Below are 576,716 nucleotides of genomic sequence, written 5' to 3'. Positions count from 1 at the left end.
CTGAGATGGGAAATGCATGGGTATTGAACACTGAGACATATAACACATGTGTATTAAACGGTGAGTGATGTATAACACGCGAGTATTAAACACAGATGTGTAACACACGGATATTAAACACCGAGTTGTATAACACTCGGTTACTAAACAGTGAGACATATAACACACGGGTATTTAACACTGAGACATATAATGCACGGGTATTAAACACTGAGATGTATAACACGTGGGTATTAAACAACGAGAGACAGATAACACATGGGTATTAAAGACTGAGATGTGTAACATACGGGTATTAAACACTGAGTGACGTATAACAAGTGGATAGTACACACTGAGACGTATAACACTGGTATTATACACTGAAACGTATAACACGAGGGTGTAAAACAATGAAACGTATAACACGTGGGTACTAAACACTAAGAAGTATAACACATGTGTTTTAAACCTGAAGACATATAACACGCGGGTAGCCAACACAGAAACATATAACTCACGGGCATTAAACACTGAGACGTATAACACACGGGTATTAAACACTGAGACGTAGAACACATGGGTATTAAACACTGAGACATGAAACATACGGGTATTAAACACTGAGATGTATAACACACGGGTATTAAACACTGAGACATATAACACACGGGTATTAAACACTGAGCGATGTTTAACACATGGGTATTAAACACTGAGACGTATAACATGTGGGTGTTAAACAATGAGATGTATAATACACGGGTATCAAACACTGAGACGCATAACACATAGGTATTAAATACTGAGACCTGAAACAAATGGGTTTTAAACACAGAGACGTATTACGTACGGGGAATGAAAGCTGAGACGTATAACATTTGGTTATTAAACACTGAGACTGTTGTAGAGAGTAGAAATATATATATATAGACTTAGGCATTAGGCACCTGCTGGATATTTAAAACTCACATAAGCTTAAATGGACACACACATAAAATGGCTGCCCAGGCATTATGGGAAATCAGGTAGTCAAACTGTGAACTGTTGAACGTTCACTGACCGAGCAATAACCCTGTGAGGCCCACTGTAGGAATGCCTGGGAAGACAGAGATAAGAAGGAAACCATCTCCTGTGAACAAGGCCATGAAACCAATTATTTCAGGAAGAAAGATAAGAGGGAAACCATTTGCTGTAAACAAGGCTATATACCAATTATTTCTCCCAGATGAAAGAACTAGGGAGAGAACCTATAAAGCCATCGATCAGCCCAAGCTGACAATAACCGAACATATGGTTCCCTGGATAGTAGGAGAATTCTATTGGGTTAAAGAACCTATATGTAATCTATAATCGTTGTGATTGGCTTGTGTCCAGCCGTGATGGGCTGTGTAACTGTAGTAAACTGTTTTGTAACTGTTGTGAAACATATAAAGGTACATGTAACTCTTTGTTCTGTGAAGAGAAACCTGGATACGGTCCTGAGTTTTTCCTTCCCGCTGAGCGTAATAAAAGCTGCTTCAGCATTGGAACCGACCCTGAGTGTTGAGTGATTCTTCTAAGAAAACACTAACGCTAACAATGGCGTAGTCGACGGGATTTCCCGGAGTCGCTGGACGCCCTTGGAAAAAACCCGGGTGAGTATAAAAAAACTATTTTTAAGTATAAAGGGTGCGGAAGGTGGAAGCTGGTTGATCGACATGAGGAGACGGTCTAATATCTCAAACGCCTAGCCTGAGCCTGAATTAAGAGGACTTTTGTCCCACGTGACGGCCAGGAACCAAGTAGGCGTAGGGAACACACTTAGACCGTGGGATCGTGATACCGAGAGACATCTTCCGGACTCAGTAGTGTAATTTGAAATACCCCGGGATAGAACCAAGCGGTGTACAGCGGCTAACGGAATCCAAACCTGTGAACAGGGTCGGACCAACAGGCTGAGCGGTGGTAGGTAGTCGTTAAGGATACGTAGAGCACTGCGGGAATTGCTTAAACGCGTTTTTAAGAATTGTATAAGTTTGTGCAACAGCAGAACTTGTGACCTGACAGTAGCCAAGAGACAGTTTACTACAAGTCGCGCTAGAAAGAAAGCGGACCTCTGAGAGTAGATTCCTAACGGTAGTAGTCCTACCCAGGAATGGCCATGAAAACAAGTAAACTCGAGTGGGGACCAGAAGGGTCGCTTACCCGCCACCTGGCGGAAAAACAAAAGAAGCTAATTGAAAAAATGATTAAAGCAGGGTGGAATCCTCAGGAATTAGTTATGTGAGGAATTATTTAGATAAAACTACGAATTCCCTGAAAGGTCATGGATCCAAAAATAGAGCCGGCCAAAACAAGAAGAGAGACTGTTGTAAATGTCTGATCGTTGAGTGAGAAGTGTCTGTGTGATTTTTGACTGCAGAATGAATTTTTTATGTTTTCATGTTCCGAAAGCCTGGTTGGAAGAGGAATGCAAGTGTCTGTTTATTTTAGAAACAGAGTGAAAGTCTTTTTTTAAACCCTTTGTAATGTTGTCCTGTATGTGGGAAGTTTTAAGACATTTAAGTTAGAAACGCAGGTGTGGATTTATTCGGATGATAAGTTACGGAGCTAGGAAAATAAACAAATAAAGAATAGGTTTGTTGAGCAAAATATTTATTTGACATGCTCACTTACTTGCCGAAAGAAAACATGCAATGATTGATTGGGTTGAAAGACATAAATTTAGTCTCGGAATGAGATAAAGAATGCTTTAAAAAAAAAGAGCTTCTAAAAAAAAAGTTTTAAATAAAGATTGAAATTACAACGTTTGAATTGGGATTTTGAGATATTCAGAGAAGGCACAGGAAATACTGAGGTGGATTTAAAAAAAAAAGAGAAAGATTAAATTAAATCTGATCAGGTCAAACTCCTGGGCAAGTGGCGAGCTATCTGAGAAGGTGTAAAAGGAACTTTTGGAAAATGTTAAAAAACAGCAAGCTTTAGTAACGACTTTGAAACTGGAGCATTTTGAGATAACGAAAGGCAGCACTCAAAAGCTGGACTCCATTCCAGTTATGGAGAAAAAGAAAAAGATAAAGACGCCACTTTGAAAGTAAACAAATTATTTTAAATTAACAACTTTATGGAGTTACGAACCCTCCGTGTAAAATACAAAACCTAATTTGAAGAAAGAAAAAAAAAGATGTAACAGACTAAATGGAAAAAGACATAACTTACTAAATACTAGTTGATGTTTGCTGTGAAAAAGATATTGGTTTAATTAGAAGAGAAAAAAAAATTGGAATAAGTAAAAAAACACTCTACATGGATTCGAATTTTCAATTATGAAAAAGTTTCAATGCAGTTTGAAAAGATTTCCAAAATGTCCCGAACAGTCTAAACAAGCAGGAGGGTTTTGAAGATAACGAGGAGAAAGAGAGAAATAAAAAAAAAACAGAATTGAATTTCAGTAAACAAAATTGCTATTGTATGTGTGGTCTTGTTTTAAAACAATTTAAAAAAAAATTCTTTGGCAAGTACTTGAATTAGAAGTTAAGAAAACATTGGAGTTTACTCTAATGATTTATGCTGTTTAACGGATTCCTAATTTCGAAGCCAGTTTTGAAGGCACAAAGACTTTTTTTTTTTCAGATGATTACGTGAAGTCACGTAATGACATCAGGTCTTCTTACAAACCTGGAAAGGAGTTAACCCTTTCCATTGACAGCCGTTTTATACTGAACATTATTCATTTGGATTTCTTAATAGGGAAAAAAAAGACTCACCTAACAGAGGAAACAAAAATAAAAACAGAACTAGCTTATGTAATAATACTTGCCTGATACAATAAAGAAATAGATATTCAATAAAACAAATTGAAGAGTTAGAAGCTAAGATAAACAGGCTGGAAGAGATAACGGGACTAGACGGATAGTGCAGTGCGCAGCCATAGCACCATCACCTCTGGCAATAGAGCCAATGTACCCCACGGTGGGTAGGTGTAGTCCACAAACCCAACCTAACGGTAAAGCAGACAGCGATGTTTGGAGGAATAGCTTTGGCCTTGGTCATAATAGGAGTTTGGGTAATATTTAAGTGGGTAAAGACACGGGCGCACGCCCTACAGATTCAGCTCGAAATGGTTCGATTATAACCTTGTCCTTCTGATTTTGCAGGGTGACAGGGACACTCGTAGAGCAAAAAAACTTAACCCCTGGTGACGACCAGGCCGTCTGTTTAAAATTACAGATAATACTTACCGGAATGGGAATACGAAAGGCGCTACTCGTAATATGGATAGCCCTGCGACATGCACGTACCCTGGGCAACACCGACGGACAGCAGAGCACGCTGGAAATAAACAACTATATGAACTATGGAGTCTTGTTTAATTTAACGGACGGAATGTGCATCCCAGCAGCCAAGGACTGGAGCAAGGACAGGACTTATTTTAATGCATGGTTACAAGTGAATCCTAATAAGAATCCTAATAAGAATAAGAGTATGTGTACAGTGCTCCACGGGTATAAGGAGCAGATGCATTAAACGGAGGGATGTCAAAGGGCCTGATGAATGTACTTTCGGCATAATTTGCGCGCCTCCGGGACAATCCCAGCAATCAGTCATCCGCAAGAAGGGAATGGGGCTGTGTGGGTATTACGAGGAGGCGGGGGCGGCTGCAATATAATTGTATGTATGTTTCTCACCCCCTCCGACACCGCGCCCCATAAGAATCACTACATTGCCCGAAGAACTGCCTTGTCCCATAACTACTAAGGGACCAGAAAATGGGATTGCAATGTACAACGAAGGGGAATTATTGTATGATAATGTTAAACATGAAATTGTGCCTGTTCTGATCAATATTTCAGGCATCCAGATGCCGGAATATTGTACCGAACAGTCAAGGAAGATGTACAATGTATTAAGTAAAGTCGTAATGCAGCAGGCTGCCAATGCCATGGGTGTCAGTAAGTTCCGGGGACAGGGGTTAGCACCCAGGGTGAAGAGGGAAATAGTAAATGATGTTGCTACCGTTTTCAATACAGGAACCTCCGTAGTGAACTCGATAGACATACAAGGGCTAAATGAGAGGGTAGAACAGCTTAAAGGGGTGATGAAGGGGTTATTGGAGAGGGTGGAGCAAAACCAGGAAGACCAGGCCAACCTAGGAAAGAGGGTGCCGAAATCCAGTTGGATGGCATCTCAGTCCTGGAAGCTCACGCTAAAACCATCAATCACCTCATTGATAGAGAACAAGAAGATACAATAAAGCAAAGACAGGGGCAACTCTGTCATGCTTATGGTCTGTGGATGGTGGGACAGATCCGCCACAACCTCGACCAGATCCAACGCGGGGAAGTACCCGATTGGATAGACAGTTCACATTTGGCTCAGTTGGCGAACCAAAGGGGGACACTGGATAATTGGACTCTGAAGGGACTGACCCGAGTATACCCCGCAATTCCAGATTGCCAGATGGGTAGGACTACCGGGATAGGGATAGTCCTGTTGATCCCCATAGCAACGCCGGACTCAGGGCCGTTCCCCTTATACCAACTAGAGAATATCGGAGTAATACGGGAAAATGTCTCCATACGCTACTACCTAACCACCACCTCTGCCGTTCGTCGAAACAACATACTTACTGGGATTTCCCTAGCAGATTGCAAGCAAAGGGGGGAAATCACAGTATGCCCTCACCCGGTGGGCCGAGGGGAACTAGACGAGTGCGGGTTTAACCGAACCAACGGGTGTGTACTAGAAAGTGCCCGCACACATGCACTTCGCGAGGGCAGGCTGCGGAGGGAGGGGAAGATACTGCGTCTCTACTACTGAGCGTTCATACCAGTATAATGACCTGCAGTGCCCTATACCGCAGCCAAATTTTTGCTTTACACCACTACGACCTGTCGCGATCGGGCAAGCGCATATCACCCAGGTTAGGCGCCGGAAGTCCGAAGTTATTGAAGTAACTGATCAGCTCCATGATCATTTGCAGGATTATGACGAGCCAGAGCAGGTCCCTATCCCACATCTAACCGAAGTATTACGGGAGTTGAGGCTCAGAGTGGGTCAATCTGTAAAACTCTATCACAAGCTACAAACTAAAATCAAAGAAGATACCGAGGTAGACTTACAAAGTTAGAGTTGGTGGAGAAAGGTCTGGGACTGGGGAATAAATGTGAACATCCACCCATGGATCCGAATTATTTCACACACACTGGTCGGAATACAATTAATCTTAGCAATAACATGGGGCGTGATGGCCTGCCAGGTATGCAGGCGCCACAAACGGCGGAAACGGACTAATCACCGTTCCCTGGATAATAAACAGGCCTGTTTGATAAGGGGACGGGAGGAGCTAGCCTTTGTTAATTTGATTTAAGCAACCGGAACTCCTGAAACCGCGTGACTGGCCAGCACGTTGAGGCAAGGAGTACCGGGCCGTGCACAAATATCAGATAAAGGCAGTATTTCGGTTAAAAGGGGACTAGGACTAGTCCCTTTACCGAAAGGGGGAATTGTTGTAGAGAGTAGAAATATATATATATAGACTTAGGCATTAGGCACCTGCTGGATATTTAAAACTCACATAAGCATAAATGGACACACACATAAAATGGCTGCCCAGGCATTATGGGAAATCAGGTAGTCAAACTGTGAACTGTTGAACGTTCACTGACCGAGCAATAACCCTGTGAGGCCCACTGTAGGAATGCCTGGGAAGACAGAGATAAGAAGGAAACCATCTCCTGTGAACAAGGCCATGAAACCAATTATTTCAGGAAGAAAGATAAGAGGGAAACCATTTGCTGTAAACAAGGCTATATACCAATTATTTCTCCCAGATGAAAGAACTAGGGAGAGAACCTATAAAGCCATCGATCAGCCCAAGCTGACAATAACCGAACATATGGTTCCCTGGATAGTAGGAGAATTCTATTGGGTTAAAGAACCTATATGTAATCTATAATCGTTGTGATTGGCTTGTGTCCAGCCGTGATGGGCTGTGTAACTGTAGTAAACTGTTTTGTAACTGTTGTGAAACATATAAAGGTACATGTAACTCTTTGTTCTGTGAAGAGAAACCTGGATACGGTCCTGAGTTTTTCCTTCCCGCTGAGCGTAATAAAAGCTGCTTCAGCATTGGAACCGACCCTGAGTGTTGAGTGATTCTTCTAAGAAAACACTAACGCTAACAGAGACGTATAACACACGGGTATTAAACACTGAGACATAGACATAGAAACATCGAAAATAGGTGCAGGAGTAGGCTATTCGGCCCTTCTAGCCTGCACCGCCATTCAATGAGTTCATGGCTGAACATTCAACTTCAGTACCCCATTCCTGCTTTCTCACCATACCCCTTGATCCCCCGAGTAGTAAGGACCTCATCTAACTCCTTTTTGAATATATTTAGTGAATTGGCCTCAACAACTTTCTGTGGTAGAGAATTCCACAGGTTCACCACTCTCTGGGTGAAGAAGTTCCTCCGCATCTCGGTCCTAAATGGCTTACCCCTTATCCTTAGACTGTGACCTCTGGTTCTGGACTTCCCCAACATTGGGAACATTCTTCCTGCATCTAACCTGTCTAACCCTGTAAGAATTTTAAATGTTTCTATGAGGTCCCCTCTCATTCTTCTGAACTCCAGTGAATACAAGCCCAGTTGATCCAGTCTTTCTTGATAGGTCAGTCCCGCCATCCCGGGAATCAGTCTGGTGAACCTTCGCTGCACTCCCTCAATAGCAAGAATGTCCTTCCTCAAGTTAGGAGACCAAAACTGTACACAATACTCCAGGTGTGGCCTCACCAATGCCCTGTACAACTGTAGCAACACCTCCCTGCCTCTGTACTCAAATCCCCTTGCTATGAAGGCCAACGTGCCATTTGCTTTCTTAACCGCCTGCTGTACCTGCATGCCAACCTTCAATGACTGATGTACCATGACACCCAGGTCTCTTTGCACCTCCCCTTTTCCTAATCTGTCACCATTCAGATAATAGTCTGTCTCTCTGTTTTTACCACCAAAGTGGATAACCTCACATTTATCCACATTATACTTCATCTGCCATGCATTTGCTCACTCACTTAACCTATCCAAGTCGCTCTGCAGCCTCACAGCATCCTCCTCGCAGCTCACACTGCCACCCAACTTAGTGTCATCCGCAAATTTGGAGATACTACATTTAATCCCCTCATCTAAATCATTAATGTACAGTGTAAACAGCTGGGGCCCCAGCATAGAACCTTACGGTACCCCACTAGTCACTGCCTGCCATTCTGAAAAGTACTCATTTACTCCTACTCTTTGCTTCCTGTCTGACAACCAGTTCTCAATCCATGTCAGCACACTACCCCCAATCCCATGTGCTCTAACTTTGCACATTAATCTCTTGTGTGGGACCTTGTCGAACGCCTTCTGAAAGTCCAAATATACCACATCAACTGGTTCTCCCTTGTCCACTCTACTGGAAACATCCTCAAAAAATTCCAGAAGATTTGTCAAGCATGATTTCCCTTTCACAAATCCATGCTGACTTGGACCTATCATGTCACCTCTTTCCAAATGCACTGCTATGACATCCTTAATAATTGATTCCATCATTTTACCCACTATCGATGTCAGGCTGACCGGTCTATAATTCCCTGTCTTCTCTCTCCCTCCTTTTTTAAAAAGTGGGGTTACATTGGCTACCCTCCACTCTATAGGAACTGATCCAGAGTCTATGGAATGTTGGAAAATGACTGTCAATGCATCCACTATTTCCAAGGCCACCTCCTTAAGTACTCTGGGATGCAGTCCATCAGGCCCTGGGGATTTATCGGCCTTCAATCCCATCAATTTCCCCAACACAATTTCCCAGCTAATAAGGATTTCCCTCAGTTCCTCCTCCTTACTAGACCCCCCGACCCCTTTTATAACCGGAAGGTTGTTTGTGTCCTCCTTCGTGAATACCGAACCAAAGTACTTGTTCAATTGGTCCGCCATTTCTTTGTTCCCCGTTATGACTTCCCCTGATTCTGACTGCAGGGGACCTACGTTTGTCTTTACTAACCTTTTTCTCTTTACATATCTATAGAAACTTTTGCAATCCGTCTTAATGTTCCCTGCAAGCTTCTTCTCATACTCCATTTTCCCTGCCCTAATCAAACCCTTTGTCCTCCTCTGCTGAGTTCTAAATTTCTCCCAGTCCCCAGGTTCGCTGCTATTTCTGGCCAATTTGTATGCCACTTACTTGGCTTTAATACTATCCCTGATTTCCCTTGATAGCCACGGTTGAGCCACCTTCCCTTTTTTATTTTTATGCCAGACAGGAATGTACAATTGTTGTAGTTCATCCATGCGGTCTCTAAATGTCTGCCATTGCCCATCCACAGTCAACCCCTTGAGTATCATTCGCCAATCCATCCCAGCCAATTCACGCCTCATACCTTCAAAGTTAGCCTTCTTTAAGTTCTGGACCATGGTCTCTGAATTAACTGTTTCATTCTCCATCCTAATGCAGAATTCCACCATATTATGGTCACTCTTCCCCAAGGGGCCTCGCACAACGAGATTGCTAATTAATCCTCTCTCATTACATAACACCCAGTCTAAGATGGCCTCCCCCCTAGTTGGTTCCTCGACATATTGGTCTAAAAAACCATCCTTTATGCACTCCAGGAAATCCTCCTCCACCGTATTGCTTCCAGTTTGGTTAGCCCAATCTATGTGCATATTAAAGTCACCCATTATAACTGCTGCACCTTTATTGCATGCACCCCTAATTTCCTGTTTGATGCCCTCCCGAACATCACTACTACTGTTTGGAGGTCTGTACACAACTCCCACTAACGTTTTTTGCCCTTTGGTGTTCTGTAGCTCTACCCATATAGATTCCACATCATGTAGCTCTACCCATATAGATTCCACATCATATAACACTGAGCGATGTTTAAAACATGGGTATTAAACACTGAGACGTATAACACGTGAGTGTTAAACAATGAGATGTATAATACACGGGTATCAAACACTGAGACGTATAACAGACAGGTGTTAAACACTGAGAGACGTATAACACACGGGTATTAAACACATACATATAACACACAGATATTACAAATTGAGACGCATAACACATGGGTATTAAACACTGAGACTTATAACACACAGGTATTAAACACTGAGACGTACAACACACGGGTATTAAACACTGAGAGACGTGTAACGCATGGGTATTAAACACTGAGGCATATAACACACGGGTATTAAACACTGAGACATATAACACACAGGTATTAAACACTGAGACGTATAACACATGGGTATTAAACACTGAGCAATGTGTAACACGTGGGTATTAAACACTGAGACATATAACACATGTGTTTTAAACCTTAAGACATAGAACACGCGGGTAGCCAACACAGAGACATATAACTCACGGGCATTAAATACTGAGACGTATAACACACTAGTATTGAACACTGAGACGTAGAACACATCGGTATTAAACACTGAGACGTGAAACAAATGCGTTTTAAACACAGAGACGTATAACACATGGTTATTAAACTCTGAGAGACGTAAAACACATGGGTATTAAAAACTGAGACGTATAACATACGGGTATTAAACACTGAGCAACGTATAACACACGGGTATTAAACACCGAGACATATAACACATGGGTATTAAACACTGAGAGACGTGTAACGCATGGGTATTAAACACTGAGGCATATAACACACGGGTATTAAACACTGAGACATATAACACACAGGTATTAAACACTGAGACGTATAACACATGGGTATTAAACACTGAGCAATGTGTAACACGTGGGTATTAAACACTGAGACATATAACACATGTGTTTTAAACCTTAAGACATAGAACACGCGGGTAGCCAACACAGAGACATATAACTCACGGGCATTAAATACTGAGACGTATAACACACTAGTATTGAACACTGAGACGTAGAACACATCGGTATTAAACACTGAGACGTGAAACAAATGCGTTTTAAACACAGAGACGTATAACACATGGTTATTAAACTCTGAGAGACGTAAAACACATGGGTATTAAAAACTGAGACGTATAACATACGGGTATTAAACACTGAGCAACGTATAACACACGGGTATTAAACACCGAGACATATAACACATGGGTATTAAACACAGAGACGTATAACGCACGGGTATTAAACACTGAGAGACGTATAACGCACGTATTAAACACTGAGAGACAGATAACACGCGGGTAGTAAATATGGAGGCGTATAACACATGGATATTAAACACTCAGACTTGTAACACACAGGTATTAAACACTGAGACGTACAACACACGGGTATTAAACACTGAGAGACGTGTAATGCACGGGTATTAAACAGAGAATCGTATAACACACGGGTATTAAACACTGAGATGTATAACACATGGATATTAAACATAGATACGTATAACACACGGATATTAAACACAGAGGCGTATAACACACGTGTATTAAACAATAAGACGTATAACACATGGGTATTAAATGCTGAGATGTAGAACACACGGATATGAAACACTGAGATGTGGAACACACGGATATTAAACAATGAGACGTATAACACACGGGTATTAAACACTGAGACGTATAACACACGGGTATTAAACACTGAGACGTATAACACGCGGGTATTAAACGGCGAGATGTATAATACATTGGTATTAAACACTGAGAGACGTTTAACACGCGGGTATTAAACACTGAGAGACATATAACACGTGGGTATTAAACACTGAGAGACGTATAACAAGCAGGTATTAAACACTGAGACATATGAGACACAGATATTAAACACTGCGACTTATAACACACGGATATTAAACACTGAGATGTATAACACAGGGATATTAAAAATTGAGACTTATAATACACGAGTATTAAACACTGAGAGACGTATAGCACACGGGTATTAAACACAGATACATAGAACACATGTTTATTAAACAATGAGATGGAGAATATAGGGGTATTAAACAGACGTATAACACAGGGATATTAAACACTGAGGTGTATAACATTCGATTATTAAACACAGAGATGTATGACACATGGCTATTGAACATTGAGATGTATAACACTTAGTTATTAAACATTGAGACGTATAACACACAGGTATTAAAAGCTGAGATGTATAACACACGGGTATTAAACACAGAGAAATATAACACATGGGTATTGAACACTGAGATGTATAACACTCGGTTATTAAACATTGAGACGTATAACACACGGGTATTAAACACTGAGACGTATAACACACGGGTATTAAACACTGAGCGATGTGTAACACATGGGTATTAAACACTGAGACATATAACACGCGGGTGTTAAACAATGAGATGTATAATACACGAGTATTAAACACTGAGAGGCGTATAAAACGCGGGTATTAAACACTGAGACCTATAACACGTGGGTTTTAAACACTGAGACATATAACACACGGGTATTAAACACTGAGACATAGAACACGTGGGTGTTAAACACTGAGACGCATAACACACAGATATTAAACACTGAGACGTATAACGCACGGTTATTAAACACTGAGACACATATAACACGCGGGTATCAAACATGGAGGCGTATAACACACAGCTATTAAACACAGAGACGTATAACACATGGGTATTAAATACTGAGACGTATAACACACGGGTATTAAATACTGAGCGATGTGTAACACATGGGTATTAAACACTGAGACATATAACACGCGGGCGTTAAACAATGAGATGTATAATACACGAGTAATAAACACTGAGACGTATAACACACGGGTATTAAACACTGAGCGATGCATAACACACAGGTGTTAAACACAGACAGATAACACGCGGGTAGTAAACATGGAGGTATATAACACATGGGTATTAAACACTGAGACTTATAACACACAGGTATTAAACATTGAGACGTACAACACACGAGTATTAAACACCGAGAGACGTGTAACGCACGGGTATTAAACACTGAGACTCGTATAACACACGGGTATTAAACATAGACACGTATAACACACGGATATTATACACTGAGGCATATAACACGTGGGTATTAAACAATGAGACATATATCACAAAGGTATTAAACGCTGAGATGTTTAACACACGGATATTAAACACTGAGATGTAGAACACACGGGTATTAAACAATGAGACGTAGAACACACGGGTATTAAACACTGAGCGACGTATAACACGCGTGTATTAAACACTGAGACGTATAACATGCAGGTATTAAACACTAGACGTATAACACACGGATATTAAACACTGAGACGTATACCACAGGGGTATTAAACATGGAGAGATATATAACACATGGATATTTAACACTGAGACATATGACACACGGGTATTAAACACTGAGACGTGTAACACACGGGTATTAAACATTGAGATGTATAACACTCGGTTATTAAACATTGAGATGTATAACACGCGCGTATTAAAAACTGAGACGTATAACACACGGATATTAAACACCGAGACCTATAACACATGGGTATTAAACACTGAGACATATAACACATGGGTATATAACACTGAGACATATAACACACAGGTATTAAACACTGAGACATATAACACACGGGTATTAAACACTGAGAAGCATAACACACAGCTATTAAACACAGACGTATAACACACGGGTATTAAACACTGAAACGTATAACAAGCGGGTATTAAAAACTGAGACGTATAACACACGGCTATTAAACACCGAGAGACGTATAACGCACGGGTATTAAACACTGAGAGACATATAACACGCGGGTATTAAACATGGAGGCGTATAACAAATTGAACGTAAACACTGAGAGACCTATAACACATGTGCATTAAACACTGAGATGGGTAACACACGGGTATTAAACGCTGAGATATATAACACTCGGTTATTAAACACTGTGAGATGTATAACAGACGGGTATTAAAAACTGAGACGGATAACACACGGATGGGTATTAAACACAGAAATGCATAACACATGGTTATTAAACTTTGAGAGGCGTATAAAACGCGGGTATTAAACACTGAGACGCATAACACAGGGGTATTAAACACTGAGACGCATAACACACAGATATTAAACACTGAGACGTATAACGCACAGGTATTAAACACTGAGACACATATAACACGCGGGTATCAAACATGGAGGCGTATAACACACAGCTATTCAACACAGAGACGTATAACACACAGGTATTAAACACTGAGACGTATAACACAAAGGTATTAAGCACTGAGAGATGTATAACGCACGGGTATAAAACACGGAGAGACATATAACACACTAGTATTAAACACTGAGATGTATAACACTCCGTTATTAAACACTGAGATGTATAACACGTGGGTATTAAACACTGAGACATATAACACATGGGTTTTAAACACAGACAGATATCACATGAGTATTAAACACAGAGACATATAACACGTGGGTATTAAACAATGAGACGGATATCACATGAGTATTAAACACTGAGAGACGTATAACACACGGGTATTAAACAACGAGACGGATATCACATGAGTATTAAACACTGAGAGACGTATAACACACGGGTATGAAACACTGAGACATATAACACACAGGTATTAAACACTGAGACGTATAACACAAGGGTATTAAGCACTGAGAGACGTATAACGCATGGGTATTAAACACGGAGAGACGTATAACACACGGGTATTAAACACTGAGATGTATAACACTCCATTATCAAACACTGAGACGTATATGACATTGATTTTAAACACTGAGATGTATAATACAGGCGTATTAAACACTGAGATGTATAACACATGGGTATTGAACACTGAGATGTATAACACTCGGTTATTAAACATTGAGATGTACAACACATGGATAATAAACACTGAGACGTATAACACACGGATATTAAACACTGAGACGTATACCACAGGGGTATTAAACACAGAAATGCATAACACATGGTTATTAAACACTGAGAGGCGTATAAAACGTGGGTATTAAACACTGAGACCTATAACACACAGATATTAAACACTGAGACATATAACACACAGATGGTAAACACTGAGACATATAACACACAGGTATTAAAATTGAGACTTATAACGCATGGGTATTAAACACAGAGACATATAACACGCGGGTCTTATACCTGGAGGCGTATAACACCAAGGTATTAAACACTGAGAGACCTATAACGCACGGGTATTAAACACTGAGAGACGTATAACACTCCATTATTAAACACTGAGAGACATATAACACATGGGTATTAAACACTGAGCCGTACAACACTCAGTTATTAAACACTGAGACCTATAACACATGGGTATTAAACACAGAAATGCATAACACATGGTTATTAAACACTGAGAGACGTACAAAATGCGGGTATTAAACACTGAGAAGTATAACACATGGGTATTAAACACTGAGAAGTATAACACACGGACATTAAACACTGAGACATAGAACACGTGGGTATTAAACACTGAGACGCATAACACACAGATATTAAACACTGAGACGTATAACGCACGGGTATTAAACACTGAGACACATATAACACGCGGGTATCAAAATTTGGAGGCGTATAACACACAGCTATTAAACACAGAGACGTATAACACATGGGTATTAAACACTGAGACGTATAACACACGGGTATTAAACACTGAGCGATGTGTAACACATGGGTATTAAACACTGAGACAAATAACACGCGGGTGTTAAACAATGAGATGTATAATACACGAGTAATAAACACTGAGACATATAACACATGGGTATTAAAAATTGAGATGCATAACACATGGGTATTAAACACAGAGACCTATAACGCACGGGTATTAAACACTGAGAGACAGATAACACGTGGGTAGTAAACATGGACACATATAGCACACGGATATTAAACACTGAGATGTAGAACACACGGGTATTAAACAATGAGACGTATAACACACGGGTATTAAACACTGAGCGACGTATAACACGCGTGTATTAAACACTGAGACGTATGACATGCGGGTATTAAACACTGAGACATATAACACACGGATATTAAACACTGAGACATATACCACAGGGGTATTAAACATGGAGAGATATATAACACATGGATATTAAACACTGAGACGTGTAACACACGGGTATTAAACATTGAGATGTATAACACTCGGTTATTAAACATTGAGATGTATAACACACGCGTATTAAAAACTGAGACGTATAACACACGGATATTAAACACTGAGACCTATAACACGTGGGTATTAAACACTGAGTCATATAACACATGGGTATATAACACTGAAATGTATAACAAGCGGGTATTAAAAACTGAGACGTATAACACACGGCTATTAAACACCGAGAGACGTATAACACACGGGTATTAAACACTGAGAGACATATAACACGCGGGTATTAAACATGGAGGCGTATAACAAATTGAACGTAAACACTGAGAGACCTATAACACATGTGTATTAAACACTGAGATGTGTAACACACGGGTATTAAACGCTGAGATGTATAACACTCGGTTATTAAATACTGTGAGATGTATAACAGACGGGTATTAAAAACTGAGACGGATAACACACGGATATTAAACACTGAGACCTATAACACATGGGTATTAAACACAGAAATGCATAACACATGGTTATTAAACATTGAGAGGCGTATAAAACGCGGGTATTAAACACTGAGACACATAACACAGGGGTATTAAACACTGAGACGCATAACACACATATATTAAACACTGAGACGTATAACGCACGGGTATTAAACACTGAGACACATATAACACGCGGGTATCAAACATGGAGGCGTATAACACACAGCTATTCAACACAGAGACGTATAACACACAGGTATTAAACACTGAGACGTATAACACAAAGGTATTAAGCACTGAGAGATGTATAACGCACGGGTATAAAACACGGAGAGACATATAACACACTAGTATTAAACACTGAGATGTATAACACTCCATTATTAAACACTGAGATGTATAACATGTGGGTATTAAACACTGAGACATATAACACATGGGTATTAAACACTGAGACGGATATCACATGAGTATTAAACACTGAGAGACGTATAACACGTGGGTATTAAACAATGAGACGGATATCACATGAGTATTAAACACTGAGAGACGTATAACACACGGGTATGAAACACTGAGATACATAGAACACATGGGTATTAAATACTGAGTCATAGAACACACAGGTATTAAACACTGAGACGTATTACATATGGGTATTAAAAGCTGAGACAAAAAACACATGGATATTAAACACTGAGACCTATAACACATGGGTATTAAACACAGAAATGCATAACACATGTTTATTAAACACTGAGACCTATAACACACAGGTATTAAAAATTGAGACTTATAACGCATGGGTATTAAACACGGAGAGACGTATAACACACGGGTATTAAACACTGATATGTATAACACTCCATTGTTAAACACTGAGACGTATATGACATTGATTTTGAACACTGAGATGTATAATACAGGGGTATTAATCACTGAGATGTATAACACATGGGTATCGAACACTGAGATGTATAACACTCGGTTATTAAACATTGAGATGTATAACACGTGGATAATAAACACTGAGACGTATAACACACGGATATTAAACACTGAGACGTATACCACAGGGGTATTAAACACAGAAATGCATAACACATGGTTATTAAACACTGAGAGGCATATAAAACGTGGGTATTAAACACTGAGACCTATAACACGCGGGTATTAAACACTGAGACATATAACACACAGATATTAAACACTGAGACATATAACACACAGATGGTAAACACTGAGACATTTTACACACAGGTATTAAAATTGAGACTTATAACGCATGGGTATTAAACACTGAGGGACATATAACACGCGGGTCTTATACCTGGAGGCGTATAACACCAAGGTATTAAACACGGAGAGACGTATAACGCACGGGCATTAAACACTGAGAGACGTATAACACTCCATTATTAAACACTGAGAGACGTATAACACATGGGTATTAAACACTGAGCCGTACAACACTCAGTTATTAAACACTGAGACCTATAACACATGGGTATTAAACACAGAAATGCATAACACATGGTTATTAAACACTGAGAGACGTACAAAATGCGGGTATTAAGCACTGAGACGTATAACACGTGGGTATTAAACACTGAGACATATAACACATGGGTATTAAACACTGAGACCTATAACAGATGGGTATGAAACACAGAAATGCATAAAACATGGTTATTAAACACTGAGAGGCGTATAAAACGATGGTATGAAACACTGAGGCATATAACACATGGGTATTAAACACTGAGACATAGAACACGTGGGTATTAAACACTGAGATGCATAACACACAAGTATTAAACACTGAGCGACCTATAACACATGGGTATTAAACACAGACGTATAAAACACGGGTATTAAACACTGAAATATATAACACGTGATTATTAAACACTGAGAAGTATAACACACAGGTATTAGACATTGAGACTTATAACAAACGTGTATTAAACACTGAGTGACGTATAACAAGCAGTTATTAAACACTGAAACATATAACACACGGGTATTAAACACTGAGACGTATAACATAAGGGTATTAAACACTGAGCCGTATAATATACGGATATTAAACATTGAGACGTCTAACACATGGATATTAAATGCTGAGACGTATAAAGCATGGATATTAAACGCGAAGACGTACAACACATGGGTATTAAACACTGAAACATATAACACGTGATTATTAAACACTGAGACGTATAATACATGGGTATTAGACATTGAGACTTATAACACACGTGTATTAAACACTGAGTGACGTATAACAAGCAGTTATTAAACACTGAAACATATAACACACGGGTATTAAACAAAGAAATGCATAACACATGGTTATTAAACAGTGAGAGGCATATAAAACGAGGGTATTAAACACTGAGACCTATAATACACGGGTATTAAACACTGAGACATAGAACACGTGGGTATTAAACACTGAGACGCATAACACACAGGTATTAAATACTGAGAGACGTATAACGCACGGGTATTAAACACGGAGACACATATAACACGCGGGTATTAAACATGGAGGCGTATAACACATGGATATTAAACACTGATACATATAACACACAGGTATTAAACACTGAGACGTATAACACAAGGCTATTAAGCACTGAGAGACGTATAACACACGGGTACTAAACACGGAGAGACGTATAACACACAGATATTAAACTGACACGTATAACATATGGGTATTAAACACTGAGACGTGTAACACACGGGTATTAAACACTGGGACCTATAACACACGGGTATTAAACACAGAAATGCATAAAACATGGTTATTAAACACTGAGAGGCGTATAAAACACGGGTATTAAACACTGAGACCTATAACACGCGGGTATTAAACACTGAGACCCATAACACACGGGTATTAAACACAGAAATGCATAACACATGGTTATTAAACACTGAGAGGCGTATAAAACGAGGGTATTAAACACTGAGACATATAACACACGGATATTAAACACTGAGACATAGAACACGTGGGTATTAAACACTGAGACACATATAACACGCGGGTATTAAACATTGTGGCGTATAACACATGGATATTAAACACTGAGACGTATAACACACGGGTATTAAACACAGACGTATAACACGCGGCTATTAAACACTGAGACGTATGACACATGGGTATTAAGCGCTGAGATATGTAACACACGCTTAGTAAACACTGAAGACGAGGAACACACGGCTATTAAACACTAAGACGTATAATACGCGTGTGTTATTCACTGAGACATATAACACATGGGTATTAAACACTGAGATGTGAAACAAATGGGTTTTAAACACTGAGAGACGTATAACGCACGGATAATAAAAGCTGAGACGTATATCACATGGTTATTAAACACTGAGACGTATAACATACGGGTATTAATCACTGAGCGATATATAACATGGGTATTAAACACTGAGACATATAACACACGGGTATTAAACACTGAGCGATATGGAACACACGGGTATCAAGCACTGAGACGTATAACACGCGGGTATTAAACACTGAGACATGTAACACGCAGGTATTTAACACAGACGTATAACACATGGATATTAAACACTGAGATGTACAACACACGGGTATTAAACATTGAGATGTGTAACACACAGGTTTAAAACACTGAGACGTATAACACGTGGCTATTAAACACTGAGAGACGTATAACACACGGGTATTGAACACTGAGAGATGTATAACACAAAGGTACTAAACACTGAGACGTATAACACACGGCTATTAAACACAGAAGTATAACACACGGGTATTAAATTGTGAGTGATGTATAACATGCAGCATTAAACACTGATACGTATAACACACAGGTATTAAACACTGAGACGGAAAACACACGGGTATTAAACACTGAGATGTATAACACATGGGTATTAAACACAGAGATGTATGACACACGGGTATTAAACACTGAGATGTATAACATACGTGTATTAAACACTGAGCGACGTATGATACGGGTACTAAACACTGAGACATATAACAAACGGATATTAAAAACTGAGACTTAATTAAACACTGAGTGACGTAGAACACACGCGTATTAAACACAGACATATAACACACGTGTATTAAACACTGAGATGTATAACACTCCGTTATTAAACACAGACGTATAACACGTGGGTATTGAACACTGAGAGATATATAACATGCGGGTATTAAACACTGAGAGACGTATGACATACGGTTATTAAACACTGAGATACGTATAACACGAGTATTAAACACAGACGTATAACACGCGGTCATTAAACACTGAGACGTATAACACATGGGTATTGAACACTGAGACGTATAATACACGGATATTAAACACTGAGAGACGTATAACACGCGGGTATTAAACACTGAGACATATAAAACGCGGGTTTTAAACAATGAGATGTATAAGACACGGGTATTAAACACAGACGTATAACACACAGCTATTAAACAGTGAGACTTATAATGCACGGGTATTACACACTGAAGACATATAACACACGGGTATTAAACACAGACATATAACACGGGTATTAAAAATTGAGACGTACAACGCAGGGGTATTAAACACTGAGAGATGTATAACACACGGGTATTAAACACTGAGACCTATAACACGCGGGTATTAAACACAGGGACATATAGCACATGGATATTAAACACTGAGACATATAACACACGGGTATTAAACACAGACGTATAACACGCGGCTATTAAACACTGAGACGTATGACACATGGGTATTAAGCGCTGAGATATGTAACACACGCTTAGTAAACACTGAAGACGAGGAACACACGGCTATTAAACACTAAGACGTATAATACGCGTGTGTTATTCACTGAGACATATAACACATGGGTATTAAACACTGAGATGTGAAACAAATGTGTTTTAAACACTGAGAGACGTATAACGCACGGATAATAAAAGCTGAGACGTATATCACATGGTTATTAAACACTGAGACGTATAACATACGGGTATTAATCACTGAGCGATATATAACATGGGTATTAAACACTGAGACATATAACACACGGGTATTAAACACTGAGCGATATGGAACACACGGGTATCAAGCACTGAGACGTATAACACGCGGGTATTAAACACTGAGACATGTAACACGCAGGTATTTAACACTGAGACGTATAACACATGGATATTAAACACTGAGATGTACAACACACGGGTATTAAACATTGAGATGTGTAACACACAGGTTTAAAACACTGAGACGTATAACACGCGGCTATTAAACACTGAGAGACGTATAACACACGGCTATTAAACACTGAGAGACGTATAACACACGGGTGTTGAACACAGAGATGTATAACACAAAGGTACTAAACACTGAGACGTATAACACACGGCTATTAAACACAGAAGTATAACACACGGGTATTAAATTGTGAGTGATGTATAACATGCAGCATTAAACACTGATACGTATAACACACAGGTATTAAACACTGAGACGGAAAACACACGGTATTAAACACTGAGATGTATAACACACGGGTATTAAACACAGAGACGTATGACACGAGTATTAAACACTGAGACTTACAACACGGGTATTAAACAGAAAGACGTATAACTCATGGTTATTAAACAGAAAGACGTATAACTCATGGTTATTAAACACTGAAGATGTAGAACCACATGGCTATTAAACACTAAGAGACATGTAACACATGGGTATTAAACACTGAGACGTATAACATGCGGGTTTTTAACAATGAGATGTATAAGACACGGTTATTAAACACTGAGACGTATAACACGCGGGTATTAAACACTGAGACTTATAACACATGGGTATTAAAATCAAATGCAGAACACACGGGTATTAAACACTGAGAGACGTATAACACGCGGGTATTAAACACTAAGACGGATAACGCACGGGAATTAAACACTGAGCGACCTATAACACACGGGTATTAAACATTGTGACGTATAATACACGGATATTAAAACATTGAGACGTCTAACACACGAATATTAAACGCTGAGACGTATAACACATGGGTATTAAACACAGACTTACAACACAAGTGTATTAAACTGTGAGTGATGTATAACACGCGTGTATTAAACACGGAGACGTATAAAGCATAGGTATTAAACACAAACATATAACACGTGATTATTAAACACTGAGACGTATAACACACGGGTATTAAAGACTGAGTGTCGTATAACAAGCAGTTATTAAACACTGAAACATATAACACACAGGCATAAAACACTGAGACATATAACATACGGGTATTAAACACTGAGCCATCTAAGACACGGTTACTAAACATTGAGACGTATAATACACGGATATTAGACACAGAGACGTATAACAGACAGATATTAAACACAGAGACGTATAACAAGCGGGTATTAAACACAGAGAAGTATAACAAGCGGGTTTTAAACACAGACGTATAACACACAGGTATTAAACACTGCGACGTATAACACACAGGTATTAAACACAGAGACATATAACACACGGATATTAAACACTGAGACATATAATATACGGGTATTAAACACTGAGACATATAACACACGGGTATTAAATGCTGAGATATAAAACACGTGGTTATTCAACACTGAGACGTATAACATACGGGTATTAAACACTGAGACGTATAACATGCGGGTATTAAATACAGAGACGTAGAACATGCGGGTATTAAATACAGAGATGTATAACACATGCGTATTAAACACTGAGAGACATATACCACATGGGTATTAAACACTGAAACATATAACACGCGGGTATTAAACACTGAGTGACCTTTAACACACGGGTATTAAAGACTGAGACGTATAACACATGATTATTAAACACTGAGCCATATAAGACATGGGTATTAATCATTGAGACGTATAACACACGGGTATTAAACTGTGAGTGATATATAACATGCGGGTATTAAACACAAACGTATAAAGCATGGGTATTAAACACTAAGACGTATAAAACACGGGTATTAAACACTGAGACGGAAAACACACGGGGATTAAACACAGACGCATTAAACGAGTATTAAACACTGAGACGTGTAACATGCGTGTATTAAACACTGAGTGACGTATAACATATGGGTACTAAACACTGAGACATATAACACACGGATATTAAAAACTGAGACTTATAACACATGGCTGTTAAACACTGAGCGACGTAGAACACACGCGTATTAAACACTGAGACATATAACACATGGGTATTCAACATTGAGATTGTAACAAATCGGTATTAAAAACTGAGATGTATAACACACGGGTATTAAACGCTGAGACGTATAACACATCGTTATTCAACACTGAGACATATAACACACGGGTATTAAACACTGAGAAGTGTAACACATGGGTTTTAAACACTGAGCGATGCATAACACGTGGATATTAAACACTAACACATATAACAGATGGGTATTAAACACTGAGCGACGTATAACACACGGGTATTAAAAACAAACGTATAACACGCGGATTTTTAACAATGAGATTTATAACACACTGATATTAAACATTGAGACGTATAACAAGCAGTTATTAAACACTGAAGACGTAGAACACACGGCTATTAAACACTAAGAGACGTATAATACGCGGGTATTAAACACTGAGACGTATAACACATGGGTATTAAACACAGATGTGTAAGACACGGGTATTAAACACTGAGTGACATATAACAAGCGGATATTAAAGACTGAGACGTATAACACACGGGTATTAAACGCTGAGATGTACAACATGCGTGTATTAACCACTGAGAGGCGTATAACACCGGTCTTATACACTGAGACGTATAACACGTGGGTATTAAGCCTGAGATATATAACACATGTGTTTTAAACCTTAAGACGTATAACACGTGGGTAGTAAACACAGAGACATATAACACACGGGTATTAAACACTGAGCGACGTAGAACACACGCGTATTAAACACTGAGACATATAACACATGGGTATGCAACATTGAGATTGTACCAAATCGGTATTAAAAACTGAGATGTATAACACACGGCTATTAAACGCTGAGACGTATAACACATCGTTATTCAACACTGAGACATATAACACGTGGGTATTAAACACTGAGACGTATACCACAGGGGTATTAAACATTGAGAGACATATAACACACGGATATTAAACACTGAGACATATGACACACAGGTATTAAACACAGACATATAACACACGGGTATTAAACACTGAGACGTATAACACGCGGGTTTTAAACAATGAGATGTATAAGACACGGGTATTAAACAGTGAGATGTATAACACACGGATATTAAACACTAAGATGTATAACACTCCGTTATTAAACACTGACATATAACACGTGGGTATTAAACACTGAGAGATGTATAACACATGGGTATTAAACAATGAGACGTGTAAGACACGGATATTAAACACTGAGACGTATAATACACGGGTATTAAACACAGAGACATATAACAAGCGGGTATTAAACACTGAGACGTATAACACACGCGTATTAAACACTGAGAGACGTATAACACACGGCTATTAAACACTGAGATGTATAACACATGGGTATTAAATCGTGAGTGATGTATAACATGCAGCATTAAACACTGATACGTGTAACACACGGGTATTAAACACAGACTTATAACACAAGGGTATTAAACAATGAGACGGAAAACACACGTGTATTAAACACTGAGACATATAACACACGGGTATTCAACATTGAGATTGTAACAAATCGGTATTAAAAACAAAGATGCATAACACACGGGTATTAAACACTGAGACTTATAACACAGGGGTATTAAACGCTGAGACGTATAACATACGGGTGTTAAACACTGAGAAGTATAACACATGTGTTTTAAACACTGAGACGTTTAACACACGGGTATTAAACACTGAGAAGTATAACACATGTGTTTTAAACACTGAGCGATGTATAACACATGGGTATTAAACACTGAGCCTTGTAACACACAGGTATTAAACACAGAGATGTAGAACACACGGGTATTAGACATTGAGTCTTATACCACATGTGTATTAAACACTGAGTGACATATAACAAGCAGTAATTAAACACTGAAACATATAACACACGGGTATTAAACACTGAGACGTACAACACACGGGTATTAAACACAGAGACATATAACACATGGGTATTAAAAACTGAGACTTATAATACACAGCTATTAAACACTGAGCGAAATAGAACACACGGGAATTAAACACTGATACACATAACACAGGAGTATTCAATATTGAGATTGTAACAAATTGGTATTAAAAACTGAGATGTATAACACACGGGTATTAAACGCTGAGGCGTATAACACGTGGTTATTCAACACTGAGATGTATAACACGCGGGAATTAAACACTGAGACGTATAACATGCGGATATTAAATACTGAGACGTATAACACACGGATATTAAACACTGAGCGACGTATAACGTACGGGTATTAAACGCTGAGATGTACAACATGCGTGTATTAACCACTGAGAGGTGTATAACACCGGTATTATACACTGGGACGTATAACACGTGGGTATTAAGCCTGAGATATATAACACATGTGTTTTAAACCTTAAGACATATAACACTTGGGTAGTAAACACAGAGATATATAACTCACAGGCATTAAAAACTGAGACATATAACACACGGGTATTAAACACTGAGCGACGTAGAACACATGCGTATTAAACACTGAGACATATAACACATGGGTATTCAACATTGAGATTGTAACAAATCGGTATTAAATACTGAGACGTAAAACACGCGGGTATTAATCCCTGAGACGGAAAACACATGGGTATTAAACACAGAGGTGTATAATATGCGGCTTTTGAAGATTGAGAGATGTATGACACACGACAAATAAACACTGAGATGTATAACACAGGTGTATTAAACACTGAGACGTGAAACAAATCGGTTTTAAACACTGAGAGACATATAACGCATGGCTAATAAATGCTGAGACGTATAACACGCAGTTATTAAACACAGAGACTCTTAACACATGGGTTTTAAACACTGACTCATGTATCACACGCAGGTATTAATCACTGAGCGACGTATAGCACACGGGTATTAATCACTGAGTGACATATAACACACTGGTATTAAACACTGAGCAACATATAACACACGGGTATTAAACACTGAGACGTATAACACGCGGGTATTAAACACTGAGAGACGTAGAACTCACAGGTATTAAACACTGAGAGACGTATAACATGGGGATATCAAACACTGAGATGTATAACAGATGTGTATACAACATTGAGATGTGTAACAAATGGGTATTAAACACCGAGATATATGACACACGGGTATTAAACACTGAGAGAAGTATAACAGAAGAGTATTAAACGGCTATTAAACACTGCACGACGTAGAACACACGGGTATTAAACACTGAGACGTATAACATGCGGGTATTAAATACTGAGAGACTTATAACACACGGTTATTAAACACTGAAACGTATAACACGTGGGTACTAAACATTGAGACGTATATCACACGGATATTAAACATTAAGACTTCTAACACACGGATATTAAACACTGAGACGTATAACACATGGGTATTAAACACTGAGACTTATAACACATGGGTATTAAACTGTGAGTGATGTATAACACGTGGGTATTAAACACAGAGACATAAAACAACCGGTATTATACACAGAGAGGTATAACACATGGGTGTTAAACACTGAGATGTATAACACACGGGTATTAAACACGGAGACCTATATCACATGGGTATTAAACACTGAGATGTGTAACACACAGGTATTAAACACTGAGACGTATAACACACGGCTATTAAACACAGAGTCGTATAACACATGGGTATTAAACATTGAGTTGTGTAACCCAAGGGTATTAAACAGAGAGACATCCAACAACCGATATTAAACACTGAGACGTATAACACACGGGTATTAAACACTGTGACGTAGAACACACGGTATTAAACACTGAGACATATAACATACGGCTAATAAACACTGAGACTTATAACACAAGGGTATTAAACAGTGAGTGATGTATAACACGCGGGTATTAAATAAAGACGTATAACATGCGGTTGTTAAACACTGAGAGTCGTATAACACACGAGTATTAAACACTGAGAGAGCTATAACACGCGAGTATTAAGCACTGAGCGACGTATAACACATGGATATTAAACACTGAGACGTATAACACATGGATACTAAACACTGAGACGTAAAACACACTGGTATTAAACACTGTGACATATAACACACGGGTATTAAACACAGAGACGTATAACACACGGGTATTAAAACACTGAGACATATAACACGCGGGTATTAATCCCTGAGATGCATAACACATGGGTATTAAACACAGAGGTGTACAATACGCGGCTTTTAAAGATTGAGAGATGTATGACACACGACAAATAAACACTGAGATGTATAACACGGGCGTATTAAACACAGAGACGTGAAACAAATCGGTTTGAAACACTGAGAGACATATAACGCATGGCTAATAAATGCTGAGACATATAACACACAGTTATTAAACTCCGAGACTCTTAACACATGGGTTTTAAACACTCACTGATGTATCACACGCAGGTATTAATCACTGAGTGACGTATAGCACACGGGTATTAAGCACTGAGACGTATAACACATGGGTATTAAACATTGAGACATATAACACGCGGGTATTAAACACTGAGAGACGTAGAACACACAGGTATTAAACACTGAGAGACGTATAACATGCGGATATCAAACACTGAGACGTATAACAGACGTGTATACAACATTGAGATGTGTAACAAATGGGTATTAAACACCGAGATATATGACACACGGGTATTAAACACTGAGAGAAGTATAACAGAAGAGTATTAAACACTGATAGACGTATAACACATGCATAGTAAACAATGAGACGTAGAACACATGGGTATTAAACACTGAGAGACGTATAACAGATGGGTATTAAATGCTGAGATGTATAACACATGGGTATTAAACACTGAGAGACGTATAACACACGGGTAATAAATACTGAGAGACGTATAACACACTGGTATTAAACACCGAGACGTATAACACATGGGTATTAAACACTGAAACGTATAACACACGGGTATTAAACACTGAGATGTATAACACAAGGGTATTAAACACTGAGAAGTATAACACATGGGTTTTAAACACTGAACGACGTATAACATGCGGATATTAAACACTGACATGTATAACACACGGGTATAAACACTGAGCAATGTATAACACACGGGTATTAAACACAGACGTATAACACGCGGGTATTAAACACTGAGATGTATAACACAAGGGTATTAAACACTGAGACATATAACACGCGGGTATTAAACACTGAGACTTATAACACACAGGTATTAAACATTGAGATGTAGAACACACGGGTATTAAACACTGAGAGACGTATAACACGCGGGTATTAAACACTAAGACGTATAACACACGGGTATTAAACACAGAGACATATAACATACGGGTATTAAACACTGAGCCATATAAGGCACAGGTATTAAACATTGAGACGTATAACACACGGATATTAAACATTGAGACGTCTAACACACGGTTATTAAACACTGAGACGTATAACACACGGATATTAAACACTGAGACTTATAACACAAGAGTATTAAACTGTGAGTGATGTATAACACGCGGGTATTATACACAGATGTATAAAGCATGGGTATTAAACACTAAGACGTATAACGCACGGGTATTAAACACTGAGAGACGTATTACACGAGTGTTAAACACTGAGACGTGTAACATGCGTGTATTAAACACTGAGACGTACAACACGGGTATTAAACAGAAAGACGTATAACTCATGGGGATTAAGCACCGAGACGTATAACACATGGGTAGTAGACACTGAGATGTATAACACACGGATATTAAACATTGAGACATATAACACGCGGTTATTAAACACTGAAGACGTAGAACACACAGCTATTGAACACTAAGAGTCGTATAATATGCGTGTATTAATCACGGAGTGATGCATAACACCTGGGTAGTAAACACAGAGACATATAACTCATGGGCATTAAACACTGAGAGATGTATAACACATGGGTAGTAAACACTAAGATGCATAACACACGGTATTAAACACTGAGACGTATAACACACGGGTATTAAATACTGAGCCATATAAGACACAGGTATTAAACACTGAGACGTATAACATACGGGTATTAAACACTGAGACGTATAACACACGGGTATTAAACACTGAGACGTATAACACTCGGGTATTAAACACTGAGACGTATAACATTTGTGTATTAAACACTGAGACGTATAACACACAGGTTTTAAACACTGAGATGTAGAACACACGAGTATTAAACACTGAGACACGTATAACACGCGGATATTAAACACAGACGTACAACACGTGAGCTTTTAACAATGAGATGTATAAAACACGGGTATTAAACACTGAGACGCATAACACGCGGTATTAAACACTGAGACTTATAACACACAGGTATTAAACACTGAGATGTAGAACACACGCTTATTAAATTGTGAGTGATGTATAACACACGAGTATTAAACACTGAGACGAATAAAGCATGGGTATTAAACACTAAGACGTATAACACACGGGTATTTAACAATGAGACGGAAAACACACGGGTATTAAACACTGAGATATATAACACACGGGTATTAAACACTGAGACGTATAACACACGGGTATTAAACACTGAGAGACATATAACATGCAGGTATTAAACACTGAGAGACGTATAACACGCGGGCATTAAACACAGACATGTAACACACGGGTATTAAACACAGAGACGTATAACACTCGAGTATTAAACATTGAGATGTGTAACACATGGGTATTAAACACGGAGACCTATATCACATGGGTATTAAACATTGAGATGTGTAACACAATGGGTATTAAACACAGACATCCAACAACCGATATTAAACACTGAGACGTATAACACAAAGCTATTAAACACTGAGACGTAGAACACACGGGTATTAAACACTGAAACATATAACATACGGCTATTAAACACTGAGACTTATAACACAAGGGTATTAAACAGTGAGTGATGTATAACACGCGGGTATTAAACACTGAGACGTATAACACACGGGTATTAAACACTGAGAGACATATAACACATGCATAGTAAACACAGACGTAGAACACACGGGTATTAAACATTGAGAGACGTATAACAGATGGGTATTAAATGCTGGGATGCATAACACGCAGTTATTAAACACTGAGAGACGTATAACACATGGGCAGTAAACACTGAGAGTCGTATAACACATGGGTATTAAACACCGAGAGACGTATAACACACGGATTATAAATACTGAGAGACGTATAACACACTGGTATTAAATACTGAGACGTATAACACACGGGTATTAAACACTGAGACATAAAACACGCGTGTATTAAACACTGAGACGTAAAACACGCGTGTATTAAAGACTGAGAAGTAAAACACGCGTGTATTAAACACTGAGACGCATAACACGGGTATTATACACTGAGACGTATAAAACACGGGTCTTAAACACAGAGAGACATTTAATACTGGTATTAAACACTGAGACGTATAACACATGGGTATTAAACTCTGAGTGACGTATAACATGCGAATATTAAAACTGAGAGAAGTACATCACACGGGTATTAAATCCTGAGACGTATAACACGCAGTTATTAAACACTGAGATGTATAACACATGGGTATTAAACACTGAGATGTATAACACGCGGGTATTAAACACTGAGACGTATAACACACGGGTATTAAACACTGGGTGACGTGTAACGCACGAGTATTAAACACAGATGTATAACACGTGGATATTAAACACTGTGAGACGTATAATACTTGGTATTAAATACTAAGACATATAACACATGGGCATTAAACACTGAGATGTATAACACGTGGTATTAAACACTGCGAGACGCATAACACGCAGTTATTAAACACTGAGACGTATAACACAAGGGGAATAAACACTGAGACGTATAACACATGGGTATTCAACTTTGAGATTTGTAACAAATCGGTATTAAACACTGAGATGTATAACACATGGGTATTAAACACTGAGATATATAACACGTGTGTATTAAACACTGAGATGCATAACACACGGGTATTAAACACTCACATGTATAACACGTGGTATTAAACACTGCGAGACGTATAACACATGAGTATTAAATACTGAGACGTATAACACAGGGTTATTAAACACTGAGACGTATAACACGCGGGTATTAAATACTGAGCGACGTATAACAACGGGTATTAAACACTGAGACGTACAACACGATTATTAAACACTGAGACGTATAACTCATGGGTAATAAACACTGAGATGTGTAACACACGGGTATTAAATACTGAGTGATGTATAACATACGGGTATTAAACACTGAGCGACGTATAACACGGGTACGAAACACTGAGACATATAACACACGGATATTAAAAACTGAGACTTATAACACACGGCTATTAAACACTGAGCGACATAGAACACAAGGGTATTAAACACTGAGACATATAAAACACGGGTATTCAACATTGAGATTGTAACAAGTCAGCATTAAAAACTGAGAGGTATACACACGGGTATTAAACGCTGAGACGTATAACACGTGGTTATTCAACACTGAGACGTATAACATACGGGTATTAAACAGAGACGTATAACATACGGGTATTAAACACAAAGACGTATAATTCATGGGGATTAAACACTGAGACATATAACACACGGGTATTAAACACTGAGCGACGAATAACACACGGCTATTAAACACAGAGCGACGTGTAACACATGTGTATTAAACACTGAGATGTATAACACACGGGTATTAAACACTGAGAGATGTCGAACACACGTGTATTAAACACTGAAAGACGTATAACACGTGGGTATTAAACACTGAGACGTATAAAACATGGATATTAAACACTGAAACATATAACACGTGATTATTAAAAACTGATATGAACAACACACGGGTATTAGACATTGAGACTTATAACACACGTGTATTAAACACTGAGTGATGTATAACACACGGGTCTTAAACACTGAGACGTATAACAGATAGGTATTAAACACTGAGTGACGTATAACACACGGGTATTAAACGCTGAGATGAATAACAGCCGGGTATTAAACACTGAGTGACGTATAACACACGGGAATTAAAAACTGAGACATATAACACATGGGTATTAAACTCTGAGTGACAAATAACACATGGGTATTAAACACTGAGACATAGAACACACGGGTATTAAACTCAGAGATGTATAACAAGCGGATATTAAATACTGAGAGACTTATAACGCACGGGTATTAAACACTGAGATGTATAAAACATGGATAATAAACACTGAGACTTATAACACATGGGTATTAAACACTGAGACGTATTATACGCAGGTATTAAACGCTGAGACGTATTATGCGCAGGTATTAAATACTAAGACGTATAACACGCAGTTATTAAACACTCAGACGTATAACACGTAGCATTAAACATTGAGACATATACCACACAGGTATTAAACACTGAAACGTATAACAAACGGGTATTAAACACTGAGACGTATAACAGATGGGATTAAACTCTGTGACAGATAACACGCGGGTATTAAACACAGAGATGTATAACACATGGATATCAAACACAGTGATGTATAACACATGGGTACTAAACACTGAGATGCATAACACACGAGTATTAAACACTCACATGTATAACACATGGTTATTAAACACTGCGAGATGTATAACACATGAGTATTAAATACTGAGACGTATAACACAAGGGCATTATACCTTAAGACATATAACACATGGATATTAAACACTGAGACATATAACACATGGTTATTAAACACGGAGACATATAACACATGGATATTAAACACAGAGACATATAACACGCGGGTATTAAATACTGAGCGACGTATAACACACGGGTATTAAACACTGAGACGTATAACACGCGGTTATTAAACACTGAGACGTATAACACAAGGATATTAAACACTGAGACTTATAAAACATGGGTATTAAACACAGAGATGTATAACAAATGGGTATTAAACAATGAGATGTATAAGACGCTGTTTTAAACACTGAGACTTATAACACACAGGTATTAAACACTGGGTGACGTGTAATGCACTGGTATTAAACACAGATGTATAACACGTGGATATTAAACACTGCGAGACATATAACACACAGGTATTAAACACTGAGCGATGTATAACACGTGGGTATTAATCACTAAGACGCATAACACACGGGTATTCAACACTGAGTTGTATAACACACGGGTATTAAACACTGAGAGACGTATGACACGATTATTAATCACTGAGACGTACAACACGAGTATTAAACAGAAAGGCGTATAACTCATGGGGATTAAACACTAAGACGTAGAACACATGGGTAGTAGACACTGAGATGTATAACACACGGATATTAAACATTAAGACGTATAACACGTGGTTATTAAACACTGACGACGTAGAACACACGGCTATCAAACACTAAGAGACATATAATATGCAGGTATTAAACACTGAGACGTATAACACATGGGTATTAAACACTGAGATGTGTAACACACGGGTATTAAACACTGAGACGTATAACACATGGGTAGTAGACACTGAGATGGATAACACATGGTTTTTAAACACTGAGACGTATAACATACGGGTATTAAACACTGAGCGACGTATAACATGGGTACGAAACACTGAGACATAGAACACATGGATATTAAAAACTGAGACTTATAACACACGGCTATTAAACACTGAGCGACATAGAACACACGGGTATTAAACGCTGAGACATATAACATGTGGTTATTCAACACTGAGACGTATAATAAATAGGTATTAAACACTGAGACGTGTAACATGCGGGTATTAAATACTGAGACGTATAACATACGGGTATTAAACACTGAGACATATAACATACGGATATTAAACACAAAGACGTATAACTCATGGGGATTAAACACTGAGATATATAACATACGGCTATTAAACACAAAGACGTATAACTCATGGGGATTAAAAACTTAGATATATAACACACGGGTATTAAGCACTGAGACATGTAACACACGGGTATTAAACACAGAGCGACGTGTAACAAATTGGTATTAAACACGGAGATGTATAACACACGGATATTAAACACAAAGATGTCGAACACACGTGTATTAAACACTGAGAGATGTATAACACACGAGTATTAAACACTGAGACGTATAAAACACGGGTATTAAACATTGAAACATATAACATGTGATTATTAAAAACTGAGACGTATAACACGCGGGTATTAGACATTGAGACTTATAACACGCGTGTATTAAACACTGAGTGACGTATAACAAGCATTTATTAAACACTGAGACATATAACTCACGGGTATTAAATACTGAGACGTATAACACACAGGTATTAAACACTGAGCCATATAAGACACGGGTATTAAACTTTGAGACGTATAACACACGGGTATTAAACACTGAGACGTCTAACAGACAGGTATTAAACACTGAGCCATATAAGACACGGGTATTAAACTTTGAGACGTATAACACACGGGTATTAAACACTGAGACGTATAACAGACAGGTATTAAACACTGAGCGACGAATAACATACAAGAATTAAAAACTGAGACGTATAACACACGGATATTAAACATTGAGACGTCTAACACACAGATATTAAACACTGAGACGTATAACACACGGGTATTAAACACTGAGACGTATAACAAACAGGTATTAAACACTGAGCGACGAATAACATACAAGAATTAAAAACTGAGACGTATAACACACGGGTATTAAAATCTGAGATGTATAACACACGGGTATTAACTCAAACATATAACACTCAGGTATTAAACTCAGTGATGTATAACAAGCGGATATTAAATACTGAGAGACTTATAACGTACAGGTATTAAACATGGAGACGTATAACACACGGGTATTTGACACTAAGACGAATAACACGGTTATTAAGCACTGAGAGACATATAACGCATGGGATTAAACACTGTGACATATTACACGCTGGTATTAAACACTGAGACGTATAACACACGGTTATTAAGCACTGAGAGATGAAAAAAACATGGGTATTAAACACTGAGACGTATAACAGACAGGTATTAAACATTGAGCGACGAATAACAGACAGGAATTAGAAACTCAGACGTATAACACACAGGTATTAAACTCTGAGTGACATATAACACATGGGTATTAAACACAGTGATGCATAACAAGCAGATATTAAATACTGAGAGACTTATAACGCACGGGTATTAAACACTGAGACGTATAACACACGGGATTTGACACTAAGATGAATAACACATGGTTATTAAGCACTGAGAGACATATAACGCATGGGATTAAACACTGACATATTACACGCTGGTATTAAACACTGAGACGTATAACACACAGTTATTAAGCACTGAGAGACGAATAATACATGGGTATTAAACACTGAGACTTATAACATGCGGGTATTAAACACTGACATATAACACATGGGTATTAAACACTGTGACATATAACACACGGGTATTAAACACTGAGACGTACAACACATGGGTATTAAAAACTGAGTCTTATATCACATGGCTATTAAACACTGAGAGACGTCTCATGCACGGGTTTTAAACACAGAGATGTATAACATGCGGGTATTAAACACTGAGAGACATATAACACGCGGATATTAAACACTGAGAAACGTGTAACAAATTGGTATTAAACACTGAGACGGAAAATACACGGGTATTAAGCACTGAGAGAAGTCTCACGCACGGGTATTAAATACAGAGATGTATAACATCTGTATTAAACACTGAGAGACGAAAACACACGGGAATTAAACACTCAGATGTATAACACACATGTATTAAACACTGAGACCGAAACACACGGGTATTAAATGCCATGTATGACACCTTCATGTAAGTGCAAACTTCATGTAATAACACTGCATGCTGCATACACCCAAGAAATGCACACCTTGACCACCAGGGGTGAACTTGTGGGAGACACTCCTCACCTGGTCATCCAGGTATATAAAGGGAGGTCCCACGCAGGGTCATCACTTCTTGGTCCTGTGAATAAAGGTTCAGGTCACAGAGTGACCTTGTCTGTAGAATGTGGCTCGTGTGAATTTATAGTAGTGTGTAAGGACATTACATTTGGCGACGAGAAACGGGAATCAACGACACACGAGAATGGCCACCGGAACGGTACTATGTTGGGGAGGACTGGGACGATTTCGTTGAGAGGTACCAGCAGAGATTTGTCACGAAGGACTGGCTGGGAGATGCAGTGGCTGACAAGCGAAGGGCGCATCTACTGACCAGCTGTGGACCTAAGACGTACGCGCTGATGAAAGACATGCTCGCACCCGAGAAGCCGGTGGAGAAAACCTTTGAAGAGCTCAGCAAACTGATCAGTGAGCACCTCAAACCGGCGAGCAGTATACACATGGCCCGACACCGATTCCATACACACTGACGTCGGGAAGGACAGAGCACTTGGCCAGCCTCTAAGTTCACAGACGCCTGCAGTGGGGAGATGTTGAGGGATTTCTTTATTGAGGGCATCGGTCATGCTGGGATTTTCCAAAAGCTAATTGAGACCAAGGACTTGACCTTGGAAGCGGACATGTTGATAGCTCAGACCTTCATGGTGGGGGAGGAGGAAACCAAGATAATATACACACACAACTCTGCTTCCAACGTGGCGATGGATCAGGGAGTTAACATTGTAACCGTGACTCAGAACCCCGCAGGCAGGTAAGGGCCATTCGACACCACCCAGGCAGCAACAGACTCTAGAGTGGGTCATCAACAGAGACAATGGCAGGTTGAGCGGACATTTACGCCATCACAGTGGACAATGCATCCTGGGATGCGGCCATTGACATCCACTAACAGAGTGCTCAAGAGTAATCAAAGAGACAATCAGAGAGGAATGCCTGGTTACAGCCCTTTTGTTCACAACAATCTCAGCTCATGCTGGAGGTGCGGGGGCAGACTTGCTGCAAAAACCTGTAGGTTTCAACAATTTATCTGTAGAAATTGTAACTTCAGTGGACATTTAGCCAGAATGTGCAGGAAGCCTGCAGCGAGGCTAATTTACGAGGCAGATGAACCAGAAGAGGGGTCTGCAAGGCAGGTTGATGCTTGGGACAAAGCAATGGACACTGAAGTTCAGCGGGTTCATGTGGCAAACATCCACAGCTCATATACCAAAACGCCACCTATTATGGTGAAAGTCCTATTAAACGGCATCCCGGTACGCATGGAGCTGGACACAGGGGCCAGCCAGTCACTTATGAGTGTCCAACAATTCGAGAAGTTATGGCCACTCAGAGCTAGCAGACCCAAACTAGAATGCATTGACACTCAATTACGGACATACACCAAAGAGATCATCACAGTGCAAGGCAATGGAATGTTGGTGGTCTCACATAATGGATCAGAGAACCACCTGCCAATCTGGATTGTCCCGGGAAATGGTCCCGTGCTTTTGGGGAGGAGCTGGCCAGCTGAGAGGAACTGGAAATGGGGGGGATGTGCACGCCATTTCATCTGTGGAGCGAAGTTCATGCTCACAGGTCCTACAGAAATTTGAGTCACTATTTCAACCTGATGTCAGGACTTTCAAAGGTACCAAAGTAGTGATACGCATCACCCCGGACGCCAGACCAGTGCACCACAAAGCCAGAGCTGTGCCGTATGTGATGCGGGAGAAAACTGAGAGTGAGTGGACAGGTTGCTAAGAGAGGGCATAATTTCACCCGCTAAATTCAGCGACTGGGCACGCCCCATCGTCCCTGTCCTGAAAACGGTTGGCTCGGTCACTATAAGGCTCGGCGACTATAAGGCCACAATCAACCGAGTGTCACTACAAGACCAATACCTGCTTCCGAGAGCGGAGGAACTTTTTGCCATTCTGGCAGGCAGCAAGCTGTTCACCAAGTTGGACCTCACTTCAGCCTACATGACCTCGGAACTGGCCGAAGACTCCAAGCTACTGACCACCATCACCACGCACAAGGGGCTGTTTGTCTACAACAGGTGTCCGTTTGGCATTCGATCAGCGGCCGCTATCTTTCAAAGGAACATGGAAAGCCTGCTCAAATCCATCCCTGGAACAATTGTATTTCAGAACGACATCCTTATCACGAGTCGAGACACTGAGGAACACCTCCACAACCTGGAGGAGGTGCTACGCTGACTGGACCGAGTAGGCCTGCGACTAAAGAAGTCCAAGTGTGTGTTTTTGGCCCAGAGGTCGAATTTTTGGGCAGGAGGGTTGCCGCAGATGGGATCCGGCCTACCGATTCCAAAACGCAGTTGATTCGTCGTGCGCCTCAGCCCGGCAACACATCGGAGTTTTGTTCATTTCTGGGACTCTTGAACTATTTCGGGAACTTTCTACCGAACTTAAGCACATTGTTGGAGCTGCTACACATACTCCTGTGTAAGGGTTGCGATTGGTTTTGGGGGTCTGTCAGGAATGGGCTTTCAATCGGGCGCGGAACCTGCTTTGTTCAAATAAGCTGTTGACCCTGTACAAACCCTGTAAGAAATTGGATTTGACATGTGATGCACCATCCTATGGGGTTAGGTGCGTGTTGCAGCAGAGTAATGATGAGGGCCAACTACAACCTATGGCTTATGCCTCCAGGTCGCTCTCCCAAGCAGAACGGGGATATGGGATGGTTGAAAAGGAAGCACTCGCATGTGTCTATGGGTGAAAAAGATGCACCAGTACATTTTCGGCAGAAGGTTCGTGTTAGAAACGGACCACAAGCCGTTAACATCCCTGTTGTCAGACAGCAAAGCTGTCAATGCCAATGCGTCAGCTCGCATACAGCGATGGGCTCTCACGCTGGCTGCATATGACTACACCGGCCAGCACCGGCCAGGCACCGAAAATTGCGCTGACGCGCTCAGCAGGCTTCCACTGGCCACCACTGAGGGGGCAGCGGAGCAAAGCGCTGAGATGGTCATGGCAAAATCTGGACCAACTGAGATCCCCTCCTAACCTTGATTAAGAAATGTGTCCTGACTGGAGATTGGGCGCCCGCACATGGAGCATGCCCCGAGGAGGTCAGACCATTTCACAGACGGATGGATGAGCTCTCCATCCAAGCCGACTGCCTACTATAGGGCAGCCGGGTAGTCATGCCCCAGAAGGGAAGGGAAGCATTCATCAGGGAACTCCACAGCGAGCACCCAGGCATCATGCTAATGAAGGCCATTGCCTGGTCACATGTATGGTAGCTGGGAATTGATTCAGACCTGGAACACTGTGTTCGCAGGTGCACGACGTGTGCCCAGCTGGGCAATGCCTCCAGGGAGGCCCCACTCAGCCCGTGGCCCTGGCCCACCAGGCTATGGTCACGTATTCACGTAGACTACGCGGGCCCGTTCATGGGAAAAATGTTCCTCATTGTTGTTGATGCGTACTCGAAATGGATTGAGTGCATCATCTTGAATTCGTGCACGACATCCACCACCGTGGAGAGTCTGCGTCTGGTCTTTGCGACCCACAGCTTGCCAGACATCCTGGTTAGCGACAACGGCCCGTGTTTCACTTGCAATGAATTACGGGAGTTCATGTCGGGTAATGACATCAACCATGTCAGGACAGCACCGTTCAAGCCGGCTTCCAATGGCCAGGCAGAACTTGCGGTCCAAATCATAAAAACAAGGCATGCTCCAGATTCAAGGACCCTCCCTTCAATGCCCCTAACGCGCCTCCTGCTGGCCTACAGGTCCCGACCGCACTCGCTCATGGGGGTCCCGCCCACAGAACTACTCATGAAACGTTCACTTAAAATTCATCCAGTCCTGTCAGACATTGTTGAGGGCAAGCGCCAGTCCCAAAATGAGTGCCATGACCGTAACTCAAAGGGGAGATGTATAGAAATCGATGACCCTGTATTTGTTCTTAATCACACATTGGGGCCCAAGTAGCTTGAGGGTACTGTAATTGGCAAAGAGGAGAATAGGGTCATCGTGGTCAGACTTAACAGTTGACAGATATGCCGCAAGCATCTGGACCAAATAAAAAAAAGGTTCAGCATGGACACTGAGGAACCTGTGGAAGATCATGAGATGTTGCCCACACCACTGCCAGTGAACGAGCAACAAGAACATTCAGCAGCATGCACAGTTCCTGTGGCCAGCCCGGACAAGCCGGAATCACCACAGGTGACAGACGCAAATCAAAGACTCAACAACCAGAACCCCAACTGCGGCGCTCCACGAGAGAGCGTCGACCACCTGAAAGACTTAATCTTTGACCCATAAGACGTTGGGGGGGGCGGGGGGGGATATGATGTCATGTATGTAACCTTCATGTAAGTGAAACCTTCATGTAACAACACTGCATACTGTATACACCCAAGAAATGCACACCTTGACCACCGGGGGTGAACTTGTGGGAGACACTCCTCACCTGGTCATCCAGGTATATAAAGGGAGGTCCCACGCTGGGTCATCACTTCTTGGTCCTGTGAATAAAGGTTCAGGTCACAGAGTGACCTAGTCTGCAGAATGTGCCTCGTGTGAATTTATAGTAGTGTGTAAGGTCATTACATTAAACAGGGAGTGACAAATAACACATGGGAATTAAACACTGAGACTTATAACACACGGATATTAAACACTGAGACATGTAACACATGGCTATTAATCAGTGAAACAAATAAAACGCGCATATTAAACACTGAGACGTCTAACACATGGGTGTTAAATACTGAGAGACATATAACACACGGGTATTAAACACGGAGACGTATAACCCACGGTATTAAACACTGAGACGTAAAACACACGGGTATTAAACATTCAGACATATAACACACGGGTATTAAACACAGAGACATATAACACACGGGTATTAAACATTAAGAGACGTATAACACATGGGTATTAAACACTGAGTCGTGAATCACATGGCTATTAAACACAGAGATGTATAACACATGGGTGCAAAACACAGAGATGAATAACACATGGGTATTAAATACTGAGCGACATATAACATACGGGTATTAAACATTGAGACCTATAACACACGGGTATTAAACAGTGAGACATAAAACACACAGGTATTAAACACTGAGAGATGTGTAACACGCAAGTGTTATACACTGAGACGTATAACACATGGGTATTAAACACTGAGACGTACAACGCACGGGTATTAAACACTGAGATTTATAACACATGGCTATTAAACACTGACACGTGTAACACACAGGAAAAAACACGGAGACGTATAATACACTGGTATTAAACACTGTGATTTATAACACATGCATATTAAACACAGAGATGTATAACAGTCGAGTATTAAACACTGATACTGATAACACACGGGTATTAAACACTGAGACATGTAACACATGGCTATTAAAGAGTGAGACAATTAACATGTGGGTATTAAACACTGAGACATATAACATAGGGCTATTAAACACTGAGATGTATAACACACGATTATTAAACACTGAGAGACGTATAAACACAGGTACTAAACACTGAGTGACGGAAACACATGGGTATTAAACACTGAGATGTATAACACATGGGCATTAAATTCTAAGAGACGTTACCAAGCGGATATTTAACACTGCGAGACGTCGATCTCACGGGCATTGAACACTGAGATGTATAACACACGTGTATTAAACACTGAGAGACGTAAAACACGTGGGTATTAAACACAGAGATGTATAACACACGGGTATTAAATACTGAGATGAATAACATATGGGTATTAAATACTGAGAGATGTATAACACATGGGTATTAAATACTGAGACACGTATAACACGTGGGTATTAAACACTGAGAGACGTATAACACAGATGTATTGGACACTGAGACGTACAACACATGGGTATTTAATACTGAGACGTATAAAATGCGGGTATTAAATGCAGTGATGTATAACACGTATAACTCTGAGGGACATATAACACATGGGTATTAAACAGTGAGATGAGTAACACATGGGTATTAAACAGTGAGATTTATAACTCGCGGGTATTAAACATTGAGACGTATAACACACGGGTATCAAACACTGAGAGATGTATAACACGTGGGTATTAAACACTGACACACTAGATTAGTGAAGACAAATGTAAGTCCCTTGCAGTCGGACTCAGGTGAATTTATAGTGGGGAACAAAGAAATGGCAGACCAATTGAACAAATACTTTGGTTCTGTCTTCACGAAGGAAGGCACAAATAACCTTCTGGAGGTAATAGGGGACCGAGGGTTTAGTGAGAAGGAGGAACTGAATGATATCCTTATTAGGCGGGAAATTGTGTTGGGGAAATTGATGGGATTGAAGGCCGATAAATCCCCGGGGCCTGATTGTCTGCATCCCAGAGTACTTAAGGAAGTGGCCCTAGAACTAGTGGATGCATTGGTGATCATTTTCCAACAGTCTATCGACTCGGGATCAGTTTCTATGGACTGGAGGGTAGCTAATGTAACACCACTTTTTAAAAAAGGAGGAATAGAGAAAAGAGGTAATTATAGACTGGTTAGCCTGACATCAGTAGTGGGAAAAATGTTGGAATCAATTATTAAGGATGAAATAGCAGCGCATTTGGAAAGCAGTGACAGGATCGGTCCAAGTCAGCATGGATTTATGAAAGGGAAATCATGCTTGACAAATCTTATGGAATTTTTTGAGGATGTAACTAGTAGAGTGGACAAGGGAAATCTAGTGGATGTGGTGTATTTGGAATTTCAAAAGGCCTTTGACAAGGTCCCACATAAGAGATTGGTGTGCAAAATCAAAGCACATGGTATTGGGGGTAAAGTAATGGCGTGGATAGAGAATTGGTTGGCAGACAGGAAGCAGAGAGTCGCGATAAATGGGTCCTTTTCAGAATGGGAGGCAGTGACTAATGGATTGCCGCAGGGTTCAGTGCTGGGACCCCAGCTCTTTACATTATACATTAATGATTTGGATGAAGGAATGGGGTGTAATATCTCCAAGTTTGCAGATTACACTAAACTGGGTGGCGGTGTGAGCTGTGAGGAGGATGCTAAGAGGCTGCAGGGTGATTTGGACAGGTTAGGTGAGTGGGCAAATATATGACAGTTGCAGTATAATTTGGATAAATGGGAGGTTATCCACTTTGGTGGCAAAAACACGAGGGCAGAATATTATCTGAGTGGCGGCAGATTAGGAAAAGGGGAGGTGCAACGAGACCTGGGTAACATGGTTCATCAGTCAGTGAAAGTGGGCATGCAGGTACAGCAGGCGGTGAAGAAGGCAAATGGTATGTTGGCCTTCATAGCTAGGGGATTTGAGTATAGGAGCAGGGATGGCTGGACTGACATATGAGGAGAGACTGGATCAACTGGGCCTTTATACACTGGAGTTTAGACGGATGAGAGGGGATCTCAGAGAAACATATAAGATTCTGACAGGACGGGACAGGTTAGATGCGGGAAGAATGTTCCCGATGTTGGGGAAGTCCAGAACCAGGGGATACAGTCTTAGGATAAGGGGTAGGCCATTTAGGACTGAGATGAGGAGAAAGTTCTTCACTCATAAAGTTGTTAACCTGTGGAATTCCCTGCCGCAGAGAGTTGTTGATACCAGCTCATTGGATATATTTAAGAGGGACTTAGATATGGACCTTACGGCTAAAGGGATGAAGGGGTATGGAGAGAAAGCAGGAAAGGGGTACTGAGGTGAATGATCAGTCATGATCTTATTGAATGGTGGTGCAGGCTCGAAGGGCCGAATGGCCTACTCCTGCACCTATTTTCTATGTTTCTATGTTTCTAACACACGACAATTAAACACTTGGGTATTAGACACTGAGAGATGCATAACACGTGGGTATTAAACAATGAGATGTATAAGCACACGGGAATTAAACACTGAGACGTATAACATCTGGGTATTAAACAGTGAGATGTGTAACACATGAGAGTAAAACACTGAGATGTATAACATGCGGTTATTAAACACTGAGACGTAATACACACGGGTATTAAACACTGAGCAACGTGTAACACACGCGTATTAAACACTGAGCCGTATAACACACGGTTATTAAACACTGAGATGTATAACACACAGGTATTAAACACTGAAACGTATAACACATGGGTATTAAACACTGAGACGTGTAACACACGCATATTAAACACTGAGCCGTATAACATACGGGTTTTAAACAATGAGATGTTTCACACGCGGGTATGAAACCCAGAGATGTATAACACACGTGTATTAAATACTGAGAGATGTATAACACAAGGGTATTAAATACTGAGATGTATAAAATGCGGGTATTAAATGCAGTGATGTATAACACGCGAGTATTCAACTCTGAGGGACATATAACACATGGGTATTAAACACTGAGATGAGTAACACATGCGTATTAAACACTGAGACATATAACATTCGGGTATTAAACACAGACATATAACATGCGGAAACAACATGGGTATTAAACACTGAGACTAAAACACATGGGTATTAAATTCTAAGAGACGTTTAACAAGCGGATATTAAACACTGCGAAACGAAGAACACGGGTATCCAACACTGAGATATATAATACATGGGTGTTAAACAGTAAGACGTAAAACACACGGGTATTAAACACTGAGACCTATAACACGCGGGTATTAGAAACAGAGAAAATAGGTGCAGGAGTAGGCCATTCGGCCCTTCGAGCCTGCACCACCATTCAATGAGTTCATGGCTTAACATGCAACTTCAGTACCCCATTCCTGCTTTCTCGCCATATCCCTTGATCCCCCGAGTAGTAAGGACTACATCTAACTCCTTTTTAAATATATTTAGCGAATTGGCCTCAACAACTTTCTGTGGCAGAGAATTCCACAGGTTCACCACTCTCTGGGTGAAGAAGTTTCTCCTCATCTCGGTCCTAAATGGCTTACCCCTTATCCTTAGACTGTGACCCCTGGTTCTGGACTTCCCCAACATTGGGAACATTCTTCCTGCATCTAACCTGTCTAAACCCGTCAGAATTTTAAACGTTTCAATGAGATCCCCTCTCATTCTTATGAAATCCAGTGAATACAAGCCCAGTTGATCCAATCTTTCTTGTTATGACCGTCCCGCCATCCCGGGAATCAGTCTGGCAAACCTTCGCTGCACTCCCTCAATAGCAAGAACGTCCTTCCTCAAGTTAGGAGACCAAAACTGTACACAATACTCCAGGTGTGGCCTCACCAAGGCCCTGTACAACTGTATCAACACCTCCCTGCCCTGTACTCAAATCCCCTCGCTATGAAGGCCAACATGCCATTTGCTTTCTTAACCACCTGCTGTACCTGCATGTCAACCTTCAATGACTGATGTACCATGACACCCAGGTCTCGTTGCACCTTCCCTTTTCCTAATCTGTCACCATTCAGATAATAGTCTGTCTCTCTGTTTTTACCACCAAAGTGGATAAGCTCACATTTATCCACATTATACTTCATCTGCCATGCATTTGCCCACTCACCTAACCTATCCAAGTCACTCTGCAGCCTCATAGCATCCTCCTCGCAGCTCACACTGCCATCCAACTTAGTGTCATCCACAAATTTGGAGATACTACATTTAATCCCCTCGTCTAAATCATTAATGTACAATGTAAACAGCTGGGGCCCCAGCACAGAACCTTGCGGTACCCCACTAGTCACTGCCTGCCATTCCGAAAAGTACCCATTTACTCCTACTCTTTGCTTCCTGTCTGACAACCAGTTCTCAATCCACGTCAGCACACGACCCCCAATCCCATGTGCTTTAACTTTGCACATTAATCTCTTGTGTGGGACCTTGTCGAAGGCCTTCTGAAAGTCCAAATGCACCACATCAACTGGTTCTCCCTTGTCCACTTTACTGGAAACATCCTCAAAAAATTCCAGAAGATTTGTCAAGCATGTTTTCCCTTTCACAAATCCATGCTGACTTGGACCTATCATGTCACCATTTTCCAAATGCGCTGCTATGACATCCTTAATAATTGATTCCATCATTTTACCCACTACTGAGGTCAGGCTGACCGGTCTATAATTCCCTGTTTTCTCTCTCCCTCCTTTTTTAAAAAGTGGGGTTACATTGGCTACCCTCCACTTGATAGGAACTGATCCAGAGTCAATGGAATGTTGTAAAATGACTGTCAATGCATCCGCTATTTCCAAGGCCACCTCCTTAAGTACTCTGGGATGCAGTCCATCAGGCCCTGGGGATTTATCGGCCTTCAATCCCATCAATTTCCCCAACACAATTTCCCGACTAATAAAGATTTCCCTCAGTTCCTCCTCCTTACTAGACCCTCTGACCCCTTTTATATCCGGAAGGTTGTTTGTGTCCTCCTTAGTGAATACCAAACCAAAGTACTTGTTCAATTGGTCTGCCATTTCTTTGTTCCCCGTTATGACTTCCCCTGATTCTGACTGCAGGGGACCTACGTTTGTCTTTACTAACCTTTTTCTCTTTACATACCTATAGAAACTTTTGCAATCCGCCTTAATGTTTCCTGCAAGTTTCTTCTCGTACTCCATTTTCCCTGCCCGAATCAAACCCTTTGTCCTCCTCTGCTGAGTTCTAAATTTCTCCCAGTCCCCGGGTTCGCTGCTATTTCTGGCCAATTTGTATGCCACTTCCTTGGCTTTAATATTATCCCTGATTTCCCTAGATAGCCACGGTTGAGCCACCTTCCCTTTTTTATTTTTACGCCAGACAGGAATGTACAATTGTTGTAATTCATCCATGCGGTCTCGAAATGTCTGCCATTGCCCATCCACAGTCAACCCCTTAAGTATCATTCGCCAATCTATCCTGGCCAATTCACGCCTCATACCTTCAAAGTTACCCTTCTTTAAGTTCTGGACCATGGTCTCTGAATTAACTGTTTCATTCTCCATCCTAATGCAGAATTCCACCATATTATGGTCACTCTTCCCCAAGGGGCCTCGCACAATGAGATTGCTAATTAATCCTCTCTCATTACACAACACCCAGTCTAAGATGGCCTCCCCCCTAGTTGGTTCCTCGACATATTGGTCCAGAAAACCATCCCTTATGCACTCCAGGAAATCCTCCTCCACCGTATTGCTTCCAGTTTGGCTAGCCCAATCTATGTGCATATTAAAGTCACCCATTATAACTACTGCACCTTTATTGCATGCACCCCTTGTCGAAAGCCTTCTGAAAGTCCAAATACACCACATCAACTGGTTCTCCCTTGTCCACTCTACTGGAAACATCCTCAAAAAATTCCAGAAGATTTGTCAAGCATGATTTCCCTTACACAAATCCATGCTGATTTGGACCTATCATGTCACCTTTTTCCAAATGCACTGCTATGACATCCTTAATAATTGATTCCATCACTTTACCCACTACCGATGTCAGGCTGACTGGTCTATAATTCACTGTTTTCTCTCTCCCTCTTTTTTTTAAAAAGTGGGGTTACATTGGCTACCCCCCATTCCATGGGAACTGATCCAGAGTCTTTGGAATGTTGGAAAATGACTGTCAATGCATCCGCTATTTCCAAGGCCACCTCCTTAAGTAAACACTGAGACATATAACACGCGGGCATTAACCACTGAGACGTATAACGCATGTGTCTTAAACACAGAGAGATGTGGAACACTGGTATTAAACACTGAGACGTATAACGCATGGGTATTAAACACCGAGACGTGCAACACAGGGGTATGAAACACTGTGACTTATAACACCGGGTATTAAATAATTAGACTTATAAAACAAGGGTATTAAATACTGAGAGACGTATAACACATGGGTATTAAACACTTGCACGTATAACACACTGGTATTAAACACTGAGAGACGTATAACATACGGGTATTAAACACTGAGACTTATAACACATGGGTATTAAATAATTAGACATATGATACACGGTTTTAAACCCTGTGAGACGTATAACACATGGGTATTAAACATTGAGACCTATAACACACGGGTATTAAACACTGAGATGCATAACACGCGGGTATTAAACACTGAGACGTATAACACACGGGTATTAAACACTGAGACGTATAACACACGGGTATTAAACACGGAGACGTATAACACGCGAGTTTTAAACACAGAGAGGCGTATAACACCGGTATTAAACACCGAGATGTATAATACAAGGGTATTAAACCGTGGGACATTTATAACACATGGGTATGAAACACTGACTTATAACACACGGGTATTAAACACTGTGATGGATAACACGTGGGTATTAAATACTCAGACGTATAACACACGGTAATTAAACACTGAGACGTATAAGGCACGGGTATTATACACTGAGATGTGTAACACATGGGTATTAAACACTGAGAGACGTATAGCACATGGGTATTAAACATTGAGATGTATAACATGCGGGTATTAAAGACTGAGAGATGTATAACACGTGAGTATTAAAGACTGAGAGATGTATAACACGGGTATTAAACACTGAGACGAAAACACTTGGATATTAAACACTGATACGTATAAAACACAGTAATTAAACACAGAGACGTAAAACACACAGGTATTAAACATTGAGACGTATAACACAAGGGTATTAAACACTGAGATGTATAACACACGGTTATTAAACACTGAGATGTGTAACACATGGGTATTAAACACTGAGACGTATAATACACGGGTATTAAACACTGAAACGTATTACACACGGGTATTAAAGACTGAGAGATGTATAACACACGGATATTATACACTGAGATGTATAACACATGTGTATTAAACACTGAGAGACGTATAACACATGGGTATTAAACACTGAGAGATGTATAACACAGGTATTAAACACTAAGACGTATAACACACGGGTAGGAAACAGTGAGAGACGTATAACAAGCGGGTATTTAACACTGAGACATAAACCACACGGATATTAAACACTGAGATATATAACACGCGTTTATTAAATACTAAGACGTATAACGCAAGGTTATTAAACACTGAGACGTATATCACATGTATATCCAACACTGAGACGTAAAACAAACAGGTATAAAATACTGAGACATATAACACACGGGTATTAAATGCTGAGACGTATAAAACACGGGTATTAAATGCTGAGACGTATAAAACACGGGTATAAAACAGTGAGAGAACTATAACAAGCGGGTATTTAACACTGAGACGTAAACCACACGGGTATTAAATACTGAGATATAAAACCCACGGGTATTAAACACAGGCATATAACACACGGGTATTAAACACTGAGAGACGGAAAACACACGGGTATTAAACACTGAGACGTATAACATGCGGGTATTAAACACAGAAACGTGTAACAACAGTATTAAACACTGAGATGTATAACACAAGGGTATTAAACACCGAGACGTGCAATACATGTGAAAAACTGAGATGTGTAACACATGGGTATTAAACACTGAGAGACGTATAAGACACGGGTTTCAAACACAGAGATGTATAACACACGGTAATTAAACACTGAGACGTATAGCACAAGGGTATTAAACACAGAGAGATGTATAACACACGGGTATTAAACACAGAGACACGTAAAACACACGTGTATTAAATACTGAGACGTATAACACACGGATATTAAACACTGAGATATATAACACACGGTTATTAAACACGTTGACATATAACACATGGGTATTAAACACTGAGGCGTAGAACACACGGGTATTAAACACTGAGACGTATAACACACGGGTATTATACACTGAGATGTATAACACATGTGTATTAAACACTGAGACGTATAACACACGGGTATTAAACAGTGAGAGGCGTATAACACACGGGTATTAAACACAGAGAGATGTATAACACACGGGTATTAAACACAGAGAGACGTAAAACACACGTGTATTAAACACTGTGACATATAACAAACGGGTATTAAACAGTGAGAGGCGTATAACACACGGGTATTAAACACGTTGACATATAACACATGGGTATTAAACACTGAGGCGTAGAACACAGGGGTATTAAACACTGAGACGTATAACATGCGTGTATTAAACACTGAGATGTATAACACATGGGTATTAAACACAGAGAAGTACAACACACGGATATTAAACACTGAGATGTATAACACATGTGTATTAAACACTGAGGTGTAAAACACATGGATATTAAACACTGAGACGTATAACACATGGTTATTAAACACGTTGACATATAACACATGGGTATTAAACACTGAGACGTATAACATGCGGGTATTAAACACAAAGAGACGTGTAACACACGGGTATTAAACAGTGAGACGTATAACACACGGGTATTAAACACTGAGATATATAACACGCGGCTATTAAACACAGAGACGTATAACAGGTGGGTATTAAACACTGAGACGTGTATCACATGTATATTAAACACTGAGACGTAAAACAAACAGGCATAAAACACTGAGACATATAACACACGGGTATTAAACACTGAGACATTTAACACACGTGTATTAAACACTGAGAGACATATAACACACGGGTATTAAATGCTGAGACGTATAAAACACGGGTATAAAACAGTGAGAGACGTATAACAAGCGGGTATTTAACACTGAGACAGAAAACACACGGGTATTAAATACTGAGACGTATAACATGCGGGTATTAAACACAGAGACGTGTAACAACAGTATTAAACACTGAGATGTATAACACAAGGGTATTAAACACCGAGACGTGCAACACATGATATGAAACACTGAGATGTGTAACACATGGGTATTAAATGCTGAGAAGTATAACACACGGGTATTAAACACGAAGACGTATACGCAGAGGTATTAAACACTGAGACGTATAACACGCGGGTATTAAACACTGTGACGTATAACACACGGGTATTAAACAGTGAGAGACGTATAACACACGGGTATTAAACACTGAGATGTATAACACAGGAGATTAAAACACAGACTTATAACACACGGCTATTAAACACTGAGATGTATAACATGTGGTTATTAAACATGAGACGTATAACACACAGATATTAAACATTGAGATGTATAACACGCGGGCATTAAACACTGAGACGTATAACACATGGGTATTAAACACGGAGAGACGTATAACACACGGATATTAAACAGTGAAACGTATAACACAGGGGTAGAAAACAGTGAGAGATGTATAACAAGCGGGTATTTAACACAGACGTAAACCACACGGATATTAAACACAGATGAATAACACGCGGGTATTATATACTAAGACGTATAGGCAAGGGTATTAAACACAGACGTATAACGCATGGGTATTAAACACTGAGACGTATAACATGCGGGTATTAAACACAGAAACGTTTAACACATGGATATTAAACACCGAGATGTATATCACACGGGTATTAAACACTGAGATGTAAAACATACGGGTATTAAACACTGAGACATATAAAACACGGGTAGAAAACAGTGAGAGGTATAACACACAGGTATTAAACATTGAGAGGTAGAACACACGGGTATTAAACACTGAGGCGTATAACACACGGGTATTAAACACGGAGACGTATAACATGCGGGTATTAAACACAGAGAGACATGTAACACCGGTATTAAACACTGAGACATATAAAACACGGGTAGAAAACAGTGAGAGAAGTCTAACAAGCGGGTATTTAACACTGAGACGTAAAGCACATGGATATTAAACACTGAGATACATAACACGCGGGTATTAAATACTAAGACGTATAGGCAAGGGTATTAAACACAGACGTATAACGCATGGGTATTAAACACTGAGACGTATAACATGCGGGTATTAAACACAGAGAGACGTGTAACACCGGTATTAAACACTGATGTGTATAACACAAGGATATTAAATCATGAGGCATATAACACATGGGTATTAAACATCGAGACGTGCAACACATGATATGAAACACTGAGATATGTAACACATAGGTATTAAACACTGAGAGACGTATAAGACACGGGTATCAAACACTGAGAGATGTATAACACACGGTAATTAAACACTGAGACATATAACACACGGGTATTATACACTGAGATGTGTAACACATGAGTTATTAAACACTGAGAGACGTATAACGCACGAGTATTAAACACTGAGTGACGGAAACACATGGGTATTAAACGCTGAGACAGGCGTTTATTAAAAACTGAGACCTATAACATATGGGTATTAAATTCTAAGAGATGTTTAACAAGCAGATATTAAACTCTGAGAGACGTAGAACACACGGGTATTAAACAATGAGCACACGGATATTTAACACTGAGACGTATAACACACATGTATTAAACAGTGAGACATATAACGCACGGGTGTTAAACACAGAGACGTATAACACACGGTTATTAAACAGTGAGACGTATAACACATGGGTACTAAACACTGAGAGACGTATAACACAAGGTTATTAAACACTGAGACATATAACACACGTGTATTGAACACTGAGACATAACGCACGGGTAGTAAATACAGACGTATAACACATGGTTATTAAACACTGACGTATAACACACGGGTATTAAACAGTGAGAGGCGTATAACACATGTATATTAAACACTGAGACGTAGAACACATGGTTATTAAACACGTTGACAAATAACACATGGGTATTAAACACTAAGGCGTAGAACACACGGGTATTAAACACTGAGACGTATAACATGCGGGCATTAAACACTGAGATGTATAACACATGGGTATTAAACACTGAGAGAAGTACAACACACGGATATTAAACACTGAGATGTATAACACACGTGTATTAAACACTGAGGTGTAAAACACATGGATATTAAACACCGAGACGTATAACATGGTTATTAAACACGTTGACATATAACACATGGGTATTAAACACTGAGGCATATAACACACGGGTATTAAACACTGAGACATATAACATGTGTGTATTAAACAGAGACATATAACATGTGTGTATTAAACACAGAGAGATGTATAACAACATGGGTATTAAACACAGAGAGACGGGTAACACACGGGTATTAAACAGTGAGACGTATAACACATGGGTATTAAACACTGAGATGCAGAAAACGCGGTTATTAAACACAGATGTATAACACGCGGCTATTAAACACCAAGACGTATAACACACGGGTATTAAACACAGACGTATCACACACAATCTGAGTCTGATAACACACGGGTATTAAAGACAGATGTATAACACGTGGGGAGTAAACACTGAGACATATAACACATTTGTATTAAACACAGAGACGTAGAACACGCGGATATTAAACACAGAGACGTATAACACACGGTTATTAAACACTGAGATGTATAACACACGGGTATGAAACACTGATATGCCTAACACGGGTATTAAACACTGAGAGACGTATCACAAACCAGTATTAAACATTCAGACATATAACACACATGTATTAAACACTGAGACATATAACACAAGGGGACTAAACACGGAGACGTATAACACACGGGTATTAAACACTGAGACGTATAACAGACGGGTATTAAACACTAAGACATATAACACACGGGTATTAAACACTGAGACGTATAACAGACGGGTATTAAACACTGAGACGTATCACACACGAATCATAAACCCTGAGTCTGATAACACACGGGTATGAAACTCTGAGATGTATAACCCGCGGCTATTAAAGACAGATGAATAACATGCGGCTTTTAAACACTGAGACGTATAACACACGGGTATTAAACACTGAGACGTATAACACATGGGTACTATGCACTGAGACGTAGAAGACATGGATATTAAACACTGAGATGTATAACACACGGGTATTTAGCATTCAGATGTATAACTCGCGGGTACTAAACACTGAGAGACGTATAACACACCAGAATTAAACAATGAGACGTATAACACGTGGGTATTAAACATTGAGACGTATAACACGTGGGTATTAAACATTGAGACGTATAACACGTGGGTATTAAACATTGAGACGTATAACACGTGGGTATTAAACATTGAGACGTATAACACGTGGGTATTAAACATTGAGACGTATAACGCACGAGTATTAAACCCCGAGTCTGATAACACACGGGTAGTAAACTTTGAGATGTATAACACGTGGGTATAAAACACAGACATATAACACGCAGGTATTAAACATTGAGACGTATAATACACAGGTATTAATCACTGAGACGTATTACACGCGGGTATTAAACACTGAGAGACGTATAACACACGGGTATTAAATACTGAGATGTATAACACGCAGGTATTAAACACTGAGACGTATAACAGACGGGTATTAAACACTGAGACTTATAACAGACGGGTATTAAACACTGAGACGTATAACACACAGGTATTAAACACTGAGACGAATAACATGCGGCTATTAAACACTGTGATGTATAACACACGGGTATTAAACACTGAGACGTATAACACGCGGGTATAAAACACAGACATATAACACGCGGGTATTAAACTGAGAGATGTACAATACAAGGATATTTAACACTGAGACATATAACACGCTTGTATTAAATACTAACACGTATAAAACACGGATATTAAACACTGACAGGTATAACACACGGGTAGTAACACTGAGACGTATAACAAGCGGGTACTAAACACAGAGACATATAACACATGGGAATTAAACATTGAGACGTATAACATATGGGTATTATACACTGAGACGTCTAACATGCGGCTATTAAACTCTGAGATGTATAACAAGCGTGTATTAAACACTGAGATGTATAACGCACGGCTATTGAACTCTGAGATGTATAACATGCGGCTATTAAACACAGATGTATAATACGTGGCTATTAAAAACTGAGACGTAAAACACACGGGTATTAAACACTGAGACGTATAACACACTGGTAATAAATACTGAGATGTATAACACACGGGTATAAAACACTGAGACATATAACACATGGGTATTAAACACTGAGATGTGCAACACACGGATATTAAACAGTGAGACATATAACACATGGGTATTAAACAGTGAGATGTATAACACGTGTATTAAAGACTGAGACTTATAACACAAGGGTATTGAACAATGAGATGGAAAACACACAGGTATTAAACACGTTTATATATAACACATGGGTATTAAACACAGACGTAGAACACGCGGCTATTAAATACTGAGGCATATAACACACGGGTATTAAACATTGAGATGTATAACACATGGGTATTAAACACAGAGAAGAATAACACGGGGGTATTAAACACTGAGATGTATAACAAGGGTATTAAACACTGAGATGTATAATACACGGGTGTTAAACACTGAGAAACTATAACACACGGGAATTAAACATTCAGACGTATAACACACAGGTATAAACACTGAGACGTATAACACACAGGTATTAAACACTGAGACACGTATAACACACGGGTATTAAACACTGAGACGTACATCACGTGGGTAATAAACACTGAGATGTATAACACGGGTATTAAACATTCAGACATATAACACACGTGTATAAACACTGAGATGTATAACCCACAGGTGTTAAACATTGAGAAATATAGCACGCGGGTATTAAACACAGACGTATAACACACAGCTATTAAATACTGACATGTATAAAACACGGATATTAAACACTGAGATGTATAACACATGGGTATTAACATTGAGATGTATAACACGTGGGTAATAAACACTGAGAGGCGTATAACACACGGGTATTAATCACTGAGACGTATAACACACTGGTATTAAATACTGAGATATATAACACGCGGGTATAAAACACTGAGACATATTACACGCGGGAATTAAATACTGAGATGTATAACACGTGTATTAAAGACTGAGACGTATAACACACAGGTATTGAACACTGAGATGGAAAACATACGGGTATTAAATACGTTGACATATAACACATGGGTATTAAACATGGAGACGTAAAACACGCGGGTATTAAACACAGAGAAGAATAGCGCGGGGGTATTGAACACTGAGATGTATAACACGGGTATTCAACACGGAGACGTATAACACACCGGTATTAAACACTGAGAAACGTATAACACGTGGGTATTAAACACTGAGATGTATAACACTTGGGTACTATACACTGAGACGTAGAACACACGGGTATTAACACCGAGAGATGTATCACACACCAGTATTAAACATTCAGACGTATAACAAACGGGTATTAAACACTGAGACGTGTAACACTCAGGTATTAAACACTGAGAGATGTATAACACACGGATATTAAACACTGAGACGTATAACACACAGGTATTAAACACGGAGACGTATAACACACGGTATTAAACCCAGAGAGACGTATAACACACGTGTATTAAACACCGAGACGTATAACACACAGGTATTAAACACAGAGAAGAATAACATAAGAACATAAGACCATAAGAATTAGGAACAGGAGTAGGCCATCTAGCCCCTCGAGCCTGCTCCGCCATTCAACAAGATCATGGCTGATCTGGCCGTGGTCTCAGCTCCACTTACCCGCCCTCTCCCCGTAACCCTTAATTCCCTTATTGGTTAAAAATCTATCTATCTGTGATTTGAATACATTCAATGAGCTAGCCTCAACTGCTTCCTTGGGCAGAGAATTCCACAGATTCACAACCCTCTGGGAGAAGAAATTCCTTCTCAACTCGGTTTTAAATTGGTTCCCCCGCATTTTGAGGCTGTGCCCCCTAGTTCTAGTCTCCCCCACCAATGGAAACAACCTCTCTGCCTCTATCTTGTCTATCCCTTTCATGATTTTAAATGTTTCTATAAGATCACCCCTCATCCTTCTGAACTCCAAGGAGTAAAGACCCAGTCTACTCAATCTATCATCATAAGGTAACCCCCTCATCTCTGGAATCAGCCCAGTGAATCGTCTCTGTACCACCTCCAAAGCTAGTATATCCTTCCTTAAGTTAGGTGACCAAAACTGCACGCAGTACTCCAGGTGCGGCCTTACCAATACCCTATACAGTTGCAGCAGGACCTCCCTGCTTTTGTACTCCATCCCTCTCACAATGAAGGCCAACATTCCATTCGCCTTCCTGATTACCTGCTGCACCTGCAAACTAACCTTTTGGGATTCATGCACAAGGATCCCCAGGTCCCTCTGCACCACAGCATGTTGTAATTTCTCCCCATTCAAATAATATTCCCTTTTACTTTTTTTTTTCCCGAACACTGAGATGTATAACACGGGTATTAAACACTGAGACGTATAACACACGGTATTAAACACTGAGAAACATATAACACGCAGGAGTTAAACATTCAGACGTATAACACACGTGTATAAACACTGAGACGTGTAACACACAGGTATTAAATACTGAGATGTACAACACACGGGTATTAAACACTGAGACATATAACACACAGCTATTAAATACTGACATGTATAAAACATGGATATTAAACACTGAGATGTATAACACACGGGTATTAACACTGAGACATATAACACGCGGGTACTAAACACTGAGACATATAACACGCGGGTAATAAACACTGAGAGGTATAACACGGGTATTAAACATTCAGACGTATAACACACGTGTACAAACACAGACGTATAATACACAGGTATTAAACACTGAGACATATGACACACGGGTACTAAACACCGAGACATATGACACACGGGTATTAAACACTGAGATGTATAACACACGGGTATTAATACTGAGATGTATAACACGCGGGTACTAAACACTGAGACGTATAACACACTGTATTAAACACTGAGAAACGTATAACACACATGAGTTAAACATTCAGACGTATAACACACGTGTATAAACACAGACATATGACACACAGGTACTAAACACTGAGACATATGACACACGTGTATTAAACACTGAGATGTATAACACACGGGTATTAATACTGAGATGTATAACACGCGGGTACTAAACACTGAGACGTATAACACACTGTATTAAACACTGAGAAACGTATAACACGCATGAGTTAAACATTCAGACGTATAACACACGTGTATAAACACATGTAACACACAGGTATTAAACACTGAGACATATGACACACGGGTATGAAACACTGAGATGTATAACACACGGGTATTAAACAGGGAGAGACGTATAACACACGGGTATTAAACACTGAGATGTACAACACATGGGTATTAACCACTGAGACATATAACACGTGGGTATTAAACACTGAGACATATAACACACAGCTATTAAAAACTGAGATGTATAACACGCGGGTAGTAAACACTGAGACACAAAACACATGGGTATTAAACACAGACATATAACACACGACTATTAAACACTGAGATGGAAAACACACAGGCATTAAACACTGAGAAGTTCAATACACGGATATTAAACACTGAGACGTATAACACGCAGGTATTAAACACAGACGTATAACACACGGGTATTAAACACTGAGAGAAGAATAACGTGGTGGTATTAAACACTGAGATGTACAACACGGCTATTAAACACTGACACTTACAACACACGGATATTAAAGGCTGCGAAACGTATAACATGCGGGTATTAAACACTGAGACGTATAACACAAGGGTACTCAACACGGAGACATATAACACACGGGTATTAAACACTGAGACGTTTAACACACGCATATTAAACATTGAGATGAATATCACACGGGAGGTAAACATTGAGGCATATAACACGCGGGTATTAAACACTGAGACATATAACACATGGGTATTAAACACTGAGACGTATAACACACAGGTATTAAACACTGAGACGTATAACACACGGCTATTGAACACTGAGATGTATAACACACGGGTGTTAACACTGAGACATATAACACGCGGGTATTAAACACTGAAACGTATTACACAGGGGTATTAAACACTGAGAGACGTAGAACACACGGGTATTAAACACTGAGACGTATGACACAGGGGTATTAAACACTGAGAGTCATAGAACACACGGGTATTAAACACAGAGAGTTGTATAACACATGGGTATTAAACACGGAGATGTATAACACACGGGTATTGAACACTGAGACGGATAACACATGGGTATTAAACACGTTGACATATAACACATGGGTATTAATCAATGAGAGAAGAATAACGTGGGGGTCTTAAACACTGAGGTGTATAACACGAGTATTAAACACTGACACGTATAACACACTAGTGTTAAACACAGAGAAACGTATCACACGTTGGTATTAAACACTGAGACGTAAAACACTCAGGTATTAAACACTGAGACATATAACACAAGGGTACTCAACACTGAGACATATAACACAAGGGTATTAAACACTGAGACGTATAACACACAGGTATTAAACACTGAGACGTATAACACACAGCTATTGAACACTGAGATGTATAACACACGGGTGTTAACACTGAGACATATAACACGCGGGTATTAAACACTGAGACGTATTACACAGGGGTATTAAACACTGAGAGATGTAGAACACACGGGTATTAAACACTGAGACGTATGACAGAGGGGTATTAAACACTGAGAGTCATAGAACACACGGGTATTAATCAATGAGAGAAGAATAACGTGGGGGTCTTAAACACTGAGATGTATAACACGAGTATTAAACACTGACACGTATAACACACTAGTGTTAAACACAGAGAAACGTATCACACGCTGGTATTAAACACTGAGACGTAAAACACTCAGGTATTAAACACTGACATATAACACAAGGGTACTCAACACGGAGACATATAACACATGGGTATTAAATACAGACATATAACACATGGGTATTAAACACGGAGATGTATAACACACGGGCATTAAACACTGAGAAGTTCAATACACGGATATTAAACACTGAGACGTATAACACGCGGTTATTAAACACAGACGTATAACATACGGGTATTAAACACAGAGAAGAATAACGCGGTGGTATTAAATACTGAGATGTACAACACGGGTATTAAACAGGGAGAGACGTATAACACACGGGTATTAAACACTGAGACATACAACACATGGGTATTAAACACTGAGACATATAACACGTGGGTATTAAACACTGAGACATATAACACACAGCTATTAAATACTGACATGTATAAAACACGGATATTAAACACTGAGATGTATAACACACGGGTATTAACACTGAGACGTATAACACACGGGTACTAAACACTGAGAGACATATAGCACACGGGTATTAATCACAGACGTATAACACACTGGTATTAAATACTGAGACGTATAACACGCGGGTATAAAACATTGAGACATATAACACGCGTGTATTAAACTCTGAGATGTATAACACGCGGGTAGTAAACACTGAGACGCATAACACATGGGTATTAAACACAGACATATAACACACGGGTATTAAACACTGAGATGTATAACGCACGGGCATTAAACACAGACGTATAACACACGGGTATTAAACACAGACATATAACACAAGGGTACTCAACACGGAGACATATAACACACGGGTATTAAACACTGAGATGTATAACGCACGGGCATTAAACACAGACGTATAACACACGGGTATTAAACACAGACATATAACACAAGGGTACTCAACACGGAGACATATAACACACGGGTATTAAACACTGAGACGTTTAACACACGCATATTAAACATTGAGATGTATAACACACGGGAGTTAAACATTGAGGCATATAACACGCGGGTATTAAACACTGAGACGTATAACACACGGCTATTGAACACTGAGATGTATAACACACGGGTGTTAACACTGAGACATATAACACGCAGGTATTAAACACTGAGATGTATTACACAGGGGTATTAAACACTGAGAGACGTAGAACACACGGGTATTAAACACTGAGACGTATAACACAGGTGTATTAAACACAGAGATGTATAACACACGGGTATTAAACACTGAGATGTATAACACACGGGTATTAAACACTGAGACGGATAACACATGGGTATTAAACACGTTGACATATAACACATGGGTATTAATCAATGAGAGAAGAATAACGTGGGGGTCTTAAACACTGAGATGTATAACACGAGTATTAAACACTGACACGTATAACACACTAGTGTTAAACACAGAGAAACGTATCACACACTGGTATTAAACACTGAGACATATAACACGGGTACTCAACACGGAGACGTGTTATTAAACACAGACATATAACACACGGGCATTAAACACTGAGAAGTTCAATGCGCGGATATTAAACACTGAGACGTATAACACGAGGTTATTAAACACAGACATATAACACACGGGTATTAAACACTGAGAGAAGAATAACGCGGTGGTATTAAACACTGAGATGTACAACACGAGTATTAAACACTGACACGTACAACACACGGGTATTAAAGTCTGAGAAACGTATAACACGCGGGTATTAAACACTGAGATGTATAACACACAGGTATTAAACACAGACATATAACACAAGGGTACTCAACACGGAGACGTAAAACACACGGGTGTTAACCACAGACGTTTAACACACGCATATTAAACATTGAGATGTATAACACACGGGAGTTAAACATTGAGGCATATAACACGCGGGTATTAAACACTGAGATGTATATCACACGAGTATTCAACACTGAGACATATAACTCGCGGGTATTAAACACTGAGACGTATAAGACACGGGTATTAAACACAGAGAAGAATAACGCGGGGGTATCAAATACTGAGATGTATAACACAGGTATTAAACACTGACACGTATAACACATGGGTATTAAACACTGAGAAACGTAAAACACGCAGGTATTAAACACAGACATATAACACAAGGGTACTCAACAGGGAGACGTATAACACACGGGTATTAAACACTGAGACGTATAACACACAGGGATTAAACACTGAGAGACGTAGAACACACGGTTATTAAACACAGATACGTAGAACACACGGGTATTAAACACTGAGAGATGTAGAACACACGGGTATTAAACACAGAGAGTCATATAACACATGGGTATTAAACACTGAGACGAATAACAAACAGGTATTAAACACTAATACGTATAACACACGGGTATAAAACACTGAGACATATAACATGCAGGTATTAAACTCTGAGATGTATAACACGCGGCTATTAAACACTGAGATGTATAACACATATATTAAAGACTGAGCCGTATAACACGCGGGTATTAAACACTGAGACGTATAACATGCGGATATTAAACACTGAGACGTATAACATGCGGGTATTAAACACTGAGACGTACAAGAAGTGGCTATTAAACACTGCGACGTATATCACATTAGTATTAAATACTAAGACGTATAACACACGGGTATTAAACATTGTGATGTATAACACACTGGTATTAGACATTGAGATGTATAACATATGGGTATTAAACACTGAGGCGTATAACACGTGGGTATTAAACACTGAGAGACGTACAAGACATGGATATTAAACACTGAGACGTATAACACGCGGGTATTGAACACTGAGACGTATAACATGCGGGTATTAAACACTGAGACGTACAACACATGGCTGTTAAACACTGAGACATAACACGCGGGTATTAAACACTGAGACGTATAACACTCAGGTATTAAACACTGAGAGACGTACAACACGCAAGTATTAAACACTGAGACATATAACACATGGGTATTAAAGACTGAGACTTATAACACACGGGTATTAAACACTGAGACGTATAACACACGGGTATTACACACTGAGAGATGTGTAACATCATCATTGTTGTAGGAGGTAGGCACCTTTAGAATATACCAGAATACTAGGCATTAGGCACCTGCTAGATATATCAAAACTCACATAAGCTTAAAATGGACACACACATAAAGAACCTATAAAGTCATCGATCAGCCCAAGCTGACAATAACCGAACATATGGTTCCCTGGATACTAGGGGAATTCTATTGGGTTAAAAGAACCTATATGTAATCTATAATCATTGTGATTGGCTTGTGTCCAGCCGTGATGGGCTGTGTAGCTGTAGTAAACTGTTTTGTAACTGTTGTGAAACATATAAAGGTGCATGTAACCCTTTGTTCTGTGGAGAGAAACCTGGATACGGTCTTGAGTTTTTCCTCCCCGCTGAGCGTAATAAAAGCCGCATCAGCATTGGAACCGACCCCGAGTGTTGAGTGATTCTTCGAAGAAAACACTAACGCTAACAATGGCGTAGTCGGCAGGATTTCCCGGAGTCGCTGGACGCCCTTGGAAAAAACCCGGGTGAGTATAAAAAACAATTTTTAAGTATAAAGGGTGCGGAAGGTGAAAGCTGGTTGATCGACATGAGGAGACGGTCTAATATCTCAAACGCCTAGCCTGAGCCTGAATTAAGAGGACTTTTGTCCCACGTGACGGCCAGGAACCAAGTAGGCGTAGGGAACACATTTAGACCGTGGGATCGTGATATCGAGAGACATCTTCCGGACCCAGTAGTGTAATTTGAAATACCCCGGGGTAGAACCAAGCGGTGTACAGCGGCTAACGGAATCCAAACCTGTGAACAGGGTCGGACCAACGGGCTGAGCGGTGGTAGGTAATCGTTAAGGATACGTAGAGCACTGCGGGAATTGCTTAAACGCGTTTTTAAGAATTGTATAAGTTTGTGTAACAGCAAAACTTGTGACCTGACAGTAGCCAAGAGACAGTTTACTACAAGTCGCGCTAGAAAGAAAGCGGACCTCTGAGAGTAGATTCCTAACGGTACTAGTCCTACCCAGGAATGGCCATGAAAACAAGTAAACTCGAGTGGGGACCAGAAGGGTCGCTTACCCGCCACCTGGCGTAAAAACAAAAGAAGCTAATTGAAAAAATGATTAAAGCAGGGTGGAATCCTCAGGAACTAGTTATGTGAGGAATTATTTAGATAAAACTACGAATTCCCTGAAAGGTCATGGATCCAAAAATAGAGCCGGCCAAAACAAGAAGAGAGACTGTTGTAAATGTCTGATCGTTGAGTGAGAAGTGTCTGTGTGATTTTTGACTGCAGAATGAATTTTTTTATGTTTTCATGTTCCGAAAGCCTGGTTGGAAGAGGAATGCAAGTGTCTGTTTATTTTGGAAACAGAGTGAAAGTCTTTTTTTAACCCTTTGTAATGTTGTCCTGTATGTTGGAAGTTTTAAGACATTTAAGTTAGAAACGCAGGTGTGGATTTATTCGGATGATAAGTTACGGAGCTAGGAAAATAAACAAATAAAGAATAGGTTTGTTGAGCAAAATATTTATTTGACATGCTCACTTACTTGCCGAAAGAAAACATGCAATGATTGATTGGGTTGAAAGACATAAATTTAGTCTCGGAATGAGATAAAGAATGCTTTAAAAAAAAAGAGCTTCTAAAAAAAAGTTTTAAATAAAGATTGAAATTACAAAGTTTGAATTGGGATTTTGAGATATTCAGAGAAGGCACAGGAAATACTGAGGTGGATTTAAAAAAAAAAGAAAAAGATTAAATTAAATCTGATCAGGTCAAACTCCTGGGCAAGTGGCGAGCTATCTGCGAAGGTGTAAAAGGAACTTTTGGAAAATGTTAACAAACAGCAAGCTTTAGTAACGACTTTGAAACTGGAGCATTTTGAGATAACGAAAGGCAGCACTCAAACTCTCAAAGCTGGACTCCATTCCAGTTATGGAGAAAAAGAAAAAGATAAAGACGCCACTTTGAAAGTAAACAAATGATTTTAAATTAACAACTTTATGGAGTTACGAACCCTCCGTGTAAAATACAAAACCTAATTTGAAGAAAGGAAAAAAAGATGTAACGGACTAAATGGAAAAAGACATAACTTACTAAATACTAGTTGATGTTTGCTGTGAAAAAGATATTGGTTTAATTCGAAGAAAAAAAAAAAAATTGGAATAAGTAAAAACACTCTACATGGATTCGAATTTTCAATTATGAAAAAGTTTCAATGCAGTTTGAAAAGATTTCCAAAATGGACAGTGTTTATCAAAAATGTCCCAAACAGTCTAAACAAGCAGGAGGGTTTTGAAGATAACGAGGAGAAAGAGAGAAATAAAAAAAAACAGAATTGAATTTCAGTAAACAAAATTGCTATTGTATGTGTGGTCTTGTTTTAAAACAATTAAAAAAAAAATTCTTTGGCAAGTACTTGAATTAGAAGTTAAGAAAACATTGGAGTTTACTCTAATGATTTATGCTGTTTTTAACGGATTCCTAATTTCGAAGCCAGTTTTGAAGGCACAAAGACTTTTTTTTTTTCAGATGATTACGTGAAGTCACGTAATGACATCAGGTCTTCTTACAAACCTGGAAAGGAGTTAACCCTTTCCATTGACAGCCGTTTTATACTGAACATTATTCATTTGGATTTCTTAATAGGAAAAAAAAAGACTCACCGAACAGAGGAAACAAAAATAAAAACAGAACTAGCTTATGTAATAATACTTGCCTGATACAATAAAGAAATAGATATTCAATAAAACAAATTGAAGAGTTAAAAGCTAAGATAAACAGGCTGGAAGAGATAACGGGACTAGACGGATAGTGCAGTGCGCAGCCATAGCACCATCACCTCTGGCAATAGAGCCAATGTACCCCACGGTGGGTAGGTGTAGTCCACAAACCCAACCTAACGGTAAAGCAGACAGCGATGTTTGGAGGAATAGCTTTGGCCTTGGTCATAGGAGTTTGGGTAATATTTAAGTGGGTAAAGACACGGGCGCACGCCCTACAGATTCAGCTCGAAATGGTTCGATTATAACCTTGTCCTTCTGATTTTGCAGGGTGACAGGGACACTCGTAGAGCAAAAAACTTAACCCCTGGTGACGACCAGGCCGTCTGTTTAAAATTACAGATAATACTTACCGGAATGGGAATACGAAAGGCGCTACTCGTAATATGGATAGCCCTGCGACATGCATGTACCCTGGGCAACACCGACGGACAGCAGAGCACGCTGGAAATAAAAAACTACCTGAACTATGGAGTCTTGTTTAATTTAACGGACGGAATGTGCATCCCAGCAGCCAAGGACTGGAGCAAGGACAGGACTTATTTTAATGCATGGTTACAAGTGAATCCTAATAAGAATCCTAATAAGAATAAGAGTATGTGTACAGTGCTCCATGGGTATAAGGAGCAGATGCATTAAACGGAGGGATGTCAAAGGGCCTGATGAATGTACTTTCGGCATAATTTGCGCGCCTCCGGGACAATCCCAGCAATCAGTCATCCGCAAGAAGGGAATGGGGCTGTGTGGGTATTACGAGGAGGCGGGGGCGGCTGCAATATCATTGTATGTATGTTTCTCACCCCCTCCGACACCGCGCCCCATAAGAATCACTACATTGCCCGAGGAACTGCCTTGCCCCATAACTACGAAGGGACCAGAGAATGGGATTGTAATGTACAGCGAGGGGGAACTGTTGTATGATAATGTTAGACATGAAATTGTGCATGTTCTGATAAATATTTCAGGCATCCAGATGCCGGAATACTGTACAGAACAGTCAAGGAAGATGTACAATGTATTAAGTAAAGTTGTAATGCAGCAGGCTGCCGATGCAATGGGTGCCAGTAGGTTCCGGGGACAGGGGTTAGCCCCCGGATGAAGAGGGAAATAGTTAATGATGTTGCTACCGTTTTCAATACAGGGACCTCCGTAGTGAACTCGATAGACATACAAGGATTAAATGAGAGGGTGGAACAGCTTAGAGGGGTGATGAAGGGGTTATTGGAGAGGGTGGAGCAAAACCAGGAAGACCAAGCCAACCTAGGAAAGGAGGGTGCCAAAATCCAGCTGGATGGCATCTCAGTCCTGGAAGCTCACGCCAGAACCATCAATCACCTCATTGATGGAGAACAGGAAGATTTAGCTCAGTTGGCTAACCAAAGGGGGACACTGGATAATTGTACTCTGAAGGGACTGACCAGAGTATACCCAGCAATTCCAGATTGCCAGATGAGTAGGACTACCGGGATAGGGACAGTGCTGATGATCCCTATAGTCACGCCGGACTCAGGGCCGTTCCCCCGAGACCAACGAGAGAATATCGGAATAATATGGGAAAATGTCTCCATACGCTACTACCTGACCACCACCTCTGCCGTTCGTCGAAACAACATACTTACCGGGATTTCCCTAGCAGAGTGCAAGCAAAAGGGGGAAATCACAGTATGTCCTCACCCGGTGGGCCGAGGGGAGCTAGATGAGTGCGGGTTTAACCGAACCGACGGGTGTGTACTAGAAATAGTGCCCGCACACATTCACTTCGCGAGGGCAGGCTACGGAGGGAAGGGAAGATACTGCGTCTCTACCACAGAGCGTTCATACCAGTATAATGACCTGCAGTGCCCTATACCACAGCCAAACTTTTGCTTTACACCACTACGACCTGTCGCGATCGGGCAAGCGCATATCACCCAGGTTAGGCGCCGGAAGTCCGAAGTTATTGAGGTAACCGATCAGCTCCATGATCATTTACAGGATTATGATGAACCAGATCAGGTCCTTATCCCACATCTAACCGAAGTATTACGAGAGTTGAGGCTCAGAGTGGGTCAATCCGTAAAGCTCTACCACCAACTACAAACTAAAATCAAAGTACTGGAAGAAGATACCGAGGTAGACTTACAAAGTCAGAGTTGGTGGAGAAAGGTCTGGGACTGGGGAATAAATGTGAACATCCACCCATGGATTCGAATAATTTCACATATACTGGTCGGGATACAATTGATCTTAGCAATAACATGGGGCGTAATGGCCTGCCAGGCATGCAGGCACCACGCACAACGAAGACGGACAAATCAAAGTTCCCCGGATACTAAACAAGCCTGTTTTATAAGGGGGCAGGAGGATTTGGCCTTTGTCAATTCGATTTAAGCAACCGGGACTCCTGAAACCGCGTGACTGGCCAGCACGTTGAGGCAGGGAGTACCGGGCCGTGCACAAAATCTAATAAAGGTCAAATGGTCGGTTAAAAGGGGACTAGGACTAGTCCCTTTACCGAAAGGGGGAGTTGTTGTAGGAGGTAGGCACCTTTAGAATATACCAGAATACTAGGCATTAGGCACCTGCTAGATATATCAAAACTCACATAAGCTTAAAATGGACACACACATAAAATGGCTGCCCAGGCATGATGGGAAATCAGGTAGTCAAGCTGTGAACTGTTGAACGTTCAATGACCAAGCAATAACCCTGTGAGGCCCACTGTAGGAATGCCTGGGATGCGGGAAGACAGAGATAAGAAGGAAACCATCTCCTGTGAACAAGGTCATAAACCAATTAATTCTCCCAGATGAAAGAACTAGGGAGAGAACCTATAAAGTCATTGATCAGCCCAAGCTGACAATAACCGAACATATGGTTCCCTGGATACTAGGGGAATTCTATTGGGTTAAAAGAACCTATATGTAATCTATAATCATTGTGATTGGCTTGTGTCCAGCCGTGATGGGCTGTGTAGCTGTAGTAAACTGTTTTGTAACTGTTGTGAAACATATAAAGGTGCATGTAACCCTTTGTTCTGTGGAGAGAAACCTGGATACGGTCCTGAGTTTTTCCTCCCCGCTGAGCGTAATAAAAGCCGCATCAGCATTGGAACCGACTCTGAGTGTTGAGTGATTCTTCGAAGAAAACACTAATGCTAACAATCATCATCATAGGCAGTCCCTCGGAATCGAGGAAGACTTGCTTCCACTCCCAAAGTGTGTTCTTTGATGGCTGAACAGTCCGATACGAGAGCCACAGACCCTTTTACAGGGGGACAGACATTCGTTGGTGGAAGGGGTGGGTGGGGCTGATTCGCCGCGTGCTCCTTCCGCTGCCTGCGACTGACCTCTTCATTCTCCTTGCATCGAGACGCCAAGAGCTCAACGGCCTCCTGGATGGACTTTCTCCATCTCTGGCGGTCTGCGGCAAGGGTCCCCCAGGTGTCAATGGTGATGTCGTACTTTACTAGCGAGGCTTTGAGGGTGTCCTTATAATGTTTCCAAAGCCCACTTTTGGCTCGTTTACCATGAAGCAGCTCCGCATAAAGCATTTGCTTAGCGAGTCTCGTATCTGGCATGCGAACAATGTGGCCTGCCCAGCGAAGCTGATCGAGTGTGGGCAGTGCTTCAATGCTGGGGATGTTAGCCTGGACGAGGATGCTGATGTTGGTGCGCCTGTCCTCCCAGGGGATTTGCAGGATCCTGCGGAGACATCGTTGGTGTCTACTGTACATGGTCCATGCCTCAGACCCATACAGGAGGGTGGGTATTACTACAGCCCTGTAGACCATGAGCTTGGTGGTAGATTTGAGGGCATGCTCTTCAAACACTCTTTTCCTCAGGTGACCGAAGGCTGCACTGGCATACTGGAAGCGATGCTGAATCTCTGCATCAATGTCTGCCTTTGTTGATAAGAGGCTCCCGAGATATGGGAAATGGCCCACATTGTCCAGGGCTGCGCCGTGGAACTTGATGATTGGAGGGCAGTGCTGTGCGGCGATGACAGGCTGGTGAAGGACCTTTGTCTACAGCTGTTAAGCATTAGGCCCATGCTTTCATATGCCTCAGTGAATACGTTGACTATATCCTGGAGTTCAGCCTCTGAATGTGCACAGAAGCAGGCATCGTCCGCATGCTGCAGCTCAACGACAGAGGTTGGGGTGATCTTGGACCTGGCCTGGAGGCTGCGTAGGTTAAACAGCTTCCCACTGGTTCTGTAGTTTAGTACCACTCCAGCGGGGAGCTTGTTGACTGTGAGGTGGAGCATGGCGGCGAGGTAGATTGAGAAGAGGGTTGGGGCGATGACGCAGCTCTGTTTGACCCCGGTCCGGACATGAATTGGGTCTGTAATGGATCCGTTGGTAAGGATCACGGCCTGCATGTCGTCGTGAAGCAGGCGAAGGATGTTGACAAACTTTTGGGGGCATCTGAAATGGAGGAGGACACTCCATAGACCCTCGCGGTTGACAGTGTCAAAGGCCTTTGTAAGATTGAAAAAGGCCATGTATAAGGGCTGGCGCTGCTCCCTGCATTTTTACTGCAGCTGTCGCGCTGCAAAGATCATGTCTGTTGTGCCCCGTAGGGGACGAAATCCGCATTGTGATTCCGGGATGAGCTCCTCGGCCAAAATGGAGAAGAGGATTGAGGAGAACTCGAGTGACAACTTTCCCAGTGGCTGATAGCAGGGAGATAACCCTGTAATTGCCGCAGTCGAACTTGTCCCCCTTTTAAAAAATGGTCACGATCACTGCCTCTCTGAGATCTCCCGGCATGCTCTCCTCCCTCCAGACGAGAGAGATGAGGTCATGTATCCGCGTCAACTGCGCCTCTCCGCCATATTTTAGTGCCTCAGCAGGGATTCCATCCGCTTCCGTAGCCTTGTTATTCTTGAGCTGTTTTAAGGCTTTACCTACCTCGTGCGGTGTTGGAGTTTCACTGAGTTGGTGACGGGACGCATGCTGCAGGATGGAATCGAGAACACTCGAGTCAAAGACAGAGTCTTGATTGAGGAGATCTTCAAAGTGCTCCTTCCATCGGGCCCTGACAGCCTCGGTGTCCTTGATGAGTGTTTCCCCGTTCTTGGCCAGGAGTGGGGTGGGGCCTTGGGAGTTTGGCCCGTAGGTGGCCTTGACTGCAGTGAAGAATCCTCACATATCATGGCTGTCGACCAGTTGTTGTATCTCCTGTGCTTTCTCCATCCACCACCTGTTCTTTAGGTCCCGAGATTTTTGTTGGACCTGAGCTTTGAGCCGTCTGTAATGTTGTTTTGCAGCTCCCGAGTTGGTCTGTTGCTTGAGGCTCAGAAATGCTCTGCGCTTGCGATCAATTAGTTCTTTGATCTCCTGATTATTTCATCAAACCAGTCCTGATGTTTTCTGGTTGAGTGACCAAGTGTCTCTTCACAGGCACTGGTTATAGAGGCCTGGAGGGCAGACTGTATAGCACGCGGGTATTAAACACGGAGACGTATAACGCTCGGGTATGAAACACTGAGAGGCGTATAACATGCGGGTATGAAACACAGACATATAACACGCGGGCATTAAACACTGAGAGATGTATAACACGCGGGTATTAAAAACTGAGACGTATAATATGCGGGTATTAAACCCGGAGACATATAACATACGGGTATTAAACACTGAGAGGCGTATAACATGCGGATATTAAACACTGAGAAATATAACACACGGGTCTTAAATAGAGAGCAATGTATAACACATGTATTAAACACTGAGATGTATAACATGTGGGTATTAAACACAGAGACGTATAACGCATGTGCGTTAATCACTGAGCGACGTATAACACAAAGGTATTAAAAACTGAGAGACACATAACAAAGGAGTATTGAACACCGAGAAGTATAACTCGTGGGTATTAAACACTGAGACTTATAACACACAGGTATTAATCACTGAGATGTATAAAACATGCGTATTAAACACAGAGTGACGTATAACACAGGGTTATTAATCAATGAGATGTATAACACGTGGGTATTAAACACTGAGATATATAAACATTTGGGTTTAAACACTGAGATGTACAACACATGAATATTAAAAAGTGAGACATATAACACGCAGGTATTAAACAATGAGACATATAACACGCAGGTATTAAACACTGAGACGTAAAACACGTGCGTATTAAACACTGAGATATATGACACGCAGGTATTAATCACTGAGATGTATAAAACGCGGGTATTAAACACAAAGAGATGTATAACACATGGATGAAACACTGAGTTGTATAACACACGGGTATTAAACAGTGAGAGACGTGTCACACATAAGTATTAAACATTGAGACATATAACACACGAGTGTAAAACACTGAGACGTATAACACAGGGTTATTAAACACTGAGATGTATAAGAGACGTGTATTAAACACTGAGACATAAACACACGGGTATTACACAGAGTGATGTATAACACAGGGTTATTAATCAATGAGATGTATAACATGCTGGTATTAAACAACGAGAGACGTATAGCACGCGGGTATTAAACATTGAGACATACATCATGTGTGTATTAAACACTAAGATGTATAACACGTGGGTATTAAACACAGATGTGTAACACGTGGATATTAAATACTGACACGTATAACACACAGGTATTAAACAATGAGAGACATTTAACATGCGGGTGTTAAACACTGAGCGACGTATAAGACTTGTGTATTAAACACCGAGTGGTATAACACACGGGAATTAAAAACTGACATGTATAACACATGGATATTAAACACAGCGACATATAACACGGGTATTAATCACTGAGACATGTAACACGCGGGTATTAAACACTGAAAGACGTATAAAACACGGGTATTAAACACTGAGATATATAACAGACGGGTATTAAACACTGAGACATATAACACATGGGTATTTAACACAAACGTATAACACGCAGGTATTAAACACTAAGACATATAATACATGGACATTAAATCTGCGACGTATAACACACGCGTATTAAACACTGAGGCATATAACATATGGGTATTAAACAATGAGACGTTTAACCTTCGGGTATTAAACACAGAGACATATACCATACCGGTATTAAACATTGAGACGTATAACACAAGGGTATCAAACAATGAGACGTATAACACGTGGGTATTAAACACTGAGACATATAAAACACGGTTATTAAACACTGAGACATATAACACACCGTATTGAATAGAGACATATAACACTGTATTAAACACTGAGATGTATAACACATGGCTATTGAACAGTGAGACCTATAACACGCGGGTATTAAACAGTGAGACACATAACAGGCGAGTGTAAAACACTGAGACGTATAACACATGGCTATTAAACACTGAGATGTATAACACACGTGTATTAAACACTGAGAATTCAAATATAAGGGTATTAAACACTGACACTTACAACAGGCGGGTATTAAACACAGGTATGTATAACACACGGGTATTAAAAACTGAGGGACATCTAACACAGGGGTATTCAACACCGAGAGACATATAACATGCAGGTATTAAACACTGAGACGTACATCACATGTGTATTAAACACTGAGACGTATAACATATGGGTATTAAACACTGACACGTATAACACTCGGGTATTAAACAATGAGAGACATTTAGCATGCGGGTATTAAACACTGAGACAGATAACACGAGGGTATTAAACACTGAGATGTGTAACACACGGGTATTAAACACTGAGACAGATAACACGAGGGTATTAAACACTGAGATGTGTAACACACGGGTATTAAACACTGAGACATATAACACGAGGGTATTAAATACAGACATGTATAACGCACGGATATTAAACACAGAGACGTATAACGCAGTGGTATTAAACACTGAGATGTCTAACATACGGGTATTAAACACTGAGAGACATATACCACACCGGTATTAAACATTGAGATGTATAACACAAGGGTATCAAACAATGAGACGTATAACACGTGGGTATTAAACACTGAGAAGTATCACACACAGGTATTAAACATCGAGACGTAGAACATACGGTTATGAATCTCTGAAAGATGTACAACACATGGGTATTAAACACTGAGCTGTATAACACACGGGAATTAAACACAGAGACGTATAACACTCGGGTATTAAACACTGAGAAGCGTATAACACACAGGTATGAAACAATGCGACATATAACACGCGGGTATTAAACAATGAGACATATAATACATGGACATTAAACACTGAGACGTAAAACACGCGCGTATTAAACACTGAGGCATATAACATATGGGTATTAAACAATGAGATGTATAACACACGGGTATTAAGCACTGAGATGTATAACAAACTGCTATTGAACAGTGAGACCTATGATACGGGGGGTATTAAACACTGAGATGTATAACACACGGGTACTAAACACTGAGAGATGTATAACTTGCGGGTATTAAACACTGAGACATATAACACCTGAGTATTAAACCCCTGAGACGTATAACACTCGGCTATTAAGCACTGAGACATATAACACACGGGTATTTAACACCGGGAGACGTATAACACGTGGGTATTAAACATTGACACGTATAACATGTGGGTATTAAACAATAAGAGACATTTAGACCGCAGGTATTAAAAACTGAGAGATAACACGGGTATTAAACACTGACGTGTATATTACACGTGTATGAAAAACAGCGACATATAACACGCGGGTATTAAACACTGAGACATATAACACACGGGTATTAAATACTGAGAGACATATAACACACGGGTATTAAACATTGAGATGTATAACACAGGGGAATTAAACACTGAGAAACGTATACCACATGGGTATTAAAGACTAAAAAGTATAACATGCAGGTATTAAACAAGAGACTTATAACATGGGTATTAAACATTGAGACGTATAACACACGGGAATTAAACACAGAGACGTATAACACGCGGGCATTAAACACTGAGACGTATAACACGAAGTATTAAACACTGAAATGTATAACACATGGCTATTAAAACTGTGACGTATAACACACGGTATTAAACACTGAGACACATAACACTCAGGTATTAAACACTGAGAGACCTATAACACATGCGTATTAAAAACTGAAAGATGTATAACACATGGGTATTAAACACTGAGACTTATAACATGGGTATTAAACACTAAGACATATAACACACGGGTTTTAAACACTGAGACGTATAACACACGGGTATTAAACACTGAGAGACGTGTAACTCGGGTATAAACACTGAGATGCATAACGCACAGGTTTTAAACACTAAACCTTGTAACACGCAGGTTTTAAACACTGAGACGTATAACACATGGATATTAAACACTGAGACGTATAACACACGGGTATTAAAGACTGAAACAAATAACACACGGGTATTAAGGACTGAGACGTATAACACACGGGTATTAAACACTGAGACGTAAAACACACGGGTATTAAACACTGAGGTGTATGACACACAGGTATTAAACACTGAGATGTATAGCATGCAGGTATTAAACAGCGTGACATATAACACATGTGTATTAAAAACTGTGACATATAACACATGGGTATTAAACACAGAGACGTATAACATACGGGTATTAAACACTGAGACGTTCAACACACGGGTGTGAAACACTGAGAGACGTATAACACATGGGTATTAAACATGGAGACGTATAACACACGTGTGTTAAACACGGAGACGTATAACACATCGATGTGAAACACAGAGACGTATAACACGCGGGTATTGAACACCGAGATGTATAATACCCGTTTATTCAACACCGAGATGTATAACACGCGGGTATTAAACACTGAGATGTATAACACACGGGTATTAAACACTGAGACATGTAACACGTGGGTATTAAAGAGTGAGACATATAACACACTGGTATTAAACACTGAGAGACGTATAACACACGTGTATTAAACATAGAGACATATAAAACAGGGATATTAAACACTGAGACGTATAACACGCGGGTGATAAACGGTGAAAAGTATATCACAAGAGCATTATACACTGAGACATGTAACACTTGGTATTAAACACAGAGACATATAGCACACGGGTATTAAACACTGAGACGTATAACACACGAGCATTATACACTGAACATATAACAATGGGTATTAAACACTGCGAGACATACAAGACATGGCTTTTAAACACTGAGACATATAATACGTGGGTATTCAACACTGAGACGTATAACACACAAGTAATATAAACACTGAGATGTATAACACGCGGGTATTAAACAGTGAGAGACGTCTAACACATGGGTATTAAATACTGTGAGACGTACAAGACACAGGTATTAAACACTGAGACCTATAACACGTGGTATTAAACACTGAGACGCATAACACACGAGCATTATAAACACTAGAGACGTATAACTTGCGGTTATTAAACACTGAGACGTATAACTGGATTTATGAAGGGTAAATCATGCTTGACAAATCATCTGGAATTTTTTGAGGATGTAACTGGTAGAGCGGACAAGGGAGAACCAGTGGATGTGGTGTATTTTGACTTAACAAAAGTCTTTTGACAAGGTCCCACACAAGAGATTGTTGTGCAAAATCAAAGTACATGGTATTGACATGGATAGAGAACTGGTTGGCAGACAGGAAGCAGAGAGTCGGGATAAATGGGTCCATTTCAGAATGGCAGGCAGTGACTAGTGGAGTGCCGCAGGGCTCAGTGCTGGGATCCCTGCTATTTACAATATACATCAATGATTTGGATGAAGGAAATGAGTGTAATATCGCCAAGTTTGCAGATGACACTAAACTGGGTGGCGGTGTGAGCTGTGAGGGAGATGCTAAGAGGCTGCAGGGTGACTTAGACAGGTTAGGTGAGTGGGCAAATGCATGGCAGATGCAGTATAATGTGGATAAATGTGAGGTTATCCATTTTGTGGGCAAAAATGCAAAGATACAATATTATCTGAATGGTGGCAGATTAGGAAAAGAGGAGGAGCAACGAGACCTGGGTGTCATGGTACATCAGTCATTGAAAGTTGGCATGCAGGTACAGCAGGCCGTGAAGAAGGCAAATGTTTTGTTGGCCTTCATAGCTAGGGGATTTAAGAATAGGAGCAGGGAGGTCTTACTGCAGTTGTACAGGGCCTGAGTGAAGCCTCACCTGGAATATTGTGTTCAGTTTTGTTCTCCAATCTGAGGAAGGACGTTCTTGCTATTGAGGGGTTCAGCGAATGTTCACCAGACTAATTCCTGGGATGACTGGACTGTCATATGAGGAGAGACTGGATCAACTGGGCCTTTATTCACTGGAGTTTAGAAGGATGAGAGGGGATCTCATAGAAACATATAAGATTCTGACGGGACTGGACAGGTTAGATGCAGGAAGAATGTTCCCGATGTTGGGGAAGTCCAGAACCAGGGGACACAGTCTAAGTATAAGGGGTAGGCCATTAAGGTCTGAGATGAGGAGAAACTTCTTCACTCAGAGAGTTGTTAACCTGTGGAATTCCCCACTGCAGAGAGTTGTTGATGTCAGTTCATTGGATATATTCAAGAGGGAGTTAGATATGGCCCTTATGGCTAAAGGGATCAAGGGGTATGGAGAGAAAGCAGGAAAGGGGTACTGAGGTGTATGATCAGCCATGATCTTATTGAATGGCGGTGCAGGCTAAAAAGGCTGACTGGCCTACTCCTGCACCTATTTTCTTTGTTTCTAACACACGGGTATTAAACACTGAGACGTATAAAACACGCCGTTATTAAACAATGAGAGACGTATAACACAGGGTATTAAACACTGAGACGTATAACACACGGGTGTTAAACACTGAGACGTATAGCACATTGTTATTAAACGCGAAGACGTATAATACATGGGTATTAACCGCTGAGACCAATAAGATGTGGGTATTAAACACTGCGAGACGTATAACAAACCGATATTAAATGCTGAGATATATAACACGCGAGTATTAAACACAGATGTATAACACGGGTATTAAACACTGAGACGTATAACACAGGGGTATTAAACACTAGGACGTGTAACATGCGGGTATTAAACACGGAGACGTATAACTGGATATATGAAGGGGAAGTCATGCTTGACAAATCTTCTGGAATTTTTTGAGGATGTGACTAGCAGAGTGGACAAGGGAGAACCAGTGGATGTGGTGTATTTGGACTTTCAAAAGGCTTTTGCCAATGTCCCACACAAGAGATTGTTGTGCAAAATCAAAGCACATGGTATTGGGGGTAATATACTAACGTGGTTGGAGAACTGGTTGGCAGACAGGGAGCAGAGAATCGGGATAAACGGGTCGTTTTGAGAATGGCAGGCAAAGACTAGTGGAGTGCCGCAGGGCTCAGTGCTGGGATCCCAGCTCTTTACAATATACATCAACGACTTGGATGAAGGAATTGAGTGTAATATAGGCAAGTTTGCAGATGACACTAAACTGGGTGGTGGTGTGAGCTGTGAGGGGGATGCTAAGTGGCCGCAGAGTGACTTGGACAGGTTAGGTGAGTGGGCAAATGCATGGCAGATGCAGTATAATGTGGATAAATGTGAGGTTATCCACTTTGGGGGCAAAAACGTAAAGATAGAATATTATCTGAATGGTGGCAGATTAGGAAAAGGGAATGTGCAACGAGACCTGGGTGTCATGGTACATCAGTCATTGAAAGTTGGCATGCAGGTACAGCAGGCGGTAAAGAAGGCAAATGGTATGTTGGCCTTCATAGCTAGGGGATTTGAGTATAGGAGCAGGGAGGTCTTACTGCAGTTGTACAGGGCCTTGGTGAGGCCTCACCTGGAATATTGTGTTCAGTTTTGTTCTAATCTGAGGAAGGGTGTTCTTGCTATTGAGGGGGTGCAGCGAAGGTTCACCAGACTGATTCCAGGGATGGCTGGACTGACATATGAGGAGAGACTGGATCAACTGGGCCTTTATACTTTGGAGTTTAGAAGGGGATCTCATAGAAACATCCAAGATTCTGACGGGACGGGACAGGTTAGATGCGGGTAGATTGTTCCTGATGTTGGGGAAGTTCAGAACCAGGGGACACAATCTTAGGATAAGAGGTAGGCCATTTAGGACTGAGATTAGGAGAAACTTCTTTAGTCAGAGAGTTGTTAACATATGGAATTCACTACTGCAGAGAGTTGTTGATGCCAGTTCATTGGATATATTCAAGAGGGAGTTAGATATGGCCATTACGGCTAAGGGGATCAAGGGGAATGGAAAGAAAGCAGGAGTGGGGTACTGAGGGAATGAGCAGCCATGATCTTATTGAATGGTGGTGCAGGGTCGAAGGGCCTAATGGCGTACTCCTGCACCTATTTTCTATGTTTCTATGTTTTTATAACACACGGGTATTAAACACTGAGATACTTATAAGTTGCGGGTATTAAACACGGAGACGTATAACACACAGATATTAAACACTGAGACATATAACACATGGGTGTGAAACCCTGAGACTGAAAGCATGTGGGTATTAAACACTGAGACGTATAGCACGTGGATAATAAACAAAGAGACGTATAACACATTGCTGTTAAACAGTGAGATGTATAACAGACGGGTATAAAACAATGAGACGTATAACACTCGGTTATTAATCACTGAGACATATAACACACGGGTATTAAACACTGAGAGTCGCATATAACACACGGATATTAAACACTGAGACATATAACACACGGGTATTAAGCACAGACGTATAACACTTGGGTATTAAACACTGAGACATATAACAGACGGGTATTAAACACTAAGTGACGATTAACACACAGGTTTTACATAGTGAGAGACTTATAACAAACGTGTATTAAACACTGAGACGTAAAACACACGGGTATTAAAGACTGAGATGTATAAAACACGCAGTTATTAAACAATGAGAGACATATAACGCCCGTGTATTAAACACTGAGACGTATAACACACAGGTATTAAACACTGAGACGTATAACACGGGGATTAAACACTGAGAGACATATAACACATGGGTATTAAACACTGAGATGTATGAAACATGGGTACTAAACACTGAGATGTATAAGACACGGGTATTAAACACAGAGACATATAAAACATGGGTATTAAACTGAGAGACGTATAACACACGGGTATTAAACACAGAGACGTATAACATGCGGGTATTTAACACTTGGATGTATAACACGCAGGTATTAAACACTGAGATACATATAAAACACGTATAAAACACTGACACGTATAACATGCTTGTATTAAACACTGAGACGTATAACACAAGGGTATTAAACACTGAGATGTATAAAACAGGTATTAAACATTGAGATGTATAACATGCGTGTATAAACGCTGAGACATATAACACACCGGTATTAAACATTGAGACGTATAACAAAAGGCTATTAAACACTGAGACATATAAAACCTGGGTATTAAACACTGAGACATATAACGCACGGGTATTAAACAGAGACATATAATGCACGGGTTTTAAACAGCGAGATACGTATAACACATGGGTATTAAACACTGAGACGTATAACACACGGATATTACACACTGAGACGTATACCACGCGGGTATAAAAACTGAGATATATAACACACGGGTATTAAACAGTGAGACGTATAACACAGAGGTATTAAAGACTGTGAGACGTATAACACACGGGTATTAAACACTGAAATGTGTAACACGCGGGTTTTAATACTGAGATGAATAACAACCAATTATTCAACACTGAGATGTATAACACATGGTTATTAAACACTGAGACGTATAACATGTGGTTATTACACAGAGAGACATATAACAAATGGGTATTAAACACAGACGTAGAACATGCAGGAATTAAACACAGAGACATATAACACACGGATATTAAGCACTGAGACGTAAATCACACGGGTTTTAAACAGTGAGAGACGTATAACACATGGGTATTAAACACTGAGACGTATAACACATGGGTATTAAACACTGAGATGCATAACACGCAGGTATTAAACACTGAGGTATATAACACGTGTATATTAAACACAGACATATAACACACCGGTATTAAACACTGAGACATATAACACCCATTTATTAAAGACTGAGACGTATAACATGCGGCTATAAACACTGAGACATATAACACGCAGGTATTAAACACTGAGATGTATAACATGAGGATTAAACACTGAGAGAAGTATAACACATCGCTGTTAAACAGTGCGACATATAACACGCGGGTATTAAACACTGAGATGTATAACACTTGTATTAAACACTGAGACGAATAACACGCGGGCATTATACACTGAGACGTATAACACGCGGGCATTAAACACAGAGAGACATATAAAAAACGGGTATTAAACTGAGAGACGTATAACACACGGGTATTAAACACTGAGAGATGTATAACATGCGGGTATTTAACACTGAGACATATAACACACGGGTATTAAACACTGAGAAACATATAAAATACGGGTATTAAACACTGAGATGTATAACACAGGTATTAAACACAGATGTATAACATGCGTGTATAAATGCTGAGACATATAACACGCCGGTATTAAACAGTGAGACATATAGCACAACAGTATTAAACACTGAGACATATAACACACTGGTATTAAACACTGAGACGTTTAACACGCGGGTATTAAACACTGAGACGTATAACACACAGGCATTAAACACGAGATGTATAACACACGGGTATTAAACATTGAGACGGAAAAACACACGGGTATTAAACACTGAGACGTATAACACACAGGTATTAAACACTGAGACGTATAACACATGGCTATTAAACACTGAGACGTATAACACACGGCTATGAAACACTGAGACGATATAACACGTGGGTATTAAACACAGACATATAATGCACGGGTATTAAACAGTGAGAGACATATAACGCACAGGTTTTAAACAGTGAGATATGTTTAACAAACGGGTATTAAACTGAGACGTATAACAAACGGGTATTAAACACTGAGACGTATATCACACAGGTATAAAACACTGAGCCGTATATCACACGTGTATAAAACACTGAGACGTATATCACATGGGTATAAAACACTGAGACGTATAACACGCGGGTATTAAACACTGAGAGAAGTATAACACGCGGGTATCAAACACTGAGACGTATAACACGCGGGTATCAAACACTGAGACATATAACACACAGGTATTAAACACAGAGACGTATAACACATGGCTATTAAACACTGAGACGTATAACACACAGGCATTAAACAGTGAGACGTATATCACAGGGGTATAAAACACTGAGACGTATAACGCACGGCTATTAAACACTGAGACGTATATCACACGGGTATTAAACAGTGAGGCGTATGACACGTGGGTATTAAATAGTGTGACGTATAACACACGGGTATTAAACACAGACTTATAGCACACGAGTATTAAACACTGAGGTATATAACACGTGAGTATTAAAAACTGAGACGAATAACACACGTGTAGTAAACACAGAGACATATAACACACGGGTTTGAACAGTGAGAGACGTATAACAGACTGGTATTAAACATGCAGACGTATAACATGCAGGTATTTAACACTGAAAGATGTATAACACACAGGTATTAAACACTGAGAGGTATATCACACGGCTATTGCACACAGACGTATAACATGTGGGTATTAAACAGAGACGTATAACTCGAGGGTATTAAACACTGAGATGTATAACACGCGGATATTAAACACTGAGACGTATAACACACAGATATTACACACTGAGACATATAACTCATGGTTATTAAACACTGAGAGACATAAAAAACGGGTTTTAAACACTGAGAGACGTATAACACACGGGTATTAAACACTGAGCTGTCTAACACATGGTTATTAAACACTGACGTATAACACATGGGTATTAAACACTGAGATGTATAACACATGGGTATTAAACACTGAGGCATATAACACATTGGTATTAAACACTGAACTGTATAACACACGGTTATTAAACACTGAGATGTATAACACACGTGTATTAAACACAGAGATGTACAACACACAGGTATTAAACACAGATGTATAACACACGGCTATTACACACAGACGTATAATACAAAGATGGTAAACACGGAGACATATAACACACAGGTATTAAACAGTGAGATGTATAACACTTGTATTAAACACTGAGACGAATAACACGCGGGCATTAAACACTGAGACGTATAACATGCAGGCATTAAACACAGAGAGACATATAAAAAACGGGTATTAAACACTGAGAAACATATAAAATACAGGTATTAAACACTGAGATGTATAACATGTGTGTATAAATGCTGAGATGTATAACACGCTATTAAACAGTGAGACATATAACACAACAGTATTAAACACGGAGATGTATAACACATGGGTATTAAACAGTGAGATGGAAAAACACACGGGTATTAAACACTGAGACGTATAACACGCGGGTATTAAACACCGAGATGTATAACAAATGGTTATTAAACACTGAGACGTATAACACATGGATAGTAAATATAGACATATAACACATGGGTATCAAACACAGACATATAACACACGGATTTGAAACAGTGAGAGACGTATAACATACGGATATTAAACATGGAGACATATAACACCCGGGTATTAAACACTGAGACGTATACCACGCGGGTATTAAACACTAAGACATATAACACGTGGGTATTAAACACTGGGAGTCATATAACACACGGGTTTTAAACACTGAGAGATGTATAACATTTGGGTATGAAACACTGAGACATAGAACACACGGATATTAAACATTGAGCCATACAACACACGGATTTTAAAAACTGAGACATATAACACACGGGTATTTAAAACTGAGACGTATAACACGTGTGTATTAAACACTGAGACGTATAACACACGTATATTAAACACTGAGACGTATAACACACGGGTATTTAACACTGAGACGTATAACACATGGATAGTAAACACAGACATAAAACATGTGGGTATTACACACTGAGACAACAACATACGGGTGTTAAACACAGACATATAACACATGGGTATTAAAAACTGAGATTTTAACACGCGGGTATTAAACACTGAGACATATAACACGCGGATATTAAAGACTGAGACATATAATACACGGATTTGAAACAATGAGAGACGTATAACATACGGGTATCAAAAATGAAGACATATAACACCCGGGTATTAAACACTGAGACGTATAACACGCGGGTATTAAACACTGAGACGTATAACAAATGGTTATTAAACACTGACATGTATAACACATGGATAGTAAACACAGACATATAACATGTGGGTATCAAACACGGAGACATATAACACACGGATTTGAAACAGTGAGAGACGTATAACATACGGATATTAAACATGGAGACATATCACACCCGGGTGTTCAACGCTGAGACGTATAACACGCGGGTATTAAACACGGAGACATATAACACGCGGGTATTAAACACTGAGCCGTATAACACGTGGGTATTAAAAACTGAGACGTGTAACACACGGGTAGTAAACACTGAGACCTATAACACACGGGTATTAAAAACTGAGACGTATAACACACGGATATTAAACACTGAGTCATATAAAACACGGATTTGAAACAGTGAGAGACGTATAACATATGGGTATTAAAACTGAGACATATAACATGTGGGTATTAAACACTGAGATGATTAACACGAAGGTATTAGACACTGAGACGTATAACATGCGGGTATTTAACACAGACGTATAACACACGGGTATCAAAAATGGAGACTTATAACAAACGGGTATTAAACACTGAGACGTATAACACGCGGGTATTAAACATGGAGACATATAACACCCAGGTGTTAAACACTGAGACGTTTAACACGTGGGTAGTAAATACTGAGATGTATAATACATGGGTATTAAAAACTGAGACGTGTAACACATGGGTATTTAACACTGAGACGTATAACACGCGGTTATTTGACAGAGACATATAACACGTCAGTATTAAACACTGGGATGTATAACACGCGGGTATTAAACACTGAGAGATGTATAACACAGGTATTAAACACTGAGACCTATAACACACGGGTATTAAACACTGAGACCTATAACACACGGGTATTAAACACTGAGACGTATAACACGCGGGTATTAAACACTGAGACATATAACACGCGGGTATTAAACACTGAGACGAAAACACGTGGGTATTAAACACTGAGACGTGTAACACACTGGTATTAAACACTGAGCCGTATAACACGTGGGTATTAAAAACTGAGACATGTAACACACGGGTAGTAAACACTGAGACCTATAACACACGGTTATTAAACACTGAGACCTATAACACACGGGTATTAAACACTGAGCCATATAACAAGTGGGTATTAAAAACTGAGATGTGTAACACACGGGTAGTAAACAGTGAGACGTATAACATGCGGGTATTAAACACTGAGCCATATAACACGTGGGTGTTAAAAACTGAGACGTGTAACACACGGGTAGTAAACACTGAGACATATAACACACGGGTATTAAACACTGAGCCGTATAACACACGGGTATTAAACACTGAGACCTATAACACACGGGTATTAAACACTGAGCCGTATAACACACGGGTATTAAACACCGAGACCTATAACACACGGGTATTAAACACTGAGCCATATAACACGTGGGTATTAAAAACTGAAACGTGTAACACACGGGTAGTAAACACTGAGACCTATAACACACGGGTATTAAACACTGAGACGTATAACACGTGGGTATTAAAAACTGAGATTATAACACACGTGTATTAAACACTGAGACATGTAACATGCGGATATTAAAGACTGAGACATATAATACACGGATTTGAAACAGTGAGAGACGTATAACATACGGGTATCAAAAATGGAGACATATAACACCCGGGTATTAAACACTGAGATGTATAACATGCGGGTATTAAACACTGAGACATATAACACATGGTTATTAAACACTGACACGTATAACACATGGATAGTAAACACAGACATATAACATGTGGGTATCAAACACTGAGACATATAACACACGGGTATTAAACACTGAGACATATAATACATGGATTTGAAACAGTGAGAGACGTATAACATACGGATATTAAACATGGAGACATATAACACCCGGGTATTAAACACTGAGAGACGTATCACACACCAGTATTAAACATTCAGAAATATAACACATGTGTATAAACACTGAGACGGATAAATCACGGGTGTTAAACACTGAGACATATAACACGCAGGTATTAAACACGGAGACATATAACACGTGCGAATTAAACACGAAGACATATAACACACGGGTATTAAACACTAAGTGATGTATAACTCGCAGGTTTTAAACAGTGAGAGACGTATAACATACGGGAATTAAATATGGAGACGTATAACACCCGGGTTTCAAACACTGTGATGTATAACACCCGGGTGTTAAACTCTGAGACGTATAACGCGAGGCTATTAAATACTGAGATGTATAACATACGGGTCTTACACACTGAGACGTATAAAAAACGGGTATTAAACACTGAGACATATAACACACGAGTATTAAACACTGAGACGTATAACATGCGGGTATTAAACACTGAGATGTATAACCCGCAGGTATTAAACACTGAGATGTATAACACGCGGGTAATAAACACTGAGACGTATAACACATGGATAGTAAACCCTGAGACGTATAACACATGGGTATTAAATACTGAGACGTATAACACGTGGGTATTAAAAACTGAGACGTATAACACACGGATGTTAAACACTGAGACGTATAACACACAGGTATTAAATACTGAGACATATAAAACACAGATTTGAAACAGTGAGAGAGGTATAACATACGGGTATTAAAACTGAGACATATAACATGTGGGTATTAAACACTGAGATGATTAACACGAAGGTATTAAACACTGAGACATATAAACACGAGTATTAATCACCGAGATGAATAACACACGGATATTAAACAGTGAGAGACGAACAACACACGGCTATTAAACACTGATATGTATATCACGCGGGTATATAACACTGAGACATATAACAAACAGGTATTAAACACCGAGACGTATAACAAATGGTTATTAAACACTGAGACGTATAACACATGGATAGTAAATATAGACATATAACACATGGGTATCAAACACAGACATATAACACACGGATTTGAAACAGTGAGAGACGTATAACATACGGATATTAAACATGGAGACATATAACACCCGGGTATTAAACACTGAGACGTATACCACGCGGGTATTAAACACTAAGACATATAACACGTGGGTATTAAACACTGGGAGTCGTATAACACACGGGTTTTAAACACTGAGAGATGTATAACATTTGGGTATGAAACACTGAGACATAGAACACACGGATATTAAACATTGAGCCATACAACACACGGATTTTAAAAACTGAGACATATAACACACGGATATTTAAAACTGAGACGTATAACACGTGTGTATTAAACACTGAGACGTATAACACACGTATATTAAACACTGAGACGTATAACACACTTATATTAAACACTGAGACGTATAACACACGGGTATTTAACACTGAGACGTATAACACATGGATAGTAAACACAGACATAAAACATGTGGGTATTACACACTGAGATAACAACATACGGGTGTTAAATACTGAGACATATAACACGTTGGTATTAAAAACTTTGATTATAACAGACGGGTATTAAACACTGAGACATATAACACGCGGATATTAAAGACTGAGACATATAATACACGGATTTGAAACAATGAGAGACGTATAACATACGGGTATCAAAAATGAAGACATATAACACCCGGGTGTTAAACACTGAGACGTATAACACGCGGGTATTAAACACTGAGACGTATAACAAATGGTTATTAAACACTGACATGTATAACACATGGATAGTAAACACAGACATATAACATGTGGGTATCAAACACGGAGACATATAACACACGGATTTGAAACAGTGAGAGACGTATAACATACGGATATTAAACATGGAGACATATCACACCCGGGTGTTAAACACTGAGACGTATAACACGCGGGTATTAAACACGGAGGCATATAACACGTGCGAATTAAACACGAAGACATATAACACACGGGTATTAAACACTAAGTGATGTATAACTCGCAGGTTTTAAACAGTGAGAGACGTATAATATACGGGTATTAAATATGGAGACGTATAACACCCGGGTTTCAAACACTGTGATGTATAACACCCGGGTGTTAAACTCTGAGACGTATAACGCGAGGCTATTAAATACTGAGATGTATAACATACGGGTCTTAAACACTGAGACGTATAAAACAAGGGTATTAAACACTGAGACATATAACACGTGGGTATTAAACACTGGGAGTCGTATAACACACGGGTTTTAAACACTGAGAGACGTATAACATTTGGGTATGAAACACTGAGACGTATAACGCGAGGCTATTAAATACTGAGATGTATAACATACGGGTCTTAAACACTGAGACGTATAAAACAAGGGTATTAAACACTGAGACATATAACACGTGGGTATTAAACACTGGGAGTTGGATAACACACAGGTTTTAAACACTGAGAGACGTATAACATTTGGGTATGAAACACTGAGACCTAGAACACACGGATATTAAACATTGAGCCGTACAACACACGGCTTTTAAAAACTGAGACGTAATACACACGGGTATTAAACACTGACACATATAACACACGAGTATTAAACACTGAGGCATATAACACACGGGTATTAAACACTGAGACGTGTAACACGCGGGTATTAAAAACTGTGATTTATAAAACGCGGGTATTAAACAGTGAGACGTATAACACATGGGTATTAAAAACTGAGATGTATAACACACTGGTATTAAACAGTGAGACGTATAACACATGGGTATTAAAAACTGAGATGTATAACACGGGGGTATTAAACACTGAGCCGTATAACACGTGGGTATTAAAAACTGAGACGTGTAACACACGGGTAGTAAACACTGAGACCTATAACACACGGGTATTAAAAACTGAGACGTATAACACACGGATGTTAAACACTGAGACGTATAACACACGGATATTAAACACTGAGTCATATAAAACACGGATTTGAAACAGTGAGAGACGTATAACATACGGGTATTAAAACTGAGACATATAACATGTGGGTATTAAACACTGAGATGATTAACACGAAGGTATTAGACACTGAGACGTATAACATGCGGGTATTTAACACAGACGTATAACACACGGGTATCAAAAATGGAGAATTATAACAATGGGTATTAAACACCGAGACGTATAACACGCGGGTATTAAACATGGAGACATATAACACCCAGGTGTTAAACACTGAGACGTTTAACACGTGGGTAGTAAATACTGAGATGTATAATACATGGGTATTAAAAACTGAGACGTGTAACACATGGGTATTTAACACTGAGACGTATAACACGCAGTTATTTGACAGAGACATATAACACGTCAGTATTAAACACTGGGATGTATAACACGCGGGTATTAAACACTGAGAGATGTATAACACAGGTATTAAACACTGAGACCTATAACACACGGGTATTAAACACTGAGACGTATAACACGCGAGTATTAAACACTGAGACATATAACACGCGGGTATTAAACACTGAGACGAAAACACGTGGGTATTAAAAACTGAGACGTGTAACACACTGGTATTAAACACTGAGACGTATAACACACGGGTATTAAACACTGAGACGTATAACACACGGGTATTAAACACTGAGCCGTGTAACACGTGGGTATTAAAAACTGAGACATGTAACACACGGGTAGTAAACACTGAGACCTATAACACACTGGTATTAAACACTGAGACGTATAACACACGGGTATTAAACACTGAGACGTATAACACACGGGTATTAAACACTGAGCCGTGTAACACGTGGGTATTAAAAACTGAGACATGTAACACACGGGTAGTAAACACTGAGACCTATAACACACGGGTATTAAACACTGAGACCTATAACACACGGGTATTAAACACTGAGATGTATAACACACGGGTATTAAACACTGAGACCTATAACACACGGGTATTAAACACTGAGCCATGTAACAAGTGGGTATTAAAAACTGAGACGTGTAACACACGGGTATTAAACACTGAGCCGTATAACCCATGGGTATTAAACACTGTGACCTATAACACACGGGTATTAAACACTGAGACCTATAACACACGGGTATTAAACACCGAGACCTATAACACACGGGTATTAAACACTGAGCCATATAACACGTGGGTATTAAAAACTGAAACGTGTAACACACGGGTAGTAAACACTAAGACCTATAACACACGGGTATTAAACACTGAGCCGTATAACACACGGGTATTAAACACTGAGCCGTATAACACACTGATAGTAAACACAGACATATAACACGTGGGTATTAAACACTGAGACAAAAACATACGGAGATTAAACACCGAAACGTAGAAGACGCGAGTATTAAACACTGAGACGTATAACACACGGGCAATAAACACTGAGACGTATAACACGTGGGTATTAAACACAGAAGTATAACACATGGATATTAAACACTGAGACGTATAACAAATGGTGATTAAACACTGAGACGTATATCACACGGACAGTAAACACAAACATATAACACGTGGGTATTAAACACTGAGACAAAAACATACGGAGATTAAACACCGAGACGTATAACACACAGGTTTTAAACAGAGAGAGATATAAAACATACGGGTATTAAACACTGAGACGTGTAACACATGGATAGTAAACAGGGATACATATAACACGTGTGTATGAAACACTGAGACATATAACACGTATTAAACACTGACGTGTATACCACGGGGGTATTAAACACTGAGACGTACAACATGCGGGAATTAAACATTGAGACATATAACACGCGGGTATTAAACCCCGAGACGTGTAACACACGAGTATTAAACACTGAGTCGTATAATGCGTGGATATTAAACACTGAGAGTCGTATAACACACGGGTTTTAAACAGTGAGAGACATATAATATTTGGGTATTAAACACTGAGACATAGAACACACGGATATTAAACACTGAGCCGTATAACACATGGCTTTTAAAAACTGAGACGTATAACACACGGGTATTAAACGCTGACACATACAACACATGAGTATTAAACACAGACATATAACACATGGGTATTAAACACTAAGCCGTATAACACACGGGTATTAAACAGTGAGATGTATAACACACTGATCTTAAACACAGACATATAACACGTGGGTATTAAACATGGAGACAAAAACATACGGAGATTAAACACCGAGACATATTACACGTGGGTATTAAATACTGAGATGTATAACACGCGGTTATTAAACACCGAGACCTATAACACACGGGCATTTAACACTCAGATGTATATCACATGGATTTGAAACAGTGAGAGACGAATAACATACGGGTATTAAACATGGAGACATATAACACGCGGGTGTTAAACACTGAGACATATAACACGCGGGTATTAAACACTGAGACGTATAACATGCGGGTATTAAACACTGAGACATAAAACAAATGGGTATTAAACACTGAGACGTAAAACAAATGGGTATTAAACACTGAGACGTATAACACACGGGTATTAAACACTGAGACGTAAAACAAATGGGTATTAAACACAGACGTATAACACACGGGTATTAAACACTGAGACAAAAACATACGGAGATTAAACACCGAGACGTATAACACGCGGATATTAAACACTGAGACATGTAACACACGGGTTTTAAACAGTGATAGATGTATAACATACGGGAATATACACAGAGACATATAACACACAGGTATTAAACACTGAGACGTATAACATATGGGTATTAAACACAGATTTATAACATGTGGGTATTAAACACAGACATATAACACACAGATATTAAACACGGAGACATATAACACATGGATGTTAAAAACTGAGACATGTAACACATGGGTTTTAAACAGTGATAGATGTATAACATATGGGAATATACACAGAGACGTATAACACACAGGTATGAAACACTGAGACGCATACCATGTGGGTATTAAACACTGAGACATATAATACGTGGTTATTAAACATGGATTTGAAACAGTGGGAGGCATATAACATACGGGTATTAAACATGGAGACGTATAACACCCGGGTGTTAAACACTGAGACGTATAACACGTGGGTATTAAACACCGAGACATATAACATGTGCGTATTAAACACGGAGACATATAACACATGGGTATTAAACACTAAGAGACGGATAACACACGGATTTTAAACTGTGAGAGACATATAACACGCGGGTATTAAACATGGAGACGTATAACATATGGGTATTAAATACTGAGATGTTTAACACACGGATAGTAAACACAGACATATAACACGTGGGTATTAAATACTGGGACATATAACACACGGATATTAATCACTGAGACGTATAACATACGGGTGTTAAACACTTAGACGTATAAAACGTGGCTATTAAACACAGAGATAGAATATGCGGGTATTAAACACAGACATATAACACACCAGTATTATAACACTGAGAGACGTATAACACACGGGTTTTAACCACTGAGATCTATAACACGTGGGTATTAAAAACAAAGACGTATAACACACAGGTATTAAACACTGAGACGTATAACACACAGGTATTAAACGCTGAGATGAATAACACACAGCTATTAAACACTGAGACGTATAACACGTGGGTATTCAACACTGAGACTGAAAACACAAGGATATTAAACACTGAGACGTATAACACACGGGTAATAAGCACCGACACATATAACACACATATATTAAACACTGAGACTTATAACAGGTGGGTATTAAACACTGAGACGTATAACACATGGGTATTAAGCACTGATATGTTTATGACATGGGTATTAAACACTGAGACGTATAACACACGGGTATTAAACGCTGAGACGTATAACACGTGGGTATTAAACACAGAAGAATAACACGGGTATTAAACACGGAGACATATAACACACGGGTATTAAACACTGAGATGTAGAACACGTGGGTATTAAACACTGAGACATATAACACGTGGGTATTAAACACTGAGACATATAACACGTGGGTATTAAACACTGAGACATATAACACGTGGGTATTAAACACTGAGACATATAACACGTGGGTATTAAACACTGAGACATATAACACGTGGGTATTAAACACTGAGACATATAACACGTGGGTATTAAACACTGAGACATATAACACGTGGGTATTAAACACTGAGACATATAACACGTGGGTATTAAACACTGAGACATATAACACGTGGGTATTAAACACTGAGACATATAACACGTGGGTATTAAACACTGAGAGATGTATAACACACAGGTATTAAGCAATGGTGCTACTCGGTGCCGAGCTAGCGGCCAACACTTCACCATGGGCAATTAGGCTTATCGAGCTGTGCCTGGTCTCCAGTTGTCTTGGACCTCCCTTGCCCCTGGACCAAGACCTTGTTCAGCTAAGCCCGTGTGGTTGTCGGTGTGCAGCGGCCACCCCACGTTAAAAGAACTCACCCACAGGCATCTTCCATTTCGTCAGTATGAAGTTCGGGACCTGGAATGGCAGGACCCTCATGGACAATCCCAGCAGCAACAGGACGGAACGCCGCACCGCCGCACCGCCATAGTTGCCCGGGAACTCAGATGTTTTGACATTGACATCACCGCCCTAAGCGAGATTCGACGGGCAGGGGAAGGCCAGTTGAAGGAACATGGTGGAGGTTGCACCTTCTTCTTGAAAGAGAAGCCAGAGGCTGAACGCCGCCTTCATGGAGTCGGCTTTGCCGTCAACAATGAGCTGGTTGACCGCCTCAAAGACTCCCCCTTTGGGGTTAACGATCGCCTCATGACTCTCCGTATCACCCTATCTCGGAACCAATGTGCCACAGTCATCAGTTCATACGCCCCTACACTCGATGCAACGGATGAGGCTAAAGAGGGTTTTTAATCCAACCTCGAGACATCCTTGTCCCGCGTCCCCACGGGTGACAAATTGATCCTCCTAGGGTCGGCAAAGAAACAGCCCTCTGGGAAGGCGTGATTGGCAGAGAGGGGTTAGGGAAAGCCAACTCCAGCTTTACCCTACTCCTGACAAAATGTCTAGAACATGAACTTCTCATCACCAATACCTTGTTCTGCCAGAGAGACAAATACAAGGCATTGTGGCAACACCCTCACTCCAAACACTGGTACCTGCTTGACTATGTCATCATTCGAGCCAGGGATCGCAAGGATGTGTGTATCACCCGCCCCATGACAGGAGCCGATGACTGCTGGACGGACCACCGCCTAATCCATCATCGACATTAACATTGCTCCAAAGTAGAGGGGACAGCAGAAGCAGTTCCGCAAAAAAATTAATACCAGGGCACTTAGAGACCTAGCGAAGAGAGCCCTATACAGCCAGTGCCTCACAGCCAATCTGGCGTGGCTTAATGACCCTGAGATGCTGAATGCCCACCGCACTTGGTCTGCCCTCCAGGCCTCTATAACCAGTGCCTGTGAAGAGACATTTGGTCACTTAACCAGAAAACATCAGGACTGGTTTGATGAGAACGATCAAGAGAGTGAAGAACTAATAGATCGCAAGCACAAAGCATTTCTGAGCCTCAAGCAACAACCCAACTCGGGAGCTGCAAAACAACATTACAGACGGCTCAAGGCTCAGGTCCAACAAAAAACTTGGGACCTAAAGAACAGGTGGTGGATGGAGAAAGCACAGGAGATACAACAACTGGCCGACAGCCATGATATGCGAGGATTCTTCACTGCAGTCAAGGCCACCTACAGTCCAAACTCCCAAGGCCCCACCCCACTCCTGGGGAAACACTCATCAAGGACACCGAGGCTGTCAGGGCCCGATGGAAGGAGCACTTTGAAGATCTCCTCAATCGAGACTCTGTCTTTGACTCGAGTGTTCTCGATTCCATCCTGCAGCATGCGACCCGCCGCCACCTCAGTGAAACTCCAACACCGCACGAGGTAGGTAAAGCCTTAAAACAGCTCAAGAATAACAAGGCTACGGAAGCGGATGGAATCCCTACTGAGGCACTAAAGTATGGCGGAGAGGCGCTGTTGGCGCGGATACTTGACCTCATCTCTCTCATCTGGAGGGAGGAAAGCATGCCGGGAGATCTCAGAGATGCAGTGATCGTGACCATCCTTAAAAAAGGGAACCAGTTCGACTGCGACAACTACAGAGGAATCTTCCTGCAATCAGCCACTGGAAAAGTTGTCGCTAGAGTTCTCCTCAACCGTCTTCTCCCTGTGTCAGAGGAGCTCCTCCCAGAGTCACAGTGGGGATTTCTTCCCCTACGGTGCACAACAGACATGATCTTTGCAGCATGACAACTGAAGGAAAAATGCAGGGATTAGCGCCAGTCTTTATGCATGGCCTTTTTCGATCTTACAAAGGCCTTCGACACTGTCAACCGTGAGAGTCTATGGAGCGTCCTCCTCCGTTTCGGATGCCCCCAAAGGTTTGTCAACATCCTTCGCCTGCTCCACGACGACATGCAGGCCGTGATCCTTCCCAACAGATCCATTACAGACCCAATTCACGTCCAGACCGGGGTCAAACAGGGCTGCGTCATCGCTCCAACCCTCTTCTCAATCTTCCTCGCCGCCATGCTCCACCTCACAGTCAACAAGCTCCCCGCTGGAGTGGTACTAAACTACAGAACCAGTGGGAAGCTGTTTAACCTACGCCGTCTCCAGGCCAGATCCAAGACCACCCCAACCTCTGTCATTGAGCTGCAGTATGCAGACGATGCCTGCGTCTGCGCACATTCTGAGGCTGAACTCCAAGATATAGTCAATGTATTCACTGAGGCATATAAAAGCATGCGCCTTCCGCTTAACATCCGTAAGACAAAGGTCCTCCACCAGCCTGTCCTCGCCGCACAGCACTGCCCTCCAATCATCAAGATCCACGGCGCGGCCCTGGACAACGTGGGCCATTTCCCATATCTCGGGGGCCTCTTATCAACAAAGGCAGACATTGATGCGGAGATTCAATATCACCTCCAGTGCACCAGTGCAGCCTTCGGCCGTCTGAAGAAAAGTGTGTTTGAAGACCAGGCCCTCAAATCTACCACCAAGCTCATGGTCTACAGGGCTGTAGTAACATCCGCCCTCCTGTATGGGTCTGAGGCATGGACGATGTATAGAAGGCACCTCAAGTCACTGGAGATATATCACCAACGATGTCTCCACAAGATCCTGCAAATCCCCTGGGAGGACAGACACACCAACATCAGTGTCCTTGACCAGGCTAACATCCCCAGTATTGAAGCACTGACCACACTTGATCAGCTTCGCTGGGCAAGCCACATAGTTCACTTGCCAGGGTCTCCGTGGTAAATTGCGACATTATCACTGACACCAGGGAGACCCTAGCCAAAGACTGCCCGAGGTGGAGAAAGTGCATCCAGGAGGGTGTTGAGCTCTTCGAGTCTCAACGCAAAGAACGTGAAGAGGTCAAGCGCAGACAACGGAAGGAGCACGCGGCAAACCAATCCCACCCACCCCTTCCCCCAGCGAATGTCTGTCCCACCTGTGACAGGATCTGTGGTTCTCGTATTGGACTGTTCAGCCACCTAAGGACTCACTTTGGGAGTGGAAGCAAGTCTTCCTCGATTCCGAGCGACTGCCTATGATGATGAAACACTGAGACGTATAACACACGGGTATTAAATACTGAGACATATAACACGCAGATATTAAATACTGAGACGAATAACAGACGGGTATTAAATACTGAGATGTATAACACGCAGATATTAAACACTGAGACGTATAACAAATGGGTATTAAAAACAGACTTATAACACACGGGTATTAAACACTGAGACGTATAACACACGGGTATTAAATACTGAGACATATAACACGCAGATATTAAACACTGAGACGAATAACAGACGGGTATTAAATACTGAGACGTATAACACGCAGATATTAAACACTGAGACGTATAACAAATGGGTATTAAACACAGACGTATAACACACGGGTATTAAATACTGAGACGTGTAACACATGGGTATTAAATACTGAGAGATGTATAATAGGTGGATATTAAATACAGAGACGTATAACACACGGGTATTAAACACTGAGATGTATAACACACGGATATTAAACACTGAGAAGAAAACAAAAAAAGGAGAACATTGGAACATTGCAACATTTTAACATCCATTATCCTACAGCCCGCTCAGCAATGATGTCCCATTTGCCCAGTTATGGAGTAAATCACAAGTAGCTCAGAGGATAGGATAGCCCACATTGCAGGATATTGGTCCCTTAAATATTCTGTCCTTGCATTAATTGAAGGAATCATTTCCCAACTCCAGTGAGTACAGTAAAAAAGACTTGGATTTCTATAGCGTCTTTAATAACCACCGGATGTCTCAAAGCGCTTTTGGAGTGTAGTCACTGTTGTAGTGTGGGAAACGCAGCAGCCAATCTGTGCACAGCAAGCTCCCACACACAGCAATGTGCTAACGACCTGATAATCTGTTTTTGTTCTGTTGATTAAGGGATAAATATTGGCCCCAGGACACTGGGGATAACTCGCCTGCTCTTCTTCAAAATAGTGGCATGGGATCTTTTACATCCACCTGAGAGGGCAGACAGGGCCTCGGTTTAACGTCTCATCCAAAAGGCGGCACCTCCGACAGTGCAGCACTCCCTCAGCACTGCACTGGAGTGTCAGCCTAGATTTATGAGCTCAAGTCCCTGGAGTTTGTTTTGTACACACAAGCTTCTGACTCAGATGCAAGTGTGCTACCCACTGAGCCAGAGATGTATAACACAGGGGTATGAAACATGGGTATTAAGCACTGAGAGATGTATAACACACAGGGATTAGACAGGGAGACATATAACATATGTGTATTTACCATGCTGTGATGTGTAACACATGGGTATTAAATTCGGTGAGATGTATAACACACAGGTAATAACACGGAGAAATGTATGACACACGGGTAATTTAACACGGAGAGATGTATGACACAGGTGTATTTAACATGGAGAGATGTATAACACATGGGCCTGAAACAGTGGTTGTTCAATTCCCCGTAGCCAGTTTGAAGATATTTGACAATTTTCCTTCTGATCATTTTAGTTAAAGACAACATTTAATCAGTGCAATGAGACCTCCCCTTCTGTCAGAGATGAATCCCACGGAACTGCCTTCTCACAAAGTTCCCCTTACTTAGTCCCCCAACAATTGTCCCCAAACCCCAATAAGCACCCTACCCCCAATGCACCATTCAAACAACACACCCAGCGATGCCAAGCCAGCAGTTGACACGGGGGCATATCCCGACAGCTGGCCACCATGATGAGAGAGAGAGAGAGGAGAGAAGGCTGTTCCCGTACCGAGACGCAGACAGATCTGGATTATAATTACCCGATGAGATTCCTTTTGAAGACAAAGCAGGAACCATTGACGAGAGGAGACAAGAGCAGAACGCAAAGTTAGTGGGTCGTCGTAGTTGGAACAGAGAGATATCAGCACACACACAGAAACACGCGGCAGTGCGAAAATAGAGAGATCAATCAGAGTGTGCCAACACTGGCTGCACCTATTCCTGGAGACTACATAACATGACCTCCGCCCTCAGACTGCACCACTGGCACACTTCACCATTGCTCTCCCATACATCCATTCTCACAGCACACAGCCTTCCCACAAGCCAGCAGAACCGACATTACCCAACTGCATGATTATTGACTCAGTCAAACATCTTTGCTTCCCATCTTCAATATTCTTATAACTTGCTGAGTTACTGTCATCCGGAGCTCTGGTTAACACAACATTGGTGTTGGTGGAGATGACATTAGTTGTGATCAAAGATCACCTAACAGGGTGGGCCACGAGACTGCCCTGGGAGTGTTTGATGGGACAGTGTAGAGGGAGCTTTACTCTGTATCTAACCTGCACCCCTCCCCCACACCCTGTACCCCTCCCCCACAACCTGTACCCCTCCCCCACACCCTGTACCCCCCACTCTCACCCTGTACCCCACCCCCACTCGCCCGGTACCCCTCCCCCAAACCATGTACCCCTCCCCCGCACCCTGTGCCCCTCCCCACGCCCTGTACCCCCACGCCCTGTACCCCCACGCCCTGTACCCCCCACGCCCTGTATCCCTCCCTGTACCCCCCACGCCCTGTATCCCTCCCACACACCCTGTACACCTCCCACACACCCTGTACCTCTCCCACACACCCTGTACCCCTCCCCCACTCTGTAACCCCACCCACCACACTCTGTAACCCCTCCCCCCACACCCTGTACCCCTCCCCACGCCCTGTACCCCCACGCCCTGTACCCCCCACGCCCTGTATCCCTCCCTGTACCCCCCCACGCCCTGTATCCCTCCCACACACCCTGTACACCTCCCACACACCCTGTACCTCTCCCACACACCCTGTACCCCTCCCCCACTCTGTAACCCCACCCACCACACTCTGTAACCCCTCCCCCACACCCTGTACCCCTCCCCACTGCCCTGTAGCCCCTACCCCCACGCCCTGTACCCCCTTCCCCCCGCCCTGTACCCTTACCCCCTGCCCTGTACCCCCTACCCCCACACCATGTACCCCTCCCCACATCCTGTACTCTCCCACACCATGTACCCCTCCCCACATCCTGTACTCCCCCACACCATGTACCCCTCCCCCACGCCCTGTACCCCCTTCCCCACACCCTGTACCCCCTCCCCACCCTGTACCTCCTTCTCCACACCCTGTACCCCCTCCCCCACACCCTGTACCCCTCCCCTACACCCTGTACCCCCTCCCCCACACCCTGTACCCCCTCCCCACACCCTGTACCCACTCCCCCACACCATGTACCCCTCCCCCACACCATGTACCCCTCCCCCACACCCTGTACCCCCGCCCCCACACCATGTACCCCCTCCCCTCACACCCTGTACCCCTCCCCCTCCCCCCGTACCCCTCCCCACATCCTGTACTCCTCCCCCACACCATGTACCCCTCCCCCACGCCCTGTACCCCCTTCCCCACACCCTGTACCCCCTCCCCACCCTGTACCTCCTTCTCCACACCCTGTACCCCCTCCCCCACACCCTGTACCCTTCCCCCACACCCTGTCCCCCCCTCCCCCCACACCCTGTACCCCTCCCCAATACCCTGCCCCCTCCCCCCACACCCTGTCCCCCCTCCCCCACACCCTGTACCCCTCCCCCACACCCTGTACCCCTCCCCCACACCCTGTACCCCTCCCCCACACCCTGTACCCCTCCCCCACACCCTGTACCCCTACCTCACACCCTGTACCCCCTCCCCCCACACCATGTACCCCTCCCCCACACCCTGTACCCCCACCCTCACACCATGTACCCCCTCCTCTCACACCCTGTACCCCTCCCCCTCCCCCTGTACCCCTCCCCACATCCTGTACTCCTCCCCCACACCATGTACCCCTCCCCCACGCCCTGTACCCCCTTCCCCACACCTGTACCCCCTCCCCACCCTGTACCTCCTTCTCCACACCCTGTAGCCCCTCCCCCACACCCTGTACCCCTCCCTGTACCCTTCCCCCCACACCCTGTTCCCTCCTCCCCCCACGCCCTGTACCCCTCCCCAATACCCTGCCCCCTCCCCCCACACCCTGTCCCCCCTCCCCCACACCCTGTACCCCTCCCCCACACCCTGTACCCCTCCCCCACACACTGTACCCCCTCCCCCACACCCTGTACCCCTACCTCACACCCTGTACCCCCTCTCCCCACACCATGTACCCCTCCCCCACACCATGTACCCCTCCCCCACACCCTGTCCCCCCGCCCTCACACCATGTACCCCCTCCCCTCACACCCTGTACCCCCTACCCCCCCTGCACCCCTCCCCCACACCATGTATCCCTCCCCCACACCCTGTACCCCCTCCCCCACATCCTGCACCCCATCCCCCACACTATGTACCCCCACATCATGTACCCCCTCTCCCACACCCTGTGCCCCTCCACCACACTCTTTACCTCTCCCCCACATCCTGTACCCCCTCCCCCACACCCTGTACCCCCTCCCCCACACCCTGTACCCATTCCCCCCACACCCTGTACCCCCTCCCACACACCCTGTACCCATTCCCCTCACACCCGTTACCCCTCCCCCACACCCGGTACCCCTCCCCCACACCCGGTACCCCTCCTCCATGCCCTGTACCCCTCCCCCTCGCTCTGTACCCCTCCCCCACGCCCTGTACCCCTCACCCACGCCCTGTACCCCTCACCCACGCCCTGTACCCCTCACCCCCTCCCCCACACCCTGTACCCCTCCCCCATGCCCTGTACACCGCCCCCACGCCCTGTACCCCTCCCCCACGCCCTGTACCCCTCCCCCACACCATGTACCCCTCCCCCACTCGCCCTGTACCCCTTTCCCCACACCCTATACTCCTCCCCCACACATGTTCCCCTTCCCCCACACCCTGTACCTCTACCCCATTCGCCCTGTATCCCAAGCTGAACCAGAGCTATTCCGGTTACCATCAATCACTTACGTGAAAGCAAACGCAACCAGGGCCCCGCTTACTACGATGAAATCCAGAATGTTCCAGATGTCCCGGAAGTATGAGCCTTCATGGAATATCAAACCAATGTCTATCATCTGGAGAAAGATTCACACCGCAATACTTAGGCAACAGTAACATCACATTTCATCTCTGACAGCTTTTAATTCTGAAGCAACAACAACTTGTATTTATATGGCACCTTTAATGTCGGAAAACATCCCAACGCATTTCACAGGTGAATAATCAAACAACAATCGACACCGAGTCACTTAAAGACATATTAACGCAGGTGGCCAAAAGCTTGGTCAAAGAGGTAGGTTTTAAGAAACATTTTAAAGGAGGAGAGGGAGAGGCGGAGAGATTTCAGGAGTGAGTTCCAGAGTTCAGGGCCTCGGCAACAGAAGGCACGGCCTCCAATGGTAGATCGCTGGAAATCGCAAGATTCTAACCTACACCAAGTCCTGTTCACCCTCACTCCTGTGTTCGCTGGGTCCTGATTGGCTCCTGGTCGCACAACGCCTCCAATTTATAATTCTCACCCTCATTTTTAAATCCCTTCATAGCCTCGCCCCTCCTGATCTTCATCCCCTCCTCCAGCCGTACAATCGCCTCACCCCATTTCCCAATTCTCGTGCACTCCCCGCCCCCTCTGCCCCGCCATTCACTGGCTTTGTCTCTCCTGCTCTCAATCCTCCTTTCAGACCCTCCTTAAAATCCAACTCTGTGACCAAGCTTCTAATATTACCTGATTTTCGTTTTGCGCTGTGAAGCCTTGAGGAACATTGTGGATACTGTATAAATGCACGTGTTTGTGACTTATCCGTGTCTTCCCCTTGGTGTCGCTGCGTGTCCTGGGGGGGGAGGAGGGAAGTGTAGAGGGACTGAGTGTCCTGGGGGGGAGGAGGGAGATGTAGAGGGACCGAGTGTCCTGGGGAGGAGGAGGAAAGTGTAGAGGGACTGAGTGTCCTGGGGGGGGAGGAGGGAAGTGTAGAGGGACTGAGTTTCCTGGGGGGGAGGAGGGAAGTGTAGAGGGACTGAGTGTCCTGGGGGGGAGGAGGGAGGTGTAGAGGGACTGAATGTGCTGGGGGGGAGGAGGGAAGTGTAAAGGGACTGAGTGTCCTGGGGGGGAGGAGGGAGGTGTAGAGGGACCGAGTGTCCTGGGGAGGAGGAGGAAAGTGTAGAGGGACTGAGTGTCCTGGGGAGGAGGAGGGAGGTGTAGAGGGACTGAGTGTGCTGGGGGGGAGGAGGGAAGTGTAAAGGGACTGAGTGTCCTGGGGGGGAGGAGGGAGGCGTAGAGGGACCGAGTGTCCTGGGGAGGAGGAGGGAAGTGTAGAGGGACTGAGTGTCCTGGGGAGGAGGAAGGAGGTGTAGAGGGACTGAGTGTCTTGGGGGGCGGGGGGGAGGGAAGTGACTGAGTGTCCAGGGGGGAGAGGGGAGGTATAGAGGGACCGAGTGCCCTGCGGAGGAGGAGGAAAGTGTAGAGGGACTGAGTGTCCTGGGGAGGAGGAGGGGGGTGTAGAGGGACTGAGTGTGCTGGGGGGGAGGAGGGAAGTGTAAAGGGACTGAGTGTCCTGGGGGGGGAGGAGGGAGGCGTAGAGGGACCGAGTGTCCTGGGGAGGAGGAGGGAAGTGTAGAGGGACTGAGTGTCCTGGGGAGGAGGAAGGAGGTGTAGAGGGACTGAATGTCTTGGGGGGCGGGGGGGAGGGAAGTGACTGAGTGTCCAGGGGGGAGGGGGGAGGTGTAGAGGGACCGAGTGTCCTGGGGAGGAGGAGGAAAGTGTAGAGGGACTGAGTGTCCTGGGGAGGAGGAGGGAGGTGTAGAGGGACTGAGTGTGCTGGGGGGGAGGAGGGAAGTGTAAAGGGACTGAGTGTCCTGGGGGGGAGGAGGGAGGCGTAGAGGGACCGAGTGTCCTGGGGAGGAGGAGGGAAGTGTAGAGGGACTGAGTGTCCTGGGGAGGAGGAAGGAGGTGTAGAGGGACTGAGTGTCTTGGGGGGCGGGGGGGAGGGAAGTGACTGAGTGTCCAGGGGGGAGGGGGGGGATGTAGAGCGACCGAGTGTCCTGGGGAGGAGGAGGGAGGTGTAGAGGGATTGAGTGTGCTGGGGGGGGAGGAGGGAAGTGTAAAGGGACTGAGTGTCCTGGGGGGGAGGAGGGAGGCGTAGAGGGACCGAGTGTCCTGGGGAGGAGGAGGAAAGTGTAGAGGGACTGAGTGTCCTGGGGAGGAGGAGGGAGGTGTAGAGGGACTGAGTGTGCTGGGGGAGAGGAGGGAAGTGTAAAGGGACTGAGTGTCCTGGGGGGGAGGAGGGAGGCGTAGAGGGACCGAGTGTCCTGGGGAGGAGGAGGAAAGTGTAGAGGGACTGAGTGTCCTGGGAAGGAGGAGGGAGGTGTAGAGGGACTGAGTGTGCTGGGGGGGAGGAGGGAAGTGTAAAGGGACTGAGTGTCCTGGGGGGGAGGAGGGAGGCGTAGAGGGACCGAGTGTCCTGGGGAGGAGGAGAGAAGTGTAGAGGGACTGAGTGTCCTGGGGAGGAGGAAGGAGGTGTAGAGGGACTGAGTGTCTTGGGGGGCGGGGGGGAGGGAAGTGACTGAGTGTCCAGGGGGGAGGGGGGGGATGTAGATGGACTGAGTTTCCAGGAGAGTGGGATGGAGGGAGGTGTAGAGGGACTGAGTGTCCTGGGGGGAGGGGATGGAGGTGTAGAGGAACCGAGTGTCCCGGGGAGGAGGAGGGAGGTGTAGAGGGACTGAGTGTCCTGGGGGTGAGGAGGGAGGTGTAGAGGGACTGAGTGTCCTGGAGGGGGAGGAGGGAGGTGTCGAGGGACTGAGTGTCCTGGGGGTGAGGAAGGAGGTGTAGAGGGACTGAGTGTCCTAGGGGGAGGAGGGAAGTGTAAAGGGACTGAGTGTCCTGGGGGGGAGGAGGGAGGTGTAGAGGGACTGAGTGTGCTGGGGGTGAGGAAGGAGGTGTAGAGGGACTGAGTGTCCTGGGGGGAGGAGGGAAGTGTAAAGGGACTGAGTGTCCTGGGGGGGAGGAGGGAGGTGTAGAGGGACTGAGTGTGCTGGGGGTGGGGGGGTGGAAGGAGGTGTAGAGGGGCTCAGTGTCTTGGGGGGCGGGGGGGAGGGAAGTGACTGAGTGTCCAGGGGGGAGGGGGGGGATGTAGAGGGACTGAGTTTCCAGGAGAGAGGGATGGAGGGAGGTGTAGAGGGACTGAGTGTCCTGGGGGGAGGGGATGGAAGTGTAGAGGAACTGCATGTCCTGGAGGGGGAGGAGGGAGGTGTAATGGGACTGAGTGTCCTGGGGGTGAGGAGGGAGGTGTAGAGGGACTGAGTATCCTGGGGAGGGAGGGATGGAGGGAGGTATAGAGGGACTGAGTGTCCTGGTGAAAAGGAGGCTGTTAGGGCACAGGGCGTCACAAAGCGTTATTGGTCGGCAGGGACCGGGCAAGGGAGAGGTCAGAGAAGAGTTCAGTAAAGAAATGTTTTACCTTTATCACCATTTCGAAGGTGAAGACTCCAGTGAACACGTAGTCAAAGTACCTGAGCACCTGAGAAAGAGAGAGACAGAGACAGCCCATGAGCAGGAGGAAACATCGTTATACAACATAGCAGACTATCGCTTTATCCTTCCAGGTCCCTCCCTTTCCCTTCTCCCCAAACATTGGCTCAAGCGAGGACGCGGTCACCGGGACCCAAAGTAGCCTCGTCTGCTCCCGAACAATTGCCCAGAGATACCTGTAGTACAAGCCTTCACACCTCCACTTCCTGTCTGGCAGAGGTATGCCCAGCACCATCCCAGCAGGTAGGCTGAAACGGCCGACTTAAAACAGGGGACGGCAGGTGGAAACCATTCGACTCTGGAGGGGGACGGGAGATGGGACCCACACAGAACTGCTGCAAGTGACTGGGACTGAGTGACGCTCATAATTTGTATGTAACTATCGACCACTCACTGCGTGTTGCTTTAGTTATACATGCCGCTGTAGTAATAGACTCGATTTATGAGTCAATGAAAACCTCTAGTCTTGCCCAAATCATTAGCCGAGTCAGTGGAGTCAATATTCAGTTTTCTTTAATTACTTCTTTAATAGGCAGTCCTTCGAAATGAGGATGACTTGCTTCCATGCCAAGAAAGGTCCTGAACGACATCCTGAAACGTGGAAGATGCCTGTGCGTGGATTTTTTTAACGTGTGGTGCCTGTTACACACCAGCCACCACACGGGCTTGACAGAGCTAGGTCTTGGTCCAGTGGCAAGGGTTAACCAGGACGACTGGAGACCAGCTCTTCTGCACGGACCTAGTGCGCACACATATCGCAGTGTGGGCTGGCCCCGTGCTGCCCCGAACTCACGCCTCTCCTGGGCCCCGATCACATCCCTCTACAGTCTCTCGCTGCTCCTTCGCCGCTCCTGTTGTACCTGCCCTCACTCCAATCACCGACATGGACCTTGCTGACGTCACTCTTCGCTGCAGTCACCCTCCTGCAGCAGCTCGCACTGTACCTTGCCGTGGTACGCGGCCACGCTGCCCATGGCCACTGCTCGCTGCTCCTTTTATGGCCCCGACCTGCCGCTAGTGTTCTCTCGCACGTCGGGGTCTCCACGCTACTAAACAAAAGTGTTGGAAGAATTTTTTAAAATTTGTATCCCTTGGGGCCGAAATTGACGGCCTTACCGCCCACTGCCTCCGACACTGCTCTGCTCGAACCACCCAGCGCCTCTTTCGCCGTGGCCTGGAGCGGGCGGGAGGGGAGAGCCGCCGGGAAGCACGCGCCGACGTCAGCAGACGGCCGATTAGCGTAAGTGGACTCCCGCCCTCCGAGATGCCGGATTGGTGTCGGCGGGAGTCGGGGGCAGGACGGCGGTGGAGGCTGCTCTGTCCTCAACGGTAAGTGTCAAGATGCTGTAATAAAGGTTAGTGAGGTTTGTGTAAATTATTTCTTCCCATGGACTTACCCGATGGGGTCCCCTGAAGGTCGGCAAATGTTTCTTTTGTTGGTGGCGATTTTAATTTTCAGCTCTTCGACCATCCGTGGGCCCAACTCCATCCTCAGTGGCACTTGGGCGGCAAGAGAGCGAGAGTGAGAGCTCCCGCCCGCTGATGCCCAGATTGGCAGCGTATGTCATGGATTTGCCGCCCGCCGACCTTCGAGGGGCCTGGGTGATGAAAACCCCGCCCACAGAACCGTCAGGGACCTCGGCGACCCTTGGCGGTCCTGTGGGCGGCTTTTGGGCGGGCGGGGGCCTTCACCAAATTCGGGCCCCTTCTGATGCTATCTCCTGGGCCTTTGCTGGCAGCAGTGCCAGGGGATTAAGCTTCAGAGCTGGATTTTCCACTCCTGTCCGTCTCTGTTTTCACCCTAGAGGGGCAGCCACAGCGACGGTAAGCTCTCCTGGACAAGCGGCCAGTCTCCAGCGCCCCGCCGGAGTTTTTGGGGCCAGTATCAGTGGGGCGCGGAGCATCACCGCCCGGCAGAGGTGAGCCGGTGTGTAACGCCCCCGGGTTGCAACACCGGCTCGATTTGTGGCACCCACCCAATCTGTAGCGCCCCCGTAGAGCGCCCCCTGCTGGGACCGCCTCGGAAAGCGGGCAGTTTGACCTGTAGCGGCCACAGTGAGGTCAGTAACGTCCACCTCAGGTAAGTGTGATTGGTGCTTATATTATTTTTGCGATTTATGATGTGTTGGCGTGGGCTGTGTATTGGGAATGTTTTTGTGTATTTTCTCCCCAGGCCTCTCTCAGGGCGCTCCGAGGCCGGCTGTTTAGCGCGGGATCTTCCCATGCTCAGCCAGCCTAGCGCCCTGAGAGAGGTGTGTAATGCCTCCCTTAGAACCCCGCCCCACACTCAGGGCCCAGCTGCCCAATATTGCTGACTGAGGCGCAAACTGTTCCCGGGCGCTAACTTTACCAGCCCGCCGCCATTACCACCCGGAATGCATGACCTTACCTGATTCCTCTCCGAGTCTTTGTTGATGGGATCCTCAGCTGCCAGAGCGACACTGCTGGCCGCGATCACCAGCAGGATGCACATCTCGAAGTAGCGCAGGTTGACGACGAAGTGACACGCCCTGCGCAACCTGCCGAGCCAAGAGAGCAAGCAACAGTCACTGCGGGGATGTAACAGGGATAAAAAATGGTCTAGATTGTCGGGCTCACCAGTATTAGGAGGTTCTGAGGAATCGGGAGTTCCTCTGTCTTTGTAGGGATTGTAACTGTATGTACAACTCGCTTATGTATGTAAAACACGCTTATAACATTTGCTTACAATGGGTTTTAAGAAGGGAAAGCAGTAATGCTTGCTGTGTTGCAAAGCTTAGAAACATAGAAATTTACAGCGCAGAAGGAGGCCATTTCGGACCATCGTGTCTGCGCCGGCCGACAAAGAGCCGCACGGCCCTCGGTCAGCAGCCCTAAAGGTTACATATAAACCTATGAACAATGACGGAAAGGCAAAGAGCACCCAGCCTAACCAGTCCGCCTTACACAACTGCGACACCCCTTATACTCTGCACTCCATCCCAACCGGAGCCATGTGATCTCCTGGGAGAGGCAAAAACCAGATAAAAACCCAGGCTAATTTAGGGCAAATAAAATCTGGGAAAATTCCTCTCCGACCCATCCAGGTGATCGAAACTAGTCCAGGAGATCACCCTGGCCATATTCTATTCCCTGCAGTACTTACCATTATATCTGCACCGTCCAACAAACGGTCATCCAATCTAATACCAAATACCAAATACCAGCTCTAGGACCGTAACCCTAAAGGTTACTGCACTTTAATTGCCCATCCAACCATCTCTTAAAAGTGATGAGAGTTTCTGCATCCACCACTCTTCCAGGCAGTGAGTTCCAGATCCCCACAACCCTCTGCGTAAAGAAGCCCCTGTCAAATCTCCTCTGAACCTTCCACCAACCATCTTAAAACTGTGCCCCCTCATAATAGACACCTCCACCAATGTAAATAGACCCTTATTATCTACTATATCCAGGCCCCTCAATATTTTGTACACAATATTAATGAACCATCATTGGATTAACCTTAGTACAGACTCATGGAAGCGTACATATTCAGTAACAGAACAAGGACAGTAAAATATTTGGGAATATAGATTATAGTGACTGGTAGTTTTGACTCGAGTTCCTGGGAGAGGGATAAGGAGGCACCACCTTGGAAAACAAGGTTAATCAACACGTCATGAGGAACTGAGGCAAAGTTGATCCCACTGAACAACACATTCCGGGAGGGTGACATGTGATTGGAGATGGACAGGTGGGGGGAACCACCCAGAGAGAGTCTGAGCAGTCGGCCAATCGGTGGTTTTGTAGGAGGGTCGCACACTTCAAAAAACTGGAGTTGTAAAACCTCTGATCGGGGAAGTGTTCATCGGAAAACTTCCCCTGCATGCTTGAATAAAAACCGGTCAACCGAGGTTTGGTCTGAGCGATTCCGTGGTCGCTGTACGGACGGGGATACGGACAGGTGTCAATTCCTTATATCAGGAAGTCCACCTTGAGGAAGAGAAGTCTTCTTTTTACCCCAACATGCCGCTTCTGAACCCCCGCCCACTGAAACACCCCTGGCAGCCCTCCCACCCGAAAGGAGGGTGGCCGGATGCTCACCCAGTTACTGAAAATTGGGCCGGGTCAGCCTTGGGAAGTCCAACAACGGTGAGGTGCCCTCCCTAACCCAACCCTCCCCTTCGCTGGTTGAAAATCCCTAGCCGGGTGCCCATTCCTCAGCATGGTCCTCCATCTGGTTGGGGCTCAAAATCAGGTCAAAGATACTCATGACATGGGATCAGGAGGAGGCCATTCAGCCCCTCGAGTCTGTTCACCTTGCCATCAAGTGACAGCTGATCTGTGTCTTAACTCCATTTACAGGCTGTGCTTCTGTAACCGTTAACTCCTTTATCCAACAAAACTCGATCAATCTCAGTTTTTACATTTTCAATTAACCCCCTGCCTCACCAGAAATTTCCAAATTTCCAAATTTCCACGACCTTTTATACCTAACAAGGCAAGGGAATGCACATTAAATGGTAGGCTACTGAGAAGTAGAGAGGAACAAATGGACCTTGGAGTGCATGTCCACAGATCCCCGAAGGTAGCAGGCCAGGTCGATAAGGTGGTTAAAAAGGCATATGGAATACTTGCTTTTATTAGCCGAGGCATAGAATACAAGAGCAGGGAGGTTATGCTTGAATAGTATAAAACACTAGTTAGGCCACAGCTAGAGTACTGCGTGCAGTTCTGGTCACCACATTACAGGAAAGATGTGATTGCACTGGAGAGGGTACAGAGGAGATTTACGAGGATGTTGCCTGGACTGGAGAATTTTATTTATGAGGAAAGATTGTATAGACTGGGGTTGTTTTCTTTGGAATAGAGGAGGCTGAGGGGAGACCTAATTGGGGTGTATAAAATTATGAGGGGCCGAGATAAAGTGGATAGCAAGGACCTATTTATCTTAGCAGAGGGGTCAATAACCAGGGGGCATAGAATTAAAGTAATTGGGGGAGGTTTAGAGGGGACTTGAGGGGAAATTTCTTCACCCAGAGGGTGGTGGGGTCTGGAACTCACTGCCTGAAAGGGTGGTAGAGGCAGAAACCCTCACCACATTTAAAAAGTACTTGGATATGTACTTAAAGTGCCGTAACCCACAGGGCTACGGACCCAGAGCTGGAAAGTGGGATTAGGCTGGATAGGTCTTTGTCGGCCGGCATGGACACGATGGACCGAAATGGCCCCAGGACACTGAGGAGAACTCCCCTGCTCTTCTTCGAATGTTGCCATGGGATCTTTTACATCACTCATTTCATAGGCAGTCGCTCGGAATCGAGGAAGACTTGCTTCCATTCCTAAAGTGAGTCGTTTGGTGGGTGAATAGTCCAATACGAGAGCCACAGGCCCTGTCACAGGTGGGACAGACATCTACCTGAGTGGGAAGAGGGGTTGTGGTTTAACATCTCATCCAAAAGGCAGTGCTCCCCAGTACTGCCCCTCCAACAGTGCAGCACTCCCTCAGTGTTGCCCCTCCGACAGTGCGGCACTACCTCATAGAAACATAGAAAAAAAAGGTGCAGGAGTAGGCCATTCAGCCCTTCAAGCCTGCACCACCATTCAATAAGATCATGGCTGATCTTTCACCTCTGTACTACTTTCCTGCTTTCGCTCCATACTCTTTGATCCCTTTAGCCGTAAGGGCCATATCCAACTCCCTCTTGAATATATCTAATGAACTGGCATCAACAACTCTCTGCGGAAGAGAATTCTACAGGTTAACAACTGTCTGAGTGAAGAAGTTTCTCTTCATCTCGGTCCTATATGGCTTATCCCTTATCCTTAGACTGTGACCCCTGGTTCTGGACTTCCCCAACATCGGGAACATTCTTCCTGCATCTAACCTGTCCAGTCCTGTCTGAATTTTATATGATTCTATGAGATCCCCCTCATCCTTCTAAACTCCAGTGAATACAGGCCCAGTCGATCCAGTCTCTCCTCATATGTCAGTCCTGCCATCCCGGGAATCAGTCTGGTGAACCTTCACTGCACTCCCTCAATAGCAAGAACATCCTTCCTCAGATTAGGAGACCAAAACTGAACACAATATTCCAGGTGAGGCATTATTAAGGCCCTTGTACAGTTGCAGCAAGACCTCCCTGCTCCTATACTCAAATCCCATAGCTATGAAGGCCAACATGTAATTTGCCTTCTTCACCACCTGCTGTACTGCATGCCCACTTTCAATGACTGATGTACCATGACATCCAGGTCTCATTGCACATCCCCTTTTCCTAATCTGTCACCATTCAGATAATATTCTGCCTCCGTGTTTTTGCCACCAAAGTGGATAAGCTCACATTTATCCACATTATACTGCATCTGCCATGCATTTGCCCACTCACCTAACCTGTCCAAGTCACCCTGCAGCCTCTTAGCATCCTCCTCACAGCTCACACTGCCACCCAGCTGAGTGTCATCTGCAAACTTGGAGATATTACACTCAATTCCTTCATCTAAATCATTAATGTATATTGTAAATACTGGGGTCCCAGCACTGAGCCCTGCGGCACTCCACTAGTCACTGCCTGCCATTCTGAAAAGGACCCGTTTATCGCGACTCTCTGCTTCCTGTCTGCCAACCAGTTCTCTGTCCATGTCAATACATTACCCCCAATACCATGTGCTTTAATTTTACACACCAATCTCTTGTGTGGGACCTTGTCAAATGCCTTTTGAAAGTCCAAATACACGACATCCACTGGTTCTCCCTTGTCTACTCTACTAGTTACATCCTCAAAAAATTCTAGAAGATTTGTCAAGCTTGATTTCCCTTTCAGAAATCCATGCAGACTTGGACCGATCCTGTCACTGCTTTCCAAATGCTTTCCAGTATTGCCCCTCCGACAGTGCAGCACTCTCTCAGTACTATCCCTCCAACACACTCCCTCAGTACTGCCCCTCCGACAGTGCAGCACTCCCTCAGTACTTCCCCTCCCACAGTGCAGCACTCTCTCAGTACTATCCCTCCAACAATGCAGCACTCCCTCAGTACTGCCCCTCCGACAGTGCAGCACTCCCTCAGTACTGACTCTCCGACAGTGCAGCACTCCCTCAGTACTGCCCCTCCGACAGTGGAGCACTCCCTCAGTACTTCCCCTCCCACAGTGCAGCACTCCCTTAATACTATCCCTCCAACAGTGCAGCACTCCCTTAGTACTATCCCTCCAACAGTGCAGCACTCTCTCAGTACTGCCCCTCCGACAGTGCAGCACTCCCTCAGTACTGACTCTCCGACAGTGCAGCACTCCCTCAGTACTGCCCCTCCGACAGTGGAGCACTCCCTCAGTACTTCCCCTCCCACAGTGCAGCACTCCCTTAATACTATCCCTCCAACAGTGCAGCACTCCTTTGTACTATCCCTCCAACAGTGCAGCACTCCCTCAGTACTGCCCCTCCCACAGTGCAGCACTCCCTCAGTACTGCCCCTCCCACAGTGCAGCACTCCCTCAGTACTGCCCCTCCATCAGTGCAGGGCTCCCTCAGTACTGACTCTCCAATAGTGCAGCACTCCCTCAGTACTGACTCTCCGACAGTGCAGCACTCCCTCAGTACTGCCCCTCCCACAGTGCAGCACTCCCTCAGTACTGCCCCTCCCACAGTGCAGCACTCCCTCAGTACAGCCCCTCCCACAGTGCAGCACTCCCTCAGTACTGCCCCTCCATCAGTGCAGGGCTCCCTCAGTACTGACTCTCCAACAGTGCAGCACTCCCTCAGTACTGACTCTCCGACAGTGCAGCACTCCCTCAGTACTGCCCCTCCCACAGTGCAGCACTCCCTCAGTACTGCCCCTCCATCAGTGCAGGGCTCCCTCAGTAAATGCCCCGCCATCAGTGCAGGGCTCCCTTATTGTCAATCAGCACCTTCACCATCCTCAGTGTGACCATTCCATGCTTGCACATCAACTCCTTTGCCAAGATGGTGTCTTATGCTAAACATGGGTTAAACTGGCATTTCAGCTTTCGACCCCATCCTGACCACTCGGAGACGCTTTCACACCTAAAGTGTCCGAGGAAAATCACGCCACTTGTGTCGAGAAGTAGAAGCGAATGAACTGGGTGAGTGCCCTCTCTTGGGCCACCCACACCTGGAGCGCACCCCGTCCCCACCACCTCATTTCGCCAGCTTCACATGGCCAGTCAGATTCTGCCACGATCGAGAAAAGCTGACGGGAGAGTCACTGACTGATTGGCGAAGACTCCATGTTCATTCGATGGTGAGACTTGAGGGCGGGCTGCCAGCCCATAACTGGCGCCGTGGACCGATGTGGTCAAACACGGCCATACCAGCAGTGGCTCAGTGGGTATCACTCACCTCCCTGAGCCAGAAGGTTGTGGGTTCAAGCCGCACCACAGAGACTGCAGCACATAATCCAGACTGACACTCCAGAACATTATGGAAGGAGCACTGCACTGTCGCAGGGGCAGGACTGAGCGAGTGCTGCACTGTCGCAGGGGCAGGACTGAGGGAGTGCAGCACTGTTGGAGGGGCATTACTGAGGGAGTGCTGCACTGTCGGAGGGGCAGTTCTGAGGGAGCGTTGCACTGTTGGAGGAGCAGTAGTGAGGGAGCGCTACACTGTTGGAGGGGCAGTACTGAGGGAGTGCTACACTGTTGGAGGGGCAGTACTGAGGGAGTTCCACACTGTCGGAGGGGCAGTGCTGAGGGAGCGTTGCACTGTTGGAGGGGCAGTACTGAGGGAGTGCTGCACTGTCTTTTTGATGAAATGTTCAACAGAGGCCCCTCTGCCCCTCAGGTGGATGTAAACGATCCCATGGCAACATTCGAAGAAGAGCAGGGGAGTTCTCCTCGGTGTCCTCGGGCCAATATTTATCCTCCCCAGCCAGCATCAATAAAACAGATTATCTGGTCATCATCCCAGCAGCTTGTGGGACTCCAGTCCCTGTATCTTGTGTCGGGCAGTCATGCTGAATCCTACAGAAAGCTGACTGCTCTCTTCCTTCTCGTGTTGAAGATCACTGCTTGTGCCTGGTAGGAAGGGCATGGAGTCTACACACTGACTGCTGCAAGATACCATGCAGGACTCACAGAGTGACTGCACTGTATTGCCAGGTGACACAGCTGGATTTCCTCTGGTGGGGGAGTCCAAATCGAGGGGGCGTACCATAATTCGAGCTAGTCCGTTCAAGGGTGCTGCGAGGAAGCACTCCTTCATATAGAACCATAGAAATTTACAGCACGAAAGGAGGCCATTTCGGCCCATCGTGTCTGCGTCTGCCTCCTACCCTGCAAATACAACTCCAGGAAGGTTGTTTCTAATCAGAGCTTGAGTGCTAAATGTGTATTTTAGCACCTCCAGGCACGTTTAAATCAAAGTAATCATCAGCCCCAACATGGCGTGCTGAAACCACACTTTCAACGCAAGTGGTTCTTATTCGCACAGCACTCACTTAGCGCCTGTCTTCATCTTTCCACCAAAATACCCCCACCCACCCCCCCGCCCCAGAAATTCAGAACCATCACCTCCCCATGGCTGGTGATGTACCTGCTCCAACCACTTGCTCACCAGGGTAGGAGGTGCATGTCCATTCACAGGGGGGGGTCCCTTCTGGAGCAGAGAGAGAGATGGGGGTAACACTTCACCCCCAAGGCTGTCAAGTAGACGTGCACCCAGCTCCTGTCATCACCTCTAAAGGGCATGCAGAGGAATTAGTTTTCTTCGGTCTGGAGGAGTCCTTGTTCCATGTATATGTAGAGTGTGCTAGGTTGCAGCCCCTGTTCCATTATTTGAAGGGGCTGCTCCTCAAATTCTGGTTGCACTTCAGTCCCACTCTCCTGATCTTTGGGCACCCTGTGCGGAGGGAAGCGGGTAGGTCCGAAGGCCTCCTCGTAGGACTGCTCCTGGGCACGGCCAAGGGGGCCATCAGCCGGTCCAGGCAGCGGGCGGTCGAGGGGGTCGTTCAGCCCGACTGCCTGCCTCTCTTCTGCGGTTACATCCGAGCCAGGGTGTCCCTGGAGATGGAGCACGCGTTGTCCACCGGTACGCTAGCGGCCTTCTGCCGGAGGGACTGGAGTGCATCATCACCCCCGGCAACCAAATTTTAATTTGAACCACGTAACGTCTAAAGTTTAATTTGTCGGTTTTCGTGCCCATCCCTTTAATCAGGGGACACTTGAGTTAAGGATTTATTTTTTTACAGGTGCAACTAAAATAGTTGTTGAGTAATTAGGGTCGCCGACTGTGATTGGATGTATTCCTGGAGGTTTCATCACATGACCTCTCAGCTTCAACCGATCAAACAGCCATTTTTCTTGCTCTTCTCCAATATTTCAAGCATAATTGAGACACACTGGGCCTGAATTTGCGGTCGGAGGCTTCCTGCGGGTGAAGGCTTGCGAGAAACAAACAAAGCTACCCGATGGTCCCGGAGGTTGTTAGACGCGCGCTCCTGTGTGTTCTATGTGTACACCTGCGTAAAGGCTCACGTAGCCCAGGGGCGCACATGTCTCTTCAGCGCCCTTGGGATCCCGTGGGCCGTCCCAAACTTACATTATGCTGATGAGGATTTCATTTACATACAGAATCCCCATAAGCAGGAATAGGAATCGCCAAACATCTTAATTAATGAAATAAAAATAATTCATGACATGTTCAAAATAAATTCAAATACAATTAAATTCAACATTTAAAACAGAAGTTACATTTTCTGAAAAATAAATGTAAATGTTTTAAAGGGGCTAAGATTAACCTATGACTAATTTTAAAGTTTTTTTTAAACTTAAAAACATTTTTTTTTGTAATTAAATATTTATGTAAACTCAACGCTTGCTTTTACCAGGCGTAAGAGTTTCAGGGACATTCGCTGGGCAATGGCTGGGCAAATACACCAACTCTCCACCTGCAAATTTCCATGCCCCGGGGATAAGGATTAGGAGCAGGAATCGGCTATTCGGCCCCTCGAGCCTGCTCTGCCATTCAATGAGATCATGGCTGATCTTCGACCTTAACGCCACTTTCCTGCACCGGCCCCATATCCCTTGATTCCCTTAATACCAAGCTGAAACTTGACAGATCTCAAGTTCCAGGTTTTCAGGCATGCACAGTGTGAACGTGGCCATGGGCCCCGGAAATACAGGCCACTCCTTTTTTTAAAAACAGCCCAATGATTTTTTTTCACCGAGTTTTTTTTGCTTCTTCAGGCAGTGTAAAGAGAACAATCTATAATTCCTGGTGGTTCCAGGACAATTTAGCAGCGATGGGAATCGAATGGGAAAGGTTACATAGGTTGGGCCTCTACTCATTGGAATTCAGAAGAATGAGAGGTGATCTGATCGAAATATATAAGATTATGAGGGGGCTTGACAGGGTGGATGCAGAGAGGATGTTTCCTCTGATGGGGGAGACGAGAACTAGAGGGAATGATCTTAGAATAAGGGGCCACCCATTTAAAACTGAGATAAGGAGGAATTTCTTCTCTCAGAGGGTTGTGGATCTGTGGAATTCGCTGCCTCAGAGAGCTGTGGAAGCTGGGACATTGAATAAATTTAAGACAGTTTCTTAACCGATAAGGGGATAAGGGGTTATGGGGAGTGGGCAGGGAAGTGGAGCTGAGTCCATGATCAGATCAGCCATGATCGTATTAAATGATGGAGCAGGCTCGAGGAGCCGTATGGCCTATTCCTGCTCCTATTTCTTATGTTCTTATGCATGACTTACGGGTTGGTAGTGCTGAAAAGGAACATGGAGCTGTACGGTACAATGGTCTTGGATTTCTTCTCCTCATCCCTCACGGAGTTGCTGCTGCTGCACATACTCACACTGTTTCCTGAAACACAAGCACAGAGAACCAATCAAAAAGGGATGAGTTCCTACGAAATGAATTTAAGGAGCTAGGAGCTAAATTAAAAAGTAGGACCTCAAAAGTAGTAATCTCGGGATTGCTACCAGTGCCACGTGCTAGTCAGAGTAGGAATCGCAGGATAGCTCAGATGAATACGTGGCTTGAGCAATGGTGCAGCAGGGAGGGATTCAAATTCCTGGGGCATTGGAACCGGTTCTGGGGGAGGTGGGACCAGTACAATCCGGACGGTCTGCACCTGGGCAGAATCGGAACCAATGTCCTCGGGGGAGTGTTTGCTAGTGCTGTTGGGGAGGAGTTAAACTAATATGGCAGGGGGATGGGAACCAATGCAGGGAGATAGAGGGAAACAAAAAGGAGGCAAAAACAAAAGACAGAAAGGAGATGAGGAAAAGTGGAGGGCAGAGAAACCCAAGGCAAAGAACAAAAAGGGCCATTGTACAGCAAAATTCTAAAAGGACAGAGGGTGTTAAAAAAACAAGCCTAAAGGCTTTGTGTCTTAATGCAAGGAGTATCCGCAATAAGGTGGATGAATTAACTGTGCAAATAGATGTTAACAAATATGATGTGATTGGGATTACGGAGACGTGGCTCCACGATGAGCAGGGCTGGGAACTCAACATCCAGGGGTATTCAACATTCAGGAAGGATAGAATAAAAGGAAAAGGAGGTGGGGTAGCATTGCTGGTTAAGGAGGAGATTAAGGCAATAGTTAGGAAGGACATTAGCTTGGATGATGTGGAATCTATATGGGTAGAGCTGCAGAACACCAAAGGGCAAAAAACGTTAGTGGGAGTTGTGTACAGACCTCCAAACAGTAGTAGTGATGTTGGGGAGGGCATCAAACAGGAAATTAGGGGTGCGTGCAATAAAGGTGCAGCAGTTATAATGGGTGACTTTAATATGCACATAGATTGGGCTAACCAAACTGGAAGCAATACGGTGGAGGAGGATTTTCTGGAGTGCATAAGGGATGGTTTTTTAGACCAATATGTCGAGGAACCAACTAGGGGGGAGGCCATCTTAGACTGGGTGTTATGTAATGAGAAAGGATTAATTAGCAATCTCGTTGTGCGAGGCCCCTTGGGGAAGAGTGACCATAATATGGTGGAATTCTGCATTAGGATGGAGAATGAAACAGTTAATTCAGAGACCATGGTCCAGAACTTAAAGAAGGCTAACTTTGAAGGTATGAGGCGTGAATTGGCTGAGATGGATTGGCGAATGATACTTAAGGGGTTGACTGTGGATGGGCAATGGCAGACATTTAGAGACCGCATGGATGAACTACAACAATTGTACATTCCTGTCTGGCATAGAAATAAAAAAGGGAAGGTGGCTAAACCGTGGCTATCAAGGGAAATCAGGGATAGTATTAAAGCCAAGGAAGTGGCATACAAATTGGCCAGAAATAGCAGCGAACCTGGGGACTGGGAGAAATTTAGAACTCAGCAGAGGAGGACAAAGGGTTTGATTAGGGCAGGGAAAATGGAGTATGAGAAGAAGCTTGCAAGGAACATTAAGACGGATTGCAAAAGTTTCTATAGATATGTAAAGAGAAAAAGGTTAGTAAAGACAAATGTAGGTCCCATGCAGTCAGAATCAGGGGAAGTCATAACGGGGAACAAAGAAATGGCGGACCAATTGAACAAGTACTTTGGTTCGGTATTCACGAAGGAGGACACGAACAACCTTCCGGTTATAAAAGGGGTCGGGGGGTCTAGTAAGGAGGAGGAACTGAGGGAAATCCTTATTAGCCGGGAAATTGTGTTGGGGAAATTGATGGGATTGAAGGCCGATAAATCCCCAGGGCCTGATGGACTGCATCCCAGAGTACTTAAGGAGGTGGCCTTGGAAATAGTGGATGCGTTGACAGTCATTTTCCAACATTCCATTGACTCTGGATCAGTTCCTATGGAGTGGAGGGTAGCCAATGTAACCCCACTTTTTAAAAAAGGAGGGAGAGAGAAAACAGGGAATTATAGACCGGTCAGCCTGACATCGGTAGTGGGTAAAATGATGGAATCAATTATTAAGGATGTCATAGCAGTGCATTTGGAAAGAGGTGACATGATAGGTCCAAGTCAGCATGGATTTGTGAAAGGGAAATCATGCTTGACAAATCTTCTGGAATTTTTTGAGGATGTTTCCAGTAGAGTGGATAAGGAAGAACCAGTTGATGTGGTATATTTGGACTTTCAGAAGGCGTTCGACAAGGTCCCACACAAGAGATTGATGTGCAAAGTTAGAGCACATGGGATTGGGGGTAGTGTACTGACATGGATTGAGAACTGGTTGTCAGACAGGAAGCAAAGAGTAGGAGTAAATGGGTACTTTTCAGAATGGCAGGCAGTGACTAGTGGGGTACCGCAAGGTTCTGTGCTGGGGCCCCAGCTGTTTACACTGTACATTAATGATTTAGATGAGGGGATTAAATGTAGTATCTCCAAATTTGCGGATGACACTAAGTTGGGTGGCAGTGTGAGCTGCGAGGAGGATGCTGTGAGGCTGCAGAGCGACTTGGATAGGTTAGGTGAGTGGGCAAATGCATGGCAGATGAAGTATAATGTGGATAAATGTGAGGTTATCCACTTTGGTGGTAAAAACAGAGAGACAGACTATTATCTGAATGGTGACAGATTAGGAAAAGGGGAGGTGCAAAGAGACCTGGGTGTCATGGTACATCAGTCATTGAAGGTTGGCATGCAGGTGCAGCAGGCGGTTAAGAAAGCAAATGGCATGTTGGCCTTCATAGCAAGGGGATTTGAGTACAGGGGCAGGGAGGTGTTGCTACAGTTGTACAGGGCATTGGTGAGGCCACACCTGGAGTATTGTATACAGTTTTGGTCTCCTAACCTGAGGAAGGACATTCTTGCTATTGAGGGAGTGCAGCGAAGGTTCACCAGACTGATTCCCGGGATGGCGGGACTGACCTATCAAGAAAGACTGGATCAACTGGGCTTGTATTCACTGGAGTTCAGAAGAATGAGAGGGGACCTCATAGAAACATATAAAATTCTGACGGGGTTAGACAGGTTAGATGCAGGAAGAATGTTCCCAATGTTGGGGAAGTCCAGAACCAGGGGTCACAGTCTAAGGATAAGGGGTAAGCCATTTAGGACCGAGATGCGGAGGAACTTCTTCACCCAGAGAGTGGTGAACCTGTGGAATTCTCTACCACAGAAAGTTGTTGAGGCCAATTCACTAAATATATTCAAAAAGGAGTTAGATGAGGTCCTTACTGCTAGGGGGATCAAGGGGTATGGCGAGAAAGCAGGAATGGGGTACTGAAATTGAATGTTCAGCCATGAACTCATTGAATGGCGGTGCAGGCTAGAAGGGCCGAATGGCCTACTCCTGCACCTATTTTCTATGTTTCTATGTTTCTAAAATGGACCAATCAGGTTCGGCACCAGGAATGGCTCAGTTAGTCTGTCCGCTGAGTTTCCAAAAGGTGCCAGGCTGCGTCCTCGGTCTGTATGGGTCTCATTCGGGCAAGAGAGGGAAGAGCAGGCCATGGTTCCTGCTGGGAGTAGGAACAGCACACAGGGAACTGTCCCCCAGTGAGAGTCAGCACCTTCAGGAGAGGAGGGGAGTGGGCCCATGGAATATACCCCAGTGAGAGTCAGCACCTTCAGGAGAGGAGGGGAGTGGGCCCATGGAATATACCCCAGTGAGTGTCAGCACCTTCAGGAGAGGAGGGGAGTGGGGCCCAGGGAATATACCCCAGTGAGAGTCAGCACCTTCAGGAGAGGAGGGGAGTGGGCCCATGGAATATACCCCAGTGAGTGTCAGCACCTTCAGGAGAGGAGGGGAGTGGGGCCCATGGAATATACCCCAGTGAGAGTCAGCACCTTCAGGAGAGGAGGGGAGTGGGGCCCAGGGAATATACCCCAGTGAGAGTCAGCACCTTCAGGAGAGGACGGGAGTGGGCCCATGGAATATACCCCAGTGAGAGTCAGCACCTTCAGGAGAGGACGGGAGTGGGGCCCATGGAATATACCCCAGTGAGAGTCAGCACCTTCAGGAGAGGAGGGGAGTGGGGCCCAGGGAACTGTTCCCCAGCGAGAGTCAGCACCTTCAGGAGAGGAGGTAACACTGGATAATTGTTTTGAAAAGGATGTTGAGAAGGGAGCGTTGTCCTGTCCATTTAATCAAATGGGGAACTAGTTTTTTTGACTTGAGTTTGGAGTTTGGTATTTGATAGGCTGTGAATGTGTCACGAGCAGATATTCCATCCACTGCCATCGCAAATGATTCTGTGATAACTTTAGTGAGAATAGGTGCAACCATTGGGGCAGATGATGGAGTGTGTATCCCTTCAAATATTCTGACCTGTGTTAAATCCTCCTGTTCCCCTGGTTTAAATGACTGGAACTGTCTCTGATAGCCATCTTTCTATGCCTTATCTCCTCCACTGGTGGGGAAATAAATTGCCCGGTATAGACAAACAATTGCATTTATTTGATGCCTCTCACAATCTCTGAACATCTCACATCACTTTGCATTAAATAATGATTAAGTGTTGTAGGATGTGGGACAACCCATTTGTGCACACCGAGATCCCACAGACAGCGATGTGATAATAACCACATCATCTCTTTTCGGGATGTTTTCACGAGAAGACGCTCCCGGACACTGGGGAGAACTCCCCTGCTCTTCTTTGAATGGTGCCCATGGAATTCTACCCCACTGATGGCTTCCACCATCCAGTTCCCATGGTCCTAACCTGCTATAGTTAGGTTAGAGACAGTAAATCTCCCTCTACTCTTCAATTTCAAACACTCCCAGGGTAGGTACAGCACGGGTTAGATACCGAGTACAGCCCCCTCTACACTGTCCCATCAAACCCTCCCAGGGCAGGTACAGCACGGGTTAGATACAGAGTAAAGCTCCCTCGACACTGTCCCATCAAATCCTCCCAGGGCAGGTACAGCATGGGTTAGATACAGAGTAAAGCCCCCTCTACACTGTCCCATCAAATACTCCCAGGGCAGGTACAGCACGGGTTAGATATCGAGTAAAGCCCCCTCTATACTGTCCCATCAAACCCGCCCAGGGCAGGTACAACATGGGTTAGATACAGAGTAAATCTCCCCCTACAATGTCCCATCAAACACTCCCAGGGCTGGTACCGTATGGTTAGAAACAGAGTAAAGCTCCCTCGACACTGTCCCATCAAACACTCCCAGGGCTGGTGCCGTATGGTTAGATACAGAGTAAAGCTCCCTCTACACTGTCCCATCAAACACTTGCAGGGCAGGTACAGCACAGGTTAAATACAGAGTAAAGCTCCCTCTACACTGTCCCATCAAACACTCCCAGGGCAGGTGCAGCACGGGTTAGATACAGAGTAAAGCTCCCTCAACACTCTCCCAGGGCAGGTACCATATGGGTTAGATAGAGTGAAAACTTATCTTCACTGCCTCCATTGCTCTGATTACTATATTTAGCAAAATTGTCAAAATATTATTTTTAATTTACGATTTTTGTTCATATAACACCCACAGGACTCCTCTCTTCCTAGCTTTGAAGAGCCAACTACAGAAGGGAAGCCGACACACACCATTGCTACTTTCCTGATGCCAGGCCATGTGTGATTGTCAATTGGTGCCAAGTACGGGCAACCTATTGCAGTGTTATCACCCCTATTGGTAACCGGATGGAGACGGTCCTGAACTGCGGGTTCTGATAGGTAGCAGATGGAGGAGGCTTCCATCCATCAGTCGAGACATGAACCTGCTCTACAGCTTACAGTATCCCTGGGCAGCTGTCGCTGAGCAGTGCCAGTGTGTTAAGGTACTGGTTGGGATTCAATCTCTGGCTGTCGTCACATACAGGTTGGTGAGACGGTGAGACGGTGAGAGGTGAGCTACTCTCAGACCACCAGCACAGCACAAAGAATCTGTCACTTCGACCCATGAGTCTGAACAGATAGAGGGGGATAGAATATAAAAGTAGAGAAGTCCTGCTACAATTGTACAGGGCCTAGTTGAGGCCACACCTTGGATATTGTGTATAGTTTTGGTCTCCGTATTTAAGGAGGGATATACTTGTATTGGAGGCTGTTCAGTGAACTAAACATAGAAACATAGAAAATAGGTACAGGAGTAGGCCATTCAGCCCTTCGAGCCTGCACCACCATTCAATATTATCATGGCTGATCATGCAACTTCAGTACCCCATTCCTGCTTTCTCTCCATATCCCTTTAGCCGTATGGGCCACATCTAACTCCCTTTTCAATATATATAACGAACTGGCCTCAACAACATTCTGTGGTAGAGAATTCCACAGGTTCACCACTCTCTGGGTGAAGAAGTTTCTCCTCATCTCGGTCCTAAATGGCTTACCCCTTATCCTTAGACTGTGATCCTTGGTTCTGGACTTCCCCAACATCGAGAACATTCGTCCTGCATCTAACCTGTCCAATTCCGTCAGATTTTTATATGTTTCTATGAGATCCCCTCTCATTCTTCTAAATTCCAGTGAATATAAGCCTAGTTGATCCAGTCTTTCTTCATATGTCAGTCCTGCCATCCCGGGAATCAGTCTGGTGAACCTTCGCTGCACTCCCTCAATGGCAAGAATGTCCTTCCTCAGATTAGGAGACCCAAACTGTACACAATATCCAAGGTGTGGCCTCAACTAGGCCCTGTACAACTGTAGTAAGACCTCCCTGCTCCTGTACTCAATTCCTCTCACTATGAAGGCCAACATGCCATTTGCCTTCTTCACCGCCTGCTGTACCTGCATGCCAACTTTCAATGACTGATGTACCATGACACCCAGGTTTCGTTGCACCTCCCCTTTTCCTAATCTATCATCCTTCAGATAATATTCTGCCTTCCTGTTTTTGCCACCAAAGTGGATAACCTCACATTTATCTACATTATACTGCATCTGCCATGCATTTGCCCACTCACCGAACCTGTCCAAGTCACCCTGCAGCCTCTGATCATCCTCCTCACAGCTCACACCGCCATCCAGCATAGTGTCATATGCAAACTTGGAGATATTACATTCAATTCCTTTGTCTAAATCATTAATGTATATTGTAAATAGCTGGGGACCCAGCACTGAACCTTGCAGTACCCCACTCGTCACTGCCTGCCATTCTGAAAAGGACCCGTTTATCCCGACTCTTTGCTTCCTGTCTGCCATTCCTCTATTGTGGAAATGTATTGTTATCTAAGCTGATACCATACGGTATTTGTGTGCCCTTTGCAATATATATATGTAACAAAATGGAGTCCTGGTCCTTCCAGAACTTTCTGCATTTTAGCAGTCAGCTTGCATAAACAGCTAAACCTGGTTTGAGATGGCTGATGACCATCAGACAGCTAGGAGACAAGTCATGCTGAGACAAGTACCCCCCCATGGTGCTCTTCTATTGTCGATACGAAACAAGTCCCATGCCACCCCACCCTTTTCGAAGTACTCAAACCACCAGACATTATCTCTTGTAGAGACCTCATCTTTTTGATGCAAACAGATAAACTGACTAGGAAACTGAACAATCCTGACACAATGCAAGACAGGTAATAGCTCATTACCATACCCTCATGGAGTAATGGCCGGCTGGCCAACTAATAACCCTGACAAAAGGAAATATCTGGAAACCATGTCAGGACAAGGATGTAGTAATTAACTCTTTATCTGTATTCACTGACTACGAGACAGAGCCAATACACAGGGAGAGGCCATAACTTGGGTTTAACTGTATAAATATCTTGTGAAGCTGTACCATTTGGGAGGTGTTCACTTAGCCCTTGACTGAGTGTGACCTGCCCCTTGATAGCAAGTAAATTAAAGAAACTTCTGCCGGAGCTGTAAGTGTCGGAGTCATTCTTTTCGGAGGTTGAGATTTCGACAGTTACTTCTTGGAGGTTCCACGAGATGCATACTCTCTGTCCTGTGAATAAAACGGATACAGGCATAGTGCCTCTCCGGTGAAAGGCTTCAGTGGCCAAAACAAGGTGAGCCTTTTGCTCACAAGAGGTTTCTTCACTGTTGAATCGCATATGTAATCTGTTGTCCACAGGGGAGGTACTGCAATCTACGAGACTCGACATTTAAAAGCTAAAGTTATGTTTTTATAACCACTTCTTTCTCAGCTCATAAGTAGAAGAGAACGGGTTCTGGAAAAATCTCGAAACAGCCCGGGGAAGGTTTCAGTAGGTAAGGTAGAAACAGCGCTAGTCGATCGAAAAAGGTTCCTGAAGGTTCTTATGTGATAAGATTAGGAAAAAAAAGCGCTAATCGATCGAAGGTTCTTATGTGATAAGAGTTAGGGTATGGAACCATAAGTTTTATCAGTTTTATAAGTTTTATTAGGATAAGTTAAGGACTTGGTCTGTAGTGGCGTACAACGCAGACTGAGAATTGATTATTTGTTTTGATAGAGTGTAAGGTTATGATTTGTGTACTTGCGTGAATATTGTTTGTCCTAGTTGTCCTTGTTATACTGTTGTGTGCAATACCTTTGTGCGACATTGCCATTAGAGAAACGGGAAGAGTCACTAGGGAAAATTGTGATTCGGGAAACAAAAAACAAGGATTGATTAAGAAAAGAAACAGTAACTGATTGATCAACTACGGTTGGTTCGTGCCAACATATCTCACACACCCAGACTGAGCGCGAATTAAGAGCCTTTTCAGGCCACGTAACGGCCAGGAGAAGTGGGCGTAGAGAACTCGGTTGGCCGAAAGGATTGTGAGATCAGAAACTGTGGAAAATCTTAATCATCCAGAATGGGGGCTGGAGCAAGTAAACCACCACCAAAAGGGACCCCAGCCCATTTTATGCTCCAGAATTGTGGTCAGTCTTCAATTGACCACCTAAGAGAATGGGTAAAATGGACTAAGGGTGAAAACAGGCCATTTCCACCCGATGGTTCATTAATTTAGAGAGAACAACATGCCTAGAGGAGTGTCTTATAAACAGAGATCCAGGTAGAAGAGGAAAAAAAAAGGAAAGTAATAGAAAAGGCCTGGGTTCCGATTCTTCAAGCCCATGTAAAATTAACAGAGGAAGTAAATCAAATGTAAAAAAGAGAACCTGATAGTGACGTATGGATTCAAAATAAAAATAAAGCTAGCCAAAAAAAAAAGCTTTATTGAATGGAGAGAGACTTTTGTGAATGTCTTGTCTTTGAATGAGAGTGCGTGAATGTCTTGTCTTTGAATGAGAGTGCTTCTGTGTTTTTTCTTGTGTCTGGAAACCTGTATGGAAAGGTTGTGGAGCTGCCTGTTTGTTTTAGCTCCACCCACTTTTTCAAACAAAGTGAAGTTTTTTAACCCTTCATAGTGTTGTCCTGTATGTGGGAAGTTTAAGACATTTTAAGTTAGAAGTGCAGGTGTGGATTTATTCGGATGAGAAGTTACGGAGCTAGGAAATGCACAAAGGATAGGTTTGTTGAGACATGGTCCCGGTGGTTAAAAGTTGTAATGCCTTTTTGTTAAAAAAAAGCCTTTGTGGGTCTCTCGAGGTGCAGGCTGGGGGAGTACACTCTCATTGTCCTTAGTGTAAAATCTTGGTACAAAAGCTTCTAGCTCAGTAAGACGATTTGTTTTTTTTGATAAAGAGTGGCAGTACAATAGCTGAATTGGGATTTTGAGATATTTCAGGTGATCTCCTTGATCAACATTTTGGGTGTATTGGAAAAATCTTGGGTTTGGAAGCCTTTTAATAAGATTAGAAAACAAGTACTTTACATTCTGTGATCTGTGAATCACTATAAGCATAAATGAGAAGTCCGTGTAACACACCGATTCTTCCAGTTCAGAAGCCCACACAAAAGGAGGTTTGTCCAAGACCTACGAGCTGTGAATGAATCTACTATATTCTCACAATGCTTCAAGAAGGATTTGGAATGAAGTATCCCGGAATGCTTTCCAGAGTCTTAAGCAGCCCCTCATTTCAGCACCAGCCTTGGGATTACCAGATTACACTCAGCTATTCAACTTATTTGTGCATCACAAAATCGGGTTTTGCACAATCTGTTTTGACTCAGTTACATGGGGACAGGCAGTGACCGGTAGCGTATTTCAGTACCCAACTAGACCCAGTGGCACGCGGACTACCAGGATGTCTTCCTTCGCTGGCAGCAGCTTATTATGCTATGCAACAGGCTCAGACAATAACTCTAAATCATCAGACCATTTTGTACATCCCACACTCTGTCGAGATTTTACTTACTAAATGTGCCACCCAACACCGAACCTCCGCAAGAACCGCTAAATATGAAGTTGAACTGTTATCAAATCCGAACCTTATAATTGCTCAGACCCTCCACCCACTATTAATGACGTGCTGACCTTTCAGACACAGGCCACTTTGGAGGTGGTGGTGACCTGGACGAAGGATCAATGTTATAAAAATCCAGAAGGAATATGGGTTCACCACGACGGCCGTGTGGTGGTGCCCAGATCCTTACTTCCACGGATAGCCCGATGTGTTCATACATTCACACATGCAGGCAAAGGGGGATTGGCAGATTATATGCACCAGGTATTTCGGCAATTGCAAAACAAATCTGTGAAAATTGTGTTACCTGTCAGACAATGAATCCGGGTAAGACGGAAAAAGTAGAATCTGCCTCCCACCCAAATCCAGTCGGGCCTTTTGTACATTTACAAATGGATTTTATTGAATTACCTGTGTGTATGGGATTCAAGTATGTATTAGGTATTGTAGATGTGTTCTCTAGATGGATTGAAGCCTTTCCATGTAAAAAGGCCGATGCCACTACTGTTGCTAAATGTTTGTTAAAGGAAATCGTACCGCGCTTCGGAATCCCTGCTAAGCTTTCTAGTGGTAACGGGTCACATTTCACGGGAACTGTTATAAGAGAAATGTGTAAAGCTTTGCAGATTAATCAACGTTTTCATTGCAGTTATCATCCACAATCAGCTGGACTTGTTGAAAGATATAATGGAATGCTTAAAAATAAGCTGGCAAAACTATGCAATGACACTGGACTGAAATGGACAGAACTGCTGCCCTTAGCTTTGATGGTAATGCGATCTGCAACCAACAGAACAACAGGCCTGTCACCGCATGAGATAGTTATGGGACGTCCCCAACGACTACCTTTTACAGCACCATTTACTGCAAAACAAATGGACATCCACAAAATGGAGGAAAATATGTTGAATTATTGTATTGCACCAACCAAATGTATTTCCAGCTTTCATTCACAGGTAAAGGAAGCTCAAGTCAAGCCAGCGGAAGGGAAGTTTCATAACCTGGAGCCAGGGGAATTCGTTTACATCAAGATTTTTAAAAGAAAAAGCAGTCGACAGCCAAGATTCGAAGGACCATACCAGGTCTTGCTGGCGACCAATACTGCAATCAAGGTAAAGGAAAGACTAACATGGATCCATGCATCCCATTGCAAACGGGCACCCGACCAGAAGGCAGGGAAGAAGGAACCAGAGGAAGAGAAAAAGGAAGACTGAATAAGGAACTGTATGGACTATGGGGACTGATGGTGCTGGGCTTGACAGGGTTTTACTTTGCATTATTGATTACACCAGAGGTACAGACCCGCCACCGAAGGGAATTGCAAGTAAACGTATTTATGGCACTGAGTCATAGGTATGCTCAAGAAAGAAACTTGTCGAGTTGTTGGATATGTTCCCATGTACCTGTCCACTCCGAAGGGGGTATTCCCCTGAGATCTGTCCCCTTTAACGAATCAGAAATGGTAGAATGGTTGACAGTGCAAAATAGGACAAACCTAACTAAGGGGCCAGAAATGAAGGAACAAACAGAAGGGAGGTCGGCAGGGTATAAACTTACAGCCTTCCAGGGATGGTACCAGCCCAATTATGATAATAACCATCAGCCTCCCTTCCTAAGCATTACTCCCAGAATAGGAAATCCTGAAGGTATAATATGCCTAGTGAGTAATGAGACTAAAGGACCAGAAATGGGACGCAGCAAGTGTTCCCATATGACTAAATGGCAGGCCACAACTAATCCCACTGATGGGAGAAAGATAGCAACCGTTGGCTGGACAACGGTCCATAACAAAGCCCCAGGTGAAGGGTGGGAGAAACGATGTTACCTACCGAGACCACGGCTAGAGTTATGGAGAGCGACAACTGCTGAAGGCTCTTGTGTGGAAATGGAAATGGAGAGACTGTACAAGATCAGAATGAATTAAGTTGTCCTTGTGAAGGACAAAATGGGGGAATGTGGAAATGTATTTTTATCTAAGCTGATACCATACGGTATTTGTGTGCCCTTTGCAATATATATACAACAAAATGGAGTCCTGGTCCTTCCAGAACTTTCTGCATTTTATCAGTCAGCTTGGCACCGTGGCTGGCCCTGTTGTACAGGAGGGCATAAAAAAGAGTGGGAGAGCGATAGTGATAGGGGATTCAATCATAAGGGGAATAGATAGGCGTTTCTGCGGCCGCAATCGAGACTCCAGGATGGTATGTTGCCTCTCTGGTGCAAGGGTCAAGGATGTCTCCGAGCGAGTGCAGGACATTCTGAAAAGGGAGGGAGAACAGCCAGTTGTCGTGGTGCACATTGGTACCAACGACACAGGTAAAAAAAGGGATAAGGTCCTACGAGACAAATTTAAGGAGCTAGGAGTTAAATTAAAAAGTAGGACCTCAAAAGTAGTAATCTCGGGATTGCTACCAGTGCCATGTGCTAGTCAGAGCAGGAATCGCAGGATAGCACAGATGAATATGTGGCTTGAGCAGTGGTGCAGCAGGGAGGGATTCAAATTCGTGGGGCATTGGAACAGGTTCTGGGGGAGGTGGGACCAGTTCAAACCGGACGGTCTGCACTTGGGCAGGAACGGAACCAATGTCCTAGGGGGAGTGTTTGCTAGTGCTGTTGGTGAGGAGCTAAACTAATATGGCAGGGGGATGGGAACCAATACAGGGAGACAGAGGGAAACAAAAAGGAGACAAAAACAAAGGACAGAAAAGAGATGAGTAAAAGTGGAGGGCAGAGAAACCAAAGGCAAGAAACAAAAAGGGCCACTGAATATAAAAGGGCTGCAGGAGGGGTAAAAACTAAAAATCATGGTTGAAGAACTAGGATGAAAACACTCTACCTAAATGCACGCAGCATTAGAAATAAAGTAAATGAGTTGACGGCACAAATCATTACAAATGGGTATGATTTGGTGGTCATTACAGAAACATGATTGCAAGGTGGCCAAGACTGGGAATTAAACATACAGGGGTATCTGATGATTCAGAAAGATAGGCAAGAAGGAAAAGGAGGTGGGGTAGCTCTGTTAATAAAGGATGATATCAGGGCAGTTGTGCGGATGATATTGGCTCCAATGAACAAAATGTTGAATCATTGTGGGTGGAGATTAGAGATAGTAAGGGGAAAAAGTCACTGGTCGGCGTAATTTATAGGCCCCCAAATAATAACTTCATGGTGGGGCGGGCAATAATCAAGGGAATAATGGAGGCATGTGAAAAAGGAACGGCAGTAGTTATGGGGGATTTTAACCTACATATCGATTGGTCAAATCAAATCGCAGGGGTTAACCTGGAGGAGGAATTCATAGAATGCATACGGGATTGTTTCTTAGAACAGTATGTAACAGAGCCTACAAGGGAGCAAGCCATTTTGGATCTGGTCCTGTGTAATGAGACAGGAAAAATAAACGATCTCCTCGTAAAAGATCCTCTCGGAATGAGTGATCAAAATATGGTTGAATTTGTAATACAGATTGAGGATGAGGAAGTTGTGTCAGAAACGAGCGTACTATGCTAAAACAAAGGGGACTACAGTGGGATGAGGGCAGAGTTGGCTAAAGTAGACTGGAAACAAGGACTAAACGGTGGCACAATTGAGGAACAGTGGAGGACTTTTAAGGAGCTCTTTCATAATGCGCAACAAAAATATATTCCAGTGAAAAAGAAGGGCGGCAAGAGAAGAGATAACCAGCCGTGGATAACCAAGGAAATAAAGCAAAGTATCAAATCAAAGACCAATTCGTATAAGGTGGCCAAGGTTAGTGGGAAACTAGAGGATTGGGAAAATTTTGAGCAACAGCAAAGAATAACTAAAAAAGCAATAAAGAAAAGGAAGATAGATTACGAAGGTAAACTTGCGTAAAACATAAAAACAGATAGTAAAAGCTTTTACAGATATATAAAATGGAAAAGAGTGACAAAAGTAAATGTTGGTCCCTTAGAAGATGAAAAGGGGGATTTAATAATGGGAAATGTGGAAATGGCTGAGACCTTAAACAATTATTTTGCTTCCGTCTTCACAGTGGAAGACACAAAAACCATGCCAAAAATTGCTGGTCATAGGAACGTGGGAAGGGAGGACCTTGAGATGATCACTATCACTAGGGAGGTAGTGCTGGACAGACTAATGGGACTGAAGGTAGACAAGTCCCCTGGTCCTGATGAAATGCATCCCAGGGTATTAAAAGTGATGGCGGAAGTTATAGCAGATGCATTTGTTATAATCTACCAAAATTCTCTGGACTCTGGGGAGGTACCAGCGGATTGGAGAGCAGCTAATGAAACGCCTCTGTTTAAAAAAGGGGGCAGGCAAAAGGCAGGTAACTATAGGCCGGTTAGTTTAACATCTGTAGTGGGGAAAATGCTTGAAATTATCATTAAGGAAGAAATAGCGGGACATCTGGATAGGAATAGTGCAATCAAGCAGACGCAGCATGGATTCATGAAAGGGAAATCATGTTTAACTAACTTACTGGAATTCTTTGAGGATATAACGAGTATGGTGGATAGAGGTGTACCGATGGATGTGGTGTATTTAGATTTCCAAAAGGCATTCGATAAGGTGCCACACAAAAGGTTACTGCAGAAGATAAAGGTACGCGGAGTCAGAGGAAATGTATTAGCATGGATAGAGAATTGGCTGGCGAACAGAAAGCAGAGAGTCGGGATAAATGGGTCCTTTTCCGGTTGGAAATCAGTGGTTAGTGGTGTGTACTGGGACCGCAACTGTTTACAATATACATAGATGACCTGGAAGAGGGGACAGAGTGTAGTGCAACAAAATTTGCAGATGACACTAAGATTAGTGGGAAAGTGGATTGTGCAGAGGACTCAGACAGGCTGCAAGGAGATTTGGATAGGTTAAGCGAATGGGCTAAGGTTTGGCAGATGGAATACAATGTCGGAAAGTGTGAGGTCATCCACCTTGGGAAAAAAAACAGTAAAAGGGAATATTATTTGAATGGGGAGAAATTACAACATGCTGTGGTGCAGAGGGACCTGGGGGTCCTTGTGCATGAAACTCTTTTGGAGTTTACCTGAAAAAACATAAACATTAAACCGTGCCACCCGCCCTGGATGACACACCAGACATTTACAAGGCCCTTTTTTTTCTTTTTTGTGGTTTTTTTTTTGTGTTTTTCTTTTTTTTTGCTTTTTTTTTGGGCACTAAAATCAAATTTTTTCCTCCAGTGCCCCCTATAAAAGGGGAGGGGGACACTAAAAGCACCAGCAATTAAAACAAATTAAACTTTAAAACATAAAATCAAATTAAAATTTGGTTGCCGGGCGTGACGATGCACTCCAGTCCCTCCGGTGCCCACCTCTCGCGGAAGGCCGCGAGCGTACCGGTGGACACCGCGTGCTCCATCTCCAAGGACACCCTGGCGCGGATGTACGCGCGGAAGAGAGGCAGGCAGTCAGGTTGAACGACCCCCTGGACCGGCTGATGGCACCCTTGGCCGTGCCCAGGAGCAGTCCTACGAGGAGGCCCTCGGACCTACCCGCTCCCCTCCGCACAGGGTGCCCAAAGATCAGGAGAGTGGGACTGAAGTGCAGCCAGAATTTCAGGAGAAGCCCCTTTAAATAATAATGCAGGGGCTGCAACCTTGTGCATTCCATAAAAACATGGAACACGGACTCTTCCAGACCACAGAAATTGCAGGCGGCCTGGGAGTCCGTGAACCGGCTTAAAAATTGTTGCACGGCACTGCTCCGTGCACCACCCTCCAGGCCAAGTCCCCGATGAATAATGGGAGGACTCCCGCATAGAGTGCCCTCCATCGGGGACCCCCGCCTCCTCCGGACGGCAATATTGTACGCCATGGCGTGTCCGGACGGCCGGCGAGGATGGCAAAGTTGAGAGTGTGCAGAAGCAGCCCGTACAGGAAACCCCTCCGCGCGGAACTGAAAGGCAGGGAGGAGATTTCCTCGAGGTGGCTCAAGTTGTGAGGCGCCGGCTTCCTTGTGCATGAATCCCAAAAAGGTTAGTTTGCAGGTGCAGCAGGTAATCAGGAAGGCAAATGGAATGTTGGCCTTCATTGTGAGAGGGATGGAGTACAAAAGCAGGGAGGTGTTGCTGCAACTGTATAAGGTATTGGTAAGGCCGCACCTGGAGTACTGCGTGCAGTTTTGGTCACCTTCCTTAAGGAAGGATATACTAGCTTTGGAAGGGGTACAGAGACGATTCACTCGGCTGATTCGAGAAATGAGGGGGTTACCTTATGATGATAGATTGAGTAGACTGGGTCTTTACTCCTTGGAGTTCAGAAGGATGAGGGGTGATCTTATAGAAACATTTAAAATCATGAAAGGGATAGACAAGATAGAGGCAGAGAGGTTGTTTCCATTGGTGGGGGAGACTAGAACTAGGGGGCACAGCCTCAAAATACGTAGGAGCCAATTTAAAACCGAGTTGAGAAAGAATTTCTTCTCTAGAGGGTTGTGAATCTGTGGAATTCTCTGCCCAAGGAAGCAGTTGAGGCTGGCTCATTGAATGTTTTCAAGTCAAAGATAGATAGATTTTTAAGCAATAAGGGAATTAAGGGTTACGGGGAGAGGGCGGGTAAGTGGAGCTGAGTCCACGACCAGATCAGCCATGATCTTATTGAATGGCGGAGCAGGCTTGAGGGGCTAGATGGCCTACTCCTGTTCCTAATTCTTATGTTCTTATGTTCTTATTTTAAACAGCTAAACCTGGTTTGAGATGGCGGATGGCCATCAGACAGCTAGGAGACAAGTCCTGCTGAGACAAGTACCCCCCCCCCCCCCATGGTGCTCTCCTATTGTCTATACGACACAAGTCTCATGCCACCCCACCCTTTTCGAAGTACTCAAACCACCAGCCATTATCTCTTGTCGAGACCTCATCTTTTTGATGCAAACAGATAACTGACTAGGAAACTGAACAATCCTGACACAATGCAAGACAGGTAATAGCTCATTACCACACTCTCATGGAGTAATGGCCAAGACGAAGCCAATACACAGGGAGAGGCCATAACTTGGGTTTTACTGTATAAATATCTTGTGAAACTGTACCATTTGGGAGGTGTTCACTTAGCCCTTGACTGAGTGTGACCTGCCCCTTGCTAGCAAGTAAATTAAAGAAACTTCTGCCGGAGCTGTAAGTGTCGGAGTCATTCTTTTCGGAGGTCGAGATTTCGACACTATCCACATCAATACATTAGCCCCAATACCATGTGTTTTAATTTTGCACACTAATCTCTTGTGTGGGACCTTGTCAAAAGCCTTTTGAAAGTCCAAATACACCACATCCACTGGTTCTCCCTTGTCCACTTTAATAGTTACATCCTCAAAAAACTCTTGAAGATTTGTCAAGCATGATTTCCCTTTCATAAATCCATGCTGACTTGGACCGATCCTGTCACTGCTTTCTAAATGCTCTACATCTTTAATAATTGATTCCAACATTTTCCCCACTACTAGTTTGATTCCAGAGATGAGTGGGTTGGCTTATGAGGATAGGTTGAGTAGGTTGGGCCTCTACTCATTGGAGTTCAGAAGAATGAGAGGTGATCTTATCGAAACGTATAAAATAATGAGCGGGCTCGACAAGGTGGATGCAGAGAGGATTCCACTCATAGGGGAAACTAAAACTAGGGGTCATAGTCTCAGAATAAGGGGCCGCCCATTGAGATGTGGAGGAATTTCTTCTCTCAAAGGGTTGTAAATCTGTGGAATTCTCTGCCCCAGAGAGCTGTGGAGGCTGGGTCATTGAATATATTTAAGGTGGAGATAGACAGATTTTTGAATGATGAGGGAATAAAGGGTTTTGGGGAGCGGGCGGGGAAGTGGAGCTGAGTCCAGGATCAGATCAGCCATGATCTTATTGAATGGTGCAGCAGGCTCGAGGGGCCAAATGACCTACTCCTGCTCCTATTTCTTATGGAGCCAACTCTGATGAGCTTCATGGGGTGGGAGTTGTTTGAGGTGGGCTTGGGGGGAGGGGGGGAAAAAGGTCCAAAGGGCTCTTGCCTTTTCAATCCCACCTCTCAAAAGCGTAAACGTGTCTACCTGGTGCGACAAGGGAATCCATGGGGGTCTCTGTGTTTTCGCAGTCCAGATCGATCTCCGTCTGAGCGCGAGCCTTGTCCGGATCGGTGTTCCTGGAGCTGGCCAGCTCCCTCACCTCCGGTGAGCTTGGGGCATTTTTCAGATCTAGCTGCAGGTTTAACAAGCTGGTCTGCTCGTTGACCTGCTGCTTGTCGAGCTTGCTGTTCTTCGCACTGGCCACGTTGTCGTTCTCGGTGATCTTGGTGCTCTCCATCCCCACTTGCATGCTGGACAGGCACATGTCTGTACCCAGCTTTTGATTCATGCAGCTGTGGGGAGACAATTTGAAATGAGATACTTCTGCGAAGAAGAGATCTGTCAACCCCCTTTTTCTTGTAGCCTTCCCTTTTCCTCTCTTATCTCTGAAAACAAGTCCCCGTCACCACTGTGCTCGCTGACCTGCATTAGCTGCTGATCCAGCAATACCTCGATTTTAAAATTCTCATCCTCGTTTCCAAATCCCTCCATGGTCTCGCCTCCCCCTCTATCACTGTTACCCCATCCAGTCCCACAACCCTCCGAGATCTCTGCGCTCCTCCAATTCTGGCCTCTTGTACATTACCCAGTCCTTTCGCCCTATATTAGTGGCATTTGATCCCCCAGGCATCAAGCTCTGGAATTCCCTCCCTAAACCTCTCCACCTCTCCACCACTCTCCTACATTAAGACCTCTCTGAAAACCTACCACTTTGACCAAGCTTTTGGTCACCTGCCCTAATATCTCATGTGGCTCGGTGTCAAACTGTGTTTGGTAGCACTCCTGTGAAGTGGCTTGAGACATTTTGCTGCATTAAATGTGTGTTGCTTTTGAAAGCTGGCCTACTATTCCCTGAGTGGTCAACATGATCCTGAACTGCAGGTTTATGAGGGGCTCTTTGGCCATTCGACGACACAGCAGCTGAACTCATTCCTGTCCGCACCCAGCATGGATACCAATGCACTGTCCAACAGGGGGTGCTGAACAGCTGAAAGGAGCACCAATCCTGGGCTGATGGAGACTGCCTCCATGACCCTGAGGACATTGGTACATTCTGCTGCTGATTAAGGTCCTGGGGACGGGCCATAGCACCATGTGTTCATGGTGTGCCTGCTTTAGGGTGCCCAGCAAGGTCTGCGCCATAATGATCATCATAGGCGTTCCCTCAATCGAGGATGACTTGCTTCCACATGAGTTCACAGATGTTTCAATGAAGGACACAATGTTCCAGTCCTGAACTCCAATTGAGGGGGTGGAAAATGGCTGTGCGGGGATTTTTTTTTAATGTGTGGTGACTGTTGCACATCAGCCACCACACGGACTTGACAGAGCTCGACCTTTATCCAGTTAACCAGGGTTAACCAGGACAACTGCTGCACGGACCTAGTGTGCACACATATCGCAGTGTGAACTGGCCCGTGCTGCCCCTGGGCCCTCGGCTCTTCTGAGCCCCGTACCCTCATTCGCCGCACCTCTACCCACGAACATCGTGGGGTGGGATGTGAGGTGGGACATCAGCCACCCTCTCCCACCTCGTTAACATGCCTCTGAATAGCCCAGTATCGGTGCGGATCGAGTCCCCCAAACTCCTCCCCACCGTTAAATCACAGGCCATCGTTAAAGAACTGGGGCCTGAACTTTCTGCTCGGGAGCTTGGTGTTCCCTGGATGGATACAAGTGTGAGCGTGTGACCCTGGTCACTGTGAGCAATCCTTACGTTAGGAAATGCATCCAGCCTCGGCATCAAGCCTTCCCTGGTCAGCTACAGAGGGGGTCAACAACTTGCATTTATATAGTGTGCTTCACAGGAGTGCAATTGGACAAATACTGACACCAAGCCAAAGTAGGAGACATTAGGACATGTGACCAAAAGCTTGATCAAAGAGGTAGGTGTCAAGGAATGTTTTAAAGGAGAGCGATAGAGTGGTGGAGAGGTTTGGGGCGGGAATTCCAGAGCTTAGGGCCAAGACAGCTAAAGGCATGGCCGCCAATGGTGGGGTGAAGGAAATGGCGGATGTACAAGAGCCCAGACTTGGAGGAGAGTCGAGATCTCAGAGGGAATGAAGAGTGGAAACAAAGAGATTTCTCGCTGAGAATGTGAGACGAGTTTATAGACAGTCCATGTCTCTTCTCCATCAGCATTTCAACAGGGAGGATTGAGACATGACTGACTTCAGCCAATCTCATTGCAGCTGGTGAAGTGGGATCTGATGCTAACTAGGCTAGTCTGTTAGATGCCATTATAACGAGCCACGTTATCTAAGGTCGTCAACTCTGGTTGGACATATTCCTGGAGGTGTCACCACATGACCTCCTGCCTCCAACGGTCCCGCCCCCACATTCCCGCTATTGTTCACCTGACATGTCCATCCTTGCGGGGCCCCGCCTCCACACTCCCGCCACTGGTTGCCCGACTTGTCCATCATCGCCAGGCCCCACCCCTACATTCCCGCTATTGGTCACCTGACATGTCCATCCTCGTGGGGCCCCGCCTCCACACTCCTGCCTTTGGCCGCCCGACTTGCCCATCATCGCCAGGCCACACCTCCACATTCCCCCACCATTTGCCACCCGACATGTCCATCGTCACCGGGCTCCACCCCCATATTCCTACTATTGGTTGCTCGACACGTCAATCATCGCAGGACCCCGCCTTGCCCCACTGATTGAAAAGCGAACAGGCTCTTCAATACTCGACTGGATGGTAATTGACTAGTAGTCAAACAGCCTTTATTCCCATCTCCAATATTTATAAAAAGCCATATTTTTACAATTGCTCAAATGATTTTTCTTCTGGCTTTGGAGCTCAGAGCCAGGAAAGTCCCACCGATATTAAATTTATTTGTTTTAAACTAGGGTTGCCAAGCCTCCCAGTTTGTCCTGGAGTCTCCCAGAATTAACCTCTCATTCACTCCTCCAATCAACAAGGGGGGGGGGGGGGAATCAGCCAATAGCAGGATCGCAACGCATACAAGACCCATTGCGACAAAAATCAAAATACTGCCGATGCTGGAATCCCTGAAACAAAAAAAGAAAATGCTGGAAATACTCTGTGGGTCCGGCAGCATCTGTGGCGAGAGAAAGAGAGTTAATGTTTCGGGTCGATGACCCTTCATCAGAACTGGAAAAGTTAGAGATGTTTCTTAACTTGTGCCATTACCATCTCATGTTTTCCCATCATCCCTTTTGTCTCAAATCTCTTCTCCTTCCACCCTATCACAGACCTTCTCTTTTGTTTTTTCCTCCCCTCCCCCTTTCACTACGCCTGCACTTCCTTAAGAATCTGTTACATAAGAAGTAGGAGCTGGAATAAGCCATTCAGCCCCTCAAGCCTGGTTCACCATTCAATGAGATCATGGCTGATCTTTTACCTCAACTCCACTTCCCTGTACTATCCCCATATCCCTCGATTCCCTTAATATCCAAAAATCTATCAATCTGCGGAATATACTCAAGGACTGAGCCTCCACAGCTCTCTGTGGTAGAGAATTCCAGAGATTCACCACCCTCTGAGTGAAGAGGTTTCTCCTCATCTCAGTCCTAAATGGCCGACCCCTTATTCTGAGACTGTGACCCTGGTTCGAGACTCCCCAGCCAGAGGAAATATCCTCCCTGCATCTACCCTGTCAAGCCCTGTAACAATTGTGTATGTTCAATGAGATCTCCTCTCAATCTTCTAAACTATTAATTATGTATTAATTATTTAAATGAGAGCAGCAAGTAATCAGGAAGGCAAATGAAATGTTGGCCTTTATTGCAAGGGGGATAGAATATAAAAGCACGGAACTCCTGCTACAACTGTACAGGGTATTGGTAAGGCCACACATGGAGTACGGCATACAGTTTTGGTGTCCGTATTTAAGGAAGGATATACTTGCATTGAAGGCGGTTCAGAGAAGGTTCACTAGGTTGATTTTGGAGATATTGGAGTTGACTTATGAAGATAGGTTGAGCATATACACATTGGAGTTCAGAAGAATGAGAGGTGATTTTATTGAAATATATAAGATAATGAGGGGGTTTGACAGGGTGGATGCAGAGAGGATGTTTCTACTCATAGGGCAACTAAAACTAGGGGACACAGTCTCAGAATAAGGGACTGCCCATTTAGAACTGAGCTGAGGAGGAATTTCTTCTCTCAGAGGGCCGTGAATCTTTGGAATTCTCTGCCCCAGAGAGCTGTGGAGGCTGGGTCATTGAATATATTTAAGGCAAAAATAGGCTTTTGAGCGATAAGGGAGTAAAGGATTATGGGGAGCAGGCAGGGAAGTGGAGCTGAGTCCATGATCAGATCAGCCATGATATTATTGAATGGCGGAGCAGACTCGAGGGGTCAAATGGCCTAGTCCTGCTCCTATTATGTTCTTATGTTGTTTTTCCACCGTCATACCTTTTATTGTAGTTTCCCAATCTACCTTCGTCAACTCGCCTCTCCTACCTACATAGTTTGCTTTGTTTAGATTTAAGACCCTAGTTTTGGATTTAACTCAATCACTCCCACTCAATATAAAATCCTATCATATTATGGTCACTCTTCCCTAAGGGCTCCTTTACTGTAAGGTTAATTAATTAACCTTTTCTCGTTGCACAATACTAGATCTAAAATAGCTTATTTCCCAGTCGGTGCCTCAAGTTCTGTGCTAGAAAACCATCTCAAACTTTCCCAGTTGTGAGGAAGGGTCACAGACCCGAAACGTTGGCTCTGTTTCTCTCTCCACAGTTTTTGCAGCCCAGCCCAGGCTCCGGGTGACATCACGTGGTGTCCTTTCTGGGCGGCAGTGGATTGTGGGTACATTCGCCGCCATTACTGCCTGTCGCCATGTGGCGGGACGGAGCGGCCGGAGGCGGGAGAGCCCGGAATACGTTTGCCGGCGGAGTGGGCGACTCTCATTCCCAATGGATTGCAAGAGCTGCTGACCTGCTGTGTGGCCTCGCTCTCCACGAGGCCGCCTTGGCCGGTTCCCCGACGCCCTTCTCCTCGGGGCTGTGGCCGGACGGCGCGCCCTTCTGCTCCTCGGGCAGCCGCTGCAGCGGCCCCGCCTGCTTGCCGAGACTGGTCTCCTCGCTCTCCTCCAGCCCCAGCCTCGCTTCCTTGTAGAGGGAGCAGTACCTCCTCTTCACCCGCAAGGGTTCGTCCAGCCTGAAGCTTTCACCGGTTTCCCGGCCGTGCGCCCTGTTCCGCCTGCGCTCCTGATCCCCGTTCACCCGGGGCGAGGAGCTGTCCTTGCACTCCCCCGCCGGCTGCCAATTGTTGCGCAGCGACTGGCTCTTGAAGCCCTCTCGCTTGCCGCCCTCTCCCCCTCCAGCTTGGTCGGCCGGCTGATCGCCCGGCCGCCGCAGGCTCTCGCCTTCAAAGATCCTGGAACGGTGCCTGCGATACCTGCCCCGCTCCAGTCCCTGCAGGGCCTCGGCGAACAGTGCCTCACGGCCGCTCACCTGCATGCGCCTCCTCAGTTGGCTGGTTCTGGCCTCCCAGATGGACATGTGCTTGTGCCTCCGAAATTCCCTCCTTGGTCCACATGGAGAGTAGAACACAACACAATTAACAGAACAGAGCGACGCGACAGGAATAAATGTAAAGGTCACTGACAGTCAGAGACAATTATTCTTACATCTGAGTGAGCAAAGCTGACATCAGCATCACATCTCTGGGTGCATCTCTTGTTTCCCGAATGAATTTCATTTTGCCTCTTTCTATCACACTGTCATCACTGCTATCATTTAATTATCTCCTATTCAGAGACCTCACCTATGTCTCTCACTGACCCCATTGCCCTATTTGTGTTGCGTTCTCCAAGAGAGAGCGTGGAGTTTACCGTCCTACAGGCTGCGTTTTTCGTTTAAATTTGTTTTAGAGGAAATGACAGACTTAGACAAAACACGAGGTGCCAAGGCTGCGGGAGACTTTACACAATGGCCCTGAAATTCCGACGTCCCGAGCCTGTACGAAGTTTCTTCGGACCGGGAAGGCATCGGAAAAGTTGTTTTTTAGCGCACAATGAGCATGCGCTGAAAACCGGCTTTTCCGATCTGTCAAGTTTCTGGCTTGACAGATCTCGTGCACATCGGGAGGGAGGACACTTGCAGGGCAAGATTTCTGATATTTACGAATATCTTGCCCGGCAAATGTCCTTTAAAATCCTGCGCCTGAAAAAGCAGGCATAAGGTTTAGTTGTACAGGCTCGTGCTTAAAAATACACACAAACATTTTAAAATAAAGTTATAAAAACACATTTTATTGTAAAAAAAAAACCCTCTCCACTACTGTAAGTTTATTTTAAGGCTATGGTAAGTTTATTTTTTAAAAATGTTTAAAAAAAAAGTTGGGAACATTTTTTTATAAGAACTTTAATTTAAATGAATGTTAAATATGTAGTTTATTTTCTATTTTTAACAGGAGTTTAGGAACTCCTATTACTATGAATGAGAATCTATATTACACCCGATTGGCTGATGTCACCAGATCCTGGCCTGCACACATTCCCAATTGCACGTGCTGCGATGCGCAGTCATGGGATGCCTCAGGCTCAAAAGTTCCAATGGGCGCAGCAGCAACCTGTAAGTGCGCATCTTTTTTCTCTTTTTCTTTCGTTTGCCTGCAGGAACAGCTCTACTGCAATTTAAGGGCCATTGTCTCAGTAACAAGATGACCTAACCTTGATCTTCGTTCTTGATCTCTTTAACTTACTGTTCAATGGGACAGTTATTATAACCTTAGATCCAGCCAATTACATCATACCTTATAGAAAATTACAGCACGGAAGGAAGCCATTTTGGCCCATCGTGTCTGTGCCGGCTGGCAGAGAGCTATCCGGCTTAATCCCATTTTCCAGCTGTGGGTCCATAGCCCTGTGGGTTACGGCACTTCAAGTGCACATCCAAGTACTTTTTAAATGTGGTGAGGGTTTCTGCCTCTACCACCCTTTCAGGCAGTGAGTTCCAGACCCCCACCACCCTCTAGGTGAAGACATTTCCCCTGAAATCCCCTCTAAACCTCCTACCAATTACTTTAAATCTGTGTCCCCTGGTTGTTGACCCCTCTGCTAAGGGAAACAGGTCCTTCCTATCCACTCTATCTAGGCCCCTCATAAATTTATACACCTCAATCAGGTCTCCCCTCAGCCTCCTCTGTTCCAAAGAAAACAAACCTAGCAGATCCAATCTTTCCTCATAGCTAAAATTCTCCAGTCCCAGCAACATCCTCGTGAATCTCCTCTGTACCCGCTCTAGTGTAATCACATCTTTCCTGTAATGTGGTGACCATAACTGCACGCAGTACTCTATCTGTGACCTAACTAGTGTTTTATACAGTTCAAGCATAGCCTCCCTGCTCTTGTATTCTATGCCTCAGCTGATAAAGACAAGTATTCCATATACCTTTTTAACCACCTTATGTCCTGCTACCTTCAGGGATCTGTGGACATGCACTCCAAGGTCCCTCTATTTCTCCTGAGTGTCCTACCATTTATTGTGTATTCCCTTGTCTTGTTAGCCCTCCCCAAATGCATTAGCTCACATTTCTCCGGATTCAATTCCATTTGCCACTGTTCTGACCAGTACATTGATATCTTTCTGCAGTCTATAGCTTTCTTCTTCATTATCAACTACACAGCCAATTTTTGTATCATCTGCAAACTTCTTAATCATACCCCCAACATTCAAGTAGAAATCATTGATATATACCACAAAAAGCAAGGGACCTAGTACTGAGCCCTGCGGAACCCGACTGGATACAGCCTTCCAGTCACAAAAACACCCATCAACTATTACCCTTTGCTTCCTGCCTCTGAACCAATTTTGGATCCAATTTGCCACTTTGTCCTGAATCCCATGGGTTTTTACTTTTGTGATGAGTCTGCCATGTGGGACCCGATCAAAAGTCTTGCTAAAATCCATATATCCTGCATCAAATGCACTGCCCTCATCGACCCTTCTTGTTACCTCTTCAAAAAATTCAATCAAATTAGTCAGATACGACCTTCCCTTAATAAATCCACGCTGACTGTCCTTGATTAATCTGTGCTTTCTAAATGAAGATTTATCCTGTCCCTCTGAATTTTTTCCAATCATTTTCCCACCATTGACGTTAGGCTGACTGGCCTGTAATTACTCGGTCTATCCCTTTCTCCCTTTTTAAACAAAGGTACCACGTTAGCATTCCTCCAGTCCTCCGATACCTCACCTGTAGCAAGAGAGGATTGGAAAATGATGGTCAGAGCCTCTGCTGTTTCCTCTGTTGCTTCTCTTAACAGCCTGGGATGCATTTCATCTGGGCCTGGCGATTTATCCACTTTCAAAGCTGTTAGACCCCTTAATCCTGCCTCTCTCACTGTTTATTTCATTTAATAGTTCACACTCCTCCTTGATTGCAATGTCTGAATGGTCCCTCTCTTTTGTGAAAAGAGACGCAAAATATTCATAACCATGTCATCTGTCTCCACACACAGGTTAACTTTATGGTTCCTAATCGATCCTACTGTTTCTTTAGTTATCTGGAGGTTAGAGATATCAGAATGGGAGTCAAGTGGAGAATTAAAGTGACAGGCGACCAGAAGCTCAGGGTCACACTTGCAGACTAAACGGAGCTTTTCCATAAAGCAGTCACCCAATCTGCGTTTGGTCTCCCCAATATAGAGACCACATCGTGAGCAGTGAATACAGTATACTATATTGAAAGAAGTACAAGTAAATCATCGTTTCACCTGGAAGGAGTGTTTGGGGCCCTGGACAGTGGGAAGAGAGGGGGTAAAAGGGCAGGTGTTGCATCTCCTGTGCTTGCATGGGAAGGTGCCGTGGGAAGGGGAGGGGGTGCTGGGGGTGACTGCGGAATGGACCAGGGTTTCGCGGAGAGAGCGGTCCCTTCGGAATGCTGGGAGGGGAGGGTAAGATGTGATTGTTGGTGGATCACACTGGAGGTGGCGGAAATGGCGGAGGATGATCCGTTGAATGTGGAGGCTGGTGGGGTCAACGGTGAGGACAAGAGGAACCCTGTCATGACTCTGAGAAGGAGGGAAGGGGTGAGAGCAGAGGTGAGGGAAAAATAATGGACACGGCCGAGGGCCATGTTAACCATGGTCGAGGGGAATTTTCGTTTGAGGAAAAAGTAAGACATATCAGAGGCACTAGTGTGGAAGGTGGCATCATCAGAGCAGATGCGATGGAGACGGAGAAACTGGGCGAATGGAATGGAGTCCTTACAGAATACGGGGTGGGAGGAAGTGTAGTCCAGGTAGCTGTGGGAGTCAGTGGGCTTATAGTGAATGTTTGTCAATATTCTATCCCCAGAGATGGAGACGGAGAAGTCGAGGAAGGGAAGGGAAGAGTCGGAAATGGACCATATGAAGGTGAGGGAAGGATGGAAATTGGATGCAAAGTGAATGAAATTTTCAAGTTCAGGGCGAGAGCAAGAAATAGCACCAATACTGTCATCACTGTACCGGAAAAAGAGGTGAGGGAGGGGACCCGAGTAGAACTAGAACAAAGAATGTTCCACATATCCCATGAAAAGGCAGGCATGGCTCGGACCCATGCAGGTTCCCATAGCAACACCTTTAATTTGGAGGAATGAGTGGAGTTAAAGGAGAAGTTGTTCAATGTGAGAACAAGTTCAGCCAGTCAGAGGAGGAGGGTGGTGGTGGATGGGGACTGGTTGGGCCTCTGCTCGAGGAAGAAGCGGAGCGCCCTCAGACTATCCTACGTGGGGGATGGAAGTGTAGAGGGATTGGACGTCCATGGTAAAAAGGAGACGGTTGGGGCCGGGAAACTGGAAACAGTTAAAGTGACAGAGGTAGTTGGAGGAGTGGCGGATGTAGGTGGGAAGAGACTGGACCAGGTGAGAAAAAATAGAGTCGAGATAGGAAGAAATCAGTTCCGTGGGGCAAGAACAGGCTGAAACAATGGGTCTACCGGGGCAGTCCTGTTTGTGGATCTTGGGAAGGAGGTAGAAGCGGGCTGTGCGGGGTTGGGGAACTATGAGAGTGGTGGCTGTGGAGGGAAGATTCCAGAGGAGATGAGGTCAGTGATGGTCCAGGAAACAATGGCTTGATGATTCAGTAGTGGAATCATGGTCCAGGGGGAGGTAGGAGCAGGTGTCAGAGAGTTGACGATTAGCCTCAAGGTAATGGTTGGTTCACCAAACAAGAACAGCACCACCCTTGTCAGCAGGTTTGTTGACAAGGTTGGGGTTGGATCTGAGTGAGCAGAGTGCAGCAGGTTTAGAGGGAGGTAGGTTGGAGTGAATGAGGGGAGCAGAGAAATTGAAATGGCCGATGTCCTGTCGGCAGTTTGCAATGAAGAGGTCTAGAGAGGGTAAGAGACTAAAGGGAGGGGGCCATGTAGAGCGAGAATTCTGAAAATGGGAGAAAGAGTCAGCTTTGCGGGGAGAAGACTCCTGGCCAAAAAAGTGGGAACAGAAGCGAAGGCGGCAGAAAAAGAGCTCAGCATCGTACTCTCTGTTCTCTGTCCGTTAACCAATCCTCAATCCATGCTAATATATTAGCCCCAAACCCATGATCCCTAATTTTGTGTAATAACCTCTTGTGTGGAACCAGTTCAAATATACTACATCCATTAGTACCCCCTTATCTACCCTGCTAGTTACAACCTCAAGAAACTCGAACAGATTTGTCAAACATGATTTCCCTTTCATAAAACCATGTTGCCTCTGCCCAATCAAATCACGATTTTCTAAGTACCCTGTTACCACGTCCCTAATAATAGCTTCTAACATTTTTCCTACAATTGATATCAGGCTAACTGTCCTGTAGTTCCCTGGTTTCTCGCTCCCTCCTTTCTTAAGGTTATGTTTGCTACCTTCCAATCCTTGAGGACCATTCCTGAATTTTGGAAGATCAAAACCAATACATCCACTATTTCTGTAGCCATCTCTTTTAGACCCCTAGGATGAAGGCTGTCAGGTCCAGGGGATTTGCCAGCTTATTCTCCAGTACTATTTTTTTACTAATACTAATTTCTTTAAGTTCCTCATTCTCATTCGAACCCGAACTCTTAGTTCCCCACGATATCCTGAATGTCTTTTGTATCTTATTCTGTAAAGACAGGTACAAAGTATTTGTTTAATGTCTCTGCCATTTCCTTACTCCCCATTATAATTTCTCCTGTCTCAGCCTGTAAGGGACCCACATTTACTTTCACTAATCTCTTCCTTTTTACATACCTATGGAAGCTTTTACAGTCTGTTTTTATGTCTCTCGCTAGTTTACCCTCATTTTTTTATTTTCTCTCTCCTCATCAATTTCCTGATCATCCTTTGCTGAATTCTAAAATCCTCCCAATCCTCAGGCTTACTGCTTTTTTTGGCAACATTATAAGCCTCGTCCTTTGATCTAATACTCTCTTTAACTTCTCTTGTTAGCCACGGTTGGACCAATTTGCTCATGGGGGTTTAATTTTTTAAGGGAATGTCTATTCGTTGTGAATGGTTTGGTGAAATGTTTGCCATTATGTACCATCATATCTTTTAATGTAATTTCCCAACTTACCTTAGCCAACTCGTTTCTCATACATACGTAGTTTGCTTTGTTCAGATTTAAGACCGTAGTTTTTGATTGAGCTAAATCACTCCCAAACTCAATATAACATTCTTTCATACCATGATCACACTTCCCCGGACGGTCCTTTACAACAAGGTTATTCATTAATCAAGGTTATTACATTAGTCTCCAACCTCTCTCCATCACAGTGTCTACACTCTCTCTTCATTTGATCCAATATGTTCCCCCCTGGCACTTCCTAAACTCTAAGCATTTGCATTCTACACATTCCCTTGCCGCTACGTCTCACTCAGTTGTAAGAAAGATTAATTGCAGCATTCACCAATCTAACATTTTCTTTCCCAGTGCTTCCAAATTGTGGCATTCCAACTCCCTTAGTTGGCTCCCTCCCTTCCAATCTACTGGCTTTGGCAAGCCAAGCGTGGCGTAGCCTATCCACACATCACGTTGCCCCCTAGCTTTCTCTGCATGATGTGAGTTGGTCAAACTGGGGATTGGAACATTGGTCGGGAATTTGAGGAATGGTGAGGATTCCTCGCACCCAACCTCTGAGTCCGCCCGTCCAACTGAAATGTGCGCAAGCTTTGATGCTCAGTGTGTTATTTGCACTCACTCCATGGAGGGGAACCCAGGTGCTGACATGGGGCTGACTTCCTTGGCTTTCTGCAGGGCATGCTTCTGGTTGATGGCCTCCTCCTCTTCTTGCTCCTCCTACAACAGAGACACACAGTGATAGCTTGCAGCATTTGTGCACGTGATCAGGCCTTCGAACCTCAGGGCCTGATCATGGTTCATTACATTCATGGTCAACACAGCAACGTTCAATCAGAGAGAAAGAACTGGCATTTACATAGCGCAGTTCATGACCTCAGGATGTCCCAAAGTGCTTGCCAGATAATGAAGTACTTTTGAAGTGTAGTCACTATTATAATGTAGTCAAATGTAACAGCAGTCAAGTTGGGCAAGCAAGATCCCACAAATAGTAATGTCATAATGACCAGAAAATATGTTTTAGTGATGTTGGGTGAGGGATAAATGTTGGCCAGGACACTGGATAGAATTCTTCCAATATTGGAAGCAGTTATTCCACTTGAAAGGCCAGTGTGGGCCTCTGTTTAACATCTCATCTGAAAGACGGAACCTGTGACAGTGCGGCACTCCCTCAGTACTGCCCCTCTGACAGTACAGCATTTCCTCAGTACTGACACTCCGACAGTGTGGCATTCCTTCAGTAATGCCCCTCTGACAGTACAGCATTTCCTCAGTAATGCCCCTCTGACAGTGCGGCACTCCCTCGGTACTGTCCCTCCGACAGTGCAGCGCTCCCTCAGTAATGACCCTCTGACAGTGCGGCACTGCCTCAGTACTGCCCCTCCGACAGTGTAGCGCTCCCTCAGTACTGCCCCTCCAACAGTGCTGCACTTCCTCAGAATCTGTACAGTGTCAGCCTGTGCTGTATATAATCTGTACAGTGTCAGTGTGTACTGTATAGAATCTGTACAGTGTTAGTTTGTGCTATATAAAATCTGTACAGTGTCAGTCTGTGCTGTATGGAATCTGTACAGTGTCAGCCTGTGCTGTATAGAATCTGTACAGTGCCAGTCTGTGCTGTATGTAATCTGTACAATGCCCCAGTCTGTACTGTATAGAATCTGTCGGGTCAGTATGTGCTGTATCGAATCTGTACAGTCTCAGTCTGTGCTGTATAGAATCTGTACAGTGTCAGTGTGTACTGTATAGAATCTGTACAGTGTCAGTCTGAAATGTATAGAATCTGTACAGTGTCAATCTGTGCTGTATAGAATCTGTACAGTCTCAGTCTATGCTGTATAGAATCTGTACAGTCTCAGTCTGTGCTGTATAGAATCTGTACAGTGTCAGTCAGTAATGGTTAGAATCTGTACAGTGTCAGTGTGTGCTGTATGGAATATTGTACAAGGCTCCTTGTCTCCCGTCTGTAATAATTGATTGAAAGCTGATAGTTTGGCCACAGGAAAGTGATTAAATTGGAGAAATACTCTACCTTTGTCAACTCCTGGGCATTGGCCAGGTTATCCACCGCAATGGCCAGGAACACATTCAGCAAGGTGTCTTTACAGCGGGGTTAAGGAATTGTGAAACTACTCAGCCCGATCACACTCCATGCACCCGATCAGATGCAGGAAACGGCAATGCAATAACTGGTTCATCTTCGAGTGCCGGGATCAGCTCAATAAACTCTCAGATTGTCTGTCAATCATGGGAAAGGACCGGCCTTTTGAGGGGTCGCCGCGGAATTGACGCAGAATTTGCCGAGCCTGATCCCCAATTTCAGGAATCCTGAGGGCGATGACTGGAACTTGCTTTCCAGTCAGGATCCCAAGGCCCTGCCCACCGGGGCAGTGATTGGTCAGCATTGCACCCTGTTTCAGGGCATAAAACAAGGTGCAATGACCAATCGAGCAGCGGGATGGGACACAGCCAGTGTGCGCCTGCTTCTGGGCCGACGCCAGATTTGTCGGGCAGATGTTTGAGTCGTCCCGGGCAGCCACCTAATGCAGGTGTAAGGCCCCTTGCATATGTTAATGAGGGGCTGGTTGCCCGTTGGACGTTGGGTCTGAGAAATTGGTTTCCACTGAACGGGGACAGGGCTCGGAGGCTGATCCCCTCAGCATTATTCATCCATCCCGCACCCCTGCCGCCCCCCCCCCCCACCCCCCACCCCCACGTGGGATGTGAACAATCAATCATTATCATAGGCAGTCCCTCGGAATCGAGGAAGATTTGCTTCCACTCTTAAAATGAGTCCTTAGGTGGCTGAACAGTCCGATAACATAGCCACAGTCCCTGTCACAGGTGGGACAGATAGTCATTGAGGGAAAGGGAGGGTGGGACTGGTTTGCCGCATGCTCGTTCCGCTTCCTGTGCATGGTTTCTGCATGCTCTCAGCCGAGACTTGAGGTGCTCAGCGCCCTCCCGGATGCACTTCCTCCACTTAGGGCAGTCTTTGGCCAGGGATCCCAGGTGTCAGTAGGGATGTCACACTTTATCAGGGAGGCTTTGAGGGTGTCCTTGTAACGTTTCCTCTGCCCACCTTTGGCTCGTTTGCCATGAAGTCCTCCTCAACCATCTTCTCCCTGTGGCCTAGGAGCTCCTCCCGGAGTCACAGTGTGGATTTCATCCCCTACGGGGCACAACGGACGTTATCTTTGCAGCGCGACAGCTGCAGGAAAAATGCAGGGAGCAGTGCCAGCCCTTATACATGGTCGTCTTCAACCTTACAAAGGCCTTTGACACTGTCAACCGCGAGGGTCTATGGAGCGTCCTCCTCCGAACAATCAATGCTGGCCTGGCCAGTGACGCCTACATCCCTAGAATGAAGAAAACAAACGTTTTAACTGCTCTAACCCTCCTCCCAGGCCTTCCCGTCCCTTCAGGCCGCTGCCAGCATGGCAAGCCGCCCGGCATTCCAACTGGTGAAATGTGTGAGCTGCCTGCGGAGTCAATTTCAGGCCTCCATGGTCTGGGACCCACAGCTGGCTATGGGTTCGGAAACGGTCCTGGATCAATTTTCATTCCTGCCAATTCAGCGGCTTTCGTTTGTTTTACTTGCTGACAGCCCTGATGTTTCCTTTGATGAGGAGCACAGGCAATGGGATCGGCCATTCATCCCCTCAGACCTGCTCCGCCATTCAATTAGATCAGCGCTGATCGAGACCTCAACCTAATTGACCCGCCTTTTCTCCACATCCCTCGAAACCATCGTCCAACAAAAATCTATCGTTCTCTCTCTCTCTCCAATTCACCCCCAGCATCCATATCCTTTTGGGGGAGAGAGTTCCAGATTTCCACAGACTGAGAATAAGTCTGTCCTGTATCCTCAAGCCAGTGCCACGTTCCTCTGTTTCTTTCTCAATCCTTCAACCTGCTCAGTCTGCCCGTATGTTCGAAGGTTCCTGGAGCAGGAAGCGGGTGAGTGCAACAGTAATGCAGCCCAGCGCATGAACGTAATCCCCCAGAGGATGGAACATTCGTCACAGTGAAAGGATACAGTTTCCAAAGAGCGTGAGGACAATAAAATACACGGATGACCACATTCCCGAGTTCACACCTCCCTGTGATTTTATCCCATTGTACATCACCTCATTCCAATCCTCACCCGTCAAAATCTGAAGAGAATAGATTGCATGTTACTCTGGCTGCTGTGGTAGATATAATCGGGGAGAGAGTCAGACTGAGAAGTAACGGTTTGGAGCGGAGTCTCATTGTAGTGATGAGGAAAAGAGACAGAGGGAACACAGGATGGAACTAATGTTACTTGCCTCCAGCACTCACTGACTATCAGAAACATCATAGAGCTTTATGCCACAGAGGAGGCCATTTCGGCCCATCGTATCCGCACAGGCCAAAAAAGAGCTATCCAGTCGAATCCCACTTTCCAGCTCTTGGTCCGTAGCCTTAAAGGTTGCAGCACTTCAGGTGCACATCCAACTACTTTTTAAGGTTTCCTTCTCGAACATTCTTTCAGGCAGTGAGTTCCAAGACCCCCACCACCCTCCGGGTGAAAAGATTTCTCCTCAGCTCCCCTCTAATCCTTCTACCAATTACTTTAAATCTATGTCCGCTGGTTGTTGACCCCTCTGCCAAGAGAAATAGGTCCTTCCTGTCCACTCATTCGAGGCCCCTCATAATTTTATATATCTCAATAAGGTCTCCCCTCAGCCTCTTCTGTTGCTAAGAAACCATCCCCAGCCTATCAAATCTATGGAATTAAGCTAAAACTCTACAGTCCTGGCAACATCCTCGTGAATCTCCTCTGTGCCCTCTCTCGTGCAATCACATCTTTCCTGTAATGTAGTGACCAGAACTGCACGCAGTACTCTAGCTGTGGCCTAACTAGTGTTTTATACAGTTCAAGCATAACCTCCCTGCTCTTGTATTCTATGCCGCGACTAATAAAGGCAAGCATTCCGTATGCCTTTTTAACCACCTTATCAACCTGGCCTACCACCTTATCAACCTGGCCTGCTACCTTCAGAGATCTGTGGATCTGTACTCCAAGATGTCATGTCTACACCTGTGAGTATGCTCACAGGTTTGTAGAACTATTGACCGGAGGAGGCGATGGTTCCCAATGAAGTGCACTCTACACGGGAGTCCTCCCTCTATTTATTGGGGACCTGGCCTGGAGGGTGTTGCACGGAGCAGTCCCGTGCAATAAGTTTTTTAGTCGGTTCACGGACTCCCAAGCCGTCTGTAATTTCTGCGGTCTAGAGGACTCTGTGTTCCATGTTTATTTGGAGTGTGTGAGGTTGCAACCCCCCTTCCATTATCTGAAGGGGCTGCTGCTCAAATTCTGGTTGCACTTCAGTCCAAGCTCCTGATCTTTGGGCAACCTGTGCGGAGGGGAGCGGGCAGGTCAGAAGGTCTCCTCGTAGGATTGCTCCTGGACATGGCCAAGGGGGCCATCAGCCGGTCCAGTCAGCGGGCGGTTGAGGGGGCCGTTCAGCCCGACTGCCTGCCTCTCTTCCGCGGTTACATTCGAGCCAGGGTGTCCCTGGAGATGGAGCACGTGGTGTCCACCAGTACGCTCATGGCCTTCCACGAGAGGTAGGCGCCAGAGGGACTGGAGTGCATCATCACCCCCAGCAACCAAATTTTGATTTGAACCATGTCTAAAGTTTAATTTGTTTAAATTTGTCGGTTTTAGTGCCCCCACCCCCCCTTTTAGCCAGGGGGCACTTGTATAATTTGTGTTTTGGTGCCCTCCAAAAAAAAAACAAAGGGGCACTTGAAAAGTTTTTGGATGTGCCCCCCACCCTTTAATCAGGGGGCACTTGATTAATGTTTACAACAAAATAGTTGCAGAGCTGTTGAGTTGGGAGTGGCTTAGCCAGTCATGTGATGTTCACAAGACTCAACAAAACCCCAGCCAGTTGGGTTCGGGGGATCTACGATGAGGCAGGCGGTTGTGAGCCTGGTAGATGAACTGATAATGTGTAGTGTGATTGTTAAACCTTTGCTAATAATCCATTAAGCAAATACATTACACAAGGTCCCTCTGTTCCTCTACACTTCTCAGGGTCCTAGCATTTAACATGTATTCCCTTGCCTTGTTAGCCCTCCCAAATGCATTACCTCACACTTCTCCGGATTAATTTCCATTTGTCACTGTTCTGCCCACCTGACCAGTTCATTGATGTCTTCCTGCAGTCTACAGCTTTCTTCTTCATTATCAACCACACGGCCAATTTTTGTATCATCTACAAACTTATTAATCATACTCCCTACATTAAAGACTAAATCATTGATATATGCACAGAAAGCAAGGGACCTTATACTGAGCCCTGCAGAACCCCACTGGAAACAGCCTTCCTGTCTCAAAAACACCCTTTGCTTCCTACCTCTGAGCTAATTTTGGAACCAACTTGCCACTTTGCCCTGGATCTCATGGGGTTTTACTTTACTGACCAGTCTGCCATGTGGGACCTTATCAAAAGCCTTGTTAAAATCCATGTACACTACATCATACGCACTGCCCTCATCGATCCTCTTGGTTAGTCAGACACAACCTTCCCTAAACATCTTCACCTCTCACTGACTAATGTCTCTGGCCTTCACTGCGAATTACCTAGTGTTACACCCACAGGGACAGACAATAAGGAGAAGAGCAGTTTTTGTTAATAAGCCCAAGTGCCCTGATAGCAAGGTTGCTCCCTTTTCCAGTGGCCTCTGACCTCTGTGTAGCGGCGGCCCACTTGCACACCGTTAGAACCTCCCTTCAAAGCGGCCGTTCTTCCTACCTGAAACACCGTGATGATCGCAGCGGGGAAGGTGTCGAAGTTGGTCGGAGGGGTCCCATCCTCAAAGTTGAATCTGTGGCGGAAAAGAAGAGGTGAAAGTGTCTGAAGGTTTCTGAGCGCGCAGCGGATTAATGTCGAGGGTTGAAATATCACTGCAGGGTGATGGGCGTCTGCAATCTGACAGGGTGTGCATATGCCAGGTACCTTCAGTATCTCTGCTCTACAGCCTCATAAATGCCATGGCTACTAGAGCGGGCCAGAGGCTGGGTATTCTGCGGCAAGTGTCTCACCTCCTGACTCCCCAAAGCCTTTCCACCATCTACAAGGCACAAGTCAGGAATGTGCTGGAATACTCTCCATTTGCCTGGATGTGGGCAGCTCCAACAACACTCACAAAGCTCGACCCCATCCAGGACAAAGCAGCCCGCTTGATTTGCATCCCGTCCACCACTTTAAACATTCACTCCCTCCAGCACCGGCGCACCATTTACATGTGCGCTGCAGCAACTCGCCAAGGCTTCTTCAACAGCACCTCCCAAACCCGCGACCTCTACCACTTAGAAGGACAAGGGCAGCAGGTGCATGGGAACACCACCACCTCCACGTTCCCTCCAAGTCATTCACCATCCTGACTTGGCTATTCATTCATCAACGCTGGGTCAAAATCCTGTGGGAGCATCTTCACCGCGTGGACTACATCGGTTCAAGAAAAAGGGTCACCACCACCTTCTAAAGGGCAACTAAGGCTGTGAAATAAATGTTGGGCTTGCCAGAAACGCCCACTTTCTGAGAATGAAAAATTAAAAAAATTAGTCCATTCAAAAACATGCAATGGGCCGTTTAGATGGTTGAGCCACCATTTCACAGACAATGTTTGCGGGATTCAGGAATATTGTGAGAATGATGGTAAGTGGGATTATGGGATAGAAGATTGACAGCTGGGATTCAGGGGTATGGCGAGAAGTGGGATTGAAAGATATTGGAGCAGGTGAGTAGGTGGGGTTGGGGATATGGGAGAAGGTGGGTAGGTGGGGTTGGGGATATGGGAGTAGGTGAGATTGGGGGGTATGGGAGAAGATGGGTAGGTGGGGTTGGGGGATATTTGGAGAAGGAGGGGTTGGGGGATATGGGGAGAAGGTGGGTTGGGGGTTATGGGGAGAAGGTGGGGGTTGAGGTTGGGGATATGGGAGAAGGTGGGTAGGTGGGGTTGAGGATATGGGGAGAAGGTGGGTAGGTGAGGTTGGGGGATATGGGAGAAGGTGGGGAGGTGGGGTTGAGGGATATGGGAGAAGGTGGGGTTGGGGGGTATGGGAGAAGATGGGTAGGTGGGGCTGGGGGATATGGGAGAAGGTGAGTAGGTGGGGTTGGGGGTATGGGAGGAGGTGGGGTTGGGGATATGTGGAGAAGATGGGTAGGTGGGGTTGAGGATATGGGGAGAAGGAGGGGTCGGTGGGGTTGGGGGATATGGGGAGAAGGTGGGTTGGGGGATATGGGGAGAAGGTGGGGGTTGAGGTTGGGGGATATGGGAGAAGGTGGGTAGGTGGGGTTGAGGATATGGGGAGAAGGTGGGTGGGTGGTGTTGGGGATATGGGGAGAAGGTGGGTGGTTGGTGTTGGGGATATGGGAGAAGGTGATTATGGGGCATTGTGGTGGAACTATGACATTTTGCCTTTGGACAACGTAAGACGAAAGCTGTGATTGGAGTGGAGCAAGTTGGGATGATGGGCAGTCGAGGATCTGTGCCGATAATACTCACTGCCCACCAAACAGCTGCATCCCCAACAGAGCAAACACCACGATGAAGAGGAAGAGTAGAAAGAGGAGGCTGATGATGGATTTCATTGAGCTCATTAAGGAAACGACCAGATTCCGCAGCGAGGCCCAGTACCTGAGGAACAGCAATTGAGAGAATTAACAGCGCAAGCATAACACAGCAACTTAAACACAACGCAGAGCCGGTGCAGTGTGTGTGGGCAACCAGTGAGGAGCGGGTGCAGTGTGTGTGGGGATCCAGTGAGCATCTGTTGCAGTGTGGGTGGAGACCCAGTGACGGGCGAGTGTAGTTTGTGTGGGTTTGGGACCTTCCTCAGCTCTTGTCCGTACTCACTTGGTGACCTTGAAAATTCGGAGCAGTCGCAGTGCTCGGAGCACGCTGATCCCGAAAGATGTTTCCGGGCGAATCGTCGTCCAAACCACGTCAAATATACTGCCGATAATAACCTGCCCAACGCAGAATGGAGTTAGAGATACAGACTGGGATAAAGGCATGGATCATCATGAAAACCGCAGTCACACTGTACTACAGTCTGATACCACACACAGTCACACTGTACTACCGTCTGATACCACACACAGTCACACTGTACTACAGTCTGATACCACACACAGTCACACTACTACAGGGGTCTGATACCACACACAGTCACACTGTACTACCGTCTGATACCACGCGCAGTCACACTGTACTACAGGGGTCTGATACCACGCACAGTCACACTGTACTACAGTCTGATACCACGCACAGTCACACTGTACTACAGTCTGATACCACGCACAGTCACACTGTACTACAGTCTGATACCACGCACAGTCGCACTGTACTACAGTCTGATAGTACACACAGTCACACTACTATAGTCTGATGCCACACACTGTAGGGGTCTGATACCATGCACAGTCACATTGTACTACAGTCTGATACCACACACAGTCACACTGTACTACAGGGGTCTGATACCACACACAGTCACACTGTACTAGAGTCTGAAACCACACACAGTCACACTGTACTACAGTCTGATACCACACAGTCACACTGTACTACAGTCTGATACCACGCACAGTCACACTGTACTATAATGATACCACACACAGTCACACTATACTACAGTCTGATACCACAGTCACACTGGGTCCGATGAGACAGATATTGCTGGACTCACCCCGCAGTCAAAACAGTTGAAGGAGGAGTGAAAATAAAGTCGCGGTCCACAGCCGTACATCTTCAGAAACATCTCTGAGAGGAAGAGGCCGAGAAAGGTGAACTCGGCGTAGTCTGTAGAAAGGAGAGAGACGGATTAGAGCGTGCTGACAGTGTGTGGAGTACAGCACGATCACATTTGTGGCCGCGGTCTGCCTCATCGCCACTTCCCCATTGCAGGACCATCACGGTGCGGAGCAGCGCGCACAGCAGCATTGACCCAGCCCTTACCCTGCCCACCCTGCTGCCTTTTGCCCTGTTCCCAGCGTTGCCCACATGCCTCTTTAGAGGGGGAAGGGAATTGTGGTTCTTCCTTCCACAGGTTGGCGACGTCACGGTCAGAGAAAACAAATATTGGTGTCCCGCCCGAGGCTCGCTCGCTGCCGATTTCAGGCAGGCTTCGAAACGGACGGAATCCCTGCTGACCAGAACGGCCGGGAGCTTCATTAGGGAGAGCAATGTGGGGTCGCCCCGGTGACCAGAACGGCCGGGAGCCTCGTTAGGCTAAGCAATGTGTGGTCGCCCCGGTGACCAGAACGGCCGGGAGCCTCGTTAGGCTGAGCAATGTGGGGTCGCCCCGGTGACCAGAACGGCCGGGAGCCTCGTTAGGCTGAGCAATGTGGTGTCGCCCCGGTGACCAGAACGGCCGGGAGCTTCGTTAGGCTGAGCAATGTGGGGTCGCCCCGGTGACCAGAACGGCCGGGAGCTTCATTAAGGAGAGCAATGTGGTGTCACCCCAGTGACCAGAACGGCCGGGAGCCTCGTTCGGGAGAGCAATGTGGTGTCGCCCCGGTGAGGAATGTTGGATCCCAATTGCATTTTATAGAAAGAAAGACAGGACTTATATTGCTACTGTGCCTTTCTGGATATCAGGACATCCTAAAAGACTTTGTAGTCAGTGAAGTAGTTTTGGAGTGTCGTCACTGTTGTAATGTAGGAAACACAGCAGCTACTTTATGCACAGCAAGCTCCCACAATCATACTGTGATAAATTACCAGATTGTCTGTTTTAGGTATGTTGGTTGGGGGCTAAATATTGGCCAGGACAGCAGGGAGAACTCCCCTGCTCTTCTTCAAATAATGTGATGGGACCTTTTAAGCGAGGGTAGACAGGGCCTCAGTTTAATGTCTCATCCAAAAGACAGCACCTCCCTCAGTACTGCCTTCCCAAAAGTGCAGCATTCCCTTAGTATTGACCTTCCAACAGTGCAGAACTCCCTCAGTACTGCCCCTCCGACAGTGCAGCACTCCCTCAGTACTGCCCCTCTGACAATGCAGCACTCCCTCAGTACTGCCCCTCAAATTGTGCAGTGCTTCCTCAGTACGGATCCTCTGACAGTGCAGCACTCCCTCAGGACTGCCCCCTGACAGTGTGGTGCTCCCTCAGTACTGCCCCTCCGACAGTGCAGCACTCCCTCAGTACTGCCCCTCTGACAGTGTGGCGCTCCCTCAGTACTGCCCCTCCGACAGTGCAGCACTCCCTCAGTATTGCCCCTCTAACAGTACGGCACTCCCTCAGCACTACCGCTCCGACAGTGCAGCGCTCCCTCAGTACTGCCCCTCCGACAGTGCAGCACTCCCTCAGTACTGCCCCTCGAACTGTGCAGTGCTTCCTCAGTACTGATCCTCTGACAATGCAGCACTCCCTCAGGACTGCCCCTCTGACAGTGTGGCGCTCCCTCAGTACTGCCCCTCCGACAGTGCAGCACTCCCTCAGTATTGCCCCTCTAACAGTGCAGCATTCCCTCAGCACTACCGCTCCGACAGTGCAGTGCTCCCTCAGTACTGTCCCTCCGACAGTGCAGCACTCCCTCAGTACTGCCGCTCCGACAGTGCAGCACTCCCTCATTACTGCCGCTCCGACAGTGCGGCACTCCCTCAGTACTGACCCTCCGACAGTGCGGCACTCCCTCAGTACTGCCCCTCCGACAGTGTGGCACTCCCTCAGTACTGCACTGGAGTGTCAGCCCGCATATGTGCTCATCTCTCTTCAGTGGGAATTGAGCCCACGAAAAAAAATCTGCAGAAGGACATAGACAGGCTAAGTGAGTGTGTAAAAATTTGGCAGATGGAGTATAATGTTGGAAAGTGTGAGGTCATGCACTTTGGCAGAAAAAAAAATCAAAGAGCAAGTTATTATTTAAATGGAGAAAGTTTGCAAAGTGCTGCAGTACAGCGGGACCTGGGGGTACTTGTGCATGAAACACAAGGTACAGCAAGTGATCAGGAAGGCCAATGGTATCTTGGCCTTTATTGCAAAGGGGATGGAGTATAAAAGCAGGGAAGTCTTGCTACAGTTATGCAGGGTATTGGTGAGGCCACACCTGGAATACTGCGTGCAGTTTTGGTTTCCAAAATTACAAAAGGATATACTTGCTTTGGAGGCAGTTCAGAGAAGGTTCACTAGGTTGATTCCGGGGATAAGGGGTTTGACTTATGAGGAAAGATTGAGTAGGTGGGCCTCTATTCATTGGAATTCAGAAGAATGAGAGGCGATCTTATCGAAACGTATAAGATTATGAGGGAGCTTGACAGGATGGATGCAGAGAGGATGTTTCCACTGATGGGGGAGACTAGAACTAGAGGGCATGATCTTAGAATAAGGGGCCGCCAATTTAAAACTGAGATGAGGAGCAATTTCTTCTCTCAGAGGGTTGCGGATCTATGAAATTCGCTGTCTGAGAGCTGTGGAAGCTGAGACATTGAATAAATTGAAGACAGAAATAGACAGTTTCTTAAACAATGATGGGATAAGGGGTCATGGGGAGCGGGTAGGGAAGTGGAGCTGAGTCCATGATCAGATCAGCCATGATTTTATTGAATGCCGGAGCAGGCTTGAGGGGCCGTATGGCCTATTCCTGCTCCTATTTCTTATGTTCTTATGACCTTCTGACTCAGATGAGAGCACTGCCAACTGAGCCACGGCTGACATTGAGCAATGTGATTCCACGGCAGACTTACAGTGGTGTGAATACTTGTGAGACTGGGGGTGTACTGAGCCGTGATCTGCTCATACACAATGTGGGTAATTAAGCATGGAGGCTGGTCAGTCTACAGATTGAGCAGGCAGGGGCTTTATTCACTGATAATGAAAGAATGAGTGTAGACCTGATAGAGGTCTGTAAAATCATGATAGTTTGGCTATGGAGAAACTCCTTTCATTTGTGGGTGAGTCCAGAACAAGAGGCCTAAATAGATAGCGAGAAACAGATCAAATAAAGAAAGTAGGAGGGAATTCTTTCCAAAGAGAAACATGGACTGGTTGAAGCAGAAAGCACTGAAGCCTTTAAGGCAGAAAGAGGCAGAAACTCTCATCACATTTAAAAAGTACTTGGATGTGCACTTGAAGTAGCGTAACCTGCAGGATAGCCGGCGCGCATACCACGGACCGAAATAGCCTCCTGCCATGCTATAATGATTCAATGATTCTATGTCATTAAGGGGAGTTCTCAGGCAAACATGAAGGAGAAGGGAAGAGGGATATAGTATTAGGCAGTCTCTCGTGTTGATGACAACCCGCTTTCACACCAAAAAGGGAGGAGTCGCTCCTCAACTCGGAACTCTCCTCTTCTGGGCCCCTATCTCTCGCTTCTCCTGGGCCCTGATCTCTCGCCTCTCCTCGGCCCTGATCTCTCGCCTCTCTTAGGCCCCGATCTCTCGCCTCTCTTAGGCCCCGATCTCTCGCCTCTCTTAGGCCCTGATCTCTCACCTCTCCTGGGCCCGATCTCTTGCCTCTCCTGGGCCCGGAACTCTCGCCTTGCCTGGGCCCCAAACTCTCGCCTCTCCTGGGCCCCGATCTCTTGTCTCTCCTGGGCCCGATCTCTTGCCTCTCCTGGGCCCGGAACTCTCGCCTTGCCTGGGCCCCAAACTCTCGCTGGTCCTGGACCCCAAACTCTCGCTGGTCCTGGGCCCCAAACTCTCGCTGGTCCTGGGCCCCGAACTCTCGCCGGTCCTGGGCCTCGATCTCTCGCCTCACCTGGGCCCCGAACTCTCGCCGGTCCTGGGCCCCGAACTCTCTCCTCACCTGGGCCCCGATCTCTCGCTTCGTCTGGGCCCCGAACTCTCGCCTCACCTGGGCCCCGAACTCTCGCTGGTCCTGGACCCCGAACTCTCGCCTCACCTGGACCCCGAACTCTCGCCTCACCTGGACCCCGAACTCTCGCTGGTCCTGGACCCCGAACTCTCGCTGGTCCTGGACCCCGAACTCTGGCCTCACCTGGGCCCCGAACTCTCGCCGGTCCTGGGCCCCGAACTCTCGCCGGTCCTGGGCCCCAAACTCTCGCCGGTCCTGGGCCCCGAACTCTCGCCGGTCCTGGGCCCCGAACTCTCGCCGGTCCTGGGCCCCGAACTCTCGCCGGTCCTGGGTCCCGAACTCTCGCCGGTCCTGGGCCCCGATCTCTCGCCTCGCCTGGGCCCCGATCTCTCGCCTCGCCTGGGCCCCGATCTCTCGCCTCGCCTGGGCCCCGAACTCTCGCCTCGCCTGGGCCCCGATCTCTCGCCTCGCCTGGGCCCCGATCTCTCGCCTCGCCTGGGCCCCGAACTCTCGCCTCGCCTGGGCCCCGATCTCTCGCCTCGCCTGGGCCCCGATCTCTCGCCGGTCCTGGGCCTCGATCTCTCGCCTCTCCTGGGCCCCGCTCTCTCGCCGCTCCTCCTGTACCTGGGTCCTGAACCCACCGATGGTCCCATCCATGCTCGAATTGGCGACCTTGGTTCTGGTGATGTCAATCCAGTCGCCCTCCTGGAATCCGTCGCCCTCCTGGAATCCATTGCCCTCCTCAAATCCATCAGCCTCCTGGAACGGCTCGTGCTGCTCCCTGGAGAGGCTAGCTCCAGCTGTATTTATAGCCCCGACCTGCCGATGGAGTTCTCTTGCGGGTCCGGGGGTGCAGTAACCTGTGAGAGATAAGAGGGATACGAGAGCAGGGTGGGAAGAGGTCATTAGAGTTGGAGGAGGCTGTTGTTGAGTATAAACTGCGGAATGGCCTGTTTCTGTGTTGTAGATTCCATTGTACCGTGCCTAGCCTGGCAAGGCATGGTGATTAAGCTGCTGCTATTGGCACGGACCACCCTGCCCATCTCCTCTCAGAGGTCCCAGTGCTGGTCTCTCTCTGAAGCCCTGTGTTGCATTGTCCCAATCAGAGCCTCCCTCCTCATCCAGCAGAACCTCCCCAGTTGCATCGATGGTCCTGTGTCCTACCCTGCCAACTCACACACATGCTTAATAAAGCGCTTCTGCTCTTGTCCCAATGGGTTCATCTGGACCTTTCCCTTCAAGCTGCTGCAGCTCTTCAAACCCTGCAGCACCACGCTAGTTCCGGCCCCCACCCTGCCTCTCTCGCACCCTCATGGATGAGTGTCCAATCGGTGGCCATCTTTGATGCATGGAGCTTACTTTGAATATTTAAATTAGGTTGATGGCTGCAATGTATGCACCTGTGATTATGCTCGCAGGTTTGTAGAGCTGTTAGGTTTAATTTGTTTTAATTGCCGGGTTTTTAGTGTCCCCCTCCCCTTTTATAGGGGGCACTTGTAAAATATACGATTTTAATGCCCAAAAAAAAACACAAAAAAATCTACAAAAATACAAAAAAAAAGAGGGCTGTTATAAGTGTCTGGAGTGTTCCCCAGATTGGGGGGTACTTGATTTAAATGTTTTATTTTGTCTCTAAAAGAGTTGTAGAGCTGTTGGGTAAGTGTCTGGAGTGTCCCCCAGATCGGGGGGCACTCGATCTAATGTTTATTTTGTACCCCCCAAAAGAGTTGTAGAGCTGTTGGGACGGAATTCCTCATCGGCGCCAAACCCCGGAACCTCCCTTGGGAGCTGGCGCCTCACAACTTGAGCCTCCTCGGGGAAATCCCCTCCGTGCCTTTCAGTTCTGCGCGGAGGGGATTCCTGTACGGGCTGCTCCTGCACACTCTCCATCTTGCCATCCTCATCTGCCGTCCGGACACGCCATGGCGCACCATCTTGCCGTCCGCAGGAGGCAGGGGTCCCCACTGGAGTGCACTCTACACGGGAGTCCTCCCACTATTTATTGGGGACTTGACCTGGAGGGTGGTGCACGGAGCAGTTCCGTGCAGTAAGTTTTTAAGTCGGTTCACAGGCTCCCACGCCGATTGTAAATTCTGCAGTCTAGAGGAGTCCGTGTTCTATGTGTATATAGAGTGTGCGAGGTTGCAGCCCTTCTTCCATTATTTGAAAGCGCTGCTCCTCAAATTCTAGTTGCACTTCAGTTCCACACTCCTGATCTTTGGGCACCCTGTGTGGAAGGGAGCGGGCAGGTCGGAAGGCCTCCTTGTAGGACTGCTCCTGGGCACAGCCAAGGGGCCCATCAGCCGGTCCAGGCAGCGGGCGGTCGAGGGGGTCGTTCAGCCTGACTTGCTGCCTCTCTTCCATGGTTACATCCGAGCCAGGGTGTCCCTGGAGATGGAGCACGCGGTGTCCACCGGTACGTCGCGGCCTTCTGCGAGAGGTGGGCGCCAGATGGACTGGAGTGTATCATCACCCCCGGCAACCAAATTTTCATTTGATGTTTTTTGTCTAAAGTTTAATTTGTTTATTGTGTCGGTTTTAGTGTCCCCTCTCCTTTTAGCCAGGGGCACTTGTATAATTTGTGTGTTGGTGCCCTCAAAAAAAAAAAGAGGGCACTTGTGTGAAAGTTTCTGTTAAAGTGCCCCCCGCTTTAAGCAGCGGGCATTTGAGTTAACAATTTATGTTTTACAGATTACAACAAAATAGTTGTAGAGCTGTTGGTCTGGAGGAGTCCGTGTTTCACGTTTATGTTGAGTGTGTGAGTTTGCAGCCCCTCTTCCAATATCTGAAGGGGATGTTCCTCAAATTCTGGTTGCACTTCAGTCCCTGGCATCATCACCCCCGGCAATCAAATTTTAATTTGATTTAAGTTTTCATTAAAGTTTAAATTGTTTATTTGTGGAATCTAGTGCCCTTGCCAAAAGTGGGCATTTGTTTTTATGTTCTACCAAAAATAGTTGTGGAGCTGTTGAATTATGAGTGGCTTAGCCAATCATGTGATGTTGACAAGACTCAATAAAACCCCAATCAGTTGGGTTTAATGGGATCCATGATGAGGTATGCATTTGTGAGCCTGGTGGATGAACTGGTAATGTGTAGTGTGATTGTTAAACCTTTGTTAATAAACCAACTAGTTCTTAAAAGCAATGTGTTGCTATGAATGCTTAACAGAGAAAAACAGAGAGACAGACTATTATCTGAATGTTGACAGATTAGGAAAAGGGGAGGTGCAACGAGACCTGGGTGTCATGGTACATCAGTCATTGAACGTTGGCATGCAGGTACAGCAGGCGGTTAAGAAAGCAAATGGCATGTTGGCCTTCATAGCGAGGGGCTTTATGTACAGGGGCAGGGAGGTGTTACTACAGTTGTACAGGGCCTTGGTGAGGCCACATCTGGAGTATTGTGTATAGTTTTGGTCTCCTAACTTGAGGAAGAACATTCTTGCTATTGAGGGAGTCACCAGACTGATTCCCAGGATGGCGGGACTGACATATCAAGAAAGACTGGATCAACTGGGCTTGTATTCACTGGAGTTCAGAAGAATGTGAGGAAATCTCATAGAAACGTTTAAAATTCTGACGGGTTTAGACAGGTTCGATGCAGGAAGAATGTTCCCAATGTTGGACAAGTCCAGAACCAAGGGTCACAGTCTAAGGATAAGGGGTAAGCCATTTAGGACCGAGACGAGGAGAAACTTCTTCACCCAGAGAGTGGTGAACCTGTGGAATTCTCTACAACAGAAAGCTGTTGAGGCCAATTCACTAAATATATTCAAAAAGGAGTTTGATGTGGTCCTTACTAGTAGGGGGATCAAGGGGTATGGTCAGAAAGCAGGAATGGGGTACTGGAGTTGTATGTTCAGCCATGAACTCATTGAATGGCGGTGCAGGCTCGAAGGGACGAATGGCCTACTACTGCACATATTTTCTATGTTTAAGCAAAGAACACATGAAGCAAATACAGTTAGGCCACAGCTGGAGTACTGCGTGCAGTTCTTTTACCGCATTGCAGGGCGGACGTGATTGCACGGGAGAGGGTACAGAGGAGATTTATGAGGGTGTTGCTGGGAGTGGAGAATATTAGCTATGAGCACAGATTGGATAGGCTGGGTTGGTTTTCCTTGGATCAGAGGAGACTGAGGGGAGACCTTATTGATGTGCTTAAATTATGAGGGGCCTAGATAGAGTGGATAGGAAGGAGCTAGTTCCCTTAGCAGAGGGGTCAACAACCAGGGGGCATAGATTTAAAGTAATTGGTATTTGGTTTAGAGGGGATTTGAGGGGACATTTCTTCACCCAGAGGGTGGTGGAGGTCTGGAACTCACTGCCTGAAAGGGTGATAGAGGCAGAAACCCTCACCACATTTAAAAAGAACTTGGATATGCACTTGAAGTGCCATAACCTACAGGGCTACGGACCAAGAGGTGGAAAGTGGGATTAGGCTGGATAGCTCTTTGTCGGCCGGCGCGGTCACGATGGGCAGAAATGGCCACCTTCCATGCTGTAAATTTCTATGGTTCTGTGATTACACAAAGCTACACTGCATAACCTGAAGGAAGACAAAGACCTTGTCCACCCATGTTCTTTAAATCAAGCAGGCGACAGCCAGGGCCATGAAAGCAGCATTGGCGAGACTTGCCGCCCGCCTGTCATCATGGTGCGCGGGGTATCCTTGATACACTTCTCCACACAGAGGCTCGTGGAAATCTCAAACTTCCCCAAAAAGATGCGGCAGGCTGGGGGTCAATTGGAGCTTTCAAAATGGAGATTTGACAGATTATTGTTGGGGTAAGGGCTTTAAGGGACATGGGAACCAAGGTGGGTAGATGGAGTTAAATGGTCTTTTGCTGCCCGTCAATTCGGCATGTTCATATTTAAGCCTGAAACGGAGGGTCAATAAAAGCCACATCGAAACATAGAAACATAGAAATTTACAACGCAGAAGGAGGCCATTTTGGCCCATCGTGTCCGCGCCGGCCGACAAAGAGCCGCACGGCCCTCGGTCAGCAGCCCTAAAGGTTACATATAAACCTATGAACAATGACGGAAAGGCAAAGAGCACCCAGCCCAACCAGTCCGCCTCACACAACTGCGACACCCCTTATACTGAAACATTCTACACTCCACCTCAACCGGAACCATGTGATCTCCTGGGAGAGGAAAAAACCACATAAAAACCCACGACAATTTAGGGATAAAAAATCTGGCAAAATTCCTCTCCGACCCATCCAGGCGATCAACACTAGTCCAGGAGATCACCTTGGCTGTATTCCCTGCAGTACTTACCATTATATCTGCGTTGTCCAACAAAAGGTCATCCAGTCTAATCCCAATTACCAGCTCGAGGTCCATAACCCTGCACTTTAAGTGCCCATCCAACCATCTCTTAAAAGTGATGAGGGTTTCTGCATCCACCACTCTTCCAGGCAGCAAGTTCCAGATCCTCACAACCCTCTGCGTAAAGAAGCCCCCCCCGCCCTCAAATGCCCTCTAAACCTTCCACCAACCATCTTAAAACTATGCCCCCTCCACCAATGGAAAAAGGCCCTTCCTATCCACTATGTCCAGACCCCTCAATATTTTGTACACCTCAATGAGATCTCCTCTCAACCTCCTCTGTTCCAATGAGAACAAACCCAGCCTATCCAATCTGTCCTCATAACTAAGATTCTCCATTCCAGGCAGCGTCCTAGTAAATCTCCTCTGTACCCTCTCTAGTGCAATCACGTCCTTCCTATAATACGGCGACCAGAACTGCTTGCCGTACTCCAGCTGTGGCCTAACCAAAGTATTATACAATTTAAGCATAACCTCCCTGCTCTAACATTCAATGCCTTGGCCAAGAAAGGCAAGCATTCCACAAGCCTTCTTAACCATCTTATCCACCTGGCCTGCTACTTTCAGGGATCTGTGGACAAGCACTCCAAGGTCCCTTTGTTCATCTACACTATTAAGTGGCCTACCGCTTAACATGGTGGAACGAGTTGGCGGACACGCCACGGAGGCCAGTGCAGAGACCACTCAACCCCCCCCCCCAGGCCGCTCTGGAGACTGGAGATGGCTGTATCATACTCACAGAGGAAGTTGGAGAGCCACAAAGGCTGGTCATAGTGGACAATGGCGACGCACATGGTGTTGAGGGCCACCAGGCCCAGGACAGTCCAGTAGAAGGCGTGGGACTTGACCATGTGGCGGATGGAAATGCGCAACATGCGCTCTTTGCGGTGGAAATAGGACGAGCCCTCCAGCAGCTTGATGCTCTTGATGCTGGCCCTCGCCAGCGGGGACCCTGGACAAAGCAAGAGGAAGACAAGCTTAGGTAGAGGCAGGCAGAGACTGGTGTCAGTGTTGGGATCAGTGCTGGGATCCCAATTATTTACAATCGATATTAACAACTGGAAGAAGGGACCGAGTGTAACGTAGCCAAGTTTGCTGACGATACAAAGAAGGGAGGAAAAGCAATGTGTGAGGAGGACACAAAAAATCTGCAAAAGGACATACAGGCTAAGTGAGTGGGCAAAAATTTGGCAGATGGAGTATAATGTTGGAAAGTGTGAGGTCATGCACTTTGGCAGAAAAAATAAAAGCGTAAGTTATTATTTAAATGGAGAAAGATTGCAAAGTGCCGCAGTACAACGGGACCTGGGGTACTTGCGCATGAAACACAAAAGGATAGTATGCAGGTACAGCAAGTGATCAGGAAGGCCAATGGAATCTTGGCCTCTGTTGCAAAGGGGATGGAGTATAAAAGCAGGGAAGTCTTGCTACAGTTATACAGGGTATTGGTGAGGCCACTCCTGGAATACTGCGTGCAGTTTTGGTTTCTATATTTAAGAAAGGATATACTTGCCTTGGAGGCAGTTCAGAGAAGGTTCACAAGGTTAATTCCGGAGATGAGGGGGTTGACTTATGAAGGAAGTTTGAGTAGGTTGGGCCTCTACTCATTGGGATTCAGAAGAATGAGTGGTGATCTTATCGAAATGTATAAGATTATGAGGGGGCTTGACAAGGTGGATGCAGAGAGGATGTTTCCACTGATGGGGGAGACTAGAACTAGAGGGCATAATCTTAGAATAAGGGGCCGCCCATTTAAAACTGAGATGAGGAGAAATTTCTTCTCTCGGAGGGTTGTAAATCTATGGAATTCTCTGCCCCAGAGAGTTGTGGAGGCTGGGTCATTGAATATATTTAAGACAGAGATAGACAGTTTTTTAACCGATAACGGAATAAGGGGTTATGGGGAGCGGGCAGGGAAGTGGAGCCAAATACATGATCAGATCAGCCATGATCTTATTAAATGGGGGAGCAGGCTTGAGGGGCCGTATGGCCTACTCCTGCTCCTAGTTCATATGTTCTTATGTCACAAAGGGACTTCACCAGAACTAATATCCCCATTGCGACGGACAACCAGAGTACCGACAGCACCACGGCACTCTTCACCACAATGATAGCGCGGCCGACAGGGTTCAGTTATGAGGATAGGTTGCATAGACTCGGCTTGAATATAGAAGATTCGGGGGGATCTGATTGAGATGCTGAAGATGATTAAAGGAGTTGCTAGAGGAGATAGAGGGAAACTATTTTGTCTGGTGGGGGAATCCAGAACAAAGGGACAAAGGGCCGTTCAAGGAAATACTTCTTCACACAAAGGGAAATGGAAATCTCTCTCCCAAAAAAGCTGTGGAGACACTAGAAAAATTCAAAACTAGAGTGGTAGATTTGTGTTGGGGAAGGGTATTAAGGGATACAGAATCAAGGTGGGTAGAAGGAGTTAAGCTACAGATCAGCCATGATCTGATTGGATGGGGTCAAGGGGCTGAATGGCCTCCTCCTGTACCTATGCTCTTCACACTGTGACAGAAGGGTTTCTGTTCGATTCCTGGGTTAAGCCACCACGTATTGTCCCTATAAAGTCACACAGTAGTTCGTAGGGAGTAGGGGCTAACTTACAAGAGCTCGGAAATATCTGATAATGCCTTCGTTGTCATCATTATCATCGATGACAACAAAAGCAACAACTTGCATTTATACAATACCTTTAACGTAGTACAACAACCCAAGGCACTTCATAGGATTTGACACAAGGCCACATATTAGGAGATATTGGGAGAGGTGACCAAAAGCCCATTAAGAGAGGTAGGTTTTAAGGAGTGTCTTAACAGAGGAGATGGAGGTAAAGAGGCGGTGAGATTTAGGGAGGGAATTCCAGAGCTTAGAGCCGAGGCAGCTTCAGGCTACTAATATAGGAATAAAGGAATGGGGGGTTGTACAAGAGGCCAGCATTGGAGGAGTGCGTATATCTTGGAGGGTTCGAGGATTGGAGGAGGTTACAGAGATATGGAGAGGCGAGGCCCTGGAAGGATTTGAAATCAATGATGAGATTGTTAAAATCGAGGCAATGTTTAACCAGGAGCCTATATAGGTCAGTGAGCACAGGGATGATAATGGGTGAATGGGATGGTGCGAGTTCGGATATGGGCAGCAGAGTTTTGGCTGAGCTGAAGTTTATGGAAGTTGGAAGATGTCATCATAATAGGCAGTCCCTCAGAGTCGAGGATGACTTGCTTCCACTCTAAAAATGTGTTCTCAGGTGACTGAAGAGTCCAATGCAGGAATTACAGTCTCTGTCACAGGTGGGGCAGATCGTCATTGAGGTTAAGGGTGAGTCGGGAGTCTGTGTTGACACACGCTTCTTCCGCTGTCTACGCCTGGTTGCTGCTTGTTCTCGGCAACGAGACTCGAGGTGCTCAGCGCCCTCCTGGATGCTCTTCCTCCATTTTGGGCAGTCGTGGCCAGGGATTCCCAGGTGTCAGTGGGGATGTTGCACTTTATCAAGGAGGCTTTGAGGGTGTCCTTGAAGCGTTTCCTCTGCCCACCTGGGGCTCGCTTGCCGTGAAGGAGTTCCAAGCAGCACTTGCTTTGGGAGTCTCGTGTCGGGCATGCAGACAATGTGGCCTGCCCAACGGAGCTGATCAAGTGTGGTCAGTGCTTCGATGCTGAGGATGTTGGCCTGAGCGAGAACACTGATGTTGGTGCGCCTATCCTGCCAATGGATTTGCAGGATCTTGCAGAGGCAGTGCTAGTGGTACTTTTCCAGCGTTTTGAGGTGTCTGCTCTCTATGGTCCACGTCCCTGAGCCATATAGGAGGGCGGGTATCACAACTGCTCTGTAGACCATAAGCTTGGTGCCAGATTTGAAGTCCTGATCTTCAAATACTCTCTCCCTCAGGCGACCGAAGGCTGCGCTGGTGCACTGGAGGTGGTGTTGGACCTCCTTGTCAATGTCTGCTCTTGCTGACGGTAGGCTCCCGAGGTATGGAAAATGGTCCACATTGTCCACGTGAGGGACTGTGGAGCGTCCTCCGTTTCAGCTGCCCTCAAAGGTTTGTCACCATTCTCCGTCTGCTCCACAATGACATGTAGGCTGTGATTCTGACCAATGGATCCATCACAGACCTAATCCATGTCCAGACTGGGGTCAAGCAGGGCTGCGTCATCGCACCAGCGCTCTTTTCAATCTTCTTGGCTACAATGCTCCATCTCACCCTGAGCAAGCTCCCCACTGAAGTGGAGCTAAATTATCGAACAAATGGGAATCTGTTCAGCCTCCGCTGCCTCCTGGCCAAATCCAAAGTCGTCCCATCCTCTGACATCGAACTACAGTACGCATACGACGCTTGCGTCTGCACACACTCGGAGGTCGAGCTGCAAGCCATCATCAACACCTTCATCGAGGAATACGCGAGCATGGGCCTTATGCTAAACATCTGTAAGACAAAGGTCCTCCACCAACCTGACCCCGCCACACAGCACTGCCCTCCCGATTATCAAAATCCACGGTGAGGCCTTGGACAATATGGACCATTTTCCATAGAAGATGTGAGGTTGGAAGGAAAGCATTGGAATAGTTGACTCTGGAGGTGACTAAGGCATGGATGAGAGTTTCAGCAGCAGTTGGGCTGAGGTATGGGCGGAGACAGACGATATTACAGAGGTGGAAACAGGCGGTCTTAGTGATGGAGAGTATATGGGGCCGGACGATGGTGGAGAGACGTTGGAGGAGGATGGAGTGGTCAACCGTGTCAAAGGCTGCAGACAGGTCGAGAAAGATGAGGAAGGATAGTTTAGTACAGTCACAGTCACTAGGATGTCATTTTTGATAAGAGCCATTTCAGTACTGTGGCAGGAGCGGAAACCCGATTGAAGTGATTGAAACCTGCAGTTGCGGGGAAGTTGGGCACGGATTTGGGAGGCGACAACACGTTTGTGGACATGAAATGAGATCAGTCCCACTGAGCATGCCAAGACTCACCCACAGAAGATATTTCCGTGTAGTGCTCATCGCTCGACTCGGTGTGGATCATTTCCATTCGCCCTTTTTTGCTTGTTGCTCTTCTAAGGACTGAAAACAAAGGGTTTAATTGACCTCAAACAAAGCACTTCCTTTGGACATCCCAGTTACTATTACGTTAAGGTTAGCTATGATCTGTGGGATGGTTATGTGTTCCACATCAGCACACAGTAATCAGATGTCCTTGGAGTAGGGAAGGCCAAGAGGAGGTTTGATGGAGGTGTTTAATATCAGGAAGGCTTTAGACAGAGTAAATAAAGAGAAGCTGTTTACATTGGCTGAAGGGTCGATAACCAGAGGGCACAAATTTAAGGCGTTTAGCAAAAGAACCAGAGGCGACATGAGGAAAAACTTTTTTATGCAACGATTTGTTAGGGTCAGGCACTGCCTGACAGGGTGGTGGATACAGAATCACTTGTACTCTTCAAAAAGATAAATCCTTGAAGGAGAAAAAATTGCAGGGATATGGGGAAAGAGCGGGGAAGTGGGACTAATTGGATTGTTCTTCGAAAGAGTTGGTGTAGACTCGATGGGCCGAATGGCCTCCCTTCTGTGCTGTACTATTGTATGCTAGAAGCATCCGTCTTCCTCGCTCGGTCTCTGTCCTGGCCAAACCTCTTCCCTTCGTCCTTGCACGTCAAGGTAATTCATTGTATGTGAATTTCTCACTGTTTCTGAAAGATGAGTTGAGGTGCTATATAAATATAATATTTTCTCTCTCTTCCTTTCCCTCTCTGTGTCTCTGCTTCCCATTCTGTCTTTCACCTCTCATCTACTGATCCTATATATCTTTTTGGTCTCTGTCACCCTCTCTAACCTGTTCTATTTTGCAGTTTCTCTTCCCCATTCTGATGATCTCTCACTCCCGCCTATTCAGTTCAGCTGTCTCTCCTATTCCCCCGCTCCCTGTAACTCTTGCCCTATTCCTCCTCTCTCTGTCACTCTCTCCAAATTCCTCTCTCTCTCTGTCACGCTCTCCCCATTCCTCCTCTCTGTCACTCTCCCCTCAATCCCCTCTCACCATCACTCTCAATCCTCCTATCTCTATCAGTCGTTCCTCATTCCCCTCTCTCTCTGTCACTTCCTCTCTTAATCCACCTCTCTCTGTCATTCACTCCCCTATTCCTCCTCTCTCTGTCACTCTCTCCCCATTCCTCCTCTCTCTGTTACGCACTCCCCATTCCCCCTCTCTCCATCAGTCTCTCCCCATTCCCCCCTCTCTATCACTCTCTCCCATTCCCACTCTCTCTATCACTCTCTCCCATTCCCCCTCTCTCAGTCACTTTCTTGATCTGCGCCTCTCTATCACTCTTTCTCCATTCCTCTTCCCTCTGTCACTCTCTCTCCCTTTCCTCCACTCTCTATCACTCTCTCCCCATCCCTCCTCTCTCTGTCACGCTCTCTGCAATATATAGTGGACCACTGCTCCACCTAGTGGACTGCTGTGGTAATGCAGCGGCTGATGTAAAAACAATAAAAGTATCATGTGACAGGGTCACATGACAAGTTCTTGTAGAGTCAACTTGTGTATATGTGTGTTTATGATGTAAAGAATATATCACATTGGCGATGAGGATAGGATAATTGGATTCCCAGCTAAATTTGTGTTGGTGGATGACTCCTGCCAAATAACAGAGCGACTTTGAGAGGTTCTTTGTTTTGCAGAATAGCTAAAAATCCAAGCTAAATTACAAGCACACTTAGCTGACCTGCCATAGTTCAGATGGCTGTGCCTATGAGAATAATAGGGCATTAAGGTAAGTTCCATCGTGACCGTGAGGCTTTTGGAGTGTATGTGGAGCGGCTAAAAATGTTTTTCACTGCACATAGTATCGTTGAAGTCCTTGAAGATGAAAACCATAAACGATTGGTGTTGGCAAGAAAATGGGCTATTTTCATGACTGAAGTGGGCCCCGAGGTGTATGATATCCTAAAAAATGTCTGTTCCCGGCAAGCCAAAACGATACGCCACTGACGGAGATTCAGCAAAACCGTCCAGAGCCCCTGGAATTTGCTGAAAGTTATCGTTTTGGAATACAAAATCAATCAACTGACGAGAGTATCAGAGTACATTATAGCTTTAAAAAAGTTATCTATTCACTGTCATTTCGGAAACTTTCCAGATCGAGCATTGCGGACCGCTTTGTTTGTGGGATGAAAAATGAAGAAATAAGAAGAAAGTTATTGACAACCCCAAACTTGACTTTTCATTTAGTTTGTCAGACAGCTATATCGATGGACATGGTCGACCGATATTCCCGAGAATTTCGCACCAATTCCAGTCATCAGACAACCGAGGTGAATCGCCTGCCGATTCAAAGTAAAAGGCACTTTGTCCCCAAGGCCTCAGCAACTGGCAAAGGTAACAGAGCATTGAAGTCCTGCTATCGGTGCCTGGGACAACACATTGCTCAAAGCTGTCCATATGTGAAGGCAGAGTGTTTGTTCTGCAAGAAAACTGGGCTTCTTGCGAAAGCCAACTGAAGAATAAACTGATGTTCAATGCTAGAATTAGAAATCACCAGAGACTATATGGCATTGAAGAGAAGCAACAGGATGACGAGTTTCTGGAGATACACATCATCAGAAGCACAAAGGTTATCTCACAGCGGTTCGCAAAGTATCGTCATCCAAGTAGATGTTGCAGGAATCAGCATACCCATGGAAATTGACACTGGTGAATCCGTGAGCATAGTACCGGTATTGCTATGTCTCGACAAGTTGAGTGATTTTCCACTGGAGAAATCGAAGATAGAGCTGCGAGGCTCCTCAGGAGAGCAAATCCCTTTGGTAGGATGTATCACCGTATCGGTGAAATACAAGGATCGGTTTCAGAGCTTGCCTCTCTTAGTAGCGGCAGGAGCTAAGCCTGCCTTAATAAGTAGAAATTGGTTGGGATCACTGAAGCTAGATTGGAATGAGATTTTTCATGTGGAAACGAGATTTGCATCGAAGGATGATGTCATCAAACAGTATCCAAAGGTTTTTCATGAAATAGGCAGTTTGATCCAAGGCTTCAGGCCTTGATGAAATGCCAATCACAGATGAAGAGATTGTAGAGCAACCAAACGTGACCTAAACATATCAAAGATGTATGATTACATAGCAAATGGACGGCCACACCAAGTATCAGATGAAGATATTCATCCATACTTTGTGCGTAGGAATGGATTATCAGTGGATAAAGATTGTATCATGTGGGGTGCAAGAGTGGTAATTCCAAATAAGTTTAGGTCCAAATTATTAGGAGATCTTCATGACCAGACCTGGGAATGTGCTTGACCAAGAGTTTTGCATGCAGTTACTTATGGTGGCCAGGTCTAGATAAAGATAGAGTACATCGTCAGTCAGTGTATGACATGTCAATCGGTAAGCAAGCAACCACCATCAGTGCCATTACAGCCATGGAAATAGCCTCCCAGTGAGTGGCAAAGGTTACATATCGATTTTGCTGAGCTAGAAGGACAGCAATTGTTCATTTCGACTGAACATAAGAAAATATGAAATAGGAGCAGGAGGAGGCCATTTGGCCCCTCGAGTCTGCTCCGCCATTCAATAAGATCATGGCTGATCTGATCTTGGCCTCAACTTCATTTCCCTGCCCGTTCCCCATAACCCTCGACTCCCTTATCGCTCAAAAATATGTCTATCTCCACCTTAAGTATATTCAATGACCCAGCCTCCACAGCTCTCTGGGGCAGAGAATTCTACAGATTTACAACCCTCTGAGAGAAGAAATTCCTCCTCATCTCAATTCGAAATGGGCCACCCCTTATTCTGAGACTATGTCCCCTAGTTCTAGATTCCCCTGAGTGGAAACATCCTCTTTGCATCTACCCTATCAAGCCCCTCAGAATCTTATATGTTTCAATAAGAAAACCTCTCATTCTTCTAAACTCCAATGAGTATCGGCCTAACCTGCTCAATCTTTCTTCATGAGACAACCCCTTCATCTCAGGAATCAATCTCATGAACCTTCTCTGAACTGCTTCTGATGTAAATATATCCCTCCTTAAATAAGGAGACTAAAACTATACGCAGTACTCCAGGTGTGGTCTTGCCAACAGTTGTAGCAGGACTTCCCTGCTTTTATACTCTATCCCCCTTGCAATAAAGGCCAGCATTCTATTTGCTTTCCTAATTACTTGCTTTATCTGCATACTAACTTCTTGTGTTTCATGTACAAGGATCCCCAGATCCCTCTGTACAACAGCATTTTGTAATCTGTCCCCATTTAAATAATAATTTGCTTTTTTATTTTTCCTACCAAAGTGGATAACCTCACATTTTCCCACATTATACTCCATCTGCAAATTTTTGCCCACTCACTTAGCCTGTCTATATCCCTTTGTAGATTCTTTGCATCATCCTCACAATTTGCTTTCCCACCTATCTTTGTATCATCGGCAAACTTGCCTACATTACACTCGGTCTCTTCATCCAAGTCATTAATATAGATAGTAAATAGTCGAGGACCCAGCACCAATCCCTGTGGCACCGCGCTAGATACAGTTTTCCAGCCTGAAAATGATCCATTTATCCTGACTCTCTGTTTTCTGTTAGTTAGCCAATCCACTATCGATGCTAAAATATTACCCCCAACCCCGTGAACTTTTATTTTGTGCAGTAACCTTTTGTGCGGCACCTTATAAAATGCTTACTAGAAATCCAAATACACCACATCTACTGGTTCCCCTTTATCCACGCTGCTCGTTACATGCTCAAAGAACTCCAGCAAATTTGTCAAACATGATTTCCCTTTCAGAAAACCATGCTGACTCTGCTTGACTGCATTATGATTTTCTAAATGTCCTGCTACTGCTTCCTTAATGATGGACTCCAGCATTTTATCAATGACAGATGTTAGGCTAACTGGTCTATAGTTTCCTGCTTTCTGTCTCCCTCCTTTCTTTAATCATCATCATCATAGGCAATCCCTCAAAATCGAGGAAGACTTGCTTCCACTCTCAAAGTGAGTTCTCAGGTGATTGTACAGTCCAATATGGGAATTACAGTCTCTGTCACAGGTAGGACAGACAGTCGCTGAGGGAAGGGGTGGGTGGGGAGACTGGTTTGCCGCACGCTCTTTCCGTTGCCTGTGCTTGATTTCTGCATGCTCTCGGCGACGAGACTTGAGGTGCTCAGTGCCCTCCCGGATGCATTTTCTCCACTTCTCCATCGACACCTGGGAAAATCTGGCCAAAGATTGCAATCTTTGGCCAGATTTTCCCAGGTGTCGATGGAGAAGTTGCACTTTATCAAGGAGGCTTTGATGGTGTTCTTGAAATGTTTCCTCTGCCCATCTGGGGATCGCCTGCCATGTAGGAGTTGTGAGTAGAGCGCTTGCTTTGGGAGTCTTGTGTCAGGCATGCGAACAATGTGGCCTGCCCAATGGGCTGGTCAAGTGTGGTCAGTGCTTCGATGCTGGGGATGTTGGCCTGATCGAGAACACTGCATTGGTACGTCTGTCCTCCCAGGGGATTTGCAGGGTCTTGCGGAGACTATTAAATAGAGGTGTTACATTTGCGGTTTTCCAGTTCACTGGAACCTCTCCAGAATCCAAGGAATTTTGGTAGATTACAACGAATGCATCCACTATCTCTGCAGCCACTTCTTTTAAGATTCTAGGATGCAGGCCATCAGGTCCAGGGGACTTGTCCACCTTTAGTCCCATCAGTTTGCCTAGTACTTTATCGCTAGTGATAATGATTGTTTTAAGTTCCTCCCCCACCCCGCAATAGCTCCTTGATTATTAATTATTGGGATGTTTTTAGTGTCCTCTACTGTGAAGACCGATAAAAAAATATTTGTTCAGATTCTCTGCCATTTCCCTGTTTCCCATTATTAATTCCCAGTCTCCTCCTCTAAGGGACCAACGTTTACTTTAGCTACTCACTTTCTTTTTATATACCCGTAGAAGCTCATACTGACGTTTTTTTATATTTCTTGCTAGTTTATTCTCTTGACAGCCATTCAAAGTGAGTCGAGGTGTTTCCAATGTGGAAAATAACTACAATAAAACACTAAACAATTTGCGAAGATTGATTTCTTCATATGGCCTCCCAGAAGAATTTGCACAGTCCATGATCGGAAATGGTGTGAAACATACCAAGGTTCCCACCGTACCACCCTGCTTCGAATGTTGCAGCAGAGCACATTGCACAAATTGTAAAACGTGCTCTCGTCAAGCAAATGTTGGATCCAAATCCAAAGAAATGCCAGTTGTCCTTGTACCATAAACTAGCAAATTTTCTGATTACTTATCGTAATACTCCTCACACAACTACAGATAGAACACCAGCAGAGTTGTTTCTCAAATGACAACCACGAACCAGGTTCTCGTTAAAACCAAACCTGGCACAGTCCGTAGAAGAGAAGCAATTAAGACAGAAAGAGAATTATGATAGAGGTAGAGTAAGAGAGAAAAGTGTGAAATTAAATCAGAAGGTGAGAGTGAAGAACCATCACCATTAATGGTTAAAGTGGTTACCAGGAAGAATACTGAAGATATGTGGTCCTTGAACATATTTGGTCAAGATGTTTGATCATGGACAGGTTAGGTTTGTTAACATTGATCATATTTTACCTGTAGATGTGGAAGGAGTTGAAAGTTGGAATGATTCAATTATTTCTGACTCATCAGGTAGTGTTGTTACAAGTAGAGTACCAATAGCAAATCCTGCATCAGATGTACTAGAAACAAGTCCAAGAGAAAGTCAGAATTTATGTCTGAGTCCGAGTCTAAAGTTGTAGATAGTTCAAATGTTGATCAAGGGCATCCCTTGGAGAAAAACTCTCCTCAGGCTCAGCCTAGAATGAGTCAAAGTTCAACACCATGTTTGGAAAGTTCTGCTCGAGAGCAAAGATATCCTCTTTGAGATAGAAAACCAACGGTTAAGTTTGATTTGTAAATATGGCAAAATAAGTCCATTCTTTTGTTATGTATAACCATACAAGTTATGTATGATGATTGTTTGTTATAATTACTTCTTCATTAAGGAGGGAGAAGTATAATGTAGAGCTCCACCTTGTGGACTACTGTGGTGCTGCCACTGTTGATGTAAATACAATAAAAGGATCATGTGACCAGGTCACATGACAAGTTCCTGCAGAGCCTTTTTGTGTATGTGTTTGTTTGTGATATCGTAAAGAATATATCCCACTCTGCCCTAGTCCTCCTCTCTCTGTCACTCTGTCCCCTATTCCACCTCTCTCTGTCACTCACTCCCCTATTCTGCCTCTTCTGTCTCCTCTATTTGGTGAGTCTCCCTTCATCTCTCCCTTATTCTGTCACTCTGGACCTGTCGCTGTGTCTCCTCTATTCAGTGTATCTATCGCTCCCTTTCTGTCTCTATCTGTCACTGTCTCCCTCCCTTCCTATTTTCATTGCTGTTCCCTAGTGAAATCAGGACCAATGGAAGCTGGTCCCTGTCCCAGACTATCAGTGAGCAGACTGTAGTCCCTGCTGAGGGTGTGCAGTCAGTGTAAGTCTGCCTCGTGCAATATCTCACCTGTCCTTCATAAAACTAGATGTGAAAAACCAGACTGGAGGGTCGGGGGTGAGTGCTGCGGGGGGGCTGGGGCTGAGTAGTGGGGAAGGCATGGGAGTGAGTGATGGGCGGGCTGGAGGTGAGTGATGGGAGTGCCGGGGGTGAGTGTTGTGGGGAGGGCTGGGTGTGAGTGATGGAGGGGCTGGGTGTGAGTGATGGGGGGGTGGTGGGGGAGTGTTGTGGGAGGGCTGGGGGTGAGTGCTGTGGGGGGGCTGGGGGTGAGTGCTGGGGGGGCTGGGGATGAGTGATGGGGGGTGCTGGGGGTGAGTGATGGGAGGGGCTGGGGGTGAGTGCTGGGGAGCCGGGGGAGTGCTGGGGGGGGGGCTGGGGGTGAGTGGTGGGGGGGCTGGGGTGAGTGATGGGGGGGGCTGGGGGTGAGTGGTGGTGGGGGCGGGGGGTGAGTGGAGGAGGCAGGGGTGTGATTGTTGTGGGTGGGGCCGGGGGGCAGTGTATGGGGGGAGTGGGCCCGGGGCCAGGCAGCACGCAGCGTCCATATTACCATCCAGTGCTGACTTCTCGCCAGCATTTTTATTTTCCTCCAGTAGCATCACTTCCTCTGTGGGAGAGAGAGAGAGAACGGTTAGTTACACCACAGCACGAGGGGCATATCACCCAGCATCCCACATCACACAGTAGGAGGATTATTTGACGAGCATTGGGCCATTGTCAGCACACAGTTTAGAGCGTGCGCTTAAAGTCAAGGGTTCGAATTAGTCTTAGGGGTTCGGTGTTAGGGTTCGGGTTATTGGTGAGGGTATGAGAGATTTAGTGGGTGTGAGGGTGTTAATGTGTGTGAGACTTTACAGGGGGTAAGGGATGTAAGAGTGTAAGGGTGTGAAGGATCGGGTGTCAGAGATTCGATGTCAGAGTTCGGGTGTCAAAATTTGGATGTTGATGTTTGATGAGGACAGTGCGTATGATGTAGTGTATATGGACTTTAGCAAAGCTTTTGATAAGCTCCCACATGGCACACTGGTCATAAATTAAAAGTCCATGGGATCCAGGGCAAAGTGGCAAGTTGGATCCAAAATTGGCTCGGAGGCAGGAAGCAAAGGATAATGGTTGATGGGTGTTTTATGTGACTGAAGGCTGTTTCCAGTGGGGTTCCGCAGGGCTCAGTGCTGGGTCCCTTGCTTTTTGTGGTATATATCAATGATTTAGACTTGAATGTAGAGGGTATGATTAAGACGTTTGCAGATGATACTAAAATCAGCTGTGTCGTTGATAATAAAGAAAGCTGTAGACTGCAGGAAGATATCAATGAACTGGTCAGATGGGCAGAACAGTGGCAAATGGAATTCAATCCAGAGAATTGTGAGATAGTGCATTTGGGGAGGGGCAACAAGACAAGGGAATACACATTAAATGGTAGTACCCTGAGAAATGTAGAGGAACAAAGGGACCTTGGAGTGCATGTCCACAGATCCCTGAAGGTAGCAGGCCAGGTCGATAAGGTGGTTAAAAGGCATATGGAATACTTGCCTTTATTAGCCGACGCATAGAATACAAGAGCAGGGAGGTTATGCTTGAACGATATAAAACACTAGTTAGGCCACAGCTGGAGTACTGCGTGCAGTTCTGGTCACCGCATTACAGGAAAGATGTGATTGCACGAGAGAGGGTACAATGGAAATTCACGAGGATGTTGCCAGGACTGGAGAATTTTAACTATGAGGAAAGATTGGATCTGCTGGGGGTGTTTTCCTTGGAACAGAGGAGGCTGAGGGGAGACCTTATTGAGGTGTATAAAATGATGAGGGGCCTAGATAGAGTGGATAGAATGGACCCATTTCCCTAAGCAGAGGGGGCAACAAACAGGGGACGTAGATTTAAAGTAATTGATGGAAGGTCTTGAGGGGAGATGAGGAAACAATTCTTCACCCAGAGGGTGGTGGGGATCTGGAACTCACTGTCTGAAAGGGTGGTTGAGGCAGAAACACTCACCACATTTAAAAAGTACTTGGATGTGCACTTGAAGTGCCGTAACCTACAGGGCTATGGACCCAGAGCTGGAAAGTGGGATTAGGCTGGGTAGCTCTTTGTTGGCCGGCACGGACACGATGGGCTGAAATGGCCTCCTTCCGTGCTGTAATTTTCTATGGTTCTATGTTTGGGCTGTATCATTAGGGTTAGGGTTGGGGTTGTATCATTAGGGTTAGGGTTGTATCATTAGGGTTAGGGTTGTATCATTAGGGTTAGGGTTGTATCATTAGAGTTAGGGCTGTATCATTAGGGTTAGGGTTGGGGTTGTATCATTAGGGTTAGGGTTGTATCATTCGGGTTAGGGTTGGGTCATTAGGGTTAGGGTTGTATCATTTGGGTTCGGGTTGTGTCATTAGGGTTAGGGTTGGGTCATTCGGGTTAGGGTTGGGTCATTAGGTTTGGGGTTGTATCATTAGGGTTAGGGTTGTATCATTAGGGTTAGGGTTGTATCATTAGGGTTATGGTTAGGGTTGTATCATTAGAGTTATGGTTAGGGTTGTATCATTAGGGTTAATGTTGTATCATTATGGTTCGGGTTGTATCATTAGGGTTGGATCATTAGGGTTAGGGTTGGATCATTCGGGTTAGGGTTAGGTTTGTATCATTAGGGTTAGGTTTGTATCATTAGGGTTCGGGTTGTATCATTAGATTTCGGGTTGTATCATTCGGGTTCGGATTGTACCATTAGGGTTAGGGTTGCATCATTCGGGTTAGGGTTCGTGTTGTATCGTTAGCGTTAGGGTTGCATCATTAGGGTTAGGGTTACATCATTAGGGTTAGGGTTCGAGTTGTATCGTTAGCGTTAGGGTTGTATCATTAGGGTTAGGTTTGTATCATTCGGGTTCGGGTTGTATCATTAGGGTTAGGGTTGGATCATTCGGGTTAGGGTTAGCGTTGTATCATTAGGGTTAGGGTTGTATCATTTGGGTTGGCCTTGTATCATTGGGGTTAGTGTTGGATCATTGGGGTTATGGTTGGATCGTTAGGGTTAGGGTTAGGGTTAGGATTAGGGTTGTATCATTAGGGTTGGCCTCATCATTTAGGGTTAGGGTTAGGATTAGGGTTGTATCATTAGGGTTGGCCTCATCATTTAGGGTTAGGGTTACATCATTAGGGTTAGGGTTCGGGTTGTATCGTTAGCGTTAGAGTTGTCTCATTAGGGTTAGGTTTGTATCATTAGGGTTCGGTTGTATCATTAGGGTTAGGGTTGGATCATTTGGGTTAGGGTTAGCGTTGTATCATTAGGGTTAGGGTTAGGGTTGTATCATTAGGGTTGGCCTTGTATCATTGGGGTTAGTGTTGGATCATTGGGGTTATGGTTGGATCGTTAGGGTTAGGATTAGGGTTGTATCATTAGGGTTGGCCTCATCATTTAGGGTTAGGGTTAGGGTTAGGGTTGTATCATTAGGGTTGGCCTTGTATCATTGGGGTTAGTGTTGGATCATTGGGGTTATGGTTGTATCATTAGGGTTAGGGTTAGTGTTGTATCATTAGGGTTAGGGTTAGGGTTGTATCATTAGTGTTGGCCTTGTATCATTCGGGTTAGTGTTGGATCATTAGGGTTGGAGTTGTATCATTTGGGTCAGGGTTAGGGTTGTATCATTAGGGTTAGTGTTGTATCATTCGGGTTAGGGTTGTATCATTAGCGTTAGGTTTAGGGTTGGATCATTAGAGTTAGGGTTGGGTCATTAGGGTTAGGGTTTGATCATTAGTGTTGGTGTTGTATCATTTGGGATAGAGTTATGGTTGGGTCATTCGGGTTAGGGTTGCATCATTAGGATTAGGGTTAGGGTTGTATCATTAGAGTTAGAGTTAGGGTTAGGGTTCGGGTTGGGTCATTAGTGTTATGGTTGTATCATTAGGGATAGGGTTAGGTTTGGGTCATTCAGGTTCGGGTTGTATCATTAGGTTTAGGGTTGTGTCATTAGGGTTACGGTTAGGCTTGGATCATTAATGCACTGCTGGGAACAAAAAGCCTGGGAGAATATTCATGAAGGCATAAAAAATTTGAAGAGTTTAAAACATTTCTGTGAATGAATTTGTTTCGTAATTATGAAAATATAAGAGATGGAAAACAGGCATGTTGAGTGACCAATGTTGGGAGTGTGGCGGCGGGACCTGGCGATGATGGTTGTGCCACACGAGCAATGGTGGAATGTGGGGGCGGGGCCTAGAAATTATGGTCATGTCGAATGACCAATGGCGGGAGTGGGGGCAGAACCATGTGATGATGGACATGTTGAGCAACTAATGGTCGGAGTGTGAGGGCGGGGCCCGGCGACGATTTACATGCCGACCAACCAATGGCGGGACTGGGGGCTGGACCTTACGATGATGGTCGTGTCACACGACCAATGGCGGGAGTGGGGGGCGGGGCCTGGCGATGACTGTCGTGTCGAGTGACCAATGGCAGGAGTGGGGGCGGAACCATGTGAAGATGGACATGTCGCGCGACCAATGTTGGGATTGTGGGGGCAGGGCACGGCGATGATGGTCGTATCGCGCGACCAATGGCGGGAGTGTGGGAGTGGGACTGTCAGAGGCGGGAGTTCATGTGGTGACACCTGAGGGAATATGTCTAACGAGCCGAGCTCTGATGCTGTTGTCCCCTCTTATTGGACACTCACCTGCTTTGTCGATCCAGGCCCGGTAACCATTCAGCTCCCGTTCAATCTGCTGCTGCCTCCGCAGCTTAAGGAATGACCTCCTGTTCTCCACCCTCTCCCGCTCCTTGGCGAATTCACTGAGGAAACAGAGAGAACAGGTATCGTCGGGAATTCTGATGCCTGCTCCGAACTAGGCCTAGGCCCCTCACTCCCTGATCGTCATGACGATTGGTTCGTGCCAGCTTCAAATATCGAAATCCAGTGAGAAATCCCTCTGAGGAACATGGGGACTGGCCCTAAACTGCACAATCCCCCGAGCCAAAACAAAGAGCGTCTAACAGAGAGCACAGATTAACCAGCTCAGGGCAGCACAATCGGGAGCCCGGAAATTACTGTTTGTTCACTTTTTGGGCACATTACTTCAAGCGATTAGGAATATTTTGGACACTCAATGTCCAACACTCTTCGTTCAGGTTAGATCCAGAGTAAAGCTCCCTCTGAACTGTCCCATCAAACACTCCCAGGGCAGGTACAGCACGGGGTTAGATACAGAGCAAAGCTCCCTCTAAACTGTCCCATCAAACACTCCCAGGGCAGGTACAGCATGGGGTTAGATCCAGAGTAAAGCTCCCTCTGAACTGTCCCATCAAACACTCCCAGGGCAGGTACAGGGGGTTAGACACAGAGCAAAGCTCCCTCCACACTGTCCCATCAAACACTCCCAGGGCAGGTACAGCACGGGGTTAGATACAGAGCAAAGCTCCCTCCACACTGTCCCATCAAACACTCCCAGGGCAGGTACAGCACGGGGTTAGATACAGAGCAAAGCTCCCTCTGCACTGTCCCATCAAACATTCCCAGGGAAAGTACAGCATGGGTTAGATCCAGAGTAAAACTCCCTGTACACTGTCCCATCAAACACTCCCAGGGCAGGTACAGCATGGGTTAGATACAGAGTAAAGCTCCCTCTACACTGTCCCATCAAACACTTCCAGGGCAGGAACAGCATTGCCCCAGCACTATGCCCAACATGTGACATGTTTTCCCATTTCCCATGTCAGCCATCCTCTGGCGTCTGAGTGAGGTGCCCACTTGGGGTGGGCTTTGTGCTCTGAGACCTTGCTGACTGGAGCTGGATTCAGTCTATTCCATGCCTCAGGACGTTGGAGCTGTGCAGCCAAGCGGGCCGACGAGCTAGTCACCTCATCCGCCCGTCCGTGATCTGCAGGCGAGAGTACAGTGCCTGTGGACCATGTGCTTGGATGGTGTCTCATTCTCTGGCTGATTGTAAAGCAGCCGCCCCTTGCCCTCAGAGGTTGGTGAAGCATGTTGTACTTACCCAGACAAGACTCCGAGCACCAGGTTCAACACAAAGAAGGAGCCGATGATGATGAGTGGGATAAAGTACAGCCAGTTCCACATCGTTCCTAAGGCATCATTGGTCTGCACAATACAAGAAGAAATCTCCCTTTACAGTTGGCCTTCACTGAGTCACATGACATCCATTGCTCACCTCTCATAGATGGGGACCACTTAACGCTAATGTGAGCAGACCTGCACTGTGAGGGTCCCTGGGTGGGGGCTGACGTTGCTCGACTTGGCAAGGTGACAGAACTCTCGAATCATCCTCCCTCATATCTCCACTATTCAATCCTGATCTGCAGCTCTCCATTAATAGTCCTCCTCCCCCTCACCGCTGCTCCCAGCATTGTCAGATCCATTGCGTTCCAAGGAGAGCTAGACTTGGCTCAATATCTAGGAGGGGAATTTGAAAATCGAGGTGTTGCCACAGTGGGTCAGCGAGCGGGGCGGTGATGGTGATGGTGCTGGCTTGGTGCGAGTTTGGATAGGGCCAGCAGAGCTTTGGATGAGGGTTTCAGCAGCAGATGGGCTCAGGCAGGGGTAGAGATTGGTCAATTTACAGAGGTCCCATCTGCCCTCTCAGGTGGATGCAATTACAACAGTGACTGCACTTCAAAAATACTTTGTTAGATGTAAAATGCTTTGGGACATCCTGAGGTTGTGAAAGGCGCTATAGAAATGCAAGTCTTTGTTTCTATGTGTAATGGACACTGCCTGTGTGAATCTGTCACAATGTAATGTCACCTTCCTGCCAGTGGAGGCACTGCACTTTCCAGTGTAACTATAGACACAGGAACTTATAATGGCTTCAGTGGGCAGGGATACAGACTATTGATATATTACATCTTTCACATATTGAGGCTCTAGACTTACACAACAACTTATATTTATATAGCATCTTTAATGTAATAAATGTCCCAAGGCGCTTCACAGGACTGTTATCAAATACAAAACAAAATTTGACACCGAGCCATTTCAGGAGATGTTTGCGCCGATGCTCGAAGAGGTAGGTTTTAAGGAGCAGTTTAATGGAGGAAAGAGAAGTGAAGAGTCAGTGAGATTTAGGGAGCGAATTCCTGAGCTTAGGACCAAGGCAGCTGAAGGCTCGACAGCCAATGGTGGAGCAGTTAAAATCGTTGATGTTCAAAAAGCCAGAATAGACAGAGCTCAGAGGTCTCGGGGGCTGGAGGAGATTACAGAGATAAAGACCAGCAAAGCCATGGAAGGATTTGAACACAAGGATGAGAATTTAAAAATCGAGATGTTGCTTAATTGGCATCCAATGTAGGTCAGCGAGCACAGGGTGATGGGTGAGCGGGTCTCGGTGTGAGTTAGGACACAGTCAGCAAGCACAGGGTGATGGGTGAGCGGGACTCGGTGTGAGTTAGGACACAGTCAGCAAGCACAGGTTGATGGGTGAGCGGGACTCGGTGCGAGTTAGGACACAGTCAGCGAGTACAGGGTGATGGGTGAGCGGGACTCGGTGTGAGTTAGGACACAGTCAGCAAGCACAGGGTGATGGGTGAGCGGGACTCGGTGTGAGTTAGGACACGGGTCAGCAAGCACAGGGTGATGGGTGAGCGGGACTTGGTGCAAGTTAAGACACAGGACAGTGAGCACAGGGGGTGATGGGTGAGCAGGACTCGGTGTGAGTTAGGACAAGGGTCAACGAGCACAGGGGGTGATCGGTGAGCGGGACTTGGTGCGAGTTAGGACACGGGTCAGTGAGCACAGTGGGTGATGGGTGAGCAGGACTCGGTGCGAGTTAGGACACGGGTCAGTGAGCACAGGGGGTGATGGGTGAGCAGGACTCGGTGTAAGTTAGGACACGGGTCAACGAGCACAGTGGGTGATCGGTGAGCGGGACTCGGTGCAAGTTAGGACACGGGTCAGTGAGCACAGTGGGTGATTGGTGAGCAGGACTCGGTGAGAGTTAGGACACGGGTCAACGAGCACAGGGGGTGATGGGTGAGCGGGACTCGGTGCGAGTTGGGACAGGGGGCACAGGGAGTGATGGGTGAGCAGGACTCAGTGCAAGTTAGGACACAGGTCAGCGAACACAGGGTGATGGGTGAGCGGGACTTGGTGCGAGTTAGGACACGGGTCAGCGAACACAGGGTGATGGGTGAGCGGGACTCGATGCGAGTTAGGACATGGGTCAGTGAGCACAGGGGGTGACGGGTGAGCAGGACTCAGTGTGAGTTAGGACACGGATCAGCAAGCACAGTGGTAATGGGTGAGCGGGACTCAGTGCGAGTTAGGACATGGGCAGCGAGCACAGGGTGATGGTTGAGCCGGACTTAGTGCGAGTTAAGACACGGGTCAGTGAGCACAGGGGGTGATGGGTGAGCGAGACTCGGTGTGAGTTAGGAACGGGTCAGCGAGCACACTGGGTGATGGGTGAGCGGGACTCAGTCTGAGTTAGGACACGGGTCAGCGAGCACAGGGTGATGGGTCTGAATTAGGACACGGATCAGTGAACACAAGGGGTGATGGGTGAACGGGACTCGGTGTGAGTTAGGACATGGGTCAGTGAGCACAGGGGGTGATGGGTGAGCGAGACTCGGTGTGAGTTAGGACACGGGTCAGCGAGCACACTGGGTGATGGGTGAGCGGGACTCAGTCTGAGTTAGGACACGGGTCAGCGAGCACAGGGTGATGGGTCTGAATTAGGACACGGATCAGTGAACACAAGGGGTGATGGGTGAACGGGATTCGGTGTGAGTTAGGACATGGGTCAGTGAGCACAGGGGGTGATGGGTGAGCGGCACTCGGTGCGAGTTAGGACACGGGTCAGTGAGCACAGTGGGTGATGGGTGAGCGGGACTCGGTGCGAGTTCGGACACGGGTCAGTGAGCATAGGGGTGATGGGTGAGCGGGACTCGGTGCGAGTTAGGACACAGGTACCATGGGTGGCAGAGTTTTGGATGACCTTAAGTTTATGGAACGTCGACCTAGGGGAGGATACAATGCATGCTGAAGAACTATGTGTACAAAGAAAGGCTCGGTAAATTGGGACTGTTTTCTGTGGAACAGAGGAGATCCCGAAGTGGTTTGGTCGGTGTGTTTCAAATGATAAAGGGATGGGACAGAGCAGATAGAGATAAACTATTCCAATAATTGAAGGGGTCTAGAATGAGGAGCCACTGACAGAAGATTAAATACAAGGGCCTAGAAATCTGTCTCAGGCAATGGCACAAACCGGGAGATATCGGAGCGGCTGCCTGTTAGACACCGCACCGGATATTCAGCTCTAAATACCAGGGTCTGCGTATTACGGGTGGCCAATCCGAAACCGCCCTTCTAGGCCAAGAGACTTAGAACATAAGCACACAAGAAATAGGAGCAGGAGTCGACCATTTAGCCTCTCGAGCCTGCTCCGTCATTCAATAAGATCATGGCTGATCTGATCCTGGGCTCAGCTCCACCTCCCTGCCCGTTCCCCATAACCCTTTACTGCCTTATCGCTCAAAAATCTGTCTATCTCCACCTTAAATATATTCAATGACCCAGTCTCCACAGCTCTCTGGGGCAGAGAATTCCACAGATTTACAACCCTCTGAGAAGAAATTCCTCCTCACCTCAGTTTTAAATAGGCGGCCCCTTATTCTGAGAGTCTATCTCCTAGTTCTAGATTCCCCCACGAGGGGAAACATCCTCTCTGGATCTACCTTGTCGAGCTCCCTCAGAATGTTATACATTTCAATAAGATCACCTCTCAGTCTTCTGAACTCCAATGAGTATAGGCCCAATCTGCTCAACCTTTCTTCATAAGACAACCCCTTCATCTCTGGAATCAACCGAGTGAACCTTTTCTGAACTGCCTCCAATGCAAGTATATCCTTCCTTAAATTAGGAGACCTAAACTGTACGCAGTACTCTCGGTGTGGCCTCACCAATACCCTGTACAGTTGCAGCAGGACTTCACTGCTTTTATACTCTATCCCCCTTGCAATAAAGGTCAATATTTCATTTGCCTTCCTGATTACTTGCTGTACCTGCATACTCACTTTTTGTGTTTCATGCACAAGGACCCCCAGGTCCCTCTGTACTGCAGCATTTTGTAATCTCTCCCCATTTAAATGATAACTTGCTCTTTTGTTCCTCCTATCAAAGTGGACAGAGGACAGGAGAAAGCTCCTCACACAGAGAGCTGTGAGGCTGTTGAGACAGAAACAATGTTAACATTCAGGATTCGATTCGATAGGTGGATGAAGGAGAAGGAGAAGGGGATAGAGAGATAGGGGAATACGACAGACACCTGGGATTAGGACTGCTGCTATGGTGAAGGGTAAACCCCAACACATTATGGTTGGGCCGAAGGGCCTGTTCCCATGTTGCAATTCTGAATCGTTCTGTGGCTGACAAACCAAAATAGAAAGAAAGACTTGGATTTATATAGCATCTTTCATGACTACCGGATGTCTCAAAGCACTTTACAGACAATGAAGTACTTTTTGGAGTGCAGTCACTGTTGTAATATGGGAAAATCAGCAGCCAATTCATGCACAGCAAGCTCCCACAAACAGCAATGTGAAAATGACCAGATTATTTGTTTTTGTGTTGTTGATTGAGGAATAAATATTGGCTGGGACACCAGGGAGAACTCCCCTCCTTCAAAATAATGCCATGGGATCTTTTGCATCCACCTGAGAGAGGAGACAGGGCATCGGTTTGACATCTCATCCACAAGACGGCACCTCTGACAGTGCAGTACTCCCTCAGCACTGCACTGGAGTGTCAGCCTAGATTTATGTGTTCAAGTCCTTGGAGTGGGCCTTGAACCCACAACCTTCTGATTCAGAGGCAAGTGTGCTGCCCACTGAGCCATGGATGACACAAGCAGCCAAAATAAGTATCTGGAGTGATTTCATTGGTCACCGTTCTCTCTATTTTTACTGGTGGTTGTTTTATGACTGCCAGCTGTGATTGGTTGTCTTTATTGACACTTGCTCCTCATTGATTGGTTCATTCCATATCTGTTCAGGTTGAATATTGATGTTTTACCAGAATACAATGCTGCAGCCAATCAGGTGAAGGTATGATGGCGTGCTAGACTGAGACATTATATATATATAATGAGGACAGGTTGCATGGTCTAGGCTTGTATTCCCTCGAATATAAAAGATTAATAATAGACTAATGAATAATTTAGCAGGTGGAGTATAATGTGGGAAAATGTGAGGTTATCCACTTTGGCAGAAATAATAGAAAAGCAAATTATAATTTAAATGGAGAAAAATTGCAAAGTTCTGCAGGACAGAGGGACCTGGGGGTCCTTGTGCATGAAACACAACAAGTTAGTATGCAGGTACAGCAAGTGATCAGGAAGGCAAAAGGAATGTTGGCCTTTATTGCAAGGGGGATGGAGTATAAAAGCAGAGAAGTCCTGCTACAACTGTACAGGGTATTGGTGAGGCCACACCTAGAGTACTGCGTACAGTTTTGATCTCCGTATTTAAGGATATACTTGCATTGGAGGCTGTTCAGAGAAGGTTCCGGAGATGAGCGGGTTGACTAATGAGGAAAGGTTGAGTAGGTTGGGCCTATACACATTGGAGTTCAGAAGAATGAGAGGTGATCTTATTGAAACATATAAGATAATGATGGACTCGACAAAGTGGATGCAGTGAGGATATTTGCACTCATTGGGGAAACTAAAACTAGGGGTCATAGTCTCAGAATAAGGGGCCGCCCATTTAAAACTGAGATGAGGAGAAATTTCTTCTCTCTGAGGATTGTAAATCTGTGGAATTCTCGCCCCAGAGAGCTGTGGAGGCTGGGTCATTGAATATATTTAAGGCTCAGATAGACAGATTTTGGAGCGATAAGGGAGTCAAGGGTTATGGGGAGCGGGCAGGGAAGTGGAGCTGAGTCTATGATCAGATCAGTCATGATCTTATTAAATGGTGGAGCAGGCTCGAGGGGCTGTATGGCCTACTCCTGATCCTATTTCTTATGTTCTTATGTTCTTCAAAGGTCAGAGAATGCGGAGTCAGGGACCATTAGCAGAATGGATCGCTAGCTGGCTCCTGAACAGAAAGCAGAGAGTAGGGGTTAAGGGTAGGTATTCAGCGTGCCAGAAGGTGGGAAGTGGGGTCCCACAAGGGTCAGTGCTGTGACCACTGTTGGTCACAATTTATATTAATGAATTTGGAATCAAAAATAGAATTTCTGAATTTGCGGACAACACCAAATTGGGAGGAATAGTGAATACTGAGGAGGACTGCAACAAATTGCATTCATAAACTTGCAGAATGGGCATATAATTGGAAAATGAATTTCAACTTAGATAGGTGTCAGAAATTTACATTTTGATAAGAAAAATAAGGAGGTCACATACTAGTTGGAAAATAAGAATCTAAAATAGGGATCTAGGAGTATAAATACACAAATCACTTAAAGTTGCGACACAGGTCAATAAGGCCGTAACAAAAGCAAACCAAGCACGAGGGTTTATTTCAAGAGGGTTAGAATTGAAAAGTAGGGAAGTTGTGCTCAACCTGTATCGAACCTTAGCTACGCCACCATTGTAGTACTGCGTACAGTTCTGGTCGCCATATTATAAAAAGGATATAGAGGCACTGGAGAGGGTGCAGAGAAGGTTTACAAGGATGAGACCAGAAATGCGAGGGTGTACATATCAGGAAAGGATGAACAGGCTGGGGCTCTTTTCTCTTGAGGCCGAGGGGTGACCTGATAGAGGTCTTTAACATTAGGAAAGGTTTTGATAGAGTGGATACAGAGAGAGTGTTTCCACTTGTGGGGAAGAGCAGAACTAGAGGCCATCAATATAAGATAGTCAGCAAGAAATCCAATCGGGAATTCAGGAGAAAATTCTTTACCCAGCGAGTGGTGAGAACTAGCTACCACAGGGAGTGATTGAAGTGAATAGTATCGATGTATTTAAGGGGAGGCTAGACAGGGATATGAGGGAGAAGGGAATAGAGGGTTATGCTGACAGATTTAGATGAGGAAAGACGGGAGGAGGCTCGAGTGGAGCATAAACACCGGCATGGACTGGTTGAGCCCAATGGCCTGTTACTGGGCCGTATATCCGATGTAATTAAGGGGTGATCTAATCAAGCTGTTTAAGACAATTAAAGAATTTGATAGGATAGATAGAGAGAAAGTATTTCTACTGGTGGGAGAGTTCAGAACAAGGTGGCATCACCTTACAATTAGTGTTAGGCCCTTCAGGGGTGCTGTGAGCAAGACTTCTTTACGCAAAGTGTCAGCGTTACAGATCAGCCACGATCTAATAGTGTGGGGGAACAAACCCAAGGATCTGAATGGCCTCTTCCTGTTCCATTGCATTTCACAGCCTCACCACCCTTTGCTGGTAAACCGGTCTGTCCTGCTCTCTTCCTTAAGCCTCTTGCATTTAATCTTCTATCGGTGTCTGCCCATTCGAGCCCCTCAATCACTGGAAACGGCCTGCTTCTACCGACCAATCTCAGCGAGTGGCGTGTCAAGGGTAGCGCTGCCTCCATCACTGACTGGTCCCCGTGGCAGGTCGGGACCATAAAAGGAGTGGAGGTGCGGTGGCCCGGGAGCAGTGTGGAGGCATACCACTTCAGAGAGCAGCGCGAGTTGTTGCAGGAGGGCAACGGCAGCGAAGAGCGATGTCATCAAGGTCCAGGTTGGTGATTGGAGCGTGGGCAGGTACAGCAGGAGCGGCGAGGTCGGGGCGAAGGAGCGGTGAGAGACTGGAGGGATGTGATCGGGGCTCACGGGCCAGCCCACACTGCGATATGTGTGCGCACTAGGTCCGTAGGTCCGTGCAGCAGAGCTGGTCTCCAGTTGTCTTGGTTAACCCTTGCCACTGGACCAAGACCTAGCTCTGTCAAGCCCATGTGGTGGCTGGTGTGCAATGGCCACCCCACGTTAAAAAAATCCACGCACAGGCATCTTCCACCCTTCAGGATGTAGTTCAGGATCTGGAATTTTAGGTCCTTCATTGAAACACCTGTGAACTCATCCCTTTTTGGCGTGGAAGCAAGTCATCCTCGATACGAGGGAGCGCCTATGATGATGACCCGGGGAGTCTCTCTCAGAATGCGGTGCTGAAAGGGTGAATAGCTATCCACAGGGATACTGCCCGTTTCACACAGTCCAGGATGCCTGGAGGAAGCTCTCAGTTCTGTTGGTTCATTGGCTGTAAGTTACCATGACGACTTGGCAACAGCCTCCCAGCTCTGTAAGTCCATTGGCCGTAGGTTGCTACGGTTACCTGGAGGCAGCATCTCTTATCCCCTGCTTCATTGGCTGTGGGTTGCTAAGGACATCTGGAGGACAGGAATCTTCAGTTCGTAACACAGTAAAAATATAATTCCATCCGCCAGAGAGCAGCAGTCATCAGTTGGAACTTTCAAAAGGCATCCTCCTCACACAGTGCCAGGCCAGACTGCCATAAGCTCAACACAGCTCATGAGATGTGCCACAGACACTCAGAGTTACAAGACATGAAGGACCCAAGCCATTCAATACTTGCCCCCTTCTTTCCTTTTTCTCTCTCTCTCTCCCTGACTGCGCTCTCCTGCCATCATGCCTCCTTTCATCTCTCCTCTCTCGGCCACTCTGCCCCCCTTCCAAATCCCTATCCCAACCCTTCATTACTCTTTGACCTTCCTACTCTCCTGCCACTGTCCCAGGCTTGACTCCCTCCAAGATAAGACTACAGCTTTCCTCTGATCCTCACTTGGCATCCGACTAAGGGCACATCGAGGCCCTCATCGCTGCTTCCGCACGAGCAGGAACTCCAACTGTCCCTCCTACTCTCTCACCGACCTTACTATCCGGCGAACCCACTGGGGGCTAACCTTGCCAATCTCACCCCCCCTTCCCCGAGCACTGACCCTGTGGATGCAGGCAGTGGGCAGCCAGCACCGACCCTCTCCGCATCTCCCTCCAGAATGTCCATTTGCTTGTGAACAAGGCCCTTGCCATCCATGAGCTGATCGTGGATTATGGCATCGACATCATGGCCTTGCCGGAAACCTGGCTGAGGGGCGATGATACCTTACCCTTAAATGAAGCCTCCCCGCCTGGCTCTACCTTCCACCACTTGCCCCGCCCAGGCCGCCGTGGTGGCAGTGTGTCTCTCATCACCAAATCACACCCTGGCCTGTCCCCCTACTTCTCCGGCACTTTCTCCTCCTTTGAGACTCTCACCCTATTCCACCACCTCGCACCTCTCATTTAAAATTCCCGTTCTCTGCCGCCCAGCCAAGTACCATAAAAATTACCGCGATTTCCTCACTGCTTTCTTCCCTCTGCACCAAACGACTTCTCATCCTTGGTGATTTCAACCTCCTTCTCAACTCACCATGCTCTCTCTCCTCTGAGTTCACCAGCCTCCTGTCATCCCTTAATCTCTCCCTCCATGTGAACTCCCCAACCCATATTTACGGCCAGCCCCTCGACCTTGCCATCTCTCGAGGCCTCGCTACTCCCATCGGGTCAATCGCAGGTAAGGCCATCTCTGACCACTTCCTCGTATAGCTCTCCACCCACATCCCCCTTCCATCCACCCCCCCGCCCCCGCCACAACCCTACCTCCTTCTGTGTTCGCCCCTGGAAAAACTCTCTCCCGACTCTCTTACAACTGCACTCATCAACTCATAACTCTCCAACTTTTGCCCCTCCATTCACCATGACATCGCTGCAGGTACTGATCTGCTCAGTCACACCCTGACCACCACCTTTGATGCCAGAGTCCCTGTTAAAATCATTACTCTCTCTCACCCTGGCCATTCCTCCCGGTACAGCTCTGATCTTCGCTCCCTTACGTCCAAGGGACGCAGACTTGAACGGATATGGTGGACAACTGGTTTAGCCATTGACCACCAGATCTGGCAGGACCACATAAATCATTATTGGGCCCTGCTCTCGTCTGCCAAAATTGCTCAATATTCCAGAATCATTCTGGAATGTAAAGATAAACCCCGGCTTCTATTTTCCACTACTAACTGTCTTTTTAAACCCCTCTCCCCAGTCTCCACCTTCACCTCCGACAATAAGTGTGAGGAGCTCATGGACTTCTTTGTCTCTGAGATTGAACCACTCATTCAGCTGCCTCTGCCTCTTCCCTTCCTTCACATAGCTCACCAGGCCAAACTTCCCCTAAGGAAGCCCTTTGCCCCAGCCCTGACCTCATTCTTGCTCCAGTTTCTCTCCGATCTCCCCTCATGACCTTTCCGAGCTCATCCTGTCCATGAGACCCACTTCCTGCTCCCTTGACCCGATTCCCACCAAACAGCGGACCATCTAATTTCCATTTCTGGCTCCCATGTTAGCTGACATTGTTAACGGTTCTCTCTCCTCAGTACTGACCCCCTCTCCCTCAAATCTTCCATCATTACCCCTCTCCTCAAAAAACCACCGCCCCATCTCCAACCTCCCTTTCCTCTCCAAAGTCCTTGAACGTGTTGTCGTCTCTAAATCCGTGCCCATCTTTCCTGCAATTCCATGTTTGAATCCCTCCAATCAGCTTCCCGCCCCTGTCACAGTACCGAAACAGCTCTCATCAAAGTCACAAATTACATCCTCTGTGACTGTGACAAAGGTAAACTATCCCTCCTTGTCCCTCTTGACTTGTCTGCAGCCTTTGTCACAGTTGACCACTCCATCCTTCTCCGAAGCCTCTCCAACATCGTCCAGCTAGGTGGGACTGCACTCACCTGGTTCCATTCTTATCTAATCATAGTCAGAGAATCACCTGCAATGGCTTCTCTTCCTGCTCCCGAATCGTTACCTCTGGTTTCCCACAAGGATTTATCCTTGGCCCCCTCCTATTTCTCATCTACATGTTGCCCCTTGGCGATATCATCCGGCGTCAGTTTCCACATGTACGCTGATGACACCCAGCTCCACCTCAATACCAGTTCTCTCGGCCCCTCTGCGGTATCTAAATTATCAGACTGTTTGTCCGACATCCAGTACTGGATGAGCAGAAATTTTCTCCAATTGAATATTGGGAAGACCGAAGCCACTGTTTTCGGTCCGCGCCACAAACTCTGTTCCCTAACCACTGACTCCAACCTTCTCCCCAACTTCTGTCTAAGGCTGGACGAGACTGTTCGCAACCTTGGGGTCTCATTGCCGAGAGCATGCAGAAATCAAGCGCAGACAGCGGAAGGCGCATGCGGAAAACCAGACTCCCCACCCACCTTTCCCTCAAACATTGTCTGTCCCACCTGTGACAGAGACTGTAATTCCCGCACTGGACTGTACAGTCACCTGAGAACTCACGTTTCGACTGGAAGCAAGTCTTCCTCGATTTTGAGGGACTGCCGATGATGATGATATTTGAATCTGAAATGAGCTTTCAACTACATATCCACAGCATAACCAAGATCGCCTGTTTCCATCTCTGCAACATCGCCATCTCCATCCTTACTTCAGCTCATCCACTGCAGAAGCCCTCATCCATGCCTTTGTTACCTCTAGACTTGACTATTCCAACACACTCCTGGCCGGCCTCCCACATTCTACCCTACATAAACATGAGGTGATCCAAAACTCGGTTGCCCCCGTGTCCTAACTCGCACCAAGTTCCGCTCACCCATTAACCCTGTGCTCGCTTACCTACATTGACCCCCGGTTAAGCAACGCCTCAATTTCAAAATTCTCATCCTTATTTTCAAATCCCTCCATGGCCTCGCCCCTCCCTATCTCTGTAATCTTCTCCAGCCCCACAACCCCACAAGATGTCTGTGCTCCTCTAATTCTGCCCTCCTGAGCATCCCTGATTATAATCGCTCAACCATTGGTGGCCATGCCTTCTGTTGCCTGGGCCCTAAGCTCTGGAACTCCCTCCCTAAACCTCTCTGCCTCTCTACCTCTCTTTCCTCCTTCAAGACGCTCCTTAAAACATATCTCTTTGACCAAGCTTTTGGTCACCTGCGCTAATTTCTACTCGCATTTTTTACTGCATAATACTCTTGTGAAGTGCCTTGGGACATTTCACTACGTTAAAGGCGCCATATAAATACAAGTTGTTGCTGAATAACCACTGAGAATCGCGAGAGGACTGGAGTTTGGGCTGGGGCCGGGGAACCCTGTCCAACCTAGTCACTCTCCCAGGAGAGGAACAACTCCCTCAACAAGAAATCTCTGAGAAATCTCCTTGTGGAACATGAAGGGATCGACAAAAGTAACAGGCTGATGATCTAACATAGCAATTAATATTAAAGTGCTGGGTCACAGGCAAAACTCCCATGTCCCCAGCAGCAGATTGATCGAGTTCCGTCCAACCCTGTCGGCTCCAGTCCCACAATGCACCAGACTGACCTTTCACATCAGGGACAGGTACAGATAAAAGAAAAGAGTACTTGTATTTATACCGTGCCTTTCATTACCTCAGGATCTCCCACTGTGCTTTAGGCAATTAGGAGAGGGAATGGTATGTTAGCCTTTATTACAAAAGGATTGGCGTAAAAGAGTAAAGAAGTCATGCTGCAATTATATAGGGCCCTGGTGAGACCGCACCTGGAGTATTGTGCACAGTTTGGGTCTCCTTACCGAAGGAAGGATATACTTGCCTTACAGCAGGGGAGGGGGAGGGGAATGAAGATTCACCAGACTGATTCCTGGGATGAGAGGATTGTCCTATGAGGAGAGATTGAGGAAGCTTGGCCTATATTCCCTAGAGTTTAGAAGGATGTGATCTCATTGAAACATACAACATTCTTAAAGGGCTTGACAGGGTAGATGCAGAGAAGGATGGTTCCCCTGGCTGGGGAGTCAAGAACCAGGGGTCACAGTCTTACAATTCGGTTCACGTCCCACTCCAGGGACTTGAGCACATAAATCTCAGCTGACACTTCAGTGCAGTGCTGAGGGAGTGTGCACTGTCGGATGAGATGTTGAACCAAGACCCCATCTGCCCTCTCAGGTGGATGTAAAAGATCCCATGGCACTATTTCTAAGATGAGCAGTGGAATTATTCCTAGTGTCCTGGCCAATATTTATCCCTCAACCAACATAATAAAAACACATTATTTGGTCACAATCATATTGCTGTTTGTGGGAGCTTGCTGTGTGCAAATTGTATGTGCGTTTTCAACATTACAACAGTGACTACACTCCAAAAGTACTTCATTGGCTGTAAAGTGCTTTGAGACGTCCGGTGGTCGTGAAAGGCACTATATAAATGCAAGTCTTTCTTTCTTTCTTTACAGCCAAGAGGTACTTTTTGAAGTTCAGTAACTGTTGTAATTTAGGAAAAGCAGCAGCTTATTTGCATACAGCAAGATCCCACAAGTAGCAATGAGATAAATTACCAGATAATCTGTTTTAGTGATGCTGGTTGAGGGATCAAAGTTGGCCACAACAACAGGGATAACTCCCTTGCTCTTCGAATAGTGCGATGGGATTGTTTACATCCACCCGAGAGGGCAGACGGGGTCTCATATGAAAGACGGCATCTCCAACAGTGCGGCACTCCCTCAGCACTGTACTGGAGCGTCAGCCTACATTATGTGTTCAAGTCTGTGGAGTGGGACTTGAACCCACGAGTTTCTGATTCAGAGGCGAGAGTGATACCTGTAATATATAGTTCCACCTCGTGGACTACTGGTCCACCAAGTGAACTATTGTGGTAATGCAGCCATTGCATTGCATTCACAATAAAGCATCAGGTGACAGGTCACCTGACAAGTTCCTGAGTTAACAGCCATCTTTGGAGTCTGTGTGTGTTGTGAGGTTGTGAATAAGATATCACATTGGCGACAAAGGATAGGATACACTGTTAGACGGAGTATAAATGGAGTATAAATCAAGAAATAATGGAGGCTTGTAAAAAAGGAATGGCAATAATCATGAGCGATTTTAACCTTCATATTGATTGAACAAAGCATATTGGCCAGGGTAGCCTTGAGGAAGAGTTCATAGAGTGTATCCGGGATAGTTACCTTGAACAGTACGTTGCGGAACCAACCAGGGAGCAGACTCTCTTAGATCTGGTACCGTGTAATGAGACAGGATTAATAAATGATCTCCGAGTAAAGGATCCTTTAAGAATGAGTGACCACAACATGGTTGAATTTCAAATTCAGTTGGCGGGTGAGAAAGTTGGATCTCCAACCAGTGTCCTGAGCTTAAGTAAAGGATACTACAAAGGTATGAATACAAAGTTAGCAAAAGTGGACTGAGAAAATAGTGGGATGGTTGAGGAGCAGTGGCAGACATTTTAGGAGATATTTTATAACTCTCAACAAAAATATATCCCAATGAGAAGGAAAGACTGTAAGAGAGGGGTAACCATCCGTGGCTAACTAAGGAAATAAGGATGGTATCAAATTGAAAACAAGGGCATACAATGTGGCCAAGACCAGTGGGAGACCAGAGAATTGGGAAACTTTTAAAAGCCAGCAAAGAATGACTAAAAAAAATAATAAAAAGAGGGAAGATAGATTATGAAAGTAAACTAGCACAAAATATAAAAACAGATAGGAAGAATTTCTACAACTACATAAAAATGAAAAGAGTGGCTAAAGTAAATGTTGGTCCCTTGGAGGATGAGACTGGGGAATTAATAATGGGGAACAGGGAAATGGCAGAGACATTGAACAAATATTTTGTATCAGTCTTCACGGTAGAAGAAACTAAGAACATCCAAATAATGGATAATCAAGGGGCTATAAGGAGGGAGGAACTTAATACAATCACTATCAGTAAAGAAGTAGTACTCGGTAAAATAATGGACTAAAGGTGGACAAGTCCCCTGAACCTGATGGCCTGCATCCTAGGGTCTTAAAAGTAGTGGCTGCAGAGATAGTGAATGCATTGGTTGCAATCTACCAAAATTCCTTGGATTCTGGAGAGGTCCCAGCGAATTGGAAAACCTCAAATGTAACGCCCCTATTTAAAAAAGGAGGCAGACAGAAAGCAGGAAACTATAGACCAGTTAGCCAAACATCTGTTGTTGGGAAAATGGTGGAGTCCATTATTAAGCAAGCAGTAGCAGGACATTTGGAAAAGCATAACACAGTCAAACAGAGTCAGCCTGGTTTTATGAAAAGGGAAATCATGTTTGACAGATTTGCTGGAGTTGTTTGAGGATGTAATAAACAGGATGGATAAGGGGGAACCAGTAGATGAGGTGTATTTGGATTTCCAGAAGGCATTCAATAAGGTGACACATAAAAGGTTACTGCACAAGATAAATGTTCACGGGTGGGGGTAATATATTAGCATGGATGGAGGTTTGGCTAACTAACAGAGAACAGAGAGTCGGGATAAATGGTTGTTTCTCTGGTTCGCAATCAGTAACTATTGGGGTGCCGCAGGGATCAGTGCTGGGACCCCAACTATTTACAATCTATATTAACGACTTGGATGAAGGGATCGAGTGTAATGTAGCCAAGTTTACTAATGATACAAAGATGGGTGGGAAAGCAAATTGTAATGAGGACACAAAAAATCTGCAAAGTAATATAGACAGGCTAAGTGAGTGGGCAAAAATTTGACAGATGGAGTATAATATGGGAAAATGTGAAGTTATCCACTTTGGCAGAAAGAATAGAAAAGCAAATTATAATTTAAATGGAGAAAAATTACAAAGTGCTGCAGTACAGAGGGACCTGGGGGTCCTTGTGCATGAAACACAAAAAGTTAGTATGCAGGTACAGCAAGTAATCAGGAAGGCAAATGGAATATTGGCCTTTATTGCATGGGGGAAGGAGTATAAAAGCAGGGACGTCCGGCTACAACTGTACAGGGTATTGGTGAGGCCACACTTAGAGTACTGCATACAGTTTTGGTCTCCGTATTTAAGGAGGGATATACTTGCATTGGAGGCTATTCAGAGAAGGTTCACTAGATTGATTCTGGAGATTAAAGGTTAGTAAAGACAAACGTAGGTCCCCTGCAGTCAGAATCAAGGGAAGTCATAATGGGGAACAAAGAAATGGCTGACCAATTGAACAAGTACTTTGGTTCGGTATTCATTAAGGAGGACACAAACAACCTTCCGGATATAAAAGGGGTCAGAAGGTCTAGTAAGAAGGAGGAACTGAGGGAAATCCTTATTAGTCGGGAAATTGTGTTGGGGAAATTGATGGGATTGAAGGCCAATAAATCCCTAGGGCCTGATGGTCTGCATCCCAGAGTACTTAAGGAGGGGCTTTGGAAATAGTGGATGCATTGACAGCCATTTTCCAACATTCCATAGACTCTGTATCAGTTCCTATGGAGTAGAGGGTAGCCAATGTAACCCCACTTTTTAAAAAAGGAAGGAGAGAAAACAGAGAATTATGGACCAGTCAGCCTGACATCGGTAGTGGGTAAAATGATTAACGATGTCATAGCAGCGCATTTGGAAAGAGGTGACATGATAGGTCCAAGTCAGCATGGATTTGTGAAAGGGAAATCATGATTGACAAATCTTCTGGAATTTTTTGAGGATGTTTGCAGTAGAGTGGACAAGGGAGAACCAGTTGATGTGGTTGATGAAGGCTTTCGACAAGGTCCCACACAAGAGATTAATGTGCAAAGTTAAAGCACATGGGATTGGGGGTAGTGTGCTGACGTGGATTGAGAACTGGTTGTCAGACAGGAAGCAAAGAGTAGGAGTAAATGGGTACTTTTCAGAAAGGCAGGCAGTGACTAGTGGGGTACCGCAAGGTTCTGTGCTGGGGCCCCAGCTGTTTACATTGTATATTAATGATTTAGACGAGGGGATTAAATGTAGTATCTTCAAATTTGCGGATGACACTAAGTTGGGTGGCAGTGTGAGCTGCGAGGAGGATGCTATGAGGCTGCAGAGTGACTTGGATAGGTTCGGTGAGTGGGCAAATGCATGGCAGATGAAGTATAATGTGGATAAGTGTGAGGTTATCAACTTTGGTGGTAAAAACAGAGAGACAGACTATTATCTGAATGGTGACAGATTAGGAAAAGGGGAGGTACAACGAGACCTGGGTGTCATGGTACATCAGTCATTGAAGGTTGGCATGCAGGTACAGCGGGTGGTTTAGAAAGCAAATGGCATGTTGGCCTTCATAGCGAGGGAATTTGAGTACAGGGGCAGGGAGGTGTTACTACAGTTGTATAGGGCCTTGGTGAGGCCACACCTGGAGTATTGTGTTTTGGTCTCCTAACTTGGGGAAGGACATTCTTACTATTGAGGGAGTGCAGCGAAGGTTCACCAGACTGATTCCCGGGATGGCGGGACTGACATATCAAGAAAGACTGGATCAACTGGGATTGTATTCACTGGAGTTCAGAAGAATGAGAGGGGATCTCATAGAAACGTTTAAAATTCTGACAGGTTTAGACAGGTTAGATGCAGGAAGAATGTTCCCAATGTTGGGGAAGTCCAGAATCAGGGGTCACAGTCTAAGTATAAGGGGTAAGCCATTTAGGACCGAGATGAGGAGCGACTTCTTCACCCAGAGAGTGGTGAACCTGTGGAATTCTCTACCACAGAAAGTTGTTGAGGCCAATTCACTAAATATATTCAAAAAGGAGTTCGATGTGGTCCTTGCTAGTAGGGGGATCAAGGGGTATGGCGAGAAAGCAGGAATGGGGTACTGAAGTTGCATGTTCAGCCATGAACTCATTGAATGGCGGTGCAGGCTCGAAGGGCCGAATGGCCTACTCCTGCACCTATTTTCTATGTTTCTATGTTTCTATGAGGGGGTTGACTTATGAAGATAGGTTGATTAGGTTGGGCCTCTACTCATTGGAGTTCAGAAGAATGAGAGCTGGTCTTATCGAAACATATAAGATAATGAGAGTGCTTGACATGAAGAGGCAAAGAGGATATTTCTACATACAGTGAAACTAAAACTAGAGCACATAGTCTCAGAATAAGGGGCACCCATTTAAAACTGAGATGAAGAGGAATTTATTCACTCAGAGGGTTGTAAATCTGTGTAATTATCTGTCCCAGAGAGCTGTGAAGGCTGGTTCATTGTATATATCTAAGGCAGAGATAGACAGATTTTTGAGCGATAAGGGAATAAAGGGTTATTGGGAGCGGACAGGGAAGTGGAGCTGAGTCCATGATCAATTCAGCCATGATCTTATTAAATGGTGGAGCAGGCTCGAGGGGCCAAATAGCCTACTCCTGCTCCTATTTCTTATGTTCTTGTGATACTCGGATTCCGTAGCTGAAATTTTTGTTGGTGGATGATTCCAGCCAAACAACAGAGAGACTAGAGAGGTCCTTTGTTTGCAGAACAGCTAAAAACCCAAGGTAAGTTACAAGCACACTTGGCTGAACTGCCAGAGTCCAGATGGCTGCACCGATGGGAATAATAGAGCACTTGGGTGAATTCCATCACTACTTTCGGAGCATATGAGGAGCAGCTCGGAATGTTTTTCACCGCGAATAGTATCATCGAAGTTCCCGACAATGGAAACCGTAACCGGGTGGTGTTGGAAAGAAAATGGGCTATTTTCCTGACTGATGCATACCCCAAGGTGTATGAAATCCTGAAAAATGCGCTTGTTCCTTTCAAGCCAAAGGTCTCGCCAGCACGACAGCCCCGACCCCCTGGAAATTACTGAAAGTTATCGTATTGGAACACGAGATCAGTTAACTGACGAGCGTATCAGTGAGTACATTGTAGCATTAAAAAGTTTATCTATTCCTTGTCATTTCGGAAACTTTCAGGACCAAGCATTGCGTGACCACTTTGTTTGTGAGATGAAAAATGATGTGATCAGAAGAAAGTTATTGACAACGCCTAACTTGACTTTTGATTTAGCTTGTCAGACAGCTATGTCAATGAACATGGCCGACCATTTTCCCCAGAATTTTGTACCATTTCTAGTCGTCGGATAACCGAGGTAAATCGCCTGCAGGTTAAAAGTAAAAGGCAGTTGGACCCCAAGGTCTCAGAAACTGCCAATGGTAACAGAGCATTGAAGTCCTGCTATCGGTGCCTGGGACAACACATTGCTCAAAGTTGTCCATATGTGAAGGTAGAGTGTTTCCTCTGCAGGAAAACTGGGCATCTTGCGAAGGCATGCCGACTGAAGCGTAAACCAGCTTTTAAAGCTATAAGTAGAAATCCCCAGAGACTACATAGCATGGAAGAAAAACAACAGGACGAGGAGGTTTTAGAGCTACACATCATCAGGAGCACGAGGTTAACTAACAGCGATTCGAAAGTATCATAATCCACATAGATGTTGCAGTAACCAAGATACTCATGGAAATCGACACTGGTGCATCCGTGAGTGTAGTACTGAAATCGCGATATCTCGACAAATTGCGTGATTTCCCATTGGAGAAATCGAAGATAGAGCTGCGAGGCTACTCGGGAGAGAACATTCCTGTGGTAAGTCATATCATCGACCGGTGACATACAAGGATCAATATCAGAGCTTGCCTCTCTTAGTAGTGACAGGAGATAAGTCTACCTTACGCGGTAGAAATTGTTCGGATCACTGAAGCTGGCTTGGAGTGAGATTTTTCGTGTTGAAACGAGATTTGCCTCGAAGTATCCGAAGGTGTTCTGCGAAACAGGCAGTCCAATCCAAGGCTTCAAGGCAAGTGTCAGGGTACAGAAGGACGCTAGATCCGTTTACTGCAAGCCATGTCCCGTACCATATGCACTCAAGGAGAAAGTTGAGCAAGAATCCAAAAGACTAGAGATTGAGAACATTATCTCTAAGATAGATCGATGTAATTGGGCTACACCTATTGTTGTACCTAAGTCCGATGGTAAGGTTGTGTGGTGATTATAGTCAGATCTGATGAATACCTACTTACAGCTTGAACTAGATGTGAAGTAGAAGTTATGCTTGACAATAAATACTCATCTCGGCCTATATCAATTTAATAGGCTACCATTTGGAGTGTCTTCCACCCCTGCCATATTCCAAGGGGTGATGAACCAGATTTTGCAAGGCATTGAAGGGGTAGTATGTTATTTGGATGACATACTCATTTCAACACCAAACAGACAAATCCATAATAACATAATGAATGAAGTCCTCAAACGGCTAGAGAAGCACAGAATACGAGTGTCTGCTTACAAGTGTGTTATTTCAAAACTCAGTGGAGTACTTGGAGCACAGAGTAGACAAAGATGGTTTACATCCAACCAAGGGAAAGCTGGATGCAATTAGAAATGCACCCATTCCTAAGAATGTCACTGAACTTCAATCATTTTTGGGTCTTTTGAACTATTATGGGAAGTTCATATCAAATTTGGCTACAGTGTTACATCCACCGAATGAGCTGTTGAAAAAACAAATCCATTGGAAGTGGTCAGAAGAATGCGATACAGCATTCAAGGAGTGTAAAAACAAATTGGTAGAGAGCACCATGTTAGTTCACTGTGATGTATCTGAGGAGATCAAGCTAGCATGTGATGCCTCTCCGTATGGAATTGGGGCAGTGATCTCTCATGTATTATGTAGTGGGGAGAAGAGACCAATTGCTTTTGCTTCATGCACTGTCAGTGCCAGTGAGATTAATTATGCGCAAATCGAAAGGGAAGCTTTGGCATTAATTTTTGGGGTCAAGAATTTCCACAAATACTTGTATGGTCGCAAGTTTAACATCGTTACGGATCATAACCCCCTGACAGCAATCCTCCATCCAAAGTCCCTAGTTCCAATATTAGCTGCAGCCCGAATGCAGAGATGGGCTTTGATTTTGTCAGCATATACATATGACATTGAATATAGATGATCAGCTGATCACAGTAATTATGATGCAATGTCTAGATTGCCTTCCCCATCACAAGTTACACCCGATAGGGAAAAAGTGTTTTATTTTTCATTCATTGATGAACTGCCAGTCACAGCTGAAGAGATTGGTAGAGCAACCAAACGTGACCCAGTGATGTCAAAGGTATTTCATTACATCGCAAATGGCTGGCCAAACCAGGTAACAGACCAAGATATTCATCAATTCTTCATTCGTAGGAATGAATTATCAGTCAATAAAGATAGTGGGGTGGTTATACCAAATAAATTCAGGTCTAAATTATTAGCAGATCTTCATGACAAGCATCTGGGAATGTTCATGACCAAGTATTTTGCACGCAGTTGCTTATGGTGGCCAGGTCTAGATAAAGATATGGGACATACTATTGATATTGTGTTATTTCTGTCCTTCTGCGCATGCGCCTGTCGAGACTCCGCCCCGATGCCTCCCGCCCAAACTGGAAGTGCGGCCCCGAACCGGAATCATTCCGACCACGTTGCCCGCTAAGCCCCCAACCTCCGGCCCTAACTCCCGAACCGAGTGGCCCTGACCACCGAGCGACCCGGGCCCCCGAGCGGCCTCGACCCACGAGCAGCCCCGACCCCCAAGTGCCTCCGAACCCCGAGTGACGCCAACCCCTGAGGGGCCCCAGCACCCGAGCGACCCAGACCCCCGAGTGCCTCTGACCCCCGAGCGACCATGACCCCCGAGCGACCACGACCCCCCAAACGACCCCGACCCTCAATGGCCCCAACCCCCGAGTGACTCCGACCCCCGAGCGGCCAGGACCCACGAGCGGCCCTGACCCCCGAGTGACCGCGACCCAAGCGACCCCGAGCCCTGAGCGACCCGACCCCCGAGCGACCCCAACCCAAGCGACGCCGACCCCTGAGCGACCCCACCCCGAGCAGCCCTGACCCCGACCCGAGCGTCCCCGCCCCCGAGGGGCCCCGACCCGAGTGACCCCGACCCCCGAGCGGTCCCGATTCCCCGAGCGGGGTCAGGGGACAGTGAGTGGTGTCAGTGTTTGGGGTCAGGGTTCAGTGAGTGGTGTCATAGGTTGGTGATTGGGCTCAGGGGTCATTGAATGGGGTCAGGGTTCAGTTAGTGGTGTCAGGGGTTGGTGAGTGGGGTGAGGGATCAATGAGTGGGGTCATGGTTCAGTGTGTGAGATAAGGCATCGGTACTTGGGGTCAGGGGTCACTGGTTTATGGGGACAGTGAGTAGCGTCAATGAATGGGGTTAGTGAGAGAGGCTAGAAGTGAGTGAGTGGGGTCACCCCATTAGTGGGGTCAGGGGTCAGTAATTGAGGTCAGGTGTCAATGACTGGGGTAAGTACCTGAGGTCAGATGTCGGTAAATGGGGTCAGGGTTAAGTGAGCTGGGTAATTAAGTATGCTCAGGTGTCAGTGAATGGTGTCAGGGGTCAGTGTGTGGGGTCAGGGGGCAAGGAATGGGGTCTGCGAATTGGGTCAGGGAATCATGTCAGTGAGTGGGGTCAGGGGTCAGAGAATGAGCTCTATGAGTGGGGTCAGTGTGTGGGGTCAGGTGTCACTGAGTGGGGTCAGGGGTCAGTGAATGAGGTGAGGGGTCAGGGGTTATTAAGTGAGGTCAATGAGTGGGTCAGTAAGTGGGATCAGTGAGTGGGGTCAGGGATCAGTAACAGTGGTCAGGGGTCAGCAAGTGGCGTCAGTGATGGGGCAGGGGTCAATGAGTGTGTTGAGGGGTCAGTGAGTGGGGTCATGGGTCAGAGAATGGGCTGAGCAATTGGGGTCAGGGTTCAGTGAGAGGGATCAGGGATCAGAGAGTTGGGTCGGGGTCAGTGAGTGGTGTCAGGGATTGGTGAGTGGTGTCAGGGGTCACTGAATGGGGTCAGGGGTCAGGTAATGGGGTCAGTGAGTGGTATCAGGGGTCACAGAGTCGGGTCAGGGATCAGTGAGTGCAGACAGGGGTCAGGGAGTGGAGACGGGTCAGTGAGTGGGGTCAGGGGTCAGAGAGCAGGGATCTGTGAGTGGAGTCAGGGGTCAGTGAGGAGATTTGGGGTCAAGGGTCAGATTGAGGTCAGTGTGTGGGGTCAGGGGACAGTGAGTGGGGTCAGGAGTCAGTGTGAGGTCAGTAAGTGGAGCCAGCGGTCAGTGAGTGGGGTCAGTGGTGAGTGAGTGGGGTCTGGGCTCAGTGAGTGGTGTCAGGCATCGGTGAGTTGGGTCAGGGGTCAATGAATGGGGTCAGGTGTCAGTGACTGGGGTCAGTGGTCAGGGAGTGGTGTCATGGGTCAGTGAATGAGGTTAGCGGTCAGAGATTTGGGTCAGGGGTCAGTGTATGGGGTCAGGGGTCAGGGGTCAGAAATTGGTTCAGTGAGTGCGGTCAGGGGTCAGAGATTGGGATCAGACGTCAGTGAGTGGGATCAGTGAGTGAGGTCAGGGGTCAAAATGTAGGCTCAGTGAGTGGGGTCAGTACGAGGCATCAGTGAGTGGGGCCAGAGGTCACTAATTGGGATCACGGATCAATGAGTGGGGTCAGGGTTCAGTTCGTGGGGCAAGGGGTCGGTGAATCGTTCAGGGGTTGGTGAGTGGGGTCAGTGCATGAGGTCAGGTGTGGGTGAGTGGGGTCAGGATTCAGTGGCCAGTGAGTGGGGCCAGAGGTGAGGGAGTGGGTCAGCATTTGAGGTCAGAAATTAGTGATTGGGGTCAGGGATCAGTGAGTGCGTCAGGACTCAATGGGTAATGTCAGGGTTCGGTGACTGGGGTCGGGGGTCAGTTGTTGGGGTCAGGGGTCAGTGATTGGAGTCAGGAGTCGGTGAGTGAGGTTAGGGTCAGTGCGTGATGTCAGATTTTGATGACTGGGGTCAGGTGTCAGTGAGTGGGGTAATTAAGTGTGCTCAGGGGTCACTGGGTGAAGTCAGGGATCAGCGATTGGAGTCAGGGCTCAGTGAGTGAGGACATGGGTCATTTAGTAGTGTCAGTGAGTGGGCTAGGTGTCAGTAAGTGGGGTCAGGGATCAATGAAAGAGGTGAGGGGCCATAGTCGGGTCATGGGTAAGTGAGTGGGGTCAGTGAATGGGTTCATCGATCAGAGATTGTGTCAGGGGGTCAGTGAGTGCGTCAGTGTGTGGGGCCAGGGTCATTGAGTGGGCTCAGGGCTCAATGAGTGGTGTCAGGGTTCGGTGAGTGGGGTCAGGGGTCAATTGTCAGTGGTCTGTGCATAGGTCAGCGATTGGGGTCAGAGAGTGGTGTCAGGACTGAATGAGTACTGTCAGGGGTCAGTGATTGGGGTCAGGGATCAGTTGTTGGGGTCAGGGACCAGTGAGTGGGGTCAGTGTTCAGTGAGTGGGGTCACCCATGTGAGGTGTGTGGGGTCAGGGGCCAGTGAGTGGAGTCAGGGGTCAGTGAGTGGCGTCAAAGAATGGGGTCAGTAATTAATGGATAGGGTAAGTGAGTGGAGTCAGTGAATGGGGTTAGTGAGAGGGACCAGGGGTGAGTGACTGGCGTCAGGGGACACTAATTCTGGTAAGGGTTCATTGAGTCTGGTCAGGGTTCAGTGAGTGGGAGAAGTAAGTGTGCTCAAGGGGACACTGGGCAGGGTCAGGGGTCAGCAAATGGTGTCAATGAGCGGGGAAAGTGAGTGGGATCAGGGTTCAGTGTGTATGATCAGGGGTCATTGAGTGGGGTCACAGAATGAGGTCAGGAGTCAGTGAATGAGGACATGGGTCAGTGAGTGAGGTCAGTGAATGGGGTCAGGGGTCAGTGAGTGGATTCAGTGAATGGGGTCAGGTTTCATTGAGTGGGGTCAGGGGTCATTGAGTGGGGTCAGGGGTCAGTGAGTGCGGTCAGTGAATGGGGTCAGGGGTCAGTGAGTGGTGTCAAGGGTCAGTGAGTGGAGTTAGGGGTCAGTGAGTGGGGTCAGTGAATGGGATCAGGGTTCAGTGAATGGGGTTGGGGTCAGTAAGTGGGGTCAGGGGTCGATAAATGTGTGGGATCAGGGGTCAGTGAGTGTGGTCAGAGATTGGGGTCAGGTGTCTGTGATTGCGATCAGGGCTCAATGAGTGGTGTCGAGGCTCGTTGAGTGGGGTCAGGGGTCAATTGTTGTGGTCAGGGGCCAGTAAGTGGGGTGAGGGTTCTGTGAGTGGGTCTGCGATTGGGGTCAAAAGTCAGCGATTGGGGTCAAGGTTCAGCGAGTGCAGTCAGAGTTCAGAGAGTCGCGTCAGGACTCTGATTCATGTCAGGGGTCGGTGAGTGGGGTCAGGGTTCAGTTGTTGGGGTCAGAAGTCAACGATTGGGGTCAGTATTCAGTGAGTGGAGTCAGGGGTCAGAGAGTGGTGTCAGGACTAAATGAGTAGTGTCAGGGGTCAGTGATAAGAGTCAGGGGTCAGTTGTTGGTGTAATGGGCCAGTGAGTGGGATCAATGTTCAGTGATTGGTGTCACCCATGTGAGGTGTGTGGGGTCAGGGGTCGGTGATTGTGTTCAGGGTTCAGTGAGTGCGATAAGTAAGTGTGCTCAGGGGATACTGTGTGGGGTCAGGGGTCAGCAAATGATGTCAACGAGCAGCGAAAGTGAGTGGGATCAGGGTACAGTTTGTGGAATCAGGGGTCATTGAGTGGGGTCACGGGTCAGTGAGTGGGGTCAGGGGTCGATGAGTGGGGTTAGGGGTCAGTGAGTGTGGTCAGGGGACAGTGAATGGTGTCAGGGATCAGTGAGTGGGGTCAGGGGTCAGTGAGTGATGTCAACAAGTGGAGAAAGTGACTGGGTTCAGGGGTCATTGAGTGGCTTCAGTGAGTGGGGTCAGGGGTCGAAGAATGGGGTCAGGGGTTAGTGAGTAGGGTCAAGGGTCTGTGAGAGGGGTCAGTGAGTGGGGTCAGGGGTCAGTAAGTGGGGTCAGTGAATAGGGTCAGGGTTCAGTGAATGGGGTCAGGGGTCAGTAAGTATGGTCAGGGGTCAGAAATTGGGGTAAATGTGTGGGGTCAGGGGTCAGTGAGTGTTGTTAGTGAATGGGGTCTTGGGTCAGAGATTGGGGTCAGGCGTCTGTGATTGGGGTCAGGGTTCAGAGATTGGGGTCAGGGGTCAGATATTACGGTCAGGGCTTAATGAGTGGTATCAGGGCTCGGTGAGTGAGGTCAGGGGTCAATTGTTGTGGTCAAGGGCCGGTGAGTGGGGTCAGGGGTCAATTGTTGTGGTCAGGGGCCAGTGAGTGGGGTGAGGAGTCTGTGAGTGGGTCTGCAATTGGGGTCAGAAGTCAGCGATTGGTGTCAGGGGTCAGCGAGTGCGGTCAGAGTTCAGAGAGTGGTGTCAGGACTCTGAGTAGTGTCAGGGGTCGGTGAGTGGGGTCAGGGTTCAGTTGTTGGGGTCTGGGGCCAGTGATTGTGGTCAGGGGTCAGTGAGTTAGATCAGGTGTGAATGACTGGGATCAGAGATCAGTGAGTGGCACCAGGCATCAGTGAGTATAGTCAGTGCATGAGATCAGGCATTGATGAATGGGGTCAGGGGTCAGGCATTAATGTATGATTTCAGGGAACAGTGAGTGGCGTCAAAGAATGGGGTCAGAGTTCAGCGAATGGGGTCAGTTAGTGTCAGAGACCAGGGATAATTAAGTGTGCTCAGGGGTGACTGGGTGGGGTCAGGGGTCAGTGAGTGGGGTCAGAGGTCAATGTGCAGGGTCAGGGGTCACTTATTGCCATCAGTGTGTGGGGTTAGAGGTCAGTAACTGGGATCAGGGGTCAATGAGTGTGGTGCGGGTTCAGTGAGTGGGCTCAGCAATTGGGGTCAGGTAATGGGATTAGGGGTCGGTGAGTGAGGTCAGGGGTCAGTTAAGTGGGGTCGGGATCAATGACTGTGGCGTGGGGTCAGGGCACAAAGAGTGGTGTCAGGGCTTGGTGAGTGAGGTCAGGGGTCAATTGTTGGGGTCAGGGGCCAGTGAGTGGGGTCAGGTGACTGTGAGTGGGATCAACAATTCGGATCAAATGTCAGCGATCGGGGTCGGGGTTCAGAGAGTGCGGTCAGGGGTCAGAGATTGGGATCAGGGCTCAATGATTTGTGTCGGGGGTCGGTGTGTGGCATCAGGGGTCAGCTATTGGTGTCGGAGGCCAGTGAGTGAGGTCAAGGGTGAATGAGAGTGGTCAGGCATCAGTGAGTGGTGTCAGGGGTCAGTAAATGGGGTCAGTGAGTGGGATTAGTGAGAGGGGTCAGGCGTCAGTGAGTGGGGATCAGGGTTCAGTGATTTGGGTCAGGGATCGGTGAGTGTTATCAGGAGTTGGTGAGTGGGGTCAGGGGTCATAGAGTGGTGTCAGGCATGGTGACTGGGTTCAGGGGTTGGTGAGTGGTGTCATTGCGTGAGGTCAGGCATCAGTTAAAGGGTGACTGTATGGTTTCAGGGGACAGTGAGTGGCATCAATGAATGGGGTCAGGGGTCAGTGAGTTGGATCGGGGCAGCGATTTGGGTCAGGGGTCATTGAGTGGAGTCAGGGATCAGAAAGTAGGGTAAATGAGTGGTGTCAGGGGTCAGAGAGTGTGGTATATAGTCAATGAGTGGGGCCAGAGGTCGATGAGTGGGGTCAGGGGTCAGTGAGTGGGGTCAGGGGACAGTGAGTGGGGTCAGGGGTCAGTGATTGGGGGTTAGGGTTCAGTGAATGGGGTCAGGATCAGTGAGTGATGTCAAGGGTCAGAATGTAGGGTCAGTGAGTGGGGTCATGCGTCAGTGAGTGGGGTCAGTGTGTGGGGTCAGGGGTCAGTGTCATGGGGTTGGTGGTTAGTGAATGAGATCAATGGCCAGAGAATTGTGTCAGTCTGGGGTGAGAGGTCAGTGAGTGGGGTCAATGAGTGGGGTTAGTGAGTGAATGGATTCATGTTTCTGTGAGTGGATCAGTGCATGAGGTCAGATGTCAGTGAATGGGGTCAGGGTTCAGTGATTGGGGTCAGGGATCAGCAAGTTGTATCAATGAGTGGAGAAAATGAATGGGGGTCAGTGAGTGGGTTCAGGAGTCCATGAGTGGTGTCTGTGAGAGGGTTCAGGCGTCAGTGAGTGAGCTCAGTGATCAATAAATGTGGTCAGAGGTCAGTGAATGGGGTCAGGGGACAGAGAGCGGGGTCAGTGATTGGGTTCAATGTGTGGGGTCAGAGAGGGGGATCAGGAGCCAGTGAGAGGCATCAGTGAGTGGGGTCAGAAAGTGGGGTCAGATGTCACTGATTGGGGTCAGGGGTCAGTGAGTGGGGTCAGGAATCAATGAGTAGGTTCAGGGGTCAGTGAATGGGGTTAGGGATCAGTGACTGAGGTCAGCGGTTAGTGAGTGGGGCCAGTGTGTGGCATCAAAGTTCAGTGAGTGGGGTCAGTGAGGGGGTCAGTGAGTGGGATCAATGAGTGGGGTCAGGGGTCAGTGATTCGGGTCAGTGAGTGGGGCCAGTGGTCAGTGAGGGGGATCAATGAGTGGGGTCCGGGATCAGTGAGTGAGGTCAGGGTTGCTGATTGGGTTCAGAGGTTGGTGAGTGGTGTCAGTGCATGATCTCAGGCATCAGGTAAGGGATGACTGTATGGTTTCAGGAGACAGTGTGTGGCATCAATGAATGGGGTCAGGGTTCAGTGAATGGGGTCAGTGAGTGGGTTCAGTGAGTAGGGATAGTGAGAGTGACCAGGGGTGAATGGGGTTACGGGTCAGTGAGTGGGGTCAGGGTTCAGTGAGTAGGATCATTAAGTGTGCTCAGGGATCACTGGGTGGGGTCAGGCATCAGCGAGTTGAGAAATTCACTGGGGTCAGGAGTCAGTGAGTGGGGTCAGATGTCACTGATTGGGGTCAGTGAGTGTGGTCAGGGGCCTGTGAGAGGCATGATTGAGTGGGGTCAGAGAGTGGGGTCAGATGTCAGTGATTGGAGTCAGGGGTCAATGAATGGGTTCAGGAATCGGTGAGTGGGGTCAGGGGTCTGTGAGTGGGGTCGGGGTCGGTGAGTGGGGTCAGTGAGTGGTATCAGTGATTGGGGGTCAGGGTTTAGTGAATGGGGTCAGGATCAGTGAGTGAGGTCAGGAGTCAGAAAGTAGGATCAGTGAGTGGGATCATGCCTCAGTGAGTAGTGTCAGTGTGTGTGGTCAGGGGTCAGTGTCATGGAATTGGGGGTCAGTGAATGAGTTCAATGGTCAGAGAATTGGGTCAGTGTGGGGAGAGAGGTCAGTGAGTGGGGTCAATGAGTGGGCTCATAGTTAAGTGTTGGGGGTCAGGGATCAGTCTGTGGGTTCAGGGGTCAGTGAATGGAGTCAGGGATCAGTGATTGAGGTCAGGGGGTTAGTGACTGGGGCCAGTGTGTGGCATCAGAGTTCAGTGAGTGAGGTCAGGGGTCAGTGAGTGAGGTCAGTGAATGGGGTCAATGAGTGGGGTCAGACATCAGTGAGTGGGGTCCGGTGTCAGTGAGTGAGGTCAGGGTTGGTGATTGGGTTCAGGGGTTGGTGAATGGTGTCAGTGCGTGAGGTCAGCCATCAGTTAAGGGGTGACTGTGTGGTTTCAGGGGACCGTGAGTGGCATCAATGAATGGGGTCAGGGTTCAGTGAATTGGGTCAGTGAGTGCGTTCAGTGAGTAGGGATAGTGAGAGTGACCAGGGTTGAGTGGGGTCACGGGTCAGTGAGTGGGGTCAGGGTTCAGTGAGTGGGATAATTAAGTGTGCTCTGGGGTCACTGGGTGGGGTCAGGCATCAGCGAGTGGAGAAAGTCAGTGGGGTCAGATGTCAGTGATTGGGGTCAGGGGTCAGTGAGTGGGGTCAGGAGCCTGTGAGAGGCATCAGTGAGTGGGGTCAGAGAGTGGGGTCAGATATCAGTGTTTGGAGTCAGGGGTCAGTGAGTGGGTTCAGGGGTCAGTGAGTAGGGATAGTGAGTGGGGTCAGTGAGTGGGGTCGTGGTTAGTTCAGTGAGTTGGCTTGTCTGGAATCACTCTGCACTGGAGCAGGGGTGTTGGGGCCAATGTCCTTGCCAGAAGCAGGAGTGAAGTGGCTTTGTGTTTGTCTGCATGTGACTGGGTTATTTTTTAATGCGTGCAGTTTTCCTTAAAATCTCCACATCTAGCTTGAGACTGACTAAAGCTATCACCCCATAATCTATCATACTGAGCAGCTGCGCACAGCAAGCTCCCACAAACAGCAATGTGACAAGTAAACAGATAAGCTGTTTTAATGATGTTGGCGAGGCATAAATATTGGCCCAGGACACCGGGGAAAATGCCCCTGTTCTCCTTCGCAATAGTGCCATGGGATCTTTTACATTCACCTGAGAGGGGAGATGGTGCCTCAGTTCAAAAATCTCATTCGAAAGACGGCACCTCCGACAGTGCGGCACTCCCTCAATACTGGCAGTGGGAGTGCAGTGAAAGATTTCTGTGCTGCTGTCATGCTGGGTATTTCAAAAGGATTTTCACCCCATCGGGTTCGGTGCTTCGAGAAAGTTGGAAGTTCCAGTGTCACCCTGATCCAGCAGTTGAGGATAGAAGGTGCTGATATTGACAGGGAGCAGCCTGAGCCTGATTGGTGGGGGGTGGTGGGGTTAGTCCCCGACCTTCAGCCTGTGCGCGGGTGACATGGTCATGGGACATGGAATCATAAAATCGTACAATCATACAACATTGAAGGAGGCTATCTGCTCCATCATGCCTGTGCCGGCTCTTTGAAAGAGAGTGATCCAAGTAGTTCCACTCCCCTCTTTCCCCATAGCCCTGGAAAATGTTCCCCTTCAAGGTTTTATCCATTTCTCTTTTGAAAGTTACTATTGAATCTGCTTCCACCGTCCTTTTAGGCAACGGGCTCCAGATCACAACAACTCGCTGCCTGAAGACAATTTCTGCTAATTTACTCGATCTGAACCATTCATTATTTGGAACACCTCCATTAAATTTTGCCTTAACCTTCTCTGATCTGGGGGTGTAATGCATGCTCACAGGTTGGTAGAGCTGTTGAGTTGGGAGTGGCTCAACCAGTCACGTGATGTTCACAAAACTCAATAAAACCCCAGCCAGTTGGGTTCGGGGGATCCACGACGAGGCCGAAGGTTGTGAGCCTAGTGGATGAACTGGTAACGTGAAGTATGATTGTTAAACCTTCGCCATTAACCCAACTGGTTCTTAATAGGAGCAGAAGGAGCAGCGTGGCAGCATACCACTCCAAGGGAGCAGCACATACTGGAGCAGGAGAGCGATGGCAGTGAAGAGGCCGACTGGATTGGACGTCGCCAAGATCCAGGTCGGTGATTGGAGCGTGGGCAGGTACAGCAAGAATGGTGAGGTCGGGGCGAAGGAATGGCGCGTGGTCGTGGAGCGACGTGATCATGGCACAGGAGAGGCGTGAGTTCGGGGCCCAGTAGAGGCGAGGGCCCAGGGGCAGCATGGGCTAGCCCACACTGCGATATGTGTGCGCGCTAGGTCTGTGCAGCAGAGCTGGTCTCTAGTTGTCTTGGTTAACCCTTGCCTCTGACCAAGACCGAGCTCTGTCAAGCCCCTGTGGTGGCTGGTGTGCAACGGCTACCCCACGTTAAAAAAATCCACGCACAGGCATCTTCCACCCTTCAGGATGTAGTTCAGGATCTAGAATATTAGGTCCTTCATTGAGACACTTGTGAACTTTTTGGTGTGGAAGCAAGTTATCCTCGACTCTAGGGACTGCCTATGATAATGATGATAATAGCAATGTGTTGCTATGAATACTGAAGCAAAGAACCCATGGAGCAAATACGTTACAGGTTAGGGAAGAATGGCAGCTTCCTGCATCTCCCCCACATCACAGACTTACGTTGTAGAGTACAGTAGTCCATCCCTCCATCGTGATGCACTGGAAGACGGTGAGCAGCGCGAAGAGGATATTGTCGAACTGGGTGATGCCGGCGTTGGGTCCAATCCAACGGGAACACACCGAGCCATTGGGGCAGAGGCGGGACACCTCCTGAACGTCGCAGGGGACCTCGTCCGTGGCTGTGAAAGCGAATGGAAAAAACACAGGAGGCACTTGAGAAAACGAAGCAACTCGCAGCTCGACAGACCCGTTCACGCCTTCAAGGCCTCCCAAAGCGCTTTGCAACCAAACAACAAAGTACTTTTGTTTTTTGAAAGTGCAGTCACTGTTGTAACATAGGAAACGCGGCAGCCAATTTGTGCACAGCAAGCTCCCACACGATGAGCACAATGACCAGATAATCTCTTTTGGTGTTGGTTAAGGGATAAATATTGGCCAAGACTCTGGGGAGATCTCTCTGCTAGTCTTAGACGAGGCCCATGGGATCATTTATGTCCACTTGAGAGGGCTGATGGGGCCTTGGTTTAATGTCTCAGCTGAAAGAAGGCACTTCTGGCAGTGCGGCACTCCCTCAGTACTGCCCCTCCGACAGTGCAGCGCTCCCTCAGTACTGCCCCTCCGACAGTGCATGCTTCCTCAGTACGGCACCTCCGACAGTGCAGCACTCCCTCAGAACTGCCCCTCCGACAGTGCAGCACTCCCTTAGTTCTGCCACTCCGACAGTGCAGCACTCCCTCAGTACTGTCTCTCCGACAGTGCAGCACTCCCTCAGTACTGCCCCTCCGACAGTGCAGCACTCCCTCAGTACTGCCCCTCTGACAATACAGCACTCCCTCAGTACTGCCCGTCCGACAGTATAGCGCTCCCTCAGTACTGCTCCGCCAACAGTGCAGTACTCCCTTAGTACTGCCCCTCCGACAGTGCAGCATTCACTCACTACTACCCCTCCAACAGTGCAACTTTCCTCAGTACTGCCCCTCCGACAGAGCAGCGCTCCCTTGGTACTGCACCTTCGACACTGCAGCACTCCCTCAGTTCTGCCCCTCCAACAGTGCAGCACTCCCTCAGTTTTGCTACACTGACAGTGCAGCACTCCCTGAGTACTGTCCCCCATGACAGTGCAGCACACCCTCAGTACTGCCCCTCCAACACTCCCTCAGTACTGCCCCTCCGATAGTGCAGCACTCTCTCAGTACTGCCCCTCCAACGGTGCAGCACTCCCTCAGTACTGCCCCTCCGACAGTGCGGCACTCCCTCAGTACTGCCCCTCCAACGGTGCAGCACTCCCTCAGTACTGCCCCTCCGACAGTGCGGCACTCCCTCAGTACTGCCCTCCGACAGTGCAGCACTCCCTCAGTACTGCCCCTCTGACAGTGCGGCACTCCCTCAGTACTGCTACACCGACATTGCAGCACTCCCTCAGTACTGCTACACTGACAGTACAAATGCAGCAACTTCATGAAACACACGGGGAGGGGGAGGGTGACCTACTGTTTTCACGAGGCTAGCAGCAAATCGTCCAGCAACCACTGATTGGGAGGTCTCTGCCCCCGAAGTTTAGTATCATTAGCTTGAGTGTGTGCATGTCTGCTCACTTCCCGTCGATCCCTTGTGCATGCCTGGTCATGTCCCATAAATCCGATGTGCATGACCATTCAAGACCAGCACCCACTCCTCTCATAGGTGCATGTCTAGTCACCCCTCGTCCCTCGTCCCTCATCCGTGCAAGGTCACATCCCCATTGCCCCATCTCTTGTATTTGCTCATCCAAACCCGGTTCCGATACACTCAGTTATACCCTTACCCATCCTCGTGTGAGAGTGGCTGAGGGCCCTCCTAGTCTGGGATTGGCCGAGAGCCCTCCTTGTTTGGGATTGGCTAATGGCCCTCTTGGTTTGAGATTGGCTGAGGGATCGACTGGTTTGTGATTGGCCTCGAGCCCCCTGATTTGTGATTGGCCTCGAGCCCCCTGATTTGTGATTGGCTGAGGGCCGTCATGGTTTGTGATTGGCTGAGGACCCTCCTGGTTTGGGATTGGTTGAAGGCTGTCCTGGCAGCACTTACCAATCATCATCATAGGCAGTCCCTCGAAATCGAGTAAGACTTGCTTCTACTCTCAAAGTGAGTTCTCAGGTGACTGAACAGTCCAACATGAGAACCACAGTCTCTGTCACAGGTGGGTCAGACAGTCGTTGAGGGAAGGGGTGGGTGGGACAGGTTTGCTGCACGCTCCTTCCGCTGCCTGCGCTTGGTTTCTGCATGCTCTTGGCGATGAGACTCGAGGAGCTCAGCTCCCTCCCGGATACACTTCCTCCACTTAGGGCGGTCTTTGGCCAGGGTCTCCCAGGTGTCAGTGGGGATGTTGCACTTTATCAGGGAGGCTTTGAGGGTGTCCTTGTAACGTTTCCTCTGCCCACCTGGGGCTCGCTTGCCATGTAGGAGTGCCAAGTAGAGCGCTTGCTTTGGGAGTCTCGTGTCAGGTATGCGGACAATGTGGCCTGCCCAGCAGAGCTGATCAAGTGTGGTCAGTGCTTCAATGCTGGGGATGTTAGCCTGGACGAGGACGCTGATGTTGGTGCGTCTGTCCTCCCAGGGGATTTGTAGAATCTTGCAGAGACATCGTTGGTGGCATTTCTCCAGTGATCTCAGGTGTCTACTGTATATGGTCCACGTCTCTAAGTCATACAGGAAGGCGGGTATCACTACAGCCCTGTGACCATCTGTAAAAAAGGGGACAAGTCCAATTGTGGCAACTATGATCAGCCACTGGGAAAGTTGTCACTAGAATCCTCCTCAACCGTCTTCTCCTTGTGGCTGAGGAGCTCCACCCGGAGTCACAGTGCGGATTTCGTCCTCTACGGGATACAATGTATTATGTGTAGAAGAACTCCACGAGGCTGAGTACTGTGAGCTAAACTTAGTGTGACCTTAGTCTTCTTTATTACAACTCCAGAGTGCCTGAACAACATGGCCCTGCACGTGTGTGCAGGTGACCATTAGGACACCAACAGTCGCGTCCGCTGGTGGCAAGTATTACATGGTTACATACATAACATCACTCCCCCCACAAAGTCTTTGGAACAAGTTATTTATAAGCGGAGGCGATCCGGAGCCCATCGCTCCCTGGTTGATCGTCTAAGTTCAAACTCTGGCGTGTGTGAGTTGGCCGGACCATTGCTGCACTGCACCACGGCTGGTCTGACCGGACTGTTGGGAACAATGGGTTCATCCTCCTGATTGACAGCAAGGTCGATTGCTGGTTGGATGTGTGTTGGTGGATCGTCGATGTTAATGTCCTCCTCAAGTCATTCCTGGTTGTCAGTAAATCACAATTTGGTCTGATCTAAATGCTTTCTGCACGTTTGGCCATTTAACAGTTTGATTATAAACACCCTATCCCCTTCCTTGGCCAAAACAGTGGCAGAAACCCACTTGGGACCATGACTGTAATTCAGGACAAACACAGGGTCGTTAACATCAATGCCACGTGAAACAGCCACGCGATCATGCTACATGTTCTGTCGATGTCGCCGGGTTTCCACGTGAACATTAAGATCCGGGTGGACTAGGGAGAGCTGGTTTTGAGGGCTCTCTTCATTAACAATACTGCTGGGGGAACCCCGGTGAGTGAATGGGGTTGCGTCCGGTAACTGAGCAGAATGCGAGACAAGCAGTTCTGCAGGGAGCCGTCTGTCACGCATTTCATGATCTGCTTGATTGTTTGGACTGCCCGCTTCGCTTGACCGTTAGACGCGGGCTTAAACGGGGCAGACCTGACATGCTTGATGCCATTGCGGGTCATAAACACGTTGAATTCCGAGCTGGTGAAACATGGTCCATTGTCGTTGACAAGGACATCGGACAAGCCATGGATGGCGAACATGGCCCGGAGGTTTTAAATGGTGGCTGTGGGCGTGCTGGATGAAGTGATTACGCATTCAATCCATTTGGAGTAAGCATCCACAACTACTAAAAATATCTTTCCGAGAAAGGGGCCAGCAAAATCAACTTGGATCCTGGACCACGGTTTGGAGGGCCATGACCACAGACTCAGTGGAGCCTCCCTTGGTGCATTGCTCAGTTGCGAGCAAGTGTTGCATTGGTGCACGCATGACTCCAAGTCCGAGTCAATGCTGGGCCACCAAACATGCGACCTGGCAATTGCCTTCATCATGACAATGCATGGGTGGGTACTGTGTAGGTTGCGTATAAACGTTTCCCTGCCTTTTTTTGGCAAAACACGCGATTACCCCATAAGAGACAATCCGACTGGATGGATATTTTATCTTTGCGTTGGTGGAAAGGCTTAATTTCATCTTGCATTCCCCGGGAATGGCCGACTAGTTCCCATTTAGGGCGCAACTCTTCACTAATGATAGCACAGGATCCTGGCTGGTCCAGGTCCTGATCTGGTGAGCTGTGACAGGTGACCCCTCGCTCTCAAAAGCATCCATGACCAGTAGCAAGTCTGCGAGCTGTGCCATTTCCACCCCGGTAGTGGGCAATGGTAGCCGACTGAGGGCATCAGCACAGTTCTCCGTGCCTGGTCTGTGATGGATAACATAGTCATAAGCGGATAATGTTAGTGCCCATCTTTGGATGCGGGACGAAGCATTGGTATTTACACCTCTGCTCTCTGAAAACAGCGAAATGAGCGGCTTGTGGTCAGTTTCAAGCTCAATCCGAAGTCCAAATAGGTATTGGTGCATTGTCTTAACCCGATATACACATGCTAACACCTCTTTCTCGACCATACTATAGGCCCTCTCAGCCTCGACCATACTATAGGCCCTCTCAGCCTCGACCATACTATAGGCCCTCTCAGCCTCGACCATACTATAGGCCCTCTCAGCCTCGACCATACTATAGGCCCTCTCAGCCTCGACCATACTATAGGCCCTCTCAGCCTCGACCATACTATAGGCCCTCTCAGCCTCGACCATACTATAGGCCCTCTCAGACTTCCAGACGTGTATGCAACCGGTTGGAGGTTGCCTGATACATTGGCCTGCTGTAACACACAGCCGACCCCGTACAATGAGGCATCACAAGCCAGCACTAAACGTTTACATGGATCATAATGTACAAGTAACGTTTTTGAACATAGCAGGTTCCTGGCCTTCTCAATGGCTGTGTCTTGAGATTTGCCCCAAACCCAGTCGTCACCCTTACATACCAACATGTGCAAAGGCTCCAACAACATGCTTAAAGCAGGTAGAAAGTTACCAAAATAGTTGAGTCCCAGGAATGAACGCAGCTCTGTCACAATCTGTGGTCTGGGCGTATTCTTTATGGCCTCTGTCTTTGAGTCTGTGGGCCTGATGCCATCTGCTGCAATCTTTCTCCCCAAAAATTCGACTTCTTGCGTCAGGAAAACAAACTGGGGGCATTTCATCCTGAGTCCCACTCTGTCTAGGCGACTTCGAACCTCTTCCAGGTTGTGTAGGTGTTCGACCGGTGATCAGGATGTCGTCTTGAAACACAACGGTGCGTGGAACACATTTCAGCAAACTCTCTATGTTTCTCTGGAAAATGGCTGCAACCGAGTGAATCCCAAAAGGGCACCTGTGGTATATAAACAGTCCTTTGTGTGTGTTGATGCACGTCCGTTTTTTCGAAGATTCAGCCAACTACTGTGTCATGTAGGCAGAGTTTAGGTCCAACTTGGTGAACGACCTCCCCCCCTGCTAACGTTGCGATCAGGTCATCCTCCGTAGGCAACGGGTACTGGTCCTGTAGTGCGACTCGGTTAATCGTTACCTTGTAGTCTCCACAGATTGTGACCGTGCCATCGCTTTTCAACACCAGAACAATTGGACTGGCCCACTCGTTGAACTCAACTGGTGATATGATTCCTTCGTGTTGGAGTCTGTCCAGTTCGATCTCGACTTTCTCCCTCATCATGTACGGAACTGTCCGAGCCTTGTGATGGACGGGCCGTGCATCGGGACCTAGATGGATCTGTACCTTGGCGCCTGTGAAGTTGCCGATGCCTGGTTCGAATTGCGAGGAAAACTTGCTCAGCACTTGAGCACATGAGGCGTCATCCACTGAAGATAGTGCTTTGATGTCATTCCAATTCCATCTAATCTTTTCTAGCCAGCAATCTCATGATTGCTACCAGTGCCATGTGCTAGTCAGAGTAGGAATCGCAGAATAGCTCAGATGAATACTTGGCTTGAGCAGTGGTGCAGAAGGGAGGGATTCAAATTCCTGGGACATTGGAACCAGTTCTGGGGGAGGTGGGACCAGTACAAACCGACGTTTTGCACCTGGGCAGGACCGGAACCAATGTCCTAGATTTTGCTAGTGCTGTTTGGGAGGAGTTAAACTAATATGGCAGGGGGATTGGGACAGAAGCAAAAGATAGAAAGGAGAATAGTAAAAGTGGAGGGCAGAGAAACAAGGCAAAAAACAAAAATGGACACTTTACAACAGAAATCTAAAGGTTCAAACTGTGTTAAAAAGACAAGCCTGAAGGCTCTGTGCCTCAATAATGCGAGCAGTATTCGGAATAAGGTGGATGAAATAACTGCGCAGATAGCAGTGAATGGGTATGATCTGATTGGCATCACGGAGACATGGCTCCAGGGTGGCCAAGGCTGGGAACTCAACATCCAAGGGTATTCAGCATTTAGGAAGGATAGACAGAAAGGAAAAGGAGGCGGGGTGGCATTGCTGGTTAAAGAGGAAATGAATGCAATTGTAAGGAAGGACATTAGCTTGGATGATGTGGAATCGGTATGGGTGGAGCTACGGAATACCAAAGGGAAGAAAACGGTAGTGGGAGTTGTGTACAGGCCACCAAACAGTAGTAGTGAGGTTGGGGACAGCATCAAATAAGAAATAAGGGATGTGTGCAGTAAAGGTACAGCAATAATCATGGGCAACTTTAATCTACATATTGATTGGGCTAGCTTAACTTGTAGCAATGCGGTGGAGGAGGATTTCCTAGAGTGTATTAGGGATGGTTTTCTAGACCAATATGTCGAGGAACCAACCAGAGAGCTGGCCATCCTAGACTGGGTGATGAGTAATCAGAAGGGACTAATTAGCAATCTGGTTGTGCGAGGCCCCTTGGGGAAGAGTGATCATAATATGGTAGAATTCTTTATTAAGATGGAGAGTGACAAAGTTAATTCAGAAACTAGGGTCCTGAACTTAAGGAAAGGTAACTTTGATGGTATGAGGCACGAATTGGCTAGATTAGACTGGCAAATGATACTTAAAGGGTTGACGGTGGATAGGCAATGGCAAACCTTTAAAGATCATATGGACGAACTTCAACAATTGTACATCCTTGTCTGGAGTAAAAATAAAACGGGGAAGGTGGCTAACAAGGAAAATTAAGGATAGTGTTAAATCCAAGGAAGAGGCATATAAATTAGCCAGAAAAAGTAGCAAGCCAGAAGACTGGGAGAAATTTAGAATACAGCAGAGGTGGACAAAGGGTTTAATTAAGAGGAGGAAAATAGAGGATGAGAGGAAGCTTGCCGGAAACATAAAAAATGACTGCAAAAGCCTCTATAGATATGTGAAGAGAAAAAGATTAGTGAAGAGAAACGTAGGTCCCTTGCAGTCGGATTCGGGTGAATTTATAATGGGGAACAAAGTAATGGCATAACAATTGAACAAGTACTTTGGTTCTTTTACTTTTTTTCTTCTCCCAGAGGGTTGTGAATCTGTGGAATTCTCTGCCCAAGGAAGCAGTTGAGGCTAGCTCATTGAATGTATTCACATCACAGAGAGATAGATTTTTAAACAATAAGGGAATTAAGGGTTACGGGGAGCGGGCGGGTAAGTGGAGCTGAGTCCACGGCCAGATCAGCCATGAACTTGTTGAATGGCGGAGCAGGCTCGAGGGGCTAGATGGCCTACACCTGTTCCTAATTCTTAGGTTCTTATGTTCTTATTAATGTTGGGGAAGTCCATAACCAGGGGTCACAGTCTAAGGATAAGGGGTAAGCCATTTAGGACCGAGATGAGGAGGAATTTCTTCACCCAGAGAGTGGTGAACCTGTGGAATTCTCTACCACACAAAGTGTGGCCAATTCACTAAATATATTCAAAAAATAGTTAGACGAAGTCCTTACTACTAAGGGGATCAAGAGATATGGCGAGAAAGCAGGAATGGGGTACTGAAGTTGCATGTTCAGCCATGAACTCATTGAATGGCGGTGCAGGCTCGAAGGGCCGAATGCCTACTCCTGCACCTATGTTTCTATGTTTCTCTGTTCTGTCTTCACAAAGGAAGACACAAATAACCTTCCGGATGTACTCGGGGTCCGAAGGTCTAGTGAGAAGGAGGAACTGAAGGATATCCTTATTCGGCGGGAAACTGTGTTAGGGAAATTGATGGGATTGAAGGCTGATAAATCCCCAGGGCCTGATAGTCTACATCCAAGAGTACTTAAGGAAGTGGCCCTAGAAATAGTGGATGCATTGGTGATAATTTTCCAACAGTCTATCGACTCTGGATCAGTTCCTATGGATTAGAGGGTTGCGAATGTAACACCACTTTTTAAAAAAGGAGGGAGAGAGAAAATGGGTAATTATAGACCAGTTAGCCTGACATCACTAGTGGGGAAAATGTTGGAATCTGTCTTTAAGGATAAAATAGCAGCACATTTGGAAAGCAGTGATAGGATTGGTCCAAGTCAGCATGGATTTATGAAGGAGAAATCATGCTTGACAAATCTTCTGGAATTTTTTGAGGATGAACTAGTAGAGTGGACAGGGGAGAACCAGTGGATGTGGTGTATTTGGACTTTCAAAAGGCTTTTGACAAGGTCCCACACAAGAGATTGGTGTGCAAAATCAAAGCACATGGTATTGGGGGTAATGTACTGACGTGGATAGAGAACTGGTTGACAGACAGGAAGCAGAGTATCGGGATTAACGGGTCCTTTTCAGAATGGCAGGCAGTGACTTGTGGAGTGCCGCAGGGCTCAGTGCTGGGAACCCAGGTCTTTACAAGATATATTAATGATTTGGATGATGGAATTGAGTGTAATATCTCCAAGTTTGCAGATGACACTAAACTGGGTGGCGGTGTGAGCTGTTATGAGGATGCTAAGAAGCTGCAGGTTGATTTGGACAGGTTAGGCAAGTGGGCAAATACATGGCAGGTGCAGCATAATGTGGATAAATGTGAGGTTATCCACGTTGGGGGCAAAAACACGAAGGCAGAATATTATCTGAATGGCGGCAGATTAGGAAAAGGGGAGGTGCATCGAGACCTCAATGTCATGATTCATCAGTCATTGAAGGTTGGCATGCAGGTAAAGCAGGCGGTGAAGAAGGCAAATGGTATGTTGGCCTTCATAGCAAGGGTATTTGAGTATAGGAGCAGGGAAGTCTTACTGCAGTTGTTCAGGGTCTTGGTGAGGCCCCACCTGGAATATTGTGTTCAGTTTTGGTCTCCTAATTTGAGGAAGGATGTTCTTCCTATTGAGGGAGTGCAGTGAAGGTTCACCAGACTGATTCGTGGGATGGCAGGACTGACATATGAGGAGAGACTGGATCGACTGGGCCTCTATTCACTGGAGTTTAGAAGGATGAGAGGGAATCTCATAGAAACATATACAATTCAGACAGGACTGGACAGGTTAGATGCGGGAAGAATGTTCCCGATGTACCATGTCCTCCTGTACCATGTGGGAACTCGGGGACACTTCCGGTGTCCCTGGCGACTACGTGTGCGGGAAGTGTATCTTCCTCCAGCTCCTGACGGTCTGAGTTGCAGAATTGGAGCTGAGGGTGGATTCACTTTGGAGCATCCACGATGCTGAGAATTACGTGAGTAGCACGTGTAGTGAGTTGGTCTTACCGCAGGTGAAGGGTCCACAGCCAGCTAGGGAATGGAAGACAAGCAGGAAGAGCAGTGCAAGGAAGGTAGTGCAGCGGTCCCCTGCGGTCCTCCCCCTGCAAAACAGATACACCGCTTTGAGTACTGTTGAGGGGGATGACTCATCAGGGGAGGGCAGCAGCAGCCAAGTTCATGGCACCGTGGCTGGCTCTGCTGCACAGGAGGGCAGGAAAAAGAGTGGGAGAGCGATAGTGATAGGGGATTCGATTGTAAGGGGAATAGATAGGCGTTCTGCGGCCGCAACCGAGACTCCAGGATGGTATGTTGCCTCCCAGGTGCAAGGGTCAAGGATGTCTCGGAGCGGGTGCAGGACATTCTGAAAAGGGAGGGTGAACAGCCAGTTGTCGTGGTGCACATTGGTACTGACGATATCGGTAAAAAAAAGTGATCAGGTCCTACGAGACGAATTTAAGGAGCTAGGAGCTAAATTAAAATGTAGGACCTCAAAAGTAGTAATCTCAGGATTACTACCAGTGCCATGTGCTAGTCAGAGTAGGAATCGCAGGATAGCTCAGATGAATACATGGCTTGAGGAGTGGTGCAGCAGGGAGGGATTCAAATTCCTGGGGCATTGGAACCGGTTCTGGGGGAGGTGGGACCAGTACAAACCGGACGGTCTGCACCTGGGCAGGACTGGAACTAATGTCCTCGGGGGAGTGTTTGCTCGTGCTGTTGGGGAGGAGTTAAACTAATATGGCAGGGGGATGGGAACCAATGCAGGGAGACAGAGGGAAACAAAAAGGTGACAAAAGCAAAAGACAGAAAGGAGATGAGTAAAAGTGGAGGGCAGAGAAACCCAAGGCAAAAAACAAAAAGGGCCACTGAATATAAAGGGGCTGCAGGGGGGGTCAAAACTAAAAATCATGGTTTAAAAACTAGTATTAAAACACTCTACCTAAACGCATGCAGCATTCGAAATAAAGTAAATGGGTTGACGGCACAAATCATTACAAATGGGTATGACTTGGTGGCCATTACAGAAACGTGGTTGCAGGGTGGCCAAGACTGGGAATTAAACATACAGGGGTATCTGACGATTCGGAAAAATATACAAGAAGGGAAAGAAGGTGGGGTAGCTCTGTTAATAAAGGATGATATCAGGGCAGTTGTGAGAGACGATATTGGCTCTAATGAACAAAATGTTGAATTATTTTGGGTGGAGATTAGAGATAGTAAGGGGAAAAAGTCACTGGTGGGTGTAGTTTATAGGCCCCCAAATAATAACTTCACGGTGGGGCAGGCAATAATCAAGGGAATAATGGAGGCATGTGAAAAAGGAATGGCAGTAATCATGGGGGATTTTAACCTACATATCGATTGGTCAAATCAATCGCACGGGTAGTCTGGAGGAGGAATTCATAGAATGCATACAGGATTGTTTCTTAGAACAGTATGTTACGGAACCTACAAGGGAGCAAGCTATCTTAGATCTGGTCCTGTGTAATGAGACAGGAATAATAAACGATCTCCTAGTAAAAGATCCTCTCGGAATGAGTGATCACAGTATGGTTGAATTTGTAATACAGATTGAGGATGAGGAATTAGTGTCTCAAATGAGCGAACTATGCTTCAACAAAGGGGACTACAGTGGGATGAGGGCAGAGTTGGCTAAAGTAGACTGGAAACACAGACTAAACGGTGGCACAATTGAGGAACAGTGGAGGACTTTTAAGGAGCTCTTTAATAGTGCTCAACAAAAATATATTCCAGTGAAAAAGAAGGGCGGTAAGAGAAGGGATAACCAGCCGTGGATAACCAAGGAAATAAAGGAGAGTATCAAATTAAAAACCAATGCATATAAGGTGGCCAAGGTTTGTGGGAAAATAGAAGATTGTGAAAATTTTAAACGACAGCAAAGAATGACTAAGAAAGCAATAAAGAAAGGAAAGATAGATTACGAAGGTAAACTTGCGCGAAACATAAAAACGGATAGTAAAAGCTTTTACAGATATATAAAACGGAAAAGAGTGACTAAAGTAAATGTTGGTCCCTTAGAAGATGAGAAGGGGGATTTAATAATGGGAAATGTGGAAATGGCTGAGACCTTAAACAATTATTTTGCTTCGGTCTTCACAGTGGAAGACACAAAAACCATGCCAAAAATTGCTGGTCACAGGAATGTGGGAAGGGAGGACCTTGAGACAATCACTATCACTAGGTGGGTAGTGCTGGACAGGCTAATGGGACTCAAGGTGGACAAGTCCCCTGGTCCTGATGAAATGCATCCCAGGGTATTAAAAGAGATGGCGGAAGTTATAGCAGATGCATTCGATATAATCTACCAAAATCCTCTGGACTCTGGGAAGGTACCAGCAGATTGGAAAGCAGCTAATGTAACGCCTCTGTTTAAAAAAGGGGGCAGACAAAAGGCAGGTAACTATAGGCTGGTTAGTTTAACATCTGTAGTGGGGAAAATGCTTGAAACTATCATTAAGGAAGAAATAGCGGGACATCTAGATAGGAATAGTGCAATCAAGCAGACGCAGCATGGATTCATGAAGGGGAAATCATGTTTAACTAATTTACTGGAATTCTTTGAGGATATAACGAGCATGGTGGATAGAGGTGTACCGATGGATGTGGTGTATTTAGATTTCCAAAAGGCATTCGATAAGGTGCCACACAAAAAGTTACTGCAGAAGATAAAGGCACGTGGAGTCAGAGGAAATGTATTAGCATGGATAGAGAATTGGCTGGCTACCAGAAAGCAGAGAGTCGGGATAAATGGGTCCTTTTCCGGTTGGAAATCAGTGGTTAGTGGTGTGCCACAGGGATCGGTGCTGGGACCACAACTGTTTACAATATACATAGATGACCTGGAAGAGGGGACAGAGTGTAGTGTAACAAAATTTGCAGATGACACAAAGATTAGTGGGAAAGCGGGTTGTGTAGAGGACACAGAAAGGCTGCAAAGAGATTTAGGTCGGTTAAGCGAATGGGCTAAGGTTTGGCAGATGGAATACAATGTCGGAAAGTGTGAGGTCATCCACCTTGGGGAAAAAAAACAGTAAAAGGGAATATTATTTGAATGGGGAGAAATTACAACATGCTGCAGTGCAGAGAGACCTGGGGGTCCTTGTGCATGAATCCCAAAAAGTTAGTTTGCAGGTGCAGCAGGTAATCAGAAAGGCAAATGGAATATTGGTCTTCATTGCGAGAGGGATGGAGTACAAAAGCAGGGAGGTCCTTCTGCCTCTGTATAGGGTATTGGTGAGGTCGCACCTGGAGTACTGCATGCAGTTTTGGTCACCTTACTTAAGGAAGGATATACTTGCTTTGGAGGGGGTTCACATGGCTGATTCCGGAGATTAAGGGGTTATCTTATGATGATAGATTGAGCAGACTGGGTCTTTACTCGTTGGAGTTCAGAAGGATGAGGGGTGATCTTATAGAAACATTTGAAATAATGAAAGGGATAGACAAGATAGAGGCAGAGAGGTTGTTTCCACTGGTTGGGGAGACTAGAACTAGGGGGCACAGCCTCAAAATATGGGGGAGCCAATTTAAAACCGAGTTGAGAAGGAATTTCTTCTCCCAGAGGGTTGTGAATCTGTGGAATTCTCTGCCCAAGGAAGCAGTTGAGGCTAGCTCATTGAATGTATTCAAGTCACAGATAGATAGATTTTTAACGAATAAGGGAATTAAGGATTACGGGGAGCAGGTGGGTAAGTGGAGCTGAGTCCACGGCCAGATCAGCCATGATCTTGTTGAATGGCGGAGCAGGCTCGAGGGGCTAGATGGCCTACTCCTGTTCCTAATTCTTATGTTCTTATGTTCTTATGATGTTGGGGAAGTCCAGAACCAGGGGACATAGTCTGAGGATAAGGGATAGGCCATTTCTGACTGAGATGAGGAGGAACTTCTTCATTCAGAGAGTTGTTAACCTATGGAATTCCCTACCGCAGAGAGTTGTTGATGCCAGTTCATTGGATATATTCAAGAGGGAGTTAGATCTGGCCCTTGCAGCTAAAGGGATCAAGGGATATGGAGAGAAAGCAGGAACGGGGTACTGAAGGAATGATCAGCCATGATCTTATTGAATGGTTGTTGTTAGTGTGAATGTTTTCTCAGAAGAATCACTCAACACTCAGATTCGGTTCCAACACCAATGCGGCCTTTATTTTCGCATGCAGGGAGGAAGCCTCAGGACTGGATCCAGGCACTTCTCTCCGACGAACAAAGAAACTCATCGATATTTATATGTTTTACAATAGTTCTTTATAGTTACTCAGCCACTTCGGCTGGACACAATCCAATCATAACGATTATAGATTACATATAGGTTTCTTTAACCCAATAGAATTCCGCTGATACCTCAGGGGCTGTATGTTCGTTTTTTGTCAGCTCGGTCTGATTAATGACCTCGTTATGTGAGGCAGGTTCTCCTCTTATCTCTGTTCCTCGGGGCTCGGCTGTGTGAAGTCACTGATTATACCAGTGTACGATAATGGTTCGTTATAATTATCTTGTATCCAAGGCATTCCCGGTAGTGGGCCTCACAGGGTCATTGCTCGGTCAGCCCCAGTTCATTACTTGACTAATTGAGTACCCATCATGCCTGGGCAGCCATTTTATGTGTGGCCACTTTAAACTTATATGAGTTTACATATATTCAGCAGGTGCCTAATGCCTAGTGTTTTGATATATTCAGCAGGTGCCTAATGCCTACAACAGTTGTGCAGGCTCGAAGGGCCGGATGACCTACTCCTGCACCTATTTTCTATATTTCTATGTTTCTATGTTTCTGCCAAACAACGTTGGGCCATTGCATGGAACAATCCACAATGATAGGTCATGCACGGTCCATCATATGATACATTCACTGCCGAACTTCCAATGAGCTCTTTGGTGTAGGTACGCAGCTTTGTATTAATCGGGCTCAGTTTGGGCATTTGTGCTTTCGTGGCTCAGTTTCTCGAAAGCCTTCTGGCTCATTATTGGCTGACGTGCACCAGTGTCCAACTCCATGGATACTGGAACTCCATTTAATGTGACTTGTAGGAGGGCTCTTGGTGGTGAAGGTATGTACCCCATACACTTTTCCTCGGGTTGAGTTGCCTGTGCTGCGTGATCTGCGCCGGATCGATCATCCTCTGCCACGTGGTATGTCGCCTCACATTTGCACATTTGCTGGAGGAGCCCCATCATTGGACAGCCTTTACACACGTAGTGCTTAAATTGACATTGATGGACCCAATGATTACCCCCGCAGTGCCAACACGGTGCTAATGGATTCACATTCACCCCCGTGGATGACCTCTGAGTCATCACAGGTCTTGCAGCCACAGACGTATAGGCCTTGCCATATGCAGTTCGGCCTGCTAGTGATGCCATTTTATGCATCGTACTTGCCGGTGAGCTTCGATGTTGAGAAGATATTTGTTTGGTGTTATCGTCCATGGCCATGCATGCCTGGGCGATCGCGATGGCTCTGCTCAGGTCTAGGGTTTTGGCAGCCAGCAGATTTCAAAGAATGAACTCGTGGCTGATGTCAAGCATGAAAACGTCCTGCAGCATTTCCGCCAATGCAGCTCAAAAATCACAAAGTCGCGCGAGGCATCTCAGGTCGCCGACATAGTCCGCCACGTCCTGGACCCTGGAGCGATAGTGCGTGTAAAAACGATAGCTGGACATGAGGATACTCTCCTTCGGCTTGAGGTGGTCCAGAACCAACATACACAACTCTGTATATTCCTTCTGCATTGATTTTGTCAGTGCGAGCAGATTCTTGATGAGGCCCTATATTTTAGGCCCACAGACGGTGAGTAGAACCGCCCTGCACTTGAATGCTTTACTGACTCCTTCCAGCTCGTTGGCCATGAAGTACTGGTCGAGAGGCTCGCCGAAGCTTCCCAATCATCACCCTCTACAACTCTCTCTAATATTCCAACAGCAGCCATGGTTGCGTGAAAGTTCGTATTCTGATATTCGTCGCCAATTGTTATGTGTAGAAGAACTCCGCGAGGCTGAGCTAAACTTAGTGTGACCTTAGTCTTCTTTATTACAACTCCAGAGTGCCTAAACAACATCGCAGCCAACCTTTTATACTGACCCTGCATGTGTGTGCAGTTGACCATTAGGACTCCAACAGTCGCGCCCTCTGGTTGCAAGTATTAAAAAGTTACACACATAACACAACGGACATGATTATCACGGTGCGACAACTGCAAGAGAAATGCAGGGAACAGCACCAATCTTTGTACATGACCTTCTGTGACCTTACAAAAGCCTTTGACAGTGTCAACCGCGAGGGACTATGGAGCGTCCTCCTCCGTTTCGGCTGTCCCCGAAAAGTTTGTCACCATCCTCCGCCTGCTCCACGATGACATGCAAGCCGTGATCCTGACCAACAGATCCACCACAGACCCAATCCACGTCTGTACTGGGGTCAAGCAGGGCTGCGTCATCGCGCCAACCCTCTTCTCGATCTTCCTTGCTGCAATGCTCCACCTCACACTCAACAAGCTCCCCGCTGGAGTGGAACTAAACTACAGAACCGGTGGGAAGCTGTTCAACCTTCGTCGTCTCCAAGCCAGATCCAAGACCCACCTCTGTCGTCAAGCTACAGTACGCGGACGACGCTTATGTCTGCACACATTCAGAGACTGAACTCCAAGTCATCGTCAACATCTTCACTGAGGCGTACGAAAGCATGGGCCTTACACTAAACATCCACAAGACAAAGGTCTCCACCAACCTGACCCCGCCACACAGCACTGCCCCCCGAGTGATCAAGATCGACGGCGCGGCCCTGGACAACGTGAACCATTTCTCTTACCTCGGGAGGCTATGATCAGCAAGGGCAGACATCGACAACGATGTTCAACACTGCCTCCAGTGTGCCAACACAACCTTCGGCCGCCTGAGGAAAAGAGTGTTCGAAGATCACTTACCAATGTCACCCTTGTGGCAGGTGTGATGCAGCTTGTCGTAGTAGAACTCCAAACCGATGATGGCAAACATGAGGATGGCAAAGAAGAGCAGCAGGCCAATCTGGAGCAGGGGAACCATCGCCTTCATGATGGACTTCAGCACAATCTGCAAACCTATCGGAGGGACACATTACCGGGGTCACAGAGATTCACTCACAGCAACTTCCCACCACACTGTGGAGACACCCGCCCCACCTCTCCACTCACTTCTCCACCCCTCTCCCTCCCCCACCCTCTCCGCCCCTCCCCCTCTCCCCAACCTCTCCGCTCCCCCTCCGCTACCCCTCCCTCTCCAAACTCTCCGCTCACTTCCACACCCCTCCCCAATCCCCAACCTCTCCACTCCCCCTCCCCCAACCTCTACACTCCCCCTCCCCCAACCTCTCCACTCCCTCCCCCTCTCCCCAACCTCTCCACTCCCCCTCCCCCAACCTCTCCACTCACTTCTCCACCCCTCCCTCACCACCAACCTCTCCACTCCCCCTCCCCCTCCAACCTCTCCGCTCCCCTTCCCCCTCCAACCTCTCCGCTCCCCCTCCCCCTCCAACCTCTCCGCTCCCCCTCCAACCTCTCCGCTCCCCCTCCCCCCTCCAACCTCTCCGCTCCCCTTCCCCCTCCAACCTCTCCGCTCCCCCTCCCCCTCCAAACTCTCCGCTCACTTCTACACCTCACCCCCACCCCCAAACTCTTCACTCCCCCCCCCGCAACCTCTCAGTTCCCCCCTCCTCAACTTTTCAGCTACCCCCCCCAACCTCTCCGCTCCTCCTCCCCAAAATCTCTGCTCTCCCTACCCCCAACTTCTCCGCTCCCCCTCCCCACCTCTCTGCTCCACCTCCCCCCACCACTCTGCTCCCCCTCCCCCAACCCTTCTGCTCCCCCTCCTCCCCACCTCTCCGCTCCCTTTCCCCCTCACATCTCCGCTCCCCCTCCCCCACCTCTCCGCTCCTCCTCCCCCCACCTCTCCGATTCCCCTCCCCCCCACCCTTCTGCTCCCCCTCCTCCCCACCTCTCCGCTCCCCCTCCCCCTCACATCTCCGATCCCCCTCCCCCCACCTCTCAGCACACTTCCACACCCCTATCCCACACCTCGACCTCTCCGCTCCCCCTCCCCCCAACCTCTCATCTCCCCCTCCCCGCAACCGCTCCGCAAACTTCTCCACCCCTCCCCCACCCCCAACCTCTCAGCTCCCCCTCCCCTCCAACTCTCCGGTCACTTTCACACTCACCCCGCTCCCCACAAACCTCTCCCCCACCTCCCCCCAAACCTCTGAGCTCCCCCCGCCGCCACCTCTCCCCCTCCGCCACCTCCCCCCGCCCCCCCCATGACCCCACAAGCACAGTAATAATCCTGGGTAGTCAGCCGTGGCTCAGTGGGTAGCTCTCTTGCCTCTGGGTCAGAAGGCCATGGGTTCATTACCCACTCCTGCCACTTGAGCCCAAAATCCAGATGGGAGGAAACAACTGGAGGGAAAGAGGAGTAAAAACAAGATCGGGGGCCCCCACGATGGGGTGGGAATGGGGGGGGGAGTAAGAATGGGGATCTGGTGTGCTTTGGTGGGGGATAGAGGGACCGATGTGTTATGGGGGTGGTGTTTTGGCCTGTAGGAGATTGATTCCAATCTGGTCGAGACTGGTGGGGTGAAAGTAAAAGGGAAGAAGATAAGAGATAGGAGCAGCAGTAGTCCATATGGCCCCTCGAGCCTGCTCTGCTACAAAACAAAGACCCTGAATTTATACTGTAACAACAACTTGTATTTATATAGCACCTTTAATGCAGTAAAATGTCCCAAAGCACTTTATAGGAGTGGTATAAAACACGATAAAATTGACTCCAAGCCACATAAGGGCAGATGACCAAAAGCTTAGCTAAAGAGCAGCGTCCTTAAAGGAGTATAAAGATGTAGAGGGAGCTTTACTCTGTATCTAACCTGTGCCATACCTGCCCTGGGAGTGTTTGATGGGACACTGCAGAGGGAGTTTTACTCTGTATCTAACCCGTGCTGTACCTGCCCTGGGAATGTTTGATGGGACCGTGTAGAGGGAGCTTTACTCTGTTTCTATCCCATGCTGTACTTGCCCTGGGAGTGTTTGATGGGACAGTGTAGAGGGAGCTTTACTCTGTATCTCACCCGTGCTGCAGCTGCCCTGGGAGGGTTTGATGGGACAGTGTCGAGGGAGCTTTACTCTGTATCTAACCTGTGCTCTACCTGCCCTGGGAGTGTTTGATGGGACAGTGTAGAGGGAGTTTTATCTGTGTCAGCGCCCACACCCAACAGCTGACCCGCGACCCGCAGCTGAGCGACTGTGTAAAACATCACGCCCACTGCTCTGCAGCACATGAAAGACGAACTCACTGGGAATCCCCGACACCAGCTTCAGTGGTCTCAGCACTCGGACCGCCCTCAATGTGCGCAGGTTGAAGTGCGTCGCTGCCGTGGCCAGGAGCCTGAAAGGCAAGGTAAATGTTGAGACGTGAAAGCAGAACGAAGGCCGCCAGAGGTGGACAGCTCACTGCCCTCCCGCCAAACCTCAGCCACTTGGATACGATGACGCAGACATTTGTGCTTCTGAAAATACCACCATGATTTCAAATTGTAATACTGACACGGATCGCTGGCCGCTAAAATTGTAAATTACTGCGCTATGTACCACCAGTTCCACTGTCTTGCAATGACAGTGATTGGGGTATAAATTCCACTTGCTCAAATCTGCAGCCTCTTTTACATCCAAGACAGCTTTCTTTTTAACATCTGAAATACAGACTCATATATTGACTAAAATAATAGGTACCAGAGAGTTTGTTACAGACTGGAGTATGATTGACGGGTTTGAGTGGTTTATAGATAGAATAACAGATATCCGGGGTTGTGTTACTTACCACCAAGCTCATGGTCTACAGGGCTGTAGTGATACCCGCCCTCCTGTATGGCTCAGAACATGGACCATGTACAGTAGACACCTCAAGTCACTGGAGAAATACCACCAATGATGTCTCCGCAAGATCCTACAAATCCCCTGGGAGGACAGACGCACCAACATTAGCGTCCTCGCCCAGGCCAACATCCCCAGCATTGAAGCACTGACCACACTCGATCAGCTCCGCTGGGCAGGTCACATTGTCCGCATGCCAGACACAAGACTCCCAAAGCAAGTGCTCTACTCGGAACTCCTTCACGGCAAATGAGCCAAAGATGGGCAGAGGAAACGTTTCAAGGACACCCTCAATGACTCCCTGATGAAGTGCAACATCCCCACTGACACCTGGGAGTTCCTGGCGAAAGACCACCCAAAGTAGAGGAAGTGCATACGGGAGGGCGCTGAGCATCTCGAGCTTCATCGCCGAGAGCATGCAGAAATCAAGCGCAGGCAGCAGAAAGAGCGTGCGGCAAACCTGTCCCACCCACCCCTCCCCTCAATGACTGTCTGTCCCACCTGTGACAGAGTCTGTGGCTCTCGTATTGCACTGTTCAGCCACCTAAAGACTCATTCTAAGAGTGGAAGCAAGTCTTCCTCGATTCCGAGGGACTGCCTATGATGACAGGATGGAATCTAATCAAGAGGTTCGGGGGGTTTATATATAGAATAACCGATACCTGGGAGTGAGTTACAGGCTGGAATCTAATCGGGGGGTTCGGGGGATTTATATATAGAATAACAGATACCCGGGAGTGAGTTACAGGATGGAATCTAATCGAGGGGTTCGGGGGGTTTATATATCGAATAACGGATACCCGGGAGTGAGTTACAGGCTGGAATCTAATCGAGGGATTCGGGGGGGTTTATATATGGAATAACGATACCTGGGAGTGTGTTACAGGCTGGAATCTAATTGAGGGGTTCGGGGGGTTTATATATAGAATAACAGATACCCGGGATAGAGTTGCAGGCTGGAATCTAATCGTGGGGTTCGGTGGTTTACATATAGAATAACGGATACCTGGGATAGAGTTACAGGCTGGAATCTAATCAAGGGGTTCGGGGGGATTTATATCTAGAATAACAGATACCTGGGAATGAGTGACAGGCTGGAATCTAATCGAGGGGTTCGGGGGGATTTATATATCGAATAACAGAAATGTAATGCCCCTATATAAAAAAGGAGGCAGACAGAAAGCAGGAAACTATAGACCAGTTAGCCTAACATCTGTCATTGGGAAAATGCTGGAGTCCATTATTAAGGAAGCAGTAGCAGGACATTTGGAAAAGCATAACACAGTCAAACAGAGTCAGCCTGGGAAATCATGTTTGACAGATATGCTGGAATTCTTTGAGGATGTAATGAGCAGGGTGGATAAGGGGGAACCAGTGGATGTGGTGTATTTGGATTTCCAGAAGGCAATCGATAAGGTACCACATAAGAGGTTACTGCACATGATAAAAGTTCACGGGTTGGGGGTAATATATTAGCATGGACAGAAGATTGGCTATCTAACAGAAAACAGAAATAAATTTTCCGGTTGGCAAACAGTAACTAGTGGGGTGCCGCAAGGATTGGTGCTGGGTCCTCATCTATTTACAATCTATATTCATGACTTGGATGAAGGGACCGAGTGTAATGTAGTGAAGTTTGCTGATGATACAAAGATGGGTGGGAAAGCAAATTGTGAGGAGGACACAAAAAATCTGCAAAGGAATATAGACAGGCTAAGTGAGTGGGTAAAAATTTGGCAGATGGAGTGTAATGTGGTAAAGTGTGAGGTTATCCACTTTGGCAGAAAGAATAGAAAAGCAAATTATAATTTAAATGGAGAAAAATTACAAAATGCTGCAGTACAGAGGGACCTGGGGGTCCTTGTGCATGAAACACAAAAAGTTAGTATGCAGGTACAGCAAGTAATTAGGAAGGCAAATGGAATGTTGCCCTTTATTGCAAGGGGGATAGAGTATAAAAGTAGGGAAGTCCTGCTACATCTGTACAGGGTATTTGTGAGGCCACACCTGGAGCACCGCGTACAGTTTTGGTCTCCGTATTTAAGAAAGGATATACTTGCATTGGAGGCAGTTCAGAGAAGGTTCACTCGGTTGATTACGGAGATGAGGGGGTTGCCTTATGAAGTTAGGTTGAGTAGGTTGGGCTTCTACACATTGGAAATCAGAAGAATGAGAGGTGATCTTATCGAAATGTATAAGATTATGAGGGGGCTTGACAAGGTGGATGCAGAGAGGATGTTTCCACTGATGGGGGAGACTAGAACTAGAGGGCATAGAGGCCAAAATTCATCAGCCCACTGCCGCCCACTGCCACCAACAGTCCTCCTGAAGACCCACCCAGCGCCACTTTCGGGGTGGCCTGGAGCGGGCGGGAGGGGAGAGCCGCTGGGAACCGCCCGCTGACATCAGCGACTGGCGCAACTGCGCTCCCGCCCGCTGAGCTCCCAGATTCCTGCAGGCGGGAGTCGGCAGGAGTCAGCGGCAGAACGGGGGTGGACCGCTGGCTGTAGGCTGGTCTGTCCCCGACGGTGAGTAGGAAGATCCGGAAAAAAAGATAAGTGAACATTTTAATACTTTTCTTCAACAGTGACTTACCTGGATGGGGTCCCCTAAAGGTCTTGCGATAGTTTATTTATTTTTTGCTGTTGTTTTATTTGCAGGTCTTCGACCCTCCGTGGGTCCGACTCAACCCTCGGCAGCACTTGGGCGACAAGCACCTCTGCCACTGAGAGTGAGAGCTCCGCCCACTGCCGCCCAGGTTGGCGGTGTACGTCGTCCATTTGCCGCCCGCCGAACTTCGAGGGACCTTCTTCCTGAATATCCCGCCCAAAGTACCGTCCGGTACCTCGGCAGCCATCGGCGACACTTTGGGGGGCATTTTGGGCGGGTGGAGGCCTTGCTGAAAATCGGCCCCATAGTTTCAGAATAAGGGGCCGCTCATTTAAAACTGAGATGAGGAGGAAATTCTTCTCTCAGAAGGTTGTAAATCTGTGGAATTCTCTGCCCCACAGAGCTGTGGAGGCTGGGTCATTGAATATATTTAAGGTGGAGATAGACAGATTTTTGAGCGAAAAGGGAATAAAGGGAGCGGGCAGGGAAGTGGAGCTGAGTCCATGATCAGATTAGCCATGATCTCATTGAATGGTGGAGGAGGCTCGAGGGGCCAAATGGCCTACTCCTGCTCCTATTTCTTATGTTCTTAAATTCTTATAACAGATATCTGGGAGTAAGTTACAGGCTGGAAACAAATCGAGGGGTTCGGGGGTTTATATTTAGAATAACAGATACCCGGGAGTGAGTTACAGACTGGAATCTAATTGAGGGGTTCAGGGGGGTTTATATATAGAATAACAGATACCCGGGAATGAGTTGCAGGCTGGAATCTAATCGAGGGGTTCGGGTGGTTTATATATTGAAGAACAGATACCCGGGAGTGAGTTACAGGCTGGAATCTAATCGAGGGGTTCAGGTGGTTTATATATTGAATAACAGATACCCGGAAGTAAGCAACAGGCTAGAATCTAATTGAGGGGTTCGGAGGGGGGGTTTATATATAGAATAACAGATACCCGGGAGTGAGTTACAGGCTGGAATCTAATCGAGGGGTTCGGGTGGTTTATATATTGAATAACAGATACCCGGGAGTGAGTTACAGGCTGGAATCTAATGGAGGGGTTCGGGGTTTATATATAAAATAACAGATACCCTGAAGTAAACAACAGGCTCGAATCTAATCGAAGGGTTTGGGTGGCTTATATATAGAATAACAGATACTCGGGAGTGAGTTATACCTGGGATTTAATCAAGAGGTTTGGGGGGGTTTATATATAGAATAACAGATACCCGGGGGTGAGTTACAGGCCGGAATCTAATCGAGGGGTTCAGGTGGTTTATATATAGAATAACAGATACCCAGGAGTGAGTTACAGGCTGGAATCTAATCGAGGGGTTCAGGTGGTTTATATATAGAATAACAGATACCCAGGAGTGAGTTACAGGATGGAATCTAATCGAGGGGTTCAGGTGGTTTATATATAGAATAACAGATACCCAGGAGTGAGTTACAGGCTGGAATCTAATTGAGGGGTTCGGGGGGATTATATATAGAATAACGGATACCTGGGAATGAGTTACATGCGAGAATTGATCGAGGGGTTTGAATGCCTGCCTGATTCAGGAAGCTGGTTCTGTTGACACACACAGTTTGCAGTAGGGAGTGACTGGACTGTGATGATGAGCAGGAACCCTGTCTGATTGGTTCCAGGGCACTGAGGCTAATTGTAGTGCTCCAACAAACCCCCCTCCCGCCAATGTCAGCTCAGCACTGTCCGTGGAGTGCATCTAGGGGTGGCTGGTGATGTGCAGGGGTTAAAGACTCCTGGATCTGCACCTTCAGAGCTGGCCCATCAGGGCAGCTGTGTCTCTAGTCTCAATGGTATTTTTACACTCGTGACCTGATGATTTATTTAAAGACCAGCACTGAGTGAAGCTGCTAAGCTCAACCTTTAATTAGTGTTGGTGATAATGGAGTTAGAGAGTTCATTGAACAAGGGACGTTAATCACTCATGAGCCAGGCAGATACAATATTTATTTACCTTAGGCCCAACCCGGGGAGCTGACTGGCATGTTGGGCGGGGTGGCGACGCCTTGTGAAAGGTAACTGACTGGCAGTACAAGCATTGGTGGGGGCGGAGGGTGTCACCCAGCCGAGTGTTGGGGACAACACTACGATTACGACAAGGTGAGGTTGCACTGCCCCGACCCCTTAGTACAACACCTTCTGCAAAGACTGCACTCGCAGGACTGGATCCATCTCCTCCCAGTCAGCTGGACTTGAACCAAAAATCACGCAGGTTTGTCCCTCCACGCCTCCACCCCGTCCGCCCCCGTCCTGTACACTCTTGCTGCTCTCTGCATCCAGGCATATTCTCACCATCTTACACTTTAACTCATTCCTCACCACAGCCTCAAAACTCTGATCCTAGGGACAGGAGGAAGCCATTCTACCCCTCGAGTTTGCTTCGCCATTCAAGCAGATCATGGCTGATGTCAAACAGGGCTGCGTCATCGCCCCAACCCTCTTCTCAATCTTCTTCACCCCCATGCTCCACCTCACAGTTGATAAGCTCCCCGCTGGAGTGGGACGAAGCTACAGAACCAGTAGGAAACTATTCAACCTTGGCCGTCTCCAAGCCAGGTCCAAGACCACTCCAACCTCTGTCGTCGAGCTACAGTACGTGGACGACGCCTGCGTCTGCGCACATACAGAGGCTGAACTCCAGGACAGAGTCGACGTATTTACCGAGGCGTACATAAACATGGGCCTTACGCTAAACATTAGGAAGACAAAGGTCCTCCTCCAGCCTGTCCTCGCTGCACAGCACTGCCCCCCAGTCATCAAGATCCACGGCGCGGCCCTCGACAACGTGGATCACTTCCCTATCTCGGGAGCTTCATATCAACAAGAACAGGAATTGACGACGAGATCCAACACCGCCTCCAGTGCGCCAATGCAGCCTTCGGCCGCCTGAGGAAAAGAGTGTTTAAAGACCAGGCCCTCAAAACTGCCACCAAGGTCATGGTCTACAGGGCTGTAGTAATACATGCCCTCCTGTATGGCTCAGAATCATGGACCATGTACAGTAGACACCTCAAGTCGCTGGAGAAATACCACCAACGATGTCTCCTCAAGATCCTACAAGTCCCCTCGGAGGACAGACACACCAATGTTAGCGTCGTCGACCAGGCCAACATCACCAGCATTGAAGCACTGACCACACTTGATCAGCTCCGCTGGGCAGACCACATTGTCCACATGCCAAACACGAGACTCCCAAAGCAAGCACTCTACTCGGAACTCCTTTATGGCAAACAAGCAGAGGAAATGTTACAGGGACCACCCTCAAAGCCTCCCTGATAAAGTGCAACATCCCCACCGACACCTAAGAGTCCCTGGCCAAAGACCGCCCTAAGTGGAGGAAGTGCATCCGGGAGGGGGCTGAGCACCTCGAGTCTCATCGCCGAGAGCATGCAGAAATCAAGCGCATGCAGCGGAAGGAATGCGCAGCAAACCTGTCCCACCCACCCCTTCCCTCAACGACTATCCATCGGTCCCACCTGTGACAGGGACTGTGGTTCTCGTATTGGACTGTTCAGCCACCTAAGGACTCATTCTAAGAGTGGAAGCAAGTCTTCCTCGATTCCGAGGGACTGCCTCTGATGATGAGGGCGGACCTGTATCTTCACTCCATTTATCCGCCTTTGCTCCATGTCCCTCGATTCCCTTGCCTAACACAAATCTATCGATCTCAGTCTTGAAAGCTCAGCATGACCTCCAGCGTCCACCGCTTTTTGGGTGAGAGAGTTCTAGATTTCTGCTCCCTTATTTCATTCCTGAATGGCTTCGTTCTCAATTTGAAATTATGCCCCCATTGTTCTGGATTCTTTAACAGAGGAAAGAGTTTCTCTATCCTAACCCCATCAAATCCCTTTATTATTTTACAGACCTTGATTAGTCTTCTACATTCTAGAGAATATATACCTAGTCTAGGCAACCTGCCCTCCAATTAAATCGTTTTGTTTATATATAGAATAACAGATACCCCGGGGTGAGTTACAGACTGGAATCTAATCGTAGGGTTCGGGAGGATTATATATAGAATAACAGGTACCCGGGAATGAGTTACAGACTGGAATCTAATCGAGGGGTTCGGGGGTTTACATATAGAATAACAGGTACCCGGGAGTGAGTTACAGGCTGGAATCTAATCGTAGGGTTCGGGAGGTTTACATATAGAATAACAGGTACCCGGGAGTGAGTTACAGGCTGGGATCTAATCGAGGGATTCAGGTGGTTTATATATAGAATAGCAGATACCCGGGAGTGAGTTACAGATTGGAATCTAATCAAGGGGTTGAGGGGGTTTATATATAGAATAACAGATACCCTGGAGTGCGTTACAGGCTGGGATCTAATCGAGGGGTTCGGGGTCGTTTATATATAGAATAACAGGTACCCGGGAATGAGTTACAAGCTGGGATCTAATCAAGGGGTTGAGGGGGTTTATATATAGAATAACAGATACCCGGGAGTGAGTTACAGGCTGGAATCTAATAGAGGGGTTTGGAGGGTTTATATATTGAATAACAGATCTGCGTAATCCAAATGCACCCCCTTCAAAGCCAACATATCCTTCCTGAGGTGCGGTGCCCAGACCTGAAGGGAGTTCTCCAGATGGGGTCTGACCAGAACGCTATACAACTGAAGCATCACTTTCTCCACAAGGTTTGAGGGATATCATGAAAGGTGGGTAGGTTGGATTGAGGGACAGTGTATGAGGTAGGTGGGTGGGTTTGAGGGATATGGTAAGAAAGTGGATATGTGGTATTGAGGGACAGAGTGAGAAGGTGGGTAAGTGCGGTTGAGAGAAAGTAGGTATGTTGGATTGAGGGACATGGTGGGAAGATGGGTAGGTTGGATTGAGGGATAGAGTGAGAAGGTGGGTAGGTGAGCTTGAGGTAAAGTGGATAGGTTGGATTGAGGGACAGAGTGTAAAGGTGGAAAGATGGGTTTGAGAGATATGGTGAGAAGTTGGTAGATGGAATTCAGGGTAAGATGAGAAGATGAACAGGTGAGATTGAGGGATATGGTCAGCAGGTGAGTAGGTGAGAAATCTGGTGAGAAGGTGAAGTTGAGGGATATGGGGAGAAAGTGGGTAGAATGGGGTTGAAGGTTGATGGTGAGAAGGTGAGCCCCACTAATTTGGGTGGGGACAACCGGCAGGGGGAGGGCGCAGTGCAGGGTTGGAGGGGGGGAGACGGTGCGTGGGCGGGGGAGGGGCGGTGCGGGGGTGGGGGGGAGACGGTGCGGTGGTGGGGGGCGGAGGGGCGGTGCGGGGGGGCCGCGGGGTGGGGGAGACGGTGCGGGGGTGGGGGGGTTGCGGCACAGGGGTGGGGGGGGGGAGACGGTGCTGGGGGTGGAGGGGCGGTGCGGGGGGGCCGAGGGGCGGTGGGGGGCGGAGACGGTGCGGTGTTGGGGGGCGGAGGGGAGGTGCGGGGGTGGGGGGGGAGACGGTGCGGTGGTGAGGGGCGGTGCGGGGGGGCCGCGGTGCGGGGGTGGGGCGGGGGTGGGGGAGGAGACGGTGCGGTGGTGGGGGGCGGAGGGGCGGTGCGGGGGGGCCGCGGGGTGGGGGAGACGATGCGGGGGTGGGGGGGCTGCGGCACGGGGGTGGGGGGGGGAGACGGTGCGGTGCTGGGGGTGGAGGGGAGGTGCGGGGGTGGGGGGGGGAGACGGTGCGGTGGTGAGGGGCGGTGCGGGGGGGCCGCGGTGCGTGGGTGGGGGAGGAGACGGTGCGGGGGTGGGGGAGGAGACGGTGCGGGGGTGGTGGGAGGGAGATGGTGCGGGGGTGGGGGGGAGGGGCGGTGCGGGGGGGAGACGGTGCGGGGGTGGGGGTGGGGGAGACGGTGCGGGGGTGGGGAGGGAGACGGTGCGGGGGTGGGCGCGAGGGGCGGTGCGGGGGGGAGACGGTGCGGGGGTGGGGGGGTGACGGTGCGGGGGGAGGGGCGGTGCGGGGGGGCCGTGGTGCGGGAGACGGTGCGGGGGTGGGGGGGTGACGGTGCGGGGGGAGGGGCGGTGCGGGGGGGCCGCAGTGCGGGGGTGGGGCGTGGGTGAGGGAGGAGACGGTGCAGGGGTGGGGGGCGGAGGGGCGGTGCGGGGGGGGCCGCGGGGTGGGGGAGACGATGCGGGGGTGGGGGGGCTGCGGCACGGGGGTGGGGGGGGGAGACGGTGCGGTGCTGGGGGTGGAGGGGAGGTGCGGGGGTGGGGGGGGAGACGGTGCGGTGGTGAGGGGCGGTGCGGGGGGGCCGCGGTGCGGGGGTGGGGGAGGAGACGGTGCGGGGGTGGTGGGGGGGAGATGGTGCGGGGGTGGTGGGGGAGGAGACGGTGCGGGGGTGGTGGGGGGGAGATGGTGCGGGGGTGGTGGGGGGGAGATGGTGCGGGGGTGGTGGGGGGGTGACGGTGCGGGGGGAGGGGCGGTGCGGGGGGGCCGCAGTGCGGGGGTGGGGCGTGGGTGAGGGAGGAGACGGTGCAGGGGTGGGGGGCGGAGGGGCGGTGCGGGGGGGGCCGCGGGGTGGGGGAGACGATGCGGGGGTGGGGGGGCTGCGGCATGGGGGTGGGGGGGGAGACGGTGCGGTGCTGGGGGTGGAGGGGAGGTGCGGGGGTGGGGGGGGAGACGGTGCGGTGGTGAGGGGCGGTGCGGGGGGGCCGCGGTGCGGGGGTGGAGGAGGAGACGGTGCGGGGGTGGTGGGGGGGAGATGGTGCGGGGGTGGTGGGGGGGAGATGGTGCGGGGGTGGTGGGGGGAGGGGCGGTGCGGGGGGGAGACGGTGCGGGGGTGGGGGTGGGTGAGACGGGGTGGGGGTGGGGGGGAGACGGTGCGGGGGTGGGGAGGGAGACGGTGCGGGGGTGGGGGTGGGGTAGGGGATGGGGGGGGAGACGGTGCGGGGGTGGGGGGGAGACGGTGCGGGGGTGGGGGAGATGGGGTGGGGGTGGGGGTGGGGGAGATGGTGCGGGGGTGGGGGAGATGGGGTGGGGGTGGGGGAGACGGTGCGGGGGTGGGGGGGAGGGGCGGTGCGGGGGGGAGACGGTGCGGGGGTGGGGGGGAGGGGCGTGGGTGAGGGAGGAGACGGTGCGGGGCGGAGGGGCGGTGCGGGGGGGCCGCGGGGTGGGGGAGACGATGCGGGGGTGGGAGGGCTGAGGCACGGGGGTGGTGGGGAGGGAGACGGTGCGGGGGTGGGGGGGAGGGGCGGTGCGGGGGGGAGACGGTGCGGGGGAGGGGGTGTGGGGGAGACGGTGCGGGGGTGGGGGGGAGACGGTGCGGGGGTGGGGGGGAGGGGCGGTGCGGGGGGGAGACGGTGCGGGGGTGGGGGTGGGGGAGACGGTGCGGGGGTGGGGAGGGAGACGGTGCGGGGGTGGGGAGTGTGACGGTGCGGGGGTGGGGGGGGAGGGGCGGTGCGGGGGGGAGACGGTGCGGGGGTGGGGGAGACGGTGCGGGGGTGGGGGGGAGGGGCGGTGTGGGGGGGAAACGGTGCGGGGGTGGGGGTGGGGGAGACGGGGTGGGGGTGGGGGAGACGGTGCGGGGGTGGGGGAGACGGTGCAGTGGTGGGGGTGGTGATGGTGGGGGGGAGGAGCGGTGCGGGAGACGGTGGGGGGGTGGGGGGGTGACGGTGCGGGGGGAGGGGCGGTGCGGGGGGGCCGCAGTGCGGGGGTGGGGCGTGGGTGGGGGAGGAGACGGTGCGGGGGTGGGGGAGGAGACGGTGCAGGGGTGGGGGGCGGAGGGGCGGTGCGGGGGGGGGCCGCGGGGTGGGGGAGACGATGCGGGGGTGGGGGGGCTGCGGCACGGGGGTGGGGGGGGGGAGACGGTGCGGTGCTGGGGGTGGAGGGGAGGTGCGGGGGTGTGGGGGGAGACGGTGCGGTGGTGAGGGGCGGTGCGGGGGGGCCGCGGTGCGTGGGTGGGGGAGGAGACGGTGCGGGGGTGGTGGGGGGGAGATGGTGCGGGGGTGGGGGGATGGGCGGTGCGGGGGGGAGACGGTGCGGGGGTGGGGGTGGGGGAGACGGGGTGGGGTGGGGGGGAGACGGTGCGGGGGTGGGGAGGGAGACGGTGCGGGGGTGGGGGGGACGGGCGGTGCGGGGGGGAGACGGTGCGGGGGTGGGGGAGACGGTGCGGGGGTGGGGGAGGAGACGGTGCGGGGGTGGGGGGGAGGAGACGGTGCGGGGGTGGGGGGGGGGAGACGGTGCGGGGGTGGGGGGGGGGAGACGGTGCGGGGGTGGGGGGGAGGAGACGGTGCGGGGGTGGGGGGGAGGAGACGGTGCGGGGGTGGGGGGGAGGAGACGGTGCGGGGGTGGGGGGGGGGAGACGGTGCGGGGGTGGGGGGGGGGAGATGGTGCGGGGGTGGGGGGGAGGGGCGGTGCGGGGGGGAGACGGTGCGGGGGTGGGGGTGGGGGAGACAGGGTGGGGGTGGGGGAGACGGTGCGGGGGTGGGGGGGAGGGGCGGTGCGGGGGGGAGACGGTGCGGGGGTGGGGGTGGGGGAGACAGGGTGGGGGTGGGGGAGACGGTGCGGGGGTGGGGGAGACGGTGCAGTGGTGGGGGTGGTGATGGTGGGGGGGAGGAGCGGTGCGGGGGGGCCGTAGTGCGGGAGACGGTGGGGGGGTGACGGTGCGGGGGGAGGGGCGGTGCGGGGGGGCCGCAGTGCGGGGGTGGGGCGTGGGTGGGGGAGGAGACGGTGCGGGGGTGGGGGAGGAGACGGTGCAGGGGTGGGGGGCGGAGGGGCGGTGCGGGGGGGGACCGCGGGGTGGGGGAGACGATGCGGGGGTGGGGGGGCTGCGGCACGGGGGTGGGGGGGGGGAGACGGTGCGGTGCTGGGGGTGGAGGGGAGGTGCGGGGGTGGGGGGAGACGGTGCGGGGGTGGGGGAGATGGTGCGGGGGTGGAGGGGGAGATGGTGGGGGGGGAGGGGGTGCGGGTGTGTGGGTGGGGGAGGGGGTGCAGTGGTGTGGGAGGGGTGACGGTGGGGGGGAGGGGCGGTGCGGGTTTGGGGGGAGACGGTGAGGGGGAGATGGTGCGGGGTGAGGGGCGGTGCGGAGGGGCCGTGGTGCAGGGGTGGGGGGGGAGACGGTGCAGGGGGAGGGGCGGTGCAGGGGTGGGGGGGAGACGGTGCGGGGGTGGGGGAGATGGTGCGAGGGTGGGGGGGGGTGACGGTGCGGAGGTGGGGGGGGAGGGGCGGTGCGGGGGTCGGGGAGACGGTGCAGTGGTGGGGGGGGTGACAGTGATGAGGTGGGGGGGGTGGGGGCGGGGGAGACGGTGCGGGGGTGGGGGGGGAGACGGTGCGGGGGTGGGGGTCGGGGAGACGGTGCAGTGGTGGGGGGGGTGACAGTGATGAGGTTGGGGGGGGTGGGGGCGGGGGAGACGGTGCGGGGGTGGGGGTGGGGGAGACGGTGAAGTGGTGGGGGGGGGGTGACGGTGCGGGGGTGGGGGGAGGGGTGGTTCCGGGGGGGCCGCGGTGCGGTGGGTGGACGGTGCGGGGGTGGGGGAGACGGTGAGAGGGTGGGGGGGCTGCTGGTGCGGAGGGGTGTGTCTGCTGTGGGTGGAAACGGACATCGAGCTGCTTTCACAGGCAGACACTGGAGGGGCCCCGAGAACCCAAGGGTAAAATTGATGGTGAATGCTGGTTACAGATGACTAACTGCGTTATTTACCATCATGTTATCGCTGACAGACAACTCTTTTCATTTTACCTCCCTCTCGGCTTCCCATTATCGCCATCAGTAGAGCACAAAGAATAACTTGTGTTGTTTACTTTCTGCTCTCTTGCCCTGAGGGACGTGTCAGATGGAGGGATTCTTTCAGCAATTTTGTTTTTATAGCTCCCAACCTCGTCATACTCCTCAGGCCTCGCTGATAGGAGGATGTTAATTATTGACGAGGCTTTTGAAAGGAATGCCGTCAGTTCTCCCTGGGCTCATTCAGGTCGAAGCTCCTTATAGTGATTATCTTTGCTATTTGTCACAGCCTGGCCCAAGGCTGTGTCTCTCTCTCTCGCTCAGTCTCACCCGACTTGTGAGCCTCTCCATCGATCTCAAACACTTACAAATAGTTCACCTGGGACAGCATTTTCACCGTCCCCCGTTCCAAACCACTCACCATCTCTGAGCATGAATTTGTCAAAGAGGATTCCTTATCATGAGCCCAAACTAAAGTGTGGCCCCGTTTGGATTAACGTTAGCACCTCTCGATCTGACTTGTTGGCTGAGTGGGCCGCCCCGACCTATGTGAGTGCACCATCGCAGGTCGGGGCTATAAATAGAGCTGGAGCGTGGGCCCTGGAACATCGTGGGTGAAGGTGCAGCAAATGAGAGTACGGGGCCCAGAAGATGCGAAGGCCCAGGGGCAGCACGGGTCAGCCCACACTGCGATATGTGTGCGCACTAGGTCCATGCAGCAGAGCTGGTCTCCAGTCGTCCTGGTTAACCCTTGCCACTGGACCAAGGCTTAGCTCTATCAAGCCCATGTGGTGGCTGGTGTGCAACGGCCACCCCACGTTAAAACAATCCACACACAGGCATCTTCTATCCCCTCAAGTGGAGTTCAGGACTGGAATATCGGGTTCTTCATTGAAACATCTGTGAACATTAGCGCTCATGTGGAAGCAAGTCATCCTCGTTCGAGGGACTGCCTATGATGATGATGATGTATGAGTGGCAGAACTCTCCCCTCTGAGTGGGAAGGTTGTGGGTTCGAGCCCCACTCCAGCGACTTGAACACAAAATCCAGGCCAACACTTGCAGTACGTTACGGAGGGAGTGCTGCACTGTTTAGGTGCCGTCTTTCAGATGAAACTTTAATGCCCTCCCACAGCCCAAATCTGAGGAATTGTCCCCAGTGTCCAGGCCAACATTTGAGGGATATGTTGACTAGATGGGTGGGATTGAGGGATATGGTCAGAAGGGGTCTCGGTTCAATGTCTCCTCCAAAAAACAGCACATCTGACTGTGCAGCACTCCCTCGGTACTACACTGTAGTGTCAGCCTGGATTACGTACTCAGAAAAGAATAATAAGAATAAAAGCGGACAAATCGCCCGGGATGCACCTCGGCACTGAATTGGGACATGACGGCACACCCAGCCCAGTGGACCCTGCAAAGTCCGCCTTAGTAACATCGGCGGACTTGTGCCAAAAGTGGGAGAGCTGCCCCACAGACTAGTCAAGCACCAGCCTGACATAGTCCTACTCACAGAATCAGACCTTTCAGCCAATGTCCCAGACTCCTCCATCACCCGAGGTGGCAGCTCAGTGGTACACAGTCGGGAGGGAGTGGCCCTGGGAGTCCTCAACATTGACTCCGGACCCCATGAAGTCTCATGGCATCAGGTCAAACACGGGCAATAAAACCTCCTGCTGATTACCACCTCCCGCCCTCCCTCAGCTGATGAATCAGTACTCCTCCATGTTGAACACCACTTGGAAGAAGCACTGCGAGTAGCAAGGGCACAGAATGTACTCTGGGTGGGGGACTTCACTGTCCATAACCAAGAGTGTCTCGGAAGCACCACTACTGACCGAGCTGGCCGAGTCCTGAGGACACAGCTGACAGACTGGGCTTGCGGCAGGTGGTGAGAGAACCAACGTGAGGGAAAAACCTATTGAACTCATCCCCACCAATTTACCTGTCGCAGATGCATCTGTCCATGACAGAATTTGTAGCAGTGACCACCGCACAGTCCTTGTGGGGACGAAGTCCCGTCTTCACACTGAGGACACCCTCCATCGTGTTGTGTGGCAGTACTACCATGTTAAAAGGACTAGATTCAGAACAGATCTAGTAGCTTAAAACTTGGCATCCATGAGGCGCTGTGGGCCAGCAGCAGCAGCAGAATTGTATTCCACCTCATGTAACCTCATGGCCCGGCGTATCCCTCACTCTACCATCACCATCAAGCCTGGGGACCAATCCTGGTTCAAATGAGGAGTGTAGAAGAGCATACCAGGAGCAGCACCAGATGTACCTGAAAATGAGGTGCCAACCTGGGGAAGCTGCAACACAGGACTACATGCATGCTAACCAGGGGAAGCAGCATGCTATAGACAGCTCTCAGCGATCCCACAATCAACGGATCAGATCAAAGCTCTGCAGTCCTGCCACATCCAGCCGTGAATGGTGGTGGACAATTAAACAATTAACGGGGGGGAGGAGGAGGCTCGATGAATATCCTCATTCTCGATGATGGCGGAACCCAGCACGTGAGTGCAAGAGACAAAGCTGAAGCGTTTGCAACCACCTTCAGCCAGAATTGCCAAGTGGATGATCCTGAGGTTCCCACCATCACAGAAGCCAGTCTTCAGCCAATTCGATTAATTGCACGTGATATCAGGAAACGGCTGAGCGCACTGGATACAGCAAAGGCTATGGGCCCCGACAATATCCCGGCTGTCGTGTTGAAGACATGTGCTCCAGAACTAGTCGCGCCTCTAGCCAAGTTGTTCCAGTACAGTGACAACACTGGCATCTATTCGACAATGTGTAAAACTACCCAGGTATGTCCTGCCCACAAAAAGCAGGACAAATCCAATCCGGCCAATTACCGTCCCATCAATCTACTCTCAATCATCAGTAAAGTGATGGGAGGTGTCTTCAACAGTGCTATCAAGCGACACTTACTCACCAATAACCTGCTCACAGATGCTCAGTTTGGGTTTTGCCAGGACCACTCGGCGTCAGACCTCATTACAGCCTTGGTCCAAAGGCAAGAGTGTCATCAAGGCAACATTTGACCGAGTGTGACATCAAGGAGCCCTAGTAAACCTGAAGTCAATGGGAATTGGAGAAAATTCTCCTGACTGGAGTCATACCTAGCACAAAGAAAGATGGTTCTGGTTGTTGGAGGTCAATCATCACAGACCCAGGACATCGCTGCAGGAATTCCTTCGGGGCAGTGTCCTAGACCCAACCATCTTCAGCTGCTTCATCAATGACCTTCCCTCCATCATAAGGTCAGAAGTGAGGTTATTCGCTGATCACTGCACAGTGTTCAGTTCCATTCGCAACTCCTCAAAAAATGAAGCAGTCCGTGCCCGCATGCAGCAAGACCTGGATGACATTCGGGCTTGGGCTGAAAAGTGGCAAGTAACATTCGTGCCACACAAGTGCCAGGCAATGACCATTTCCAACAAGCGAGAGTCTAACCACCTTCCCATGACATTCAACGGCATTACCATCGCCCAATCTCCCACCATCAACATCCTGGGGGGTCACCATTGACCAGTAACTGGACCAGCCACATAAATACTGTGACAACAAGAGCAGGTCAGAGGCTGGGTATTCTGTGGCGAGTGTCTCACCTCCTGACTCCCCAAAGCCTTTCCACCATCTACAAAGCACAAGTCAGGAGTGTGATGGAACTTCTCCACTTGCCTGGATGAGGGCAGCTCCAACAACACGCAAGCAGCTCGGCACCATCCAGGACAAAGGAGCCCGCTTGATCGGCACCCCATCTACCAACTTCAACATTCACTCCCTCCACCACCGGCGCACCGTGGCTGCAGTGTGTACCATCTACACCATGCACTGCAGTAACTCACCAAGGCTTCTACAGCAGCACCTCCCAAACCCGCGATCTCTTCCACCTAGAAGGACCAGGGCAGCAGGTGCATAGGAACACCACCACCTCCACATTCCCCTCCAAGTTACACACCATCCTGACTGGGAAATATATCGGCCATTCCTTCATCGTCGCTGGGTCACAATCCTGGAACTCCCTCCTTTACAGCACTGTGGGAGCACCTTCACCACACGGACTGCGATGGTTCAAGAAGGCGGCTCACCACCACCTTCTCAATTACTCATCCCAGGATTGAATTAAAAAAGTCTCTGGTATGGGACCAGAAGCCATGATCTTCTACCTTAGAGAGTGCTCCCCACTGAGACAAACTGACAAACTCTAAGAGCACGTTTCCCAGCCAGAACCTTGGGCCAAGAAGGAGGAGGGAGTGGGAGAGAGAAGGGATGGGAGGGGAGAGGAGAGGAGGAAGATAGACTAGCAACATAAGAGTTAAAAGGATGCTTTCGCTCAATCAGATGTGGTCCGGTGTATTAAAGTCGAGGAATAATTGTGTTGCTGGAGTTTGCTGTGTGTAAACATATTTAAATACAAATGTCATTGTAGACTTGTTTTGGGCAAATTACTCTTCCTCTATCTGAGGATTCTTGTGTTCATTTCTGTAGAAGGGACACATAAAAATAGAGGGAATAAGGGACAAGCTGTAACTCACACTGTCCAACACACACGGCTCCCGAAACTGATCCCACTATGTCAAACCACTTTTTAACAGCTGTTTATTCTCTCTCTATATCTCTCCCCAACTGCCTCTCTCTTTCTATCTCTCTCTCTCGTCCTCACTGTGTCTATCTTCAGACTCTGTCTCCCTCTCTCTCCCTTTTCTCTGTCTCCCTTCCTCTGTCTTTCTTCGTTTCTCTCCGTGTCCCTCCCTCTTTCGGTGGCACTTTCTCTCTCCCTCTGTTTCTCCTCTCTCCCTCTTTTGCATTCTATCTGGTTCCCTTTCTTTTTCTTCCACTCCACCTTTTCTATCTCTTTATCGCCTTCTCTGTTGCTCTCTTTGACTTCCTTTCTCATTCTCGCAAATCCCTCTCATTTTTGCTGTACCTATATATTTCTATGTTTCTCGCCCCGTGTCAGTTTTCCTTCTTCGATCTCTGCCGTTGGATATAAATATTTGAAAATGAAGAATTTACAGGGAGGTGGGGAACGAGCAGGGCTGTGCGACTAATTGGTTCGCTGTAGCTACGAGCATGGGCAGGATGGCCTGAACAGCCTCCTTCTGTGCGGTATGATTCTGTGATTCTCTTCCTCCCAGCTTTGACAGAAAGGATGAGCAGAGTTTTTATACAGAACATGTGAACAAGGTAATTGGATGGTTACCTGGCAGCCAAGCAATCTCCATGGTGATCAGCTGCAAGGATTGCAGGCTGCCAAGGCGAGGTGACATTTCAGCGGCTGCAATGCACAGAGCCCAGAACAGAGATGACAGAGAATTCATCTGTGCTCCGTGATGGCCCCGGTAACCAAAATGGGAAGTGACTCACGGCTTCCTGACACACTTTGGTCAGCAACGGCGCTGGTTGGGCAAACAACACACCTCATCAAACATTGACGAATTGGTACTGGAATAATGGTACCTCCCACAGTGATGGGTATTAGATTAATGGTATCTCCCACAGTGGTGGGTATTGGAATAATGGTATCTCCCACATGCGTGGGTATTAGATTAATGGTACGTCCCACAGTGATGGGTATTAGATTAATGGTATCTCCCACAGTGATCATGGAATCATAGCAATTTACACCACAGAAGGAGGCTATTTCGGCCCATCATGTCCGCGCCGCCCAACAAAGAGCTACCCAGCCTAATCCAGCTCTGGGTCCGTAGCCCTGCAGGTTACGGCACTTCAGGTGCACATCCAAGTACTTTTTAAATGTGGTGAGAGTTTCTGCCTCTACCACCCTTTCAGGCAGTGAGTTCCAGATCCCCACCACCCTCTGGGTGAAGATATTTCCCCTCAAATCCCCTCTAAACTTGCCAACAATTACTTTAAATCTATGCCCCTTGGTTCTTGACCCCTCTGCTAAAGAAAATAGGTCCGTCCTATCCACTCTATCTAGGCCCCTCATCATTTTATACACCTCAATAAGGCCTTCACTCAGTCTCCTCTGTTCCAGAGAAAACAAACCCAGCCTATCCAATCTTTCCTCATAGCTAAAATTCTCCAGTCCAGGCAACATCCTCGTAAATCTCCTCTGTACCCTCTCCAGAGCAATCACATCTTTCCTGTAATGTGGTGAAACATAGAAACATAGAAAATAGGTGCAGGAGTAGGCCATTCGGCCCTTCAAGCCTGCACCGCCATTCAATGAGTTCATTGCTGAACATGCAACTTCAGTACCCCATTCCTGCTTTCTCGCCATACCCCTTGATCCCCCTACTAGTAAGGACTACATCTAACTCCTTTTTGAATATATTTAGTGAATTGGCCTCAACAACTTTCTGTGGTAGAGAATTCCACAGGTTCACCACTCTCTGGGTGAAGAAGTTGCTCCTCATCTCGGTCCTAAATGGCTTACCCCTTATCCTTAGACTGTGACCCCTGGTTCTGGACTTCTCCAACATTGGGAATATTCTTCTGCATCGAACCTGTCTAAACCCGTCAGAATTTTAAACGTTTCTATGAGATCCCCTCTCATTCTTCTGAACTCCAGTGAATATAAGCCCAGTTGATCCAGTCTTTCTTGATATGTCAGTCCCGCCATCCCAGGAATCAGTCTGGTGAACCTTCGCTGCACTCCCTCAATAGCAAGAATGTCCTTCCTCAAGTTAGGAGACCAAAACTGTACACAATACTCCAGGTGTGGCCTCACCAAGGCCCTGTACAACTGTAGTAACACCTCCCTGCCCCTGTACTCAAGTCCCCTTGCTATGAAGGCCAACATGCCATTTGCTTTCTTAACTGTCTGCTGTACCTGCATGCCAACCTTCAATGACTGATGTACCATGACACCCAGGTCTCATTCCACCTACCCTTTACCTAATCTGTCACATTCAGATAATAGTCTGTCTCTCTGTTTTTACCACCAAAGTGAATAACCTCACATTTATCCACATTATACTTCATCTGCCATGCATTTGCACACTCACCTTACCTATCCAAGTCACTCTCCAGCCTCATAGCATCCTCCTCACAGCTCATACTGCCACCCAACTTAGTGTCATCCACAAATTTGGAGAGACTACATTTAATCCCCTCATCCAAATCATTAATGTACAATGTAAACAGCTGGGGCCCCAGCACAGAACCTTGCGGTACCCCACTAGTCACTGCCTGCCATTCTGAAAAGTACCCATTTACTCCTGCTCTTTGCTTCCTGTCTGCCAACCAGTTCTCAATCCACGTCAGCACACGAGCCCCAATCCCATGTGCTTTAACTTTGCACATTAATCTTTTGTGTGGGACCTTGTCGAAAGCCTTCTGAAAGTCCAAATACACCACATCAACTGGTTCCCCCTTGTCCACTCTACTGGAAACATCCTCAAAAAATTCCAGAAGATTTGTCAAGCATGATTTCCCTTTCACAAATCCATGCTGACTTGGTCCTATCATGTCACCTCTCTCCAAATGCGCTGCTATGACAACCTTAATAATTGACTGCATCATTTTACCCACTACCGATGTCAGGCTGACTGGTCTATAATTCCCTGTTTTCTCTCTCCCTCCTTTTTTAAAAAGTGGGGTTACATTGGCTACCCTCCACTCCATAGAAACTGATCCAGAGTCTATGGAATGTTGGAAAATGACTGTCAATACATCCGCTTTTTCCAAGGCCACCTCCTTAAGTACTCTGGGATGCAGTCCATCAGACCCTGGGGATTTATCGACCTTCAATCCCATCAATTTTCCCAACACAATTTCCCGACTAATAAGGATTTATTCAGTTCCTCCTTCTTACTAGAACCTCTGACCCCTTTTATATCCGGAAAGTTATTTGTGTCCTCCTTAGTGAATACCGAACCAAAGTATTTGTTCAATTGGTCTGCCATTTCTTTGTTCCCAGTTATGACTTCCCCGATTCTGACTGCAGGGGACCTACGTTTGCCTTTACTAACCTTTTCTCTTTACATATCGAGAGAAGCTTTTGCAGTCCATTTTAATGTTCCCTGCAAGCTTCCTCTCGTACCCTATTTTCCCTGCCCTAATCAAACCCTTTGTCCTCCTCTGCTGAGTTCTAAATTTCTCCCAGTCCCCGGGTTCGCTGCTATTTCTGGCCAATTTGTATGCCACTTCCTTGGCTTTAATACTATCCCTGATTTCCTTTGATAGCCACGGTTGAGCCACCTTCCCTTTTTTATTTCTACAATTGCTGTAGTTCATCCATGCGGTCTCTAAATGTCTGCCATTGCCCATCCACTGTCAACCCCTTAAGTATCATTTGCCAATCTATCCTAGCCAATTCACGCCTCATACCTTCAAAGTTACCCTTCTTTAAGTTCTGGACCATGGTCTCTGAATTAACTGTTTCATTCTCCATCTTAATGTAGAATTCCACCATATTATGGTCACTCTTCCCCAAGGGGCCTCGCACAACGAGATTGCTAATTAATCCTCTCTCATTACACAACACCCAGTCTAAGATGGCCTCCCCCCTAGTCGGTTCCTCGACATATTGGTCTAGAAAACCATCCCTTATGCACTCCAAGAAATCCTCCTTCACCGTATTGTTTGCAGTTTGGTTAGCCCAATCTATATGCATATTAAAGTCACCCATGATAACTGCCACACTTTTATTGCATGCACTCCTAATTTCCTGTTTGATGCCTTCCCCAACATCACGACTCCTGTTTGGAGGTCTGTACACAACTCCCACTAGTGCTTTCTGCCCCTTGGTATTCCGTAGCTCCACCCATACTGAATCCACATCATGCAAGCTAATGTCTTTCCTTACAATTGCATTAATTTCCTCTTTAACCAGCAACGCCACCCCGCCTCCTTTTCCTTTCTGTCTATCCTTCCTAAATGCTGAATACCCCTGGATGTTGAGTTGCCAGCCTTGGTCACCCTGGAGCCATGTCTCCCTGATGCCAACCACATTGTAGCCATTAACTGCTATCTGCACAGTTAATTCGTTCACCTTATTCTGAATACTCATCACATGGAGGCACAGAGCCTTCAGGCTTGCCTTTTTAACGCACGTAGACCCTTTAGAATTTTGTTGCAAAGTGGCCCTTTTTGTTTTTTCCTTGGGTTTCTCTGCCCTCCACTTTTACTCATCTCCTTTCTGTCTTTTGCTTCTGTCTCAATTTTGTTTCACTCTGTCTCCCTGTATTGGTTCCCATCCCCCTGTCATATTAGTTTAACTCCTCCCCAACAGCACTAGCAAACACTCCTCCTCAGACATTGGTTCCGGTCCTGCCGAGGTGAAGACCGTCCGGTTTGCACTGGTCCCACCTCCCCCAGAACCGGTTCCAATGCCCAGGAATTTGAATCCCTCCCTGCTGCACCACTGCTCAAGCCACGTATTCATCTGAGCTATCCTGCGATTCCTACTCTGACTAGCACGTGGCACTGGTAACAATCCCGAGATTACTACTTTTGAGGTCCTACTTTTTAATTTAGCTCCTAGCTTCTTAAATTCGTCTCGTAGGACCTCATCCCGTTTTTTTACCTATATCGTTGGTACCAAGGTGCACCACGACAACTGGCTGTTCACCCTCCCTTTTAAGAATGTCCTGCACTCGCTCCGAGATATCCTTGACCCTTGCACCAGGGAGGCAACATACCATCCTGGAATCTCGGTTGCGGCTGCAGAAACGCCTGTATATTCCCCTTACAATTGAATCCCCGATCACTATCGCTCTCCCACTCTTTTTCCTGCCCTCCTATGCAGCAGAGCCAGCCATGGTGCCATGAACTTGGCTGCTGCTGCCCTCCCCTGATGAGGCATCCCCCTCAACAGTACTCAAAGCGGTGTATCTGTTTTGCAAGGGGATGACCGCAGGGGATCCCTGCACTACCTTCCTTGCACTGCTCTTCCTGTTGATCTTCCATTCCCTATCTGGCTGTGGACCCTTCACCTGCGGTAAGACGAACTCACTAAACGTGCTATTCATGTCATTCTCAGCATCGTGGATGCTCCAGAGTGAATCCAACTTCAGCTCCAATTCCGCAACACGGTCCGTCAGGAGCTGGAGGCGGATACACTTCCTGCACACGTAGTCATCAGAGACACCGGAGGCATCGCTGATTTCCCACATAGTACAGGAGGAGCATAACACGTGTCCGAGCTTTCCTGCCAGAACTACATGCAGTGCTCCAGCTGTCGCATCACTAATGTTTTATTCAGTTCAAGCATAACCTCCCTACTCTTGTATTCTATGCCTCAGCTAATAAAGGCAAGTATTCCGTATGCCTTCTTAACCACCTTATCAACCTGGCCTGCTACTTTCAGGGATCTGTGGACATGCACTCCAAGGTCCTTTTGCTCCTCTCCACTTTTCGGAGTCCTACCATTTAATGTGTATTCCCTTGCCTTGTTAGACCTCCCCAAATGCATTACCTCACACTTCTCCGATTGAATTCCAATTGGCACTTTTCTGCTCATCTGACCAGTTCTTCCTGCAGTCAACAGCTTTCTTCTTCATTATCAACCACATGGCCGATTTAAGTAACATCTGCAAACTTCTTAATCATACCCCCAACCTTCAAGTCCAAGTCATTGATATATACCACAAAAAGCAAGGGACCCAGCACTGAGCCCTGCGGGACCCCACTGGATACAGCCTTCCAGTCACAAAAACACCTATCAACTATTGCCCTTTGCTTCCTGCCTCTGAGCCAATTGTGGATCCAACTTGCCACTTTGCCCTGGATCCCATGGGCTTTTACTTTCATGACCAGTCTGCCATGTGGGACCTTATCCAACGCTTTGCTTAAGTCCATATACACTACATCGTACGCACTGCCCACATCGACCAACCTGGTTACCTACTCAAAAAATTCAATCAAATTAGTCAGACATGACCTCCCCTTAACAAATCCATGCTGACTGTCTTTAATTAATCTATGCCTTTCAAAATGAAGATTTATCCTGTTCCTCAGGATTTTTTTCCAATAATTTTCCCACTACTGAGGTTAGGCTGCCTGGCCTGTAATTATTCGGGCTATCTTTTTCTCCCTTTTTTAACAACTGTACAAAATTAGCAGTCCTCCAGTCCTCTGGCACCACACCTGTAGCCAAGGGGATTGGAAAATGATGGTCAGAGCCTCTACTATTTCCTCTTTTGCTTCTCTTAACAGCCTGGGATATGTTTCATCCAGGCCTGGATCATCCCATATCATCCCTCCTCACAGCTATAATTATTTATTTCATTAATACTGCGACCCCCTCCTTTTTTATCCTCTCTCTATCCCGTCTGAAAACCCTCTAACCAGGAATGTTGAGCTGCCATATCTGCCCTTCTTTCAGCCATGCCTCAGTAATAGCTATAATATCATACTCCCAAGTGTCTATCTATACTCTCAGCTCATCTGCCTTATTCACTATACACTTTGCATTGAAGTATATCCCATTTAGCACTGCCAAACTGCCTTGCTGTCTATTTGCCAGCCCTTGTTTCCTCCGTCTTCCAAATTCATTTTCTATTTTTCTGCTGCCCAATTCCAGCTTTGCTTCGCTCCCCATTGAATCTATTCTCCGGTTCCTATCCCCCTGCCAAGCTAGTTTAAACCCTTCCCAACAGCACTAGCAAACCACAACCATCTCCCTTTGTGTTAGGTATGACTCCAGCCAGTGGAGATTTCCCCCCACCCCCCCGATTCCCATTGACTTGAGTTTTACGAGGGCTCCTTGATGTCACACTCGGTCAAATGCTGCCTTGATGTCAAGGTCAGTCACTCTCACCTCACCTCTGGAATTCAGCTCTTTTGTCCATGCTTGGACCAAGGCTGTAATGAGGTCTGGAGCCGAGTGGTCCTGACGGAACCCAAACTGAGCATCTGTGAGCAGGTTATCGGTAAGTGCCGTTTGATAGCACTGTTGACGACACCTTCCATCACTTCGCTGATGATTGAGAGTAGACTGAAGGGGCGGTAATTGGCCGGATTGGATTTGTCCTGCTTTTTGTGGACAGGATATACCTGGGCAGTTTCCCACATTGTCGGGTAGATGCCAGTGTTGTAGCTGTACTGGAACAGCTTGGCTCGAGGCGGGGATAGTTCTGGAGCACAAGTTTTCAGCACGACAGCCGGATGTTGTCGGGGCCCACAGCCTTTGCTGTATCCAGTGCACCCAGCCGCTTCCTGATATCACGTGGAGTGAATCGAATTGGCTGAAGACTGGCTTCTGTGATGGTGGGAACCTCAGGAGGAGGCCGATATGGATCATCCACTCGGCACTTCTGGCTGGAGATGTTTGCAAACACTACAGCCTTGTCTTTTGCACTCACGTGCTGGGCTCCGCCTTCATTGAGGATGGGGATGTTCATGGGGCCTCCTCCTCCCGTTAGTTGTTTAATGGTCCACCACCATTCACGACTGGATGTGGCAGGACTGCAGAGCTTTGATCTGATCTGTTGGTTGTGGGACCGCTGAGCTCTGTCTATAGCATGCTGCTTCCCTTATTTAGCATGCATGTAGTCCTGTGTTGCAGCTTCCCCAGGTTGGCACATCATTTTCAGGTACACCTGGTGCTGCTCCTGGCATGCTCTTCTGCAGTCCCCATTGAACCAGGGTTGGTCCCCTGGCTCGATGGTAATGGTAGAGTGAGGGATACGCCAGGCCATGAGGTTACAGATTTTGCTGGAATACAATTCTGCTGCTGCTGCTGGCCCACAATACCTCATAGATGCCCAGTTTTGAGCTGCTAGATCTGTTCTGAATCTATCCCATTTAACATGGTGGTAGTGCCATACAACACGATGGACGGTGTCCTCAGTGTGAAGACAGGACTTCGTCCCCACAAGGACTGTGCGGTGGTCACTGCTGCCAATGCTGTCATGGACAGATGCATCTGCGACAGGTAGATTGGTGAGGACGAGGTCAAGTAGGTTTTTCCCTCGTGTTGTTTCTCTCACCACCTGTCGCAGGCCCAGTCTGTCAGCTGTGTCCTTCAGGACTCGGCCAGCTCGGTCAGTAGTGGTGCTACCGAGCCAGTCTTGGTGATGGACAGTGAAGTCCCCCACCCAGAGTACATTCTGTGTCCTTGCTACTCTCAGTGCTTCTTCTAAGTGGTGTTCAACATGGAGGAGTACTGATTCATCAGCTGGGGGAGGGCGGGAGGTGGTAATCAGCAGGAGGTTTCATTGCCCGTGTTTGACCTGATGCCATGAGACTTCATGGGGTCCGGAGTCAATGTTGAGGGCTCCCAGGGCCACTCCCTCCCGACTGTATACCCTGAACCGCCACCTCGGGTGATGGAGGAATCTGGGACATTGGCTGAAAGGTCTGATTCTGTGAGTAGGACTATGTCAGGCTGGTGCTTGACTAGTCTGTGGGGCAGCTCTCCCACTTTTGGCACAAGTCCCCAGATGTTGATGAGTAGGACATTGCCGGGATGATTGGGCCGTGACTGCCTTTGCTGGATCCAGATCCGGGGCCTGGGTCGATGATGGGTGTTCTGTCGGTTTTATTTTTACTGTTTTTTCTCACAGTTTGACACAACTAAGCGGCTTGCCAGGGCATTTCAGAGGGCAGTTAAAAGTCCAACACATTGCTGTGGATCTGGAGTCACAGAGTACTTTCCCAAAATGACATTCGTGAATCTGTTGAATTTTTACATTGTTCTGGCAGTTTCATGGTCACCATTACTGGCTGTTAATTCAAGATTTATTTAATTGACTGAATTTAAGTTCCCCAGCTGCCGTGGTGGGGTTTGAACTCTCGTACCCAGATCGATATTCCAGGCCTTGGAATTACAAGTGCAGTAACATAATCAATACGCCACCATTCCCATGTTCACTATCAGTGTATGCATTTTTTATCAGGTTCCAGCGCGTTACTTATTCTGAGACCCACATATGTAGTTTTGAACTTTCAAATAGACTGGCCGAGGTGGGAGAGCAGTACGGGGACAGAGAGTTATCACATTTCCATTCATCTCACTGTTCGGGCTGTGATTCTGTCATTGAGTCATCCTGTATCTAAACCGTGTTGTACCTGCCTTGGGAATGTTTGATGGGACAGTGTAGAGGGAGCTTTACTCTGTATCTAACCCATGCTGTACCTGCCCTGGGATTGTTTGATGGGACAGTGTAGATGGAGCTTTACTCTGTATCTAACCCGTGCTGTACCTGCCCTGGGATTGTTTGATGGGACAGTGTAGATGGAGCTTTACTCTGTATTTAACCCGTGCTGTACCTGCCCTGGGAGTGGGACAGTCTTTGCCTTTGCCTTTATGAACTGGAGGAACACTTGCCCACAGAATGTGAGGTTGGCAGCCAGATTTCTTTCAACCTCAGTTTGCGTTCTCGTTTACTGTTTCGAAATTTTGCATCAATTGACCAGAAGCTGAATGTTGGGCTGGAGACTACTGGTCTCTCTGCATCTCCCTCCCGCCCCCTCAGCCTCCGGAACAGACTAGCCCATGACCTCATGGGTACAGATGACAGAGAAAGATGCTGCTGTTTTTAACGTGACGTTAATTGGAGCTGAGATTTATTCCCTGTACTTTGCAAGCAGTTATATCTGCCCTAATGAGGTGGCTGATGTCTGCTGGTTCTGTGGGTCCTGCTCTATATTCAAACCTAATTCAGGATAATTGGACGTGATGGGGAAATGAGTCTGATGTTCAGCCTTTCAGTTTCAAGACACTGGGGCTCTGAAATTCTTCCATACGACGATTACGCTGTGGCTGTGTTATTAATTCCAGGTTTGTGAGTGTGAGCAGGCTCATGCTGCAGAGCAGCAGGAAGCAAAGTAGCCTGTGGAGCACTCACGACTGAGCTCTGAACAGAGGCGGTGATTTAAACAGCAGGAGGGGCAAACATCTGAGATCTCTCCCTCACCAGAGCCTCACTGTCACAATCATGGGAGAGAGGATACTGGTTAGGCCGCAGCTGGAGTACAGCGTGCAGTCCTGCCCGGACATCACATTACAGGAAAGATGTGATTGCACTGGAGAGGGTACAGAGGAGATTTACGAGGATGTTGCCTGGACTGAAGAATTTTAGCTATGAGGAAAGATTGGATAGGCCGGGTTTATTTTCTTTGCCACAGAGGAGGCTGAGGGGAGACCTGATTGAGGTGTATAAAATTATGAGGGGCCTGGGTAGGAAGGACCTGTTTCCCATAGCAGAGGGGTCAACAACCAGGGGGCATAGATTTAAAGTAATTGGTGGAAGGTTTAGAGGGGATTTGAGGGGAAATTTATTTACCCAGAGGGTGGTTGAGGCAGAAACCCTCACCACATCTAAAAAGTACTTGAATGTGCACTTGAAGTGCCGTAACCTACAGGGCTATGGACCCAGAGCTGGAAAGTTGGATTAGGCTGGATAGCTCTTTGTCGGCCAGCGCGGATACGATGGGTTGAATGGCCTCCTTCCGTGCTGTCAATTTCTATGATTCTATGATTCTTATGAGGACACTCATCAGGCACTGCAAATTAATGGAGAGGCTTGAGAGGCTTCCAATCTGTTCTGTAACTGCACCAAAGCCAGGACCTCTGACCTGGGCACGCCCTGGACACCACCCTGCCATTTAAACACCTCCTTTACGTCCATGGCTCAGTGGTATCATTCTTGCCTCTGAGTCACAAGGTCGTGGGTTCAAGTCCCATGCCAGTGACTTCAGCGTTCAGTCCACGCTGACATTCCCAGTGCTGCACCAAGCGAATACAGCACTGTCGGAGGTTCTGTCTTTTGGATGAGACATTGAACCGAGGCCCTGTCTCTCCTCTCAGGTGGAGGTAAAAGATCCCATGGCATGTTCCAAGGGAGTTCTCTCTGGTGTCCTAGACAACATTTAACTCTCAAACAAAATCACAAAAACAGGTCATTTGATCATTATCATCATCATCATCATCATAGGCAGTCCCTCAAAGCGAGGATGACTTGCTTCCACGCCAAAAAGAGATGAGTTCACAGGTGTTTCAATGAAGGACCTAATATTCCAGGTCCTGAACTACATCCTGAAGGGTGGAAGATGCCTGTGCGTGGATTTTTTTAACATGTGGGGCCATTGCACACCAGCCACCACACGGGCTTGACAGAGCTAGGTCTTGGTCCAGTGGCAAGGGTTAACCAAGACGACTGGCGACCAGCTCTGCTGCACAGACCTAGTGCACACACATATCGCAGTGTGGGCTGGCCCGTGCTGTCCCTGGGCTCTCGCCTCTTCTGGGCCCCGAACTCACGCCTCTCCTGGGCCCCGATCACATCCCTCTACATTCTCTCGCCACTTCTTCGCCCCGACCTTGCCGCTCCTGCTGTACCTGCCCATGCTCCAATCACTGACCTGGACCTTGGTGACGTCCCTCTTTGCTGCAGTCGCCCTCCTGCACCAGCTCGCACTGTACCTTGCCGTGGTACACCGCCACGCTGCCCATGGCCACCGCTCGCTGCTCCTTTTATGGCCCCGACCTGCCGCTGATCATTATCACAGTGCTGTTTGTGGGAGCTTGCTGTGCGCACATTGGCTACCGCAATTCCCACATTACAACACTGACTACATTTAAAAAGTACTTAATTGGCTGTGAAGCACTTTGGGACATCTTGAGGTGCTGTAGAGATGCAAGTTATACTTTCCATTAAGCTGCAGCAACGTGGCTTGTTGAGGCCACAGAGCTTCTGCTCATTGCATCGATGAACTGAAGCAGTTATCCGATGAGCACCCTTTGCCGGGAGATCACTGTCATTCAAGCCCCAGGTGGTGCGGAATACAACAATTTCAGCAACACATGGCATGGTCTGGGTGAATGGTTACAAAAATGGAACGAATGGTGTGAAGCATTCTGTTTTTATCAGCACCCTTAAACCGTCATCAGTGTGTATGCTGTGGTCCAGTACTTACATACCCCACAACTATGCCTTCAACTGCCGAGACCCCAAGCTCCTAAACCTTTCTGCCTCTCTACCTCTCTCTCCTCCTTCAAGACGCTCCACAAAACCAAGCTCTTTGACCAAGCTTTGTGTCACTGGTTCTAATATCTCCTTATAAGAACATAAGAAATAGGAGCAGGAGTAGGCCATACGGCCCCTCGAGCCTGCTCCACCATTTAATACGATCAAGGCTGATTCGATCATGGACTCAGGTCCACTTCCCTGCCCGCTCCCCATAACCCCTTATTCCCTTATCAGTTAAGAAACTGTCTTTCTCAGACTTAAATTTATTCAATGACCCAGCCTTCACAGCCCTCTAAGGCAGCGAATTCCTCCTCATCTCAGTTTTAAATGGCTTTCCCTTATTCCAAGATCGTACCCTCTAGTTCTAGTCTCCCCTATCAGTGGAAACATCCTCTCTGCATCCACCTTGTCGAGCCCCCTCAGAATCTTATACGTTTCGATAAGATCACCTCTCATTCTTCTGAATTCCAATGAGTAGAGGTCCAACCTACTCAACCTTTCCTCATAAGTCAACTCATGTGACTCGGTGTCAATGTTTTCTGATAGTGGTCCGCTGAAGCGCCGAGGGATGTTTGACTCCGTTAATCACCATCATAGGCAGTCCCTCGGAATCGAGGAAGACTTGCTCCCACTCTAAAAGTGAGTTCTCAGGTGGCTGAACAGTCCAATATAAGAGCCATAGTCCCTGTCACAGGGACAGATAGGCGTTGAGGGAAGGGGAGGGTGGGACAGGTTTGCTGCACGCTCCTTCCGCTGCCTGCGCTTGGTTTCTGCAGGCTCTCGGTGATGAGACTCGAGTTGCTCAGCAACCTCCCGGATGCACTTCCTCCACTTCGGGCGGTCTTTGGCCAGGGACTCCCAGGTGTCGGTGGGGATGTTGCACTTTATCAGGGAGGCTTTGAGTGTGTCCCTGTAATGTTTGCTGTGCCCAGCCGGGGCTCGCTTGCCGTGAGGGAGTTAAAGGCTCTGTACAAATGCAAGCTGTTGTGAGACTCTGACAGTCTGGCCCCAATTTCTGATGGGAACTCGTGTTGACAGCCTCCTGTGGAGAGATGGAATGAGATGTGAAGTGCCTGATCCAGAGGGGGGGAGGGTTGGGAGGAGGAGAGGGGCCTGGCCAACTCCCACAGCCGCGACAACAAACGAGCTGGTGACAGCAATAGGAAGAGCTCCTGAGGTCCCTCATCCAGCAGTAGTCTGGGGCACTGCTGACCAGTGACGGGATTGCACCAAGGGCTTGCTTTCATCATACAAGGAAACCCCCCACCCTGAGCTACAACAACAACAACTTGTATTTATATAGCGCCTTTAACAAGAGTATTATGGGCTAAAAATTTGACACCGAGCCGCATAAGTACAATTAGCACAGGTGACCAAAAGCTTGGTCAAAGAGATAGGTTTTAAGGAGCATCTTGAAGAAGGAGAGGTAGAGAGGCAGAGAGGTTTAGGGAGAGAATTCCAGAACTTGAGGCCCAGGCAACAGAAGGCATAAGAACATAAGAACATAAGAATTAGGAACAGGAGTAGGCCGTTGGGCCCATCGAGCCTGCTCCGCCATTCAATGAGATCATGGCTGATCATCTACCTCAACTCCACTTTCCCACCCGATCTCCACATCCTTTGATTCCCTTAATATCCAAAAATCTATCGATCTCAGTCTTGAATATACTGAGCCTCCACAGCCCTCTAGGGTAGAGAATTCCAAAGATTCACCACCCTCTGAGTGAAGAAGTTTCTCCTCATCTCAGTCCTAAATGGCCGATCCCTTATTCTGAGACTGTGACCCCTGGTTCTAGACTCCCCAGCCAGAGGGAAACATCCTCCCTGCATCTACCCTGTCAAGCCCTGTAAGAATTTTGTATGTTTCAATGCGATGACCTCTCATTCATCTAAACTCGAGAGAATATCGGCCTAGTCGACTCAATCTCTCCTCAGGGGACAATTCCCTCAACCCAGGAATCAGTCTGGTGAACCTTCGTTGCACTCCCTCTATGGCAAGTATATCCTTCCTTAGGTAAGGAGACCAAAACTGTGCACACTGCTCCAAGTGCGGTCTCACCAAGGCCCTGTATAATTGCAGTATATAATTACTCATGTTGTTGGTTCATGGAAAGCCCTCACAGAAACAGTGGTGGATGCAGAATCAATTATAGCTTTTAGGATCGTAGGAACATGAGTCGAATATTCAGCCCCTCGAGCCTGTTCCGTCATTCCATGAGATCATGGCTGATCTGTATACTAACTCCATCCACCACTCTTGGGTCCTTATCCCTCAATACCCTTGGCTGGCAAAAAAAATCTATCGCTCTCAGATTTAAAATGATTAAACGAGCTAGCATCTACTGCTTAGTATCGTTTATGGGACTTTCACACTTCTATGACCCTTTGCGTATAGAAATGTTTCCTAACTTCTCTCCTGAATGGCCTGGCTCTGATTTTAAGGTGGTGTCCCCTTGTTCTAGACTCCCCCACCAGCGGAAAATGTTTCTCTCTCTCTACCTCATCACACAGGATTACATCGGATGTACGGCACAGAAACAGGCCATTCGGCCCAACCAGTCCATGTTGGTCTTTATGCTCCACTCGAGCCTCCGACCGTCTTTCCTCATCTAAATCTATCAGCATAACCCTCTATTCCCTTCTCCCTCATATGCTTGTCTAGCCTCCTCTAAAATGCATCGATACTAATCGCTTCAACCGCTCCCTGTGGTAGTGAGTTCCACAGTCTCACCACTCTCTGGGTAAAGAAGTTTCTTCTGAATTCCCCATTGGATTTCTTGGTGACTATCTTATATCGATGGCCTCTAGTTATGCTCTTCCCCACAAGTGGAAACAGTCTCTCTGTAGCCACCCTATCAAAACCTTTCCTAATTTTAAAGATCTCTCAGCCTTCTTTTTTCAAGAGAAAAGAGACCCAGCCTATTATTCATCCTTTCCTGATATGCATAGCCACCAATGGTTGAGCGATTATAATCAGGGATGCTCAGGAGGGCAGAATTAGAGTAGCGCAGATATCTCAGGGGTTCTGGGGCTGGAAGAGATTACAGAGAAAGGCAGGGGGTGAGGCCATGGAGGGATTTGAAAATAAGGATGTGAATTTTGAAATCGAGGCTTTGCTTAACCGACAGCTAATGGAGGTCAACGAGCACAGGGGGTGATAGGTGAGCGGGACTTGGTGCGAGTTAGGACACGGGCTGCCCAGTTTTGGATCACCTCTAGTTTACGTGGGGTAGAATGTGGGAGGCTGGCCAGGAGTGTGTTGGAATAGTCAAGTCTAGAGGTAACAAAGGCATGGATGAGGGCTTCAGCAGCGGATGAGCTGAGGCAAGGGCAGAGACGGGCGATGTTACAGAGGTGGAAATCGGCGGTCTTAGTTATGCTGCGGATGTGTGGTCAAAAGCTAATTTCAGGGTCAAATCTATCAAATATGACACTAAGGTTGTGAACAGTCTGGTTCAGCCTTAGACAGAAGTTGGGAAGAGGGATGGAGTCAGTGGATAGGGAGCAGTTGCTCTTCACTCAATAGCCCCCTTGTGCATTCATTTTGTTAGCTCCCGCAAAAGATTCTCATAGGCAATGCAGGCAGGGTCCTTGGGGAACCCGCACGGGTCCCAGCTGTGCCTGTCTGTTGCGGGGATACCTGCAATAGTCTTTGTACGGGTCTCCTTCCTCACCTCTTTTTCCGGCACAGTGATGACTTTCAGTGCCGCTTCCTGCTTTTGCCCCAAACTGGAAAACGTCATTAACTTAGCTGCCATCTCTTTGATAGAGAATTCAAACAGGCTGCATTTAGACAGGTTGAGAAAACACAGACTCCCAGGTCTACATACGACTGAGCACATTGCATTAAGTCATCAATCAACTTGACATTTTAGGACCTTTGGGTAGCGAGCCAATTAAAGGTTAAAAGACTATCAAATGAGCCAATAAGGTCAAAGAAGGCGAGTTCTTTTCTGTAAATTGAACCAGGTATAAGTACAGCCATTTTGACCATGTGGTCTCAGAAGGACAAAGGGCTGGCTTAAAGCCAGAAGCTTGTTGCTGCTGCCAGAATAAAGTTATATTAAAACTATGGAGTTCGTATTTCATTGGAAATTAAAAGATCTAACAATTTTGGCGTCACGAACACGATCGCTGAGGGAAGAAACTGAATTTTGGACATCGGACCTACATACTGAGGTAAGGACTCCTCTTTATAAAAGTGCTCGGTCAAAAGTCTAAATTCACCTCTCCTTCTACGCGATTCCAAAAGCCTCCGGTTTGCGAACCCTCCGGTTGGTAGTCGGCTCGAGCTCCCATAGACGTCTAACTTCGGCGGTGTGTTAGTTAATTAATCACCGACCTACTGATTGGCTGGAAAGCCTACGACTCGAGACCCCAGTAAAGAAATCAGTATTATGGCAGCAGGAGATAAGAGCAAAGAATTGCCTACAACTGTTAAGGTGGGCAGGCACTACCTGAGGTTTTGATAGATGAAATCCTCGAACAGTTGAAAGAATACATAAAGCAACAATTCAACTTATCTAAAACCTGTATTAAGATCGAACAAAAGTACAGAACCTCCAAAGGATAATGGTCCTTGGACGAGAGTAAAAGGGTCTGGGGAAAAACGAACCGTATGAAAAATAAAGAGTGAATCAAATGGTCCCTAACCATTATGGGACAGATCCGACAGCGGAATGAAATTATAACGTGTTCCCAATATGATCGAGAACTGACCAGTACAAAGGATCAATTGCAAGCTGTTTGTGAACAGCTGCTACAGAAAAAGCTTGACCTTGAAAAGTCGGAAGCGTAAGTTAAAGATCTAAAAGGTGAAATTAAAGAATGGAAAAAATCATTCGGTCAAGAGACAGTAATAGGAAAAGGAAAATGTATCGGTCAATTCCCAGGGTATCCATGTTTGGATAAATTAAAAGCGCAAACCCGAAGACACGACCGAGGAATAGATACGGATTCTGAATCCTCCGACGATACAGGGTCGGAGGATGAAGAATTAGGGGTGCGCTTTGCCCCATTTAAAAAAAGACGAGTTGTAGTCAAATCAGAAGAGACTGCGGATGAGGGCGGAACCAAAAAAACGAGGAAAAGGGTGTATGCAGAATACTTAGTTCATGATCCGGCAGACCCAGAGAAAATGATAAATGGTCCAAGGAATTGCCCAATCCAAAGAAAGGGGGAGTGAAAACGTGGGACCAATTGGACCGCTTAAGAAATATATATCAACTTCATCCCTGGGACGGAGTGCAAATTTTGACCATAATGGTGCCAAAAACACAGGGAAGAAAATTGCACGACAAGGTAGAAGAAGCTTTGGGGCAGGATGAGCAAGAATTTGATGCAGGATGGGAGACGATTAAACACTGGCTGCAAGCCTTCAGTCCAGCTAAGACAGATTGGGGAAAAATTGCAGCCTGCCAACAGAAAGGAACAGAGGAGGTCCTGGAGTAAGACGAGCGGTTTAGATGCACGTGGCTGGAACATTCGGGTATGAATAATACGGATGAGGAAATGGATGAACAAGTGTTTGGACCCCTGAAAGCAGCTTTCATGGCAGGTCTAAAGCCAGAACTGTCCAAAATGCTTAAGATAGTGTTACCAGACTGGGAAGGTAGAGGAACTACCTTTGCAGCATTGTTGGATCGATGTAACCAATTAGATCGGGAAATGGGAGCTAAAGTCCAAGCTGTACAGGCTATGGGATGGAAATCCCAGGATTCTGATAAACAGTTATTCGGAAAATTACTCAGAAAATGTCATTATTGTGGGAAAGAAGGTCACTGGGCCAAGACGTGCAGGGCAAAATAGCAAGGTCGCGGCCGGGGAAGAGGACACAGCCAGGGATACAATTCAGCCAACAAGCCAGGCTTGTCACAAGATAACGACCTCATAGAAGCATTTAAGCGACTGACAATACAACAACAGAAGGAGTTACTTGGGATAGCAAAAAACGATTAGAGCCCACCCTGGTCCACCTCCTCGCACTAATACAACAGAGGGGAGATGGGCTATATATAACTGTGAGGGTGGGCGATAAGGATGTGGACTGTCTTTTAGACACAGGGGCGGAATTAACATGCTTACCCCTACAATATGGAGACTTTTTGTCGTTGGATGGTAGGGCACGTACAGCCTATGGAGTTGGGGGCCATAAAATGGAAATTAAAAGGACAACACTGGTACTTATAGGGCTGGGTCCACATGAACTAACCACGCCGGTCTGGATAGGCCCAGTAGATCAACCCCTTTTGGGAATGGACGTTCTAATCCAAGTAGATTCATCGTTGCATTTCGAGGATGGTCGGGTGACATGGTCAATTAGAACTTTGAAGAAAGAAGAATTCAAGGAACACCCGATATGGGCTAAAGATAAGAACTATTGTGGCATACTCCAGATGGAGCCTGCATCATTTACCGGGACCAAGCCTCCATGCACTAAACAGTATCCCATCAGTCCAACTGCCATCGCGGGAATCTTACCAGTTATTCAGCAATTGGAGAAACAAGGGGTGCTTATTAAAATGCATAGCTCCTCCAATAGCCCCGTGTGGCCGGTACAGAAATCTAATGAGACTTGGCGTTTGACTGTCGATTATAGGAAAGCTAACCAGTGTATTGATCAAAAAGCTCCTTTGGTCGCAGATCCCTCCACTATTTTTAATGCCCTCAAACCGGAACATAAATATTTCTCGGTTGTAGATATGGCCAACGGATTTTGGTCGGTGCCTCTGGCACTGGAGGTTCGACAGTGGTTTGCTTTCACTGTCCAAGGACAACAGTATACTTGGACCCGGTTACCGCAGGGTTTCCACAACAGCCCTACGGTATTCCACATGGCTTTACAAAGCCATTTGTGAGAATTACCTCCCCTGTTATCCACAGTCATCCAATATGTAGACGATATCCTGCTAGCTTCAAACACGGAAGAACAGCATGAACAAGATTTACGAGCTTTGCTGGACCACCTTTGGCTGAAAGGACATAAAGCCAGCATCGACAAAGCACAAATATCCCAAGAAGAGGTTGTATACCTGGGACAAAAGATTTCACAAGGAAAGAGAGAACTTACCCAGAATAGAACTGCAGCCATTCGGGCTGCTAAAAAACCCACCACTATTCAGTAACTAAGATCTTTTTTGGGATTGTGTAACTTTAACAGAAATTGGATTGACTCCTTCACACAGATTGCTCAGCCATTGAATGATATTTTAAAGGAGAAACGTGCCTCTAAAGAAGCCATCACCCTCACTAAGGAACAACAAGAGGCCTTCCTGAGTTTGAAAAAGGCTTTGTGTTCGGCACCGGCTCTGGGAATCCCCGACAGTGATAAGCCATTTACCCTGTTTGTCCATGAGAAAGAAGGATATATGACAGCGATACTGACACAAGAACATGGGGATCGGCAAAGACCTATTGGCTGTTATTCGGCAAAAATGGATGCGGTAGCCCTCGAATGGGGAAGTTGCCTAAGGACCACGGAAGCTACATGTCGAGTTGTAATGATCACTGCGGGTCTAGTCCTCGACCAAAAGCTGATTGTCAAGTGTCCCCACACCGTATATGCTTTGCTGTCTCTGAATAGAATGTCTCAGGTGACGGCAGCTAGATGGACCTGCTGGACAGCAGTTTTGGAAGCTCCTAATCTCCATATCGTCCGGGCCAGCCCGGTTAATCCCGCAACTATGCTCCCGATGTCAGAATCGAGGGAGCAAGAGAGGGGAGAATGTGAAGAGCATGACTGCGTGGAGATTTTAAAAGAAACAGAAGAAGCAGCCTTAGCAGCAGAGGAGTCTCTGCACAACCCAGACCTCATCCTGTTTACAGATGGTTCCTCCTTTGTTGACAATGGTACCAGAAAAGCAGGATGGGCAGTTACAACCTTATATGAGGTACTGGCAAAAGGACGTTTATCCTCAGGAACGTCAGCACAACAGGCCGAGTTATGGGCCCTGTCAGAAGCATGTCGAATAGCAGAAGGACAGACAGCTAATGTCTACACAGATTTGTGTTATGCTTTTGGAGTCGCTCACGACTTTGGCCTGTTATGGCAGAAAAGAGGATTCCTCACTGCTGCTGGTACACCTATCCGAAATGGAAAAGAAGTCCGAGACTTACTGGAGGCCATACAATTACCTCAGGAAGTGTCCATCCTGAAGTGTAAGGCCCATACCAAGGAAAATACCACAGAAGCACAGGGAAATGCCCTAGCTGACCAGGCAGCTAAAGATGCCGCCTCACAGGGCGTTCCCCCAGAAGAACCAACACAGATGTGCAGATTGAAAGCACTCAGGACTCTGACATGAGACCTTCAAACAATGCAAGGCGAGTGGTCCCGAGAGGAAAAATGGACATGGATTGAGGCAGGAATTAAGCTATGTGAAGATGGTGTCTGGAGACAAAGAGTTACCGACAAGCCAGTCACGCCACAAGCACTTATGCCTTTTTTAGCCCAACAGATCCACTCGTGGGGACACTTGGTCTCACAACAGATGACGGCGCGGTTCCAGAAAAGCTAGTGGGGTCGGGGATTTAAAAAACATGCCCAGCTGGTGGCAGACCGCTGTGTGGTCTGCCAGAAAAATAATTCTGGACCCATCGCGGTAATGCCCCAACTGAGGCCCCCTGCCCCTGTCGGACCATTCCAGCATCTGCAGGTTGATTATATATCTCTTCCTTCATGCCACTAACATTCTTGTCATGGTCGACAGATTCTCTAGATGGGTAGAAGCTGTCCCAACTAAAAGAGCCACAGCCAATCACACTGCAAAGGTCTTGTGTAAGGATTACATTCCCCGATGGGGAGTCCCGAGTAGCATCGACTCAGATCAGGGAACACACTTCACAGGTGCTGTCTGCCAAGAAGTCTGTAGGTTACTGAACATTACGTGGGATTTACACTATCCTTATCATCCACAATCATCAGGACAAGTGGAGCGAATGAATCGAACTCTGAAACAACAGCTTGCCAAATATCACCAAGAAGGAACACCCTGACCCCAGGCATTACCAATAGTGCTATGTAGCATTAGGGCAACCCCGAACAGAACTATAGGTCTAAGCCCATTTGAAATTATAATAGGAAGACCCATGTCGCTGCCAGGAACTATTGATTTAAGAAAAGCTGATGTTCACTTAATGAGTGACACTTTGTTATCATACTGTCAGAACCTAACCAATGCTATTAGTTCTGTTTCCTGACAAGTATCGGCAGCTTGGGGTCATCCACCCGAAGGAGGACACAACATCATCCCGGGAGTCTGGGTGTATGTGAAAAAGTTGCATAAAGAACCTTTGGGTGCCAAGTGGGAGGGACCTTATCAAGTGTTATTGACCACCCAGGCAGCTGTTAAAGTCCAAGGAAAGAAAGCCTGGATCCACGCTTCACACGTTAAACGAGCACCCGTAACTGAAGCTGAAATCTAATAAGGACAATTACTTTTTGCCAAAATGTATATATTTATTGTATTACTGATTGTAGGTATTCTAGGCATAGGCCTACTTCTTACTAGCCGACCCTCTGCACCAAATGGAAATAGTAGGGTAGCAAGGGAATTACATGTAAAATACCTTTTTATATGTGTCATACATTTATGCCAAACAAGATAACATTTCTAGTTGTTGGGGTGTGCGCATATTCTTATTCACTCAAAGGAAGGGATTCCCTTGAGGCCAGTTCCTTGAATATCTCGGAAATGGCTGAGTGGATAATTAATCAAAACAAAACAAGCAAGGCATTTCAGGATACGGAAAACTGGGCACATAAATGGAAGTCAGCAGGTTACAATCTGACTACCTTTGAAGGGGATACCAACCGTGCTACAATAATTCGAAACGGCCCCCATTTTTTGTTATCACTAATACAATGGGAATAGGAAGACCGGGGGAATCAGTCTGTCTGATTAGAAACATCAAAGGAGGCCAAAATATAGGGTATAGTAACTGCTCTCAGAATTATAATATAATCAAGCCACGGAACCGTCCAAACTGGGCCGATGTGGGAGTTTTTAACATAACGGGGATTCTGAATAAAACAGATGGAAAAGCCTGGACAGGCCCCGGATTGTTGCTGACAAAGAAACAGCTAACCTTCATTGCCTATTATGGCACCTATTGGGTGTGTGACCACAAGGCCTACCCTTGGCTGCCCCAGAATTGGACGGGATCCTGCTATTTAGCCTACATTGTGCCTTATATGTATCATATAAAGTCACTGTCAGAACATTTACACCGTCCTAAGAGAGCTATCACAGAAACAGAGAGGTTCTTTGCCATTCTGATCCCCAGATATGGGACCGCCAGACTGGCAAGGGAATCCATTAACATGGCATCTGTTGTGGAACGGGTAGCCAATGATACCTCAGAGGCCCTAGTTAAAATCAATGCAGAAATGGTAGCAATCCGCACAGTAGCCCTCCAGAATAGAGTGGCACTTGATTACATCCTGGCTGAAAAGGGAGGGACTTGCGCCCTACTCGGAACTGAGTGTTGCACATATATCCCAGATAGCTCCGAAGAAATTACCCACTTTGCGGAGCATATCCAAAAGGAGGTAGAAAAACTTAAGCAACCCCCATCATTCATTTTGTGGAGCAGAGCCACTGAATGGCTAGGTTCAATGGGAACTTCATTGGTGGAAGGTTTAATTCTATTTGTTGGAATTGTTTTACTTTTATATTGTTCGTTTATGTTGATTAAATGTTGTTGCAACCAGGCGGCTGTAGCTGCTGTCCCGCATGTGAGACACCTTGCAGGTCCCAGCAGACCATCTGTACGTGGCACAGGGGTATGTTATGCTTCACCATACCTTCACCAATTTGGCCTTCACCAAATTCGGGCCCCAATGTCTCGGGTCGATGACACTTGGTCAGGACTCGCCCTTCTGACTCAAGTGCGAGCTGTGTCTCGGCTGACACCGCAATAAGATCTCAATTACAGGCTTCAAAGGCAACTGAAGCATCACATTAAACCTCACTTTAAGTTAAATATATTCAGGTGGACATCCTTCAGGAAACAAGAAACAGGAGCAGGAGTTGGCCATTTGACCCCTCGAACCTGCTCCGACATTCGATAAGATCATGGCTGATCTGATCCTGGGCTCAGCTCCACTTCCCTGCCCGCTCCCCATAACCCTTCACTCCCTCATCGCTCAAAAATATGTCCATCTCCGCCTTAAATATATTCAATGTCCCAGCCTCCACAGCTCTCTGGGGCAGAGAATTCCACAGATTCACGACCCTCTGAGAGAAGAAATTCCTCCTCATCTCAGTTTTAAATGGGTGGCTCCTTATTCTGAAACTATGCCCCCTAGTTCTAGATTCCCCCATGAGTGGGATCCTCTTAGCATCTACCCTGTCGAACCCCCTCAGAATCTTATACCTTTCAATAAGATCACCTCTCAATCTTCTAAACTCCATTTCCTCACTTCACCGTGGAAATTGACGCTCTCCCTCCACCCCCAGACCCGTGAAGAGGGACAAGAGTCCAGCGAACCCGGCATCATCAGTTGCTCCAAATCCCATCAGTCTGCACTGGACTTCCCGGGGCTCCCACCCCATCCGTCAATAGGGTGTCCCAGTATAGTGCTTGCCTTGGGACCCTCGACGACTGGAGGGTCTGTGGGGAAAGGCCCAAGACTCTTCAGGAAAATTTCTAATTTTAGTGCCACTCACTAGGACAAACTAATGGCCCTCTTATTTCAACAATCTCACCATCTGCTGGTACCTCTTCTAAGAAAAGAGAAGACTGAGGGGAGACTTAATAGAGGTCTTTAAAATTACGAAGGGTTCAATAGGTTAGATGTAGAGAAGATATTTCCACTGATGATATAAACATAAAATAGTCACTAATAAATCCAATGGGGAATTCAGGAAAAACCTCTTTACCCAGAGAGTGGTGAGAATGTGGAACTCGCTGCCACAGGGAGTGGTTGAGGTGAATAGTATCGATGCATTTAAGGGGAGGCTGGATAAACACATAGTGGGGGAAAGGAAAGGAAGGTTATGCTGTAGGGGAGAGGAAGAGGGGTGGGAGGAGACTGAGATGAGGAGGAATTTCTTCTCTCAGAGGATTGTAAACCTGTGGAATTCGCTGACTCAAAGAGCTGTGGAAGCTGGGACATTGAATAAATTTAAGATAGAGATAGACAGTTTCTTAACCGATAAGGGAGTAAGGGAAGTGGAGCTGAGTCCAGGATAGGATCAGCCATGATCGTATGAAATGGCGGAGCAGGCTCGAGGTGGCCATATGGTCGACTCCTGCTCCTATTTCTTATGTTGTTATAAACCCCAGCATAGACCCGCTGTGCAGAATGGCCTGTTCCTGTGCTGTACATTCTCTGTAGTAAAGGAACCTGCAGTCACTTACCCACTCAGGACTACGATGAAATCCATTACGTTCCAGCCATTCCGAAGATATGATCCTTTATGGAACACAAATCCCAGGGCCACAATTTTAATCCCAGCCTCGAAGCAGAAGATCCCAATAAAGTAGGGCTCGGTTTGTTCCTAGAGGAAGAGAAGGACAAGGGGGAGTAAAATGGGAGGCAATGGGAACAAATTCACACCCTTCCAACACCCCTCACCCTGCCAACACCCCAACTCCATCCATGACTGAGGGGGATACTGAGCGTATATAAGGCCGACCGCTGGTCCTATATTCCAGCTCTTTAACCATGAACCCACCCACCCACTCATCATCATAGGTGGTCCCTCGAACGAGGATGACTTGCTTCCACATGAGTTCACAGATGTTTCTTTGAAGGACACGATGTTCCAGTCCTGAACTACATGTTGAAGAGTGGAAGATGCCTGTGCGTGGAATTTTTTAATGTGTGGTGACCGTTGCACAGCAGCCACCACATGGGCTTGACAGAGTTAGGTCTTGGTCCAGTGGCGGGGATTAACCAGGACAACTGGAGACCTGCTCTGCTGCATGGGCCCAGTGTGCACACATATCGCAGTGTGGGCTGGCCCGTGCTGCCCCTGGCCCTCGGCTCTCCTGTACCCTAATTCGCCGCACCTCCGCCACGATTTCTCGCCGCTCCTCTGTCACAAACATCATCATCATAGACAGTCCCTCAGAATCGAGCAAGACTTGCTTCCACTCTAAAAATGAGTCCTTAGGTGGCTGAACAGTCCACCCACCCACCCAGCTCCTAGCCCACAGATCCTCACCCACCCAGCCAGTTTCCCAACCCCAGCTCCTCACTCACCAGACTCTTGGCCATTGGAGTCTTGTCTTCTTTGGGCAGGTGCTGCTCCAGGGCCAGTACCACGCAATTGGCGATGATGGTGGCCAGAATCATGTATTCGAACGGAGTGAAAGGGTTAAGGAAAACCGGGATGCCATTGCCAAGAAACACACAGAGGCTGTTAGCGAGTTGCGCTCCCCAAACCCAGACACTGCCAGAATTACCCAGTGCACAATCTGCCCCGCGCCCGCTATCCCAGGCTCCGCACCTTCTCTGGCTCCAAGGCATCCAATCCCTCCAGAGACATGTGCACTGTATTATAGCACTCCCTCCAGAGACATGTTCACTTGTAATATAGCACTCCCTCCAGAGACATGTACACTTGTATTATAGCATTCCCTCCACAGACACGAACACGTGTATTATAGCACTCCCACCAGGGATATGTACACTTCTGTTATAGCACTCCCTTCAGGACAAATACGCATATATTATTGCAATTTTTCCTAGACATGTACATTTATATTCTTGAATTCGCTCCAGAAATGTTCAGCAGGTTATTTTGGTGACAGGGTAAAAGCAGGTGCTAAATGGTTGCAGTGTGACGAAGAGTGGCTGATTTGAAAGTCTGGATTTAGCACACAAGTTTGGCCGTATTTGCTGATTATCACAATTTGAACTTGCCTGGCGGTGTTGGAACAGACACCTGCAGGTTTAGCACTCAAGTGCTGACTGGTAGCAATTTGTAATGGAGCGGTATATGTGGGCTCCTCGCGGCCACTCCCACTGAAGGTGTGGGGTGCTCTGGCCGGCCCATAGCCGCACGTTGCAGGATGTCACAGGGACTGAGGGAGAGGGCGCACAGGTTCCCAGCTGCCGCGCGGGAGGTCCTGGTGGAGGAGGTCCAGAGGAGGAGGGACGTCCTGTAACCGCAGAGGGGGTGGGGGGGAGCAGTCCATCTCGCCCCCCTGTCCCCCCTGTCCCTCTCTCCTGTAGCAGCTGGTGCTGCTCTGCCTCGCCTCATCTCCTCCTCCCCTTCCTCCCATAGAAACCACGGGGGAACCCGAGCAAGATGGCCATGACCAACACTCCCTTTCTCCTGCTGAGTCCTATAAGGTGGCCCATACTGTAGGCTCGCACAGCACGTACTCTTTGTAGGTGAAGTCCTCAGTCAATTTCTGGAATTAACAGTGTTGATGAAGTCTTGTCAAAATGTACCAGAAACACTTCCGATGGATTTCAAAAGTCCTCTTTAAACCTCCAGAGGAAATAAACAGTAAAACATGATATACATTTAAGCAGCAGAGGAAATCCTTGTCAACGACTTGTTTACACCCAGTCAGCTGGTCGCAGTTAGGAGAGAGCGTTCGCTCAGACGCCAGCCACAAAAATGCAGTGCAGCATTTTAATGAGCGATAGCAAACAACTACAGTAGGAAGCAGCTGCTTAACCAATCTCCAGGGCGGCCATTCCGAGCACGCTTCAACTCCTTTGCCAAGATGGTGATTTGCACTAAACACGTGCAAAACAGACGTTTCTGCTTAAGTCACCATCTTGGCCACCTCTGAGGCTCTTCAGCATGTAAATATCCAGAGAAAATCGCCTGCAACAATTTTATAATAGCATACCCTCCACAGACACGTACACGTGTAATATAGCACTCCCTCCAGGGACACGTACGTTTGTATTATAGCATTCACTCCAGGGACACATAAGTTTGTATTGTTGCACTCCCACAGGAAAAGTGATCCAACCATGGCTAGTAAGAGAAGTTAAAGATATTAATCAAAGGAGGAGGTTTATAATGTTGCCAAAAGAGCAATAAGCTTGAGAATTTGGAGCATTGTAGAATTCAGCAAAGGAGGACCAAGAAATTGATAAAGAAAGGGAAAATACTATATGAGAGTAAACTAACGAGAGACGTAAAAACAGGCTGTAAAATCTTCTGTAGTTATGTAAAAGGAAACGATTAGCAAAAGTAAATGTGGGTCCCCAGAGGCTGAGACAGGAGAAATTATAATGGGGAATATGGAAATGGCAGAGAAATTAAACAAATACTTTGTGTCTGTCTTCATGTTGGAAGACATGAAAACCTCCCAGAAATAGTGGAGTTCCCAGGGTCTAGTGAGAATGAGGAAGTGAAAGAAAATAGTATTAGTATAAAAATAATACTAGGGAAATTAATGGGACTGAAAGTCAATAAATCCCCTGGACCTGATGGCCTACATCCAAGGGTTTTGACAGAGGTGGCTATAGAGATAGTGGATGAGGGGGCCAAGTGTAATATATCCAAATTTGCTGATGATACAAAGCTAGTTGGGAATGTAAGTTGAGAGGAGGATGCAAAGAGGCTTCAAGGGGATATAGACAGACTGAATGAGTGGGCAAGAACATGGCAAATGGAATATAATGTGGAGAAATGTGAAGATATCCAGTTTGATAGGAAAAATAGAAAAACAGAGTATTTTTTAAACGGTGAGAGATTGGGAAATGTTGGTGTTCAGAGGGACCTGGGTGTCCTTGTACACGAATCACTGAAAGTTAACATTCAGGTTCAGCAAGCAATTAAGAAAGCAAATGGTATGTTGTCCTTCATTACAAGAGGATTTGAGTATAAGAGTAAAGACGTCTTACTACAATTATATATGGTGAGACCACACCTGGAGTATTGTGCACAGTGTTGATCTCCTTACTTAAGGGTGGATATACTTGCCATAGAGAGAGTGCAACGAAGGTTCACCAGACTGATTCCTGGGATGGGGGGATTGTCCTATGGAGAGATTGAGTAGACTAGGCCTATATTCTCCAGAGTTTAGAACAATGAGAGGTGATCTCATTGAAACATACAACATTCTGACAGGGTTTGACAGGGTAGATGCAGGGAGGATGTTTCCTCTGGCTGGGGAGTCTAGAACCAGGGGTCACAGTCTCAGAATAAGGGCTCGGCCATTTAGGACTGAGATGAGGAAAAACCTCTTCACTCAGAGGGTGGTGAATCTTTAGAATTCTCTGTCCCATTTTGGCGTGCACCGTTTTTTTTTGAATATATTAAAATCTCCAAGTTTCCCCAAAGTTCTGCGATAGTGTAATTCACTTAGGTAGGATTTTTTTAGGCTACGATTTTTTTATATCTCATTGGGGATGTAACCTGCCACCTGCGTCAATTCTGGCCATTTGAGCAAGTTTGGCCAGCTCCGACTTACTCCAATTTTTCTGAAGACGGCAATATGTGACCACTCTGGAAAAACCTTCTGGGCAGGTAACAGAATCAACGCAGGTAAGAGAATCAGCGGAGAAGATGCAGTTCCACAGCCGGGACAGCAGCAGCAGAGTGGGAGGGGTGGGGGGGCGGTGGGGGGGAGGGGCTGGGTAGAGGAGAATATAGAAATATAGAAACATAGAAATTTACAGCGCAGAAGGAGGCCATTCCGGCCCAACGTGTCCGCGCCGGCCGACAAAGAGCCGCAGAGCCCTCGGTCAGCAGCCCTGAAAGTTACATATAAACCTATGAACAATGACGGAAAGGCAAAGTGCACCCAGCCCAACCAGTCCGTCTTACACAACTGCGACACCTCTTATACTGAAACATTCTACACTCCACCCCAACCGGAGCCATGTGATCTCCTGGGAGAGGCAAAAAAACAGGTAAAAACCCAGGCCAATTGTGGAAAAAAAATCTGGGAAAATTCCTCTCCAACCCATCCAGGTGATCGAAACTAGTCCAGGAGATCACCCTGGCCGTATTCTATTCCCTGCAGTACTTACCATTATATCTGTGCCAGCCAACAAAAGGTCATCCAGTCTAATCCCAATTACGAGCTCTAAGTCCGTAACCCTGCAAGTTACTGCACTTTAAGTGCCCATCCAACCATCTTTGAAAAGTGGTGAGAGTTTCTGCATCCACCATTCTTCCAGGCAGCGAGTTCCAGATCCCCACAACCCTCTGCGTAAAGAAGCCCCCGTCAAATCCCCTCTAAATCTTCCAACAACCACCTTAAACCTATGCCCCCTCGTAATAGACCCCTCCACCAATGGAAATAGACCCTTACTATCCACTATATCCAGGCCCCTCAATATTTTGTACACCTCAATGAGGTCTCCCCTCAGCCTCCTCTGTCTCAATGAGAACAACTCCAGCCTATCCAATCTGTCCTCATGTCTAAGATTCTCCATTCCAGGCAGCATCCTAGTAAATCTCCTCTGCACCCTCTCCAGTGCAATCATGTCCTTCCTATAATACGGCAACCAGAACTGCACACAGTATTCCAGATGTGGCCTAACCGAAGCATAACCTCCCTGCTTTTGTATTCTATGCCTCGACCAATAAAGGCAAGCATTCCGTGTGCCTTCTTAACCACCTTATCCACCTGTCCTGATACTTTCAGGGATCTGTGGACAAGCACTCCAAGGTCCCTTTGTTGATCTGCACTTCTAAGTGACATACCGCTTAATGTTTATACCCTTTCCTTATTAGCCCTCCCCAAGTGCATTACCTCACATTTCTCCGAATTAAATTCCATATGCCCACCCGACCAGTGAATTGATATCCTCCTGTAGTCCATGACTTTCCTCTTCATTATCAACCACACAGCCAATTTTATTGTCATCTGCAAACTTCTTAATCCTATACTCAAATCTAGATCATTAACATATGCCACAAAAAGCAAGCGATTCAGTATTAAGCCCTGCGGAACCCCACTGGAAACAGTCACAAATTCATCCATCAACTATTACTCTTTGCTTCCTACCTCTAAGCAATTTTGGATCCAACTTGCCACTTTGCCCTGGATCCGATGGGTTTTTACCTTCGTGACCAGTCAGCCATGTGGGACCTTATCAAAAGCTTTGCTAAAGTCCATATACACTACTTCGTACGCACTACCCTCATCGACCCTCTTGGTTACCTCCTCGAAAAATTCAATTAGGTTAGTCAAACACGACCTTCCTTTAACAAATCTGTGCTGACTGTCCCTAATTAATCCTTGCCTTTCCAAATGTAGATTTATCCTGTCCTTCAGGACTTTTTCCAATAATTTTCCCACCACTGAGGTTAGGCTGACAGGCCTGTAATTGCTCAGCCTATCCCTTTCTCCCTTCTTAAACAAGAGTACTACATTAGCCGTCCTTCAATCCTCTGGCACCATGCCTGAATCCAAAGAGGCCTGGAAAATAATGGTCAAGGCTTCTGCTATTTGCTCTTTTGCTTCGCTCAACAGCCTGGGATGCATTTCAACTGGGCCTGGGGACTTAACCACTTTCAAAGCCGCTAAACCCTTTAATATCTCTTCTCTCACTATGTTTATTTCATCCAGAATATTACACTCCTCCTCGATAGCAGTATCTGCATTGCCCCTTTACTTTGTAAAAAACAGATGCAAAGTATTCATTAAGAACCCTACCAACATCTTCTGCCTCCACACACAGATTACCCTCATTGTCTCTAATAGGCCCTACCCTTTGTTTAGGTACTCGCTTGCTCTTAATATATTTATAGAACATCTTTGGGTTTTCCTTAATTTTACTTGCCAAGAATTTTTCATCTTAACTTTCTATATTCCTCCAGAGATTCTCAGAATTTAGCTGTCAGTGTATGTCATAAGCATCCTAATTTTCTTTATCCTCCCCTATAAGTTCCTAGACATCCAGGGGGCTCCAGAATTATTATTCCCACCCTTTTTCTTTAAGGGAACATGTTTGGCCTGAGACTTACGGATCTCCTCCTTGAATGCCTCCCACTGTTCTGACACTGATTCACCTTCAAGTAGCTGTTTCCAGCCGACTGTGGCCAAATCATTTCTCAACTAAGCAAAGTTAGCTTTTCCCCAATTTAGGACTTTTATTCCAGGCCTATCCTTGTCCTTATCCATAACTACCTTGAATCTGACTGAATTATGATCACTGGCACCCACTGATACCTCTTCCACCTGCCCAGCTTCATTCCCCAAAACTAAAGCCAAAACCACCCCTTCTCGTGTTGGGCTTGTTACATACTGACTAAAACAGTTCTCTAGAATGCATTTTGGGAATTCTGCACCCTCTATATCCTTCGCACTATATTTGTCCAAATTAATGTTAGGATAGTTGAAATCCCCTACTATTACTGCCTTATGGTTTTTAGACTTCACAGCAATTTGCCTACATATTTGTTCCTCTATCTCCCTCCCACTGTTTGGAGGTCTATAATACACGCCCAACAGTGTGATCGCCCTTTTTTATTTTTCAATTCGACCCATATGGCCTCATTTGATGATCCCTCTAACATGTCATCCCTCCTCACAGCTGTAATAGTTTCTTTAATCAATACTGCAACCCTCACCCTTTTTACCGCCCTCTCTGTCCTGTCTAAAAATCCTGCAGCCAGGAATATTGAGCTGCCAAACCTGCCCCTCTTTCAGCCATGTTTCTGTAATGGCTATAATGTCATACTCCCAAATGTCTATCTGTGCTCTTAGCTCATTCACCTTATTCGCTACACTCATTGCATTGAAGTATATGCCATTTAGCACAGGAAGATCTCCTTGATTACTAATTGCTTACCCTTGTTTCCTCTATCTTACAGATTCATTTTCTGCATTTTTGCTTTCAAATTTCAACTTTACTTCTTTCCCTATTGAATTTTTCTCGGGTTCCCATCCCCCCGCCAAGATAGTTTAAACTCTCCCCAATAGCACAAGCAAAACTCCCCGTGAGGATATTGGTCCCGGTGCTGTTGAGGTGCAACCTGTCTGGTTTGTACAGGTCCCATCTCCCCCAGAGGCGGTCCCAATGCCTCAAGAATTTAAAGCCCTCCCTGCTGCATCAACTCTCCAGCCATGCGTTCATCCTCTCTATGCTTCTATTCTTGTACTCATTAGCACGTGGCACCGGTAGTAACCCGGAAATTACCTTTGAGGTCCTACCGTTTAATTTTCTTCCGAGCTCCCTAAACTCTGTCTGAAAACCTCATCGTTCTTTCTACCCATGTCGTTAGTCCCGATATGGACCACAACCTCTGCCCGTTTACCTACCACCCCGGAGAATGCCCGATGTCCGCTCTATGACATCCTTGACTCCGGCACCAGGGAGGCACCATACCATCCTGGATTCACGTTTACGGCCGCAGAAATGCCTCTCTATTTCCCTCACTACTGAATCCCCTATCACTAGGGCTCTTTTATTCTTTTTCCCTACCACCTGTGCAGCTGAGCCAGCCATGGTGCCTTGGACTTGGCTCTGGCTACACTCCCCAGAGGTGAATATCGGTTTGAAAGCGAGATAGACTCACGGGGGTACTCCTGCACTACCTGCCTAGCATTCTTGCTCCATCTGGTGGTCACCCACCCCGCCTTCTGCCTGCACGCTTTTAAGCTGCGGGGTAACCACCTCCTGAAATGTGCTATCCATGTCGCTCTCAGCCTTGCGGATACACCGTATTGGCTCCAGCTCCGAAACGTGGAGCCTGAGTTGCTGTAGCTGGTGACACCTCCTGCACACCTGGTTGTCTCGGCTGCGCGAAGCGTCCAGGACTTCCCACATGACGCAGGATGGACACTCCACAGGACTGAGCTCCCCTGCCATCCCTCTAATTAGACTTATCTGAGTATAAAAGAGAAAGAGAGATACTTACCAAACAGCCAACCACCTACCTGCCTGGAAGAGGGCTGTGAGCTCCTTGTCAGAAGTGAATTCCTCGCCGATCTCCCACCCTCCTGCTTCTTGGACTCCTGACTTCCTGAACTCTCGGGCCTCTGGGCCTCCCGAGCTCCCGGATCTCTGGCCGTCCTGAAGTCACGGACCTCCCGAACTCTCAGAATTCCCGAACTCCAAGGGAGAGGGGAGAGGGGAGAGGGGAGAGGGGGGGAGGGGAGAGGGGAGATTGGAGAGGCCTTTTGGCCAGCATTAGGAGCGGCACCGGGCACGGGGCTGGGGGGTGGGGGAGGGGGAGGGGGAAAGGGAAGATAGACTTTTGGCATAAACTCTTTCATAATTTCATGCTGGTAAGCTGCTGCAATGTGTAAGGTGCTTGTGCAGGTTACTGTGAGCTGGCCAGAATGTGTTGTATGTTCCACTTCCAAGCCTTGGCCCGCAGTGTGTCCCTCATTACCCTGGCAACCCAATTTTTTTGGCACAGATCTGAGGCTGCACCCCAAAAGCTAAAGGACAGGCTAGGTGGGACCAAAATCAACAATTCAAACGGGGAAAGTTTTTTTTTGCAGTAGTAGTTGTGCCCCCAAAAAAGGGGCATAACTATTCAAGTACGCCAAAAGACGGCACTGGGAAAATTGAGCCCATTAACTGTAATTCGGCCACAGTCCTCAGGGTCACACACCTTCATACCATAGCACTCCATCCACAGTTAGGAACTCTTATATTATGGCAGTCCCTCCAGAGACATATATACTTTTATCTGAAATGAAGCATAAACATGTATTATAGCACTCTGTGCGACTTGTATTATTGCACTCGCGGACATGTGTATTATAGCACTCCCTCCAGAAACAAGTACACATGTATTCTAGCACTCCCTCTGGGTACAGGTACACTTGTATTATAGCACTCCCTCCAGAGACACATTGTAAGACTATAGCATTTTTTCCTTCAGATTTCATACAAATAACTGCTCTAAGATGGCTAAAACCATGGCATTGGCCATTTTTAATGACCCACAAGGCTGTGTGAATTCAAAAGACTTTCTCAAGAGTTTCAACACCTCATATTTTAATGGGATGGGATGGTACGGACTAATAATTAGGAATTATTGTGCATTTGATGCTACCGTAAATTGCTTTTATTTCTTTTGATGATTCTAAGTAAAGATAATCCCTGGATAGGGCTGAGTGAAGAACCATCCTGAGTCTGTGCTGTTCTGTCTCATGGTAGAGGACACTAACAATATCCCATCAGTGGATAGTCAAGGGGCTATGGGGGGAGGAACTTACCCCAATCACAATCACTAAGGAGATGGTACTCAGTAAAATAATAGGACTTAAGGCAGATAAATCCCCTGGACCTGATGGCTTGCATCCTCGGATCTTAAGAGAAATAGTGGCAGGGATAGTGGATGCATTGGTTGTAATTTACCAAAATTCCCTGGATTCTGGGGAGGTCCCGACAGATTGAAAAACTGCAAACGTAACGCCCCTATTTAAAAAAGGAGGCAGACAAAAAACAGGAAACTATGGACCAGTTAGCCTAACATCTATGATTGGTAAAATGTTGGAGTCCATTATTAAAGAAGCAGTAGCAGGACATTTGGAAAAGCATAATTCAGTCAGGCAGTGTCAACATGGATTTATGATGGAGAAGTCACGCTTGACAAATTTGCTGGAATTCTTTGAGGATGTAACGAACAGGATGGATAAAGGGGAACCATTGGAAGTGGTGTATTTGGATTTCCAGAAGGCATTTGACAAGGTGTCATATAAAGGTTACTGCACAAGATAAAAGTTCCCGGGATTGGGGGTAATATATTAGCTTGGATAGAGGATTGGCTAAAACAGAGAGCCAGGATAAATGGTTCATTTTCGTGTTGGCAATCAGTAACTAGTGGGGTGCCGCAGGGATCAGTGCTGGGACCCCAACTATTTTCAATCTATATTAACGACTTGGATGAAGGGACCGAGTGTAACGTAGCCAAGTTTGCTGATGATACAAAGATGGGAGGAAAAGCAATGTGTGAGGAGGACACAAAAAACCTGCAAAACGATATAGACAGCCTAAGTGAGTGGGCAAAAATTTGGCAGATGGAGTATAATGTTGGAAAGTGTGAGTTCATGCACTTTGGCAGAAAAAATTCAAAGAGCAAGTTATTATTTGAATGCAGAAAAATTGCAAAGTTCCGCAGTACAGTGAGATCTGGGCGTACTTGTGCATGAAACACAAAAGGTTAGTATGCAGCTGCAGCAAGTGATCAGGAAGGCCAATGGAATCGTAGCCTTTATTGCAAAGGGGATGGAGTGTAAAAGCAGGGATGCCTTGCTACAGTTATGCAGGGTATTGGTGAGGCCACACCTGGAATACTGTGGGCAGTTTTGGTTTCCATATTTATAAAAGGATATACTTGCTTTGGAGGCAGTTCAGAGAAGGTTCACTAGATTGATTCCGGAGATGAGGGGGTTGAATTATCAGGAAAGGTTGAGTAGGTTGGGCCTCTACTCATTGGAATTCAGAAGAATGAGAGGTGATCTTATTGAACGTGTAACATTATGAGTGGGCTTGACAAGATGAATGCAGAGAGGATGTTTCCACTGATAGGGGAGACTAGAACTAGAGGACATTATCTTAGAATAGGGGGCCGCCCATTTAAAACAGATGAGGAGGAATTTCATCTCTCAGAGGGTTGTAAATCTATGGAATTCGCCGCCTCAGAGAGCTGTGGAAGCTGGGACATTGAATAAATTTAAGACAGAGATAGACAGTTTCTTAACCGATAAGAGGATAATGGGTTATGGGGAGCGGGCAGGGAAGTGGACCTGAGTCCATGATCGGATCAGCCTTGATCATATTAAATGGCGGAGCAAGCTCGAGGGGCCACATGGCCTACTCCTGCTCCTATTTCTTATGTTCTTATGTTCTTATGTCTGAACTCTGAAAGTGTAGAGTCAAGACATATATCTTACAGGCTAAAACCTGTTCTTATAAAAGGTAAGTCTTACAGTGGCGCCCGAACAACCATGGACTTGGGATAAAGAAACAATGTTGACAATGGATGAGTCAGTCACAAAGTTTGTGACTGAAAGGTTGCCCCTGAGGGAAAGAAGTTTGTTTCTTTTTACTGAGACTTACCGGCCGTTTATGTTTGGGGAGTTGAAGAATGTTATGTTTGTTTGAAAGCCTGCTATAAGAAAAAAAGTGTCTGTGTGTTTGTCTTTGCTCTGCCCACCGTTTCGGACGGAGAGCTGAAAGCTTTTTAACCCTTTGTATTCTTGTCATGGATGTTAGGCAAATACTTATGCTGTTAAGTTGGCCACATTACAGCAAAATTCTAAAGGGACAAAGTGTGTTAAAAAGACAAGCCTGAAGGCTCTCTGCCTCAATGCAAGGAGTATTCATACTGAGGTGGACGAATTGACTGCGCAGGCAGCTATTAATGAATATGATTATAATTGGGATTACGGAGACATGGCTCCAGGGTGACCAAGGCTGGGAACTCAACAGCCAGGGGTATTCAACATTCATGAAGGATAGACAGAAAGGAAAAGGAGGTAGGGCAGCATTGCTGGTTAAAGAGGAAATTAACGCAATAGTAAGGAAGGACATTAGCTTGGATGATGTGGAATCAGTATGGGTGGAGCTGCGGAACACCAAAGGGCAGAAAACGTGAATGGAAGTTGTGTACAGACCACCAAACAATAGTAGTGAGGTTGGGGACAGCATCAAACAAGAAATTAGGGATGCGTGCAATAAAGGTACAGCAGTTATCATGGGCGACTTTAATATGCATATAGATTGGGCTAACCAAACTGGTAGAAATACTGTGGAGGAGGATTTCCTGGAGTGTATTAGGAATGGTTTTCTAGACCAATATGTCGAAGAACCAACTAGAGGCCTGGCTATTCTAGACTGGGTAATGTGTAATGAGAAAGGACTAATTAGCGATCTTGTTGTGCAAGGCCCCTTGGGAAAGAGTGACCATAATATGGTAGAATTCTTTATTAAGATGGAGAGTGACACAGTTAATTCAGAGACTAGGGTCCTGAACTTAAGGAAAGGTAACTTCATTGGTATGAGGCGTGAATTGGCTAGACTAGACTGGCAAATGACACGAAAGGGTTGAAGGTGGATAGGCAATGGCAAACATTTAAAGATCACATGGATGAATTTCAACAATTGTACATACCTGTCTGGAGTAAAAATAAAACGGGGAAAGTGGCTCAATCGTGGCTAACGGGAAATTAAGGATAGTGTTAAATCCAAGGAAGAGGCATATAAATTGGCCAGAAAAAGCAGCAAACCTGAGGACTGGTAGAAATTTAGAATTCAACAGAGGAGGACAAAGGGTTTAATTCGGAGGGGGAAAATAGAGTATGAGAGGAAGCTTGCTGGGAACATAAAAACTGACTGCAAAAGCTTCTATTGATATGTGAAGAGAAAAAGATTAGTGAAGACAAATGTAGGTCCCTTGCAGTCAGAATCAGTTGAATTTATAATGGAGAACAGAGAAATGGCACACCAATTGAACAAATACTTTGATTCTGTCTTCATGAAGGAAGACACAAATAACCTTCTGCAAATACTATGGGACCGAAGATCTAGCAAGAAGGAGGAACTGAAGGAAATCCTTATTAGTCATGAAATTGTGTTCGGGAAATTGATGGGATTGAAGGCTGATAAATCCCCAGGGCCTGATAGTCTGCATCCCAGAGTACTTAAGGAAGTGGCCCTAGAAATAGTGGATGCATTGGTGATCATTTTCCAACAGTCTATCGACTCTGGATCAGTTCCTCTGGACTGGAGGGTAGCTAATGTAACACCACTTTTAAAAAAGGAGGGAGGTAGGAAACGGGGAATTACAGACCGGTTAGCTTGATATCGGTAGTGAGGAAAATGTTGGACTCAATTATTAAAGATGAAATAGCTGCGCATTTGGAAAGCAGTGACAGGATTAGTCCAAGTCAGCATGGATTATGAAAGGGAAATCATAGAAACATAGAAAATAGGTGCACGAGTAGGCCATTCGGCCCTTCGAGCCTGCACCGCCATTCAATAAGATCATGGCTGATCATTCCCTCAGTGCCCCTTTCCTGCTTTCTCTCCATACCCCTTGATCCCTTTAGCCATAAGGGCCATATCTAACTCCTCTTGAATATATCCAATGAACTGGCATCAACAATTTTCTGCGGTAGGGAATTCCACAGGTTAACAACTCTCTGAGTGAAGAAGTTTCTCCTCATCTCTGTCCTAAATGGCTTACCCCTTATCCTTAGACTGTGTCCCCTGGTTCTGGAATTCCCCAACATCGGGAACATTCTTCCTGCATCTAACCTGTCCAGTCCCGTCAGAACTTTATATGTTTCTATGAGATCCCCTCTCATCCTTCTAAACTCCAGTGAATACAAGTCCAGTCGATCCAGTCTCGCCTCATATGTCAGTCAGGGGAATCAGTCTGGTGAACCTTCGCTGCACTCCCTCAATAGCAAGAACGTCCTTCCTCAGAATAGGAGACCAAAACTGAACACAATATTCCAGGTGAGGCCTCACCAAGGCCCTGTAGTAAGACCTCCCTGCTCCTGTACTCTAATCCCCTAGCTATGAAGGCCAACATGCCATTTGCTTTCTTCACCGCCTGCTGCACCTGCATGCCAACATTCAATGACTGATGTACCATGTAGAGTGGACAAGGGAGAACCAGTGGATGTGGTGTATTTGGACTTTCAAAAGGCTTTTGACAAGGTCCCACACAAGAGAATCGTGTGCAAAATTAAAGCACATGGTATTGGAGGTAATGTATTGACATGGATAGAGAACTGGTTGGCAGACAGGAAGCAGAGAGTCGCGATAAACGGGTCCTTTTCAGAATGGCAGGCAGTGACTAGTGGGGTGCCGCAGGGCTCAGTTGCAGGAATCCCAGCTATTTACAATATACATCAATGATTTATATGAAGGAATTGAGTGTAATTTTGTTTGCAGATGACACTAAGCTGGGTGATGGTGTGAGCTGCGAGGAGAATGCTAAGAGGCTGCAGGCTGACTTGGACAGGTTAGGTGAATGGGCAAATGCATGGCAGATGCAGTATAATATGGATAAATGTGAGGTTATCCATTTTGGTGGCAAAAACATGAAGGCAGAATATTATCTGAATGGCGACAGATTTGGAAAAGGGGAGGTGCAACGAGACCTGGGTGTCATGGTGCATCAGTCATTGAAAGTTGGCATGCAGGTACAGCAGGCAGTGAAGAAGGCAAATGGTATGTTGGCCTTCATAGCTAGGGGATTTGAGTATAGGAGCAGGGAGGTCTTACTGCAGTTGTACAGGGCCTTGGTGAGGCCTCACCTGGAATATTGTGTTCAGTTTTGGTCTCCTAATCTGAGGAAGGATGTTCTTGCTATTGAGGGAGTGCAGCGAAGGTTCACCAGGCTGATTCCTGGGATGGCAGGACTGTCATATGAGGAGAGACTGGATCGACTGAGCCTGTATTCACTGGAGTTTAGAAGAATGAGAGGGGATCTCATAGAAACATATAAAATTCTGATGGGACTGGATAGGTTAAAGGCAGGAAGAATGTTCCCGATGTTGGTGAAGTCCAGAACCAGGGGTCACAGTCTAAGGATAAGAGGTGAGCAATTTAGGACTGAGATGAGGAGAAACATCTTCACTCAGAGAGTTGTGAACCTGTGGAATTCCCGACCGCAGAGAGTTGTTGATGCCAGTTCATTGGATATATTCAAGAGGAGTTAGATATGGCTCTTCTGGCTAAAGGGATCAAGGGGTATGGAGATAATTCAGGAAAGGGGTGCTGAGGTGAATGATCAGCCATGATCTTATTGAATGGTGGTGCAGGTCGAAGGGCTGAATGGCCTACTCCTGCACCTATTTTTTATGTTTCTATGTTTTTAATTGATTTATGTATATATACACATGTATTATTTGAGAGGTACTTGAGCCATGTCTTTTGGTTTTGAACTGGTTCGCCACCTCAAGTTCATAATCCATTACAGGGATCAATATTTTCTAAGTTGTGTAAATGCAGTTATTTAAGAATGTATATGAAATCATGTACCCATAAAAGAAAGACATGTTAGGTTAAAAATGCAGTTGTAGATGTAATTCACGCAGTTATGAAATGCACATTTTGTTCTGCAACAGAATAGCTTCAGCCTTGAAGTTAGTTGCTATGGTGTCTGCTAAAATAAATGAATTTGACCATTTAGAAAAGTAAACCAGACAAAGTATTTTGTTTGGATTGGATTACAAAAAAAATGGTATTGTCGTATGGTTTTCATTCAATTCAAAAATTCAAATCATAACGAATCACTGTCTTTTCAATTTGGTTACAGAATGTGCAAGACACCCACTCTCTAAGTTTTGACAAGTGAGAAGTAATTGGGTTGGAGGAAAAAAAAGGATATGTTAGCCTATGATAAGATTGTCAGTGGAAAGCTGAAAAAATATTGGAATTGTACACATGATCTGAGCGGATGTTAAATGGAAGTCAGAATGTTGAAAATGTAACAGTTACAGCAGATCCAAAGGGGAAACTCTGGGAAGGTCTGGGACTCTTGACTTTTGAATTTTTGGTATTTTCCAACACCCTTTGATCTATGTCATTACACATCTCCCATCTACCAGAGGAAACTATTAAAAATTGTGCAGAAGGCAACAGGTTTTGGTTGAAGAAATTGGTTGACAAATGAAAAGTAATTGGGTTGTTCCCTTTAAAATATAATTGGTCTGAATTAAATTGGAGTTATTGAGGTTAATTAACCTATGAGAACCCAAATTTTATTTTGGCTACGGTGAAATTCTGGTTATTTTAAATTGTGTGATGACTCTATTGCAGGACATAAGGCTTTCACACTGGGAAAAATAAAAACAATGTGAGAAAAGGAATGGTTGAAGTCAATTATGATGTTGATAATGCTTTTTTTTGCCAGGAATTTTATGATTTGACAAATTAATTCCTTGGTCTCTTAAGCAAAGTCGCAGTGGATCCTCTTTTTCTTATGTTTTAAGTAGGTAACAATCAGGAAGGGTGGAATTGGCACTGGGGACAGGACATCCTGGACCAGAAACAACTTGGAAGCGAGTAGAGGAGGTGGGATGGTGACCCCATTTGAGGGAAGATGTGGGGATCACTATAAAACCTGTTTGGTGTGTGCAGCTAACAATCCTGACCCACACAAAAGAAAGGCTCCCCTGGGATGTACCTATTGACCAGAGGGACCATGGCAGTGTGTGCTGCTGGATTTTTATTGGACCTCTGCCCACTTCATAGTAAAGGATCCTCTTGGGAAAAGTGATCATGGCATGGTAGAATTTCAAATTCAGTTTGAGGGTGAGAGAGTTCGCTCTCAAACTCGTGTCCTGAACTTAAATAAAGGCAATTACAAAGGTACGAAGGCAGAGTTGGTTAAAGTGGACTGCGAAGATAGATTAAACTGTAATACGGGAGATAAAAAGTGGCAAACATTTAAGGAGATATTTCATAACTCTCAGCAAAGATATATTCCAGTGAGAAAGAAAGATTCTAAGAGAAGGTTGAACCAACCGTGGCTAACTAAGGAAGTAAAGGATGGAATCAAATTGAAAACCAAGGCATACAATGTTGCAAAGAATAGCAGAAGGCCAGAGGATTGGGAAATTTTTAGAAACCAGCAAAGGATGACTTAAAAAAATAATAAAAAGAGAGAAGATGGTTATATTATCTGAATGGTGACAGATTAGGAAGGGGGAAGGTGCAGCGAGACCTGGGTGTCATGGTACATCAGTCATTGAAGGTTGGCATGCAGGTACAGCAGGCGGTTAAGAAAGCAAATGGCATGTTGGCCTTCATAGTGAGGGGATTTGAGTACAGGGGCAGGGAGGTGTTGCTACAGTTGTATAGGGCCTTGGTAAGGCCACACCTGGAGTATTGCGTACAGTTTTGGTCTCCTAACTTGAGGAAGGACGTTCTTGCTATTGAGGGAGTGCAGCAAAGATTCACCAGACTGATTCCCGGGATGGTGGGACTGACCTATCAAGAAAGACTGGATCAACTGGGCTTGTATTCACTGGAGTTCAGAAGAGTGAGAGGGGACCTCATAGAAACGTTTAAAATTCTGACGGGTTTGGACAGGTTGGATGCAGGAAGAATGTTCCCAATGTTGGGGAAGTCCAGAACCAGGGGTCACAGTCTAAGGATAAGGGGTAAGCCATTTAGGACCGAGATGAGGAGAAACTTCTTCACCCAGAGAGTGGTGAACCTGTGGAATTCTCTACCACAGAAAGTAGTTGAGGCCAATTCACTAAATATATTCAAAAGAGAGTTAGATGAAGTCCTTACTACTCGGGGGATCAAGGGGTATGGCGAGAAAGCAGGAAGGGGGTACTGAAGTTTCATGTTCAGCCATGAACTCATTGAATGGCGGTGCAGGCTAGAAGGGCTGAATGGCCTGCTCCTGCACCTATTTTCTATGTTTCTATGTTTCTAAGATAGCTTATGAGAGTAAACTAGCAAGGAATATAAAAACAGAGAGTATGAGCTTCTGGAGGTATATAAAAAAGGAAGAGAGTAGCTAAAGTAAACGTTGGTCCCTGAGAGGATAAAACTGGGGAATTAATAATGGGGAACAGGGAAATGGCAGAGACTTTGAAAAATATTTTGTATGGTTCTTCACGGTAGTCGAAACAAAAAGCATTCCAATAGTGGATAATCAAGCGGCTATTGGGAGCGGGGAACTTAAAACAATCACTATCACTAGAGAAAAGTACTAGGCAAACTAATGGGCCTAAAGGCGGACAAGTCCCCTGGACCTGATGGCCTGCATCCTAGGGTCTTAATAGAAGTGGCTGCAGAGATAGTGGATGCATTGGTTCTAATCTACTAAAATTCTCTGGATTCTGGAGAGGTCCCAGCGGATTGGAAAACCGCAAATGCAACATCTCTATTTAAGAAAGGAGGGAGACAGAAAGCAGGAAACTATAGACCAGTTAGCCTAACATCTATTATGGGGAAAATGCTGGAGTCCATTATTAAGGAAGTAGTAGCAGGACATTTAGAAAATCATAATACAATCAAGCAGAGTCAGCATGGTTTTATGAAAGGGAAATCATGTTTGACAAATTTGCTGGAGTTCTTTGAGGATGTAATGAGCAGGGTGGATAAAGGGGAACCAGTGGATGTGGTGTATTTCGATTTCCAGAAGGCATTCCATCAGGTGCCACATAAAAGATTACTACACAAGATAAGAGCACACGGGGTTGGAGGTAATATATTAGCTGGAGTACTGTGTGCAGTTCTGGTCACAACATTACAGGAAAAATGTGATTGCACTGGAAAGGGTGCAGAGGAGATTTTCAATAATACTGCCTGAACTGGAGAATTTTGGCTATGAGGAAAAATTGGAGATGCTGGGTCTGTTTTCTTTGGAACAGAGGAGGCTGAGGGGAAACCTGATTGAGATGTATAAAATTATGAGGGGCCTCGATAGAGTGGATAAGAAGGATCTGTTTCCCTGGGCAGAGGGATCAACAACCAGGGGGCATAGATTTAAAGAAATTGGGGAGAGGTTTAGAGGGTCATGAATATTTGTAATTCTCTACTCCAGAGAGCTGTGGAGGCTGGGTCATTGGGATAGACAGATTTTTGAACGATAAGGGAATCAAGGGTTATGGGGAGCGGGCGAGAAAGTGGAATTGAGGCCAAGATCAGATCAGCCGCGATCTTATTGAATGGTGGAGCAGGCTTGAGGGGCCAAATGGCCGACTCCTGCTCCTATTTCTTATGTTCTTATGTTCACCTCTGAGAAGGACAATAAATACTACTTGTCACTTAAAGTGGGAACTCATTTTGTGAAATTGTCCACTTAAACCAAACAAACTAAGGAAGTGACTCGAGACAGGTTCCTGAATGACCTCTGGGAAACTTTAAAGGAACTGAATCTCGGGGCTGCTCATAACATTGGCCCCGAGTAAACCTCAGGAGTGGGAGGGACACAACCACACAAGGGTGAGAGTGTGTGTGCTCCTGTACAAGGGACCGCATAATATTGTTGATAAAGCGAGTCCCATGGGGTATGCAGTTCGGTTACCTAAGAGAATTAAATGGTTTCATATTAAGCAGATGAAGCTTTTTCAGTCCACTAGCAGGTCTCCAAGATGACAAGAAACGATTATGAGCATGGTGAGCGGAGTCATCCTCTCCAATGGGATAAGGGGGAAGGGGAACCCAATGGGATACCCCCACCTAATCAGGTGCAGTATGATCCAAATGAAAGTGGACAGGACACGAGAGCTGGAAATCCCTCCCCAACCCCAGATCTGGAACCACCTCCTGTCCACAGACAAGCCCCGGAGACTCCTCCGAAACCACGACACAGTCAAAGAGACAGAGGCCCCTTAGATATTGTGAATGGTAGAGATAGTGACGGCTGAGGGGATTTCCAGTGGTACGGTAACCATACCACTGTGACCGTCCATTATATCAGGGATGCAAGGACGGGAGCGCGGTTGTACAAGCAGTAGAATTAAAAACTCGTCCAAAGGTTCCTCCTCCTGTGAATAAAACAGATTTGTCGAAAAGCCAATTGTTTGTCCTAAACACATCCCAGGACCCACAAACAGGCTAGTGGTAATCCCAACTTGGATGATATTGTACCATGATGTGCATCATGAAGTTGTGCCTGTAATATTGAATCTGACCGAAGTGGGACTATCCGGATGATGGATGCCTGAGACAGCATGATTATATGGGAGAATGATATGGGAATGGATAAAGAGATTTTGGTGCAACCTATACTGAATCCAAGGAAAGTAATAAGCTCAATCATACCCTCAACAAGAATGGTATCTAATCGATTGAAGAGAATCATAACAGAATGCACCGGGGCCTGATTAATGATGCCGCAACTGTTTTTAATCCAGGTACCTCCCTCGTTAACAGTCTTGATTTGGCTAGCCTAGACTAGTCAGTAAGGATGATCAAGAATCAATTAAAGAACATTTTGAGTGAAATGAATGGTCTGGAGCAAGAGGAATTGGGGGAGGACCAAATTATGACCATGTATTTGCAAAATGTGGTTAAACATTTAGTATCGCATGCTAAAAAAGTCAACCAGATTATAGAAGCGAACAAAGGCCTTTGATGAAACTGTTCTAAATGATGTTTGTGTAATGTGTGGATCTTGGTTCGTGGGACAAGCTCGAGAAAACTTGCAGCGTATTGCTGAGGGAAAGCTCCGCTCGTGGGTAACTGACCGAGACCTGAGAGCAATGTCCACTTACCAACTCACTCAGACTCTGTGCCAAGTCAGAAGGTTGGTACAGGTGTACTCGGTGAGGCATGAGTGTCATCTACAGGAACAGAACGACATCACCCTGTTAGGTATTACCCAATCATACCCTTGAAAATAAGTGCCTTGTTGCGATTAGAGTACATAGGAGTACCTTTGGAGATCATTAAGTCATCATCATCATAGGCAATCCCTCGGAATCGAGGAAGACTTGCTACCACTCTTAAAATGAGTCCTTAGGTGGCTGAACAGTCCGATACGAGAACCACAGTCCCTGTTCCATGTGGGACAGATAGCCGTTGAGGGTAAGGGAGGCTGGGACAGGTTTGCCGCACGATCTTTCCGCTGCCTGTGTTTGATTTCTGCATGCTCTCGGCGATGAGACTCGAGGTGCTCAGCGCCCTCCCAGATGCACTTCCTCCATTCTTGGGCCAGGGACCCCCAGCTGTCAGTGGGGATGTTGCACTTTATCAGGGAGGCTTTGAGGGTATCCTTGTAACGTTTCCTCTGCCCACCTTTGGCTCGTTTGCCGTGAAGGAGTTCCGAGTAGAGCGCTTGCCTTGGGAGTCTCGTGTCTGGCATGCGGACAATGTGGCCTGCCCAGCGGAGCTGATCAAGTGTGGTCAGTGCTTCAATGCTGGGGATGTTGGCCTGGTCGAGGACACTTACGTTGGTGCGTCTGTCCTCCCAGGGGATTTGTAGGATTTTGCGGAGGATCAACCGCTGAAGTACGTGACTCAAGTGAATGGGGCAACATGGGTAGCCCGAGATCTAACTGGGTGTGCTCAAGCTCAGGACACGTTCATCTGCCCCGACAATGTGGCAGAACATGTGTGCAGATTTAATTGGGATGGGATAGCATGGAACTGCACCGCGAAGGTAATTGCGGGACAGCATTTTCCCGTACGATCTGCATATCGAGGGCAGGGTGAATATTATGTCACCACCATACACTGGGCATGCCAGTAAGGTACCATCCTGACTTGTCCCATGGCGGCGGGAACTTTTTGTTTTACCACAGTCCAAACTGAGACTTGGGGCGCAGGATTTATTGAGCATTTATTGCTGCAGAAGATGATTTAAAGAAGCTATTACACCAGTACGTGGCATGATTTGGCTATGACATCCATCTCTACCAGAACATTTGGTAGAGTTAATGAAACATGTTAAACAGTCTCAAGACCATTTTTTATATACTGGCCCAGAAGAACAGTGAACTAGAAACATAGAAACATGGAAAATAGGAGCAATAGTAGGCCATTCAGCCCTTCGAGCCTGCACCACCATTCAATATGATCATAGCTGATCGTCTATCTCAACACGATATTCCCGCTTTTTCCCCATACCCCTTGATGCCTTTTGTTTCTAGAAAGCGATCTATCTCCCTCTTAAACATATTCAGTGACTTGGCCGCCACAGCCTTCTGTGGTAGAGAATTCCACAGGTTCACCACCCTCTGAGTGAAAATATTTCTCCTCATCTCGGTCCTAAATTTCCTACCCCATATCCTGAGACTGTGACCCCTTGTTCTAGACTTCCCTGCCAGGGGAAACATCCTCCCCGCATCCAGTCTATCCAACCCCATCAGAATTTTATATGTTTCAATGAGATCCTCTCTCATTCTTCTAAAATCTATTGAACATAGGCCTAGTCGACCCAATCTCTCCTCATACGACAGTCCTGCCGTAAAGAAGTATCGAAGATTGGGAACATAGAAACATAGAAATTTACAGTGCAGAAGGAGGCCATTCTGGCCCATCGTGTCCATGCCAGCCGACAAAGAGCCACATGGCCCTTGGTCAGCAGCCCTAAAGGTTACATATAAACCTATGAACAATGACGGAAAGGCAAAGAGCACCCAGCCCAACCAGTCTGCCTCACACAACTGCAAAACCCCTTATACTGAAACATTCTACACTCCACCTCAACCGGAGCCATGTGATCTCCTGGGAAATGCAAAAACCAGATAAAACCCCAGGACAATTTAGGAAAAAAAAAATCTGGAAAAATTCCTCTCCGACCTATCCAGGCGATGGAAACTAGTCCAGGAGATCACCCTGGCCATATTCTATTCCCTGCAGTACTTACTATTATATCATCCAGTCTAATCCCAATTACCAGCTCTCGGTCCGTAACCCTGCAGGTTGCGACACTTTAAATACCCGTCCAACAATCTCTGAAAAGTGGTGAAGGTTTCTGCATCCACCACTCTTCCAGGCAGCAAGTTCCAGATCCCCACAACCCTCTGCGTAAAGAAGCTCCCCCTCAAATCCCCTCTAAACCTTCCACCAATCACCTCAAAACTATGTCCCTTCATAATAGACCCCTCTACCAATGGAAAGAGGCCCTTACCATCCAATATTTCCAGGACCCTCAATCACCTCAAAACTATGTCCCTTCATAATAGACCCCTCTACCAATGGAAAGAGGCCCTTACCATCCAATATTTCCAGGACCCTCAATATTTTGTACACCTCAATGAGGTCTTCTCTCAGCCGCCTCTGTTCCAATGAGAACAAACCTGCCTATCCAATCTGTTCTCATAACTAAGATTTTCCATTCCAGGCAGCATCCTAGTAAATCTCATCTGCACCCTCTCTGGTGCAATCATGTCCTTCCTATAATACGGCGACCAGAACTGCACGCAGTACTCCAGCTGTGGCCTAACCAAAGTATTATACAATTTAAGCATAACCTCCCTGCTCTTATATTCTATGCCTCGACCAATAAAGGCAAGCATTCAGTATGACTTCTTAACCACCTTATCCACCTTGCCTGTAACTTTCAGGGATGTGTGGACAAGCATTCCAAGGTCCTTTTGTTCATCTACACTATTAAGTGGCCTACTGCTTAATGTGTATACCCTTTCCTTATTAGTCCTCCTAAAGTGCATCACCTCACACTTCTCTGAATTAAATTCCATTTGCCACTGCTCTGCCCACCTGACCAGTAGATTGATATACTCCTGCAGTCCATGACTTTCTTCTTCATTATCAACCACACAGCCAATTTTAGTGTCATCTGCAAACTTCTTAATCATATTTCCTATATTCAAATCTAAATCATTGATATATACCACAAAAAGCAAGGGTCCCAGTACTGAGCCCTGGGGAACCCCACTGGATACAACCTTCCAGTCACAAAAACATCCATCAACCATTACCCTTTGCTTCCTACCTCTAAGCCAATTTTGGATCCAACTTGCCACTTTGCCCTGTATCCCATAGGCTTTAATCTTCATGACCAGTCTACCATGTGGGACTTTAACAAAAGCTTTGCTAAAGTCCATATACACTACATCGTACACACTACCCTCACCGACCCTCTTGGTTACCTCTTCACAAAACTCGATCAGATTAGTCAAACACAATCTTCCCTTAACAAATCCGTGCTGACTGTCCCCAATTAATCCCTGCCTTTACAAATGTAGATTTATCCTGTCTTTCAGGATTTTTTTCTAATCATTTTCCCACCATTGAGGTTAGGCTGACAGGCCTGTAATTACTCGGCCTATCCCTTTTTCCCTTCTTAAACAAGGGTACTACATTTGCAGTCCTCCAATCCTCTGGCACCATGCCTAGATCCAAAGAGGACTGGAAAATGATGGTCAAAGCCTCTGCTATTTCCTCTTTTATTTCACTCAACATTTTGGGATGATTTCATCCGGACCTGGGGACTTACCTACTTTCAAAGCTGCTAAATCCCTTAATACTTCCTCTCTCACTATATTTATTTCATCCAGAATATCACACTCCTCCTCGATAGCAGTATCTGCATTGCCCCTTTCCTTTGTGAAAACAGATGCAAAGTATTTGTTCAGAATCTTACCAACATCTTCCGCCTCCACACAAAGATTACTCTCATGGTCTGTAATAGGCCCTACCCTTTCTTTAGTTACCCTCTTACTCTTAATATATTTATAGAACATTTTAGGGTTTTCCTTAATTTTAGAAGCCAAGAATTTCTTGTGCTCTCTCTTAGCATTCCTAATATCCTTTTTAATTTTGCCTCTTAACTTTCTATATTCCTCTAAAGATTCTAAAATATTTAGCAGTTGGTATATGACATAAGCGTCCCTTTTTTCATTAATCCTCCCCTGTACGTCCCTAGACATCCAGGGGGCTCTAGAATTATTTTTCCCAGCCTTTTACTTTAAGGGCACATGTTTGGCCTGAACATTCCGGATCTCCTCCTTGAATGCCTCCCACTGTTCTGACACTGGTTTACCCACAAGTAGCTGTTTCCAGTCCACTGTGGCCAAATCACTTCTCAACTTAGCAAAGTTAGCTTTTCCCCAATTCTGGACTTTTATTCCAGGCCTATCCTTGTCCTTATCCATAACCAACTTGAATCTGACTGAATTATGGTCACTGGCACCCAAGTGCTCTCCCACTAATACCCCTTCAACTTGCCCAGCTTCATTCCCCAAAACTAAATCCAAGACTGCCCCCTCTCGTATTGGGCTTGCTACATACTGACTAAAAAAGTTCTCTTGAATGCATTTCAAGAATTCAGCACCCTCTGTACCAATGTCCTACCAGGACGATCATCCCGGTAGGACCTTGGTACTGATATTGAAATTCCTCCTTGGATAAGGACTGTCTCAGATGTGTTGGTCATTGTGCAGCTAGTGATGGTGTTGTATCTTCTGATAATAACCTGCCGTGTTAACAAGAGACATCGACAGCAGGAGTGGCTCAAGCTGATATACCAACAAAAGGATGATTACAAAGTGAACTGAAAGTGACTGAGATTGAAGAGTTCGAGTCCAGTCACTTAAGGGTGGATCTGTAAGACTACAGCAGTTTTTCCTTCAGATTTCCTGCTAATAACTGTACTTGCAAACTGCTCCAAGATGGCTAAAACCATGGGAGTGACCATTTGTGGTGACCCACAATGCTGTGTGGATTCAAAAGACTTTCTCATGAGTTTTAACACCTCACAGCTACACAAGACTTGTCTGGAATCTGTGGACAAAGATTGTCCAGGAGATAAGAGAATGAGTGACCTATTCATCGTGAGTGAGTGTCCCTTTGTTTTAAACCTGGACAATTACATACACGATGGGCAGACATTCAGGAATACAGCATAAAATGGCTGTAACACGTGAGATCAAGAGATTGGGAACCTGGTCAATTACTAAGGGAACCAGGGAGTTAATTTTCGATCGTTGACCGTGGCTGGAATTAACTCCATGTGAGTGTCTCTGCTTTTTATTCACCACTTTGTGAATAGGCAATTTTAACTGTTAGAACGTATTTTAATGGGATGGGTTGGTGCAGGTTAATAATTAGAAATTAATGTGCATTTGATGGTATCGTGAATTGCTTGTATTCCTTTTGATGATTCCAAGTAACGATAACCCCTGGATAGGGCTGAGTGAAGAAACATCCTGAGTCTATGTTGTTCTGTCTCACAAGTCCGAGCTCTCGAAGTGTAAGGTCATGACATATATCTTACAGGCTAAAACCTGTTCTTATAAAAGATAAGTCTTATAACGTACACGTGTATTGTAGCACTCTCTCCAGAGACACATACTCCTTCCACCGACTCCTGCTCTCATATTACAGTACTCGATCGAGACACAGATATTGGGCCCAATTTTCCTCAATTTTATTTTTTGCATACTTGAAGAGTTACGCTCGTTTTTTGGGAGGCCCAAGTACGCCAAGAAAAATGTTCTAAGTTTCCCTGTTTGATTTCTTCCTTTTGGGTGCAGCCTAACCTGTCCTTTAGTTTTGGGGGTGTGGCCTTTATCTGTGCCAGAAAGATCGGGTTGCCATGGTAACCAGGGACACAATGCGGGCTGAGGCTGCAAAGTGAAACATACAGCTCAGCTCGCAACCTACACAAGCATGTTAAAATACATTGCAGCAACTTAAAAACACCTTAATATACATTGCAGCAACTTACCTCCATTAAATTATTAAAGTCCCCCCCGCCACCTCCTCTCCCATGCCAGTCCGATCCCTGGTTCTATCCCAGGCCAAGTGGCCTCCCAGTTTGCTCCCCTGCTCCTATGCCAGGCCTCCAGTGGCCTCCCGGTCCGCTCCCCCCCCCCGCCCCCAACACCGCTCTCTCTCTTAGCTCTCCTGCTGCTCTGCACTTACCTGTGCCGCAATCCTTACCTGCGCTGATTTCCTTACCTGCGCCGATTTCCTTAACTATCCAGAAGGTTTTTCTGCAGAGGCCACATACGTTGCCCTAAGAAGAACTGGAGTAACTCTCAGCTGGCCAAACTTGCCTAAATGGCCAGAATTGGCGCGAGTGGCAGGTTACACCCACTTTGGCTGAAATAAAAACTGACATAAAAAAATGGTAACTAACTGAGTTACGCCGGTGCAGATTGATTGGGGATACTGTTTTTTTAAACTTAGGCCAAAAAAAGCGGCCTGCTCCAAAAAACGCCGCAAATCACTGGGGAAATTGAGCCCATAAACTTTAATTATGCCACGCTCCTCTGGGTCACATACCTTCGTACCATAGCACTCCATCCATAGTCACTTGTATTATGGCAATCCCTCCAGCAACATGTACACTTTTATTATTGTCCATCTGCAATGAAACATAAACATATATAATAGCACTCCCTCCAGAGACATCTATATGTGTACTATAGCACTCCCTCCAGAGACCTGTACACGTGTATTATAGCACTCCCTCCAGAGACCTGTACATGTGTATTATAGCACTCCCTCCAGAGACATGTAAATGTGTGTTATCGCACTCCCTCCAGAGACATGTACACGTGTATTATAGCACTGCCTCCAGAGACCTGTACACTGTATTATAGCACTTCCTTCAGAGACCTGTATACATGTATTATTACTATGCTACCAGGGACCCCTATGCCTGTATTATAGCACTCTCTCCAGAACATATTAACATAGAAATAGGAGTATGCCAGTTAGCTCTTCAAGCCCGTTCTGCCATTCAATGTGTGAATGGCTGATCTGCGATCTAACTCGATATACTCGCCTTTGGCTCATATCCCTTAATAACTTTGGTGAACAAAGATCTATCAATCTCAGATTTAAAATTGACAACTCACTCACCAACCAATTTTCGTTTACAGAAGAGAGTTCCAAACTTCTAATACCCTTTGTGTGCAGGTGTTTTTATTAACTTCACTCCTGAAAATCCTGGCTCTAATTTTAAGACTATTCCCCTGAGTCCTAGACTCCCCAAGATCCTGCAAATCCCCTGGGAGGACAGCGGCACCAACGTTAGCGTCCTCACCCAGGCTAACATCCCCAGGATTCAAGCACTGACCACACTTGATCAGCTCTGCTGGGCGAGCCACGTTGTTTGCATGCCAGACACGAGACTCCCAAAGCAAGCGCTCTACTCGGAGCTCCTTCACGGCAAATGAGCCAAAGGTGGGCAGAGGAAACGTTACAGGGACACCCTCAAAGCCTCCCTGATAAAGTGGAACATCCCCACTGACACCTGGGAGTCCCTGGCCAAAGGCCGCCCTAAGTGGAGGAAGTGCATCCGGAAGGGCACTGAGCACCTCGAGTCTCAGCGGCGAGAGCATGCAGAAACCAAGCGCAGGCAGTGGCAGGAGCGTGCGTCAAACCAGTCCCACCCACCCCTTCCCTCAACGACTACCTGTCCCAGCTGTGACAGGGACTGTGTTTCTTGTATTGGACAGTTCAGCCACCTAAGAACTCACTTCAGGAGTGGAAGCAAGTCTTCCTCGATTCAGGGACTCCTCAACCAATGGAAATAGTTTATCTCTGTCTACCCTATAAGTTACCCATAATATGTTGAAAACTTCAATCAAATCAATACTTAATCTTCAAAAATCCAGAGGATGCAACCCTAGTTTTTGTAATCTCTGCTCATAACTGAATCCTTGGAGTCTAAGGGCCAGACCGTGGTGGAAGCTAAGTTCCGCCCAGGTGCTGCCCAAAGGAGCGCTGAGATCCTGACGGTACTTTGGGCGGGAGTTTCGTGGCAAAGTCCTGGCAAGACCGCACAGTGGCAAAAAGTGACTTACGCCCTGAATCTGGGCAGCGGACAGGAGCTCCCAATCTCGGCGGCAAATGCGATCCCTGGCAAAGTACCGCAGAGGATTGAGTCAGGCCCAGGGACGGGGGAACGGATAAAAATAAAAATTTCCAAAGAATAAAAAAAAACAGTGGAAAACCTTCAGGGGACCCATCCACCTGAATCGCTGGGAAAAAAATAAAGAAAAGAAGTTTACTAACCTTTTTTTGCAGATCTTCTTGCTTAGCGTTGAGGTTAGACCTGTCTCCAAGTGTCCTTTCCCCTGCTGCAGCGGACTCCCGTCCGGATCAAACTGGCAGCTCGGCGGGCGGGAGGGCACTTACGCGCGTAGCACACTGGCGCTCGCCAGCGGGCGGTCCCCAGTGGTCTTCCCTCCCGCCGGCGGGAGGCCTCCACCAAACTCACTCGGAGGGAAGAGCGACCAGAAAACTTGGCGGTTAGTCCACCAAGTATTATTCTGGTAAATCTACTCTGCAGTCTCTCCAAGGCCAATATATCCTCCCTAAGATGTGGTGCCCAGAACTGCTCACAGTGCTCCAGGTCAGGTCTAACCAGGGCTTTAACAAGGGCATCACTGCTAAGCCCTTCCATTCCAGTCCTCTAGGTATGAAGACCAGCATCCCATTAGCCTTTTTGATTATTTTCTGAACATTATATGACATTTTAATGAACTACGTACAGGTACCCCAATCTCTTTGGACCTCCACTGTCTCTAACTTTTCAGCATTCAGCTCTATCCATTTTAGGTCCAAAGTGGATGACCCCAGACTTATGAAAACTTGTATTGAGCCTGCTCCACCTTTCAATGAGATCATGGCTGAACATCTACATTAACTTCAATTTCCTTCCTTATTCCCACATCCCTTGATTCCCTTAGTGCTCAAAAATCTATCTATCTCAGCCTTGAATATACTCAGCAACTGAGCATACACAGCCCTTTGGGGCAGACCATTTCATAGAAACAAAGAAACATAGAAAATAGGTGCAGGAGTAGGCCATTTGGCCCTTCGAACCTGTACCACCATTCAATAAGATCATGGCTGATCATGCAACTTCAGTACCCCAGTCCTGCCTTCTCTACATACCCCTTTCAAACATTCGCAACCCACCGTGTGAAGACATTTCTCTTCGTCTTAGTCCTAAGTTGTCGATCCCCTTATCCTGACACTATGTCTCCAAGTTCTAGTTCCTTTAGCCAGAGGATACAGCCTCTCAGCTTCTTCCTGTTAACCCCTCGAAGAATTTTGTACATTTCAACGAGAACAATTGTTTCTTTTAAACTCTCGAGGCTATAGGCCCATTCTACTCAACCTCTCTCCATAGGCCAATCCTCTCATCCCAAGAATAAATCGAGTGAACCTTAGTTGCACTCCCTCCAGGCGAGGATATCCTTCTTTAAGACCAAAACTGTACACAGTTCTCCAGCTGTGGTCTCATCAAAGCCCTATATAATTCCAGCAAGACTTCTTTGGGGCCAAAATTCAAGTGCACCACAAAGTGAGTTTCTAGCTGGTATTCAACGCTGGAAGTCTTGGTGCAGTGAGTAGATCCATTTTGAGGACTTTTAATTTTTTTCAAAGTCCTACAGGAAACGGATCATAACGGGGGCAGGCCTGAGACGCAAAGCCAGGCTGACTGGCTGAAAATGGGTCATTTGGGCCGTCACCACGCTCTCTCCCCTCCGTTAAAGGGGAGAGATTCGATCGTTTTTTATCTTTGGCCATTGGGCCACCAGGGAGGGTTTTGGCCAGACCAGCGGCCTGGCACCCAAGAGGGGCTGTACCAGGCTGCCCATTGGCAGCCCGACCGAACCCGGGGCCAGTATTTTGCCGGCCGATCGGCAAGTCGGCTGGCAAAAGTTCTTCCACTGAGGCTGTGGCACTGGACCATCCGCCTTAAGGGCCGCCGCACTGCCAAACACACATAGTCTTCAGAGGGTGCACCGGCAGAAAAACTTACCGGGGGCACCGCGTGGCAGGGGATCGCCGGATCGAACTGAAATGGAGAGGTAAGTATTATTTTATTCATTTAATTTGGTGGTACATCTACTTGGGCGGGATGGGATCCAGGCTGAAAATTCCTCGACTTGAATTTTGATCGGGTCGGCCTGTTGACCCCAAAGCGGTGGCCATTTGGTTTTTAGGAATGGCCGCCGCAAACAGGTACAAACAGGTCTCTTTGAGACCCTGAATTTCGGCCCCCTTTAGTCTTACACTCCAAGCCGCTTGCAATAAAGGTGAACATACCATTTGGCTTCCTAATTGCTTGCTATACCTGCATGTTAACTTTCCATGTACAAGGACATCCAGTTCCCTCTGAATATCAACATTTACTAATCTCTTACCTTTTATGAAACATTTGAAATCTTCTTACCAAAGTGGATAATTTCACCCTAATACCAAAGCAGATGCTGGAAATCTGAAGTACAAACAGTAAATGTTGGATTTACTCAGCAGGTCAGGCAGCATCTGTGGAGAGAGAAACACATGAAAGGTCATCGACCTGAAACATTAACTCTGTTTCTCTCTCCACAGATGCTGCCTGACCTGCTGAGTATTTCCAGCGTTCAGTTTTTATTTTGGATAATTTTACGCTTCCCCACATTATACTCGATCAGCCACCTTCTTGCCCAATCACTTTTAGGACGATATCCCCCTGCAGCCACTTTGTGTCCTCCTCACAGCTTACTTTCCCACCTCGCTTTGTATCAGCAGAAAATTTGGATAGATTATACTCGGTCCCCTCATCTCTCATTGATCTAGATTGTAAATAGCTGAGGCCCAAGCACTGATCCTTGCGGCACCCCACTGCCACACACGGCCACCCTGAAAATGCCCTGTTTATGCCTACACTTTGTTTGCTGTCCTTTAACCAATCTTCAATCCATGCAATATATTACCACCAATCCCATGAGCCATAATCTTGGGTAGCAATCTCTTGTGTGGCACCTTATCAAATGCCTTCTGAAAATAGAAATATACTACATCCACTGGTTCCCCCTAGTTAGATCCGCAAAAAAATTCTAATAGATTTGTCAAACACTACTTTTTTAGTCATTCATGCAATGTGGGCGTCACTGGCAAGGCCAGCATTTATTGGCCATCCCTAATTGCCCTTGATAAGATGCTGGTGAGCCGCCTTCTTGAACCGCTGCAGTCTGCATGGTGAAGGTGCTCCCACAGTGCTGTTAGGGAAGGAGTTCCTGGATTTTGACCCAGTGACGATGAAGGAACGGCGATATATTTCCAAGTCAGGATGGTGTGTGACTTGGAGGGGACGTGGAGGTGGTGGTGTTCCCATGCGCCTGCTGCCCTTGTCCTTCTAGCTCATAGAGGTCGCGGTTTTGGGAGATGCTGTCAAAGAAGCCTTGGTGAGTTATTGCAGTTGCTGTATCTTGTAGATGGTACACACTGCAGCCACGGTGCGCCGGAGGTGGATGGAGTGAATGTTTAAGATACTGGAAAGGGTGCAAATCAAGTGGACTGCTTTGTCCTGGATGGTGTTGAGCTTCTTTCATCCAGGCAAGTGGAGAGTATTCCATCACACTCCTGACTTGTGCCTTGTAGATGGTGGAAAGGCTTTGGGGAGTCAGGAGGTGAGACACTCGCCACAGAATACCCAGCCTCTGACCTGCTCTTGTAGCCACAGTATTTATATGGCTGGTCCAGTTAAGTTTCTGGTCAATGGTGACCCCCAGGATGTTGATGCTGGGGGAATCTGCGATGGTAATACCATTAACTGTCAAGGGGAGGCGATTAGACTCTCGCTTGTTGGAGATAATCATTGCCTGGCACTTGTGTGGCACGAATGTAACTTGCCACTTATCAGCCCAAGCCTGGATGTCGTCCAGGTCTTGCTGCATGCAGGAAAAGACTGCTTCATTATCTGAGGAGTTGCGAATGGAACTGAACACTGTGCAGTCATCAGTGAACATCCCCACTTCTGACCTTATGATGGAGGGAAGATCATTGATGAAGCAGCTGAAGATGGTTAGGCCTAGGACACTGCCCTGAAGAACTCCTGCGGCGATGTCCTGGGGCTAAGATGGCATCTTCCTTTGTGCTAGGTATGACTCTAGCCAGTGGAGAGTTTTCCCCCTGATTCCCATTGACTTCAGTTTTACTCGGGCTCATTGATACCACACTCGGACAAATGCTGCCTTGATGTCAAGGTCAGTCACTCTCACCTCACCTCTGGAATTAGCTGTTTTGTCTATGTTTGGACCAAGGCTGTAGTGAGGTCTGGAGCCGAGTGGTCCTGACAGAACCCAAACTGAGCATCTGTGAGCAGGTTATTGGTGAGTAAGTGCCGTTTGATAGCACTGTCGACGACACCTTCCATCACTTTGCTGATGATTGAGAGTAGACTGAAGGGGCGGTATTTGGCCAGATTGGATTTGTCCTGCTTTTTGTGGACAGGACATACCTGGGCAGTTTTACACATTGTTGGGTAGATGCCAGTGTTCTAGTTATGCTGGAACAGCTTGGTATGGCCAGTTCTGGAGCAAAAGTCTTCAGCCGGGATGTGGTCGGAGTACATAGCCTTTTCTGTATCCTGTGCACTCAGCCGTTACTTGATACGTGGAGTAAATCAAATTGGCTGAAGATCGATTTCTATGATGGTGGGGACCACAGGATAAGTCCAATATGGATCATCCACTTCTGGCTGAAGGTGGTTGCAAACGCTTCAGCCTTGCTGGGCTCTGCCATCATTGAGGATGGGTATATTCATGGTGCCTCCTCCTCCCATTAGTTGTTTAATGGTCCACCACCATTCACGACTGGATGTGGCAGGACTGCAGAGCTTTGATCTGATCCATTGATTGTGGGATTGCTAAGCTCTGTCTATAGCATGCTTCTTCCCCTGGTTAGCATGTATGTTGTCCTGTGTTGCAACTTCCCCAGGTTGGCACCTCATTTTCAGGTACATCTGGTGCTGCTCCTGGTATGCTCTTCTACACTCCTCATTGAACTAAGGTTGGTCCCCTGGCTTGATGGTGATGGTAGAGTGAGGGATATACCTGGCCATGAGGTGGAATACAATTCTGCTCGCTGCCCCACAGCACCTCATGGATGCCCAGTTTTGAGCTGCCAGATCTGTTCTGAATCTATCCCATTTAACATGGTAGTACTGCCACACAACACGATGGAGGGTATCCTCAGTGTGAAGATAGGACTTCGTCCCCACAAGGACTGTGCGGTGGTCGCTGCTGCCAATGCTGTCATGGACAGATGCATCTGCGACAGGTAGATTGGTGAGGACGAGGTCAAGTAGGTTTTTCCCTCGTGTTGGTTCTCTCACCACCTGTCGCAGGCCCAGTCTGTCAGCTGTGTCCTTCAGGACTCGGCCAGTAGTGGTGCTACCGAGCCAGTCTTGGTGATGGACAGTGAAGTCCCCCACCCAGAGTACATTCTGTGCCCCTTGCTACTCTCAGTGCTTCTTCCAAGTGGTGTTCAACATGGAGGAGCACTGATTCATTAGCTGAGGGAGGGCGGGAGGTGGTAATCAGCAGGAGGTTTCATTGCCCGTGTTTAACCTGATGCCATGAGACTTCATGGGGTCGGGAGTCAATATGTTGAGAACTCCCAGGGCAACTCCCTCCCGACTGTATACCACTGAGCCGCCACCTCGGGTGATGGAGGAGTCTGGGACATTGGCTGAAAGGTCTGATTCTGTGAGTAGGACTATGTCAGGCTGGTGCTTGACTAGTCTGTGGGGCAGCTCTCCCACTTTTGGCACATAGTCCCCAGATGTTGGTGAGGAGGACATTGCCGGGTCGACTGGACTGGGTGTGCCTTTGTCGTGTCCGAAGCCGGTGTCGGGTGGTCCATCCAGTTTTATTCATAATGTTTTCTGTAGTTTTTTTTTTTACAACTGAGTGTCTCGCTGGGCCATTTCAGAAGGCAGTTAAGAATGAACCACCTTGCTGTGGTTCTGGAGTCACGTATAGGGCAGACCAGGTAAATAGTCCAGATTTCCTGCCCCGAAGGACATTAGTGAACTAGATGTGTTTTTAATGACATGGTCACCATTACTGACACTAGCTTTTTATCCAGATCTATTTAATTAACTGAATTTAAATTCCCCAGCTGCCATGGTGGGATTTGAACTCATGTCTCTGGATCATTAGTCCAGGTCTCCGGATTATTGATCCCGTAACATAACCACTGTGCTATCGTACCCTTTCATAAAATTGTGTGGACTCTGTCTAATTATATTGCGAATTCCAAGTGCCTTGTTACTCTGTCCCTAATAATAGATTCTCGCATTTTCCCCACGACTGATGTCAAGCTAACTGGCCAATAGTTTTCCATTTTCTTTCTTCCCTCCTTTTTTAAATAGTCGGGTTACATTAGCTTCCAAACCATGGGGACTGTTCTAGAATCTAGGGAATCTGGAAGACCACAACCAGTGCATCCACTGTCTCTGCCGCCACATCTATTAAAACCCTAGGATGTCGGCCAACAGGCTCAGGAGATTTGGCAACTTTTAGTCCCATTAATTTCTGCAGTATTTTATTATTTATTAGAATTAATTACTTTAAGTTCCACACTCTCATTACCCCTTGGTTCCCTGCTATTTCCAGTATGTTCTTTCTGACTTCTACTGTGATGACATGTCCTTATTCCCAATTATAATTTCTTCTGTCTCTGCCTCTAAGGGACACATGTTTACTTTCACTAATCACCTACTTTTTATGTTCTTGTAGAAGCTCTTACAATCTCTTTTTATATTCCTTGCTTGTTTACTCTCATTTTCTTCCTCTTTATCAACTTTGGTCATCCTTTGCTGACTTTTTGAAACCATTCCGATCATAGAATCATCGAAATTTACAGCACTAAAGGAGACCATTTCGGTCTATCGTGTCCGCGCCGGCCGACAAAGAGCTACCCAGCCGAATCCCACTTTTCAGCTCTTGGTCCGTAGCCCTGTAGGTTACGACACTTCAAGTGCACATCCAAGTACTTTTTAAATGCACCACCCTTTCAGGCAGTGAGTTTCAGACCCCCACCATCCTCTGGGTGAAGAAAATTCCCCTCAAAACCACCTGCCAATGACTTTAAATCTATGGTCCCCTGGTTGTAGCCCCCTCTGCTAAAGGAAATAGGTCCTTCCCATCCACTCTATCTAGGCCCTTCATAATTTTATAGTCCTCAATAATGTTCCCCCTCAGCGTCCTCTGTTCCAAAGAAAACAAACCCAGCCTATCTAATCTTTCCTCATAGCTAAAATTCTCCAGTCCCGGCAACATTCTTGTAAATCTCCTCTGTACCCTCTCCAATGCAATCTTTCCTGCAATGTGGTGACCAGAACTGCACGCAGTACTCTAGCTGCGGCCTAACTAGTATTTGTACAGTTCAAACATAACCTCCCTGCTCTTGTATTCTACACCTTGGCTAATAAAGGCAAGTACTCCGTATGCCTTTTTAACCACCTTATCTACCTGGCCTGCTACCTTCAGGTATCTTTGGACATGCACTCCCAGCTCCCTTTTTTCCTCTACACTTCTCAGTGTCCTACCATTTAATGTATATTCCCTTTTCTTGTTAGCCCTCCCAAAATGTATTACCTCACACATCTCCAGATTGAATTCCATTTGCCACTGTTCTGCCCACCTGACCAGTTCATTGATATCTTTAGCTTTCTTCTTTATTATCAACCACGCAGCCAATTTTAGTAACATCTGCAAACTTCTACAATCATATCCTGTACATTCAAGATTAAATCATTGATATATACCACAAAAAACAAGGAACCTTGTACAAAGCCCTGCATTACCCCAGTGGAAACAGCCCTCCAGTCACAAAAACACCCATCAACCATTACCCTTTGCTTCCTACCTCTGAGCCAATTTTGGATCCATCTTGCCACTTTGCCCTGGATCCCACGGGCTTTTACTTTCATGACCAGTCTGCCATGTGGGACCTTATCAAAAGCTTTGCTAAAATCCATATACACGACATCAAACGCAATGCCCTCATCGATCCTCCTGGTTACCTCCTCAAAAAATTCAATTAAGTTAGTCAGACATGACCTTTCCTTAATAAATCCATGCTGATTGCCCCTAATTAATCCGTGAATTTATAAATGAAGATTTATCTTGTCCCTCAGAATTTTCTCCCATAATTTTCCCACCACCGAGGTTCGGCTGACTGGCCTGTAATTATTTGGTTCTCAGTCTTACTAATCTTTGTGGCAATATTGAAAGTCACATTTTAATCAAAAGTACCCTTACCTTCTCCAGTTAGCATGGTTGTACTACTTTGCCACGAGTTTTTATTCCTCAAGGGAATTTCTTTGAGAATTATGAATTATTTCTTAAAATATTTTGCCACTGCTTAGCCACTATAATATCTGTTAATCTTATTTTGCAATCTACTTTAACCAACTCACCCCTCATACATCAATAATTGGCATTGTTTAAATTTCAAACTCTAAAGGAAATTCTATCACATTATGATCACTCTTCCCCAGAGGATCCTTTACTGTAAGATTACTAATTAACCCTGTCTCATTACACAATACTAGATCTAAAATAGTCTGTTCCCTAGTTAGTTCTTCGAAATATTGTTCGAGAAAACTGTCTCGAATCCATTCCTTGACCTTTTCCTCCAAGCTACTTTTGCCAATTTAATATGCCAATTCTATATGAAGGTTAAAGTCCCCCACAATCATTGCATTATCCTTGTTGCCTGCCGATATAATTTCCCAATTGATACTCTGTCCAACAGTATAACTACTGTTTGGTGGGAGTGATTTATAACCCCCCTGTATTTTCTGCACTTTGTTGTTCCTTAGCTCCACCCACACTGATTCTACATCCTCATCCTCTGGGCTACGATCCTTTGTCTCTGCTACCTTTATCTCAGACATTCTTATCAGGGCTATGGCACCTTCTTTTCCATTTTGCCTATCTTTTATAAAAGTCAAGTACTCAGAAATAATTCTTTCCCAAAATTGGTCATTCTGCAACTACATCTCATAGGTATTTCCACTCATAGGGGAAACTAAAACTAGGGAGCACAGTCTCAGAATAAGGGGCCGCCCATTTATAACTGAGATGAGGAGGAATTTCTTCTCTCAGAGGGTTGTAAATCTGTGGAATTCTCTGCCCCAGAGAACTGTGGAAGCTGGGTCATTGAATATATTTAAGGTGCAGATAGAAAGATTTTTGAGCAATAAGGGAATAAAGGGTTATGGGGAGCGGGCAGGGAAGTGGAGCTGAGTCCATGATCAGATCAGCCATGATCCTATTAAATGGCGGAGCAGGCTTGAGTGACCGTATGGCCTACTCCTGCTCCTGTTTCCTGTTTCCTGAAGGATGTCTACCTGAACACATATTTCTTCTGTTTCTCATGTCTCAGTAATGGATACTAGCACTCACTCTAGGGACATGTACACTTGTAATATAGCACTCTCTCTAGAGGCATGTATACTTGTATTACAGCACTCCCTCCAGAGACACGTACACGAGTATTATAGCATTGCCGCCACGTATAATTGCATTACGTCACTCCCTTTAGCGATAGGTACTAGGTACACTTGTATGTTAACAATCTAGCCAGAGACACGTACCTTTGTATCATAAGACTCCTCCCAGAGACACGTACACTTATATTAATGCACTAAGTCTATTCACAGATATCGTTATAGAATGTGAGAACATAATAAGTAGGAGCAGGAATAATCCATTCGGCCCCTCGAGCCTGCTCCGACATTCAGTAAGACCATGGCTGACCTTCTACCGCAACTCCACCTTTCCGCACTATCCCCATAGTCCTTGGTTCCCATAGCAGCCAAAAACCTACTGATCTCTGTCTTGAATATACTCAATGACTGAGCATCCACCACCCTCTGGGGTAGAGAATTCCAAAGATTTACAACCTGTTGAGTGAGTGAATTTCTTATCACAGTCCCAAATGGCCAACTCTGATTCTGGGTCTGTGACCCCTGGTTCTCGACTCTCCAGCCAGAGGAAACATCCTCTCAGCATCTAGCCTGTCCAGTCCCGAAAGAATTATATACATTTCACTGATAACACCTCTCATTCTTCTCAACTCTGGTAAATATAGGCCTAGTCTACGCAATCTCTCCTCATAGGATAAGTCCCCCATTCCAGGAGTCAGTTTGGTGAACCTTCGTTGCACTCTCTCAATGGCAAATATATCCTTCCTTGGGTAAGGAGACCAAAACTGTACACAATACTCCAGGTGCGGTCTCACCAGGGCCCGATATAATTGAAGTAAGACGTCTGTACTCTTATACTGCAATCCTTTTGCAATGAAGGCCATCATACCATTTCCTTTCCTAATTGCTAGCTATACCTTCATGCAAAATTTCAGTGATTCATGTACAAGAACCCACAAGTCTGTCTGAATACCAACATTTCCCAATCTATTACCATTGAAAAAATACTCTGCTTTTCTATTTTTATTTTTCTCTGCATTACATTCCATCTGCCATGTTTTTCCCACTAACTTACATAAAATTATATAGTATATATGGCATACGGCACTGAAACAGGCCATTCGGCCCAACCAGTCTATGCCGGTGTTTATGCTCCACTTGAGTCTCCTCCTGTTTTTCCTCATCGAAATCTATCACCATAATCCTCTATCCCCTTCTCCCTCGTATCTCTGTCTAGCCTCTCCTTAAATACATCGATACTATTCACTTCAATCACTCCCTGTAGTCGCGAGTTCCGCATTCTCAGCACTCGCTGGGTAAAGAATTTTCTCCTGAATTCCCGATTGGATTTCTTGCTGACTATCTTTTATTGATGGCCTCTAGTTCTGCTCTTCCCCATAAGTGGAAACAGTCTCTCTGTATCCACTCCAACAAAACCTTTCCTAATGTTAAAGACCTCTATCAGGTCACCCCTCAGCCTCAAGAGAAAAGAGCCCCAGCCTGTTCATCCTTTCCTGATATGCACACCCTCGCATTTCTGGTCCCATCCTTGTAAACCTTCACAGCACCCTCTCCAGTGCCTCTATATTCTTTTTATAATATGACGATCAGAACTGTAAAAAACATAAGAACCTAAGAAATAGGAGGAGGAGTAGGCCATACAGCCCCTCGGGCCTGCTCCGCCATTTGATACGATCTTGGCTGATCCTATCATGGACTCAGGTCCACTTTCCTGCCCGCTCCCCGTAACCCCTTATTCCCTTATCGGTTAAGAAACTCTAAGTGTGATCTAACCAAGGTTTGATACAGGTTTAGTATAACTTCCTACTTTTCAATTCTATCCCTCTAGAATGTAACCCTAGTGCTTGGTTTGCTTTTTATGGCCTTGTTAACCTGTGTTGCAACTTTCAGTGCTTTGTGTATTTGTACTCCGAGATCCCTTTGTTCCTCTACCCCACCCAGACTCGCACCCTCCAAGTAATAAGTGACCTCCCTACTCTTCCTACCAAAATATAATACCTCACATTTATCTGTGTTGAACTTTATTCACCAATTATATACCCATTCTGCAAGTTTATTAATGTCCTCCTGTAATTTGTTGCAGTCCTCTTCAGTATTGACTATCTCCCCTCCAACTTGGTGTCATTCGCAAATTTAGACATTGTGCTTTTAATTCCAGTCTAAATCTTTAATATAAATTATGAAAAGCACGACCCACCTTCTGCGCTCTGAATAGCTGCCCTTTACCCCTACTCTCTGCTTTCTGTCTTGAAGCCAGCGAGTGATGCATTCTGCTACTTGTCCCCAGACTCCGTATTCTCTGATCTTGTTCATCAGTCTATTATGGGATAGCTTATCGAAGGCATTTTGAAAATCTAGATAAATTCTACTGCATTACCCTTCTCTACTCTCTCTGTTACCTCTTCAAAAAATTTAAAAATGTTGACCAAGCAAGACTTTCTCTTTTGAAATCCATGGTGACTATTTGTTATTATATTTTTGGTTTCTAGATGTTCTTGTATTTTCTCCTTTAGTTGGAATTCCATTATTTTTCCTTCCACCGATGTTAAACTGACTGGTCTATAGTTCCCTGGACATGTTCTGTCCCCCTTCTTAAATATCGGTATCACGTTAGCTATCCGCCAGTCCTCTGGCACTACACCTTTTTCAAACAAATTATTAAATATGTGTAGTAAGGCCTCTGCTATTTCTTCCCTAGCTTGTTTTAAAATGCGTGGATGCAATCCATCCAGACCAGGGGTCTTATCCTCTTCGAGTGTGATCAGTGTATTTAATATTTACTCTCTTATTTTAAATCTACTTATCTCATTACAAATCTCATCATCCAATATCATGTCCACCTGTTCTATCTCCCTGGTAAATACTGAAGCAAAATTATTATTTAATATTTCTGCCATCTCTCTATCGTTATCTGCGGTATTATTCAGTTTATCCCTTAATGGAGCTATTCACATCCCAAGCATTCTTTTTTATTGATGTGCCTGTAAAATAATTTACTATTTTGTTTCAAGTTCCCTGATAATTTAATTTCATAGTTCTTCTTTGCCTTCCTAATTGTTTTTTTGGCTTCTCTCCTAATCTTTTCGGTTTCTCCCGTATCATGCTCTCCGCTGCTGTCCATGTAATTATTGTATGTCCCTTTCGTGACCCTATTAGTGTTTACTTTGTTCTTTCCATTTAGCGGAGAATAAACTTAACGTGTCTCTGTCCTTTGCAGCCTCTTTAAACCCTGATCACAACATACTTTCCCATCTAACTTTTTATCCTCAGCAAACTTGGATACATTACACTCGGTCCCCTCTTCCAAACCATTAATTTTGATTGCAAATAACTGAGGCCCATGCACTGATCCTTGCGGTACTCCACGAGTTACAGCTTGCCAACTCAAAAAGGACCTGTTTATTTGCACTCTATGTTTTATGTTCATTAACCAATCCTCTATCCATGCAAATATATTACCCCCAACAATGTGAGCACTAATTCTGTGTAATAACCTCTTGTGTTGCACCTTATCGAATGGTTACTGAAAATCTAAATACACCACATAACTTGGATTCCCCTTATCTAAACTGCTAGTTACAAAATCAAAAAACTCCAATCGATTTGTCAAACACAATTTCACTTTCATAACTTGAACTGTTGAATTGCTCATTCACATCACAATAATAGTAACTAATATTTTCCATGTTACCCATGTAAGCTTAAACTGGTCAATAGTTCCCTGTTTTCTCTCTCGCTCATTCCTTGAAAAGCATTCTCTCCAGACAATGTACATTATATAACTCAATCCCTTCATAGTCACGTGTAATTGCATTACACATCTCCTGCAGAGACATGTACACATTTATTGTAGCACTCCCTCCAGAGATAACTGCACATGAATTATAGCAGTCTGTCCAGAGGCATATACACTTGTATTATAGCACTCCCTCCAGAAACAAGTACACTTGTGTTACATAGAAACATAGACAATATGGGCAGGAGTAGGCCATTCGGCCCTTCGAGCCTGCACCGCCATTCAATGAGTTAATGGCTGAACGTGCAACTTCAGTACCCCATTCCTGCTTTCTCGCCATACCCCTTGATCCCTCTAGTAGTAAGGACTACATCTAACTCCTTTTTGAATATATTTAGTGACTTGGCCTCAACAACTTCCTGTGGTAGAGAATTCCACAGGTTCACCACTCTCTGGGTGAAGAAGCTTCTCCCCATCTCGGTCCTAAATGCCTTACCCATTATCCTTAGACTGTGACCCCTGGTTCTGGACTTCCCCAACATTGGGATCATTCTTCCTGCATCTGACAAGTCTAAACTCATCAGAATTTTAAACGTTTCTATGAGATCCCCTCTCATTCTTCTGAACTCCAGTGAATAAAAGCCCAGTTTATCCAGTCTTTCTTGATATGTCAGTCCCGCCTTCCTGGGAATCAGTCTGGTGAACCTTCGCTGCACTCCCTCAATAGCAAGAATGTCCTTCCTCAAGTTAGGAGACCAAAACTGTACACAATACTCCAGGTGTGGCCTCACCAAGGCCCTGTACAACAGTAGTAACACCTCCCTGCCCCTGTAGTCAAATCCCCTCACTATGAAGGCCAACATGCCATTTGCTTTCTTAACCGCCTGCTGTACCTGCATGCCAACCTTCAATGACTGATGTACCATGACACCCAGGTCTTGTTGCACCTCTCCTTTTCCTAATCTGTCATCATTCAGATAATAGTCTGTCTCTCTGTTTTTACCACCAAAGTGGATAACCTCACATTTATCCACATTATACTTCATCTGCCGTGCATTTGCCCACTCACCTAACCTATCCAAGTCACTCTGCAGCCTCATAGCATCCTCCTCGCAGCTCACACAGCCACCCAACTTAGCATCATCTGCAAATTTGGAGATACTACATTTAATCCCCTCGTCTAAATCATTAATGTACAGTGTAAACAGCTGGGGCCCCAGCACAGAACCTTGCGGTACCCCACTAGTCACTGCCTGCCATTCTGAAAAGTACCCATTTACTCCTACTCTTTACTTCCTGTCTGCCAACCAGTTCTCAATCCACGTCAGCACACTACCCCCAATCCCATGTGCTTTAACTTTGCACATTAATCTCTTGTGTGGGACCTTGTCGAAAGCCTTCTGAAAGTACAAATATACCACATCAACTGGTTCTCCCTTGTCCACTCTACTGGAAACATCCTCAAAAAATTCCAGAAGATTTGTCAAGCATGATTTCCCTTTCACAAATCCATGCTGACTTGGACCTATCATGTCACCTCTTTCCAAATGCGCTGCTATGACATCCTTAATAATTGATTCCATCATTTTACCCACCACCGATGTCAGGCTGACCGGTCTATAATTCCCTGTTTTCTCTCTCCCTCCTTTTTTAAAAAGTGGGGTTACATTGGCTACCCTCCACTCCATAGGAACTGATCCAGAATGTTGGAAAATGACTGTCAATGCATCCGCTATTTCCAAGGCCACCTCCTTAAGTACTCTGGGATGCAGTCCATCAGGCCCTGGGGATTTATCGGCCTTCAATCCCATCAATTTCCCCAACACAATTTCCCGACTAATAAGGATTCCCCTCAGTTCCTCCTTCTTACTAGACCCTCTGACCCCTTTTATATCTGGAAGGTTGTTTGTGTCCTCCTTAGTGAATACCAAACCAAAGTACTTGTTCAATTGGTCTGCCATTTCTTTGTTCCCCGTTATGACTTCCCCTGATTCTGATTGCAGGGGACCTACGTTTATCTTTACTAACCTTTTTCTCTTTACATATCTATAGAAACTTTTGCAGTCCGCCTTAATGTTCCCTGCAAGCTTCCTCTCGTACTCTATTTTCCCTGCCCTAATCAAACCCTTTGTCCTCCTCTGCTGAGTTCTAAATTTCTCCCAGTCCCCAGGTTCGCTGCTATTTCTGGCCAATTTGTATGCCACTTCCTTGGCTTTAATACTATCCCTGATTTCCTTTGATAGCCATGGTTGAGCCATCTACCCTTTTTTATTTTTACGCCAGACATGGATGTACAATTGTTAGAGTTCATCCATGCGGTCTCTAAATGTCTGCCATTGCCCATCCACTGTCAACCTCTTAAGTATCATTCGCCAATCTATTTTTGCCAATTCACGCCTCATACCTTCAAAGTTACTCTTCTTTAAGTTCTGGACCATGGTCTCTGAATTAACTGTTTCATTCTCCATCCTAATGTAGAATTCCACCATATTATGGTCACTCTTCCCCAAGGAGCCTCGCACAACGAGATTGCTAATTAATCCTCTCTCATTATAGCACTCCCTCCAGTGACATGTACACTTGTATTTTATCACTCCCTCCAATGACATGTACACTTGTATTTTATCACTCCCTCCAATGACATGTACACTTGTATTATAGCACTCTATCAAGAGATATATATACATGTATTATAGCATTCTATCTAGTGTCATGTACATGTTTTATAGTACTCTCTGCAGAGATATGCTCACATGTATCATAGCACTTATTCCAGAGGTACGTACACATGTATTATTGCACTCTCTCCAGAGACATGTACACTTATATCATAGCACTCCTTCCAGAGACACGTACACTTGTATTATAGCTCTCCCTCCAGAGACACGTACACTTGTATTATAGCACTCCCTCCAGAGACACGTACACTTGTATCATGGCACTCCCTCCAGAGACATGTACACTTATATTATCGCGCTCCCTCCAAATTCACGTACATGTGTATTATAGCACTCCCTCCAGAGTCATGTACACTTGTATTATAGCACTCACTCCAGAGACATGTACACTTGTATCATAGCACTCCCTCCAGAAACACGTACATGTGTATAAAGGTATTCCCTCTAGCGTCACATACATGTGTATTATAGCACTCCTGCCGGGGACATGTACAATTATATTATAGCACTCCCTCCAGAGACATATACGGTTTTAAATGACACTCCCTCCAAAGACACATAGACGTGCATTATAGCACTCCCTCCAGAGTCATGTAGACTTATATTTTCGGGCTCACTTCAGAGACACGTACACGTGTATTATAGCACTCCTTCCAGGGATATGTACAATTGTATTATCGCACTTCCTCCATACGTGTATTATGGCACTCCCTCCAGAGATATATAGGGCTAAAACCTCCACTTTTGTGTTTGGGCGTTATTTCCGGCATGACCATTAAAAAAGGGTTTCAGATCGCCGGCTTCTCGCCCTTTCTCAAGGCACCTAGGGGTCAAGTTTCGGCCTGAGTTACTCCTATTTTTTTGGAACAACTAGTTTAGAATGGAGTATCTTAGAAATTGCAATTCTCGGCCTTTAGTTTGCTCCAGTTCTAGTCAGTTGGAACAGTTTCATTTTAGAACAGATTTTTTTTTCAAAAGGGGGCGTGTCCTGCCACTTACGCCTGCTTTGCAAGTTTAGGCAGTGAAAACTTACTCCAAACTAACTTAGAATGGAGTAAGTGTAGATTTGTGGATGCTCAGAAAAACCTTGCCTACACTTAGAAATCAGGTGTAGGGAATGGGCGGGGAGGGAAGTTTACAAACATTAAACACTTCACTTTTACAAATAAAGAGCCATCATCAATAATAAATAATAAATAAATCAATAAGAAAACCAATAAATCAATCCAAATAAATTAAAAAATAAAAAATAAAAAATAAATTAAAAATCACTCAATAAATAAAAAATTCTTTCTACTCACCTACTGCAGCACCAGAGAGAAGAGCAGGGGCAGGGAGAAAGAGAAGAAGATGGGGGCGGGGGGGTGAAGTAGAAGATGGGGGGGGGGAAGAGAAGATGAGGGGAAGTGAAGAAGATTGGGGGGGGGGAGAGAAGAGAGGAAGATAGTGGGGGGGAAGAGAGAAGACGACAAAGAAGCCGCCCCGCACGCAGCCGATGCCGGGCTGCCGATGTCTCTTCGGGTGGGACCCGCCTCAGCGAGATGCAGGGCAGGCGTGCCCCGTCGACGGCGAGGAAGCCGGGCCCCACCGAGGACTTCGGGCGGGGCCCGCATGCAGCCGATGCCGGGCTGCCGACATCTCTTCGGGCGGGGCCCCAGTGAGAGGCCGGGCGGGCGGGCCCCGCCACCGAGGTAAGATGCGCAGGCCACTCGGCCTGGGATAGGGACGATGTCCCTTCGGCCTGGGATAGGGTCGTTGCCCCGGAGACAGGATGCCGGCAGCTACTGCGCACGTGTGCAGCTGCCGGCACTGTTTTCGATGCAGGGCTGTAGCTCTGCCCCCAGCAGCCCCTGCTGCGCCGTGCCGAGGTGGAACTGGGCCTACAGCTATTGGAGAATCGCGAGGTAAGTATTCTGCTCAATTTTTGTCTATAAATTAGACGGGCTTCTCCGATGTGCGGCGTTCAAGCGGGCAGCCGAAACTTGGTTCCCTAGTCTCCACTTTTGAAAATGGGCGTTACCGCGAGCGACATAAAATGGGCAGTAGCGTTCAATTTTTTTGACCTCCTGCCGTAAAGTGTGGCCGTCCTTAGCAACGGCATGGCAACACTCGATTCCCGTGATTCTGGAGGTCAAGGGTCATCATGGCATGCGCAGAAGAGGAGACAGAGAGAGAGGGAGCTCAGAGGGACTGAAGGCGTGTCTGGGTGTGGTGTGGCTGCTTTGGGAGGAAGGAGGGAGTCTTTAAAGCTTCACAGCATGTAAGCAAACAAAAAATAGCTGTTTCCAGCCACATGTTTGCCTGAATTTGGCCTATAATTGAGGGAGAGGAGGAGGCATCACAGCACGCTGTGGAGACTGACGCTGGAGAGAGCAGCGAGCTGGGAGAGGAGCACATTGGAGGACGCAATAGAGCCAGGAGGTTCTCGGATGAGGCAAATGCCTCCCTCTTGCAGGAAGTCGAGTTACGCTGGGGTGATTTGATACAGGGAGGGCGTGGGAAGCCCACCCCAAAGGCTTACCAGAAGATATGGGCCGAGATAGCAGAGGTGGTCTCGTCGGCGACCAACGAGGTGCGTGAGGGCAAGCAATGTCGCAAACGATGGAACGACCTTGTGGGATCTGCAAGAGTAAGTATTACATTGATTTACATGTACTTATGTATTTATATAATTTGATTTGTAAAAGTCATGAGTGACTATCATCAGATATGAGGTCTTTCACTTTTACCGGGAATGTTTTACTCAAAGCCTGCGGTTACGGTGTACGTCTTTAGGTAAAGAATGATAATAATCTTAATAATCATGATTACATCTATCTGTTATGGATTGTATCAGTGTCTGTGACAGTACCTAGCAACGATATCATGCAATGATCTCATGCCATGTCGTCCTGTCACCTTTTACAGAAGAAGCTATCGACGATGAGGTCCGAGCAGAGGTAAACGGGTGGGGGGCCACCAGTCCCCAGTGACATCACTGAGATGGAGGAGCATGTGCTCGCAGTCGTGGGGAAGCACACCCGGACAGCCACGGATGCATCTGCAGACCCTGAAGTGATGCCACATGAGTAAAGCTTACACCATTGCGTGATGTAAATTAATAGATGCCGCACCCACTCATATCCGAACAATCGTATATCATAGATGATTTCTAAAAGTGTCATGGAAATAATGCTGGCCTAATGAAAATCATTGCAATGCCCAATGTGTTGATGGCCATGAAATGTGATGTCTGCGATGATTTTGAGAGCGGTGGTGCTTTTGTCGTGCATATGCTGTGTGTCGTGCTGGACTCACCTTGTGACTCTTGCACCCACTTCTCTAATAACCTCATTTGTGTTTCTCAGCTCAGCCAGCAGTGCGGCTCCAGACAAGGCCACAGAGGCCAGAAGGCAGACGATCTTATATCTGGTGCTGAGGAGCTCCGATTCTTATCCGTCATTCCGCTGGATCTGTTCTCCACGGATGAGAGCGTGGACTTCGAGGAACCATCATCACCACAATAGCATCTAATGGTCCTCCGGTCATTCCCGCCTCCAATCTGTAGGTACCGGCACCAAGCACCTCACCACAGGGCACCCCATTTCTCCCCAGGACGGCGCCGACCCCGCGGAGGTCCCGTGGACGCGGCAGGTCTGTTCCACGAGCGCCACATGACAGCGGAGAGAAGGTACAGTTGTCCAGGAGGACTGTAGACATTGGTGACCAGCTCATCGAAGCATTGGGGGGCATATCTCGACAGCTGGCCAGCATGACCATGTCCAACCATGACCGAGTACATTCGACAGATGGCGGAAGCCCTGGATGAGATAGCCAGGAACAATGCTGCCACAGGCCTTGCAGTGGTCCCGAGCACGGCACTCCACCCCTTGGTTCCGCACCACCACTGCGAACGACAGATGAGAGCAAGGACTAAGATCCTGATCCTGCATCAGAGAATGTTGCCCCCTCGGCACCCCCCACTCCCGTACCCCTGCAACCACCGCCTCTGCCTTCATCCCCCCCCCCCAGTGATGCTCCGCCTGAGGAGCTCCTCGGCCAGGCGCTGTGGAGCGAAGAGGGGAAGGGGTAGATGTAGGGAGAAGGAGAGGGGGGAAGGAAAGTGCGCAGGTGATAGCTGTGTTATATCTCCAGTTGGGTGTATACATTTTGTTGTAATGTCTGGGGGCTGGAGACCACGCTTCTGCTTTGCCTTTGTATTCTGTGTTGCTGGACATGTTGAACATGTAATTTAGGTCAATGGTGGAAAAAGTGGGGTGAGGGCGGGGATTGGGTGTTATTGCCTGTGATACTTATGATTTCAGACCAATGTTGGTGTAAAATTTTTGTTATTGAACATAACATTGTTGCGCATTGTCTCCGATATCTGAACCGTTACACACTGGTGATTCGTTAACATGAAAGGATTAAATGCAACTTACCATCAATCAACATAAACTCTTAACTGGCACCAAGGTGATGGGCACCATTGATGTCTGAGCTGCACACACACAGCAGTGTGTCAGCATTGTCACTTACATCAACGCTCTTTCAAGTAAATCATTCAGTTATCAGCTCCTCACCAAAGAGTGGGATTTTAAAAATGCCAGCCAGACTGTTGGCGTTCATTCAGAACAGTTCCACTTTTTGTGGGCGGTTTTTTGAGCGAGCGATATTGTGGGTGGTATGTGTGCGAGGTGGTGAAATTGACACTGGGTGATCTCCATTGCCGCTAGTTTGGGTAAATATGCTCTTTATGACAAAAAAAAGTGGGCGGGCGTTAATATTAAATCTCGGCGCTAAATCCGTACAGAAAGTAACGCCGGGCGTTGATTTTGCCAATTCTGATGATTCGGCCAAAAAAAGTGGGCGGGAGGTAATATTTTTTTCCCGGCGTTAAGCACACGGGGTAAGTAACGCTCGGCGATAAGTTTCCGAAAAATGCTCGTCAGTTTCCATTTTGTGCCAAAATGGGAGATATATGGGCGTTATACCTCATTTCAGCGGTAAAGTGGGCGTTAAGCAGGCAAAAAAGTGAAGGTTGTAGCGGATACACTTTTATAATAGGACTACCTCTAGAGTCACGTACACTTGTATGATAGCAATTTCTCAACAGATACGTACATGTGTATTATAGCACTCCCGCCAGAGACATGTACATGTGTATTATAGCAAACCCTTCAGAATCGTGTATACTTGTAGTATAGCATTCGCTCCAGAGACATGTACACGTGTATTATAGCAGTCCCTCCAGAGACCTATACCCTTGTATTGAAGCAATCCCTTCAGGTACACGTACACGTCTCCCTCCAGAGACATGTACACTGTATTATAGCTCTCCCTCCAGAGACATGTACACGTGTATTACAGCACTTCATCCAGAGACATGTATTAAAGCTCTCCTTCCAGAGATATGTACACTTGTATCATAGCACTCAATGCAGAGACATGTACACCTGAATTACTACACTCACTCCAGGGACATGTACACTGATATGACATCACGCCCTCCAAAGACACATACACTAATGTTACAGCACTCCATCCAGATTCAAGGACACTGGTACTGTAGCACTCTCTCCAGAGACATTTACACTTGTATTGAAGCAATCCCTCCAAGCACATGTACACTTGTATTATAGCACTCCTGCCAGGGACACATACATGTGTATTATAGCAATCCCTCTAGAGACATGTATACGTGAATAATGCCCTCCCTCCAGGAACGTGTACACCTGCATTATAGCACTCCTTCCAGAGACACATAATCTTGTATTAAATCACTCTCTTCAAGATATGCACACGTGTATTATAGCACTCCCTCTAGAGACATGCACACATGTAATATAGCATTCCATCCAGAGACAAGTACACTTGAATTCTCGCACTCTCTCCAGAGAAATGTACACTTCTATTAGTGCCCTCCCTCCAGAGTCACGTACACGTGTATTATAGCATTAACTCCGCAGACACGTACACGTGTATTATAGCATTGCCTGCAGGTACACGTACACTTATATTATAGCAATCCCTCGAGGGACATGTACATTATATTATCGCACTCTCTCCAGACACACGTACACGTGTATTAAGGCGCTCCCTCCAGAGACACGTACATGCGTATTAATGCACTCCCTCCAAGGACACGTAGACTTGGATTGTAGCTCGCCCTTCAGAGACAAGTACACTTGTATTATAGCATTCCCTCCAGGGACACGTACACTTGTATTACAGCACTCCCTGTAGGGACACGTACACTTGTCTTATAACATTCCCTCCAGGGACAAGTACACTTGTAGTATAGCACTCCCTCCAGGGACACGTACACTTGTATTATAGCACTCCCTCCAGAGACACGTAAAAGAAGAATAGTAAAAGTGGAGGGCAGAGAAACCCAAGGCAAAAGGCAAAAAGGGCCACATTAAAGCAAAATCCTAAAGGGGTGTTAACAAGACAAGCCTGAAGGCTCTGTGCCTCAATTCGAGGAGTATTTTGGAATAGGTGGATGAATTAACTGCGCAGATAGCAGTTAACGGATATGATGCATTTGGCATCACAGAGACATGGCTCCAGGGTGACCAAGGCTGGTAACTCAACATCCAGGGGTATTCAACATTTAGGAAGGATAGACAGAAAGGAAAAGGAGGTAGGGTGGCGTTGCTAGTTAAAGAGGAAATTAATGCAATAGTAAGGAAGGACATAAGAATATAAGAACATAAGAATTAGGAACAGGAGTAGGCCATCTAGCCCCTCGAGCCTGCTCCGCCATTCAACAAGATCATGACTGATCTGGCCGTGGACTCAGCTCCACTTACCTGCCTGCTCCCCGTAACCATTAGCCTGGATGATGTGGAATCTGTATGGGTGGAGCTACGGAATATCAAAGGGCAGAAAATGCTCGTGGGAGTTGTGTACAGATCACCAAACAGTAGTAATGAGGATGGGGACAGCATCAAACAAGAAATTAGGGATGCGTGCAATAAAGGTACAGCAGTTATCATGGGTGACTTTAATCTACATATTGACTGGGCTTACCAAACTGGTAGCAATGCGGTGGAGGAGGATTTCCTGGAGTGTATTAGGGATGGTTTTCTAGACCAATATGTCGAGGAACCAACTAGAGCGCTGGCCATCCTAGACTGGTTGATGTGTAATGAGAAAGGACTAATTAACAATCTTGTTGTGCAAGGCCCCTTGGGCAAGAGTGACCATAATATGGTAGAATTCTTTATTAAGATGGAGAGTGACACAGTTAATTCAGAGACGAGTGTCCTGAACTTGGGGAAAGGTAACTTCGATGGTATGAGACGTGAATTGGCTAGAATAGACTGACGAGTGATACTTAAAGGGTTGACAGTGGATAGGCAATGGCAAACATTTAAAGATTACATGGATGAATTTCAACAATTGTACATCCCTGTCTGGAGTAAAAATAAAACGGGGAAGATGGCTCAACCGTGGCTAACAAGCGAAATTAAAGATAGTGTTAAATCCAAGGAAGAGGCATATAAATTGGCCAGAAAAAGCAGCAAACCTGAGGACTGGGAGAATTTTGTAATACAGCAGAGGAGGACAAAGGGTTTAATTATTTGGGGAAAATAGAGTATGAGAGGAAGCTTGCTGGGAACATAAAAACTGACTGCAAAAGCTTCTATAGATATGTGAACAGAAAAAGATTAGTGAAGACAAATGTAGGTCCCTTGCAGTCGAATTCAGGTGAATTTATAATGGGAACAAAGAAATTGTGGACTTTGGTTCTGTTTTCACGAAGGAAGACACAAATAACCTTCCCGAAATACTAGGGGACCGAGGGTCTAGTGAGAAGGAGGAACTGAAGGATATCCTTATAAAGCGGGAAAGTTTGTAAGGGAAATTGATGGGATTGAAGACCGATAAATCCCCGGGGCCTGATAGTCTGCATCCCGAGTACTTAAGGAATGGCCATAGAAATAGTGGATGCATTGGTGATCATTTTCCAACAGTCTATCGATTCCGGATCACTTCCTATGGAGTGGAGGGTAGCTAATGTAAGACCACTGTTTAAAAAAGGAAGGAGAGAGAAAACGGGTAATTATAGACCGTTTAGCCTGACATCAGTCATGGGGAAAATGTTGGAATCAATTATTAAAGATGAAATAGCAGTGCATTTGGAAAGCAGTAACAGGATCGGTCCAAGTCAGCATGAAGTTATGAAAGGGAAATCATGCTTGAGAAATCTTCTGGAATTTTTTGAGGATGTAACTAGTAGAGTGGACAAGGGAGAACCAGTAGATGTGGTGTATTTGGACTTTCAAAAGGCTTTTGACAAGGTCCCACACAAGAGATTGGTGTGCAAAATCAAAGCACATGGTATTGGGGATAAATACTGACGTGGATAGAGAGCTGGTTTGGCAGACAGGAAGCAGAGAGTTGGGATAAACGGGTCCTTTTCAGAATGGCAGTGGAGTACCAGTGGAGTATCGCAGGGGTCAGTGCTGGGACCCCAGCTCTTTACAATATACATTAATGATTTAGATGAAGGAATTGAGTGTAATATCTCCAAGTTTGCAGATGACACTAAACTGGGTGGCAGTGTGAGTTGTTAGGAGGATGCTAAAAGACTGCAGGGTGACTTGGACAGGTAGGTGAGTGGGCCAATGCATGGCAGATGCAGTATAATGTGGATAAATGTGAGATTATCCACGTTGGGGGCAAAAACACGAAGGCAGAATATTATCTGAATGGTGGCAGATTAGGAAAGGGGGAGGTGCAACGAGACCTGGGTGTCATGGTTCATCAGTCATTGAAAGTTTGCATGCAGTTACAGCAGGCGGTGAAGAAGGCAAATGGTATGTTGGCCTTCATAGCTAGGGGATTTGACTATAGTAGCAGGGAGGTCTTACTGCAGTTGAGGCCTCACCTGGAATATTGTGTTCAGTTTTGGTCTCCTAATCTGAGGAGGGATGTTGTTGCTATTGAGAGAGTGCAGTGAAGGTTCACCAGACTGATTACCAGGATGGCAGGACTGACATATGAGGAGAGACTGGATCAACTGGGCCTTTCTCTGTTTCTATGTTTCTATGTTTATACACTGGAGTTTAGAAGGATGAGAGGGGATCTGATAGAAACATATAAGATTCTGACGGGACTGGACAGGTTAGATGAGGGAAGAATGTTCCCGATGTTGGGGAAGTCCAGAAAGAAGGGACACAGTTTTAGGATGAGGGGTAGGCCATTTAGGATTGAGATGAGGAGAAACTTCTTCATTTCAGAAAGTTGTTAACCTGTGGAATTCCATACCACAGAGACATGTTGATGCCAGTTCATTGGATATATTCAAGAGGGAGTTAGATATGGCCCTTACGGATAAAGGGATCAAGGGGTATGTCGAGAAAGCAGGAAAGGGGTACCGAGGGAATGATCAGCCATGATCTTATTGAATGGTGGTGCAGGCTCAAAGGGCAGAATTGCCTACTCCTGCACCTATTTTCTATGTTTCTATGTTTCTATGTACACTTGTATTAAAGCTCTCGCTCAACTGACACGTACATGTGTATTACAGAACACCCTCCAGAGACATGTACACGTGTATTATAGCACTCCCTCTAGAGACAGGTACACGTGTATTATAGCACTCTCTCCAGAGACACGTACACATGTATTATAGCATACAAAAGCAAAATATGGCGGATGCTGGAATCTGGAATAAAAGCAGAAAATGCTGGAAATCTCAACAGGTCAGGCAGCATGTGTGGAGAGAAAGCAGAATTAACATTTCGGGTCGATGACCCTTCATCAGAACTGGAGAGTGTTTGGACAGAACACATTCTTAAGAAGCACTGAAAGGGGGAGGTGAAGAAATAATTCCCCCTGAGCACTCCCTCCATGGACATATACACTTATATTAAATCATTCACTCCAGAGACATGTACACTGTTTTATAGCACACCCTCCAGGTACACATACACTTGTATTATAGCAGTCCCTCCAGAGACATATACCCTTGTATTAAAGCAATCCCTTCAGGTACACGTACACTTGTATTATAGCAGTCTCTGCAGAGATATGTACACGTGTATTATAGCACTCCCTCCAGGGACACGTGCACTTGTATTATAGCAACCCTCCAAAGATAAATAAATGTGTATTATAGCATTACTTCCACAATCACTTACACGTGTATTATAGCACTCCTTGTAGGAACATGTACAATTGTATTATAGCAATCACTCCAGAGACACGTACACTGGTATTATACCCCTCCTCCAGAGACATGTACATGTGTATTATAGCACTCCCTCCAGGGACATGTACACTTGTATTATAGCACCCGCTCCAGGGACATGTACACTTGTATTATAGCAGTCCCTCCAGAGACATATACCCTTGTATTAAAGCAATCCCTTCAGGTACATGCACACTTGTATTATAGCACTCCCCCCAGAGACACGTACACTTGTATTATAGCACTCCATCCAGAGACATGTATTAAAGCTCTCCTTCCAGAGACACGTACACTTGTATTATAGCACTCAATGCAGAGACATGTACACCTGAATTACTGCACTCACTCCATGTACACTGATATGATAGCACTCTCTCCAAATACACGTATACTAGTATTACAGCACTCCGTCCAGATTCAAGTACACTGGTACTGTAGCACTCTCTCCAGAGACATTTACACTTGTATTAAAGCAATCCCTCCAAGGACATGTATACGTGTATAATGCACACCCTCCAGGAACGTGTACTCCTGCATTATAGCACTCCTTCCAGAGACACATAATCTTGTATTAAATCACTCCCTTCAAAGATATGCACACGTGTAATATAGCATTCCGTCCAGAGACAAGTACACTTGAATTATAGCACTCTCTCCAGAGAAATGTACACTTATACTAGAGCCCTCCCTCCAGAGTCACGTACACGTGTATTATAGCATTACCTCCGTAGACTTGTACACGTGTATTATAGCATTGCCTCCAGGGACACGTACACTTGTATTATAGCAATCCCTTGAGGGACATGTACATTATATTATTGCACTCTCTCCAGACACACGTAAACGTGTAGTAAGGCGCTCCCTCTAGAGACACGTACATGTGTATTATAGCACTCCTTCCAGGGACACGTAAACTTGTATTGTAGCTCGCCCTCCAGAGACAAGTACACTCGTATTATAGCATTCCCTCCAGGGACACGTACACTTGTATTACAGCACTCCCTGTAGGGACACATACACGTGTATTACATCACTCCCTTTAGGGACACGTCCACTTGTATTATAGCATTCCCTCCAGAGACAAGTACACTTGTATGAAAGGACTTCCTCCAGGCAAATGTACACTTGTATTATAGCTCTTGCTCAAGTGACACGTACATGTATATTATCGCACTAACTCCAGACACACGTCCACTTGTATTATAGCATTCCCTCCAGAGACACGTACACTTGTATTATTGCAGTCCCTCCAGGGACGCGTACACTTGTATTATCGCAATCCCTCCAGACACATGTACATGTGTATTGTAGCACTCCCCCCAGAGAAACGTAAACTTGTATTATAGTGCTCCTTCCAGTGACATGTACACTGTATTATAGCACTCCCTCCAGGGACATGTACATGTCTATTACAGCACTCACTCCAGAGATGCATACACTTGTATTTCCGCAGTCCCTCGAGACGTACACTTGTATTTTTACACTCCCTCTACGGACATGTACACGTGTATTATAGAACTCCCTCCAGGGACACGTACATGTGTATTGAAGCACACCCTCAAGGTACGTGTACAATAGCAGTCCCTCCAGAGACACATACACTACTTGTATTCTCGCACTCTCTCCAGAGTCACGTACACTTGTATTATAGCACTCACTCCAGGGACATGTAAATGTGTATCATAGCATTCCCTCCAGAGACATGTGCACGTATATTACAGCACACCCACCAGAGACATGTACACTAGTATTAAAGCAACCCTCCAAGTACACATACACGTGTATTATAGCACTCCCTGCAGAGACACAAATAATTTTATTTCCGCACTCCCTCCAGAGACATGTACACGTGTATTATAGCACTCGCTCCAGAGACATGTACACCTGTATTATAGCACTCACTCCAGAGAAACGTACACATGTATTCTCACAGTCACTCCAGGGACGTGTACACTTGTATGATAGCAATCCATTCGGAGACACGTACACTTGTATATTACGCTATCTCCAGGGACATGTACACCTATATTATAGCATTCCGTCCAGAGACATGCACTCTTCTATTAAAGCACTCCCTTGAGAGAAATGTACACGTGTATTCTAGCACACCCTCCAGAGACATGTGTACGTATATTATACCACGACCTCCAGAGATACATAAAGTTGTATTATAGCACTCCCTCTAAAGAGATGTACACTTGCATTATCGCACTCCCAGCATAGACATTTACACTTGTCTATAGCATTCCCTCCAGGGATATGTGCACGTGTATTATAGCACTCCCTCCAGGAACATGTACACTTGTATTATAGCATTCTGTCCAGAAACACATACATGTGTATTATAGCACTCCCTCCAGAGTCACGTACACGTGTATCATAGCACTCGCTCTCGAGAGATGTACACTTGAATTATATCAACCCTCCAGAGACATGTACACTCTATTATAGCACTCCCACCAGGGACACGTACACGTGTATTATAGGACTCCCTTAAGAAACACATACGCATGTATTATAGCACTTGCTCCAGTAACATGCACACTTATATTATAGCAACCCTCCAGAGACATGTACACTTGTAGTATAGCACACCCTGCAGAGACACGAATACGTGTAGTATAGCACACCCTGCAGAGACACGAATACATGTATTATAGCACTCCCTCCTGGGACAGGTACACATTTATTATAGCACTCCCTCCAGAGACATGTACACGTGTATTATTGCACTCCCTCCAGAGACACATACACGTGTATTATAGCATTCAAAAGCACAATATTGCGGATGCTAGAATCTGGAATAAAAACAGAAAATGCTGCAAATCTCAGCAGGTCAGGCAGCATGTATGGAGAGAAAGCAGAATTAACATTTCGGGTCAATGACCCTTCATCAGAACTGGAGAGTGTTTGGACAGAACACATTCTTAAGAAGCACTGAAAGGAGGAGGTGAAGAAATAATTCCCCTGAGCACTCCCTCCAGGGACATGTACACTTATATTCTAGCACTCCCTCCAGAGACATGTGCATGTGTATTACAGCACTCCCTCCAGAAAGTTGTGCACTGTATTATAGCACTACAGAACCACTGGGAACCTGTTCAACCTTCGTCATCTCCAGGCCAGGTCCAAGACCACTCCAACCTCTGTCATCGAGCCTGCGTCTGCGCATATACAGAGGCTGAACTCCAGGACATAGTTGACGTATTTACTGAGGCGTACGAAAACATGTGCCTTACGCTAAACATCCATAAGACAAAGGCCCGCCACCAGCCTGTCCCCGCTGCACAGCGCTGCCCCCGAGTCATCAAGATCCACGGCGCGGCCCTGGACACCGTGGACCACTTCCCATATCTCGGGAGCCTCCTATCAACAAGAGCAGGTATTGACGATGAGATCCAACACCGCCTCCAGTGCACCAGTGCAGCCTTCGGTCACCTGAGGAAAAGTGTGTTTGAAGACCAAACCCTCAAAACTTCCACCAAGCTCATGGTCTACAGGGCTGTAGTAATACTTGCTCTCCTGTATGGCTCAGAGGTCTAGAACCTTCATTTTTTTTGCCTGCTTAACGCCCATTTTACTGTTGAAATTACGTATAACAGCCATATATCATTCATTTTGCACAAAATGGAAACTGACAGGCATTTTTCGGAAAATTATCGCCGAGCGTTACTTTCCCCATGTGCTTAACGGCGAAAAAAAATATCACCGCCTGCCAAATTTTTGGGTGGTATCAAGCTGGATGGGTGAATTCAACGCCCATATTATCACCCAGCGTTACTTTCCGCATGGAATTAACGCCGAGATTCTATATTAACGCCCGGTGACTGCTTTTTATCGTAAAGAGCATATTTACCCAAACTAGCGGCCATGGAGATCGTCCATTGTCAATTTCACCACCTCGCACACATTTCTCCCACAATATCACTCACTCAAAAACCGCCCACAAAAAGTGGAACTAACCAGAATGAAGCACAACGTTATGGACGCCATGTTGTAGATCACATGTTGCGTCCTTTAAAAGGCTGCTGTGCTTCAAGCTCGGTGGAGTTTGGATGCACTCTGCAGGTTGTTGGCGTTGATGTGAACATCTCTAAAAACATCTTGACCACACTGTGAGTGATTGGAGTTGAAGAGGTGTGTTCGTCGGGACATTCCTTGTTTGTATGCAATCGGTGGCAGACAGAGAGCTACTGCAATGGGGCCTGACCTTTCTCACTCTCTCTTGGTGACCAAATACATGCAGCAGATTCGACATCGCCGAAGGAATGCTGCACTGCATTATGTGACAGACAGATGAGGAGGACCAGACATTACACCCCTGCAAGTACAAGGAGAAGCATTCTTACCTCGACTTGCCTGGCACCACCTGCCTTCAGAGACTGCGTTTCCACAAAGATGTTATCACTGAGGTATGCCAGCTGATAAGGGCAGACCTACAGCCTGCCAGCACCATCAGAACTGCACTGTCTGTCGAGGTCAGAGTCATCGCGGCACTGTTGTTCTATGCCTCGGGTTCTTTTCAGGCCACAGCTGGCGACATTTGCAGACTTTCTCAGCATGCCACACATCGCTGCATTAGACAGGTCACTGAAGCCCTGTACACATGCAGGAGGGACTTGATCAACTTCCCAATGACTAGGGAGGCACAGGGTGAGAGGGTGAAAGGTTTCTCCAGAATTACAAACTTCCCCAAGGTGTAGGGAGCAATAGACTGTACGCACATCGCGATGCAGGCATCTTTTCAGGATGCTGAGGTTTTCAGGAACCGCAAGGGATTCCACTCCCTGAATGTCCAGCTGGTTGTCGACCACCAGCAAATTATACTGGCAGTGAATGCTCAATTTCCGGGCAGAATCCATGCTGCACACATCCTGTGTGAGAGCACTGTATTTGACTTGTTCAACAATGAGCCACAAGGTCAATGCTGGATGCTTGGGGACAAAGGATATGGCCTCGCCACCTGGCTGATGACACCCCTGCATGACACCCACACCAAGGCCGAGAGGCGATACAATGAGAGCCACAGAGCAACTCGCAATATCGTGGAGAAAACCATTGGAGTGCTGAAGCAGCGCTTCAGATGCCTGGACCACTCAGGTGGTGAGCTCCAATACCATCCTGAGCAGGTAGCTCAATTCGTGGTGGTCTGCTCCATGCTGCACAACTTGGCTATCAGGAAGGGACAAGAATTGTCTGAAGAGTCTTACAGTCCACCTCACCAGAGAGAGGAAGAGGAGGATGAGGAGGCGGACGCTGACATCGGGTCAGACAATCAGGCTGACGCTGAAGCCACGCCCCCGCCCTTCTGTAGACCGCATGAAAGGGCCCATGGTGGCATGATAGCTGCAAGAGCCTTACGTCAGGAGCTCATCAATGATTGCTTTGCCTATTATTTACAAGGCTGACACACTGCTGGGTGTGCAGGTCATACATCAATGGTGGGCATCATCTTGGTGACAGTTAAAGTTTAAGTTGATTGAAGTTAAGTGTGATTATACCCTTTGATGTTAAGGAATCACCAGCGTATTATGGTTCAGCTATCTGAGACAATCTACTGCAAGGTTTTGTTAAATTAAAAACATTTAAACCGAACATTTGTCTGAAATCATCAGTATTTCTGCACAAACCAACCCTTTCCCCCGCTCCCCCCGCAACCCCGCTTCTCCTCCCCACCTCTACCCCTTCCCCTTCCCCGCCTGACTCCAAGCCGCCTGGCTGCGGAGGTTCTCAGGCGATGCTTCATTGGGAGGGGGGTGGTGACGGCCGAGGCACTGCTTGGACGGACACGGGAGAGGACGATCGCGAGGTGGGAACGTGCTCCGAGTCAGAAGCAAGATGATGCTCCTGACTCTCATGTGTCGTTGGCAATGGGGGTGCGGCACCTTGGGGTGCAGTGCCGCGCTCCGGGACCACTGGAAGCCCTCTGCCACCAGTGTTCCTGGCTACCAGCTCCAGGGCCTCCTCCATCCCTTCCATTTTATGTTATTGCTGGACAAAAACTCGGCGCCAACTATGTTCTTGGTGCTTAGTGGGCTTTTTGCTGCTGGTGAATCTCTGTCGTTCCTCCCACAACAGCCAGACAAGTGCACACCAGAGCCACACATGCTTTCAGTGCCTCTGAACTCCCTCTCTGTCTCCTCTTCTGTGCATGTCATGATGACCCTTGACTTCCAGAATCGTGGTAATCGAGCATTGCCATGCTGTAGCTAAGGACAGCCACACTTTATGGCAGAAGGTCAGAAAAATGTAATGCTACCGCCCATTTGATATCGCTCGTGGTAACGCCCATTTTCAAAAATGTAAACTTGGTGTTTTGAGAATGGGTAAGAAGCCGGCAATCTGAAAAACCTTTTTTACCACCCATGTCAGAAATAATGCCCATTTTGGGGGGATAAGCTCAAAAGTGAAATTTCTAGCACAGAGACATGGACCATGTACAGTAGACACCTCAAGTCACTGGAGAAATATAACCAACGATGTCACCGCAAGATCCTACAAATCCCCTTGGAGGACAGGCGCACCAACATTAGCGTCCTCATCCAGGCAACATCCCCAGCATTGAAGCACTGACCACACTTGATCAGCTCCCCTGGGCAGGCCACATTGTCCGCATGCCTGACACAAGACTCCCAAAGCATGTGCTCTACTCGGAACTCCTACACTACAAGCGAGACAAAAGTGGGCAGAGGAAACATTACAAAGACACCCGCAAAGCCTCCCTGATAAAGTGCAACGTCCCCACTGACACCTGGGAGTCCCTGGCCAAAGACCACCCTAAGTGGAGGAAGTGCATCCAGGAGGGCGCTGAGCATCTCGAGTCTCATCGCCGAGAGCATGCAGAAATCAAGCGCAGGCAGCGGAAAGAGCGTGTGGCAAACCTGTCCCACCCACCCTTTCCCTCAACGACTATCTGTCCCACCTGTGACAGAGACTGTGGTTCTCGTATTGGACTGTTCAGCCACCAAAGAACTCATTTTTAGAATGGAAGCAAGTCTTCCTCGATTCCGACGGACTGCCTATGATGATGATGATTATAGCACTCCCTCCAGAGTAACCTACACGCATATTATAGCACTCCCTGTAAGGACATGTACACTTGTATTATGGCACTCCCTCCAGAGAAACATACACATGTATTCTTGCACTCCTTCCAGAGACATGTACACATGCAATATAGCACTCCCTCCAGAGACACGTACTCTTGTATTATAGTGCTCCCTCCAGAAATACCTACACTTGTATTATAGCACTCCCTCCAGAAATACCTACATTTGTATTATAGCACTTCCTCCAGAGACATGTACACGTGTATAATATCACTTCCTCCACAGACACGTACAAGTGTATTATAGCACTCCCTCCAGGGACACGTACACTTGTATTATAGCACTCCCTCCATAGACACATACAAGCGTATTATAGCACTCTCTCCAGGGACACGCACACTTGTATTATAGCACTCCCTCCATAGACACATACACTTGTATTATAGCACTCCCTCCAGGGTCATGTACACTTGTATTATAACGCTTCTTCCAGAGACATGTAGGGATAGACTTTACATAACTTTTGCATCACTACTGCCCAATTAATGTCCATTTAACGCTGAGATGACGTATACTGCCCAGATATCGCCCATTTAGCCATAAAATGGAAACTTACGGCCATTTATCACTCACTTATCGCCCAGTGTAAGTTTCGTTATATAGTTAACGCCGAGAATCAATACCGCCCGTCCATTTTTTTTTGCCGTAAACTGCAGAAAAATGGAAACTAACAGCCGAGCATTACTTTCGGCATCTCGCCTCAATATTGCTGAAAATATCGCACGCCGAAACAAAAGCTGAAAACAGCTGCCTCGCCTGACCTTAACGCAGCGGTATGGACGCCATTTTGTAAATTGGAGGACTTTTCATATAAAACGCTGCTTCAACTTCTGGGGAATCTTGATATAATCTGGAGTTATTTTAAGGCGATTGAAAATCTGAACAAACATCTTATCATACTGTGGACGAACTGAATTTATTTTATTTGTCTTCGTAGGTAAATTTATTGTTTGTGAACAATAGGTCTAATACTGATTGTGATTGTAATGGGGCCTGTAATTTCTCAACCTGTCTTGATGACTACGCACATGCTGAAGACTAGGTATATTGAAGAGCATTATATGCCCAAACAAAGAGGTGGTAGACTGAGGAGGTGGACGATGACCTCGGGGCAGACAATCAGGCTGACGATGAAACCATGCCCCCATCTGCTGTAGACTGCATGAAAGGGCCTGTGGTGGCTACATAGCTGCAAGACTCTTAGGTCAGCAGCTCATAAATGAGCGCTTTGATTGAAATAACGTTGGTGCTATTTACAAAGCTGCAAGACTGCTGTGTCTGCAGCTCATACATGAATGGTGTGCATTACCTTAGCGACAGTTAAAGTTAAAGTTGATTCAAGTCACGTTTAATTATCCCCTTTCATGTTAAAGAATAATCAGTGTTGAACGTTACAGCTATCTGAAAAAATGCGCAATCACGTTATGTTAAATTTAAAAAAATTAATGGTAACATTTGTATTAATTCATACTTATAACTCTAAAAAACACCCCACTCCACCCCACCCCATAACAAATTTCCAACATTTATATCATTTATTACATTTTTAACATTTCCAATAACATTAACACAAATGCAAATACAAGGTACACCCCTCCCCGTCACCTCCAAACATTTATTAACTAGCAACAAAAGCAAGAACAATATTGTCACAACTCCAACTCCTGCGGCCATGCACCTCACTTTCCTTTCCCCCCATCTCTACCCATTCCCCTTCCCCTACTGACTCCAAGCCGCCTGGCCGAGGAGCACTTCAGGCGCTGCTTCACTGGGGGGATGACTGCAGATCGGCTCGTTGGTTGGATGCTGGAGAGGACGTTCCCGAGGAGGGAATGTGCTCTGAGCCAGAAGAGCTTCCTCCTGGCTCTCATGTGTTGTTGGCAATGGGGGTGTGGCACCTTGGGGTGCAGTGCCGCATTCCGGGAGCACTGGTAGCCCTCTGGCACCAGTGTTCCTGGCTATCACCTCCAGGGCCAAAACCATCCCCGGCACGTACTCCGTCATGATCACGGATATTGTGTCCAGCTGTTGGGATATGCCCCCCATTGTCTGGAGGATCTGTTGACCTATCTCAACACTCCTCCTGGACAAATGTACCATGTTCCCGCTCAGATCTGCCGCTCATGGAGCAGTCCTTCTGCGTCGAACCAACCTCTGCAGGGTCGGCGCCGGCATGGAGACACTTGGGATGCCCTGCAGCAAAGTGCTTGGGCCCGCAACCTCCACGATGGAGGAGGGCATGGCCGCAGGAGCACTAAATGTAATCGATGTTCTTGATATAAGAACATAAGAACTTAAGAAATATGAGCAGGACTGGGCCATATGGCCTCGAGCCTGCTCCGCCAATCAATAAGATTATGGCTGATCTGATCATGGACTCAGCTCCACTTCCCTGCCCGCTCCTCATAACCCCTTATCCCCTTATCGTTTAAGAAACTGTCTATTTCTGTCTTAAATTTATTCAATGTCCCAGCTTCCATAGCTCTCTGAGGCAGCTAATTCCACAGATTTACAACCATCTGAGAGAAGAAATGTTTCCGCATCTCTGTTTTAAATGGGCGGCCTCTTATTCTAAGATTATGCCCTCTAGTTCTAGTCTCTCCCATCAGTGGAAACATCCTCTCTGCATTCACCTTGTCAAGCCCCTTTATAATCTTATACATTTCGATAAGATCACCTCTCATTATTCTGAATCCAATGAGTAGCGCTCAACCTACTCAACCTTTCCTCATAAGTCAACCCCCTTATCTCCGGAATCAATCTAGCGAAACTTCTCTGAGCTGCCTCCAAAGCAAGTATATCCTTTCTTAAATATGGAAACCAAAACTCCACGCAGTATTCCAGGTGTGGCCTTACTAATACCCTGTATAACTATAGCAACACTTCCCTGCTTTTAGAAACATAGAAACATAGAAAATATGTGCAGGAGTAGGCCATTCGGCCCTTCGAGCCTGCACCGCCATTCATAGAAACATAGAACATAGAAACATAGAAAATAGGTGCAGGAGCAGGCCATTCAGCCCTTCTAGCCTGCACCACCATTCAATGAGTTAATGGCTGAACATGCAACTTCAGGACCCCCTTCCTGCTTTCTCGACATACCCCTTGATCCCCCGAGTAGTAAGACTTCATTGAACACCCTTTTGAATATATTTAGTGAATTGGCCTCAACAACTTTCTGTGGTAGAGAATTCCACAGGTTCATCACTCTCTGGGTGAAGAAGTTTCTCCTCATCTCGGTCCTAAATGGCTTACCCCTTATCCTTAGACTGTGACCCCTGGTTCTGGACTTCCCCAACATTGGGAACATTCTTCCTGCATCTAACCTGTCTAACCCCGTCAGAATTTTAAACGTTTCTATGAGGTCCCCTCTCATTCTTCTGAACCCCAATGAATACAAGCCCAGTTGATCCAGTCTTTCTTGATAGGTCAGTCCCGCCATCCCGGGAATCAGTCTGGTGAATCTTCGCTGCACTCCCTCAATAGCAAAGATGTCCTTTCTCAAGTTAGGAGACCAAAACTGTACACAATACTCCAGGTGTGGCCTCACCAAGGCCCTGTACAACTGTAGCAACACCTCCCTACCCCTGTACTCAAATCCCCTCGCTATGAAGGCCAACATGCCATTTGCTTTCTTAACCGCCTGCTGTACCTGCATGCCAACCTTCAATGACTGATGTACCATGACACCCAGGTCTCGTTGCACCTCCCCTTTTCCTAATCTGTCACCATTCAGATAATAGTCTGTCTCTCTGTTTTTACCACCAAAGTGGATAACCTCACATTTATCCACATTATACTTCATCTGCCATGCATTTGCCCACTCACCTAACCTATCCAAGTCACTGTGCAGCCTCATAGCATCCTCCTCGCAGCTCACACTGCCACCCAACTTAGTGTCATCTGCAAATTTGGAGATACTACATTTAATCCATTCGTCTAAATCATTAATGTACAATGTAAACAGCTGGGGCCCCAGGACAGAACCTTGCGGTACCTCACTAGTCACTGCCTGCCATTCTGAAAAGTACCCATTTACTCCTAATCTTTGCTTCCTGTCTGACAACCAGTTCTCAATCCACGTCAGCACACTACCCCCAATCCCATGTGCTTTAACTTTGCACATTAATCTCTTGTGTGGGACCTTGTCGAAAGCCTTCTGAAAGTCCAAATATACCACATCAACTGGTTCTCCCTTGTCCACTTTACTGGAAACATCCTCAAAAAATTCCAGAAGATTTGTCAAACATGATTTCCCTTTCACAAATCCATGCTGACTTGGACCTATCATGTCACCATTTTCCAAATGCACTGCTATGACATCCTTAATAATTGATTCCATCATTTTACCCACTACTGAGGTCAGGCTGACTGGTCTATAATTCCCTGTTTTCTCTCTCCCTCCTTTTTTAAAAAGTGGGGTTACATTGGCTACCCTCCACTCAATAGGAACTGATCCAGAGTCATGGAATGTTGGAAAATGACTGTCAATGCATCCACTATTTCCAAGGCCACCTCCTTAAGTACCCTGGGATGCAGTCCATCAGGCCCTGGGGATTTATCGGCCTTCAATCCCATCAATTTCCCCAACACAATTTCTCGACGAATAAATATTTCCCTCAGTTCCTCCTCCTTACTAGACCCTCTGACCCCTTTTATATCCGGAAAGTTGTTGGTGTCCTGCTTAGTGAATACCGAACCAAAGTACTTGTTCAATTGGTCTGCCATTTCTTTGTTCCCCGTTATGACTTCCCCTGATTCTGACTGCAGGGGACCTACGTTTGTCTTTACTAACCTTTTTCTCTTTACATACCTATAGAAACTTTTGCAATCCGCCTTAATGTTCCCTGCAAGCTTCTTCTCGTACTCCATTTTCCCTGCCCTAATCAAACCCTTTGTCCTCCTCTGCTGAGTTCTAAATTTCTCCCAGTCCCCGGGTTCGCTGCTATTTCTGGCCAATTTGTATGCCACTTCCTTGGCTTTAATACTATCCCTGATTTCCCTTGATAGCCACGGTTGAGCCACCTTCCCTTCTTTATTTTTACGCCAGACAGGAATGTACAATTGTTGTAGTTCATCCATGCGATCTCTAAATGTCTGCCATTGCCCATCCACAGTCAACCCCTTAAGTATCATTCGCCAATCTATCCTAGCCTATTCACGCCTCATACCTTCAAAGTTACCCTTCTTTAAGTTCTGGACCATGATCTCTGAATTAACTGTTTCATTCTCCATCCTAATGCAGAATTCCACCATATTATGGTCACTCTTCCCCAAGGGGCCTCGCACAATGAGATTGCTAATTAATCCTCTCTCATTACACAACACCCAGTCTAAGATGGCCTCCCCCCGAGTTGGTTCCTCGACATATTGATCTAGAAAACCATTCCTTATGAACTCCAGGAAATCCTCCTCCACCGTATTGCTTCCAGTTTGGTTAGCCCAATCTATGTGCATATTAAAGTCACCCATTATAACTGCTGCACCTTTATTGCATGCACCCCTAATTTCCTGTTTGATACCCTGCCTAACATCACTACTACTGTTTGGAGGTCTGTACACAACTCCCACTAATGTTTTTTGCCCTTTGGTGTTCTGCAGCTCTACCCATATAGATTCCACATCATCCAAGCTAATGTCCTTCCTAACTATTGCATTAATCTCCTCTTAAACCAGCAATGCTACCCCACCTCCTTTTCCTTTTATTCTATCCTTCCTGAATGTTGAATACCCCTGGATGTTGAGTTCCCAGCCCTGATCATCCTGGAGCCACGTCTCCGTAATCCCAATCACATCATATTTGTTAACATCTATTTGCACAGTTAATTCATCCACCTTATTGCGGATACTCCTTGCATTAAGACACAAAGCCTTCAGGCTTGTTTTTTAACACCCTTTGTCCTTTTAGAATTTTGCTGTACAGTGGCCCTTTTTGTTCTTTGCCTTGGGTTTCTCTGCCCTCCACTTTTCCTCATCTCCTTTCTGTCTTTTGATTTTGCCTCCTTTTTGTCTCCCTCTGTCTCCCTGCATTGGTTCCCATCCCCCTGCCATATTAGTTTAACTCCTCCCCAACAGCACTAGCAAACACTCCCCCTAGGACATTGGTTCCGGTCCTGCCCAGGTGCAGACCGTCCGGTTTGTACTGGTCCCACCTCCCCCAGAACCGGTTCCAATGCCCCAGGAATTTGAATCCCTCCCTGCTGCACCACTGCTCAAGCCACGTATTCATCTGCACTATCCTGCGATTCCTACTCTGACTAGCACGTGGCACTGGTAGCAATCCCGAGATTACTACTTTTGAGGTCCTACTTTTTAATTTAGCTCCTAGCTCCTTAAATTCGTTTCATAGGACCTCATCCCTTTTTTTACCTATGTCGTTGGTACCAATGTGCACCACGACAACTGGCTGTTCTCGCTCCCTTTTCAGAATGTCCTGCACCCGCTCCGAGTTCATGGCTGAATATGCAACCTCAGTACCCTATTCCTGCTTTCTCGCCATACCCCTTGATCCCCCTAGTAGTAAGGACTACATCTCACTCCTTTTTGAATATATTTAGTGAATTGGCCTCAACAACTTTCTGTGGTAGAGAATTCCACAGGTTCACCACTCTCTGGGTGAAGAAGTTTCTCCTCATCTTAGTCCTAAATGGCTTACCCCTTATCCTTAGACTGTGACCCCTGGTTCTGGACTTCCCCAACATTGAGAACATTCTTCCTGCATCTAACCTGTCCAATCCCCTCAGAATTTTATATGCTTCTATGAGATCCCCTCTCATTCTTCTAAATTCCAGTGAATATAAGCCTAGTCGATCCAGTCTTTCTTCCCGGGAATCAGTCTGGTGAACCTTTACTGCATTCCCTCAATAGCAAGAATGTCCTTCCTCAGGTTAGGAGACTAAAACTGCACACAATCTGCAAGTGTGGTCTCACCAAGGCCCTGTACAACCTCCCTATTCCTATATTCAAATCCTCACGCTATGAAGGCCAACATGCCATTTGCGTTCTTTACTGCCTGCTGTACCTGCATGCCAACTTTCAATGACAGATGTACCATGACACCTAGGTCTCTTTGCACCTCCCCTTTTACTAATCTGTCACCATTCAGATAATAATCTACCTTCCTGTTTTTGCCACCAAAGTGGATAACCTGACACTTATGCACAGTGTACTGCATCTGCCATGTATTTGCCCACTGACCTAACCTGTCCAAGTCACCCTGCAGCCTCTTCGCATCCTCCTCACAGTTCACACTGTCACCCAACTTAGTGTCATCTGCAAACTTGGAGATATTATATTCAATTCCTTTATCTAAATCATTAATATATATTGTAAATAGCTGGGGTCCCAGCACTGAACCTTGCAGCACCCCTCTCGTCACTGCCTGCCATTCTGAAGACCCGTTTATTCCCACTCTTTGTTTCCTGTCTGCCAACCAGTTCTCTATCCACATCAATATATTACTCTCAATCCCATGTGCCTTAATTTTGCACACTAATCTCTTGTGTGGGACCTTGTCAAAAGCCTTTTGAAAGTCCAAATACACCACATCCACTGGTTCTCCCTTATCCACTCTCCTAGTTACATTCTCAAAAAATTCTAGAAGATTTGTCAAGCATGATTTCCCTTTCATAAATCCATGCTGACTTGGACCGATCCTGTCACTGCTTTCCAAATGTGCTGCTATTACATCTTTAATAATTGATTCCAGCATTTTCCCCACTACTGAGATCAGGCTGACCGGTCTATAATTCCCTGTTTTCTCTCTCCCTCCTTTTTTAAAAAGTGGTGTTACATTAGCTACCCTCCACTCCATAGGAACTGATCCAGAGTCCATGGATGGTTGGAAAATGACCACCAATGCATCTACTATTTCTAGGGCCACTTCCTTCAGTACTCTGGGATGCAGACTATCAGGCCCTGGGGATTTATTGGCCTTCAATCCCATCAATTTCCCGAACACCATTTCCTGGCTAATAGGGATTTCCCTCAGTTCCCTCAGTTCCTCCTTCTCGCTCGTCCTTCAGTTCCCTAGTATTTTCGGGAGGTTATTTGTGTCTTCCTTAGTGAAGACAGAACCAAAGTATTTGTTCAATTGATCTGCCATTTCCTTGTTCCCCATTATGAATTGACCTGATTCTGACTGCAATTGACCTATATTAGTCTTCACTAATCTTGTTCTCTTCACATATCTATAGAAGCTTTTGCAGTCAGTTTTTATGATCCCTGCAACTCATACTCTATTTTCCCCCTCCTAATTAAACACTTAGTCCTCCTCTGCTGAATTTGAAATTTCTCTCAGTCCTCAGCATTCTCTCCAGACACACGTTCACATTTATTATAGCACTGCATCCAGGGACACGTAAACGTTTATAATACCACTCCCTCCAGAGACACGTACAAGTGTATTTTCACACTCCCTTCAGAGACACATACATGTGTATTATAGCTCGACCTCCATAGACATGTACACTTGTATTATAGCACTCCGTCCAGAGACACACACTTGTATTATAGCACTCCCTCCAGGGACACGTACATGTGTATTATAGCACTCCCTCCAGAGGCAAGTACACATGTATTATAGCGCTCCCGCCAAAAACATGTACACTTGTATTATAGCACTCACTCCAGAGACATGTACACCACCGCGAGAGAACATCTCCACAGGTCGGGGCTATACAAAGAGCTAGCACTCGTTACTGCAACTTCCAGCGTGAGCAGCTCGAAGTATGCGACAACGGGGTGACATCATCAAAACCCAGGTCACTGTTTGAAGCGTGGGCAGGAGCATCGCCAGGCCCTAGTCCAGCAGAGGAGTGGGAACATTGTGGCAGATGTGCGATGTGTGATCGGGGCGGAGGAGCGATGCGAGATCGTGGCTGAGATTTGGTGGGTGATTGTGACGGAAGTTCGGCGAATGTATGGTGCGGAGGAGCGGTGAACGATCGTGGCGGAGGTGCGCCGAAGGTTTGTGGTGGAGGAGCGATGAGAGATCGTGGCTGAGATTTGGTGGTTGATCGTGATGGAGGTTCGGCGAATGTTTGGTATGGAGGTGCGGCGGGAGATCATGGCGGAGGTGCGGCGAGTGTTTTTGTGGTGGAGGAGCGGTGAGGAATCGTGGCGGAGTTGCGGCAAATGAGTGTATGGGCCCCAGAAGAGACGAGGGCCAAGGGGCAGCACGGGCCAGCCCACACTGCGATATGTGTGCACACTAGGTCCGTGCAGCAGAGCAGGTCTCCAGTCGTCCTGGTTAACTCTTGCCACTGGATAAAGGCCTAGCTCTGTCAAGCCCGTGTGGTGGCTGGTGTGCAACGGTCACCACACGTTAAAAAAAATCCACGCACAGGCATCTTCCACCTCCTCAATTGGAGTTCAGGACTGGAACATCGGGTCCTTCATTGAAACACCTCTGAACTGATGTGGAAGCAGGTCTTCCTCATTCGAGGGATCACCAATGAGATACGCACACTTGTATTATAGCATTCCCTCCAGAGACATGAACATGTGTATTATAGCACTCCCTGCAGAGACACGTATATTGTATTATAGCACTCTCTACAAAGACATGTACACGTGTGTTATAGCACTCATGAAGAGACATGTACATGTGAATTATAGCACTCCCGCCAGAGACATGTACACGTGTATTATAGCGCTCCCTGCAGAGACACGTACACTTGTATTATAGCACTCTCTCTAGTGACATGTACACGTGTATTACAGCACTCCCTGCAGAGACACATACACTTGTATTATAGCACTCTCTCCAAAGACATGTACATGTGTGTTATAGCACTCCCTGAAGAGACATGTATACGTGAATTATAGCACTCCCGCCAGAGACATGTACACTTGTATTATAGCACTCCCTCCAGAGACATGTACTGTAGTACTATAGCACTCCTTTCAGTGACTTGTACACTTTTATTGTAGCCTATCATAGAATCATAGAAATTTGCAGCATGGAAGGAGACCATTCGGCCCATCGTGTCCACGCCGGCCGACAAAGATCTATCCAGCTGAATCCTATTTTCCAGCTCTTGGTTCGTGGCCCTGTAGGTTACGGCACTTCAAGTACACAGCCAAGTACTTTTTAAATGTGGTGAGATTTTCTGCCTCTACCACCCTTTCAGGCAGTGAGTTCCAGACCCCCACGACGCTCTGGGTGAAGACATTTCCCCTCAAAGCCCCTCTAAAGCTTCTACCAAAGGGAAATATGTCCGCCTATTCACTTAAACCAGACCCCTTATAATTTTATACACCTCAATAAGGTCTCACCTCTGTTCCATAGAAAACAGACACAGCTTAACCAACCTTTCTTCATAGCTAAAATTTTCCAGTGCAGGCAACATCTTCATAATTCTCCTCTGTGCCATCTCTTATGCAATCACATCTTTCCTGTAATGTGGTGACCAAAACTGCCCACAGACTTCTAGCTGTGGCCTATTTAGTGTTTTATACAGTTCAAGCATAACCTCTCTTATCTTGTATTCTATGCTCAGCTAATAAAGGCAAGTATTCCGTATGCCGTCTTAACCACCTTATCTACCTGGCCTGCCAACTTCTGGCATCTGTGGACCTGTACTCCAAGGTCCCTTGTTCATCTACACTTCTCAGTATCATACCATTTAATGTGTATTCCCTTTCCTTGTTAGCCCTCCCAAAATGCATCAGCTCACACTTTTCTGGATTAAATTCCATTTGTCACTGTTCTGCCCACCTGACCAGTTCATTGATATCTTTCTGCAGTCTACAGCTTTCTTCTTCATTATCAGCCACACAGCCTATTTTAATGTCATCTGCAAACTTCTTAATCATACTCCCAACATTCAAGTCCAAGTCATTGATATATACCAAAAAAAGCAAGGGACCCAGCACTAAGCCCTGCGGAACCCCACTGGAAACAGCCTTCCAGTCACAAAAACCATTACCCTTTACTTCCTGCCTGAGTCAATTTTGGATCCAACTTGCCACTTTGCCCTGAATCCCATGAGCTTTTACTTTCATGACCAGTCTGCTATGTGGGATCTTATCAAAAGCTTTGCTAAAATCCATATACACTACATCATACGCACTGCCCTCATCGACCCTCCTGGTTACCTCCTCAAAAAATTCAATCAATTTATTCAGACACAAACTTCCCTTCACAAATCCATACTGACTGTCCTTGATGAATCCATGTCTTTCTAAATGAAGATATATTCTGTCCCTCAGAATTGTTTCCAATACTTTTCCCATCACCGAGGTTAATTACTCGGTCTAGCCCTTTCTCCCTTTTTAAACAAAGGTACAACATTAACAGTCCTCCAGACTCTGGCACCACACCTGTAGCCAGTGAGGATTGGAAAATGATGGTCAGAGCCTCTGCTATTTCCTCTTTTGCTTCTCTTAACAGCCTGGGATACAGTTCATCCGGGCCTGGGGATTTATCCACTTTCAAAGCTTCGAAACCCATTAATACTTCCTCTTTCACCATATTTATTTCATCTAATATTTCACACTCCTCCTCCCTGATTGTAATGTCTGTATCGCCCTCCCTTTTGTGAAAACAGGCGCAAAGTATTCATTAAGAAACATACCCAATTCTTACACCTCCACACACAGATTATCTTTATGCTCCCTATATTCCCCACTCTTTCTCTAGTTATCCTCTTGCTCTTAATGTATTTATAAAGTATCTTTGGGTTTTGCTGATTTTACTTGCAAAATGTTTTCATGCTCTCTCTTTGCATTCCCAATTTCCTTTTTAGTTCCATCCCTGCACTTCTTATACTCCTCCAGATTTTTGGCAGTATGGAGCCCTCGGTTTATATCATAAGCTTCCCTTTTATTCTTTATCTTATTCCGCATGTCCCTTTACGTCATAGAAACATAGAAACATAGAAAATAGGTGCAGGAGTAGCCCATTCGGCCCTTTGAGCCTGCACCACTATTCAATAAGATCATGGCTGATCATTCCCTCAGTACCCCTTTCCTGCTTTCTCTCCATACCCCTTGATCCCCTTAGCCGTAAGGGCCATATCTAACTCCCTCTTGAATATATCCAATGAACTGGCATGAACAACTCTCTGCGACAGGGAATTCCACAGGTTAACAACTCTCTGAGTGAAGAAGTTTCTCCTCATGTCAGTCCTAAATGGCCTACCCCTTATCCTAAGACTATGTCCCCTGGTTCTGGACGTCCCCAACTTCGGGAACATTCTTCCCGCATCTAGCCTGTCCAGTCCCTTCAGAATCTTATATGTTTCTATGAGATCCCCTCTCATCCTTCTAAACTCCAGTGAATAAAGGCCCAGTTGATCCAGTCTCTCCTCATATGACAGTCCAGCCATCCCTGGAATTATTCTGGTGAACCTTCACTGCAGACCCTCAATACAAGAATGTCCTTCCTCAGATTAGGAGACCAAAACTGAACACAGTATTCCAGGTGAGGCCTCACTAAGGCCCTGTACAACTGCAATCAGACCTCCCTGCTCCTATACTCAAATCCCCTAGCTATGAAGGCCAACATACCATTTGCCTTCTTCACCGCCTATTGTACCTGCATGCTAACCTTCAATGACTGATGAACCATGACACCCAGGTCTCGTTGCAGCTCCCCTTTTCCTAATCTGCCGCCATTCAGATAATATTCTGCCTTCATGTTTTTGCTCCCAAAATGGATAACCTCACATTTATCCACATTATACTGCATCTGCCATGCATTTGCCCACTCACCAAACCTGTCCAATTCACCCTGAGGCCTCTTAGCATCCCCCTCACAGCTCACACCGCCACTCAGTTTAGTGTCAAATGCAAACTTGGAGATATTACACTCAATTCCTTCATCCAAATCATGAATGTAGATTGTAAAGAGCTGGGGTCCCAGCACTGAGCCCTGCGGCACCCCACTAGTCACTGACTGCCATTCTGAAAAGGACCCATTTATCCCAACTCCCTGCTTCCTGTCTGCCAACCAGTTCTCTATCCACGCCAGTACATTACCCTCAATACCATGTGCTTTGATTTTGCACACCAATCTCTTGTGCGGGACCTTGTCAAAAGCCTTTTGAAAGTCCAAATACACCACATCCACTGGTTCTCCAGTGTCCACTCTGCTAGTTACATCCTCAAAAAATTCCAGAAGATTCGTCAAGCATGATTTCCCTTTCATAAATCTATGCTGACTTGGACCGATCCTGTCACTGCTTTCCAAATGCACTGCTATTTCATCCTTATTTATTGATTCCAACATTTTCCCCACTGCCGATGTCAGGCTAACCGTTCTATAATTACCCGCTTTCTCTCTCCCTCCTTTTTTAAAAAGTGGTGTTACATTAGCTACTCTCCAGTCCATAGGAACTGATCCAGAGTTGATGGACAGTTGGAAAATGATCACCAATGCATCCACTATTTCTAAGGCCACTTCCTTAATTACTCTGGGATGCAGACTATCAGTTCCGTGGATTTATCAGCCTTCAATCCCATCAATTTCCCTAACACAATTTCCGCCTAATAAGGATATCCTTCAGTTCCTCCTTCTCACTAGACCCACTATCCCCAAGTACATTCGGAAGGTTATTTGTGTCTTCCTTCATGAAGACAGAACCGAAGTATTTGTTCAATTGATCTGCCATTTCATTGTTCCCCATTATAAATTCACCTGAATCCGACTGCAAGGGACCTAAATTTGTCTTCCCTAATCTTTTTCTCTTCACATATTTATAGAAGCTTTTGCAGTCAGTTTTTCTGTTCCCTGTGAGCTTCCTCTCGTACTCTATTTTTCCCCTCTTAGTTAAACCCTTAGTCCTCCTCTGTTGTATTCTAAATTTCTCCCAGTCCTCAGGTTTGTTATATGCCTCTTCCTTGGTTTTAACACTATCCTTAATTTCCCTTGTTAACCACGGTTGAGCCACCTTCCCCGTTTTATTTTTACTCCAGACAGGGATGTACAATTGCTGAAGTTCATCCATGTGATCTTTAAATGTTTGCCATTGCTTATCCACCGTCAACCCTTTAAGTATCCTTTGCCAGTCTATTCTAGCCAATTCACACCTCATACCGTCGAAGTTACCTTTCCTTAAGTTCAGGACTCTAGTTTCCGAATTAACTGTGTCACTCTCCATCTTAACAAATAATTCTACCATATTATGGTCACTCTTCCCCAAGGGGTCTCGCACAAGAAGATTGCTAATTCGTCCCTTCTCATTACACATCACCTAGTCTAGGATGGCCAGCTCTCCAGTTAGTTCCTTGACATACTCGTCGAGAAAACCATCCCTAATACACTCCAGGAAATCCTCCTCCACCGCATTGCTACCAGTTCGGTTAGCCCAATCTACATGTAGATTAAAGTCGCCCATGATAACTGCTGTACCTTTATTGCACACATCCCTTATTTCTTGTTTGATGCTGTCCCCAACCTCACTACTACTGTTTGGTGGTCTGTACACAACTCCCACTAGTGTTTGCTGCCCCTTGGTATTCTGCAGCTCCATCCATACCGATTCCACATCATCCAGGCTAATGTCCCTCCTTACTATTGCATTAATTTCCTCTTTAACCAGCAATGCCACCCCACCTCCTTTTCCTCTCTGCCTCTCCTTCCTAAATGTTCAATACCCGTGGATGTTGAGTTCCCAGCCTTGATCACCCTGGAGCCATGTCTCCGTGATGCCAATTACATCATATCTGTTAACTGCTGTCTGCGCAGTTAATTCGGCCACCTTATTCCAAATACTCCTCGCATTGAGGCACAGAGCCTTCAGGCTTGTCTTTTTAACACACTTTGCCAATTTAGAATTTTGCTGTAATGTGGCCCTTTTTTGTTTTTTGCCTTGGGTTTCTCTGCCCTCCACTTTTACTATTCTCCTTTCTATCTTTTGCTTCCGCCTCCATTTTATTTCCCTCTGTCTCCCTGCATAGGTTCCCATCCCCCTGTCATGTTAGTTTAACTACTCCCCAACAGCATGAGCAAACACTCCCCCTCGGACATTGGTTCCAGTCCTGCCCAGGTGCAGACCGTCCGGTTTGTACTGGTCCCACCTTCCCCAGAACCGGTTCCAATGTCCCAGAAATTTGAATCCCTCCCTTTAGCACCACCAGGGGCCTCTCGATTTGTTAGTCCCACCATTTTTCTTTAAGGGAACAGACTTACTCGGAAACCACAGGATTTTCGCCTTGAATGCCTCTCACTGCTCTGACACTGATTTACCTTCAAGTAGCCATTTCCAGTCCACTTTGGCTAAATCACAACTCAGCTTATTAAAATTGGCTTTTCCCCAATTGAGAACCTTTATTCCTGGTCTATCTTTGTCCTTTTCCATAACTACCCTAAATCTAACTGAATTATGATCATTGGCACCAAAATGCTCTCCCACTGATACCCCTTCCACCTGCCCCTCTTCATTCCCCAAAACCAAGTCTAGACCGCCCCCTCCCTTGTTGGGCTTGCTACGTACTGGCTATAAAAGTTCTCCTGAATACATTTTAGGAATTCCTCACCCTCTATCCCTTTCAGACTAATTTTATCCCACTTAATATTAGGGTAGTTGAAATCCCTTACTATTACTGCATGATTGTTTTTGCACATGTATTATAACACTTCCTCCAGGGACATGTACACATGTATAATAGCATTCCCTCCAGGGACATGTACACGTGTATTATAGCATTCCCTCCAGGGACATGTACACGTGTATTATAGCATTCCCTCCAGGGACATGTACACGTGTATTGTAGCACTCCTTCCAGGGACACATACACTGTATTACTAACAAGAAATATAAAAAGAGACAGTAAGAGCTTCTACAGGTATATAAAAAGGAAGCGAGTCGCTAAAGTAAACATTGGTCCCTTCGAGGATGAGACTGGGGAATTAATAATGGGAAACCGAGAAATGGCAGAGACTTTGAACAAATATTTTGTATCGGTCTTCATAGTAGAGGACATGAAAAACATCCCAATCAAGGAGCTATTGACGGGGTGGAGGGACTTAAAACAATCAGCATCACTTGATATAAAGTACGAGGCAAACTAATGGGACTAATGGTGGCCAATCCCCTGGACCTGATGGCTTGCATCCTCGGGTCTTAAATGAAGTGGCTACAGAGAAAGTGGATGCATTGGTTGCAATCTACCAAAATTCCCTGGATTCTGGAGAGGTCCCAGCAGATTGGAAAACTGCAAATGTAACGGTCCTATTTAAAAAAGGAGGGAGACAGAAAGCAGCAAACTATAGATCAGTTAGCCTAACGTCTGTGGTTGGGAAAATGCTGGAGTTCATCATTAAAGAAACAGAAGCAGGACATTTAGAAAATCATAATGCACTCAGCATGGTTTTATGAAAGGGAAATCATGTTTGACAAAGTTGCTGGAGTTCTTTGAGGATGTAACGAGCAGGGTGGATAAGGGTGAACCAGTGGATGTGGTGTATTTGGATTTCCAGAAAGCATTTAATAAGGTGCCACACAAAAGATTACTGCACAAGATAAGAGATCACATTGTTGGAATTGGGATAAATGAGTCATTTTCAGGTTGGCAAACAGTGACTAGTGGGGTGCAGTAGGAATTGGTGCTGGGGCCTTAATGATTTACAATTTATATTAATGACTTGGATGAAGGGACCGAGCACAACGTAGCCAAATTTGCTGAAGATACAAAGATAGATGGGAAATCAAATTGTGAGGAGGACGCAACGAATCTACAAAGGGATATAGATAGGCTCAGTGAGTGGGCGAAAATTTTGCAGATGGACAATAATGTTGGAAAATGTGAGGTTATCCACTTTGGTAGGAAAAATAAAAAAGCAAATTATTATTTAAATGGGGAGCAATTACAAAATGCTGTAGTACAGAGGGACCTGGGAGTTCTTGTACATTTAGTGAGTTGGTCAGACCGCAGGTAAAGGTTACACAGACAGATAGGGAATGGATGACCAACAGGAAGAGCAGTGGAAGGAAGGTAGTGCAGAGGTCCCCTGCGGTCACACCCTCCAAAACAGATACACTGCTTTGGGTACTGTTGTGGAGGATGACTCATCAGGTCAGGACAGCAGCAGCCAAGTCCATGGCACCGTGGGTGGCTCTGCTGCACAGGAAGGCAGGAAACAGAGTGGGAGAGCGATAGTGGTAGGGGAATAGATAGACATTTCTGCGCCACAATCGAGACTCCAGGATGGTATTTTGTCTCCCTGGTGCAAGGGTCAAGGATGTCTCAGAGAAACATAGAAACATAGAAACTAGGTGCAGGAGTAGGCCATTCGGCCCTTCGAGCCTGCACCGCCATTCAATGAGTTCATGGCTGAACATGCAACCTCAATACCCCATTCCTGCTTTCTCGCCATACCCCTTGATCCACCTAGTAGTAAGGACGACATCTAACTCCTTTTTGAATATATTTATTGAATTGGCCTAAACAACTTTCTGTGGTAGAGAATTCCACAGGTTCACCACTCTCTGGGTGAAGAAGTTTCTCCTCATCTCGGTCCTAAATGGCTTACACCTTATCCTTAGTATGTGACGCCTGGTTCTGGACTTCCCCAACATTGGGAACATTCTTCCTGCATCTAACCTGTCTAAACCCGTCAGAATTTTAAACGTTTCTCTGAGATCCCCTCTCATTCTTCTGAACTTCAGTGAGTACAAGCCCAGTTGATCCAGTCTTTCTTGATATGTCAGTCCCGCCATCCCAGGAATCAGCCTGGTGAACCTTCGCTGCACTCCCTCAATAGCAAGAATATCCTTCCTCAAGTTAGGAAACCAAAACTGTGCACAATACTCCAGGTGTGGCCTCATCAAGGTCCTGTACAACTGTAGTAACACCTCCCTGCCCCTGTACTCAAATCCACTCGCTATGAAGGCCAACATGCCATTTGCTTTCTTAACCGCCTGCTGTATCTGCATGCCAACCTTCAATGACTGATGTACCATGATACCCAGGTCTCGTTGCACCTCCCCTTTTCCTAATCTGTCACCATTCAGATAATAGTCTGTCTCTCTGTTTTTACCACCAAAGTGGATAACCTCACATTTATCCACATTATACTTCATCTGCCATGCATTTGCCCACTCACCTAACTTATCCAAGTCACTCTGCAGCCTCATAGCATCCTCCTCGCAGCTCACACTGCCACCCAACTTAGTGTCATCCGCAAATTTGGAGATACTGCATTTAATCCCCTTGTCCTAATCATTAATGTACAATATAAACAGCTGGGACCCCAGCACAGAACCTTGCTGTACCCCACTAGTCACTGCCTGCCATTCTGAAAAGTACCCATTTACTCCTACTCTTTGCTTCCTGTCTGACAACCAGTTTTCAATTCATGTGAGCACACTACCCCCAATCCCATGTGCTTTAACTTTGCACATTAATCTCTTGTGTGGGACCTTGTCGAAAGCCTTCTGAAAGTCCAAATATACCACATCAACTGGTTCTCCCTTGTCCACTTTACTGGAAACATCCTCAAAAAATTCCAGAAGATTTGTCAAGCATGATTGCCCTTTCACAAATCCATGCTGACTTGGACCTATCATGTCACCTCTTTCCAAATGCGCTCCTATGACATCCTTAATAATTTATTCCATCATTTTACCCACTACTGATGTCAGGCTGACCGGTTTATAATTCCTTGTTTTCTCTCTCCCTCCTTTTTTAAAAAGTGGGGTTACATTGGCTACCCTCCACTCCATAGGAACTGATCCAGAGTCTATGGAATGTTGGAAAATGACTGTCAATGCATCCGCTATTTCCAAGGCCACCTCCTTAAGTACTCTAGGATGCATTCCATCAGGCCCTGGGGATTTATCGGCCTTCAATCCCATCAATTTCCCCAACACAATTTCCCGACTAATAATGATTTCCCTCAGTTCCTCCTTCTTTCCAGACCCTCTGACCCCTTTTATATCCGGAAGGTTGTTTGTGTCCTCCTTAGTGAATACTGAACCAAAGTACTTGTTCAATTGGTCTGTCATTTCTTTGTTCCCCATTATGACTTCCCCTGATTCTGACTGCAGGTGACCGACGTTTGTCTTTACTAACCTTTTTCTCTTTACATATCGAGAGAAACTTTTGCAGTCCGTCTTAATGTTCCCTGCAAGCTTCCTCTCGTACTCTATTTTCCCTGCCCTAATCAAACCCTTTGTCCTCCTCTGCTGAGTTCTAAATTTTTCCCAGTCCCCAGGTTCACTGCTATTTCTGGCCAATTTGTATGCCACTTTAATACTATCCCAGATTTCCCTAGATAGCCACGGTTGAGCCATCTTCCCTTTTTTATTTTTACGCCAGACAGGAATGTTCAATTGTTGTAGTTCATCCATGCGGTCTCTAAATGTCTGCCATTGCCCATCCACTGTCAACCCCTTAAGTATCATTCGCCAATCTATCCTAGCCAATTCACGCCTCATACCTTCAAAATTACCCTTCTTTAAGTTCTGGACTATGGTCTCTGAATTAACTGTTTCATTCTCCATCCTAATGTAGAATTCCACCATATTATGGTCACTCTGTCCCAAGGAGCCTCGCACAACGAGATTACTAATTAATCCTCTCTCATAAGACAGCACCCAGTCTAAGATAGCCTCCCCCTAGTTGGTTCCTCGACATATTGGTCTAGAAAACCATCCCTTATGCACTCCAGGAAATCCTCCTCCACCGTATTGCTTCCAGTTTGGTTAGCCCAATCTATATGCATATTAAAGTCACCCATGATAACTGCTGCGCCTTTATTGCATGCACCCCTAATTTCCTGTTTGATGCCCTCCCCAACATCACTACTACTGTTTGAAGGTCTGTACACAACTCCCACTAACGTTTTTTGCCCTTTGGTGTTCTGCAGCTCTACCCATATAGATTCCATATCATCCAAGCTAATGTCCTTCCTAACTATTGCATTAATCTCCTCTTTAACCAGCAACGCTACCCCACCTCCTTTTCCTTTTATTCTATCCTTTCTGAATGTTGAATACCCATGGATGTTGAGTTCCCAGCCCTGATCATCCTGGAGCCACGTATCCGTAATCCCAATCACATCATATCTGTTAACATCTATTTGCACAGTTAATTCATCCACCTTATTACGGATACTCCTTGCATTAAGACACAAAGCCTTCAGGCTTGTTTTTTTAACACCCTTTGACCTTTTAGAATTATGATCTAGTGTGGCCCTTTTTGTTTCTTGCCTTTGTTTACTCGGCCTTCCACTATTGCTTTTTACCTTTCTACCATCTGTATCTGACTCCATATTACGGTGACGGTGGATAGGCAATGGCAAACATTTAAAGATCACATGGATGAATTTCATCAATTGTGCATACCTGTCTGGAGTAAAAATAAAACGGGGAAGGTGGCTCAATCGTGGCTAACGGGAAATTAAGGATAGTGTTAAATCCAAGGACGAGGCATATAAATTGGTCAGAAAAAGCAGCAAACCTGAGGACTGGGAGAAATTTAGAATTCAGCAGAGGAGGACAAAGGGTTTTACCGGAGGGGGAAAATAGAATATGAGAGGAAGCTTGCCGGGAACATAAAAACTGACTGCAAAAGCTTCTACAGATATGTGAAGAGAAAAAGATCAGTGAAGGCAAACGTAGGTCCCTTGCAGTCAGATTCAGGTGAATTTATAATGGGGAACAAAGAAATTTTGTTGCAGACAGTTGAACAAATACTTGGGTTCTATCTTCACGAAGGAAGACACAAATAAACTTCCGGATGTACTAGGGGACCGAGGGTATAGTGAGAAGAAGGAACTGAAGGATATCCTTATTAGGCGGGAAATTGTGTTGGGGGAATTGATGGGATTCAAGGCTGATAAAGCCCCGGGCCTGATAGTCTGCATCGCAGAGTGTTAAGGAAGTGGCCATAGAAATAGTGGATGCATTGGTGATCATTTTCCAACAATCTATCAACTCTGGATCAGTTCCGATGGACTGGAGGGTAGCTAATGTAACACCACTTTTTAAAAAAGGAGGGAGAGAGAAAATGGGTAATTATAGAATGGTTAGCCTGACATCAGTAGTGGGGAAAATGTTGGAATCAATTATTAAAGATGAAAAAGCAGCACATTTGGAAAGCAGTGACAGGATTGGTCCAAGTCAGCATGGATTTATAAGAGGGAAATCATGCTTGACAAATCTTCTGGAATTTTTTGAGGATGCAACTAGTAGAGTGGACAAGGGGGAACCAATGGCTGTGTTGTATTTGGACTTTCAAAAGGCTTTTGCCAAGGTCCCACACAAGAGATTGGTGTGCAAAATCAAAGAGCATGGTATTGGGGGTAATGTACTGACGTGGATAGAGAACTGGTTGGCAGACAGGAAGCAGAGAGTCGGGATAAATGGGTTCTTTTCAGAATGGCAGGCAGTGACTAGTGGGGTGCCGCAGGTTCAGTGCTGGGACCTCAGCTATTTACAATATACATTAACGATTTAGATGAAGGAATTGAGTGTAATATCTCCAAGTTTGCAGATGACACTAAACTGGGTTGCGGTGTGAGATGTGTGGAGGACGCTAAGAGGATGCAGGGTGAATTGGACAGGTTAGGTGAGTGGGCAAATGCATGGCAGATGCAGAATAATGAGGATAAATGTGAGGTTATCCACTTTGAGGGCAAAAACTCAAAGGCAGAATATTATCTGAATGGCGGCAGTTTAGGAAAAGAGGAGCTGCAACGAGACCTGGGTGTCATGGATCATCAGTCATTGAAAGTTGGCATACAGGTACAGCATTCGGTGAAGAAGGCAAATGGTATGTTGGCCTTCATAGCTAGGGGATTTGAGTATAGGAGCAGGGAGGTCTTACTGCAGCTGTACAGGGCCTTGGTGAGAACATAAGAACATAAGAACATAAGAATTAGGAACAGGAGTAGGCCATCTAGCCCCTCGAGCCTGCTCCGCCATTCAACAAGACCATGGTTCTGGCCGTGGACTCAGCTCCACTTACCCGCCCTCTCCCTGCAACCCTTAATTCCCTTGTTGGTTAAAAATCTATCTATTGTGATTTGAATACATTCAATGAGCTAGCCTCAACTGCTTCCTTGGGCAGAGAATTCCACAGATTCACAACCCTCTGGGAGAAGAAATTCCTTCTCAACTCGGTTTTAAATTGGCTCCCCCGTATTTTGGGGCTGTGCCTCCTAGTTCTAGTCTCCCCGACCAGTAGAAACAACCTCTCTGCCTCGATCTTGTCTGTCCCTTTCATTATTTTAAATGTTTCTATAAGATCACCCCTCATCCTTCTGAACTCCAACGAGTGAAGACCCAGTCTGCTCAATCTATCATCATAAGGTAACCCTCTCATCTCCGGAATCAGCCTAGTGAATCGTCTCTGTGAGGCCTCATCTGGAATACTGTGTTCAGTTTTGATCTCCTGATCTGAGGAAGGATGTTCTTGCTATTGAGGGAGTGCAGTGAAGGTTCTCCAGACTGATTTCCGGGATGGCTGGACTGACATATGAAGAGAGACTGGATCGATTGGGCCTTTATACACTGGACTTTAGAAGGATGAGAGGGGATCTCATAGAAACATATAAGATTCTGACGGGACTGGACAGGTTAGATGCAGGTAGATTGTTCCCGATGCTGGGGAAGTCCAGAACCAGGCGACACAGTCTGAGGATAAGGGGTAGGCCATTTAGGACTGAGATGAGGAGAAACTTCATCTGTGGAATTCCCTACCGCAGAGAGTTGTTGATGCCAGTTCATTGGATATATTCAAGAGGGAGTTAGATATGGCCCTTACAGCTAAATGGATCAAGTGGTATAGAGAGAAAGCAGGAAAGGGGTACTGAGGGAATGATCATCCATGATCTTATTGAATGGTGGTGGAGGCTCGAAGGGCCAAATGGCCTACTCCTGCACCTATTTTCTATGTTTCTATGAAACGCAAAAAGTTAGTATGCAAGTACAGCAAGTAATCAGGAAGGGAAATGGAATGTTGGCCTTTATTGCAAGGGGGATAGCATATAAAAGCAGAGAAGGCTTCCAAAATCTGTACAGGGTATTGGTGAGACCACACCGAGAGTACTGTGTACAGTTTTGGTCTCCTTTTTTAAGGAAAGATATTTGGGGGCAGTTCAGAGAAGGTTCACGAGCTTGATTCCTGAGATGAAGGGGTTATCATATGAAGAAAGGTTGAGCAGGTTGGGCCTTTACTCATTGGAGTTTGGAAAAACGAGAGCTGATCTTATGAAAACATATAAGATTCAGAGGGGGCTCAAAAAGTTAGAGGGGATGTTTCCCCTCATGGGGGAATCTAGAACTAGGGGGCATAGTCTCAGAATAAGGGGTTGCATATTTAAAACAGTCATGAGGAGGAATTTCTTCTCTCAGAGGGTTGTAAATCTATGGAATTCGCTGCCCCAGAGAGCTGTGGAGGCTGGGTCATTGAATATATTTAAGGTGGAGGTAGACAGATTTTTGAATGATAAGGGAGTCAAGGGTTATGGGGAGCAGGCAGGGAAGTGGAGTTGAGACCAGGATTAGATCAGCCATGATCTTATTGAATGGCAGAGCAGGCTCGAGGGGCCAAATGGCTGTTCCTGCTCCTATTTCTTATGTTCATTCCCTCCAGAGACATGCACGCTTGTATTATAACATTCCCTCCGGAGACACGTACACAGCTATTATAGCACTCCCTCCATGTATAATTGCATGACGGCACTGCATTCAGAGATTGGTACGAGGTACACTTGTACATTAACACTCTCGCCAGAGATATGTATCTTTGTATTGGAAGACTCCCTCCAGAGACACGTAACCTTGTACAACAGTCCCTCTGTCGAGCAACAAAAACTTGTATTAATGCACTCCTGCCAGAGACATGGCACTTGTATTATAGCACTCCCTCCAGAACCACATACACTTGTATTATAGCATTATAGCAATAGCGAAGGTATGAGGAATGAATTGGCTATGATAGATTGGGAAGATTCATTAAAAGGTATGATGGTGGATAGGCAATGGCTAACATTTAAGGAACGAATGCATGAATTGTAACAGTTATGCATTCCTTTCTGGCGTAAAAACACAAAAGGAATAGTGGCCCAACCATGGCTAACAAAAGAAATTAAGGATAGTATTCGATTCAAAGAGGAGTTATACAAAGTTGGCAGAAAAAATAACAAGCCTGAGGATTGGGAGCAGTTTCGAATTCAGCAAAAAAGGACCAAGAGATTGATTAAGAGGGGAAAAATAGAGTATGAGAGTAAACTTGCAAGGAACATAAAAACCGACTGCAAAAGTTTCTACAAGTACATTTAAAGAAAAAGATTAGTGAAGACAAATGTAAGTCCTTTACAGACAGAAACGGGAGAATTTATAATGGGGAACAAGGAAATGGCAGAACAATTAAATAAATACTTCGGGTCTGTCTTCATGGAAGAGGACACAAATAACGTCCCAGTGATGCTAGGGAACCAAGGGTCTAGTGAGCAAGAGGAACTAAAGGAAATGATTCTTAGTAAGTGCTGGAGAAACTAATCGGATTGAAGGCTGATAAATCCCCAGGGCCTGATGATTTGCATCCCAGAGTATTAAAAGAGGTAGCCATGGAAATAGTAGATGCATTGGTTGTCATCTTCCAAAATTCTATAGATTATGGAACAGTTCCTGCAGATTGGAGGGTGGCAAATGTAACCTCACTATTTAAAAAAGGAGGGAGAGAGGGGAACTGCAGACCGGTCAGCCTAACATCAGTAGTCGGGAAAATAATAGAGTCTATTATAAAGGATGTGATAACGGCACAATTAGATAATGGGATTAAACAAAGTCAACATGGATTTATGAAAGGGAAATCATGTTTGACAAACCTCCTGGACTTTTTTGAGGATGTAACTGATAGAATAGATGAGGGATAACCAGTGGATGTAGTGTATTTGGATTTTCAGAAAGCCTTTGACAAAATCCCACATAAGAGGTAAGTGTGCAAAATCAAAACACATAGGGCTAGATTTCCACTTTTTTTTGCATGCTTAACACCCACTTAACGTCCATTTTAGTGCTGAAATGATGAATAATTCAGAATGGGCTAACGCAATGCCCATAATATCGCCCAGCGTTACTTTCTGCACAGAATTAACGCCAAGATTCAATAATACCGACCGCCCACTTTATTTTATCGTAAAGAGCATATTTACATAGAAACATAGAAACATATAGAAAATAGGTGCAAGAGTAGGCCATTCAGCCCTTCGAGCCTGCACCACCATTCAATAAGGCCATGGCTGATCATTCAACTCAGTACCCCTTTCCTACTTTCTCTCCATACCCTTGATCCCTTTAGTCGTAAGGGCCATATCTAACTCCCTCTTGAATATAGCCAATGAACTGGCATCAACAACTCTCTGCGGCAGGGAATTCCACAGGTTAACAACTCTCTGAGTGAAGAAGTTTCTCCTCATCTCAGTCCAAAATGGTTTACCCCTCATCCTTAGACTATGTCCCCTGGTTCTGTACTTCCCCAACATCAGGAACATTCTTCCTGCATCTAACCTGTCCAGTCCTGTCAGAATTTTATATGTTTCTATGAGATCCCCTCTCATCCTTCTAAACTCCAGTGAATACAGGCCTAGTCAATTCAGGCTGGTGAACCTTTGCTGCACTCCCTCAATAGCAAGAATGTCCTTCCTCAGATTAGGAGACCAAAACTGAACACAATATCCCAGGTGAGGCCTCACTAAGGCCCTGTACAACTGCAGTAAAACCTCCCTGCTCCTATACTCAAATCCCCTAGCAATGAAGGCCAACATACCATTTGCCTTCTTCACCACCTGCTGTACCTGCATGCCAACTTTCAATGAATGATGTACCATGTTATCTAGGTCTCGTTGCACCTCCTCTTTTCCTAACCTGCTGCCATGCAGATAATATTCTGCCCTCGTATTTTTTCCACCAAAGCAGATAACCTACCGAAACTAACGTCCAGGAGATCGCCCAGTGCCACTTCCACCACCTCGCACACATATTGCCCACAATATTGCTCGCCCAAAAAAATGCCCGAAAAAAGTAGAACTAACCGGAACTATTCACAGCGTTATGGACGCCATGTTTTACATCACATGTCACATCCTTTAAAAGGCTGCTCTGCTTCGACCTCGGGGGAGTTCAGATGTACTCTGGAGGTCTTTGGTGGTGATGTGAACATCTGTACAAACATCTTGACCATACTGTGACCGATTGGAATTTAATAGGGTGTCTTCATCGGGACATTCATTCTTTGTGACCAATTGGTGGAAACAGGTAGCTACTGCAATGGGGCCTGTCTTTCTCACCCTCTCTTGATGACCAATTACATGCTGCAGACTTGAGATGGCCAAAGGTGCGCTCAATGTAAGACGTGCCAGACTGATGAGGAAGACCAGACGTTACACCCCCCGCAAGTACAGGGACAAGCGGTCTTACCTCGACTTGTCCGACACCACCTGCCTTCAGAGACTGCGCTTCCACAGAGAAGAAAGAGGTCATCAGTGAGATATGCCAGCTCATAAGGGGAGATCCGCAGCCTGCCAGCATCATCAGTACTGCACTGCCATCGAGGTCAAAGTCAACGTGGCACTGTCATTCTACGCGCCGGGTTCTTTTCAGGCCTCAGCTGGCGACATTTGCAGTCTGTCTCAGCATGCCACACATTGCTGCATCCGACAGGTCAATGAAGCCCTGTACACACGCAGGAGGGACTTGATCAGCTTCCCTATGACCAGGGAGGCACAGACTGAGAGGGCTCTCGGTTTCTCCAGAATTGCAAACTTCCCCAAGGTGCAGGGAACAATAGACTGTACGCACATTGCAATGCGGGCACCTTTTCAGGATGCTGAGGTTTTCAGGAACCGCAAGGGATTCCATTCCCTGAATGTCCAACTCGTTGTTGACCACCAGCAAATTATAATGGCAATGAATGCTAAGTTTCAGGGAAGAATCCATGATGCTCACATCCTGTGTGAGAGCACTGTATCTGACTTGTTTAACAATCAGCCACAAGGTCAATGCTGGATGCTGCGTGACATCCACAACGAAACAACGAGAGCCACAGAGCCACTCGCAATATCATGGAGAAAACCATTGGCGTGCTTAAGAAGTGTTTAAATTCCTGGACCTCCAATATCATCCTGAACAGATAGCTCAATTCGTGGTGGCATGCTAAATGCTGCACAACTTGGCTATCAGGAGGGGACAAGAATTGCCTGAGAGAGAGGAAGAGGATGACGAGGAGGTGGACGCTGACATCGGCACAGACAATCAGGCTGAAGCTAAAGCCATGTCCCTACCCCCCTGTAGACCACATGAAAGGGCCCGTGGTGGCATGATAGCTGCAAGAGCCTTGCGTCAGGAGCTCATCAATGAGCACTTTGCCTGAAAGAACGTTTGTGTTATTTACAAGACCAAAACATTGCTGGGTGTGCAGCTCATACATCAATGGTGACAGTTAAAGTTTAAGTTGATTGAAGTTAAGTGTAATTATACCCTTTGATGTTCAGGAATCACCAGTGTGTAACGGTGCAACTATCTGAGCACAACAAGATTTTGTTAAATGAAAAACATTTAAATCGAACATTTGTCTGAAATCATCAGCACTTCTGTAAAAACCAACCCTACCCCGCCCTCCCCAGCTTCTCATCCCCACCTCTACCCCTTCCCCTTCCCGTCCTGACTCCAAGCCGCCTGGCCGAGAAACTCCTCAGACGATACTTCATTGGTGGGGTTACGGACGGCTGAACCGCTGCTCGGACGGATACGGGAAAGGACGATCCCGAGGTGGGAACGTGCTCCGAGCCAGAAGCAAGATGTTGCTCCTGGCTCTCATGTGTCGTTGGCAATGGGGGTGCATCACCTTGGGGTGCAGTGCCGCGCTCCGGGACCACTGGAAGCCCTCTGCCACCAGTGTTCCTGGCTACCAGCTTCAGGACCTCCTCCATCCCTTCCATGTTATATCTTATTTGTTGGACAAAAGCTCGGTGCCAACTATGTTCTTGGTGCTGAGTATGATTTTTGCTGCTGGTGAATCTCCCTCGTGCCTCCCACAACAGCCAAACAAGCCCACACCACAGCCACACACGCTTTCAGTCCCTCTCTGCTCTCTCTCTCTCTGTCTCCTCTTCTGTGCATGTAATGATGACCCTTGATCTCCTGAATCTCGGGAATCGAGCGTTGCCATGCCATTGCTAAGGATGGCGACACTTTACGGCAGAAGGTCAGAGAGATTTTACGCTACCGCCCAATTTCAAAAATGGAGACTAGATGTTTTGATAATGGGCGAGAAGCCGGCGATCTGAAAACCCATTTTTACCGCCCACGCTGGAAATAATACTCCTTTTTGGGCGATATGCACACAAGTGTAAAATCTAGCCCATATAAATGATTTGGATGATGGAACCAAAAGTAATATTTCCAAGTTTGTTGACGACACAAAACTCGGTGGGATTGTGAGGAGGATGCAAAGACGCTGCAAGGCAATTTAGATCAGTTGAGTGAGTGGGTAAACACATGGCAGATGCAGTATAACATGGATAAATGTGAAGTTACTGACTTTGGTAGGAAAAACATAAGGACAAAGTATTATTTAAATGCTGACAGCTTGGGAAGTGTCGATGGACAGAGGGACCTATGCGTCCTTGTACACCAGTCAGTGAAAGCAAACATACAGGTGCAGCAAGCAGTTAGGAAGGCACATGGTATGTTGGCCTTCATTGCAAGAGGATTTGAGTACAGGAGCAAGGATGTCTTACTACAGGGCCTTGGTGAGACTGCACCTGGAGTATTGTGTGCAGTTTTGGTCTCCTTACCTAAGAAAGGATATACTTGCCATAGAGGGAGTGCAGCGAAGGTTCACCAGACTGATTCCTGGGATGGGCAGGACTGTCGTATGAGGAGAGATTGGGTCGACTAGGCCTGCATTCACTAGAATTTAGAAGAATGAGAGGGGATCTCATTGAAACGTGTAAAATTCTGACTGGGTTGGACAGACTGTATGCACGGAGGATGTTTCCCCTGGCTCGGAAGTCTAGAACAACGGATCACAGTCTCAGTATAAGGGATGGGAAATTTAGGACCGAGACGAGGAGAAATTTCTTCACTCAGAGGATGGTGAACCTGTGTAATTATCTACCACAGAAGGCTGTGGAGGCCAAGTCACTGAATATATTTAAGAGGGTGATAGATAGATTTCTAGACAGAAATGACATCAGGGGCTATGGGGAAAAAGCGGGAATATGGTGTTGAGATAGAGGATCAGCCATGATCATATTGAATGGTGGTGCATACTCGAAGGGCTGAATAGCCTACTACTGTTCCTATTTTCTATGTTCCTATATTTTTAATCTCTCCAAAGACACATACACCTGTATTATAGCACTCCCTCCAGAGACATGTACACTTGTATTATAGCACTCCCTCCATTGACACATACACCTGTATTATAGCACTCCCTCCAGTGACACATACACGTCTTTTTTAGCACTCTGTCCAGAGACACGTACACTACTATCATAGCACTGCCGCCATTTATAATTGCATTATAGCACTCCCTTTAGAGATAGAAACATAGAACCATAGAAATTTACAGCGCAGAAGGAGGCCATTCCAGCCCACCATGTCCGTGCCAGCCGACAAAGAGCCGCACGGCCCTTGGTCAGCAGCCCTAAAGTTTACATATAAACTTATGAACAATGAACAATGGTGGAAAGGTAAAGAGCACCCAGCCCAACCAATCCGCCCCACACAACTGCAATACTCCTTATATGGAAACATTCTACACTCCACCCCAACCGGAACCATGTGATCTTCTGGGAGAGGCAAAAACCAGATAAAAACCCAGGCCAATTGGGGAAAAATAAATCTGGGAAAATTTCTCTCCGACCCATCCAGGTGATCGAAACTAGTCCAGGAGATCTCCTTGGCCGTATTCGATTCCCTGCAGTACTTACCATCGTATCTACAGCTAACAAGAGGTTATCCAGTCTAATTTCACTTACCAGCTCTAGGTCTGTAACCCTGCAGATTATGGCACTTTAAGTGCCCATTCAAACACTTTTTAAATGTGGTGAGGGTTTCTGCATGCGCCACCCTTCCAGGCAATGAGTTCCAGATCCCCACAACCCTCTGCGTGAAGAAGCCACCCCCTCAAATCACTTCTGAACTTTCCACCAACCACCTTAAAACTATGCCCCCTTGTAACTGACCCATCCACCAATGGAAATAGGCCCTTGCTATCCACTATACCCAGGCCACTCAAAATTTTGTACACCCAAATGAGGTCTCCTCTCAACCTCCTCTTTTCCAATGAGAACAAACCCAGCCTAACCAATCTGTTCTCATTGCGAAGATTGTCCATTCCAGGAAGCATCCTAGAAAATCTCCTCTGCACCCTCTCTGGTGCAATCACGTTCTTCCTATAATATGGCAACCAGAAATACCCGCAGTACTCCAGCTGTGGCCTAACCAGAGCATTATACATTTAAACATAACCTGCTCTGTATTCTATGCCTCAACCAATAAAGGCAAGCATTTCATATGCCTTCTTAACAACCCTATCCACTTGGCCTACTACTTTCAGGGATCTGTGGACAAGCACTGCAAGGTCCCTTTGTTCATTTACACTATTAAGTGGCCTATCGCTTAATGTGTATACCCTTTCCTTATTAGCCCTCCCAAAATACATTATCTTAAACTTCTCCCATTTGCCACTGCTCTGCCCACCTGACCAGTAGATTGATATCTTCCTGCAGTCCATGACTTTCCTCTTCATTATCAACCACACAGCCAATTTTAGTGTCATCTGCAAACTTCTTAATCATTGATAATTACCACAAAAAGCAAGGGACCCAGTATTGAGCCCTGCGGAACCCCACTGGAAACATCCTTCCAGTCACAGAAACATCCATCAACCATTACCCTTTGCTTCCTGTCTCTAAGCTAATTTTGGATCCAGCTAGCCACTTTGCCCTGGAGCCCATGGGCTTCAACCTTCATGACCAGTCTACCATGTGGGACCTTACCAAAAGCTTTGCTAAAGCCCATATACACTACATCGTATGTACCAACCTCATCGACTGTCTTGGTTACCTCCTCAAAAAATTCAATCAGGTTAGTCAAACATGATCTTCTCTTAACAAATCCATGCTGACTGTCCCTAATTAATCCTTGCCTTTCCAATCCTTCAGGATTTTTTCCAATAATTACTCGGCCTATGCCTTTCTCCCATCTTAAACAAGGGTACTACATTAGCAGTCCTCCAGTCTTTCGGCACCATGCTTGAATCCAAAGAGGACTGTAAAATGATGGTCAAGGCCTCTTCTATTTCCTCTTTTATTTCGCTCAACAGTCTGGGATGCATTTCTTCCAGGCCTGGGGACGTATCTACTTTCAAAGCTGCTAAACCCCTTAATACTTCCTCTCTCGCTATGTTTATTTCATCCAGAATTTCAGACTCCTCCTCGATTGTAATATCTGCTTTGCCTCTTTCCTTTGTAAAAACAGACGCAAAGTATTCATTAAGAACCAACATCTTCTGCTCCACACAAAGATTACCCTCATGGTCTCTAATAGGCCGTACTCTTTCTTTCGTTACCCTCTTGCTCTTAATATATTTATAGAACATCTTTGGGCTTTCCTTAATTTTACTAGCCAAGAATTTTTCATGCTCTCTCTTCGCATTCCTAATATCCTTTTTAATTTTACCTCCTAACTTTCTATATTCCTCCTAAGATTCTGTGAACTAAGCTTCCCTTTTTTTCTTTATGCTCCCCTGTAAGTCTCTAGACGTTCAGCGGGCTCTAGAATTATTTTTCCCAACCTTTTTCTTTTAGCGCACATGTTTGGCCTGAACCTTCCGGATCTCCTCCTTCATTGCCTCCCACTGTTCCGACACTGATTTACCCACAAGTGGATGTTTCCAGTCCACTGTGGCCAAATCACTCTTCAATTTAGCAAAGTTAGCTTTTCCCCAATTCGGAACTTTTATTCCAGCTCTATCCTCGTCCTTATCCATAACTACCTTGAATCTGACTGAATTATGATCACTGGCACCCAAGTGCTCTCCCATGAATACCCCTTCCACCTGCCTAGCTTCATTCCCCAAAACTAAATCCAAAACCACCCCCTCTCATGTTGGGCGTTACATACTGACTAAAACATTCTCTTGAATGCATTTTAAGAATTCCGCACCCTCTATACCCTTCGCACTATATTTGTCCCAATCAATATTAGGATAGTTAAAATCCCCGACTAGTTTGGTACTAGGTACACTTGTATTTTTGCAATCTAGCCAGAGACACGTACCTTTGTAAGACTCCCTCCAGAGACAAGTAACCTTGTACAATAGTCCCTCTGTAGAGAAACAAATAATTATGTTAATGCCCATCTGCCAGAGACACGTACACTTATATTAATGCACTAACTCTATTCACAGATACAATTATAGAATGTGAGAACATAATAAGTGGGAGCAGGAATAAGCCATTCGGCCCCTCGAGCCTGCTCCGCCATTCAATGAGATCATGGCTGATCTTCTACCTCAACTCCACTTTCCTGCACTGTCCCCATAGTCCTTGGTTCCCATCGCAGCCAAAAATCTATTGATCTCTGTCTTGAATATACTCAATGACTGAGCCGCTACAACCTTCTGGGGTAGAGCATTCCAAAGATTTACAACCCGTTGAGTGAAGAAATTTCTCCTCATCTCAGTCCTAAATGGCCGACCCCTTATCCTGAGACTGTGACCCCTGGTTCTAGACTCCCCAGCTAGGGGAAACATCCTCCCTGCATCTACCCTGTCAAGCCCTGTCAGAATTTTATATATTTCAATGAGACCCCCTCTCATTCTTCTAAACTCAAGAGAATATCAGCCTAGTCTACTCAATTCCCCCATCCCAGGAATCGTCTGGTGAACCTTCATTGGTCTCCTTCTCAGACAAGTATATCCTTCCTTCGGTAAGGAGACCAAAACTGTACACAATACATTTGGAAAAGCAAAATTCAGTCATGGATTTATGAAGGGGAAGTCATGTTTGACAAATTTGCTGGAATTCTTTGAGGATGCACACACTTGGCCTTGCGAGCACCATTACACAATGCAGAGGTATTCAGAAACCGAAAGTGACACCACTCCCTAAACATGCAGCTGTTATGCGAACACACGCAGTGCATCCTCACAGTGAATGCCCGCTATCCCGGGAGCGCACATGATGCTTTCATCCTGCGTGCGAGCAGTGTCTCACGAATGTTTCAGCGACAAAGACAAGAGCAGAGCTGGCTGCTCGGGGACAAAGAATATGGCCTGGCCACCTGGCTCATGACCCCACTCTGCAACCCCACCACAGAAGCCGAGCAGCGCTACAATGAGAGCCACGTAGCCACCCACAACATCATCGAACAGACAATTGGGGTGCTCAAGCAGCGCTTCCGATGCCTGGACCGCTCTGGAAGCAGCCTTCAATACTCCCCTCACCAGGTCTCCGAATTGTGGTGTGCTGCATGCTGCACAGCTTGGCCACCATGAGGGCCCAGGCCTTACCAGTGGGGATTGCAGGCCCACCTCAGGAGGAGGAGGACAACGAAGAGGAGCCTGACGAGGCCAGCCACCCCATGCACGGGGGAGGCAGTGTGGAGATGTTGCCGGAGCAAGAGCTGCAGGTTGCCGGCTCATAATGGAGCGGCTCGCTTGAATGGAGGAAGCTGAGGGATGGATCTAATACTAGGCACGCTGTGTGCTCCTGTCAAGGCACATCTCCGGTGAGCTTTGGATTGCCACACACAACACCAATGGCAAAGGGACAAAGTGACATTTTACTCCAACAAAGTAACAAGCTGTCCCCATCCCCCCGACAAAAACAGAACCATACAATGAATAGTTTTCTGCTGTAAGGTACTCAAGAACAATAAAGTGGATTAATCCAACTCAACTATTTGCATGTGTCGAACAATACATCAGGGCACCTCCACAATGTTGTCCCACTCTTTAATGGTACTTTCCCCTCCCTTCCCTTCATCTCCCTCCTACACCCGCTGCTCCTCCTCAATCAGGCCTCAGTGCCTACAGCAAGTCTGCTTGGGGGCTGCTGTGTTGGTGGGCCAGTCAATGCAGGCAGCCGAGGAGAATGCCCTGGACAAGCTCTGGGCCTGGAAGGCCCGGTTACAGACTGCTGCACCTCAGCATCGGCGGCGGCAGTTTCTGATGGCTCAGGTGTGGACCCGTTGGGTGCATGGTGGGAGAGTCAGTGGTGGCAGCCGGAGTGCTGTCATGTTGAGGAAGGACATCACCTTCCATTTCCTGGGAACCAATGACACTCAGACAGGGCGGGGCCTCAGCATCCGGAGCACCTTGTGTCATCACAACTTGCTGGCCTGCTTCGGCACCATCACTGCCCCGTTGGACAGTGAGGGAGACAGAGAGGACGGCAGCAGTCAGTGACTACATGACATCACCAAGCTGGAGTGTAGCTTGTGCCTGCGATGTGATCCCTGCTGTAATCACACTCAGAGCAAGTGCGTCGATGCTCCATGGGACCCGACCCAATGCACCCATGAGCTCGCGGTGCATTTCTGTGTTGTCCCTGGACATTGCCACCAAGTCTAGGTCCACATCTGCCTGTCCCTAAGCAGGACTACTGGGCCGACTCACCCTCCAGGGAGCTGGCCTCTGAGCTTCCCCTCCCGCTCGGCGTTGCTGTAAGCTACTGGGGCGAGAAGCCTCCGAGTCCTCAAACCCAGGAAATTGCCTTCGTCCCCCGATGTTGTGTCTCCACACGGTATGACTGTTAGACTGTGTGGTTCAGGCAGCAGACTATCATCCCCTCGCTCATCATCTCGTCCCATGCCCAGATATCGATGGCTCACGGGAAGGCTGCTGCGCTTCTGGCTGGTCATCTGGAAGCACAAAGCAACAGACGTGTGGTTAGCAGCAGGGGAGGGGGCAGGGTGATAACAGGAAGGTGGCATTGGCCCTTTACATGGGCTTGGCCACTTGATATTAGGGGGCAAGGAAGTCACATCAGTCGAGTGTTCGATTCACATACCCTCACTACCCGAAGTGGGCTCGGCATTGCCCCCGGACACTGCACGAACTGGGAGCCCACGAGGGCCGACACTCTGCTCTTCCTCGGGCAGCTCCTGCAGATCAAGCTGTCCACCGACAGACACTGCACGAATTGGGGGGCCTAGGAGGACCGACATTCTCTGCTCCACCTCGGGCAACTCCTGCAGATCAGGCTGTCCACCCACAGACACTGCACGAATTGGGGGGCCTAGGAGGACCGACATTCTCTGCACTCTCTCGGGCAGCTCCTGCAGATCAGGCTGTCCGCCCCTAGATACTGCATGAACTGGGGGCCCACGAGGGCCAACACGCTCTGCTCCACCTCTGGCAACTCCTGCAGATCAGGCTGTCCGCCCCCGGACACGGCACGAACTGGGGGGCCTAGGAGGGCCGACATTCTCTGCTCTCCCTTGGGCAACTCCTGCAGATCAGGCTATCCGCCCCCGGACACGGCACGAACTGGGGGGCCTAGGAGGGCCGACATTCTCAGCTCTCCCTTGGGCAGCTCCTGCAGATCAGGCTATCCACCTCCGGACACGGCACGAACTGGGGGGCCTAGGAGGGCCGACATTCTCAGCTCTCCCTTGGGCAGCTCCTGCAGATCAGGCTATCCACCTCCGGACACGACACGAACTGGGGGGCCTAGGAGGGCCGACATTCTCAGCTCTCCCTTGGGCAGCTCCTGCAGATCAGGCTATCCACCTCCGGACACGGCACGAACTGGGAGCCCATGAGGGCAACACTCTCTGCTCCCCCTTGGGCAACTCCTGCAGATCAGGCTGTCCGCCCCCGGTTCATCACTGCTCCCATCTGTTATGGGAGAGCTTGCACTAAGAGCAGGAAGAAAGGTTCAGTAAGGATCCATCTCCGCTTGTGCCACATGTGCCTTCCATAGTTCAATAGCTGACACTGTGTGGATGTGCAAATATCTTCAGTTCAATCAGTGTGGCTGGTGACGGAGGTCTTTCAAAGACTGGGAGGAGGTGAGAGGCAAGTTGCATAGTGGCTCAGTTTACATTTGGCCAATGCACATCAACAGTGGGAGTGGAGTGTGAGGAGGGTTGACAATGATTAGGGAACAAGAGGGTACCTGCATCCTGAATGCAGTGGGAATGGCTGGAGATGTGAGCCTCCAGATTTCTGCTGGATTCAACAACCCACACCATGGCCGGGAATTCATTGAGAAGGGCCAGCTCCAACAAAGGCTTAACAGTGTGTGAGACATTGTATGACACAGCATGGCAGGTCTACCTAAATGTGATGGGTACTCACCCGGACGACCCTCGTCAGGTCATTGAACTTCTTGCAGCATTGTGCACTAGACCAGGCCATAGTGTCTGCCGCTGACACTTCCTGGGCAATCTCCCGCCAGATTCTTTTCAAGATGCTGGGCACCGGCCTCCTTCCCCCCGCCAGATGGAGTGCAGGCCTCCTCCCAATGGTCCACACTGAGGCCTCGGCAACTGTTGGAGAGGATCGCCATGCACACTGCCTACCCTCGTGCTGTGCCATCTCTCCCGCTGTGTCTGAAGTGGGCTGGGTCATCTGCGCATGCGCGGAGGAAATCGCCATGCCCTAAGGTACCGCCTGCACCCGGGAAAATTGAAACGTTTCTGTGCATGCACAAAATGGTGATCATTTTTAGTGCCGCAATTTTCGGCTGCGGTGCAAAAACATCCTGGTCCAACACCTGATTTTGTGACCCCCCGATCATCGAACCTCTTTTTTAGCCGAATTTTGCAGTCAAGGGCTCATACTTTTCCCAGGCAGTATCAGGACCGCCCCATCATCATTAACGCCCCAAAATCGCAAAACCCGAAAATCCAGCCCGTCATCTTGTATTAAAGCACTCCCTCCAGAAACATCTACAATTGTGTTATAGCACTCACTCCAGGGACATGTACACGTGTATTATAGCATTCTCTCCAGAGACACGTACACTTGTATTATAGCATTCGTTCCATGGACATGTACACTTCTGTTATTGCACTCCCCCCAGAGACATGTACACTTGTATTATAGCATTCGCTCCATGGACATGTACACTTATATTATAACACTCTCTCCACAGACACATACACTTGTATTATAGCACTCCCTCCAGAGACATGTACACTTGTATTATAGCATTCGCTCCAGAGACATGTAAACGTGTATTATAGCACTCCCTCCAGAGACACGTACACGTGTATTATAGCACTCCCTCCAGTGACATGTACACTTGTATTATCACACTCATTCCAGGGACACGTACACGTGTATTATAGCACTCCCTCCAGGGATACGTACACTTGTATGATGACACTCCCTAAAGATTATTTCGTGCAGTCACCGTTTATGTGGCACCTTATCGAATGCCTTCTGGAAATCCAAATACATGACATCTACTAGTTCCCCTTCATCCACCTTGCTCACTACATCCTCAAAGAACTCCAGCAAATTTGACAAACATTATTTCACATTCATAAAACTATGCTGACTCAGCTTGACTGTATTATGAGTTTCTAAATGCCCTGCTACTACTTCCTTGATAATGGACTCCAGTATTTTCCAACGACAGATGGTTAGGCTAACTGGTCTATATTTTCCTGCTTTCTGTCTCCCTCCTTTTTTACATAGGGGCGTTACATTTGCAGTTTTCCAATCCGCTGGGACTGCTTCACAATCCGGAGAATTTTGGTAAATTACAACCAATGCATCCACTATCTCTGAAGCCACTTCTTTTAAAACCCAAGGATGCAGACCATCAGGTCCAGGGGACTAGTCCACCTTTAGTCCCATTAGTTTGCCTAGTACTTTTTCTCTCGTGATAGTGATTGTTTTAAGATCCCCCCTCCCAATAACCCCTCAATTATCAATTATTGGGATGCTTTTAGTGTCTACTACTGTGAAGACCCATACAAAATGCAGGTCGCTATTGTTTCTATGGAACAGCACATCGTCACCATCGCCTGCTCATATTACAGTTGGCCCCCCCATTCGCTGCACATTTTGCAAAAGCTGCCAGAGCCTGATGCAATTGCTGCCCCTCCAGGGTCGCCCTCTCTCTGGATGGCCCCTGACGCTCAGCGTCGGCCTTCAGCTGAGCAGAGCTGGGAGGATCCTGCGCCCTCCGGCAAGGATTCTCCACTGCTGTCCCTGTCTCCACCACCTGCTCTTGCTCACTTGTGGATAGTGAGACACCAGGTGACAACACCACTCGATCTCGCGGGGGCCCACCGAGGGGTGTGTATCTGCGCAGGTGCTGGGTGCTGGGTTTTGGGTGTTGTGTGTTGGGTGCTGGACATTGAGTGCTGGATGCTGGGTTCTGGGTGTTGGGTGCTGGGTGCACTTGGGTCTGCTGACACTGCACCCTCAGAGGCAGGAGGCTCCTCTGAGGAGTCGTCTTCCTCCTCCGGCTGGACAGTGGGGGGGAGGGGCAGTTGATGGACCTGTGATAGAGTAAAGAGAGCAATTAAAATTGTTATTTTAAGAATGGGTAACATTAGAGATGGATTAAGGGTGCCTCGGGCCCCGGGCAGTCTTCTTCTTAGGCAGTCCTTCAAAGCGAGGATGACTTGCTTCCATACCAAAAAGCGATGAGTTCACAGGTGTTTCAGTGAAGGACCTAATATTCCAGATCCTGAACTACATCCTGAAGGGTGGAAGATGCCTGTGCGTGGATTTTTTTAACATGTGGTGGCCATTGCACACCAGCCACCACACGGGCTTGACAGAGCTAGATCTTGGTCCAGTGGCAAGGGTTAACCAAGACAACTGGAGACCAGCTCTACTGCACGGACCTAGAGCGCACACAAATCGCAGTATGGGCTGGCCCGTGCTGCCCCTGGGCCCTCGCCTCTTCTGGGCCCCGAACTCACGCCTCTGCTGGGCCCCGATCACCCTGCTCATGGACTCCCTACTCTCATTCACATCCTGAAGTAAATGACATTAGTGAGCTAAGTCACTGAGTATGCATCAGGTCAGGGTCAGGTCAGGTCTACATCTCAGGTTATGTTCTCATTGATACTATGATGACACTCATTTAAATTTTAACATGTTTCCAAACAATCAAACTGATACCTTGATGAAACCCCGTATAAACAGTAAAAAACAATGCATTAATTATTTTAAATTCTTACGTTTTGAAACTTAATCGACAATGACGATAATTTAGAACAAGACAGCGCAATTTTTTGGAAGACCATCATTTGTCATTTGCATTCCATTTTCTCCACAGAGGCAACTACAAGGATACAAGTGTAAGCTGTGAGGAGGATGCTGAGAAGCTACAGTGTGACTTGGACAGGTTAGGTGAGTGGGCAAATGCATGGCAGATGCAGTATAATATAGATAAATATGAGGTTATCCACTTTGGTGGCAAAAACAGGAATACAGATTATTATCTGAATGGCGGCAGATTAGGAAAAGGGGAGGTGCAACGAGACCTGGGTGTCATGGTACATCAGTCATTGAAAGTTGGCATGCAGGTACAGCAGGCGGTGAAGAAGGCAAATGATATGTTGGCCTTCATAGCAAGAGGATTTGAGTATCGGAGCAGGGAGGTTTTACTGCAGTTGTACAGGGCCTTGGTGAGGCCACACCTTGAATATTGTGTAAAGTTTTGGTCTCCTAATCTGAGGAAGGACATTCTTGCTATTGAGGGAGTGCAGCGAAGGTTCACCAGACTGATTCCTGGGATGGCAGGACTGACATATGAAGAAAGTCTGGATCGACTAGGCTTATATTCACTGAAATTTAGAAGAATGAGAGGGGATCTCATAGAAACATATAAAATTCTGACGGGATTGAACAGGTTAGATGCAAGAAGAATGTTCCCGATTTTGGGGAAGTCCAGAAGCAGGGGTCACAGTCTAAGGATAAGGGGTAAGCCATTTAGGACCGAGATGAGGAGAAACTTCTTCACTCAGAGAATTGTGAACCTATGGAATTCTCTACCACAGAAAGTTGTTGAGGCCAGTTTGTTAGATATATTCAAAAGGGAGTTAGATGTGGCCCTTACGGCTAAAGGGATCAAGGGGTATGGCGAGAAAGCAGGAATGGGGTACTGAAGTTGCATGATCAGTCATGATCATGTTGAATGGTGGTGCAGGCTCGAAGGGCCGAATGGCCTACTCCTGCACCTATTTTCTATGTTTCTATGTTTCTATGTTTCTAACATTACATTGGTCTTTTCCTTGATTTTTGTCGGCTTAACTCGTCAATGATTTTCTCGAAGTCAAGTCCTCTCAGTACTTCGCTCTTGATACTCATTATTGAAAGACTATTGAGTCGATCTTGTCCCATTCAGTTCCTGACCTCACCCTTGAGGTGTTTTAGTTTCGAGACCATCAATGATCGAAAACGTTTGGGTGAGTGCGTGTGTCTGGAGGAATTGGTACATTCTCAGCTCTGGCTTACTTTGTTTGAGAAAAATGGAAGTTTGAAGCTCTGTTGAGGATGTCACCAAGCTAGAATTCACTTTCAATCACAGCTTCCAGATCATTGGGATAGGAGCGGGCATGATCTGCTGCAGCTTGCTTGATCAGCTGAGTCGAGAGAGCGGCTAGCTTGGACAGGAATCCAAACGTACAGTTCATTTCCATGTATGCTTCAAGGCGGTGTTTCAATGTACTGATTAGTTGATCAATGATGACAAGGAACACTTCAGTTTTTAATTTCTCCTTGGGTGACAGCACAGTGTTTTCAGCATCTCCATTGCCATAGTGGCGATTGTGTACCCGGATGCGCCTCTGAATTGAATTGCACTCATTGTGGCCACATTAAACGCCCGCCCCAGGAAATGACTGAGAAAACCAGGCGGTACCAGGGTGCAGCAGACATTATTGGCGGCGTATTTAAAGAGAGGCTGGAGGATCCTATATCGTAGGTGTCAGTGACTGCCACGGCCACGCACAGAACACTGCTTGAGGCTGTGAGTTGCAAACCGCTCTTTTATGTGCCATGACACATTGCTTATAAGGTCAGTGAGAGATTTCAGTGGGGGCAATACTAGTTCCCCAGTGTATCATGTTGGTCGCTATTGGCAGGTGGCTTCAAGCTGGAAGAAGGGTTCTTGGCCATGTCGGGCCATGGATTTGAAGAGGTCTCAGATGTTTGGGGAGGAGGCCTTATCCCCCCGGGAACATCGCTCATACCTCCACATCTCTGAGGCTCAGTGCGTTAGAAGGCTGCGCTTTCGAAAAGAAGTGCTGATAGACATATGCCAGCTCCTACAGGCAGACATACAGCCAACCAGCACCAACAGGACTACGCTGCCCGCCGTAGTGAAGGTGACTGTGGCGATGACCTTCTATGCCTCTGGTTCCTTCCAGGCAGCAGCGGGGGATATATGCAGCGTCTCTCAGCATACTGCACATTGCTGCATTCGCCAGGTTACAAGGGCACTGTACGCACGCAGACTGGACTTCATAATGTTCCTAATGAGCAGGGACATCCAGAATGAGAGGGTTCTAGGCTTTGGATGATTTGCATGCTTCCCCAAGGTTCAAGCAGCCATTGATTGCACACACATGGCCTTGTGAGCACCATTACACAAAGCCGAGGTCTTCAGAAACCGCAGCGTATCCTCACAGTGAATGCCCGCTATCTCGGGAGCGCACATGATGCTTTCATCTTGCGTGTCTCATGAATGTTTCAGCGACAAAGACAAGGGCAGAGCTGGCTGCTCGGGGACAAAGGATACGGCCTGGCCACCTGGCTCATGACATCCCTGCGCAACCCCACCACAGAAGCCGAGCAGCGCTACAATGAGAGCCATGCAGCCACCCACAACATCACCGAGCAGACAATTGGGGTGCTCAAGCAGCGCTTCCGATGCCTGGACCACTCTGGAAGCAGCCTTCAATACTCCCCTCAACAGGCCTCCGAATTCATTGTGGTGTGCTGCATGCTGCACAACTTGTCCATCATGAGGGGCCAGGCCTTACCAGTGGGGATTGCAGGCCCACCTCAGGAGGAGGAGGAGGACGAGGAAGCCTGGCGAGGAACCCATTGCAGTGAGACCACAACTGCAGGGGAGGCAGCGTGGAGATGTAGCCGCAGCAAGAGCCTTATGTCGCCAGCTCATCGTTGAGCGGTTTGCTTGGATGGTGAAGGTGGGGTTGCAGCACCAACTCGCCACCATGCTGGCTAATCCACAGGAGAATTCTGCAATGAGACACAAGACGCTAATGGCAAAGGTCAAACAAACATTTTTATAAACATGAATAATAAACAATGTTACCCCCCTCAAATGTCAAAACCGATACAATGGTTAAAGCAAAAGAAAATAGACACAAAACTGCTTCCTGCAGTGTACAAAACGTTAATAAACTGCAAACTGCTTCCTGCAGTGTACAAAACGTTAATAAACAGCAAACTGCTTCCTGCAGTGTACAAAACGTTAATAAACTGCAAACTGCTTCCTGCAGCAAGATAATTCACAATTGTTATGACACATCTATTTACAATTTTTACCATCCAATATACCTCCATAAGCACAACATTTTGCCAGCCCTCAATGGTTCTTAGCCGCACTTAGCCCGCCTTCCCTTCAACCCTCTCCCATTCCTGCTGCTCCTCCTCAGTGAGGCTTCAGTGACTATAACAAGGCTGCTAGAGGGCTGCTGTGTTGGTGGGGGGCCAGACAATGCAGATGGCGTCTGAGGCCTGGAAGGCTTGGCTGCGGTCTGCTGCGCCTCATCATCAGCGGCTGCAGTCACTAGTGGCTGGGGTGTCAACCGTGTATGGTGCATGGTTGGCAGGTCAGTGGTGGGAGCCAGAGTGCTGTTGTCCCGAGGAAGGACAGCACCTTCCATTTCCTGGGAGCCATTGACTCTCCAACGGGGCTGGGCCTCAGCATCTGGGGGCATGATGTATCTCCACAACTTGCTGGTCTGCTCCGGCACCTCTCCTTTCCCGTTGGACAGCGGAGAACGCAGAGAGGATGGTAGCAGACATCGACTGCTTCACTTGACCAAGCTGAAGCAGAGCTTGTGCCTGAGATGCGCTCGAGACTGCGAAGTGATCAAGGGCACGCCCCGCACACTCTGGAACGCCAGTGTGGCTGCTTGAGACCATCAGCCTCTGTGTGTGGGCAATGATGACCTCGCTGGACTCCCGAGTCGCACTGACAATCCATGACACTGCCTCCGCAACAGTCGCAGTGAGCCTGTTGATGCTTGCTGGGATCCGCCCTAATGCATCCATCAGCTCAGGGTGCATTTCTGGGGTTTCCCTGGACATTTCCACCAAGTCCAGTTCCATGTCTGGTTGTCGGTGAGCAGAGTGAATTTGCCGACTCACCCTCCGGAGAGCTGGTCTGCGAGATTCCCCTCTGAAACTGCGACTGGGGCCAGAAGCCTCCAATTCCTCAAACCCCGGGAAATCTGCCTCGTCCCCAGATGTAGTGAGGCCAGCTGGGGCAACTGGTGGGCGCTGAGGTTCACGCAGAACACTCTCTTCCCCTCCCTCATCGTCTCCCCCATGGCCAGATGTAGAGGGCTCCCTTGAAGGATGTCGCACTTGTAGTCGGTTAACTGCAAGCCAGAAAACAACAGAGGTGCGGTTAGCAGCAGGGGACGGGGCAGGGTGACATGGGGCAGGGTGATATGAGGAAGGAGATATTGCATATATTCATTTGAAGGCCCGCCGCCACTTCATTATGTGTCTCACTGCAGTCTCTTCAGTCGCGCAATCCATTCACACACCCTCACTACCCAAAGGCGGCTCAGCATCACCCCCGGCAACGACCCGAGCTGGTACGCCTATGAGGGCCGACACCCGTTCCTCGACATCAGTCAGTGGCAATAATTGGGGCGAGTTACTGTGGGAGTGCTTCGACTGCAAAGAGAAAAACAGCAAGGGTTTAGACAAGGTTTCTCTGCTGTTGTGGCACATCTGCCTACTATAGTACAAAAGGTGAGACTGTGTGAATGTTCAAGTGCCTTCCGTTCAATCTGTATGGATGATGCATGTTCTTTGTGAGGAATTGTTAGAAGGTTAGAGAGATGTAACATGGAGGCTGTAGTTGATCTTTCTGAAAGGCATAGCAGCAGTGGGAGTGTATTGTGAGGAAGGATGGAATTGATTGAGTCTCTGTGCAAGGAAATTAGAAGCCAATGGGTGCAGAATTAAACCTTAATCTTTCTTATGCTTTGTGAAAGGAAAACCACAGACTCTTGAAAGAGACCATATGCATGAAAATCTTCACATAGTGTGTGAGATTCAGGTTAGAATTATGGAGGCATATATAAATGCAAATGGTACTCACCCTGACGAACCTAGTAAGGTTATTGAACTTTTTTCGACACAGTGTGGCAGTTCTGGAAAGAGTGTCTGAAGCAGACACCTCTTGACCAATGTCCTCCATAATCTCTTAAATACAGGTGGCTCCCCCAGCAAGCTGGAGTGAGGACCATCTCCTCTCCACTGCATGGACTAAGGCTTCCCTTGCCTCATTGGTGAAGCACCTGGCACGTGCCTTCCATCCTGCTCCTCCATCTCTTCAGAAGTGGCCGAAGTGGGGTGCTTTATATGCTCTTGTGCACCGAAAGCTGCCGTGCAACCGGAAAAAGAACAATTCACTCTGCATTCGCAACATGGCTGCCTCCTTTAACGATGCAAGTTTCGTCTCAGGCGCACAAAGTCACATGCGCAATGCCTGACTTAAAGCCAACGCTCTGCCAACAAACTTACAGCCAAAGGCGCAAACTATTTTCAGGCGCTAACTTTAACGCACACCGTGATTAACGCCCCGGAATCCAAAAAGCCCCAAAAAACAGTCCGTACACTTGGATGATAGCACTCCCTCCAAAAACACGTACACTTTTATTATAGCACTCCCTCCCGAGACGTTCACTTGTATATGAAGATAGGTTGAGTAGGTTGGGCCTATACTCATTGGAGTTCAGAAGAATGAGAGGTGATCTTATTGAAACATATAAGATAATGAGGGGGCTCGACAAGGTGGATGCAGAGAAGATATTTCCACTCATTGGGGAAACTAGAACTAGGGGACTTAGTCTTAGAATAAGGGGCCGCTCATTTAAAACCGAGATGAGGAGGAATTTCTTCTCTCAGAGGGTTGTAAATCTGTGGAATTCTCTGCCCCAGAGAGCTGTAGAGGCTGGGTCATTGAATATATTTAAGGCGGAGATCGACAGATTTTTGAACGATAAGGGAGTGAAGAGTTATAGGGAGCGGGCAGGGAAGTGGAGTTGAGTCCATGGTCAGATCAGCCATGATCTTATTGAATGGCGGAGCAGGCTCGAGGGGTCAAATGGTCGACGCCTGCTCCTATTTCTTATGTTCTTAGGTATTATAGCACTCCCGCCAGACTAACAAAATCTTGTAGTATAGCACTCCCTCCAGGGACACGAACACATGTATTATAGCACCCCCTACAGATGTACACTTGAGAGAGAATAGCTCCGCAGGTCGGCAAGTATAAGAGCAGGAGCAGCATACCACTTCCACCTCCAACGCGAGCTGCTCCAAGTGTGCGATGATTTTGAGATGGGCGACTGCGTGACATCATCAAAACCCTGGTCGCCATTTTGAAGCATGGGCAGGAACATCAGCAGGGCCCAGGTACAGAGGAGTGGGAAGGTCGGTGCAGATGAGCGGCGAGGCTTTGTGGCGTAGGTGCGGCAAGAGATCATGGCGTAGCAATGGTGTGAGATCGCGGTGGAGGTGTGGCGAATATTTGGCGGAGGAGCGGCGAGAGATTGTGGCGAAGTTGTGCTGAATATTTGTGGTGGAGGAGCGGCGAGAGATCGTGGCAGAAGTGCGGCAAATGAGGGTACGGTGCCCAGAAGAGGCGAGGGCCCAGGGGCAGCACGGGCCAGCCCACACTGCGATATGTATGTGCACTAGGTCCGTGCAGCAGAGCAGGTCTCCAGTCGTCCTGGTTAACCCTTGCCACTGGACCAAGACCTTGCCCTGTCAAGCCCATGTGTTGGCTGATGTGTAATGGTCACCACACGTTAAAAAAAATCCACGCACAGGCATCTTCCACCCCTCAATTGGAGTTCAGGACTGGAATATCGGGTCCTTCATTGAAACATCTGTGAACTCGTGGAAGGAAGTCATCCTCGTTCGAGGGTCTGCCTACGATAATGATGATGATGTACGTGTATTATAGGATTACCTCCAGAGACAGGTACACTTGTATTATAGCATTCCCTCCAGAGACAGGTACACGTGTATTATTGCATTCCCTCCAGGGATATGTACATATGTATTGTAGCACTCGCTCCAGAGACATGTACACTTGTATTATAGCACACCCACCACAGACACGTACTCGTGTATTAAACCACACCCTCCGCAGACATGTACACTTGTATTATAGCATTCACTCCAGAGACATGTACACGTGTATTATAGCACTTCCTCCAGAGTTACTTACAATTGTATTATAGCGATTCCAACAGAGACATGTACACTTGTATTGCAGCACTCCCTCTAGAGACATGTACATGTGTATTATAGCACTCATCCAGAGACTCGTACACTTGAATTGTAGCACTCCCTCGAGGGACATGAACACATGTATTAAAATACTCACCCCAGGAACACATACACTGTATTATAGCACTCCCTCCAGAGACAAGTACACATGTATTATAGCACTCTCTCCTGAGACACATACACTTGTATTATAGCACTCCTTCCAGAGGTTAGTACACTTAGAATATAGCACTCGCTCCAGAGGCACGTACACGTGCATTATAGCACTCCCTCTAGAGACATGTACATGTGTATTATAGCACTCATCCAGAGACTCGTACACTTGAATTATAGCACTCCCTCCAGGGACGTGAACATGTGTATTAAAATACTCGCTCCAGGAACACGTACACTGTATTATAGCACTCCCTCCAGCGACAAGTACGCTTGTAATATAGCACTCGCTCCAGAGGCACGTACACTTGTATTATAGCACTCCCTACACGGACATATATGTACACGTGTATTTTCACGCTCCATCCAGAGACCAGTGCACTTGTATTATAGCAATCTCTACAGGGATATGTACTCTTGTATTACAGCATACCCACCACAGACACGTACTCATGTACTCAAGCACTCCCTCCACAGATATGTACACTTGTATTATAGCACTCCCTCCGGGGACATGTACACTTGTATTATAGCATTCCCTCCAGTGACACATACGCGTGTATTATAGCACTCGCTCCAGCGACATGTACACTTGTATTATAGCACTTCCCCAAAAGACACGTACACTTATGTTATAGCACTATCTCCAGAGACATATATACTTGTATTATAGCACTCCCTCCAGACATACTTACACATGTATTATAGCACTCACTCCAGAGATATGTTATTGCATTTCCTCCAGGGACACGTACACATGTATTTTTACACTCCCTGCAGAGACATGAACACTTCTATTATATTCACCCAGCAGAGACATGTACATTTGTATTATAGCATTCCCTCCAGAGACATATACACGTATTATAGCACTCCCTCCAGAGACACATACACGTGTATTATTGCACACTCTCCAAAGTCATGTACACTTGTATTATAGCACTCACTCCAGAGACGAGTACACGTGCATTATAGCACTCTCTCCAGGGACATGTTCACTTGTAGTATATCACTCGCTCCAGAGGCACGTGCACTTGTATTGCAGCACTCCCTCCAGAGACACGTACATGTGTAACACAGCAATCCCTCCAGCGAAATTTATACTTGTATTATAGCACACACAACACAGACATGTACTCGTGTATTAAAGCATTCCCTCCACAGACATGTACACGTATATTATAGTACTACCTCCAGAGACATGTACACTTGTATTATAGCACTCCCTCCAGAGACATCTACACATGTATTACAGCATTCCCTCCAGAGACAAGTACACATGTATTGTAGCACTCTCGCCTGAGACACGTTCACTTGTATTATAGCACTCCCTCCAGAGCTTAGTACGCTTGGAATATAGCACTCGCTCCAGAGGCACGTATACTTGTATTATAGCACTCCCTACACGGACATGTACGTGTCTATTTTCACAATCCATCCAGAGACACCTATATTTGTATAATAGCACTCCCTCCAGGGACATGTACACGTGTAATTTCACGCTCCATCCAGAGACCAGTGCACTTGTATTATAGCACTCTCTCCAGGGACATGTACACTTGAATTATAGCAGTCTCCCCAGAGACACGTATACTTATATTATAGCATTCCCTCCAGGGACATGTACACTTGCATTACAGCGCACCCACCACAGACACATATTTGTGTATTAAAGCACTCCCTCCACAGATACGTACATGTATATTATAGCACTACATCCAGAGACATGCACACTTGTATTATAGTGCTCTCCGCAGAGACATGTACACATGTATTATAGCACGCCCTCCAGAGAAATGTACACATGTATTATAGCACACCCTGCAGGGACATGTACACTTGTATATTAGCATTCCCTCCAGACACACGTACGCGTATATAACACCACAACCTCCAGAGACACGTACACGTGTATGATAGCACTCTCTCCAGAGACACGTTATTGCAGTCCCTCCAGGGACACATACACATATATTTTTACACTCCCTGCAGAGACATGTACACTTGTATTATATTCACTTAACAGAGACACGTACAATTGTATTATAACACCCACTCAAGGGACATCTGTACGTGTATTATAGCACTGCCTCCAGAGACACGTAAATGTGTATTGTAATTCTCTCTCCAGGGACATAGAAACATAGAAACATAGAAAATAGGTGCAGGAGCAGGCCATTCAGCCCTTCTAGCCAGCACCGCCATTTAATGAGTTCATGGCTGAACATGAAACTTCAGTACCCCCTTCCTGCTTTCTCGCCATACCCCTTGATCCCCCGAGTAGTAAGGACTTCATCTCACTCCCTTTTGAATATATTTAGTGAATTGGCCTCAACTACTCTCTGTGGTAGAGAATTCCACAGGTTCACCACTCTCTGGGTGAAGAAGTCTCTCCTCATCTCGGTCCTAAATGGCTTACCCCTTATCCTTAGACTGTGACCCCTGGTTCTGGACTTCCCCAACATCGGGAAATTCTTCCTGCATCTAACCTGTCTAAACCCGTCAGAATTTTAAACGTTTCTATGAGGTCCCCTCTCATTCTTCTGAACTCCAGTGAATGCAAGCCCAGTTGATCCAGTCTTTCTTGATAGGTCAGTCCCACCATCCCGGGAATCAGTCTGGTGAATCTTTGCTGCACTCCCTCAATAGCAAGAATGTCCTTCCTCAAGTTAGGAGACCAAAACTGTACACAATACTCCAGGTGTGTCCTCACCAAGGCCCTGTACAACTGTAGCAACACCTCCCTGCCCCTGTACTCAAATCCCCTCGCGATGAAGGCCAACATGCCATTTGCTTTCTTAACTGCCTGCTGTACCTGCATGCCAACCTTCAATGACTGATGTACCATGACACCCAGGTCTCATTGCACCTTCCCTTTTCCTAATCTGTCACCATTCAGATAATAGTCTGTCTCTCTGTTTTTACCACCAAAGTGGATAACCTCACATTTAGCCACATTATACTTCATCTGCCATGCATTTACCCACTCACCTAACCTATCCAAGTCACTCTGCAGCCTCATAGCATCCTCCTCGCAGCTCACACTGCCACCCAACTTAGTGTCATCCGCAAATTTGGAGATACTACATTTAATCTCCTCGTCTAAATCATTAATGTACAATGTAAACAGCTGGGGCCCCAGAACAGAACCTTGCGGTACCCCACTAGTCACTGCCTGCCATTCTGAAAAGTACCCATTTACTCCTACTCTTTGCTTCCTGTCTGACAACCAGTTCTCAATCCACGTCAGCACACTACCCCCAATCCCATGTGCTTTAACTTTGCACATTAATCTCTTGTGTGGGACCTTGTCGAAAGCCTTCTGAAAGTCCAAATATACCACATCAACTGGTTCTCCTTTGTCCACTTTACTGGAAACATCCTCAAAAAATTCCAGAAGATTTGTCAAGCATGATTTCCCTTTTACAAATCCATGCTGACTTGGACCTATCATGTCACCATTTTCCAAATGCGCTGCTATGACATCCTTAATAATTGATTCCATCATTTTATCCACTACTGAGTTCAGGCTGACCGGTCTATAATTCCCTGTTTTCTCTCTCCCTCCTTTTTTAAAAAGTGGGGTTACATTGGCTACCCTCCACTCAATAGGAACTGATCCAGAGTCAATGGAATGTTGGAAAATGACTGTCAATGCATCCGCTATTTCCAAGGCCACCTCCTTAAGTACTCTGGGATGTAGTCCATCAGGCCCTGGGGATTTATCGGCCTTCAATCCCATCAATTTCCCCAATACAATTTCCCGACTAATAAAGATTTCCCTCAGTTCCTCCTCCTTACTAGACCCTCTGACCCCTTTGATATCCGGAAGGTTGTTTGTGTCCTCCTTTGTGAATACTGAACCAAAGTACTTGTTCAATTGGTCTGCCATTTCTTTGTTCCCCGTTATGACTTCCCCTGATTCTGACTGCAGGGGACCCACGTTTGTCTTTGCTAACCTTTTTCTCTTTACATACCTATAGAAACTTTTGCAATCCACCTTAATGTTCCCTGCAAGCTTCTTCTCGTACTCCATTTTCCCTGCCCTAATCAAACCTTTTGTCCTCCTCTGCTGAGTTCTAAATTTCTCCCAGTCCCCAGGATCGCTGCTATTTCTGGCCAATTTGTATGCCACTTCCTTGGCTTTAATACTATCCCTGATTTCCCTAGATAGCCACGGTTGAGCCACCTTCCCTTTTTTATTTTTACGCCAGACAGGAATGTACAATTGTTGTAATTCATCCATGCGGTCTCTAAATGTCTGCCATTGCCCATCCACAGTCAACCCCTTAAGTATCATTTGCCAATCTATCCTAGCCAATTCACGCCTCATACCTTCAAAGTTACCCTTCTTTAAGTTCTGGACCATGGTCTCTGAATTAACTGTATCATTCTCCATCCTAATGCAGAATTCCACCATATTATGGTCACTCTTCCCCAAGGGTCCTCGCACAATGAGATTGCTAATTAGTCCTCTCTCATTACACAACACCCAGTCTAAGATGGCCTCCCCCCTAGTTGGTTCCTCGACATATTGGTCTAGAAAACCATCCCTTATGCACTCCAGGAAATCCTCCTCCACCGTATTGCTTCCAGTTTGGCTAGCCCAATCTATGTGCATATTAAAGTCACCCATTATAACTGCAGCACCTTTCTTGCATGCACCCCTAATTTCCTGTTTGATGCCCTCCCCAACATCACTACTACTGTTTGGAGGTCTGTACACAACTCCCACTAATGTTTTTTTCCCTTTGGCATTCTGCAGCTCTACCCATATAGATTCCACATCATCCAAGCTAATGTCCTTCCTAACTATTGCATTAATCTCCTCTTTTAACCAGCAATGCTACCCCACCTCCTTTTCCTTTTATTCTATCCTTCCTGAATGTTGAATACCCCTGGATGTTGAGTTCCCAGCCCTGGTCATCCTGGAGCCACGTCTCTGTAATCCCAATCACATCATATTTGTTAACATCTATTTGCACAGTTAATTCATCCACCTTATTGCGGATACTCCTTGCATTAAGACACAAAACCTTTCGGCTTGTTTTTTTAACACCCTTTGTCCTTTTTGAATTTTGCTGTACAGTGGACCTTTTTGTTCTTTGCCTTGGATTTCTCTGCCCTCCACTTTTCCTCATCTCCTTTCTGTCTTTTGATTTTGCCTCCTTTTTGTCTCCCTCTGTCTCCCTGCATTGGTTCCCATCCCCCTGCCATATTAGTTTAACTCCTCCCCAACAGCACTAACAAACACTCCCCCTAGGACATTGGTTCCGGTCCTGCCCAGGTGCAGACCGCCCAGTTTGTACTGGTCACAACTCCCCCAGAACCGGTTCCAATGCCCCAGGAATTTGAATCCCTCCCTGCTGCACCACTGCTCAAGCCACGTATTCATCTGCGCTATCCTGCAATTCCTACTCTGACTAGCACGTGGCACTGGTAGCAATCCCGAGATTACTACTTTTGAGGTCCTACTTTTTAATTTAGCTCCTAGCTCCTTAAATTCATTTCGTAGGACCTCATCCCTTTTGTTACCAATGTGCACCACGACAACTGGCTGTTCTCCCTCCCATTTCAGAATGTCCTGCACCCGCTCCGAGACATCCTTGACCCTTGCACCAGGGAGGCAACATACCATCCTGGAGTCTCGGTTGCGGCCGCAGAAACGCCTATCTATTCCCCTCACCGTTGAATCCCTTATCACTATCGCGCTCCCACGAACACGAACACGAACACTTGTGTCATAGCACTCCCTCCAGAGACACATACACATGAATTATAGCACTCACTCCAGTGATATGCACACTTGTATTATAGCAGACACACCACAGACACTTACTCGTGTATTAAAGCACTCCCTCCACAGACAGATACACGTATATTATAGCGCTACCTCCAGAAACATGTACACTTGTATCATACCAATTCTCCAGACATGTACACATGTATTATAGCACTTTCTCCAGTGACATGTGCTCTTGTATTAAAGCACTCACTCCAGACACATGTACAGTTATATTATAGCACTGCCCCCAGAGACACGTACACTTATATTATAGCACTCCCTCCTATTGTATTCCGAACACAGATGAGGTTGCACACAGGGAGGTTAAAGTAACAGTGACCTCAGTCTTTATTAAGACATTCCAGAGTGAAGAACAGGCCTTCGGGGCCGGCTTATATACAGTGCTCCCCTGGGATCCCTGAGGACTTCAGGGAATGAGCTCCCTGGTGGCGGAACATGGGAGTGCATGCTTTACAGATACACAACATCACTCCCCCCCGCGAAGTCAAAGTGAAAACTATTTACAAGGTGAGGCGGTCGGGAGCCTTTCTTTCCCTGGTGGACCGCCTCGGTACAAATGTCTGTTCTGGTGTGTTGGCTGTGCCCTCACTGGGCTGGCGTGTTGTTGGCCCTGCAGGGCTGCTAGGTGAGCCTGGCCTTGCTGGGCTGTTGGGCGTGATGGGTTTGATTTCCTGGTCCGGCGTGGTGTCGTTGATCCTTTGGGTGTGTGTTGTGGGATCGAAAAAGGTGGTGTCTGCTGTGGGTTGTTCAGGGCAGTCTGTGAACCGCAGCCTCGTTTGGTCCAGGTGCTTTCTGCAAATTTGTCCATTGTCTAGTTTGATGACAAACACCATATTCCCTTCTTTAGCTATCACCGTGCCCGCGATCCACTTGGGACCATGTCCATAGTTTAACACAAACTATGAACATGGTCCATATGGAATTGGTCATTCAGATCAATTTCCCGTGACACAGTGGTGCGACCATCGTTTACATTTTGTTGCTGCCGCCTGCTCTCTACCTGATCATGCAGGTTGGGGTGAACCAGTGAGAGTCTGGTTTTAAGTGTCCTTTTCATGAGTAGCTCAGCCGGGGGCACCCCTGTGAGCGAGTGGGGTCTTGTGCGGTAGCTGAGCAGTACTTGGGACAGGCGGGTTTGGAGTGAGCCTTCTATGACTCATTTAAGGCTCTGTTTGATGGTTTGTACTGCCCGCTCTGCCTGCCCATTGGAGGCTAGTTTAAACGGGGCCGAGGTGACATGTTTGATCCCATTGCGGGTGATGAATTCTTTAAATTCGGCACTGGTGAAACATGGCCCGTTGTCACTGACCAGTATGTCAGGCAGGCCGTGGGTGGCAAACATGACCCTCAGGCTTTCAATGGTGGCGGTGGCGGTGCTTCCCGACATTATTTCACATTCAATACATTTTGAAAAAGCATCCACCACCACCAGGAACATTTTACTGAGAAACGGGCTCGCATAGTCGACATTGATCCTCGACCCTGGTCTGGTGGGCTGATAGAGAATTCAAGCTCTGCAGCCCGGATGCAGTTTTAGTCCTTGGACAAGATTTAAAAAGTTCTGGGGAAAAATGACCCGTATGAAAAATAAAGAGCGAACTAGATGGTCCCTAGCCGTTATGGGACAGATCTGAAAGCGGAATGAAATTATAATGCGTTCCCAACATGATCGAGAACTGACCAGTACAAAGGACCAATTGCAAGCTGTTTGTGCACAGCTGCAACTTGAAAAGTCGGAAATGGAAATTAAAGATCTTAAAGGTGAAATTAAAGAATGGAAAAAGTCATTAGGTCAAGAGACAGTAATCGGAAAAGGAAAATGTATCGGTCAATTCCCAGGGTACCCATGTTTGGATAAATTAAAAGTGCAAACCCGAAGACACGACCGAGGAATAGATACGAATTCTGAATCCTCCGACGATACAGGGTTGGAGGATGATGAAGAATTAGGGGTGCGCTTTGCCCCGTTTAAAAAAAGACGAGTTGTAGTCAAATCAGAAGAGACTGCGGATGAGGGCGGAACCAAAAAAACGAAGAAAAGGGGGTATGGAGAATATTTAGTTCATGATCCGGCAGACCGAGAGAAAATTGATAAATGGTCTAAGGAGTTGCCCAATCCAAAGAAAGGGGGAGTAAAAACATGGGACCAATTGGACCACTTAAGAAATATATATCAACGTCATCCCTGGGACGGAGTGCAAATTTTGACCATAATGATGCCAAAAACACAAGGAAGAAAATTGCACGACAAGGTAGAAGAAGCTTTGGGGCAGGATGAGCAAGAATTAAACGCAGGATGGGAGGCGATTGAACATTGGCTGCCAGCCTTCAGTCCAGCTAAGACAGATTGGTGAAAAATTGCAGCCTGCCAAAGAAAGGAACAGAGGAGGTCCTGGAGTATGATGAGCGGTTTAGATGCACGTGGCTAGAACATTCGGCTATGAATAATACGGATGAGGAAATGGATGAACAAGTGTTTGGACCCCTGAAAGCAGTTTTCGTGGCAGGTCTAAAGCCAGAACTGTCCAAAATGCTTAAGGTAGTGTTACCAGACTGGGAACTACCTTTGCAGCATTGGTGGATCGATGTAACCAATTAGATCGGGATATGGGAGCTAAAGTCCGAGCACTACAGGCTGTGGGATGGAAATCCCAGGATGCCGATAAACAGTTATTCGGAAAATTACCCGGAAAATGTCATCATTGTGGGAAAGAAGGTCACTGGGCCAAGACGTGCAGGGCAAAACAGCAAGGTCGTGACCGGGGAAGAGGACGCAGCCAGGGATACAATTCAGCCAACAAACCAGGCTTTTCACAAGATACCGACCTTATAGAAGCATTTAAGTGACTGACAATACAACAACAGAAGGATTTACTTGGGATAGCAAAAAACGATTAGAGCCCACCCTGGTCCACCTCTTTGCACTAATACAACAAAGGGGAGATGGGCTATATATAACTGTGAGGGTGGGCGATAAGGATGTGGACTGTCTTTTAGACACAGGGGTGGAATTAACATGCTGACCCCTACAATATGGAGACTTTTTGCCGTTGGATGGTAGGGCACGTACAGCCTATGGAGTTGGAGGCCATAAAATGGAAATTAAAAGGACAACACCGGTACTTATAGGGCTGGGTCCACATGAACTAACCACGCTGATCTGGATCGGCCCAGTAGATCAACCCCTTTTGGGAATGGACGTTCTAATCCAAATAGATTCATCGTTCATTTTGAGGATGGTCGGGTGACATGGTCAATTAGAACTTTGAAGAAAGAAGAATACAAGGAACACCCGATATGGGCTAAAGATAAGAACGATTGTGGCCTACTCCAGATGGAGCCTGCGTCATTTACAGGGACCAAGCCTCCATGCACTAAACTGTATCCCATCAGTCCAACTGCCATCGTGGGAATCTTACCGGTTATTCAGCAATTGGAGAAACAAGGGGTGCTTATTAAAACGCATAGCTCCTCCAATAGCCCCGTGTGGCCGGTACAGAAATCTAATGAGACTTGGCGTTTGACTGTCGATTATAGGAAAGCTAACCAGTGTATTGATCAAAAAGCTCCTTTGGTCGCAGATCCCTCCACCATTTTTAATGCCCTCAAACTGGAACATAAATATTTCTCGGTTATCGATATGGCCAACGGATTTTGGTCGGTGCCTCTGGCACCGGAGGTTCGACAGTGGTTTGCTTTCACGGTCCAAGGACAACAGTATACTTGGACCCGGTTACCGCAGGGTTTCCACAACAGCCTTACGGTATTCCACATGGCTTTACAAAGCCATTTGCGAGAATTACCTCCCCTGTCATCCACAGTCATCCAATATGTAGACGATATCCTGCTAGCTTCAAACACGGAAGACCAGCATGAACAAGATTTACGAGCTTTGCTGGACCACCTTCGGCTGAAAGGACATAAAGCCAGCATCGACAAAGCACAAATATCCCAAGAAGAGGTTGTATACCTGGGACAAAAGATTTCACAAGGAAAGAGAGAACTTACCCAGGATAGAACTGCAGCCATTCGGGATGCTAAAAAAACCCACTACTATTCAGGAACTAAGGTCTTTTTTGGGATTGTGTAACTTTAACAGAAATTGGATTGACTCCTTCACACAGCTTGCTCAGCCATTGAATGATATTTTAAAGGGGAAACGTGCCTCTAAAGAAGCCAGCACCCTCACTAAGGAACAGCAAGAGGCCTTCCTGAGTTTGAAAAAGGCTTTGTGTTCGGCACCGGCTCTGGGAATCCCCGATAGTGGTAAGCCATTTACCCTGTTTGTCCATGAGAAAGAAGGATATATGACAGCTATACTGACACAAGAGCATGGGGATTAGAAAAGACCTATTGGCTATTATTCGGCAAAACTGGATGCGGTAGCCCTCGGATGGGGAAGTTGCCTAAGGGCCATGGAAGCTACATGTCGAGCGATAATGATCACTGTGGGTCTAGTCCTCGACCAAAAGCTGATTGTCAAGTGTCCCCACACCGTACATGCTTTGCTGTCTCTGAATAGAATGTCTCAGGTGACGGCAGCTAGATGGACCCGCTGGACAGCAGTTTTGGAAGCTCCTAATCTCCATATCGTCCGGGCCAGCCCGGTTAATCCCACAACTATGCTCCTGATGTCAGAATCGAGAGAGCAAGAGGGGGGAGAATGTGAAGAGCATGACTGCGTGGAGATTTTAAAAGAAACAGAAGAAGCAGCCTGAGCAGCAGAGGAGCCTCTGCACAACCCAGACCTCATCGTGTTTCCAGATGGTTCCTCCTTTGTTGACAATGGTACCAGAAAAGCAGGATGGGCAGTTACAACCTTATATGAGGTAGTGGCAAAAGGATGTTTACCCTCAGGAATGTCAGCACAACAGGCCGAGTTATGGGCCCTGTCAGAAGCATGTTGAATAGCAGAAAGTCAGACAGCTAATGTCGACACAGATTCGCGTTATGCTTTTGGAGTCGCTCACGACTTTGGTCTGTTATGGCGGAAAAGAGGATTCCTCACTGCTGCTGGTACACCTATCCGAAATGGAAAAGAAGTCCGAGACTTACTCGAGGCTATACAATTACCTCAGGAATTGTCCATCCTGAAGTATAAGGCCCATACCAAGGAAAATATCACAGAAGCACAGGGAAATGCCCTAGCAGACCAGGCAGCTAAAGATGCTGCCTCACAGGGCGTTCCCCCAGAAGAACCAACACAGATGTGCAGATTGAAAGCACTCAGGACTCTGACATGAGACCTTCAAACAATGCAAGGCGAGTGCTCCCGAGAGGAAAAATGGACATGGATTGAGGCAGGAATTAAGCTATATGAAGATGGTGTCTGGAGACAAAGAGTTACCGATAAGCCAGTCGCGCCACAAGCGCTTATGCCTTTTTTAGCCCAACAGATCGACTCGTGGGGACACTTAGCCTCACAACAGATGACGGCGCGGTTCCAGAAAAGCTGGTGGGGTCGGGGATTTAAAAAACATGCCCAGCTGGTAACAGACCGCTGTGTGGTCTGCCAGAAAAATAATTCTGGACCCATCACGGTAATGCCCCAACTGAGGCCCCCTGCCCCTGTCGGACTATTCCAGCATCTGCAGGTTGATTATATATCTCTTCCTTCATGCCAAGGATACACTAACATTCCTGTCATGGTCGACAGATTCTCTAGATGGGTAGAAGCTGTCCCAACTAAACGAGCCACAGCCAATCACACTGCAAAGGTCTTGAGTAAGGATTACATTCCCCGATGGGGAGTCCCGAGTAGCATTGACTCAGATCAGGGAACACACTTCACATGTGAAGTCTGTAGGTTACTGAACATTACGTGGGATTTACACTGCCCTTATCATCCACAATCATCAGGTCATGTAGAGCGAATGATTCGAACTCTGAAATAACAGCTTGCCAAATATCACCAAGAAGGAACACCATGGCCCCAGGCACTACCAATAGTGCTATGTAGCATTAGGGCAACCCCAAACAGAACTACAGGTTTAATCCCATTTGAAATTATAACAGGAAGACCCATGTCGCTGCCAGGAACTATCGATTTAAGGAAAGCTAATGTTCACTTAATGAGTGACACTTTGTTATCATACTGTCAGAACTTAACCAATGCTATTAGTTCTGTTTCCCGACAGGTATCGGCAGCTTGGGGTAATCCACCCGAAGGAGGACATGACATCATCCTGGGAGTCTGGGTGTATGTGAAAAAGTTGCATAAAGAACCTTTGGGTGTCAAGTGGGAGGGACCTTATCAAGTGTTATTGACCACCCAGGCAGCTGTTAAAGTCCAAGGAAAGAAAGCCTGGATCCACGCTTCACATTTTAAACGAGTACCCGTAACTGAAGCTGAAATCTAATAAGGACAATTACTTTTTGCCAAAATGTATAAATTTACTGTATTACTGACTGTAGGTATTCTCGGCATTTGCCTACTTCTTACTAGCTGACCCTCTGCACCAAAGGGAAATAGTAGGGTAGCAAGGGAATTATATGTAAATACCTTTTTACATATGTCATACATTTATGCCAAACAAGGTAACATTTCTAGTTGTTGGGGTGTGTGCATATTCCTATTCACTCAAAGGGAGGGATTCCCTTGAGGCCAGTTCCTTGAATATCTCGGAAATGGCTGAGTGGATAATTAATCAAAACAAAACAGGCAATGCGTTTCAGGATACGGAAAATTGAGCACGTAAATGGAAGTCAGCAGGTTACAATCTGACTACCTTTGAAGGGGGATACCAACCGTGCTACAATAATTCCAAACGGCCCCCATTTTTGTTATCACTAATACAACGGGAATAGGAAGACCGGGGGAATCGGTCTGTCTGATTAGAAACATCAAAGGAGGCCAAAATATGGGGTATAGTAACTGCTCCCAGAATTATAATGTAATCAAGCCACGGAACCGTCCAAGCTGGGCCGATGTGGGAATTCTTAACGTAACGGGGATTCTGAATAAAACAGATGGAAAAGCCTGGACAGGTCCCGGAGTGTTGCTGACAAAGAAACAGCTAACCTTCATTGCCTATAATGGCACCTATTGGGTGTGTGGCCACAAGGCCTACCCTTGGCTGCCCTAGAATTGGACGGGATCCTGCTATTTAGCCTACATTGTGCCTTATATGTATCATATAGAGTCACTGTCAGACCATTTACACCATCCTAAGAGAGCTATCACAAAAACAGAGAGGTTCTTTGCCATTCTGATCCCCAGGTATGAGACCGCCAGACTGGCAAGGGAATCCATTAACATGGCATCCATTGTGGAACGGGTAGCTAATGATACCTCAGAGGCCCTAGTTAAAATCAACGCAGAAATGGTAGCAATCCGCACAATAGCCCTACAGAATAGACTGGCACTTGATTACATCCTGGCTGAAAAGGGAGGTACTTGCGCCCTACTCGGAACTGAGTGTTGCACATATATCCCAGATAGCTCCGAAGAAATTATCCACTTAGCGGAGCATATCCAAAAGGAGGTAGAAAAACTTAAGCAACCCCCATCATTCACTTTATGGAGCGGAGCCACTGAATGGCTAGGTTCAATAAGAACATCATTGGTGGAAGGTTTAATTCTATTTGTTGTAATTATTTTACTTTTATATTGTTTGTTTATGTTGATTAAATGTTGTTGCGACCAGGCGGCTGTAGCTGCTGTCCTGCAGGTGAGACACCTTACAGGTCCCAGCAGACCATCTGTACGTGGCACAGGGGTATGTTATGCTTAAGGGAAGGTTGTTTACTGGTTGAATTAAGATATTGATTTGGATTAAATTGGAATAAGGTTAATTAACCTTCTAAAACCAGACTTCCATTGTGGCCACGATGGAACTCGGGTTGGTGTAAATTTGTGTGGAAGCTACTAGTCCGGACATGTGGCGAAACACATCAACAAATTTTAGAAGAAAACTCTATTAACATGTATGAAATTATTTTGTAGAATGTTTAACCAGTGATAGCTGATGTTTTATGATTCAGTTTGTGAAAGAATCAAAGTGGGGATTGATAGAGAATTCAAGCTCTGCAGCCCGGCTGCAGTTTTGAAAAAAACACAGACCACATTGCATTAAGTCATCAATCAACTTGACATTTTAGGACCTTGGGTAGCGAGCCAATTAAAGGTTAAAAGACTATCAATTGAGCCAATAAGGTCAAAGAAGGCGAGTTCTTTTCTGTAAATTGAACCAGGTATAAGTACAGCCATTTTGGCCATGTGGTCTCAGAAGGACAAAGGCCTGGCTTAAAGCCAGAAGCTTGTTGCTGCTGCAAGAATAAAGTTACATTAAAACTACAATCGGAGTTCGTATTTCATTGGAAATTAAGAGATCTAACACGGGCCAGGACCACAAACTTAATGATGCCTCTCTGGGCGCGTTGCTCAACTGAGCACATACGCTGCATTGTCTTACACAGGACTCAAAGTCAGAGTCGATGCCGGGCCACCATGCGTGGGATCTGGCTATCGCATTCATCATTACTATATCCAGGTGCATGCTGTGGAGATCCGAGATGAACCTCTCCCTGCCCTTTTTTAGTAGCACTACGCGGTTACCCCACAACAGGCAGTATGCCTGAATGGACAGCTTGTCCTTTCATCGCTGGAATGGCTTGATTGGCTCTTGCATTTCAACGGGGATGTTGGCCCAGCTCCCATGCAGTGCATAGTTTTTTACTCGGGACAGCAGAGGATCTTGGCTGGTCCAAGTCCTAATCTGGCGGGCCGTGACAGGTGATTTATCATTTTCAAATGCTTCCATGACCATCAACAAGTCTGCGGGCTGCGCCACCATCAACAAGTTTGCAGGCTGTGCCAGTTCCACCCTTGTGGTGGGCAATGGTAGCCGACTGAGAGCATCCGCACAGTTCCCGGTGCCTAGCCTGTGGCGGATGGTATAGTTATACGCTGATAGCGCGAGTGCCCAGCTTTGTATGCAGGCTGAGGCATTAGTATTTATCCTCTTGTTTTCAGCGAACAGGGATGTGAGGGGCTTGTGATCGGTTTCCAGCTCAAATTTGAGGCCAAACAGGTACTGATTCATTTTTTTTACCCCGAACACACACGCTAATGCCTCTTTCTCAATCATGCTGTCGGCCCTCTCGGCCTTAGACAAGCTCCTGGAAGCATAGGCGACAGATTGCAAATTCCCTGAAACGTTAGCTTGTTGTAATACACACCCGACTCCGTACAACAACACGTCACATGCTAGCACAAGTCTTTTACATGGGTTATACAATACAAGCAGCTTGTTGGAACATAAAATGTTTCTGGCTTTCTCAAAAGCAATTACTTGTTTTCCCCATACCAAGTTTTCACCTTTGCGCAATAACACATGTCGGGGCTCTAAAAGGGTGCTTTACCCCAGTAGGAAGTTACCAAAATAGTGGAGGAGTCCCAGGAATGACTGCAGCTCCGTAACGTTCTGTGGTCTGGGCACGGTCCTGATAGCCTCTGGCTTGGTGTCTGTGGGCCGAATACCGTTCGCCGCGATCTTTCTCCCCAAAAACTCCACTTCTGTTGCCATGAAGACGCATTTCGACCTCTTCAGCCGCAGCCCTACGTGATCCAGTCACTGGAGGACCGCCTCCAGGTTTTGCCGGTGCTTGGCGGTGTCCTGATCCGTGATCAATATGTCATCCTGAAAGACCACCGTGTGTGGTACCAACTTGAGTAGGCTCTGCATGCTTCTCTGGAAGATCGCTGCAGCCGACTGAATTCCAAATGGGCATCTGTTGTAAATGAACAGTCCCTTATGCGTGTTGATGCAGGTGAGGCCCTTCGAAGACTCCTCCAGCTCCTGCATCATGTAGGCCGAAGTCAGTCGAGATTGGTGAACGTCTTGCCTCCTGCCAGCGTCGCAAATAGGTCGTCTGCCTTAGGTAGCAGGTATTGGTCCTGTAGCGAGAAACGATTATGAGTTACTTTATAATCGCCGCAAATCCTGACCGCGCCATCACTTTTGAGAACAGAAACAATCGGGCTGGCCCACTTGCTGAATTCCACTGGGGAGATTGCAGCCTGTCCAGCTCGATTTCCACTCTCTCCCTCATCATGTGAGGTACCACTCGCGGCTTATGGTGAATGAGTCGTGCCTCTGGGACCAAGTGGATCCGCACCTTCGCCCCGGAAAAGTTTCCAATGCCTGGCTCAAAAAGGGAAGGAAATTTGTTTAGAACCTGGGAACATGAGGCCTCATCGACATGTGATAGCGCTCAGATGTCATCCCAGTTCCAGCGGATTTTGCCCAGCCAGCTCCTTCCAAGCAGTGTGGGACCATCGCCCAGGACAATTCAGTCTGGCAGTTCGTGCACCATGCCCTCGTAGGTGACCTTGACCATGGCGCTGCCCAGGACAGTGATAAGCTCTTTGGTGTACGTTCTCTGTTTCGTGTGGATGGGGCTCAGGGCTGGTCTAAATGCCTTGTTGCACCACAGTCTCTCAAACATCTTTTTACTTATGATGGATTGGCTAGCGCCAGTGTCCAGTTCCATGGCTACAGGTAAGCCATTCAATTTTACATTCAGCATTATAGGTGGACATTTTGTCGTAAATGTGTGCACCCCGTGTACGTCAGCATCTGCTGCTTCCCTCTGAGGCTTGAAATTGCTTTGATCCACCATGGACCAATCTTCCTCTGCCATGTGGTGGTTAGCAGGTTTTGCAGAGCTAGCAGCTCGTTTGCAAGCTCGTTGGACGTGCCCCATTGTTCCACAGCTCTTGCCACATACCCTTTGAAGCGGCATGAATCGGCTCAATGGAAGCCTCCACAACGCCAACAAGGTGTGAATTGCCTTGCATTCATCCTTTGTTGGGGACTCTGAGTCATCTGGGTCACCTGAGGTCTGCTGGCAGTTGCAGTCACGTGGGTTCTGCCCTGTACATTTCTGCTTGCAAACACAGTTTCAGTTAATTTATGAACATTGCTAGCACTTGTGTGCTGAGAGATTTGTTTGGTGTTATCACTGGTGGACATAAACACCTATGCTATCGCAATGGCCTTACTGAGGGTCGGTGTTTCTACACTGAAAAGTTTTCATAGGATGGTCTCGTGGCCAATGCCCAGTCCAAAAAAGTCTGTGAGCATTTGCTCCAGGTAGCCATCAAACTCACATTGTCCTGCAAGTCGGCTTAGCTCGGCGACGTAGCTCGCCACTTCCTGACCTTCAGATTGCTGGCACATGTAGAACCAATACCTCGCCATCAGCACGCTCTGCCTCAAGTTAAGATGCTCCCAAACCAGTGTACGCAGCTCCTCATATGACTTATCTGTGGGTTTCACCAGAGCCAGAAGATTCTTCATGAGGCTGTAGGTCGGTGCCCCGCGGACTGTGAGGAGGACCGCTCTCCTTTTTGCAGCGCTTCCTTCTCCGTCCAGCTGGTTGGCTACATAGTACTGGTCCAGCCGTTTGACATAGGCTTCCCAGTCCTCACCCTCCGAGAACATCTCCAGGATGCCCAGTTTGCTGCATCTTTGCATTGGATTCGTATTCTTGTCGCCAGTTATTGTGTTCCTAACATAGATGAGGCTGCACACAGGGAGGTTAAAGTAACAGTGACCTCAGTCTTTATTAAGACACTCCAGAGTGAGGAACAGGCTTATATACAGTGCTCCCAAGGGATGCTGGGATCCCTTGGGACTTCAGGAGATGCGCTCCCTGATGACGGAATATGGGAGTGCATGCTTTATATACACAACACCTCCAGAGACAAGTACACGTGGATTATAGCACTCCCTCCAGAGACACGTACACGTATATTATAGCACTACCTGCAGAAACATGTACACTTGTATTATAGCATTCCCCCCAGGGACACGTACACGTGTATTATTACACTCCCTGCAGAGACATGTACACTTGTATTATAGCATTCCCCCCAGGGACACGTACACGTGTATTATTACACTCCCTGCAGAGACATGTACACTTGTATTATATTTACCTAACAGAGACACGTACAATTGTATTATACCACTCCCTCCAATGACATGTACACTTGTATTATAGCACTTTCTCCAGAGACATGTACACTTATATTATAGCACTGACTCCTGAGACAAATACACTGAATGATAGCACTCCCTCCAGAGACACATACATGTGTATTATAGTACTCTCTCCAGAGACATGTACACTTGTAATATAGCACTCCCTCTTGAGACACATAAACTCTATTATAGCACTCCCTCCAGAGACACCTAAATTTGTATTATAATTCCCTGTCCAGGGACACATACACTTAGAACATAGAACATAGAAAACAGATGCAGGAGTAGGCCATTTGGCCCTTCGAGCCTCCACTACCATTCAACAAGATCATGGCTGATCATTCAACTCAGCACCCCTTTCCTGCTTTTTCTTCATACCCCTTGATCCCTTTAGCTGTAAGGGCCATATCCAACTCCCTCTTGAATATATCTAACGAACTGGCCTCAACAACTCTCTGCAGAACAGAATTCCACAGGTTAACAACCCTCTGAGTGAAGAGGTTTCTCCTCATCTCAGTCCTTAATGGTTTACACCTTATCTTTAGACTGTGATCTCTGGACTCCCCCAACATTGGGAACATTCTTCCTGCATTTAACCTGTCCAGTCCCCCTCAGAATTTTATATGATTCTATGAGATTCCCTCTTATTCTTCTAAACTCCAGTGAATACAGGCCCAGTCGATCCAGTCTCTCCTCATATGTCAGTCCTGTTATCCCGGGAATCAGTCTGATGAACATTTGCTGCACTCCCTCAATAGCAAGAACATCCTTCCTCAGATTAGGAGACCAAAACTGCGCACAATATTCCAGGTGAGGCCTCACCAAGGCCCTATACAGCTGCAGCAAGATCTCCCTGTGATTTGGACAGGTTAGGTGATTGGCAAATGCAGTATAATGTGGATAATTGTAAGATTATCCACTTTGGTGGCAAAAACAGGAGGCAGAATATTATCTGAATGGTGACAGATTAGGAAAAGGGGACTGCAAATAGACCTGGGTGTCATGGTACATCATTCATTGAAAATTGGCATGCAGATACAGCAGGCGGTGAAGAAGGCACATGGTATGTTGGCCTTCATAGCGAGAGGATTTGAGTATAGGGGTAAGGAAGTCTTACTGCAGTTGTTCAGGGCCTTGGTGAGGCCACACCTTGAATATTGTGTACAGTTTTGGTCTCCTAATCTGCAGAAGGATATTCTTGCTATTGAGGGAGTTCAGCGAAAGTTCACCAGACTGATTCCCGGGATGACAGGACTGACATATGAAGAAAGACTGGATCGAATAGGCTTATATTCATGGGAATTTAGAAGAATGAGAGGGGATCTCATAGAAACATAAAACTCTGACAGGATTGGACAGGTTAGATGCAGGAAGATTGTTCCCGATGTTGGGGAAGTCCAGAACCAGGGGCCACAGTGTAAGGAAAAGGGGTAAGCCATTTAGGACCGATGAAGAGAAACTTCTTCATTCAGAGAGTTGTGAACCTGTGGAATTCTCTACCACGAAAGTTGTTGAGGACAGTTTGTTAGATATATTCAAAAGGGAGATAAATGTGGCCCTTACGGCTAAAGCGATGAAGGGGTATGGATAGATAGCAGGAGTGGGGTACTGAAGTTGCATGAACAGCCATGATCATATTGAATGGTGGTGCAGACTTGAAGGGCCGAATTGCCTACTCCTGCACCTATTTTCTATGTTTCGTTTCTATGACATGTACACTTGTATTATAGCACTCCGTCCAGAGACACGTAAATGTGTATTATAACATTCTGTCCAGAGACATGTACACTTGTATTATAGCATTCCCTCCAAGCACATGTCCACATGTATTATAGCACTCGTTCCAGAGACACGTACACATGTATTTTAGCATCCCTCCAGAAACATGTACACTTGTATTATAGCTCTACCTCCACAGACGCATACACTTCTATTTTTGCACTCTCTCCAGGCACTAATTCACTTGTATTATAGTACACCTTCCAGGCACACGTACACCTGTATTATAGCACTCCCTCCAGAGACACGTACATGTGTATTATAGCATTCCCTCCAGAGACACGTACACTTGTATTATAGCATTCCCTCCAGGGACATGTACACGCTTATTATATCATTCCCTCTAGAGACACATACACAGGTATTATAGTACTCCCTCCAGAGGTACATACACAATGATTATATAATTCCCTCCAGAGACATGTACACATGGATTACAGCAATCCCCCCAGAGATATGTACACTTGTATTATAGCATTCCCTCCAGGGACATGTGCACTTGTATTACAACATTCCCTCCAGGGACATGTACACTTGTATTATAGCACTCCCTCCAGAGACAGGTACACATGTATTATAGCATTCCCTCCAGGGACATGTACACTTGTATTATAGCACTCACTCGAGGCACATGTACATTTGTATAAAAGCACGCCCTCCAGAGACACGTACACGTATATTATAGCACACTCTACAGAGACACGTACATTGTATACAGCACTCCCTCCAAGGACACCTACACTTATATTATAGCAATTCCTCCAGGAACAAGGTACACTTGTATTCTAGGACTCCCTCCAGGGGCACGTGCACTTGTATTACAGCACTCCCTCCAGGGACATGGTATAATTGTATTATAGCACTCCCAACAGAGACATGTACACTTGTATTATAGCACTCCTTTCAGAGACATGTGCACTTGCATTATAGGACTCCCTCCAGAGACACGTACACGTGTATTATAGCAATCGCCCCAGATTCATGTTCACTTCTATTATAGCACTCCCTCCAGAGTCATGTACACTTGTTATTATAGCATTCCCTCCAGGGACATGTACATGTGTATTATAGCACTCCTTCCAGAGACATATATACTTGTAATGCATTTTAAAACTATATTTCATAAATATACGGTAGTCACTAAGAAATCCAATAAAGAATTCATGAGAAACTTCTGCAGCCAGAGAGTACTCGCCACCACTTGGGGCAGTTGAGTCAAATAGCATGAATGCATTCAAGTGGGAGCTGGATAAAGTGACGATGGAGCAATGAACTGAAGGACCTGTTGCTATTGTTCGACGGAGAGGGGTGGGAGGAGGCTCGTGTGCAGCATGGAGCAGTTGGATGGAGTGGCTTGTTTCTGTTTTTCAGGTACCATGTAATGCTATGTATGTCATTCTCTTCTCCCGCTAGATCTTTGGTCATTTATTTGTGAAAGACTCCGAAGCCGATAAATCCCTGGGGCCTGATAGTCTGCATCCCAGAGTATTAAGGAAGTGGCCCTAGAAATAGTGGATGCATTGGTGGTCATTTTCCAACAGTCTATTGACTCTGGATCAGTTCCTATGGACTGGAGGGTAGCTAATGTAACACCACTTTTTAAAAAAGGAGGGCGAGAGAAAACGGGGAACTATAGACCAGTTAGCCTGACATCAGTAGTGGGGAAAATGTTGGAATCAATTATTAAAGATGAAATAGCAGCGCATTTGGAAAGCAGTGACAGGATCGGTCCAAGTCAGCATGGATTTATGAAACGGAAATCATGCTTGACAAATCTTCTATAATTTTTTGAGGTTGTAACTAGTAGAGTGGACAAGGGAGAACCAGTGGATGTGGTGTATTTGGACTTTCAAAAGGCTTTTGACAAGGTCCCACACAAGAAATTAGTGTGCAAAATTAAAGCACATGTTATTAGGGTTAATGTATTGCCGTGGATGGAGAACTGGTTGGCAGACAGGAAGCAGGGATAAACTGGTCCTTTTCAGAATGGCAGGCAGTGACTAGTGGAGTGCCGCAGGGCTCAGTGCTGGGAGCTCAGCTATTTACAATATACATTAATGATTTAGATGAAGGAATTGAGTGTAATATCTCCAAGTTTGCAGATGACACGAAACTGGGTGGCAGTGTGAGCTGTGAGGAGGAAGTTAAGAGGCTGCAGGGTGACTTGGACAGGTTAGGTGAGTGGGCAAATGCATGGTAGATGCAGTATAATGTGGAAAATTTGAGGTTATCCACTTTGGGGGCAAAAACACGGGCAGAATATTGTCTGAATGGCGGCAGATTAGGAAAAGGGGAGGTGCAATGACACCTGGGTTTCATGGTTCATCAGTCATTGAAAGTTGGCATGCAGGTACAGCAGGCGGTGAAGAAAGCAAATGGTATGATGGCCTTCATAGCTATGGGATTTGAGTATAGGAGCAGGGAAGTCTTACTGCAGTTGTACAGGGCCTTGGTGAGGCCTCACCTGGGATATTGTGTTCAGTTTTATTCTCCTAATCTGAGGAAGGGTGTTCTTGCTACTGAGGGAACGCAGCGAAGGTTCACCAGACTGATTCCCGGGATGGCAGGACTGTCATATGAGGAGAGACTGGATCGACTGGGCCTGTATTCACTGTAGTTTAGAAGGAAGAGATGGGATCTCATAGAAACATATAAAATTCTGACAGGACTGGACAGGTTAGATTCAGGAAGAATGTTCCCGAATTTGGGGAAGTCCAGAACCAGGGGACACCGTCTAAAGATAAGGGGTAAGCCATTTATGACTGAGATGAGGAGAAACTTCTTCACTCAGAGAGTTGCTAACCTGTAGAATTCCCTGCCACAGAGAGTTGTTAATGCCAGTTCATTGAATATATTCAAGAGGGGGTTAGATATGGCCCTTACGGCTAAAGGGATCAAGGGGTGTGGAGAGAAAGCAGGAAATGGATATTGAGGTGTATGATCAGCCATGATCTTATTGAATGGTGGTGCAGGCTCGAAGGGGCGAATGGCCTACTCCTGCACCTATTTTCTATGTTTCTATGTTTCTAAGCTTTCCCCCTACCGCAGAGGTTGGACGAACTGGCCTGTAATTACCGTCAACACAGTAAATACCGTTAGCTCCGCCTTCCTTTTTAAAAATAGCTATGACATTGGTCACTCTCCAGTCCACTCAATAAAACCCTGAAATATTGGAGGTAACGGTGAGCTCCAGCGATCTGCCAGGTTGGGGGTCAAATGCCCGATTTTACTCTCCATTGACTTCAACTTACAGTAACATTGGGTGTGAGTATTTAAATGCCGCTCAACCCCCAAACACTTCATTCTTCCAGGATTAGGTTAAAGTTAACACCATAATAATGTCTCCGGTATTTGGTCCCACATTTCATAGCATCATATAAATTTACAGCACGGAAGGAGGCCATTTGGCCCATCATGTCCGCACCAACCAACAAAGAGCTACCCAGCATAATCCCACTTTCCAGCTCTGGGTCCGTAATCCTGTAGCTTACGACACTTCAAGTGCACATGCAAATACTTTTTAAATGTGCTGAGTGTTTCTGCCTCTACCACCCTTTCAGGCAGTGAGTTCCAGACCCCCACCACCCTCTGGGTGAAGAATTGTTTCCTCATCTCCCCTCAAGACCTTCCACCAATTACTTTAAATCTATGCCCCCTGGTTGTTGACCCCTCTGCTAAGGGAAATGGGTCCATTCTATCCACTCTATCTCGGCCCCTCATCATTTTATACCCCTCAATAAGGTCTCTCCTCAGGTTCCTCTGTTTCAAGGAAAACACCCCCAGCAGATACAATCTTTCCTCATAGCTAAAATAATTCTCTCGGGATCCTTGGATGTATCCTGGCAGTGTATCCAAGCTTAGTTTAAGTGTCAGCTGTGGTTCAATGCGTTGCACTCTCGCCTCTGAGTCAGAAGGTTGTGGGTTCAAGACCCACTCCAGGGCCTTGAGCACAAAAGTCTAGGCTGACACTCCAGTGCAGTGCTGAGGGAGCGCCAGACTGTCGGAGGTGCCGACTTTCGGTTGAGACTTCAAACCGAGGCCCCGTCTGTCCTCTCAGGTGGACGTAAAAGATCCCATGGCACTCTTTTGAAGAAGAGCAGGGGAGTTCTCCCTGGTGTCCCGGCTAGTATTTATCAGTAAAACAGATTAACTGGTCATTAACAAATCGCTGCTTGAGGGAGCTTGCTGTGCGCAACTTGGCTGCCGCATTTCCTGAGATTACAACAGTGACTGACTGCAAATCCCCTGGGAGGACAGACGCACCAACGTTAGAATCCTTGACCAGGCCAACATCCCCAGCATTGAAGCACTGACCACACTTGATCAGCTCCGCTGGGCAGGCCACATTGTCTGCATGCCAGACACGAGACTCCCAAAGCAAGCACTCTACTCGGAACTCCTTCACGGCAAACGAGCCAAAGGTGGGCAGAGGAAATGTTACAAGGACACCCTCAAAGCCTCCCTGATAAAGGGCAACATCCCCACTGACACCTGGGAGAGCCTGGCTAAAGACCGCCCTGAGTGGAGGAAGTGCATTCGGGAGGGCGCTGAGCACCTCGAGTCTCATCACCGAGACCAGGCAGAAATTAAGCGCAGGCAGCGGAAAGAGCGTACGGCAAACCTGTCCCACCCTCCCTTACCCTCAACGACTCTCTGCCCCACCTGTGACAGGGACTGCCGCTCTCATATTGGACTGTTCAGCCACCTATGGACTCATTTTAAGAGTGGAAGCAAGTCTTCCTCGATTCCGAGGGACTGCCTATGATGAAATTGATGACGATGACTTTAAAAAGTACTTCATTGGCTGCAAAGTGCTTTGGGAGGTCAGGAAAAGTGAACAACAACAGATAGTCTTTATTTACTTCTTTCCTTCCACCGAATGCCTTTGTCTCGATTGACTGTGAGACCTCCCCAATGACACTGATAGTGGATTGAGCCAGGGTTGGGGGGGTCTCCGTACTGCAATATCGAGGGGTTACACTAACTGTCGGCTGCATGCCACTTGAAGCCGAGCGGGACTGAGTCACTCAGCTAACCAGGATTGACACTGCCACTTGCCACTGCTGCTCAGCACTAATAGGTTCACAGAGGTTCCCGCATCTGTGACAAATTGCTGCAAACATAACACTTCACACCCTCCGCAACTGCTAGGAAATTGCATCACGTGACGCGCTCCAACAGCAACACATGTTTAAAGTATTCATTTCTGTAACATAAAACACTTTTGTGATTCCACTCGCTTGGCTGGCTAAAGGCAACACAGAGCAGGAAGGGAAATGGTTTTGTCTCTGAGCTTGTATTCCCACGAGCTTAGAGGAATCAGGGCTGATCTGATTGAGGTGATTAAACGATTTGATAGGGTAGATAGAAACATGACATAGAAACATAGAAAATAGGAGCAGTAGTAGGCCATTCAGCCCTTCGAGTCTGCACCGCCTTTCAATATGATCATGGCTGATCCTCTATCTCAACACCATATTCCCGCATATTCCCCATACCCCTTGATGCCTTTTGTGTCTAGAAATCTATCTATCTGCCTCTTAAATATATTCAGTGACTTGGCCTCCACAGCCTTCTGTGGTAGAGAATTCCACAGGTTCACCACCCTCTGAGTGAAAACATTTCTCCTCATCTCGGTCCTAAATTTCCTACCCCGTATCCTGAGACTGTGACTCCTTGTTCTAGATTTCCCAGCCAGGGGAAACATCCTCCCCACATCCAGTCTGTCCAACCCAGTCAGAATTTCATACGTTTCAATGAGATCCCCTCTCATTCTTCGAAACTCGAGTGAATACAGGCCTAGTCGACCCAATCTCTCCCTATACAACAGTCCAGCCATCCCAGGAATCAGTCTGGTGAGCCTTCACTACACTCCCTCTATGGCAAGTATATCCTTTCTTCGGTAAGGAGACCAAAACTGCACACAATACTCCAGGTGCAGTCTCACCAAGGCCCTGTATAACTGTAGTAAGACATCCGTGCTCCTGTACTCAAATAGAGAGAGACTATTTCCTTTGGTGGAAGTGTGCAGAACAAGGGTCGGGGGAGGGATGGCATATCCTTACAATTCGAGCCCGGCCCTTCAGGGATGATGTCAGGAAACACTTCTTCACACAAAGGGGCAGTGGGAATCTGGAACTCTCTCCCAAAAAAAGCTGTGAAGGCTGGAGGTCAATTGCAGCTGTCAAGACTGAGATCAGTCGATTTGCGTTGGGTGAAGGTATCAGGGGATATGGCACTGAGTCGGGGAAATGGAATTGAGGTACAGATCAGTAATGATCCAAATGATGGGTGGAACAGGCTCGAGGGGCTGAATGGCCCCCTCGTGTTCCCAATGTACCCGTTGAGCTGTGTTGATTTACTGTGTGCAAGCATGACCTGCAGTCATGGTGAGGGGGGTGGAGGGGGGCGAGCTGTATCAGTGTGAGGGACGGGGGGGAAGGCAAATCGTGCCCCAGCCCCATCGCTCGCGAGTCAGCCTTGCGCAGTGGAAGTTGGGTGAAGATAAGATTGGGCTCTGTGGTGATGCCGGTTGCAGCCTGATATCCGACAGACAGTTACTATCGAGCCTCGCAGGTGAAAAATGCCATGTGGATGACTACTTTCAGGATAAAATACTTATAATTTTCTCTCTCTTTTCACATCCCTCTCTCTGTCAGGCCACTGAGAACATTACTCTGTATCTAACCCGTGCTGTACCTGCCCTGGGAGTGTTTGATGGGACAGTGTAGAGGGAGCTTTACTCTGTATCTAACCCCGTGCTGTACCTGCCCTGGGAGTGTTTGATGGGACAGTGTAGAGGGAGCTTTACTCTGTATCTAACCCGTGCTGTACCTGCCCTGGGAGTGTTTGATGGGACAGTGTAGCTGCACTCATATTGCCTTTCACTTGGCGTGCAGCTTTTTACTGTAGCCTCTAATCAAAGAGATTGAGAAATAGCTGCAGGAGATTCAGTCCTCAGTGTCTCCACATTAAATATTAAGCCTTGTTTATCTTTCAGCGAGGTGTGTGTGCATGTTGAATATAAATCAGCAAGGTAACATCCACTGCCCCAGGGCAGGCCGCACCCCGTTGGCTCCCAAAGTGCTGTTGCATCATTTTGGCAATGGAAAACCACAAAGTTGCCCCGCTCAGTGGTTGGGCAGCCCTGGGAGGTGGGAGGCGTGGGGCCGAGGGGGGCAGATTGTGCTGGGAGGGGGATATGATCTTGGAAGCAGTCGACACTGGGCATTGCCTGCCAGCTTCACAGCCTGTTTTGGGAGAACCCCAGCCTTGTTATTTGCTTCTGATGATCCCCGGAATATTAATTATTCAAAGCAAAAGGGAAGGAATGTATTGCCGAGTCTCTCACCACCTGACGTTCCCAAGCAGGTCCTGCATTTATACTCGGAGCTGGCGAAAATCATAGCCGACAACAAGTGCAGTGATCACACCTACTCCCATGACAGCTGGGCTCTCTACACAGAACAACCACTACAGCAAGCCATTAACACGCACCCGCAGGTATCTGTTGTTCTATACACAACCACCACCCCCGCCCCCAAACCCCTCGATTAGATTCCAGCCGGTAACACACTCCCGGATATCTGTATCAATATTTGTACATATATACGGATATATATCTGTATATATAGAAACATAGAAAATAGGTGCAGGAGTAGGCCATTCGGCCCTTCGAGCCTGCACCACCATTCAATATCATGGCTGATCATGCAATTTCAGTACCCCACTCCCGCCTTCTCTCCATATCCCTTGATCGCTTTAGGGTCACATCTAACTCCCTTTTGAATATATCTAACAAACTGTCCTAAACAACTTTCTGTGATAGAGAAATTCCACAGGTTCACAATTCACTGAGTGAAGAAGTTTCTCCTCATCTTGGTCCTGAATGCCTTACCTCTTATCCTTCGACTGTGACCCCTGGTTCTGGACTTCCCCAACAGCCGGAACATTCTTCCTGCATCTAACCTGTCCAATCCCGTCAGAATTTTATATGTTACTATGAGATCCCCTCTCATTCTTCTAAATTTCAGTGAATATAAGCCTAGTCGATCTAGTCTTTCTTCATATGTCAGTCCTGCCATCCTGGGAATCAGTCTGGTGAACCTTCGCTGCACTCCCTCAATAGCAAGAACGTCCTTCCTCAGATTAGGAGACCAAAACTGTACACAATATTCAAGGTGTGGCCTCACCAAGGTCCTGTACAACTTCAGTAAGACCTCCCTGCTCCTATACTTAAATCCCCTCGCTATGAAGTCCAACATGCCATTTGCCTTCTTTACCGCCTGCTGTACCTGCATGCTAACTTTCAATGACTGATGTACCATGACACCCAGGTCTCGTTGCACCTCTTCTTCTCCTAATCTGTCACCATTCAGATAATATTCTGCCTTCCTGTTTTTGCCACCAAAGTGGATAACCTCACATTTATCTACATTATACTGCATCTGCCATGCATTTGCCCACTGACCTAACCTGTCCAAATCACCCTGCAGCCTCTTAGCATACTCCTCACAGCTCACACTGCCGACCCAGCTTAGTGTCATCTGCAAACTTGGAGATATTACATTCAATTCCTTCATCTAAATCATTAATGTATACTGTAAATAGCCAGGGGTCCTGCACTGAACCTTGCAGTACCCCACTAGTCACTGCCTGCCATTCTGAAAAGGACCTGTTTATTCCTACTCTTTGCTTCCTGTCTGCCAACCAGTTTTCTATCCACATCAATACATTACCCCCAATACCATGTGCTTTAATCTCTTGTGTGGGACCTTGTCAAAAGCCTTTTGAAAGTCCAAATACACCACATCCACTGGTTCTCCCTTGTCCACTCTACAAGTTACATCCTCAAAAAATTCTAGAGGATTTGTCAAGCATGATTTCCCTTTCATAAATCCATGCTGACTTGGACCGATCCTGTCACTGCTTTCAAATGCACTGCTATTACATCTTTAATAATTGATTCCAACATTTTCCCCACTACCGATGTCAGGTTAATTGATCTATAATTCCCTGTTTTCTCTCTTCCTCCTTTTTTAAAAAGTGGGGTTATATTAGCTACCCTGCAATCCATAGGAACTGATCCAGAGTCTATAAAATGTTGGAAAATGACCACCAATGCATATATAAATCCCTCCCGAACCCCTCGATTAGATTCGAGCCTGTAACTCACTCCCAGGTATCTATTATTCTATATATAAACCACCCGAACCCCTCAATTAGATTCCAGCCTGTAACTCACTCCCGGGTATCTGTTATTCTATATATAAACCACCGAACCACGGATATGTTTTGAGTGCGGGCAGTGGGATTAGTTTGGGATTGATACAGGGCTATGGGGAGAAGCAGGGTAGTGGGATTATTTTGGGAATGATACCAGTCTATTGGGAGTGAGCGGGGTTGTGGGATCAGTTTGGGATTGATACAGGACTATGCGAAAAAGCAGGGCAGTGGGATTCGTTTGGGATTGATACAGGTCTATGGGGAGAGAGCGGGGTAGTGGGATTAATTTGGGATTGACACAGGGCTATGGGGATAGAGCAGGACAGTGGGATTAGTTTGGGGAATGATACAGAGCTATGGGGGGAGAGCGGGGTAGTGGGATTAGTTTGAGGAATGATACAGAGCTATGGAGAGAGAGTAGGACAGTGGGATTAGTTTGAGATCGATACAGAGCTATGGGGAGAGCACGGGGCAGTGGGATTAGTTTGAGATCGATACAGGGCTATGGGGAGAGAGCGGGGCAGTGGGATTAGTTTGGGGATAGATATAGGGCTATGGGAAGAGAGTGGAGCAGTGAGATTAGTTTGGGGTTTGATACAGGACTATGGGGAGAGTGTGGGGCAGTGGGATTTGGTGAGGACTGATACAGGGCTTTAGGGAGAGAGCAGGGAAGTGGGATTCGGTGGGGATTGATAGAGGGCTGTGAGGAGAGAGCAGGGCAGTGGGATTAGTTTGAGGGTTGATACAGGGCTATGAGGAGAGAGCGGGACAATGGGATTAGTTTGAGATTGATACAGGGCTATGGGGAGAGAGCGGGGCAGTGGGATTAGTTTGGGATTGATACAGAGCTATGGGGAGAGAGTGGGGCAGTGGGATTAGTTTGGGATTGATACAGAGCTATGGGGAGAGAGTGGGGCAGTGGGATTAGTTTGGGATTGATACAGAGCTATGGGGAGAGAGTGGGGCGTTGGGATTAGTTTGGGGTTTGATGCAGGGCTATGGGGAGAGAGCGGGGCAATGGGATTAGTTTGGGGATTGATACAGGGTTATGAGGAGAGCGCAGGGCAGTGGGATTAGTTTGGGATTGATAATGGACTATGGGGAGAGAACGGGGCAGTAGGATTAATTTGCGATTGATACAGAGCTATGGGGAGAAAGTGTGGCAGTGAGATTAGTTTGGGATTTGATACGGGGCTATGAAGAGAGAGCGGGGCAGTGCGATTAGTTTGGGATTGATACAGGGCTATGGGGAGAGAGTGGGGCAGTGGGATTAGTTTGGGATTGATACAGGGCTATGGGTAGAGAGCGGGACAGTGGAATTAGTTTGGGATTGATACAGGGCTATGGGGAGAGAGCGGGGCAGTGGGATTAGTTTGGGGTTTGATGCAGGGCTATGGGGAGAGAGCGGGGCAGGGGGATTAGTTTGGGAATTGAAACAGGGCTATGGGGAGAGAGCGGGGCAGTGAGATTAGTTTGGGGATTGATACAGGGCTATGGGGAGAGAGGGGGCAGTGGGATTAGTTTGGTGTTTGATGCAGGGCTATGGGGAGAGAGCGGGGCAGTGGGATTAGTTTGTGGATGATACATGACTATGGGGAGAGAGCGGGGCAGTGGGATTAGTTTGGGATTAATTCAGCGCTATGGGGAGAGAGTGGGGCAGTGGGATTAGTTTGGGGTTTGATGCAGGGCTATGGGGAGAGAGTGGGGCATTGGGATTAGTTTGGGGATTGAAACAGGGCTGTGGGGAGAGAGCGGGGCAGTGGGATTAGTTTGGGATTGACACAGGGCTATGGGGAGAGAGCGGGGCAGTGGGATTAGTTTGGGATTGATACAGCGCTATGGGGAGAGAGTGGGACAGTGGGATTAGATTGGCATTGCTCTGGCATAGAACAGGTAGCGACAAGATGGACAAATGGCCTCTTTCTATGCTGTAAACATCTATGATGCATCTGTTGCTGGCCCTGAGATCCGTTAACTCCACGCACTGTGCCCGTAACTCCTGCTCTGCCTCCAATAATGCCTGCTATGACCAGCTGGAAGAACCTGCAATCTAGTACTCGATTCATTGTGTGAGTGAAGTGTGATACGCAGCTCGCAATCATAAGCAAAGTGATGGAAAGAGCCGTCAACAGTGCTATCATGCAACATTTAGTCACCAATAACCTGCTCACAGATGCCCAGTTTGGGTTGCGTCAGGACCACTCAGCTCCAGACCTCACTACAGTCTTGGTCCAAGCATGGACAAAACAGCTGAATTCCAGAGGTGAGGTGAGAGTGACTGCCCTTCACATCATGGCAGCATTTGACCGAGTGTGGCATCAAGGAGCCCTCGTAAAACTGAAGTGAACGCAGATCAGGGGTTAAAAAAAACTCTCCAGTAACTGGAGTCTTACCTGGAACTAAGGAAGATGGTTGTGGTTGTTGGAGGTCAATCATCTCAGCCCCAGGACATCGCTGCAGGAGTTCCTCAGGGCAGTGTCCTCGGCCCAACCATCTTCAGCTGATTCATCAATGACCTTCCCTCCATCATAAGGTCAGAAGTGGGGATGTTCGCTGATGACTGCACAGTGTTCAGTTCCATTCACAACTCCTCAGATAACGAAGCAGTCCATGCCCGTATCCAGGCTAGGGCTGATAAGTGCCAATTGTAGTCATTATGTTACTGGTCTAGTAACATAGAGGCCTGGACTAATAATCCGTAGAATGTGAGTTCAAATTTCACCATGGCTGTTTAAAAATTTGAATTTGCAATAAAGTTAAAAATATAAAATAATCTGGAAATAAAATGATGGTTATCAGTTAAAGTAACCATTAAGATGTTGGACTGTCATAAAAACCCAACTAATGTCCTGTAGGGAAGGAAACCTGGCGCCATTATCCGGTCTGGGCTATAAGTGTCTCTAATCCCACTCTGACTCTTAACACTCAAGAAGCTCGACACCATCCAGGACAAAGCAGCTTGCTTAATTGGCACCCCATCCACCACCTTAAACATTCACTCCCTTCACCACTGGCGCACCGTGGCTGCAGTGTGTCCCATCTACACGATGCACTGCAGCAACTCGCCAAGGTTTCTTCGGCAGCACCTCCCAAACCTGCGACCTCTACCACCTAGAAGGACAAGGGCAGCAGGCGCATGGGAACACCACCACCTCCACATTCCCCTCCAAGTCACACACCATCCTGACTGGGAAGTTTATCAGCCGTTCCTTCATCGTCACTGGGTCAAGATCCTGCGACTCCCTCCCTAACAGCATTGTGGGAGCACCTTCACCACACGGACTGCAGCGGTTCAAGAAGGCGGCTCACCACCACCTCCTCAAGGGCGACTAGGATGGGCAATAAATGTTGCCTTTGCCAGCGACGCCCACATCCCCAGAATGAAAGAAAAGCTGTATTTCCAGCCGATTACATATTCTCTTTGAACACTGAATCCTGCCCTCATCGCATGCTGCAGCAAGAAATGATTCGATTTGAGCAATTTCTAGTCGGTGTAAATATTGATGTAAGAAAGAAATAAGGGCTTCGTTGAGATGGGAATGTGGACAAAGGTCGAAGGACATTCAGGGGTGAAGGGTAGAGTGATATCCGAGAAATACAAGAGCGTGTGCAGAGACACAGCGGGTATACTTTGTAATTCAACGATTGAAACCTGAATTGAAATCTTGGGCAGGCCTGAAATGCCAGCTTAAACCTGGTCTCTCTTGGGACTCTCTTGGTGCCTCTCCCTTCAGTTACATGGACCATCCCACCGAGGGAGGGGCGGGGGGGATAGTCGCCCACTCACTCCCACCTCCCCCTCCATCCCCACATCTCGCTTGGCAACTGCCTCCCTCCTCAGCAGCACGGCTCAGATCTGAAGCTTAGTGCTTATAGGGATGGGGCTAGGGGTGAGGGCTGGAGATTGGACGACTATTCCCCCGGCCCCTTCCCCGCATCCCCCCACTCCATCCCCATGCCCTCCACCCACGCCAAGTTACGTGGCATCTCGAGGTTTGAACAATAAATGCCGGCATTGCCAACGATGCCAAAATCATAAATATATTTCAAAAGAAGCAAAATGCACACCACATAAGTGCCGGGTGAAGACCAACTCGAACAAGAGAGAGACTAACCAACCTCCCATTGACATTACCATCTCTGAGTCCCTCACCATTAACATCCAGGGGGTCACCATTGACCAGAAGTTAAACGGGACCATTTTAATGCCGTGGCTACTAGGGTAGGGTCAGGATGTGGAACACGCAGGACAGTTAACCCTTTGAGTAACCATGGTGGGGTGGGGGCCGGGGAAGGGGAGCACAGTGGCAGCCACAGCATATTCACGAGGCAAGAGTGCACGACAGGTTTGTCTCGTATCCACCGCACGCAGGTTCCTTTGAGGTAAGGCCTCCCCCTCGGGGTTAAGCCCACATCTTGTGGGGTGGGGGGGGGGGGGTGGAGGAAACCTCTCAAAGGTCACTCGGGGTGTCTCAGGGTCAAGTTGAGCGGCACTTTAGCTGAGCTGGCATGCAGCGGATGGAGAGGTGAAGTCACTGCCGACTTGGGTTACCAGCCATTTCTCCCCCTCTCAATTCTACTCTGCCAAACCCGTCCCCTCATTAACAGGTCCAATTACCAGCCCCATCACTATAAATCCAATATTGAGGGTCATTCTTGGTAAGGAACGGCAGAGCTGGTCAACCAACGGTTCATTCCACTGGCTGGAGAGACTCAATGAGCAGGTAAAGTATGGCAAAATCCATTCTTCCCAATTCCAAATTACAACTGTGCTTTGGCATAGTCATTCCCAGACCTGTGGGGGTGGAGTCGGGGTGGGGATGGGGTGTGGGTGGTGGGTTTGGGTGGGGGTGTGAGGGTGGGAATGTGACGGTGAGGGTGGGAGTGTCAGGGTGAGGGGGGATGTGAGGGTGGGGATGTGAGGGTTAAGATGGGGGTGTGAGGGTAAGGGGGGATGTGAGTGTGAGGGTGGTTTGTGAGGGTGGGGTGTGAGGGTGTGAGGGTGTGAGGGTGAGGGGGTGTGAGGGTGAGGGGGGGGTTGAGTGTGGGGGTGTGAGGGTGAGGGGGGTGTGAGGGTGAGGATGGGTGTGTGAGGGTGGGGATGTGAGGGTGAGGGTGGGGGTGCGAGAGTGAGGAGGGGTGAGAGGGTGGGGGTGGTCTGGGGGGCCCCGCCTTTCAGTCTTGCTCGAATCTCTCATAAAAGGGCTTCCTCAGAAAAAGGTTTCTCAGCAAACCTTCCCTCAGCACCTCTCCCCCTCCCCCGTTTCCTAACGCAATGACCTCAGAACCAACGTGTTGCCTCATCACACTCCCATAACCGAACCCTGCTGCTCACGTGACTTGCAACACTTCGCGGGTCCCACCACCTCGCGATACCCGCGAAGGCGTTGCCCTTTTAAGAAATGCAGATGGGCCCATTCTTTCTTTTTCTTATCCTGCCTCTGGCCCCACCTACTCATCCTTCTGCTATTGCCCTCCTTCCCTCAAATATTCCACCATGGAAACATCACAAGCACCAGCGACACATTTTGCCCACAACTTCACCATTGAGCTGACCAACACCCTCCTCCCCCTCCCCCTCCCCAGCCTCGAGCGTGGAGTGGGTGAAGGTGTGGGAAGGAGTGAATGTGGGAAACAAATCCCAATCATTATTTGATAGAGATGGGATTGAATTCAATTAGGGTGGGAAAGTAATGCAAAGTCAATTGGCGGTGGGTGGGGGTGGGGGGGGGAGAGATGGAAGAGTCATTGTGGAGATGTTGGTTTGGTTAGGAAAGAGCAAATGGGAAGATGGTGGGGGAAGGGGGGAGATTGTGGAGATGGGGGGTGAATTGGGAGATAGGGGTGAATGGGGAGATGGGGGGTGACTGGGGCAATCGGGGGTGAATGGGGGGATGAGGAGATGGGTGGTGAATGGGGAGATGGGGGGTGAATGGGGCAATGGGGGGTGAATGGGGAGATGGGGGGTGAATGGGGCAATCGGGGGGGACTGGGGAGATGGGTGGTGAATGGGGCAATCGGGGGTGACTGGGGCAATGAGGGGGGGTGAATGGGGCAATGGGGGGTGAATGGGGAGATGGAGGGTGAATGGGGCAATCGGGGGTGACTGGGGCAATGGGGGGGTGAATGGGAGATGGGGGGTGAATGGGGAGATGGGGGTGTGACTGGGGCAATGGGGGGTGACTGGGGCAATGGGGGGGTGAATGGGAGATGGGGGGTGAATGGGGCAATGGGGGTGAATGGGGAGATGGGGGGTGAATGGGGAGATGGGGGGTGAATGGGGAGATGGGGGTGACTGGGGCAATGGGGGGTGAATGAGGAGATGGGGGGTGAATGGGGGGATGGGGGGTGAATGGGGTGAGCAGACACAGTCCAGACACACTGATCCCTGCACATGCAACCTTTGGAAGGATATGGCCACTCGATGACCCTTTTGGCCGACTTGCGCACGATGTTGTCCTCCCCGAACAGGAAGAGTGATCTGTTGATGGTCAGGCAGTTGTGTCGGACGGGGATGGGATTGTAGAGAGCCATGGTGCGAGCTCGCTGAGCCCGGGACTGCTTGAATCCCGCCGAGCCCTGAGCCGCCGCCGCCACCGCTGCCACCGCCGCTCCTGTCGCTCCTGCCGCCCCTGCCGCCGGGACCTGGTGCCGGCTCCTGCCCTGCTCCGCGTCCGCTGGCACTGCGCTCACCGCTTCCCCGAACCGAGCCATCCTGCGGAGAGGGAGGGAGGGAGAGAGAGAGGGGGGAGAGGTAAATGGGGTGCAGCAGGGAGGGAGGAAATGAATAAGCAGAGAGAGAGACACAGAGGCTCAATGCAAACGCTGCTTTGGCTGAGACTGCCTTGCTCACCCAGTGTGAGTGAGAGAGACCAGCTCTGTTCTAACTGAGCATCTTCACCCACATCTCAACCCAGAGAGGGAGGAGAGAGAGAGATGGAGGGGTGGGTGCTATTGCAAAAACCAGCCCTCCCCACACACACACACACACACACACACACCACTCGCCTGCAACCCACTTGGACAGCAGCAGATAGAACTGTGGAATAAATTACTGCTCAGAGATACAGCCTTCTCTTGCGTTATCCCCTGGGAACCATCCTCCAACTGCAAAGTGCCTCATGTTCAATTCATTGTCAAGCAAATCCACACACTCCTCCCTCTCCTCTCCACCCTCCCTTCAGGGGTTTTAAAGAGGGACAGGGAGAGGGGCAGACGCTGCCATGCTCTGTCGTAGCCAGGGACCAGCTCTGGTCCAATGCCCCCACTGAAGGATGGCAGCCAGCCGAGCCCCTTGGCACCAGGTGTTGGGTCAGCAATGGGGCAGGATCTCGGACCTGGGAGTGTTGGCCTAGATAGCTGCTGGCACAGCGGGCAAGCCCAGTGCCGCCTGTTTCGGTGCAATTGCCTTGTTGATCATTGTATCTCCGTGCCCCTCTCCCTCTGCCCACTCTGATGCCCTCCCCCACTAGTTCTGCCACCCTCCAGAAGCATTCGGACAAGTGGGCGCCCCGGGCAGCGCGGCTCTGCACACTGCAATCTCTCTCTCCCGCTCTCTCTGCAAAGCTCTCCCCCCTCCCGACACACCCGCAACAACACACCCCAACCAGGCCTCCCCAAAAACACACCCCACCCACACATCCCCGACAACACACCCCACCCACACCTCCCCAACAACACACCTCACCGACACCCTCCCCAAAAACACACCCCATCCACACCTCCCCGACAACACACCCCACCCACACCTCCCCAAAACTACACCTCACCCACACCTCCCTGATAACACACCCCACCCACGCACCCTCCCCAACACACCCCACCCACACCTCCCCAACAACACACCCCACCCACACCTCCCCAACAACACACCCCACCCACATCTCCCCAACACACCCCACCCACACCTCCCCAACACACCCAACCCACACCTCCCCAACACACCCCACCCACACCCTCCCCAACAACACACCCCACCCACACCCTCCCCAACACACCCCACCCACACCCTCCCCAACACACCCCACCCACACCTCCCCAACACACCCCACCCACACCTCCCCAACAACACACCCCACCCACACCTCCCCAACAACACACCCCACCCACACCTCCCCAACAACACACCCCACCCACACACAGAACACACACCACCCACACACACCCAACAACACACCCCACCCACAGCTCCCCCAAAAAACACCCCACCCTCACCTTGCAACAACAAACCCCACCCACACCTCCCCGACAACACACCCCACCCACACCCCCAACAACACACCTCCAGCACCCAACCAGCCCCAGCGCCTGCCTGGTATGCCACACTCTGCAGCTCAATGTGGCAGCGGATTTAATGGTTTTAGGTTCTCTCTACAGAGAAAAGGATCCCCAATCGTGCAATGCAATCTTTCTTCCCGAAAAATAAAGCACAACAGCAGCGGAAGGAAAAAAAACCCACAGCATCTTACTTGTTTGGCCGCGCCCGGGATCGAACCCGCCACCCTATGGGGGTTGAATGTACGGGGCTGTGTGTTGGGTCACCGCGGGGCCGGGCACAGGAAACGAGCCGGCAGCCTGGGCAGGGCAGCGCAGTCTGACACCGCCTCCTGTGGGGCAAGGCGGCACCGCACCCGCTCAGCTCAGCCCAGCTCCGCTCACACTCTGCTCCACAACAAACCAGCACTGCTCGTGTGTGAGTGCCACACACCTCACTCACACACACCCACCCACCCACACACTCACACCTCCCTCCCCCCACACATACACTCCTCACACACACACCTCACACCCCTCTCCACACACTCACACACACACACCCCTCATACCCCCACACACACACCCACACACTCACCCACACCCCTCACCACACACACACACACACACATACCTCCCTTCCCATCCCCCACCCCCCCAGACACACACCCACACACCCCTCCCCACACACACACCCCGCCACTTACACACCTCACACACCCACACCTTCCTCCCCACACACAACCCCGCCACACACACACAAACACACTCCTCACACACACCTCACACACCTCACACACACAACTCCCTCCCCACACACCCCCCCGCCACACACACACACACATACCCCTCCACACACACACCTCACACACCTCACACACACAACTCCCTCCCCACACACCCCCCCGCCACACACACACACACATACCCCTCCACACACACACCTCACACACCCATACACACACACCTCCCTCCCCACACCACCCCCCGCCACACACACACACACATATACCCCTCACACACACCTCACACACATACACCTCACGCACACCCCTCACGCACACCCCCCACACACACTCACTCCCACACACGCCCCCCCACACACACACCCCACACCCACACTCCCCACACACACACCCCTCACACACACACACTCCCCTACACCTACACTCCCTCACACCCCTCACACACACACTCCCCTACATACACACACCTCACACACCCCTCAAACCCACACACCTCCCCATACACCCACACACCCAAACACCCCTCACACCCACACACACCCCTTCCACACACACCCCTTCCACACGCACACACACACACACCCACACACACACACACACACACTCTCCCACACACACATACACACACTCACACACATACACACACTCACACACGCACCCACACACACACCCATGCACACACACACACACACACACCCTCACACACACACCCTCACACAGACACACACACCCCTCACACACACCCTCACACACACACGCCCTCACACACACACGTACCCCTCACACACACCCTCACACAAACACCCCTCACATACACCCTCACACAAACACACACACCTCACACACACACACACCCCTCACACACATATACACACACACACATGCACACCCCTCACACACACCCTCACACAAACACACACACCTCACACACACACCCCTCACACACATATACACACACACACACACATGCACACCCCTCACACACACCCCACACACACACACACGCACACCTCTCACACACACACACACACACACACACCCCTCACACACACACACACACACACCTCACACACACACACACACACACACACACCCCTCACACACATATACACACACACAAACGCACTCACACCCCTCACACCCCTCCCCCCCACACACACACCCATACCCACACACACACCCACACACATACTCCCCTACACTCACACACCCCTCACACCCCTCCCCACCCGCACACGCAACCCCTTACCACCACTCACAAACTTTCTCCGCACCCCTCCTCCACACACCATCCCCACCCACAGACACACCCACTCTTACCCCACACCCTCACCCTCCCCTGCACACTACCCCACCCCTCCCCTAAAACCCTTACCCATCTCTCCCCACCCGACTCCCCTTCACCACCCCTTTTCCAACCCTCCTCCATGCCCTCTGCCACCCCTCCCCACCAATATATACCCCAACCCCACACCCTTCCCATTCCTCCCCATCCTCCCCCAACCATACACACCCCCTCCCCTCCCCACCCATATACACCCCTCCCCCACACACTTCCCACCCCTCCACCACCCATACACACCCCCTCCCCACCCATATACACCCCTCCCCCACACACTTCCCACCCCTCCCCCACCCCTCCTCAGCCATACACACCCCTCCCCAGCCACACATTCACCACCTTCCCACCCCTTCCCCACACCCTCCCCACCCCACCCGACACACACACACACAACCCCTCCCCACATCTGCACACCATCTCCCCACCCCTCACGACCCACAGACACACGTCCCCTCACCCCTCTCCACACTCTCCCCCACCCACACACTCAGCATCTCCCCACCCTGCCCCAACACTCCCCCGCCCCCTCCCCGACACCACCGCACCCTCCCCTCGCCCACCCACACACACACACCCTGTCGCCAGGTATCAGCCCTTTGGTTCAGCTGTGCCATAGTTTCAGTGCACAGATGTGTTTCTTGTGTCTCAGTGGCCAGAAGTGGGCTCAGTACAGACTGACCAGAGCTGTGTACAGGTTGGTCACAGTGATTCATTGCCAGATACTGCACTCTTGTGCTCAAGTAGCCCAGCATTGTATTCAGTGAATTGTTGGTAGCTTGGCAGCATTTACACCCACACAGTATGCGCTGAATTCAGCCTTACAGTCATTTCTCATGTGACAGAGTGGTATGTGACACAAAGGAAGCATTATTATTTTGACTCATAATTGCTTTCACAATGAACAGGAACATGAGATCAGGGGTGGGACACTGAGCCTGTTCCACCATCCTGTTGGATCATGGATGATCTGTCCATCAACTCCATTTACCCACCTTGGCTCCACATCACATAATACTCGTAGCCTACAAAAATCTATCCACCTCAGTCTAGAAAGCACCAATTCTCCCCCAGCATCCACTTTCAATGGAGAGCACATCCTGTGCCATGTGGGAAGTCCTGGACACTTCTCGTGGCCTGGACGACCACATGTGCAGGAAGTGTTACCAGCTACAGCAACTCGAGCTCCGCGTGTCGGAGATTGAGCGGCGGCTGGAGTCACTGCGGTGCGTCCGCGAGGCTGAGAACTTCGTGGATAGCACGTTTCTCGAGGTGGTCACCCCGCAGCTTAAGACTGTGCAGGCAGAGAGGGAATGGGTGATCACCAGACAGAAGAGGAGGTCCAGGCAGGTAGTGCAGGAGTCCCCTGAGTCCATCTCGCTCTCCAACCAGTATTGTGTTCTGAGTACTGGTGGGGGCGATGGTTCCTCTAGGAAGTGCAGCCAGAGCCAAGTCCACGGCACCACGGGTGGCTCAGCTGCACAGGGGGGAGGAAGAAGAGTGGAAGAGCAATAGTGGTAGGGGATTCGATAGTTAGGGGAACAGACAGGCATTTCTGCGGCCGCAGACGTGACCCCAGGATGGTATGTTGCCTGCCTGGTGCCAGGGTCAAGTATGTCACTGAGAGGCTGCAGTACATTCTGAGGGGGGAGGGTGAACAGCCAGAGGTTGTGGTCCATATCGGTACCAATGACATAGGTAGAAAGAGGGATGAGGTCCTCCAGGCAGAGTTTAGGGAGCTAGAAAAGAGATTAAAAAGCAAGACCTCAAAGGAAGTAATCTCCGGATTACTCCCGGTGCCATGTGCTCGTGAGTAAAGAAATATGAGGATAGAGCAGATGAATGCGTGGCTGGAGAGATGGTGCAGGAGGGAGTGCTTTAGTTTCCTGAGGCATTGGGACTGTTTCCAGGGGAGGTGGGACCTAGAATAGAAGAACATAAGAAATAGGAGCAGGACTCGGCCATTTGGCCCCTCGAGCCTGCTCTGCCATTTAATAAGATTATGGCTAATCTGATCATGGACTCAGCTCCACTTCACTGCCCGCTCCCATAACCCTTTATTTCCTTATCACTCAAAAATCTACCTATTTCCAACTTAAATATATTCAATGACCCAGCCTCCACACCTCTCTGGGGCAGAGAATTCCACAGAATTACAACCATCTGAGAGAAGAAATTCCTCCTCATTTCAGTTTTAAATGGGCGGTCCCTTATTCTGAGACTATAACCCCTAGTTTTAGTTTCCCCTATGAGTGGAAATATCCTCTCTGCATCCACCTTGTCACGCCCCCTCATTACCCTATATGTTTCGATGAGATCACTCTCATTCTTCTGAACTCTATTGAGTATAGGCCCAACCTACTCAACCTAACTTCGTAAGTCAGCTCCATCATCTCCGGAATCAACCGAATGAACCTTCTCTGAACAATCTCCAATGCAAGTATATCCTTCCTTAAATACAGAGATCAAAACTGTATGCAGTACTCCAGGTGTGGTCTCACCAATACCCTGTACAGATGTAGCAGGACTTCTCTGCTTTTATACTCTATCCCCCTTGCAATAAAGGCAAACATTCCATTTGCCCTCCTGATTACTTGCTGTACCTGCATGCGTACTTTTTATGTTTCTTGCACAAGGACACCCAGGTCCCTCTATACTGCAGCACTTTGCAATTTTTCTCCATTTAAATTATAATTTGCTTTTCTATTTTTTTCTCCCAGAGTGGATAACCTCACATGTTCCCACATAAAATTCGATCTGCCAAATTTTTGCTCACTCACTTGCCTGTCTATATCCCTTTGCAGATTTCTTGTGTCCTCCTCACAATTTGCTTTCCCACCCATCTTTGTATCATCAGCAAATTTGGCTACATTACACTCGGTCCCTTCCTCCAAGTCATTAATGTAGATTGTAAATAGTTGAGGCCCCAGCACTGATCCCTGCGGCACCCCACTAGTTACAGTTTGCCAACCGGAAAATGAATCATTTATCCCGAATCTCTGTTTTCTGTACAATCCGGACGGGTTACACCTCAACAGAGCCGGGACCAATATCCTCGCAGGGGGGGTTTGCTAGTGCTGTTGGGGAGGGTTTAAACTAGCTTGGCAGGGGGATGGGAACTGGAGAATAGATTCAGTGGGGAGAGGAGCAAAGCTGGAATTGGAAAGCAGAAAAGTAGAAAGTGATTTTGGAATACAGAGGAAACAAACCTAGAAAATAGACAACAATGCAGTTTGGCAGTGCTAAATGGTATATACTTCAATGCATGGAGGATAGGGAATAAGGCAGATGAGCTGAGAGCACAGATAGACATTTGGGAGTCCGATATTATAGCTATTACTGAGACATGGCTGAAAGAAGGGCAGGTATGGTAGCTCAACATTCCTGGTTACAGGGTTTTCAGACGGGATAGAGAGGGGGATAAAAAAGGAGGGGGTCGCAGTTGTGAAACAATTGAAAGAAACAATTACAGCTGTGAGGAGGGATGATATGTCGGAAGGATCATCAAATGAAGCCATATAGGTCAAATTGAAGAATGAAAAAGTGGTAATCACACTGCTGGGAGTGTGCTATAGACCCCCAAACAGTCAGAGGGAGATAGAAGAGCAAATATATAGGGACATTTCTGACAAGTGCATAACTATAGGGCAATAATAGTAGGGGATTTCAACTATCCTAATATTAACTGGGATAAAATTAGTGTGAAAGGTATAGAGGGTGCGGAATTCCTAAAATGCATTCAGGAGAACTTTTTTAGCCAGTATGTAACAAGCCCAACAAGGGAGGGGACGGTTCTGGACTTGGTTTTGGGGAATGAAGAGGGGCAGGTGGAAGGGGTATCAGTGGGAGAGCATTTTGGTGCCAGTGATCATAATTCAGTTAGATTTAGGGTAGTTATGGAAAAGGACAAAGATAGACCAGGAATAAAATTTCTCAATTGGGGAAAACCAATTTTGCTGAACTGAGATGAGATTTGGCCAAAGTGGACTGGAAACGACTACTTGAAGGTAAATCAGTGTCAGAGCAGTGGGAGGCATTCAAGGAGGAAATCCTGTGGTTTCAGAGTAAGTCTGTTCCCTTAAAGAAAAAGGGTGGGACTAACAAATCTGGAGGCCCCTGGATGTCAAGGGAAATACAGTGTAGGATAAAGTAAAAAAGGGAGGCTTATGACAGATACCAAGGGCTCAATATTGCAGGAACTTTAGAGGAGTATAGAAAGTGCAGGGGTGCAATTAAAAAGGAAATTAGGAAAGCAAAGAGAGAGCATGAAAACATTTTGGCAAGTAAAATCAAGGAAAACCCAAAGATGTTTTATAAATACATTAAGAGCAAGTGGATAATTAAAGAAAAAGTAGGGCCTATTGGAGACTATAAAGGTAATCTGTGTGTCGAGGGTCGATGAGGGCAGTGCATATGATGTCGTGTATATGGATTTTAGCAAGACTTTTGATAAGGTCCCACTTTGCAGACTGGTTACGAAAGTAAAAGCCCATGGGATCCAGGGCAAAGTGGTAAGTTGGATCCAAAATTAGCTCAGAGGCAGGAAGCAAAGGGTAATGGTTGATGGGTGTTTTTATGACTGGAAGGCTGTATCCAGTGGGATTCTGAAGGACTCAGTGCTGGGTCCCTTGCTTTTTGTGGTATATAGCAATGATTTAGAATTGAATGTAGGGGGTATGATTGTAGAAGTTTGCAGATGTTACGAAAATTGGCTGTGTGGCTGATAATGAAGAAAAAAGCTGCAGACTGCAGGAAGATATCAATGAACTGGTCAGGTGGGCAGAACAGTGGCAAATAGAATTCAATCCAGAGAAGTGTGGGGTAATGCATTTGGGGAGGGGCAACAAGGCAAGGGGATACATGTTAAATGGTACGGCACTGAAAGGTGTAGAGGAAGAAAGGGACCTTGGAGTGCATGTCCACAGATCACTGAAGGTAGCAGGCCAGGTCGATAAGGTGGTTAAAAATGCATACGGAATACTTGCCTTTTTTAGCTGAGGCATCGAATACAAGAGCAGATGGGCAGAACAGTGCTTTAGCTGCATAAAACACTAGTTAGGCCACAGCTAGAGTACTGTGTGCAGTTCTGGTCACCACATTACAGGAAAGATGTGATTGCACTAGAGAGGTACAGAGGAGATTTACGAGGGTGTTACCAGGACTGGAGAATTTTCGCTATGAGGAAAGATAAGATAGGCTGGGTTTATTTTCTTTGGAACAGAGGAGGCTGAAGGGAGACCTTATTGAGGTGTATAAAATGATGAGGGGCCTAGATAGAGTGGATAGGAAGGATCTATTTCCCTGAACAGAGGGGTCAACAACCATGGCATAGATTTAAAGTAATTGGTAGGTGGTTTAGAGGGGATTTGAGGGGAAATTTCTTCACCCAGAGGGTGGTGGGGGTCTGGAACTCACTGCCTGAAAGGGTGGTAGAGGCAGAAACCAACATCACATTTAAAAAGTACTTGGATGTGCACTTGAAGTGCCGTAACCCACAAGACTACGGACCCAGAGCTGGAAAGTGGGATTAAGCTGGGTAGCTCTTTGTTGGCCGGCGTGGACACGATGGGCCGAAATGGCCTCCTTCTGTGCTGTAATTTTCTGAGATTCTATGATTCATTTCTCTGGATTTCATTGGTGTTCCTCGTTTTTATTACTCACACTAACCTTGGACAGGGATCCCATCCAGCAGGTAATTCAAAGGATTTGACATTGTCACTGAATCAAACCATTCTGTTCAATTAGAAACACCTTCGGTGCGGGTCATGTGTTTAATTGAGGGCTGTGTCAGGGACGAAGATATGGGTTGGGCCTGTGTGAGTGTGGGTGGGGGAGGTGGGCAGATTGATTCTTTGTAATCCCTTCGATGAACAGGTCTGTGGACAGGAGTTTTTGATTATTATACCTTACAATTTTCCCCAAAGCATTTTTTTGGCGTACTTGAAGAGTTACGCCCATTTGTTGGGGGCCCAAGTACGCCCCCGCAAAAAGATGTTCTAAGTTTCCCCGTTGGATTTCTTCATTTTGGCCCGACCTAATCTGTCCTATAGTTTTGGGGGTGGAGCCTTAATCTGCGCCAAAAAGATCGGGCTGCCATGGTAACCAGGGACACAATGCGAGCTGAGGCTGCAAAGTGAAGCATGCAGCCAGCTCCCAACACAGTAAAACACAGTGCATCAATTTAAACACATTGAAATATATTGCAGCAGCTTACCTCCAATTATTAAAGCCGGTCCCGCTACCCCCGCCTGTCTCTGTCTCTGTCTGTCTCTCTCTGTCTCTCTCTGTCTCTCTCTCTCTCTCTTTATGTCTCTCTCTCTCTGTCTCTCTCTGTCCGTCTCTCACTCTCTGTCTCTCTCTCTGTCTGTCTCTCTCTCTCTGTCTCTCTCTGTCTCTCTCTGTCTCTGTCTGTCTCTCTCTCTGTCTCTTTCTGTCTCTCTGTCTGTCTCTCTCTGTCTGTCTCTCACTCTCTGTCTGTCTCTTTCTGTCTCTCTCTGTCTCTCTCTCTGTCTCTTTCTGTCTCTCTCTGTCTCTCTCTGTCTCTCTGTCTATCTCTCTCTCTGTCTCTCTCTGTCTGTCTCTCACTCTCTGTCTCTCTCTCTGTCTGTCTCTTTCTGTCTCTCTCTCTCTCTCTCTCTGTCTCTCTCTCTCTCTCTCTCTGTCTCTCTCTCTCTCTGTCTCTCTCTCTCTCTCTCTCTCTCGCTTGCCTGCGCTGATTTCCTTAACTCTCCAGGTTTTTATGAAGAGGCCACGTACGCTGGCCTAAGCGGAACTGGAGTCACTCTCAGCTGGCCAAATTTGCCTCAATGGCCAGAATTGGTGCGGGTGGCAGGTTCCGCCCCCTTTGGCTAAAAAAAAACAAACCTAAAAAAATCATTACTAACTGAGTTACGCCGGTGCAAGTTGATCGGGGATACTGTGGATTTTGAACTTAGGCCAAAAAAAGCAGCCGCCTCCAAAAAAACAGCACAAATCACTGGGGATAATTGAGCCCGATAGACATGCAGAGAATTGACAACACCAAAACAGGCCATTTGGCTCAACTAGACCAAGTCAGTGTTTCTGCACCACACAAGCCTCCTTCGACCCCTTTTTATCTCACCCGATCTCAATAACGTTCTATTCCTTTCTCCCTCATGTGCTTAACTAGGTTCGCCGTCAATGCATCCACACTATTCACCTCAACCACGCCCTGTGGTGGCAAATACCACACTCTAACCACATTTTGGGTAAAGTAGTTTCTCTTGAATGTCTGATTGGATTGGTTGGTTTTTAAGTACCGCTGGGGAGCGGACCGCCGGCGTGCAAGATTCGAAATAGCACTTTCTCCAAAAATTTGGCTCGCTGCGCACCTGTAGTTAGGACGAAAGAAAACGCCCGGGAAAAACCTGCGTTGCAGCTCTTGGAGCAGCGGTAGGTATGGAGACCTGCCAAACAGGCAAGTTAAAGCTTTTATTTTTTAATTCTTTTTCAGCGATTCGATAGTTAAGGGTCTTGTGAATGTTTTGTGATTTTTTGCTTTTGTTTTGTGCAATATTTTTTGGGGGGGCTGTTTTCCGCCCTCCCCAGGCTTCTCTCGCAGCAGTATCGGCCTCAGAGAAAAGTTGTAGAAAAATTCCCGGTTTGCACCATGAATCCTGGTGCAATGCCGATGTCTACTGCTGGGCGCATTGAAGCCTGGACTTTAGGCCTCGTAGTGGCAGTGGTATATTTTGCCGAAAAAATACCAATATCACCAAAAATACGAATTTCGAGTCCAAAGAGCCTGCAGAGGGATATGGACCGGTTAAGTGAATGGGCAATAAGGTGGCAGGTAGAGTTTAATGTGGGAAAATGTGAGGTTAGTCACTTTGCTCGGAAGAATAGGAAACACCGGCGGTGGCAAGTGAGGTAAGCTTGATTGTTTAGTTTCACTTTCTTCTTGCGATGTAGCTTATTGTGGGCTGCTTAAGGTATTGAAATGTTTGTTGTGTTTTCATTGGCTTGTTTGCAGTGAATGAGCAAGCAGTCTACTCGGAACTCCTTCACTGCAAAGAAGCCAAAGGTGGGCAGAGGAAGTGTTACAAGGACACCCTCAAAGCCTCCCTGATAAAGTACAACATCCCCACTGACACCTGGGAGTCCTTGGCCAAAGACCACCCTAAATGGAGGCAGTGCATCTGGGAGGGCACTGAGCACCTCGAGTCTCGTCGCCGAGAGCATGCAGAAACCAAGTGCAGGCAGCGGAAAGAGCGTGCGGCAAACCAGTCCCACTCACCCCTTCCCTCAACGACTATCTGTCCCACCTGTGACAGAGACTGTGGTTCTCGTACTGGACTGTTCAGTCACCTACGGACTCATTTTAAGAGTGGAAGCAAGTCTTCCTCGATTCCGAGGGACTGCCTATGATGATGTGTTTTGAGATGCGATTTGTTTTTCCGCCACAGAATTATCTCTTCGGGCGCTCCGAGGCCAGCTCTCTAGTTCTGGATTTTCGTGTGCTCAGTCGGCATTAAAGAGGTGTATAACGCCTCCCTTAGCGCCCCCTCCCAAACTCAGGGCTCAGCTGCCCAATATTGCTGACTGAGGCGCAAACTGTTCCCAGGCGCTAACGTTACCACCCGACGCCATTACCACCCCGGAATCAGCAGAACCGCAAATCCAGCACACTCTGTCTCTCGCTGAGGTAAGGGCCCACATCCAAAATGGCCAGTGTCACATGCGATGCTGGACAGTGAGTGGGAGCTGGCTCTTTGACTGTAGAACGCATCGCAGCGAAGCCCGATTCTATCCTCACACAGTATCCACGCAGACTTTTCCAGCACGGACCGGTGGGTGGGGGGACAGGTGTGGGGCGGGTCATTGGATATTGATCAGGAGCAGGAACTCTGGCTGATTTCCCTACTCCCACCCCAAGCCAGAGGTACTGAGGCTCACTTGTGGTCAGCAATTGCTGCCGCAGCAGGAATCAGCTGACTCGGCACAGAACACACTCCACCGCTGGTTAATGAAAGTGTTCACAGGAATACGCTCTTGGAGTGACACACATTTACAGTGCTGCTCCCTGAGGGACCATTAACGAATGAGATGATGATGTTAAAAAAAAACTAGTCACGAATATGTAAATTCGTCTTTACACTGGTGATTAATGCAAATTGAGCAGATGAGAAAATCTCAGCTTCGATTAACACCAAGTCTGTCATCGAGCGCACTGGAAAGAGATATGAATTTCTGGACTAGATACTGGGAAAATAATGCATAAGGACAGGAATTGCTGCCAATGTTCAGAGGATGAGCTGCATGCCCCTTTACCAGGGTGTTGAAAGTATTCTGCCCCGACCACCGTCGCACCTGCCCCGCTCCCCATGACACCAACACACCATTTCACTTCACAGGCACTTACTGGCCTGCTGTCCATTTCTCACATTTCAGGCTCTTATTGATCTCCTTTACCTATTCCACTGGATCGAAAATGACGATTGAAGCATTGAAGCACTGACCACACTCAATCAGCTCTGCTGGGCGGGCCACATTGTCCACATGCCAGACGCGAGACTCCCAAAGCAAGCACTCTACTCGGAACTCCTTCACGGCAAACGAGCCAAAGGTGGGCAGAGGAAACATTACAGGGACACCCTCAAAGCCTCCCTGATAAAGTGCAACATCCTCACAGACACCTGGGAGTCCCTGGCCAAAGACTGCCCTAAGTGGATCGGGGAGGGCGCTGAGCACCTCGAGTCTCATCGCCGAGAGCATGCAGAAATCAAGCGCAGGCAGCGGAAAGAGTGTGCGGCAAACCAGGCTCCCTGCCCACCCCTTCCATCAACCACTGTCTGTCCTACCTGTGACAGGGACTGTGGCTCTCGTATTGGACTGTTCAGCCACCTAAGGACTCATTCTAAGAATGGAAGCAAGTTTTCCTCGATTCTGAGAGACTGACTATGATGATGATTACCTGTTCCATTGGATTGAAAAGCAGAAAAGTTATGTTAAATTGGTGTCAGACCTTGACACTTAGACAGCACTGTGCACCGTTATGGTCTTGATATTACAAAAGTGGATTTAGAGGCGCTGGACAAGGTGCAAAAAGGATTGACAAGGGTGATATCAGAACTGAGAGGCTGTAACGCTGAGGAAAGGCTGAGCAGGCTGGTGTTCTTCTTTCTGGAAAACAGGCTGAGGGCTGACCTGATAGAGGTCTGGAAAATTACAAAGGGGTTTAATAGGGCTGACGTAGAAAATATGTTTCCACTTGTGGGGTGGGCCAGACCTCGGGTTCACAAAAAAGAGACAGTCAGTAATAAATCCAAAAGCGAAATACTGCGGATGCCGGAATCTGGAGTAAAAACAGAAAATGCTGGAAATCTCAGCGGGTCAGGCAGCGTCTGTTGAGAGGAGGCAGAGTTAACGTTTCGGGTCATTGACCCGAAGCTGATGAAGGGTCATCGACCCGAAATGTTAACTCTGCTTCCTCTCCACAGATGCTGCCTGATCTGCTGCGATTTCCAGCATTTTCAGTAATAAGTCTAATCGGGAATTCAGGAGAAACTTCTTTACCCAGAGAGCGGTGAGAACGTGGAACTCGCTCCCACAGGGAGTGGTTGAGGCGAATCGCATTTAAGGGGAAGCTTTGGAGCTCCTTCACGGCAAACGAGCCAAAGGTGGGCAGAGGAAATGTTACAAGGACACCCTCAAAGCCTCCCTGATAAAGTGCAACATCCCCACCTGTGGTGTTCCTGGCCAGAGACCGCCCTAAGTGGAGGAAGATAATCCGGAAGGGTGCTGAGCACCTCGAGTCTCATCGCCGAGAGCATGCAGAAACCAAGCCCAGACAGTGGAAAGAGTGTACGGCAAACCAGGCTCCCCACCCACCCTTTCCCTCAATGACTGTCTGTCCCACCTGTGACAGGGACTGTGGTTCTTGTATTGGACTGTCCAGCCACCTAAGGACTCATTTTAAGAGAGGAAGCAAGTCTTCCTCGATTCCGAGGGACTGCCTATGATGAGATAAAGACATGAGGGAGAAAGGAAGAGAAGGATATGTTGATGGGATGAGATGAAGAGGAGTGGGAGGAGGCTGATGTGGAGCATAAACACCGGCATGGAACCGTTGGGCCGGAGGGTCTGTTTCTGTACTGTAATCCTGAGGCACGGAGGCGGGGGCGGGAATGTTAACCCCAAAAACTGGGTGGGTAGAAGTGGGCTGTGAGGTTAAAGTGTTAAAAATCTGAATCGGACCCAACCTGCCCCCAACCTGCCCACTTCCAGTTTTAACAGAGATGGGCCGGGCAGGGTGCAGGCGGCCAACAGACTCCCAGGAGATGGGTGGGCATTTTAAACATTATAATTGTCATGTATGTACTTTTGGGATCACTAGCCACTAGATGGCATCAATGTTGGAGGTCATTGGGCTGCACGCACGTGTGTGCAGCCCAAGTATAAAAGGCCAGCCATTTTATATATTAGTCACTTTTGGGCCTTAATAAAGCAGAGCCAAGGTTATACCTCTTGGAGTTAAACAGTACTCAGTCTAACAGTTATTGCATACACAACAATAATCAGGCTGAGTGTCTCATTTCAAAGTTCCATTTTAGATTGAACTCTGGCTGGCCGGGTTTCCGAGTCTCGGGAAATTTGACGGCCAAAGGGAGATGAAGACTGCTGGACCCAGGAGCTAAGTGCCTTTCCAGTCTCCTGTCGGATCCAGCCTGTCGTGTCAAACCCCTCCCACCACACCACCCCCGACCCTGCCAATTGCCCCCCGACCTCCACCCCCATCTCCCCTCCAACAAGGCCTCCAATCTCCGATCCGCCCCCTCCGGCCACCGATGCCCTCCCTGGCCTTCCGACCAACCGGCCTTCAATGCCATCCCACCCACTGCCTTCTAACCCAACCCCCCGCCACCACCCTCCAGACATCCGACCCGCTCCAACCTCCATTCTTCTGACTCCTCCCACGATCTCCAGCCTCCCGAACCCTCTGACAATCTCCGGCCGTTCCGAACTCCCCCCGATTCCTGGCCTTCCAACGTCCAACACTGCCGCCCCCACCCCGCCAGCCTCCTGGCCTTCTGACCCCCCCACCCCCAATCCCTCCCTCCGCTTTGCATCCGGCTGCCCCAGGCCAAGCCCCCGATAGCCAGCCACCCTCCCCATCTGGCTGGCTGCGGGCGGGAAACGAAGAAGCAAAATGTTAATCAGGCCCTGCTGTTAAATTGGAAAACCCATTCTCTGTTTTCCCGACAGCAATCCAGGTCCTGGCAGCTCCCCCATCCCCACACCCCCTCCAGCCCCTCACACCTCCCCCCCGCAACCCCCCCCCAGCCTCTGGCACCTCGAAGCCCCAGCCCTCCCCCAGCCCCTGGCACCTCGAAGCCCCAGCCCTCCCCCAGCCCCTGGCAGCTCCCCCACCCCCACACCCCCTCCAGCCCCTCACACCTCCCCCCCGCAACCCCCCCCCCCCAGCCACTGGCACCTCGAAGCCCCAGCCCTCCCCCAGCCCCTGGCACCTCGAAGCCCCAGTCCTCCCCCAGCCCCTGGCACCTCGAAGCCCCAGCCCTCCCCCAGCCCCTGGCACCTCGAAGCCCCAGTCCTCCACCAGCCCCTGGCACCTCAAAGCCCCAGCCCTCCCCCAGCCCCTGGCACCTCCCCCACCTACCCCCCTTCCCCAGCCCCTGGCACCTCCCAGACGCACCCCCCTCCAGCCCCTGGCACCTCCCAGACCCACCCCTCCCCCCCAGCCACTGGCACCTCCCTCACCCACACCCCCCAGCCCCTGGCACCTCCCCCACTCCCACCCCCTCCAGCCCCTCACACCTCCCCCCCCGCAACCCCCCCCAGTCTCTGGCACCTCGAAGCCCCAGCCCTCCCCCAGCCCCTGGCACCTCGAAGCCCCAGCCCTCCCCCAGCCCCTGGCACCTCCCCCACTCCCACTCCCTCCAGCCCACGGTACCTCCCAAACCCCCCGCTCCCAGCCCCAGCACCTTCACTTTCCCCTCCTCAGCCTCTGGCACCTCACCCCCGCCCCCATCCCCTCCCTGACCCCTCCCACCCCCCCAGCCCCCGGCACCTCCCAGCCCCTGGCACCTCCCCGCACCCACCCCTAGCCCTTGGCAACTCCCAGCCCCCCCCACTCCTCCCCAGCCCCTGGTACCTCCCACCCTCCCACTCCCATCCCCCGTCCTCCACTCCCTACCCACCACCAAGTTAACATTCCGGCCATAGTATAGGAACATAGGTTTGGCTATAAGAAGGGAGACCAATGTCAATCGAGCTGGTAGTTGCCGATATGAAGAAAATGGTGTTGTTGACTAATCCCGGCAAACAATCTCTATCAATTAGTCCGCAACAGAGCCAAACACGAGGTGAGGAGAATCCTCCAGTGGTGGGGAGCTGAGGAAACTGAAGGGCCTCATCTGTGCCATAAATTTATTTCATTCTATGGTAACCAGAGGTGCAAAGTCACCTGTCCGCCAAAGCATGAAAGAAATGCAAGAACTGAATTTGAATAGCATAATTCACAATCTCAAGCAATCCCAAAGAGCTTTACAGCCAATACATGTGGGAAAGGCAGCAGCCAATTGCTGCACAGAATGATCCCACTTGAAACACTGTGATAAATGACGAGATAATGAATCTGGTTGGAATATAAATACTGGCCCTGCACACCAAGGAGAACACCTCTGCTCTTCCTCAAAACATGATAGGTTGATGCAAATCTGGACCCACCCACACCTGTCATGGGGGGATTAATATCGAGGCCTGCTCTCATTGGGGTTCTGATTACACTGTCCCATCAAACACTCCCAGGGCAGGTACAGCATGGGTTAGATACAGAGTAAAGCTCCCTCTATACTGTCCCATCAAACACTCCTCGGGCAGGTACAGCACAGGTTAGATACAGAGTAAAACTCCCTCTGCACTGTCCCATAAAACACTCCTAGGGCAGCTACAGCACGGGTTAGATACAGAGTAAAGCTCCCTCTAAACTGTCCCATCAAACACTCCCAGGGCAGGTACAGCATGGGGTTAGATACAGAGTAAAGCTCCCTCTAAACTGTCCCATCAAACACTCCCAGGGCAGGTACAGCACAGATTAGATACAGAGTAAAGCTCCCTCTACACCGTCCCATCAAACACTCCCAGGGCAGGTACAGCATGGGTTAGATAGAGAGTAATAAGAACATAAGAATAGAAGCAGGAGTGGGCCATACGGCCCCTGAGCCATGGCTGATCTGATCTTGGCCTCAACTCCACTTCCCTGTCTGCTCCCCATAACCATTGACTCCACTATAGTTCAAAAATTTGTCTATCTCAGCCGTGAATATATTCAATGACCCAGCCTCCACAGCTCTCTGGGGCAGATAATTTCAAACATTCACCGCCGTCTGAGAGAAGAAATTCTTTCTCATTTCACTCTTAAATAGGTGGCCTCTTATTCTGAAAATATGCCCCCGAGCACTATATTCCCCCACGAGGGGAAACATCCTCTCTGCATCAACCTGATCATGCACCCTCGGAATCTTATATATTTCAATAAAATCATCTCTCATTCTTCTAAACTCCAATGAGTATAGGTTCAACCTGCTCAACCTTTCTTCATATGACAACCCCTTCATCCCAGGAATCAACCTCGTGAATCTTCTCTGAACTGCCTCCAATGCAAGTATATCTCTCTTTAAGTAAGGAGATGAAAACTATCGCAGTACTCTAGGTGTGGCCTCACCAATACCCTGTACAGATGTATCAGGACTTCCCTGCTTTTATACTCTATCCCTCTTACAATAAAGGCCAACATTCCATTTGCCTTCCTGATCACTTGCTGTACCTGCATACTAACTTTTTGTGTTTCATGCACAAGGACCTCCAGATCCCTCAGTACAACAGTATTTTGTAATCTCTCTCCATTTAAATAATATTTTGCTTTTCTATTCTTCCTACCAAAGTGGATAACCTTACATTTTCCCGCATTATAGTCTATCTACCAAACGTTTGCCCAATCATCAACCCAACTTTATCCCTTTCCAGACTCTTCGTGTACTCCTCATAATTTGCTTTCCCACCAATCTTTGAATCATCAGCAAACTTGGCTACATTACACTCTGTCCCTTCTTCCAAGTCATCAATATAAATTGTATATAGTTGAGGCCCCAGCACTGATCCCTGCGGCACCCCACTAGTTACAGTTTGCCAACCTGAAAGTAACCCATTTATCCCAACTCTCTGTTTTCTGTTAGTTAGCCAATCCTCTATGCATGATAATATATTACTCCCAATCCCTTGAACCTTTATCTTCTGCAGTAACCTTTTATGTGGCACCTTATCAAATGCCTTTTGGAAATCAAAATATAACACATCTACTCGTTCCCCTTTATCCACCCTGCGTGTTACATGCTCAAAGAACTCTAATAAATTTGTCAAACATGTTTTCCACTTTGATAAAACCATGTTGACTTTGCTTGGCTGTATTTTCTAAATGTCCTGCTACTAGTTCCTGAACAAGAGAACGCCTCCGCAGGTTGGAAAGTGAAAAAGCTGAAGCATACCACGACAACATCCAGCGCAAGCTGTTCCAAGTGAGCGACGGCTTCGAGGTGGGCGATTGGGTGACGTCATCAGGAGCCAGTTCGCGGTTTGGAGCGTGGGCAGGAGCATCGGCGGGCCCAAGTACAGCAAAGGAACGGGCCCGCCGCCCACAGAGTAAAGCTCCCTCTACACTGTCCCATCAAACACTCACAGGCCAGGTACAGCACGGGGTTAGATACAGTGTAACGCTCCCTCTACACTGTCCCATCAAACACTCACAGGGCAGGTACAGCATGGGGTTAGATACAGTGTAACGCTCCCTCTACACTGTCCCATCAAACACTCACAGGGCAAGTACAGCATGGGGTTAGATACAGTGTAACGCTCCCTCTATACTGTCCCATCAAACACTCACAGGGCAGGTACAGCATGGGGTTAGATACAGTGCAACGCTCCCTCTATACTGTCCCATCAAACACTCACAGGGCAGGTACAGCATGGGTTAGATACAGAATAAAGCTCCCTTCACATTGTCCCATCAAACACTAACAGGGCTGGTTCATCATGGGGTTAGATGCAGAGTAAAGCTCCCTCTACAATGTCCCAATAAAACCTCACGTGGCAGGTACAGCATGGGTTGGATACAAATTAAAGCTCCCTCTACACTGTCCTATCAAACACTCCCAGCCAGGTACAGCATGGGGTTAGATACATAATAAAGCTCCCTCTACACTGTCCCATTAAACAATCCCAGGGCAGGGACAGCACGGGTTCGATATCAAGTAAAGCCCCCTCTCCACTGTCCCATCAAACACTCCCAGGACAGGTACAGCACGGGTTAGATAAAGAGTAAAGCTCGCTCTGCACTGTCCCATTAAACACTCCCAGGGCAGGTACCGCACGGGTTAGATACAGAGTAAAGCTCCCTCTACATTGTCCCATCAAACACACCCAGGGCAGGTACAGCACGGGTTAGATACAGAGTAAAGCTCCCTCCACACTGTCCCAATAAACCATCACATGGCAGGTACAGCACAGGTTAGATACAGAATAAAGCTCCCTCGAAACTGTCCCATCAAACACTCCCAGGGCAGGTACAGCACGGGGTTAGATACAGAGTAAAGCTCCCTCTACACTGTCCCATCAAACACTCCTAGGACAGGTTCAGCACGAGTTAGATACAGAATAAAGCTCCCTCTACACTGTCCCCATCAAACATTTACAAGGCAGTTACAGCATAGGGTTAGATGCAGACTAAAGCTCAATCTAAACTGTCCAATCAAACACTCTCAGGGCAGGTACAGCATGGGTTAGATACCGAGTAAAGCTCCCTCTACACAGTCCCATCAAACACTCCCAGGCCAGGTACAGCACGGGGTTAGATACATAATAAAGCTCCCTCTACACTGTCCCATTAAACAATCCCAGGGCAGGGACAGCACGGGTTCGATATCAAGTAAAGCCCCCTCTCCACTGTCCCATCAAACACTCCCAGGACAGGTACAGCATGGGTTAGATAAAGAGTTGTGTAATGAGAGAGGATTAATTAGCAATCTCGTTGTGCGAGGCCCCTTGGGGAAGAGTGACCATAATATGGTGGAATTCTGCATTAGGATGGAGAATGAAACAGTTAATTCAGAGACCATGGTCCAGAACTTAAAGAAGGGTAACTTTGAAGGTATGAGGCGTGAATTGGCTAGGATAGATTGGCGAATGATACTGAAGGGGTTGACTATGGATGGGCAATGGCAGACATTTAGAGACCGCATGGATGAACTACAACAATTGTACATTCCTGTCTGTCGTAAAAATAAAAAAGGGAAGGGGGCTCAACCGTGGCTATCATGGGAAATCAGGGATAGCATTAAAGCCAAGGAAGTGGTGTACAAATTGGCCAGAAATAGCAGCGAACCCGGGGACTGGGAGAAATTTAGAACTCAGCAGAGGAGGACAAAGGGTTTGATTAGGGCAGGGAAAATGGAGTATGAGAAGAAGCTTGCAGGGAACATTAAGACGGATTGCAAAAGTTTCTATAGATATGTAAAGAGAAAAAGGTTAGTAAAGACAAACGTAGGTCCCCTGCAGTCAGAATCAGGGGAAGTCATAACGGGGAACAAAGAAATGGCGGACCAATTGAACAAGTACTTTGGTTCGGTATTCACTAAGGAGGACACAAATAACCTTTCGGATATAAAAGGGGTCGGAGGGTCTAGTAAGGAGGAGGAACTGAGGGAAATCCTTATTAGTCGGGAAATTGTGTTGGGGAAATTGATGGGATTGAAGGCCGATAAATCCCCAGGGCCTGATGGACTGCATCCCAGAGTACTTAAGGAGGTGGCCTTGGAAATAGTGGATGCATTGACAGTCATTTTCCAACATTCCATTGACTCTGAATCAGTTCCTATGGAGTGGAGGGTAGCCAATGTAACCCCACTTTTTAAAAAAGGAGGGAGAGAGAAAACAGGGAATTATAGACCGGTCAGCCTGACATCGGTAGTGGGTAAAATGATGGAATCAATTATTAAGGATGTCATAGCAGTGCATTTGGAAAGAGGTAATATGATAGGTCCAAGTCAGTATGGATTTGTGAAAGGGAAATCATGCTTGACAAATCTTCTGGAATTTTTTGAGGATGTTTCCAGTAGAGTGGACAAGGGAGAACCAGTTGATGTGGTATATCTGGACTTTCAGAAGGCTTTCGACAAGGTCCCACACAAGAGATTAATGTGCAAAGTTAAAGCACATGGGATTGGGGGTAGTGTGCTGACATGGATTGAGAACTGGTTGTCAGACAGGAAGCAAAGAGTAGGAGTAAATGGGGACTTTTCAGAATGGCAGGCAGTGACTAGTGGGGTACCGCAAGGTTCTGTGCTGGGGCCCCAGCTGTTTACACTGTACATTAATGATTTAGACGAGGGGATTAAATGTAGTATCTCCAAATTTGCGGATGACACTAAGTTGGGTGGCAGTGTGAGCTGCAAGGAGGATTCTATGAGGCTGCAGAGCGACTTGGATAGGTTAGGTGAGTGGGCAAATGCATGGCAGATGAAGTATAATGTGGATAAATGTGAGGTTATCCACTTTGGTGGTAAAAACAGAGAGACAGACTATTATCTGAATGGTGACAGATTAGGAAAAGGGGAGGTGCAAAGAGACCTGGGTGTCATGGTACATCAGTCATTGAAGGTTGGCATGCAGGTACAGCAGGCGGTTAAGAAAGCAAATGGCATGTTGGCCTTCATAGCGAGGGGATTTGAGTACAAGGGCAGGGAGGTGTTGCTACAATTGTACAGGGCCTTGGTGAGGCCACACCTGGAGTATTGTGCACAGTTTTGGTCTCCTAACCTGAGGAAGGACAATCTTGCTATTGAGGGAGTGCAGCGAAGGTTCACCAGACTGATTCCCGGGACTGACCTATCAAGAAAGACTGGATCAACTGGGCTTGTATTCACTGGAGTTCAGAAGAATGAGAGGGGACCTCATAGAAACGTTTAAAATTCTGACGGGGTTAGACAGGTTAGATGCAGGAAGAATGTTCCCAATGTTGGGGAAGTCCAGAACCAGGGGACACAGTCTAAGGATAAGGGGGAAGCCATTTAGGACCGAGATGAGGAGGAATTTCTTCACCCAGAGAGTGGTGAACCTATGGAATTCTCTACCACAGAAAGTTGTTGAGGCCAATTCACTAAATATATTCAAAAAGGAGTTAGATGAAGTCCTTACTACTAGGGGAATCAAGGGGTATGGTGAGAAAGCAGGAATGGGGTACTGAAGTTGCATGTTCAGCCATGAACTCATTGAATGGCGGTGCAGGCTAGAAGGGCCGAATGGCCTACTCCTGCACCTATTTTCTATGTTTCTATGTTTCTAAGCACTCACAGGGCAGGTACACCATGGGTTAGAGACCGAGCAAAGCTCCCTCTACACTGTCCTGTCAAACAGTCCCAGGGCAGGTAAAGCACGGGTTAGATACAGAATAAAGCTGCCTCTACACTGTCCCGTCAAACATTCCCAGGGCAGGTAAAGCACGAGTTTGATGCTGAGTAAAGCTCCCTCTACATTGTCCCATCAAACACACTCAGGGCAGGTACAGCACAGATTAAATACAGAGTAAAGCTCCCTCTATACTGTCCCATCAAACACTCCAAGGGCAGGTACAGCACAGGGTTAGATACATAATAAAGCTCCATCTCAACTGTCCCATCCAACACACACAGGGCAGGTACAGCACGGGTTCGATATCAAGTAAAGCTCCCTCTACACTGTCGCATCAAACAATTCCAGGGCAGATATAGCAAAAGACAGTGACTGAATAAATCTCCCTCTACACTGTCCCATCAAAAACTCGCAGGCCAGGTACAGCACGGGTTAGATACAGAGCAAAGTTCCCTCTATACTGTCCCATCCATCTCTCCCAAGGCAGGTACAGCACGGGATTAAATACAGAGTAAAGCTCACTCGACACTGTCACATCAAACACTCCCAGGGAAGGTACAGCACAGGTTAGATACAGAGTAAAGCTCCCTCTTCACTGTCCCATGAAACAAACCCAGGGCAGGTATAGCACAGGTTAAATACAGAGTAAAGCTCCCTCTGCACTGTCCCATCAAAAAACACCCCAGGGCAGGTACAGCACGGGTTAGATACCAAATAAAACTCCCTCTACACAGTCCCATTAAGCACTCCCAAGGCAGATGCACCACTGGTTAGATACCGAGCAAAGCTCCCTCAACACTGTCCTGTCAAACACTCCCAGGGCAGGTACAGTACGGGTTCGATACCTAATAAAGCTCTATCTACACTGTCTCATCAAACACTCCCAGGGCAGGTACAGCATGGGTTAGATACAGAGTAAAGCTCCCTCTACATTGTCCCAATAAACCCACGCTTGGCAGGTACAGCACGGGTTGGATACAGAGTAAAGCTCCCTCTGCACTGTCCCAACAAATACTCCCAGGCCAGGTACAGCATGGGTTAGATACAGAATAAAGCTCCCTCTACATTGTCCATCAAACACTCCCAGGCCAGATACAGCACGAGTTAGATACAGAGTAAAGCTCCCTCTATACTGTCCCCATCAATCATTCCCAGGGTATGTACAGCACGGGTTCGATACAGAATAAAGCTCACTCTACACTGTCCCATCAAACACTCACAGGCCAGGTGCACCACGGGTTAGATACCGAATAAATCTCCCTCTACACTGTCCTGTCAAAAATTCCCAGCGCAGGTGCAACACGGGTTAGATACAGAGTAAAGCTCCCTCTACACTGTCCCATCAAACACTCCCAAGGCAGGTGCAGCACGGGTAAGATACAGAGTAAACTTCCCACTACACTGTCCCATCAAACACTCCCAAGGCAGGTTCAGCATGGGTTAGATACAGAATAAAACTTCCTCTTTACTGACCCAATAAAACATTCCCAGGGCAGGTACGGCATGTGGTGAGATACAGAGTAAAGCTCCCTACACTGTCTCATCAAATACTCCCAGGCAGGTACAGCACGGGTTAGATTCAGACTGAAGCTCCATGTACACTGTCCCATCAAACACTCCCAGGGCAGGTACAGCACGGGTTAGATACAGGGTAAAGCTCCCTACACTGTCTCATCAAATACTCCCAGGCAGGTACAGCACGGGTTAGATACAGAGTAAAGCTCCCTACACTGTCTCATCAAATACTCCCAGGGCAGGTACAGCACGGGTTAGATTCAGACTAAAGCTCCCTCTGCACTGTCCCATCAAACACTCCCAGGGCAGGTACAGCACGGGTTAGATTCAGACTAAAGCTCCATGTACACTGTCCCATCAAACACTCCCAGGACAGGTACAGCACGGTTTAGGTACAGAGTAAAGCTCCCTCTACACTGACCCCATAATCTCTCAAATGGTAGGTGCGGCACGGGTTAGTTGCAGACTAATGCTCCTTCTACACTATCGCATTAAACACTTCCAGGGCAGGTACAGCATCGGTTAGATACAGAGTAAAGCTCCCCCTACACTGTTCCATCAAACACTCACAAGGCAGGTACAGCACGGGGTTACGTAGAGAGTATAGCTCCCTCTACACTGTCCCATCAAACACTTCCAGGGCATGTGGAGCACGGGTTAGGTACAGATTAAAGCTCCCTCGACACTGTCCCATCAAACACTCACAAGGCAGGTACAGCACGGGGTTACGTAGAGAGTATAGCTCCCTCTACACTGTCCCATCAAACACTTCCAGGGCATGTAGAGCACGGGTTAGGTACAGATTAAAGCTCCCTCGACACTGTCCCATCAAACACTTCCATGGCAGGTACAGCACGGGGTTAGATACAGATGAAATCTCCCTACACTGTCGCATCAAACACTCCCAGGCCAGGTACAGTACGGGTTAGGTACAGAGTATAGCTCCCTCTACACTGTCACATCAAACAATCCCAGGTAGGTACAGCACGGTGTTAGATACAGACTAAAGCGTCCTCTAAACTGGCGACCAAACACTCCCAGGGCAGTTACAGCATGGGTCAGATACCGAGCAAAGTTCACTCTACACTGTCCTGTTAAACACTCACAGATCATCTATAGCACGGGTTAGATACAGAGTAAAGCTCCCTCTACACTGTCCTGTTAAACACTCACAGATCACCTATAGCACGGGTTAGATACAGAGTAAAGCTCCCTCTACACTGTCCCATCAACACTCGCAGGGCAGTTAGAGCACGGGTTAGATACAGAGTAAAGCTCCCTCTACACTCTCCCGTCAAACACTCCCAGGGCAGGTGCACCACGGGTTAGATAGAGTAAAGCTCCGTCTACACTGTCCCATCAAACACTCGCAGGGCAGGTACAGCACGGGTTCGATATCAAGTAAAGCCCCCTCTACACTGTCCCATCAAACACTCCCCGGGCAGGTAAGCATGGGGTTAGTTACAGAATAAAGCTCCCTCTCCACTGACCCAATCAAACATTTCCAGGCCAGGTATGGCACGGGTTAGATTCAGAGTAAAGCTCCCTCAACACTGTCCCATCAAACACTCCCAGGGCAGGTACAGCATGGGTTAGATAGAGAGTAAAGCTCCCTCTACACTGTCTAATCATACACTCCCAGGGCAGGTACAGTATGGGTTAGATACAGAGTAAAGCTCCCTACACTGTCGCATCAAACACTCCCCAGGCAGGTAAGCATGGGGTTAGATACAGAGTAAAGCTTCCTCTACACTGATCCAATCAAACACTCCCAGGGCAGGTATGGCACGGGTTAGATTCAGAGTAAAGCTCCCTACATTGTCCCATCAAACACTCCCACGGCAGGTACAGCTCGGAGTTACGTACAGAGTAAAGCTCCCTCTACATTATCCTATCAAACACTCCCAGGACAGTTACAGAACGGGTTAGATACATGGACACATAGAAACATAGTAAATAGAAACAAAGAAACATTGAAACATTCAAAATAGGTGCAGGAGTAGGCCCTTCGAGCCTGCACCACCATGCAATAAGATCATGGCTGATCATTCCCTCAGTACCCCTTTCCTGCTTTCTCTCCATACCCCTTGATCCCCTTAGCTGTAAGGACCATATCTAACTCCCTCCTGAATATATCCAATGAACTGGCATCAACAACTCTCTGCAGCAGGGAATTCCATAGGTTAACAACTCTCTGTGTGAAGAAGTTTCCCCTCAGCTCAGTCCTAAATGGCCTACCCCTTATCCTAAGACTATATCCCCTGGTTCTGTACTTCCCCAACAGCGGAAACATTCTTCCCGCATCTAACCTGTCCAGTCCCGTCAGAATCTTACACGTTTCTATGAGATCCCCTCTCATCCTTCTAAACTCCAGTGAATAGAGGCCCAGTTGATCCAGTCTCTCCTCATATGACAGTCCAGCCTTCCCTGGAATCAGTCTTGTGAACCTTCGCTGCACTCCCTCAATAGCAAGAACGACCTTCCTCAGATTAGGACACTAAAACTGAACACAATATTCCAGGTGAGGCCTCACTAAGGCCCTGTACAACTGCAGCAAGGCCTCCCTGCTCCTATACTCAAATCCCCTAGCTATGAAGGCCAATATACTATTTGCCTTCTTCACCGCCTGCTGTACCTGCATGCCAACTTTCAGTGATTGATGAACCATGATACCCAGGTCTCGTTGCAACTCCCCTTTTCCTCATCTGCCACCATTCAGACAATATTCTGCCTTCATGTTTTTGCCCCCAAAACGGATAACCTCACATTTACCCACATTATACTGCATCTGCCATGCATTTGCCCACTCACCTAACCTGTCCAAGTCACCCTGCAGCCTCTTAGCATCCTCCTCACAGCTCACACCGCCACCCAGTTTAGTGTCATCCGCAAACTTGGAGATATTACACTCAATTCCTTCATCTAAATTGTTAATATATATTGTAAAGAGCTGGGGTCCCAGCACTGAACCCTGCAGCACTCCACTAGTCACTGCCTGCCATCCTGAAAAGGACCAGTTTATCCCGACTCTCTGCTTCCTGTCTGGCAACCAGTTCTCTATCCACGTCAGTACTTTCCCCCAATACCATGCGCTTTGATTTTGCACACCAATCCCTTGTGCGGGACCTTGGCAAAAGCCTTTTGAAAGTCCAAATACACCACATCCACTGGTTCTCCCTTGTCCACTCTGCTAGTTACATCCTCAAAAAATTCTAGAAGAATCGTCAAGCATGATTTCCCTTTCATAAATCCATGATGACTTGGTCTGACCCTGTCACTGCTTTCCAAATGCGCTGCTATTTCATCCTTAATGATTGATTCCAACATTTTCCCCACTACTGACAAACCATCTATAATTAATCGTTTTCTCTCTCCCTCCTTTTTTAAAAAGAGGTGTTACATTAGCTACCGTCCAGTCCATAGGAACTGATCCAGAGTCGATAGACTGTTGGAAAATGATCACCAATGCATCCACTATTTCTAAGGCCACTTCCTTAAGTACTCTGGGATGCAGACTATCAGGCCCCGGGGATTTATCAGCCTTCAATCCCATCAATTTCCCGAACACAATTTCCCGCCTAATAAGGATATCTTTCAGTTCCTCCTTCTCACTGGACCCACTGTCCCCTAGTACATTCGGAAGGTTATTTGTGTCTTCCTTCGTGAAGATAGAACTGAAGTATTGGTTCAATTGGTCTGCCATTTCTTTGTTCCCCATTATAAATTCACCTGAATCCGACTGCAAGGGACCTACGTTTGTCTTCACTAATCTTTTTCTCTTCACATATTTACAGAAGCCTTTGCAGTCAGTTTTTATGTTCCCTGCAAGCATCCTCTCGTACTCTCTTTTCCCCTTCTTAATTAAACCCTTTGTCCTCCTCTGTTGAATTCTAAATTTCTCCCAGTCCTCAGGTTTGTTGCTTTTTCTTGCTAATTTATATGCCTCTTCCTTGGCTTTAACACTATCCTTAATATTATGTTCCTAACTCAGATGAGGCTGCACACAGGGAGGTTAAAGTAACAGTGACCTCAGTCTTTATTAAGACACTCCAGAGTGAGGAACAGGCCTTGGAGCCGGCTTATATACAGTGCTCCCAAGGGATGCTGTGATCTTTTGGGACTTCAGGGGATCTGCTCCCTGGTGGTGGAGCATGCTTTATAGATACACAACATCACTCCCCCCCCCACAAAGTCAAAGTGAAAACTATTTACAAGGTGAGGCGGTCGGGAGCCTTTCTTTCCCTGGTGGACCGCCTCGTTACAAATGTCTGTTTTGTTGTGTTGGCTGTGCCCTCACTGGGCTGGCGTGTTGCTGGCACTGCAGGGCTGCTAGGTGAACCTGGCCTTGCTGGGCTGTTGGGCGTGATGGGTTCAATTTCCTGGTCCGGGGTGGTGTCGTTGATCCTTTGGGTGTCTGTTGTGGGCTCGAGAAAGGTGGTGTCTGCTGTCGGTTGTTCAGGACAGTCTGAGAACCGCAGCCTTGTTTGGTCCAGGTGCTTTCTGCCAATTTGTCCATTGTCTAGTTTGACTACAAACACCCTACTCCCTTCTTTAGCTATCACCATGCCCGCGATCCACTTGGGACCATGTCCATAGTTTAGCATATACACAGCTCATTCCGATCAATTTCCCGTGACACAGTGGCGCGACCATCGTTTACATTTTGTTGCTGCTGCCTGCTCTCTACCTGATCATGCAGGTTAGGGTGAACCAGCGAGAGTCTGGTTTTAAGTGTCCTTTTCATGAGTAGCTCAGCCGGGGGCACCCCTGTGAGCGAGTGGGGTCTCGTGCGGTAGCTGGTAGTAATTGGGACAGGCGGGTTTGGAGTGAGCCTTCTGTGACTCGTTTAAGGCTCTGTTTGATTGTTTGAACTGCCCGATGTGCCTGCCCATTGGAGACTGGTTTAAACGGGGCCGAGGTGACATGTTTGATCCCATTGCGGGTGATGAATTCTTTAAATTCGGCACTGGTGAAACATGGCCCGTTGTCACTGACCAGTACGTCAGGCAGGCCGTGGGTGGCAAACATGGCCGTCAGGCTTTCAATGGTGGCGGTGGCATTATTTCACATTCAATCCATTTTGAAAAAGCATCCACCATCACCAGGAACATTTTACCGAGAAACGGGCTCACATAGTCGACATGGATCCTCGACCTTGGTCTGGAGGGCCAGGATCATAAACTTAGTGGTGCCTCTCTGGGCGCGTTGCTCAACTGAGCACACAAGCTGCATTGCCATACACAGGACTCTAAGTCAGAGTCGATACCGGGCCACCACACGTGGGATCTGGCTATTGCTCTCATCATTACTATACCCGGTTGTGTGGTAAGGAGATCCGAGATGAACCTCTCCCTGCCCTTTTTTAGTAGCACTACACGGTTACCCCAGGCAGTCTACCTGAATGGACAGCTCGACCTTTCGCCGCTGGAACGGCTTGAATGGCTCTTGCATTTCAACGGGAATGCTGGCTCAGCTCCCATGCAGTACACAATTTTTTACTCGGGACAGCAGAGGATCCAAGTCCTAATCTGGCGGGCCGTGACAGGTGATTGATCATTTTCAAACGCTTTCATGACCATCAACAAGTCTGCGGGCTGCGCCACCATCAACAAGTTTGCAGGCTGCGCCATTTCCACCCCCGTGGTGGGCAATGGTAGCCGACTGAGAGCATCCGCACAGTTCTCGGTGCCTGGACTGTGGCGGATGGTATAGTTATATGCTGATAGCGCGAGTGCCCACCTTTGTATGCGGGCGGAGGCATTAGTATTTATCCCCTAGTTTTCAGCGAACAGGGATATGAGGGGCTTGTGATCGGTTTCCAGCTCAAATTTAAGGCCAAACAGGTTCTGATGCATTTTCTTTACCCCGAACACACACGCTAATGCCTCTTTCTCAATCATGCTGTAGGCCCTCTTGGCCTTAGACAAGCTCCTGGAAGCATAGGCGACAGGTTGCAACTTTCCCGCAATGTTAGCTTGTTGTAATACACACCCGACTCCGTACAGCGATGCATCACGTGCTAGCACAAGTCCTTTATACGGGTTATATAATACAAGCAGCTTGTTGGAGCATAAAATGTTTCTGGCTTTCTCAAAAGCAATGACTTGCTTTTTTTCCTATACCCATTTCTCACCTTTGCGCAATAACACATGTAGGGGCTCTAAAAGGGTGCTTTACCCCGGTAGGAAGTTGCCAAAATAGTTGAGGAGTCCCAGGAACACCGGCAACTCTATGACATTCTGTGGCCTGGGCGCATTCCTGATAGCCTCTGTCTTGGCGTCTGTAGGCCGAATGCTAACCACCGCAATCTTTCTCCCCAAAAACTCCAGTTCTGTTGCCATGAAGTTGCATTTCGACCTCTTCAGCCGCAGCCCTACACGATCCAGTCGCTGGAGGACCTCCTCCAGGTTTTGTAGGTTCTCGGCAGTGTCCCGACCTGTGACCAATAATTCGTCCTGAAAGACCACCATATGTGGTACCGACTTGAGTAGGCTCTCCATGTTTCTCTGGACGATCGCTGCAGCCGACCGAATTCCAATCGGGCATCTGTTGTAGATAAATAGTCCCTTGTGCGTGTTGATGTGGGTGAGGGTCTTCGAAGACTCCTCCAGATCCTACGTCATGTAGGCCGAAGTCAGGTCGAGCTTGGTGAATATCTTGCCTCCTGCCAGCGTCGCAAATAGGTCATCTGCCTTAGGTAGCGGGTATTGGTCCTGTAGCGAGAAACGATTAATAGTTACTTTATGATATCCGCAAATCCTGACCGTGCCATCACTTTTGAGTACAGGAACAATCGGGCTGGCCCACTCGCTGAATTCCACTGGGGAGATTGCAGCCTGTCCATCTCGATTTCCACTCTCTCCCTCATCGTGTGAGGTACCGCTTGCGCCTTGTGGTGAATGGGTCATGCCTCTGGGACCAAGTGCATCCACACCTTTGCCCCGGAAAAGTTACCAGTGCCTGGCTCAAAAAGGGAAGGAAATTTGTTAAGAACCTGGATACATGAGGCCTCATCGTCATGTGATAGCACTCGGATATCATCCCAGTTCCAGCGGTTTTGCCCAGACTGCTCCTTCCAAGCAGTGTGGGGCCATCGCCCGGGACAATCCAGAGTGGCAGTTCATGCACCGTGCTCTCGTAGGTGACCTTGACCATGGCGCTGCCCAGGACAGTAATGAGCTCTTTGGTGTATGTTCTCAGTTTCGTGTGGATGGGGCTCAGGGCTGGTCTCAATGCCTTGTTGCACCACAGTCTCTCAAACATCTTTTTACTCATGATGGATTGGCTAGCGCCAGTGTCCACTTCCATGGCTACAGGTAAGCCATTCAATTTTACGCTTAGCATTATAGGTGGACATTTTGTCAAAAATGTGTGCACCCCGTGTACTTCAGCATCTGCTTCCTCTCTCCGAGGCTCAAAATTGCTTTGATCCACCATGGACTAATCTTCCTCTGCCACATGGTGGTTAGCAGGTTTTGCAGAGCTTGCAGCTCGTCTGCAAGCTCATTGGAGGTGCCCCATTGTTCCACAGCTCTTGCAAACATACCCTTGGAAGCGGCATGAGTTGGCTGAATGGAAGCCTCCGCAACGCCAACAAGGTGTGAATTGCCTTACATTCATCCTTTGTTGGGGACTCTAAGTCATCTGGGTCACCTGAGGCCTGCTGGCAGTTGCAGACTCGTGGGTTCTGCCCTGTATATTTCTGCTTGCAAACACAGTTCCAGTTAATTTATGAACATTGCTAGCACTTGTGTGCTGAGAGATTTATTTGGTGTTATCACTGCTGGACATAAATGCCTGTGCTAAGGCAATGGCCTTACTGAGGGTCGGTGTCTCTACACTCAAAAGTTTTCGTAGGATGGTCTCGTGGCCAATGCCCAGTACAAAAATGTCTCTGATCATTTGCTCCAGGTAGGCAGCAAACTCACATTGTCCTGCTGGTCGCCTTAGCTCGGCGATGTAGCTCGCCACTTCCTGACCTTCAGATCGCTGGCACATGTACAACCGATACCTCGCCATCAGCACACTCTCCCTCGGGTTAAGATGCTGCCGAACCAGTGTACACAGCTCCTCATATAACTTATCTGTGGGTTTCACCAGAGCCAGAAGATTCTTCATGAGGCTGTAGGTCGGTGCCCCGCAGACCGTGAGGAGGACCGCTCTCCTTTTTGCAGCGCTTCCTTCTCCGTCCAGCTCATTGGCTACAAAGTACTGGTCGAGCCGTTCGACATAGGCTTCCCAGTCCTCACCCTCTGAGAACTTCTCCAGGATGCCCACAGTTTGCTGCATCTTTGTGTTGGATTCGTATTCTCGTCGGCAGTTATTGTGTTCCTAACACAGATGAGGCTGCACACAGGGAGGTTAAAGTAACAGTGACCTCAGTCTTTAATAAAACACTCCAGAGTGAGGAACAGGCCTTAGGGGCCGGCTTATATACAGTGCTCCCAAGAGATGCTGGGATCCCTTGGGACTTCAGGGGATGTGCTCCCTGGTGGCGGAACTTGGGAGTGCATGCTTTACAGATACACAACACTTAATTTCCCTTGTTAGCCACGGTTGAGCCGCCTTCCCCGTTTTATTTTTACTCCAGACAGGGATGTACAATTGCTGAAGTTCATCCATGTGATCTTTAAATGTTTGCCATTGCCTATCCACCGTCAACCATTTAAGTATCCTTTGCCAATCTATTCCAGCCAATTCACACCTCATACCATTGAAGTTACCTTTCCTTAAGTTCAGAACCCTAGTCTCTGAATTAACTGTGTCACTCTCCATCTTAATAAAGAATTCTACCATATTATGGTCACTTTTCCCCAAGGGGCCTCGCACAACAAGATTGCTAATTATTCCCTTCTCATTACACATCACCCAGTCTAGGATGGCCTGCCCTCTAGTTGGTTCCTCGACATATTGGTCTGGAAAACCAACCCTAATACACTCCAGGAAATCCTCCTCCACCGCATTGCTACCAGTTCGGTTAGCCCAATCAATATGTAGATTAAAGTCGCTCATGATAACTGCTGTACCTTTATTGCACACATCCCTTATTACTTGTTTGATGCTGTCCCCAACCTCACTACTACTGTTTGGTTGTCTGTACACAACTCCTACTAGCATTTTCTACCCTTTGGAATTCCATAGCTCCACCCATACCGATTCCACATCATCCAGGCTAATGGTGCAGGAGTAGGCCATTCAGCCCTTCGAGCCTGCACCAGCATTCAATGTGATCATGGCTGATCGTGCACTTCAGTACCCCATCCCTGCTTTCTCTCCATACCCCCCAATCCCTTTAGCCATAACGGCCACATCTAATTCCCTTTTGAATATATCTAACAAACTGGCCTCAACAACTTTCTGTGGTAGAGAATTCCACAGGTTCACCTCTCTGGGTGAAGAAGTTTCTCCTCATCTCGGACCTAAAAGGCTTACCCCTTATCCTTACACTGTGACCCCTGTTTCTGGACTTCCCCAACATCGGGAACATTCTTGCTGCATCTAACCTGACCAATCCTGTCAGAATTTTATATGTTTCTTTGAGATCCCCTCTCATTCTTCTAAATTCCATTGAATATAAGCTGAGTCGATCCAGTCTTTCTTCATATGTCAATCCTGTCATCCCGGGCATCAGTCTGGTGAACCTTCGCTGCACTCACTCAATAGCAAGAACGTCCTTCCTCAGATTAGGAGACCAAAACTGTGCACAATATTCAAGGCGTGGCCTCATCAAAGCCCTGTACAATTGTAGTAAGACCTCCCTGCTCCTATACTCAAATCCTCTCGCTATGGAGGCCAACATTCCATTTGCCTTCTTCACCGCCTGCTGTACCTGCATGCCAACTTTCAGTGACTGATCTACCATGACAACCAGGTCTCGTTGCGCTTCCCCTTTTCCGAATCTGTCATCATTCAGATAATAATCTGCCTTCCTGTTTTTAACCACCAAAGTGGATAACCTCACATTTATCTACATTATACTGCATCTGCCATGTATTTGCCCACTCACCTAACCTGCCCAATTCATCCTGCAGCCTCTTAGCATCCTCGTCACAGCTCACACTGCCACCCAGCTTAGTGTCATCTGCAAACTTGGAGATATTACATTCAATTCCTTCGTCTAAATCATAATGATACAGAGTAAAGCTCCCCATCAAACATTCCCAGGGCAGGTACAGCACGGGTTAGATACAGAATAAAGCTCCCTCTACACTGCCCCATCAAACATTCCCAGGGCAGGTACAGCACGGGTTAGATACAGAGTAAAGCTCCCTCTACACTGCCCCATCAAACACTCCCAGGGCAGGTACAGCACGGGTTAGATACAGAGTAAAGCTCCCTCTACACTGCCCCATCAAACATTCCCAGGGCAGGTACAGCACGGGTTAGATACTGAGTAAAGCTCCCTCTACACTGCCCCATCAAACCCTCCCAGGGCAGGTACAGCACGGGTTAGATACAGAGTAAAGCTCCCTCTAAACTGTGTCATCAAACACTCCCAGGGTAGGTACAGCACGGGTTAGACACAGAGTAAATCTACCTCTGCACTCGGGTGACCATATTTTCTAAATCGAATCCGGGGACACAGAGGGTGGGAGAACGGCAAAGTAGCCAGGTTAGAAAATGTAGGTTCCGCAGCGTAGTGAGGCAACATTTTTTTAGCAGCCTATATTTTAACAGGCGCACATTTGCACTACACATGCTGAAACAATGTGCATATAATTACCGCGAGTGTAACATAACACTATTGATGCACATTCTGACACCGTTTATAAATATTACCATAAGACTCTTCAGCAACGTCGGTTTTTCATACCCACTTTCTATACGGCCTTTTCAGAAAATCTCTATCTTCACAGCATTGCCCAAATTATTTATTGTTCACGGATTTATTAATATTTGCTGCGCTACCTCCGCTTTTCATGAAAACCAGCATGACGACTTTGTTGCTTATGCTCGTGGAATACGCATAGAGATTAACCTTCATCGCCCATCACATAGTGAACGATAATGTGGGTACAGAACAAAAAGGAGCAGGAGCAGGCGATACAACCCCTCGAGCCTGCTCTGCCATTTAATACGATCATGACTGATCTGATCATGGACTCAGCTCCACTTCCCCACCCGCTCCCCATAACGGTTATTCCCTTATCGGTTAAGAAACTGTCTATCTCCGTCTTAAGTTTATTCAATAACCCAGCTTCCACAGCCCACTGAGGCAGCGAATTCACAGATTTACAACCCTCTGAGAGAAGACATTTGCAGCCAATGAAATACTTATTGAAATGTAGTCACTGTTGTAATGTGGGAAACGTGGCAGCCAAGTTGCGCACAGCAAGCTCCCACAAACAGCAATGTGATAATGACCAGATAATCTGTTTTTGTTATGTTGATTGAGGGATAAATATTAGCCAGGACGCGGGGATAACTCCCCTGCTCTTCTTCGAAATAGTGGCCATGGGATCTTTTATGTCGACCTGAGAGGGCAGACAGGACCTCGGTGTAACGTCTCATCTGAAAGACGGCACCTCCGACAGTGCGGCACTCCCTCAGCACGACACTGGAGAGTCAGCTGAGATTTTTGTGCTCAAGTCCCTGGAGTGGGACTTGAACCCACAACCTTCTGACTCAGTGGTGAGAGAGAGTGCTACCCACTGAGCCATGGCTGACACATATAACCAAGCATCACCCACCCGTTGGTTCCAAGCTTTCTGTGGACGGACCGACACCCAGCTCTACTTCCCCACCGCCTCTCTCAACATTCCTACTGCCTTTGTGTTGTCAGATCGCTCATCTGACATTCAATCCTGGATGAGCCCAAAATTCCTCCAGTTAAATATTTGGGAACACCTAAGCCATTGCTTGTAGCCCCACCACAACCTCTGTTCCTTGGCCTCCGATTCCTTCAATATTCAAAGGCTCCACTGGGCAGGCCACATTGTCTGCATGCCAGACATGAGACTCCAAAGCAAGCGCTCTACTCGGAACTCCTTCACAGAAAAGGAGCCAAAGATGGGCAGAGGAAACATAACAGGGACACCCTCAAAGCCTCCCTGATAAAGTGTAACATCCCCACTGATACCTGGGAGTCCCTGGCCAAAGACCGCCCTAAGTGGAGGAAATGCATCCGGGAGGGCGCTGAACACCTCGAGTCTCATTGTCGAGAGCATGCAGAAAACAGGCGCAGGCAGCGGAAAGAGCGTGCGGCAAACCAGTCCCACCCTCCCTTTCCCTCAACGACTATCTGTCCCACCTGTGACAGGGACTGTGGTTCTCATTTTGGACTGTTCAGTCACCTAAGGACTCATTTTAAGAGTGGAAGCAAGCCTTCCTCGATTCCGAGGGACAGGCTATGATGCTGATATGAGGGTGTTCCACAGTCACTTTCTCAGGTTGTACCAAATGGTTTGCCACCTGAACTCAGCTTGCAACTCCACAATCCACTCCATCACAAAGGCCACCCACTTCCACCTCTGTAACATCGCCCAGCTCTGCTCCTGTTTCAGCCCACCTTCACTCCCCAAAAAATGACAGCTTTCAGAATTGAAATTCCAGTGAGTTTAGGATAGAAATTCCAATCTTCTCACCAACACCACGTGCAAGGAGCTCACAGACCTGCTTGAAGTGAAGATTAAGAGTATTTGATAAGCTGCCACCCACCCCCACTTAACTTGTCTACCAAGCCAAACATCTCCCAAGGCTCCCCTGTGTCCCAGCTATGAACCAACAACAACAACTTGCATTTATATAGTGCCTTTAAAATTTTAAAACATCCCACGGCGCTTCACAGGAGTGTTATAAGACAAAACAAAGCGTTTCTCCCTTACCTCCCCTTCTATCTTTGTGAATGAGACCCACTTACTTGCTCCCTTGAGCGCATTCCCACTAAACTCTTGGCCCCTAATGTACTACTAGTGTTTATTTCACGATCACTGCACACGCTAAAAACAAAGACGAAAGGGCCTAACATGTGAATCTGTGGATGGTAAAGATTGATTAGATATGATTAAAAACTACATATGCTAGGAATTTGAAACAAAAATAAACGGTTCAATCTGCATCTCGGAATATAAATATTTTTTACCAGAGTTCTTTAGAACTACAGGTTGAATAAAGCACCTCTATTAGTAAGGATACAACAAAGCCTAGTACATAAAAGATACTCGTTAAATAAACTTACGTCCTTAAATTTGGCGCATTTCTTTGCTTCATTCTTACTGTGCTCTTTGATAAATACACCACCCCCTCCCCTCCATAAATACACCACCCTCTCCTCCCCATTAATACACCACCCCCTCCCCTCCATAAATAAATCACCCCCTCCTCCCCATTAATACACCACCCCCTCCCCTCCATAAATACACCACCCCCTCCCCTCCATAAATACACCACCCCCTCCTCCCCATTAATACACAACCCCCTCCCCTCCATAAATACACCACCCCCTCCCCTCCATAAATACACCACCCCCTCCCCTCCATAAATACACCACCCCCTCCCCTCCATAAATATACCAGCCCCTCCTCCCCATTAATACACCACCCCCTCCCCTCCATAAATACACCAACCCCTCTTCCCCATTAATACACCACCCCCTCCCCTCCATAAATACACCAGCCCCTCCCCTCCATTAATACACCACCCCCTCCCCTCCATAAATACACCACCCCCTCCCCTCCATAAATACACCAGCCCCTCCCCTCCATTAATACACCACCCCCTCCCCTCCATAAATACACCACCCCCTCCCCTCCATTAATACACCACCCCCTCCCCTCCATTAATACACCACCCCCTCCCCTCCATTAATACACCAGCCCCTCCCCTCCATTAATACACCACCCTTCCCTGCAGTAATACACCATCCTCCCCTCCATTAATACACCTCCCCCTCCCCTCCATTAATACACCTCCCCCTCCCCTCCATTAATACACCCCCACTCCATTAATACACCGCTCCTCCCCTCCATTAATACACCACCCCCTCCCCTCCATTAATACACCACCCCCTCCCCTCTATTAATACACACCCCCTCCCTTTCACTAATACACCACCCCCGCCCCTCCATTAATACACTACCCACCCTCTCCTCCTCCATCGTTCACTGGATAATCCCGCCTCTGCCTGCACTTTATTTGTCTACTTTATTTATGATGTTGGTGCAGCTTAATTTCCCCTTGCATTGATTGGTCAATTCCGCCATCAATCATCAGTCACCCCGATTTGACAACATGGTAGGCGACGCCCCTAGTATTGGAAGGACCTCGACTAGGCCAACATCCCCAGCATTGAAGCACTGACCACACTTGATCAGCTCCGCTGGGCAGGCCACATTGTTCGCATTCCTCTACTCAGAACTCCTTCACGGCAAACAAGCCAAAGGTGGGCACAGGAAACGTTACAAAGACACCCTCAAAGCCTCCCTGATAAAGTACAACATTCCCACCGACACCTGGGAGTCCCTGGCCAAAGACCGTCCTAAGTGGAGGAAGTGCATCCGGGAGGGCGCTGAGCACCTCGAGTCTCAACGCCGAGAGCATGCAGAAACCAAGCTCAGGCAGCGGAAAAAGCGTGCGGCAAACCTGTCCCACCCACCCCTTCCCTCACCGACTGTCTGTCCCACCTGTGACAGGGACTCTGTCTCTCGTATCGGACTGTTCAACCACCTAAGGACTCATTTTTAGAGTGGAAGCAAGTCTTCCTCGATTCCGAGGGACTGCCTATGATGATGATGATGATGTGAGGGACAAGTTTGTTGACTGTTAACATCAGCTACACCTGCGATAACTAATTATAATCACTCAACATTTTATTCGTGGACGAGTTTCCTGAACTGGGGACTCTTCTGCGGACGTTGTTTGCACAGGGAAACAGTACCTAATCCGAGGACTGATTGTGCCCAGGAAACAGAGATGTTTGGTCACCCTACTCTAACCTGTCCCATCAAACACTCACATGGTGCACATGGGTTAGATATAGTGTAATGTTCCCTCCATACTGTCCCATCAACCACTCCCAGGGAAGGTACAGCACGGGTTAGATACAGAGTAAAGCTCCTTCGACATTGTCCCATCCAATATTCCCAGGGCAGGTACAGCACGTGTTAGATACAGAGTAAAGCTCCCTCGACACTGCCCCATCAAACACTCCCAGGGCAGTTAAAGCATGTGTTAGATACAGAGTAAAACGAAATGCACATCCTGTGCCATGTGGGAACTCCAGGACGCTTCCCATGTCCTGGGCAGCCACAAGTGCAGCTGAAGGTGCTCGAGCTCCAGGTTTCGGAGCTTGAGCAGCAACTGGAGTCACTGCGGTGCATCCGCGATGCATGAGGTGGTTACTCCGCAGCTAAGGTGTGCACAGGCAGAGAGGGAATGGGTGACCACCAGACAGAAGAGGAGGTCCAGGCAGGTAGTGCAGGAGTCCCCTGAGTCCATCTCGCTCTCCAACCAGTATTGTGTTGTGAGTACAGGTGGGGGCGATGGTGCCTCTAGGAAGTGCAGCCAGACCCAAGTCCACGGCACCATGGGTGGCTCAGCTGCACAGGGGGGAGGAAGAAGAGTGGAAGAGCAATAGTGGTAGGGGATTGGATAGTTAGGGGAACAGACAGGCATTTCTGCGGCCACAGACGTGACTCCAGGATGGTATGTTGCCTCCCTGGTGCCAGGGTCAAGGATGTCACTGAGTGGCTGCAGTACATTCTGAGGGGGGAGGGTGAACAGCCAGAGGTTGTGGTCCATATCGGTACCAATGACATAGGTCGAAAAAGGGATGAGGTCCTACAGGCAAAGTTCAGGAAGCTAGGAGAGAGATTAACAATCAAGACCTCAAAGGTAGTAATCTCTGTATTACTCCCGGTGCCACAAGCTAGTGAGTACAGAAATAGGAGGATAGAGCAGATGAATGCGTGGCTGGAGAGACGATGCAGGAGGGAGGGCTTTAGTGTCCTGAGGCATTGGGACCGTTTCTGGGGGAGGTGGGACCTGTACAAGCCTAACGGGTTGCACCACAACAGAGCTGGGACCAATATCCTCGCGGGGGGGTTTACTAGTGTTGTTGGGGAGGGGGATGGGCTCCAGGATGTAGCATTAGAAAGGAGAAACAAAGGACACAAAGGATTGGGAGAGACGGATAGCACTAAAGAAGGAAATAGTAAGGTGGGTCAGACTAAGAGAGAAAACAGGATGGTGTAAGATAGGTTTACAGTGTTTGTATGTGATTGCACAAAGTATAGGAAACAAGGTTGGCGATCTACATGGGAATATGATGTTATGGCAATAATGGAGACCTGGCTCAAAAAGGGCAGGATTGGGTATTAAATATTCCTGGATGTAGGATGTTCAGGAAAGGTAGGGAAGGAAATATAGGAGGTGGTGTGGCAGTATTGGTTAAGGATAATGTTACAGTGTTGGACAAAGAGGATGTCCTGAAGGGGGTCAATGCCAAAATCGAAATGGCAAGAGTTCAGAAACAATCGAGGTGTACTCTACAGGCCACCGACTAGGATGAATATAGAGGAACAAATTTGAAGAGAAATTACAGAGAGATGCAAGAACTATCGTGATAATGGGGGGACTTCAACGATCCGAATATAGACTGGGATAGTAATAGTGTAAAGGGAAGAGAGGAGAAGAATTTCTGAAGTGTTGTAGAATTTACCAATATCTCGCAAAGATTCCAGGTACCTTCCCCCTACAGAGGAGAAGAATCCATTTCTGGGCTTTTAAAATGAGTTTAAAGGGGCAGACGAAGCCTGCGGGGGATAAAAGGGGATTCATTCATGGAGACCCCCCCCCCCAGTGTTTGGACTCATAGGAAAGGGAATTCAAAATGGACCTAAATTACAGAAGCTTGAGATCCCCTAAACATCTATGGGAAGGAGCATATCAATTTTAAGATTCTACAATATTTTGGCTGCGAAAAAGAGTTACCAAATACAGGAGGTGGAGCCAACGTCTGAAGCAAATTCATGTATTAAGGATCCCAGACTGTCTGGGAGAACTATTCACCCCCTAAGAGATAATCGAATTACCCAATCAAGCACAATGGAAATCATGGTCAAGAAACTGGACAATCCTAAAACAATGCAAAACCAGTGATAGCACATTCTCACACCCGAATCGAGTTACTGCTGACAAAGGAGACATTTGAAAATCAATGGACAGAACAGTTTAAACAGAGCCCAAGAGATTTGATGGGAGATAACGGAGCCTTTTTTTGGGATATATCTATCCCCCAGTTTTTACAAGGAAAGGAGCAGCACGCAGACGAGCAGAACAAGGAAAACTAGCAGAACACAGAAACTAGCAGAAGACAGGAGACAAGCAGCCTGCTTGCTCGACAGTGAAGAAATGGAATAGTGAAGGAAACTACCAGAACTGATCAGGAACTGACCGAGCACGAGGCCCATGAAACGGAAGGTTGTCAGCAACCAAATTGACAACCGCTCTACAATCTACTTCTGAACAGCCAACGGGTGAGAAATTACCAAAAGGGACTAACTAAAACCAAAGAAAGTGGGTACTTATCCCATACATCCGAAACGCAACTTACCGCATCAACGGACGCACCCCAACTGAAGACTACGCAGTCCGAAGTCCTCTCCTCCATCCGGGGTGCGGCTCGCCTAGAAGGCCAAGTGCAGCAAACCCCGAAACCGCGATTCACCGGCAACTGTCTAAAGGGATTGGTGAGCATAGCCCCTGAACCCTCAGAGCTATAACTTAGTTAGTTAGGGGAATTGGGAGGGGGGAGGCTGGGATAACTTGTGTAAATGTATCTGCAATCTCCTCTTTACCACATTTAGAGTTTAAACTGTATTCTTTTCCCCACAGGCTGTAATTTGACATTTTATTCAATGTGTTGTACCCTTCAGTGTGTATTGGTCTGTGTGTGTTATTAAAGGTGTGACTTTTACTTCTTTTTAAACACAATAAAGCCATACCTGCTTCCTCCCTTGAAACCGATTGTCTGTCCAAGTCTGTCACAGTCCCTTCATAATTCCAGTGTCTAGAACGAAGGGTGTGGGAGCGATTCGGAACCGCTCATATAAGGTCAGAAGGGAAAGCTGACCCCCTGCAAACCACCCCTTACACATGGCGACCCAGATGGGGCACTGGTACAAGGGACGTGATAAGAGAGAGACTGGTTTCAGGAAACGAAGCAAAATGGAAGAGGGGATTTCCTCGTATGTGTTTAAGAGGGTAAATGTGGCTAAAGAATGGGTACTCGATCTATTGTATGCTGAGCATCCAGAAGATGCTGCAGCTCAATGGACCGAGAGCAAGGACCATAAAAAGTCGAAAGAGAAGGCCATTTGGCTAATTTACCTTCAGCAACAGATCCGGCTTCTCGATGAGGAGAATGAGAAATTAAAGGGAGTACTGAGACAGGCAGAAGAGAGGTCCAGCGCAAGGGCCACAGTCGGGGAAAGGCTGTGAACAGAGGTGGGACAGTTAAAGGAAAGTAGAGAGCTCACTAAAGAAAGGCACAAAACCCAATTGGACCTTTTACAGTGTCAGATTATTGAAGCCAAGAATAGCGAACGGGCATTGCGGGAAGAGAATTCCTGCCTCGCCAAGCAAGTTAAAGAGTACGGGGAGAGGGTGAGAGACATTCAGGTAGCCTATAAGGTAGCCAGTACCAGGGAATTTGAGGCAGGAGACCACGGCCCCTGCCAGCAGCAGATCCAAAGCTTGAACCTTGCTCTATCCCGGGCTAAAAGCATGGTGTGCCTGATAAACCCGGGTTGAGCCCTGGTTGGGCAAGGAGAAACCCCTCAGTCACCGCCTGCAGCTCCCAGGAATGGCCCGGGGCAGCAGGGGTGTCAGCCAGAGTGCGGGGCAGGTAAGGATTGCGAACTACCAACACCGGCAGCCCCGAGTTTTAACTCGGCTTGGCAGCAGGGGGAAGAGGGCGAGCCAATACAAGAAGGGCCGGAACCAGGGCCAATGCACCCAGTCCGGCAGCAGAAGTTTGGCCCGCCTGATGCCAATGGGGCAGCAGGACCCCTAGAATGCAACTTCGTAGTCCCCCACGACACCCAAAAACTGAGGGCTATGATTGGCCACCTAAGTAAGCTCACCCAACAGGGGGATCCCTCGGTACACTTCCTGGAAGTGGAACACACAGGGGATATTAACGGGTGCGATGATTCAGAGCAGGCTAAGCTGTTGCTCTTCTCACTAGACACCAAGCTGTGCCATTCCCTCTCTGCAGACAGCAGAAAGGGGCGAAACACATACGCTACGGTTAAGGAGGAGGTTCTAGAGGCCATGGGTATGAACGGCGGGAGTCCTTTCTCCCGAGTGGAGAAAACAGTGCAGCTCTGTGGGGAGACTCCACAGGCTTTCGCCGACAGGTTGTGGCCGGTCTACGAAAGGGCCTGTAGTGGGGTTCTTGACCGGGCCCACCTGAACCCTAATGAGCTGGCTCACTGGCTCCGCAGCCTGGTGGCAAACAGCTTACCTGGAGTAAAGGCAAAAGCCGAGGTCTGGTTCGATCCAAGAGATCCCAGAACCACCGAGGAGACAGTGGTCAGACAGTTGACACTGGCTTACCAGAACAGTAAAGGGACAGAGGAGCCCTCCTCTAAAGGGAGGGTCCATGAGATTAAACTCAGCCAAGGCAAGAGAGAGTGGCATCAGGAAGGTGGGAACCCTCCCCACAAAGGGGGCGAGTGTTTTGGGTGTGGGAAAAGTGGGCACTGGAGGAAGGACTGTAGGAACCCCTGGAAAGACACTAAGGGAAAGGCCACTTCAGCCCCAGCCTGTAAGGCCGGGGCAGGAACACCCGACACATATGAGACACTCGTAGCCACCCTACAGACACTCATAAACGGACAGGGAGCAGTAGCTATCGCAACTGGTGCAGTAGCCGGTACGGTAAAACCCTCTTCTCCAACCCACCCAGATGCATGACTAGAGCCAGCTCAGCATGTGTACCTGTGTTCCCGAGAGTATGATGCCTGGAAGAGACCGTGCGTTACGATGGAGGTGGAGAAAGTGAAAGGGACTTACCTGCTAGATACCGGTGCTTCCAGCACCCTTGTATATGCAGATAACCCAGCTACCTCACCTCTATCGAACGGGGTCCCGTACAGTCTCGTGGGGTTCACAGGCAATGAGCAAACTGGTTTGTTTTCCATCCCGCTCACCATTTAGTTAGGGACACTAAAAACCAAATGGAAGTGTGTCCTGATGAAATGGGAGCAGAAGGGAAAAGGGATCCTGGGGGCTGATTTTATCATTGGCCACCAGATCCTAGTGGATCTCAGGAACCACTGTCTATGGGGAGCCATAGTGACTGACAGGGAAGGTGAGGTGGCGGTGATCCCAGAAAAAGGGGCCAAGGGAACATTGTGTACCGTGAAGCCAAAGGAGGGTTATGACTTGGAATTACTGGTCAGTAACACCCCAGTGGAGTACCAGGCATATGTACGGGCACACCTTGCAGCATTCGCCACCCACAAACATGACTGTGGCAGGGTAACGGGGGGTGGAAGTTAGTATAGTAGGGGACCCCATGACCCGACCACAAAAGCAATATAACTTCCCCAGGGAGGCAGAGGCAGACCTGACAACGGCGCTGGGATCACTGGTAGAGCAAGGGGTGTTAAGACCGATAGCTACCCATGTGAACTCTCCACTGTGGCCGGTTAAGAAACCGGACAACTCATGGAGGGCCACCGTGGACTATCGAGTACTAAATAAGAATATCCCTGCCTGTGCACCCACTGTAGCAGCCGTAGCGGATCTCATAGGGAGTATTCCAGCATCCGCGACCACTTTCACGGTGCTGGACATTTCAAATGGGTTCTGGTCCATTCCTTTAAAACGGGAGGACCAGTACAAGTTCGCCTTTACCTTCAAGGGCCAACAATACACGTGGAACTGTCTTCCCCAAGGCTTCCACAACAGCCCCAGCATTTTTCACCAATGTATGGTGAACTGTTTAAAGGGCTTTAGCAGACCCCAGCAGTTGGTGCAGTATGTGGATGACCTGCTCCTGTTCACCGATCAGGGGGAGGAGCATGGCCCACTGCTGGCTGAGCTGCTGGAGCTGCTAAAAGAAGAAGGGTTTAAAGTAAACCCCAAGAAGGCACAGATCGGCCAGAAGGAAGTCAAATTCCTGGGGCTGACTGTGCGCGCTGGGGAAAGGGCCATAGACAAGGCTAGAAGGGAGGCAGTACAGGAGTTACCAGCCCCCAACACAGTGACAGGGGTAAGATCCTTTCTCGGACTCACCGGGTACTGCAGAGACTTCATTGAGGATTATGCAGCCACCGCAGCCCCTCTGCTCAGGCTCCTACACAAGGGTGTAGAGTGGGACTGGGATGAGGGTTGCGAGGCAGCATTTAACCAGCTCAAGAAGGACTTGCAGACCGCGCCAGCCTTAGGAACTATAGATGTAGGAAAGGAGTTTTTCCTGGAGGTGGCAGCCAGTGGGGACAGTTTGAGCTCAGTGCTGTTTCAAGAGTGGCACGGCCAGCTGAGGCCGGTGGTTTACTCCTCCAGGATCCTCATAGATGTGGAGAAGGGGTACTCCAACTGTGAGAGACACCTCCTAGCCACACATTGGGCAGTGAAAAGATCCTTGATCTTCATGGGAGGGTCTCCTCTAACACTCCTAACCCACCACACACCTACTCAGATGCTCCTAGATGGGAGGATTAAGGATGGGACGGTGAGCAGTGCCCGCATTGCTCGCTGGACCCTGCTCCTCTCCCAGATGGACCTCAGAGTAGAAGTCCCCTGCGAGCCAAGGCTCGCAGCCAACCTAATCTACCCAGGGAAAGCCCACAGGTGCTCCATAGAAGGGGTATGGGAGGTGAACATTGGCCTTCAGGCTGGGTTACACCCTACAGGCCGGGACATCTACGTGGACGGGTCCAGCACGGTATCTGCTGGCGAACGACTCACTGGGTGCGGAGTCTACGACCCAAGGGCAGGTATTGCCCTGGCAATCAAGCTCCCCAACACCATGAGCGCCCAGCATGCTGAACTGTCCGCCGTAATGTACATGGTGACCCACCCTGAGGAATTCCCTACCCCGTACACGATTTGCTCGGACAGTATGTTCACCTTCAATTCATGTACGGAGTACCTGGCTCTCTGGTCCCGTCGCGGATACACGTCCGCTGACAGGAGACCCCTGGCAATCAAGCCCCTGCTGGAGAAAATCATGACAGCGGTGGGGGAAGAAGGAAAGGTCGACATACATAAGGTGAAGGCCCATTCAAAAACCGAACCCCGTGCAGAGGGAAACCAACAGGCTGACAAACTGGTCAAAGAAGGTGCCCGCACGGGAAAGTTCTAGGACCCCTATGACACCGGCCGCATAGCAGCGGTCAAGAATAAGAACAGGGCAGCAGAGAGTACAGGGATAGCCTTGGCCCCGGACTTAAAAACAGTTCAGGTACAGGACCCAGTCCTGAAAGCTGTCCTGAATGCGCTAGCTAGAGGAGAGAGAGTAGAAGGTCCGTACGGCACAGCAGCCATTACCGTTAAGGAAGGCATGATGTTTAAAGAGGGACAATGGGTCGTGCCACAGCAGCACCAGAGGGAATTCCTAAAACTGGCCCATGAGGGACCAGGAGCGGGACACCCCGGGCCTGAGACCACCTGGCAACGGGTGGAACAGGCAGGATGGTGGCCGGGACTCAGGGAGGACGTCCGCGAGTTCTGTGCGAACTGCCTGGTGTGTGCTGCGAACAACCCTGACCCCCAGAAAAGGAAGGTGTCCCTAGGACATGTCAGGAGGGTAGAGGGACCATGGCAGTCAATCCAAATTGACTACATCGGGCCCCTACCCACCGCCCAGGGAGGCTACAAATACTGCCTCGTCCTGGTGGACGTGTTCTCAAAATGGGTTGAAGCCTTCCCCTGCCGAACAGCCACCGCACTAGGGACAGCTAAGATTCTAGTGCGGGAAGTGTTCTCCCGGTGGGGACTCCCACAGTATGTGGAGTCGGACCAGGGGCGCCATTTCACCGGGCAGGTAATGCAGGCAACCCTTAAGGTGCTCGGCATTGAGGGGAAATGGCACGTTGCCCACAATCCACAGTCATCCGGTATTGTGGAGCGTTTAAACCGCACCATTAAAGAAAGGCTGCGGAAGGAAACGGGAGACTCACCCCAAAAGTGGGTGGAGGTCTTACCGTTGGTCCTAATGGGGATCCGAGCCAGCCAGTCAAAGAGCACCGGGTATTCCCCATACGAGCTCATGACTGGCTGGATCATGCGGACCCCCACCCATGTCCTAGCCCCGGTGCTCACAGAAGGTCAGCTCAGAGAGGTGAACCGGGACCGGTTTGTCAGGAACCTGTTTGAACACCTCAAACAGATTCACTGGCAGGCTGCTAGTAACATGGGCAGACAGCATCAGGGGAACCGATTGCTGCTAGAACCCAGCAAACACCACGAATGGGAGATAGGGGACCAGGTCATGGTGAGGAACTATGCTCGGGTCGGGGATTTTGAAGCATTATATATGGGGCCATACAGCATTGTGGACAAGGCAAGCCCGATGGTCTATGCCATAAAGCTGCCCCGCCGTACTAAGTGGTTCCACATCAACCAATGCAAGCTGTACAACCCAGGGTCAGCCAACCACAGAGGGCAGCCGGGAGGGGTGAACCGTCCTCAGGACAGGGACCCTCCGTTGGCCGCCCCCGACGGTGGAGGGCCCACAGGGAATGTGGCAGGCTCAGAAACCGTGCCTATAGGTGCGGTGAATTGCAGTACTAGAGGGGCTATCCCACCCATCGTTTGGGATTCGGACGCACCCCCAGTAACCCAAGCCCTGAGAAGGACCCTCCGTACACCACGGCCAAAGATACCGTGGTCACCGGCATCTGAGCCTCAGCGATTCTACCCTAGGAGAAGGGCAGCCCGACAGGAAAGGCCGAAGGTCAGAAGTACAGAGGCCGCTCAGAGTAGGGACCACCAGCCAGCCGCCTCCAGCAGTGAGGGTCTCACAGGAGCAGTAGCACCGAGCTGTCCCAGAGACAAGGGTCTCCAGCTCACCGACTGCAGGGAAACCCTAGCATCCAGGCGGCTATTAGGCCGCACAAGGCATGGGACTGACAGGGACTAACCAGGCCACCCGGAGACGGGTGGCGGTTGTACATAGCTCTAATTTTAGTTTAAGGCAGCTGACTGCACCATTTTACATTTTAAGGTTTAGTTTAGAATTGAGGGTAATGTTGCAGTAATTTTTAGGTGATTATTTTGTGTGTCAGCCAGCCTGAGAGCAGTCCTCAAGGGCAGGATCCAGACATTACCGGGTGATGGACAAACCTCAGGAGACCAATTGATGTTGTTTAATTTTAATCTATGTTTTTTTCCTTCTGTAATGTGGTTGTACATTGCCTATATGCTGGTGAATATAATGTAACTGAAATGAAATGTAACTGTGCTGAAATGCAATTGTAGTGATTGAACCCCCTCCAAGCTGAAAGGTAACCCCCTCATCTCTGGAATCAGCCTCGTGAATCGTCTCTGTACCCCCTCCAAAGCTAATATATCCTTCCTTAAGTAAGGTGACCAAAACTGCACGCAGTACTCCAGGTGCGGCCTCACCAATACTCTATACAGTTGCAGAAGGACCTCCCTGCTTTTGTACTCCATCCCTCTCGCAATGAAGGCCAACATTCCATTTGCCTTCCTGATTACCTGCTGCACCTGCAAACTAACTTTTTGGGATTCATGCACAAGGACCCCCAGGTCCCTCTGCACCGCAGCATGTTGTAATTTCTCCCCATTCAAATAATATTCCCTTTTACTGTTTTTTTTCCCAAGGTGGATGACCTCACACTTTCCAACATTGTATTCCATCTGCCAAACCTTAGCCCATTCGCTTAACCGACCTAAATCTCTTTGCAGCCTTTCTGTGTCCTCTACACAACCCGCTTTCCCACTAATTTTTGTGTCATCTGCAAATGTTGTTACACTACACTCTGTCCCCTCTTCCAGGTCATCTATGTATATTGTAAACAGTCGTGGTCCCAGCACCGATCCCTGTGGCACACCACAAACCACTGATTTCCAAACCGTCCTCCTTGACTCCCGGAACAATTGGACTGGCCCAGTCATTCAACTCCACCGACGCGATGATGCCCTCGCGTTGCAGCCTGTCCAGCTCGATTTCCACTTTTTCATGCATCATGTACGGTACCGCCCAAGCCTTGTGGTGGATAGGTCGCTTACCAGGAACCAAATGGATCTGCACTTTCGCCCCTGTGAAACTTCTAATGCCTGGCTCAAATAACGATGGGAACTTGCTTAGAACCTGGGTACATGCGGTGTCATCAACTGACGAGAGCGCTCAGATGTCATCCCAGTCCCAGCAGATTTCCCCCAGCCAGCTTCTGTCAAATAACATGGGGCCATCCCCTGGCACAATCCATAGCGGGAGTTTGTGTACTGCTCCATCATAGGAGACTTTGACTTCAGCACTGCCAATTACAAGGATCTCACTTCGTGTGAATGGGGCTGAGCTTGAGTCTGTGTGCCTTCCCCCATAGCCTGTCGAAGGCTGTTTTACTCATTATGGACTGACTTGCCCCCTTGTCCAGCTCCATTGACACTGGAATACCGTTCAGTTCAACTTTCAACATTATTGGTGGGCATTTCACCGTGAGCGTGTGTACCCCGTACACTTCTGCCTCCTCAGTACGAGTTTCCAATTCCATCTGATCCACTGTGGACCGATTATCCTCTGCAATGTGGTGGTTTGCAGGGTTTGCAGCTCGCCTGCACTTTCGTTGGAGGTGTCCCATTGTTCTGCAGCCATTGCATACATAGTGCTTAAAGCAGCATTGATGGGGCCGATGATCACCCCCGCAGCACCAACAAGGTGTTAACTGCCTCGCATTAACAGATGATGGCGGACATAGAAACATAGAAATTAGGTGCAGGAGCAGGCCAGTCGGCCCTTCGAGCCTGCACCGCCATTCAATATGATCATGGCTGATCATTAAACCTCAGTACCCCTTTTCTGCTTTCTCTCCATACCCCTTGATTCCTTTGCCTGTAAGGGCCATATCTAACTCCCTTTTGAATATATCTAACGAACTGGCCTCAACAACTTTCTGCGGTAGAGAATTCCACAGGTTAACCACTATCTGAGTGAAGAAGATTCTCCTCATCTCAATCCTAAATGGCTTACCCCTTTTTCTTAGACTGTGACCCCTCGTTCTGGAACTCCCCAGCAACGGGAACATTCTTCCTGCCTCTAACCTGTACAATCTCGTCAGAATTTTACATGTTTCGATGAGATCCCCTCTCATTCTTCTAAACTCCAGTGGATACAAGCCTAGTTGATCCAGTCTCTCCTCATATGTCAGTCCTGCCATCCCGGGGATCAATCTGGTGAACCTTCGCTGTACTCCCTCAATAGCAAGAACGTCCTTGCTCAGATTCGGAGACCAAAACTGAACACAATATTCCAGGTGTGGCCTCACCAAGGCTCTGTACAACTGCAGTAATACCTCCCTGCTCCCATACTCAAATCCTGTCGCTATGAAGGCCAACATGCCAATTGCCTTCTTCACCGCCTCCTGTACCTGCATGCCAAACTTCAATGACTGATGAACCATGACACCCAGGTCTCGTTGCACCTCCGCTTTTCCTGATCTGTCACCATTCAGATAATATTCTGTCTTCCTGTTTTTGCCATCAAAGTGGATAACCTCACATTTATCCACATTATACTGCATCTGCCATGCATTTGCCCACTCACCTAACCTGTCCAAGTCACCCTGCAGCCTCTTAGTATCCTCCTCACAGCTCACACCGACTCTGGGTCAATTGAAGTCGGGCCACAGCAGCCGGCATGTACATTCTGCCCTGTACATTTCTGCTCAAAAGGAACATTACTTTATGCACTGGTTGAAACTTCTTTGTTCTGCGAAATTTGCTTGGTGTTGTCGCTGATGGACACAAATGCTTGGGCTATCGTTATGGCTTTACTCAGATTCAGAGTTTCTACAGTCAACAGTTTGCGAAGCATTGTCTCATGTCCGATGCCCAGTACAAAAAAATCTCTGAGCATTTGTTCTAGGAATTCCTCAAACTCACAATGCCCTGCAAGGCGCCTTAGTTCGGCGACATAGCTCGCCACTTCCTGGCTCTCCGATCGTTGACACATGGAGAACTGATATCTCACCATCAAAACACTTTCCTTAGGATTTAGGTGATCCTGGACCAGTGTACAAAGTTCTTCATACGATTTATCTGCTGGTTTGGTTGGGGCTAGGAGATTCTTCATGAGGCCATAGGTAGTGGCCCACAGACGGTTAGTAGGATCGCCCTTCGTTTGGTTGCGTTCTCATCCCCTTCCAGCTCGTTTGCTACGAAGTATTGGTCGAGTCTCTCCACAAAGGCCTCCCAATCATCCCCCTCCAAGAACTTCTCCAGGATGCCGACTGTTCTTTGCATTTTCGCACGATTCGTTACCTCGTCACCAATTGTTATACTCATAATAAATGGTCAGACCGAGTACTGTATGTAATGAGCAAGTTTTACCTTAGCTCCTTTAGTGTAGTTCCAGAGTGCAGGTACCTCGTGGGTGGCCTGCTTATATACTGTGCTCCCAAGGGATGCTGGGATCCCTTGGGACTGCAACAGGTGGGTCCTCTGGTGGACAGGTGTGATGCAGGTTACAAGGTTACCAGGGGTTAAATACATAACATTCTCTACCATAGAAAGTTGTTGAGGCCAGTTCATTAGATATATTCAAAAGGGAATTAGATGTGGCCCTTACGGCTAAAAGGATCAAGGGGTATGGAGAGAAAGCAGGAATGGGGTACTGAAGTGGCATGATCGGCCATGATCATGTTGAATGGCGGTGCAGGCTCAAAGGGCCGAACATCCTACTCCTGCATCTATTTTCTATGTTTCTATGTTTACATTGTCTCATCAAACACTCCCAGGGCAGGTACAGCACAGGTTAGATACAGAGTAAATCACCTCCTGCACTGTCCCATCAAACACGCCCAGGGCAGGTACAGCACGGGTTAGATACAGAGTAAAGCTCCCTCGACACTGTCCCATCAAACACTCCCAGGGCAGGTACAGCATGGGTTAGATACAGAGTAAAGCTCCCTCGACACTGTCCCATCAAACACTCCCAGGGCAGGTACAGCATGGGTTAGATACAGCGTAAAGCTCCCTCGACACTGTCCCATCAAACACTCCCAGGGCAGGTAGAGCACAGGTTAGATACAGAGTAAAGCTCCCTCTACACTGTCCCATCAAACACTCCCAGGGCAGGTACAGCATGGGTTAGATACAGAGTAAATCACCTCCTGCACTGTCTCAATAAGCACGTCTGGTACATCACATGTTAAATACAGAGTTACGTCCAACAAACACTCCCAGATCAGGTACACCACATGTTAGATACAGAATAAATCACCCCCTGCACTTTCCCATTAATCACTCCCAGGACAGGTACGGCATGTGTTAGGTACAAACTTAAAACAATGACTACATTGAGATAGGATCAGAACAGGGCTGGCGTGACCGATAGTGTACAGAGTAAGGGTTGCCCAGGTGTGATAATGAGGACCTGCAGAAACTGATCCTATCCAACAGGCACAATGTACTTGCTACCTGTGAGGATACGGATGGAGACTGTCGGAAGGACAGCCAGAATGCTTATCATGGCACCTTGGAGCAGGAGGCTATCCAATGGGGGCAGTAGGGGAAGCGTAATGTGGGAGTTGTAGGGGATTCAATCATTGGGGAGACAGATAGCATCCTTTGTAAGCAGGATTGAGAGTCCCGCGTGGTATGTTGCCAACCTGGTGCCAGGGTGAGGAACATCTCGAACCGGCTTAAAATGATACTGGAGAGGGAGGGGGAGGAGTACCAGGAGCTAGGACTTAAATTAAAGAAGAGGACAACAAGGGTTATAATCTGTGGGTTATTACCCGAGCCACGTGCAAATTGGCATAGGGATAAGAAGATTAGGGAGGTGAACATGTGGCTGAAGGAGTGGTGTGGGTAAGTGGGGCTCCATTTCATGGGGCACTGGCACCAGTACTGAGACAGGAAGGAGATGTACCATTGGGACAGGCTCCATCTGAACCAGGAAGGACCAGGGTCCCAGTGGAAAGGATATATAGGACAGTCACAAGGACTTTAAAATAGTGGGGGGGCGGAGTCAGGTCGAAAAGGTAGTACAGGCAAATCTCGATTATCCATACATGGATCCAACAGGAAACCGTTGTATCGGGATTTAAAATTCTGTTGCTAACAAGTGAAAAGACAGCTCCAAATAATTTGGAAAAATCTCCTTCCAAACACTGTGCTCATTTGTATTTTCTCATTCTCTCTCTCACACACTCTCTCTCTCACACACTCGCACATTCTCTCTCACACACACTCTCTCACACTCGCATATTCTTTCTCTCACACTCGCTCATTCTCTCTCTCACACACTCTTTCTCTCACATTCTCTCTGTCTCACACACATCTTTCACAATCGCACATTCTCTCTCACACACTCACACTCGCACATTCTCTCTCTCACACATTCTCTCTCTCACACTCGTCAATTCTCTCTCTCACACACTCTCTGTCTCTCACACTCGCACATTCTCTCTCACACACTATTTCTCACACTCGTCAATTTTCTCTCACACTCTCTCACACTCGTCAATTCTCTCTCTCACACATTCTCTCTCTCACACTCGTCAATTCTCTCTCTCACACATTCTCTCTCACACTCGCACATTCTCTCACACTCTCTCTCACACTCGCACATTCTCACACACTCTCACACTCGTCAATTCTCTCTCTCACACACTCTCTCTCACACTCGTCAATTCTCTCTCTCACACACTCTCTCACTCGTCAATTATCTCTCTCACACTCTCTCACACTCGTCAATTCTCTCTCTCACACACTCTCTCACTCGTCAATTATCTCTCTCACACACTCTCTCACACTCGTCAATTCTCTCTCTCACACACTCTCTCACACTCGCACATTCTCTCTCACACACACTCTCTCACATTCTCTCTCTCTCACTCGTCAATTATCTCTCACACACTTTCTCTCACACTCGCACATTCTCTCTCACACACACTCTCTCACATTCTCTCTCTCACACTCGTCAATTCTCTCTCTCACACACTCTCTCACACTCGCACATTCTCTCTCTCACACACTCTCTCTCACACTCGCAAATGTTCTCTCACTCTCTCACACTCGTACATTCTCTCATACACACTCTATTTCTCTCTCACACGCTCTTTCTCTCTCTCTCTCTCTCTCACACTCGCACATTCTCTCTCTCACACATTCTCTCACACTCGTCAATTCTCTCTCTCACACACTCTCTCTCTCACACTCGCACATTCTCTCTCTCACACACTCTCTCTCACACTCGCAAATTTTCTCTCACTCTCTCACACTCGTACATTCTCTCATACACACTCTATTTCTCTCTCACACACTCTTTCTCTCTCTCTCTCTCTCTCGCACACTCTCTCACACACACACTCTCTCTCACACACACTCTAAAAATCCCCCTCCTCTGCCCTTACCTTGCTGGTGTGTGTGTGTGCGTGCTGCTGCAGCCGCTGTCTCTCGCGGCCGCCGCTGACGTTGGGAACGGGGGCAGTGCCAGCATCGGGTTCCAGGCACTGAACCTGTACATGCATGCTGATAATGCCCATCTTTTGTTACTGTTTGTAGCTGATTGCATTGGTCCATTAAAATTTTAACTTTTAAAATGTAGACTCACCCTAACGGAGAAATCGTTTACCGGTACAGCCCAATCCCCGAGGGTGCCGGATAATCGAGAGTTGCCTGTATATAAATAATGATTCTAAAATCAAATGGAAGGGACGAAATAGTCAGTGTATTAGTCAGAAACTGTGCAATAGACACTGCAGGTAAAGGGAAAACTAAAAGCTGTGATGTAGAACAGAGAAATAAGAAAGGTGTGAGAGAAAAACAACTTTGGAGCAGAAGAACAGGCGAGGGTGTGCAGCCCAAATAAGTCTTTATACAATCGCATGGAGTCTTAGGAACAAATTGAATGAACTGAAAATTCAACTTAGAGGGTAGCCATTATTGAGACATGGCTGTAAGACAGTCTGGGCTGGGAACTGAAGATACCTGGTTGTATGATCCATAGGGAGAAAAGGGAAACTGGGAGAGGGGGAGGAGTAGTATTAATGATTAATGATGACATTACTTGAATGATAAGAAAGGATATTGGGCCCAAGTTTCCACATGATTCGCGCCTGATTTTTAGGAGCAACTGGTGGAGAACGGACTATTTTAGAAAACGCAATTCTCCACATTTTTTTTTCTGCAGTTCTAGTCAGGTAGAACAGTTCCAGTTTAGAACAGAATTTTTTCTTCAAAAGGGGCCGTGTCCGGCCACTGACGCCTGATTTGAAAGTTTCCACAGTGAAAATGTACTCCAAACTAAAGTATAATGGAGCCAGTGAAGATTTTTGTAGAACTGAAAAAGCCTGTTCTACACATTAAAAAATCAGGCGCAGGTTACAAATTAGGCGTCCAGAACGAGGTGGGGGGGAGAAAGGGAACTCATTAAATTCGATAATAAATCCTTATTTATACTTCTACAAATATTATACAAATAAATCCAACCTGAATAAACATTTATAAGCCAAGAAAAGATTAAATAAACCATCTTCCTACCTGTGTGAAAGTGCTTCAGCCAGGGAGAATTCTGCAGCCGTTCGTGCCGCTGAGCGGGAGGGGGAGAGAGAGAGATTGAGAGAGGAAAGGAGAGAGAGAGAGGAGGGGGGAGGGAGAGAGAGGGGAGGGAGGGAGAGAGAGGGGGGGAGGGAGGGAGAGAGAGAGAGAGAGGGAGGGAGGGGAAGAGGGAGGGAGGGGGAGGGGGAGAGGGAGGAAGGGGGAGGGGGAGAGGGAGGAAGGGGGAGGGGGAGAGGGAGGGAGGGGGAGGGGGAGAGGGAGGGAGAGGGAGGGAGGGGGAGGGAGAGAGAGGGAGGGAGGGGGAGAGAGAGAGAGGGAGGGAGGGGGAGAGGGAGGGAGGGAGGGGGAGAGGGAGGGAGGGAGGGGGAGAGGGAGGGAGGGAGGGGGAGAGGGAGGGAGGGAGGGGGAGAGAGAGAGAGGGAGGGAGGGGGAGAGAGAGGGAGGGAGGGAGGGGGAGAGAGAGGGAGGGAGGGGGAGAGATGAGAGAGAGAGAGAGGGAGGGAGAGAAAGAGAGAGGGAGGGAGGGAGAGAGAGGGATGGAGGGAGAGAAGGAGGGAGGGAGGGAGAGAGAGAGAGAGGGAGGGAGGGAGAGAGAGAGAGGGGAGGGAGGGAGAGAGAGAGGGGAGGAAGAGAGAGAGGAGCGGGAGAGAGAGAGAGGGGAGGGAGGGAGAGAGAGAGAGGGGAGGGAGAGAGAGAGAGGGGAGGGAGGGAGAGAGAGGGGAGGGAGGGAGAGGGAGGGGGAGGTAGGGAGAGGGGAGAGAGAGGGAGGGAGGGAGGGAGAGAGAGAGAGAGAGGGGGAGGGAGGGAGAAAGAGAGGGAGGGAGAGAGAGAGGGGAGGGAGAGAGAGAGCGGGGGGGGAGGAGAGAGAGGGGGGGGAGGAGAGAGAGGGGGGGAGAGAGGGGGGGGAGAGAGAGGGGGGAGAGAGAGAGGGTGGGGGGGTGGGGAAGGGAAAGGTCAGGTCGGATCAGATCCAGTCCGGGAGTCGGGAGTCGGGTCCAGTGGGGGGGGGGGGGAGAGCGGGTCGGGTCGGGTCAGTCGGGGGGGGGGGGGGAGCGGGTGTCAGGTCTCGGGTCGGGGCGGGGGGGGGGAGTGGGTGTCTGGTCGGTGGCGGGGGGGGGAGCGGGTGTCGGGTCGGGTCTGGTCAGCGGGGGGGGGGAAGCGGGTGTCAGGTCGGCTCTGGTCAGCGGGGGGGGGGGAGGGAGCGAGTGTCGGGTCGGGTCTGGTCGGCGGGGGTGGGGGGGAGCGGGTGTCAGGTTGGGTCTGGTCGGCGGGGCGGGGGGAGCGGGTGTCGGGTCTTGTCGGGGGCGGGGAGCAGGAGCTGGCCGTGGGAGGAGCCTTATCCACGCAGCCCCAGTGAGGCCATTGGGCCAGGGCTAGGGACTGTGTGCTTCGGGCCTCTCCCACACAGTTCGGCGCCTGGAGCTACTGCACTTGCGTGCCGACTGTAGCGTGCATGTGCAGAGGCCCCGGCACTGTTTTCAGCGCCGGGACCTGACTCCGCCCCCCCCACAGCTCGTGCTGGCTGCACCGAGGGCCAGAGGACCTGTAAGTAGGTGGAGAATACCGAGGATTTTTTTAGGCGCCGTTTTAGGCGCACAAAACGGGCGCCCAGCTCGGAGGGGCACCCATTTTTTTTCTTGTGGAAACTTGGGCCCATAGAGAGGTAAGCAGGCAGTGGAGATTTATGTGTAGAATTAAGAAATAGAAAAGAATTTCAGACTGTAGTGGGAGTTGTGTATAGGCCACCTGGTGGGAGCTGTGAATTGGCAGAATGTATTAACGCAGAGATTAGACAAGCATGTAGCAAAGGCAAAGTGGTTTTAATGGGAGGTTTTTACTTTCATATAGATTGGGATAAGCAGAAGAGTTCATGTCAGAAAGGTCCTGAATTTCTCGAGTGTGTTCAGGGTAGTTTTCTGCAACAATATGTGCCAGAGCCAACCCGATTAGATTTAGTAATGAATAACGAGCCAGATTTAGTTAACAGCACAACGGTGCGTGAACATTTATGCAATAGTGACCATAATATGATTGAGTTCAACGCAGCGTTTGAAAGGGAGAAACGTGAAACAGGTACTGAGATTCTTGATTTGGGTAAGACCGACTTCAATGAGCTGAGACAGAGATGGTACACAGTGAACTGGGCAAATCCGTCAATGAGATCAGTGGGAGGTGTTCAACATGATAGAGAACCAATTTATACCCAAAAGGTCGTGTAAGCAGGTCGGGGCCTTCAAAGGAGCGGCGTGCGGAGGTGTACCACTTCAAGGTACAGCTGGTGCAGGAGAGCTGTGAAGAGAGCGACTGAATTGGACGTCACCATAACCCAGGTCACTGATTGGAGCGTGGGCAAGTGCAGCAGGAGCAGTGAGGTTAGGGCGCAGAAGCGGCAAGTGATCGCGGAGCGACGTGATCGGGGCCCAGGAGAGGCGAGGGCCCAGGGGCAGCACGGGCCAGCCCACACTGCGATATGTGTGCGCACTAGGTCCATGTAGCAGAGCTGGTCTCCAGTCGTCCTGGTTAACCCTTGCCAATAGACCAAGACCTAGCTCTGTCAAGCCTATGTGGTGGCTGGTGTGCAACGGCACCACACGTTAAAAAAATCCACGCACAGGCATCTTCCACCCTTCAGGATGTAGTTTGGGATCTGAAATATTAGTTCCTTCATTGAAACACCTGTGAACTCGTCACTTTTTTGGTGTGGAAGCAACTCATCCTTGTTTCGAGGGACTGCTTATGATGATCGACTGGATCGACTAGGCTTAAATTCACTGGAATTTAGAAGAATGAGAGGGGATCTCATAGAAACATATAAAATTCTGACGGGATTGGACAGGTTAGTTGCAGGAAGAATGTTCCCGATGTTGGGGAAGTCCAGAACCAGGGGACATAGTCTTAGGATAAGGGGTAAGCCATTGAGGATTGAGATGAGGAGAAACTTCTTCATTCAGAGAATGGTGAAACTGTAGATTTCTCTAGCACAGATAGTTGTTGAGGCCAGTTCGTTAGATACATCCAAAAGGGAGTTAGATGTGGCCCTTACAGCTAAAGGGATCAAGGGGTATGGAGAGAAAGCAGGAATGGGGTCCTGAAGTTACATGATCAGCCATGATCATATTGAATGGTGGTGCAGGCTCGCAGGGCCGAATGGCCTACTCCTGCACCTATTTTCTATATTCCTATGTTTCTATGATGATACCCATAAGGGGCAAGAACTCTACTTGCCATGGATGACTATCATGATCATAGGCAGTCCCTCAGAATCGAGGAAGACTTGCTCCCACTCCTATATCAGTGCGCAACCTTTATCATTGTTGTTGCCAATTTAAGTTTATCGAAGGGTTAAGCCATGACAGGACAGCTCGGACATGTGTTATGCTCCTCTTGTACTATGTGGAAAGTCAGGGACGCTTCCGGTGTCTCTGACGACTACATGTGCGGGAAGTGTATCCGCCTCCAGTTCCTGACGGACCGCATTGTGGAACTGGAGCTGCGGGTGGATTCACTTTGGAGCATCCACGATGCTGAGAATGATGTGAATAGCATGTTTAGTGAGTTGGTCTTAACGCAGGAAAAGGGTACACAGCAAGATAGGGGATGGGTGACCAACAGGAAGAGCAGTGCAAAGAAGCTAGTGCAGTGGTCCCCTGCGGTCATCCCCCTGCAAAACAGATACACCGCTTTGGGTACTGTTGAGGGGGATGACTCATCAGAGGCGGGCAGCAGCAGCCAAGTTTCATGGCACCGTGGGTGGCTCTGCTGCACAGGAGGGCAGGAAAAAGAGTAGGAGAGCGATAGTGATAGGGGATTCTATTGTAAGGGGAATAGATAGACGTATCTGCGGCCTCAACCGAGACTCCAGGATGGTATGTTGCCTCCCTGGTGCAAGGGTCAACGATGTTTTGGAGCGGGTGCAGGGCATTCTGAAAAGGGAGGGTGAACAGCCAGCATATAGGTACCAACGATATAGGTAAAAAAAGGGGATGAGGTCCTACAAGATGAATTTAGGGTGCTAGGAGCTAAATTAAAAAGAAGGACCTCAAAAGTAGTAATCTCAGGATTACTACCAGTGCCATGTGCTAGTCAGAGTAGGAATCGCAGGATAGCTCAGATGAATACGTGGCTTGAGGAGTGGTGCAGCAGGGAGGGATTCAAATTCCTGGGACATTGAAACCGGTTCGGGGAAGGTGAGACCAGTACAAATCGGACGGTCTGCACGTGGGCAGGACCGGAACCAATGTCCTAAGCGGAGTGTTTGCTCGTACTGTTCAGGAGGAGTTAAACTAATATGGCAGGGGGATGGGAACCTATGCAGGGAGACAGATTGAAGTAGAATGGGGGCAGAAGCAAAAGGTAGAAAGAAGAAAAGTAAAAGTGGAGGGCAGAGAAACCTAAGGCAAAAAGCAAAAAGGGCCACATTACAGCAAAATTCTAAAGGGGCAAAGTGTGTTCGAAAGATAAGCCTGAAGGCTCTGTGCCTCAATGTGAGGAGTATTCGGAATAAGGTGGACGAATTAACTGTGCAGATAGCAGTTAATGGGTATGATGTAATTTGCGTCACGGAGACATGGCTCCAGGGTGACCAAGGCTGGGAACTCAAATTTAGGAAGGATAGACAGAAAGGAAAAGGAGGCAGGGTGACATTGCTGGTTAAAGAGGAAATTAATGCAATAATAAGAAAGGACATTAGCTTGGATGATGTGGAATCGGTATGGGTGGAGCTGCGGAATACCAAGGGGCAGAAAACGCTAGTGGGAGTTGTGTACAGACCACCAAACAGTAGTAGTAAGGTTGGGGACAGCATCAAACAAGAAATTAGGGATGCTTGCAATAAAGGTACAGCAGTTATCATGGGTGACTTTAATCTACATATTGATTGGGCTAACCAAACTGGTAGCAATGCGGTGGAGGAGGATTTCCTGGAGTGTATTAGGGATGGTTTTCTAGACCAATATGTCGAGGAACCAACCACGGAGCGGGCCATCCTAGACTGGGTGATGTGTAATGAGAAAGGACTAATTAGCAATCTTGTTGTGTGTGACCCCTTGGGAAGAGTGACCATAACATGGTAGAATTCTTTGTTAGGATGGAGAGGATGGAGAAACTAGGGTCCTGAAGTTAAGGAAAGGTAACTTCGATGGTTTGAGGCATGAATTGGCTAGAATAGACTGGCAAATGATACTTAAAGGGTTGACGGTCGAGAGGCAATGGCAAACATTTATAGATCACATGGATGAACTTCAACAATTGTACATCCCTGTCTGGAGTAAAAATAAAACGGGGAATGTGGCTCAACCATGGCTAACAAGGGAAATTAAGGACAGTGTTAAATCCAAGCAAGAGGCATATAAATTGGCCAGAAAAAGCAGCAAACCTGAGGACTGGGAGAAATTTAGAATTCAGCAGAGGTGGACAAAGGGTTTAATGAAGATGGAGAAAATAGAGTACGAGAAGAAGCTTGCCAGGAACATAAAAACTGACTGTAAAAGCTTCTACAGATATGTGAAGAGAAAAAGATTAGTGAAGACAAACATAGGTCCCTTACAGTTGGATTCAGGTGAATTTATAATGGGGAAGAAAGAAATGGCAGACCAATTGAACAAATACTTTGGTTCTGTCTTGACGAAGGAAGACACAAATAACCTTCCGGAAGTACTCGGGGACCGAGGGTCTAGTGAGAAGGAGGAACTGAAGGATATCCTTATTAGGCGGGAAATTGTGTTAGGGAAATTGATGGGGTTGAACGCCGATGAATCCCCGGGGCCTGATAGTCTGCATCCCAGAGTACTTAAGGAAGTGGCCCTAGAAATAGTGGATGCATTGGTGATCATTTTCCAACAGTTTATCGATTCTGGATCAGTTCCTATGGACTGGAGGGTAGCTAATGTAACACCACTTTTTGAAAAGGGAGGGAGAGAGAAAGCAGGTAATTATAGACCAGTTAGCCTGACATCAGTGGTGGGGAAAATGTTGGAATCAATCATTAAGGATGAAATAGCAGCGCATTTGGAAAGCAATGACAGGATCGCTCCAAGTCAGCATGGATTTATGATGGGGAGATCATGCTTGACAAATCTTCTGGAATTTTTTGAGGATGTACTGGTAGAGTGGCAAGGGAGAACCAGTGGAGGTGGTGGATTTGGACTTTCAAAAGGCTTTTGACAAGGTCCCACACAAGAGATTGGTGTGCAAAATCAAAGCACAAGGTATTGGGGGTAATATATTGACTTGGATAGAGAACTGGTTGGCAGACAGGAAGCAGAGAGTCAGGATAAATGGGTCCTTTTCAGAATGGCAGGCAGTGACTAGTAGAGTGCCACAGGGCTCAGTGCTGAGACCCCAGCTCTTTACAATATTCATCAATGATTTGGATGAAGGAATTGAGTGTAATATCTCCAAGTTTGCAGATGACACTAAAATGGTTGGCGGTGTGAGCTGTGAGGGAGATGCTAAGAGGCTGCAGGGTGACTTGGACAGGTTAAGTGAGTGGGCAAATTCATGGCCGATGGAGTATAATGTGGATAAATGTGAGGTTATCCACTTTGGGGGCAAAAACACGAAGGCAGAGTATTATCTGAATGGTGGCCGATTAGGAAAACGGGAGGTGCAACGAGACCTGGGTGTCATGGTACATCAGTCATTGAAGGTCGGCATGCAGGTACAGCAGACGGCGAAGAAGGCAAATGGTATGTTGGCCTTCATAGCTAGGGGATTTGAGTATAGGAGCAGGGAGGTCTTACTGCAGTTGTACAGGGCCTTGGTGAGGCCTCACCTGGAATATTGTGTTCAGTTTTGGTCTCCTAATCTGAGGAAGGACATTCTTGCTATTGAGGGAGTGCAGCGAAGGTTCACCAGACTGATTCCCAGGATGGCTGGACTGACATATGAGGAGAGACTGGATCAACTGGGCCTTTACACATTGGAGTTTAAAAGAATGAGAGGGGATCTCATAGAAACATACAAGATTCTGACGGGACGGGACAGGTTAGATGCGGGTAGATTGTTCCCGATGTTGGGGAGATCCAGAACCAGGGGACACCAGGATAAGGGGTAGGCCATTTAGGACTCAGATAAGGAGAAACTTCTTCACTCAGAGAGTTGTTAACCTGTGGAATTCCCTGCCGCAGAGAGTTGTTGATGCCAGTTCATTGGATATATTCAAGAGGGAGTTAGATATGGCCCTTACGGCTAAGCGGATCAAGGGGTATGTAGAGAAAGCAGGAAAGGGGTACTGAGGGAATGATCAGCCATGATCTTATCGAATGGTGGTGCAGGCTTGAAGGGCCGAATGGCCTACTCCTGCACCTATTTTCTATGTTTCGCTGTTTCTATGTTAAACTTTGGTGGCTGAACAATCCAACACGAGAGCCACAGTCCCTGTCACAGGTGGGACAGATAGTCGTTGAGGGTAAGGTCGGGTGGAACAGGTTTTCCGCACGCTCTTTCCGCTGCCTGCGTTTGATTTCTGCATGCTCTCGGCGATAAGATTCGAGGTGCTCAACGCCCTCCCGGATGCACTTCCTCCCCTTAAGGCGGTCTTTGGCCAGAGACTCCCAGGTGTCAGTGGGGATGTTTCACTTTATCAGGGAGGCTTTGAGGGTGTCTTTGTAACTCTGCCCACCTTTGGCTCGTTTGCCGTGACTAAAGAGGTAAGGGACAACATAAAACTAAAAGAGAAAGCACAAAAGAATGTAGGAATGAGCCGAGATCATGGTGGATGGGAAAGATACAAAGAACAGCAAAGTGGGGCAAAGGAATAGGCCGGAATTTTCCCAGCCCTGCGAGTGCGGGAATGGTCCTGATTAATAGCGGGTCGGGATCCCCCTCGGTACCCGTCTCCGTGTGAGTTTTTCAGCCGTCAGGTCCGTGTTCGAACAGCAAACCCAACATCAAGCAGCGGCACAGGAAATTTACATGATTAACAGACACTTAAATGATAGTTAAGATGGTTAAAAGCAGGCACTTACAATTTTACCAACCTCTTGAAGAATTTGCTGTCCCTCGGGGAACACGCCAGGTATGTGTATTGCATTCTCAGTGACCCTCTATTGCTTTGTCTAGTTGACAGCTGCAGAAGTGGTAGAAAGCTACCCTTTCACAGCTGTTCACTTTCCAATATCAAAAGCTGAAGCCTTCAGGATTTGGAAGAAACTTTTGAGCTGTATGCACTTTGGAAGTCTTTGCAGTGACCTCTCTATTCACTGTCACCTCCTTGGAGTGACCTCTCACTATTGACAGATCACTTCTGTTATTTCAACCTCACCTGCCAACTATTCCAGCAGCATCGACGCCCTTGAAAAAATGTCACCATGGTCCTCAGAATCCCACCACCATCAGCCCCAACACCAGCAGCACCAGGCACACTAGCAGCACCAGGCACAACAGCAGCACCAGGCACACCAGCAACACCAACAATAACACCAACCTTCTCCGCAATCACCTGATGTGGCACAGGACATAGGGCATCAGCACCCGACCACATTGCTGCCCGGGAGGCCAGGGATAGCCTCACTATGGCCACATTTACTTCACTTGATGCCGTGCACCCTAACTGCCACAAGATGCACCAGGTTGGCATCACCTCACAGCAGCTTCATAAAGCATCCCTACAATGCACAAGCCATTCCTTTCACACTCATCACCATTTTCGGGGGTACCCTTATGTCTCATCATTCACTACAACTCACTAAGCAACTTCCAAAAGTTCTCACAAATCTGTCCAAGAACGCAAAGTCCTGAAAATAAAGATTTCAATGTTTGACAACACATCAACATTAACTACACATGAACATTGGCTAAAGGACCCAAGTGTCTACCCTTGTATGTTGTTAGTTGGTATGATTGGACAAGGATGAGGGTGAGTGTGAGGATTGGCTAGCGAGATGGGGATGTGATAATGCAGATAGAGAGAGAGGGATGGGTGGAAGTTCAAGTTAAGTTGGGGTGAGTAAGGATGTGCAGACGTAGGGTCGGGAAGGCAGAGTGATGGGGATGTGATGAGAGGCACAGCAGGATGAGGTTGAGTGTGGCTTTGCAGTAACATTTCATGATCTACTGAGATCATTGAAAGGATTGTGTCACTGCAGCCTGGTCCTCCTCACCACATCCCTGCTCGTGTCCTCCTGTGCAATGTGCAACTTGGCTGCATTAGTTTCCTGGGAGGTCTCTCCCGCCCATGGGAAAGGAAGAGGACCTCCATGCATGCTGTGACTCCCTCCATAAGCATCTGGAGGGAGTTACGGAGAGCCTGGGTGCAGCCGTGCACCTTTGTGCCGTGTTTGTCAGTGTTGGCAGCAGGTCAGCACTGCAAACACTGACAGAAGAACCGTCAAATCCATTGTGGCCATGGTCCCTTTAAGAAAACTGGCTGATGACGCATCATCAAATGACATCATTGGACCCACTTCCTCTTAATTGGCCAGGAAGCCCGCAAGGCGGGCTTAACAAGCCCAACCATCGGAAGATTCGGGCGAGAGCGCGGGAGTTAATGGGGAGCATGTTTTCCACTCTGCTTCGATCCCAGCCGCTCCGATCTCGCCGCCTGGGAATAAATCGCGGCCATAGTGAGAGCGGCAAAACAGGACTATGAACAGAAAGTTCCAAGGAATATCAAAATCAACACAAATTTATAAAAATTATTATATTAGGATAAAGAGGGTGATTAAGAGCAATGTGTGTCCCTTATAAACGGACAAAGGTGATACTCTAAATGAAAATAAGGGAATCACACACATGTTGAATAATTACTTTGCATCAGTATTTACAGCAGAGGAAGAGGATAGCATACCAGACATTCCAAGGAAACTTCAATCAGGAACGGGGGCTCATCACAATTAACGGCAGCAAATTAACAGTAAGGAAGAAAATAATGCCATTAAACAATGACAAATCCCCAGGGCCACACGGTTTAAAGGAAATAGGTAAGAGCATGGCAGATACCCTAACTATAATCTTGCAAAGTTCCCTCGATTCAGGAACCGTTCCTTTAGATTGGGAAATTGCATGTCACTCCGCTATTTAAGAAAGGTGAGAGAGGGAAACCAGAGAATTATAGATCGGTTAGCCTAATATCTGTTGTCAGGAAATCACTAGAGTCTATATTTAAGGATAAAGTGACTGAACACTTTGATAATGTTCAGCCGATCAGAGAGAGCCAGCATGGATTTGTAAAGGACAGGTCATGGCTGACAAACCTGATTGCATTTCTTGAAAGGGTGACTAAAGTAGTGGACAGGACAGGGAAATGTCGATGGATGTTATTTATATGGATTTCCAGAAGGCATTCAATAAAGTCTCTCTTAAGACACTGTTAGCCTAAAGTTGGAATTGAGAACAAATTATTGACCTGGTTATGAAATTGGCTGAGCAGCAGGAGACAGAGAGTAGGGATAAAGGGCAGATACTCTAATTGGCAGGAGGTGCCCAGTGGTGTTCCGCAGGGATCTGTGTTGGGACCGCAGCTATTCATTGTATTTTTTTTAATGACTTAGATGACGGGATAGTGAGCCACATATCCAAGTTTGCCGATGACACAAAGGTAGGTAGCATTGTCAGCAGTGTAGATGGAAGCACAAAATTATAACGAGATATTAATAGTGAATGGACGAAACTGTGGCAAATGGATTTCAATGTAGGCAAGTTGAGGGCATCAACTTTGGGCCTAAAAACGATAGAACAGAGTCCTTTCAAAATAATAATAATAATAAATAATAATAATAAAAGCCTTTATTTATATAGCACCTTTAATGTAGTAAAACATTCCAAGGCGCTTCACAACAGTGTTACAGACAAACAGATAAATTTGACACCGAGCCATAGAAAAAATTAAGTGAGTTGATCAAAAGCTTGGTTAAAGAGGTAGGATTAAAGAGGCAGTTTTGGTTTCCATATTTACGAAAGGATATACTTGCTTTGGAGGCAGTTCATAGAAGGTTCACTTGGTTGATTCCAGAGATGAGGGGGTTGACTTATGAGGAAAGGTTGAGTCGGTTAAGTCTCTACTCATTGGAATTCAGAAGAATGAGAGGTGATCTTATCAAAACGTGTAAGATTATGAAGGGGCTTAACAGGGTGGATGCAGAGAGGATGTTTCCACTGATGGGCGACTAGAACTAGAGGGCATAATCTGAGAATAAGGGGCCTCCCATTTAAAACTGAGATGAGGAGAAATTTCTTCTCTCAGAGGGTTGTAAATCTGTGGAATTCGCTGCCTCAGAGAGCTGTAGAAGCTGGGTCATTGAAAAAATTTAAGACAGAAATAGACAGTTTCTTAAACGATAAGGGGTTATGGGGAGCGGGCAGAGAAGTGGAGCTGAGTACATGATCGTATTAAATAGCGGAGCGGGCTCGAGGGGCCGTATGGCCTTCTCCTGTTCCTATTTCTTATGTTCTTAGCTAGGTTTTAAGATGCGTCTGAAAGGAGGAAAGAGAGGTGGAGAGGTTTAGGCAGGGAGTTCCAGAGCTTAGGGTGAAAATGGTGAAAATGATAAAAAGCTAGAAGCAGTGAAGGTCCAAAGAAGCTTGGGGGGTCCAGGTACATAGATCATTAAAATATCAGCAGCAGCTGCAGAAAGGAATCATAAAAGCGAATGGAATGGTAGCCTTTATATCTGGAGGACTAGAATACAAGGGGGTAGAAGTTATGCTGCAGTTGCACAAAACTCTGGTTAGACTACACCTGGAGCACTTTATACAGTTCTGGACACCTGATGAAGGATATATTTGCCTTGGAGGGAATGGAGTGTAGATTTACGAGAATCATAGCTGGACGCCAAGGGTTAAATTACTAGCAGAGATTACACAAACTAGGGTTGCATGCCCTGGAATTTAAAAGATTAAGGGCTGATTTGCTCGAAGTTTTCAGGATATTAAGGGAAACGGATAGATTAGGCAGATAATGTCCCTGAAATTCCAGTTGGAGGTTTCCTTCAGAGAACACCTCCGACCCAAAATTTCTCTAAGCATGTACCTAGTGGTCCCGGGGTCACCTTTGATTCTGGTTGAAGGTCTTCTTTCCACGCGCATCGCGCCCCTGTCTTCGAGATATGCAAGTAAAAGCTGGAGTAATATGGGCCTGGGCAACCAATCACGTGCAGTATTCTCAATGATAATAATGGGAACTCCGTTTCTCTGAGTTCTCATTCCTATCAAAGAGAAAAACCCCTAAAACACCCAAACACAACATAACAAATTAAAAAAAACACATCACATATTTAAAATTAATTGAAATTAAAGTTAATTAAATGTTTTAGAAAAAAAAATTGGGGGGAATTTATTTTAATGTGTTTTAATAGGGTTTAAAATAACCTTACCTTAATGAACAGGGTTTTGAACATAAACATGTATGATTATCTTTAATTTTTATAAGATTTAAAACTCTTGCACTGGAAAAAGTATGCTATGTGCCTGCTAGGCTCCCAAAGCAAACGCTCTACTCGGAACTCCTTCACAGCAAATGAGCCAAAGGTGGGCAGAGGAAACGTTACAAGGACACCCGCAAAGCCTCCCTGACAACGTGCAACATCCCCACTGACACCTGGGAGTCCCTGGCCAAAGACCGCCCTAAGTGGAGGAAGTGCATCCGGGTGGGCGCTGAGCACCTTGAGTCCCATCGCCGAGAGCATGCAGAAACCAAGCACAGGCAGCGGAAAGAGCGTGCGGCAAATCTGTCTCACCCACCCTTCCCGCAACAACTATCTGCCTCACCTGTGACAGGAACTGTAGCAATCTCACATGGGTGAATGTCCTTCCTGTGGGGAAGCGGAAGATCTGTCAAGCCGGCATTCTGCGCACGCGCATTGCGCACCCCGTAAGCTGACTTTTGCGAGGCCTCCCCGGGTACGTATGTATACCGCACCAACCCGGCAAGACCAGGATATTATGGCCAGTATTTCTACTGGTTGGGGAATCTAGGACGAGGGGTCAAAATCTAAAAATTAGAACCAAGCCTTTCAGGGGTAGTAAGGAAACACTTCTCATTCAAAGGGTTGTTGAAGTTTGGACCTCGCTTCTGAAATGGCAGTTGCTACTGGTCAATTGTTAAATTCAAATCTAAGATTGATAGATTTCTGTTGACCAAAGGTATTAAGGGATATCGGGAAAAGGCCGGTGTATGGAGTGAGGTCACAGAACAGCCAAAATCTCATGGTCAAACAGGAAAGCTCAAGGGGCTAAATGGCCGATTCGGGTACCTATGTTCCTACATTGATCCATCAGACACTTCTAAGGCAGGTACAACACAGGTTATATACAGAGTAAGGCTCCATCTACACTGTCCCATCAATTAATCCCAGGGTAAATACAGCATGGGTTAGATACAGAGTAAAGCTCCATCTACACGGTCACATCAAATATTCCCAGGGCAGGTACGGCACAGGTTATATACAGCGTAAAGCTCCCTCTACACTGTCCCATCAAACACTCCCAGGGTAGGTACAGCGTGGGTTAGATACAGAGTAAACCTCCTTCGACACGGTCCCATCAAACACTTCCAGGGCAGGTGCAGCGTAAAGCTCCCTCTACATTGTCCCATCAAATATTCCAAGGGCAGGTACAGCACGGGTCAGATACATAGTAAAGCTCCTTCTATATGTCCCATCAAACACTCCCTGGGCAGATACAGCACGGGTTAGATACAGAGTCAGGCTCCCTCTACACTGTTCCATCAAATGCTCCCAGGGCAGGTACAGCATGGGTTAGATACAGAGTAATGCTCCCTCTACACTGTCCCATCAAACACTTCCAGGGTAGGTACAGCATTGATTAGATACCGATTAAAGCTCCCTCTACACTGCCCCATCAAACACTCCCAGGGCAGGTACAGCACAGGTCAGATACAGAATAAAACTCACCCTGCATTGTCCCATCAAACACTCTCAGGGCACGTATAGCACGGGTTAGATAAAGAGTAAAGCTCCCTCTATACTATCCCATTAAACACTCCCAGGGCAGGTACAGCACGGGTTAGATACACGTTAAAGTTCCCACTAAACTGTCCCATCAAACACTTCCAGGGCTGGAACAGCACGGATTAGATACAGAGTAAAGCTCCCTCTATACTGTCCCATCAAACACTTCCAGGGCAGGTACAGCACGGGTCAGATACAGAATAAAACTCAACCTGCATTGTCCCATCAAACACTCTCAGGGCACGTACAGCACAGGTTAGATAAAGAGTAAAGCTCCCTCTACATTATCCCATTAAACACTCCCAGGGCAGGTACAGCACGGGTTAGATACACGTTAAAGTTCCCACTAAACTGTCCCATCAAACACTTCCAGAGCTGGAACAGCACGGATTAGATACAGAGTAAAGCTCCCTCTGCACTGTCCCATCAAACACTCCCAGGGCAGGTACAGCATGGGTTAAATAAAGATGAAAGCTCCCTCTACACTGTCCAATCAAACACTTCCAGGGCAGGTACAGCATGGATTAGATACTGATTAAAGCTCCCTCTACACTACCCCATCAAACAATCCCAGCACAGGTACAGCAATCGTGTCAGATACAGAATAAAACTCACTCTACACTGTCCCATGAAACACTCCCAGGGCAGGTACAGCATGTGTTACATGCAGAGTAAAGCTCCCTCTAAACTGTCCCATCAAAAACTGCCAGGGCGGGTACAGCACGGGTTAGATACAGATTAAGCTCTGCCTACACTGTCCCATCAAACAGTGCCAGGGCAGGTACAGCACGGTTTAGATACAGAGTAAAGCTCCCTCTACACGGTCCCATCAAACACTCCCAGGGCAGGTACAGCACGGGTTAGATACAGAGTAAAGCTCTCTCCGCACTGTCCCATCAAACATTCCCAGAGCAGGTACTGCACGGTTAGATGCAGATTAAGCTCCCTCTGCACTGTCCCATCAAACACTCCCAGGGAAGGTACAGCATGGCTTAGGTACAGTTTAAAGGTCGCTCTACACTGTCCCATCAAACACTCCCAGGGCTGGTACATCATGCCTTAGATACTGTTTAAAGCTCCCTCTACACTGTCCCATCAAACACTTCCAGGGCAGGTACAGCATGGGTTATATACAGCGTAAAGCTCCCTCTACATTGTCCCATCAAATATTCCAAGGGCAGGTACAGCACGGGTCAGATACATAGTAAAGCTCCTTCTATACTGTCCCATCAAACACTCCCTGGGCAAATACAGCACGGGTTAGATACAGAGTCAGGCTCCCTCTACACTGTTCCATCAAATGCTCCCAGGGCAGGTACAGCACGGGTTAGATACACGTTAAAGTTCCCTCTATACTGTCCCATCAAACACTTCCAGGGCAGGTACAGCATTGATTAGATACAGATTAAAGCTCCCTCTACACTGCTCCATCAAACACTCCCAGGGCAGGTACAGCACGGGTCAGATACAGAATAAAACTCACCCTGCATTGTCCCATCAAACACTTCCAGGGCAGGTACAGCATGGATTAGATACTGATTAAAGCTCCCTCTACACTGCCCCATCAAACAATCCCAGCACAGGTACAGCAATCGTGTCAGATACAGAATAAAACTCACTCTACACTGTCCCATGAAACACTCCCAGGGCTGGTACATCATGCCTTAGATACTGTTTAAAGCTCCCTCTACACTATCCCATCAAACACTTCCAGGGCAGGTACAGCATGGGTTATATACAGCGTAAAGCTCCCTCTACACTGTCCCATCAAACACTTCCAGGGTAGGTACAGCATGGGTTATATACAGCGTAAAGCTCCCTCTACACTGTCCCATCAAACACTCCCAGGGCAGGTACAGTACAGGTTAGATACAGAATAAAGCTCCCTCTACACTGTCCCATCAATCACTCACAGGGCAGTACAGCATGTGTCATGTATGCATGTCAATGTATGTACTGTAACACTAGACCACTGAATGCACGTTCACCCTGCATACACTATACCTGTACACGAGAGGGTGCTGCTGCTGGAGACCTAAGGGTCACCGGAACATTGCAGGTAACCCAGTATAAAAGGGAAGCTCCCCTCTTGGGCTCCTCACTCTACGAGCTGCAAATAAAGGACTAAGGTCACTACAGTTTAAGTACTATACGCTTACCTCGTGGAGTCATTATTAGAGTGCTTGCATATACTACAACTGGCGACGAGGTTTCAAATTTCCACGCACAACACGTCTAGCCTAAGCAATTTCCAACAATTCACTGGTGGGGAAGATTGGGATGCCTTTGTGGAAAGGCTAGAACCCTGTTTCATAGCGAACGACCTGGTTGGGTACTCACCGATGTCGCTGGTGAACAAGCGCAGAGCCATCCTGCTCAGCAGTTGTGGGCCCACTATCCATGGCCTCGTCAGGGACCTGCTAGCCCCAACGAAGATGACAACCAAGACCTATGTGGAGCTCGTAACTTTAATATAAGAACAATTTAAACCTAAAGAGAGCATCCTCACAGCCAGACACCGGATCTACACCCATCGGCAGCCTGAAGGCCAAGAAATTGCTCAATACAATGCAGATCTGAGAAGATTGGCTGCACCGTGTGATTTTGGCGACCACCTCACTGAAGCACTAAGGGACATCTTCGTTATTGGAATCGTCCACGAGGATTTCCTCCACAAACTGCTCTCTGCGGACACTACGGTCACCCTGCAGAAGGCAATCAAAGTGAGCCAGGCCTTCATGGCTTCAGTCTGCGACTCCAAACGGATGATGACTCACAGCCAGGACTCTAACTGAACCAGTACAGTGAACCCAGTGAACCGGGGCAAGACTGCTGCCCCGAGTCCCGCAACCCTGCATTCGCCACATGGGGCCAACCAGCTAGCCCCCTGCTGGGGCTGTGGAGGAAACCACAGGGCCCACCATTGCCGATGCAAAGACTATACTGCAAAGGCTGCAACACTAAAGGTCACCTTCAGCGAATGTGTAGAAAAAGTTTTACTCACCGATCACCTGGGCACGAGCGCTGATAAAGATGAAGCTGGTCAGCCCCTGGAAGACGTGTACAGAATATATACCTGCTCCGCCGAGCGTTCCCCGTGGAAAATGGAAATAGAAATCAGCGGGGTTCCAGTCTCGATGGAGATCGACACAGGGGCGAGCAACACGTGTTACCGAGCGGCGAACCGGATTGGGGTAAAGATTGCCCTCTTAAAGGAGACCGGCAACTCAAAACAATTAAAGTGACAGTTCCATTCTTGACACAGTGATGCCGGGATATTAAAAATAAAAGTATAAATAATGAATGCAGGTATATAAATGTACTGTTGAATGGTGATGCCGGCAATGCTAATTGGAGAAATGTAACGAATGCTTCAAAAGGTGATGTAAGTGATAAGTTTGCACTGTTGAACAGTGATGCCAGTAATGCTAACGGGACAAATGTAACCTTTGTAAGTGACAAACGTGAAAGTGTAAAGAGATATAACAATGTCGAAGTAGCTAGTTGCGATCGGAACCAATGTATCATGTATGTTAGTGATAGAATGAGAAATGATACCGGGTTCTGCATGTATAATGACAATGCCAAAGGTAATCCCCCGTCTTGAAACATCCAGGTCCAGCGGGCTACCTGACCATGTAGCCTGTGCTTCCGGGACCAATGCGATGCCCCAGGAAGGGTTCACACACACCCAGTCGGAGCAGACCCACTGCAGGGACAACGGTCAATGGGCAGCACAGCCACCACTACTGGCAACCTGCCCGGACAGGCCCTTACACCCCCTGGCCACCAGGGCCATCACCGGAGCAAGAGGCCAATACCCTCCAGCTTTCCCGGCGGAAACTGGGATGACCAGACTTCCACCACCAATGGAGGACAAGGAGCCACACCGCCCTGTGGCCCTGCCCACCACTAAATGCCACCACCTACCCGTTCAACAATGTATCTTACCCAAAGCACTTGCTCCACTGCGGAATCCTCCAACAGTGACACCCACATGGTCTTTGTAAAGTCCTTACTCTGCAGCATGAAACCACACGAGGCATATTCTGGGGACAACCTGAACTCTTTATTCACAGGACTCCAAAGACGATGACCCTGCATGGGACCTGCCTTTTTATACCTGTGTGATCAGGTAAGGAGTGTCTCCCACAAGTTCACCCCTTGTGGTCAAGGTGTGTATCTAGGTTGGGTGCATACAGTAATACAGTGGTGTTACATTGTGGTTACATACATGACATCACCTCTCCCCCAAAGACTTTTTGGGATCAAAGGTTTAGTTTTTCAGGTGGTCTACGGTCCCTCGTGGAGCGCCGCAGTTGGGGCTCTGGTTGTTGGACACTGACATGAGTGTCTGTCACCTGTGGTGATTCCGGCCTGTCCGGGCTGACCGCAGGGACTGTGCATTCTGCTGATTGCTCTTGTTGCTCGTTCACTGGCGGTGTTGTGAGCTCCATCTCATGGTCTTCTTCAGGTTCCTCCGTGTCGATGCTGAACCTTTTTTTTTACTTGGTCCAGATGCTTAAGGCATATCTGACCATTGTTGAGTTTTACTACTGTTGTAGGCATTAGGCACCTGCTGAATATATCAAAACACTAGGCATTAGGCACCTGCTAAATATATCTAAACTCATATAGGTTTAAAGTGGCCACATATAAAATGGCCGCCCAAGCATGATGGGAACTCAGTTAGTCAAGTAATGAACTATTGACTGAGGCTGACTGAGCAATGACCTAGTGAGGCCCACGACCGGGAATTCCTTGGATCATCCACTTGAGACAAGATAACTATAACGAACTATTATAGTACCTGGTGTAGAATGTCCTTAATTAAGAACTTCGTACAGCAAAGCTCCGAGGAACAGAGATAAGGAGAGGCCTACCTCACATAACGAGGTCATTAATCAGCCCGAGCTGACAAAAACCGAACATACAACCCCTGAGGTATCAGGGGAATTCTATTGGGTTAAAGAAACCTATATGTAATGTGATTGGATTGTGTCCAGCCGAAGTGGGCTGAGTAACTGTAATGAACTATTGTAAAACATATAAATATCGATAAATTTCTTTGTTCGTCGGAGAGAGATACCTGGATCTAGACCAGAGGCTTTCTCCCTGCCGGCGTAATAAAAGGCCGCTTTGGCGTTGGAACCGACTCTGAGTGTTGAGTGATTCTTCCGAGAAAACGTTCACGCTAACACCACGATGACCCTATTCCCCTCTTTATCAATTCCAGTGCCCTCAAGCCATTTGGGCCCCATGGCGTGATTGAGGACGAATACAGGATCATTTATTTCTATACATCTCCCCCTCGAATTACAGTCATGGTACTCGTTTTGTGATTTGCGCTTGCCCTCAACTATGTCGGTCAGGACTGGGTGAATGAGGGACAACCAAGTTTTGAGTGTCCGTTTCATTAGTAGCTCTGCGGGCGGGACCCCCGTGGGCGAGTGCGGTCGGGATCTATAGGCCAGCAGGAGACGCGATAGACGGCATGTAGGGAGGGTCCTTCAATCCTGAGCATACCTTGCTTAATGATTTGGACCGCACGTTCCGCCTGGCCGTTGGAGGCCGGCTTGAACGGCGCAGTCCTGACGTGGTTGATGCCATTGCCCGACATAAAGTCTCGGAATTCGTAGCTTGTGAAACATGGGCCATTATCACTAACCAGGATGTCCGGCAAGCCATGGGTTGCAAAGATCGCACGTAGGCTTTCCACGGTGGTGGATGACGTGCATGAATTCAGAATGATGCACTCGATCCATTTCAAGTATGCATTTACTACAATAAGGAACATCTTACCCATGAACGGGCCCACGTAGTCAACATGAATGCGTGACCATGGCCTGGTGGGCCAGGGCCACGGGCTGAGCGGGGCCTCCCTGTGGGCATTACCCAGCTGGGCACACATCGTGCACCTGCGAACACAATGTTCCAGGTCTGAATCAATTCCAGGCCACCAAACGTATGACCGGGCAATGGCATTCATCAGCACAATGCCTGGGTGTTCGCTGTGAAGTTCCCTGATGAATGCCTCCCTGCCCTTCTGGGGCATAACTACCCGGCTGTCCCATAGTAGGTAGTTGGCTTGGATGGAGAGCTCATCCATCCGTCTGTGGAACGGTCTGATCTCCTCAGGGCATGCTCCGTGTGCGGGCGCCCAATCCCCAGTCAGGACACATTTCTTAATCAGGGATAGGAGGAGGATCTCTGCTTGTCCAGATTTTGATCTGGCTGGCTGTAATGGGGGAGCCTGTGCTGTCAAAGGCATCGACAGCCATGACCATGTCGGCGCTTTGCTCCGCTGCCCCATCAGTTGTGGCCAGTTGAAGCCTGCTGAGCGCGTCAGCGCAATTTTCAGTGCCGGGCCAGTGCCGGATGGAGTAGACATAAGCAGCCAGCGTGAGAGCCCATCACTGTATGCGAGCTGATGCGTTGGCATTGATAGCCTTGCTGTCTGACAACAGGGATGTTAATGGCTTGTGGTCCATCTCTAATTCAAACTTCCTACCAAAGAGGTACTGATGCATTTTTTTTACACCACAGACACATGCGAGCGCTTCTTTCTCGACCATCCCATATGCCTGTTCTGCTTGAGAGAGCGACCTGGAGGCATAAGCCACAGATTGTAGTTGACCCTCAGCATTGCCCTGCTGCAACACGCACCCAACCCCATAGGACGATGCATCACATGTCAGAACCAATTTTTTACAGGGGTCATACAGGGTCAACAACTTGTTTGAAAAAATAGGTTTTGCGCCCGATCAAAAGCCCGTTCCTGACAGTCCCCCCAAAACCAATCGCAACCCTTACGCAGGAGCACATGTAGTGGCTCCAACAACGTGCTCAAGTTCGGCAGAAAATTCACAAAATAGTTCAACAGGCCCAGGAATGAACTCCGATGTGTTGCAGGGCCTGGGTGCTTGTCGAATCGCCTCTGTTTTGGATTCGGTGTGCCGAATTCCATCTGCAGCAACCCTCCTGCCCAGAAACTCAACCTCAGGAGCTAAGAACACACATTTAGACTTCTTGAGTCGCAGGCCTACCCGGTCCAGTCAGCGTAGCACCTCCCCAGATTGTGGAGGTGTTCCTCGGTGTCTCGACCCGTGATGAGGATGTCGTCCTGGAATCGATCGTTCCAGGAATGGATTTAAGCAGGCTTTCCATGTTTCATTGAAAAATCGCGGCCGCTGATCGAATGCCAAACGGGCACCTGTGATAAACGAACAGTCCTTTGTGCGTGGTGATGGTGGTCAGTAGTTTAGATTCGTCGGCCAGTTCCTGGGTCATGTAAGCTGAAGTGAGGTCCAACTTGGTGAACAGCTTACCGCTAGCCAGCGTGGTGAAGAGGTCCTCTGCCCTCGGGAGCGGGTATTGATCTTGTAGGGACATCCGATTGATGGTGGCCTTGTAGTTGCCACAGATCATGACAGAGCCATCCGCTTTTAGGATGGGAACGATGGGGTTTGCCCAGTCGCTGAATTCAACAGGCGAGATGATGCTCTCTCTCAACAGCCGGTCCAATTCGCTCTCGATCTTTTCCCGCATCACATACGGCACCGCTCAGGCTTTGCGGTGCACTGGCCTGGCGTCCGGGGTGATGTGTATCACTACTTTAGTGCCTTTGAAAGTCCTGACGCCAGGTTGGAATAGTGAATCAAATTGTTGTAGGACTTGTGAGCACGAACTTTGCTCCACAGATGACATTGCGTGAACATGCCCCCATTTCCAGTTCATCTCGGCTAACCAGCTCCTCCCCAACAGTGCGGGACCATTGCCCCGGACAATCCAGAGCGGCAACCGATTCACTAACCCATTGTGTGTGACAGCCATCATTGTACTGCCTAGCACCGGAATGATTTCTTTAGTGTACGTCCGTAATTGTGTCTCAATACGTGCTAATTTGGGTCTACTGGCTTTAAGTGGCCATAGCTTCTCAAATTGCTGAACGCCGATGAGTGACTGGCTGGCCCCAGTGTCCAGCTCCATGCTTACATTATTACCTTTTAATAAAACCCTCGTCATCATTGGTGGCATTTTGGTGTATGAACTGTGAATATTTGCCACATGGACCCGCTGAACCTCGGCGTCCATCGATTTGCCCCAAAAGTCATCCTGCCTCAAAGAACCCTCTTCTGGTCCATCCGCCTCATGTATTAGTCTGGTTGCAGATTTCCTGCACATTCGAGCTAAGTGGCCACTGAGGTTGCAGTTCCTGCAGACAAACTGTTGAAATCTGCAAGATCTGGCTGAGTGTTTTCCCCCACACCTCCAGCATGAGTTAACGTTTCCATTGTTGGGAACAAAGGGACTATGGCCAGGCATTCCGCGCTGACTGTCCCTTTGAATGCTGTTAAGTACCCTATTAGTGAGTGTCAATGGCCCCATCCTGGGCCGCATTGTCCACTGTGATGGTGTGAATGTCCGTTCAGCCTGCCATTGTCTCTGTTGAAGTTCTACTCTGGGGTCTATGGCTGCCTGGGGAGTGTTGGACTGCCCCTGCCTGCCTGTCTGCGGTGCTCTGAGTCGCATTGATAGTGTTGACTCCCTGATCCATCGCCGCGCTCGAGGCAGAATTGCGCGCATATATTATTTTCATCTCTTCCTCCCCAGCTATGAAAGTTTGAGCCATCAACGCCGCTGTTTCCAAGGTCAAATCCTTGATCTCAATTAATTTGCGGAAAATTCCCACATGACCAATGCCCTCGATAAAGAAATCCCTTAGCATCTCCCCACTGCAGGCATCTGTGAACTTACAGAGGCTGGCCAAACGCCGGAGGTCCACTACGAAGTCCGGTATGCTCTGTCCTTCACGACATCGATGGGTGTAGAATCTGTGTCGGGCCATATATATGCTACTCGCTGGTTTGAGATGCTCCCCGATCAATTTGCTAAGTTCTTCAAAGGTTTTGTCGACCGGCTTTTCGGGTGCTGGTAGGTCCTTCATGAGCGCGTAAGTCTTTGGTCCGTAGCTGGTCAAAAGCTGAGCCCTTCGCTTGTCGGCCGCTGCATCCCCCAGCCATTCTTTTGTAACGAAGCTTTGCTGAAGCCTCGCGACAAAATCATCTCAGTCTTCCCCAACACAGCACCGTTCCTCTGCACCGGTGGCCATTCTCGTGGGCTGTGAATTCCTGTTTCTCGTCGCCAATGTAAAGTCCTTACACTACGGCATGAAACCACACGAGGCACATTTGGGGACAAGGTCACTCTGTGACCTTGACTCTTTATTCACAGGACTCCAAAGACGATGACCCTGTGTGGGATCTCCTTTTTTATACCTGTGTGATCGGGTAAGGAGTGTTTCCCACAAGTTCACCCCTTGTGGTCAAGGTGTGCATCTAGGTTGAGTGTATACAGTAATACAGTGGTACATTGTGGTTACACACATGACAGTCTTTGTGTGAAGGGGGTGCGAAATGGATGAGTGCAGCCACGAGCATAGGGATCACACCCAGCCCCCACACAACCCTCACCACAACCTCCCACCGCCCACTACTGATCACCTCCCCATGTCATGGCAATAAGGACTTGGGAAAGGCTTCGGGCGGAGTGTTGTTATGTATGCATGTTAATGAATGTGCAGTAACACTAGACCACTGAATGTACCGTCACCCTGTTTATACTATACCTGTACACCAGAGAGTGCTGCTGCTGGAGACCTAAGGGTCACCTGTACACTGCAGGTAACCCAGTATAAAAGGGAGCTCACCTCTTGGTGTCTTCACTCTAGGAGCTGCAATAAAGGACGAAGGTCACTACAGTTCAAGTACTATACCCTTACCTCATGGAGTCATTATTAGAGTGCTTGCATAAACTACAGCATGGGTTAGAAAGAGATTAACGCTCCCTCTACACTGTCCCATCAAACACTCCCAGGACAGGTACAGCACAGGTTAGATACAGAATAAAGCTCCCTCTACGCATTTCCATCAAACAATCCCAGGACAGGTGCAGCCCAGGTTGGATACAGAGTAAAGCTCCCTCTAAGCTGTCACATCTAACAATCCCAGGGCAGGTGCAGCATGGGTTAGATACTCCATTGGATTATGGCTAGGGCTGGGAACCCTGACTGATTTTTCCCCCCTTTGTAAACCATATATTCCGAGGTACCCTTGTAGCACCTTGCTGGCATTGTGTTTGAGGTCAGTACATGGAGGAAAATTGGCTGGTACAGGGAAGGGAGGAGCACATAGCCGTAAGCCAGCTAGCTTGTTTTCCCATCCATGGACAGAAAATCAGGCTCGCTTTGTTACAGGCTCCTGATCTTGCCAACCCATTTTCCTCTCTGTACACCGCCTCACTGATTATTTGCACCTAGGCGCAAAAGAGGAAAATCTGCTGGATAATGTTTTATTTTACGAACGAGATTCTGTCTTTTTCAGGTTTTGTTTCCATTTACCTCCTCTGGGTTTCTCCACACAATGCACTGTGCAGTCGAGAGAGTGGATGGACAGCCAGCTCCAAGTCCGCATCCAGTGCTGCGGTGCAACTGGCCAGGGCTATGAGAGGGAGCAGTGTTCTGCGGCCTGGCCTGGAAATTGGCACAGTCCTGGCCTGCAAGGCTATGAGCAGGCCGAGGTCACTGGAGGGAGCAACTTGTGGCGTCATTCCACTGCAGGGAGCAGCGCATGCTGCTGCAGGAGGGCGACAGCTGACTGCAGTGCGGGCAGGTACAGCAGGAGCGGCGAGGTCGGGGTGAAGGAGCGGCAAGAGTTCATGGAGGGATGTTATCGGGGCCCAGGAGAGGCGTGAGTTTGGGGCCCAGAAGAGGCGAGGGCCCAGGGGCAGCACGGGCCAGCCCATCTGCGATATGTGTGTGCACCAGGTCCGTGCAGCAGAGCTGGTCTCCAGTCGTTTGGTTAATCCTTGCCACTGGACCAAGACCGAGCTCTGTCAAGCCCATGTCGTGGCTGGGGTGCAATGGCCACCACACGTTAAAAAAATCCATAAACAGGCATCTTCCAACCTTCAGGATGTAATTCAGGACCTGGATCATGAGGTCCTCCATGAAAACAGCTATGAACTCATCCCTTTTCTTGCGTGGAAGCAAGTCATCCTCGTTTCGAGAGACCGTCTATGATGATGATGAAAGCTCCCTCTACACTTTCCCATCAAACACTCGCAGGGCAGGTACAGCATGGGTTAGATACAGACTAAAGCTCCCTCGACACTGTCACTTCAAATAATCCCAGGCCAGGTACAGCACGGGTTAGATACAGAGTAAAGTTCCATCTACACTGTCCCATCAAACAATCCCATCGATGGTACAGCACGGGTTAGATACAGCGTAAAGCTCCCATCAAACACTGTCCCATCAAACACTCCCAGGGCAGGTACAGCACGGGATAGATAGAGAGTAAAGCTCCCTCTCACTGTCCCATCAAACACTCACAGGGCAGGTAAAGCATGAGTTAGATATAAAGTAAATCTCCCTCTCACTGTCCCATCAAACACTCACAGGGCAGGTAAAGCATGAGTTAGATATAAAGTAAAGCTCCCTCTCACTGTCCCATCAAACACCTGCAGGGAAGGTACAGCATGGGTTAGATACAGAGTAAAGCGCCCTCTACACTGTCCCATCAAACATCGCAGGGCAGGTACAGCACTGGTCAGATACAGCATAAAGTTCCCTCTACACTGCCCCATCAAACACTCCCAGGGCATGTGCTGCACGTGTTAGATACAAAGTAAAGCTCTCACTGCATTGTCACTTCAAACACTCCCACGGCAGGTACAGCAGGGGTTAGATAAAGAGTACAGTTCCCTCTACACTTTCCCATCAAACAATCCCAGGGCAGGTACAGCACAGGTTAGACATAGATTAAGCACCCTCTATACTGTCCCATCAAACACTCCCAGTGCAGGTGCAGCACAGGTTAGATACAGAGTAAAGTTCCCTCTAAATTGTGCCATCAAACACTCCTTGGCCTGGTAGAGCATGCTTTAGATGAAAAGTAAAGCTCCCTCTACACCACCCCATCAAACACTCCCTGGGCTGGTACAGCACGGGTTAGATACAGAGTAATGCTTCCTCTACAGTGTCCCATCAAACACTCCCAGGGCAGAAACAACACGGGTTAGATACAGAGTAAAGCTACCTCCACACTGTTTCATCAAACAATCCCAGGGCAGGTACAGCACATGTTAGATATAGAGTAAGGCTCCCTCTATACTGTCCCATCAAACGATCCCAGGGCAGAAACAACACGGGTTAGATATAGAGTAAAGCTCCCTCTACACTGTCCCATCAAACTTTCCCAGGACGGGTATATCAGGGGTTAGATACAGAGTAAAGCTCCCTCTACACTGTCCCATCAAACACTCCCAGGGCAGGTACAACACAGGTTAGATACAGAGTAAAGCTCCCTCTACACTGTCCCATCAAACACTCCCAGGGCAGGTACAGCACGGTTTAGATCCCGAGTAAAGCTCCCTCTACATTGTCCCATTAAAGACTCCTTGGGCTGGTAGAGCATGATTTAGATACAGAGTAAATCTCCCTCTACAAAGCCCCATCAAACACTTCCTGGGCTGGTACAGCACGGGTTAGATACAGAGTAATGCTTCCAAGACACAATCTCATAAAACACTCCCAGGGCAGTACAGCACGGGTTAGACACAGAGTAATGCTCCCTCTACACTGTCCCATCAAACACTCCCAGGGCAGGTACAGCACGGGTTAGATACAGAGTAAAGCTCCCTCTACACTGTCCCATCAAACACTCCCAGGGCAGGTACAGCACGGGTTAGATACAGAGTAAATATACTTCTACACTTTCTCATCCAACACTCCGAAGGCAGGAAGCGCACGGGTTAGATACAGAGCAAATCTCCTTCTATACTGTCCCATCAAACACTTCCTGGGCAGGTACAGCACGGGTTAGATACAGAGTAAAGCTCCCTCTACACTATCTCATCAAACACCCCAGGGAAGGTACAGCACGGGTTAGATACAGAGTAAAGCTCCCTCTACACTGTTCCATCAAACCCTCCCAGGGCAGGTACAGCTCGGGTTAGATACAGAGTAAAGTTCCCTCCACTGTCCCATCAAACTCTCCCAGGGCAGGTACAGCACGGGTTAGATACAGAATAAAGCTCCCTCTACACTGTCTCATCAAACACCTGCAGGAAAGGTACAGCATGGGTTAGATACAGAGTAAAGCTCCGTCTACACTGTCCCATCAAACATCGTAGGGCAGGTACAGCACGGGTTAGATACAGCATAAAGCTCCCCCTACACTGCCCCATCAAACATTCCCAGGGCAGGTGCAGCACGTGTTAGATACAAAGTAAAGCTCTACCCACATTGTCACTTCAAACACTCCCACGGCAGGTACAGCAGTGGTTAGATACAGAGTAAAGCTCCCTCTACACTTTCCCATTAAACAATCCCAGGGCAGGTACAGCACGGATTAGACATAGATTAAGCGCCCTCTATACTGTCCCATCAAACACTCCCAGGGCAGGTGCAGCACAGGTTAGATACAGAGTAAAGTTCCCTCTAAACTGTCCCATCAAACACTCCTTGGGCTGGTAGAGCATGCTTTAGATGAAAAGTAAAGCACCCTCTACACTGTTTCATCAAACACTCCCAGGGCAGGTACAGCACGGGTTAGATAAAGAGTAAGGCTCCCTCTACACTGTCCCATCAAACACTCCCAGGGCAGGTACAGCACGGTTTAGATCCCGAGTAAAGCTCCCTCTACATTGTCCCATTAAACACTCCTTGGGCTGGTAGAGCATGATTTAGATATAGAGTAAATCTCCCTCTACAAAGCCCCATCAAACACTTCCTGGGCAGGTACAGCACGGGTTAGATACAGAGTAAAGCTCCCTCTACACTATCTCATCAAACACCCCAGGGAAGGTACAGCACGGGTTAGATACAGAGTAAAGCTCCCTCTACACTGTTCCATCAAACCCTCCCAGGGCAGGTACAGCTCGGGTTAGATACAGAGTAAAGTTCCCTCCACTGTCCCATCAAACTCTCCCAGGGCAGGTACAGCACGGGTTAGATACAGAATAAAGCTCCCTCTACACTGTCTCATCAAACACCTGCAGGAAAGGTACAGCATGGGTTAGATACAGAGTAAAGCTCCGTCTACACTGTCCCATCAAACATCGTAGGGCAGGTACAGCACGGGTTAGATACAGCATAAAGCTCCCCCTACACTGCCCCATCAAACATTCCCAGGGCAGGTGCAGCACGTGTTAGATACAAAGTAAAGCTCTACCCACATTGTCACTTCAAACACTCCCACGGCAGGTACAGCAGTGGTTAGATACAGAGTAAAGCTCCCTCTACACTTTCCCATTAAACAATCCCAGGGCAGGTACAGCACGGATTAGACATAGATTAAGCGCCCTCTATACTGTCCCATCAAACACTCCCAGGGCAGGTGCAGCACAGGTTAGATACAGAGTAAAGTTCCCTCTAAACTGTCCCATCAAACACTCCTTGGGCTGGTAGAGCATGCTTTAGATGAAAAGTAAAGCACCCTCTACACTGTTTCATCAAACACTCCCAGGGCAGGTACAGCACGGGTTAGATAAAGAGTAAGGCTCCCTCTACACTGTCCCATCAAACACTCCCAGGGCAGGTACAGCACGGTTTAGATCCCGAGTAAAGCTCCCTCTACATTGTCCCATTAAACACTCCTTGGGCTGGTAGAGCATGATTTAGATATAGAGTAAATCTCCCTCTACAAAGCCCCATCAAACACTCCCTGGGCTGGTACAGCACGGGTTAGATACAGAGTAATGCTTCCTAGACACAATCTCATAAAACACTCCCAGGGCAGTACAGCACGGGTTAGACACAGAGTAATACTCCCTCTACACTGTCCCATCAAACACTCCCAGGGCAGGTACAGCACGGGTTAGATATAGAGTAAATATACTTCTACACTTTCTCATCCAACACTCCGAAGGCAGGTAGCGCACGGGTTAGATACAGAGCAAATCTCCTTCTATACTGTCCCATCAAACACTTCCTGGGCAGGTACAGCACGGGTTAGATACAGAGTAAAGCTCCCTCTACACTATCTCATCAAACACCCCAGGGAAGGTACAGCACGGGTTAGATACAGAGTAAAGCTCCCTCTACACTGTTCCATCAAACCCTCCCAGGGCAGGTACAGCTCGGGTTAGATACAGAGTAAAGTTCCCTCTACACTGTCCCATCAAACTCTCCCAGGGCAGGTACAGCACGGGTTAGATACAGAATAAAGCTCCCTCTACACTGTCTCATCAAACACCCGCAGGAAAGGTACAGCATGGGTTAGATACAGAGTAAAGCTCCGTCTACACTGTCCCATCAAACATCGTAGGGCAGGTACAGCACGGGTTAGATACAGCATAAAGCTCCCCCTACACTGCCCCATCAAACATTCCCAGGGCAGGTGCAGCACGTGTTAGATACAAAGTAAAGCTCTACCCACATTGTCACTTCAAACACTCCCACGGCAGGTACAGCAGTGGTTAGATACAGAGTAAAGCTCCCTCTACACTTTCCCATCAAACAATCCCAGGGCAGGTACAGCACGGGTTAGACATAGATTAAGCGCCCTCTATACTGTCCCATCAAACACTCCCAGGGCAGGTGCAGTACAGGTTAGATACAGAGTAAAGTTCCCTCTAAACTGTCCCATCAAACACTCCTTGGGCTGGTAGAGCACGCTTTAGATGAAAAGTAAAGCACCCTCTACACTGTTCATCAAACACTCCCAGGGCAGGTACAGCACGGGTTAGATACAGAGTAAGGCTCCCTCTACTCTGTCCCATCAAACACTCCCAGGGCAGAAACAATACGGGTTAGATATAGAGTAAAGCTCCCTCTACACTGTCCCATCAAACTTTCCCAGGACGGGTATATCAGGGGTTAAATACAGAGTAAAGCTCCCTCTACACTGTCCCATCAAACACTCCCAGGGCAGGTACAGCACGGTTTAGATCCCGAGTAAAGCTCCCTCTACATTGTCCCATTAAACACTCCTTGGGCTGGTAGAGCATGATTTAGATATAGAGTAAATCTCCCTCTACAAAGCCCCATCAAACACTCCCTGGGCTGGTACAGCACGGGTTAGATACAGAGTAATGCTTCCTAGACACGATCTCATAAAACACTTCCAGGGCAGTACAGCACGGGTTAGACACAGAGTAATACTCCCTCCACACTGTCCCATCAAACACTCCCAGGGCAGGTACAGCACGGGTTAGATATAGAGTAAATATACTTCTACACTTTCTCATCCAACACTCCGAAGGCAGGTAGCGCACGGGTTAGATACAGAGCAAATCTCCTTCTATACTGTCCCATCAAACACTTCCTGGGCAGGTACAGCACGGGTCAGATACAGAGTAAAGCTCCCTCTACACTATCTCATCAAACACCCCAGGGAAGGTACAGCACAGGTTCGATACAGAGTAAAGCTCCCTCTGCACTGTCCCATCAAACACTCCCAGGGCAGGTACAGCACGGGTTAGATACAGAGTAAAGCTCCTCTACACTGTTCCATCAAACTCTCCCAGGGCAGGTACAGCACGGGTTAGATACAGAATAAAACTCCCTCTGCACTGTCCCATCAAACACCTGCAGGAAAGGTACAGCATGGGTTAGATACAGAGTAAAGCTCTGTCTACACTGTCCCATCAAACATCGCAGGGCAGGTACAGCACGGGTTAGATACAGCATAAAGCTCCCCCTACACTGCCCCATCAAACATTCCCAGGGCTGGTGCAGCACGTGTTAGATACAAAGTAAAGCTCTCCCCACATTGTCACTTCAAACACTCCAACGGCAGGTACAGCAGGGGTTAGATACAGAGTAAAGCTCCCTCTACACTGTCCCATCAAACACTCCCAGGGCAGGTGCAGCACAGGTTAGATACAGAGTAAAGTTTCCTCTAAACTGTCCCATCAAACACTTACAGGGCTGGTACAGCACAGGTCAGATACAGAGTAAAGCTCCCTCTGCACTATCTCATCAAACACTCCCAGAGCAAGTGCAGCATGGGTTAGATACAGAGTAATGCTACCTCTACACTGTCCCATCAAACCCTCCCAGATCAGGTACAGCACGGGTTAGATATAGAATAAAGCTCCCTTTACACTGTCCCATCAAACACTCCCAGGTCAGGTACAGCACAGGTTAGATACAGAGTAAAGCTCCCTTTACACTGTCCGATCAAACACTCCCAGGGCAGGTACAGCACGGGTTAGATACAGAGTAAAGCTCCCTTTACACTATCTCATCAAACACTCCTTGGGCTGGTAGAGCATGCTTTCGGTACAGCACGGGTTAGAAATAGAGTAAAGCTCATTCTACACTGCCCCATCAAACACTCCACGGGCAGGTACAGTACGGGTTAGATACGGAGTAAAGCTCCCTCTAAACTATCCCATCAAACACTCCCAGGGAAGGTACAGCACATGTTACATACAGAGTAAAGCTCCCATCAAACATTGTCCCATCAAACACTCCCAGGGCAGGTACAGCACGGGTTAGATATAGAGCAAAGCTCCCTCTCACTGTCCCATCAAACATACCAGGGCAGGTGCAGAATGGGTTCGATGTAGATTAAAGCTCACACTACACTGTCCCATCTAACAGCCGCAGGGCAGTTACAGCATGGGTTAGATACAGAATAAAGCTCCCTCTACACTTTCCCATCAAACAATCCCAGGACAGGTTCAGCATGAGTTAGATACAGATTAATCTCCCTCTACCCTGTCCCATCAAATACTCCCAGGGCAGTTACAGCACTGGTTCGATACAGAGTAAAGCTCCCTCTGCTCTGAACCATCAAACACGCCCAGGGCAGGTACAGCACTGGTTAGATACAGAGTAAAGCTCTCTCTACACTGTACCATCAAGCACTCCCAGGGCAGGGACAGCACGGGTTCGATACAGAATAAAGCTCCCTTTACACTGTCCCATCAAACATCGCAGGGCAGGTACAGCATGGGTTAGATACAGCATGAAGCTCCCTCTACACTGCCCCATCAAACACTCCCAGGGCAGGTGCAGCACGTGTTAGATACAAAGTAAAGCTCTCCCTACATTGTCATTTCAAACACTCCCAAGGCAGGTACAGCAGGGGTTAGATACAGAGTAAAGCTCCTTCTACACTTTCCCATCAAACAATTCCAGGGCAGGTACAGCACGGGTTAGATACAGATTAAGCTCTCTCTACACTGTCCCATCAAACATTCCCAGGGCAGGTGCAGCACGGGTTAGATACAGAGTAATGCTTCCTCTACATTATCTCATCAAACACTCCCAGAGCAAGTGCAGCAAGGGTTAGATACCGAGTAAATCTCCTTCTACACTGTCCCATCAAACCCTCCCAGGTCAGGTACAGCACGGGTTAGATACAAAGTAAAGCTCCCTCTACAATGTCCCATCAAATACTCCCAGGGCAGGTACAGCACGGGTTGGATACAGAGTAAGGTTCCCTCTACATTGTCCCATCAAACGCTCCCAGGGCAGGTACAGCATGGGTTCGATACAGAGTAAAGCTCCCTCTACACTGTCCCTTCAAACATTCTCTGGGCGGGTACATCAGGCGTTCGATGCAGAGTAAAGCTCCCTCTACACTGTCCCATCAAACACTCCCAGGGCAGGTACAGCACGGGTTAGATACAGAGTAAAGCTCCCTCTACACTGTCCCATCAAACACTCCCTGGGCAGGTACAGAACGGGTTAGATACAGAGTAAAGCTCCTTCTATACTGTCCCATCAAACACTCCCTGGGCAGATACAGCACGGGTTAGATACAGATTCAGGCTCCCTCTACACTGTTCCATCAAATGCTCCCAGGGCAGGTACAGCATGGGTTAGATACATAGTAATACTACCTCTACACTGTCTTATCAAACACTCCCAGGGCAGGTACAGCATGGGTTAGATACAGAGTAAAGCTCCCTCTACACTGTCCCATCAAACACTCCCAGGGCAGGTACAGCATTGGTTAGATACAAAGTAAAGTTCCCTCTACACTGTACCATCAAGCCCTCCCCGGGCAGATACAGCACGGTTTAGATACAGATTAAAGCTCCATCTACACTGTCCCGTCGAACATTCCCAGGGCAGGTGCAGCATGGGTTCTTGGTATCATAGAATAGCACAACACAGAATGAACCATTCGGCCCATTGAATCTGCGCCGGCTCTTTCGAAGAGCAATCCGGCTAGTCCCACTCCCCCGCTCTTACCCCATATCCATGCAACTTTTTCTCCTTCAAGTATTTATCTAATTCCCTTTTGAAGGCTACAATTGAATCTGTATCCACCACCCCATTTGGCAGTGCCTTCCAGATCTTAACTACTCATTGCGTAAAAATGTTTTTACTCATGTCGCATTTGTTTATTTTGTCAATCAGCTTAACTCTGTGCTCACTCGTGGTCAACCCTTCAGTCAATGGGAACACTTTTCATTTACTCTATCTGAACGCTTCATGATTTTAAATACCTCGAACAAATCTTCTCTCAGTCTTCTTTGCTTCAAGGAGAGCAACCGCAACTTCTCCAGTCTATCCACGTAACTCAGGTCCCTCGTCCCTGGAACCATTCTCGTAAATCTCTTTTGTGCGCTCTCCAAACCTTCCTAAAATGTGGTGCTCAGAATTGGACACGATACTGTAGCTGGGGCCGAATTAGTGTTTTATATAGTTTTAGCGTAACTTCCTGGTTCTTGTACTGTGTGCCTCTATGCATAAAGCACAGGATCCCTTTTTACCTTATTAACTTCTTTGTTAACCTGTCCTTCCACCTTCAAAGATTTGTGCCCAAACAGCCCTCGGTCTCTTTGTTCTTGCACTTTAAAATTGTAGCATTTAGCTTGTATTGTCTCCTCATTCTTCCTGCCAAAATGTAACATCTCACACATCTCTGCGTTGAGTTCCATCTGCCATGTGTCCACCCAATCCACCAGCCTGTCTGTGTCCTCTTGAAGTCTATTACTATCTTCCTCACTGTTTACTACACTCCCAAGTTTCATAACATCTGCAAATTTCAAAATTATACCCTGTAGCCTCTAGTCCAAGTCAGTAATTTATACCAAAAACAGCAGTGGTCCTCGTACTGAACCTTGGGGAACTCCACTGTATATTCTCCCACTAGTCCGAAAATCTGCCATTCACAACAGCTTTTTGCTTTCCATCCCTTATCCCATGCATGTCACTTTTGCTAACAAGCCTAAAATGTGGTACATTATGTGGTACAAAATGTGGTATGTTGCAGGGACACCCGAAAAGCCTCCCTGATAAAGTGCGACATCCCCACCGATACCTGGGAGTAACCCTGGCCAAAGACCGCCCTAAGTGGAGGAGGTGCATCCGGGAGGGCACTGAGCTCCTCGAGTCACATTGCCAAGAGCATGCAGAAATCAAGCGCAGGCAGCGGAAGGAATGCGCAGCAAACCTGTTCCTCCCACCCCTTCCCTCAACGACTATCTGTCCCACCTGTGACAGGGACTGTGGTTCTCGTATTGGACTGTTCAGCCACGCATTTTAACAGTGGAAGCAAGTCTTCCTCGATTCCGAGGGACTGCCTATAATGATGATGACATTATCAACTGCCTTGGTCCAAATACACCATGTCAGCTGTACTGCCCTCATTCACCATCTCCTTTACCTCATCAAAATATTCAATCAAGTTAATCAATCAATGCTGGCTCTCCTTTATTGGTCCATTCTTCTCCAAGTGGCTGTTAATGTTCTCCCAGATTATTATCTCTCAATGCTTCCTCACCACCGACATTAAAATGACTGGCCTGTAATTGCCAGGTTTATACCTCTCTCTTTTGAACAAGTGTGTAACATTTGCAATATTCCAGTCCTTTGGCACAGCCCCTGAAGCTAAAGGGAGGGGTTGTAAGATTGTGGCCAGTACCTGCACAATTACTACCCTCACTTCCCTCGGCAACCTTGGATGCATCCCATCCGGACTAGGTGACTTACCCACTTTCAGTACTGCCATCCTTTTGAGTACCTCCTCTATCTATTTTTAGCTTACACAGTATCCTAGCAACCACCTCGTTTACCATAGCTTTGTAAAAGTCCTCTTCCTTGGTAAACACTGATGCAAAGTACTCATTTCGTATTTTAGCCTTGCCCTTTGCATCCATAATAGAGTTCCATTTTTGTCCCTAATTAAACTTACCACACCTCTGATAATCCTTTTACTGTTAATATGCCTATAGAAGACCTTTGGACTCCCGTTTATGTTAGCCACCAATCTAGTTGCGTACTGTCTCTTTGCTCCTCTGATGTAGTTTTTCACTGCTCCTCTGTGTGGGAGCGGAAGCTGGTATTACCGGAATCGCCGCATTATGGCGCAGTCTGAGATGACACATGCTGCGATAAAGTTGAAGCAGTTTTTCTGATGTGCATGGAATGTTTTGAAGTTTTGGTCAAAACAGAGGATGTTTCCACAGAAACAAGACGGTGTGAGAGTCCACTATGGGGTACAACGGACATGATATTTACGGCCTTTGACACTGTTAACCGCGAGGGACTATGGAGTGTCCTCCTCCATTTCGGATGCCCCCAAAAGCTTGTCGCCATCCTCCGCCTGCTCCACGACAACATGCAAGCCGTGATCCTGACCAATGGATCCACCACAGACCCAATCCACGTCTGATCCGGGGTCACGCGTGGCTGTGTCATCGCACCAACGCTCTTCTCGATCTTCCTCGCTGCAATGCTCCACCTCGCACTCAACAAGCCCGCCCGCTGGAGTGGAACAAAATTATAGAACCAGCGTGAACCTGTTCAACTGTCGTCGCCTCCAGGCCAAATCCAAGAAGGTCCCATCCTCTGTCGTCGAACTACAGTAGGCGGATGACACTTGCGTCTGCGCACATTCAGAGGCTGAATTCCAAGTCATCGTCAACATCTTCACTGAGGCGTACGAAAGCATAGGCCTTACACTAAACATCCGTAAGACAAAGGTCCTCCACCAACCTGACCCTACCACACAGCACTGCCCCCCAGTCATCAAGATCCACGGAGCTGGACAATGTGGACCATTTTGCATACCTCGGGAGCCTATTATCAGCAAGAGCAGGCATCGACGATGAGGTTCAACACAGCCTCCAGTGCACCAGTGCATCCTTCGGCCACCTGAGAACGAGAGTGTTCGAAGATCAGGATCTCAAATCTGGCACCAAGCATATGGTCTACAGGGCTGTAGTGATACAAGCCCTCCTGTATGGCTCAGAGACATGGACAATGTACAGTAGACACCTCAAATCGCTGGAGAAATACCGCCAATGATATTGCCGCAAGATCCTGCAAATCCCCTGGGAGGACAGATGCACCAACATCAGTGTTCTCAATCAGGCCAACATCCCCAGCATCGAAGCACTGACCACCCTCGACCAGCTCCGTTGGGCGGGCCACATTGTCCGCATGCCAGACATGAGACTCCCAAAGCAAGCGCTCTGCTCTTAACTCCTACACGGCAAGCGAGCCCCAGGTGGGCAGAGGAAACATTTCAAGGACACCCTCAAAGCCACCCTGATAAAGTGCAACATCCCCACCGGCACCTGAGAGTCCCTGGCCAAAGACCACCAAGTGGAGGAAGAGCATCCGGAAGGGCGCTGAGCACCTCAAGCCTCGTCACCGAGAGCATTCAGAAAACAAGCGCAGGCAGCGGAAAGAGCGTGCGGCAAACCTGTCCCACCCACCCCTTCCTTCAACGACTATCTGCCCCACTCGTGACAGGGACTGTGGTTCTCGTATTGGACTGTTCAACCACCTAAGGACTCATTTTTAGAGTGGAAGCAAGTCTTCCTGGATTCCGAGGGACTGCCTATGGTGATGATGATATGTACTGTTGATGTACCGTTGATAGTATGTATGGAATGCAGGGAGTCAGCCATTCAAGACCTATTGTATAAGAGTTGTGAGAGAAGACTGTTTTAGCAGAGACAATGGTCAGAAATCCCGGCCTCTCCTGGTCCATACGGAGTGTGTACGGGGTGTGTACGGGGTGTGTACGGAGTGTGTACGGACCCGGGAAGGCATTGCAAAAGTCGGTTTTCAATGCACAATGCGCATGCTCTGAAAACCACTTTTTCTGATCTGTCAAGCTCCAGCTTGACAGATCCTTCGCATCTCGAGAGTGAGGACATTTCCTTGGGCAAGATTGCAGGATTTCCCCATATCTTGCCCAGCAAATGTCCTGAAAACTCTTGCGCCTGACAGAAGCAGGTGTATATCCTACTGTTACAGTCATGAGTTTTAAAATACACAAAAACATATTAAAATAAAATTATAAAAACACATATTATTGTAAAAACCCTCCCCATTGCGCATCTTTTAAAAAGTTTTTCCCTCGATCGCCCGCGGGAAGCAACCGAGCAGGGATTTCTGGGCCACTAGATTTGGAATATATGTCTCGAGCTTTTGTGAGTGTATGTCTCAGTAACTGTCATGCTGGTTTTTGTACAGTATGAAGGTTTAAATAAAGACGTGGGCCCAGAAATCCCGGTTTCTCCTTCCTGCGGGTGTTCGAATAGATTTTAGTAAAAAGATGCGCACCTACCTGTTCCTGCTGAGCCCACGCGAGATCCCGGTCCTGAGGCCTCCCACTGACTGCGCGTTGCAGCGCATGCACGTCGGGACATGCGCAGGCCTGGAGCTGCAGTCACATGGCTCTGGGCAGCCAATCGGGGTAAAGTATGTTCTCATTCATCATAATGGGAATTCCGTAAGTCTGAAACTCCTATTACAATGAATGAGAAACACCCCAAAACACTAATAAAAGAGAGAAAAAATGCACAACATCTTTTTATTAATTTAAATTAAAGTTATTAATGTATTTAAAAAATATATATTTTCCCAATTTTTCAAAAAGTTTTTTCAATTATGCTTTAAAATAAACTTACCGTAGTGGGGAGGGTTTTTAACAATAAAATGTGTTTTTAGAACTTTATTTTTAAATGTTTTTGTGTATTTTAAAACTCTTACATCTGTAACAGTAGGCCATGTATCTGCTTTCATCAGGCGCAAGACATTTGCCGGGTAAGACATGGGTAAATCTCACAATCTTGCCCGTGCAAATATCCTCGTTCCCGATATGCGCGAGATCTGTCAAGCCAGAAACTTGACAGATCGGAAAAGCCGGTTTTTAGCACATGCGCATTGTGCGCTGAAAACCGGCTTTTGCGATGCCTTCCCGGGTCCGTACATACTCCGTACACACTCCGTACACACTCTGTACACATCCCATACATACTCTGTACACACTCAGTAAACACCCCGTACACACTCGGTACACATCCCATACACACCCCGTACACATCCCGTACACACTCCGTACACACCCCGTACACACGCCGTACACACGCCGTACACACCCCGTACACACTCCGTATGGACCCGGGGAAGCCAGAATTTCTGGGCCATGATCTTGCCATTACTACAACTGAGCGTGTGTTTAATCTGAGGTTTAAAGCAATGAAACAAAAAAGAGTACGAGAGCAGACCAACACTCTGAACGTTTTATATTGAGCCTGATTTCCCCCTGTATTATCAAGCTGACATCTGTCATACACCTGCTGTTTCTGCCTCATATTCCCTAACTCCTTCATCATCCAGAGAGCTTGGGCTTTGGTTGCCCTCCCATTCCCCTTTGACTGTATCAAAACCATCTCCTCTTTAAAAGCTCCATTACATTTCTGTCTGCCAGTCTTGGACTCCAATTTACCTGGGCCAGATCCCTCCTCAATTTGCTGACATTTGTCTTCCTCCAGCTAAGTATTTTTATTCTTAATTGCTCCTTGTCCTTCACCATAATTAATCTAAAACTTATTATACTATGATCACGATTCCCAAGATGGTGGAGCAGACTCGAGGGGCCGTATGTATGGCCTACTCCTGTTCCTACTTCTTATGCTTTGTAAGATGCTCCCACACTCCACATTCTCCACTTGACCAACTTCATTCCCAAGGTCGAGTTCCAGCAATGCCTCCAATCTCGTTGGGCAGGAAACATGCTGATCAAGATACTGAACACACTTGAGAAATTGTTTCCGTTCTCTGCCCATATCACAATCACTGCACCATTGAAAACTGAGGTAGTTGAAGTCTCCCATTATCACTGTGCCCCAGTTCTTGCACCTCTCAATAATTTATTTGCAAATCTGCTCCTCTATCTGCTTACCACTATTTGGTGGCCTATAAAATACACCAAGTAGTGTAAAAGCATCCTCACTGGTTACATACAGAGTAAAGCTCCCTCGACACTGTCCCATCAAACACTCCCAGGGCAGGCACAGCATGGGTTATGTTATGTTCAGAATAAATCCACAGGACTGTTTTGCAACTATTGTGATCTTGGTTTCTTCCAGAGTGAGGGAGCAGCATGGTGAGTCAGCTTTTATACCTGCTTGCCTCAGGGTGCACAGGTGACCCTTACGTCTCCCACAGGTGTGCCCCCTTGTGGCAAGTCTTACATTTTGGTAAGGTTTACATAATACATAACATCATTCGCCTCCCAATGTCTTATGTGCAAGTTATTTGCAAGTTGAGGTGATCTGGCGCCTCGTGTCCCCAGGTCGATCGCCTGGGTTGAAGTCTTGATGTGGTGGGTTCATCCTCGTGGTTGACGGCAAAGTTGATCGTGTTAGTGGGTCGCTGAGATCCTTTCACAGTGGTTCCTGGTTATCTGTAGTTCGCAGTTTGGTCTTGTCCAAATGCTTTCCTCGTTAGCCCGGTACATGGTTTCACAATTAAATGCTCCATTTTCATCACATACACTCCATTCCCCCCCTTGGCTAATGCACTGCTAGAGGCCCAACTGGGGCCCTGAACATGGTCCACAACACTTATTCTGATGTCGCGTGGAGGGGCCGTGCAATTATGGTGCCTTCTTTGCTGATGGCATACGGAAGGCTCGGTTCTGAGTGATTCTGTCTGGTGACTGCGTAGAAACCCAGGATAGCCGGTCTGTAGTTAACCTATCGTGACACGCTTGGTGCTAGGTTTAGTGATTTGGGCTGCCTGCTCTGGGCTATTGTCACTGATCCTGAGGTCTAGCAAACCCAGGATGGCAGCAATGGCCTTGAGACTTTCGGTAGTGGCGGGAGGCCTAGTGGTCCCCGTGGACCTTGGGCCGTAGTATGGGGGCCCCGGACCACCGAATGTGTGTAGCTGCTCTGCCTTACTTTGCAACGTTGGGATGGGTCTTTCGACTTTACGATGGATAGGTTGCCACATCCTGTCTAGCAGTTCACCTTTGGCAGGCGGTAACATGGGATCCTGGCTGGTCCAGGTACTAAGCTGGGGGGCCATTACGATTGACCCCTCGCTTTCTAGCACTTCCACAACCACGAGTGGGTCTGCAAGCTGCGTCGTTACCACCCCGGTGGTGGGCAACGGTAGCCAACTGAGGGCATTAGTGCCGTTCTCAGTGCCTGGCCCATGGCGGATCATGTTACAGTGCATAGACAGTGTTAGACATTCTCGAAACAGCGCATCAATAATTATGCCTCTGCTCTCCCAAGCTTGTGGAATGAGCAACTTGTCTGACTTGAGCACATATTGGGACACTCTTTGGTACGTTTCTTTAATCCCGTCAACACAGGCTGCAGCCTTGGTTAACTTATTGGATACATGTTCAATCATTTGGGGCTCGCCCGCTACTTTTGCTTGCTGCACCACACTCCCAACCCCATGCGGTAACATCTCACTTGCTACGAATACTTTGTTAGATACATATACAACTGGTTGGGAATCGCCAGCTACTTTGGCTTGCTGTACAACACACCCAACCCCTTGTGATAACACATCACTTGTTACAAGTACTTTGTCAGATACATATACAACCGGTTGGTGTTCGCCCGCTTCTTTGGCTTGTTATAAGGTACCCCCAACCCCATATAATGGTACATCATTGGCCACGAAAGACCGCTGACAAGGGTTACATAGTGCATGCAATTTATTGGAGCATAGTAGGTTCCTGGCCTTCTCAGCGGCTGCCCCTTTACCTTTTCCCCAAACCCAGTCATCTTCCTTGCTGGGCGACACATTACTCTGTTCCGTTGTGGTGACCTTCCGTGGTCTGGAAGCACCTTTGTCCCGTGGTCTGGACGTACCTTCGTCCCGTGATCTAGACGCTCTCTCATCCCATGATCTGGATGCACTTTCATCCGTGTCCCTGATGCCGACTGCCGCGATCTTCCTCCCCAGGGATTTGGCCTCTGGTGTCAGGGAGACGCATTCGGATCATTTTGGCTGGGGTCCCACTCCGCATGGCTGACCTGGAACCTCTTCCATCGGCGCGAAGTGGTCGTAAGCTTGGGGTGGTGGATACAGCGCCTGTACTGCTGCTCGGTTGATCTTCACCTCCTCGTGGTTGTCCCAGGCTGCCTGAAATTTCTGTGGTCTGGAGGAGTCCGTGTTCCACATTTTTATGGAGTGTGCGAGGTTGCAGCCCCCGTTCCATTATTTCAAGGGACTGCTCCTCAAATTCTGGCTGCACTTCAGTCCCACACTCCTGTTCTTTGGGCACCCTGTGCGGAAGGGAGAGGGCAGGTCGGAAGGTCTCCTCGTAGGATTGCTCCTAGCCTGACCAAGGGGGCCATCAGCTGGTCCAGGCAGCGGGCGGTCGAGGGGGTTGTTCAGCCCAACTGCCTGCCTCTCTTCTGCGGTTACACCCAAGCCAGGGTGTCCCTGGAGATAGAGCACGTGGTGTCCACCGGTACGCTCGCGGCCTTCTGCCGGAGGGACTGGAGTGCATCATCACCCCCGGCAATCAAATTTTAATTTGATTTTATATGTCTAAAGTTTAATTTGTTTATTGTGACAGGATTAGTGTCCCCCCCCCCCACTGCCTACCACCCCCACCCCTTAAGTGGGGCACTTGATTTAATTGTTTAACTGTATTTTTACAGAATAGTTGTAGAGCTGTTGAGTTGTGAGTGGCTTAGCCAGTCACATGATATTCACAAAACTCAATAAAACCCCAGCCAGTTGGGTTCGGGAGATCCATGATGAGGTAGGTGGTTGTAAGCCTGGTTGATGAACTAGTAATGTATAGTGTAATTGTTCATTTATTTCCTATTTTCTATGTTTCTATAATAGGAATGGGGTACTGAGGTTGCATGTTCAGCCGTGAACTCATTGAATGGCGGTGCAGGCTCGAAGAGCCGAATGGCCTACTCCTGCACCTATTTTCTATGTTTCTATGTTTCTAAACCTTTGCTAATAAACCAACTAGTTCTTAATAGCAATGTGTTGCTGTGAATTCATAAGCAAAGAACCGACGAAGCAAATACATTGCATATACTCTCTGTTTTCTGTCCAGTAACCAATCCTCTATCTATGTTAATATAATACCCCCAGCCTCATGAGCACTTCATAGAATCATAGAATCAAAGAAGTTTACAGCACGGAAGGAGGTCATTTCAGCCCATCGTGTCCATGCCGGCCAACAAGAGGCTATCCAGGCTAATCCTACTTTCCAGCTCTAGGTCCGTAACCCTGCAGGTTATGACATTTCAGGTGCACATCCAAGTACTTTTTAAATGTGGTGATGGTTTCTGCCTCTACCACCCTTTCAGGCAGTGAGTTCCAGACCCCCATCACCCTCTGGGTGCAGAAATGTCCCCTCAAAATCCCTCTAAACCTTCTACCAATTACTTTAAAAGTATTCCCCTCTGCTAAGGGAAATAGGCCCTGTCTATCCACTATATCTAGGTCCCTCATAATTTTATACACCTCAATGAGGTCTCCCCTCAGCCTCCTCTGTTCCAATGAGAACAAATCCAGCCTATCTAATCTGTCCTCATAGTTTAGATTCTCCACTCCCGTGAATCATATTCGTGAATCTCCTCTCTGTACCCTCTCTAGTACAAACACGTCCTTCCTGTAATGCGGTGACAGGAACTGCACGGAATACTCTAGCTGTGGCCTAACCAGTGTTTTATATAGTTCAAGCATAACCCCCCTGCTCTTGTATTCTGTGTCTCAGCTAATAAAGGCAAGTATTCCGTATGCCGTCTTAACCACTTTATCTACCTGGCCTGCTACCTTCAGGGATCTGTGGACATGCACTCCAAGGTCCCTTTGTTTCTCTACACTTCTCAGTATCCTACTATTTAATGTAATCCTACTTTCCTTGTTAGCCCTACCCAAATGCATTACCTCACTGTTCTCTGGATTAAATTCCATTTGCCACTGTTCTGCCCACCTGACCAGTTGATTGATATCTTCCTGCAGTCCACAGCTTTCTTCTTCATTATCAACTACAGAGCTGATTTTAGTATCATCTGCAAAGTCCTGAATCATGCCCCCTATATTCAAGTTAAGATCATTGATGTATATCATAAAAACCTATCTTGCGTAACAACCATTTATGTGGCACCTTATAGAATGCTTTTTGGAAATCCAGATAAACTACACCCACTGGTTCCCCTTTATCTATCCTGCTAGTTACAGCCTCAAAAAACCCTAATGAATTTGTTAAGCACAATTTCCCTTTCATAAAACCATGCTGACTCTGCCTGGTTATGATTTTCTAAGTGCCATATTATGATTTTCTAAGTGCCCTGATACCACTTCTTTAATAATGGATTCCACCATTTTCCCAACAACTGATGTCAGGCTAACTGGCCTGTATTTCCCCATTTTCTCTCTCCCTCCTTTCTTGAGTAGTGGTGTTACATTTTCTATCTTTCAATCCACTGGGATCACTCTAGAATCTAAGGAATTTTGGACAATCACAAGCAGTGCATCCATCCTCGATAGCTTCCTCTTTGAGAACCCTATGCTGTAGGCTTTCAGGTCCAGGCTTTTAGTCCCATTAGCGTCTCCAGTACTTCTTCTCTACTGATCTTAATTATTTAAGTTCTGCAATCTAATTAGCCCCTGGGTTCCCCACTATTTTTGGTATACTTTTTGTGTCTTCTACTGTGAAGACAGGTAAAATTATTTCTTAAAGTCTCTGCCATTTCCTTATTCCCAATTATAATTTCACCTCGCTCAGCCTCTAAGGGACCAATATTTACTTTTGTTACTCTCTTGCTTTTTATGTACTAGTAGAAACTCTTACAATCTGTTTTTATGTTTCTTGCTAGTTTACTCCAATAAAATATTTTCTCTCTTTTATCAAATGTTTGGTCACCTTGTGGTTTCCAAAGCTCTCCCAATCCTCAAGCTTACTTTCAATCCACAGCTAATGTAACCCCACTATTTAAGAAAGGAGCGTGAGAGAAAATGGCGAACTACAGACCAGTTAGCCTGACATCAGTAGTCAGGAAAATGCTAGAATCTATTATTAAGGATGTTGGTAATAGGGCACTTAGAAAATAATAATAGGATTGGGCAGAGTCAACACAGATTTATGAAAAGGAAATCATGTTTGACAAACCTGTAAGAGTTTTTGAGATTGTAATTAGTAGAATAGATAAGGGGGAACCAGTGGATGTAGTGTATTTGGATTTTCAGGCAGCATTCAATCAGGTGCCACATAAGAGGTTATTAAACAAAATTAGGGCTCATGGGATTGGGGGTAATACACTAGCATGGATTGAGGATTGGTTAATTTAAGAACACAAGAAATAGGAGCAGGATTAGGCCATGTGTCCCCACGAGCCTGCTCCGCCATTGAAAAAGATCATGGCTGAATAACGGACAGAAAACAGAGAGTAGGAATAAACAGGTCATTTTCAGGTTGGCAGGCTGTAACTAGTGGGGTGCCGCAAGGATCAGTGCTTGGGCCCCAGCTATTCACAATCTAGATCAATAATTTGGATGAGGGGGCCAAGTGTAATATATCCAAGTTTGCTGATGATACAAAGCTAGGTGGAAATGTAAATTGTGAGGAGGATGCAAAGAGGTTTCAAGGGGATATAAACAGACTGAATGAGTGGGCAAGAACATGGCAAATGGAATATAATGTGGAGAAATGTGAAGATATCCAGTTTGATAGAAAAGCAGAATATTTTTTAAACAGTGAGAGATTGGGAAATGTTGGTGTTCAGAGGGACCTGGGTGTCCTTGTACACGAATCACTGAAAGTTAACATGCAGGTACAGCAAGCAATTAAGAAAGCAAATGGTATGTTGGCCTTTATTACAAGAGGATTTGAGTATTTGATGATTTTTTGAGGCTGTAACTAATAGAATGGATAAGGGAGAACCAGTAGATGTGGTGTATTTGGACTTTCAAAGGCTTTTGACAAAGTCCCACATGAGAGATTAGTGTGCAAAATTAAGGCACATGGTATTGGGGATAACGTAGAGAACTGGTTGGCAGACAGGAAGCAAAGAATGGGAATAAACGGGTCCTTTTCAGAATGGCGGGCAGTGACTAGTGGGGTACCGCAAGGTTCAGTGCTGGGACCCCAGTTATTTACAACATATATTAATGATATGGACAAAGGAATTGAATTGAATGACTTCAAGTTTGCAGATAACACTAAGCTAGGTGGCAGTGTGAACTGTGAGGAGGATGCGAAGAGGCTGCAGGGTGATATGGACAGGTTAGGTAAGTGGGCAAATGCATGGCAGACGCAGCGTAGTGTGGATAAATGTGAAGTTATCCACTTTGGTGGCAAAAACAGGAAGGCAGAATATTATCTGAATGGTGACAGATTAGGAAAAGGGGAGGTGCAATGAGACCTGGGTATCATGGTACATCAGTCATTGAAAGTAGGCATGCAGGTACAGCAGGCAGTAAAGAAAGCAAACGGCATGTTGGCCTTCATAGCGAGAGGATTTGAGTATAGGAACAGGGAGGTCTTGCTGCAGTTGTGCAGGGCCTTGGTGAGACCACACCTTGAGTATTGTGTGCAGTTTTGGTCTCCTAATCTGAGGAAGGACATTCTTGCCATTGAGGGAGTGCAGTGAAGGTTCACCAGACTGATTCCCGGGATGGCAGGACTGACATATGAAGAAAGACTGATCGACTAGGCTTATATTCACTGGAATTTAGATGAATGAGAGGGGATCTCATGGAAACATATAAAATTCTGATGGGATTGGACAGGTTAGATGCAGGAAGAATGTTCCCGATGTTGGGGAAGTACAGAACCAGGGGTCACAGTCTAAGGATAAGGGGTAAGCCATTTAGGACTGAGATGAGGAGAAACTTTTTCACCCAGAGAGTGGTGAACCTGTGGAATTCTCTACCACAGAAAGTTGTTGAATCCAGTTCGTTGGATATATTAAAAAGGGAGTTAGATGTGATCCTTACGGCTAAGATAGACAATTAGAAACATAGAAAATAGGTGCAGGAGTATGCCATTCGGCCCTTCGAGCCTGCACCACCATTCAATAAGATCATGGCTGATCATTCCTTCAGTACCCCTTTCCTGCTTCTCTCCATACCCCTTGATCCCTTTAGCCATAAGGGCCATATCTAACTCCCTCTTGAATATATCCAATGAACTGGCATCAACAACTCTCTGCGGCAGGGAATTCCACAGATTAACAACTCTCGGAGTGAAGAAGTTTCTCCTCATCTCAGTCCTAAATGGCCTGCCCCTTACCCTAAGACTGTGTCCCTTGGTTCTGGACTTCCGCAACATTGGGAACATTCTTCCCGCATCTAACCTGTGCCGTCACGTCAGAATCTTGTATGTTTCTATGAGATCCCCTCTCATCCTTCTAAACTCCAATGTATAAACGCCCAGTTGATCCAGTCTCTCCTCATATGTCAGTCCAGCCATCCCTGCCTAAAGGGATCAGGGGGTTTGGAGAGAAGGCAGGAGTGGGGTAGTGAAGTTGCATGATCAGCCATGATCTTATGGAATGGCGGTGCAGGCTCGAGGGGCCGAATGGCCACTCCTGCACCTATTTTCTATGTTTCTATGTTTCTATAAAAGTAAAGGCATCTTACTGCAATTATATAGGACTCTGGTGAGACCACACCTGGAATATTGTGTACAGTTTTGGTCTCCTTACATAAGGAAGGATATACTTGCCATAGAGGGAGTGCAACAAAGGTTCACCAGACTGATTCCTGGGATGGGGGGATTGTCCTATGGAGAGATTGAGTAGACTAGGCCTATATTCTCTAGAGTTTAGAAGAATGAGAGGGGATCTCATTGAAACATACACAATTATGACAGGGCTTGACAGGGTGGATGCAGGGAGGATGTTTCCTCTGGCTGGGAAGTCTAGAACCAGGGGTTACAGTCTCAGAATAAGGGGTCGGCCATTTAGGACTGAGATGAGGAGAAACCTCTTCACTCAGAGTGTGGTGAATCTCTGGAATTCTCTACCCCAGAGGGCTGTGGAGGCTCCGTCCTTGAGTATATTCCGCGGATCGATAAATTTTTGGATATTAAGGGAATCGAGGGATATGGGGATCGGGCAGGAAAGTGGGGTTGAGGTAGAAGATCAGCCATGATCTCATTGAATGGTGGAGCAGGCTCGAGGGGCCGAATGGCCTCCTCCTGCTCCTAATTCTATGTTTTTATTCTTCACAACATTATAAACTTGTTTTAATCTAATACTATCCTTAACTTCTTTAGTTAGCTATGGATGGATCACTTTTCCCCTGGAGTTTTATCTCTCAATAGAATGTATATTGGTTGAGAATTTTGAAATATTTCTTCAAATGTTTGCCACTGCTTTACTCTGTATCTAACCCATGCTTACCTGCCCTAGGAGTGTTTGATGGGACAGTATAGAGGGAGCTTTACTCTGTATCTAACCCGTGCTGTACCAGCCCAGGGAGTGTTTGATGGGACAGTGTAGAGGGAGCTTTACTCTGTATCTAACCCGTGCTGTCCCTGCCCTGGGAATGTTTGATGGAACAGTATAGTGGGAGCTTTACTTTGTATCTAACCTGTTATGTGTGTATGTACACCTTACCAAAAATGTAAAACTTGCCACTAGGGGGCACACCTGTGGGATACCTAAGGGTCACCTGTGCACCCTGGGACAAGCAGGTATAAAAGGTGATTCACCATACTGCTTCCTCACTCTGGCATCTGAATAAAGAGACCAAGGTCACAACAGTTTGAGCTTGCAATATAGTCCTGTAGATTTATTCTGAACATAACAAATTGCCGACAAGTAACGGATCATGAACTTTCACGCGCTAATGGCTGCCATTGGTATTCTTGAGAGGTTTATTGAGGGTGATGATTGGGAAGCCTTCGTTGACCGCCTCCACCAGCACTTTGTGGCCAACGAACTGGACACGGCTGAACCAGCGATCAAGCGCAGGGCGATTCTCCTCACCGTATGAGGTCATCGGTATATGGCCTCCTTAAAGATTTGCTGGAACCAGTCAAACCAACGGACAAATTTTACGCAGAGCTGTGTACGCTGGCTAGGGAACACCTCAAGCCAAAGGAGAGCATCCTGATGGCCAGGTATTGCTTTTACACGCACCGTCGTTCCGAGCATACTCACCGGTGCATACATTACAATAGGGATAAAAGGGACATTTTCAGGTTGGCAGGCTGTAATTAGTGGAGTACCACAAGAATCAATGCTTAGAATTAGGAACATAGGAACATAGGAACAGGAGGAGGCTATTCAGCGCCTCGAGCCTATTTACTATTCAATGAGATCATGGCTGATCTGCAACCAAACTCCATATACCTGCCTTTGGACCATATCCCTTAATACCTTTGGTTAACAAAAAGTTTTCAAACTCGGATTTAAAATTAACAACTGGCCCAGCACCAATTGCCATTTGCGGAAAAGTTCTAAACTTTCCCCATGCTTTGGGTGTAGAAGTGTTTCCTAATTTCACTCCTGAAAGGTCTGGCTCTAATGTTTAGACTATGTCCCCTCGTCCTACACTCCCCAACCAGCGGGAATAACTTATTTCTATCCACACTTAGTTTCCCTTAATATCCTGAAAACTTCGATCAGATCACCCCTTAACCTTCTAAATTCTATGGAATACAACCCTAATTTGTGCAACCTCTTCTCGTGACTTAACCCTTCGTGTCCAGGGAGCATTCTGGTAAACCTACGCTGCACTCCCTCAGAACTGCACACAGTGCTCCAGGTGTGGTCTAGCCAGGGCTTTGTATAGCTGCAGCATAATCTCTAACCCCTGGTATTCTAGTTCTCTAGATATTAAAGCCAGCATCCCATAAGCCTTATTGATTATTCTCTGTTCCTGTTTAACATTTTAATGATCTATGTACCTGAACCCCCGAGTATCTTTGGATGTCCACTGTTTTTAGCTTTTCACCATTGAGAAAGTACCTTGTTCTATCGTTCTTAGGTCCCAATTTGATGAACTCACATTTGCCTATGTTGAAATACATTTCGCACAGTTTTGACCAATCACTGAATCCATCGATATCCCTGTGTAATTTTATGCTTTCAGCTACACTGCCTTCAATGCCACCTATCTTTGTGTCATCGGCAAATCTGGATATATGACTTTCTATGCCATCATCTCATCATCATCATCATAGGCAGTCCCTCGGAATCGAGCAAGACTTGCTTCCACTCTTAAAATGGGTCCTTAGGTGGCTGAACCGTCCAATACGAGAACCACAGTCCTTGTCACAGGTGGGACAGATAGTTGTTGAAGGAAAGGGTGGGTGGGACTGGTTTGCCGCACGCTCTTTCTGCTGCCTGCGCTTGATTTCTGCATGCTCTCGGTGATGAGACGCGAGGTGCTCAGCGCCTTCCCGAATACACTTCCTCCACTTAGGGCGGTCTTTGGCCAAGGACTCCGAGGTGTCAGTGGGGATGTTGCACTTTATCAGGGCCATCATCTAATTCGTTAAATATACTATAAATAGTTGAAGTCCCAACACAGCTTCCTGCGGGATGCTACTAATTCACATCCTGCCAATGTGAGTACCTAGCTATTATCTCTACTGCCTGCCTCCTGCCGCGCAGCCAATTTCCTAACCAGGTCAATAATTTGCCCTATATTTGACTTAGATGAAGGGACTGGGTGTAAAGTATCCAAAAGCACAATACTGCGGGTGCTGGAATCTGAAATAAAAACAGAAAATGCTGGAAGTCTCAGCGGGTCAGGCAGCTTCTGCGGAGAGAGAAACAGAGTTAACGTTTCAGGTCGATGACCCTTCGTCCAAGTATCAAAGCTAACTGACGACACAAAGCTAGGTGGGAAAGCTGTGAGGAGGACACAAGGAGCCTGCAAAGGGGTATAGGCTGGTGAAGTGAGTGGGCAGTTAGGTGGTAGATGGGGTATAATGTGGGGCAATTAATGTTTTTCAATGGTGATAAACTATGAAATGTTGGCGTTTAGCGAGATTTAGGTGTCCTCGTACAGGAAACACAGATTCAGCATGCAGACACAGCAAGCAATAAAGAAGCCAAATGGCATTATTGGCATTTATTGCAAGGGGGTTGGAGTACAGGAATAAGGAAGTCTTGCTACAACTGTACAGGGCCTTGGTGAGACCACACCTGGAGTACTGCGCACAGTTTTGGTCTCCTTAGCTGAGGAAGGATATGCAGTAAACTCTCGTTTACCCGGATACAAATGTAATGGAAAACCCGCTGTAACAGAATTAAAAATATTGCGAGATTCGGGAGAAAATCAGTTTGCGTGAATGTGGAGAAGTTGTGTTTTGTGCGTGTTTCCGTTTGTGTGTCTCTGTATAGGCACATGTTCAGCACCAGCAGACTACGGCCAATTGTATTGACCTCGGGAAGACGAAGTGAACGAGTTTCAGGAGAAATGAATTCCATTCGATCGCCTGGTTAAGGGGCCACATGGGGAATTCCGCTGAAGAGGGGCTGGGTGAAGTTGGCTGATCTCTGCGGGCAGCATCAGTTTGGATCCGTGAGCGAGGAGCTCATGGTTCTTTGTCATGTCCCGTCAGTGTGAGAAGTGACGTGCTGTGAACACAGGGCAGGAATGTGTTGGTGGGTGAGATATGAGTGGGATAGTTGTGTTGGGATGTACAATAATCTCTGGCGAATGAAGAAAGTCCGATAAAACTCTCAAAATGGATGACAGAACCCAGTCAGACAGTTCGGGATTAGCCATCCGGACCCAGAAACTGAAGGGGTGGAACGGATACCCAATGGATGGAGGAAGAGTTACAGACAAATAATAACTGAACGCACAGCCCAAACAGTTCAATTAAACTTTCTGTTCCATTGTTGCAGTTAGTAAATTCGCCCTATCAGAAAATTCATTTACCCGGAGTTGCCGAATCCCCAAACAATCCGGGTAAACAAGACTTTACTGTACTTGCATTAGAGGTGGTGCAGGTTCACTAGATTGATGCCTGGGATGACTCATTGGAATTCAGAAGAATGAGAGGTGATCTTATCGAAATGTATAAGATTATCAGGGGGCTTAAAAAGTTGAATGCAGAGAGGATATTTCTGTTGATGGGGGGAGATGAGAACTAGGGGGCATAATCTTAGAATAAGGGGCCTCCCATTTAAAACTGAGATGAGGAGAAATTTCTTCTCTCAGAGGGTTGTAAATCTGTGGAATTCGCTGCCTCAGAGAGCTGTGGAAGCTGGGATATTGAATAAATTTAAGACAGAGATAGACAGTTTCTTGAACGATAAGGGAATAAGGGGTTATGGAGAGCGGGCAGGGAAGTGGAGCTGAGTCCATGATCGGATCAGCCATGATCTTATTAAATGGTGGAGCAGGCTAGAGGGGCCATATGGCCTACTCCTGTTCTTTGTTCTTATTTCTTATGTTCTTATGTTCTTATGAGAGGATTGTCCTGTGAGGCAAGATTGAGTAGATCGGGCCTATACACTCTGGAGTTTAGAAGAACAATATTGAAACAGAAAAGATTCTGAGGGGGATTGACAGGGTAGATGCTGAGAGGTTGTTTCCTCTGGCTCGGTCTCAGGATAAGGGATCGGCCATTTAAGACAGAGATGAGAAGGATTTTTTTCACTCAGAGGGTTGTGAATCTTTGGAGTTCTCTGGCCCAAAAGGCTGTGAGCGCTGAATCGTTGAGTATAGATTTTTGGAGTCGAGGAGAATCGTGGGATATGGAGATCGGGCGGGAAAGTGGAGTTGAGGTCGATGAACAGCCATGATCTTTTTAAATGTCAGAGCAGGAACGAGGGGTGATATGGCCTCCTCCTGCTTCTAATTTCAAAGTTATAACGTTAAGCACTCTACAGTGTCCCAGAAATCACTCCAGCACGTAAAACTCAAATTATATACAGAGTAAAGCTGCTTGTACACTGTCCAGCAAACACTTGCAGAACAGGTAAATCATGGGTTAGATACAGAGTAAAGCTCCCTCTGCAATGTCCCACCAAACACTCCCAGGGCAGGTACAGCACGGGTAAGATACAGAGTAAAGCTCCCTCTACACTGACCCATCAAAAAGTCCCAAGGCAGGTACAGCACGGGTTAGATACAGAGTAAAGCTCCCTCTACACTGTCCCATCAAACACTCCCAGGACAGGTACGGGGTGTTAGATACAGAGTAAAGCTCCCTCTATTCTACACTGTCCCATTAAATACTCCCAGGGCAAGTACAGTGGATTAGATACAGAGTAAAGCTCCCTCTACACTGTCCCATCAAACACTCCCAGGACAGGTACAGCATGGGTTAGATACAGAGTAAAGCTCCCTCTATACTGTCCCATCAACACTCTCAGGGCAGGTACAGCACAGGTTAGATACAGAGTAAAGCTCCCTCTACACTGTCCCATCAAACCCTCCCAGGGCAGGTACAGCACGGGTTAGATACAGAGTAAAGCTCCCTCTACACTGTCCCATCAAACACTCCCAGGGCAGGTACAGCACAGGTTAGATACAGAGTAAAGCTCCCTCTACACTGTCCCATCAAACACTCCCAGGGCAGGTACAGCACGGGTTAGATACAGAGTAAAGCTCCCTCTACACTGTCCCATCAAACCCTCCCAGGGCAGGTACAGCACAGGTTAGATACAGAGTAAAGCTCCCTCTACACTGTCCCATCAAACACTCCCAGGGCAGGTACAACACAGGGTTAGATACAGAGTAAAGCTCCAGATATATCCAACACTCCCAGACTCCCAGGGCAGATCCAAACAAGCCTCACATATCTCAGTGTGATTGAAAACTTCAATAACCGTGGCTGAAGTTTTAGCGTCAAATGTTTCTCTGTCGGAACGTGTGTGTCCTTTGACAGATTCTCATTCCTGTAATTTATGAAGGTCTTTCTTTGGAAGAGCAATTTATTGTTCTTGTCCCCCCCCCCCCCGCTTCCGGAGTGTTTGCTGGATTTCATTACTTGCCAAACGCACAACTCCATACCACCTAGCAGGACAAGGGCAGCAGGTGCATGGTAACACCAGCACCTCCACGTTCCCCTCCAAGCCACACACCTTCCTGACTAGAACAGGATTTGATCCAATGTGGCAGAGGCTCAGGGTTTGAAGGGCTAAAGCAATCTTTTACGGTAGGCTGGTGCTAAGCAAATCCTCGGGAGGGGTAACAGCCGACCCAAGAAATAAATGGCAAGGAGCCGCAGACTTCAAATCTGCAGCACATCACTGACCCCTGGTGAAAACCGCATATATTACAGTCAGAACCAAACAGGCTCTCACACACAGGCTCCATCATCTCCCATTGCAGGCTCTCTCACAGATTCTGTCTGTCTGTGTGTCTTACTGTGTATCTCTCTCTGTCCCTGTTTAACTGCATGTCTCTCCCTCTGTCTCTGTCTCGTTTTGTCACTCTTTCCCTCTGTTTCTGTCTTCTTAATCTCTCTCTCTATCTCTGTCTCTCCTTGTCACTCTCTCCCTCTGTCTGTCTCTATCTCGCTGTCTTGCTGCATCTCTTGATGCCTGTCTCTTCTTGTCTCTCTGCTACAATCCCTTTTTTCATCCCACTCCGTCACGCTCTCTAAACCACTCTTCTCCATCCCTCCGTCTCCCCCTCTGTTATTCTCTCAGTGACGTTGGGCGCAGTGAGTACGTGTAGCTAGGATAAGGACAGGCGGGGTGACAGCTCGGTGTGAGCTTGGGTCTAAGCTTCCAATTGCGAGATCAGTTCAGGGCTCAGAGCATTGGTTAGTGCAAGGCTGGGAGTGTGGGGTGAGTTCAGGGGTCGGAGAGTGGGGTGAGTTCACAGGTCTGAGTGTGGGGTGAGTCTCTGGACTCGGAGTGTGGGGTGAGTTCTGGGCTCGGAGAGTGGGGTGAGTTCTGGGCTCGGAGAGTGGGGTGAGTTCTGGGCTCGGAGAGTGGGGTGAGTTCTGGGCTCGGAGAGTGGGATGAGTTCTAGGCTCGGAGAGTGGGGTAAGTTCTGGGCTCGGAGAGTGGGGTGAGTTCTGGGATCGGAGTGTAGGGCAAGTTCAGGGCTCGGAGAGTGGGGTGAGTTCTGAGCTCGGAGAGTGGGGTGAGTTCTAGGCTTGGAGAGTGGGGTGAGTTCTGGGCTCGGAGTGTGGGGCGAGTTCAGGGCTCGGAGAGTGGGGTGAGTTCTGGGCTTGGAGGGAGGGGGGAGTTCTGGGCTTGGAGAGTGGGGTGAGTTTTGGGCTCGGAAAGTGGGGTGAGTTCTGGGCTTGGAGAGTGGGGTGAGTTCTGGGCTTGGAGAGTGGGGTGAGTTCTGGGCTTGGAGAGAGGAGGGAGTTCTGGGCTTGGAGAGTGGGGTGAGTTCTGGGCTCGGAAAGTGGGGTGAGTTCTGGGCTTGGAGAGTGGGGTGAGTTCTGGGCTCGGAGTGTGGTGTGAGTTCTGGGCTCGGACTGTGCTTTCTCATGTGGATGTAAATGATCCCTTGGAAGTATTTCAAAGTACAGCAGGAAATGTATCCTCAGCAACAGAATAGATAATCTGTTCATTATCACGTTGCAGTTTGGGAGCTTGCTGTGCACAAATTTGCTCCAGCGTCTGCTACATTACAACCGTGAGGATTATTCAAAAAGGACTTCATTGGCTGTGAACGCTTTGAGACGCCCTGAAGTTGTGACTTTATTTTATTGCGCACGGAGTATTGTGTGCCAAGCACACTCGCACGAGGTTATGCCCATAACATGTGGCTGTGAAATTACTGATATCAGAAGACAGCCTTTAAATAGAGGCCAATTTGTCCTGGCGGATGCTGCCCTCTGGGGCCAGGAGCAGAACTGCACCCCAAAACATATTCAGTGCAGAACAAGCGAGATAGGAGCCTGTCAGCCCATCAGTCTCGGGCGGAAAAGAACCCAGATCTACAGGCTGTAATGACAGCTCAAATATCCTTGCACATTCAGGCCCTCCCACACAGTCAGGGCGGAAAGTGACTGGTAACTGCTTGCAGAGAACACACACTTCTTCTTGTCAGCTTGCAATTTAATTATCACATTGCTGCAACAGCAAATCCTGGAAAACACTCGAGAGCAAAGTGTGAGACAGGCAAGGCTATGTGAGGGATAGGGAAAAAAACTGAGAGAGAGAGAGAGTGAGGGAGAGAGTGAGGGGGAACGAGAGTGAGAGAGAGTAAGGGAGAGAATGAGAGTGAGATTGAGAGAGAGTGAGGGAGAGAGAAGGAGAGTGAGAGAGAATGAAGGAGAGAGAGTGAGAGTCAGACAGAGAGAGAGTGTGAGAGAAAGTGAGAGAGAAAGAAAGTGAGGGAGAGAGAGAGTGATGGGTAGAGAGTTTGGGAGTCAGATAGAGAGAGAGAGAGAGAGTCAGAGTGAGAGAGAGTAAGAGTGAGATAGAATGAGAAAGAAAGTCTGAGGGGAGTGAGAGTGAGAGAGAGAGAGCGAGTGAGGGAGTGAGAGGGAGTGTGAGCGAGAGTGAAGGAGAGAGAGTGAGAGAGAGAGAGTCAGAGTGAGAGTCAGATTGAGAGAGAGTGAGGGAGTGAGAGGGAGTGTGAGCAAGAGTTAGGGAGAGAGAGAGAGAAAGTGAGGGAGAGAGAGTGTGAGAGTGAGGGGGAGAGAGAGTGAGAGCCAGACAGAGAGAGAGTGTGAGAGAGAAAGAATGAGAAAGAGAGTGTGAGGGGGAGTGAGAGTGAGAGTGAGAGAGAGAGTGAGTGAGGGGGAGAGAGAGTGAGAGTTAGGCAGAGGGAGAGAGTAAGAGTGAGAGTGAGTGAGAAAGAGAGTGAGGGAGTGAGAGGGAGTGTGAGCGAGAGTGAAGGAGAGAGAGTAGGAGAGAGAGAGTCAGAGTGAGAGTCAGATTGAGAGAGAGTGTGAGAGTGAGGGGGAGAGAGTGTGAGAGCCAGACAGAGAGAGAGTGTGAGAGAGAGAGAATGAGAAAGAGTGTGAGGGGGAGAGAGAGTGAGGGTCAGACAGAGGGAGAGAGTCAGATTGAGAGTGAGAGAGAGAGAGTGAGGGAGAGAGAGAGAGATTAAGAGAGAGAATGAGAGAGTGAGGGGGAGAGAGAATGAGGGAGAGAGAGAGTGAGATTGAGAGGGAGTGAGGAAGAGAGAGGGAGAGTGAGTGAGGGAGAGAGTGAGAGTCCGACAGAGAGTGTGAGAGAGAGAGAGTATGGGAGCGAGAGAGAGAGTCAGGGGAGAGAGAGTGAGAGTCAGACAGAGGGAGACTATGAGGGAGACACAGAGTGAGAGAGAGTTGGGGAGAGTGAGAGAGCGAGAGTGAAGGGAAGAGAGAGAGAGTGAGACAGGGAGAGAGAGAGAGCGTAAGGGAGAGAGAGCGAGGGAGAGGGAGAGAGTGAGGGAGAGAGAGAGAGAGTGAGTGAGGGAGAGGGGCTAGAGAGAGGGAAAGAGAGAGGGAGAGAAAGAGGGAGAGAGGGAGAGAGAGAGGTAGAGGGAGAGAGAGAGGGGAGAGAGAGTGAGGGAGAGAGAGAGGGAGAGAGAGTGAAGGGGTAAGAGAGAAACAGTGAGGCAGGGAGGGAGAGTGTGAGAGAGGGAGAGAGAGGGAGAGAGAGTGAGCGAGTGAGAGAAAGAGGGAGAGAGTGAGGGAGAGAGAATGAGGGAGACAGAGAGGAAGTGAAAGATAGAGAGGGAGAGGGAGAGAGGGAGAGAGAGGGGAGAGAGAGTGTGAGGGAGAGATAGGGAGGGATAGAGAGTGAAAGCGAGACAGGGAGAGAGCGGGGGAGAGGGAGAGAGAAAGTGAGAGAGAGAGAGGGAGAGAGAGTGAGAGTGAAATAGGGAGAGAGTGAGGGAGAGAGAGTGAGGGAAAGAGAGAGAGTGAGGTGAAGAGAGCGAGAAAGTGAGACGGGGAGAGAGCAAGTGAGTGAGAGAGTGTGAGAGAGGGAGAGAGAGTGAGAATGAGAGAGGGAGAGAGTGAGAGAGAGAGTGAGGGAGAGGGAGAGAAAGCGAGAGAGAGAGAAACGGAGAGAGAGAGATTGAGCGCAAGATAGGGAGAGAGATGGGGAGAGGGAGAGAGAGACAGAGACAGAGTGAGGGAGAGAGAGAGGGAGAGAAAGAGGGAGAGGCAGATAGAGAGAGAGGGAGAGAAGAGTGAGGGAGAGAGTGTGAGGGAGAGAGAAGGAGGGATAGAGAGTGAGAGCAAGTCAAGAGAGAGGGAGGGAGAGGGAGAGAGAGGGAGAGAAAGAGAGAATGGCAGATAGAGAGAGCAAGCGAAAAGGAGAGGGTGAGAGAGGAGGAGTGAGAGAGGAGGAGAGAGAGAGGGAGAGAGAGCGAGGGAGAGAGAGCGAGGGAGAGAGATAGAGATAGTGTGACAGGGAGAGAGAGAGAGTGTCATGTATCTTACATTATTATATATAACTGTATTCCAACATGCTATACATGACTGTAATAAGATATGACCTGTAACCACCAGCATACCTTACCACCATGGGTGCACTTGCAAGAGACAGGTATATAAGCACAGGTCTCAGGCAAGTGCAGCATTCCAGAGCTGTGAAATAAAGGTGCAGGTCCAGAGTGACCTTGACTTCACTACATGCCTCGTGTGAATCTGTACTGAGGGGACAGGACTTTACATTGGCGACGGGTTATGGGATTACAGATCCACAGAATGGCAAACAACGGATCAGATGAAAAGTACAATGTGGGAGACAATTGGGAGGACTTTATAGAAAGGCTCCAGCAAAGCTTTGTAACCAAAGACTGGTTAGGCGACGATAAGGCAGACAAGAGAAGAGCCCATCTCTTGACCAGCTGTGGCTCAAAATCATACGCTTTAATGAAGGATCTGTTGGCACCTGAGAAACCAGCAAGCAAGTCATTTGAAGAATTGAGCACACTGGTAAGAGACTACCTGAAGCCAGCGAGCAGCCTACACATGGCCAGACACAGGTTCTACAACTACAGACGCTGTGTGGGCCAGAGCATACCCGACTTCGTGGCGGAACTTCGGAGGTTGGCTAGTTTATGTGAGTTCTCCGATGAACTGAGGAGAGAAATGCTGAGAGACTTTTTCATTGAAGGAATAGGCCACGCAGGCATATTCCGAAAGCTCATAGAGACCAAGAACCTGACCTTAGAGGTAGCAGCACTGGTTGCACAGACATTCTTGGGAGGGGAAGAAGAAACGAGGTTGATTTACAATGCAGGTACGACAACTAACGAAATAATGGAACAAGGAGTTCACAGCATTAGAAAAGCTGCTAACCCGACACACAGACAAAACCGGCAGAACAGGCTTTCGACAGCAAGCAGTGGCAACAGAAGCCATCAAGGGCCACAGGAACGGCCGTTCACACCTCATCAACCCACAATGCGAGCAATCAACTACAAACTGAGAGAAGCTCAAGAGAGATCAGCCAGACACAGCTCATTCTTTGCAAGCAGTCTGTGCTGGAAGTGTGGGGGTGGGCAATCGTCAAGGGGATGTCGATTTCAGCAGGCTGTTTGCAGGAACTGTGAATATACAGGGCATTTGGCCCGCATGTGCAAAAAAACGGCAGCTCGGCTGGTATACGAATCGGATGGGTCGGAAAGCGGACCAGAAGACGGTGGGGACAGTACCCGGGACACCGATGTACAGCGGGTCAACATGATCAATGGCCGCTGCTCCGATGACAGGATGCCTCCTATAATGATGAGGGTCCTACTCAACGGGATACCTATCAACATGGAGCTGGATACAGGAGCGAGTCAATCTCTCATGGGCGCTCAACAATTTGAACAACTGTGGCCGCATAAAAGAGACAGACCAAAACTCACAAGGGTCGACACCAAACTAAGGACCTATACCAAAGAAATCGTACCAGTCCTCGGCAGCGCCATGCTCTCTGACACACACAAAGGGACAGTGAACCGACTTCCCCTGTGGATTGTCCCCGGAGACCCCCCAGCACTGCTGGGGAGAAGCTGGCTGGCAAAACTAAACTGGAAATGGGATGATGTCCATGCCATGTCATTAGAGGAACGGACCTCCTGCTCAACAGTTATAAAGCGATTTGAACATCTCTTTCAGCCAGGTGTGGGCACTTTCAAAGGGGCCAAAGTCAAAATCTACATCACACAGGATGCTAGACCGGTCCATCACAAGGCCAGAGCTGTACCCTATGTGATGAGGGAAAAGATTGAACACGAACTAGACAGGCTTCTGCGGGAAGGCATTATATCTCCTGTGGAATTTAGCGACTGGGCAAGTCCCATCGTCCTAGTCATGAAGCCTGATGGATCCGTACGAATCTGTGGGGATTACAAATCTATCATAAACAGAGTCTCCCTACAGGACCAGTACCCGCTGCCGAGAGCGGAGGACTTATTTGCCACATTGGCTGGAGGTAACTTTTCTCAAAATTAGACCTCACATCTGCGTATATGACACAAGAATTGACCGAGGAATCCAAGCTACCCACCACCATCAACACACATCGAGGCCTTTTCATGTACAATCGATGCCCATTCGGCATCAAGTCAGCAGCTGCCACATTCCAGCGCAACATGGAGAGTCTGCTCAAGTCCATCCCGAGGACAGTTGTATTTCAAGACGACATACTTATCACGGGCAGGGACACTGACTCCCATCTCTGTAATTTGGAGGAAGTACTAAAGCGGTTGGATCGGGTAGGCCTACGAGTCAAGAAATCCAAGTGCCTGTTTCTCACACCCGAGGTTGAATTTTTGGGCAGAAGGATTGCCGCTGATGGAATCCGCCCAACAGAGTCCAAAACAGAAGCAATTTGCCTGGCACCCAGGCCCCGGAATGTCTCAGAACTGCGCGCCTTTCTCGGGCTACTCAATTGCTTTGGGAACTTCATGCAGAACTTAAGCACGCTGCTGGAGCCTCTCCACGTGTTACTCAGGAAGGGTTGTGATTGGTTTTGGGGGGACGCCCAGGAACGCGCCTTCAATAAGGCACGCAACCTTCTGTGTTCCAACAGTGTTTTGACTTTCTTTGACCCAGGTAAAAAGCTAGTTCTCACATGCGATGTGTCAGTGTATGGGGTCGGGTGTGTTTTGCAACATGTCAATAGTGCGGGCAAATTACAACCCATAGCTTATGCCTCCAGGTCACTTTCGCGGGCGGAGCGCGGGTACAGAATGGTAGAGAAGGAGGCGCTCGCGTGCGTGTACGGTGTCAAAAAGATGCACCAATTCCTTTTTGGGGCCAAGTTCGTGTTAGAAACCGACCACAAGCCCCTTACGTCCCTCCTATCCAAGAGCAAGGCAATAAATGCCAACGCCTCAGAGCGAATTCAACGGTGGGCACTAATGCTGGCATCTTACGACTATACCATAAGGCACAGACCAAGCACAGACAATTGTGCCGACGTGCTCAGCAGGCTACCCCTGGCGACCACGGAAGGGTCTGATGAACAGGACTGTGAGATAGTCATGGCAATCAATGCCTTTGAGTCCACAGGTTCGCCCATGATGGCTCACCAAATCAGAGCCTGGACGGCCAGCGACCCCATGTTATCCTTCGTAAAAAGATGTGTCCTAACCGGTGACTGGGCAGAGACTCGCGATGCCTGCCCCGATGAATTAAAACCCTTTCACAGGCGCATGCATGAGCTATCACTACAAGCAGACTGCCTGATGTGGGGCAGCCGAGTAGTCATGCCTCTGCGAGGCAGAGAGGCATTTGTCCGGGAGCTCCACCGCGAGCACCCGGGGATCGTTCTCATGAAGGCCATAGCCAGATCCCACGTCTGGTGGCCTGGTACTGACGCGGACTTGGAGCTCTGCATCCGAAGGTGCACCATTTGTGCCCAACTCAGCAATGCCCCCAGGGAGGCTCCACTGAGCCCCTGGCCCTGGCCTACCAAACCGTGGTCGTGGGTGCACGTAGACTATGCGGGCCCATTCATGGGCAAAATGTTCCTCGTAGTTGTAGATGCATTTTCAAAGTGAATCGAATGCACCATTTTAAACTTGAGTACAACCTCCACCACTGCGGAGAGCCTCGCAACCATGTTTGCAACGCACGGAATCCCTGACATATTAGTCAGTGACAATGGTCCATGCTTCACCAGCGCACAATTCCAAGACTTTATAATTGACCACGGCATAGATCACGTCAAGACGGCACCGTTCAAGCCGGCCTCCAAAGGCCAGGCGGTGAGTGCAGTGAAAATCATTAAACAAGGCGTGATTAAAATCCAAGGTCCCATGCTGCAGAGTTGCCTGTCACGACTGCTGTTGGCATACAGATCTCATCCACGCTCACTGACTGGGATCCTTCCCCGATGAAAAGGACTTTAAAAACAAGGCTCTCATTAATCCTCCCAGACATGCACGAAATCGTTGAGGCAAAGCGACGTAAGCTGACTGAATACCATGACAGAACTTCGAGGGGGAGATGGAATGAGATAGGGGACAAAGTGTTTGTACTAAACTATGGCAGGGGTCCCAAATGGCTTGCAGGGACAGTAACGGGCAAGGAAGGAAACAGGCTACTGGTAGTACAAATGGACAATGGCAAAACCTGCCGGAGGCATGTCGACAAAGTCAAAAGCAGATTTACCAACAGCACTGTGGAACCAGAGGCAGACTACAATGTGGAACTCGCACCACACCTGGTGGACAGACAGAGGGAACAACCTGAGGAAAGGGCAATCCCAACAGACAGCCCAGGCGAGTCAACTACAATCACACCAATCGAAACAGATAGCCCAGGCGAGATACCAGCAACCACACCCAAAGAAAAACAAACACCAAGGCAAACAACTGAACCACAACTCAGACGCTCCACGCGAGAGCGTAGACCACCTGAGAGACTGAACTTATAAAGACAATAAGACCTTGGGGGAGGGTGATGTCATGTATCTTACATTATTATATATAACTGTATCCTAACATGCTATACATGACTGTAATAAGATATGACCTGTAACCACCAGCATACCTTACCACCATGGGTGCACTTGCAAGAGACAAGTATATAAGCACAGGTCTCAGGCAAGTGCAGCATTCCAGAGCTGTGAAATAAAAGGTGCAGTTCCAGAGTGACCTTGACTTCACTACATGCCTCGTGTGAATCTGTACTGAGGGAACAGGACTTTACAGAGAGCATGAGGGAGAGAAAGGGGAAGGGAGAGGGAGGGAGAGAGAGAGAGAGGGAGGGGAGAGAGAGAGTGAGAGAAAGAGAGAGGGAGGGAGAGAGAGTGAAAGCGAGACAGGGAGACAAAGGGGAGAGGGAGAGAGCGGGAGAGAGAGAGTGAGAGTGCAATAGGGAGAGAGTGAGGGGGAGAGTGGTTGAGTGGGAAAGAGAGGGAGAGTGAGAGTGAGAGAGCATAAGGGAAAGAGAGCGAGGTGGAGAGAGAGAGAAAGTGAGACGGGGAGAGAACGAGTGAGTGAGAGAGTGTGAGAGAGAAAGAAAGTGAGGGAGAGAGAGAGTGAGGGGGAGAGAGAGCGAGAGAGAGTGAGGGAGAGGGAGAGAAAGCGGGAGAGAGAGAAACGGAGAGAGAGGAGAGAGAGTGAGAGCAAGACAGGGAGAGAGATGGGGAAAGGGAGAGGGAGAGAGAGTGAGGGAGAGAGAGGGAGAAAACGAGAGAGAGGCAGAGAGAGAGAGAGAGAGAGAGGGAGAGAGTTAGGGAGAGAGAGAGAGTGAGAGTGAAATAGAGAGAGTGAGGGAGAGAGAGAGTGAGGGGGAGAGAGAGTGAGAGTCAGACAGAGAGAGTGTTAGAGAGAGTGAGGGAGAGAGAGAGAGTGAGAGTCAGAATGAGAGAGAGTGAGGGGGAGAGAGAGAGAGATAGTGAGACAGGGAGTGAGAGAGAGAGCGTGAGGGAGAGAGAGAGGGAGGGAGAGGGAAAGAGAGGGAGGGGAGAGAGAGAGTGAGAGAGAGAGGGAGTGCGAGAGAGTGAAAGCGAGGCAGGGAGAGAGAGGAGCAGAAAGAGAGAGAGTGTGAGGGAGAGAGAGGGGGAGAGAGAGAATGAGAGAGAGAGGTAGGGAGAGAGAGGAGGTAGAGTGAGTGAGTGAGTGAGTGAGATCGAGAGAGAGGGAGAGGGAGAGAGAGCAAGAGGGAGAGGAAGGGAGCGAGGAGAGAGAGAGAGTGAGGGAAAGCCAGGGAGAGAGAAGGAAAGAGGGAGATGGAGGTGAGGGAGAAAGTGAGGGAGAGAGAGAGAATGAGGGACAGAGAGGGGGGAGAGAGAGATTGAGGGAAAGAGTGGGAGAGAGAGTGAGAGAGCAGGACAGAGAGAGAGAGGGAGAGAGAGAGTGTGGGAAAAAGTGAGAGTGAGGGAGAGAAGGATTGAGAGAGTGAGTATGAGGGAGAGAGAGAAAGAGAGTTAAAGGGAGGGATGGGAGAGAGAGAAAGGAGAAAGAGAGTGAGAGTGAGAGACAGGGAGATTGAGGGAAGAAGAGAAAGAGAGAGTGAGTGAGAGGGAGAGAGAGAGAGTGAGTGTGACAGAGATTGAGGGAGAGGGAGAGAGTGAGGGAGAGAGAGGGAGGGAAAGGCAGAGTGTGAGGGAAGAGAGAGGGATAGAGTAAGTGAGTGAGAGTGTGGGGAGAGAGAGAGGGAGAGAGTGAGGGAGAGAGGGAGAGTGGAGGAGAGAGAGGGTGAGAGAGTGAGTGAGAGAGATATAGAGCGAGAATGAGGGAGAGAGAGTGAGGGAGAGAGAGAGTTCGGGTGAGGGAGGGAATGGAGGAGAGGGAGAGAGTGAGGGAGAGAGTGAGGGAGAGAAAGCGAGTGTGAGGAAGAGAGAGAGTGAGAGAAAGAGAGAGAACATACAGAGAGAGAGAGAGAGAAAGTGAGCGAAGGATAGAGATAGAGAGTGAGGGAGAGGGCGAGAGTAAGGGAGGGAGAGAATGAGAGACAAAGAGAGTGAGGGCGAGAGAGAGAGAGAGAGAGTGAGGGAGAGCGGAGAGAGAGTGAGTGAGAGAGAGAGGGAGAGTGAGGGATGGTGAGGGAAGGAGAGAGAGTGAGGATGGGGGAGGGAGAGAGTGTGTGAGAGAGAGAGTGAAGGAGGGAGGGAGGGAGAGAGAAACCCGGAGAGAGAGAGTGAGGGAGAGAGAGATAAGCGCAGAATAGTCACAAATAATTCCCAGAATATGATTTCCTATCAAAAGAGCACTGCATAAATATTTAAATGTTAAAAATGTTCAGGGCAGGAGATTTGGACTAACTGAATCGCTCTTTACAAAGCCAGCACAGTCACAATGCGCGGAACGGCCTCCATCTGAACTGTCAAGTACTAATCTTAAAGGCCCAGTTCAATTCCAGATTAGTCCTATTGAAGTTACCAGTTTATTGTGTGATTTACTGTGAAGATTGCAGCATATTAACTGAACAGAACATAAATTAAATGTTTCTAATGCAATCGCAAAGGAACCTCAGGATTGATTCCTGAGTTATTCTAGAATAACTGCAGTGTAGATCCAAGAATACACAGTCAAGGTCACACGACAATCCCAGTGTTAACAATACATACCCTAGTTCAATCCAGTTATGAACCAGTACAGATGTTGGGACACAGCTCCCTCTACACTGCCCGATCAAACACTCCCAGGGCGGGTACAGCACGGGTTAGATACAGAGTAAAGCTCCCTCTACACTATCCCATCAAACACTCCGAGGGCAGGTACAGCACAGGTTAGATACAGAGTAAAGCTCCCTCTACACTGTCCCATCAAATACTCCCAGGGCAGGTACAGCACGGGGTTAGTTACAGAGTAAAGCTCCCTCTACACTGTCCCATCAAACATTCCCAGGGCAGGTACAGCACAGGTTAGATACAGAGTAAAGCTCCCTCTACACTGTCCCATCACATACTCCCAGGGCAGGTACAGCACGGGTTAGATACAGAGTAAAGCTCCTTCTACACTGTCCCATCAAACACTCCCAGGGCAGGTACAGCACAGGTTAGATACAGAGTAAATCTCCCTCTACACTGTCCCATCAAATACTCCCAGGGCAGGTACAGCACGGGTTAGATACAGAGTAAAGCTCCCTCTACACTGTCCCATCAAACACTCCCAGGGCAAGTACAGCATGGGTTAGATACAGAGTAAAGCTCCCTCTACACTGTCCCATCAAACACTCCCAGGGCAGGTACAGCACGGGTTAGATACAGAGTAAAGCTCCCTCTACACTGTCCCATCAAACACTCCCAGGGCAGGTACAGCACAGGTTAGATACAGAGTAAAGCTCCCTCTACACTGTCCCATCAAACACTCCCAAGGCAGGTACAGCACAGGTTAGATACAGAGTAAAGCTCCCTCTACACTGTCCCATTAAACACTCCCAGGTTGTAATTGGCTAAAAGCTGCACGATAAGCTAACGAAGGCCAAATATGAATTGCTTGATATGAGCGAGTGCGCCGAGTGGGTCAGTGGCAGATTGACTCGGGCTGCGTGTGTAAAACTGAGAGGGAATCGTGGATCACCACAGACAGCATCATGTGCCAGGATCCCCTGGCCTTCACACATTGTGAAAAGCTCCACCCTGCATGGACATCTGCCATGCCCCTGGCTCTGCATGCTGCAGCTCAGCTCAGACAGCTTGGAGTCAGGAGGCTGCTGTTGTGTGAAGCTGTTGAAACCAATTATCCATTCCCCACCCATGGCTGCAGTGTGTGATGTCTGCAGGAAGCTTCCAGCAACTCGCCAAGGCTTGTTTGAAATCAGCTCCCCCAACCCACTCCCTCCAGCCCCCCCTCGCCAACGCACTGTGGCTGCAGTGTGTACTGTCCACAATCAATTACCTTGAACTTATAGCACTGAAACTGGCTGTTCGGCCTAACTGATCCATGCCGGTATTTCTGTTTATCCCCTGGGAGGACAGACGCACCAACATCCTCAGCATTGAAGCACTGACCACACTCGATCAGCTGCGTTGGGCAGGCCACATTGTCCGCATGCCAGACACAAGACTCCCAAAGCAAATGCTCTACTCGGAACTCCCTCACGGCAAGTGAGCCAAAGGGCAGTGGAAACGTTACAAGGACACCCTCAAAGCCTCCCTGATAAAGTGCAACATCCCCACTGACACCTGGGAGTCCCTGGCCCAAGACCGCCCTAATTGGAGGAAGTGCATCCGACAGGGTGCTGAGCAACTCGAGTCTCGTCGCCGAGAGCATGCAGAAATCAAGCGCAGGCAGCGGAAAGAGCGTGCGGCAAACCTGTCCCACCCTCCCTTACCCTCAACGACTATCTGTCCCACCTGTGACAGGGACTGTAATTCCCATATTGGACAGTCCAGCCACCTGAGAACTCACTTTTAGAGCGGAAGCAAGTCTTCCTCGATTTCGAGGGACTGCCTATGAAGATGATGAAGGCCAAATTCCTCCTTAGCTTTGGCTCCATCTGTTCAGTTCTTTCATCCCCTGTGAATATGCTGTGGACAAGTTAAGTGCACATCTGAGTATTTCACTGCTTCCCAGTGGGGGCGATGAGCAAAGCATTTCTCCGCCCATTTGACTATTCAAGGTCACAAAGACCAATACTTGTGAAGCAAGGTCACCGACCCTCCAGCTTTGTCCTGGAGTCTCCAGGATTTAAAGCATTCCCTCCCAGACACTGTGAGCACAACACCCAAGAGACATGTCACAGGGAGCCTCAGGAAACATGCTGCTTTCAATTCCTGTGAACACATTGATTTGTTATAAAAATATTGGAGGTGGTGTAGACAAAGATGCGAAACAGCAGGACACAGCGATTTACTTGTACCTCTTGCAATTTACTGTACTTATATTTGCTGCACATGATGCGGTCTCCTCTACATTGGGGAGACCAAACACGTGGGTGACCGCTTTACGGAACTCCTCCGTTCAGCCCGCAAACGTCATCCCGAGCTTCTGGTCGCCTGCCACTTTAATTCTCCGCTCCACTCCCACTCTGATCTCCCTGTCCTTGGCCTCCTACATAAGAATATAATAGGAGCAGGAGTAGGCCACATGGCCCCTCGAGCCTGCTCCGCCATTTAATACAATCATGGCCGATCCGATCATGGACTCAGCTCCACTTCCCTGCCCGCTCCCCATAACCCCTTATTCCCTTATTGGTTAAGAATGCTCTGATGCTGTTCCAATGAAGTTCAACGCAAGCTCGGGAACAGCACCTCATCTCTCAATTAGGCACTTTACAGCCTTCTGCACTCAACATCGAGTTCACCAATTTCAGACCATAACCACTGCCCAGCTGATTGTGATTCTGTCATTCCCATTTACACCTCTTCTAGACTTATCTTTTTTTCTTAACTCTCTCCTTTTGCCTTGTACAATCAAAGTTAAAGCACATGGGATTAGGGGTAGTGTGCTGACATGGATTGAGAACTGGTTGTCAGACAGGAAGCAAAGAGTAGGAGTAAATGGGGACTTTTCAGAATGGCAGGCAGTGACTAGTCGGGTACCGCAAGGTTCTGTGCTGGGGCCCCAGCTGTTTACACTGTACATTAATGATTTAGACGAGGGGATTAAATGTAGTATCTCCAAATTTGCGGATGACACTAAGTTGGGTGGCAGTGTGAGCTGCGAGGAGGATGCTATGAGGCTGCAGAGCGACTTGGATAGGTTAGGTGAGTGGGCAAATGCATGGCAGATGAAGTATAATGTGGATAAATGTGAGGTTATCCACTTTGGTGGTAAAAACAGAGAGACAGACTATTATCTGAATGGTGACAGATTAGGAAAAGGGGAGGTGCAAAGAGACCTGGGTGTCATGGTACATCAGTCATTGAAGGTTGGCATGCAGGTACAGCAGGCGGTTAAGAAAGCAAATGGCATGTTGGCCTTCATAGCGAGGGGATTTGAGTACAGGGGCAGGGAGGTGTTGCTACAATTGTACAGGGCCTTGGTGAGGCCACACCTGGAGTATTATGTACAGTTTTGGTCTCCTAACCTGAGGAAGGACATTCTTGCTATTGAGGGAGTGCAGCGAAGGTTCACCAGACTGATTCCCGGGATGGCGGGACTGACATATCAAGAAAGAGTGGATCAACTGGGCTTGTATTCACTGGAGTTCAGAAGAATGAGAGGGGACCTCATAGAAACGTTTAAAATTCTGACGGGGTTAGACAGGTTAGATGCAGGAAGAATGTTCCCAATGTTGGGGAAGTCCAGAACCAGGGGACACAGTCTAAGGATAAGGGGGAAGCCATTTAGGACCGAGATGAGGAGGAATTTCTTAACCCAGAGAGTGGTGAACCTGTGGAATTCTCTACCACAGAAAGTTGTTGAGGCTAATTCACTAAATATATTCAAAAAGGAGTTAGATGAAGTCCTTACTACTAGGGAAATCAAGGGGTATGGTGAGAAAGCAGGAATGGGGTACTGAAGTTGCATGTTCAGCCATGAACTCATTGAATGGCGGTGCAGGCTAGAAGGGCCGAATGGCCTACTCCTGCACCTATTTTCTATGTTTCTATGTTTCTAAAGCGTTTGTCCTTTAATCTCTCCTGCCTTCCACCCTATCACAAACCTTCCCTTTTGTTCTTTCCTCCCCTCCCCCTTTCCCTGCTTCTGCACTTAATTAAAACCTGTTACATTTCGAACTTTCTGATGAAGGGTCACTGACCTGAAACGTTAACTCTGTTTCTCTCTCCACAGACGCTGCCTGACCTGTCGAGTATCGCTAGCATTTCCTGCGTTTATTTCAGATTTCCATTGTCCGCAGTATTTTGCTTTTGTATTCGATAAAAAGGCTGTTTGATGGATCATCCAATCCGAGCATGTTCGCCTTCCAATTATCCATGGGAAGGCCAGACACTGCAATGATTGATGTGTCAAATGACCAATGGCGGGACCATGGGGCGGGATCGTTGGAGGAAGACGGTTATCCAACCCCCAGAGGAATAGCTCCAACAAGAGTTGCCAAGTCCCCAACCTAAGTGAGCCAGGCCAATTCCCAGAGCCAAGCCCCACTCCCCTCAATGATAAGAGGCCCTCCCAGCACATCTCTAACAGCCACCTCCAAAATGATCCACAGATCCCTGAAGGTAGCAGGCCAGGTAGATAAGGTGGTTAAAAAGGCATACGGCATAATTGCCTTTATTAGCCGAGGCATTGAATACAAGAGCAGGGAGGTTATGCTTGAACTGTATAAAACAATAGTTAGGCCGCAGCGAGAGTACTTCGTGCAGTTCTGGTCACCACATTACTGGAAAGATGTGATTGCACTAGGGAGGGTACAGAGGAGATTTACGAGGATGTTGCCAGGACTGGAGAATTTTAACTATGATGAAAGATTGGATAGGCTGGGTTTGTTTTCTTTGGAACAGAGGAGACTGAGGGGAGACCTTATTGAGGTGTATACAATTATGAGGGGCCTGGATAGAGTGGATAGGAAGGAACTGTTTCCCTTAGCAGAGGGGTCAACAGCCGGGGCATAGATTTAAAGTAATTGGTAGGAGGTTTAGAGGGGAATTTTCTTCACCCAGAGGGTGCTGGGGGTCTGGAACGCACTGCCTGAAAGTGTGGTAGAGGCAGAAACCCTCATGTAAGCATGTAAGAAGTACTTGGATGTGCACTTGAAGTGCCGTAACCTACAGGGCTACGGACCTAGAACTGCACGCAGTACTCTTGCTGCGGCCTAACTATTGTTTTATACAGTTCAAGCATAACCTCCCTGCTCTTGTATTCAATGCCTCGGCTAATAAAGGCAATTATGCCGTATGCCTTTTTAACCACCTTATCTACCTGGCCTGCTACCTTCAGGGATCTGTGGACCATCTTGGAGGTGGCTGTTAGATAGCTCTTTATCGGCCGGTGCGGACACGATGGGCCGAAATGGCCTCCTTTCATGCTGTAAATTTCTGTGGTTCTATGAAGGCATCTCCTGCCAGTTGCATATTGCAGCTTCCCTTCGAATATGAGACTGGAACATCAGAACTGGAGTAGGCCATTCAGCTGCTCGACTCTGTTCAATTAGATTGTGACTGATCTGTGCCTTAACTTCATTTACCTGCCTTGGTGCTTTAATTATTAATACTCCAGGGACTTGAGCACAAAAATCTAGGCTGACACTGCAGTGCAGTGCTGAGGGAGTGCCGCACTGTTGGAGGTGTTGACTTTCGGATGAGACGTTAAAGCGAGGCCCCGTCTGCCCTCTCAGCTGGACGTAAAAGATCCCACGGCACTATTTCGAAGAAGAGCAGGGGAGATATCCCTGGTGTCCTGGTCAATACTTAGTCCTCAATCAACATAACAAACAAACAGATTATCTGGTCATTATCACATTGCTGTGTGTGGAGCTTGCTGTGCACAAATTGGCTGCAGTGTTTTCCACATTACAACAGTGACTACACTTCAAAAAGTACTTCATTGTCTGTAAAGTGCTTTGGGATGTCCGGTGGTTGTGAAAGGTGCTATAGAAATGCAAGTCTTTCTTGCTCAACAAAAATCTATCAATCTGAGTTTTGAAATTTTGAAATGAGCCCCAGCCTCATCAGCTTTTTGGGGAGAGAGTTCCTGATTTCCATTGCCTTTCATGTGAAGCACAGTGGTTATGTTACGGGACCAGTAATCCATGAGGCTTAGGTTAATGATTTGGGGACAGGAGTTCAAATCCCTCCACAGCAAGTGGAGAACGTTAATTCCATTAAATCAGGAATTTAGGAAAAAGGCGAGAGCTAGAAATTGCGCAGCACTGGGCTGGGGCGCTGGGCCTCCTGCGGGAGCGCAAAAATATCGTCGGGTGCTGAACAATTGATTCCAACGAGGACGTCCGGTGTAGCGCTCCAAGAAGGACGTGGACCGCTAAGTCAAGCGCTACCTCTTCCCTTCGAGCGCTAAAGGGACTGAGAGAGGCGGTGTCGGCGGAGTGTTGAGCGATGTTGCATACAGCGCTGCCAGATTCACCGGCACCTCCCCTCCCTTACAGGGAACGGCCAAAACTGCAGGAATTGGGACGAAGGCTGGCAATGATGGACGGCCCCCCTGTGCGATACGCGCAGAGCAGCCCCGAGCCCTCTGAGGGAGCGCAGGGCTCAGCAACCGCGGGCTGGAGAAACAACCAACATACACCACACTGGGGTCGTGATAACATGATGTCCCTCCCCGACCACCACTGCCTTTAATCAGCGCTCCCCCAAGCGGCCGGCCCAGGTGACAACGCCTCCCGCAGCTGCCGTTGTCGACGCACCGGATGACGTCACAATCTCTGGGGCGCGAGAGAGCGAGGTGATAAGTGTTATCGTCAGCATAAACCTGCCAGGGAAGTTCGCGGGAGTGTCGGTGATTTTTTTCTGCATTCGCTCACTAACTCCTTAGCACCTCGTTGCCGCCCCCCGCAGGCACGAACGGGAGGTGCAGACCAGGCCAACTTCACCCCCCGGCCCCAGTATCAGTAATGCTGACCCTGAAACTACCAGATTGTTGTAAAAGTCACCTGGTTCATCTGAATGAAACTCTGACTGGCCCAGCTCCAATGTGAAGTTTATGGGCCATTGTTCTGGACTCCCGCAGCAGACGCTTGTGAACACCACCAGCATTTATTGCCTGTCCCTAACTCACAGAATGTGGGTTTCGCTGACAAGGCCACCATTTATTGGCCAGCCCTAGTTGCCCTTGAGAAGGTGGTGTTGGGACGCGTGTGGTGAAGGTGCTGTTAAGTAGGATTGTGACCCAGCGACGATGAAGGAACGACGATATATTTACAAGTCAGGCTGATGTGTGACTCGGAGGGGAACGTGGAGACAGTGGTGTTCCCATGCACCCGCTGCCCTGGTCCTTCAGGGGTGGGCAATTATTTGGGCTTGAGGGCCGCTTAAATAGTTTTGCTAAGCTGTTGCGGGCCGCCCACTTAAAATTCACTGTTGTAATGTGAGAAACGCGGCAGCCAATTTATGCACAGCAAGCTCCCACAGACAGCAATGTGATAATGCCCAGGTAATCTGTTTTTGTTATGTTGATTGAGAGATAAGTATTGGCCAGAACACCGGGGATAACTCCCCTGCTCTTCTTCAAAATAGTGCCATGGGATCTTTTACATCCATCTCAGGGGGAAGACGGGGCCTCGGTTTAACGTCTCGACCAAAAGACAGCACCTCTGACTGTGCAGCCCTCCCTCAGCACTGCACTGGAGTGTCAGCCTGGATTTATGTACTGAAGTCTCTGGAGTGGGACTTGAACCCACAACCTTCTGACTCAGAGGCAAGTGCGTTGCCCACAGAGCCACAGATGAAACTGTAACAACAGTTACATAGACTCAGAGATTCAGAGCAATTTATGGCATAGAAGTAGGCCATTCAGCCCATCGTGTCTGTGCCGGTCAAAACGGAACCCACGACCTGTTGAGTTAAAGATCATTTACGCATTATCTGATTGGTGTTTGTGGCAGCTTGCTGTGCACAAATTGGCTGCCACGTTTCTCACAGTACAACAGTGACTGCGCTCCAAAAAGTATTTCATTGGCTGTGAAGTATTTGGGATATCCTGAGGTCATGAATAAATGCCTTCTTGTACCATCTACACCATCACAGTGTTCAAATCAAACTGATTGCACGGCCACCCTAACCCACTCTTTCCAAGGAACCTCCAATTGTGGAACTCCTCTCCTCCCTCACTTTCCCCTCCCTCACTCTCTCCCCTCCCTCGTCTCCCCTCCTTCACCTTCCCCAACCCCCAGTCTCTCCTCCCCCAGTCTCCCCTACCCCAGTCTTCCCACCCCACCCTCCCCTCCCCCAGTCTCCCCTCCCCCACTCTGCCCTCTCCCAGGCTCCCCTCCCTCACTCTCCCCTCACTCACGCTCCCCTCCCTCACTCTCCCCCTCACTATCCCCTCCCTCAGTCTCCCCTTCCTCATCCTCCCCTCCCCCCGTCTCCCCTCCCCCACTCTCCCCCCTCACTCTCCCCTCCCCCACTCTCCCCTCCCCCAGTCTCCCCCCCTCACCCTCCCCGCCCCCAGTCTCCTGTCCTTCACTCTCCCCTCACCAGTCTTCCCTCCCCCACTCTTCTCTTCCCCTGTCTCCACTCCCTCACTCTCCCCTCCCTCAGTCTTCCCTCCCTCACTCTCCCCTCCTTCACTCCCCCCTCCCCTCCTCCCTCACTGCACCTCCCCTCCCTCACTCTCCCCTCCCTCAGACTCCCCCTTCACTCTCCCCTCCCCTAGTCTCCCCTCCCTCAGTCTCTCCCCTCCCTCATACACCCCTCACTCACTCTCCCCTCCCCCACTCTCCCCTCACTCTCTCCTCCCCTCCCTCTCTCCTCCCTCACTCTCCCCTCCCTCACTCTCCCCTCACTCTCCCCTTACTCCCCCCTCTCCCCTCCCCCACTCTCCCCCTCAGTTTCACCCTCACTTTCCCCTCTCTCACTCTCCCCTCACTCCCTCTCCCCTCCCTCACTCCCCCTCCCCTCCCTCACTCTCCACTCTCTCATTCTCCCCTCACTCACTCTTCCCTCCCTCACTCTCCCCTCCCATTCTCCACTCCCTCCCTCTCTCCTCCCTCATTCACCCCTCCCTCCCTTTCCCCTCCCTCACTCTCCCCTCCCTCACTCTCCACTCCCTCACTCTCCCCTCCCTCTCCCCTCCCCTCACTCTCCCCTCCCTCCCTCTACCCTCACTCTCCCCTCCCCTCCCTCACTCTCCCCTCCCTCAGTCCCCCCTCCCACCTACAGTCTTTGAGCTAAGCCTGACACCCTTGCACCGACACTATCTGCCTGATCTGGTTTTCTGTCCTACTCTTTCCCTCCCTTGCACCCCGGCCTCTGACCCTTCACCTTGGCTGTTCAATGAATCAGTTGTATTTGTCGGCCGCGTTAGGACGGGCTGTGATTTCCCTGTGTTGCATCGTATCCACACCAAATATTGAGGACAAGCAGTGAGAGGTTCCCAGTGGTCTGCATTTGACCTGCGAGCAGCACTAAGTTGCACTTACTCCCATTCCTTGCGCTTGGCCTGTGGGGTGCTCTGCATCTTGTGAGCTTGATGAGCTTTGATGATGTCCCGCTGCTCTACGATGCCCCCTCTTCTCCGCTTAATGACATGGGGGCTGAGGGGGAAGTCAGGGTCATCGAAGGGGAAGGGGCTGAGTCCCAGTATGGGAATATCGAAGAAGCTGCTGGCCTCAAAGGGGAAGTGTGTGTCGAGGTCTTGGGCCTTGGCATCGTAGACCATGTTGTAACTGGCTGCATTGGACACCAAGCCGTCAGGCACAGACAGTGGGTGTAGCAGCCCGCACAGCTTTCTCTCCGGCTCCTGCTGGGGGCTGTCACCCGTGCTCGTGTCTTGCACGCCCACGCCCACTGGCTCCTGTATTGGAAGGAGAAGGTCTTTAGGACTCGGCTCCTTCAAAGCTCCGAATGTCTGATCCAAAATAGAATTGGAGCTTCCTGCTGCAAAGCCCAACATCTTTGGCACCTTTGAGAGAAAGACAGAGGGAAAAAGAAAATGGATGGTCAGAATTCGAACCACAACTCACATTTATACATAGAAACATAGAGACATAAAAATTTACAGCGAAGAAGGAGGCCATTTCAGCCCATTGTGCCCACGCCGGCCGACAAAGAAGTGCACGGTCCTTGGTCAGCAGCCCTGAAGGTTACATATAAACCTACGAACAATGACGGAAAGGCAAAGAGCACCCAGCCCAACCAATCTGCCTCACACAACTGCGACACCCCTTATACTGAAGCATTCTACACTCCACCGCAACCAGAGTAATGTGATCTCCTGGGAGAGGCAAAAACCAGATAAAAACCCAGACTAATTTAGGGAGAAAAAAAATCTGGGAAAATTCCTCTTCGACCCATCCGGGCGATCGAAACGAATCCAGGAGATCACCCTGGCCGTATTCGATTCTCTGCAGTACTTACTATTATATTTGCGCCGTCCAACAAATGGTCATCCAGTCTAATCCAATTACCAGCTCTAGGTCTGTAACCCTGCAGATTACTGCACCTTTAATGTTGCAAAGCATGCTTCACAGGTGCATTATCAGATAAAATTTGACACCGAGCCACATAAGGAGATATTAGGACAGGTGAGATAGGTTTTAAGGAGCATCTTAAAGGAGGAAAGAGAGGTGGAGAGGTGGAGAGGTTTAAGGAAGAGAATCCCAGAGCTTGGGGCCCAGGCCACCGATGGTCGAGCGATTATAATCAGGGATGCTCAAGAGGCCAGAATTGGAAGAGCGCAGATACCTCGGTGGGCGGTGGGATTGGAGGAGATGACAGAGATAGGGAGGGATGAGGCCATGGAGGAATTTGAATGCAAGGATGGGAATTTGTAAATGGAGGTGTTGCCAGACCGGGAGCCAATGCTGATATCCGAGCTCAGTGTTCTCAGAACTATGGAAAACAATTGAACCTAACCCTCCAAGCATGAATCGGAAGTGATCAGTATGGCTGCCAGTTGTTTAGAGTGTTCGAGTTCACTCTCCACTGAGATCAAGGGAAAGTTAAATCGGAGGGAGGTGGGGTAAATGGTCAGCCCATCCCATCACGTCAGCTTCACGCCGGGAGGGATCGGTTACAGAGTCTCCCTGGGTCTAATCGCCCTCAGCTCACCCACAGAGAATATAAACTAGCAAACTGAGAAGCTCCAGACCTGAGCGATGAGGCTGCACCAGATCAGGCGCAGAAGATTTGGGGCACGGGAATCAGTAAATCATTCCAAGAAGGTGACAGATAGCAAATAATTTCCAGCCTGCTCCTCCCTGAGAGCTAATCCGAACACTAACCCAAACCCGAACAATAAAACTAACCCAAACCATTACTCTAAATCTAACACTAAAACTAAAACTAACCCAAACCATAACCCTAACACTAACGCTAACACTAACACTAACCCTAACCCAAACACTAAAACTAACCGAAACCATAACACTAACACAAACAATAAAAGTAAAACTAATCCAAACCACAACGCTAACACTAATGCGAACCCTAACACTTATTCAAAACCTGAACACGAACACGAAAACTAAAAGGAACACTAACCCGAACTCTAACCCTAACCCTAACCATAACACGAACACTAACACGAACATGAACACTAACACTAACACGAACCCAAACACTAACACTAATCCTAACCCTAACCCTAACACTAACCCTAACACTAACCCGAACACGAACACTAACACTAACACTAACACTAACCCTAAACATCACACTAAGCCTTACACTAACCCTAACACTAACACGAGCACTAACCCGAACACTAACACTAACACTAACACTAACACTAACACTAACCCTAACTCTAACACTAACCCTAACACTAACCCTAACATTAACCCAAACCCTAACCCTAACACTAACACGAACTCAAACATTAACACTAACCCTAAGACTAAAACGAACCCTAACCCTAACACTAACCCTAATACTAACCCAAACCCTAACCCTAACACTAAGACTAACACTAACCCTAACACGAGCACGAACACTAACTCTAACACTAACACTAACCCTAACCCTAACCCTAATACTAACCCCAACCCTAACACTAAGACTAACACGAAACCTAACACTAGCACTAACACTAACCCTAACCATAACCCTAACACTAACACTAACACTAACCCTAACCCTAACCTTAACACTAACCCTAATACTAACCCTAAGACTAACACTAACCCTAACACTAAGACTAACCCTAACCCTAACCCGAACCCTAACACTAACACTAACACTAACCCTAATCCTAACACTAACACTAACATTAACCCTAACCCTAACACTCACCCTAATACTAATCCTAACCCTAAATGCAGATTCCTGATCCCGATGGCCTGAATGAAGGCACGGCAAAGCCCGCTTTACAAGAGGGGAATCCTGAGCAGCAGCCTGATAATGCTTCCCTGGTCTAACAGCCCAAAAATCTGCCTATTGTCTGCTCTCTACTCCTCACAGCTCAAGTGATCAGTCTCGCCACACTGACACACTGCATCGCTCCCTCTGAGGCTTCACGGCATGCGATTGGTAAAAGGAAAAATAACACTGCACGTTAAAACTGGATGAATTCTCCCACACCCAGCCTGACATGTCTCTCAGTGTTGGTATTGTTAACCAACTTCTTGATTAAACAAAGACAACTGTAGCCCAAATAATACAATGTCTATGATACATAGAAACATAGAAACATAGAAAATAGGTGCAGGAGTAGGCCATTCGGCCCTTCGAGCCTGCACCGCCATTCAATGAGTTCATGGCTGAACATGCAACTTCTGTACCCCATTCTTGCTTTCTTGCCATACACCTTGATCCCCTTAGTAGTAAGGACTACATCTAACTCCTTTTTGAATATATTTAGTGAATTGGCCTCAACAACTTTATGTGGTAGAGAATTCCACAGGTTCACCACTCTCTGGGTGAAGAAGTTTCTCCTCATCTCGGTCCTAAATGGCTTACCCCTTATCCTTAGACATAGACACATACGGTGTGTTATATATACTGGAGTGTTATACACAGTAATATATGGTCTGTTATATATACCTATAGAGGAGCGTTATACACAGTAATATATGGTGTGTTATATATAGAGGAGCATTATGCACAGTAATATATGGCGAGTTATTAGGCCCTTGTCTCAGATAGCTAGACCATTACACAAAGGTGATTCCTTACCATGAAAGGGTTAAATGCAACTTAATACCAATCAACGTAAAGTTTAACTGGCACCAAGGTGATGGGCACCATAAATGTCTGAGCTGCACACACACAGCAGTGTGTCAGCATTGTCACTCACATCAGCTCTTCACGGGATTTAACAAATGCCAGCCACACCGCTGCCGTTTGTTCCGGTTTGTTCCACTTTTTGTGGGCGGTTTTTCGAGGGACTGCCTATGATGATACACAGTAACATGTGCTGTGTTATATATAGAGGAGTGTTATACACAGTGACATATGGTGTGTTATACATACAGAATTTTTATACACTGTAATATTCAGTGTGTTATATACAAAGGTGTGTTATACACAGTAAAATATATAGTTTTATATGTAGAGGAGTGTTATACACAGCAACAAATGGTGTGTTATATACAGAGGAATGTTATACACTATAACTTACGGTGTGTTATATGTAGAGGAGTGTTATACACAGTAACATATGGTGTGTTATATATAGAGGAGTGTTATATACAGTAACATATGGTGTGTTATATATAGAGGAGTGTTATACACATTGACATACAGTGTTTTATAAAAAGGATTGTTATACACAGTAACATACTGTGTGTTATATATAGAGGAGTATTATACACAGTAATATATGGTGGGCTATATATAGAGATGTGTTATACACAGTAACATACGGTGTGTTATATACAAAGGTGTGTTATACACAGTAAAATATGTAGATTTATATGTAGAAGAGTGTTATACACAGCAACAAATGGTGTGTTATATACAGAGGAGTGTTATACACTATAACTTACTGCGTGTTATATGTAGAGGAGTGTTATACACAGTAACAGTCCCCAATAAGGGAATTAAGGGTTACGGGGAGCGGGCCGGTAAGTGGAGCTGAGTCCACGGCCAGATCAGCCATGATCTTGTTGAATGGCGGAGCAGGCTCGAGGGGCTAGATAGCCTCCTCCTGTTCCTAATTCTTATGTTCTTATATATAGAGATGTGTTGTACACAGTAACATATGATGTGTTATATATATAGGAGTGTTGTACACACTAACATATCGTGTGTTCTATATAGAGATGTGTTATATACAGTAACATACGGTGTGTTATATATAGAGGAGTGTTATACACAGCAACGTTTGCTATGTTTTATACATAGAGATGTGTTGTAGACACAGACATATGGTGTATTATAAATAGAGTGGTCTCTGCAGAAGAGCGAGACATAGCAAAATACGATGTATTATATATAGAGAAGTGTTATTCACAGTGACATATCATGTGTTATATACACAGTATTGTTATACACAGTAAAATACAATACACACAGGTATGTTATACACATTAACATACAGTTGTTATGTATAGAGGGGTGTTATACAATGCAGGGAACAGCACCAACCCCTGTACATGGCCTTCTTCGACCTCACAAAAGCCTTCGACACTGTCAACCGTGAGGGATTATGGACCGTCCTCCTCAGATTCAGCTGCTCTCAAAAGTTTGTCACAATCCTCTGCCTGCTCCATGATGGCATGTAAGCCGTGATCCTGACCAATGGATCCACCAGAGACCCATTCCACGTCTGAACCGGTGTCAAGAGGGCTGTGTCATCGCACCAACGCTCTTCTTAATCTTCCTTGCTGCAATGCTCCACCTCACCCTCAGCAAGCTCCCCGCTGGAGTGGAGCTAAATTACAGGACAAACGGGAATCTGTTCAACCTCCGACGCCTCCAGGCCAGATCCAGGGTCGTTCCATCCTCCGTCATCGAATTACCAGTGTCTGCGCACATTCAGAGGCCGAACTCCATGCCATCGTCAACACCTTCACTGAGGCATACGAGAGCATGGGTCTTACACTAAACACCTGTAAGACAAAGGTCCTCCACTAACCTGATCCCGCTACACAGCACTGCCCCTCGGTAATTACAATCCACAACAAGGCCGTGGACAATGTGGATCATTTTCCATACCTCGGGGGCCTACTGTCAACAAGGGTAGACATCGACAAAGAGGTCCAACACTGCCTTCAGTGTGCCAGCGCAGCCTTTGGTCGCCTGAGGAAGGGAATGTTTGAAGACCAGGACCTCAAACCCGGCACCAAGCTCATGGTCTGCAGAGCAGTAGTGATACCCGCCCTCCTATATACTTCAGAGACATGGACTATGTACAGCAGGCACCTCAAAACACTGGAGAAGTACCACCAATGCTGCCTCCGCAAGATCCTGCAAATCCATTGGCAGGATAGGCGCACCAACGTCCGTGTCTCACTCAGGCCAACATCCCCAGCATCGAAGCACTGACCACGTTCGATCAGCTCTGCTGGACGGGCCACATCGTCCGCATGCCCGACACAAGACTCCCAAAACAAGCGCCATTTTCAGAGCTCTGACACGGCAAATGAGCCGAAGGTGGGCAGAGGAAATGTTTCAAGGATACCCTCAAAGCCTCCTGACACCTGGGAATCTCTGACCCAAGACCGCCCAAATTGGAGGGCGCTGAGCACCTCGAGTCTCTTTGCCGAGAGCAAGCTGAAGCCAAGCATCGACAGCGGAAGGAGCATGCGGCAAACCAGACTCCCCACCCACCCATTCCTTCAACCACCGTTTTCCCCACCTGTGACAAAGACCGTAGGTCCCACATTGGAAACTTCAGTCACCTGAAAACTCATTTCTAGTGTGGAAGCAAGTCATCCTCGACTCCGAGGGACTGCCTATGATGATGGTTATATATAGAGGAATGTTATACATGGTTAATTGCGCTGTGTTAAATATAGTGGAGTGTTATACACAGTGACATATGGTATGTTATATATACATGAGTGTTATACACCATGACATATAGTGTGATATATATAGAGTGTTATACATGGTGACATACAGTGCAATATATAGGCAGGTGTGTTATATACAGCAACATACAGTCTGTAATATACATAGGCGTTTTATACCGAGTAACATATGGTGTGTTATATAACTATTTTTAGTTGAACCAATAATCAAGTGCCCCTTGATTAAAGGAGGAACTGAAACTGATAAACATAGACAAATTAAAGCTTTAACATTAAATGGATCAAATTAAAATTTGGTTGCCGTGGGTGATGATGCTCTCCAGTCCCTCTGGCGCCCACCTCTCGCGGAAGGCCGCGAGCGTACCGGTGAACACCGCGTGCTCCATCTCCAGGGACACCCTGGCTCGGATGTAACCGCGGAAGAGAGGCAGGCAGTCGGGTTGAACGACCCCCTCGACCGCCCGCTGCCTGGACCGGCTGATGGCCCCCTTGGCCGTGCCCAGGAACAGTCCTGCGAGGAGGCCTTCTGACCTACCTGCTCCCCTCCGCACAGGGTGCCCAAAGATCAGGAGTGTGGGACTGTAGAGCAACCAGAATTTGAGGAACGGCCCCTTAAATATTGGAAGATGGGCTGCAACCTCATACATTCAACATATACATGAAAATTACAGGTGGGTTGGAAGCCCATTAACCGACTTAAAAACTTATTGCACGGGACTGCTCCATGCACCACCCTCCAATAAATATGGGAGGACTCTCGGGTAGAGTGCACTCCATCGGGGGACTCCCGCCTCCTCCGGACGGCAAGATGGTGTGCCATGATGTGTCTGGATGGCAGCCGAGGATGGCAAGGTGGAAAGTGTGCAGGAGCAGCCTGTACAGCAATCCTCTCCATGCAGAACTGAAAGGCACAGAGGGGATTTCCCGGAGGTGGCTCAAGTTTTGAGGCGCCGGCTCCCGAGGGAGGTTTCGGGGCTTGGCGGCGATGAGGAATTCCATCCGGACGGGGTCAGTTCGGATGGGATCGCCCCACGTGCTTGAGCCTCCTCAACACATCTAACGGAGTCAGGGCCCAGCGCTGTTTTTAGCGACTCGATGGCATTGGCCATGAGCCGGACGCCAGCCCAGGATAGGCGCCGCGCCAGCACGTCTGGCGCCATCCAGCCCGCTCCTCCGCCGTCGAGCAGGTCCCTGACCCTGGTCACCTCGCCAGCCACAGCACTCTCATCTGCCTGTCACCTAAAACCGCAGTCATGGAGGTACAGATTCCTGAGCAGCGGCTCCTGCAGCACAGCCGCCACTCCAGACGGGGGAGACCTGCACTTGGTGGCAACTCTGTTCCAGACCCTGATGAGTTCCTGGTAAAAGACAGGCAGCCCGCGCATGACGGTCCTGATGCCCCCCCAGGCTCACAAACAGGAGCTGCATGTCATAATTGAGGCTGTACTGCTGACGGAAGAAATACGTCGCCAGCGCACACCATCTAGGAGGAGGCTCGACGTACAGATATCTCTGCAGGGTCTGAAGATGGAAAGGCGCGTGCTGGGTACTAACACACACCAATGACTGACCACCCTCCCTAAGCGGGAGACTCAGAACCGCAGCAGAGACCCAGTGCTTCCTGTTGTTCCAGAAGAAGTCCACCAGCTTCTTCTGTATCTTGGCAACAAACGCAGGGGGAGGGATCAAAGTGACCAACTGGCATAGAGGAGTGCTACACAAGTGACATATTGATATGTTATTTACACAGGAGTGTTATACACCATGTCATATGTTATGTTATACACACAGGAGTGTTATATACAGTAACCTACGGTGTGTTATATATACAGGAGTGTTATACACAGCAACATATGGTGTGTTATATATAGCGGACCATTATACAGAGTAACATACGGTGTGTTATATTTTCCGTAGTGTTATACACAGTAACATAACGTGTGTTATTTTTATAGGAGTGTTATACACATGTAAAATAAGGTGTGTTACATATATAGTAGTGTTATACACAGTGACATATGGTGTGTTATGTATAGAGGAGTGTTATACACATGTAAAATACGGTGTGTTACATATAGAGTAGTGTTATACACAGTAACATATGGTGTTTTATATATACAGGTGTGTTATACACAGTTACATGTGGAGTGTTATATATAGAGGAATGTTATATACAGTATCATATGGTGTTTTATATATACAGGCGTGTTATACACAGTAACATATGGTTTGTTATATATAGAGGAGTTGTTACACACAGTATCATACGGTGTGTTATAAATACCCGAGTGTTATAAGCAGTAACATATGATCTGTTATATATAGAGGAGTGTTATACACAGTAACATACGGTGTGTTAAATATAGAGATGTGTTATACACGGTAACATACGATCTGTTTTATATAGAGCAGTGCTATACACAGTAACAAAAGATGGATTATATATCGAGGAGTGTTATACACAGTAACATATGGTGTGTTATAGAAAGAGGAGTGTTATAACATAAGAACAGAAGAATTAGGAACAGGAGTAGGCCGTCTAGCCCCTCGAGCCTGCTCCGCCATTCAACAAGATAATGGCTGATCTTGCCGTGGACTCAACTCCACTTACCAGCCCGCTCCCCATAACCCTTAATTCCCTTATTGAAAAAAATCTATATCTGTGACTTGAATACATTCAATGAGCTAGCCTCAACTGCTTCCTTGGGCAGAGAATTCCACAGATTCACAACCCTCTGGGAGAAGAAATTCCTTCTCAACTCGGTTTTAAATTGTCTCCCCTGTATTTTGAGGCTGTGCCCCCGAGTTCTAGTCTCCCCGACCAGTGGAAACAACCTCTCTGCCTCTATCTTGTCTATCCCTTTCATTATTTTAAATGTTTCGAGAAGATCACCCCTCATCCTTCTGAACTCCAACGAGTAAAGACCCAGTCTACTCAATCTATCAGCATAAGGTAACCCCCTCATTTCCGGAATCAGCCTAGTGAATCGTCTCTGTACTCCCTCCAAGGCTAGTATATCCTTCCTTAAGTAAGGTGACCAAAACTGCACGCAGTACTCCAGGTGCGGCCTCACCAATACACTGTACAGTTGCAGCAGAACCTCCCCGCTTTTGTACTCCATCCCTCTCGCAATGAAGGCCAACATTCCATTCGCCTTCCTGATTACCTGCTGCACCTGCAAACTAACTTTTTGGGATTCATGCACAAGGACCCCCAGGTCCCTCTGTACCGCAGCATGTTGTAATTTCTCCCCATTCAAATAATATTCCCTTTTACTGTTTTTTTTTCCAAGGTGGATGACCTCACATTTTCCAACATTGTATTCCATCTGCCAAACCTTAGCCCATTCGCTTAACCTATCTAAATCTCTTTGCAGCCTCTCTGTGTCCTCTACACAACCTGCTTTCCCACTAATCTTTGTGTCATCTACAAATTTTGTTACACTACACTCTGTCCCCTCTTCCAGGTCATCTATGTATATTGTAAACAGTTGTGGTTCCAGCACCGATCCCTGTGGCACACCACTAACCACCGATTTCCAATCCGAAAAGGACCCATTTATCCCGACTCTCTGCTTTCTGTTCGCCAGCCAATTCTCGATCCATGCTAATATATTTCCTCTGACTCCGCGTACGTTTATCTTCTGCAGTAACCTTTGGTGTGGCACCTTATCGAATGCCTTTTGGAAATCTAAATACACTACATCCATCAGTACATCTCTATCCACCATGCTCATTATATCTTCAAAGAATTCCAGTAAATTAGTTAAACATGATTTCCCCTTCATGAATCCATGTTGCGTCTGCTTGATTGCACTATTCCTATCTAGATGTCCCGCTATTTCTTCCTTAATGATAGTTTCAAGCATTTTCCCCACTACCCAGCCTATAGTTACCTGCCTTTTGTCTGCCCCCTTTTTTAAACAGAGGAGTTACATTAGCTGCTTTCCAATCCGCTGGTACCTCCCCAGAGTCCAGAGAATTTTTGTAGATTATAACGAATGCATCTGCTCTAACTTCCGGCATCTCTTTTAATACCCTGGGATGCATTTCATCAGGACCAGGGGACTTGTCTACCTTGAGTCCAATTAGCCTGTCCAGCACTACCTCTCCAGTGATAGTGATTGTCTCAAGGTCCTCCCTGCCCACATTCACGTGACCAGCAACTTTTGGCATGGTTTTTGTGTCTTCCACTGTGAAGGCCGAAGCAAAATAATTGTTTAAGGTCTCAGCCATTTCCACATTTCCCATTATTAAATCCCCCTTCTCATCTTCTGAGGGACCAACATTTACTTTAGTCACTCTCTTCCGTTTTATATATCGGTAAAAGCTTTTACTATCTGTTTTTTTTCGTAATCTATCTTTCCTTTCTTTATTGCTTTTTTAGTCATTCTTTGCTGTCGTTTAAAATTTTCCCAATCTTCTAGTTTCCCACTAACCTTGGCCACTTTATATGCATTGGTTTTTAATTTGATACTCTCCTTTATTTCCCTGGTTATCTACGGCTGGTTATCCCTTCTCTTACCGCCCTTCTTTTTCATTGGAATATATTTTTGTTGAGCATTATGAAAGAGCTCCTTAAAAATCCTCCACTGTTCCTCAATTGTGCCATTTCCTCATTTAGTCTGTGTTCCAAGTTTACTTTAGCTAACTCTGCTCTCATCACACTGTAGTCCCCTTTGTTTAAGCATAGTACGCTCGTTTGAGACACTACTTCCTCACCCTCAATCTGTGTTACAAATTCAACCATACTGTGATCACTCATTCCGAGAGGATCTTTTACTAGGAGATCATTTATTATTCCTGTCTCATTACACAGGACCAGATCTAAGATAGCTTGCTCCCTTGTAGGTTCTGTAACTTACTGTTCTAAGAAACAATCCCGCATGCATTCTATGAATTCCTCCTCAAGACTACCCCGTGCGATTTGATTTGACCAATCGATACGTCGGTTAAAATCCCCCATGATTACTGCCGTTCCTTTTTCACATGCCTCTATTATTCCCTTGATTATTGTCCGCCCCACCATGAAGTTATTATTTGGGGGCCTATAAACTACGCCCACCAGTGACTTTTTCCCCTTATTATCTCTAATCTCCACCCACAATGATTCAACATTTTGTTCATTCGAGCCAATATCATCTCTCACAACTGCCCTGATATCATCCTTTATTAACAGAGCTACCCCACCTCCTTTCCCTTCTTGTCTATTCTTCCAAATTGTCAGATATCCCTGTATGTTTAATTCCCAGTCTTGGCCACCCTGCAACCACGTTTCTGTAATGGCCACCAAATCATACCCATTTGTAATGATTTGTGCCGTCAACTCATTTACTTTATTTCGAATGCTGTGTGCGTTTAGGTAGAGTGTTTTAATACTAGTTTTGAAACCATGATTTTTAGTTTTGACCCCTCCTGCAGCCCCTTTATATTCATACATATTGTCTCTTCCTATCACCTTGTGGTTTACACTTACCCCAGTGCTACTCTGCTCTGTTGCCTCCTGCCTTTTGCATTCTTCCTTGGGGTCCTGTTCATCTCTCACCCAATCTAACTAGCTCAGAGCCCTCTCCTGGGTTCCGAATACTCCTCTCATTGAGGTACCGAGCTTTCAGGCTTGCCTTTTTATTACACTTTGACCCTTTAGAATTTTGCTGTACATTGGCCCATTTTGTTTTTTGCCTTGGGTTTACACAGTAACATTTGATTTGTTATATGTAGAGGACATTTATACACAGTAACATACGGTGTGTTATATATAGGGGACAGTTAAACACAGTAACATATGGTGTGTTATATACACCGGAGTGTTATACATTCAAGAAAGATTGGATCAACTGGGCTTGTATTCACTGGAGTTCAGAAGAATGAGAGGGGACCTCATAGAAACGTTTAAAATTCTGATGGGTTTAGACAGGTTAGATGCAGAAAGAATGTTCCCAATGTTGGGGAAGTCCAGAACCAGGGGTCACAGTCTGAGGATAAGGGGTAAGCCATTTAGGACCGAGATGAGGAGAAACTTCTTCACCCAGAGAGTGGTGAACCTGTGGAATTCTCTACCACAGAAAGTAGTTGAGGCCAATTCACTAAATATATTCAAAAGGGAGTTAGATGAAGTCCTTACTACTCGGGGGATCAAGGGTTATGGCGAGAAAGCAGGAAGGGGGTACTGAAGTTTCATGTTCAGCCATGAACTCATTGAATGGCGGTGCAGGCTAGAAGGGCTGAATGGCCTGCTCCTGCACCTATTTTCTATGTTTCTATGTTTCTACTATAAATATGGTGTATTATATATAGAGGAGTGTTGTATACATTTAACATATGGTGTGTTATATATAGAGGAGTGTTATACACAGTAACATACGGTGTTTTATATATACAGGATTGGTAAACAAAGTAATATAAGGTGTGTTATATATAGAGGACAGTTACACACAGTAACATATGGTGTGTTATACATAGAGGACAGTTATACACAGTAACATACAGTGTGTTATATATAGATTAGTGTTATACACAGTAACATAAGGTGTGTTATATATAGAGGACAGTTACACACAGTAACATATGGTGTGTTATATATAGAGGTGCGTTATAGTAATATACGGTGTGTTATACATAGAAGACAGTTATACACAGCAAAATACGGTGTGTTATATATAGATTAGTGTTATATACAGTAACATAAGGTGTGTTATATATAGAGGACAGTTATACACAGTAACATATGGTGTGTTACATATAAAGGACTGTTATACACAGTAACATACGGTGTGTTATATATACCGGAGTGTTATACACAATAAGATATGGTGTTTTATATATACCGGAGTGTTATACACAGTAACATACAGTCTGTTATATATAGAGGAGTTTTATATACAGTAATATATGGTGTGTTTTATATAGAGGAATGTTATACACAGTAACATACAGTGTTTTATATGTAAAGGATTGGTAAACAAAGTAACATATGGTGTGTTATATATAGAGGACAATTATACACAGTAATATACGGCGTGTTACATATAGAGGTGTGTAATACACAGTAACATGTGGTGTGTTATACATAGAGGACAGTTTTACACATTAACATACGGTATGTTATATATAGATTAGTGTTATACACAGTCACATTAGGTGTGTTATATATAGAGGAATGTTATACACAGTAACATACGGTGTGTTATATATAGAGGAATGTTATACACAGTAACATACGGTGTGTTATATATAGAGGAGTGTTATATACAGTAACATATGGTGTGTTATATATAGCGGAGTGTTATACACAGTAACATATGGTGTGTTATAAATACCCGAGTGTTATACGCAGTAACATACGCTATGTTATATGTAGAGGAGTGTTATACACAGTAACATACCGTGTATTATATATACCGGAGTGTTGAACACAGTAACATATGGTGGGTTATATATATAGAGAAGTGCTATACACAGTAACATACGATCTTTTATATATAGAGCAGTATTATACACAGTAAGATATGGTGGATTATATATTGAGGAGTATTATACACAGCAATATTTGGTGTGTTATCTATAGAGGAGTGTTATACACAGTAACATACAGTGTGTTATATAGAGAGGACAGTTATTCACAATAACATATGTTGTGTTATATGTAGAGGAGTGTTATACACAGTAACATACGGAGTGTTAAATATAGAGGAGTGTTATACACAGTAACATACGGTGTGTTATATATAGATTAGTGTTATACACAGTCACATTAGGTGTGTTATATATAGAGGAATGTTATACACAGTAACATACGGTGTGTTATATATAGAGGAGTGTTATATACAGTAACATATGGTGTGTTATATATAGCGGAGTGTTATACACAGTAACATATGGTGTGTTATAAATACCCGAGTGTTATACGCAGTAACATACGCTATGTTATATGTAGAGGAGTGTTATACACAGTAACATACCGTGTATTATATATACCGGAGTGTTGAACACAGTAACATATGGTGGGTTATATATATAGAGAAGTGCTATACACAGTAACATACGATCTTTTATATATAGAGCAGTATTATACACAGTAAGATATGGTGGATTATATATTGAGGAGTATTATACACAGCAATATTTGGTGTGTTATCTATAGAGGAGTGTTATACACAGTAACATACAGTGTGTTATATAGAGAGGACAGTTATTCACAATAACATATGTTGTGTTATATGTAGAGGAGTGTTATACACAGTAACATACGGAGTGTTAAATATAGAGGAGTGTTATACACAGTAACATACGGTGTGTTATATATAGTGGCTGTTGTTCACAGTAACATACGGTGTGTTATATGTAGTGGAGAGTTATACACAGTAATATATGGTGTGTTATATATGCAGGAGTCTTATACACAGTAACATATGGTATGTTATATATAGCGGAGTGTTATACACAGTAACATATGGTGTGTTATATATTCCGGCGTGTTACACAGTAACTTAAGGTGTGTTATATATAGTGTGGTGTTATATACAGTAACATACGGTGTTTTATATATACAGGAGTTTTATACACAGTAACATATGGTGTGTTATATATAGAGGAGTGTTATACACAGTAACATACAGTGTGTTATATAGAGAGGACAGTTATTCACAATTACATATGTTGTGTTATATGTAGAGGAGTGTTATACACAGTAATATACGGAGTGTTAAATATAGAGGAGTGTTATACACAGTAACATACGGTGTGTTATATATTCCGGCATGTTACACAGTAACTTAAGGTGTGTTATATATAGTGTGGTGTTATATACAGTAACATACGGTGTTTTATATATACAGGAGTTTTATACGCAGTAACATATGGTGTGTTATATATAGAGGAGTGTTTTACACAGTAACATACTGTGTGTTATATATAGAGATGTGTTGTACACATTAACTAACGTTGTTTTATATATACAGGTGCGCTGTACACATTAACATATGGTGTGTTATATTTAGAGGAGTGCTTTATACAGTAACATATGGTGTTTTAGATATACAGGCATGTTACTCACAGTAACATATGGTGTCTTATATATAGAGGAGATGTTATACACGGTAACTTATGGTGTGTGATAAACAATCGAGTGTTATACGCAGTAACATACGATCTGTTATAAATCGAGGAGTGTTATACACAGTAACATATGGTGTATTATATATACCGGAGTGTTAAACACAGTAACATACAGTAGGTTATATATATAGAGCAGTTTATACACAGTAACATACGGTGTGTTATATATAAAGGAGTGTTATTCATAGTAACATACAGTGTGTTATCAATACCGGAGTGGTATACACAGTAACATACGGTGTGTTTCATATCGAGAATTGTTATACACAGTAATTTACGGTGTTTTATATATGCAGGTGTGTTATACACAGTAACATATGGTGTGTTATATTTAGAGGAATGTTATATACAGTACCATACGGTGTGACATCTATACAGGCATGTTACACACAGTAACATATCGTGTCTTATATATAGAGGAGATGTTATACACAGTAACATACGATTGGTTATATATAGAGGAGTGTTATACACAGTAACATACAGTGTGTTATATATAGAGATGTTTTGTACACAGTAACATGCAGTGCGTTATTTATATAGAGGAGTGATATACAAAGTAACATACGGTGTGTTATAATTATAGAGGACAGCTATACACATTAACATACGGTGTGTTATAATGGGAGGACAGATATGCACAGTAACATACGATGTGTTTTATGTAGAGGAGTGTTATACACAGTAACATACGGTGTGTTATATATCGGCGTGTTATACACAGTAACATATGTTGTGTTATAAATAGAGGAGTATTATACACAGTAACTTATGGTGTGTTATATATTCCGGTGTGTTATTCACAGTAACATACGGTGTATCTGTACAGAGGTGCGTTACACACAGTAACATACGGTTTGTTATACACAGAGTAGTCTTATACAGAGTGACATATGGTGTGTTGTACATAGAGGAATATTATACACAGTACTATATGGTGTGTTATATAATAGAGCAGAGTTATACACAGTAACATATGGTGTGTTATACATAGAGAATTGTTATACGCAGTAACTTACGGTGTTTTATATATACAGGTGTGTTGCACACAGTAACATAAATCGTCTTATATATAGAGGAGATGTTATACACAGTAACATACAGTGTGTTATAAATACCCGAGTGTTATACGCAGTAACATACGATCTGTTATACAGAGAGGAGTGTTATACACAGTAACATACTGTGTATTATATATACCGGAGTGTTGAACACAGTAACATACGGTGGGTGATATATATAGAGAAGTGTTATACACAGTAACATACGATCATTTCTAAATAGAGCAGTGTTATACACAGTATGATACGGTGGGTTATATATTGAGGAGTGTTATACACAGTAACATATGCTGTGTTATATTTAGAGGCATGTTGTACACAGTAACATACGGTGTGTTATATACAGGGAACTGTTATAAACAGTAACATATGGTGTGTTATATATAGAGGAGTGTTATACACAGTAACATATGGAGTGTTAAATATAGGGAAGTGTTATACACAGTAACATACGGTGTGTTATATATAGAGGTGTCGTATACACAATAGCATACAGTGTGTTATATATAGAGGACAGTTATTCACAATAACATTCGGTGTGTTATATGTAGAGGAGTGTTATGCACAGTAACATACCGTGTATTATATATACCGGAGTGTTGAACACAGTAACATATGGTGGGTTATATATATAGAGAAGTGTTATACACAGTAACATACGATCTTTTATATATAGAGCAGTATTATACACAGTAAGATATGGTGGATTATATATTGAGGAGTATTATACACAACAACATTCTGTGTGTTATATACAGAGGAGTGTTATACACAGTAACATACAGTGTGTTATATAGAGAGGACAGTTATTCACAATAACATATGTTGTGTTATATGTGGAGGAGTGTTATACACAGTAACATACGGAGTGTTAAATATAGAGGAATGTTATACACAGTAACATACGGTGTGTTATATATAGACGCTGTTGTTCACATTAACATACGGTGTGTTATATGTAGTGGAGAGTTATACACAGTAATATATGGTGTGTTATATACGCAGGAGTCTTATACACAGTAACATATGGTATGTTATATATAGCGGAGTGTTATACAGAGTAACATACAGTGTGTTATATATTCCGGCGTGTTACACAGTAACTTAAGGTGTGTTATATATAGTGTGGTGTTATATACAGTAACATACAGTGTTTTATATATACAGGAGTTTTATACACAGTAACATATGGTGTGGTATATATAGAGGAGTGTTATACACAGTAACATACTGTGTGTTATATATAGAGATGTGTTGTACACATTAACTAACGTTGTTTTATATGTACAGGTGCGCTGTACACATTAACATATGGTGTGTTATATTTAGAGGAGTGTTATATACAGTAACATATGGTGTTTTAGATATACAGGCATGTTACTCACAGTAACATATGGTGTCTTATATATAGAGATGTTATACACGGTAACTTATGGTGTGTGATAAATACCCGAGTGTTATACGCAGTAACATACGATCTGTTATAAATCGAGGAGTGTTATACACAGTAACATATGGTGTATTATATATACCGGAGTGTTAAACACAGTAACATACAGTGGGTTATATATATAGAGCAGTGTTATACACAGTAACATACGGTGTGTTATATATACCGTAGGGGTATACACAATAACATACGATGTGTTATATATAGAGGAGTGTTATACACAGTAACATACCATGTGTTATATATACCGGAGTATTATACACAGTAACATACGGTGTGTTATATATAGAGATGTGTTATACACAGTAACATACAGTGTTTTATAGATAGAGGAGTGTTATACATAGTAACATACGGTGCGTTATATATACCGGCGTGTTATACACTGTAACTTACGATGTGATATGTATAGAGGAGTGTTACACACAGTTACATACGGTTTGTTATATATAGAGTAGTCTTATACAGAGTAACATGTGGTGTGTTCTACATAGAGGAATATTATACACAGTAACACATGGTGTATTATATAGAGAGGACTGTTATACACAGTAACATATGGTGTGTTGTATATAATGGGGTGTTATATACAGAAACATACGGTGTCTTATATATAGAGGAGTGTTATACACAGTAACATAAGATATTTTATATATAGAGTCGTGATATACACAGTAACATATGGTGTGTTATATATAGAGGCGTGTTGTATGCAGCAACATACGGTGTGTTATATATATAGAGGATAGTTATACACAGTAACATATGGTGTTTTATATAGAGAGGACAGTTATACACAGTAACATATGGTATGTTGTAGATAGAGAGGACAGTTATACACAGTAACATATGGTGTGTTGTAGATAGAGTAGTATTATACACAGTAACATAAGGTGTGTTGTATATAGAGGAGTTTTATACACAATAACATACGGTGTGTTATATATATTGGAGTTTTATACACAGTAACATATGGTGTGTTATATATAGAGGAGTGTTACACACAGTAACATGCGGTGCATTATATAATCGAAGCATTATATAATCGAAGAGTGTTATACACAGAAACAAATAGTGTGTTATATATTAGAGGAGTGTTATATACAAAAATATACAGTGTGTTATATATACCGGATGTTATACACAGTAACATATGGTGTGTTATATATACAGCAGTGTTATACACAGTAACATATAGTGTGTTATATAAAGCGAAATGTTATACAGAGTAACATATGGTGTGTTATATATTCCGTAGTGTTATACACAATAACATATGGTGTTTTATATATAAAGGAGTGTTATTCATAGTAACATACAGTGTGTTATCAATACCGGAGTGTTATACACAATAATATATGGTGTGTTTCATATCGAGAATTGTTATACACAGTAATTTACGGTGTTTTTTATATGCAGGTGTGTTATACACAGTAACATATGGTGTGTTATATTTAGAGGAATGTTATATACAGTACCATACGGTGTGTTATATATACAGGCGTGTTACACACAGTAACATATGGTGTCTTATATATAGAGGAGTTGTTATACACAGTAACATACGGTGTGTTATAAATACCCGAGTGTTATACGCAATAACATACGATCAGTTATATATAGAGGAGTGTTATACACAGTAACATACAGTGTGTTATATATAGAGATGTGTTATACACAGTAACATACAGTGCATTATTTATATAGAGGAGTGATATACAAAGTAACATACGGTGTGTTATAATTATAGAGGACAGCTATACACATTAACATACGGTGTGTTATAATGGGAGGACAGGTATACACAGTAACATACGATGTGTTTTATGTAGAGGAGTGTTATACACAGTAACATACGGTGTGTTATATATCGGCGTGTTATACACAGCAACATATGTTGTGTTATAAATAGAGGAGTATTATACACAGTAACATACGGTGTGTATATATTCCGGTGTGTTATTCACAGTAACATATGTTGTATCTGTACAGAGGTGCGTTACACACAGTAACATACGGTTTGTTATACACAGAGTAGTCTTATACAGAGTGACATATGGTGTGTTGTACATAGAGGAATATTGTACACAGTACTATATGGTGTGTTATATAATAGAGCAGAGTTCTACACAGTAACATATGGTGTGTTTTATATATAGAGCCGTGTTGTACACAGTAACATATGGTGTGTTATATATAGAGAATTGTTGTACACAGTAACTTATGGTGTTTTATATATACAGGTGTGTTGCACACAGTAACATATGGTGTGTTATATTTAGAGGAGTGTTATATACAGTAACATACGGTGTTTTATATATACAGGTGTGTTACACACAGTAACATATGGTGTCTTATATATACAGGAGATGTTATACACAGTAACATACAGTGTGTTATAAATACCCGAGTGTTATACGCAGTAACATACGATCTGTTATACATAGAGGAGTGTTATACACAGTAACATACTGTGTATTATATATACCGGAGTGTTGAACACAGTAACATATGGTGGGTGATATATATAGAGAAGTGTTATACACAGTAACATACGATCTTTTCTAAATAGAGCAGTGTTATACACAGTAACATACAGTGTGTTATATATAGAGGTGTCGTATACACAATAGCATACAGTGTGTTATATATAGAGGACAGTTATTCACAATAACATTCGGTGTGTTATATGTAGAGGAGTGTTATACACAGTAACACACTGTGTGTTATATATAGGGATGTGTTGTACACAGTAACATACGGTGTGTTATATATCGGGTATTTTTATACACAGAAACATACGGTGTGTTATATATATAGGAGTGTTATACACAGTAACATATGGTGTGTTATATATAGAGACGTGTTATACACAGTAACATACAGTGCATTATTTATATAGAGGAGTGATATACACAGTAACATACGGTGTGTTTTAATTATAGCGGACAGCTATACACAGTAACATACGGTGTGTTATAATGGGAGTACATATATCCACAGTAACATACAATGTGTTATATGTAGAGGAGTGTTATACACAGTAACATATGGTGTGTTATATACTGGCGTGTTATACACAGTAACATATGTTGTGTTATAAATAGACGAGTGTTATACACATAACATACGCTGTGTTAAATATTCCGAAGTGTTATACACCTTAACATATGGTGGGTTATATATACCGGCGTGTTATACACAGTAACATAGGGTGTGATCTATACAGAGCAATGTTACACACAGTAACATACGATTTGTTATATATAGAGTAGTCTTATACAGAGTAACATATGTTGTGTTGTACATCAAGGAATATTATACACAGTAACATACAGTGGGTTATATATAACGGGGTTTTATACACAGAAACATATGGTGGCTTATATATAGAGGGGCGTTATACACAGTAGCATCAGGTGTGTTATATATAGAGGTGTGTTGTACACAGTAACATATGGTGTGTTCTATAAAGAGGAGTGTTATACACTAACATATGGTGTGTTATATAGAGTGGAGTGTTATTCACAATAACATACGGTGTGTTATATATAGTGGAGTGGTATACACAGTAATATACGGAGTGTTATATAGAGAGGAGAGTTATACACAGTAACATATGGTGTTTTATATATATACAGCAGTGATATACACAGTAACATACGGTGTGTTATATATAGAGGGGTGTAAATCACAGTAACATATGGTATATTATTTATAGAGGGGTGTAAATCACAGTAACATACGGTGCGTTATTTTGGAGAGGAGTGTTATAAACAGTAACATACCGTGTGTTATATATACAGGAGTGCAATACATATTAACATACCGTGTGTTATATATAGAGGACTGTTATATATAGTAAAATATGGTGTGTTATATATACCGGAGTGTTATACACAATAACATATAGTGCATTATATATAGAGGAGTGTTATACACAGTAACATATGGTGGGTTATATATGGAGCTGTGTAAATCACAGTAACATACGGTGTGTTATTTTGGAGAGGATTGTTATAAACAGTAACATAAGGTGTGTTATATATAGAGGAGTGTTATACTCAGTAACATATGGTGCGTTATATATAGAGCAGTGTTATGCACAATAACATATGGTGTGTTATATATACCGGAGTGTTATACACAGTAACATATGGTGTGTTTTATATAGAGGAGTGTTATACACAGTAATATATGGTGTTACTCCAGGATGGTATGTTGCCTCCCTGGTGCAAGGGTCAAGGATGTCTCGGAGCGGGTGCAGACATTCTAAAAAGGGAGGGAGAACAGCCAGTTGTCGTGGTGCACGTTGGTACCAATGACATAGGTAAAAAAAGGGATGAGTTCCTACGAAATGAATTTAAGGAGCTAGGAGCTAAATTAAAAAGTAGGACCTCAAAAGTAGTAATCTCGGGATTGCTACCAGTGCCACGTGCTAGTCAGAGTAGTAATCGCAGGATAGCTCAGATGAATACGTGGCTTGAGCAATGGTGCAGCAGGGAGGGATTCAAATTCCTGGGGCATTGGAACCGGTTCTGGGGGAGGTGGGACCAGTACAATCCGGACGGTCTGCACCTGGGCAGAATCGGAACCAATGTCCTCGGGGGAGTGTTTGCTAGTGCTGTTGGGGAGGAGTTAAACTAATATGGCAGGGGGATGGGAACCAATGCAGGGAGATAGAGGGAAACAAAAAGGAGGCAAAAACAAAAGACAGAAAGGAGATGAGGAAAAGTGGAGGGCAGAGAAACCCAAGGCAAAGAACAAAAAGGGCCATTGTACAGCAAAATTCTAAAAGGACAGAGGGTGTTAAAAAAACAAGCCTAAAGGCTTTGTGTCTTAATGCAAGGAGTATCCGCAATAAGGTGGATGAATTAACTGTGCAAATAGATGTTAACAAATATGATGTGATTGGGATTACGGAGACGTGGCTCCAGGATGATCAGGGCTGGGAACTCAACATCCAGGGGTATTCAACATTCAGGAAGGATAGAATAAAAGGGAAAGGAGGTGGGATAGCATTGCTGGTTAAGGAGGAGATTAAGGCAATAGTTAGGAAGGACATTAGCTTGGATGATGTGGAATCTATATGGGTAGAGCTGCAGAACACCAAAGGGCAAAAAACGTTAGTGGGATTTGTGTACAGACCTCCAAACAGTAGTAGTGATGTTGGGGAGGCCATCAAACAGGAAATTAGGGGTGCGTGCAATAAAGGTGCAGCAGTTATAATGGGTGACTTTAATATGCACATAGATTGGGCTAACCAAACTGGAAGCAATACGGTGGAGGAGGATTTTCTGGAGTGCATAAGGGATGGTTTTTTAGACCAATATGTCGAGGAACCAACTAGGGGGGAGGCCATCTTAGACTGGGTGTTATGTAATGAGAGAGGATTAATTAGCAATCTCGTTGTGCGAGGCCCCTTGGGGAAGAGTGACCATAATATGGTGGAATTCTGCATTGGGATGGAGAATGAAACAGTTAATTCAGAGACCATGGTCCAGAACTAAAAGAAGGCTAACTTTGAAGGTATGAGGCGTGAATTGGCTGGGATGGATTGGCGAATGATACTTAAGGGGTTGACTGTGGATGGGCAATGGCAGACATTTAGAGACCGCATGGATGAACTACAACAATTGTACATTCCTGTCTGGCATAAAAATAAAAAAGGGAAGGTGGCTCAACCGTGGCTATCAAGGGAAATCAGGGATAGTATTAAAGCCAAGGAAGTGGCATACAAATTGGCCAGAAATAGCAGCGAACCTGGGGACTGGGAGAAATTTAGAACTCAGCAGAGGAGGACAAAGGGTTTGATTAGGGCAGGGAAAATGGAGTATGAGAAGAAGCTTGCAGGGAACATTAAGATGGATTGCAAAAGTTTCTATAGATATGTAAAGAGAAAAAGGTTAGTAAAGACAAACGTAGGTCCCCTGCAGTCAGAATCAGGGGAAGTCATAACGGGGAACAAAGAAATGGCAGACCAATTGAACAAGTACTTTGGTTCGGTATTCACGAAGGAGGACACGAACAACCTTCCGGTTATAAAAGGGGTCGGGGGGTCTAGTAAGGAGGAGGAACTGAGGGAAATCCTTATTAGCCGGGAAATTGTGTTGGGGAAATTGATGGGATTGAAGGCCGATAAATCCCCAGGGCCTGATGGACTGCATCCCAGAGTACTTAAGGAGGTGGCCTTGGAAATAGTGGATGCGTTGACAGTCATTTTCCAACATTCCATTGACTCTGGATCAGTTCCTATGGAGTGGAGGGTAGCCAATGTAACCCCACTTTTTAAAAAAGGAGGGAGAGAGAAAACAGGGAATTATAGACCGGTCAGCCTGACATCGGTAGTGGGTAAAATGATGGAATCAATTATTAAGGATGTCATAGCAGTGTATTTGGAAAGAGGTGACATGATAGGTCCAAGTCAGCATGGATTTGTGAAAGGGAAATCATGCTTGACAAATCTTCTGGAATTTTTTGAAGATGTTTCCAGTAGAGTGGATAAGGGAGAACCAGTTGATGTGGTATATTTGGACTTTCAGAAGGCGTTCGACAAGGTCCCACACAAGAGATTGATGTGCAAAGTTAGAGCACATGGGATTGGG

General features: G+C 46.8%; 1 protein-coding gene across 1 annotated transcript; it reads right to left on the bottom strand.

The window, feature by feature from the left end:
- Positions 1 to 102,231: 102,231 nt before the first annotated feature.
- Positions 102,232 to 552,461, bottom strand: LOC139269184 (probable voltage-dependent R-type calcium channel subunit alpha-1E). The gene is given in 25 exon segments (XM_070888276.1): positions 102,232 to 102,402; positions 105,781 to 105,840; positions 108,241 to 108,370; positions 117,531 to 117,639; positions 135,950 to 136,257; positions 140,883 to 141,473; positions 148,091 to 148,188; positions 149,501 to 149,568; positions 151,508 to 151,625; positions 154,260 to 154,332; positions 156,016 to 156,147; positions 156,367 to 156,479; positions 157,202 to 157,314; positions 167,351 to 167,563; positions 171,587 to 171,676; positions 179,675 to 179,731; positions 183,786 to 183,901; positions 185,104 to 185,207; positions 216,543 to 216,721; positions 233,304 to 233,456; positions 235,697 to 235,788; positions 277,810 to 277,949; positions 278,657 to 278,762; positions 421,516 to 421,815; positions 551,989 to 552,461. Coding segments are annotated over 25 exon segments (4,107 nt in total).
- Between the last annotated feature and the right edge of the window lie 24,255 nt (positions 552,462 to 576,716).

Source organism: Pristiophorus japonicus, chromosome 8 (genome assembly GCF_044704955.1).
Source record: "Pristiophorus japonicus isolate sPriJap1 chromosome 8, sPriJap1.hap1, whole genome shotgun sequence".
NCBI classification, from domain to species: Eukaryota; Metazoa; Chordata; class Chondrichthyes; family Pristiophoridae; genus Pristiophorus; species Pristiophorus japonicus.
The sequence above is the reverse complement of the archived record's forward strand: the minus strand, read 5'-3'. Positions and strand labels throughout refer to the sequence as shown.